The sequence below is a fragment of the Schistocerca americana genome, chromosome 2 (assembly GCF_021461395.2).
Source record: "Schistocerca americana isolate TAMUIC-IGC-003095 chromosome 2, iqSchAmer2.1, whole genome shotgun sequence".
NCBI lineage: Eukaryota > Metazoa > Arthropoda > Insecta > Orthoptera > Acrididae > Schistocerca > Schistocerca americana.
The window spans coordinates 836566526-837143241 of record NC_060120.1 but is presented as its reverse complement, the minus strand read 5'-3'; the positions used below and the strand labels follow the sequence as shown (position 1 = coordinate 837143241).

The window sequence follows — 576716 nt, the reverse complement described above, 5'->3', positions numbered from 1 at the left end:
TAGCAGAAACAAGGACGTTCCATGTTCAGTGACATCGAATAATTGGTGTTTTACAGTCCCTGCAGATATAGGTACGGAATCCAAGTATTATAGAGATGTAATCTTCAGACCAGAATTTATGACAAGTAAATGGAATGTAAGCACGGCCGGCCGTGCGGTTCTAGGCGCTACAGTCTGGAACCGAGCGACCGCTACGGTTAGTTAGGTTTAAGTAGTTCTACGTTCTAGGGGACTGATGACCATAGATGCTAAGTCCCATAGTGCTCAGAGCCATTTGAACCATGTAAGCACGTCCTTTGTATTCACCGTGGAAAAACCGTCTTTAAGTAAATCTATACGTGAAATGAATTCGCAGTTGTGAATGTGGACAACCATCAGCTGTATAATGGAATGACGACAATGAAAATCTGTGCCGGACGGAACTCGACCCTGAATTTCCCGCTTATCGGGAGCGGTTGCCTTACCGTTAGTCTGTCCGAGCACGACTCACTTCCAGACCCAAACTTCCATATGCATTCAACAGCTCGCAATAAGTCAGAGTTCGAGTCCCAAAGATTTTCTATGTCGTCATTCCATTACGGTTTTCCATATTCGCAACTGCGACTACATTTCGTGTAATTCATATCGGCTGTAGCTGCTGCAGGGCCTGTTCCTTCGGACATTCATAGATGTCCGGAGGAACATTGGAATGTATTTCTGAGCAACATAGGCACTGCACTATCGTATTAAGCAAATCTCTCTGGGTATGCCATCATTCCATTATACGCCACATCACGGACTGCGCGGCCCCTCCGTCGGGCATGGGTGTGTTTGTTGTTCTTAGTTAGTTTAAGTAGTGTGTAAGTCTAGGGACCGATGACCTCAGCAGTTTGGTCCCTTAGGAATTCACACACATTCCACTACAACTATATCAGGGATGTTATGGGTAAATGTGTAAGGGGCGGTAAAAAAATTTCCGTTGCTGCAGCTTTTATGGTTACTCCGATATGGGTATGGGTCGTCAGTGACATTTTCTCTGTTGTTTAGGTAGATTTTGCAAAATTTTTATTTATTATTTTTTTTCAATTTGTCGCTGAAGTTGTTGTTGTTGTTGTGGTCTTCAGTCCTGAGACTGGTTTGATGCAGCTCTCCATGCTACTCTATCCTGTACAAGCTTCTTCATCTCCCAGTACCTACCGCAACCTACATCCTTCTGAATCTGCTTAGTGTATTCATCTCTTGGTCTCCCTCTACGATTTTTACCCTCCACGCTGCCCTCCTATACCAAAATCGTGATTCCTTGATGCCTCAGAACATGTCCTACCAACCGATCCCTTCTTCTAGTCAAGTTGTGCCACAAACTTCTCTTCTCCCCAATCCTATTCAATACTTCCTCATTAGTTATGTGATCTACCCATCTAATCTTCAGCATTCTTCTGTAGCACCACATTTCGAAAGCTTCTATTCTCTTTTTGTCCAAACTATTTATCGTCCATGTTTCACTTCCATACATGGCTACACTCCATACAAATACATTCAGAAATGACTTCCTGACACTTAAATCTATACTCGATGTTAACAAATTTCTCTTCTTCAGAAACGCTTTCCTTGCCATTGCAAGTCTACATTTTATATCCCCTCTACTTCGACTATCATCAGTTATTTTGCTCCCCAAATAGCAAAACTCCTTTACTACTTTAAGTGTCTCATTTCCTGATCTAGTTCCCTCAGCATCACTAGACTTAATTCGACTACATTCCATTATCCTCGTTTTGCCTTTGTTGATGCTCATCCTATATCCCCCCTTCAAGACACTATCCATTCCGTTCAACTGCTCTTCCAAGTCCTTTGCTGTCTCTGACAGAATTACAATGTCATCGGCGAACTTCAAAGTTTTTATTTCTTCTCCATCGCTGAAGTTAACCCAAACAAATAGTGGTTATCAAGTAATGCAGACTGCCGAGAGGTTTAAGAGCAAAACCATTTTTAAAGCGGATTTAAAGTGCCAATTCGATTGAGAAGTCACAAATTAGTCTAGTGCGATATCTGTTTTATCGATATGCGTTAACAGCGACAGTAAAACACGAAGTACTTGTATAGCCAGTACTGTAGAAGCGACAGCACCGTCCTGGCCCTCGGTGACTGCACCTTCACATAGCAGTGCTGTTCAGTAACTGCAGCTCGAACACTAGTCTTTCCTCGTGTTTTATAGTCGCTGTTAATACATATCGACGAAACAAATATCGCACTAGAATAATATTGGACCGCTCAGTCGAATGGGATGTCGCCTTTAAGGGTAGCGTGCAGCATACGCACGAGCAACAGCAGCAGCAGCAATAGCAGCTTGGTTATCGGATGCATCCAGCACCCACAGCATGTCGACGTATTCATCGTTTGTGTGCTCCATCGGGAAGCCGCCTAATATGAACTCGAAAGGACCAGTTATGGTTATGCACCGTGCGGTTAGTAGACACATACATGCATTTTAATGGATATCACTGCCATCTGATACGCTATTGTCATGTGCTAAAATGATGTCCTCGTTATAAACGATGAGGACTAGGGAACGGACGTATTAAAAAATAAAAAAAAAAGGAATCAACGATGATTCGAGCCATAGCCTCCGTGGTCACGATGAATTTAACGGCCGAGCAATCTGCTCAATGAGCTACGGCGGCTGGTGCAATAGTGCGGGATGATACACATACCCCTGTACACTCAAGTGCGTTGCACAATGTGACGTCCTCGTCTTTATACGTTTTCAAAACGCACCCGATCTGATTTTGCTATATAAACTTTTGTCTTAAATGTGGATGAGCAATCGCATGCCGACCTCCAAGTGCGGTATTTTTCTTCATCCTGTATATTTCATGTTTGTATGTGACATCTGCAACGTGAATGGCTACTATGATCGCGATTCATGCAAATTGGTAATTTTCACAATTGTAGCGAGCTTTATAGTTGTGTGAGTAAATATCAGAGAGGAAAGTCAGAAACCTTTGGAATTCGGTCAACGTTCGGTTCAACATTTTTTTCCCCCTCGATTCTAACATGAACAGGGGAACAGGGGAATATTTCAATTAGATATAAGAAAGTAAGTGGAACAATACATTGGTTTTTCCTCGTGTTTTACTGTTAATACTCATCGACAAAACAAATATCTCATTAGACTAATTTTGGACCGCTTAATAGAAGGACCACATAAAATTCCGCGTTAAAAATAATTTTTATCGCAAGGGGAAACAAACCGACAGTTTCTGTCATCGCGACACATTGAAAAAAAAGAAACTGCGGAAACTGCAAATATCTGTGGAAATACCATGGAAAATGCGCCTGGCGACTCACAGGAGAGACAGTCCGTATAGGCACCATGATGTAGGCAAGGAATCAGTGTGGAATTCCAAAGGAAATATTTTAATCGCCCCTTTGGTATCAAAAAAGTAATATAAAATGATTACAAGTCTAAACTTAAATTTTAAAAGCGTTATATAAAAGAACAGTCAATTAACTGTTTAAATTAAGTAGGAATAGGTCTTACAGTAATTTGGAGAAAAGATTTTTTTTCTTTGAAATATTGTCCATTTAACAACTGTATTGTATTCTTTTTTTCTCTCTTTCTTTCAGCATACCCGTTAGAGAGTTTTTTGGAGTTACTGCCAAGATTCCTAATTTCTCTTCTACACTCTCCACGGATTTTTTATTATTTAAAAGTTGTAAACCTAAAGTAAATTTCCCTGTGTTGTTCCTATGTTGCTTAAGTCTATTTTAAAATTACGGCTCAGTCTGTTTACCACATTTGATATTCCATAAACCTGATTTATAAAATTTGTTCTGAAATGAGCTCACATGGAGTTTTAATTTATATTGAAGAGAATTTCTGATCTTAAAGCTTTTGCTTCCATTATATTTCTGAAAAAAACCTAACAGTTTTAGCAGATATGTTTTCCACATAAGTTACCTAATATAATTTACGTCCTGTCCTACACTAACACTTTACGATTTTAGTTTCAATCTTCTACAAATGAAATCAAGTCCTTTCAATTTATGATTGTTAGCTGCTACAATTTGTTCAAAGACAAATCTATTTGAAAGTATATCGTTCTAGATATTTCCAAGTCTCAAACATCTATGAAGCACACAATCAGACTGAAGCGACTGATGAAAATGAAATATGACCACCTCGCGCGGCTTCCCCCGCCGGACATTCGAGTCCTCCCTCGGGGATGGCTGTGTCTGCTGTTCTTAGCGACAGTTAGTTTAAGTTAGAGTAAGTACTGTGTAAGCCTAGGGATCGATGACGTCAGCAGTTTGGTCCCGTAGAACTTACCACAAAGTTCCAAATTTCCTTCACTGACCATCAATTTTGTAAGGCTGGGATTCGAACCAGCTCTCCAGCTCTCTAGGTCAGGATGGTATAGTAGTCAGCGCATCCGCCTAGTGGGCAGCAGACCCAGAATCGAATCCCGGCCTTGGTTCAAATTTTCATTCTTCGCTTCAGTCTACATGTGTGCATCATTGAGACTTGAAAACGTCTCTGGAACCATAGTTTCATTTCATTAAAGCACCTACTCTTGGGTTTTAGGCAGGATTCTCCATTTCGTTTGATGCTCAGGAGCTGTTCCAAAACAGTTGTAGAGCCTCTGTAATGCTGTTCGACCTTAGTAGAGTAGCAAGTGGGCTGAGGCGCGAATGGAAATTTGAATTGTGAAGGGAGGCGTGCTCGGTTAGGCCATGCAGATGTGCAAACCCACTCTGCCAGGGTGGCATAGTGGTTAGCGCATCTATCTACTGAGCAGGAGACCTGGGTTAGAATTTTCATTTGTCGCTTCACTCTGCATACATACATGATAAATTTTGTTGTCACCTTCCTCTAGTTATAGCTCTAGCTCTAAGGGTAACTTTAGTTAGATAGTTGGTTAGTTGGATACTCCATAGAACATTTGAACGGTTCTTTTATCGAAATAATGTGGTACATGTCAGTTTACAAGTTATGTATACATGATTAGTGTTAACATTAATAAACATATAATTTTTTTAGTCCTGCTCAAGCAGCTAAACTTGAAAATAATTTTATATTTTTATATTTCTTTACTGACCATCTCGCGTGGCTCCCCCATCGGACGTTCGAGTCCTCTTTCTTTCATTATTGTTATTATGAAACCTCACACAAGGTAGGCCGACAGCGGCAAAACTACGCCGCTCTTCGGCCACAAATAATACATTCAGTACAAGTGGAGACATCGAAAAACGAAACAACACGGTGGATAGACAACAGTAGACACACAAATTTAAAATACATGAAGTCGTTCACAGGTGCAGCGTCCAAAGAAAAACGTTCAGCACTCGGACACTTAACAGAGACGACAGAAATGGCACCCGTGAACGAAGGAGCACATATGACGAAACACTGAAATCACTAACACGATGGCACACACAAAACACTGGCGACGATCTCCGGTGCGCGAATGTTCACTTTATGTGTACGAGTCCAGGGACCTGCCAAAAGGGGAAAAGGTGGGGGAGGAGGGAGAGAGGAGGGTGTAGATGCCAGTGGCAGAGGATATGAGAGGGGGAGGAAAGAAGGTAGGAGGGTAGGGGGAGCCTGGGGGGAGGAGGGAGAGAAGGGAGAGAGAATGCCCCTGGGAAGAAACACAGGCTGTGGTAGGGGAGGATCAAAGTTGGTAGGAGGGGTAGATGGAGAGAATGAGGGCATCATCAGGGAGGGGGAGTTGGTGGAAGCCACCTTGGGCGAGGGTATGTAGAGAAGAGAGATGGAGAGCCGGTGGGACGTGGGAATACAGGGGCGGCAGCGGACGGCGGTGGGAGAGGATGGGAGAGACAAGCAGGTGTTCGAGTCCTGCCTTGGGCATGGGTGTGTCTGTTGTCCTCAGCGAAAGTTAGTTTAAGTTAGAGTAAGTAGTGTTTAAGCCTGGGCATCGATGACCTCAGCAGTTAGGTCACATAGAACTTCCCATAAATTTCCAAATTTCCTTTACTGACCATCAGTTTTTAAGTTATCATGTCTGTGTTGATAAGGGTGACTAGTTTTTACAATTATTATTGTTTCAATAGTTGTAGCATAGAGTCTAGAAGAAGTGTGGCAGTCGACTAGATTCCGTGGGACTGCCGCTAGGTGGCTCTATTGTCGCTTAACGCTAGGCAAGGAACGTCTCAGTGTATGTACTAGCCGGATGTTACACAGTTTTAAAATTACGTATTTGACAAGATGAAGACAGTACATGTGAACTACGTTATCTGCTTGAAAATATAAAACGCTGACATCCTTTGAGACAATTATGAAACACTGGGACACGTACAATAAGCAAATAAAATTTACTGACGAAGATGAAAATGCAGCTTAATATACAAAAAAAATCTTCTATGGAGGTACATTCCAATCAATAATATAGACTAGAACCTAGAAAACAAAAGATAATATAAAATCACGCATATAATTTGTAGCTGTTAGTTGTCAGAAACTTTGAAAAGATTGAGTGATGACTTCGCAATCTTCATTGACATGTTTTTGTCGATTTATTTCGTGCGAAAGAAAAAAGCGGCGCTTCATGAAATGGAAAATTAATTTACCAGCAAGGTCAATTTTATGTTCCACACAGCATCCTAAAGCACCTGCTCCGAAAACAATTTCGTCAAGCTGTCTATACACTCATATATCACTCCATAAATTCGAGATGGAAGACATTTTTTTTTCAAGAACTACTTCAACCTGTAAAAGAATGTTGAAACCGCTTTCGGACGGGTAAGTCAAATAAGAAAGGCCATTTATTGAGCCAAATTCCTCTTTGGCGTTGCCTTTCTTGTTTGACTTATTTGACTATTCCTTTATGACAGTGCAATATTGCAGCTACGGTATCATACAGCGTTTCACTAACAACGGTTTCAGCATACTTCATGCAGACGTCCTGTTTATTAAGCTTTTTCACAATGTAACCTGCTATTTCATAAACTAAACGTTGTTTTAGAATACTATCTTTATACGGAATAGGGAGATCATTCTCCCAGTCCGCTATCACCATTTTGTCCTTGATTTTCTCCTCAGCAGATAAATTAATGCGTTTATTTCGTACCTCCATTTCTTTAGGACCTAAACGCTTCTGATTGACAAATGACGTACGATGTGGCTGTGAATTCGGTTCACAGTTCCCAGATGCAGACATAGGCACCCTAACGGGGACATACACGCACTGTAACAAATGTAACTGCAGAAAATCTACAGTTGCTGGATGGTCGTCACAACCTATAGACCTTTAAATTCCTAAATGTTGTTCCAGAGGGTCTTTATTGAATTTTCCTGTCATTACATACTCAAAACATTTGGACCACAAATACTGAGAAACATCCAATGTACTCTTTGACGTGACTGTGAGAGATTCCATTGTTCTGTTTAAGGAAGATGTTATTTTTTGAGCAAATGGTTTCGTAAAAATCAATTAATATTCTGTGTGAAGCGGAACCTTTGCAGAGTGAGTCATTGGGTATTCTAGAGTTGAGGGCATTTGATACAGTATTTATATCTCTTGTGAAGCATTTCGTGTTTTCACTGCCGCTAAAATTTTCGGGACTAGTTTTGCGGAAAATTTTAATTGCATTTGCAGTTGAATTTCTGAATAATTGAAAAGCAACCTTCGCATTCACTTTTTTTTCTTTTTTGACAGACGTACGTTCTATACAGGAAAAAGGCAATTTTGGACAAGCTCTATGGCCTGTAAATTCATGGGACGAGACCGAAGCATACACCAAACACGCATTGTAATACATGTAACTGTAGAAAACCTGCAGTTTATATTTGTATAGCAAACTACTTTTATCGTGAAAATAGTACTTTATACATTTTAATATGTGTATATAGTCTGAAAGGGCCCAAAGTTTTATGCCCTGATTAACTGGATTTTGGATACTACATGAAACATATCCTGGTTTGCTGGTAATTCCTAGATTAATCGAAGCCTATTTATTTAATTGACTTCCATCAGTTAGAAATCTATCACTCTTGTTCCAGCTTGTTCCAACTGTATGATTACCTGTATCAGTATTTTAGCTAGGATATCACTACAAGTTGCATTTTTGCTCGCATAAACGGCAATTGGTTGGGTCCAGCCATAAAGGAGGGGAATAGACTTGAATACCAAAGCATGGTTCGCCAAAGTATTCTTTTTATCCTCTGAAGTTAAATCGCCTAAGTCTATAAAACCATCTACTTTCAGTAAGGAGGAGTTGAACCGAATGTCTTCCCGTAATTTAATTTCATTGAAAATTACAACGTCTAAACGTTTATTTTCGTCCTGTTCTTTTTAAAATACCTCTCTGATAGCACTTATGGCATGTGTTTTGACACAATATAAGCATTTAAATCTCTTGTAAAACTTTCTTAAATGATGTTCAGAAAGCAGCGAGAGTAAGTCGTGCTTTCGCCAATACCTGTAGCTCTTTGGTGATTTCATTTTTAGAAGCAAGCTTTCCAGAATAAACTCATCACTATATCGAATACCAGCTGGGGTTGTTTGGAATTTCCTAAGCGTAGTGTCTATGACTAATTCTGTTTTTGCTCAAGAAATCCGACATACTACATGCACAGGACTTGGATTGTGTCAGAACAGAAACTTCCTTTTGTAACAAAGTTACTCTCTCTCTATTTTTCAATAGCTGTTTCTGTGCTCACTACCATTGTTTTAAGATTTTTGACTTTGCGTTTTCTGGCATCAGCTTCACTACCTAATACGTGGGAAGCATTAGGTACTGCAACTGGTGTACAAAACTATGAAGTTTTGGTACAAGATGCGACTGCTTTCTTCACTACTCGTGCTGGAGGAGGTTTGCGTGTTTTCAAGTGATTTGTTAAATAGTTTGGCAAGTTTGGAAAAATATGAGGCACTGATCCTGGTTTTAAATTCCATCTTGTTCTTGGTATGTCGACCCTGTTTCCTTCAATAACGAATGAGCTCATTTTATTATACAAATTACCAGCGAAATGTTTGTCACATACCTGTTATTTACTTGTTAATTGAATGTTCTTTCTTGGAATAGCTTTAGACCGTTAGGAAAAATCACTGGCGGTCTTCGGGTGTCTGAAAGAGTACCTATCTGTTGCAGATGACTTGTCATATCGTGATCGACACTGGATAACTAAACAGTACGGTATAGTCAGTAACGCAGTTTTTGTTTGTCCGGTGACAGTAATTCAGTACATGACGCAAATTATCAGTAAATGCGTAAAAAGACTACAAACATATGTAAATATTACTCCACTGTTAATTTTTGATAGAAAATTCTTTAACATCACGAAACACAACTAAATACGATAACAATTCATCAGGTTACCCTCCATTCAGAGGCCGTTGCACGCAGCGGCTGTTATTGACTTGTAAATAATAGATTTCAGCTATCAGTCGTCCTTTTGAAATTTTATTGGCAGATCTAGATTTCAGCTAGAAACTAACCATTCTCAATGCACTATCATTTTTGATCAATGCGTGTAATGCCTGTTGGTCGGGCTTCATTCACAGTTCATTGAATACTCAGTGAATATTCAATGAACTGTGAATGAAGCCCGACCAACAGGCATTACACGCATTGATCAAAAATGATAGTGCATTGAGAATGGCTGTTTCTAGCTGAAATCTAGATCTGGCAACAAAATTTCAAAAGGACTACTGATAGTTGAAATGTATTATTTACAAAACGATAACAATTCTAACTGGTGAATGAAAAACCAGTCCAAAGTTGCAAATTTTTCTTTTTATTCACTCTTTTTCGTTCTGCTGATTAACAGAAGTTGCTGACTCAAGCTATTCCAGCATGCTGGAAGTTCGTAAAAATTCTGAATGTGTCTTACGAGCCGCACTGTTAGAAGCCTACTTCAGCCAGTCACAAGCGACCGCGGACCGAGGACCTCAGCAGTTTGGTCCCGTAAGTCCTTACCTTACCACAAGCGACCGCTGCGCAGTCTGTTGGAGGGTGCAGGAACTGCTGTTACGAAAGATATCATGGAAGCAGAAGACCGGAACTTCTCCTTGTAAGCACTATGGCTGTAGGTTTCTTAGAGCTTTCAAACGTTTGTTTGGTGTTTTAGTTCTTCTTGTCCGATAATAAACTGTAATTTCGGACACATTTTATACGGTCGCTGAGCTATATTTCCAACATCCTCTCCATTTTAATTATTTCGTGTTTCTTTCTTGAATTTCAGAGTAAGACTTGTTGTTCTCCATATGCGTTATTAAACTTATTTCTTAATGTTTTACAACATTTTATAATTGTAAACTGCTTCATAAAGCTGGATACATTTTTTCTCTGAACACGACAGGCCTTTTTTGATACATCTATCCTTCAAGTGATATGGAGAGCAGCACTGCTACCGGTTAAACAGAAGTTGTTTCTCTAACACAACTGTCTGGTGTCCAGTAAAGGGTCCCTGAAATTATTGACGTCTGTTGTTTTCAATTGTCCTTTGGTATCACATCGTGTCCGTTGTCCACTTTAGCTCACAGCGTCGGCTGATTCAGGGCGGGAAAGTCTTGACAGTGTAACCACGCAATAGACTATTGAAGCAATACCACACAGCAGTTACAATGTACGGCAAGAAAAAGGAATAAAAGTGGGATAGAGTTAATACTTTCATCCTTCTTTACCTCCTCTGCATTACTGCAGATGACGTGTCGCTGAGCACATTTGTACTGTGCATGCAGTACACGTGAGGTGCCTAGTTGTTTCCACTGCCCTGTGTGGATTACATAAGTTCTTGTACACTTCACTAACCTGCTGTCTTCATGATGATGATGTCCCCAGCGCAGAAAACAGCACGCAGGTCGTGGATTCTTTTTCTAGAGGCTGAAATTAACGTCGCAAGGAACTGCTGCTACGAATAAACTACAACTCATTTGGGATGCCACTCGCGTTTTTATTGATTTAGACACGAGAAACTATTCTTGATCACAACGTATTGAACATATCTTTCCACAGTCATTATATCTGGCTAAAATAAAATGAAATACATCCTGCCACAGACAACATGTCTGTCTACTGGAACCGTCAGAACTGGAGAATAAAATTACATGAATCAACTACTACTATTACAGACAACATGTCTGTACCTAGCGACGGTCGGAACTGAAGTAAATAAAATTGCATGAAACAAATACTGCTATAACAGACAACATGTCTGTCTACTGGAACGGTCAGAACTGGAGAACCGGACTGCCCGAGACACTTCGCGCGCCAAGCCAGCAAGGCGTGACCCGAACGCCACCGAAGTGCATCGGCAGTAATATCGTCAGTCTTTTGTTTTAGTAATACTTTGATTTTAATAATTTTGAACTGACTGATTGATAGCTGGCTGTTGAGAGATGTTTATTTAAAAAAATGAAGTAACTTGGATGGCAGGATTAATTAATAATAGCAACTAAAGTTTAACGTTTTGGCGCCCTACCGCCGAACACAGCAGCCAATCAGAGCAGCAGCATCATGCAGGCGGTCTTTCTCACGGGAATGGTACCGAATCTAACATCTGTTACCGGTACCTCATCCCTCATTGCGTCATCTCTATGCTTCTTGCATCTCCACTGCCCTGGGAATAGCTTCCTGGACCCTAATATAATGGTTGAGTAAGCCAGAAATATTACAAATGCCAGGATAAGTCGCGATCCTCGCATTCATATGAAAGTCATGGGAAGCGGGAAAGCCGCATGCGTCATTGCGACTACAGTTACTAACCGAAGCGTACAAGCGAAAGACGGCCGTGCGCCTGACATACCGATCGACAGAGTTAGCGGGTTCTCATTTCAGCCGCTGCGTAACCTGTATGTCGAGTAAAAAGGGAGGAGCTCGTGCTCCATTCCAAAGCGGGCAGAGTTCCCGCCGGCCCTGGAGCGCAGCCAGACGGGTTTCGCACACGTCACGAGACTTCCCGGCTGTGTTTTTCGTGCCTCCTCCTCGCCGCCTGATTACAGACCACTCTGCGAATAGCGTCAGCATTTCGACCGCATTCCACATCGAGGCGAGGCGACTCGAACTCGGCAGGAACCAGTTTCCCGGGCGCGGTGTGCGAATAACGACTCTTCCTCCGGCAACAAAAAGGCAGAACGCGAGCACGCCCTGAGCTCCGCGCCAGAAGCGTCTGCGCCGCTCCTGGAAATACCGGTTCCCGCTCCATTCGTACGGAGGGATGAGTAATAATGTTGTTTTCGATAACGCTCAGCTACCGGAACTGAAGGATTTCCGTCTGGCGTCAGAAATAGCTGTAGCTATTTTTCGACCTCTCCGTTCCCGTCTTTGCGACCCACGCCGGAACTCGGGAAGTGCGTCACACACGCCCTGGAGAGGTCCTGTACCGAACGTATCGGCAAATAAGACCACTAGAGTGTAATGCTACCGGAACTAAACAGATTCTGTTTTCTGTAAGGTATCATGAATTAAAAGTTACCCTGTCCTTTTTATGAATAGCCGGAACTTGAAATTAATCATTTCACTCTTCTGTTCCGCGAAAAATCTAAACAGCAAACTGAAATGCAGTCTCTAGTCTGAAGACTGGTTTGATGCAACTGGTCTACCTTGGACAAGACTCTTCAACTCGTAACTGCTGCAGTCATTTGTATCTGCTTCCTGTAGTCCAGTCTATAGCTCTTCTACGACTTTCATACCCCCAAATTTCACTCCATTACCAAATTGACACTTCCTTCATTTCTCGGGATGTCTTCTACCAACCAATTATTTCACTAATCGTGCCTAAATTTCGTTCTCCCCAGTTCGATTAAGTTATTCTACAAAGTGTTCTCGTTGGTGGGCGGATACGTGTGTATCTCTAACGAATATCTGCGTCGGAATATGCTACGACACAGAACCACCACTCAATTACACCGCTGTGAAATTAAACGTAGCGGAATGTTTCTATGTAACTGACAAAGAACGGCCCTGAGCAGTGAAACTTAAGTTCACACAATGTATTATTCTCCAAGACAACTCTTATTATTGCCCACATAAATAAGTTACTTTAATAAATAACCAAAGGTGTAATGTCTACTGGAATACCAGATTAATTCAGAATGACGACAGATTTAGTATCCAAAACATGTGTGACATTGGACATGAATTGATATAAACAACACTGATTACATTCAAGCTCCTGTTGAATAAAAAAAAATGGCTCTGAGCACTATGGGACTCAACATCTTAGGTCATAAGTCCCCTAGAACTTAGAACTACTTAAACCTAACTAACCTAAGGACATCAAACACACCCATGCCCGAGGCAGGATTCGAATCTGCGACCGTAGCAGTCCCGCGGTTCCGGACTGCAGCGCCAGAACCGCTAGACCACCGCGGCCGGCTGTTGAATAAAAAATTAAGCATGTACTGATGTCTGTTGACAAAGTTATGGAGATGATGAACATACACTACTGGCCATTAAAATTGCTACACCACGAAGATGACGTGCTACAGACGCGAAATTTAACCGACAGGAAGAAGAAGCTGTGATAAGCAAATGATTAGCGTATCAGAGCATTCACACAAGGTTGGCGTCGGTGGCGACACCTACATCGTGATGACATGAGGAAAGTTGCCAACCGATTTCTCATACACCAACAGCAGTTGACCGGCGTTGCCTGGTGAAACGTTGTTGTGATGCTTCGTGTAAGGAGAAGAAATGCGTACCATCACGCTTCCGACTTTGATAAAGGTCGGATTGTAGCCTATCGCGATTGAGGTTTATCGTATCGCGACATTGCTGCTCGCGTTGGTTGATATCCTATGACTATTATCAGCATATGGAATCGGTGGGTTCATGAGGCTAATACCGAACCCCGTCCTGGATCCCAACGACCTCGTATCACTAGTAGCCGAGATGACAGGCATCTTATGCGCATGGCTGTAACGGATCATGCAGCCACGTCTCGATCTCTGAGTCAACATATGGGGACGTTTGCAAGACAACAACCATCTGCACGAACAGTTCGACGACGTTTGCAGCAGCGTGCACTATCAGCTCGGAGACCATGGCTGCGGTTACCCTTGACACTGCATCACAGACAGGAGCGCCTGCGATGGTGTACTCAACGACGAACCTGGGTGCACGAATGGCAAAACGTCATTTTTTCGGATGAATCCAGGTTCTGTTTATAGCATCATGATGGTCTCATTCGTGTTTGGTGACAGCGCGGTGAAACCAGATTGGAAGTGTGTATTCGTCATCGCCATACTCGCGTATCACCCGGCGTGATGGTATGGGTGCCATTGGCTACACGTCTCGGTCACCTCTTGTTCGCATTGACGGCACTTTGAACAGCGGACGTTACATTTAAGATGTGTTAAGACCCGTGGCTCTACCTATCACTCGATCCCTGCGAAACCCTACGTTTCAGCAGGATAATGCACGACAGCATGTTGCAGGTCCTGTACGGGCCTTTGTGGATACAGAAAATGTTCGACTGCTGCCCTGGCCAGCACATTCTCCAGATCTCTCACCAATTGAAAACGTCTGGTCAATGGTGGCCGAGCAACTTGCTCATCACAATACGCCAGCCACTACTCTTGATGACCTATGGTATCGTGTTGAAGCTGCATTGGCAGCTGTACCTGTACACATCATCCAAACTCTGACTCAATGCCCAGGCGTATCAAGGCCGTTATTAAGGCCAGAGGTGGTTGTTCTGGATACTGATTTCTCAGGATCTATGGACCCAAATTGCGTGAAAATGTAATGACATGTCAGTTCTAGTGTATTTGTCCAACGAACACCCGTTTATCATCTGCATTTCTTCTTGGTGTGGCAAATTTTAATGTCCAGTAGTGTATTATTCTCCAAGATAACTCTTATTATTTCCAACATTAATAAGTTACTTTAATAAATAATCAAAGGCGTAATATCTACTGGAATACCAGATGACATTGAAAATGACGACAGATTTAGTGCAAAAAACATGTATGACATTGGACATGGATTGATATAAACAGCACTGAATACATTCAAGCTCCTGTTGAGCAAAAAATTAAGTATGTACTGATGTCGGTTGACAAAGTTGTGGAGAGGATGAAAATATATGTAACGCGATTTGATTGTAACTTCCTTTGTCAGTGATTGAGTACTGCAGACCCGTAAGCTATCACAATATGCTTGAATCGGATAGTGGCTCCTGCTGTTTGAAAGAGCTCAGCTGCGGATGGTGAAAGTTCAGAGATGCAAAACGCTTACTATACACCTCCAATGGTCTGTGAGGCAGCGAGCAGTGCACCACTGTGTGGTGGACCTCAGTCTCCAACAGGTCAGTCTCTCCGAAGGGCAATCCGAATATTCGCTCAAACTTGCCTTGCAACCAAGGCCCAAACCTTCTACTCCGTCCTACTCCGCAGCCACAGTCCAATGACTCTTCTTCGTCCACCTCCGCAGCCATGACCCGAATACTCTCCTGCGTCACTACTGCTGTTTCTGAAAAACACTACTCACAAACGGCAGCGCTTTCGTGTGCCAACCGCATATTTCCCCGTACACAGTACGACCTCCCCCCGGAAGCTGGGCAAAATCTGAACCTCTGCTGCTATCACATTTCAAGAACTAGAGCAGGCGGTCACTGGTAGGTTATCTGAAGTCACCGACGGCATCCCAATCAAGACACTACCTTTCCGTGAGAGCGGGAAGCGGCGCACCTCGGATGCGAACGTAACCCAAGAAACGCAGCAGCTATCTCGACGACATTGTGTTGAGCGTCCTGCTGTGCCAGCCCATTTAAGCCATCAAGGTGTAAGGTTTTCACGAGCCTGTCAGATACTGATCTCGCTGAAAGGTTCATAGAAAACATTTGCAGATTCAGGGAAATGCACTCTCCTCGACACAGAACAGCTATTAGGATGTCGGTCCGTTGAGATTCGGCTAAAAATGTAAAAAGTTCTGCTGCAAGCCCATGAGACAACCTGCTAGAAGCTCGCCTCTGCCCGTGGCTAGCGAACCCCATACAGCTAAGGCCGTGTCTGTCGAGTTCGTGACGCTTGCACGGACTGACACTTGTACTTAGAGGGAATGTGTTGACATTTGCATGGAAGCCAGGAACATTTAGATAGTGGTCAAGGTGTTCCAGAAGTAGCAGGCCTCAGCCTGTCCGCCTCTACCTGCGACATATTCTGGGAGAGGGCAAAGCCCATTTCCACCACAAAGTTCCCTGTCCCCGCGCCAGTCTTGAATTTTCTGAATAAAAATCTACTCACAGTCCTCCTGAGGAGGAGCAGTGGTAGGGATATTCGATTGTAAGCTAGCGCCTATTTCCTTGGAGCCTGTTGACTGTACTGAACAGGGGTTCAGTGTATTCCCTAAATTTACATTTATGCAGCAAACAGGCAAAGTAATTGATTTCTGACGACAGGCTGCACAATTGTTTCGCTTCGGTTTTCCTGAAAGTCTTCAACATATTTTTCCCAGTTTAAGTTTATACCAAAGTTGGAGTAAAGATGGTTCCGTTTGATGGTGATGGAAATCATAAATCATCTTTGGCATCTTTCGGTGTGCCACAGTCCCTTATGCGGTCCGTATTTCAAACATTTCTTAGATTTACTTGTAATTGAATACACCCAACTCGTTTTGGGATCTAAGACTAAACACTCCAAAGATGTAAAATACCGATTAAATGTTTTTGAAGAACGGAGTGTTACGGTGCAGTCTCCCCTTGAAGTGGAGAGTAGCTGTTTCTAAAGGGATGAAAAGCATAGTGATGGTTGCGTTACGGGGTTCAAAGCGGTCAGACACATCAACATCAACGAATCAGTGCAGGATGCCAAGTCTATATGTTTGTGTGTGCGTTGGCGTCCTGATACGCCTAGTGTTCTATTAATTTACTTCAAAACTATGAACACAACGAAAAAAAAAAACAGTTTACAACAACATTACAATGCAAAGATTATGAATACTCAGAGGGCGAACAGCAACTTTTTATAAAAAGAAAAAAAGCTTGCTTTTGTGCGATATGACAGAAGGAAGTATTCGTCATATGAGAGCGTAGAAAAAAGATCTCAATGATTTTCCCAGCATTTTGATTGTGAAAATACATTTTTGTTTTCAGGAGAAACACTTAATAAATGAATCTGCAATTAGATCAAGCTACCAGTACTGCTTCTCAGCTTGTTAAGGGTTCCGCAGTTTCACTGATTTTCGGGTTAGGTTGACAGTATGGAAGCTCGGCTACACCTAGAACTTAAACACCTATAGTGGGACGTTTGAATGATTAGTTTCATTGCAAAATTAGTCTCGTAAACTTCTGTGTCCTCATAGACTTACACGTACACGCTGCTTTTTGCACAATGAAAAGAATGAAATCCACCCACAGAAGCTCACTGGCAGATTCCAACTTAAGAGCTTGTCTTCGAACTAGCATTACTCGAAAAGTAGGACCAGACGTTGATCCTTTAGTTAAAAGCAAAAGTAGTAATATCCACTGACATTCTGTGATTTTACGTTTAACGCTTAAATAAAATTGTAACTAATTACAATGTATCGATTTAAATTTCATCCTAAAACGACAGTCATCATAAGCGTGCCACAGTCATCAGAAATACCATGTTTCTTACCTCGCCGCGTCCTGTTCTTTGCATCATCAAAATATGAAAAGAGATTTTGAATTTCGTTGTCAGTTATCATTATGTTGAAATTCGTTTTCAGTTCTCATTAATACAAGAGTCTTAAAAATAAATTTGCCCACGAAACGAGTTAATGAGCCTCCATGAAGCGATACATGGTTGCTCAGTGGTGTGATGTGAGCGTGAACCAACTCGTGTGAGTAGCTCTGCTGAAGTACCAGACTTCCTAGTGTGCCTTCCTACTGTCACCTCAAAATACTCCATTCAATTAGCTAGCAATGAATCCAAAACCCAACCACCGTTAACCCTCTTTAATAAACGATATATCGGCGTAATTTAATGTAAGTGCCCTAAATGTATGTGACTAAATGAGTAAAGTGACAGAAAGGCGATCCCAAAGGGCTTGCCTTCAACTCTTCGTTAGGTGTCGCATTTATCCATCAAGTCATCAGCATACTTCTGTAGCACATGGTAGGGGAAGTGACTTTTTTCCGATTGTGCGAAACATTGAGTTGTTATCTCCCAGGTTTTGTCTGCTATCGGGTGTTCAGCCGAGTTGTTGGGTCCATTGTAAGCACAATATTTTGGCAATCAACCCAGCAGTCTATTACAGATGCTGCGAGTTGTACTATTTTGTGTACTCGTTGGTAAACATTTTGTTGAAGAAACTTCCTAGCAGATTAAAACTGTGTGCCGACCGAGACTCGAACTCGAGACCTTTGTCTTTGGTGGGCAAGTGCTCTACCATCTGAGCTACCCAAGCACGATTCACGACCCGTCCTCACAGCTTTACTTCTGCCAGTACCTCGTCTCCTACCTTCCAAACTTTAAAGATGCTCTCCTGCGAACCTTGCAGAACCAGCACTCTGTCCGGCACACAGTTTTAATCTGCCAGGAAGTTTCAAATCAGCGCACAGTCCGCTGCAGAGTGAAAATCTCATTCAGGCTTTTGTTGAAGAGTTAAATTGTATTACATAATATGTTAGTTATTTAGTATCTTTTAGTAGCATTTTCTTATTCTAGCTTTGTTCTCCCCCTCGAAACTTCTAGTCATCTTTGAACACTATGTATGCTGAAGATACACATTTAATATATGAAAGGAATAAACGATATTCTAAAGTATGTTATAAGTTTAAAGCAATCTACATATATTCTACAATTTTGTGTATATACCACTACAATTACGCAAACTGAAATTAAGGATCTACTGTAACGCACACAAATAAGAGTTTCTGTAGTATTGATATAGCAATGAGAGTCGTTATATAACAACTGAAATCATGATGGTGAAGCTGTGACATCGAAATGTACGGTGTACTGGCATCATAAAAACGCCCAGTAGACTGTTTTTATTGTTAAGTTTTCCTTTTATTTCTTTTTCGATTCCATGTGAAATATACTCAACATGATCGCGTTTCACGCAAATTGATAGTTTTTGATTTTAACGGGCTTTGTAGTTGCGTGGATATCAGAGAGTAAAGTCGGAAATCTTTGGAATTCGGTCGATAGTCGGTTCAACATTTTTTCCCCTTTTTTGTTTTTAACTTGATTTTAACATGAAGCAAAGCTTTGTCTGTTTGGTACCTATCATGACCACGGAATATTTTAATTAAATGTAAGAAAATAAGTGGAACAATACCGACAGAAGTGTGAGGCAAAAAGTATTTGTAAGTGATATCGCCTTTGAAAGCAGTCACTTGACGGCCTGTCAAACTTACGGCAATTGGTAACACTTGTCAACCGCCAAATGAGCTAGGATCGAGACCGACATCGTGACAGGACAAAGCCAGAAATGGCTTTTTGCGCAAGCAATGGATTTTGGGTACTAGACGAGAAATAAAATGATCACATTTTAGATGGTACGTTCCAGAAAGGTACTGAATATGGTCGTGTACAACCAGATCTAGGTGGAAAAAGTCATTTAGGAAATGTATAAAGGATCAGTCATAGAGGTGACAGAGTCGGCGAATAGTCAATAATAATGGAGTAAGCAGAGTACCAACGAAGGGGCCAGCGACTCGGACGATAGCAGCTGCTGATGGAACAATAGTACTTAGTCCACGAGAAGACAGTACTACTCCTGGCGACGCAACATCGACTGATAGATGAGTAGCAGTTTTACAAGTGGGAAATCCCTGTGTAGTAAGACGGAATTGTAGTGAAAGCAGTTTCGCCAGTTAAAAGTTGGTGCCAGGTGCAACTCATGTATATATTTTACTGTCTCAGACACCTCATACATATGTCTAATGGTAAATAAACTTATTTAACTGGTTCGTATCATCTTGCTGCTTTGGTAGATCACTATCCCTGTAAAAGCTACTTCTCTGTTCCCAAGCATCAACACTAAATCAACCAAGGAGGCTATACTCCCCCTGTACTTCGTTATAAAGACTAATTAAGGGAAAACACAATGAACAATATTGACGCCAACGTCCTGGTTGCGCCACACAGGTCAAACCAAGTCTATATTGACACTTTGAACCTGTGCTGGGACGTGACTCTCCTCGCCCACAATGAACTTGGCCTGGGTGCCTGGGAGGAGGGACAAGATAATGAGACATTTATTACTCACCCCATAGCCGTCGTTCCTCGCAAAACGCAGATGTTCATCGAACTAGAGGGACTTTGTATGGTATGTTAAAGAGACGAAAGAAACTACGCGCTGTGCCATTTTCAGAGCAGAAAAAAATCTTGTTTATTACAATATATTTTTCATTCTACTAATTTAGTATATCTCATAGATGAAACAAATTAACACCGTAAAAAGAAGTTGCTGAAAGCTTGATTCGATCTGAATCTTGCCTTTGTGTGACTGCTTATTAGACTATCAACGATGCCACCGAAGTAACAAGTCAATATACGAGGTCTGTTCAAAAATTCCCCAAAAGCTTTCTACGCTTACCTTTACTTATTGTGCATGGTCTACTTCGAAGTATTCTCCACAAGCAGATACACCTCCCCATCGCCATTTCCACTTCCAGAAGCAATCTTGGTACCCTTCCTGCAGGAATCTTCGTCCTTTCAAAGGGGTTTTCAACTCTGGAAATAAAAAATAAAATTCTCAGGGCCCACGTCGTGAGAGTACGGAGGATGAGGCTGCACAGTGATTTGTTTTGTTTTCTTTTTTTTTTTTTGTGCAGTAGTCACGCACAAACAGGTATCAATGTGCGGGTGTGTTATCGTGATGCAAGAGCCATGAATTGCCTCGCCACACTTCAGGCCGTTTCGTCCTCACATTTTCTCGCGGGCGTCGCAACACGTCCCAACAGTGCTATCGGTAAACAGTCCGTCCCAGTGGCACGAATTCATGATGAACTAATCCTTCAAAGTCAAAGAAAAGTATCAGCTTGGTTTTGACATTTCACCTTACCTGACGAGCTTTTTTTGGTCATGGAGAACCTTTCCTGACCCATTGTGAAGACTGAACCTTGGTCTCAACATCATAACCGTAGACCCACGTCTCATCTCCAGTTATGATTTTCTTAGGGAACATCTCGTTCTAATTTGTGCAATGGGGATTGCCAGGCAAAGGTCTTTCTTGTCTTGACTCATGAGCCGTGGGACGAATTTTGCGTCGGCCGCTGTGGCCGAGCGGTTTTAGGCGCTTCAGTCCGGAACCGTGCGACTGCTACGGTAGCAGTTTCGAATCCTGCCTCCGGCATGGATGTGTGTGATGTCTTAGGTTAGTTAGGTTCAAGTAGTTCTAAGTTCTAGGTGACTGACGATCTCTAGGTTTAAGTAGTTCTAAGTTCTAGGGGACTGATGACCTCAGAAGTTAAGTCTCATAGTGCTCAGAGACATTTGAACCATTTTGAACGAATCTGGCGGCAACACGAAGCATTCCAGGACGCTGTGTCAAGATTGCATGACATAATCCAACTGAAATGTTACATTGTTCTACAATCTCTAGGGCAATTAGTGTTAGATTGGTACGCACAATTTCGTTGACGTTGCTGACGTGAAGGTCGTCGGTAGACGTCTAAGGGTGTTCTAAACGAGGATCATCTTTAACTTCCGTGTGAACGACTTGTAACATCGAGTACGGCTTACTTGCTTCCTACGTCATTTGATGTGTCTCTGTAAAGAACTTCTTGAGTTTCAATCAAAATTTAATGCAGACGCGTTGCTCTTCTAACTGTGCCATTTCGAAATTAGCAAACTATGCGACTCAATACTGCACTGAACAGTGTCCAACAGAGATACAATAATGAAACTTCCGCCAGTCACATATTAAACACAGACGTGTGCAGGGATGTCAACGGCATTACAACACACTATTGCTGCGAAATTACGAATGTTCCGGAATTTTTTGAACAGACCTTCACTGCTCGATAACAACGGTGAAGTCACTGATGACAGTGCCACTAAAGCAGAGTTATTAAACACGGTTTTCCGAAACTCCTTCACCAAAGAAGACGAAGTAAATTTCCTGAATTCCAATCAAGAACAGCAGCCAAGATGAGAAACATAGAAGTAGACATTCTCGGTGTAACAAAGGAGCTTAAATCCTTTAATAAAGGCAAGGCCTCCGGTGCAGATTGTATACCAGTCAGGTTCCTCTCAGAGTATGCTGATAAAATAGCTTCATATCTGGCAATTATATACAACCACTCGCTCACGGAAAGATCCGTACCTAAAGACTGGAAAATTGCTCAAGTCATATCAATACACAAAAAGGGAAGCAGGAATAATCCGCTGAATTACAGGCCTATATCAGTAACGTCGAGTTGCAGTAGGGTTTTGGGAGATATACTACATTCGAACATTTTGAAGTACCTCGAAGAAAACGATTTATTGACACATAGTCAGCAGGGACTCAGAAAATATCGTTCTTGTGAAACACAACTAGCTCTTAATACTCATGAAGTAATAAGTGCTATTGACAGGGGATGTCAAACTGATTCCATATTTTTAGATTTCCAGACGACTTTCGACACCATTCCTCACAAGCGTCTTCTAACCAAACTGTGTGGCTACGGAGTATCGCCTCAGTTGTGCGACTGGATTAGTGATTTCCTGTCAGAAAGGTCACAGTTCGTAGTAATAGACGGAAAGTTATAGAGTAAAACAGAAGTAATACCTGGCGTTCCCCAAGAAAGTGTTATAGGCCCTCTATTGTTCCTGATTTATGTTAGCGACATAGAAGACAATCTGAGTAACCGTCTTAGATTGTTTGCAGATGACGCTGTCATTTACCGTCTTGTAAAGTCATCAGATGATCAAAACGACTTGCAAAATGATTTAGATAAGATATCTCTATGGTGCGAAAAGTGGCAATTGACCCTGAATAAGGAAAAGTGTGAAGTTATTCACATGAGTACTAAAACAAATCAGCTAAATTTCGATTACGCGATAAGTCACACAAATCTGAAGGCTGTAAATTCAACTAATTACTTAGGGATTACAATTACAAATAACCTAAATATGACTGATGGATGACATCGAGAAAGTACAAAGAAGGGCAGCTCGTTTTGTATTGTCGCGAAATAGGGGAGATAGTGTCACAGACATGATACGTGAATTGGAGTGGCAATCATTAAAACAAAGGCGTTTTTTGTTGCGACGGGATTTTCTCATGAAATCTTAATCACTAGTTTTCTCCTCCGATTGCGAAAACATTCTGTTGGCACCCACCTACATAGAGAGAAATGATCATCACGATAAAATAAGAGAAATCTGGGCTCACATAGAAAAAATTACGTGCTCGTTTTTCCCGGGTGCCGTTCGAGAGTGGAACGGTAGAGACACAGCTTGAAGGTGGTTCATTGAACCCTCTGCCAGGCACTTTATTGTGAATAGCAGTGTAATCACGTAGACGTACATGTAGATGTAGTTGTAGAACAGACATCATTTGATGCGTTGCGATGGTATGAAATTTCTTCCTGTCGTTCCGCTCTTGACTCCACCTCACGACTTCGAGGGCCTTTTCGAATGTAGTGACCCTCGTGTCGTCCTCTGCCATTGGATGCAGTACGGAGGGTCGTGAGGTCAGGACACCGTTCTCCGGTCCGTTGTCGATTTCCGTGACGCTGCGCCGCTACTTCTCAATCAAGAAGCTCCTCAAAAGGCCTCACGGGGCTGAGTGCATCCCGCTTTATTCCCAGCAGTAGCGAGAGTGGAACCCGAGTCCACTGCACGGCCATCAGCCAGTGCCACATTTTGTGCAGGCAAGTGCACATTTCTCCTTCTGCAAAATCCAGAAATAAATTCAGATTTCTGCTTGTGTACTGGCGTGATTACCAAGGAAGCGCCACAGAAAGAGAGATTCTGGTTTTGCTCGTCCTTTCGAGATTTCATACTGCTGAAGAAAGATAATTCACTCACGAGGCGGTCTATGCTGTACTTTATGAGCTTACCTGAGGTGAAAACCTGGTTCAGTGCACTGACTCCAATTAACGTATGTTTCTTTTTTCCCATGTATGTAAATTTATAATATTCGCTTCATTTTGCGAACCGAGCAAGTGAACCGAAACCTGTAAAACCCGGCAGTACTCTATGAATTAGCATTTGCGGTGTAAGAAAAACCGCTCATCTCAAGCCAGCATCCTCGGCCTTAAAACCAGCAGCAGCCGGCAGCCGGCAGCCCGCAACCGCTGACAGATGTTTAATGGAGCGGCGGCCGCGAGGCCGTTTGCATGCCTGCCGAGAATTAACGGCCGCCTCAGCTCTAATGGTCGTACCGCTTCGCCCGTGAATGAATTTACGACTCAGGAGCTCCGAGCTCAACACCGTATTGCTAGCACCGACGTCTGCTCTCCCCCATAACTGTCAGGTATGTCCTACCGGCCTAGGCAGTCAGTTATCAAGTTTTAATCGTAATTGGAGATTCCCGCGCTGATTGTGAGGCACGACAATACGGAGCTGTTGAGGTGAGAAATTTCTTTCAAATTCACAAAAAATAAACCCAAATTTTGTTCACTTTTTGTCATGAGAGTCTCATTTCAGATCGCGAACACTGTCCTGGAATATGTTAGGCCACGTCTGATCTACCTGTTCACGTAGTTCTACAAGAGCTGTTGGTTGACGAGTCAGATAAGTCACTTTTCGTCCCCTCATGGAGACAAGTTCGGAGATCGTACTGTCCAGGGGCGTTGCTGCACGTCTTACAGAGCACTTTGTGTTACATGGGCAGTCTGTGGGCGAACATTATCCTGTTGGAAGAACTTATCACTTTCCTGTTGCAAGAACACTGAGAGAATGGGTCGAACAACATTCTACATGTGCCGAATGCTGATTAGCGCCCCTCCGAAAACACCGAAGCTGAACTAGAATTGCAGTTTATCGGGCCCCAGACCATAAACCTTTGGGTGGGGCCAGTGTCCGTTGGACGAATGCACTCAACGAGACTCTTCAAATCGTTCAAATGGCTGTGAGCACTATGGGACTTAATATCTGAGCCCATCAGTCCCCTAGACTTAGAACTACTTAAACCTAACTAACCTAAGGACATCACACACATCCATGACCGAGGCAGGATTCGAACCTGCGACCGTAGCAGCAGCTCGGTTCCGGACTGAAGCGCTCAGAACCGCTCGGCCACAACGGCCGGCTAACGATACTGTGCTCACCGGGTCTACGTCACCATCAGTTCCGTACATGCAGAACCTGCTTTCACCAGTGAAGACCACGCCGTGCCATTGGACCTTCCAAGTGATCCTCTGACGCCACCAGTCAAGCCATGCATGTCGATTGTGTGTCGTGGGTGGAAGACAGGCACCTAGTCCCATTGTTAACAACCGTTCGCAACAGTTCCTGCTGGGCCCACAAACCCTCTTACCTGCGCTGTGTTTGCTGTACGATCAGCCACCACTGCCCTTACTATACGACGATCCTGGTGGGAGCCTGTGCTGCATGGACGTCCAGAAACTCGTCTATGGGTGTGAGAATGTTCATGTGAGCAATGACACCAGCATCGTTGTATAAGTGACGCAACGATCTGAAAGGAGCATTCCGCTGTTCGGAAGGCCACAATTTGACAACTCGCTGAGTTGGTGGTAGGAACAACGGGTACGACTCTATGGTATGGTTGCCTGCTTGCAGCACACTGAGAGTTCTGGCCATGAGTATTCCCTATGAAAGGGCAGACACAGATGGCGGTCTAATACTTATGCCATTACTCAATCCGATTATGGGAGACGTTTAAACCATTATCAGTACACTCTCTCCTCCAGGTGGCATATGCCATCATAGCATCAAAATCGATGTCGTCTTTTCACGTTTACTATTTTTTTCGACATTGTATATTTATAATGCCGAGGTTCAAAATGGTTCTAAGCGCTATGGGACTTACTATCTGAGGCCATCACTCCCCTAGACTTAGAACTACTTAAACCTACCTAACCTAAGGACATCACACACGTCCTTGCCCGAGGCAGAATGCGAACCTGCGATCGTAGCAGCAGCGCCTTTCCGGACTGAGGCGCCTAGAACCGCTCGGCCACAACGTCCGGCTATGACGCCGAGGCAACATACATTTGTTGTGCGGATAGTGCAGAGTAAATAGCAAATATACATAGAAAGCTCTCGTTGGAGCGTTTCAGTTCTCGAGACAGGCACAGAAAGATATGACTAAGAGGACCACAAAGTATTCCACAAAGACGTTTCTTCACTTTCACGGTGATAACGTAAAGAGAAACTGTCATATGCTACTTCTCAACGTCGGCAGCAAAATTATTCGATGTTATTGTGGACTTCATTGTGAAGACTGGTTTGATGCAGCTTCCCACACTAGTCTATCCTATGCAAGGCTTTCATCTCTGTATTACTGCAACCTATTGAGATGTTACAGCTGACCAGTCAACATATCCCTGTCGATGTTAGGCTGACCTGTACCCTCACTAATAAATTGATCGCTCCCCATAGAATCACCTGACTTCAGTTACAAGTGTTGCGCAACGGATAACTTAATGAACTGAATTTATCAAGCAGGGGTGGTCGTAGCATTCGTGAAACTTGGGTGGTGTAGCCTACAGGATGATAAAAATAGGGGCTCATCAAACCAGTGAATGAGACATGGTCACTATAAAGCCCTGTGTATAACAAGTACCTGTAAACTTCAAATTAAACACAAGTGCACAAAAACAGGAAACCGTTTCGTTCTGTAAGTATTAACACACATTACAATGGAATTAAGAGTATCAGCACCTTCGCAAATATATAATGAGTCTGATGTGAATACTTTAAAGTCAACACAACATTTCGGTAAACAACTAAGTGTGATTGCTGAATGTTAATAAAAAGAGGAAAGAATTTACTGCAGAAAGAATCACGCATCCCCTCTCTCGACTGAGCACGTGGTGAGCTCGGGGCTGCGAATAATCATACTTTACTTTAAAATGTGGAAGTCCTAACGTCAATTGGAAGTCTTCGCATGCAGCCTGTAAGTCGATCTGCGTTCGCAACTGTTGCTTATCTCACTTAGCGTTACCGATGACCACGATTGACTGCAGTGGTGGCTCAAAAATTCTAAGTCATCTGTCCTGTACAGATGGCTGCCCTCCCTTAGAGCCTGGCATCGAAGTTCCTCTCCTTGAGTCTCCAATGGAAGTAGTTCTACAGAGCATTCCCAGCAAGAATCAGAATTCACTCTTTTCGATTGTGAGCTAGGGATGGGAAAAACCGACGGGGTACAACCGAGACGGGTATTTTAGTTCTGAATAACCATTATTTTTCGGTATTTGTTTGGTCCCGGTTATAACAGGTGTTTTACAATGACGATAGAAACGAGCAATTAAAACATGGCATAAAATTGGTACGGCATTGACGAGACAATAAAATACCTGTTGCTATGTAGCATGGCCTGTTAGATGGTGCGCGTGCGATACAGGCTGCAAGGCTTACTCCATGTGGTCAGTTATGTTAAAGAATAGGATCGTCCCTAGTCTGGAAGCGTTTTACGAAGTGCTATATCAGTGAAGAACAATGCATTATTTGCTTTAAAAGATTAAATATGGGAGGAGCCACAGCAAACTTGCTACATCATAAAAAGAGAAAACTTAACTATTCATTTATAGTTCAATAAAAATAAGAAGCTGATCTGGTGTCTGTGTGTACATAATATGCCTTTATGTGCTTGTAGCCCTTGAAAACAAACAAATTAACACGAAAACAACTTCTTCACCCTTTAACACTGACTACTCGCCCAAACAGTGGTATGATTCTCGATTACAACATGATTTTTCAAGAGAATTTCAAAAAATTAAAATCTCTAGGCGAATACTGGTGAATCTGTGTAGAATTGAGCCGATTATGGCATCTGCTAAAAGAAACGAACAGTGAACTGACTAATTTTTCTTTTCTTTGCCTGTTTGATTTAATATTTTGATTCTATCTTGAAACTGACGGAACCAAAATTTTTCAATCTTTGTTCGAGTTCTCCGTTTATTACACGAAATAAAAAGCCGAAAATTGATTATTTCAGGAACGGTTGTTTTGAGCGGTTTTAGGTTAAATTGACACTGAAATAAACCAATATAACCGAAAACCGGTTGTTTCAGCGATAACCGCCATCCCTAGTGTGAGTCTAGTGTATAATTTTGATCACTGATGGCAATGGTTCTTTCGAATGCCGATCACATACGTTTTAACAAGGCAACAGCCTCCCTTATAAGCTCAATATTAATATAATTAACCAGCTGCGTGGGTATTTAGTGCTGGACTCAGAAACAGGCAGGCTCTCATTATATGTCGTATTTCCTGTTTCAGTCAATAAGGCCTACTCCACGTAGACATAAGCGAGTCTTGTTCTCCCACTCCATAGCTTATTTATATTAGCCAGTGGTTGCTGCTCTTACTGCTTATTAACAGAGTCAACAACAATTCAGCTAGCTCGAGGCCAGCCTGACGGATGCGGATGTTACGCTAAGTGCAAATGAGCTGGATCGTCTCTTCTCACTGCACTTTACAGATCTTATCTACGAACCGTCCTGTGCTCAGCTGTTTGCAGAATAGAGGCTTGCTACAGGGCACACTGCATTACGATACGGCATGCCCTGGTGCTATTAGACCCGCCAGGTTAGCCAAGATCGCTAATGCGCTGCTTTCTGGACTCAGGTAGGCGCGCCGGCCCCGGATCGAATCCGCCCAGCGGATTAACGACGAGGGCCGGTGAGCCGGCCAACCTGGCTGTGGTTTTAGGCGGTTTTCCCCATCCCATTAGGTGAATACTGGGCTGGTCCCCACGTCCCACCTCAGTTACACAGCTCACAGACATCTGAAAAACGTTCGCACTGTTTCATGATTTACACTAGACACAGACAGCTGGAGTACACTAATCCCGTCCCAGGGTGGGGGGGAGGGAGAGGGGCGTGGGGGGGGGGGGGGTATGGGGTGGCGACAGGAAGGGCATTCGGCCACCTTCTCACTCCAACATCGCCAAATCCATAGTTACAGGGCCGACTCCGCGTTGAAGTGGGACAATGGCCCTAAGAAAATGATGATATCCTGGTGCTATTAGGTCATGCCTCACTGGCGCCAGTGTACACGCACGTTAAAAACAGACTTTCATTACACAAAAGTTTTCTATCCCTTAGGACGCAAACAAAGGCGTCAGCTCAGCCCACGTGCAATATATCGAGTCCGAGTCCAGAGGCTTCTGCCTGGCTTCTCCTCCATCCCTCACAGTGGCAGGCTGTGTCTTTTCAAAACGACTGTGGCCCCTAGTGGCCAACCCTGGCTCTCCTTCCCCTGTGCGTATAGCTTCCGCTAAAATGTATTCAGCAGCTATCCCAACTACTCATGTAAGCAATTGCCCAGAATTAAAAATTAATGTGCAATTTTAGTAGTCAGGTATGGCAATCACTGACGTTAGCTTTAACCATATTCGGTATAACAGCTGTAAATTGTCGTACGTGTGTTGGAAAGGTATCCGAGTTCCAAGCACCAACAGAAAGCACTGAAGCTCAAATCGTTATAGGGACTGAAAGCTGGTTTAAGCCGGACATAATTTCAACCGAAATTTTTGGCGAAGAGTCTAATGGGATTCAGAAAGGACAGGCTAAACACAGTTAGCGGTGGCGTGTTTGTTACTATTTAAGTAGTTTACCTTGTACTGAAGTTGAAGTAAATAGTTCCTACGAGTTAGTATGGATTGAGGTCATTATTTGCAATCGGAATAAAATAATAATTGGATCCTTTTACGAACCTCCCAACTTAAATCATACAGTTGCTGAAAGGTTCGAGCCAGCCGGTGTGGCCGAGCGGTTCTGGGCGCTACAGCCTGCAACCGCGCGACCGCTACGGTCGCAGGTTCGAATCCTGCCTCGGGCATGGATGTGTGTGATGTCCTTAGGTTAGTTAGGTTTAAGTAGTTCTAAGTTCTAGGGGACTGGTGACCACTGATGTTGAGTCCCATAGTGCTCAGAAGAAAACTTGAGTCTAACTTCAAAAACGTACCCGACGCAAATAGTTATAGTTGGCAGTGGATTCAATTTGCTCTAGATATGTTGGCGAAAATACATTTTTAAATCTGGAAATAAGCATAAAACATCATCCGAGATTGTGCTAAACGCATTCTCTGAAAATTATTTTGAGCAGTTAGTTCATGACCCGACTCGAATTGTAAACGGTTGTGAAAACACACTTGACTTCTTAACAACAAATAATCCTGAGTTAATAACGAGCATCAAAACGGATACAGGGATTAGCGAACACAGGTTTGTCGTAGCGAGACTCGATACCGTAACTCCCAAATTCTTCAAAAATAAACGAAGAATATACCAATTCACAGAAGCAGGTGAAAATTCGCTTGACGACTTCCTGAGAGACAATCCCCACTTCTTCCAAATTAACAACATAAGCTAGACCAGATGCGGCTTGAATTCAAAGAAATAGTAATCACAGCAGATGAGAGATTTGTATCAAATAAATTAATGAACGACGGTGCTGATCCCTTTTGGCACACAAAACGGGTCAGAGCACTGTTGCAGGAACAACGAAACAATTATGCCAAATATAAACAAACACAAAATCCCAAGATTGGCGATCTTTTACAGAAACTCGAAATTATGAGTGGACTTCAATGCGAGATACTTCTAACAGTTTCCACAACGAAACTATGTCTCGAAACCCGGCGAAAAATCCAAAGAGAGTCTGATCGTTTGTAAAGTGTGTTAGCGGCAAGACGCAGTCAATGCCTTCCCTTCACGATAGCAACGGAAATTCTATCGATGACAATGCTGTTAAAGCAGAGTTTACTAAACACAGCTTTCTTAAATTCCTTCGCCAAAGACAACGAAGGAAATAGTCCAGAATTCTAAACAAGGACATCTCTCAACATAAGTAACTTAGCAGGTAACCTCGGAGTAGTGAAACCGAGCGGGGTGGCGCAGTGGTTAGCACAGTGGATTAGCATTCGGGAGGACAACGGCTCAAATCCGCGCCCGGCCACCCTGATTTACATTTTATGTGATTTCCCTAAATCGCTTAAGGCAAATGCCGGGATCGTGCCTTCGAAACGGCGCTGCTAGTCTCTTTGTCTTTCCTTCTCTAATCCGATTATGTGCTCCGTCTCTAATGACCTGGTTGTCGTTTATTAAACGCTAATCTCCCTCCTCCTCGGAGTAGCGAACACTTAACAACAGAAAAATCTTCCGGTTCAGACTGCACCCCAATTAGGTTTCTTTCAGAGTGTGTTGATTCAATAGCCCCATACTTAACAATCATATACAACATCTCGCTCGACGAAAGATCCTTACCCAAGGACTAGAAAGTTGCACAAGTCACACCAATATTCAAGAAAGGTAATAGGAGTTATTCGCTAACTTACAGGCAAGATTTTGGAGCATATGTTGTGTCGAACATTATGTATTGCCTTCAGGAGAACGGTCTATTGACATATAGTTAACACGGATTTAGAAAACATCGTTCTTGTGAAGCACAACTAGCTCTTTACTCACCCGAAGTGTTGAGTGCTATTGACAACGGATTTCAAATGGATTCCGTATTTCTAGATTGCCAGAAGGCTTTTGACACTGCACCTCACAAGTGGCTTGTAATCAAATCGCGTGCTCATGGAATGTCATCTCAGTTATGCGACTGGATTCTCGACTTACTGTCAGAGGGGTCACAGTTCGTAGTAACTGACAGAAAGTCATCGAGTAAAACATGAGTGATTTCTGGCGTTTCCCAAGCTTGTGTATAGTCCTTCTGCTGTTCCTTATGTACATAAACGATGTAGGAGATAATTTGAGAAGCCGTCTGAAGTTGTTTGAAGATGATGTTGTCGTTTATTGTCTACTAAAGTCACTAGAAGATCAAAACAAATTGACAAACGATTTAGATAAGATATCTCTGTGATGCGAAAACTGGCAGTTGACCTAAAAATAGAAAGTGTGATGTCATCCACATGAGTGGTCGTAGGTTGTGTTCCAAAAATGAACAGCAAGGAGACAGAAGTGATGACACTTTCTGCAGGACCTGACCATCATTCTGCAGGACAATGCTCAAGTACGTACAGTGCAATCTGTTACTGATTTGTTTGACTGATGGGGCTGCTAAGTGCTATACACCTACTGCACTTCCCTGACTTAAGCCCTCGTGAAGTCAACTCAATTTCTAAACTGAAGGAAACTCTTCACGGCATTCGCATCAGAACTGCTACAAATTCGTCGGGCAATAGAACGCGCCACTCGAACTGTCAACACAACTAGCACTGATAAAAGTATCCTTCGACTTACACATCGTTGGCAACGGGTTATACACAATGCTGGTGACTACTTTGATGGTCAGTAAAACTTTGAAACACGTTTCTATTCTGTACGAGCTGTAAATAAATAGTTGCCACTATTAAAGTTCCGACCCTCGTAATTACGTTACACACCGTCATGTTACATGCTATAATTGGGAGCCCTCCAGCGGCAGAGGCAACTGGCGTCAGGGAAGTGGTAAAGTCAACCGAATAATAGTGTGACATGTGAAAACATCAAGCGATCTTGAGAATAGAATAAGAAAGTCAGAGGCATTACTTTTTATCAAGTCCTCTACTTAAGCTACTCGAGGGTACCCCAGGAAAAACGAGTGATCATAGGACGAAGAAACTTCATGGAAACATTTTAAGGACATGCGGAAGAGAAATAACCAATAAAACATTGAACGCAACTCATTCTAATTTGCACATGGTAGAGAGTGACACATATTACTTGCGTACCCTGTTTACGCTGAAGGTTACAAACATTGCTCAAAGTGCCGACGACCAATTGCATCCACGACAGTCTGGAAGCACACTAATGATGGCTCTACTGCCGCCCGAAACATCTCAGATGGGATGTTGGCTGCCGAGTCATCACAGTTCGTGCCCTGCTTGAAAATCTCACACTTCCTCCAGCATTCTCAATCGCAACAGTCACTTCAGCAATTTATGACGCATTTGGGCGTCGGTCTCCCCAGGAGCAATTATCAAATCGCCACTTAATTCAATCTTTCGAATCATGTTCGTCAACCCCGGTGAGGAAAGAAGAACTCTCCGTATTCCTCTAATGAGACGATACTCGCAATAAGATAATCTTGCTGAATTTTGTTTATTGTGTTGTCCGTCGTATGTATTGTGTGAAGAAATTTCGTCTATTTTACGTGCATGTTGTGAAAAAAGGTTATGTTTTAATCATTTCCTTACAGATTATTATTACTCGATTTTGTAGCATAGTAATGAGTTAGTTTCATTTTCAACCAAAGATATATACATACGTGAAAAGGTAAACTAAAAAACAAAAGAAAAATGAATTTAAAACGTAAAATAAAAAACATATAACATATGATATAAAACACCAATTACTCGTATGCCTATGAAAAATCGAGTTTGTCTGGTGACTAAAGAGAAATTTTAAATATGAATGACGACACATTCATTCAGTACGTGGATGTCGCGTACAGCGCGATTCGAGGAACGGCGTAAGAACATCCGTCCTAGCTCTAGCAAACGGTGACGTAAGGTACGTGCATCGCTTGACCAACGAGGAAAGCTTGTGGAGTATCTTTCTGAGAAGTTACATAACAGTGTGTGAGGAAAACACCTCGTCGACGAATATGATACAGATGAGCTCTCACCGCCGTACAATGACTGACGCATCGCAGATGCTCACGGTTCTCCGATTATCACGCTCCAAGGTTTTGCAAGGAACAATTTTTGGTGTTTTTTGATTCCTCCTTCATCACTATTACATTTCATATACGGCAGCCTGTTAGAGGTTTTATTTTACAGTAGTCATGTATGGGCTCACAAATAGCTGTACTGGGAGCTGATGAAGTCACGAGTGTGATTTAGCTATTACATTTAACGCATCAGTATATCCGTTCTAAACCAACTGAAAACGATTGCAGACGACTCACAAACGCGTTTCGCAGAAAATTAGACTCAAAGCCGTACTATGAAGTTACTTGAGTCTTCAGTATGAAGGGTAAAAACCGGGTTACACAATTTATTGTCATTCCAGAACCATGCACAGAGTGTTTCACAATGTTTCGACGATTTCAAATGTGAGTAAAAGACAAAACTAATCGTGAAACGAAGTTGAAAAAAAAAATAGCTCTGAGCACTATGGGACTTAACATCTGTGGTCATCAGTCCCCTAGAACTTAGAACTACTTAAACCTAACTAACCTAAGGTCATCACACACATCCATGCCCGAGGAAGGATTCGAACCTGCGACCGTAGCGGTCACGCGGTTACAGACTGAAGCGCCTAGAACCACACGGCCACACCGGCCGTCTAAACGAAGTTGAACGTTTTACACAAGGTACAACATTCATTCAAGTTTACTTATGAAATACTACGTCGAACAAACGACGACCATCCGTGGCTACACATTACTCGAGGCATTTCATCCAGTTTTTGAATACATCTTTCGTAACTACTAAAGGAATTCTGGAAATTTCGTTGTGAACTCAATCTATAAAGCGTTGCAAGTTTCTCGGCTTGTCGGAGTACACTCACACCTTCAAATAAGCCCAGAGATAAAAGCCTGGCACGGTTCAATCAGACGAGCGAGGCGGTCACTCGACACAAGCGTTTGGAAATTATATGGTTACAAAATGCTTCACGGAGATCTTTCAAGATCTTGTTGAATGTCGCGCTATATCGCTGGGAAGTTTCCGTAGCATTTCGGTAACGGACGACGAGAGCTTCTCTGCAAACTGCTTGGAAAGTTTTCGTAATACTATCGTAACGAACGACGAGGGCTTGCCTGTAAACCGCTAAGCACACATTCGATGTTCTCGGGAGTTCGGGCGGTTTTCAGAGGGCCGGTTGACTTTCGATACGATGCACTGGAAGTTGCACGGAAATTTCTTATCCAGTTCAATACCGTTCCACGATAAGAAATTGGATATCGCGGCAGAATCTTGTAAAGCTTATGAAAGGCACGTTGCTCGCCCACGGCACATTTGCCGTAGCGAAAATAGCAGTCCACCGCGAACGCTCGATATTCTTTCGACCAGCACGACATGTATACAGGGTGTTACAAAAAGGTACGGCCAAACTTTCAGGAAACATTCCTCACACACAAATAAAGAAAAGATGTTATGTGGACATGTGTCCGGAAACGCTTAATTTCCATGTTAGAGCTCATTTTAGTTTCGTCAGTATGTACTGTACTACCTCGATTCACCGCCATGATTTCATACGGGATGCTCTACCTGTGCTGCTAGTACATGTGCCTTTACAAGTACGACACAACACGTGGTTCATGCACGATGGAGTTCCTGCACATTTCAGTCGAAGTGTTCGTACGCTTCTCAACAACAGACTCGGTGACCGACGGATTGGTAGAGGCGGACCAATTCCATGGCCTCCACGCTCTCCTAACCTCAACCCTCTTGACTTTCGTTTATGGGGGCATTTGAAAGCTCTTGTCTACGCAACCCCGGTACCAAATGTAGAGACTCTTCGTGCTCGTATTGTGGACGGCTGTGATACAATACGCCATTCTCCAGGGCTGCATCAGCGCATCAGGGATTCCATGCGACGGAGGGTGGATGCATGTATCCTCGCCAACGAAGGACATTTTGAACATTTCCTGTAACAAAGTGTTCGAAGTCACGCTGGTACGTTCTGTTGCTGTTTATTTCCATTCCATGATTAATGTGATTTGAAGAGAAGTAATAAAATGAGCTCTAACATGGAAAGTAAACGTTTCCGGACACATGTCCACATAACATATTTTCTTTCTTTGTGTGTGAGGAATGTTTCCTGAAAGTTTGGCCGTACCTTTTTGTAACACCCCGTATATGGGATGAAACTTGACTCTCCGCACTGCTAATAGACGGAGGCCAAGTCGCTGTATCTTGTTTTTAGCACTCGTTATTCGAATCTGAAGTTGTCAAAACATTGTGAAACATCGTGTATTTATATTTGTGAAGGCAAAGGACCAATTTACGAGTTTTGTGATCCTCATACAAGGTTCTCGTGGCCTGTCTGATGTGATAGCAAAAATGTTACAAAAAATGAATAGACACAAAGCTGAGACGGAAAATCTAAACCATTTCTTCACTATCTATTTAAATAAAGCAACTACTGCAGAAAAAGTGGAAGATGTCATTTGATTGCCTAACTGGGACCCTGGTGTTGCACAAAAACTGAATTTTTGTAGAGGATGTCGCATCATGAGAATCTGCTCCAAAATAATCCAAGAAAAAGGAACCAAAACTAAGAAAACAGAACAGGCTGAAGGGTTCTTTCCCGCTGCTTGGTAAAACAACTTTACCTTTAGCAATAAAATAACAACATATAATTTTCTTTGTAGTATGTAATTTGGTGTGAGCAGATTTTCAGACAAAACGACTGTCTGAACGCGGCAGTACGAGCTGTCATTTCCCTTATCTTTGAACAGTGATCATTGCGCAATTTGAAAGATTTAGAGATAACTGCCAGTCATTACACCATGCTTTAAAAAATGGTTCAAATTGCTCTAAGCACTATGCTACTTAACATCTAAGGTCATCAATCCCCTAGACTTGGAACTATTTAAACCTAAGGACATCACACACATCCATGTCCGAGGCAGGATTCGAACTTGCGGCCGTAGCAGCCGCGTGGTTCCGGACTGAAGCGCCTAGAACCGCTCGGTCACCTCGGCCGGTCCACGCATTTATTTTCTGCAGATCCTCATTGATTTGTTCACAACTTTCGTGTGATACTACTTTCCTATAGACTACAGCATCATCGGCAAACAGTCTAATGCCGCTGTCAATACTGTCAACCAGATCGTTTATGTAAATCGTAAAAAGCAGCGGACCTAGGGGACACGTGAAGTTACGCTTCTTTCTGTTGAAGTCACCCATTCAGGACGACATACTGTTCTCTGTTTGTTTCTAACCAACTGCATATGTCATCGGATAGACTGTAAGTGCACACTTTTTGGAGCAAGCGACAGTGCCGAACTGAGTCGAACGCCTTTCGAAAGTCGAGAAATATGGCAGCAACCTGGGAGCCGGTATCTAGAGCCTGTTGTATATCATGTACAAAGAGGGCCAGCTGCGTCTCGCATGACCGCTGTTTCCTAAAACCGTGCTGGTTTCTGTAGGTGAGCTTCTCAGAGTCTAGAAAGGTCATTATGTCTGAACACAAAATATGTTCCATGATTCTACAACAAATCGATGTCAGTGAAATTGGCCGGTAATTATGTGCATCCCATTTTCTACCCTTTTTATAGATTTCTGTGACCTGGGCCTTCTTCCAGTCCCGTGGAACTTTCCGCTATTCCAGTGATCTCTGATAGGTGATGGATAAGAATGGTGCTAAATTTGTAGCATAGTCAACATACAATCTTACGGGGATACAGTCTTGACCAGACGCCTTCCTGCCGCCTTCCTGGCGCCTAAGGATCTTAACTGTTTTACAATCCCGGATACACTAAACGCTATGTCAGCCATCCTTGCGTTTGTTCGATAATTGAAAGGGGGAACGGTGCTGCAGTCCTCTACCGCAAATGAGTTTTTGAAAGCTAGATTTAGAATTTCGGCCTTCTGTTTATCATCATCCGTTAAATTCCCGTACTGTCAGCAAGAGAATCTACTGAAGTATTTGTAGCAACACAGTAAAACAACGTATCCTATTGACATACACTGAATAAACGTAAAGGGAGAGTTCGCCGGTTTAGACAGTGTGAGCCGAGCGGTTCTAGGCGCTTCAGTCTGGAACGGCGCGACCGCTACGACCTCAGGTTCGAATCCTGCCTCGGATATGGATGTGTGTGATGTCCTTAGGTTAGTTAGGTTTAAGTAGTTCTAAGTTCTAGGGGACTGATGACCTGAGATGTTAAGTCCCATAGTGCTCAGAGGCATTTCAACTATTTATACAATGTGCCAGTTGTGGAATGCCTCTGTGGCAAAAATTTCGCGGTGTCATACGACAGAGGGGCACGTGATGTGTGCGGAGAGCGGGTGTGGAGTCACGGACAGGCATACAAGCAGCCGAATGAGCCAGAACAATTCCGACTGTCATGAAGAAGTTATGGATTACTAATCGCTTATAGTGGAAACACTTTTTTGAGAGCGCAATGGTTGTTCTTGGCGAAAGGCAGAAGCGAATAGTACATGGTGGTTAGCCGGAGCTGTGCCAGCGCGCACCTTGTTTGCTCTAGCCTGTGCTTCAGCAGGTAACTGGTGGAACGGAGCTCCAGTGTTAGCCGTGCTGGAATACTTTCACAAACACACTTTCTCACAGACACATTTTCGGGAGGCGCTAAGCATGGCTATGGCTTTTTTTTTTTTTTAAGTGAAGACTTAGCGTCTTTCGACGAGCAGTACTGTGGTAATGGCCGGCCGAAGTGGCCGTGCGGTTAAAGGCGCTGCAGTCTGGAACCGCAAGACCGCTACGGTCGCAGGTTCGAATCCTGCCTCGGGCATGGATGTTTGTGATGTCCTTAGGTTAGTTAGGTTTAACTAGTTCTAAGTTCTAGGGGACTAATGACCTCAGCAGTTGAGTCCCATAGTGCTCAGAGCCATTTGAACCATTTGAAGTGTGGTAATGGACGAAGGCGATCAACAGTTGTTGTATGATGGTTGTCGGGTCGTTTGTATACTGACGCACCTTTTTGCGATGCGACCCTTACTGCATTCTTCATTTGTATTGTACATTCTTGTTAAACGTCACAACTTTCAGTATGCATACTTTGAGGCACAGCGCAACTTAGCAGCTTAAAGTTGCGCCGCCTTGTCAGGTTAAAAATAGCTTGTAATTATCTCTGCTTGTTGAAAGATTGAATTTGTGACTGTGCTTTCTCCTGAGGGGATCTATTAATTGAAGACTAGAAATTCAAAAGGGGCTAAAAGTACCAAACTGAATGTATATTAAGATGGTATCTGTTCTTTTGGACATGTCCGAAAGATCATATATATAAAATGTTCAAACGTGCCTACGTTCTGTATTTTAATTTAAAAAACTTACCTATTACCAACTGTTCGTCTAAAATTGTGAGCCATATGTTTGTGACTATTACAGCGCCATCTATCACAAAGCGAAAAAAGTGCTCCAACTAAAACATTCATATTTCTTTACGTACTATACGAACATGTAAAAAAAATGGGGGTTCCTATTTTAAAAAACGCAGTTGATATCCGTTTGACCTATGGCAGCGCCATCTAGCGGACCAACCATAGCGCCATCTGCTTTCCCCCTTCAAGCTAGATGAGTTTCGTTCTTTGTAGTTTTTCCGTTTGATGCTTATTTCGTGAGATATTTGGCCCGGTCACTATCAATGGACCACCCTGATATATATATATATATATATATATATATATATATATATATATATATATATATATAAGGCTCACCGGCCATTTGACCATCTTCTTCTGTGCGGATGCACAAACGGTGCCCGAACTCTTACGGGAATCGGCAAAACGCCGCGGGTAATGAGTATAATGGGCAGGGGCACTATGAATATAATGCGGAACAATAAGTTAAGTATGTGGGTCTCGCGGGAGGCGTGCCAGAGATAAGTGTCTGCAGTCACGCTATCCTCTGTGTCCTCGGAGGCTCAGACGGGTGCCGGCACTGTAGATCAGCGTGTCCGGTCAGAGTGCTGGTTGGCCTCTGTAATAAAAAGCTGAGTGGAAGGATCAACAAACGAACTTGAACGGATGGCATGTGACGTCCGCAATGACAAAACACAACGATCATCAACGAACAAAATGAAAAAAAAAGATGTGTGTAAGCAGGAGACCCCCGGTTCGGGTCCCGGTCGGGGCACACATTTTCACCTGTCCCCGTTACCGTACATCAGTGCCTGTATGTAGATAAGCGTTGTGGTTTAATTGTAATTTCATACCAGAATGAGTATTTCGAAAACAGTGTAACATGTCTTGATACAAATAAGGCGATAGTAGGTCGCTGTGACCTGGAACGTAGCTCAGAGACTTAACTGAACATTTAGTAGACCCGTAGTAACATTGTTCTTCTGTTTTTTTGCAATGATTACAACAGCAAGACGACGTGGTACAAGAGTACTAAATACCATCTTGTGACATTGTACACGCATTTAATCACAGCTGTCTTGGTAAAATTTCATACATTCTTCGGGTTAACTTGGTATCATACTTAATAGGTCCTCCTTCTCTCGCGATAAATGCTGACGGCTGTCAACTTGCTTTAGTTCTATATTTTGAAATAAGAGACTAATTTGCCCTTCTTCAGGACATTGAACGTCATCTACTGTTCCAACTCGTTTAGGGTTCTTCGTCTGTTGACCTGGGGCAGTTATCAAGAACTTTCTGGTGGTATCAAGTTTTCTGCTGCTGCGTAAAAGTCAAGAAAGTGAGAGTCATGTATTTCCAGCACTTTGAATGGCTTTTCATGACGTGATGAAGTCACTAACTTCATTATTTCACTGTCTTCTTTCTCTCTTCAGTGGCTGCAAAATCTCGGTCGCATGCCAGAAAGCTATGTCCAGAAATGAGATGTTTATGGTAAATACATTCAAACATGTCACATTCTCTTTTCAGTGGTTGCAAAATCTCGATCGCATGTCAGAAAGCTATGTCCAGAAATGAGATTTTGTTGTCAATACATTCGAACATACCACAAGACACTATAAACAAATACTTAAGGATTTTGTTTTTATTTTGTGCGCAACAGTTCTCACTCCATAGGCAGTTTTTTCTTCATTATGATGCTAGGTGCTTGATTGAGAAATCCAAGTAAACAGGATACGATTTCATTCGTCCCTGTGTCATCTTCTGTCTCATTCCACATGACATTGTTGCATCGCCAGTGTCATTCATATGTACGTACATCGAAACTGTAGCATGAGAGCTGCTTCAGATAGAACATATCTGAATGTCTTCGTACATCCATATTTAAATTTGATGGAGGTGCGACACAGCTGGTATAATTTTTACTAAAAATGAAACTCCGCCAGCTGTACTTAAGATTTTCTATTTATTTGCCTACTACTTTCGACGTTGCGCCAACACCGTCTTCAGGCCCGTACATTTCGATGAAATCAATTGTGTGTAACTGCCCGCCATCCGTGTGGAGCAAGTGTTGGTCTTACCGCAGACTTCTAGTACTGAGCCACACACAATTGATTTCATCGAAGTGTACGGGCCTGAAGATGGCGTTGACGCAACATCGGAACTAGTAAACTAGTAGCCAAATAAATATAAAATCTTAAGTACAGCTGGAGGAGTCTCATTTTTAATAAAAAAATATCTGAATGTGTAAGGAGAGGTACAACCATAACCTGTGTGAGATATATGGATAGCGTGAAAGTGTCACTGTTTGGTAGCGTTGCAACAAGTGCATCAGTTCTTAACTGTGATGCGACCCTATCGGCTCTACGACGGTGCAGTTCAAGTTCTTGCTTAGTTTTGTCAGCATTATGGTGATTTACCTTAGCTTCTAGAACTAATCAGTCACATGTTCGGCATTCTGATCGTGGCTTTCTAAAGGGTACGTGCGGAAAATCCGCAAGGAAAACTTTTCTGTAAGATTTATGCATCACAGTACTGTTGGGATTTTTACTTTGAACGCAGTGAACAGCCTGTCTTAAGTACTCCTTCGTCGTGCGCTTTCTACTGTAGTGACTCACATCTTTCGCCAGCATATGAATGTGGGACCGAACAATCTGCAGATCTTCATCTGTGTATTTTCTATTAAGTGCTCCACCTCTTTTGTCTTTGAAAACATCGTCACCGGTGTTTTTATTTTGAACCTTGATCTCTGTTTTCTTTCTTTGAAATACCAAAAACATCCATTTCTGTCTCTTACATACCTTTTTATATGCACCCTCACAGTCAGAAACCATGGACATCTATGTGCACTGACGGCGATTTTCCGTTGGATCGCCGTACTTTCCATTTCATCAACTTTCTGCTGGAATAACGTCCACGAACCCTATTAATAACATCTGATTGTCTTCTCATCTTGTGGTAGAACGAACTAACAGGTTCGTCTTATGTTCCGCTGACAAGAAGTAACAACTACACCCACATCTGCAGGTAACCTAAAAACCGAATATTGTGACACAATATAAAATTACAATATTATATTATTTGTTTTCTGTGCCATGAGTCTCACGTAGATATACTTACTGTGGAGCATTAACGTTTGGTGTACAGATCTCATATCTGCGTGCTTTGCTGTTGCTTGGGAGGTGTTTCTTTTCCTTTTCCTGTCTTCTGTGTTAAAGCAGACACTCTTCTTTTCGTCTCCATCACTTTCATACTTATGCTTTCATATTATCTCTTCTTTGCTTTTGGACCAGACAGTATTTGGACTCACAACACATCATAACCTCAGCCATCTTCATTAACAAAAGTCAACTGATGATCAGAAGAGCGCCAGTGGTCGCCAGTGGTAGAACGAGAACTTAGCGCATATCGACATTCCTCATGGATTGAACGGCATATACGAGCGGCCGTAGAAAACTAACGGGAGTTCGTACGAACATAGCACCTGTCGTCAGGTAATGGCCTTGACACATACCTCCTATCACAGGAAAGCCTCGTTTTTCACAAAAATGGTTCTTAGCTCCTTTTGAATTTCTAGTCTTCAGTTGTGTTTGATCTACTACAACAAATTCTCGTTGTATGACTGGGTTACCTCTGTGTGTGTGTATGAACCGGGGGTGGACTGTGTGAAGCACTGTATTCTAGGGGTTGATTCGCATCTCAGAAAAAGGCAACGTGTTCGAATGTATGAAAGGGATGAACATGAACCTAACTCATGTATGAATGAGTGATATAAAGGGTCCAACGACCAGCAAGATTGGATTTGGAAAATCTGGTTCATTTTCAGTATATTACATTTTTACTGTTTGTGGAAGTTGTCACATTTCTTTCAGAGTTTGGTTGTCTCTTGCGAAAGATTTTCTTAAGTAGGTCTCTTTAGTATCTGATACCGTTTTATATAGAATGTTGTAAGGTATGAAATGTTTCGCTGCGCTTCTTTAGTATAATCAAATTTTTGAAATGAAATTGCTGCTGAGATATTTTGATTCATCCTTTTTAATATGTTATTCTGATAACTGAGGATAAGATATTCTTCATTTAAACTAATCAATTTCAAGGCACGAGTCAGCAACTATAAGATTAAAATCTTATAGTTGCTGACTCGTGTCTTGAAATTGATCCTGTTGTCAGAAATATGGTTTCTCGTAGGTGACCTCAGTAGCCCCACGTGACTACTGCCGCAGAAGAGAGGTATAGTGTTCGCTCAGCAGATTAGAACCGTACAGTGACGTCACGGACCCTAGAGTGAGGAAATTACTTTGTCTGCAGCAAAACAAGTGCCCACGAGCACGGTGAGACACGCTCTGGAGCTCCACGGACTGAGAGCACGGTCACTATTGTTGCGGCTTCTCTTGAAGAGGCAAAAGAGATAGGCGCGTCGACGGTACAGAGAATGTTAGGCCGTTGCCTTGGACGGTCTTGGTTGATCGTCGGTTGGTCGTCTTACCGGACGACGTGATTGCTCGCCGATAATTCATGGGTTGGCGATGTGTGTGTCTCAACTCGTGGTTCGTTCTCGTCACTGCATATTCACTGCTTTTGCCATTGGTCGCGTTTTTCGTCCAAGTGTTTGTGATATTGTGTGTATCTTGTGATGTCGACCGCCCAGTGATTTTAGTGGTGTCTCCGTGCTGATGTGCGGCAGTCGGTCGGTTGGTGTGGATCAGCCAGGAAATTTCCGCGCGGCAGTGGGCCGGGACCGCTGGCAGTCTCTACACGGTGTCGGAGTGTGTGGGAGCTGTTCCGATTGCTATGGGGTTCGTGGCTCACAGACCCAGAACATCAAAGTTGAGTGGTGCTTTAATTGCCGAAGCCAGTCTGTTCACATTGTGCCGTTGGTTTTCGTGGTTGGCTGTTGGGGATATTCCCGTGAGCAACAGCGAGTGTTCGAGTTGGCGAAAGTTTGGCCACCATCCAGTGGAGTTTACCTGTATTTTGGTCATTTGAAGTCCAAGTGCAGCAGCGGAATTTTCTGCTTTGTGGCCGTTAGCGTTCCGGTTAACTGCCCTGGCCGCTGACGTAAAATTCAGGCAGTGTCCTTTCCTCACCGTGTTGTCGCCGTCCAACACCTGTGTGTAGTTTTGACAGCTTATTCATTGGTTGTGGGCGGCTACGCCTTTTACGTATTGGCTTTGGAGTTCCTTTGGTCGGGTGGAAAACAAGTCGTCTTGTCGGTGGGTCCGTTGACTGTCTCTTGGTTGGGTTGCCGGTGGATCGGATGTAGTTGGGCTGACTACCTGTCCCCCTAAGCGAATGTTAATGATTCAAGTGCAGACCGACCCCTGGAAACTTCTGAGTGCTGTTGGCTGTACTGCCTTTTCTTTTCTTTTCTTTTTTTTTTTTTTTTTTGTCATCAGTCTACTGACTGGTTTGATGCGGCCCGCCACGAATTCCTTTCCTGTGCTAACCTCTTCATCTCAGAGTAGCACTTGCAACCTACGTCCTCAATTATTTGCTTGACGTATTCCAATCTCTGTCTTCCTCTACAGTTTTTGCCCTCTACAGCTCCCTCTAGTACCATGGAAGTCATTCCCTCATGTCTTAGCAGATGTCCTATCATCCTGTCCCTTCTCCTTATCAGTGTTTTCCACATATTCCTTTCCTCTCCGATTCTGCGTAGAACCTCGTCATTCCTTACCTTATCAGTCCACCTAATTTTCAACATTCGTCTGTAGCACCACATCTCAAATGCTTCGATTCTCTTCTGTTCCGGTTTCCCCACAGTCCACGTTTCACTACCATACAATGCTGTACTCCAGACGTACATCCTCAGAAATTTCTTCCTCAAATTAAGGCCGGTATTTGATATTAGTAGACTTCTCTTGGCCAGAAATGCCTTTTTTGCCTTAGCGAGTCTGCTTTTGATGTCCTCCTTGCTTCGTCCGTCATTGGTTATTTTACTGCCTAGGTAGCAGGATTCCTTAACTTCATTGACTTCGTGACCATCAATCCTGATGTTAAGTTTCTCGCTGTTCTCATTTCTACTACTTCTCATTACCTTCGTCTTTCTCCGATTTACTCTCAAACCATACTGTGTACTCATTAGACTGTTCATTCCGTTCAGCAGATCATTTAATTCTTCTTCACTTTCACTCAGGATAGCAATGTCATCAGCGAATCGTATCATTGATATCCTTTCACCTTGTATTTTAATTCCACTCCTGAACCTTTCTTTTATTTCCATCATTGCTTCCTCGATGTACAGATTGAAGAGTAGGGGCGAAAGGCTACAGCCTTGTCTTACACCCTTCTTAATACGAGCACTTCGTTCTTGATCGTCCACTCTTATTATTCCCTCTTGGTTGTTATACATATTGTATATGACCCGTCTCTCCCTATAGCTTACCCCTACTGTTTTCAGTATCTCGAACAGCTTGCACCATTTTATATTGTCGAACGCTTTTTCCAGGTCGACAAATCCTATGAAAGTGTCTTGATTTTTCTTTAGCCTTGCTTCCATTATTAGCCGTAACGTCAGAATTGCCTCTCTCGTCCCTTTACTTTTCCTAAAGCCAAACTGATCGTCACCTAGCGCTTTCTCAATTTTCTTTTCCATTCTTCTGTATATTATTCTTGTAAGCAGCTTCGATGCATGAACTGTTAAGCTGATTGTGCGATAATTCTCGCACTTGTCAGCTCTTGCCGTCTTCGGAATTGTGTGGATGATGCTTTTCCGAAAGTCGGATGGTATATCGCCAGACTCATATATTCTACACACCAACGTGAATAGTTGTTTTGTTGCCACTTCCCCCAATTATTTTAGAAATTCTGATGGAATGTTATCTATCCCTTCTGCCTTATTTGATCGTAAGTCCTCCAAAGCTCTTTTAAATTCCGATTCTAATACTGGATCACCTATCTCTTCTAAATCGACTCCTGTTTCTTCTTCTATCACATCAGACGAATCTTCACCCTCATAGAGGCTTTCAATGTATTCTTTCCACCTATCTGCTCTCTCCTCTGCATTTAACAGTGGAATTCCCGTTGCACTGTTAATGTTACCACCGTTGCTTTTAATGTCACCAAAGGTTGTTTTGACTTTCCTGTATGCTGAGTCTGTCTTTCCGACATTCATATCTTTTTCGATGTCTTCACATTTTTCCTGCAGCCATTTCGTCTTAGCTTCCCTGCACTTCCTATTTATTTCATTCCTCAGCGACTTGTATTTCTGTATTCCTGATTTTCCCGGAACATGTTTGTACTTCCTCCTTTCATCAATCAACTGAAGTATTTCTTCTGTTACCCATGGTTTCTTCGCAGCTACCTTCTTTGTACCTATGTTTTCCTTCCCAACTTCTGTGATGGCCCTTTTTAGAGATGTCCATTCCTCTTCAACTGTACTGCCTACTGCGCTATTCCTTATTGCTGTATCTATAGCGTTAGAGAACTTCAAACGTATCTCGTCATTCCTTAGTACTTCCGTATCCCACTTCTTTGCGTATTGATTCTTCCTGACTAATGTCTTGAACTTCAGCCTACTCTTCATCACTACTATATTGTGATCTGAGTCTATATCTGCTCCTGGGTACGCCTTCCAATCCAGTATCTGGTTTCGGAATCTCTGTCTGACCATGATGTAATCTAATTGAAATCTTCCCGTATCTCCCGGCCTTTTCCAAGTATACTTGCTCCTCTTGTGATTCTTGAACAGGGTATTCGCTATTACTAGCTGTAACTTGTTACAGAACTCAATTAGTCTTTCTCCTCTTTCATTCCTTGTCCCAAGCCCATATTTTCCTGTAACCTTTTCTTCTACTCCTTCCCCTACAACTGCATTCCAGTCGCCTATGACTATTAGATTTTCGTCCCCCTTTACATACTGCATTACCCTTTCAATATCCTCATACACTTTCTCTATCTGTTCATCTTCAGCTTGCGACGTCGGCATGTATACCTGAACTATCGTTATCGGTGTTGGTCTGCTGTCGATTCTGGTTATAACAACCCGGTCACTGAACTGTTCACAGTAACACACCCTCTGCCCTACCTTCCTATTCATAACGAATCCTACACCTGTTATACCATTTTCTGCTGCTGTTGATATTACCCGATACTCATCTGACCAGAAATCCTTGTCTTCCTTCCACTGCACTTCACTGACCCCTACTATATCTAGATTGAGCCTTTGCATTTCCCTTTTCAGATTTTCTAGTTTCCCTACCACGTTCAAGCTTCTGACATTCCACACCCCGACTCGTAGAACGTTATCCTTTCGTTGATTATTCAATCTTTTCTCATGATAACCTCCCCCTTGGCAGTCCCCTCCCGGAGATCCGAATGGGGGACTATTCCGGAATCTTTTGCCAATGGAGAGATCATCATGACACTTCTTGAAATACAGGACACCTGTCCTGTGGATACACGTTACGTGTCTTTAATGCAGTGGTTTCCATTGCCTTCTGCATCCTCATGTCGTTGATCATTGCTGATTCTTCCGCCTTTAGGGGCAATTTCCCACCCCTAGGACAAGAGAGTGCCCTGAACCTCTATCCGCTCCTCCGCCCTCTTTGACAAGACCGTTGGCAGAATGAGGCTGACTTCTTATGCCGGAAGTCGTCGGCCTCCAATGCTGATTATTTATCAAAATTTAGGCAGTTGCGGGGATCGAACCCAGGACCGAAGACGTTTTGATTATGAATCAAAGACGCTACCCCCTTTTTCTTTTTTTTTTTTTTTTTTTTTATGAACAAGGTGCAGGGAAAAAAAGAATAATAATTCTGATGTAATCTAAGAGGTGGGAAGCAATATACAGTGGAGTGAGGGAAAGACCAGTGTTGTCTGGGGTAGTGCATTAAAGAAAGGAGGCGCGTGTCCATGCGCCTACTCCACTGTGGGGTACAATGTAGAAAGTAGCGCGGGGAGTTTCAGATGTCAGCAGGGGGGGCGGGAGTGCTGTCGGCGTGTGGCACCATCCAACTGAGCGGAGGTGAAGTAAAGATCGCATGTAGGTAATTGGCGAAGAAGGCGCGGTAGCGCGGTCGCTGTTCGACTTCACTGTGGCCGGTTTGTAAGTACTGCCAGAAATCAAGGCGTGATTTGTCGCCACCATTATACATGTAGTTGATCGTCCATCCCTTGACCCATACAATTGCATGATTTTTGGAGGCGGGGAAATAAGTATTCTCAGGATGGATAAAAGTCCGTGGGTCAATCGAGTCCGGCGGAACGCGGAGGTAACAGGCAACGAACTGTCGGGCAAGTTTCCAGACGTCACTGGTGGCAGTACAAGTCAGTTGATGGACATCGTCATCCACGAGGTGGCAAATGGAACAAAGTGGAGAGTCCTGTAGTCCGATGGCGTGAAGGCGATGGTTTGTGGCGAATTTTTCATTTGCGACTTGGTACCATGTTGCCCGGACGTTGGAGGGAAGAAAAGGCTGGTGGATATGACGCCAAACCGTGGGCCACCGCTTGGACGGATGTCTGAGTTCGATATTGTTGCTGGATATGGAACGAAGGAGAGGGGTGTAAAAATCTTTAGGTCGAGGAGAACGCGTGGTCGGTAAGTGTGTGTGAGCATAACTGAAGTCGACGATGAAATCAGAAATGTGCGTCAAATGATGCTTGATGTGTCCGACTGGTACTGGTGGTGTTATGGTCGCGGGCACAAGAATTTCCAGCAAGCTGCGCGTAAGGGAGGTGCCCCCGTGCCACTGCTTGTGCATGGTGGACATGTACAAGGACGCCGCTCGGAGTCGCACATTGACAAGGCCGAGGCCTCCTGCTCGCGGGGGCAGGGTGAGCGTGTCGCAGCGGACCTTAAAGATCGTACCGGCCGTAAGGAAGTATCCGAGGGCAACCTGGAGGCTGCGTCCAATAGTTGATGGCAGTGGGAGGACCTGTGCGATGTGGACCATTCTGGCCGCCACATGTTGATTGAGGTATTGGACACGTTGTAAAGAATCGAGTCGTCGGAGAAGATTTTGTCGCACCGTCGTGCGGATAGTTTGGAGTGCACGCCGAAAATTGATGGCAGCGGAGCGGCGCACGGTGGAGGTGAAAATGATACCAAGATATCGTAGTTGTTGTACACACGGGAGAGGTGCTAGGTCTTCGTGTGAGAGGCCGCGTCCAATGGGCATCGCCGCGGATTTAGCCACATTCATGTTACTGCCCGCTGCGATGCCGTACGTTGATATCAAATCAAGTACCGTGTGTGTTTCACTCCGTGAGCGGATCAAGAGGAGGAGGTCGTCCGCATACGCACGACATCGAAAACTGTGCTGTCGCAAAGTGAGACCAGAAAGGTGGCTCGTCAGACTCCCGATGAGTGGCTCCAGGCTTATGGCATACAGTAGGGTCGAAAGTGGGCAGCCTTGCCGTACGGAACGCCGGATCGCCACTGGTCCCGCCACACGGCCGTTAACCTGAATCAGAGATTCGGCGGTGCCGTACAGGCGCCGGATCACGTCGATAAAGGCTGGTGGAAAACCCATGCGGTTCATCACTGAGAACAGAAAAGGATGCCGCAATTTGTCGAATGCGCTGTCAAAATCGATGGCAACCACTGCGGCGCGGAGTCTGCACGCCGCTGCCAGTGCAATTAAATCGCGACATTCTCCTGTGGCCGTTTGTATATTAACTGAGCCGCCCGGAGTTGTCTGTTCCGGGGATAGAATGCTAGGCAGGATCTTGCGGCATCGCGTTGCCAGTAGGCGTGTAAAAATTTTACAGTCTGCGTTAAGCAGAGTCAGGGGACAGTAATGTGCTGTCGTCACACCTGGTGTCGGTTTGTGGATGGGTATAATAATTCCCGTGACGAAGGACGGCGGTACGGCGTTCCCCATCGTCAGCAGTTCATTAAACATCGTTGTCCACCGTGACGCCATTAGTGTGAAGAAAGCGCGATAAAATTCTATCGGCAATCCGTCGACACCAGGTGACTTATTCAGAGCACCTTTTTTGATTGCATCGTGGGTTTCGTCACGCGTAATGGGCTTCATCAGCTCGTCCGCTTCGTCGCTGGTGAGGGTGCGAGTTACGTGTGGTAACACAGACTCCTCAGCGTGGTTGTTGGTAGTCTCCACCTGGTACATTGTGCGGTAATGGTCGACAAAGGCACTGACGATTTCGGCCTGGCAAGTGACGTGCTGGCCGCGACAGGTGGTGATCTCGGTGATGAGTTGTCGTCGTCGATGTTTCCTATCGGAGGCGATATGATGCATGGTCGGATGTTCTTGTTCCGCCGAATCTTGACGTCGGGTTCGCACCATAGCCCCCTGCAGTCTACGGCGTGTCAAAGTTAGAATTTGCGCCTTAATCCTGCTGCGTTCCCTCTGGGTGTCGGGGGTGGGCGGTTGGGCGTCCAGGTCGCGGAGAACAGCGTAGAAATAGTCGGTAGTGTGCCGGCGCCACATAGCTACTTCCTTTCCATACTGAATCAAAGTACGTCGAATGGCAGGTTTGGCACATTCTAGCCACCAGGTCAAGGTCGTGCAGTATTTAGGTAAGCGACGTTCACAGGTGGCCCATGTCTCGGTAACACGTTGAAGACATTCGGGATCATGAAGAAGGGAGGTGTTTAGCTTCCAGGGTGCACGACTACGCCAAACCACTTGCTTGGGGAAGAGAATGTTGCAGATGTAGGCACAGTGGTCCGAAAAGGCCAGGGGCCAAAGTTCTGCACCTTGGACTGCAGGTGTGAGTTCCCGAGAGACGTAAATTCTATCAAGGCGGCTCGCGGAGTGACTCGTCTGGTAAGTATGTCCAGGCGCGTCGCCGTGCCGAACTTCCCAAGTGTCGCGGAGCAACAGATCTCGGACGACAAGACGCAGTTCTTGACAGGTGTTGTAGTGGGGCACTTGATCTTTAGGGTGCAAGACACAATTAAAATCACCCCCAAGCAAGTAATGGTCGCAGCGTCCAAGAAACAAAGGAGCGATGTCTTCTGAATAGAAGAGTGCCCTGTCGCGTCTGCGGGTGGAGCCTGACGGAGCGTAAATGTTGACGATACGCGTCCCCATGACGGTGACGGCCATGCCTCTGGCAGATGGAAGGTATGTGATATCGGCCACTGGAATACCTTCTCTGGCGTAGATGGCTACGCCGCGTCCCAGGTGATCACCAGGAGAAGGATAAGTGTTATATCCCGCGACGTCTGGAAGTGTGGCCAGGTGTACTTCCTGTAGTAGTGCGATATCGACGTCCGACGCCCATATCATCTCTCGCAGCAGTTGAAGTTTCACGGGTGAGCTAATGGTGTTAGTGTTGATCGTCGCTATTCGGTAGGTTTGGAGCCGTACCCCGCCGTGGAGGGGAACTCCACCGGCGGAGGATGGAGAGGGACGAGGCAACGGTGAGTCGTGCCGTACGCCACCCGACGGCATTATCAGCGGCATAACGATGCTTCCGTCTGGGGTAACTCTGTCCCCAGCGTGTGGTCCGGGTCCTCATCGACGTCCTCACTCCACACCATTGAAGGCGTTGTCGTTGTGATGGTCGTACGTTCCACTTCGGTCGTAGGGGCAGAGGACGTCTCGGCGGCAGTCGCATCTGTGGAGTCCATTGGTTCAGGAGCACCTGAGCGAGCCAGTAGAGTAGGCATCGACGTATCCACAGTCGGCGTCATGTTGTCGTCATTCGTATCGTCGTTCAGGTTCTCCGAGGCCTCGTCGTGTCGGACGGCCGCTGGAGCATCGGGGGGTGGTGATCCGTCTCGTTCCGAGACCGTACGGCGCCTCCTCTTGCGCCTCTTAGGTGAACGTTGTTTGCGGGTTCGTCCCTCCGTGTCAGAAGACGGGAGGGAGTCGCGTCGCTCTGAGAGGAAGGCCGTCGCGGGAACGTCCAATGAAGGGGCCTCCATATGTTCAGGCGGGGGGGTGTCGGAAGTCGTCGCTGTTGGTAGTGGCGCCGGAGTAGCGTCAGGCTTTGAGCGCGACGCGTCGGCCCCAGCGGTATCCGTAGCAGCTGGAAGGGGCACCGGTGCATGGTCCGATGGGCGGCGGCCGGTGGGAGGAGAAGAGAGCGCCGAGGCGTAGGTGATCGGTAAAACCGTCGGCGGTGCCGGAGGTGCCACGGTAGCGGCTGGCAGTTGGGTGATTCGTCTCTGAAGACACTCAGATCTGAGGTGGCCTTCTTTGCCGCACCCGGAACAGGTCTTGGGTTGGCCGTCGTATATGACAACCGCGCGGCACCCGCTAATTTGCAGGTAAGATGGCACGTGGCGATGGAGGTCGATGGTGATCTGCCGTACACCGTTAAGAACAGGGTACGTTTGGAATTGCGCCCAACGTTCGGCAGTGTGGTCATGTACAGTGCCATAGGGACGGAAAGCCGCGATAACGTCTTCCGCTGGGAGCTCGAACGGGAGTTCGAAAACTCGTATGGTGCGCATTCCTAAGCCGGCATGGTCGACAGTGACCGCTCCGACATTGCCGTCGGCGTGGCAGAAGCGTAGTCCATGGTTGGTATCACGAAGTATTCTTTCACATACTGCGTCATTGACGACTTTGACGTACACAGTACTGCTTAATATGGACAAATGGATGCCCAAGATGTCAGAAGCTGGGATCTTAGCAACGTCGCGTAGGAAGCGTTCCACTTCCAAGGCCTTTGGTCGTGCGTATTCGTTGCAGAAGTTGAAACGTAATGTTGATTTTCGAAAACGGTTGGCCATGATTCTAGTGCACGTAAGCGACACGTAAGTGACGGCCGCTGAAATGTAAACAACAGCGAGCGCGCGCGCTCCGCAGGCGTAAATAAGAACACGTCCACACTGCACGGCGGCGAAAGCCGGACTGTCCCTAGACCACGGTGTTTGATTGTGTATTTTAAAGGCTCATAGCCGATGGTTTGAATTGGATGCTTTTAGTTGGGTTTTAAATTATGGGCCTTCAGCCCCTTTAAAATTAAAATTCCTTACTTGCTAAATCTTAGATTGTTTCGGCCTTCAGCCTCATTTAAATTTTTTTTTTCTGGATAAAGCCTTGGGCTTTCTGCCTTGTAAAAATTTATTGTACTTGTGTTTTAAATCATGGGCCTTCAACCGTTTTAAAAGTATAATACCTAATTGTTAAGTCTCAGATTGTTTGGGCCTGCAACCTCCTTTTTTATATTATTTTAGGATAAAACCTTGCGCTTTCTGCCCTTTAAAAAATTATTGTAATTTTTTTTTAAATCATGAGCCTTCAGCCGTTTTAACAATTACAGAGGTTGTGCCCTTAAGCTATAAGATTGTGTGACATATTCAGTCGATAGTTAAGTTCGGAAATTGCGCTGTAATGTTTGGGCAACTAAATAAAGTTATATGTGTTCGAGTGTAACTGACAGCCACTCATTTTTGGCCCCTTTCCACAATTCCAACTACCTGTTCTGCCCTGCGTATTTAAACAGGCGTTTCAAGTACAGAGGGAATTCAGTAAGTAACGCAAAACCTTTTTTTGTGAAAGCAGGTTGTTATTCGGAATTCCAATATGGCATATTATACCCCACTCTTTTGGCTACGAACCCCTATTTTTCATATTAACAGAATCTTCCGTCGGTTCTTGGTAGAACAACATTATAATAATAAATGAAAAGCACCAGTCTGCTTTTGTTCTACAATATTATTTTTATTGCTAACCGGTTTTCGGCTTACAAGGCCATCTTCAGGCATTTACTGAGTATTATCACCAAAGAAGTTAAATGTTAGCAGACAACACTGGAAGAGAAGTAACACATCTAGAGTGAAGTAGAAACATACAGTGAGTAACATCTTTGCAATGAAATAGTAAAAACTGAACAGTACATAAATAACAATGGAGTTGACAGGAAAACCTTTAGCACAATATAAGAATAACATGCCTGCATAACGGTATCTATTGATAAACAAAACTATTGAAATAAGATAAACTTAGTACTAGGCAAGTCTGTATCAAGAGGTATGAAACATGGAGAGTGATACACAACCAATTAAAAAAGAAGAGACAGTTGTCAATGTAAATACAGAATACACGAAGAACTTAAGCTATATTAATACGATAAACAGAAATTAATAAATGCAGGAAAATTGAGGTGTTTGAGGGAACCTGCAGTTTGAGAGTGTGGTGGTACTGCATTTTAACATTAACTTTATAATCAAAGCAGTGGCTGTATACCAGTTTACATTAAATAAATGAGCGAATTAAAATATGAACAGTATTTGATGAGACAACTACAAGGGGAGTTAAACATGGACAGTAATACAAGTACAAGTTAAAAGCAAACCCTTAACTATTGAAACTACAGCATATGTGGAATACAAAGACAACTGCAACAAATAAAACAACTTAATGACTACAGGAAAATGGGAATTTCTGTTCACTGTGTCTGCGTTACGCCACTTTACGGGTATGGCCTGTATCCCCGCATGGCACCATTCTACAGTTTTACGCCGGAGTCAGTGTCTTGCTGCATCAATAACCTCCCCATCAGCCACGCACTGCCTTCCGTTGAGCTCGTCCTTCACGGGCCGCATAGATGCTTTTTATAGTTTATTGTTAGGGGCGAGAAACCCGGCGGTCACATCCCCTTAAGAACCCCAACTAGTGGACGAGAGTGTCACCACTACCAACAGAGACGTACAGTTGAGCAGCGAGGTGTTTGTGATTCGTCGATTACATCGAATGAGTGTATTCGCAATTTGCAACACCGCAGGAGTCACAGCTGTAAGCGGCCGGCCGCGCGCTGGAGATACAGGTTTGCGCCACCTTGTTGCGATGCTGACGGACGATACACCCAACGAATCACGGTGCTTTTGTTCACCGCTTGGTCTCTGTAGACACCATGCAATCGCCTATGAATATCTGCGATGCCATGGTTTTGAGCCAAAAGAAACTTGATGACAGCTGGAAAGAGATTTTCACTCTACAGCGGAGTGTATGCTGATATGAAACTTCCTGGCAGATTAAAACTGTGTGCCGGACCGAGACTCGAACTAGGGAACTTTGCCTTTCGCGGGCAACTGCTCTACCAACTGAGCTACCCAAGCACGACTCACGCCCATTTCTCACAACTTTATTTCTGCCAGTACCTCGTCTCCTACCTTCCAAACTTAACAGAAGCTCTACTGCGAACCTTGCAGAACTAGCACTTCTGAAAGAAAGGATATTGCGGAGACATGGCTCAGCCAGAGCCTGGGGGATGTTTCCAGAATGAGATTTTCACTCTGCAGGGGAGTGCTAGTTCTGCAAGGTTCGGAGCAGAGCTTCTGTTAAGTTTGGAAGGTAGGAGACGAGGTACTGGCAGAAGTAAGGCTGTGAGGACGGGGCGTGATACTCTCAGAATCTAAATTACTCCTTATTAATTCCCCCTGTTATCTGACTGTACTTTGCATCAAAGGTTTTCTTCATCATATACATACATGTAATCTGTATTACTCCTCTTATTCTACACACCTATTTGACTGAACTTTATACAACTCTACAGCTACCTGGCTGCACTCTCAGACATCCCACTACTACCTGAAACTTTCCAGCAAAAAGGATGGCCCTAGGTCCGCATTTTTCGCAGTGCTAACTTACGAATCCCTGTCTTGCTTCTCTGCGTGACGTTCTAGCCTAATCAGGCATCGAGAAGAGCGCATAGGAACACACCTTTTGGCATTCTTCCGCAGAAAGGAAGCTAGCAGATGCTTCTAAAAGCGTCATGAATAGCCAGTGAAACGGCTCTCCTAAAAATTTGGCGGGAAGACTCGTTTCTCCACCTGCGCACGCTATACAAATCATGTAGCATGTAGGCGACACAGGAATGTGCTGTTGTTCGTTCCTCCGTTCTTTTAGAGCACGCATCCTGTTATTGTACCACGAAAGCTAACGGGTACTCCCATGCTCCATGAAGGCAGAGCAGAAATTCGTCCGACACCCTGCTGCTAAACTTACATTCTCTTACAATGCAGTGAGCAAGCACAGAGTAGAAACTGCTGATCGGAATGGACATGTAAAAACAAAAATAAAAAATGAAATGTTTACACAGACACTTTCTCTGAGCGTAATTATTACCACGTCGAATTAGAAACATGCAAAAATTAATAAGTTAGCTTGTTAAGTTAGTGAGTCCTAGAATTAATGGAAGAGGTACAAAATCAATGTACGTCTTTCAACTGTTATCTTGCAAACGGATTGTTTGCGGATCCATGTCTACTGGAATACATGGTTTCACCGAGTATCAATTATGACATACTCTTTACATGCTTCTATTTGTAAACATCTCTACGCCTACACGGAACCTAGGCCATTGACCTTAGAGCTTACATTGAAGAAATAGTGAACAACACCGGGGCGGGGGTTAGGGGGAACTGGGGAGGTAGCAACAGCAGAAATAATCAATTTGTAATGAAACGCAGCTGTCAGGTTTGGATAAATAGCTCACAGTGATGCTGAACGACCAGGATATCTCCACATTCCGCGAAGCAGTGCCAACAATACGTCTGCAGAGAATGTTTACTCTGGTGCGCCCTCTTGTATCCTCGTGCGTGAGTCGCCGCCGGCATCGGCAGGTGGCTATTCAAGCAGACGAACGGCACCCACTCTGGCATTCTGCGAGGCGGAGGCTTATCTCACAGCTCGGCGCAACGCGGCCGTTTCTATTCTGGTGGCGCGCGCCTCCCACCCGCCGGCCGTCTGCTTTTGGATACCAATTCGTACCTCCTTTTCTACTTGCCGCCGCTCTCCTCATGCATATATACATACTTCACAGTAGCATCCATCTGTGTTTAGACATCTTTTAAAACGTGTGAGACAGAATGTATTATAAATCTATTGGTTCTTTCTTTCGTTTTTCTCCACTGGGAAAAATGACACATCGGTTACAAATTTTCTGTTAAACAAAGTGTAACAAATCGCTGCAGGCACCCGTGGTCTAGGGGTAGCGTCCTTGAAATTTAATCAAAACGTCTCTGATATCGGATTCGAAACCCACCACTTCTTAAATTTAGAGTAAAAATCACCAGCAGTGGTGTCCGGCGTAAGAAATCACCCTCATTCTGCCAACAGCCACATCAAAGAGGACGGAGAAGCGGACAGAGGTTCAGGGCAGGCTCTTGTCCTTGGGGCAAAAACTGCTCCTAAAGGCGAAAGAGTCAGCAGTGATCAACGATATGAGGATGCAGAAGGCGATGCAAACCACTGCATTAAAGACACATAATGTGAATCTACGAGACATGTGGTCTGCAATTGGAAAAGTGTCACGATGTTCTCTCCTTTAGCAAAAGATTCCGGAATAGTCCCCCATTCGGATCTCCGGGAAGGGGCTGCCACGGAGGAGGTGATTATGCGAAAAAGATCGAATGACCAACGAAAGGATAACGTTCTATGAGTTGGACCGTGGAATGTCAGAAGCTATAACGTAGTACGGAAGCTAGAAAATCTGGAAAGGCAAATGCAGTGGCTCAATCTAGATATAGTAAGGATGAGTGAAGTGAAATGGAAAGAAGACAAGCATTCTGGTCAGATGAGTGTAGGGTAATATCAGCAGCAGCAGAAAATGATATAACGGGTCTAGGATTCGTTATGAATAGGAAGGTGCGGCAGGGAGTATGTTACGGTGAACATTTCAGTGAAAAGGGTGTTTTTTTAGAATCGACAGTAAACAAACACTGGCAGCGATAGTTCAGGTATACATGCCGACGTCGCAACCGGAAGAGGCAGAGAAAGTATATGAGGACATTGAAAGGGTAATATAGTAAGGAAATGAAAACCTAATAGTCATGGGAGATTGGAGCGCAGTTGAAGCGGAAGGAACAGAAGAAAAGTTACAGGAGAATATGGGCTGCGGCAAGAAATGAGAGAGGAGAAAGACTAGTTGAGTTCCGCAATAAATTTCAGTTAGTAATAGCGAATCTCTGTTCAAGAATCACAAGAGGAGAGATGTACTTTGGAAAAGGTCGAGTGATTCGAGAAGATTTCAGTTAGATTACATCATGGTCAGGCAGAGATTCCAAGATCAGACACTGGATTTTAAGGCGTACCGAGGAGCAGGTATAGATTAATATGACACTGTAGTAGTGATGAATAGTAGATCGACGTTTAAGAGATTAGTCAGGATGAATCAATACGAAAAGATGTAGGATATGAAAGTACTGAGGAACGACGGGATACGCGTGAAGTTCATTATAGCAATAGGTACAACAAATAGCTCAGCTGCGAAGAAACCATGGGTAACAGAAGAAATACTTCAGTTAACTGATGAAAGAACTAAGTGCAAAAATGATCAGAGAAATTCAGGAATACAGAAAAACATCTCCCTGAGGAATGAAATAAATAGGAAGTGCAGAGAAGCTAAGCCGAAATGGCTGCATGAAAAAGTAAAGAAATTAAAAAAGAAATGATTGTAGGAAGGATTGACTCGGCATATAGGAGAGCCAAAACAACCGTCGGTGAAATTAAAAGTAAGGGCAGTAACGTTAAGAGTGTAACGGGAATTCCACTCTTAAATGCGGAGGAGAGAGCGGATAGGTGGAAAGAGACTGCGGGGAGGGAGCGGGGGGGGGGGGGGGGGGGGGAGATTTGTCTGAAGTGGTAGAAGTAACAGGACACTATTTGGAGGAGATGGGGATCCAGTATTAGAATCAGAATTTAAGAGAGCTTTAGAGGGCTTAAGATCAAATAAAGCAGAAGGTACACTGTAGATAACATCCCATTAGAAATTCTAAAGTCATTAGGGGAAGTGACAGCAAAACGATCATTCACGTTGGTGTGTAGAATATGTGAGTCTGGCGGTATACCAACTGACTTTCGGAAAAATGTCAGCCACACAATTATAAAGACTACAAGAGCTGACAAGTGCGAGAATTATTGCACAATCAGCTTAACAACTCATGCATTCAAGTTGCTTACGAGAATAATACAGAAGAATGGAAAATAAAATTGAGGGTGTGTTAGATGACCATCCTTCCGACTTTAGGAAAGGTAAAGGCACCGTAAAGGCAATTCTGACGCTGCGGTTGATAACGGAAGCAAGGCTAAAGAAAAATCAAGACACATTCATAGGATTTTTCGATATGGGAAAAGCATTCGACAATCTAAAATGGTGCAAGATGTTTGAAACTCCAAGAAAAATAGGAATAAGCTGTAGGGAGAGACAGGTAACATACACAATGTACAAGAGCCAAGAGGGAATAATAAGGGTGGAGGACCAAGAACGAAACGCTCGGATTAAAAAGGGAGTAAGACAGGGCTGCAGTCTTTCGCCCCTACTGTTCAATCTCTAAATCTAAGAAGCAAGTATATCAATAAAAAACAGAAATATGTGGAAAACACTGACAAGGAAAAGAGAACGATGATAGGACATCTATTAAGAAATTGCGGAATTAAAATTATAGGTGAACGGGTATCAATAATACAAATCGCTGACGACATTGCTACCCTGAGTGAAGGTGAAGAAGAATCATATGATCTGCTGAATGGAATGAACAGTCTTATGAGTACAGAATATGGATTGAGGATAAATCGAAGACAGGCGAAAGTAATGAGAAGTAGCAGAAATGAGAACTTCACATCAGGATTGATGGTCATGAAGTGGATGAAGATAAGGCAGCAAAATAACCAATGACGGACAGAGCAAGGAGGACACCAAAAGCAGACTAGCAATGGCAAAAAGGGCATTCCTGGCCGAGGGAAATCTACTAGGATCAAACATAGGCCTTAATTTGACGACTGAAATTTCTGAGAACGTACGTTTCGAGGACAGCATTGTATGGGGGTGGAACGTTGACTATGGGAAAACCGGAACACAAGAAAATCGAAGCATTTGAAATGTGGTGCTACAGACGAATGTTGAAAATTAGGTGGACTGATAAGGAATGAAGAGGTTCTGGGCAGAATCAGAGAGGAATACGTGGAAAACACTGACAAGGAGAAGGCACAGAATGATAGATCATCTTTGAAGACATCAGCGAATGATTTCCATGGTACTAGAGGAAGCTTTAGAGGACAAAAACTGTAGAGGAAGCATCTAGCAAATAATTGAGGACGTAGGTTGCAAGTGCAACTCTGAAAAATGGTTCAAATGGCTCTGAGCACTATGGGACTTAACATCTGTGGTCATCAGTCCCCTAGAACTTAGAACTACTTAAACCTAACTAACCTAAGGACATCACACACATCCATACCCGAGGCAGGATTCGAACCTGCGACCGTAGCAGTCGCGCGGTTCCGGACTGCGCGCCCAGAACCGCTAGACCACCGCGGCCGGCTGCAACTCTGAGATGAAGAAGTTGGCACAGGAAAGGAATTCGTGGCGGGCCACATCAACATCAAACCTGTCAGAAGATTGATGACTCAAAAAACAAAAACAAACAAAAAAAATGTCGATTTCGAGAAACTTCGAGGGAGTAGAGAGTGTACTCAGGAACAAATGGCTAATAGGAACCCAAATCCGGAAACGTCACCCAACGACGTCGCGTAGCGTCGCGGCAATGTACGAGCGCCTGCAGCAGACCACCCCTTCACCAGTAAACGCTTCCGGAGAACAAACAGAATGAACACCGCACAAATGCGGACACGGAGATATGCTAACAGCATGGTCTGCCAGACCCCACGTTTTCCAAATAGTTCGGGGACCGATGCATCGGGGCTTCCTCGAGCTGGTGGTCTCCGCAAATCTCTGCTTTCATGACGTTGTGTCCACATATTTCTAGACACCGCCAGTAGGTAAGGGGCCTCCACACTTCCAGTATTTTTAACAATACTATATCAGTCCTTCAACATACTGAGGCCGCCGCCACACTCTCAATAGTTGTGCCAGTACTTTCATTTGGCAACGTGATTTAAAAAACCAAGATGTTGAAGGATGATTAGACTTTTGTTGCTACTTTACTTTGACTTCAAAAAAAACAATAGCAAAAGAAAAAATGTGTAGGCAATGGGTTGTGCATTGTTCTTCAAAGTGAATAGATTAATTAATATGGAAATGAGCGTTTGGCGTCATTGGCCAGCGGAGAAAAAATTGTATACGTCAGAGGCCGAGAAGAAAGAATGATATGCTCCATGCTAATTTACTTGCTAAAATCTGATGTCTCTTGAGGCTTATGAAAAATGATTAATGATGTCACGTGTCAGAATAGAAAAAAGAAAATATGCAAATGGAAGACGAAACTGCAGTTTAAAAAAGATTAGCAGTAACTTAAATGGGCGACAGGTGACTCTTAGAGTTGTAATATCAGCAAGCGTCAACAGGAGAAATGTAATGAAAACCTGCAGAGCATTTGTATATGTTGTGCAATGAGCTTTTTGTATATTAGAGAAAAACAAAAAAAAACGTTTATTGTATTTTGTGGTTACTTTTTCGTACCGCATGAATAGCAGTGCTGTTGTAGGATAATCTGTACTGCTATACAGGGTGTTACAAAAAGGTACGGCCAAACTTTCAGGAAACATTCCTCACACACAAATAAAGAAAAGATGTTATGTGGACATGTGTCCGGAAACGCTTAATTTCCATGTTAGAGCTCATTTTAGGTTCGTCAGCATGTACTGTACTTCCTCGACTCACCGCCAGTTGGCCCAATTGAAGGAAGGTAATGTTGCAATTGTGCAATCACGTCATCAATACAGATTTTATGTGAACGTTTGGGCAGGCATTGTTGGTGATGTCTTGATTGGGCCCCATGTTCTTCCACCTACGCTCAATGGAGCACGTTATCATGTATCTTTACAAGTACGACACAACATGTGGTTCATGCACGATGGAGCTCCTGCACATTTCAGTCGAAGTGTTCGTACGCTTCTCACCAACAGATTCGGTGACCGATGGATTGGCAGAGGCGGACAAATTCCATGGCCTCCACGCTCTCCTGACCTCAACCCTCTTGACTTTCATTTATGGGGGCATTGGAAAGCGCTTGTCTACGCAACCCCGGTACCAAATTTAGAGACTCCTCATGCTCGTATTGTGGATGGCTGTGATACAATACGCCATTCTCCAGGGCCGCGTCAGCGCATCAGGAATTCTTTGCGACGGAGGGTGGATGCATGTATCCTCGCTAACGGAGGACATTTTGAACATTTCCTGTAACAAAGTGAAGTTACGCTGGTACGTTCTGTTGCTGTGTGTTTCCATTCCATGATTAATGTGATTTGAAGAGAAGTAATAAAATGAGCCCTAACGTGGAAAGTAAGCATTTCCGGATACATGTCCACATAACATATTGTCTTTCTTTGTGTGTGAGGGATGTTTCCTGAAAGTTTGGCCGTACCTTTTTGTAACACCCTGTATAAACACAAAAATAAATTCTGTATCGTTACATTATGTAATTCATTAAAAATAATAGAACTTTGTGTATGCAAACAGAATGTACAACAAACCTTAATCCAAACCCCACACGACGGAAAATTGCTATAAAATAGTGCACCAATCCGAAAAAAATAATTACTTGGAATATCCATTGAGGGTACATGGACACACGTTGTGCGATACGTGGCAAGTGGGGTGGGTAGCGTCAGGAGACCACTATGAGTGTCCTACCAAACGTATACAACGAGAAATCACGCCAAGCATGCAGGTGACTACGGACAGCGACAGGAGGCTGACGCAGGAAGACGTCGGTAGATACGACCAGATGATAGATGAGAGAAAATGAACAAATGGAGTAAATGGTAGATGAACGATTTCATAAGAATATGGCAAGAGAAAAGTGATGTATGATTATAGTGGCATAAAAAAGTTTGTTTTGGAAAAAGTGAACAAAAGATGTTATAATCAGGTAAATGATGTGTGCTGTGATACTTACTGCCTGAACACGACGTTATTTCATTTGGCCCTACGTTACATTAAATAAGTACAGTGGTGATAATGGTAAAGTCTTTGTACTGTCAAAGTTTTCAGGTCACTGTGTACATATTATCGTTCAGCTCTACTACTCATGTTGCATACTGATGCAACAAGGAGAGGAATTAAATGCAGGTCTAGAACTATGATCTTACCTTCATATACACTGCTCGTATTCATGAATTTATACACAAAAATTGTAGCTATAAAAGCCCTCTGCATACTAATGTAATTGTGTAGTCCTCTGCATGACTAAGTGACTGAGGCAACGCCATCATGAAAGCCTTATTGTAACCAACTGGTCCTGCAGATGTTTTGAGAACCAGAAGAAATGGGCGAATGGTTCAGTACCACCCAGTAATATATTGTCAAGCACAGTAATTGTGGGAAGACTAATCTTGTTCTACCACTGTTATCACACCCTGACGGATTTCACTTCGAACATACACATATATTTTCAAAAATTCAGTTTCCACCCAAATACTACTTATTACAGGAGATTTTACAAATTTCTGATGGAGTAACCTATCAGATATTTAGCGAGAACATAATATTCCAGCACCTGAGTAAGTAAAGCTGATGAGTGCATTCATAACTGATGACATTGCAGTGGAGGATGAGTGTCAGATACGCAAATATTTTTGTTTTGGCTGTCATGTGAAAGCTGATGTCATTTATTTAGGCCAGACATATTCCAGGATTCCAAAGCAGTTGGTGAGGGATGAACTCAATCTTATCATCAGTTCAGGCAGGATAATATCAATTTCAAACATATTTACCAACACATTCAGCTATATGTTGACAGAAGAATGGAGGTAATCGCCGGCTGGAGTGGCCGTGCGGTTCTAGGCACTACAGTCTGGAGCCGAGCGACCGCTACGGTCGCAGGTTCGAATCCTCCCTCGGGCATGGATATGTGTGATGTCTTTAGGTTAGTTAGGTTTAATTAGTTCTAAGTTCTAGGCGACTGATGACCTCAGAAGTTAAGTCGCATAGTGCTCAGAGCCAATGGAGGTAATCAATGCAAAGTTAATGCAGCTGAAAGTATTATCAAGCCCACATGAAAGTGAGTATTGTTGAACGTTTGAACAGGACTATAAAAATTCGTGATAAGCCGACCGAAGTGTCCTCGTTCCCAAGTGCCATAATACTGTGGTCGACAAATAGTGTCATAACTGAAGCGCATTCGGAAGGAGAATAATAAAAGGAAGTAACTATAGATATCTTATATTTTTAAATCGAATCCTTTGACAAATAATTTTTGGTCAGATAGAAACAACGCAACTCATCACAACATCAAGTCATCACAAGGTAACCGGAGAACAAACTAGTTACTTCACATGATTTACTACATATATCTCCAAATGGATGGGACAACGCTTCATGATAATGCGTACCGCAGGAATAACGAGTTACTTTCAAGTGCAATTAAATTCAGTTCAGAAGAATTGTCAGCTTTCATCAAATGCTCTCTTGGACAGAATTCAGTGAATTAAATAATGCCTGATATGTTATACTTGGCTTCTCTGGCAAAAATTATGTGCATATAACAACAGTTGACAAGGTATATAACGGGGTACACAAATTCCGCCCTAGAGGAAATGGTGGCGTGAGGAAGGTCATCCAGCCACCTACTACCTCCACTGAGGCTGACATTGTGGAAGACACAGAAAAGGCAGATGAAGAAGACAACGAAGAACATCCATCGTCAGTGCGCGTATGCTGAACGGCAGTGCACCTGGAGACCGTCCGCAACGTCCTAAGACTTGCGGAGGAGAAGGACTTAATGACGTCATCTACTACGTAATCCACAGCACGAATCAATCGATTCTTGAACTGTCGTTATCAGTGGTTACATGCTATCAAAACGCAATGCTTTAAATCAGACAACAGATGCTTCACTTGCGCTGTTCATAAATTAATATACAGGGTGTTACAAAAAGGTACGGCCAAACTTTCAGGAAACATTCCTCACACACAAAGAAAGAAAATATGTTATGTGGACATGTGTCCGGAAACGCTTACTTTCCATGTTAGAGCTCATTTTATTACTTTTCTTCAAATCACATTAATCATGGAATGGAAACACACAGCAACTGAACGTACCAGCGTGACTTCAAACACTTTGTTACAGGAAATGTCCAAAATGTCCTCCGTTAGCGAGGATACATGCATCCACCCTCCGTCGCATGGAATCCCTGATGCGCTGATGCACCCCTGGAGAATGGCGTATTGTATCACAGCCGTCCACAATACGAGCATGAGGAGTCTCTAAATTTGGTACCGGGGCTGCGTAGACAAGCGCTTTCAAATGCCCCCATAAATGAAAGTCAAGAGGATTGAGGTCAGGAGAGCGTGGAGGCCATGGAATTTGTCCGCCTCTACCAATCCATCGGTCACCGAATCTGTTGTTGAGAAGTGTACGAACACTTCGACTGAAATGTGCAGGAGCTCCATCGTGCATGAACCACATGTTGTGTCGTACTTGTAAAGGCACATGTTCAAGCAGCACAGGTAGAGTATCCTGTAAGAAATCATGATAACGTGCTCAACTGAGCGTAGGTGGAAGAACATGGGGCCAAATCAAACATCACCAACGATGCCTGCCCAAAAGTTCACAGGGAATCTGTGTCGATGACGTGATTGCACAATTGCGTGCGGATTCTCGTCAGCCCACACATGTTGATTGTGAAAATTTACAATTTGATCACGTTGGAATGAAGCCTCATCCGTAAAGAGCAGATTTGCACTGAAATGAGGATTGACACATTGTTGGATGACCATTCGCAGAAGTGTACCCGTGGAGGCCAGTCAGCTGCTGATAGTGCCTACACATGCTGTACATCGTACGGAAACAACTGGTTCTCCCGTAGCACTCTCCATACAGTGACGTGGTCAACGTTACCTTGTACAGCAGCAACCTCTCTGACGCTGACATTAGGGTTATCGTCAACTGCACGAAGAATTGCCTCGTCCATTGCAGGTGTCCTCGTCGTTCTAGGTCTTCCCCAGTCGTGAGTCATAGGCTGGAATGTTCCGTGGTCCCTAAGACGTCGATCAATTGCTTCGAACGTCTTGCTGTCGGGACACTGTCGTTCTGGAAATCTGTCTCGATACAAACGTACCGCGCCACTGCTATTGCCCCGTGCTAATCCATACATCAAATGGGCATCTGCCAACTCCGCATTTGTAAACATTGCACTAACTGCAAAACCACGTCCGTGATGAACACTAACCTGTTGATGCTACGTACTGATGTGCTTGATACTATTACTGTAGAGCAATGAGTCACATGTCAACACAGGCACCGAAGTCAACATTACCTTCCTTCAATTGGGCCAAGTGGCGGTGAATCAAGGTAGTACAGTACATACTGACGAAACTAAAATGAGCTCTAACATGGAAAGTAAGCGTTTCCGGACACATATCCACATAAAATCTTTTCTTTATTTGTGTGTGAGGAATGTTTCCTGAAAGTTTGGCCGTACCTTTTTGTAACACCCTGTATACAATTACAACAGGCTATCACAGGAAACAAATTCTGTTAATAACGCATACGGATACCGTAAATGGTTGAAAGTAAATAAAAAATGGCGTTTTAGGTAAGCAGGACCTTCTTTGTATAAGGTTTATTTTCATTGTAGGTTGGCCATATAGAAGGAAGTCCTTTTTTCACGGTTTTGGCAAATTATAAACTGAAAACGTAAAATGGTGAAATTTAAGGCGTTAGCTAATTAAATTGACCTTCAGTGAAAATCTGATACTGCTAGACTGTGGTATAACAAGAAGAAAATAGAACAGAAAATTGAGAGCTTTATTGCGATGACGTATTGCCTGTTAGCTTCTGTCTCGTCTGCTCAAACATTTTGCTGACGCTTCGCTAGCACGAGTAACCGACATTATCTTAGGCTTACGCTCTATCTGCCACCAGCAATGGAGGGTGACTCTTCCACAGTCACAGCTAGTCGTGCTGGCTAAACGTCAGTAAAATCGTTAAACAAACGTCAATAGCAGAACTCGAGACGGAAGCCAACAGACAAGGCGTGAGCAAGTGGCCACTAGAGTCTCGGTAGTTTTATTTTGTTCTTCAGAAGGTCAAATTTTGTCTCCTGAAACAAAGCCATGGTTCATTTGCAGGATTTCAAAAAGAAACTTAATCATTAAGTATGGATTGCAGATTTATTGAAATTGAATCATTGTCAAATAATATACTGACAAACCAATTTTAAGCAGCTGTTTGTTGCGCTATAAATAAACATCAGTGTTTGGCGAGTGAAGCCTCTCTGTTACAAGCCTTTGTTTCGGAAAAATGGATAAACCTTTAAGTACAACAATTTTATGGAGAGATAATAAGTGTACATTTTAAATAAAGCACGCCTGAAAATTACACAGCTTCTGTAAATAAATTTTACCAAAAAAATAGTAATATGCAGAAGGAGCACCTTATTTTTTGTCGTCTGATCAGTCATTCTATCTCGTTGACATTCAGCACTGCATGGCAGAAATTTCTTTCTGGCGACGCTCTTGCTGCGCGGTTTACTAGCATAGATCGGGTTAATCTGAAGAGTATTGGAAACTTCCCCTCGTGACCTCTCCACCATGGTAGCAGCTGGACTGGATCTTCATTTTCAGAGTATCTTATTTCTAAGTAAAGAGAAATTTCATTCTCTCTACTACTTGTCCTCTAAGTCATCATCTACCCAGTTCACAAATCTGTTTTTCTTCGATACTGCACTGAAATTCTTGGGGGACGACGAAGTACGTAGTTAACATTTATGCTGCCACGTCTCGTGTATTGTGCATTTATGTTTCTGACATAATTTCTTGGATCACACTTTCAACGATGTTATAGGAACGTAGGCCCTGGGTGCACAGTCCAATACAACAATAACAGTAGCGTTTGTTCTTGATGAAATTGATGGAGGTTCAAAATGGTTCAAATGGCTCTGAGCACTATGGGACTTAACTGCTGAGGTCATCAGTCCCCTAGAGCTTAGAACTACTTAAACCTAAGTAACCTGAGGACATCACACACATCCATGCCCGAGGTAGGATTCGAACCTGCGACCGTAGCGGTCATGCGGCTCCAAACTGTAGGGCCTAGAACCGCTCGGCCACTACGGCCGGCAAATTGATGGAGGTGTCCATTTCTCACTTTTAACGCATTTTTGGCTGGGTCTATGTTCATTTCCTGAAGTAGTAAAGAAAATCACACGAGTTTCATGCAAAAAAACTCTAAGACAAAAGAGAAAACGACACACCACGAAGAAACTATCCGACTGGGACACGAATAGGCTGATAAACAAACAAAAGATGACACTTTCAGAAAACTTGGTTGATTTATTCAAGAGAAAGAACGTCACGAACAGTGCAAGGCAATAACGCTTTGGTCCAACTCTGGCCCTTATGTAATTAGTTATTCGACTTGGCGTTTATTGACAGAGTTGTTGGACGTCCTCCTGTGGGATATCGTGACAAAATCTGTCAACTGGCGCGTCAGATCGTCAGAAAACGGAGAGGGTTGGAGGATCCTGCTCATAATGCTCCAAACTGGGAGAGATCCGGCGATGCTGCTGGCTAAGGTAGGGTCTGACAAATACGAAGACAAGCAGTAGAAATCTTCGCCGTGTGCAGGTGAAATGAAAACCCAGGTTGACTTGTCATGAAGGACAACAAAACGGGGCGTTGAATATCGTCAACGTACCGCTGTGCTGCAAGGGTACCGCGTATGACAACCAAAGGGGTCCTGCTATGAAAAGAAATGGGCGTACGGCTGGAGACAGTCAGCCGTCCGGTCCGTCTCCAGACGCGTCGTCGCTGGTCACTGGAGCTCAGTTCGAAGCGGGACTCATCGCTGAAGTCAGTTGTACTTCACTCAATGAGGCTCCAGGCCGAAGCCGTGTCTGGAGGCGCCCCAGAGAGTGGTGGACTATCATCCCGACTGTAGCCCGCCACAAGGCCCGACAACCAGCAGTGATGGTGTGCGATGCCATTACTTTTCGTAGCAGGACTCCTTTGTCATCAGCGGCACCACTAGCAGCACAGCGGAACGCCGACAGTATTCTAAGCTCCGATTTGTTGTCATTTCATTGCAAGCCATCCTGAGCTTACATTTTCTCAAAATAATGCCCGCGTGCACACGGCAAAGTTTTTACTGCATGTCTTCGTGCCTTCCAAACCCTACCTCGGCCAGTAAGGTTCCGGATCTCACCCTAATTGAGAACGTTTGGAGTATTATGGACAGATCTCTACAAACATCTCGGAATTTTGACTATCTTACGCGCCAGAACTTGAACAGAATGTGGCACAATGTTCTTCAGGAGGACATCCAACAACTCTATCATTCAGTGCCAAGCCGAACAATTCCTTGCATCGGGGCCAGAAATGAGCCAACAAGCAATTGACTTGCCCAATTTGTGAAGCCTTTTTCCTTCAAATCATCAAATATTTTTTGAAACTATAATCATTTGTTTGTCTGTACATGTACGTTACATCTACCAATTTCCAAACCATTAGGATAATTCCTTGGTAGCATGTCATTTTTTTTTCTTAGAGTGTGTTCGATTATAACAAGCATCTTCAAAGTGCGTTTATATGGACTGTGTTAAGACAGTCAGTTATGACGATTATATATACTGAAGAGCCAAAGAAACTAGTACACCTTTCTAACATCGGGTAGGGCCCCCACGAGCACGCAGAAATACCGCAACACGATGCGGCATGGACTCGACTAATATTTGAAGTTGTACTGGAGGGAACTGATACTATGAATACTGAAGGGCTCTCCATAAATCCGTAAGAGTACGATCGGGTGGAGACTCATTTGAACAGCACGTTGCAAGGCAAGAATATTCATGTCCGGAGAGTCTGGTGGCCAGCGGCAGTGTTTAAACTCAGAAAAGTGTTTCTGGAGCCACTCTGTAGCAATTCTGGATGTGTGGGGTGTCACGTTGTCCTGCTGGATTGCCCAAGTCCGTCGGAATGCACGATGGACATGAATGGATGAAGGTGATAAGACAGGATGCTTTCGTGCGTGTCACCTGTCAGAGTCGTATCTCGACTTATCAGGGATCCCACACTGCACACGCTCCACACCATTACAGAGCCTTCACCAGCTTGAACAGTCCTCTGCTGACATGCAGGGTCCATGGATTCATGTGGTTGTCTTCATACCCATACACGTCCATTCGCTCGATTCAATTTGGAACGAGACTCGTCCCACCACGCAACAGGTTTCCAGTTATCAACAGTCCAATGTCGGCGTTGACTGGTCCAGGCAAAGCGTAAAGCTTTGTGTCGTGCAGTCATCAGGGGTACACGAGTGGAACTTCGGCTCCGAAAACCCATATCGATGATGTTTCGTTGAATGGTTCGGACGCTGAAACTTGTTGACGGCCCAATACTGAAATCAGCAGCAAGGAAGCAGGAAGGGTTGCACTTCTGTCACTCTGAACAATTCCCTTCAGTCGTCGTCGGCCCCGTTCTTGCATGGTCTTTTTCCGGCGGCAGCGATGTCGGAGATTTGATGATTTACCGGATTCCTGATACTCACGGCACACTCGTGAAATGGTCGTACGGTAAAATCTCCACTTCATCGCTACTTTGGAGATGCTGTTTCTCATCGCTCGTGCGCCTATTGCCGGCCGGTGTGGCCGAGCGGTTCTAGGCGCTTCAATCTGGAACTGCGCGTCGTCTACGGTCGCAGGTTCGAATCCTGCCTCGGGCATGGATATGTTTGTTGTCCTTAGGTTAGTTAGATTTATGTAGTTATAAGTTCTAGGGGACTGATGTTAAGTCCCATAATGCTCAGAGCCATTTGAACCATTTTTTTCGTGTGCCGACTATAATACCACGTTCAAACTCACTTAAATCTTGATAACCTCTCATTGTAGCAGAAATAACCGATCTAACAACCGCAGCGGTGTATTCTGCCTGTTTACATATCTCTGTATTTGAATACGCATGCCTAGACCAGTTTCTTTGGCGCTTCAGTATATGTTCCACATCTGGATGCGTCATATTTGAGGGAGATGTTTGTTTGATCCATTGATGTATACTGTGTAAGTACTATGGTTTTAACATAACTTTTTTTAATTCCTCCATTTTCTATACCGATAAGCCGAAACATTACGACCACTGCCACCGCGAGGTTGGGTGCCGCCTGGTGGCGTTGCGTTAATAAAAGTATGTAAGCGCAGCAGAGATGGAGGGGGAATCACCCTAGGGAAAATATGGGGTGAAAATGAAAAAAACCGTTAAGATAGGCGATTTTGACGAAGGGCTGATTATTGTTACACAGAGCCTGTGGACGAGATTCTCTAAAATGTCAAAGCTGTTCGGATGTTCGCGTGCTACTGCCCTGATCATCTACGGAAAGAGGTAAAAAGACAATGAGCTTAATGGTTGGCCGTACACGACTCTTCGGATGCTTGTCTGCTCTTTATAATAGGGCAGATGGTGATATGTGGCACCTCTGCCGAAAGTGCAGAGCCGGAACGAATGAGGAGGAGGAGGCCATCAGCATATGCCCGACAGCGAAAAGTGTGTTGGCGTAGGGTGAGGCCAGAGAGCTTGGTCGTCAAGCCCCCAATAAGGGGCTCAAGGGCAATGGCATACAGGAAGGTAGAGAGCGGGGAACCCTGCCGTATCGAACGGCAGATAGGTACCGGCCCTGCTAAATGTCCATTGACTTGGACACGTGAACTGGCACTGTCGTAAAGACGCCTGATGAATTCGAGAAACGGAGGGGGGATGGCCATTCGGGCTGCCACCGAAAACAGGAAACGATGACGCACTTTATCGAAGGCGCTGTCGAAGACTATAGCGACGACCGCTGCACGGAGTCTGCAGACCGCCGCCATCGCAATGAAGTCGCGGCATTCCCCTGTGGCAGTCTGTATGTTAACCTGTCCTCCAGGCGTCGTTTGCTCTGGCGAGAGGATATGAGGGAGTATTGTTCGGAGCCGCATTGCCAGTAAGCGCGCGAAAATCTTGTAATCGGCATTGAGTAGAGTGAGCGATCTGTAACTCGTGACCATCGAACCACGGGCTGGTTTGTGGACTGGGATGATGATGCCCTCAGCAAAGGCGGATGGGATTGCGTGGTCAGACGTCATCAGTTCTTGATACATAGTCGTCCACCGTGGTGCCATGAGGTCCCGAAAGGTACGGTAAAACTCAATCGGTAAGCCGTCAATGCCGGGCGATCTGTTGACAGCACCCTTGGCGATTGCGTTGTTGACGCCGTCTAGGGTGACCGCCACTGTCAAAGCATCCGCCTCCGTGTGGGGGAGGGTGCGCGTGACGTAATGCTAAACAGAGTCGTCTGCTGCAGCTTCAGCGTCTTGTTCACTATAAGTACGACGGTAGTGCTCGACGAATGCGTGGACGATGTCATTCTGAGTGGTCACCTGCGTGCCTGAGGCGTGGTCAGAGTGCTGATGATCTGCCGACGACGCCGTTGTTTGTCGGACACTATATGATGGATGGATGGAATTTCTAAATCCGCGTGATCGTGGCGTCGCGTCCGTATCACGACCCCATGCAGTTTCCGGCGTGCCAGCGCAATTATCTTCGCCTTAGTTCTTTTCCGTTCCAACTGGTTGTCCGGGGTTGGCGGTTGAGCGTCCAGATCGCGGAGAATCGCATAATAGAAGTCAACTGTGGTGCGATGCCAGTCGGCCATGTCCTTCCCGTATCTCATCAGTGTCCTCCGGATCGCCGGCTTAGCGCAGTCCAACCACCATGTCAATGTCGAGTGGTAGCGGAGAAGGCGTCTTTCGCAAGCTATCCACGTTTCAGTGACTTGTTGGCGACACGCCAGGTCATGCAAGTGTGCAGTATTGAGTTTCCATGGCGCACGGCTGCGCCATACTCATTGCGGCGGAAGGAGGACCGTACAGATGTAGGCGCAATGGTCGGAAAAGGCCAGCGGCCAGCGTTCGGCGCCACGTATCGCAGATCTAAGAGTTTGTGAGACATATATCCTGTCTAGTCGGCTTGCGGAATGACTGGTAAGAAAGGTATGGCCAGAACGGTTACCGTGTTGAACTTCCCAGGTATCGTGAAGCAGGAGATCTCGCACCACTATACGTAGTTCCTGGCATGTAGTATAGTGAGCAATCTGATCTTTAGGATGCAGAACGCAGTTAAAATCACCTCCTAGTAGGGAATGGTCATAACGCCCTAAAAACAGGGGAGCGATTTCCTCGGAATAAAACTGGGCTCTTTCATGCCGTCGGCCGGTGCCTGAGGGAGCGTAGACATTAATGATGCGTGTCCCCATGGCAGTGAGTGCCATGCCCCGAGCTGATGGAAGGAAGGCGACATCGGTCACAGAAATCCCATGGCGGACGTAGATGACTACTCCGCGGCCCATAGGATCACCCGCGGAGGCATGGGCGGTATAGCCATTGATATCCGGGAGACCAGCCAAGTAAACTTCCTGCAGAAGAGCGAAATCAATATCCGAAGCCCAGAACATCTCGTGCATAAGGCGGATATTCACCCTGGAACGGATTTTGTTGGTGTTGATGGTTGCTATCCGGTAGGCCTGGTGTCGGATTGCTGGAGGCTGGTCCACTCCGCTGTCCGTGCAAGGGTGTGGCCGTCGCAGCGGAACGTTATCCCGCTGGCCTGCAGGGGAGTCTGGGGAGAGTATGATTAGTGGTGCGGCCGTGACGGCGCAGGGCCCCGTAACGGGTCCTGCTCCTCGACCTCCTCCTCGTGCCACGCCGTGGAAGCGGACACTGGTGTATCTTCCATTTTGTCTGCAGAAGATGTTGTAATGGTGCGTGGTGTAGTGTAGCTTGTGATGCGTTCATGATTTAGTTCAGCGTCAGCACGGGGCGCAGGCACACCGACAGATGTCTCCGCGCTCATAACGTCTTCGTCAGCAGTAGCTGGTTCTGAGGCCTCGTGCTGGGCTCCGGTTGCGTCCTCCTCGACTTGTAACGTTTCCTCTTGGCCGGAAACTGTGCGACGTCTTCGCTTGCGACGTTTCGGAGAACGTTGTTTCCTTGTGCGACCCTCCGTGTCCGACGACGGAAGGGAGTCGCGACGCTCTGGCAGAAAGGCCGCTGTAGGAACGATGAGCGAGTCGATCTCCATCGTGTTTCCGAGGTCAGGGTCAGCGTCCGGTTGCGTCGGCATCGTCGGAGCGGCGTCGATGGCCGGCCGAGGCGGCGGGCCGTCCGAGGCGCTCTCCGTCGGTGTCTGGTCGGGCTCGTTGGTGGCGTCGTTTGTGGTGACCGGGCGACGTTGCAAAGCGGTAGGAGAAGCCAGAGCAGCGGCATAGGTCACCGGTAGCACTGTAGGTTGCGACGTGGGTGGTCCTTCGGCAGCTGGAAGTTGCGTAATACGCCGTTGTAGGCATTCGGATCTAAGGTGGCCTTCTTTGCCGCACCCGGAACAGGTCCGAGGCTGGCCGTCGTATATAATTATTGCACGGCATCCGCCGATCTGTAAGTAGGACGGGACGTGACTTCGCAGATCAATGGTGACCTGTCGGACGCCGTTTAGAACAGGATACGTCCGAAACTGTGTCCACATCTCCGCAGTGTGGCCATGGACTGTGCCGTATGGGCGTAGCGCCGCGACGACTTCCTCAGCAGGAAGTTCGAATGGCAATTCGAAAATGCGTATCGTTCGCATACCTAAGCCTGCGTGGTCAACGGTTACCTCCCCCACATTGCCATCAGCATGACAGAAGCGGAGCCCCTCTCTGGTCTCACGTAGTATGCGTTCGCACGCCGCGTCGTTAACGATTTTCACATAGACCGTGCTGCTCACTGTTGACAAATGTATGCCGATAATATCGGTCGCCGGGATCTTCACTTCCTCTCGCAGAAAACGCTCCACCTCGAGTGCTTTGGGTCGGGCATAATCGTTGCAGAAAGTAAATCGGAGTGTTGATTTACGGTAACGGTTCGCCATGGATCGTACAAGGTAAGCCGGCACTTAAGCAACGGCCGTCAGAATGTAAACAAGGCGAGCTCGCGCTCTGCACGCGGTCAACACGTACGCGTCCGCTCTGTTGCCCTGCCGAAGGCAGACTGTAATTTACCATCAGATACTAAACTTTAAACTAATAAAGATATTGGAAATCTGATTACACCATCAGAATCGTCGTGCAAATAATGGTAATGTATATGTTTCTTTTTGAGGTATCACGATTCATCCGGCTAATATTAATTACTATATAATAATGTCGTGTGACGAGGGCCTCCCGTCAGGTAGGCCGCTCGCGTAGTGTAAGGCTTTCGATTTGACGCCACTTCGGCGACTTGCGCGTCGATGGGGATGAAATGATGATAAGGACAACACAACACCCAGTCCCTAAGCGGAGAAAATCTCCGGCCCAGCCGAGAATCGAACCCGGGCGCTTAGGGTTGACAGTCCGTCGCGCTGACCACTCAGCTACCGGGGGCAGATGTTAATTTCTATACAAACTGTGAAATGTCTGCCATTAAGGTTGCACAAAGTCCGCCATCTTTGGCATTCCCAGCGTACAAGTCTCTTTCATTGACATAGCGTCACCATGGAATTCCCAGCCACGCGATCCGGCTGGACCCCTCTTGCTTCGGCCAGCGTCCGGCAGCACGTGGGGGCGGGCCGCGGCCGCCGAGCGACCCGTGCGGCCACGCCAACTCCCAACTTAGAATATTTTCAGGCCGCCACAACTCGCCCGTTACCTCACAAGTTGCAGGAGCAACAGTCTGAATGATTGTCTGATCTGGCCTTGTAACATTAACTCAAACGGCCTTGTTGTGCTCGTACTGCAAACAGCTGAAAGCAACGGGAAACTACAGCCGTGATTATTCCCGAGGGCATGCAGCTGCACTGTATGTTTAAATGATGATGGCGTCCTCTTGGGTACAATATTCCGGAGGTAAAATAGTTCCCCCCCTCCCTCCCCCATTCGGATCTCCGGGCGGGGACCACACAGGACGACGCCGTTATCGGGAGAAACAAAACTGGCGTCCTGTGAATCGGAGTATGGAATGTCAGATCCATTAATCGGGCAGGAAGTTTAGAAGATTTAAAAAGGAAAATGGATAGATTAAAATTAGATATAGTGGAAATTAGTGAAGTTCAGTGGCAGGAGGAACAAGACTTCTGGTCAGGCGAATACGGGGTTATAAAAGTCAAACACGGGTAATGCAAGACTAGGTTTGATGAATAAAAAAATAGGAGTGCGGGTAAGCTACTATAAACAGCAGAGTGAAAGCATTATTGTAGGAAAGATAGACACAAAGTCCACGCCTACCACAATAGTAGTACAAGTTTATATGCCAACTAGCTCTGCAGATGACGAAGCGATTGATGAAATGTATGATGAGATAAAAGAAATTATTCAGATAGTGAAGGGAGACAAAAATACAACAGTGATGGGTGACTGGAATTCGATAGGCGGAAAAGGAAGAGAGGGTAACGTAGTAGGTGAATATGGAATCGGGGTAAGGAATGAAAGAGGAATCCGCCTGGTAGAATTTTGCACAGAGCAGAACTTAAGCATACACAACACTTTGTTTAAGATTCATGAAAGAGGGTTGTATATGTGGAAGAGGCCTGGAGACACTGGAAGGTTTCAGATAGATTATATAATCGTAAGACACAGATTTAGGAACCAAGTTTTAAATTGTAAAAATTTTTCAGGGGCAGATGTGGACTCTGACCACGATCTACTGGTTATAAACTGTAGATTAAAAACTGAAGAAACTGCAAAAAGGTGGGGATTTAAGGAGATGGAACCTGGATAAACTGAAAGAACCAGAGGTTGTAGAGGGTTTCAGACAGAGCATCAGGGAGCGATTGACAAGAACGGGGAAAAGAAATACAGTAGAAGATGAATGGGTAGCTTTGAGAGATGAAATAGTGAAGGCAGCAGAGGACCAAGTACGTAAAAAGACGAGGGCTAGTAGAAATCCTTGGATAACAGAAGAGATATTAAATTTAATTGATGAAAGGAGAAAATATAAAAATACAGAAAATGAAGAAAGCAAAAAGGTATACAAAAGTCTCAAAAATGAGATCGGGAGGAAGTGCAAAATGGCTAAGCAGGGATGGCTAGAGGACAAATGTAAGAATGTAGTGGCATATATCACTAGGGTAACATAGATACTGCCTACACGAACATTAAAGAGACCTTTGGAGAAAATAGAACCACTTCTATGAATATCATGAGCTCAGATGGAAAACCAGTTCTAAGGAAAGAAGGGAAGGCAGAAAAGTGGCTCTGAGCACTATGGGACACAACTGCTGTGGTCATAAGTCCCCTAGAACTTAGAACTACTTAAACCTAACTAACCCAAGGACATCACACACATCCATTCCCGAGGCAGGATTCGAACCTGCGACCGTAGCGGTCGTGCGGTTCCAGACTCTAGCGCCTTTAACCGCTCGGCCACTCTGGCCGGCCGCAGAAAAGTGGAAGGAGTATATAGAGGGTCTATACAGGAACGATGAACTTGAGAACGATATTATGGAAACGGAAGAGGACTTAGATGAAGATGAAATGGGAGATATGATACTGCATGAAGAGTTTGACAGAGCACTGGAAGACCTAGGTCGAAACAAGGCGCCCGAAGTAGACAACATTCCATTAGAACTACTGATAGCCTTGGGAGAGCCAGCTGAGGCAAAACTGAACCATCTGGAGAGCAAGATGTATGAGACAGGCGGAATACCCTCAGACTCCAAGAAGAATATAATAATTCCAATCCCACGGAAAGCAAATGTTGACAGGTGTGAAAATTATCGACCTATCAGTATAATAAGTCACGGCTGCAAAATACTAATACGAATTCTTTACAGACGAATGGAAAAACTGGTAGAAGCTAACCTCGGGGAAGGTCAGTTTGGATTCCGTAGAAATGTTGGAACACGTGAGGCAATACTGACCCTACGACTTATCTTAGAAGATGGATTTAGGATAGGCTAACGTACATTTCTAGCATCTGCTGACTTAGGGGAAACTTTTGACAATGTTGACTGGAATACTCTCTTTCAAATTCTGAAGGTGGCGGGGGTAAAATAAAGGGAGCGAAAGGCTATTTACAATTTTTACAGAAACCAGATGGTAGTTATAAGAATCGAGTGGCACGAAAGGGTGGTTGGGAAGGGAGTGAGACAGGGTTGTAGCCTATCCCCGATGTTATTCAATCTGTATATCGAGCAAGCACTAAAGGAAACAAAAGAAACATTTGGAGTAGGAATTAAGATCCATTGGGAAGAAACGAAAACTTTGAGGTTTGCCGATGACATTGTAATTTTGTCAGAGACAACAAAGGACATGGAAGAGCAGCTGAAGGGAATGACAGTGTCTTGAAAGGAAGATATGAGATGAACATCAACAAAAAATGGTTCAAATGGCTCTGAGCACTATGCGACTTAACTTCTGAGGTCATCAGTCGCCTAGAACTTTGAACTAATTAAACCTAACTAACCTAAGGACATCACACACATCCATGCCCGAGGCAGGATTCGAACCTGCGACCGTAGCGGTCGCTCGGCTCCAGACTGTAACGCCTAGAACTGCACAGCCACTCCGGTCGGCTGAACATCAACAAAAGCAAAACGAAAGTAATGGAATGTAGTCAAATTAAATCAGGTGATACTGAGGGAATTAGATTAGGAAATGTGACACTTTAAGTAGTAGATGAGTTCTGCTATTTGGGCAACAAAATAACTGAGAGGATATAAAACGTAGACTGGCAATGACAAGGAAATCATTTCTCAAAAAGAGAAATTGGTTAACATCGAGTATAGATTTAAGTGTCAGGATATCTTTTCTGAAAGTATTTGTTTGGAGTGTAGACATGTATGGAAGTGAAAGATGGACGATAAATAGATTAGACAAGAAGAGAATAGAAACATTCGAAATGTGGTGCTACAGAAGAATTCTGAAGATTAGATGGCTAGATCACGTAACTAATGAGGAGGTACTGAATAGAATTGGGGAGAAGAGGAATTTGTGTCACAATTCGACTACAAGAAGTGATCAGTTGGTAGGACACGTTCTGAGGCATCAAGGGATCATCAGTTCAGTATTGGAGGGAAGTGCGTAGGGTAAAAATCGTAGAGGGAGGCGAAGGCATGAATACACTAAACAGATTCAGAAGGATATGGGTTGCAGTAGTTACTCGAAGATGAAGAAACTTGCAGAGGATAGAGTAGCGTGCAGAGCTGCATCAAACCAGTCTCTGGACTGAAGACCACAACAGCAACAACAACGAGGGGTTGAACCGTCCTCACTCGGGGCAAGGCAACTGAATGAGGACGCTGAAACCAGCCGCACAGCGCCTGTGTGACACGAGACTTGCTGGTTAACGTGATTTGCGGCTGCAGCGCTTTCGAGTGGCAGTTATCGGCTTTATATGGTTCGCAAATCACACAGTTTGTTCACTAAAATTGTAAGTGGGCTGGTTCTATGTTGGCAGCGCTGCGTAGCGCTTTGCATTGGATCTCTGACTAGGCTTTCTTTGTAGGAGACTCTGTGGCTGGTTGGGCTCATTGTTGTAAGTTAATCGCCAGTGCTGTTGGGCAGTTGGAAGTTAGTCGCCAGCAGTGATGGAAGTACTGTTGGGCAGTTGGAGGTGAACAGCCAGCAGTGATGGATGTTAAATGCGAGAAGTTAGCATTCATGGAGGGTAGAGGTCTGAAGTGTTAGCGTAGGCTAACGATCTGGAATTATCCGACTTGGAGACTGAAAATTATTCATGATTATATATCTTTGTACTGGATGTCAATGACGATTTATATTCGTGTTTGAACTGGATGTCACATTATTAAGATAAAAAAATACATTATTTGGTTTGCAGCAAAATCTTTCCTTTGCTAACCACATGCCTATTAGTAGTTAGTGGCTTTAGTAGTTAGAATCTTTCATTTAGCTGGCAGTAATGACTCTCGCTGTATTGCAGTAGTTCACGTAATGAAGATTTTTGTGAGGTAAGTGCTTCATGAAATGTATAGGTTATTGTTAGGCTTTCTTTTTAGTCAGGGCCTTTCTTTTGAATTAATTATTTGAAGTCAGGTTGTCTTTTTTTTGTTTTGTTTTTTGTTTGAGCAGTCAGATTGCGTTGCGCTAGGATATTAAGGGTCTCAGTCATTCAGCAATTTAAATGCAGACACATACGTTTAAATAAAGAAGTTTCAAAATTGACGGGCGTAAAATTCCTACGTTATCTCTGTTAAAATGCTCATTTCCTCCCTGTCCATACGAAAGTCGCTTTCTTCTGTCCATAGTATACATAAATAAAACCTGTAGTCTCCATGAACATGTTAAACGACAAGCAGGAAAGTGCCATGCTCAGAGAGTAAGGACAAATTTTCATTGCAGTTAGTACGATACGAAGTTACAATAGTATTCTACATAAGATAAAAATTATTTCTTCATTCTCACTTTTCAGTAAAACCCTAAGGTCATTCTTTCTTGATCACTGTTTCTATTCAGTAGTAGAATTCTTAAAACATGTGTAACACTATCAGTCCTTGCCAAGTCCGCGGCTCGTGGTCTTGCGGTAGCGTTCTCGCTTCCCGCCCACGCGGTCCCGAGTTCTATTCCCGGCGGGGAGATAACTGTGTGCTGTGGTCTTTCATCATCATTTCATCCTCATTCACTCGCAAGTCGCTGTAGTGGCGTTAAAGAACTTGTGGAGCGGCGGCCGAGGGGTCTTCCGGCCACCAATGCCATACGCTCATTATTATTAACATTAGCCCTTGCCAAATTGGCAACTGCCGATAATGTTAACCTCCTTTGAAGATTTTATTCTGACCGTCATTGTACCTAATGACAATGAACTGGGTTATAATTTCATAATCGTGAAGTAAGTGAAACAATAACATCAGCAAAGCAAACGGGTTTTGAACTGACTAATACAAAGTAAACTGTAATTATGTATGCATGCAATTGCAGCCTATTTAGACAATGCGGCATCAAGTTTTATGGCAAAGCGGAAGAAAGGTTTACATAAGGAAACTAACCTCACTTGATACCATAACTAATCTGTTCTAACACAGCTACTCTCAGTATTATACTGAGAGTTTCCCTAGCAAACAACACAACAGGTATTTCTTGTGCAGAACATATAATGGCCAATAAATGCAGCAGTACACACTCAATCACAACAGCACTTCCTGTTGGCAAAAACTATCATCCAGTATAATGAACAAATGCATAAGAACATACGAACATACTTGTTTTAAGTCTGACTGGCAATAGCATTACTTTAGTCAACTCTCACAAAAAAGATTATGATATTGAAACAGTACTGATTACTAGGGGCTTCAGAGATTTACACGTGAACTTACTCTATACAAATAGGCAGTACAGTTATTATTTACAAGAAAAGTTTTGGCGCAGAATAAATGATTGTACTGGTTTCTGCGCTTGCTCAGAAAGACCCCTTACTTTCATTTATCACATAAGTAGCTTATGAGGTTCCTTAAATTGGTATGGTTTGAAGAACATTATCTGTTGTATATCATAACACACAACATTAAGAAAATGGCAAATACCTTTAGTAGCAACTTTACGTTAATGAACAATGCAAAATTAGTCCATCAGTTAACAAGGGGACCAAGTAACTAGTCTCTCATTGGACTGAAAGTCAAACTGACTTTGTATATGACTGCGCAACTTGAAAAACTACTTTAAAACAGCTTAAACAAAGAAACAAACAATTACAAGTTTCCAAACCTGTTCAAAGGGAAATAATACTGCTGTCTTTTTATAACTTTTACTTACAGGCAGCTATAAGCAATTTATATTTTTATCATTGATTATTTTAATGGTAGACTCTTATTTAATGAAAAGATATCTCTACGAACTCGCTTTAGGTAACTTTAATATGAAATATTGTGTGGAGTAAATCATTTACTACTAGATAGAAAGCTAACCAGACTTCATATTCCACAAAGTTAAAAAAAATTGCAAAATGTTTTACTGCCAAAACTGTCAGTTTAATAAAAACACAATACTTGGAATTAATTCACTTGGAAAGATCCCTTTCTAGGAATGTGAGTGGGAATAATCACAGGTGTGCACACGTAAGTTGTGAGTTTCACAAAAAGTGAGTTTCACAATACATAACACTTGGTCCATTTGATGTACATATTTAGGTTATAGTTCTGCAGAAGGTGGTGGCGTCTGTGGCAGGTTGCAGTGGCTATAAAACCGGCGGTAAAGAAACCATGGTTCTTGATGTTAGCCACACCCTAATGTAACTCTTCTTGGAGTCCTAAATTTAACCAAATAGGGCCAATACTGATACCATGGTCGACAGGCCACTTTACATGCCACCCGAGGATAATTTATATGCTCGCAAGCTCATCTTGCCTCAATTTACAGATCCAAATCAACCACCATAGCTAGCCAAGTGTAATTTAACGACGTAAGTTTTGTATGAATGATTTTCTTTTGACATATGACCATGTGCAGACTTCGTCACCTACGTCAGTTACAACACACTTCAAAATTATTTAAATTCTTTTTAAAATTTGTCTCTGAATGGTTCTTGAACGAAACTGTAATTAAAACATCATCATTTGAGTCGTATGCGCAGAATTACGTCACTCAGGCCAATTGGTTTGCGCAAACTTTTTCATTTTAGATGTCGATTGTTTCTTCTCAAAAATTATATTAATGCAAGTGATCTGCTTTAATAAATATTAGAACCACATTGAATAAACTTTCGAGATTCAAACTCGCGATGAACGTTGTCAAAATTAATAATCTTGTCAAATAAATTCCGTAACATAATTCTTCATAAATAAATTCCCGGAACACGTATTTAAACTTTAGTAGCATACACTAGTTTATTATCTTCCTTCATATAGACGTGAACCTGAGCCTTGACAAGATAGAACTGAACATTTACAACATGATTAAACTTTCTATGACGTCATTGTTGTAGAAACATTACAAATTCCTATTTTTTCGATTTTTAGAAGCACGACACAACAACTCGGTTTCAGGATCTTCTGTTGCTCTTTGGCTGTCGACCCGCGACGTATAGTGGCCAGCAATTTTCTCTCTGGTCCCGGCAGTGAAGATGCTGTCTCCGTTCGTTGCGCGGCCCTCTCCATACATGAAACATAAAAAATAAATACAAACTTTAGACAATTCACAACCATTACAAATATTACAAAAAATATACAAACAAAACAGTAAACTAAACTTATGTTCAGCTGCAAACTGGGCTGACACTGGTGGATGGGTGACGCTTCAATTTCGCGTCCCACTACATACCCCACCCACAAGCTCAGTTTGTCAGGTTTTAACCGAAAATAAAACTTTTTCTATATACAATATTTAATCGTTAATATTACATAATTTTTCTCACATTTTCAGTAATCTAGAGTCCTTGCTCTTAGATAGATTTAATCCTTTTTTGACAATATTGTTGTGACTATTTGTCGTTAACTTTTAATTGTGCTATTATGGTTATTCACAACCGAATATACGGAGATTACTCCTTTTCAATTAATAGTTGCTAGTAAATAATAATTTAGGACGTTCTTTAACGTTGTTACACTAGGACAGAGCATTCAAATTGTGATAGGTTAGTTTCAGTTTTATTCATTTACTAGAGTTATTCTTTCCAAAATATATATTACTAATAAGTTTCTCACAATAACTAATAGTACTATTTACTTTACGTCGTTCTTGTCCCTAATGCTTTATTTATGCCTGAGGTCAAGAAGAAATCAAGCAAAACTTTCTTTAGAATCTCGGCACGGCTTTCTTTACCTTCGGACACTCTATTGGGTAATGGCAATTTATTTAGGAGAAACAAGCGAGAGAGCCCCATTTGGTGTGTTCTATATTAACACTATTACAAATCTCTATTAAAGGCACTCTGCTATGTTCTCGTGAGCCATATAGCTCTGGACGCCCATGGTCCCTAAAATTATTAACCATCCTCTTTGGTTCCTACTATCCGAGTAAATATAAAATATACAAAATTCCTTCTGACCTAATAACAAAAGTTTCTTCCATATAGATCCCCTTTTAGTTATCTTTCCCTTTATGAGTACCGGTGGATTATTGTAGAACGTTTGTTTAAACTTCCTGTCATTTCTTTAAAAATAACACGTAACTATCACTAAAACTTCACATGAATAAACTATGAACGCTCTTCCGTATGTAACATATACTAAATATTAACTTATTTAGGAATGAAGGGTTTCATTTGATCAACACCATATAATTCTTTAATTGCACCTGATGAAGGTTCCATAAGAAGTAACGCTTTGGGATGTACAATCTTATTTACAACATATGGAACTTCAAAGATAAAGAAGAGTTTTCCACATTCCTTATTGATCTTCGAACTTTTAGGATGAGATCGTACTAATACAAGATCTCCTACCTTAAATGAGGGTTCTATAGCATGTTGATTATAACTTTTAATTCTCCGTTCAGCATTTTTAACAATCTGTTTGCACATTTTTTTCGTTTGGATAGACAATTCGTAGAATAACATTTTTCTTTCCTTTACATAATACGGTAACCTACCAATTAGGACTCGTATTAGATGACTTTCAATAATTGGTTCTTCAACTAATTTAGCACGGTTTAAATGCCATTTGAAATAATTCCTATAACCTCTCCACCGTTTAGAATAAGGAGGAGGGTCTAACAACTCTAAAGTTAAGTGTTGTTGTTTTCCTCTTGACCAATAATTTTGTTTAAACTGCTTAACGAAATCATCCCAGTCCCTAAATTCAGTTCTGTGCAGTACTGCCCATTCCGCAGCTTCTGCTTCTAAATGTTCTATTACAAATTGAATCCGTTTTTCATTACTCCATTTAGTAGATAATGAAGTTTCAAAAGCTTTTATAAAGGTTATAGGGTGAAGTTCGCCTCCTGGTTTGAATACAGGAAATCGACTTGCTACATTTGAATTTGCCGTTATATCATCCCAACATTCTGCGAGAGACATAGTTGGATTTTGTTTAGATTGCAGAGACGGAGTTGCGTCGGATTTGCTTGCCGTGAATTCTTTATTTGTATTGTTGTCATCCGAGCTAGCAAACACGATGCGACTGTTGTCTCTGATTACGTTATTACTTCTACTACTTGAAATGTTTTCATTGTTATCTAATTCCGATAACCGTTTAGTAATTTCCTGTATTCGCATTTCTGTATTGGATACACGGTTAGCTAATATCGATTCTTCACTGTGTTCACGATGTGAACGCTCTGTACCTTCGTCAATGTTATTATCTTTGGAAGTCTCAAGGTTACTTCACATTTCGGTAATTAGAAATTTCATGTTTTCTATTTCAGTATGATCTTTTTCTACTCGATGAATTAATATCTCTAATTCTACATTATCTATTGAAGAAATCTCTACAGTTTTGGTAGAAACCTCTGTAATAGTTTCTAATAATTCTCTACGAACAGTTTCTGTTTGCATAGAAAATTCATCTCGTAACTTATCGTTATTTTTCTCTACTTCATTTACAACTAAGACATTGACATTATCTAGTCTCTTGGTTAAGTCAGTAATATCATTTCGCATGCGAGCTTTCTCCTCACGCGATTCCTGGATATGTTCTTCTAACCTTTTACAATTATCAGCAATCTTATTACTAAGTCCTACTAGCTTTTCCTGCATTTCAACTTCAGAAGCCTCTATTTTATCACTTAATTCTCGACTGGTTTCATTAAGATGTTCCTGTAACCAGTCTGTAGATTTTGTTAGCTCCCCTTTTAATCTAGCAGTAGATTCCTCGTTAGACTGTTTTAATTCCTGTTTTAATCTAGCAGTAGATTCTTCGTTAGACTGTTTTAATTCCTGTTTTAATCTAGCAGTAGATTCTTCGTTAGATTGTTTTAATTCCTGTTTTAATCTAACAGTAGATTCTTCGTTAAACTGTTCTAATCTAGCAGTAGATTCTTCGTTAGATTGTTTTAATTCCTGTTTTAATCTAGCAGTAGATTCTTCGTTAGATTGTTTTAATTCCTGTTTTAGTTCCTCTTTTAATCTAGCAGTAGATTCTTCGTTAGATTGTTTTAATTTAGCGATCGCCCTAAAAAGGGATCTCATGTTCCTATCGGACATAGATTGCTCTTCGTCTGACATTTCACTTCCCGACATTATAGTAAGATATTAAGTAGTTACACACGCAGACTTGTAATCAACAATCCTATTAAAAGCACACTCCCTATGTACAACACTCCACTTCCAACTTGAAACAGACTCACCGGACACTAATATTGTAGTTTGTAGTTCTCGGTGATCAGTGTGCTGCTATGGGCTGCAGAAGTAACAGAATCTCGAAAGTTTATTCAATGTGGTTCTAATATTTATTAAATCAGATCACTTGCATTAATATAATTTCTGAGAAGAAACAAAAGACATCTAAATTGAAAAAGTTTGCGCAAACCAATTGGACTGAGTGACGTAATTCTGCGCATACGACTCAAATGATGATGTTTTAATTACAGTTTCGTTCAAGGACCATTCAGAGACAATTTAAAAAGAATTTCAATAATTTTGAAGTGTGTTGTAATTGACGCAGGTGACGAAGTCTGCACATGGTCATATGTCAAAAGAAAATCATTTATACAAAACTTACGTCGTTACACTACACCGTGGCGACCTTAAAAACAGGACTTGTGTGCAACTAAGACACACAGATACGAAACAAAACATCAAGAGTTCTTCGGAAGTCAACGCGAGTTTTCGTGGAGCCTTCACCAGCCAGCGGCGACTTCGCGGGTGTGGGCATCTGACGGAGCGCAGCCAAGCAGTACGGTCACGCAGTTATTCCACGAGAAGGCACATCTGTTGGGCAGCAGCTGAACGTTGCAAACCCCGACAACCTTTTTCTCCCTAAACTAACAGGCCCAGTACCTTAGCTGGGGGCCGTTCCTCCGGCTGGTATTAGAGGTGTTGCTGAGGGCTTCGCCTGTCTACGGTGCGGCCGGGCTTGGTTGCAGCCAGTGACGTCTCCGGTGTTCGACTGAGCGTCCTGCCGGTTGCGGAAGCGGGGTCGCAGCATCTCAGCGGCTGCATCGACGGCTGTTACTTCTGCAGCCCATAGCAGCACACTGATCACCGAGAACTACAAACTACAATATTAGTGTCCGGTGAGTCTGTTTCAAGTTGGAAGTGGAGTGTTGTACATAGGGAGTGTGCTTTTAATAGGATTGTTGATTACAAGTCTGCGTGTGTAACTACTTAATATCTTACTATAATGTCGGGAAGTGAAATGTCAGACGAAGAGCAATCTATGTCCGATAGGAACATAAGATCCCTTTTTAGGGCGATCGCTAAATTAAAACAATCTAACGAAGAATCTACTGCTAGATTAAAAGAGGAACTAAAACAGGAATTAAAACAATCTAACGAAGAATCTACTGCTAGATTAAAACAGGAATTAAAACAATCTAACGAAGAATCTACTGCTAGAATAGAACAGTTTAACGAAGAATCTACTGCTAGATTAAAACAGGAATTAAAACAATCTAACGAAGAATCTACTGCTAGATTAAAACAGGAATTAAAACAGTCTAACGAAGAATCTACTGCTAGATTAAAACAGGCAAGACATAAAACGGCAATCTAAAGATAAAGAGAGCCAACAAAGTCGTGGTAATAACTCTAAAGTGCGAAAATTACACAATAACGATAATGAGATAAATCATCCTCAAGTAATTAATGAAGGTCAAGTTGTAGGTGACGTTATCATAGGAAGTTCGGAAAACTAGTAAAGTCCTTTAGTACGGGTCAACTAAAGGGAACTGTTAGTCAAGATTATACAAGACCCAATTGCAATTTATCATTAAGCTGCCAAAAGGAAGTTAACTGGCAACAAGATTTACTTCAGGAAGACAATCAGATAAGGGAGAATATAACTTATAAACCCGTTATTAAAGGTTATATAAAAGATACCGAAGTAAATATTATAATCGATTCGGGTAGCGAAGTAAGTATTTTATCTCAAGAATTATTTCAACCTGCTACCCAAGCAGGAGTTTGGAAGGTAGGAGACGAGGTACTGGCAGAAGTAAAGCTGTGAGTACCGGGCGTGAGTCGTGCTTCGGTAGCTCAGTTGGTAGAGCACTTGCCCGCGAAAGGCAAAGGTCCCGAGTTCGAGTCTCGGTCGGGCACACAGTTTTAATCTGCCAGGAAGTTTCATATCAGCGCACACTCTGCTGCAGAGTGAAAATCTCATTCTGGAAACATCCCCAGGCTGTGGCTAAGCCATGTCTCCCCAATATCCTTTCTTTCAGGAGTGCTAGTTCTGCAAGGTTCGCAGGAAAGCTTCTGTAAAGTTTGGAAGGTAGGAGACGAGATACTGGCAGAAGTAAAGCTGTGAGTAGTGGGCGTGAGTCGTGCTTCGGTAGCTCAGTTGGTAGAGCACTTGCCCGCGAAAGGCAAAGGTCCCGAGTTCGAGTCTCGGTCCGGCAAACAGTTTTAATCCGCCAGGAAGTTTCAATATTTATAAAAGAATTATGTATCCTAAAATCTAGACCGTTTTTTTCTGATGAATAAGTAAACACTAAATTACAATCGAATAAGTTGAGACGTAGAAATCAGTCTGCTTTCGGCTGCGGTGGGGCGAGGACGTCCGCAGCGCCTCGCCGTGCGCGACCGTGAGCGCTTGCTTGTGTTTACCTTCTCGCGGCGCGAGTTGTATTTGTTCCAAGTTCAGTCCGATTATGGCACACACATGGCGCCACGATACGATCAAAATTACTTTCCAACCAGATCACGCGCGTCCTCGAGCCTATGAAATAGAACAGTTCATACGCGACGATCTACGTTTAGATCCGGCGACTGTCGTCGGAATACATTTTTCTATAACGGCGAGCGTGGTTTATGTTAAAATGACCAGTGCAGAGGTCTGCGCGACAGTGGTTTCTAAATACTCGAACTCTCTCCGATTCAAACATTCTGACGGGCATATCGGTGCAGTGACGGTGGATCATGCTGGCATGGGCCTAAGGACTGTAAGAGTTTTTGAGCTCCCCTTCGAGGTCCCAGAGGAAGTTGTCAAGGACGCCTTCCGACCATATGGCAATGTTATCAGATACGTTGCAGAAAAGTGGCAAACTTTCTCGACGTATAAGGTCTACAATGGTGTGCGCCAAATTAAACTTGAGCCCAAGAAACATGTGCCGTCCTATTTGAACATCGGTGGCTGTCGTGCAATCATCATGTACGACGGTCAACCGCGTACCTGTTCCGGATGTGGGCAGGAAGGCCATGTTCGATCGAGCTGCTTACAACGTAGAATTACGCAGATACCAGTGGGAGACTCCGTTTCCCCGACGGGGACGACAATCCTGCCCCTCACGTACGCTCAGACGACGATGCGCACCATAGTTGAGAACGAAACGGGCGATCAGACACATCCATCGACGCCAGAAGTACCACGGGAGGAAGAGGAAGGACCCTCGGTGCCAACCCATATGTCGCCCCCTCCACAGCAACAACAGCAGCAACAGTCCCACGGACTCCAGACGCAACATAACATTCAGAACGCGATGGACGTGGACGCGAACATTGTCCCGACCGCGGCTTTCCTAGCGGAAGGTGATACGACGCTGGATTGCCTCCCACATTCGGATACGGATGTCCACGTTCGAAAGCAACGTTCGCCCCGACGACGCAAGCGACGTCGGCGGACCCCTTCTGACGATTGCCTCCTACACACGGCCGGTCAAGAAGGTGACATCTCATCAGACAGCGTGGATGCTGCGCCTGCTGAGGATCCAAGTGGTGTCAACGGTTCACTTGCCCATACTACGAGTGCCCAGTTACTTCTTGCACCACAAACGCGGCAGGTCGCGTCGATGGATGGCGATCCGTCTACCTCTACCAAAGACGACGTACGTGAGAGAGATTTAGGTGCCGATCAGCCACACAGCATCGTGTTGCACCCACTGTGGTCGGACGATGTTGAGGAACTTCCTGAAGAGGGCACGGGTGACAGGGGAGGGGGCGGCATTGGGGATGCCACTACTAGCGTGAACGACTCATAATTTGTAACGGGTTTGGTGGGTCCGGCATCTCTTGCGGTTAGCTTTTATTGCCATGGCGTCTACCCTAGGTGAAGAGGCTAGGCAGCACACCTTTCGCCTTGCCACAATCAATATCAACGCGATAAGGGCACCACACAAACTGACAATGCTACAACGCATGCTTGATGCGGCGGACATCGACGTGGCCCTCTTACAGGAAGTATGTGTCGCTAGTTTCCCTGACTTCTACGGATATACCGCCCACATCTCCCACGCCTCTTCTACCGATTGTGGTGTGGCTGTTCTGTTACGGGACGGTTTGGCGGCTACGGACGTACTGTACTTACCGAGTGCAAGAGCCATGGCAGTAACTGTCAACGGTGTACGACTCATCAATGTATATGCCCCTTCAGGATCAGGGAGACGGAGAGATCGGGCGCGCTTTCTTTCGGAAGATATTACGCGTCTATTTATGGGCCACATAGACGATATGGTGATCGGAGGAGATTTTAACTGTACATTATCTCCATCTGATCAGCAGCCACATCACGTCCCGTGTGCGGAATTGTAAATGCTAGTGCGTGACCTCCACCTGATTGACACGTGGCGCCACATCCATGGCCCAGCTCCTGGTTACACCCATTATACAAGCCATTCATCAAGTCGGTTGGACAGAATTTACGTCACAAGCACCCTTTCGACGGCGACGAGAGGAGCAGAGCTCTGGCCCACTGCATTCACCGACCACACAGCCTATATTTGCACCATTGCCCTCCAACCTGCACGTGTGTGGCGCAGTAGGCCCCCCTGGAAACTGAACGTCGCCCATCTGGACGAGCCGGCATGTAAAGGTGCTGTCGAAGAGTCGTGGACCGCGTCCTTACGGCGTCGTGGTCGGTACCGATCGACCCTCAGTTGGTGGATTGAATGTGCGAAGCCTGCTCTTAGACGCACCTTCATGGCTTACGGCCGGGAAGCAGCGGCATGGAGGAGGAGCACGGAAAACTTTTATTACACCGTCCTACGGGAATGTCTTGCTATGGAGCCCTCACCTGACAGGCAGATCATAGTCAATCGCGCGAAAGCGCAGCTCGTCTCCTTAGCACGCCATCATTTACAAGGCGCTGTTATACGGTCGCGTGCTCCAGACATGATACAATCAGAAAGGCCATCTATGCACCACGTGCTCATAGAACGCAGGAGACGCCGCAGGGCACTGGTAACCGACATGATAACCGACGACGGTCGACATGTGGTAGAACAAGCAGATATAGCAGAAGCCTTCTATGGGCATTACGCTCAACTTTATTCAGCAGTGCTCCCTGATATGGCGACGGTAGACACCGTTTCAGCACATGTCCACGGTGCAGTTCCACCAGACATGGTACCGAATTTACTGAGAGAAGTGACAGAAGAGGAAGTGCTCGACGCCATTGGTAAAGGTGCTCCCCATAAATCACCAGGAATCGATGGGTTACCATTAGAGTTCTATCGAGCCTTTACACAAGTGTTGCTACCGTGTTTGACTGAAATTTGCCAGGAATTGATGTCCCCGGACATAACATTGCCTGCACCATTCTTGGAAGGTCTGATTGTCCCCATCCATAAGCCGAAGGGACGGAATCATGTCCGCGACTATCGTCCCTTAACGTTATTGAACAGCGACTTCAAGATCTTTTCGAGGCTGCTATCAGAACGTATTCGCGGCACACTATTTCACGTCTTGTTCGGCGATCAGACGTCCTTGGGGGGACCCAACAACATCAGAACTGCGTTATGTCGTTACCGAGATCTCATCTCCCTTGCACGGGTGAGACGTTTGCCGGCAGCCCTCGCGTCTATCGACTTTAGCCAGGCTTTTGACCGTGTGGGCCACACTTTCCTCACGGCCGTTCTACGGCGCATGGAATACCCCGACCCCTTTATCACAGTGTTGACACGCCTACTACATGGTGCAACTTCTCGAGTTCTTGTCAATGGAAGACTGACGGCACCCATGCCGATCCGCCGATCAGTACGACAGGCATGTCCATTATCAACATTGTTATTTGCATTGGCCTTAGAACCCTTGTTGTGTGGTCTCCGAGACAGGCTCACTGGGATACAGTTCGGCGGCTCCATCTATCGCTGCACCGCATATGCGGATGATTTGATGATCGTCATACGAGGAGCTGACGATATGGCCGCGGCTTTGGACTGGATTGCAACCTACGGTACAGCTTCTGGTAGCCAAATAAACGTTGACAAGTCCGTCGCCTTGAGCATCGGGATTGGGCTACCGCAGGAACACATTGCCCCCTTACGCTTCAGTGATACTGTACGCTGCTTGGGCTTAGATTTCATGAACGACATGCGACGCGCGACGACGCTCAATTATCGACGCCTTCTTAACCAAATTAGGGCCGGAATTGCAAATCAGCGCTTGCGATCCCTCAACATCGTTCAGCGGGCGTGTTATGCCACTGTATGCCTTGCGTCCCGCATACCGCATGTCGCCCAAACGCTACCCATTCCGAAGCCCTTGGCTCGTAGCATTATGGCAGCGCTGGGATACTTCGTCACCACTGGTATGTTACTGAAGATCAGATACGTATCTCTTACCCTCCCCAAGGAAAAAGGTGGTCTCGGTCTAGTTAACGTCCATGATAGGGCCATTGCCCTCTATGTTAGCTCACATTTAAGTCTGCTGCGCCGTTGTCCTACGAGCCTCACGAGTCTGCTTCTGACGGCGCTACGACCTGCTTCACTAAGAGCGCCGGTGCCACTACAGGACATCCCAGCGCCCCTCTTTTATATAGGACGTTTCTATTTAGAACAAAGTTATTGCAGTGTCGCGCTCACGACACCACAAATGGCCACAACTCGACGCCTATATCATGACATGCTGCAACGCCGCCCCCTAAATGTGGTCGAACTAAAATATCCTGACGTACGGTGGCCCGTGGTGTGGAAGACTGTACACGATGCCATGCTTGATTCCGATGTTGTTTCTCAATGGTACGTCGTCGTGAATGGGAAGCTCGTGACGCAAGAACGTCTCTACAATATCCACATGACAGAATCTCCCAATTGTGTGGGTTGTAATACAGTAGATTCTGACGAGCACCGCCTCAGCTGTGGAGAGGCGGAACCGGTTTGGCACCTAGTGCGGCAGATGCTGGCTTATCTCTTGCGAGTTAGGCCGGAGCATATATCTGCACGCACGTTGCTGTTTCCGGATGAGACATTTTACCCCAAGACTCGAACCAACTCTGTCACCTGGATACGTGGACATGCCGTCCATTACCTCTGTCGTGACGGACACAAGGATTTCCTTGACTTCTGGCTCTATTTGCAAGAAAGACATCATGCTATTTCCGGGCATACCAGATATCGACAGTGCTTCGCAAACTACCTATGGAGTGCCTTTCACAGCCCGCCGTGTAGCTGGAATGTTCCAGGCAGTGGCAGATGAGGTCAGAACGAACTGCAAACGACCATATATTGAACAATTTTATCAGTGGGCGCAGTCGCTGGGAAGCCTCACTACGACGTGGTAGCTTTCTTTTCATGCTATTTATGTCTCATATCTTCGATGGCGTCTTCATTCTGTTTTAGTTTTCCAGGCTTGGTTAACTGTGACTGTTCGCACATTGAAAAAAAAAAAAAAAAAAAAAAAACGTGGGCAGGAGACCTGCTTTCAAATCCAAACAAATACACAAGAACAAAATGAACAACAAATAAAATTTAATAAAGTATTATACCCTTTCTTCTTTTATTTTATTTTTTTTATACAAAGTTCAGAGGCATATTTAATTTTTGTTCGTTGGCGGAACATGAAGTGGCGGCGAACGGCCGTCCTAGTTAGCTTCAGGATGAAAGTGGCGGTGGCACTAGCTTTGTTTTTGTTTTTAGGCTGGATAGGTTTTTGGGAAAAAAAAAAAAAAGAGCAGCCGGCATAAAATATTTTTATAGCCTAAAAAAAATTAATACAAAATTTCAAGAGCCATCACGTAGGAGGTAATTCGGTAAGTCATTTTTGTTGAAAAGAAAAAAAAAAAAAAAGTTGGTAGAGCACTTGCCCGCGAAAGGCAAAGGTCCCGAGTTCGAGTCTCGGTCCGGCAAACAGTTTTAATCTGCCAGGAAGTTTCAATATTTATAAAAGAATTATGTATCCTAAAATCTAGACCGTTTTTTTCTGATGAATAAGTAAACACTAAATTACAATCGAATAAGTTGAGACGTAGAAATCAATCTTGCAGTTCGCTGGGCCACATTCCTTAGAGTGTTCACAAAATCGAACAAAATCACTCCTGAGAGAGAGAGTCCACTTACATTAAATAACATCGAACAGAACATACTTTTATTAAATCAATAAGAAAGACCCAGAACCTAGTAGAAAACACGTAGGTGAATAAACGACTTTATGGATATCGTGACACACGATGCAGCTACACATTACTTCGTAACTACGTGCTTCTATACAATACTGTGCGCTGAACGTGTGTAAAGTATGACCATGGCCTTCGTTATTAACTGACATTTAATTATAATCAAGTACCAAGATCAACTCGTTTTTGATTAATCTTCAACCTACGTTGCCTTGCAACAGCATGTATTCATGACATGCAAGTTATAATGCGACAATTCTTTGACCACTAATATGACGTTTTTCCCATTTTATTAAATCAAATAATACCAATAACGACGGGTTTTCGAGCGATCTTCATTGTGCTATTGCTTTGAAATGGCTTATATTCATAGGACCATGGAGGTATAAATAAGCAGAGATGACGCTACAGACTTACACAGTCTTTTGTTTTGAGGCTGGCGCCGTCATGTCAGATGCCCCAAACAAGACATTAGCAATTTAGTGTTAACGTTTGCTTCTTGTACTTAATGTCTGTCTTGCGCATCCAACAGTTGTTTTAGATAGCAGTGTCTCTATAATTCAGTTAATAACACAATGTCACGGAGGCATATTTGATGCAGCAATACGACGCGTTGCCCTCGTTAATGCAGCTTTCTTTTTGTTAAACGTTTCGAATAGCCAAGTAGAGAAGTATGTGATGTGAAAAAGTTGGAATGACGAATCTGATCTTCCCCCTACGTCCTCTTCCCGACAAGGCTGATAATGTACACTGAAGCGCCAAAGAAACTGGTATAGACATGCATATTCAAATACAGAGATATGTAAACAGGCGGAATATGGCGCTGCGATCGGCAACGCCTATATAAGACAGCCGCGCGGGATTAGCCGAGCGGTCTAAGGCGTTGCACTCATGAAGTGTGCGGATGGTCCCGGCGGAGGTTCGAGTCCTCCCTCGGGCATGGGTGTGTGTGTTTGTCCTTAGGATAATTTAGGTTAAGTAGTGTGTAAGCTTGGGGACTGATGACCTTAGCAGTTAAGTCCCGTAAGATTTCACACACATTTGAACATTTTTTTATATAAGACAGCAAGTGTCTGTTGCAGTTGTTAGATCGGATATTGCTGCTACAATGGCAGGTTATCAAGATTTAAGTGAGTTTGAACGTGGTGCTATAGTCGGCGCACGAGCGATGGGAAACAGCATCTCCGAGGTAGCTATGAAGTGGGAATTTTCCCGAACGACCATTTCAGTGTAACATGAATATCAGGAATCGGGTAAAACATCAAATCACCGACATCGTTGCAGCCGGAAAAGGATCTTGCAGGAACGGGGTCAATGACGACTGAAGAGAATCGCTCAACTTCATAAAAGTGCCACACTTCCGCAAATTGCTCCAGATTTCAGTTATCTGCCATCAACAAGTTTCAACGTCCGAACCATTCAACGCAACATTACCGACATGGGCTCCGGAACTGAAGTCCCATTCGTGTACCCTTGATGACTGTACGACACAAAGCTTTACTCCTCGCCTGGGCCCGTCAACACCGAAATTGTACTGTTGTGACTAGAAACATGTTGCCCGATCGGACGAGTCTCGTATGGACGTGTACGGGTATGGAGACAACCTAATGAATCCATGGTCGCTGCATGTCAGCAGAGGACTGTTGAAGCTGGTGGGGGCTCTGTAATGGCATAAGGCGTGTGTAGCTGTAGTCATATGGAACCCATAATACGCCTAGATACGTCTGACAGATGATTCGTACGTAAGGATCCTGTCTTCAAAAATGGCTCTGAGCACTATGGGACTTAACTTCTGAGGTCATCAGTCCCCTAGAACTTAGAACTACTTAAACCTATCTAACCTAAGGACATCACACACATCCATGCCCAAGGCAGGATTCGAACCTGCGATCGTAGCGGTCGCGCGGTTCCAGACTGTAGCACCTAGAACCGCTCGGCAAGCATCCTGTCTGATCACCTGAATCCATTCATGTCCATTGTACATTCCGAAAGACTTGGGCAATTCCAGCTGGACAATGTGACACTCCACACGTCCAGAATTGCTACGGAGTGGCTCCAGAAACACTTTTCTGAGTTTAAACCCTTTTGCTGTCCACCAAACTCCCCAGACATGAACATTATTGAGTGCACTTGGGATGCCTTGTAAGAAGCTGTTGAGAAGAGGTCTCTACCCCTTCATACTCTTACGGATTTGTGGACAGCCCTGAAGGATTCGTGATGTCAGTTCCCTCCAGCACTACTTCAGACATTAGTCGTGAATCCATTCCACGTCGTGTTGCGGCACTTCTGGATGCTACCGGGGGCCCTACACGATATTAGACGGGTGTACCAGTTTGGCTCTTCAGTAAATTTTGCAATGTTTGGTCGGTTTACCATCATTTCCCCTCACAGCGTTCACCTACAGAGCTGTTCAAGTTGGACTAACAAGAAATCTAAAGTCAAATGACAGAAATAAAACCACTAGAGCAAAGATAAATAGCGCAACCAAAATTCATGTATATAAAAGAAAATATCGCTCGAATGAGTCCATTTCCATATGAACTCTATATCTATTTGTACATGTCCGCTCTGCAATTCACACTTAAGTGCCGGGCAGAGGGTTCATCGAACAACCTTCAAACTATTTCTCTACCGTTCCACTCTCTAACAGTGGTGCGGAAAATGAACTCTTTGCACAGGAGTTCTGATTTCTCTTATTTTAGTATGATGATCATTTCTTTCTAAGTACGTTCGCGACAATAAAATATTTTCACATTCAGAGGACAAAGTTGGTGACTGAAATTTCGTGAAAAGATCTCACTGCAACTAAAAACGCCTTTGTTTTAATGATTGCCATCCCATCCGTGACAATCGTACCATTATTTTGTGACAGTACAAAACGAACCGCCCTTCTTTGAACGTTTTCAGTGCCCTCCGTCAATCCTTTCTGGTACAGCACAGGACTACTATAGCAGTGGACCGATAAGCGTCGTATAGGCAGTCTCTCTAGTAGACCCGTGCATCCTCCAAGCGTTCTGCCAATAAAACATAGTCTCTGGTGTGCCTTTCCCACAACATTATCTTCATGATCGCTCCAATTTTATTTGTTCTAATTGTAATTCCCACGTATTTCGTTGAAATGTCAGCTTATCGTGTAACCGAAATTTAACGGATTTATTGTAGTAGTCATATGAATGATCAAAACTTTTCGATATTGACAGACAATTGCCACTTTTCTCACCATACAGATATCGTATCTAAGTCATTTTACAATTAGTTTTGATCCTCTAAAGCCTTTTTAGATTGTAAATGATAAAATCATCTGTAAACAACCTAAGAAGGTTGCTTATGTTGTCTCTCATAAACAGCAGAGCTCATGTAGCACTTTCTTGGGGATCGCCGAATATCACTTGTGTCCCAATCTATGATTTTCCGTCGATTACTACGTACTGCAACCTTTCTGACAGAAAATCACGAATCCAGCAGCACAACTGAAATGATAATTCATAACAATCAATTTGATTAGAATTATCTTGTGAGGAAGGGTGTCAAAAGTTTTCTGGAAATCTAGAAATGTAGAAGATATTGGAGAGCCCCTGTCGATAGAACTCTTTACTTCGTGCGAATAAAGCGCTATTTGTGTTTCACAAGAGCGATAATTTCTGAATCCGTGCTGACTGTGTTGTAATAGACGGGTACCTTCAATGTAATTCATGGGTGTTCGAGCACGATATTTGTTCCAAAATTCTGCTACAAATCGACATTAGTGATATGAATGTTACTCCTGTTTCTTTTCTTGAGTATTAACATGACCTGTGCAATTTTTTCGTCTTTTGCTACGGATATTTCGTCGAGCGAAGTACTGCTAAGTACGGGGCTATTGTATCAGCACACTCTGAAAGCAACCTCAGTGCTATGTTTTGTGGGCCGGAAGACCTCCCTTTATTTAGCGCTTTAAGCTGATTCGATACACCGAGGATGTATATACTTCTAATTTACTCATGGCAGTTGCTCTCGATTCGAATTCTGGAACATTTACATCATGATCTTAGGTGAAGAAATTTTGGAAAACTATGTTTAATAACTCCGCTTTAGTGGTGCTGTCATCGATAATGTTATCATTGATATCGCAGCAGTGGAGGTATTGATTGTGCCCTACCACTGTTGTATTTTACGTACTTTATGTACGTCCATAATCTCTTTGGATTTTTTGTCATATTTCGAGGCAAAGTTTCTTTGCGGAACGTATTAAAGGCATCTCGCATTGAAGTCCATGTAAGTTTCGAGCTTCAGTAAAAATCGCCAATCTTGGTGATTTTTTTATTCTTTTGAATTTGGCATTGTTTTTTCATTGCTTCTGCACCAGTGTTGTGAGCTGTTTTGTTTACCATGGAATATCAGTACCATATTTCATTAATTTTTTCGGTATAAATCCCTCAACTGCCTCAGATAGTATATCTTTAAATTTAAGCCACATCTGGTCTACACTTACATAGTTAGCTGAGGAGGAGTGGAGACTGCCTCTTACGATTGCTTTGTTAAATAGACATGTTTTGCGTTTAGTTTTGGCGGATTTGGATATTGCGGTGGTCAGTCTCGTTACAACGTCTTTGTGGTCGCTAATCACTGTATCCGTCTTGATGCTCACTATTTTCTCAGTATCATTTGTTGCTAAAAGGTCAAGTACGTTTTCCAGTCATATACATTGGAGTGGGTTGCTGAAATAACTGTTCAATGTAATGTTCGAGGAACATATTTAGTACAATTTCTGATGATGTTTTATAGCTATCACCGCCTCTGAAAATGTGTTTTCGCCAACACATCGAGGGTAGATCGAAGCCACCACTATCTATAAAAGCATGACTGGGGAACCTGCCTGATATTTTAATTGTTCAACAACTCAGTTATCTGAGTCAGACGGGTGTGGGGGGCTGGGCAATCAGTAAGAGGAACTAATTATTAAGTTCTTCCGGTTGTCAAGTATAATCTCTACCCTCACTAACTCACAGGAACCATCTACTTCATTTTCGCTACAAGATAAACTACCTCTAACCGCAACAAAGATGCCGCAACCTGTATTTAATCTATTCTTTCTGAACACCGTTAGGTCCTTTGTAAAAAAAATTCGAATGAACTTATCTCCGGCTTTAAATAGCTTTCGTCACCTATAATGATTAGAGCTACATCGCTTTTTATTAGCGCTTGCAGGTCTAGTTCTTTCCCAACACTGTTACGACAGTTTACAACTACGTTGCTGACTGTTGCTTTGTCTGCCCTCTTCCTGTGTTCGTACTGCACCCTTGGAAACTGAAGCTCTTTTCGCACTTTTCCGAGATCCTCTAACCTAAAAAATCACCCAGCCCGTTCCACATAGCCATCACTACAAGTGTAGCCACCTCCTGCGTATAATGGACAGCTGACCTATCAAGCAGAACCCGAAACCCAGCCAACTTCTGACACAAGTCGAGGAATCTGCAACCTACACGGTCGCAGAGCTGTCTGAGCCTCTGATTCAGACCCTCCATTCGGCTCTGTATCCGAGGTCTACAATCGGTCCTGTCGACAATCCTGCGTTTGGTGAGATCTGCCTTCATCTCGCAGGAAAGACCACCATTCCAGCTAGCTGCCCGTAACTAGAGAGAATCGCTTCTGATCCAAACCAACACACATATTTAGTACCGACATGAGCCACCACCTGCAGTTGGCTGCATCCCGTGCTCTTCGTGGCATCTGGAAGCTCTCGTTACACATTTGTAATGACTCCTTCCGGTATGCAAACGGAAAATACACTGAGTTTCTTCGCCTCCTTGGCAGCCATATCCCTAAGAGACCGCCTGAAGCACCTGGCATTGAAGCTCCCATCTACCAGTAAATCAACCTTATGTGAACGCCCAGATATTGCGCGTCGAGAGGCTTTCTCTGGAACTGGGCGAGCGACTGCATCTAGTTCAAAGTATTTGTCAGCTACAGATAGCGACATAGCGCACATTTTGTTTTTCACATGCAGCAGTGCCTTCTAGGAGCGAATTAACAGGAACTGACGTAACAAAACTTGGTTAGTTCCACACCAGTTTGACGTCCCGCGTGAGGACGGCTTTAGTGTCGTTACTTAGTTAGTTAGCTGCATGTGCCGTAGACCATTTGAACGATTCTTTTAAACCAAATGATGTGGAAGGAGTCAGTTTACAGGATATGCATACATCATATGTGTGAACATTAATGAAAACGTTCTTTACTCTTCTTTTTTTTTTTTTTTTTTTTTTTTTTTTTTTTTTTTTTTTTTTTTTTTTAGAAGTACCTAATATTTAAATAGAAATTCGTCCATGGATCAGTAGGGATCGTCCAGGAGAAACGATCTGCAATTATGTTTGAAACTAGCTTTGTTACCTGTCAGACATTTTAGGTTGTTGGGCAACTGATCAAAAATCTTTGCCATTGCCTACTGAATTCACTTCTAAGATATTGATAGCATTAATTATGGGCAATAACGATCATTTATTCCTCTAGCGTTGTAAGTATGAACATCATTGTTCTTCTAAAATTGTAATGGATTATGTATGATGAATTTCACTAGCGAATATACTTGTACCGATGCCGCTTTATGAAATCCGCAATGTTATATCTGGCCTTCAAAAACCATCTGTGAGATTTTCATATTCTCTCACCCGCTATGCGCAAACTATTAGTCATTAGAATATGAGAATTACGCACGGGGTTTTTGAAAGCCAGGTATAACATTGTGGATTGCATAAAAAGACTATAAGACTGATACCTAACAGTAGGAATCCTTTCTTTCCACTTGTTTTTTCTGTCGACCTAGCCTTAAAGGTGTTCCTACGAATCTGGTTCTCTCTTCCTAGCTGAAAAACTGACTGACGTTCTTTTCCTACTTCAGGTAAGAAGTGAAACTGATTGGTAACTGGAGTTTGAAATGTGATTTCTGAGGTTTTCTCCTTTTGCATATTACTTGACTCCTTTCCCCAGCTCTTGTCTCTTTGCCTCTTCAAACTATTTAAGTCAAAATACGCCATTTCTAGATCTGCCTAAACGGTACATATCTTTCTTCCCTGTTTCACGATTTTCTTGTCTCCACTATATAATTTACAACTCCATGGGAGAGCCTCATCTGACGCTGGCTTCTCCGCTTCAGTCACCCCACTAGACAAGATGACCGCGAAACACGATGCGAAGTACTGCACGGGCATGAGGCCACGTGTGACCATATAATATAATTTTAGTCATTTATATAAGCTTCGCAACCAATTTATGTTGTTAGTTGATTAGGCATAACAAGTATCTGGTGGGTGAATACTCATGTTCAGATGTTCGGAATATGCCTGTTTCGTGTTCCTGTCAAACAGTTCGTGCTGTTTGACATATGCGTGCATAAACATAGGGAATAAACATCAATTTTGTGGAAATTTTAAAGACGCAAAAGCAATGAAAGGCCAGAGGAGGTTGATTAGGGGTTAACGTCCTGTAAAGAACGATTTCACAAGACGAGCTCATCTGGGGAAGGATGTGGAAAGAGATCTGCCGCGACTTTTTCAAAGCAACCATCTCGGGAAACCTAAATCTGGATGACTGCACTTGAATTTGAGCCATCGTCTTCCTGAGTCCAGTAGCTTACCTGGTTCTGTCTTTAAATGACAAATACATGCAGCACTTAACGATCCTACGTTGTAGAGGGATGACACCTTGAATATTACCGAAACAGGGTATAATGGGCATAAGTGACGATTTTTATTGGTGACTGAGAACAGTGTACTCAACAGCATTACATTATCATTTATTTCATTTGCACTCTAGTAATAATAGCCATTAGTAGTAATGAAGAACAGACTGAAGTTTAAGAAACTAGTCAGGAAGAATCATTGCGCAAGGAAGTGAGATACGTAAGTTCTAAAGAATGAAAAGTTACGCTTGAAGTTCTCTGAGGGTACAGATACAGCGATAATAAATAGCTCGGTACGCAGTTCAGTTAAAGAGGAATGGACATCTCCAGATAGGGCAATTACAGAAGTTGGAAAGAAAACCTTAGGTACGAGGAAGGAAACTGCGAAGGAACCGTGGGTAATAGAAGAAGTACTCCAGTTGATCGACGAAAGAAGGATCTACAAAAATACGTTGATGCCGCGAAAGGAGAAGCGGCACGCGACGTCAAGGAACTCACAGAAGAAGACTTCCAGTATTGTTATAATCAATGGAAATTTCGCATGGGGCGTAACAGGAATAGAGGAGTGGAGTATGTTGAGAGTGAGAATAACTATACAGGGTGGTCCATTGATCGTGACCGGGCCAAATATCTCACGAAATAAGGGTCAAACGAAAAAACTACAAAGAAGGAAACTCGTCCAGCTTGAAGGGGGAAATCAGATGGCACTATGGATGGCCCGCTAAATGGCGTTTCCATAGGTCAAACGATATCAACTGCGTTTGTTCTAAATAGGAACCCCCATTTTTTATTACATATTCGTGTAGTACGTAAAGAAATATAAATACTTTAGTCGGACCACTTTTTTCGCTTTGTGATAGATGGCGCTGTAATAGTCACAAACATATGGCTCACAATTTTAGACGAACAGTTGATAACAGGTACGTTTTTTAAATTAAAATACAGAACGTAGGTACGTTTGAACATTTTGTTTAGGTTGCTCCAATGTGATAAATGTACCTTTGCGGACTTATCATTTCTGAGAACGCATGCTGTTACTGCGTGATTACCTGTGAATACCACATTAATGAAATAAATGCTCAAAATGATGTCCGTCAACCTCAATCCATTTGGCAATACGTGTAACGACATTCCTCTCAACAGCAAGTAGTTCGCCTTCCGTAATGTTCGCACATGCGTTGACAATGCGCTGACGCAAGTTGTCAGGCGTTGTCGGTGGATCACGACAGCAAACATCCTTCAACTTTCCCCACAGAAAGAAATCCGGGGGCGTCAGATCTGGTGAACGTGCGGGTCATGGTATGCTGCTTCGACGACCAATCCACCTGTCATCAAATACGCTATTCAGTACCGCTTCAACCGCACGCGAGCTATGTGCTGGACATCCATCATGCTGGAAGTACATCGCCATTCTGTCATACAGTGAAACATCTTGTAGTAATATCGGTAGAACATTACGTAGGAAATCAGCATACATTGCACCATTTAGATTACCATCGATAAAATGGGGGCTAATTATCCTTCCTCCCATAATGCCACACCATACATTAACCCGCCAAGGTCGCCGATGTTCCACTTGTCGCAGCCATCGTGGATTTTCCGTTGCCGAATAGTGCGTATTATGGCGGTTTACGTTAGCGTTGTTGGTGAATGACGCATCGTCGCTAAGGTAGACGAGTTTCGTTCTTTGTAGTTTTCTCGTTTGATGCTTATTTTGTGAGATATTTGACCCGGTCACTATCAATGGAGTACCCTGTATGTGTGTGTTTTTTGAAATAAAATGTTTTACAGGAACAGTCCCGTTATTTTATGGGCACATCTCTTATGACAGATTTTTTTTGTTTGTGCAAGTGTCAACTACTGTGTGTGTGTTGATGATAATTACAGAGTTGTGACCACTTTAAATCAGGCGCAACATTCTGGGAAAGCCCTCATTACGCATCAGAAATCAACTGCAACGTATATACGGCATCCGGGTTGGTAGGAACGTCGTGCTGTTTCATCTTTCACATTAAAGAGATCAACAGCACCGGAGTGCGAATGAGTCGTGGTGCGGTTATTTCCCGCCGTATGAAACTTCGGTGTAATTCCAGTTTATGGAAAGACTCGGCCTAGTTACTCAGCGCTGACCCGCAGGACTCCGTCCGGAAGAGAGCTAGCATTACGCGTGGAGTTCTCGGTACGGTGTACGAGAGACCGGTTGGCAGCTGGCGGTGCGCGAACCGCCGGGCAGTGCGGCGGCGCAGTGTCTGGAGAGGAGCCAGCAGCGCGCGCCCCGGCGAGGAAGTCGGGAAGGCGCTCCCGGATCTGGGCGGGAGGCGCGTCGCGCGTCTGGCCGAGCGCCTTTTTGCTTTTGGCCCCGCCGGTGCTGCCCCTTCGCTTTACGTAAAGCGAATATGCGATCTGCCACCGGCCGCGCGCTAGGATCGGTATGGACCGGCGGCGGCGGTGACTCACGGGCGCGAGACGTGTCGGACCGTAGCGCAGGGGCAGGTCCGTCCCGGACGGGACGCGCCGGGCATGCTGCACGACAGCTAGCCGGTCACCGCTCTTCCTGGTGGTCGGCGACAGCCGCCGCGCTGCAAATGGCCTAAAGAGGTATGGACAACCTTTGATGAACCCAGATACGGATTCACATGCAGAGTATGAACTATATGAAATAAGACCGTGTAATGTTGATGCATTAATTTGTTCTGAAAGCGGTGCTGATATTCAACAATAAAAGCGGGTTAAAAGCTGTGAGCTATCTGGGGAAGTTAACCTCAGTCGTCTTACGACAACCGATAATATATATATATATATATATATATATATATATATATATATATATACGAGGGCGGTTAAGAAAGTAGCCTCCGATTGGTCACAGTGCGGGTTGTGAGGGGAGTAGCGACGCCATCTGTGCGTTCACGCACTCAACAGGTCAGTTGGCATCAAGCCGTGGTCGAGTGAACGTCGTACCTGCGCTAGTTTAGTTTTTGTGGCAGTTTGAAATGTGTGCTGCAATAGAAAACCCCGCCAAATGTGAAGTGCGTGCTGTCATAAGGTTTTTTACAGCCAAAGGATATTCTGCAGCAGCTATTCATCGTGAGCTTTGTGCCGTGTACGGACCAAGAGTTATGAGTGAAGGAGTTGTCCGTGAATGGGTACGTTTATTTAAAAGTGGACGAGAAAACGTTCATGATGAAGAGAGGAGTGGTAGACCATCATTGGTGACTGACGAACTCGTTCAGACAGTTGATGCAAAAGTTCGTGAAAATCGACGTTTCTCAATGTCGGAGTTGTCTACTGGTTTTCCACAGATTTCTAAGACTCTCTTGTACGAGATAGTGACAGCAAGATTGGGTTACCGTAAGTTCTGTGCACGATGGGTGCCCAAAATTCTTACCGACCACCACAAAACTCAAAGAATGGCCTCTGCATTAGACTTTCTGTCACGTTATGAGGACGAAGGAGAACCATTGTTAAACAGAATCGTGACCGGTGACGAAACCTGGATTAAGTACGTGAACCCTGAGACAAAAGAACAATCAAAGATGTGGGCACATTCAAATTCGCCTACCAAACCAAGAAAAGCCTCGCAAGATTTTTCTGCCAGAAAACTGATGGTAACGGTGTATTTTTTTAAATCAACCGGAGATTACTTTCTGAACGGCCCTCGTATATATATATATATATATATATATATATATATATATATATATATATATATATAAAGAAATAAATCAGTTTATATTTGGACATTTATTTTAACATTGATCATTGAAATTTCAGCATATTAAACTTGATTCATAACTAAACTGGTGCCTTATTTAGGATTGTGAAAATGTGAGTTTGTAATCTTACGGAACACATCAAATATGGAGCCAAAATTGGGAGACTGCATACAACACTGCATTCATAAAATAACACACGAAGAACGTTGAAACATATGCAAGAGGAAATTAACCACAAACAACCGATTCAATTTTCACCCAAAGAAGTTACGTTAGTAGCGCAATCCTGTCTGTCATGACATTACCACACACTGCTATACTAAATTCATACTAACTCTCTGTGAAATCTTCCCGAAAAGAATGGCTGAGGGCTACTTTGATCATTACACTACACGCTTCACATGGTCAACTTGGTTTACACAAAGAGTGTAACTCCACAATAATTTTGATAATTAAAATAAATTACATCTAAACACAAATTACAAAAGAAAAACCTCAAACAGGTTACTATTGTCTTACTATTAACCTGATGGGTCAAACAGTTGTATAAGCACGTGGTACTGGTCTCACAAAGTACACTCCACATGGATTGAACATAAAGAAAAGTTGCTATATTGAAAAATAATGCCGAGAAGTTATAATCTCACGCACATTCGCATTTAAGACTGATGATCTTAGTTAGAGTTACTGATCAACACGTGGTTCCACTTTACTCACAAAGTAGTGACAAAGCAACTACTGGAAGATATTCTGAACTTCACACTCGAAGTCCGCAGCTCGTGGTTGTGCGGTAGCGTTCTCGCTTCCCGCGCACGGGTTCTCGGGTTCGATTCCCGGCGGGGTCACGGATTTTCTCTGCCTCGTGATGACTGGGTGTTGTGTGATGTCCTTAGGTTAGTTAGGTTTAAGTAGTTCTAAGTTCTAGGGGACTGATGACCATAGATGTTAAGTCCCATAGTGCTCAGAGCCATTTGAACACTCGAAATACACTGCATTGCAATTTAAGGTAACATGAGATATTTTATATCAAAACCTGAAACGAAGGTGATTAAATTTTCAGTTAGGCTGAACTTATGAAATCCATTGTCCTACGGACTTAGCAGAGACGCACTTAGCTGGAGATCTTACCATTTCAGACGCTCGCCGTGGACCGACTGCCCTGGGCCCCCACCAAGGGTGCTTCCAGATACAAAACGGAAGTGACCAGAGAGGCAGCTTCCTATACCAACATGACAAGCGACGGACAGGACCATACTAAGAATAGAAACCTCTTTGCTTTTATAAAGCGTAGCTACCTGTTCCGACTTTGGTCCTACTGTTCTCTAGTAGGCTTGTTTGCTACCATCAAGCATGCAACTAGAAATACATTTGCTCATTCATCCTTTCACACAGAAGGGAAGGGGGATGACATTATATAAAAGAAAGCGGATGTAGGTTCCGTATGAGACTGTGTGACATGAATTACATATAAACTGAGTTTTAAAGTGTAGTAGTGTGACAGATCGTTCTTGTTTATGTGTAGAAGTAACACGTTCCACTGCTCAGTCTCCTCCCAGATAGTCAGCAACACCACAGTAAATTTAGAAGTGGAATGTATGCCGTAAATGACAAGAGTTTTAAAAAATTAACATGAAAGGAATCCAACAGAGACCTTTCAACCGTCATAACGTCTGAACCCTTTGCGTTAGGACGTTCAAACTGCACGGTTGGCCGCGTAGCGTGGTCTGAATTAGGATGTGCATGCGCACGCGCCTTAGCGACGAAGCCCGCTTTCATTTGGATGGGTTCGTCAATAAGCAAAATTGGTGCATTTGGGGGACTGAGAATCCGTATTTCGCGATCATGAGGTCTCTTCACCCTCAACGGATGATTGTGTGGTGTGCAATGTCCAGTTACGGAATAATCGGTACGATGTTCCTTGATTACCGAACGGTGCGCGAAGGTTTTGGAAGATGATTTCATCTCCATTATGCAAAGTGACCCAGATTTCGACAATATGTGGTTCATGCAAGACGGAGCTCGACCCCATCGAAGCAGGAGAGTGTTTGATGTACTGGAGGAGCGCTTTGGAGACCGCATTCTGGCTTTGGAGTACCCAGAGGCCACTGGCATGGGCCTCGATTGGCCGCCATATTCTCCGGATCTGAACACTTGCGACTCCTTTTTGTGAGCTATATTAAAGACAAAGTGTGCAGAAATAAGCCCATAACCATTGCCGAGCTGAAAACAGCCATTCAGGATGTCATCGACAGCATAGATGTTAGACACCTCAATCGCCAATGATGGCAGACATTCGAACATGTCATAACCTAAATGACCTAATTCCGAATGTCTGTAGTGACATTTACAAGTTGAATAAAGTGTGTACACTCTCCACACGGACCGGCAACAGTCGGTTTACAAAGGGTTTTCCGAGCAACGCACCAGACATAATCTGAAACTGGGTTCATCAGTTTAAGTCTCTAGTGCCACGCGTCGTTTTCATGTTGCTTCATTTTTTCGCTGAGTTCCCTAGTTGGCTTATTTAATTCAGTTTTTACTGCTGGATTACACGTCCGTTTCCAAAGTTTCCGCATGTAGTTCTTAGTTTTCTTCAACCTAAGAAACCCAGGAGAAAATTCAGGGGTGTAATTTATGTGATGGAAGGGGGACAAGGTGCTGAGGTTTAGCCGCTGTCGTCAAAAGGTCGTAAATAATACAACTCGCAGTTCCAGCTCGTCAACAGACTGTATATGAGGGACAACATCAATCACTGTTTCAAGTCGTTACATATACAGTTCCCAGTTAATATCCCTGCGTCGCCTACTATCTCCCTGCCTGGCGACATATCTCCGACGGATACTAATAATATTTTATGATCAGAATTTAGGGCAGAAAGAATTTCAACCGCTATAAAAGTCGGCACATCTGATAAGAACGCAGTATTTGTGGGGTAATAAGTTGGTTGGTTCATTTGGTGAAAGAATCGCTAGATTGGACGTATTGTACTATATTTCCGTAGGGTTGGTGGTCCTTGAATGCCACATGGGAGTTAGAATTCTGATCACAAACTACCATTACGAGTTCAGCAGGGCCACCCGAGACACTAGCAGTATCAGGTGGTAGAAGTTTTGTCTGGGGTAGCTGGTGACACTGAGACGTTCGTATCTTCACAGCTGTTGTTTCCTGTCTGACTGCCTACGTTACTAGAATTTCCCAGTGCTGTGCGTTTTGCCGAACGATTACGGCAGTGCCCTCGCTTGGTCGGAGCCTTCTATCAGTGCGGTAGCACTTGAACCGCGTAATCTTAAAAGTTTCTGAAGGTCGCAAGTGAGTTTCACTGGGTAAATTTAGATCAGGTAAGACATCGCTAGTAAAAAGCTATAGCTAAAGGACTTTGTTTTCTATGACGTTTGCAGTCCAGAAAATGACTAAGGTTTTCGACTGTTGCACTGTTTGCCATTTAAGGATTGTTGGTCAGTAGATGTAACAAGATTTTTGATATTGATGTATTTTGCGGTGAATTGATGATTGTTGCTGGACTTATACAAGTCGTACAGGGCAAGTTTAAGCAATCTTTTACTCTGGGATGCCCTAACATTTGTAAAGGATTTATTAGATTAGATGTGACATCTGTAGCAGGTCAGGTTCAAATGGCTCTGAGCACTATGGGGCTTAACTTCTGAGGTCATCAGTCCCTAGAACTTAGAACTACTTAAACCTAACTAACCTAATGACATCACACACATCCATGCCCGAGGCAGGATTCGAACCTGCGACCGCAGCGGTCGCGCAGTTCCAGACTCTAGTGCCTAAAACCGCTCGGCCACCCTAACCGGCAGCAAGTCAGGATTTCAAGACACTAGACATTAAGGCTAATCGGGTGATGACCTTCTTCAGTGCGGATGCACACGAATTGCCTGAACTCTTACGGGACTCGGTGGATTGTCTACCGCGAATGGGTATAATGGCAGCGGCACTACGAGTGTAGTGTGTGGACTGTAAGTTGATAACGTGGGTTTCAGGGGAAGCGTAACAGCGATAAGTCCCTGAAGTCGCACTATCCTCTGAGCCGTGTGTGGATCAGTCTGCTTTCCGCAGCGCTGCGGCGAGGACGTCTTGTTTACGTCCCGTCCGCGCGGTCGCGAGTGCCCGTAGTTGTTTACTACTGCGTTGTCACTAGTTTAGAGTCCATCACTACCGACGCAACATGGCACATTCATACAGACAAACCACCATCAAGATCAGTTTTCAACCCGATCATGCACGACTGCGAGCTTTTGAAGTGGAACGTTTTCTACGTGACGACGTTCAAATTGAACCGCGTGACATAATTGGTATCCACCTCTCTATCACGAGCAGTGTTGTCTACGTCAAGCTAGTAAGTGACGAGGTGTGCAACAGAATCGTGAGCGCATATGCGAACGATCTTAAATTCAAACATTCTGATGGCCATATTGGGGCGGTCTCTATCGATCACGCGGGGCTTGGCCTCCGTACGATACGCGTCTTCGAACTCCCTTTCGAGGTACCACCGGACGTAGTCACCGCGGCTTTCCAGCCCTACGGCAGAGTGATCAGCCATATGGCCGAAAAATGGACCACCTTTACAACGTAGCCCGTTCTTAATGGGGTGCGACAGATTAAAATTGAATTGACCAAACATGTTCCGTCATATCTTGTCATCGGCGGATGTAGGGCGATCATTATGTATGACGGTCAGCCACGCACTTGCTCTGGTTGTGGCCAAGAAGGGCACATCCGGTCGGATTGTCTCCGACGACGGCTTACTCAAATCCCGACAGGTGAATCTATGACTCCTTCTGCGGTGACGACCCTTCCTCTCAATTACGCCGAAGTTACACGGGCTGCAACCCTTTCCGATGCTGACCACGTTAGTCCGATAGCCGCCCCCGATAGCGAGACCATGATGGCTTCTGCAGTACAGGATCCGGCCTCTACAACGGCGCCCCCACCTGTAGATAATCACCGACCGACCTTGCAAGAAGGCGTGGATGCTAGGATGGACATTGACCCACGGGTTGTGCCGACAGCGGCTTTTCTTTCAGACACCGGAGCAGCTGAAGAAATTCACCCACATTCAGATACTGAAACACACGTCCGTAAACAGCGTTCCCCGCGAAAACACAAGAGACGGCGGCGTGCTCCATCGGACGATTGTTTGCAGCGATCGTCTGACATGGACTGTGGAAATTCCGACGGCGGTACCAGCGGTACAGAGGCCGCTGTACCATCAAACTCAACAGATCGCCGTGGTGACGGCTTCAGCCCCTCCGACCCCACAGAACAGCAGGATCACAAGCAGACAGCCGCTGCCGATTCCCAGCCAGCAGAGCCGATGGAGTCAGCGCCGAGTGCCGCAGCAGCCACTAACAGCCACCAACAGCCGATGGTATTTCATGGCGACTGGGCGGACGACTGCGAGGAACACTCCTTGCCCATCGTGTCGGACGACACGGGGGGAACTTTACCCCACCAATGTTGATCCTTTCCCGCCACATCGGTTACAGTGACGAGACAGCCTTACAAGGGTATTGATGGCGAACACGGATGCTATGGATAGACCTCAACTTATCGCGTTGCAACTATAAACATCAACACTATACGGACGCGCGCTAAGTTATCCTTGCTTCAGGATATGTTGAACTCTGCTTCCATCGACATAGCCCTTCTCCAGGAAGTGTACGTCGACGACTTCCCAGGCATGTACGGTTACGATGCTTGCGTCTCTCCAGCTTCCCCAACAGGCAGCGGTGTCGCTGTACTTCTTCGGGAAGGGATAGTGGCGGACGATATCCTGTTTCTGCCTGGGGCAAGAGGAATGGCACTCACAGTACTGGGTGTCCGCCTTATCAACATCTACGCACCTTCCGGGACGGACAAACGTCGCGAACGTTCCCGATTCTTTGCGGAAGACGTCGCCCCACTCTTCCAAGGCCGCCACGACCATCTGGTGTTTGGAGGTGACTACAATTGCGTACTGGCGCCCAGAGACCAACTCCCACGGCATAATCAGTGCCCGGAACTCGAGACGCTAATTCGAGACCTGCAGATGGTGGACACTTGGGAACATCTTCACGGCCACCGACCGGGATTCACGCACTTCACGAGTCACTCTTCCAGTCGCATCGATCGGATTTATGTCTCACGCTCTCTCGCCGCTGGAACACAGGATGCGGAACTGTGGCCTGCAGCATTCTCGGACCACACAGCTTACATTTGTGCCGTCACCCTGCGGCGGCAACAAGTGTGGAGAAGCCGTAGCCCGTGGAAATTAAACATCGCTCACCTGTCGTACCCGGATTGCCGCCAAGCCGTTGAGGATACGTGGCATTCGTGTGAAAATCGCCTCCGTGCATATCCCACAACGATCCGCTGGTGGTTGGACTGCGCCAAACCGGCACTGAGGCGAACGTTGATAACCTACAGTCGCGACCACGCTACTTGGCGAAGACATACACTCGACTTTTACTTCCGGGTCCTGTGCGACTGCGATGCTATGGCGCCGTCTCCGGAACGACCTGCAACCAGAGTGATCAAGTAACTCTTGTCGAGCTAATGAAAGAAGAAAGCGTTCTCAAGCACCGCGTGTTCCAGCCTTTTCTGCCAGAGAAACGCAACATCCACCCAATGGTTTTTCTGAAGTCATTTAATGGTGTTTTTCCTGATAGCTAGGATGACAAGCAACGTATGCGCTTTACAGTAGGTTACATTCAAGGAGAGGGTTCTGTCTGGGGAACAGAAGTAATTGACAGATGTAATAATTACGCTGACTGCGAAAAGCAATTTCTGAACAAATTCTGGAGTTCAGGCATACAACAACGCCTTAGAAAGGAAGTATATAATGCTGAACCGTTTAACACGAGACGTGCTGGTCTCCGTAGGTACTTCGAGAAATACCTGAAAAAAATACAATATTGGGACACGCCCATTTCCACGAAGGACGTAATTATGATCCTTAAGTCAAAGCTACCGGTATCAATCAGGGAGAAGTTAGTAAATGTCAGTGACGACGACACGGAGGCTTTTCTGTCAGTACTTGACAACCTTGACATGATTCAAGAAGACGTGCGTGCTAGTGCGCGGAGTAATTGTAATCTTGGCCTGCACACTACACAGCCGCACGGTGTAGGCGCAGACTCAGGTATGTCATACCAACCCAACAACAGTAAAGGACACGACGTTCCGTGTGATTATAACAACTACTATCGCCGTAACGGGAAGCAGAAACATAAATTCCAGGATCAAAACAGGTACCACCCCATATACCAGACAACACAACAGCAATACGGTAATTCAACAGTTAATTACAATGATCGCTATCACTACAATAACGATCGCCAAAATAATAATAATTTCAATGGAAAGGGACGTTGGATTAACACCAACAGTAAACAGCAGTATGGTAACCAGCCGAGATTCCAGCACTGTTCTCAAGAGAGAAATGCTCCAGATCCTTCCAAGCAATACAAACAACAGTATGCTCCAAACTTTAGGAATAGTCCTCCACCTTTTACTAACCATCAAAGTCAAAATCATGAACCTCAAAATTCTCGCATCTATTATGCCCGAGCAAACCCGCCAACACACACCATCTCGACTGAAATTCCGATAGATAGCCCGCAACGTAGGTGGAATACGGAAGCAAACTTCGTACCGAGCGTACCGCCCGGTACTTCAAAAGTAATTGTGAGCGAAATTCAATCTAATGAATATACGGAAAACTAAAAGCACACTTTGACCGATTTCACACCTTCAGAACTAATCTCCAGCCAAAAGGAAAGCAATGAATGAACTGATCCTATCCCCAAGATACAAGGTCCAGAAGTCAACCTAGATAATAAGTTAAGACAAGCCCTGGTCTCTCTCACAACTCATGCCAATTTAAGAAAAAAGGCATTTGACAGGCATGTCAATAAAGTTCTGTCGTATCGTTTGAACGAGCGTGTTCTTCTGAGGACACACTTCAAACCATCTCTCATCTTACGTAAAAATCGTATAAGTGGCAACACCTATACGAAGGACCGTTTGTTATAGTCAGGAAGCCGCATATTGGTTGTTACGTGTTGGCAGATCCAGTTAGTGGACGAATAAAAGGACTTTACCACCATGTAGACCTAAAGAAGTACCATGAAAAACATTAAAGAAATATATCATTTATTATGTTAAGCTGCAACTTGAAACAAGAGTGTGATCTGTTTAGAAAGTATGTGAGTCAACAGCATGTACATGTATTCTGCAGGTGACGTAATCATTTGAGTGAGGTGGACACAAAGTAATGATGGAGCTTGAAAGATATGAAGTGATTGAAGAAGGTACTCTACGTATTTGGAAAATAAGATTTGCTTTAGTTTTAAGATAGTTTTAAGTTTCTTGAGCAATAGAAGACTGCAGTCGTTGAATTGAGTAAGGGATGTGCCAAAGTGCCACCTGCTGCTTTAGTTTTAAGTTATGGCAAATCTATTTTTTACCAAGTAGTAAAAGCTTTCTTTAAATCCCTCATTCAGACCAGAATGTCCGTATATGTGAAGTGTTAACCCAAGTTAAGCTTTCAAAGGATTGATATTTGAAGTCGCTAGAACCATGAACGATGCAAAACTGATACATTGTAATCTGTAGATCACACCGAGTATAAGCAGCAACATATAGTTAATGTACAAAGAAATGAATAATGGTTCCCGCAACTGGAGAGCAACTTTAATTTATTTATTACTATGAGTCAACCAGTTAAGAAATTTGCATTTATAATAAGAATTAGGTCCTGTATTGGAGAAACTTAGAGAGACTATTCCTATGTCACGAGTATTATACAGAAACCTTAGATATTAAGACACCTAGTTGAGAACTGAGATAATCTGCTTACATTCTTCTGCTATGTCCGCATGCCGTGATTTTGAGATGTATTTGAAGTAGCTTTGGAAGCGGATTTGTGCGACATTTTAATACCGAAGTCAAGTTATGCCACGTGGATGACACTAAAAACGGTGGAGCCGAAGAATGAATTTGCTAAACTGATTATTTCACCTATTATCTATCTTCGTATCTTTCATTTCCTTGCACTATCCTATTGTAGTTTTCTTCTTTAGCATTCTTACCTTTCTACCCTACCCGGTAGGGGAAGAAATTTGGAAATTGGTTCAAAAGACTTGACGTGTGTATGTTGTGTGTACTGGCGATCGTGGCTCGTTGGTTAATGCGTATCTGCAGTTACTTATCGAAACGTGATGTAAATTTGATTTGCTGTGAGCAAAAGCATCCTAGGAAATATGAATAATTTTCCCGATTTCTGTTAGATGAAGTTTTGAACGTGAACTGTTCGGCACGCCAAAGAGGGTATATTCTACTGATTATTGATGTAACCGAGTAAATCAACAAAGAAACAAAAAAAAGGCTGTTATAGAACAATAAGAAAAGGAAAAGAATCAGATTTAAAATACATATAAAATCTAACGTGCTTCAGAAGCGCCATTCAGAATAGCAAACACGTTTCTCGTTAGGTCTTGGACAGTAATTAAAAAAAAACTATGTATGTTTTGTAAATGATCCTTTTATGATAAGTAATTTTAGCGTTACCTGTGCTACTCTGTGGTATAAAGACACCTATATGGACACATATGGACGGCTGCGTGTGACTCAGTGACAAAATGATGGACACGTGTGTAAAATCGTAATTTGACACACGTATGGACACGAAAAACTAGTTATCTCTTGTGTGAATCAAAACTGTAATAAACTTATGGACACGAGTGATGTTCCGCGTGTGAAGTAGCATTACAAGTACTCTCACGTTGCAACGACGATACAGTGACTAGACAAGCTACTGTACTCACTGAAATAGGTGACAGTAGTCATTTTCATCGATGACTGTTCTTCGTCGCTGGTGCAGTCAATTTACCGTCCAGGTTGACCATGTCGCCTTGACGAGCTGCTCCAGTACCCATGATTCAACAAAATTCACAAGTTATAAAACGACTGGTAGCCACTGAACTATCTGCCTCGTGCAGGACGCGGACTGCCAACGCTGTTAAACCGCCAGTTCGTTATCACGTGACTGTGAAGCACTGTGGCAACATTCAATGACTGCTCGCCGGCCCGTACTCAACAATAAGCACTTCTCTCCATACGGGCGCAAGCGTGCTCAAGATTTGAGATGAAAATGGACATAAAAATAATAAAACGTTGATAAACTACGCAGGATTTTACTATATTTATAGGATGGAGAAGGCAACGGGAAACCACTCCATTAAAGATCACTCAAGATATCCCAAGAATCAGTAGCGCACCATGCCAGAATCTTCTGTTAAACATAAATCCGGAGTAATAGTCCCCCAATCGGATCTCCGGGTGGGGACAATGGAAGGTCAGGCAAAGTTGAAGAATACACTAAAAATAGCAACATGGAATGTAAGAACACTCCTCCAATGCGGGAAATTAGAGAACCTCAAACTAGAGATGGACAGAATGGGAACAGACATAATAGGAATATCTGAGATGCGATGGCCTGAACCAGGAGACTTCAGATCAGGAAATTATCGTATCATTCATACAGGTACTAACCAAGGAACAACTGGAATCGGTGGAGTTGGAATAATTCTAAAAGGAAAACTCGGGAATCTAGTCACAGGATATGTGCAATTTAACTCTAGGATAATACTAGTCAAAATTGGAACCAAACCAAAGAACACGGTAATAGTACAAGTCTATATGCCGACATCGGCAGAAGAAGACGATGTAATAGAAACAGTGTATGAAGACATCAACAAAGTTATAAATTATGTTAAAGGTGAAGAGAACTTAATTATAATGGGAGATTGGAATGCTAGTGTTGGAGAAGAGAAAGTTGACGGAATTGTAGGGAAATATGGTCTAGGAGATAGAAACGAAAGAGGAAGCCGGCTAATTGAATTTTGTGCCAAAAACAAGTTGGTCATAGCGAACTCCCTTTTCAACCACCATAAAAGAAGAAGGTACACGTGGAAAGCCCCAGGAGATACTAGAAGACACCAAATCGACTATATATTAGTAAAATCGCGTTTTAAAAACCAAATCAAGGATTGCAGAAGCTACCCGTCTGCGGATATTAATAGTGATCACAACCTTGTAATGATGAAATGCTTACTCAAACTCAAGCGATTAGAGAGAAAAACGAACAAAGTATGGAACAGAGATAACCTAAAGTCTGAAGAACTAGTGATCCCTTATGCACGGAAAACTGATGAGATGGCATCAAACATTATTCCCGGGAGTACTAACGAGGAGTGGAAACAAATCAAAGAAGGCATACATAAAGCAGCAGAAGAATTTATTGGGAAAGCCAAACCTGTAAACAGGAAAGAGTGGATAACACCTGAAATAATTTGTCTAATGGAAGAAAGAAGACTATACAAAAATGCCTCTGACGAGCAAAGCGAAAACAAATATAGAAAGCTTAGAAACCAAATAAACAGAGAATCTAGGAAAGCAAAAGAAAATTACCTCAACAGCATTTGTAAAGAGGTGGAGGAAAACATGGTTAAAGGAAAAACTGACTTGGCCTACAGAACAATAAAACAAAACTTTGCTAAACGGAAAGTAAAATCTTCAGGAACTATAAAGAACAAAGAGGGCAAGGTACTATTTGGATATGACACGCTGAAGAGATGGCAAGAATACATTGAAGAGCTATATCAAGGAGACCCTCTAACAGATAATATGATAGAATTAAGCGAAGAAGTAGAGAAAGAAGAACTAGGGGACACAATTCTGAAAGATGAATTTGAAAAAGCACTAAAAGAACTACCAGATAAGAAAGCGGCAGGTGTTGATGATATACCTTCTGAACTAATTAAGAAATCAGGAGACAAAATGAAAGCTACATTACTGCAACTCATACAGAAAATATACAAAACAGGTGAAGTTCCTGAAGACTATCAGAAATGCATCATATTCCCCATACCTAAGAAAGCATCTACTATGGACTGTGAAAACCATCGAACACTCAGTCTTCTTTCACACGCATCAAAAATTCTAATAAGAATAATTTTGAAAAGAGTTGAAAACCAATTGAATAGCACTCTAAGTGAAGACCAATTCGGTTTTAGAAGCGGTGTAGGGACGAGGGAAGCAATCTTATCTTTAAGACTAATAATTGAGAAACAAATTTCCAAAAACAAACAAGTATTTATAGCCTTCGTAGACCTCGAAAAGGCATTTGACAATGTTGTATGGCCAGAAATGTTTAGAATTCTGAAGAAGGCTGGTCTGAAATATAATGATAGAAGGATAATCTTTAAAATATACCAAAATGAAACAGCCTTAGTTAAGAAGGAAAACAAAGAAGAAACAGCAAGAATAAGGAAAGGAGTGAGACAGGGATGCCCACTATCTCCAGTAATTTTCAACGCATATATCCAAGAAGCAATAGACAAAATAAGAGAGAATATTGAAGTAGGAATAAAACTTAACGGAATGAAAATAGATATGTTGCGATATGCAGATGATATCGCCATAATTACAGAAAGGAAAGAAGATTTAGAAGCCGCACTCAATGAAATGGAAAACACCTTAAAAGAACAGTATGGAATGAAAATAAATAAGAAAAAGACTAAAGTGATGGTGAGTGGCGCCCTGAACTACAATGAACCCATACGAATAACAATAAAGGGAGAGAAACTAGGGCAGGTTACAGAATTTAACTACTTAGGTAGCAAAATAACAGCAGATGGAAGGAGCAAAAGTGACATTAAAAACAGAATACAACTTGCCAAAATAGCATTCAATGGAAAAAGAAACTTACTGACGAGTAGAAATGTTAGTTTAGACGTAAGAAAGAGAGTCATGAAAACCTATGTGTGGAGTACAGCCCTTTACGGATGTGAAACTTGGACTAGTGGAAAAGAAGAAAAGAGAAGATTAGAGGCATTCGAAATGTGGTGCTACCGGAGAATGGAAAAAATCAGCTGGCGAGACAAGGCTACAAACGAAGATGTCCTCAGAAGAGTGAAAGAAAACAGATCTCTTTGGCGAAATATACAGAAAAGAAGAATAACCTTCATAGGTCACATTTTACGGCATAACAATTTCATTAAGAGAATATTAGAAGGAATCATTGAAGGAAGAACTCGCCGAGGACGACCTAGATTAAGCTACATTCAACAAGTAATAAATGACATCGGGTGCCAGACCTATGCAGATATGAAGAAGAAAGTTGACAAAAGAACGGAATGGCGTGCTGCTGCCAACCAACCTGTGGGTTGATAACCGAAGAAGAAGAAGATTCCCTTAGATTAAGATGCTAGTTAATGAGCAAGTCCTAATACAGATTTTTTTTTCTGTATTTTCATGTGCTGAAACATGAATTGGAATGAGATTAACACAGCCAACAAACTGACTCATTCGTCATTTAACCAGTCATCAACTTTCCTGATTCCCGACATGACCCGATGGATCGTCGAGTCAAGAAATATCACTTCCCCCTTCACATAGTAAAATCCCCAGTGTTTTCCACCAGAGTGTGAAAAGGTGATCCCCAGTTTTAGTGCTGTGAAAAGTGACAGGTGATGAAAGAATTCCCCTGTGAAAATCATCCGAGTCATAGGAAATACTCCCAACTACAAAGTGAAGAGTGGCGTCGCTACGAGAAAGACTGATAAAAGTTTTATGTTCTGTTCACAATTGGCGGAAGTGCACCAATACTGTAATAGGATTTTTTTTTCTTCTTGTCAATATTTATGTATATATGTATCTGTATGTGTATTTAATTTGTACTGGTATCTATGTTAGTATTTCAATGTTTCAATTGACTGAATGAGAGTAATTCTTGAGAACATGCAGAAAAGGTACCAATGTTAAATCCTAGAACACTTATGATGGCATCAGGCTACAACCAAGTTTGTTAATGATCAAGCAACTGTGATTAGTTTTGACGACTTAGTGTGAAACGTATATAATTCTATGTGCCTTATGTCATGTTTGTTATGCTCCCTACAAGGAGAGATCCTTAAATACTTCATTCACTAAGTACGTGAATCCAATAATATTACGATTGCGCGTCAGTCGTAACGATCTTTCAGACTCATTACTCCTCACGCGGGAAGTGATGTAATATTATTGGTATTTCCGTCCTATGAAAACTTTGAGTACCCTTGGAAAGGCATTCAACTATCTGTATATTAAATGATCAACTTATGAGACATATTCTTTGAAAGACATTTATTTTATATAATTAACATGAAAGACATTTACTTTATATAATTAACATTACTGTAAAGATGCGCATCTAGCGCGGACGCTAATACATCGATTGCGCAGTCAAAGAAACATTTTAACAGAAGCTGAACGACGTTCCGCTTCGATCTAAATAAAAGATGACAAAAAAAAAACTTTGGTAGATCTTGAGATTTTTTTAATGTACTTCTGCTTGTAATGTGAAAACGTAAAGGAGGTCGACTTTAAGTTAAAAAAAAGTAAGCGGTCTTGCTAGCGTGCAGACAACATTATTAATTAATAAAATTAAAGTAATTCATGTTCGAAACTGTAAATCAGCAAGTTATTGTTATCGGAGGTGTTGAATAGTGCAAGAATTGTCTTTAACGAAGGAGAAAAGTGACTGTAATTTGTGACAAAAACGCGAACATAGGAGCTAGTAAAGGACAGGCTGAAATGTGATCGCACCATAGAGTTAGATAATTTCTTATAAATGTCAAACAGCCTTTACTACAGCAGAAAATACTGCGGCATCCTGGTCGTGTACAGAAGGCCGCCCCTTGTCTTCTATACAACTCGTAGCAGCCCCATTTATGAATGATTTCATTTGCAAATGCATTTTTTTTTACTGTTCATTGTTAAAGGTCCCTTAGCCTCCTTCTGACAACGATCAGGAGCCGACCAGAAGACGGACGTCTTCGACCGCTTTCGTGTCTCCTGTGGCAAAGCTGTGCCAAACTGGGAACACGACATTCTAGTATGAAACACAGGTTTAAATTGATAGAATTGAAATATATTTAACATAATAATAATAATAATTTTTTTTATCATACTAGAATTTCCACTACAGAACCTATTTGATATCCTTGGTTAGTTAATTCAACAGCAACCTCCCTCTCTGATGTTATGATTGGTAGCCCTCTAATGACTACTTTTAGCGTTTTGTTAGTCTCATCAATTTTATGAGAGCGAAATTCGATGTCGTTCTCTTCCAAGAATCTAACACACTTCTTCAAATCGTCAGTGGTCTCAGCTACAACGCTGATAGCCTCACGTCGCAATCTAGCCAAGTACGGATGAGAAAAGATCCTCTCTAGGCCATTTCCTATATCTTTCCACTTTTTAGTGCCGTATATAAATACGGGAGGGCTCTTGATTTTTGTAAGTGATTGCCGAGGGTTTTTATTGACGGGAGTTCACTTTAACTGTGCAATCCAAACGATTTTGGATTCAAAATGGTTCAAATGGCTCTAAGCATTTTGAGACTTAACATCTGAGGTCATCAGTCCCCTAGACTTAGAACTACTTAAACCTATATAACCTAAGGACATCACACACAACCATTCCCGAGGCAGGATTCGAACCTGCGATCGTAGCAGCAGCGCGGTTCCGGACTGAAGCGCCTAGAACCGCTCGGCCACAGCGGCCGGCAACGATTTTGGACTTGCAGGTTATACTGTACTCTCTGATGATATTCTTGTTGCATACCTGTCGAATGTGTAGCTACTGTCTGCCGTGGGTGATTGGGTGGTTGCTGGACCAGTTGGATGTCGTGTGAAGCTGATCTGTATGTCGTTGGTGGGCGACGGTTGCTGGGCTCCTGGTAGTAGAGGCTGAACGCGCTGCTGTTGACACTGGATGCTGTTAGAGTCTTGAGCAAAGTAAAGCTGCTGCGCAGCTGGTTTAATGTGTCGTGACGTTGTTCTGAGAACGCGTGTAGGTCTTGATGCTGTTGATATTGGGAACCGTGTTTGTGGACAGCATTACGATGTGGAATAACTTCTGTAAATTCTGCCGGATGAAAAGATCACATATGCCCCGTCCCGTCATTGTATGAACTTCCTGGTACCGTGTTACAAAGCACGGGAATGGTTTGTAGCATTCAATCTGAGAATGATATCGTGGATACTACAAATAATTTCGTGAACAGACATCCGTGAAGGCATTAGCGAAGGGTAAACTAACTAGCAGTGAACTATGTGCATCGGACAGCTGCTAAACTCGAAATGACTAGCTGTTTCTTCTGAATGTAGTTCTTAAATGATCAAGCTCCCCGTCCAAGTGCTGTGTCTCACACCTCCTATTAGCCGGGTTCGACACCGACAATGTTTTGACCACTTCTCTTTTCTGCTTGGGATGGTGATTGGAACTCCTATGAATGGGCCTTCTCTAGACTTTATGCCCTAAAGTTCCGTTAGGCTTTTTAAGCACCTTTGCATCAAAAAATGAAATTTAACCTTATTTCTCTTTTTCCGTAGTGAATATATTAGAATTAATATTATTCAGGTAATTAAGAAATTCGTTTTTCTGTATGGGCCCATATGTTGTTGTTGTGGTCTTCAGTCCAGAGACTGATCTGATCCAATTCTCCATGCTACTCTATCCTGTGCAAGCTTCTTCATCTTCAAGCACCTACTGCAACCGAAATCCTTATGAACCTGCTTAGTGTATTCATCTCTTTGCCTCCCTCAACTATTTTTACCCTCCACGTTGCCCCCCAATGCTAAATTGGTGATCCCTTGATGCCTCAGAACATGCCCCACCAACCGGTCCCTTCTTCTAGTCAGGTTGTGCCACAAATTTCTTTTCTCCCCAATCCCATTCAGCAACGCCTCATTAGTTACGCGATATACCCATCTAATCTTCAGCATTCTTCTGTAGCACCACATTTCAAAAACTTCTATCCTCTTCTTGTCTAAACTGTTTATCGACCTTGTTTCACTTCCACACATGGCTACATTTCATACAAATAATTTCAAAGAAGACAATCTGACACTTAAATCTATATTCGATGATAACAAATTTCTCTTCTTCAGAAACGCTTTTCTTGCCACCACCAGTCTATATTTAAATCCTCTCTACTTCGACCATCATCAGTTATTTTGCTGCCCAAATAGCAAAACAAATCTACTACTTTAAGTGTCTCATTTCCTAATCTAATTCCCTCAGCATCACCTGCTTCGATTCGACCACTTTCCATTATCCTCGTTTCGCTGTTGATGATGCTCATCTTATATACTCCTTTCAAGACATCATCCATTCCGTTCAACTACTCTCCCAAGAACTTTACTGTCTCTGACAGAATTACAAAGTCATCGGCAAGCTTCAAACCTTTTATTTCTTCTCCCTGGACTTTAACGTCTACTACATTTTTTTTTTCTTTGCCGGGCGGTGAGGCTGAGCGATTCTAGGCGCTACAATCCGGAACCACGCGAACTCACTCTCTTCGCAACCACTACTTCCCTCTCACGCCCCTCGATATTTTACTCTTGCATTATTGTCAAAAGCTTTCTCTAAGTCCACAAATGCTAGAAACGTAGGTTTGCCTTTCCTTAATCTATCTTCTAAGATAAGTCGTAGGATCAGTATTGCCTCACGTATTCCAACATTTCTACGGAATCCAAACTGATCTTCCCCAAGGTCGGCTTCTACCAGTTTTTGCATTCGTCTGTAAAGAATTCGTGTTAGTATTTTGCAGCGGTGACTTATTATACTGTTAGTTCGGTAATTTTTACACCTGTCGAAACTTGCTTTCTTTGGGATTGGAATTATTACATTCTTCTGAGGGTATTTCGCCTGTCTCATACACCTTACTCACCAGATGGTAGAGTTTTGTCATGACTGGCTCTCCCAAGGCCGTCAGTAGTTCTAATGGAATGTTGTCTACTCCCGGCCCTTGTTTCGACTCAGATCTTTCAGTGCTCTGTCAAACGCTTCCCGTAGTATCATATCTCCTATTTCATCTTCATCTACGTCCTCATCCATCTCCACAATATTACCCCGAAGTACATCGCCCTTGTATAGGCCCTCTATATACTCCTTCCATCTTTCTACTTTCACTTCTTCGCTTAGCCCGGGTTTTCCATCTGAGCTCATGATATTCATACAAGTGGTTCTTTTTTCTCCAAAGATCTCTTTAATTTTCCTGTAGGTAGTATCTATCTTACCACTAGTGATATATGCCTCTACATCCTTACATTTATCCTGTGACCATCCCTGCTTAATCTTTTTGCACTTCCTGTAAATCTCATTTGTGAGACGTTTACATTCCTTTTTGCTGCCACGCGGGATCAGCCGACCGGTCTAGGGGCTGTAGTCATGGACTGTGCGGCGGATCCCGGCGGAAATTCGAGTCCTCCCTCGGGCATGGGTGTGTGTGTTTGTCCTTAGGATAATTTATGTTAAGTAGTGTGTAAGCTTAGGGACTGATAACCTTAGCGGTTAAGTCCCATAATATTTCACACACATTTGAACATTATTTTTTTCCTTTTTGGTTGCTTCATTTACTTCATTTTTATATTTTCTCCTTTCATCAATTAAATTCAATATCTCTTCTGTTACCCAAGGATTTCTACTAGCCCTCGTCTTCTTACCTACTTGATCCTCTGCTGCCTTCACTATTTCATCTCTAAAACCTACCCATTCTTCTTCTACTGTATTTCTTTCCCCCATTCTTGTCAATCATTAGCTAATGCTCTCTCTGAAACTATCTACAACCTCTGATTCTTTCAGTTTATCCAGGTCCCATCTTCTTAAATATCCGTCTTTTTGCAGTTTCTTCGGTTTTAATCTACAGTTGATAACCAATAGATTTTGGTCAGAGTCCACATCTGCCCCTGTAAATGTCTTACAATTTAAAACCTGGTTCCTAAATCTATGTATTACCATTATATAATCTGTCTGAACCCTTATAGTGTCCCCAGGCCTCTTTTACGTATACAACCTTATTTCGTGATTCTTAAACCAAGTGTTAGCTACGATTAAGTTATGCTCTGTGCAAAATTCTACCAGGTGGCTTCCTATTTCATTCCTTACCCCCCTTCCATATTCGCCTACTACTTTTCCTTCTCTTCCTTTCCCTACTATCGAATTCACAGTCCCCCATGACTATTAAATGTTCGTCTCCCTTCATTATCTGAATAATTTCTTTTATCTCATCATACATTTCTTCAATCTCTTCGACAACTGCGGAGCTAGTTGGCATATATACTTGTACTACTGCGGTAGGAGTGGGCTTCGTGTCTATCTTGGCTACAATGATATGTTCACTATGCTGTTCGTAGTAGCTTAACCGCGCCATGTAACGAAAGTATATTAACATGTGTCATTAAAATGTAATAGTTACAATATAAAGTTGTGAGAGTGTAGGCTAATAGCTTTCTGAGTTGCTAAAGCCTCTGATGATGTCTTCTACATCGGAAGACGAAACGTTAGGCAGAGGAATATGCCCACATCAACAAAAAGGTATAAAATTTCAGATTACTTGATGGACTTCCAGTAAAACAAAATGGGTGCATATCATTTAATATTTAGGTTTCTTAAAATTTTCGCAGTAAGTAAATCATAAACCTAGCGTACAATTTTCACATGTATTCTTCACTTATCAGTTATTTTTCTATTCTCGCGCCACGTTTTTAGTCTTCCCTACAGTCCGTGTCTATTTTTAAAAATTCATTTTTATTGTAGAACCAACCAACATCATTCCTTTACACAGATTACTTGAGCCCATCGACGTTTTACAGAAAATAAAAACATTCACTTGCAAGATTTATTCTCTATGGTTCCGCTGCTGCTCTCTGCTAGCCATAATTGTTAACTCCTCGCCTGTCCACTGAGCGCGACTCCATTATCTAACCAAAGCGTGTTTCGCAAACCCATGCCTAAGCAGTCAAATATCAGAGAAAAAAATAATTTTAGAACAGTATAATATTTTCGGATATTCGTCCGGAACTCATTCCCATTACATCACAAAATTCACTGAGGGAGGAAAGGGAGGGGGGAGAGAAAAAGAAAAAGAAGGAAAGAGAAGAAGAATGATGTTGGGTCTAGTTATGTGAGGACAAAGCAAGCCACGAGAACTCATCACGCTGATACAGCGTATCTGAAGGCATACTAATTTCTTCGTGTATGACACGTCCTGCCCAAATAAGCTACTCATTGATAATATTGGTCCCACTCCATTTTGGCTGTCTACTGCAGTAACCGCTTATGAATATTTTTGAATCGAAACTTCCCAGTTGAAAATTGTTTTTATTAATAAAAATTACACGTTTCCCCCTTGTAAGGCATCATCTCATTATTGTGGACAACAGAAAATAATTAATATTACAAAAAGGTAATTAGAATGAAGCATGGTGCTAACCTGTTTAACTGTGCCCACAAGAGACAGTAATATACGCATAAATTCACTTAAAAATGCAGTCACTGAAGGACAAAAGTAAGAATAAGAAAGTCTCGATATAACATCGATCGTCAAATGTCTTATCAGATGCGCAAAGGACCTAAATAGGAAGTAAAAGTAGAAAGTAAAATTAACTAAATTAATGTTGGTGGCGGGAGAAAGAGAGCTCTGAAATAGATAAAATACTAGACCAGTTAGCTACCTTTCGTATGGTGCACACACCTCAGAGCCACGTGTAAATATGAATGTAGAACATAAAACGATCGGCGAAGCAGATCTGCCCAGAACAAGAACAGGACTAACTCTTAAGCGTGTGACCGGATGCGCCGCGCTATTACCACGGGAAAGAGCCAGATGGTGCAAAGATTCAGACGTAACAGATTACACTAATGGGATTGCTTAACTTGAAAATTATTAAAATATATGCTTCACTATAAATCACATTGCGCTTACAAAACTGTAAAGAGCTTCCGGAAATTTCCCAATAACAAATGTGACTGTTGGCTTCTGTCTCGGGCTCTTCGGCCGACATTTATTTGATGATTTTCGGGACGTATCGCCGGCAGGAGTGGCTGGCACTGTCAGAGCTTTACCTTCAATTGCTGGTCGTGTATTGGAGTCCGTGGCCGCAGATTATATTCACATAACACGCCAACGTCCAAGGGCCTTGTCATTACCGCTGCGGTTCTCCTCTTGCTGCCTGCAACAGTCGTTCGCTGCAGCACGGGAATCCAGGATCCGTTCATTTTGAGACTTTCTTCTTTGCTTAATTGGTTGGAGACCAAAAAGCGAGGACATCGGTCCCATCGGATTAGGGAAGGATAGGGAAGGAAGTCGGCTGTACCCTTTCAAAGGATTTGTCCCGACAGTTGCCTGAACCGACTTAGGTGGATCACGGAAAACGCAAATCAGGATGGCCGAACGCAGGTTTGTACCGTCGTACTCCCGAATGCGAGTCCAGTGTGCTAATCACTGCGCCACCTAGCGTGGTCTTTCTTCTTTCTTATTCCTTGTTGAAGCTGTTGTCATGTTTGTGTATTTCTATGGCTTCCCGTAATGAGCGGATGTGATAGCTCTTCTCTACAGCAGGAACTTCCCTGTAGATGAATTTTATTATGTTATCGGTCTCACATAGCGCATGCTCTGCCACGGCCGATTTCTCCAACTGCCCCAACTTGCAATGTCGCTTATGTTCTTTTATCCTGGTGTTGATTGATCGTCCAGTCACTCCATCATAGACTTTTCCACATGTCCGTGGTATTCGGTATATATGCAAGTAGGTCCCTTTCCTCCTTTCCGATCTGAGACACTCTTCGATCTTTTTTTTCCGGTATATAAGTAGTCTTTAAGCCATTGTAACATTACATGAGTATGTCCTATATAGTCGGGTCTACTTTGCGTCATGTGAGTGTAGGGGAGTCGAAACCAGTAGTGACCCATGAGGTTATATCAACTTGACGTTTTTTTATACATGTCATCCATTTCTAAATTTTATTGATTATTTACAGAGTAAAGAATTTAATTATGCACAACATTTAATAGTTAATGAGTTTTAATGAGATAGATATAAATATGTTTTGACATAGTAAATAATCTTGTTGCATTATGCATGATATCTTTTCTCTTTGTAAGAACAAAAACTTCTGTGTTACTAGTGTGCGCGATCATGTAGTCGTCGAGTGCGGATCTGCTGTAACTTTCATGAATGGGCATAGAATTGTTAATTTACAACCCGCAGTTGATTTAAAAATTGTTCTAGGGAACCACGTCCCGACTTTGGTGCAAACAAATCGCGCGCAAATTCTCAAATATCGGCGCTGAGTTGAAGATACGCGGATGGATATCGGCCGTTATCGTCGCGTGTGTGATTCAGTAACATTAACCGCAATTAACGGACATTAGTTTGATAATAACTATCAAAGACTTATATGAGCGACATAGTAATCGTCTCGATGCTTAAAGCAAGCGAGAAGCGATTTACTGTCGGGATACGACAAATATTAATCATTGCGTAGTCAGCTTGTTGATACGTTGCTTAGCAACTCATAAACGGACAGTGGTAGAATTATTGAAACGAAGTATTAATGACCACTACACACACATCAGAAACTAATTACTCTGTGAGTGACTTCTGGATTGGATGAGTTTTTTTCAGCTAATTGGTATTAATAATCTTTTCTCGATGTTGAAACTTCATCAATGGGGTCGCGCTCATTCAGTTTTGTAGAACGATAGATAGGCCTAGTATTAGCTACGCTACTATTTATAGTTTTAAAAGAAAAGAGAGCACATACCTGTTTTTCTTTTGAGAAATGTTCGTTTTCAGTCGTCAGTCTTCTCAAACCAGAGGCACGAATGATGCTTCCTCACAGCACTGCGATATCGTGAACCACCACACACATGTGCCCCATTCTCACTACATTTCTGCATTGAAAACCCTGAGATATTGCCGCGGTACGAAGAAGGAAGAAAGAAGAGGAAAGATCAGAGATAGAAACGGAGCAAAGAGAGAAGGGGAGGTCAAACCATGTTTGCACAATATGTGGCCGATTCTGTCCGTCACTATGGGAATGTATGACAGAAAGGCTGAATCCGACATTTCTTTTTCCGATGTATCATTTCACCGAGTGTTTGATTCTGTGGAGTACCCTTGGCTCCTCAGAACGCTTTGCAGGTGTCGCATCTCGCGTCTGAAGTGCTACGGGTCACATATTCGTCTTGCTCACGTTAGGAGCGTGTGGTGATTTGACTCTTTATGCAGGTATCGGTTCGTGTATGTCCCACGTTTTCATCATCCCTCGTGACCAGTACATGTAGAAAAGGTATCTGCTGGTCCTTTTCTACCTCCATGATAAATGTTATGTTGTTATGGAGACAAAGAAGGTATCGTAGACCTATCTGTACCCCACCTGAGGTTTGCAGGATGCCAAGTCCAGTGCCCGTGCATCGAAATTTTCCGTGAAGAATTTGGCCACCACTAACCATAGCGACACCTTCCAGCTGTTCGTAGAAGTTGCCAATCCACGTGAAACAGCTCGTGGTGAGACATACATGAAAGAGCTCGGAGATGTCTTGCGGGAAAATAATGGAACAGCAGACTCTAGAGAGTCACTGAAAGGCAGTTTGGTAAACAAAGCAACAACATCGAAGCAGACCAGGATGTTGTTTGGTCCAAGTTTTACTTTCTTCAGCTTCTCAATGAAATGTCCTAAGTCGTTTAGGTATGTGTCAGTCTTTCCCACGTGCGGCTGGAGTAGAGAGACAAAGTGCTTCGCCAGTTTACACGTCGGGGAGCCGTGAGCGCCAACAATCGGTCTTAACGCAATTTATTATTCTTGTTGCTCTTTGGTAATCCATACAGCCGAGGCATTTCCCTTCTCGGCAGGCAGTAACAGTATATTTTTGTCGACGTTAAGACCCCTGAGAGCTTGTAACTCGTTTTCTCGAGGTTGCAAGCTGGTAGTTTTGCTCGGATCGGTATCCTGGCGGTTTCAGTGCGTACATTTCCTCGCTCTCTCGCAAAGTAGAGTCCGAATGACCGCTTCGTAAGTATTAGTTCTCGGGATGATAACGAAATTCCCTCATTTTAATGGACAGGCTGTTCCCCTTTGGTCAACTGTCATTCATTGACGCTGACCAATGTACGTGACATTTCGAGAATCGACTTGTCACTCTCCTTCCCGCATCTTGCAAGCTTTATATTTTGTCGATCGGTGCAGCTGTAGAGTTCATTCTGCATGTTCCTGTGAGTGATGCTATCGCTCTTGTCCTAGTCGTTTCGATGCATGCTGCTACTTAGTTGATAGAAAATGTCCAAAAGTTCTTCATTCGTTCTTTCCAAGTATTTCCGTTTGCATGAATTCCCTCACGAAGGGAAGATCGTTCCATTCTGTCGTAGATAGCTGTGCTTGGTAGGTGGTGACAGGCGGTCGTATTTGAAGAACGTTAGTGTGTGACCCCTTCATCGCGGCACAGCGACACAAAGGCGCGAGAGGGGAGGAGATTTGAAGACTGCACGCACGCCTTGACCAACGACGCGCGTCGTGGTGCCTGGATGAAGGGGTCGCAGCCTGAGACACAGCATGTATCCGAAACACACAGAGACCTGCACAAACTATCAAATCACCACCAGAGTCAGAAAAGAGACATGATTAATACGCTCGTAACGCGAGCAAGAAGAATGTGTGACCCGCAGCACTTCAGACGTGAGATGCAACACCTGGAAAGCGTTCTGAGGAGCAATGGGTACTCCACCAGTTATATAAGAAGTGCCACAGAATCAAACACTTTGCAGAAGTGACACAGCGGAAAAAGAAATGTTAGACACAGCCTTTCTGCCGTACATTCCCGGAATGACGGACAGAATCGGCAGCATATTGTGCAAAAATGGCGTAAAGACTATTTATAAACCAACAAAGAAGATCAAAGAGTGTCTCAGATCAGCAAAGAAGAAACGGGAACCACTTGCAATGTCGGTAATGTACCGCATATCATGTACATGTACCTGTCTATGTTGGAATGACTGGATGACCAGTCAACACAAGGATCACGTAAAAAGCGACACTGCAAGTTGGGGCAGGTGGAGAAATAGGCCGTGGCAGTGCACGTGCTTTGTGACGCAGATTACATAGCAGAATTCGCCTACACGGAAGTTCTCGAGGCAAAAAAGTGTCATCACATCCGCTTGTTCATAGAATTTATAGAAACACAAACATGACAATAGCCTCAACAAGAAATAACAAGTGCCAAGATTAACGCATCCTGGACTCCCGTGCTGCAGCGGACGACAGTCGCAGGTAGCAAGGTGAGAACCGCAGCGGTAAGGAGCACTGGAAAGTCCTTGGACGTTGGGGCGCCAGATACATACAGTCTGCGGCCGCAAGCTCTACTCTAGTCCACCACCAACAATGGAGGGTGAAGCTTTGACTATGCCAGTCACTCGTGCTGGTGAAAGGTCAGCAGAATCACAAACAAACGTCGGCCGAAGAACCCGACACAGAAGCCAATAGACAATTTGTCACCAAGTGGTCACGAAAGCCTTAGCAATGTTGCTAATAACAGTTACAAATACACAGAAAGCGTAATTGTCCACTATGAAACAGTGCCAAATCCAAGAATGAGCATTACAGCTCATCAAAAACTGCCAAGAAATGGGTAGGAAAATAATCAAACATCACTCATCGATATGTGATGGTTCTGTCACAGTACATAGCCGTGATAAGAATAATTAAAATAAGTGATCCAGTAGCAATGGAGCAGTATGGAAATCAAGACGTAACTACGGACGAGATGAAGCTGAGCAATACGGCGAAGAGATCATAATCGAGAGTCGAGAGTAGTAACTAAACTAGTACTTATACTGTTCATTCATTCATTCACCTTATTCCTTGGGTCCCACCAAGTTTAACGACCATGAATGCAGAACGAGTCAAGGTATATACTATTGGATTAACATTCATCAAGAGCGAAGTAAGTTTTCACCATTGACCTAACTTTTGGATAACAATGTGAGTGTTCAGCCCGGTCGGTGTGGCCGAGCGGTTCTAGGCGCTACAGTCTGGAACCGCGCGACCGCTGCGGTCGCAGGTTCGAATCCTGCCTGGGGCATGGGTGTGTGTGGTGTCCTTAGGTTAGTTGGGTTTAAGTAGCTCTAAGTTCTAGGGGAGTGACGACCTCAGCAGTTAAGTCCCATAGTGCTCAGAGCCATTTGAACCATTTTTTGAGTGTTCAGTTTTTTATAACAATGCTTTTTTCTAGTTTCGTTAATGCTAAGCGAATCAGTACCATTCGTGCCTCAGAGTTCCATCTGGAAATCGTGTTATGCATAAACAGCTCCTTGGAGTCTCCATGCTATTCACGTGTCTGCAAAATACCTGTTCGTTCGAAACTTTCCATCGTTGCTGTGACTCATTAACAGATACACCCCAGCTGAGCGTTGTTCCCGCGACTGCAACGTATTCCTTCCTATGACAAAGGTTTCAGTGAGTCACAGTTGGAACCTGTCAGCTGACACTAATACCTGGGTGTAACAATTTGCACGTTAATGGTATGATGGTATGATATGGTCACATAAACTCAGTCGTAGATGAAGTAGGTGCCGGCCTTGGCTGATTGGTAGGATGCTGGAAAAATGCAATTGGTCTACTACATAGGAGACTGCTTGCAAAACGCTCGTACCACCCACCCTAGAATATTGTGTGTGTGTGTGTGTGTGTGTGTGTGTGTGTGGAACCCGTCCCAAATAGGATGCTGAACTTCTACAAATAACGACAGCATGACTGGTCACATATTTATCAAATGGTTCAAATGGCTCTGAGCACTATGGGACTTAACATCTGAGGTCATCAGTCCCCTAGAACATAGAACTACTTAAACCTAACTAACCTTAGGACATCACACATATCAATGCCCGAGGAAGGATTAGAACCTGCGACCGGAGCGATCGCGCGGTTCCAGACTGAAGTGCCTAGAACCGCTCGGCCACACCGGCCGGCACATGTTTATCCGTGGGTCGGGGAAGAGGGGAGGGGGGAGGGGCGTTGCATCACGCAGTGGGTGAGAAAACTAAACTAGCAGACGCATGAAGATACATGCCCAGAAAGCCTACTAACAAACTTTCAGGAGCTAGTTTTAAGAAGAGAATCTGGGAATATACTAAAACCCCTTGTGAATCGCTCCCCTAGTCATCGTGAAGACAAAATGATCCTTATTACAGTTCACACAGGGACGTGTAAGCAAATATTCTTCCCGAGTTCTTTAACTGAAAGGGTCGTAAAAAGCCGTATTGAGAAGTACCGTCTGTCTTCACAAGTTGTTTGCAGAGTATGGATGTAGATGTCACTCCATGTCTATTTATTTTCAGCCATAATGGCTTTGTTTGTGCACCGTGACTGTGTGGGATAATTATTTATTTCAAGTTACTGCAACCAGTACCTTTTTATTTTATGCTTAATCTAACGTAATGCAACGCGTTTCGAACATGTTCTGTTCATCTTCAGGTGTTTATACATAAACTAGATTTAAGAGTGTTTATTTTTAAGTAACATTTCTCTATATGTATGTATTTATATACAAACGCCTGAAGATGAACAGAACATGTTCGAAACGCGTTGCATTATGTTAGATTAAGAATAAAATAAAAAGTGACTGGTAGCAGAAAATTGAAATAAATAATCACTCCATGTCAAAGAAACTCGGTTTAAAACCCGGCAAGAATCGTTGCTGTCAGTGAACACAGATCACTCTCAGTCAGCATCCGAGCGAACATTGTGAAAGAAACCGTATGCAACGTATGCTTGGAGTCGGGTACCTTGCAAAAGACCATTGATCACGGCGGACCAAACGACACAGAATCTGGCCAGTAGCATTCTGACAGTGCATAGTGTCGCTGTTTTGCACCTTTTCAAATGATGAAACGGATCGCGTGCACTGAAGGCTGAATGAGGCGTTTAACCGGCAGTGTGTGGGTGGGAGGCGATTCTGTGACGTTATTAGGATGTTTTTCGTACTCATTAAGATTCCGTAAAAATGAAACAGGATGTTTATTTGGAGATTCTCGCTGGCCAGGTTTTGCCCTCTCTTCTATTTCTTCGTGATGGACAGGCTGTGGGCACTCCTGTCTTACAAGATGGCAACATCCATGTTCATAGGGCTCCACTCACACGTTCTTGGTTTGACGGACGCCCAGGAACACTGCCGCACCATGAATGGCCCGTCAAACATGCTGCCTTAATCCTATGTAAAATGTCCGGGACTACTTGAAACGTAGCAATCAGAATCGCTTCATCATACAATGCAGGGTCTCACGGCCGGCAGTGGTCGACAGTTCGACATGCTGAACAAAGTTTGTACTACTGCCTGAGGCGTTACAGCCTCTGATGCCTTCAACACTGAAGACGTAGCTTACTAACTCTGGAGGAAGGCTTCACATTACCTTGTTAATAAACAAGCGTGTCACGTGTTCATCCCGTGATCTTGCTTGACCACAGGAGGTCAGTCATAGAAGCTCCTCTGAAGGCACTGCAGTTCTCGGAAGCCTTTGACGGCAAAGGCGGTTTCCTCCTTTGAAGGCAGCTGCCGTCAAGCCCCAGCAAGTCCCTAGAGTATAACTGTGTGTGGCAAAGTCACCTCCATCTACGCAGATCTAAGAACGGGTCAACAAGACGCAGTTCGGCGACCACGAGAAAATTCGTTGCCTTTCCCTCCAAATCCCGTTATCCAGTCCACTGAGTCTTGCCTGCCACATCGTTTAGGCGCGAAGGGCTCGGGTGAAACATGATTTGCCGCTGGTACCAACCTCTTATACGTTAAGATATGTACTGAAAGCAAAGAATGGTTATTTCTGCAGGGTTCTCCAGTATTCACACAAACAAAGCGAGATTCTCGCTGGTCACACTGGCAAAGACCTCCATGTAGTATATTTCAAAACGCCGGGAGTGAGGTTTAAAGAAGGAGAACTTAGAACGCTTGTTTTGTGGAAGCTATCTGGCAGCGTTTTCCTGCCGTCATCTCGGTCGCATCCTGGCGCTGACTGGCGTATTCTGGCGCATGTTTGTTGATTTTTTGAGTAAGTGTCGCATTTCATACTAGGGCAGTCCACTTTCTGAGCAGCTCACAATTTGTGGGACCTGCCTCGCAGCTTTAGTTGTTTGATTAATAGTATTATTTCGTGCTTCTTGGACTAGCTTACTTTCCATTTTCGAGCTGTACAGGTTAGGCAAGTGTTTCCCAAGCAGTCTTTCACTAATATGAGACGCCTCCCCACAGTGCTAGCGGGACAATCATGATTAACTTGTGCTTCTAGAGAGCTTTGTGGTTTCAGTAGTTTAGACGACCTTGTGCTCGTTGCGTTGAAGCTATTTTCTCAGTCAGCCTTACGAGATTTTATGTTGATTTAGCTGAAAAGTTATTTTCTGTCATTTTAATGTGGTAAACAACGAGATTTTGAATAAGTAAATGACTTACGAATCACAGACCTAATTTTGAATCTCATTACCAAACTATTTCCCAACGAGTGATCCTGATTATGCAACCCTCTACAAATAAATATAACCCCTGTATTCGTAATTTGTTTTCCTCACTGTGACGGCATTCCACTCCAAAAGAGTGTAAACTTTTTATTTAAATATTGGAATATGAGTAACGACTTGAAGTGAGCTCGTCTAAGATGTACAAAATGCAGGTCCTGTAGAGATCAAGTAAAGATAGCACCGTTCTGTTTGTGTCGACTTAGCTCGAGAACCCAAAATGGTAACTTTTCGGTATACGTATTTCGTATACACTGGAGAGCCAAAGAAACTGGTACGCCTGTCTAATATCATGTAGGTCCCACGCGACGCGACGTGGCATGGACTTGACTAATGTCTGAATATCTGAAGTAGTGCTGGAGGGAACTGACGCCATGAATCCTGCAGGTCTGTCCATGAACCTGTAAGAGTTCGATCGGGTGGAGACTCTTCTGAACAGCACGTTGCAAGGCATCCCAGATATGCTCAATAATGTTCATGTATGAGGAGTTTGGTGGCCAGTGGAAGTTTTTAAACTCATAAGAGTGTTCTTGGAGCCACTCTGTAGTAATTGTCTTGCTGGAATTCCCCAAGTCAGTCGGAATGCGCAATGGACATGAATGGATGCAGGTGATCAGACAGGATGTTTACGTACGTGTCATCTGTCAGAGGCGTATCTAGACGTATCTGGGGTCCCACACCACTCCAATTGCACACGCCACATACCATTATAGGCCCTCCACCAAGGCTTGAACAGTGCCCTGCTGACATGCAGGGTCCATGGATTGATGAGGATGTCTCCAATACCCCTCGATACAATTTGAAACGAGACTCATCCGACTAGGCAACATGTTTCCAGCCATCAACAGTCCAATAACGGTGTTGACGGGCGGAGGCGAGACATAAAGCTTTGTGTCGTGCAGTCATGGAGGGTACACGAGTGGGCCTTCAGCTCCGAAAGCCCATATCGATGATGCTCCGTTGAGTGGTTCGCGCGCTGACACTTGTTGATGGCCCAGCACTGAAATCTGCAGCAATTGGCGGAAAGATTGCACTTCTGTCACATTGAACGATTCTGTTCAGCCGTCGTTGGTCTCGTTCTTGCAGGATCTTTTTCCGGCCGCAGCGATGTCGGATATTTGATGTTTTACGGATTCCTGATATTCACAGTCCACTCGTGAAATGGTCGTGCAGGAAAACCTCCACTTCATCGCTACGTCGGAGATGCTGTCTCCCATCGCTCTTATGCCGCCTATAACACCACGTTCAAACTCACTCAAATCTTCATAACCTGCATTGTAGCAGAAGTAACAGATCTAACAACTGCGCCAGACACTTATTGTCTATATAGGCGTTGCCGACCGCAGTGCCGTATTCTGCCTGTTTACACGACTTTAAATTTGAATACACATAGCTATACCAGTTTCTTTGGCGCATCAGTATACTTCAATGCATTTTAACTGTATTGTAAACTGTACTGTAAACTGCATTGTAAAGTATGCAAGGAACGTTTTCAGCAACTTCAGTTCATTGGAGCGCGCTGCGCCTTCAGTTCGAACGCTGTGTTTTACGTCCACTGTTCAGTGAGCCAGCATGCCTCGAAGGACTATGTCAAGTTTAAAGTGTGAGTCCAGTAGTAAACGTATTGCGGAAGTTTCATTAGAACAAAAACTTGTTTACATTTACTCCTGCAAGTCGCTGGGGCAAGTTAATTCTGGGAAATTGCTGCAAGTACTTGCAGAATTGTTTCCACAACTGTCGAGTCGTGATATAGGTAAGTGGAAGTTCACAGTGTCGTGCGTAAAAAGCAGAGCAGCCGTCACCTTTGATGCATTACTGTTATTGAAAAAAATTCTAAAATTTGTACGAAAAACGAAAAGTTAAGAAAAAAAGAAATTTTTGTGTTGAAAAATGGATATAGAGGCGAGCATATTTAAGTTATTGTAGGTGCTATTGTTTTTTGCTAATTGAACGTGACCATAAGGCATGAATTATTGAAACTGTCTGCCCCCTGACTCCCAGTTAGCTGGAATACTTGGCCTCACCAGCTAATTCGCTGTTGCCTGTACCGTGACCGGCATCCGACTCTGTTTCGTCTAACAGGGATTTCTGATAGCTAAAAGGTATACGGCAGGGAATTCTGCGGATCATAAAACAGACATATCTGGTAAAAATATAAATATATTGTTCGAAAAACAAGCCTCTTGCAACACAGAAACCTCTCCTCCGCGCAAAATTAGACCAAGCCTGCCCTGAAAATATCCTGCTGCAGATAAAGACAAATAAAACAACTGTAAGTAGGCTGTTTAGGTTTTTTTTATTGGTAACGCCACCTCTGTATGAAAATCACTGGCTGTGCTGTGTGCAGTCTGTGGCTGCTTTGCATTGTTGTAATACTCGCCATTGTAGTGTTAGGCAGCTGGCTGTGAACAGCGCGTAGCGTTGCGCAGTTGGAGGTGAGCCGCCAGCAGTGGTGGATGTGGGGAGAGAGATGGCGGAGTTTTGAAATTTGTCATGAACTGCTATATTTATATATGATGATATCAAGGTAAATACATTGTTTGTTCTCTATTAATATCTTTCATTTGCTAACTATCCCTATCAGTAGTTAGTGCCTTCCATAGTTTGAATCTTTTATTTAGCTGGCAGTAGTGGCGCTTGCTGTATTGCAGTAGCTTGAGCAGCGAAGATTTTTGTGAGGTAAGTGATTTGTGAAAGGTATAGTTTAATGTTAGTCAGGGCCATTCTTTTGTAGGGAATTTTGAAAGTCAGATTGCGTTGCGCTATCAAAATATTGTGTGTCAGTTTAAGCACAGTCATGTATAATTGTTCAAAGGGGACGTTTCATATGTCGACCCTTAGCCGAGGATACCTCACTGGAATCTTCTGATTTTTTTTTTCTTGTAGTTTGTGTAATTAGTGTAGCTTTTGTTTATTGCTAGCGCGTAATTGTAGAGAAAATCTCCTTTGTAGTTGCAGTCTTTCATTGTTGTACAGTAAAACAGTTGTGGCATGCATGTAGATTTGCACCAAGTATTTCGCAGCTGCAATTAACTAGATATTATTTTCAGTGTTATGTTAATGTGTTCTCTTATTTTTGCTCTTCAAATTGTGTTTTTCTGTGTTATCGTGAAATATTGTGACAATAATGGCGTGTGAAAAACGTAATACTAGGCTCCAAAGTAAATTGAGAAATGACAGTGAAGACGAAAGCAGTGTGTTAGCGCCGCAGAGTAATGAATTAACTAATGTTCAAAGTAGTAATTTGGTAATTGTGCATAGGGAAATGGAGCGGGCGGCAAACAATGGTGTAGACAGTGAAACAATTAGAGAACAGGGAAGCATTATCGATCGATCGGTCGGCAACAGCTCGCCTCAGGAATCCGAAATGACAGGAAACAATCTCGCAAATACTGTAGATTCAGGTTTTGGATCCTCACCGTTTTCTCAAATAAGTCAAGACACATTTTCTGCTTGTCAAATTTGAATGTTTCCGGTGCAAATTCACTGCCGAAAAGCACTGAGGAACATGTTCCAGACACCAGTGCATTGTTATTACAATTAATACAGCAAATGGGACAAACACAGCAAAAGCTTCAAAAGTTAGACACAATGGAACAAAATCTTCGAAAGTTAGATACAGTGGAACAAAATCTTAAAAAGTTAGACACCACACTTGAACAGACACGTGAAGATTTAACTACTGAGTTACATAACATTGAATCGAAATGTCAAAAAGTCTGTAATGACGTAAAAACACAAATTTGTGAGCATTTTCAACCTATTTTTTCGCGGCATGAAAATGCATTACAGAATCACGAAGCAGCCATAAAAGAACTGCAAGCCATTGTTCATGAAAATCATGAGACCTTGTGGGCTAAAATTGACTCAGTTGCATCTACCGATTCGGTTACGCAACTTGCAATAACTCAGGAAAACTTAAAGGACACAGTAGATTCGATTTCAACACAAAAGGACACTCTGAAACTTGGTTCAGAAAAACACACTGAGGAAATGTGTTCACTATCGGAGAAAGTAGCCGAACTTTCGGATCAGGTCACTAACTTATCTACAAAGGTAGATGATGATCTGAATGACACAAGACCTGTAGCCTTCACTGACACAGAAGAGTATGAACAAATTAGAAAATTCAAACAGAATCAAAATCAAATCAATACACAGTACAAAAGAGAAATCCGGGAAGTACAAGATCAGCTGACACAGGTAATACAAGAATTACGTATTTCAGAGGATACTCGCGCCCCAATACGGGAAGAGGGACACAGAAATACGGAACAGCCACAAAATAATAACACAGGGCATTTCGGAAGTTATGAAAGAAATTGGCAATGTGCACCGAATTTTGATATGGAACGGCCGACACGACCTAACAATGACCGATATGCGACTCGCCGACATGATGATTTTGACTATAAGCTGTTCATTACTACACGTAAATTCAAAACATTTAAGAATTCTGGCAACGACATTCATCCACAAGCATGGCTCCATCAATTCTCGCATTGTTTTCCTCCCAACTGGTCGTTAGAACACAGATTAGAATTTATGTGTGGCTACTTGGAGAATGAACCAGCTGTAAGAATGCGATCGATAATTCACTATTGCCACAGTGAAGGAGAGTTTTACCATGCCTTCCTCTCAGCATATTGGTCTCAAGCCACACAAGACCGAGTAAAACATAGCATCATAATGATGAAACGTTTCGAACAATCTGAATTTTCCAGTCTTATGAAATATTTTGAAGACATGTTGCATAAGAATCAGTATCTTTCAAACCCATACAGCCCCTCAGAACTCCTCCGCATTTGCTTAATCAAACTGCCTGAACATTTACGACATATTATTTTGGCAGGACGTTGCAAAGACGACATTGAAGCATTTCAGGGACTTTTACAAGAATTAGAAATTGACACTGACAATCGCGGAACGCGAAACCAGGAACACAACAATTACAGGTCACATCCGTCGCAATTCCGCGATGAAAGAAGTAATAACTTGACACGACAAGGCTATTCTCACAACACAAATCGTGACCAAAACAGACACCACCCGTATGACAACCATTGGCAGAGTAGTAATAACTACAGGGAAAGATCACCTCTCCGTTGGTAATGACTATCACAGAGACAATAAGAGAAACAGACAATATGGGAACCAAAATAATTATTATCAAGGGAGACAGAATAACTTCAGATGCAACGGTCCAGCGCGCAGTTACGATTCAGGGAGAAATTCTCCACCACGTGACCGACAAGAAAGGAACTATGGAATCTACCGACATGACGACAAACGATATGATCGTAACGACAGACCTGAATTGCATCAGAACTGGCGGGATTCAAACAGAGCAGAGCCCTCTCGACAAAGTGAATTTGTAGAAGTTAGGTCTCCAAACCCCAATAACGACGCACGCCAACAAAGACACAATAGGCAATGACTCATACCGCTGGCAGCCACAAAACGTACTTATGAAACTGACGACGCAGCCACCGCAGCTAGTAATTACGTAAAAATGGAAGACATTAGGGACATCTTACTCCAGGAACACGACATAAAACACAACAACATTGCATGTCCTGTGATTCACATTACAGTAAATGACGTAAAATTTACGGCAGTACTTGACTCTGGCAGTCCCATTTCAGTAATTAGTGAAACAGCCTTTAGCAAATGCAACAAATCGAACGATTGTCCCACACTTCCGTTACGTAAGATTAAATTACAAGGTGCAATCTTTGGAAAAAGTGTAGATGTACGCCAACAAACCAACTTAGAATTCTTTTGTCAAAGCCACAGCTTCTCTATGAACTTTCTTATTGTTCCATTATTGTCGACGGAAATTATACTGGGAATAGACTTTTTGAATGAATACAAAGCAATCTTAAACTTTCACGATGCTGAAATAACTTTAGAAAAAGAAGGTAAGTCAGTAGCTTTGAAATTTGAAGATTGGCTCTCAAACCATGACGAAGAAATTAATCGGCTTTACCTCCTGTTAGACAACAGTTCGGAATTTTCGACCTGCAAGTACTGACAGGGATGATATCGACGGCATATTTGAAATTAATGAGTTAATTCAGAATAAAATTCAAACAATTGAGAATTGTAATGACACTGATAGGCAGGACCTTTTTGAGATTTTACAAGAACATTCCACAGTTTTTACTCATAAAACAGGAACAATCAAGGGATTTCAATACCAATTTCGTGTTCGTGAGCATACTAAATTTTGTGTTAGACCATATGTAATTCCAGCACATTATAGGGACCGTGTTAGAACAGAAATACAATCTATGCTTGACGAGGGCACTATTGAGGCTGCAGTAAGCTCATACAACAATCCATTACATGTTGTTGAGAAGAAAAATGGATCGATCAGGCTTGTCTTAGATTCGAGACAAATCAATACGATCATTATTCCTGAAACAGACAGGCCGCAAACGTTGGAAGAACTTCTTCAAAATTTTAATGGTGTAAAAGTGCTGTCTTCCATTGATCTCAGATCCAGCTTTTATCAGATCGAACTTCATATTCTATGTAGAAAATACACAGCTTTCCTTTGTTTCGGCGTTTGTTATCAGTTTCGGAAACTTCCCTTTGGTTTGAACATTTCTTCAGCAGCATTCATTCGCAGGCTAAATTTCATATTACCTGCAGGGGGGTACACGCCTACTTTGTGTACCATGTGTTTGGCAAGCACAAGGAACCCTAGCTAATATGGTATTTGCTTATACAACTTTGCACATCGGTACCATATTTCTCTAAAACATAAATTACACAGCGATCTGATCATTTAACTGAGAGATAAGCATGTTTTTTACTATGTCAGTGACACATGTTTACGTAATTACACCGTTGGATAACTTCACACTTACGAAATTGTATTTTGTCTGTACTGTGTGAACTCTTCATATTTTTTCGGAACCATTGTGATACTATGAGAGCTTTGAATGATGTATTTGGTATGGATTCATGATTTTTAAAGTACGTTTGAGGCAGATGACACTTTTGACATGAGCAGAGAATTTTTTTAATTATTGGAGGAAGCTACGACGATTTTGAGATTTGACTCAGGTGTTATGATGTTATTTTTACGACGACGATGTGTATTATGCTGCTGAGGTATGTTTATGATTAATAGGCTGAGGCTATATGAGTTATTTGATTATGCTTCATATTTATAATGACGAAATATTGACGAGTGTCGATGGATACGTATATGTGTAATAAGGTAAGGAGTAATGAATAGTGGGTAGGGACTCTTGACTTGTGAAACAGGATGTTGGAAACCAAGAATCGTACTTTAAGAGTTATGAAATGTGTGTAAATGCGTGAATGTATCACAATGCCGGCGAAAATTTTTTTGGACACTTATATTTATAGGATTTTGTTTCTACAGATTTGCAACGCTAATTCTTGACCTGTGAAATATTTTTATGTGAGACTGTCACTGTAGCGGAAACTGCTGTCGTAAATATTTCCGTAAGAAAGTTAAGTGACCAACTGCACGTAATGCGTCGCGGGCACCCACCTGGGCGACAGCCGCCCGAAAAAAAAAAAAAAAAGCCATTAGCCTTTCAGCGGCACAGGTAGAAAAAAAAAGGGGAGGCCATTGTCTGTGCTACTGACATTTCCTTGTTGAAAGCATACTGTGGAGCTCGTAATTTATGATATTTACTGAAATGCCTAATAAAATGACAAGAAATATTTTTACATCTGCACACCTGATTATGACAAGCGTCTTTCTATGAGAGTTGAGAGAATTTCTACTAACTTATGAAATGTCACATGACTACTGAATGATATTTTTATGCTTTGCTTTTCATAGTTGCTTATTTCATTTGATATCTGGTTTCCAGCTGTGTTGCAGCATTGCTTTTATAAAATGAAATGCATTTGCTAATGTGAACACTTTCTGTCAACAGATCTATTAAATAATTATTTTATGATCCACATTCTTTAAAAAAGGAGCTCTTGCAATGGAGAGAACAATAAGAAGGGACTAATAACAGTAACTGCATCTATAATTTTCTTTTCAAGTACTTGGTAATTTCTTTTGTAGAATAATTTGTGGTGCACCACTTTAATTACTTAGACATTAAGATGTGATTATACATTTCCCTTATCTGCATTGTTATCTTTAGTGTACTATTTTTTCTGCGTGAGCTATGTCATGTTTAGATATAAGCTGCTGTTTGCCAGGCATAGTGCTACTGAACTTTAATTTGTGTTACTCTGCTAAGCCAGATTTATTTTTTTGTTTTCTGCGCATTGCCTCATATTAGTTGTAATGTTGAATTGCTTGGTAATTTAGATTTACTGTAGCTTGCTTTGCGATTTTCCATTTTTTTTATTGCTGTTTATATTAATTGTTTTATGTGCTGCTGCATTGCCTCGTCCCTTAGTTTAGCATCTGAGCTCAGTAGATTTAAGTTAGCTTAAGAGGGGGTAGACTATATAAGAAACTGACTATGGAGAATAGGTAAAGAATGCATTACGAAGTTATATGAAAAAGATTTGGGCCCAAATGAGTATTGTACAATCAGAAATAATTATTTTGAAAGAAATATGAACAGAATACAGAAAGCAGGCTTAGATAGGACTTTTTGGGAATAATGATGAACAAAGGGAGATCTCCATGCAAAATACTGCAGTAAAACAAACCCCGTCCTTTCCTTTTGTGTCATCCCTCTATATGTTTGTGTACCCTTGTGTATTTGTCTTTTTCCTGTCTTTATGTGTTTAGCTAATAAGATTTATGTTGTAGAATTTTTCAATTACTATGTTATTTTCTTTGTAAAGATGTTTATACATTATTTATTCTGTTCTGTCTTAATGTTCATGTGTGAACTTGGTGTTTCGAAAGTTATTCTGATCTTTTATGTATGTACTCATGTCATAATTCCTGGAACACTGACGTATATGTTAGTTCGATTCTTTTGTAAAGCCCATATTACTACAAATGTTATCTGTATTGTTATGTTCTTTAATGATGTATTTTGTACCTTTGTAATTGTATTCTTATGCTATAAAATTGTAATTGACACCAGTTCATCAAATTAAGTAATTTGTAAGTTACATTTCACTGCACACGTTTCTGTTGGTCATAGTATATGGACAATATGTGAGAAGTAGGGACTGTTAGTGTTTGCACGTGTGTTGATAATTCAGCAAGGGACTGGATAACAGCATTGCTCGTTCTAAGGACAATTCCAAAAAACTTTGTTAGTGCACAAGTGGTGGTGATGGACTTGCTATATTATCCGCAAGACTCTTCAATGGTGATTGTGCACCTGCACAGTCACAACAGATGGCTGCTGGCTATCTCTACAAGGACTACAGTGGGTCTACATCTTTGATGATCCATCAATACCATTATTTCTACAAGGACTGCAGTGGGTCTGCACCTCTGGTGGCCCACCAATACCATAATCTCTACCAGGACTACAGTGGGTCTGCTCTGTGATGACCTACCTACCAATCTTCTTCAAAACGCCGAATGACTCTGCTGTGGGTTTCCTCTGTTGTGGCCCATTACCTGCCTGCACGTCGAGAGTCAGCACTCTCTTTCCGTTGGAAGAACAACACTACTTCTTCAAGACTGCATGGAAATCCACTACTTCTGTGTGCATTTCCTTTTACTGCTCAGACTTTGAGAAAAACACTGCAATTTTACTGTGACGAATGATGAGGACTGTCTTTATGGACTGTGAGAAAATTTTAGCTATTGACCAACATTGTATCAATAAGTGTGTGCCTTTGATTTCTTTGTTATTGTAATTGTGAAAAAAATTTTAACAAATATGTATTGGCCAGTGCCCAAAAAAATTTGTAAAATTTTTTGTGGGGAGCATGGGGGCTATGTAAGTAGGCTGTTTAGGTTTTTTTTATTGGTAATGCCACCTCTGTATGAAAATCACTGGCTGTGCTGTGTGCAGTCTGTGGCTGCTTTGCATTGTTGTAATACTCGCCATTGTAGTGTTAGGCAGCTGGCTGTGAACAGCGCGTAGCGTTGCGCAGTTGGAGGTGAGCCGCCAGCAGTGGTGGATGTGGGGAGAGAGATGGCGGAGTTTTGAAATTTGTCATGAACTGCTATATTTATATATGATGATATCAAGGTAAATACATTGTTTGTTCTCTATTAATATCTTTCATTTGCTAACTATCCCTATCAGTAGTTAGTGCCTTCCATAGTTTGAATCTTTTATTTAGCTGGCAGTAGTGGCGCTTGCTGTATTGCAGTAGCTTGAGCAGCGAAGATTTTTGTGAGGTAAGTGATTTGTGAAAGGTATAGTTTAATGTTAGTCAGGGCCATTCTTTTGTAGGGAATTTTGAAAGTCAGATTGCGTTGCGCTAACAAAATATTGTGTGTCAGTTTAAGCACAGTCATGTATAATTGTTCAAAGGGGACGTTTCACAACTAACCGAAACATAAACGAGCTCAGTAAGTCGTCCACCCCTTCTTTACGTTTAAAATGATTAGTAGCGGGGAGAACTGATATGACCGAAGCCTAGGCAGTGGCAACACATGTTACCTACAGCGAAAGCATTCCTGGCTTTACCACGCCTTCCGGTCGGGATGCTAACGGTTGCACCTCTATCAAACCACAACCGAAATAATCGTGGTTGTTTTACGGATCAAAACAGCCCTATCGCGAGCTGCACATTCCATTGTTCCAACGAAAAACAGGAAGCGGGCACACCGACTAGAAAATAGCGGCAACGTCTGCTCCGATGAGGATAACGATCTGCTGCGACCAAGAACTGCGACTGACTGAGACGGCGAGAACCTGTCTCGTCAGTTTTGTTAACGTGGACTCCGCATGAAATTATGCGAACACCAGCAGAAAGATCCCCTCGCCAATCTAACGAGGGTGGCTGTTACTATTTGTTGCGGCCAGAGAAATCAGGCCTCGTGGCTTAGAGATAGGGGAATCTGGGGAAGCGGCAATTCTGTGAGTGGCAGGATGGTCTGGTGTCCCTTCGGCGCGAAGTACCCGTTGCATGAATTTCAAATTAATCATTAGTCCTGCCTTTGTGGGTCTTAGCCATCTCCAAAATATCAGGCTGGTGCATAAGTTCGTTCCGTTTTTGTTTTGCATGTTGGAATTCCGGTTGCTATGGATTTAACTATCGATTGTCATTTTTTACTTGCAGTTCACTGTTGCTATTTCAGTTTACATATTGTCATTCTGTCGTTTGTAGATTGTGAGTGGAGGTGTGGACACCAGAGAATGAAATGCCAAGTGGAAAAATCGGAACATTTCCGACATATTCTTCTGTTTTGAGTGCAATAGAGGAGTGGCAGCAGCGGAGGCAGCCAGAAGCATTTACGCCGTGCGTGGGGATCATGGCACTAGACAGGCCACGGAAAGAAAATGGTTTTTTCGTTTTAAGGACGATCATTTTGACATTAGTGACTGACCATGTTCAGGAAGATCTTCGTGGTTTGGTGAAGATCGTCTAAACGCATTAACAACAAGGATCCACGTCATTGTATTCGAGAACTGGCAGATGTGATGAAGCATCCAAGGGTCAAGGTTCAAAAGTCGGTTGTATGGGTACCGCATACTCTAAGCCGCAATCACAAAAATCAGCGGGTAGCTATAAGTGCTTTCCTGCTTACTCGTCATCGATTCGTTCGTGAACAACACCGGTCATACGTATCCTGTATCGTTACTGGTGAAGAGAAATGGTGCCTTTATGTTAACATAAGGAAAAGAAAGGAACTGTCGAGCGAAACAAAACAGCAGCTCCCCAGGTGATGACCTGGGCGCATTGGCAAAAGATAAGGTTATGCTTCTGGTGGAACAGCAACGGTGTGGTGTACTACAAATTGCCCCTCGAGATGTAACCATCACTACTGACATTTAGTGCAAAGAACGGAGGCGTCTTGCAGACGAAGCAAGACGGCCAGGAAGACTGCGTAACGTGATGCTACTCCACCATAATGCCCACGCCCATTCTGCTAGACTGGCAACAAACGCTATACAGGAGTTGGGTTGCGAAGATTTTCATCTATTCCGGTATCTATCGAACAACATTCATGGAAATTCCTTCCCGCATGAAAATGTGCTCTGAACATGGCTCGACGAGTTTTTCGCTTCAAAACCAAGTGATCTCTCTAGTTGCTGAATCGAAAAGTTACCGCAGCGTTGGCAGGACTGTACATTATTGATGATTAAAGTCTCTGTTATGTGTGTATATGTTGTGTAACGTATGTTAATTTATGCACCAACGTAATATCAGGAATAATTAATCCAGTGTTCGGAAAATTATTCTGCCCCCATGAGACGACAGTTCTGTAATTAGGCAAGCCCACGGTGGGCCCGTGTCAACTGATTCTTAATTTTATGGACAACCTGAATCTGCGTTCGGAAATGCAGATTATCTTTCACTCACTCATTCCCTGTCTGTGAGGAACCTGGACAGGGCTGCAGTCAGTTTTTCTTCTCGCCTTCTTACAGAGAAAAGCCTCTGGTCTAAATTATCGAGACTCACTGTTGAACGAACTAAAATCAAAACAATTCGTTCAGATTAAAAAACATTCTGTGAATGTCGTACACAAGTTTCGAACATCTCTTGTCTATAGTATAATCGAATATTCAAAAAAGGGTACAAAAATGCGCAAAGCATGGAAAGTTCGTCTTTTAATTACGCTTTGATTTTTGCATATAGTATTTATTACTTTTATTAGGTATCTATTATATTTATGTTTACGCTAAAATTAAAAAAAAAAATCAGCTAAATTTAAATACGTCCGTACTGCCATTCTACTTTCCCTTCTGTTGAAACAAAGCAATCGGTAAATTCTTTTCGCACTACCTTGGGTGACAGTCGCCAGTTATAAATGTTTAGCAGTTCCAGTGATGCGTTCTTTTGACCCATCTGTCTCTGCGCCATTCTCCTTTTTAAAAGTGACATTTCCTTACCGATATCGAACAAGTTTGAGAAAACTTCCATCAACTTCCAGTTTTTTTTGTTGCCTCACAGAACGTGCCCATTTCAACAGTGGAAGATACGACAGTGTGTTTCGACAATTCACAACATTCATGTCCGCCCCCGGTAGCTGAATGCTAAGGTCCATACCTCGCAATGTGATTGAGAGGAAGAGCCCTACGACCTTATCGCCTGCAGTGTGGAGAGCGGTCCAGAAGCCGTTCCTCCCCACGCGGGTACGAGCCGCGTGGTACCAGGTGGTGAACGGGAAGGCTGTAGCACGACAAAGGCTGCACGCTATTGGGATGACGAATTCCCCCCTTTGCCTGCGTTGTCACCTCGTGGATACTGACGAACACCGTTTAACAGGTGGATCGGCTTTAGAGGTATGGCTGCTAGTGCAGAAGATCCTTGCCTGCTACCTACGTATCGCGCCTCGCACAATTGAGCCACGGCTCCTCCTTTGTCCAGAGGATACTTATTTCCCACCTGCGAAGACTCACGCTCTCACATGGTTTAAAGGCATGTCCATATACTACCTCTTTCGAGATGATGAGAAGATGGTACTTGATTACTGGCAATTTCTACAGGACAGTCATAGCACACTTGAGTGTACTCTCCGATACCGACAACTATTTGCGAACTATTTGCGCAGTGTCTTCGATAACCCCCCTCACAGTTGGGGAGTACCGGGCAGAGGATGACCGCCGTCATGGGGCTCCACACGCTGCGGAATGGAATCTGTACGCAAATGGGCCATGCACATGGAATGGCGTGAGGGATTTGGTTAAATTTTTCTTTCTTTATTATCCATAATCATACTATTAGTTAGAATTCTATTTCATAGTTTAGAAGGTACTCTTGTTCTGTTGTTGCTACGGATGTACATTCTAATTTTGTTTGTCGTAACTGAAAGACGCCTTTTTCCATATAAAAAAAAGTTGGTAGAGAAAAAATTTACAAATAAAAAAATAAAAAGGAAAAAAACAAAAAAGAGAAAACAAGGTTTACAGCTACCGCGCTGCAGGTACCGTGTTCGAATCCTGCTCGTGTTTTTTCCTTCAAAATCGCAATAAATTTTTAAAAAATTAAAAAAGCAGTCAGCGTGAGTGATTGCCATATAGAAGACTGGGGTTCAATTCGCAGTAGTGTCCGTGGTTTTTAAATAAAAGTGGTCAGCATGACGGATTGCCGTCCTAAGGGGCACGAGTTCTATTCCCGGCTGGGTCGGGGATTTTCTCCGCTCAGGGACTGCGTGTTGTGTGTAAAAAAAAGAAAAAAAAATTAAAAAAATGGTCAGTGTGACGGATTGTCAATTCTCTGGGCCCCGGTTGGGTCGGTGAATTTTCTTCGCCCAGGGACTGGGTGTTGTGCTGTCCTCATCATCAACCTTTCATCCTTATCGACTGCAGGTCGCCGCAGTGGCGTCAAATTGAAAGACCGGCACCCGGCGAAAGGTCTGCCCGACGGGGCGCCCTAGCTATACGATAAAACTAAACAACATTCATGAGAGCCAAGCTATACCATGGTACGAAGTTACATATGCTGAGACTTGTCATGTAGGCGATTTTCGTGTCAGTTCTGACAGTACAAAGATAAGGACAACACCCAGTCTCCGAGAAGAGAAAATCTTCAACGCATACGGTAATCGAACCCAGGCCCTTTTAGTTAGCAGTCTACTGCACTGACTCCTCAGCTACCGTGGCGGACTAACTGGCAGGTATGATAAGTTCTTGCAGCAAGAAGCAAGGAACTGTTTCCACTAACTTGCGGAAGCTATTTCTGGAAGTGAAGCTTGCGGAAGTCGACTTGCTGGGGTGTTTCCACGTCAAAAAAAAAAAAAAAAAAAAAAAAAAAAAAAAAAAAAAAAAAAAAAAAAAAAAAAAAGTAGCTTCTACGAACGACTTGCAGAAGTTTGCTTACCATGAGACCGAGAGCGTATTGGTATGCATGCGACTGCATGAGTACCTAATATGGTCCAAGAAGCTGCGCATATAAACGGGATTTTCCGATGATCTTATCTCGGATTCTATTGATGATAAAAGGGTAGGGTCAAGTATTTTAGATAGCCCTTGGGCGAGGAACCATTTGTATACCCAACAGAATGTTGGTCTCAATGTCACTATCCTACAGTACAGAGTCAAAATATGAATATTACACACTTCCTCCTGCTTAGGCAAATGGAACATGTCGATTGGTTCTTTTTCCTTTTGATGTGGTCTACAGTAGGATTGGTGGGACTTACGGAAGCACGGTTAGTTCATGGGCGGTTCCTTGGAAAACCCCAGAAAATGTTTTTTTGGTGTATTTTCGACGTCACGAGAGGGCCAAACCCAGCTGAGGATTCCAAGACTGCTATGCACAGGAAATGGCTGAGATTTTTACTATACATCGATCCCGATATCGAACAGCCTTGACAATTTTTTTGATATCTTTATCCGTTGGTATCTTTAACTGTGTCCAAGATACAGAAGTTCAACTTAACTCTACTTGTACACGCAAAATACGATATGAGAAGAAATATAAATAACAAATAACCGCAATAAATTCCTTATTTTTAACGGTATACTGTCTAGGCATTTATCCAGAAGAACCAACTCCCCGTTTTCAAAAATCTTGATCCGTTATCGAGAGACACTGAAAAAACTTGTTTTTTTTGTGCCAAAAAAAAAATGGTTCAAATGGCTCTGAGCACTATGGGACTTAACATCTGAGGTCATCAGTCCTCTAGAACTTAGAACTACTTAAACCTAACTAGCCTAAGGACGTCACAGACATCCATGCCCGAGGCAGGATTTGAACCTGCGACCGTAGCGGTGGCGCGGTTCCAGAATGTAGCGCCTAGAACCGCTCCGCCACCCCGCCGGTTTGGGTGCCAAAACCCAGCCCCTGATTCCGAGATGGACATCCACAATAAATGACTCTAATTTTACTTTGTGTTCCTAACATCCAGATCTCGAACAATCTTGGAAAATTTCTTCCTATCTTTATCCGTTTCCGTGATACAGAGGTTCAAAGATACCCTACTTGTGCACGTAAAATAAGCACGTAAAATCCACTGTGAGAAGAAAGCATAGTTTATAACATGGGGTAGCACGGAGAAAGATGCTGTAGAATGTCTCCATTATCATCTGGGAACCCCATGTTGCAGTATTCAAGCACATGCAACTTTTTTGTACGTAACAGTGAGGTACAAAATAAGTTCTGCGTTTCAATAGTTTCACATAATTTTACTGACCAATAAATTTCTTTTTATTTCAGTCACATGCCCTACTGTAGCCAGGAAAAGAAGTGAACCAGCGGAAAAATACGCATATGTTCCTTTTTTTTCTTTTTTTTAAAAAAATAAAGTTCTGACTGAAAAACGGAGTACCAGCTGCGTCGTTCTACCTGCCTTAGCATCTTTAAAAATTTTCCAAAAAATTTTTGTATGCGAACATATTCACGCCTTTTTATGCTTTTGAAGATTGTAGACAGTGGTTGTGTTATAGAAAGACCGAAGGAGACAATGTCAGTGTGAGTGAAAAAGAGGAAGTCAGTGGCTACAGATTGTAGTTGACAGTGACAGAACAGTGCTAGGAAAAAGCGAAGACAGTGCCAGGTAGGAGGTATAAGGAGAAAGAGAAAATGGAAGTAGATGAAAGCCAGTGATTATGAGAGATAGAGTATACGACAAAGACAACGAGAGATAGTGACAATGAGAAGAGACGGCAGCTGTAGGAAGGAAGAAGCGAGATAACAGCAGTAAGAGAGAGCAAGAAGGAGAAGTGACAGTGAGAAGAGACTGTCGCAGTAGGACAGAACGAAGAGGATTGTGGCTGCGACACAGGAGACAATGACAAAGACACACAGACATAATGGCAATGAGTAGGGGTGAATGAGTGGACGAGTAAGGGCAACTGGAAGTTGATGGGTATGAGAGACGTACAGCGATGGGTTAGTGCGTGTGAGTGATTTATAGTTCTGGGACCTGCTGGGAGATTGAGGTGAATTGCATGTATAAAAAAGCGCGTTACGTTAGCAAACTAAAATTCCTTGGAAACATTTTAGAGATGCCGAGGAAGTTAGAATGAGACAAATGGTACGCAACTTTTCAGAGTCTTTGAAAATAAACAGGAACATATTCGCAAAATTGTGCTCCGACAGGAGCATTTTTCCGTTGGTTTTTACTTGACGGAAAGAAGGGTTACCATTACCGGAAGTTCTCCATCGAATTGGCATACATCCCAGCGACATCCGACCATTCAGCCACTACAGTGAGACACTTAACATCGAAGATTTGCCTCATAGCAGTCGTCTGCCATGAAAAATACCAGCTCTCGACCCCTGCCTAGAAATTATGTCTCGTACGTATCTGAACTGGGGCACGCGATGTTTCGATTAAGCTTATGGTAAGAGATGTTTCCTCTTGATCGATAGATGGATCTTCGATGGTCGTCACCAGTTGTCAGGAGGAAGATGGGGGATATAGAGATGCGCGTGTGAGGATTGGGATTTCAGGCGACAGTGCTCTTAGAACAGTAACAAGTAGTAGTGCTATGGTCTGCAGGCACTCATGCTCATTAATTAAGAATAATGCTGACAGATGGTGAAACAACGCTCTGGTGGGCGGTTTGCGGGTTTAAATCACCTCGGGGTGTGACCATGCGGTGCATTTGACCTGTGGTCGTCCCACGGGGGCGCTGGCAGCAGTCCACATACGCAGAGCTGTGTTAGTGCATGTCAGACGTGCTAATGGTGACTGTGTGTTGAAAATGGCTCAAAGAACACATATTGATGACGTTGTGAGGGGTAGAATACTAGGGCGACTGGAGGCTGGTCAAACACAGCAGGTCGTGAGATGGGCCCTCTGTGTGCCACAAAGTGTGATCTCAAGATCATGGCAATGATTCCAGCAGACAGGAAACGTGTCCAGGCGCTACAGTACGGGACGTCCACAGTGTACAACACCACAAGAAGACCGATATCTCACCATCAGTGCCCGCAGACGGCCACGGAATATTGCATGTAAACTTGCTCGGAACCTTACCGCAGCCACTGGAACAGTTGTCTTCAGACACACAGCCAACAGACGACTCAACAGACATGGTTTATTCGCCCGGAGACCTGCAAGGTGCATTCCACTGACCCCTGGTCACAGGAGAGCCCATAAAGCCTGGTGTCATGAACACAGTACATGGTCACTGGAACAGTGTGTAACGCCGGAAATGCATATCCTCCTATTTCCATCTATTGTACTATTATTTTTTTCCTTGTTTTGTTACCTCAAGATATGACATTTCTGTCTCTTTGTATATTGTAATTGTTTTACTATTTGTATATTTATGCATTTATGTCGATGTATAATTGGTTTGTTTCGTAAATATTATTTGTATTTTTACGCTGGGTCTTGCCTAGGGAAAACTGCTATCGAACGATTACGTCGATAGGTCGTGTGAAGAATCAAAGTGTGTAGGATCTTTGGTAGTGTTAACTCTGCCGCGTGGAGCGCGGGCAGTCGGAGTGTGGCGGGAGTAGCGAGTGGAGCAGGTGTGTTGTGTGACGCTCCCGCGAGTTGCCGCGCTTTCGGGGTTTGGCGGCATGTAATTGCGCTCGACTTGCGATGATAGTTTCTGACATGGTGTCGCGGACGGGAAACATTAACTAGCGCACATCAAGAGCCCGTTTCGTCTGGTGACCGTGTCGAGAAGAAGGCGCGCCAACATCCAGCTTCTGCAACAGCGACGGCCGACAATGAGTGACTGTCGCCACCTCCTCGACCGACGGCTTCAAACCTTCAATCAACCGACAAGGAAGACTGGACGCACGTAAAGTTTTAGAGCTGTATGGCAGACCTCAGCTTTTAATCTTGTTCCATTTTCGTAACTATAATTACAGCAACTTAGCATGAACGTTTGTTGCTCATTGTCCCAATTGCATCACCAAGCAGAGTCCCTTCCTTTTCCGAAATGAACCCGAGTGTCGTTGAAATTCAAACGCCAGCATTAAAGTAATATAGCTAACTCGTTTTCACTGCTTTAATTTCAAAGTTCAATTATGGCATTAATAGCTGGCTACAATATTCAGATTACACAAGCACGAATTAAGAGTGCGAGCTTTGTTACCGTATTTTAGCTTACCTGTGACTGCAGCTCAGCTTGGTACGTACTAAATTTTACTATTGTTAATTGTTCAGAATCATTTAATTCAAGTTCAAAGTTAAATCTCTTCTTTCTAAATTGCGTAGATTCAAGTAGCTCTTGAAATGATTGTTGAGGTAGTCCAAGACTAACCGTATTTTACTGAATTCCGATGTGCTTCAGAAAGAAAGCTCACTATTAACTTCAGTCACTAAATTAACTTTCGATTTTCCGGTTTTAGTAATTCTTTCGCTAAATTAAGTCGGAGTGTAGCGAAATTTATTACTTCTGACAAACTTTCAGTTTTCACACTACACGTGTCAACCTTCAGTTGCCACGCTTCTAGTGCTAATTATATGTGTAATAACCTTTCTTTTTCAGTTACTATAGTAATTGTCCTTAGGACTGGCGACCGTGATTTCCCCAAATCTCAAATACCTAATTACCGCTAGTTAATTGTTAATGTAACGGCTGCACATCTACTTTCTTTATTAACTTTACCCCTTTTCAAAATTAATTTCCACCAGTTTCATTAGCACATTTCCTTTCATTTAGATGTAACCCTTTCCTCCCTCTTTACCGACAGGTTAACTTCGGTGACGATTGCTTTTCCAAAACTCCCATTAGGTACACGCGGTTTCATTTTTCACTGTCATTAAGGTCGGTAAGTGAGGGGGAGGTTACAAGTGGTCCCAGGTTATGTTCACGGACGAGTCCAGGTATAGTCTGAACAGTGATTCTCGCCGGGTTTTCATCTGGCGTGAGAGACCAACCCCTTAATGTCCATGAAGGGGACATGTATGGAGGGGGTGTTTTGATGGTGTGGGGTGGGATTATGATTTGTGCACGTAACGCCTGTACATGTCTTTGACAGAGGAACTGTAACAGTTCAGGTGTAACGGGACGTCATTTTGCACCTGTATGTCCGCCTTTTCAGGGGTGCAGTGGGTCCCACCTTCCTCCTGATGGATGATAACGCACGGCCCCACCGAGCTGCCATCGTGGAGGAGTACCTTGAAACAGAAGAATCACGCGAATGGAGTGGTCTGCCTGTTCTCCAGACCTTAACCCCATCGAGCACGTCTGAGATGCTCTCGGTTGACGTATCGCTGCACGTCTTCAAACCCCTAGGACACTTCAGGAGTTCCGACAGGCACTGGTGCAAGAATGGGAGGCTATACCTCAGCAGCTGCTCGACCACCTGTACAGAGTATGCCATCTCGTTGTGTGGCCTGTGTACTCGTGCATGGTGATCATGTCCCATACTGATGTCTGAGTGCATGCGCAGGAAACAGTGGCGTTTTGTAGCACATGTGTTTCGAGACGGCTTTCTCAAGTTATCACCAATACCGTGGACTTACAGATCTGCGTCGTGTGTGTTCCTTATGTGCCTATGCTATCAGCACCACGTTGCGTGGCACCACATTCCGCAATTATCCTTAATTTATGAGCATGAGTGTATGTTGCCGGGTTTGGCCCAGCGCAGGAGAGGCCAATGCAGCTGATGGCCGGTAGTAAGCAACAGGGCTCACAATCAGTCTCCCGTCAAGAGGTGTGACTCGCCGAGAAGGTTTGTGAGCCAGAGGCACAGCGGACGGATTTACTCCTACACTGGCGTGCGTTGGGAGGAGCTGTTGCGGGGAGGGCACTGCGGTTGGGAAGTATATTCAAAGTTGCACTCGGTCTCTCTGCGGAACTTACTCCGGCAAATCAACAGCTTGCTATTTCGATCGGACTGTGTTGGTGTTATAAAGTGGATAAAGCAAATTATTCAATTCTGTTGTTTACTGCCTCCTGGAGGAAGGCGTTTACGAGGCAGATGCGATGGCCTCGCACAGTATCGTTTTGAGCGCATCGAAGAAATGTAGACTGTAGGGCCGGGCGAAAGGTTGAAGGATCCTCCTCCGACACACAAAAACATCGATAGCGACGAAAAGAGTTCGATGTTCTTGATACTGGTCAAAAATACGCTTGACCCACCTCCCTGCTGGACCAGTGTACAGCATGTCTGAGATCTTGGTGCTTGGCCGTCTCAAACTCTTTTATCATAATCAACGAGCGTGAGGCAAAACTCGACGCCATTGATCCAGGTTTCACTCCAGTGGGGAGAGTCACTCCAGTGGAGAGAGTTTTACGTAATGAATGCCTAGAAGCAAAACTGTATAGAGATGGTTGCATAATGTAGGGATCGGCATCTATGGGTACTGGAATGGTAGGAAGCTAGATAGTGCATTGGTAAGCCGCTGGACTTCAATTGAAAATGCAGTTCTTCAAACATGTTTATTTAAAATATTTAAAAATCCACAGTGTGGAAAAAATTTGACCTTTCCTTTTATTACTACGCAAGTCCACCATGGACAACAGGAAACAGTAATCTTGGTCAGAATGTAATTAAAAACAACTCCAATTAAAAGCAAATATTAAACTGACTTTTAAAAACTTTAAGCTATTGAAATAAATCCTACAGCAAAGGATAGTGCATGGACTGTAAAAGAATAAACATGCAATATTTAAAAGGTGTTCTTTCAAAAAACTATTACAAGTTCACAGTTGTAGTTCCGAATCCCGCGGCCATGTGACCTTTCACGTACAATGTCAAGACCCAGTAGCACTGTGGTCACAGCCATCTTTGATTACTACAGCGTACGCCACGGCCTCCACATAACCACATATAATTTCAAGGCTTTTACAATACAATAGTCTACCGGTAACACACCAATTATATATAAACACAAATACAGTTAAGACACATATAGTGAAATAATCCTTTCTAACTTCAACAATTGAAAGTACTTAAAACTTAAAATCCAACTTTAAATTATTACGTAACGGCCACAGCTCAATATGCCACCAAACATACGTTACTTTGCTTACAATAATTTTCTAACGTCTCGGGGAAGTTCACAGGCCATACAAGTGAGAAGTCATTAGTCCTACTGTAACTTGATGACAACGACACTCACCCGGCACTTCGGTCGGAATTACACTTTTAGTAAACGACAACTTTTTCTTACGTGTAAGGCCGCGGAAGACATATTACTTGATATTGTACTATATTTTAAATACGGCTTGTACTGAGCTGCAGTCTCAGTGAGCTCTTAGTAAACCACAATACAACAGATTGCAAACCAGGATAATACAGACTGGTGCTCACGGAAGGCGCCTTAACGGCTGTACTATACGTGAATGCCATCCTCCGACCGATAGTGCAACCATATCAGCAGCATATTGGCGAGGCATTCGTCTTCATGGACGACAATTTGCGCACCCATTGTGTAAATCAAGTGAATGACTTCCTTCAGGATAAAATCATCGCTCGACTGCAGTGGCCAGCATGCTCTCCAGATACGAACCCTATCGTACATGCCTGGGATAGATCGAAAAGGGCTGTTTATGGATGAGGTGACCCACCGACCACTCTGAGGTATGTACGCCTAATCGCCGTTGAGGAGAGGGACAATCTGGACCAACAGTGTTTTGATGAACTTGTGTATAGTATTCCACGACGAACACAGGCAAGCATCAATGCAAGAGGACGCGCTACCTGTGTATTAGAGGAACTGGTGTGTACAGTAATTCTGGACCACCACCTCTGAAGGTCTCGCTGTAAGGTGGTGCAATATGCAATGTGTGGTTTTCATGAGCAATAAAAAGAGCGGAAATAATGTTTATGTTGACCTCTATTCCAATTTTCTGTACAGGTTCCAGAACTCTCGGAACCGAGGTTGATGTGTGTCCATCAGTAAAAACATTAAATCTCTTACTATAATTATGGTAGATATGTGTGGAATAGTGTTATTAAGTTGGCTAAGGCGGCGAATTCTCGGTGCCTACAGTTACGGAGTTATATCAGTGCAAGATGCGTAATTTAATTCTCGAAGATGCGGCAGAAATATAGTTTCGTAGAAACAAGACATTGCCACTTCAGTATAAAGCGTGATACTTTCAAGAAGTGAATTTTCAAGTATAAACTAGATAACGTACCGATTCCTGGGAGCGTAGAACATATCTCTGCTGTTGCTAAACTGTTACGATAAACGCTGGGTAGACAAAACGAGTAATGTGATCGTACAGTCGTTTACTCCTGTGAGAGATATTCTCTTTCGAGTGTGGTAATAAGGTCTTAAAAATGCTTATTTCCAATATAATGTCTTAGAGTTTGTGTTATTTCTATAGAAATACAAATTATTATCAACCGATGTAGTACTACGAGAGGACTTCAAAAAGCACGTTACACTTTATTACGGCAAGCCAAGTAAGTTTTGTTGAGTGCTGCTCTACACTATTTTTCATCATAGCCACCAGGTCTCCGTAAGCAACATTCGGAGCGTTATACCTGTCGTTGAATTGCTGGACGATAGCAACCCGCTCCGTGGTCCCGGGGCCTTTCGAAGACCGCTGTTTGAACGTCCCCGTCGTCGGAGAACAAATGACTGCTGTGAATGAGCTCCTTGATTGTCCCCTGGGTAGATGCTAATAGTCTTCGTTCCCAATCAACATCAAGCCCGTCTGTGCGGCATTAGTGAAATTGCTGGAACCATTTCAATATGGCTGGATAGGATATTGCGTTTGGTCCATGTACCGCCAACAAGTACATGTACTTCAACTCTGGAGTACGAATCCAGTTGCAGCGCCATTTCACTCTTGCACTGTGAAGCGCCTGTTACTTGTGCCGCAGCAGAAGTGCGTCTAGAGGAAGCTCAGAACTTGTAGTTTCTTCTGGCAAGGCGCCACTCTCCACTGCGCAACAGTCTTCCTGTGGGACGGCATATGTTGTGTCGCGTACTGTGTGAGTCATCACCGACACAAACAAGGAAGGAGACAAGTTGTGATGGCCGATAGCAGGAATCCAAAATCATCTGTACAAAACTGGAAGATATTTATAACTTTATTTCTAAAAAGAAAGTAAAGTTAACTTCTCTTGATTGCTGTGGTTCTTTTGCGTCCTACATTCAAGAACCTTAGCTACTATTACTACTCGCAGAACGCAGGCTAAGTAATGTCTTCCTATTACTCAGCGATGATTCTTCCGAAATCTGCGACCGAACTGGGACGAACAGCGGTGGCCGGCTGGTTAAATAGGCATTGACAGGGGGCATTGAACTCTGTCTTCCTGGAGGTGTGGCGCCGACCTCTCTTTCTACTGGCGCGGGTCAGCCACTTGATGCTTTAGGATTGCACAACATATGCAACTTACTGTTTGAAGTTTCCTTCCACTTTTCTCCCAGAAGGATAGAGTGTAGTATAGTAAATATTAGAACGAACGACTTACGGTTAATTCTGATTACCATCTCCCGCCAATAAACATTATTTCCAGAGGATCTGAATTTCCAGCTGTCTACTGGAATAACATCACCGACTGTTGATCGTCACCGTATGCGTGTAGTCACATGGCGTGAGGTCAAACACGCAATTACTAAACGCACGATGTGGAAGGTGTCTTTAATTAAAGTTCCAGTTTCAAATTGCTGTATAATGAGAACCACTTCTCATAATGACGTCAAATTTGAACAGTATATTATTGACGCAGAAGGAAACGTCATGGAACAAAAACAAATAAGGGGTTCATTAAAAATTTGATTAATAGATGGCGCTGTAAGTGTCAGAGTATGCTCACCAACAGTTGCGCGGCACACAGCTCTTCCTCAATTTGGTCCGAGACGCACAACATTACTATATCCATGAAGGATAGCGAGTTGCTGGTAAAGCTCTTTCATAAGAACAACTACTGCGCCAGTAGCCCTGTAGAATTTCCGGATGCTCAGAGGTATGAAATAAGGCATTATTCCGATGTTTGCTAAGAGACTGGAGCAAATGATTACAAAATGCAAATGATTACAAAGTTTGAAAACACAGGTTCTTTTGAAGTACAATGTTGTAGAGGGGGGAAAGCAGTTGATCCGACATCTGTCGTAGATTGGCCACAGCATTGCAGGAGGGGCCGAGAAGCAGTGTGCAACGTGTAGTGCACGCGGAACTGCCCGAACGTTGGACATGCCCACTAGCACGGTGCGTAAAATCCTACGAAACTTCCTGCTGACGTGCCAGCTCTGGAATTGCTAGTTGACATAGAAGTGAAAAATTAATGGCCATGGAACATTTTGTGGACAGACTAAACCCATTTCCAACTCCAAGCACATTTCAATGCGCAGGAATGCAGAATATGGAAAACGGAAAATGCTAATTCAAACCAACTCATACCACTTCATTCTGAAAAAGTGACTGTATTGTGCGGGTTGATGGCAGTATTGTTTCGAGGAGATGAGTCCTGCGCGTCCTGTTACATCTACATCTACATCTACAATGATACTCCGCAAGCCACCCAACGGTGTGTGGCGGAGGGCACTTTACGTGCCACTGTCATTACCTCCCTTTCCTGTTCCAGTCCCGTATGGTTCTCGGAAAGAACGACTGCCATAAAGCCTCCGTGCGCGCTCGAATCTCTCTAATTATACATTCGTGATCTCCTCGGAAGGTACAAGTAGGGGGAAGCAATATATTAGATACCTCATCCTGAAACGCACCCTCTCGAAACCTGGACTGCAAGCTACACCGCGATGCAGAGCACCTCTCTTGCAGAGTCTGCCACTTGAGTTTGCTAAACATCTCCGTAACGCTATCACGCTTACTAAATAACCCTGTGACGAAACGCGCCTCTCTTCTCTATCTCCTCTGTCAACCCGACCTGGTACGGAACCCAAACTGATGAGCAAAACTCAAGTATACGTCGAACGAGTGTTTTGTAAGCCACCTCCTTTGTTGATGGACTACATTTTCTAAAGACTCTCCCATTGAATCTCAACCTGGCACCCACCTTACCAACAATTAATTTTATATGATCATTCCACTTCAAATCGTTCCGTACGCATACTCCCAGATATTTTACAGAAGTAACTGCTCCAGTGTTTGTCCGCTATCATATAATCATACAATAAAGGATCCTTCTTTCTATGTATTCGCAATACATTACATTTGTCTATGTTAAGGGTCAGTTGCCACTCCCTGCACCAAGTTCCTATCCGCTGCAGATATTCCTGCATTTCGCTGCAGTTTTCTAATGCTGCAACTTATCTGTATACCACATCATCCGCGAAAATCCGCATGGAACTTCCGACACTATCTACTAGGTCATTTATATATATTGTGAAAAGCAATGGTCCCATAACACTCCACTGTGGCACGCCAGAGGTTACTTTAACGTCTGTAGACGTCTCTCCATTGAGAACAACATGCTGTGTTCTGTTTGCTAAAAACTCTTCAATTCAGCCACACACAAATAAAGCGAGTTGGATCTCACACGATCGCTGTTTCCGGAATCCATGTTGATTCCTACAGAGTAGATTCTGGGTTTCCAGAAATGACATGATACACGAGCAAAAAACATGTTCTAAAATTCTACAACAGATCGATGTCAGAGATAGATCCCTATAGTTTCGCACATCTGCTCGACGACCCTTCTTGAAAACTGGAACTACCTGTGGTCTTTTCCAATCATTTGGAACCTTCCGTTCCTCCAGAGACTTGCGGTACACGGCTGTTAGAAGTGGGGCAAGTTGTTTCGGGTACTCTGTGTAGAATCGAATTGGTATCCCGTCAGGTCCAGTGGACTTTCCTCTGTTGAGTGATTTCAGTTGCTTTTCTATTTCTTGGACACTTATTTCGATGTCAGCCATTTTTTTGTTCGTGCGAGGATTTAGAGAAGGAACTGCAGTGCGGTCTTCCTCTGTGAAACAGCTTTGGAAGAAGCTATCTAGTATTTCAGCTTTACGCGTGTCATCCTCTGTTTCAATGCCATTATCATTCCAGAGTGTCTGGATATGCTGTTTCGATCCACTTACTGATTTAACGTAAGACCAGAACTTCCTAGGATTTTCTGTCAAGTCGGTACATAGAATTTTACTTTCGAATCCACTGAACGCTTCACGCACAGCCCTCCTTACGCTAACTTTGACATCATTTAGCTTCTGTTTGTCTGAGAGGTTTTGGCTGCGTTTAAATTTGCAGTGAAGCTCTCTTTGCTTTCGCAGTTGTTTCCTAACTTTGTTGTTGAACCGCGGTGGGTTTTTACCGTCCCTCACAGTTTTACTCAGCACGTACCTGTCTAAAACGCATTTTACGATTACCTTGAACTTCTTTCATAAACACTCAACATGGTCAGTATTGGAACAAAAATTTTCGTTTTAATCTGTTAGGTAGTCTGAAATCTGCCTTCTATTACTCTTGCTAAACAGATAAGCCTTCCTCCCCTTTTTTATATTCCTATTTACTTCCATATTCAGGGATGCTGTAATGGCCTTATGATCACTGATTCACTGTTCTGCTCTTACAGAGTTAAAAAGTTCGGGTCTGTTTGTTATCAGTAGGTCCAAGATGTTATCTCCACGAGTCGGTTCTCTGTTACCTGTGCTGTACCTATGAGAGTCTTTTGTGCACCAACATCATTCTAATCCTTCAACAGCGTGGTTGTGTGTGTAGGATCATTTTTATATAAAATGGCGATCCTCCATACGTTGCACACCCGGTGAAGCGGCTGCTGCAGACGCACTTCGAAAGTACTAAACTTATGAGCCATTTCCCTACAGCCTGGCGATCCAGATCATCTGATCTTAATCCTTGTGGCTTCTGGCTGTGGTGTTACCTGAAAAATATTGTGTTTTGTGCTTCAATTACGAACGCAACTAAACTGACGGCACGCAGCGCACGACGCGTTCTGAACGTGGCTTCCGTGACACTTCAGTCGGTTATGGAACACGCTGTTTCTCGATTTCTGTTTATGGACAGCATATTGAGAATGTCTTGCGTCAGTCTCACGACCTTCAGAAACCGGCGTCATTTCGCTTTTCATGCTGTTTTTGATCCCAGGACAATTAAAACCAGATGTCATTTTGCTTTTTATGCGGTTTTTGGCCTCAGGACAATTAAGACCAATTTTTCCCATCCGATGTGACACGACGTTCCCATGGTGGACGGGCTTACGTAACTAACAGTGCCACAACTGTTGTCTGGCGAACTAGTGCATTCATGCACTTTGAACGCTACGGATGGTGTAATGTGCAGCTCAAACCATAGTCGTCGTATCGTGGTTCATCTGTAATTTGTAGCCGATACCGTTTACCTCGACGCTGACAGCGCCCCTGCTGGTGCGCCAGGCTTGTAAATTTCTTGAAGCTCCCAGCTCGCCTGCTCAACGTCATGTTGCCCATCCACCTCTGGACCGCCTTTTTTCCCGCCGTCCCCGGGCTACGTTGGCGTTTGGGATCCGCGTGCAACATGTACTAGAGTCCCTCGGTGTGGAGTCTGTACAACCCCAAATCCAAGGTTTTAACCGCCTGCCACCCTGGTTACTGAAGAGGCCCGGAGTGGTTTTAGATTTATTGCAGTACAAGAGAGATTGCACTCCTGCCACCGTTTTTAATGCAGCATTTTCTGCCATTTTATCTGAGCACCACGACTATGTACCTGTTTTTACGGATGGGTCGAAACAAGGGGATTCTGTTGGTTGCTCAGTTGTTTTTCCATATCGTGTCCTCAAGGTCCGACTGCCTCAGACTTTTACTGTCTTTGATGCAGAATTGTTTGCGATCTTGCGGGCACTGGAGCACATGAGACATTCTTCCTCTCCTAAATTTCTTGTCTGTTCCGATTCACTCAGTGCCCTTCACTCATTGCAACGTTTGTATCCGGCAGACAAAATTGTCCAGACCATCCAGGATGCCCTCCTCCGACTACAGCGACTGGGGAAGGTTGTAGCTTTCTGCTGGGTTCCGGGGCATGTTGGCATTGCTGGGAATGAAAGGGCAGATCTCGCAGCCAAGGAGGCGTGTCTTGCCCCAGAAGTATCTCAGTGTGCTATCCCCTTGCACGCACTCACCTCGCTGTTGAGCTCACGGGTCATGCGTCGGTGGGAGGATGAGTGGCTGGAAGTGACTGACAATAAGCTCCGTATAGTCAAGCCCACAACGCGTGTGTGGTGTACTTCCTTTCAGCCCCATCGACGGACGAGGTTCTCCTCACTCGGCTTCGAATAGGCCACAGCCCTATGACGCACGGCTTCCTGCTCCGGCGAGAGGTCCCTCCAATCTGTGGTGCTTGCGGTGTCCAGGTCACTGTGCGCCACGTTTTATTGGATTGCGTTTTATTTTCTGACCAGCGGGTCGCGGCTGACTTGCCAGCGGACCTGCCATCTCTTTTAGGCAACACTCGGACGAATGTGGTTAAAGTTTTAAAGTTCTGTGCCCTGTCAAATGTTTTTACAAAGATTTTAGGGAGAGGATTTTAATTTTCTCACTGTGTGACAAGCTCGCCCATATTTTATGTAAGTGGCCAGCCAATAACAATTTCCTGTGACATTCTTGTTGCTATGTTTCCCCTTTCCTTAGGTTTTACTTTCTTAGGTAGCATTTTCCTTCTTTTCCTGCTTTGTTTGAGTGTGTGCTTTAGTTTTGTTAGGTCTGTCCACATTCGTTCCTTTTAATGTGTGTCAGGGCGCTGATGACCTCGATGTTGAGCGCCCATAAGCCCCAACACACCACCACCACCACCATCTGCTGGCATTATTTTCATTTCTTTCCTTTTACGTTTACCCTTGCGTCAATAATACGCTGGTCAAATTTGTCATTCTGAGCACCGATTCTCTTTCTACAGCGTTTTGAAACTGGAACTTAAATTATGGACATCCTGTATATTAAAATAACTGCCTAATTTAACTGATCGGTTATTATAATTATCACAAATAGTCAGTGGCGGATTAATTGTTTCAGTAAAGCAATCTCTGAGACCAAAGAAGAAGGACTGAGGAAGACAGAAGCATGCGAGAGAGACTAGTGAAGCTTGTGAAACATAAAAGGCAGTATGTAGCCCCAGCCACATAATTTTCCTCTATTTACGAAGATCATGCAGACCAAGAAGAGGAGCCACCACGTTTAACGTTTGCATTCTACTTGGGCAAGTATACTTCCACCGGAGGAAAGGAAGAGTGTAAGAGACAAGAAACGAGCCATTGCAGACTGTTAACAAAGGTCTGAGCATACGAAACAGGTTCTCAAAGATGACTGGCTCCAGGAGATACTGTATGATAGTAGCAGCTACGCTAACCTGAACAGCAAGTGTTTGAGAGAAATAAATAACGTCATGAATGTCCCTTAGTGATACAACCACCCTTGTTCAGCATATACATAAGTGATCTGTCAGATATGTTGGAAGGCTATCTGCTTTCTGATTACAAAGCTGTAAGTGACTGTAGGTACAGGTAGCATCCCAGTGTTGCTAGCGCGAGACTATATCTGTTCGTCGTAATACAGCAGAGTCCTGCTAATCCGAATCCCGGTAATCCGAACGTTCGGTTAATCCGAACATGAAAGATCTTAGTCTAAGTATGGAAAACTGTGCGGTAAACTGCTGTACGTACACACTATTTTAATTTTCACACTACAGAAAACATGTATTAGAAAAATAGGCAAGAAAACATTAGGTTTAAACAATGCATAACTATGAAAGAAAAGCTGTCAAACTTACTAAAATACAGCGGTCATTTTTTAGATGACAAATGCTGAGTCATTGATTTTTTGCAAAATGATGACAGTCTGATATGATGCATAGTTGCGCCATCGTCTCAGAAACATCAAATCAGCAGGTGTAGCAGCGGGCTGTTGCTCCAAATAACGTAGCGCGAGGTCGAGGGCTTCTGCTGGGTCACTGTGTGGCACCAGCTCTCCTATGTCGCTTCCACAGGCATTGTCACTTCCATCACAGCAGTCCAGTTCTTCCTGGTCTGGAGTCACAGCAGCAACTAAATCAGCGTCAGTAAGGTCCTCCACACATCCCCCATCAGCTGCCATCCACTCATCTACGTCTCCTTCACTAGCTTCTTCACATCCAGGGATTGTCTGTACCATTTGTAGTAGATTTTCCTCCTCATTTTCAACTAGGTTGTCCTGAAATTCAAGAGATGTCCACAGTTTTTTCCACGATTTTCTCAGAGTATTTTCTGAAATATTCTGCCATGCCTCAGGGGCCAGTAAACATTGGTCTTTTTTATTTTATCCACTAAAAGAATGCTATCATCTTGGACCATCATTCTTAAAAATTTTCTGTAAATCAGTTTTAATGTTTGCAGTACGCCCTGGTCCATCGGCTGTGGAAGTGGTGTAACATTCGGCGGCAAAAACTTCGCCACAATTTCTCCATCACATAATTCCTCAGTACTGGGGTGAGATGGCGCGTTATCAGTCAAAAGGATTGCACGGGGAGACAAATGATTTGCCTTAGAAAACTGTCTAACAGAGAGAACAAACTGCTCGTTAAACCATTCTTTGAACAGCTTACCATCCATCCATGCTTTTCTCTGGTTGCGATAATATATGGGCAGGGACTTCATGTTGCAGTTTTTAAAAGCTCTGGGCCTAGCAGATTTGCCGATCAGCATTAAAGGCAGCTTGTGATTATCGGAAGCGTTTCTGCACGCTAATAAAGTCACACGATTTTTGCACATTTTAAAACCAGGAGCATAGTCATCTGCTTTTGATGCCAGGCTTTTTGTTCGTAATGCCCTAAAATTAAGGCTAGTCTCGTCAGCGTTATAAATTTGTTGGGGAGAATACTATCCCTCTCTTATCATTTTTTCAAACTCACCCAAGTATTCATTTGCTGCATCACGATCAGAAGAAAGCTTCTGTCCAGTAATTGTTAGCTGACGGATTCCATCACGTTTTTCGAATCTGTCCAACCAACCCGTACTCGCACTAAAAGACTCATCACCATTCATTAACTTGTTCAGGTAAATAGCGTTCTCCTGAACCAGTGCTCCACTCAAAGGAGTTCCCCTTTCGCTTTCCTGCGTAAACCAAAGGAAAAGAGCATCGTCCACTTCATCTTACTGGGACTGTTTCAAGGTCTGCCGAATTTCAAGTGTTTTTCATGAAGACGTTGCACAGGACTGTTCAAGCTTCACTCGGTTTTTCTTCCAATCACAAGTGGTAGCTTTGTCAACACCCAGTTCCATTGCCAGTTTAGATGCATTCTCACCATTGTCTATCCGCTTCAAAGCATTCAGTTTTTCTTTGAGAGTTAACGTTGTATGTTTTCATTTACTCTTGACGAAAATACGTGCTCCACTGCACTTGAACAAATTCCATGCAACTGTTACGCGTGCCAGCAATCGATAACTAGCATAACCAAGCTCTTTGCGAGCCAACTGGCAGTGCACTGACCTCAGAAACTACAAAGGTCTCAACAATGCACAACAACAAGGGCAGGGAGTAAGAGTGAGCCATTGTTCCCACTCTTGTTCCCATTTGTTACCATGGTGTACCTACATATCTGCTTGGTATACTTCATTCTAGAAACTCGTCGCCGTAATTCCGGCTAATCCAAACAAATCGATAATCCGAACAAGGTCCAGTCCCAATTAGTTCGGATTAACGGGACTCTACTGTACATCGACTAACAAGTGGGGCAACACAACGTATGTACGTAACTGTACAAAATGTTGAGGAGACAGAGAATCTACGTTGGCACTGCGCTATGTATCAAAAGATTCAAATGGCTCTGAGCTCTATGGAACTTAACATCTGAGGTCATCAGTCCCCTAGAACTTACAACTACTTAAACGTAACTAACCTAAGGACATCACACACATCCATTCCCGAGGTAGGATTCGAACCTGCGACCGTAGCAATCGCGCGGTTCCAGACTGAAGCGTCTAGAACCGTTCGGCCGACCGGCCGTTATGTATCACAAGCAGACATGAAACTGGATCATATGGTTCATCGTGAAGGCAAAGGAGGTAAGACAAAAATTTTCTTGTGACGTTTGTCATAGGTCACAAGTGCTGCTTTCTGTGACAGAGACTTGACTGATTTGATTAGTTAGAACCAAATGTTGTTTGCGACAGTTATAAATTTCATCTAACGGAGGGTTATCTTAATAATGTCGCATGGCCATCTTAGCTGGCACTGATATTTAGCCTCGTTGATTTCAGGAACGCCAGCTGACTCCTTATAAACAAAACTGATGTAAAAAAATTATATTAAGGCAAGGTGTCTGTTCTTTCGGACATGTTGGCATCCGTATAACTAATGCATCTCTGTGGGCAATGAATCCACCGCTTTCAGTGTGGACGCATAATTACGGTGACTTCCAGCCGGAATCTAAAATTAGCGAACATGGAGGGCGTAGACAGGAACTGCAGATACGTGGGACTGTGAGTCGGCCGAGCAGCGTTCCGAGTTAGTCTGCGCAATTTGCAGTAAACACCGTACAGGTGGTACAGTGGTTAAGGCAGCTGTCTAGTAAGCTCGAGATCACGGTTTCGAGTCTCGATGTGACACACAATTTCACTCCTCGCTGCTGATTCCACATACAGTTCCGATGCAGCTATCATTAGTTTCTTCCCTTTCGTTTCTCCCGCCTCCACCTTCAGTTTACACAAAATGGTGTAATAAGGCAAGAAGACATATCTGGTAATAGTTTTTTTTTTTTAATATGATGTATTCTGCCACAGCTTGCAGACAATACTTCGATAGTTTAGTGTGGCGTGCCATTCTTACAAGGGAACCTCCCCATCGCACCCTCCTCAGATTTTGTTATAAGCTGGCACAGTGGATAGGCCTTGAAAAACTGAACACAGATCAATCGAGAAAACAGGAAGAAGTTGTGTGGAACTATGAAAAAAATAAGTAAAATATACAAACTGAGTAGTCCATGCTCAAGATAGGCAACATTAAGGAGTGTGCCAGTTCAATAGCGCCGTGGTCCTGTGGTTAGCGTGAGCAGCTGTTGAACAAGAGGTCCTTGATTCAAGTCTTCCCTCGAGCGAAAATTTTAATTTTTTATTTTCAGACAATTATCAAAATTCAGGCACACACACACAATCAACTTCGCTCTCCAAAATTCCAGGACATGTTCAGATTTGTTTGGACATATGCAGGATTTGACGGTCTACACACGGAAAAATTTGAAAACGTTAAAAACATATGTTTTGACAGAGCACAGTGAAAACTTGTGCGACTGTGGAACTGTTTCATTCATTTGTTGCAGCTTATGTGGCAAACTCTTATGTTTTCATCACTTTTTTGTGAGTGATTATCACATCCACAAGAAAATCTAAATCGGGCAAGGTAGAAGAATCTTTTTACCCATTCGCCAAGTGTACAAGTTAGGTGGGTCGACGACATATTCCTGTCATGTGACGCACATGCCGTCACCATTGTCGTATAGAATATATCAGATGTGTTTTCCTGTGGTGGAATCGGTTGACCTATGACCTTGCGATCAAATGTTTTCGGTTCCCATTGGAGAGGCACGTCCTTTCGTCTACCAATCGCACGGTTTTGCGGTGCGGTCGCAAAACACAGACACTAAACTTATTACAGTGAACAGAGACGTCAATGAACGAACGGACAGATCATAACTGCGAAAATAAAGAATTTAAACTTTTCACTCGAGGAAGGACTAGAACCACGGACCTCTCGTTCCACAGCTGCTCACGCTAACCACGGGACCACGGCGTTCCTGATCTCGCACTGTCCTTGATGTTGTCTATCTTGCACATAGACTACTCAGTTTGTATATTTTGCTTATTTTTTTCATAGTTCCACACAACTGCTTCCTGTTTTCTTGATTGATCTGCGTTCAGTTTTTCAAGGCGTATCCACTGTGCCAACTTATAACTAAATCTGAGGGGGGTGCGATGGGGAGGTTCCCTTGTTAGTAGTTAAAGTAATGTCAAACCATTTCAGAACATGAAACGAGAATGTTCATCTGTTTCTTTTTTGACCTCTAGAGACGTAGGAAATATATCTGCGCACTGCAATTTGCACAGATGTTACCAGGTAAGACACTGTAGTTTGACAATTCATGCTTCTCAAAATGTTGACAGAACGTGCCGCCTCCGTCTAAATTTCCTCGCTGTCGCTACGCAGCCTGATTGATCGGTGGTAACTCCGGCGTCCAGGGTCAGAAGGTGGCGTAGGTGACGCCGATGAAAATCCCCGACGAACAGCGGCCGTGACCAGAGTGCCCTCATCAGATCCGCCGTGACTAAGTCCATCAGCAGAAACCACAAATTCCAGTAGAAACGCGCCCCTCTCGTACCACCGGCGAAATTAAAAGAAAGGATCTTCCGCTAATGGGGCCATGTGCCAAGAGGGTGACGTCGTCCAGCTGTTGGGAAGGGCCGGACGGCCTCGTGCGCTACCCAGAATGTATCACGCCGCGGTCACCTCACCACGTGGGACACACCTGTCAGCACAGGGGCTGAGTCAGCCGCCAGGGCGTCATAGCCTCCCGTAGCGTCGCTCGCATCGCATGCGTTGCTACGTCGAATTGGCACTCTAAGAAAGGCATGCAGCCTAATTCTGTCTCCCTGGCTGGTGTAGTGGTGTCCACAGGAATGCTCGATGTTGGTACTACAGAACACCAGTTACGAGGACCTGTTCTGGATCCAGCTTCGAAGGAAGTTACGTACGAAAACGTTTGGTCAAATTTCCACAAATATTAGAGACAACACCTTCTTCAATACTGCTTCATTCAAAAACTAAACTTTTTGTAAATATGGGATTATACACCTAACAATAACCGATAATTCTTTCCCTTAATTCTGTTAGATTTTTTAACCAACGCCTAATTCGTATCAATCCAACCTGCTCGGGAATTCACGCACATGTGTATTCTGACGACCATTAGTAGCCTGCCACGCTTCGCACTCAAACGAAATGTGTTTTCAAAGTCCCAACAAAATCTGGCACAGGCTTGATTTTCGCTAGCACTAGAAATTCAATGCATACGTAAAGAGCGTGAGAGGATATTCGTTGTTTCTTGTAAAATGAAGATGGTTGTATTTAATGTTGGTTATGTGTTGTTTGAAACCCTTACATTGTAATTCTCGGTCACACCGATGTCGGTTAGGGTGGGGTCCGACAGACATCGCTCAGGCAGGTGTCCAGGTGCGTTAACACCGCAGGGTTGCAAGTGAAGGGCTCACTTCATGCCAACTCGATCTGAGTCTACCGCCTACACCGACACCAAAAAGTCTCTAGGACTATTGACCAGTTGCCGTATTTAGAATGACCTGTAATGCCCAAATATTTGTGATAGCGTAACGTGTGTTATTGTTTCCCATTTGGCTCGTTAAAGGAGTCGAGAACATCTAGTCAGCTTTAGTCTACTTTTTCCTCTTATCTTCAAAAAACTTTTCCATCCTGACACTAAGGGTCTGTCGTCGGTCTAGTGCCCCTGTGGTTCTCAGTTTGACTCCTTCCTGTTAGTTGTTTGATTGTGTAATTAAGAACTCGCTCTTTCGTCTGTATTGCGTCCATGCAGTTGCCAGTGGGTCAATAGTAACTTCCGTGAGATCTTGTTAGACGTTGACTATCCATCGAACTTTGTTTCTTCGGGCACCGTTTATGATGTATAATATTTTCTTGGTTAATATTGAGTCGACCATTCTCTACTCTTACAAAATTTAGGATTCTTTTGTCTTTTTTTTCGGTACAACTTTCGTACACAGGAGAGGTTGGCCACAGAGTGGTGCAGCTACTGTCGTCGTAGGAACGTTGGACAGGAGCAGAAATGATTAGCAGACAACTTAACGTAGCAGACACATTATTTAATTGCACACTACTGGCCATTAAAATTGCTACACAAAGAAGAAATGCAGATGATAAACGGGCATTCATTGGACAAATATATTATATTAGAACTGACATGTGATTACATTTTCACGCAATTTGGTTGCATAGATCCTGAGAAATCAGTCCATAGAACAACCACATCTGGTTGTAATAACGGCCTTGATACGCCAGGGCGTTGAGTCACAGAGCTTGGATGGCATGTATAGGTACAGCTGCCCATGCAGCTTCAACACGATACCACACTTCATCAAGAGTAGTGACTGGCGTATTCTGACGAGCCAGTTGCTCTGCCACCATTGACCAGACATTTTCCATTGGCGAGAGATCTGGAGAATGTGCTGGCCAGGGCATCAGTCGAACATTTTCTGTATCCAGAAATGCCGGTACAGGACCTGCAACATGCGGTCGTGCATTATCCTGCTGAAATGTAGGGTATCGCAGGGATCGAATGAAGGGTAGAGCCACAGGTCGTAACACATCTGAAATGTAACGTCTACTGTTCAAAGTGACATCAACGCGAACAAGAGGTGACCGAGACGTGTAACCAATGACACCCCATACCATCACGTCAGGTTATATGCCAGTATGGCGATGACGAATACACGCTTCCAATGTGCGTTCACCGCGATGTCGCCAAACACGGGTGCGCCCATCATGATGCTGTAAACAGAACCTGGATTCATCCAAAAAAATGACGTTTTGCCATTCGTGCACCCAGGTTCGTCGTTGAGTACACCATCGCAGGCGCTCCTGTCTGTGATGCAGCGTCAAGGGTAACCACAGCCATGGTCTCCGAGCTGATAGTCCATGCTGCTGCAAACGTCGTCGCACTGTTCGTGCACATGGTTGTTGTCTTGCAAACGTCCCCATCTGTTGACTCAGGGATCGAGACGTGGCTGTACGAGCCGTTACAGCCATGGGGATATGATTACTGTCATCTCGACTGCTAGTGGTACGAGGCCGTTGGGAGCCAGCACGGCGTTCCGTATTACCCTCCTGAACCCACCGATTCCATATTCTGCTAACAGTCATTGGATCTCGACTAACGCGAGAAGCAGTGTCGCGATACGATGAACCGCAATCGCGGTAGGCTACAATCCGACTTTTGTCAAAGTCGGAAACGTGATGGTACGCATTTCTCCTCCTTACACGAGGCATCACAACAACGTTTCACCAGGCAACGCCGGTCAACTGCTGTTTGTGTATGAGAAATCGGTTGGATACTTTCCTCATGTCAGCACGTTGTAGGTGTCGCTACCGGCGCCAACGTTGTGTGAATGCTCTGAAAAGTTAATAATTTGCATATCACAGCATCTTCTTCCTGTCGGTTAAATTTCGGGTCTGTAGCACGTCATCTTCGTGGTGTAGCAGTTTTAATAACCAGTAGTGTATTTCTCCAAGTCTGCAAAGACTCATTGCAAATATTGTAGCAAGAAATAGATTACAGCAATTGATGTCACAAGGAAAAGGCTCTGAGCGAGAGTGGGCTGAGTGGCCGACGCCGGCCGTTCTACAGCGCGGCGGCAGAGGGCATTCGTAGTCCAAAGCCGCTGGCGGCATGACCCAGCGGGCGCGCACCATTGGGTCCTTCAGATCCCATTATTTTTCTGTAGATGGCATGTCAAAGGAGTTTTTCAGTCTTTAGTCCTGTGTGTGTTTAGTAAGATGCATGCACTTTCCCAATGTAATATGCATACACTTCCTTGAGGTGGTAGCACAAAGTTATAGGGAACTTAAAAAGGTGTGTTAGAGAGTATTAGGGCAGTTCAAATAACGTTTATTGAATGCTTCACTACAACTGAAATTGACACAGATACCGAACATTATTTTTCAACATAGTCACCAAATCACCAGAGAGAAATTCGCCACATCCAGAATCTACAGACAGTCAATGCCTAATGAATCTCTGCTGTTATCAAGGCATTGGCCTCATACCTAGCTTGCATTTATCACGAATCTCTCCCTCAGAACAAAGTGCCAAGCGACTGGAAAAAAGCGCAGGTGACTCCTGTATATAAGAAAGGTAAAAGAATGGACCCGCGAAATTACAGACCAATATCACTAACTTCGGTTTGCTGCAGAATCATTGAAAACATTCTCAGTTGGAATATAATAAGGCTAAGCAGCTTATGTGCACGAATAAGCATGGTTTTATAAATCGTCGCTAATGCGAAACTCAGCTTGCCCTTTTCTCACAAGATATACTGAGAACTGTGGATGAAGAGCATCAGGCAGTTTCCATATTTCTAGATTTTCCGGAAAGCAAGTGACATGGTGCCCCATTGCAGGCTGTTAACGAACTTACGAGCAAGTGGAATAAGTTCTGTGAATGGCTCGAAGACATCTTAAGTAATAGAACACAGTAAGTCGTCCTCGAAAGCGAGCGTTCATCAGAGGCAAGGGTATCGACGGGAGTACCCAGGGAAGTGTGATAGGATGGCTGTTGTTCTCTTTATACGAGGGTGAGTCAAATGAAAACCTTAAATATTTTTTTAAATATTTGCTGTGCAGAAGTGGTACAAAGCTGTGTCACTTTTCAACATAATCTCCCCCGCGCTCAATGCAAGTCCTCCAGCGCTTACAAAGTGCGTAAATTCCTATAGAAACAAATTCTTTTTGTAGTCCGCGCAATCACTCATGCACCGCGTGGCGTACCTCTTCATCAGAACGGAACTTCTTTCCTCCCATTGCGCCTTTGAGTGGTCCAAACATATGGAAATCACTTGGCGATGAGGAATGGCACCATTGCTTGCTCGCTCTCTTCGTTTCCGGTTGGTGGAAGTAAACCCGGGTTTCACCCCCAGTAACGATTCTTTGCAAGGAATCCATCACCTTCTCGATCAAAGCGCCGAAGAAGTTCTTCACAAGCTTCAACACGTCGTTCTCTCATTTCAGGAGTCAGCTGCCGTGGCACCCATCTTGCAGACACTTTGTGAAACTGGAGCACATCATGCACAATGTGGTGTGCTGATCCATGACTAATCTGTAAACATGCTGCAATGTCATTCAGTGTCGCTCGGCGGTTTTCCTTCACTATGGCTTCAACTGCTGCAATGTTCTGTGGAGTCACAACTCGTTGTGCCTGACCTGGACGAGGAGCATCTTCCATTCAAGTCATGCCATTTGTGAACTTCCTACTCCATTCGTAGACATGCTGCTGTGACAAACATGCATCACCGTACTGAACCTTCATTCGTCGATGAATTTCAATAGATTTCACGCCTTTACTACGCAAGAACCGAATAACAGAACGCTGTTCTTCCCTGGTGCGAGTCGCAAGTGGGGCGGCCAACTTTATACTGATACTGCGACGGTACGTGTGCATCTGCACTATGCTGCCACCTACAGACCACTCTGCACGCTGTTTGTTCAAATGGTTCGAATGGCTCTGAGCACTATGGGACTTAACTTCTAAGGTCATCAGTCCCCTAGAACTTAGAACTACTTAAACTTAACTAACCTGCCCGAGGCAGGATTCAAACCTGCGACCGTAGCGGTCGCGCGGTTCCAGACTGTAGCGCCTAGAACCGCTCGACCACCCCGGCCGGCCACGCTGTTTGTAGCACGCTTACCAACTTACAGGATAAGGGCGCCAAATTTCGAGTTGTTATTGCAAATTTAAGGTTTTCATTTGACTCATCCTCCTATATAAATGATTTGGCGGACAATATGGGCAGCAATCTGCGGTTGTTTGCTGATGATGCCGCGGCGTACGGTAAGTTGTCGATGCTGAGTGACTGTAGGAAGATACAAGATGGCTTAGACAAAATTTCTAGTTGGTGTGATGAATGGCAGCTAGCCCTAAATGTGGAAAAAAGCAAGTTAATGCCGCTGAGTAGGAAAAACAAACCTGTATTGTTCTGATACAGTGTTACTAGTGTCCAGTTTGATACAATCAAGACGTTTAAATATCTGGGTGCAACGTTGCAAAGGGATATTAGGTGGAACGAGCGTGTGAAAACTGTGGCAAGGAAGGCAAATGGTCGACGGTTTATTGGGAGAATTCTAGAAAAGAGTGGATCACCGGTAAAGGAGACCGCATATAGGATCTGGTGCGACCTATTCTTGAGTACTGCTCGAATGTTTGGGATCCGTACCAGGTCGGATTGAAGGAACACATAGAAGCAATTCATAAGATGCTTCGGGAACTCAAACGAGAATCCCTAGACGGAAGGCACTTTCTTTTCGGGAAACACTATTGAGGAAATTTAGAGAACTGGCATTTGAACCTGACTGGCTATCGATTCTGCTCCCGCCAACATACATCGCGCGTAAGGCCCGAAAAGATAAGAAACGAGAAATTAGGGCTCATACAGAGGCGTATAGACAGCCGTTTAGTAGTGGTACAGGGTACCCTCCGCCATGCACCGTACATTGGTTTGCAGAGTATCTATGTAGATGTAGATGCATCGGCCTAGGTTCAGTCAGCTTGTTGTAGAATAGTTCACTAGAATACAAGAAGATCCACCAAAAATATGTCTATAATGTTAATCCAGATATGACATTGTTCATTCTCGAGTTATGTCACATTTTGTACAGAACTGGACAAATGCTTGTGCTAGCGCTTGAAGGCTGCAGGTTGCGATCAGAGTGTTGTCCAGCTCGCTGTATGGTTGTTATCCACTTCACCCATTCCTCATGGTCTTTAACTAACACGTACAAAAACTCTCATTATTGGTGTACGGTTAGCTGCAGATGATGCGAGTACTGCGCTGAGCACTGTTATTGAAAGATGCCACAGGAGCCAGTTTCACGGAATTTTGCGAGAAGTTTCACCACCACACTGTGGGCAGTGGGTGGTCTGTCTGGACGCCGTTGGCAGAAATCCTCTGCCATAGCAAGATGATCCCCTGTCGTGATATCCGAACGATCTTAATGCGCCCGGATTGTGTTAATGGTACCAGCTTCCACCTCACTAAGGAAGAAACATCAGTCATGATTTGAGAATGAATAAAGCTTTGCTCAAATGAAAGACACCATCCTTTGTCTCGTGTAATTCTCTGTATGTTACGTACGTCACATGACCCCTTTCCATTTGACAGTTACGAGTTGCATTCAAGATGGCGGCTTACAAAACGTTCGCCGTTTTGATTACATACGTAGTCCATCAGGTAGTATTATGACAGTTTCCCGAGGTCAGAAATCTTTTGTGACTTATGGTATTATTTTGTTTTATGAAAAATGCTAATGTCTCAAGACTGTCTTACACTCGTCCTCTTCTGTCGTAGACTATCAATACTTACTCTTTATTTGTGTTATGTAGTCTACTCTTTGTCCTCATTTAATAAAAAAAAATGGTTCAAATGGCTCTGAGCACTATGGAACTTAACATCTGAGGTCATCAGTCACCTAGCACTTAGAACTACTTAAACCTAACCAACCTAAGGACATCACACACATCCATGCACGAGGCAGGATTCGAACCTGCGACCGTAGCGGTCGTGCAGTTCCAGACTGAAGCACCTAGAACCGCTCGGCCACCGTGGCCGGCCCTCATTTAATAATTTTTAATCTTTTTCAGCAAATATTTTTTGTTGGTCGTCTTAACAAAATGGTGCAATGGATTGGCCGCCACTGTCGCAGACTCAAGTGCTCACAGCACGTTCCAGAAAACGAACCTATCTTCATTCGACTACATGATAACGAATTCCAATGCCTATTTGTGAGCGTCATTTTATCGCAAAGTTAACCCGTAAGCATAAAACTGATTACCCACCTTTTCACGGTCACGCATCACTGTGTTAAAAGAGAGGTCTACAACACGGGCTTCGCCGATTTTCGTCACTCATCTCGTCATTATAACAGGCCTTTCTCTCTTCTGACTTTTGTATTCACTAGAAACAATATTAATAATTTACTAAACGGAAAGAGCGATTATACATAGCCTCACAGATCATACTTTAACTTCCAGTTCATCCAACACTTCGTATTTGAGAAGGGTGCTTCCGCACTTAAGGACTACCTCGTAGTTTAACTGTGCATCTATTAAGGAAGTTATGTATTAAAAATTATAAACAGCCGACCAGTTGCAATGGGTAAAGAAATCTTTACCTAGGTTTCAACAAATTTAAATTTGTCTTCTTCAGAAGGTGGCAATTTTACATTAGTATGGACTGATGTATCATCGACGTTTTTACAAATGTCTGCATAGATCCATATATCCAAATTAAAATATAGCCCTAAAAATAGGGTTTGTCATGTAAATATAAACTAGTACATGGATGTTGCAGAGCTCACCAGCGCTGGACATATGGATCTATGCAGACATTTGTAAAAACGGCGATGATACATCAGTCCATACTAATGTAAAATTGCCACCTTCTAAAGAAGACAAATTTAAATTTGTTGAAACCTAGGTAAAGATTTCTTTACCCATTGCAACTGGTCGGCTGTTTATAACTTTTATTACGTGGAACCGTTGCTGTTGTGCAGCTATGTTTAAAATACTGAAGTTATGTATTCTAGCGTTGTCGGCACACAGTTCCGACAAGTAACTCTGAATGCATTAATCAACGAAAAAAGACATGTATTGTAAATCACATCCGTCAGGGAACGGAAGGGCTACCGAGCAGTGGGACCCCATATATCACAACATGAAAATGTCACGTTCCGTTCCAAGAACACATACAGGTGAAAGTAATCTGCGTAATTGCGCTGCACAGCTCGAGTCCGTTATTTATGTTTTGTACTGGCGTAAGAGCTTGAACGCAAATATCTTTTAAATGGAACCCGGGCTGCATATTTATACGGTAGTAATGTTTGGTATGTAAATATATAAAACTACAACCAGTCACTTTTTTGAATAGTTATTTAGTTATTTATCATTCCATGAACTGTTTTTTTAAAGATCTTTGTAACAAGCAACAGTTGCATAGCACATGTTGGATACTGGCAAAGTTTCGCTGTCACAGAGTAAACGTATACAGATCGTGTAACAGTGCGTGAACTGATGTACCAACTGGCCATCAAAATGTAAGTAAACAGACGAACACTAACAGAAAAAAAGCCACCCATACTATCGCAAGCCAGAACCCAGCATTACACTGGAAATAGTGATGTAGCTTCCAGAAAACCTGAAAAGGTTCGAAAACTGGCTCATGGATTAATAAATAACTACTCAAAAAAAGGACTCGTTGCAGTTTGATGTATTTACATTCCACTAACAGTCACTGGTTCTAAAATATCCTTAATGGATAAGCATAATAAGTAATGTTAGGTTTTGTTTCACAGAAAACAGTGACTTGCATTTATACCTGTATTGATAGACCGAAGGTCAATATGAATTTATGACACAGGCGCCAGATTATAGCCCTGTACCTTATATCATTTTTTTTACCATGTCCTACGTGGATGAGGTTATTAGAAATTTATTTCCAAGTACTGATGGCGTGCAGCCCACCGGAATTTCCAGTGCCAAGTATGCTCCGCAGATTCCATATCATGCAGTGTTACGGACAGGATTTTAACTGCAATGCATTAAGAAACTTCTCAGACAGCTGTAGCACGATTTTAATGTTACACAATCGATAGCTATCTTTCTGCTGACACTTGAACTACATGCAATAAAATCGTCATAACTTCTGAACGGTTTGCGTTATGACGTTCAAACTGCACACTTGGTCGTGGGACACGTTGGAAATTAATATGATTTGGTTTAGCGACGAAGCCCACATTCATTTGGATGGTATCGTCAATAAGCAAAATTGGCGCATTTGATGGGCTGAGAATCAGCATTTCGCAATCGGGTGACTGTCGTGTGCAATGTCCAATCACGATAATTGGTACGATATTCCGTGATGGCACAGTGACTACCGAATGGTACGTGTAGGTTTTGGAAAACGGTTTCAACCCCATTATCCAAAAGGAATCCCTATTTCGACAAGATGTGGTTCGTGCAAGACGAAGCTCGACCCCATCGAAGCAGGAGAGTGTTTCATGTCCTGGTGGAGAACTTTGGGGACCGCATTCTGGCTCCTGGGTACCCACAGACCACTGGCAAGGGTTCGGTTGGCCGCCATATTCTCCGGATCTGAACACATGCGACTCCTTTTTGTGGGGCTGTATTAAAGATTAGGTGTACAGCAGCAACCCCAAAACCACTGCTGAGCTGAAAGGAGCCATTCAGGAGGCCATCGACAGCTTCGATGTTCCGGCACTTCAGCGGGTCATGCAGAATTTCGCCTTTCGTCTGCGCCACATCATCGCCAATGATGGCAAGCAAATCCAAAATATCATAACGTAAATCCGAATATCTGTAGTGACGTTTACATGTTGAATAAAGTGTGTGCATGCCGTAGTTTCCGACTAATTTATGTTTTTTTTTTTCCATGTAGTTCAATAATTTTCACGCTGTATACCCCTTATGTCAGACACATATCATGAAATCCTGCAGGATTTTAACAATAATATTGATTGTAATTCACTCATGACGATGGTCGTTGACTTAATTACATCAAGAAACACAGCATCCAGCCACTTTTACACAGCATTATGTTTGACAAGACACGTTATTAACCCGTTTTTCTTTTTGCCTGTATATTGAAAGCTGGAGCTGCCATATGCAAAATAAAATTCGCTTAGCTACTTAGTTTTATTTAATCTCATTTACGTAAAGAAAACTAGTGATAACAATTTTTTTTATTGCCTCGGTCGCACTGGATTTCTAGTTTCAACAGGACGAAGCTGTCATCTTGAGATCCACATGCACATTGCGGGTCTGAAGACAATAACTCAGCCCTGTCGAAACTAGAAATCCAGTCAAGGCAATAAAAAACTACATATCTCAAGCTTTTTTTTACACTCAATTAATTGGTAGCTCTCCAGCTGACAATGTCAGGTATTTATAAGTTTAATTTATGCACTTATTTTTAATGCGTAACTTCGTTCTTTTATAAGAGAGGGGCTGTATTCACCTGAAATCACTGTAGGAACGGGGCCAGATATTATACAACATGGTTCAAATGGCTCAAGCACTATGGGACTTAACATCTGAGGTCATCAGTCCCCTAGACTTGGAACTACTTAAACCTAACTAACCTAAGGACATCACACACATCCATGCTCGAGGCAGGATTCGAACCTGCGACCGTAGCAGCAGCGCGGTTCCGGACTGAAGCGCCTAGAACCGCTCGGCCACAGAGGCCGGTTATTATACCAGAAGAAGTGAGGTCAGCAGTGAGGGAAATAAAAAGCGGGAAAACGGCAGGACCAGAAGTGATGCGTTTTGAACTCCTTAAGTCGTTTGATGAAGAACGAATACAATGGTTGGCAGAAATATTCTAAATATTTTATAAAATTTATAATTCCTTCCTCATAAACGGCTGCAGTCAGAATTATCAGTCTTGCCAAAAATCAAATGAGGAGCTAAAAAATGGAGCAATTTTGGAAAGATAAGAAATTATTCACAAAATAAAGCTACAAAGTTTGTGAAGAACAAATAGCACCTACACAGCTCGGATTCAGAAATGCTGTCGACGCTCGAGAGGTTCTCTTCTGCAGTGAAATCTTATTCTAGAACAGTAGAGACACGAACTGTTACGTCTGTGCCTATTTTCTTGACTATCAAAAGGCTTTAATAGAGTACCACATAACAAGACGGCTGAGGTGCTAAAAATAGTAGGATAGGCGACAAAGGCCTTCGGATTATAATCATGTTGGAATCAATATCCTGCTATGAGAGCAGAAAATGAGAAATCTGACACTAAAGCTATGCCGAGGAATGAGATAAGGTTGTATTTTGTCGCCATTGATATTCACTCTCCTTTGGGAATATATTTTCTGAGAAGACTTTGAAAATTGCGAAGAAATCGTTTTGAATGGAAAGAAGTTGAACATCACTTGTGGGCGGACCCACATGTCGCAAGTGTTGGTTGGACTAAACTGCAGAAGTTTAGCTGGGAAGCCCTTAGACATCCCTCATACAGACGCTATCTCTCCCCTTACGATTTCCATATTTTTAGAACTACGACAAAGACTTTCGTGGCCGTACACTTGCTTCAGATGAAGAGGTCACGCCTACGTAGTCATGTCTCCATAGACAGCCACAGACCTTTTTTCCATGAAGGTGCCGACCGTCTTATATCACAGTGGGATAAATGTCTTAACAATTATGGTGATTCATTTTGAGATAATAAACATTTTATTTACTTTTTTAAAATATGAACACACCACCATTTGACTGTATTGTTGTTTATTTAATGACGATCCAGGTTTTGAATTTTATGCCATTTTCGACTGAGCTTATGTGATTAACCTATAATGCAGGACATCAGGCTCAAACTTGGCCATAAATTAAGAAATATATTCACTCTCCACGGAATGCCACAGGTAAAATCATCATCTTGTAACAAGATCAATAAATAATAATGGGAGCACGTCATATTTAATAAAATTTATTAAAAATGACTTGCTCTCACAGATGATGATTTTACATCTCGCATTCTGTGGGGAGCGAATATTTTTCTTAATTTATGGCCATTTTTGAGCGTAATGTCCTGCAATATATGTTAATCACATAGAGTCAATCAGTTGAAAAATGTCATAAAAGGCCGAAAACTGTGTCATAATTAAATAAACAACAGTGCAGTCAAATGGCGGTGTGTTCATTTAAAAATTGTTGTACGACTGTTGCTCAGCTACATCAAGAACTATTTCATTTACTTTTTCAGTCTGTCTCGTTTTCATTTGATTGCCCCTAATATTTGCCGAAAGCTCGAACAGTCTTCAGCATCTTGTGTCCCTAACAAATGAAAGTAGTGACCGTTATGGCCCAGAAACCAACGTAAGTAAAATAAAATTAATGGTCATCAGCAAGTAAGACATACCGAACTGTCATCTAAACATTAATAGTAAACTTGTAGAACAAGTAAACAAATACATGTTTCTGGAAAATTAACGATCAATGGAATAGCTCCCAAGAAAACCGTATTGAGAAAATCAGAGGCGCGTTTTGTAAAATAACTAAGGTGTTCAAGAGCTTCCACCTCTCAACCGGAAAAAAAGTAAATGCCTACGCTGATACGTATTTCCCATCATTTTTTATGGAGCTGTGACCTGGACTTTGGCCGAGGCGACGAGCATTTGAGTTCAGGCATTCATCTTGAGGCTGAACAAGAGGACGTTAAAGTGCCATGCACAGATAAAATTGCTAATAATGGCATTCTCCGCCAAGTGAAGAAAGGAAAAGAAATCCTACACACAGTAAAATGTAGAAAACTACAATATCTTGGCCATGTAATGAGGGGTGGAAATACGTACAAACTGCTGAAGAACATTCTACTTGGAAAGACACCTGGTAAAAGAGTACGAGGAAGAAGATGGGTCAGAAATTAAGAACGGACTTCACACACGAGCGACGAACTTTTTCGAATAAACAAAATTGATATGGTCACCAACATCCGAAACGGATAGGCACTAGAAGGACAATATCCATAATGCAGAAGCATTTAGCTACACTGATGCGGCGCAGCATTCGCCATGGGCCGATGTAAGCATTTGTTTACATCGGAAGTTACACCTAAAAGCAAATTATAATTTTCTTATACATTCAAAAACAGCTTCTTAAGTCAATTGTGTTCATAAACATTATTTTATACCGTAACTCTTGATACATGGCTCTGTGAGACTTAAACATGCATAATATGTGTTGAATATACTGTAATGAGTCTTGCGGACTACGGATAGTCTGGGGTTAACTGAATACTAACTAAATTAGATTGAATGTTAAGATAGCAATATGGCATGTTGTTGTTGTCGTGGTCTTCAGTCCGAGGACTGGTTTGATACAGACCTCCATGCTACTCTGTCCTGCGCAAGCCTCTTCATCTTCAAATAACTACTGCAACCTACAGCCTTTTGGATCTGCTTACTGCATTCGTCTCTTGGTCTCCCTTTACAATTTTCACCTCAGACACTCCCTTCCCGTACTAAATTGGTGATCCCTTGATGGCTCAGAACGTGTCCTATCTACTGATCTCTTCTTCTAGTCAGGTTGTGCCACAAATTTCTTTTCCCCCCTAGTTCTATTCAGTAACGCCTCGTTAGTTACGTGATCTACCTGTAACCTCCCCCTCACTTATCGACCTTAATGACAGTGAAAAATTAAACCGTGTGCACCTAATGGAAATTTGGGAAAAGCAATCGTCACCGAAGTTAATTTGTCGGTAAAGAGGGAGGCAAGGGTTACATCTAAACGAAAGGAATAATGCAAATGAAATTGGTGGAAATTAATTTTGAGAAAGGGGTAAAATTAATAAAGAAAGTAAATGTGCGGTCGTTACGTTAACAATTAATTGACGTTAATTAGATATTTGAGATTTGGGGAAAATTATGTTCGCCAGCCCTATGGACAACTACTGTTGTAGTAGCCACAACCAACAGGCGGGGAAGCCGCCGGCGGTGGAGCACGCACCACCGGGTAAACACAGGACGAGTCGGACGACAGATCAACGACAACATACAACAACCGACCACGACCGACTATGAGCGACACAAGAGATAAACAACGGAGGCTTGTGGAAACCACAACACCAAACACCAAACGTAAATCCACTCAGAACCAGAACCAGGCAAATGTCAACAACGAGCAACGACCAGAACGCAGTACCGCCTAGATTGAAACGAAATCCAGAGCGAGTACCAGACTGGCTGGACTAGGTTTTTTTTTTTTTTTTTTTTTTTTACTTTATTGTAATTTTGATACCTGAACAACCAGGTAGGCTGGCAGCAGCACAATCCGCCGCTCTTCAGCCGAAGAGAGTACACGGAGATAAACAAAGAAGAGACATCATTTAGTAAACGGTGGGAAAAAAAACAGGAGACACAAGAACATGAAAGCACAAGAAGCCGTTCACACTTGATGACAATCCACACTACGAACTGGAGACCCGACGCACAAACACTGAAGAAGACGATGTCACTGGTGAACAATGGAGCGTGACGGCGAAACTGAACACTAAACAAGACGGCACACACGATACACTGATGGCGGTGATCTCCAGCGCGCGAATGTCCACTGAGCGTGTGCGAGTCCGGGGACCTGCCAAGAGGGGAACAGGGGTGAGGAGGGGGAGAGGGGAGGATGCCACGGCTTAGGAGACGGGGACAGGAGGATAGGGACAGGGGAGGGGAGGCCCGGGAGAAAAGGAGGAAGGAGGGAAAAGGGAGAGAAGGGAGGGAGGGTGCCCAGAGGAGTAAGTACAGGAGGAGGGTGGGAGGATCAAAGTTGGTAGGAGGGGTAGATGGAGGGGAGGAGGGCATCAGCAGGGAGAGGGAGCTGGCGGAAGCCACCTTGGGAGAGGGTAAGGAGGGTGGAGAGATGGAGACCGGGTGGGACGTGGGAATACAGGCGCGGCAGCGGGCGGGGGTGGGAGAGGAGTGGGGAGACGAGCGGGTGAGGAGGATCAAGTTTACGGGAGGTGTACAGGATCCGTATCCTTTCAAGGAAAAGGAGGAGGTGGGGGAAGGGGATGAGATCATACAGGATCCGTGTGGGGGAGGGGAGACGGATGCGGTAGGCGAGGCAGAGAGCATGGCGTTCCAGTTTTTTTTTTTTTTTTCGTTATTGAATTTCAATTCCCCCCAAAGGGGGGCGGGCTGGCAGCAGCTTAGGACGCCGCTCTGCAGCCTACAGATTTTCTGACAAAGAGCAGGAGAATAAATAATAATAAAAAAACAGGCGATAAAATCGGGGACTTAGTGAGTAACAAGGTGAAAACAAAATGGGGAAATTAAAACAAGCAACAGAGGGATGATGAAGCGAATAAAAATACATACGGAGCAGACAGGGAAAACAATAGACAGTTAAAAAACACGGCGACAGTCTGGATTCTGTTCGCAAAGTATATAAAATTCACACCCAGCGACAGCATGGTTTCTGTTCGCAACACAACACTGAATAGGCACTAGAACACAGCACGAAAAAGTCGGCAAAGGTGACACCACAGTCGAGAGCAGGTGGGGGGAAACTGGACAGGAGATGGGAAAACAAAAAGGTGGGAAAGGAGAGTAAAAGCGAAGGGGGGGGGGGGGGGGGGAACTGGGAAAGGAGCTGATGGAGGATGAGGATCCATAAGAGGGGTAGGGGGCAGACGCGACAGGGGGGGGGGGTAGGCAGAGGAGAGGAATACAAAAGGACTGGGGGGGAGAAGGGAGGTAGGGAGAGCCATAGTGGGGAGGAAACAGGACAGAAGGGGGGGGGGAAGAGGGAGCCCAGGGAAAGGACAGAGGAAAGGAGGGGGAGGGAGGATCAGAGTTGATAGGAAGGATAAATGGAGGGAGAGAGGGCATCATCCGGGAGGGGGAGCTGATGGAAACCACCTTGGGAAAGGAGATGGAGGGTGTAGAGATGGAGGGTAGGGGGGACACAACGGTGAAGACGTGGCAGGGGGCAAGGATGGGAGAGGAGAGGAGCAACCAGGGGGTGAGGGGGTTCAAGACGGCGGGAGGTGTAGAGGATGTGGATATGTTCGAGGAAGAGGAGCAGATGGGGGAAAGGAATGAGATCATAGAGGATCCGCGTGGGGGACGGGAGGCGGATACGGAAGGCGAGGCGGAGTGCATGACGCTCAAGGATCTGGAGGGACTGATACAATTTGGGGGGGGCAGATATCCAGGCAGGACTGGCATAACAGAGGATGGGACGGATTAAGGATTTGTAGGTGTGGAGGATGGTGGAGGGGTGCAACCCCCATGTCCGGCCAGAGAGGAGTTTGAGGAGGCGGAGGCGGTTGTGGGCTTTGGATTGGATGGATCGGAGATGAGGGATCCAGGTGAGGTGACGGTCAATGGTGAGGCGAAGGTAGGTGAGGGTGGGGGTGAGACGGACAGGACGTGCGCAGACAGTAAGGGAGAAATCCAGGAGCCGGAAGGACCGAGTGGTACGACCTACGATGATCGCCTGGGTCTTGGAAGGATTTAGTTTCAGGAGCCATTGGTTACACCATGCAGCAAAAAGGTCAAGGTGATTCTGGAGAAGGCGTTGGGACCGTTGGAGGGTAGGAGCGAGGGCGAGGAATGCGGTGTCATCAGCATATTGCAAGAGGTGCACTGGAGGGGGGGGTTGGGGCATATCGGCCGTGTACAGGAGGTAGAGGAGAGGGGAGAGGACAGAGCCCTGGGGCACACCGGCAGAGGGATAGAAGGTGCGGGAATTGGCATGATGGATGGTGACGTAGGAGGGGCGGCGGGAGAGGAAGGAGGCCACCAGACGGATGTAGTTGATAGGAAGGGCGTAGGTTTGGAGTTTAAACAGGAGACCGGGATGCCAGACACGGTCGTAGGCCTTTTCAAGGTCAAGTGAGACAAAACTGGCGGAGCGACGGGAGTTAAGCTGGAGGGAGAGGAGATGAGTGAGGCGGAGGAGTTGGTCATCAGCAGAGAAGGAAGGTCGAAAGCCACATTGGGTGTTTGGGAGGAGGTGGTTTTGGTGGAGGTGGAGATGGATGCGCCGGGAAAGGATGGATTCCAAGAGCTTGCTGAACACCGACGTGAGACAGATAGGGCGATAGGAAGAGGCATCAGATGGAGGCTTATTGGGTTTGGAGAACATCAGTATACGGGAGGTTTTCCACAGGGCGTTCCAGGATTTGGAGGGATTTATAAAAGGTAGGGGGAGCGGAGATCCATGCTGGATGGGCATAACAAAGGATAGGGCGGATGAGGGATTTATAGGTATGGAGGATGGTGGAGGGGTCCAGACCCCACGTGCGGCCGGAGCTGGACTAGGGCAGTGCGGGTCCCTATATACGAAACCGGAGGGAGCGGTTATTGGCCGCTGTCTGCACTTGGCTTAGCGGTGGCGCCCTCTCTGCACGAGAGCCGCTGCGCGGAATAGCCGCCACAGAGGCGGAGCCCTCTATGGGCTGACCACGTCCATTTGTTCTGCCGCGTGTTCGACTTCCGCGGCGGAAGGTAGTAGAACTATAATAACTGAAAATGAAAGATTAATGCACATATAATTAGCACTAAAAGCGTAGCAACTGAAGGTTGACACGTGTTGTGTGAAAACTGAATGTTTGTCAGAAGCAATAAATTTCGCTACACTCTGACTTAATTTAGCAAAAGATTTAAAAAAACTGGAAAATCGAAAGTTAATTTAGTGACTGAAATTAATAGTGAACTTTGTTTCTGAAGCGCTACGAAATTCAATAAAATAAGGTTAGTCTTGGGCTACCTCAACAATCATTGCAAAAGCTTCTTGAATCTACGCAATTTAAAAATAAGAGATTTACCTTTGAACTTGAATTAAATGATTCTGAACAATTAACAATAGTAAAATTTAGTACGTACCAAGCCGAGCTGCTGTCACAGGTAAGCTAAAATATGGTAACAAAACTAGCACTCTTAATTTCTGCTTGTGTAATCTTAATATCGTAGCCAGCTATGAATAACTAAACTGAACTTTGATATTAAAGCAGTGAAATGGAATGATATTACTTTAATGCTGGCATATGAATTTCAACGACACTCGGGTTCATTCCAGAAAAGGAAGGGACCCTGCTTGGTAACACAATTGGGACAATGAGCAACAAAGGTTCATGCTAAGTTGTTGTATGTTTTGTGATGTAACAATTTGAAAAGCTGAGGTCTGCCATACAGTTCTAAAACTTTACGTGCTATTAGTCTTCCTTGTTGGTTGATTGAATGTTTGTAGTCGTCGATGGGGGAGGTGGCGACAGTCACTCATTGTCGGTCGTCGCTGTTGCAGAAGCTGGATGTTGGCGCGCCTTTTTCTCGAGACGGTCACCAGGCGAAACAGGCTCTTGATGTGCGCCAGCTAATGCTTCCCGTCCGCGATACCGTGTCAGAAACTATCATAGGAAATTGAGCGCAATTACATGCTGCCAAACCCCGAAAGCGCGGCAACTCGCGGGATCGTCACACAACACACCTGCTCCACCGCCCTAGTCCGGCCAGACTCCCTCTGCCCGCGCTCCATGCGGCAGAGTTAACACTACCAAAGATCCTAAACACTTTGGTCCTCCACACGACCTATCGATGTAATCGTTCGTTAGCATAGTTTTCCCTAGGCCAGACCCAGCGTAAAAATACAAATAATATTTACAAAACAAACCAATTATACATCGACATAAATCCATATATATATAGTAAAACAATTACAATATATAAAGACACAGAAATGTCATATCTTCAAGTAACAAAATAAGGAAAAAAATTATGGTACAATAGATGGAAATAGGAAGATATGCATTTCCGGCGTTACATACCCACCTAATCTTCAGAATTCTTCTGTGGCACCACATTTCAAGAGCATCTATTCTCTTCTTGTCTAAACTTTTTTATCCTCTATATTCGATGTTAACAAATTTCACTTCATCAGGAACGCTTTTCTTGCCATTGCCAGTCTATATTTTATATCCTCTCTACTCTGACCATCATTTATTTTGCTGCCCAAATAGGAAAACTCATCTACTATTTTAAGTGTTTCATTTCCTAATCTGATTCCTTCAGCATCATCTGATTTCATTCGACTACTTTCCATGATCCTCGTTTTGTTTTTGTTGATGTTCGTATTACCTCCTCCTTTTAAGACAATGTCCATTCCGTTTAACTGCTCCTCCAAGTCCTTTGCTGTCTCTGACAGAATTACAAAGTCATCGGCAAGCCTCAGAGTTTCTATTTCTTCTCTGTGGGCTTTAATTTCTACCCCAAATTTTTTCTTTGGTTTTCCTTACTGATTGTTCAATGTTCAAATTAAATGACACCAGGACAGGCTATAACTCTTTCTCACTCCCTTCTCAATCACTACATCCCATTCATGCCCCTGAACTCCTAACTGCCGTCTGGTTTCGGTAAAAGTTGTAAAAAGTCTTTCACTTCCTTTATTTTACCCCTGCCTCCTCTACAATTTGAAAGAGAATATTCCAGTCAACATTGTCAAAAGATTTCTCTAGGAATGCAAATGCTATAAATGCAGGTTTGCCTTAATCTATCCTCTATGGGAAGTCGTAGGGTCGGTATTGCCTCGCGTGTCCCTACATTTCTCCGGCCTCCAACCTGATCTTCCCCGATGTCAGCTCCTTTGCAACTGTGACTTATTAAACTAATAGTTCGGTAGTTTTCACATCTGTCAGCACCCGCTTCCTTTGTAAATGAAATTATTATATTATTCTTGAAGCCTGAGGGTATATCTGATCAACCATACAGTAGAGCTGCGTCGTCTCGGCAGAAATATGGCTGTAGTTTCCCCTGTCCGCAGCTCGTGGTCGTGCGGTAGCGTTCTCGCTTCCCGCGCCCGGGTTCCCGGGTTCGCTTCCCGGCGGGGTCAGGGATTTTCTCTGCCTCGTGATGACTGGGTGTTGTGTGATGTCCTTAGGTTAGTTAGGTTTAAGTAGTTCTAAGTTCTAGGGGACTGATGACCACAGATGTTAAGTCCCATAGTGCTCAGAGCAATTTGAACCTGTAGTTTCCCCCTTGCTTTCAGCCTTTCGCCGTCCAACACAGCAAGGCCGTTTTGGTAGATGTTACAAGGCCATATCAGTCTATCATCTAGGCTGCTGTTTTTATAATAACTGGTGTTTTCACATACTAATACGAGCTCTAAGTTTACACAATACTCTCTGTATCAACAATAGCTTTTAAGGATGCTCATCGCAATACCTGGCCTACTTTTCCCTAGCGTACACGTGAACAATGGCGGTTATCCTATTAAGAGTTCTATGTTTCGTCTGTACCACATTTATGAGGTCTCATAACAGCATCAGATTTCGTAGTACAATTTTGGGTCTTTTTACGTGTCTTCAGTCAGTAACTTCTACTCACATATCACTTGGGCAGGCCAATACATCCTAGAATGTCACAGTACAACGTACCACGTGGGCCATGACGAACCTTTTTGCCTACGTTCAAACTCCATACAATATGGCTCCTTTTGGAGTCGATAACGCATAGAAATCTTGTCGCGCTAAGTTTCCTGATGACGGACAAGTATACGCTGCAATACAATCGTCGGTATGTCTGCAAAACTAAAAAGATACAAATTACATGTCGTGCTCTGGCACGAATATCCTCGTGACGGAATGCTTCTTTCTTTATTAAGTGTGACCGAATTTGCTTGCTAATTACAGTATTTCATCTGTACACTGTCTATGCAATTAGAAACTAATAATGGAACTACTACAAGAGACTGGGCTGAAGTAGACGTATTTGGAGCTCTCATCATAACTCGTGTATCATAATAAATTTTTTCTGACAATTAGTGGCACACTTTATTGTCAATCTTAATAGACTGTTTCCCCGTATGTAATTAAAGTTTACTTGATTACTAATAGAACCTTGGTTCCACTCCCGTTTCTCTTGTTACTTCTGTAGAGAAACAAAATTAGTCCGATACCTTTCCCTCACGCATGAGCACGGTCAAAGAAATGTCCTTTCACAAGAATGACATCATCGGCATATCACTCATTTAATAGTTGCAGTAGCGTTATACATGGCGACGGTTACAGGACTAGCTGTGCTGTTCGGGGACAGAATTATAAGGTGAAGCCTACTCTGCCAACAGACTCCGTCTGACAGTGGACACCCACAGCCTACCGCCCACCACTTGCAGTGGCAACTGTGTCCAAACGCCAGCATCAGGAAGGCTCTACACAAGTGTAAGAAAATAGTTCAAATGGCCCTGAACACTATGGGACTTAACATCTGAGGTCAATAGTCCCCTAGAACTTAGAGCTACTTAAACCTAACTAACCTAAGGACATCCCTCACATCCATGCCCGAGGCAGGATTCGAACCTGCCACAGTAGCGGTCGCGCGGTTCCAGACTGAAGCACCTAGAACCGCTCATCCACAGAGGCTGGCGCATTTGTTATCAGACTATTTGTCCATCCGTCTGGTAAGACCCCATTTTCTGAGGCTGTCAATGAAATCAAAAGATACGGCCATATATGTCACATATTTTGACAATCGCAAACATACTCACTAAAGCCTAGAATCACGAAATTTTCAGGAACCAAGATTCCTGTAAAAGTAAAATAAAAAAATCAGAAAACTTAATTTGTAATTATGTCACACGAAAAAATATTTCTTTTTTCTTGTTGTTATCGGACTTTAAACTGAAAATTAAAACATTCTCGAGATCCTTGGAATTCCCAGGACTGGTATCTTGCCAGAATGAGAATCGACAACAGGCAAAAATCTTCGAGATTCTCGATCCTCGGGTGGACGAACTGTCTCTACACCTAATTAAGTTTGTACACTAAGAAAGTTAAAGTGCATGTAGGTTGCAGTAGTCATTCAAAGATGAAGGGGCTTGCACAGGGTTGTCTAGCGTGGACAGCTGCATCAAACCAGTCTTCGTACTGATGGTGTTGCAGCAGGAGCAACAATGCCAACTGCAACATTAAAAAGAGAAATCGATTAAAATAAGTCTGCAGCTGTTACACCGGCGTGACAAAAGTCATCGGACACCTACCAATGCCGAGTTGGACCTCCTTTTGTAAAGTGTAATGCAACAGGTCGACGTGGCATGGACTCAACAAGTTGTTGGAAATCCCCTGCTGAAGTGCTAAGCCGTCCATAATCGCGAAACTGTCGTCAGAGCATGATTTTGTGCATGCACTGACGTCTCGATCATGCCCCATAAATGTTCGATGGGATTCATGTCGGGCTGTCTGGATGGCCAACTCATTCGCTCAAATTGTCCATAACGTTCTTCAAACCAACCGCGAGCAATTGTGGCCCGGTGACATATTTGGGAAAGTGAAGCCATGAATGGTGGCAAATAGCGTCCAAATAGCCGAAAGTAACCACTTCCAGTAGTGATAGGTTCAGAGGACCCAGTCCATTCCAAGTAAACACAGCCCACACTATTTTAGAGCCACCACAGCTTGCACAGTGCCTTGTTGACAACTTAGGTCAATGGGCTCGTGTGGTCGGTGCCACACTCGAACGCTACCATCAGCTATTATCAACTGAAATCTGGACTGATTTGACCAGGTCACGGTTTTATACGTTTCTAAGGTCCAACCGACATGGTCATTAGCCCAGAAGAGGCGACATCGTGCTGTTAGCAAAGGCACTCGCATCGGTCGTCTGCTGTCGTACCCCATTAAGCCAAATTTCGCCATGCTGTCCTAGCAGATACGTTCGTCGTGCGTCCCATATTGATTTCTGCGTTTATTGATCTAGTAGCACTGGCAACCACGCAAAAGCTGCTACTCTCGGTAATTAAGTGAAGGTCGTCGTGAAATGTCCCCTTTGAAAGTTTAAGAATGACTGTGCTGGTAAACTTTTACATTATTTGATACACAAGCAGCTGAGCAAAACTCAACGTACTCAGACAGTTTTCTCTTTACTTATTCTGATCATCATTAAACTGACACATAATATTTTTAGCGCAACACAATCTGACTTTCAACAATCTCTACACAAGAATGGCCCTGCCTAACAGTTACCTATACCTCTCATGAATCACTTACTTCACAAAAATCATCGTTACTCGAACTACTGCAATAATGCGAGCGCCAATGCTGCCAGCTAAATGAAAGATTCTAACTACTGAAGGCACTAACACTGATAGGCATAGTTGGCTAAATGAAAGATTCTAACTACTGAAGGCACTAACGCTGATAGGCATAGTTAGCAAATGAAAGACTTTGATAGAGAACAAACAATGTATTTACCTTAATAGTATTCGAAAGTCATTATATATATATATATATATATATATATATATATATATATATATCAGTTTATGATATCCAGTCTTACAAATTTCCTTTTTCTGACGGACACACGTCCAGATCGTCCGCTCTCAAAACTCTGGGAACTCACTCCACATCCACCATTGCTGGCGGCTCACCTCCAACTGCCCAACGCTATGCGCTTTTCACAACCCAACACTACACAAGCAAATATCCCAACAATGAGTCCAACCAGCCACAGACTGCACACAGCGCAGTCACCGATTTTCATACAGAGCCCTACGTGGCATTACCAACATAACAACCTAAACAGCCTACTTACATTCGGTCCCTGTGTAGTCCGTGGTGAGAGTAATGCCTGAAATTTAGTATTCTCGACACGCTCTTGACATTATAGATCTCGGGATACTGAATCCCCTAACGATTTCCGAAATGGAATGTCCCAAGCGTCTAGCTTCAGCTACCATTCCGCGTTCAGAGTCTGTTAATCCACCCTCGTGCGGCTACGATCACGTCGGTAATCTTTTCACATGAAACACCTGAGTACAAATAACACCTCCGACAATGCACTGTCCTTTTATACCTTGTGCACGTGATGCTATCGCCATCTGTGTATATGTGCATAACGGTATCCCACGACCTCAATGTATTTTACGTACTGTAAAATTGGTATTCACTCGCAAGGTGTCTTCGTGGTGCTGCGATTTTGAGAAACGGTAGCGGTTCACGCTGGCTGCAGCTCATTGTCCGTTCCTCATATAATCTGCCGGCGTGGCGTCCCTCGAACTGCCACTGCCACCCGCGCCTCCGTCTCGGAGACTCGTTCCTTTAGAGGGCGAGGGGCGCGGCAAGCATTGTGCTCGCCTGATTTGTGGTTTCATTCGGGGCACGCATCTCGAGGCGGCCTACAAAAGAGCCCAGCTCGTAAATTGCGTCTTTCGGTACGTTTGAACGAACGGCAAAAACCGGCCGCTGTCGGCAGTTACGGAGGAAGGCTCCTTTCCGGAGTAAATTTGCGATAGTCGTGTTCTGCAGCGAGAACACTCTCGGCCGGACGTTCCCACACCAGGGACACGGAGGCGAAAAACTCTGCAGAACACTTTGGGAAGGCAGCGTTTAAGGAACGTTACGTGGGTAACAGCCCCGCGCTAAAAAGCTATAGTTATAGTGATGGTCCTTCTGCTTTATATTTGCGTGGACCAGAATTACATTATAATTAACTTACAATTAAACGCTATTATTTTACTTACCTTCAGTTACACACTAGTGTAAATACAGAGAGGTGACAAAAGTCATTGTATGGCGATACGCACATCCACAGATGACGGTAGTATCGCGAACAATAGTATCGCATACACAAGATTAAAGGGGCAGGTTTCTCACGTGATTATGGCCGCACGATGGAAATTTGCGGACCTTGAAAGCGGAATGGTAGTTGGTACTAGGCGCATGGGACATTCCATTTCACAAACCCTTAGGGAATTCAATATTTCGAGATCCAGGGGTGTGCCGAGCATACCACATTAGAGCCATTACCTCTCTCGCATCCGTCGGCCGTCGTAATTTAATTTATTATTTACTACTCGAATTGATTGGTAATGGTGATTGTTGTCGACTTGCGTAGTGGGCCTTAATCAAAATGACATTTCATTCAATTCTGATTTACAATTAAATGCTTTTGTGAAGTTGTCTCTTTTTTAACAATATTAATCTTCAGGGGAAATTATTTGTTACGTTAGTGACTGTCAGACTCGCTGAATCTTAAAAAATGGCTCTGAGCACTATGGGACTTAACTGCTGAGGTCGTCAGTCCCCTAGAACTTAGAACTACATAAACCTAACTAACCTAAGGACATCACACACATCCATGCCCGAGGCAGGATTCGAACCTGCGACCGTAGCGTTCGCGATTGTTCCAGACTGTAGCGCCTAGAACCGCTCGGCCACTCCGGCAGGCGGATCTTAAAACATGAGCATATAAGTTGAACAGTGGAATAAACTTTTCATAATAATTTCCTCGGCTAGTCAGTTCACCTTTAATCAAAAATCTTTAGTTATTAATTACAACTGTGGCTCACACACGCGCGAGAGTATTTTTCTCACCTGCGTTAACCATTGCATTGTAGTCGGAGTTCTGGCTCTGGCTCTCGGCTGTTGTACTGAAAATATGAATCTTAAAGCTACGTATTTTCTGCATCGTCGGGGCGGCTGTGGAGAAAAATATATATTATGTTAATAGCGGGCGAGTTTTCCGCTTCCGCTTATTTTTATAAGTTACCATCGCCACGTAATGGCGTCGTTGGCTGCATCGGCCGCTGCGATTGTTGCACTGTAAATTACTCGAATGCGGGTTAATTCAAGGAAGGCGGACATGAAATCGGAGTCACCTCTTACAAATTAAAAGTGAGCAATAATATTAAATCAATATATTATCTCCTTGATTAGTATAAATATGTTTACATTTGCCAGCACTCGCAAGATGTCTGTCTACACGCAACCAAGACAAGAGAAGAAGACGGCTAAAAAATTAACAAAAGAGCGCATCTTGTCGTCTCAGATCATTTTGTTTCGAGTGCATCTTTATTTTTCTTTGCCCTCGAAACTTACACAGAGAAATTACTATAATACGGGTACATGAGAAAAATACATGTTCGCCTGAGCGGCAAGTGTCCACTTATTATTCAATTTTTAAATTTCTCTTCTTTATAAATACTGTTTTTAAGTCTTTTCTTAGTATTTCTCTGGGGACGGTATACCTCTCACCACGGATAACGCAGTGGCCGACGACTTTTTTTTTTTACCGACCGAGAGCAGCGTCGTCTGCCTAGAATTGTCAGTGCTAACAGACGAGCAATAACTGCGTAAATCAATGTCGGACGTACGACGAACTTATCCATTAGGACACTGCGGCGAAATTCGGCGTTAATGGGCTGTGGCTACAGACGACCGATGCGAGTACCTTTGCTAACTGTCCGCCATCGCCTGCAGCGCCTCTCCTGGGTTCAAGACCAAATCGGTTGGACCCTAGACGACTGGAAAACCGTGACGCCGCCATATGACTCCCATTTCAGTTGGTCATAGCTGGTAGCGTTCGATTGTGGCGCAGACACCACGAACGCGTGGATCCAAGTTGCCAACAAGGCACTGTGCAAGCTGGTGTTGGCTCCAAAATGGTGTGAGCTGTGTTTGCATGGAATGGACAGGGTTCACTGTATATTCGGATGCTTTGAAACCATTTACAGCCATTAATGGACGAGCTGTTCCCAAATAACGACGAAATTTTTACGGATGACAATGCATGGCCGGCCGTTGCGGCCGAGCGGGTTCTAGGCGCTTCATTCAGTCTGGAACCGCGTGACCACTACGGTCGCAGGTTCGAATCCTGCCTCGGGCATGGATGTGTGTGATGTCCTTAGGTTAGTTAGGTTTAAGTATTTCTAAGTTATAAGGGACTCATGACCTCAGATGTTAAGTCCCATAGTGCTCAGAGCCATTTGAACCATTTTTTAATGCGCCATGCCATCGGGCAACAATTGTTCTCAATTAGTTTGAAGAACATTCTGGACACTTCGAGTGAATGGTTTGGTCACCCAGATCGCCCAACAACGTAATCGAGAAGTCAGTTCGTGCACAAAATCCTGTAATGGTAATACTTTGACAATTATGGGCAACTATAGAGGCAGCGTGGCTCAATATTTCTGCAGGGGGCTTCCAACAACTTGTTGAATCCGTGTCAAGTCGTGCTGCTGCACTAAGCCGGGCAGAAGGAGGTCCTATGCAGTATTAGGAAGTATCTAAGTTAGTTCGTCTAAATCAATTTAAATAAATAAACTGACATTTATTTCGTCATAGTTTCATATTCCACAAAACTTTACTTTCGTATTATGGTTTGAACTATGACTAGTTAATTGTATAGAACAATAATGGCAATATCGCACAAGAAATTCGAAAAATACAGACTGGGGCAAATAAAAGTGGCCCTGAGAACATAGTTCCAGGGTACAAAGAAACAAATCGGAGGAAAGGAAATACAGTACTAACCTGACTATAGCAGAGTTTGAATGTGGCCGCCATTCATCTCTTGCCACTTTTGGACCTGGACAGTAAGTTGCTGAAGGCGGATCGACGCTGGACTGCTGCAGTCCCATCCTAAATGATCTGCTAGAGTTCTTGAAGACTCTGAGGGTTGTTGTGATACACCTGAGACTTGAAGGCTCTTCACACATGCAAACTAATCACACATCAACAGATCAAGGACCTGGGTGGCCAGTTAGGACAGCGACCAGACTGTCCTCTGCTGACAACGCTGTCAGGTGTGAAGATTGTGTTAATGCGCTCCAAGTTTCGGCCTGCTGTATGGGCATTTGCTCCATCCTGTTGGAAGTAACTGTAGGTCTTTTCCTCCTTCGTTACTGCCCCAGCCTGTATTTCGTTGTGAATACGTGCCCCATCTGCCTAAAAAGAAAGGGTTAATAAAAAACTGGTAAAAGTTAAGATAGTTGTTTTAATGATCCATGTATCCCCCCACTTGTTTAACCCTAGTATGCATATACAGGGCCTCCGAGGCCCTTGTGTGTCTTCATTTTTTTTTTTAATTGTGTAATTTTTTTTTTTTTTTTTTTATTTCAAACTGCTTTCCAGTACTCTTTCACCAACACTGTGACATTCCTCCTATCAAGTCTGAACGAGATACCTTTTTAAGTTTTTTGTATAATTCAATAAGTTTACCAATACACCGTGAATGCATAAGCAGGGCTTCAGAAGCCCTCACACATTTATAAATGTTCTTTAGCCTATATTGTCTTCAACATTTGTTTGGGTGCAGTTACTAATTCAACAATAACTGCAGTGGCATTTGCAGCCACAGGAGTGCCAACAGCAGCAGTAGCTGTAGTAGTAATAGTATAACTAAAAACTGCCTAAAAGAAAGGGTTAATAAAAAACTGGTAAAAGTTAAGATAGTTGTTTTAATGATCCATATATCCCCCCACTTGTTTAACCCTAGTATGCATATATAGGGCCTCCGAGGCCCTTATATGTCTTCATTTTTTTTTTAATTCTGTAATTTTTTTTTATTTCAAACTGCTTTCCAGTACTCTTTCACCAACACTGTGACATTCCTCCTATCAAGTCTGAACGAGATACCTTTTTAAGTTTTTTGTATAATTCAATACGTTTACCAATACACCGTGAATGCATAAGCAGGGCTTCAGAAGCCCTCACACATTTATAAATGTTCTTTAGCCTATATTGTCTTCAACATTTGTTTGGGAGCAGTTACTAATTCAACAATAACAGTAGCGGCATTTGCAGCCACAGGAGTGCCAACAGCAGCAGTAGCTGTATTAGTAATAGTATAACTAAAAAATAATACACACTACTTTCACATATTGGCGATATCGGTGTATTATTGATCTTTTTGCTATCAAATGTTTTATTATTGCATAGTGTTGTTATCCTGTGCTGCTCTTGTCAGCCTCATTGTTACTGTAGTTTGTTTGTTGCTGCAAGGCCCATATTGTTATGAGTATGACTCGTTTAGTGCTGCACAAGCTGCTGTTCGAGAGACACGTCTTTTGCTATGGCTTCGACACGCAAAGCAAGAGAGTCAGTACTTGCAAATGCAGCTAATTTTGAAAGTGTTGTGGCTCAGTGGTTTGAAGAAGATGATTCTTGCGAGGAAGGAAATATTTTTGAAGTTGCAAGTAGTGAAGAACTAGCCAATGGACCTGCAGATGTGACTGTTGAGGCAGATGACAGTCTTTCCGATATTATTACTTCATCAGAGTCAGAAAATGAAGAACCACCACAAAAAGGTATAGAAGACCACACATACATTAGTCGGAATGGAACGATTTGGAAATTAGATCCTCCTGCAAATTTTCGTATGCCTGTCCATAATATCATAAAGAAGGCACCTGGTCCAGCCCGTAGTTTGAAAACCTGTAAACCTAAGGATGCCTGGGACTATTTCATCCCCAAGGAAATACTAGAGGAAATCATCAACTGCACAAATACTGAAGGCAGAAGAGAGGCTGCTTTACGTGGTAAAACGTTTCGCTTGCTGAAATGGAGAGTTTTCTTGGTTTACTGCTTTCTGGTGTTGAGAAGAGTTGGGATGTCCATATTAGAGAATTATTCTTGGATGAAAAGGCAAATCCTACATATAAGGCCACCATGTCAGTAAATAGATTCGAGGATATAAGGAGAATGATTAGATTTGATGACCGGCGTATCCGTGAAGCTCGATCTGCAGATGACAAACTCGCAGCTGTTCGCTATGTATGGGAACTATTTCTTGACAAGTGTAGAAATAGAATGATTCCCGATGATTCGCTCACAGTTGATGAACAGCTAGTCCCATTCCGTGGAAGATGCAGCTTCACCCAGTATATGCCTTCTAAACCAGCCAAGTATGGCATAAAAATATTTTGGTTATGTGATGCTACATCTGCATATGCTTTAGACGGAATTGTTTACACGGGAAGGACACCCCATGAACCTATTCAAAAAAATCTTGGATTGAATGTGGTGAAAGATCTTGCTAAAAGCATTGAAGGATCATCAAAAAATATTACTGTTGACAACTTCTTTACTAGTGTGCAGCTGACAGAGGAGATGCTTCAGGAGCAAATGACAGTGGTGGGAACAGTCAAACAAAATAAACCAGAAATTCCTAATGAGATGAAACCATCTGCCTCAAGAGCGATTCATTCCTCTTTGTTTGCATTTAGAGGTGATATTACAATGGTGAGTTATGTTCCCAAAAAGAAAAAGTCTGTGGTTCTCATTAGCACAATGCATCTTGACAGAAACATTGATGAAACTAATGCAAAAAAGAAACCAGATATAATAAAGTTCTATGACTCTACGAAGGTTGGAGTTGATCAAATGGACCAGAAAATTCGTTATTACACTTGCAAGAGACAAACAAGAAGATGGCCAATTGCATTATGGATGAATATAATGGACGTCGCAGCAGTGAACAGTGAAATCTTATTTTCCGCGCAACATCTGACATACCATAATGAAAGAAGTGATAAAAGGCGTTTGTTCGTAAGAGATTTAGCAGAGGAAATGGTAAGACCACTAATGGAACTTCGTATTCAGATCCCTAATATTCCAAAGAAAATCGTTGATGCCATGCAAAGATGTGCAGCTCAAAAAGATGTCATATTGCCGAACCAACTACCTGTTTCAGGAAGTAGAAGAAGATGCAATTATTGTCCATATAATAAACACAGGAAAAGTGCTATGACATGCATTAAGTGTAAAACCAACATCTTTGAGGAACATAGTGGCGTTCTTTGTGCTTCTTGTTTGTCACATGATGAAAACTAAGAAAAATGCAATTTTATGTGAACAATGAATAATATCTTTTTGTCAAAACATTGCCTATATACATAATATTGTGAATAATGAGCATGTGTTAATTGAAGAAATTGCTTGTAATAAATGTTATAAAATGTAAACTGCAACTTATAAGTGAATTAATAAAATTATTTGTATATGTTGTATGTAAATGGATGTAACTAATAAAAATTCACTATTAGAGTTTTTTTAATTAATAAAATGTTAATCAGGTCTACCAGATCCTGTTACTGTATCTTAGGAATCTTTCAATATGACAACAAATTTGACAGAAATAAATTTAACTCCAAAGAATGATTATATGAAAAGAGGAAAATTTTAAATTAGGGCAGGGCCTTGGAGGCCCTGCATATGCATTCATGTGTGTTTTTGGCACCATGCATCCTAGGGTTGAAACAAACAGAACGATCATACAACCACGCAATGCCGGTGTCAAATTCCTTGTTTGAGATGTTCAGCTCGTGCGCCACATTCGTACCCTCAGAGACCAATTCTGCGTTTTCTTGTCTTGTGGTAGGTATCTATTGATAACACCAAGTCTCGTCATCCGTGATGGTTTGTTCCAGGAGAGAATTATCCGCGTTTTTTAATTCGACCAAGTCGGGGGAGGCATCCACGCGTCGTTGTTTTTGTTCGGAAGAAACTTTGTACACACCTCTTCTTCGAAACATTCTGGAGAATGTGTTGAACACTTGATTAAGATATGTTGTTAAATTTCGATCTGTGAAACGATAACGCTGACACACTATGGCCACGTCCACTACTTAACGCTGTCTGCTCACAACTGACTGATCGAATGGACATCTGTTATTCACGTAATAAAACGTAACATCTGCAGGCGTCCTTATGATGTCATTTATTGTATAGCTACCAGTTTCGATTAGAGAGCCTGTATAGGGAGAGAGTGGCCATAGGTGAAGATGCCCGTGATTGGTTGATTAGCTTTGGCAGAAAAATGGCGCCAAACGTCTCTCGCGCTTCCTATCTTCGCCGTGTTTTTGAGTTGTTTTGAAGTTCAGAGGACTTTTGGAAACGATTAAAAGGTATTTGAATTATTGAGAGACTTGTTATGTGTTGTGCATGCATGTTCGATTTAGTTGTATATCGTTTTTAGTACGTAACTAGCGTTTCCGATCTTAAATACGAGTTGAAATAATGAAGCGTTTTGTGATGAAGTCGGTAGGCCTACATGTCTGAAGTAAACACGTCAGTAATTGTACAGTATTGTTTTTGACATCTGTAATTCGTTCTGCAGACGTAAACGATGCCAGGTTGTGCTGCATTTGGTTGTTCCAATAGACGCGAAGGTGGATTTCGCATGTTAGCATTTCCACGCAATGAAGAAAGACGAAAGCAGTGGGCAGTCGCAGCCAACAGGCTGACATAAATCAAACAGGAGCCTTGTGGAAACCAACCAAGTACTCTTATATATGCGAAGTAAGTCGTTTTTGCTTTTTACTACATATAAAACAACTTGCAATATTAATAGTTAAACTTGAAAACAGACCTGTAAATTGGCTGTGTGAAAATTATTATAATACATTATTCTTCGCCATATTGTCTTGTGCTTTTGATTCGGTGAGTGTGTTCTCCATTACTCCATTACTGGCCATTCAAAAGTCCCGCCCGCAGTTTGGCGGAAAAATGGCCGCCGTGGCATCCGGTTGGCCACTCTCTCACTATACAGGCTCTCTAGTTTCGATGCTTCAGTGCACCATCTTCAGGCCTTTGCTGACACTGAGGGGGTTAACACCATCCGCATACACAATTCATTAGCAGTCAACATCTATAACTGGTTTTCGCAGGCTACCTGTAACAGCGATGTTGGCTCTCCAACCATCAACTATCAAAAAATGGTTCAAATGGCTCTGAGCACTATGGGACTTAACATCTGAGGTCATCAGTCCCCTAGACTTAGAACTACTTAAACCTGGATAACCTAAGGACATCACACATATCCATGCCAGAGGCAAGATTCGAACCTGCGACCGTATCAGCAGTACAGTTCCGGACAAGCGCCTAGAACCGCTCGATCACAGCGGCCGGCTCATCAACAACATAGCTGATGGTTGTAGAGACAACATCACTGGTACAGGTAGTCTGCGAAAACCAGTTATAGATGTTGGCCACTATGCATCTTGTATACGGGTGGTGTAATCGCCTCAGCGTCAGCTATGGGCTGAAAATGGTGCAATGAAGCACCGAAACTGGTAGCCATATAATAAATGACATAGGACGGCTCTTGGTGTTCTATTTTATTACATGAGTGAACGGCCGAAGCCCTCAAACCTCCAATCACAAGGATGGGCATACAAAATCTGTTATTTACAGTTTTCAGTTCAACTGATTCCGTGGTTACTGCGCTGAAGTCACTTGTATGCCAGGAATAAAATCAGAGTCGTAAACTTTTGGACGAACGGTGTACACTGACGGAAATGGAACACGTAGACCGCACACTACAAAACTGATGCTCTAGTATTTGCGTGCCTGTGGGATGTGTAGATCAACATTTAAAGAATACGAGCTTATTTCCAACAGAGAAAAGCTATTCTTACATATGAGAGTGATACGTTCGTATCGACATATTTCGGGTAAACTGGCGTCGATGCTTTAATCTGTAGTTCTTTGGCGCTCCGCGAGAGTGTGCTGTTCCATCTGGGGAAGCCACGCAATCAAGAGAGGGAGAGAGAGAGAGAGAGAGAGAGAGAGAGAGAGAGAGATGGGCTTGGGCGATACATTTCGAGCAGTCGGCCAGCAGCCACGAGTATCTGAGGATCGTCCAGGACAGGGATGAGTTTTCCTGTTCGGAGGCAGCAATGTGATGGGTAACCACATATGAAGTCGTCCACATATGAACTCCTCGGTTCCTCAGTGGCACTAACTTGCTGGCATGGAGCATTTCCGAGGGGAAGGCTGCATCTAACTCCACCGCAAAAGTACTTCACTGAGATTTTACTTGCTGTGGGACCATTGTGTGGTTAATCACCGTACAACGGAAGTTAATGGTGATCTCCCATCGGCCGTATTACATCTTAGTGGAGGACAAATGAACTTATTTTGGTGAAATTCAGTGTTAACAGAACTCGTGGGTGTTCAACTGCCTTAGAATTAATATTAGAAATATGTATGAAGTGTCACACAGATCACTACTCTCTACATCCATAACGTATCGGCGAATCACACAATGATCTATCTTGGTGATATTTGGCGCCATCTATGAATTATTCAGTAAGTAAAATGAGCCACAAGTAGTGGGGCAAAGACGATTCTTGCCACTTTTAATTTATTCGGATGGTGATCCAGCCCTTCATCCATGCCCCTGCTCCCTGGTGTAGATGTGGCAACATCACATTGATGATGTCAAGGGTTTCCCCTCCACCCTCCCCTTGTTCCTCATACCCCCATCCCTCCATTCTTCCCCCCTCTCCTCCCCACCTCCCCCCTCACAGCAAAAATTGGTGAGAAAAATAGCTCAGTTTGTACTGAGCTTTTGGACTGGAAGGATCTCATGATACGAAATTGAAATCAATGTCACTTGCAGAGGATGTGTCGTTTAATAATAAAATTCAATCTGTATACTCTTTTTTAATCAGTTTGCAAAAGACAGGGCTGTGGATATCTTTATTTGACAGGAAAAGCTCGCATTGTGTTCAACCGACAAGATTTTGGTGCAGAACAGAGGGGGTTTTAATAAGTGTATAAGATGTAAACAGTCAGCTGAGGACTGTGTACATAGCGCCCTAAATGAGGACTGGACAGGAAAGATAATGGAGGAGCATAAGAAGCAAAATATTCCTTAGCAAATAATAGCGATGCAGTGGGATGGGCTGAAGAAGCATTTTGCAGCTCATCCAGCTAGTTGCTTGTGCTGGAACGGTCTACCTTTTTTGAAATGCCCAACTGACCCAATTCTCAGCCTCATCACCAGAGTGCACTCGAAATTGTGACATTATGGGCAAAAATATTGGCAGGAACCAATGGCAGTGTATCATCCAGTCATGTGATCGTGACATCAGGGATATAAGGCAAGCATGACAGTTCACCACCCTCAGTCAGCGAGTTCATCCAGTGCCTCCCAGCAGAACAGGAAGAAGCTGAAAACTAAGTATTCATTATATTGCTATTGCTTCTTTTTCTTTGTCCAGCTTCATTTCTTCGTCCCACATGTAATACTTCTTTACCTTCTTTGTTCAACAGCTGGGGTGATCTCCAGCATATTAGGACATGGAGCAGTGGCAATAGCCTACAACTTGTGAGGACTGAAGGTGACCTTCAGCTTGTCAGGACTCAATCAGTATACATCATGACATGGACAAGTTCACATGTCTATCAACCACTCAACCTAGGATGACGAGTATGAAGAGACAGAACATTCACTTGTATGTGGATGAAAAATTCATGCCCTCGACTATACAGTTGAGAAGGTAAGCAAGGTTCACATGGTTCAAATGGCTCTAAGCACTACAGGACTTAACATCTGAGATCATCAGTCCCCTAGACTTAGAACTACTTAAACCTAACTAACCTAAGGACATCACACACATCCACGCCCGAGGCAGGATTCGAACATGCGACCGTAGCAGCAGCGAGGTTACATGCTGAAGCGCCTAGAACCGCTCGGTCACAGCGACCGGCTGTAAGCAAGGAACTACTGATGTACTGTCAAACCCTTATGAGATCAAACAGTACATAAAATGATATGGTTAATGTAATTGAAACGAAAGTAAATGATTTAACAGTAAAGGTTGATGCAATAGAAAAGAATGTACACAGTGACAATTGTTGTACAATATGAAAAAAAACAACGTAAGTTGGTTACAAACTGGAGCATGCAAACATTTTATTCAAGATGTAAACTTCACTAGTGATATTCAGATTTAGGTTTGTCACATGTTCAATAAGCCTGCAATCATTGGCGACGATGTGGCGCAGACGAATAGTGAAATTCTGTATGACCTGCTGAAGTGTCGGAACATCGATATTATCGATGATCTCCTGAATGGTTAATGTTATTGCTGTACACCTTGTCTTTAATATAGCCCCACAAAAAGGCATAGCTTGTGTTCAGATCCAGAGAATATGACGGCCAATAGAGGCCTATGCCAGTGGCGTCTGGGTACCACAGAGCGAGAATGCAGTCCCAAAAGTGCTCCTCCAGAACATCAAACACTCTCCTGCTTATATGGGGTTGAACTCCGTCTTGTATGAACCACATCTTGTCGAAATCAGGGTCACTTTGGATAATGGGGATGAAATCATCTTCCATAACTTTCACATATCATTCAGTAGTCACGATGCCATCAAGGAATACCGCATCAATTATTCTGTGACTGGACATTGCAGACAACACAGTCACCCGTTGAGGGTGAAGAGACTTCTCGGTCGCGAAATGCAAATTCTCTGTGCCCCAAATGTGCCAATTTTGCTTATTGACAAGCCCATATAAATAAAAATGGGTTTTGTTGCTGAAACAAACCATATTCACATCAAAGTCCTCTTCTGTGGACAATAGTCTTGGCGAAACAGAACTGCTGTTCCATGACCCTGGGGCGAAATGGCTGATGGGTTTGAATTTTGTATGGGAAGAGATGCAGGTCTTCAACAACACTTTGTCCCAGTGTCTCCTGGTTGATTCTCACCCGTTGTGCAGATCGTCTGAATCGATTTCCTGCAACTGGTTTGAAACACAGCGCATGTCTTCTCGATGTTTTCAGGCGTTTTCACCCTTTTTGGACGATTGACAGTGCTAACATTGACATCATGAAGACTAGCTATTCTCTCAAATTTGCGAATAAAATTCTTGGACCATTTGTCTGCAGCTCTAACTCTGCCACAAACTTCCTTTAAGTCACATCTGGCCTGTTACTGCTCGCATATTAGGCCTTCATAAGCGCTATGTGCTCAGGAGAAAATGGCTAGTAAGAAACTTGCTGAAACGTTGCTGGAGGAGAACGGATTGACTCGGCTGTCAATCCGAGAAGATTTTACCATCGAGATTCGCCGAGAAAGCCTGCGTTCTCATATATTTACAATTTCTACAGCGCAAAGAACGAATCCTAGAACTTATATTTTAAAGGAAGGGCGTGGTACTGAAGCTGCAGGATGCCTTTACACAGAGGAAACGCAGAAAAGCTAAGAACCAGTGTGTTTCTCATAGAGAGGGTCATTAGATGTTGAGAGAATAGAGCACTAGATAAATAGCTTGGTTTTCCTGCAACACAGAGCAGTTGGATTGACGCTTACTATTTGCTGTATAAGAGGATGTATAGACCACAACCACCACAGTAGTTTCTCTTGTGTGGCAGGAGATGCATTAGAGGAGGTGGTGGTTTTCTCGACGAACCGCCAGTGAAATTACACATTCTGGGATATAAGTACTGTGTACCTGGAACAAAGCTACAAAAATGATTGTCACACAGTGATAAGGGGATTAATTTGCTTTACGAAACGTGCCTAGAACAAAGCATGCCATAAGTAACAAATAAAGACCTCCCAGGACGTCACGCTGCAGATCGAATTTAAAATGATAAAGCCAAGGCAATACAAGCAAGAAGGGATATTGACATAGTTCAATGCATTGCTGCATTTTCAGTTAAAAAATCCATGCATGGTAAAACGAAGTTGGGTTTGGGAATGAATTTCGAGCAATGTATGAAAACAGCTCATCGCACACCATGGAAGAAGAAGATAATGATAACAATAAAGAGGAATAAGAAGAAGTAGGGCTGTTTAAAAAACAGTGCCCTGACAGCAATGTATGCACCTAAAGGCGCTCTTAAGCATAAAGGACTAGTTAAAGCATGCAAGGATCTGCCAGTACCAAAGGCATCAAGTGGAATTATACCCTTCTCCATTCCAGCCCTTGCGAGTCTCTCAGAAGTGGGTGCTTTGTTTGATGGTGCTTCAGCTATTGCCAGGGCAGTCAAGAATCCACAGAACTTGCAGGAGCGCCTAGAGGAAGCAAGAACTCCATGATGGAAGCAGCAGCCATCGAGAAACACTATAGCTGAAACCCTGCAACAAAAAAGTCTCTTCGCCATTCTATCAGATAGAGCATTCGCAAATATAGATCTGCTGAAGTTTGTTGGAAAAATATTCAGCATTCCAAGATTCCGTGATGTGCTTACATGGGATACATCACCAAAGACGAATTTTCCAGTTTTCAAAGCTACCAAGACTTTAATACATACCTGTGGGTCATCTGGCAATATGTTCCTCATGATGTTTATAAAAAAGGATATGCAAGGAGGTGCATTAACCATCCATTCACCAGTTGAGGTTCAGATGCAATGACAGATACTCTGACTTTAAAAGAAAAATCATCAGTATTTCATGTAAATTACTTCCCACCAACAGATTTAAGCTTTGGAGACTGGAGTATTCCACTGATGGGCTGGAGACTTACGACAGCATCCCAAATATCAGAGAATCTAACAATAAAATGCATATGCAAGTCGATGGTGAAAAAGAAATTGTAGAAATAGAACCTGGCGCATATGATACTGATGATTTAAATGAAGTTTTGAAACATTCTGGAAAAGGGATCAAGCTATGTGCAGACATCAATACACTTGAACTCGAAATAAATATGGTGCAATCGATGACTGACTCTCACCAGAATGTCACAGTATGGCGACTACTAAGTTTCACGGAATTGATAAGTACATATACCATAAACTCGCCTACAGCTGCTGCAAAGAAAGAAAGAATACTGATCATATGTGCTACAAAAATGAAGATGGGTACATCAATTACCTGAAGCAGCGGTGATGTCACCCTGCCTCCACAGTGTCACCATATCCCCAAGGTCATCAGCGACCGCCTCGGCGCAGTCAGGCATCACCGATTAGGCTTCAAGCAGCTATTGCTTCCACCCACCAGAGACTGGCATGAAGTCACCAGTCCAACATACCGATATCGCCTACAACAACAACAATATATTGGTTTAAAAGACAAACTGCAACACTATGAAAAAATTCATGAAAAGTATATGCACTTACACAACAGTTTTAATAGACTTATTGGGGGTGGTGTAATACAACCCTCAACTTGCTCGAAATCACCTGCAACAGTAAGCGCACATTGATTTAAAAACGTATACATATACATGAAATACAACATGATGAAAAAAAGCTTTTTAATGCGAATATGTGCTTGCATGGCGGAATCACTGCTGGAGATTGCTCTGGGGTTTATACAGGCTCATCAGCCTGCATTCTCCCAGCCTCCAGCTGCCTATCAAGGTCAGCCAACATTATATGAAAGAATGCTGTAACAACAGTGAAACATTTTCCTAGCGAAAACATACGTCTGAATCGCTAAACTCATACCATGAAATAACGAACATATACAAAGTACTTAGAAATCTGAACATTCCTAAATTCATTTTGACACACTGATTTCATAAAAACATACTACAAGGTCTACAATGCACACTCGCTACTAAATTCATTTTAACGAAATTTGAACACTGAGTCATGCAATAACGAAAATCTACTTTGAAATCTGAACTCACTGATTTGATGAATACTTGCTATTATTTTGTTTTAACGAAATCTGGCCGAGCGGTTCTAGGCGCTCTAGTCTGGAACCGTGCGACCGCTACGGTCGCAGGTTCGAATCCTGCCTCGGGCATGGATGTGTGTGATGTCCTTAGGTTAGTTCAGTTTAAATAGTTCTAAGTTCTAGGGGACTGATGACCTCAGATGTTAAGTCCCATATTGCTCAGAGCCATTTGAACAATTTTTTAACGAAATCTGAACACTCTGAGTAACGAAAAAACTAAAATGTACATCGAAATCAGAAGGCGCAGAGCAAAGAACACATAAGCACTTGCTATGAAAATGTGTACTTACACAGAAATTCCTTCATGTAGTGCCTCGTATGTTTCTCACTGCCACTTACGCTGCTGAAGCTGTTTGAAGATGCTGAATGCTTCATGACAGTGTTGAATGATGACAACTTGACAAAAGAGGTGGACAGATGCACTGACGAAGAGTACAATTGAACAGAGCAGAATAAATATGAATGTGGAGGGGGTAAGGTTTACATGGACTCAAGCTACATCCGATAATTTGGCAGGAACCAACGGGAACGCTTATACAGGGGGAAGAGATATTGTCCTCCATACTTTAATCCTTGTTCCATAGATCATGAATACGACATTTCGTAATGATGTGGAATGTGTCACTTTAAAATAAGTTTTCTTTACAAAAAATACACTTCGCTGATATTTTTTAATTGGGATGGGTTATTAATGACAAATTTCATAAGTGAATATATGTATTGCGAAGGTACTGTGAATATCCTGAGTTCCTTAAATAAATGTCTGAAAGGTGATCTTGGGTGGGCTCCAGCTATTTTTCTGATTACACACTTCTGTGCAATGAATACTTTCTCTCTTAATGACGAATTGCCCCAAAATATGAAGCCATATGAAAGCAGTGAATGAAAATAGGCATAGTAGGCTAGTTTACTGATATGTTTATCACCAAAATTTGCAATAACCCTAATAGCATAAGTAGCTGAACCTAACCGTTTCAGCAGATCGTCGATGTGTTTCTTCAAATTCAATTTCTCATCAATGCACACACCCAGAAATTTTGAGTATTCTACCTGAGCAACAGACTCCCATTCATACTCTATATTTATCAATGGTGTTATGCCATTTACTGTACAGAATTGTATTAACTGTGTTTTCTCAAAATTTGGTGAGAGTCCATTTGCAGAGAACCACTTAATAATTTTCTGAAAGAGATTATTTGCAATTTCCTCAGCTGATTCTTGCTTCTTGGGTGTGATTACTATACTTGTATCATCAAGAAAACTTTGCATCTTCACGAATATAGAGTGACAAGTCATTAATATATATTAAGAACAATAAGAGACCCAAGACTGAACCCTGTGGGACAACATTCTTGATACCTCCCCAGTTAGAGGACTCTGCTGGTTTTTGTAGACTATCTGTACTGTTAATTTCAACCTTCTGCATTGTTCCAGTTAAGTATGAATTAAACCATTTGTGCTCTGTCCCACTCATACCACAATACTTAAGCTTATCTAGAAGAATTTCATTATTCACACAATCAAAAACCTTTGAGAGATCACAAAATATCCCAATGGGTGGTGTTTGGTTATTCATTGCATTTAATATTTGATCAGTGAAAGCATATATAGCATTTTCTGTTGAAAAGCCTTTCTGAAAACCAGATTGACATTTTGTTAGTACTTCACTTTTACAAATGTGTGATGCTACTCTTGAATATATTACTTTTTCAAGAATTTTGGATAAAGCTGTCAGAAGTGAGATTGGGCAGTAGTTGGTAGCATCAGATCTATCCACTTCTTTATGCAATGGTTTAACAATAGCATATTTCAGTCTATCTGGAAAAATTCCATGTTTCAGTGAGCTACTACATATGTGGCTGAGAATCCTACTTATTTCTTGGGAACAAGGTTGTAGTACTCCGTTGGAAATGCCATCAATTCCATGTGAGCTTTTACTTTTGAGTGAATTTATTATTTTCCTAATTTCGGTAGGAGAGGTGGGTTGAATTTCAATTTTATAAAATTGCATAGATACTGCCTCTTCCATATACTGCCTTGCATTTTCTAATGAATAGCTGTAATCTATTTTATCTACAACACTTAAAAAATGATTATTAAAAATGTTTTCTACTTCTGAGTTCTTGTTAACAAACTTTTCCTTGTGTATGATAGAAATACAGTCTTCCTGTGCTCTTGGTTGCCCTGTTTCCCTTTTCACAATATTCCAAATTGTTTTAATTTTACTATCAGATGTGCTAATCTCAGACATAATGCACATACTTCTGGACTTTTTAATAACTTTTCTCAGTACAGTGCAGTGATTTTATAATGTTTCATTGTTTTGTGATCATTACTACTCCTAAAGTGCGCGTCATTTATGTTGGCGGCCGAGTTTAGGTTCGTTCTGCGCATCTGACGTCACAAAACACAGTCAGCCAATGAACAGAGAATGACGTTGCCACATCTCGACTGCAGTGCAGAGCATGGACAAGTGTCTTCAGTTTTAGAAACGTTCAGTCATAAATAAAGTAACAGAACGAAAGCAATGTCTTGATAGCAGACATTCTTTTATAGAAAGTTTGGAAAAAGCATTCTTTATACCAATTGCTTCATATTCTATTAATTAATTAAACCAAACAAGCAATAAGACTCCTAATTCAGGTGATAGCAAGGAAAGGTGTTTGTATCACTCTCACGAACCGCTTTTTCGCAATAAAGAACAGCGGTAATTGTTTATTTCCTATTATACTTCGACGAAGCGTGAGTAATTCATGGACATACCAACAGTGTTTGTCAGTATTTTGCGTGACATGTTATAGCCCTCCCTCATGGCGTTATGTAGTCAGATGAGGTGTGTTAGCGTAACAGTTAAAGTGTTGAGTTAGTAAGTGAAAGGTTATGAGTTCAAACCTTGTGCGATGCTTAATATTTTCATTATTTAAAAACAATATCGAAGTGCCTTTCTTCACGAATTATATTCATTTGAATGCAATTTTTTGAAATTTCTAGTGCTTTGTCTCTTCATTAACCCTTTCGCTGCTGCAGACACGTGCTCGCCGCATTCCGCGCTGTGTGCGATTTTGTCATCACTGCACTGCTCGCCTGTGCAGACACATGGTGTTCTCACTGCTTTGACACACTTATCATTCGATTTCACAAAAACTATTTGGCCCAAAAATTTGATTTTTACACGTCTTCTTGACTGATACCTTCCCCCCATAAATGACTTAATTTTGTTTCGATGTTCAACGCAGTTATTATGCAGCATTAAATGTAGCAAACCATTGCACGAAATTTTGAAGAGTTTGCAGAGGTAGAAGTCCATAGCGTATACTTTCCGTATGGTCGATTTTAGTTGCCACAATGTTGAGAGTGAAATGTGGACAAGATACCTAAATTTCATATAAAATTTACTGTATAACAATATCTCATTTAATTAAAGTACGACATAGGTGTCGTATGTAATATTGAGAAAAATTCCGTCTTTCGCGACTTCTAGTGCTGGTTTGTGCTGGTGGAAGTCTTATACAGCTCCAATCGCCATAGTGCTTTCGGACGTAATCTAGGCTGGCGTGCTACATTAACAGGAGCGTTCCTATCCCCAGGATCTAACGAGAGGAACAGAAGTTTCGTGATTCCTGTCTTAGTGGCATGTATTAGTTTAAAAGCACGTCTTTAATTCCAAGTCCTCCATTTTGCCTCTGCAAAGTCGCCGTGTGGAGGGATACTTTGAAGATATTTTGTTTCCACACATACCAAGAGGCTACAGCTAATATTTGATGTGCAGTGACCTGCAGTATCGGTAAGACTGCTGCGACATGATATATTTTGCTAAGTATGTATGTATTTATAAAGTGAACTTCCTGCAGTCGGTCTAACAATCGCATGTCATGGTCCTTCAACAAGGTTCCGATGACATTAAGTTTCCGCTCCCAATTGTTCGTGGCCATGCGCTTGGGATTCGCCCTTAACCTCAAGCCGAGTTGGAGTCTCTCTTCAGTTACATCTAACCAGTGCGCAAGTATTATTTACACCGGACGCGTTTGACTTTATTTTAAAGCACTTCAATCAAGGAAAGGTATGGCACATACACAATGGTACTCGTGTTCTCTTTCTTGTTTTTGTTCCACAGTCGCAGTTTTACCGATGGTACTGAAATATATTCCTCTTCTGCAACTGTAATAAGAGCTTATTTAGACCAGACGCGTTTCTCTCTTTTGAAGCATCTTCAGTGGACGGTATTTTGTCTCCTCCATTGCCAAGTCACCTTTCGTAGTTTTGTGCTGCGGTAACACAATATTGAACGTTTGTGTTGGCAGATCAGTGTTTTAGCAAATAAATGATGTTTGTGTGTGCCACATACAAAAATTATATTTGACATAGCTCAGAGCACTTCACTGACAGACGGTATATTCAAGTCCTAATGTTTTTGTAACTCCACAGTTTTGTTTAATGTATTTTGTCTACTTCCTTTTGATTGATTGAAGTGCTTTAAAATAAAGCCAAACGTGCTCAGTGTAAATAAAACTTTTGTTACAGTCGCGAAAGACGGAATATTTCTCAATATTACATACGACACCTATGTGGTACTTAAATGAGCTATTGTTATACAGTAAACTTTATATGAAATTTAGGTATCTTGTCCACATTTCATTCAACATTGTGGCAACTAAAATCGACCATACGGAAAGTATACGCTATGGACTTCTACCTCTGCAAACTCTTCAAAATTTCGTGCAATGGTTTACTATATTTAATGCTGCATAATAACTGCGTTGAACATCGAAACAAAATTAAGTCATTTATGGGGGAAGGTATCAGTCAAGATGATGTGTAAAAATCTAATTTTTGGGCCAAATAGTTTTTGTGGAATCGATTGATAAGGGTGTCAAAGCAGTCGGAACACGATGTGTCTGCACAGGCGAGCAGTGCAGTGACAAAATCGCGCACAGCGCGGAATGCAGGGAGCACGTCTTTGTAGCAGCGAAAGGGTTAATGCGGCCGTGGTGGCTTTACTTCATGAACTGCGCGCTCCCCCCTAAACGTAATCTTGCGAACTATGCTGTACTATGGCGCTGCTTCTATTGGCGCGTGCGTCGTGTGCAACTGGCAACGCAGCAATCTCCCGCGTCTGGGCGGGCATGCGCGAGCCGCCTAGATAAAAGAATTGAACTATAGCTGTAAGATACATTTCCCTTTTCTGTTTACAAGATATTTTTACCCCTTTAGTAAGCCATGGCTTTTTACATGGTTTCTTACAATTATATGTCACTGTTTTCTTAGGGAAACTGTTTTCAAATATACTCACAAAAGTTTCATGAAATAAGTTAAATTTTAAATTAGCATCATGTTCCCTGTACACCTCATCCCAGTGTAACTGTTGCAAGCATTCCCTAAAATTTTGAAGTGTTAAATCGTCAATGGTATGCACTATTATCGAGGACTGTTTTGCATTGCTGTATGGAGTTGTATCATATACTGTAACTAGCTGTGCATCATGATCAGACAGACCATTCCTAACAGGAAAAGTTCTTATTTGATTGAGTTTATCTTAGTCTATGAAAACCCTATCTATCAGTGTGCTGCTTTCCTGTACCACGAGAGTAGGAAAATCAATAAGTGATGTCAAATTGAAAGGCCCAAGTAATACTTCAAGGTCAAGCTTTCTATCTGACTTTCAGAAAATGCACATTGAAACCCCACAAACAATAATTTTCTTTCCTTTGTTGACAGGTAGCACAAGAAGGAATCCAAGTTTTTTCTAAAATAGTTAAAAATTTCCCAATGGGGACCTATACTTGGCTACAATTATAAAAGTGTATTTATTTACTTTAAGCTTACATGCACGTGCTTCTGTGTGTTGCTCTATGCAAAATTTTTCAGTTTCCAAATTTTTCAGACTATGACTGATTTTAACACATATGGCAACTCCTCTTCTCTCCATTGTGTCTGTACTTACATGTGCTGAAAGCTTATATCCACCTACATTTACCATTTCCATACCTGTGACTATATGATGTTCAACAGGCATAGTACACCAATTCCACCCTCAGTTTCTAAATCTTCTATACAAACAAGAAGCTCATCTATTTTCTTTTTAATCCTCTGATATTCTGATGCAATATATTAACATTATTTTTTACTGTGCTTTTATGTGAATCTTGTGACATACTAACATTATTTTTCACTGTACTGTTATGAGAATCTTGTGATGTTTTCACATCTCTAGTACTTGCCTGTATGGACTTTTCATTAAGCTTAATTTCAATCAATGTAGGATGATTGGATATTGAAATTAGCCTAAAAAAGTACTCCCATGAATTTCAGTGCCCCCCCTTAAGGATTTTTCTATCATCCCAGCCAGTTTACCCTCCCCTTTCCTACTGAGATGCAGGCCATGTCTTGTGAAGTCCCACCTACCAATACCATCAACAGGAACCAAACCTATGCTTGACAAAGTAGCTGCCCGAAGCAGCTGATCTAGCTCCATGTTGACCCTCCTGACAGAGCTGTTCAATTGGGGCCAGTCATGCTGCATAAAAGCAGGAACCAAGCCAACATTTGTATTGTTTGTTGCAGATGCTATTTTTGCCAGGTCCACTCAATATTGTAGCCCTGATCCCTGTCAATACTATTTCCCACTCCACCCACTACTACAACATGATCCTGCTTTGTAAAACCTTTGCACAATGATCCTACATCCTGTATCATTTGGCTAAGACATGCAATGGGCTTGAACATACTTGTGATCTGGTATCTGTCACCTAATTTTTCCTGCAAAATCTGGCACACACCTCTTCCATGGCTACTACCTAGCAACAGAACTTTCCTCCTACTTTCTACTTTTTCTGCAACAGTTGGTTTCCTAGTGAAAGTCTGTTGAGTGCTGACTACACTTATATCTACTTGAGTCTCTTCCTTAGCTGACTGTGGTAGCAAGGCAAATCTATTGTTAGTGCCAATGATGAAACTGTCTGATACTGTTCTCTTTCTGTGGCCCCTGTTCCTTGCTACCACTTCCCACCAGTCTTCACCCTCCTCCCCCCTTAACCTCATCAGTTCCTCCCTAACACTATCCAGTTCAGCCTGAAGGGCTCTAATCTTCCCTTCCTGTTCCGCTGTTTTCCTATGCCTTGAATATAATCAGCAATACCATGGAAGAGACCCATTTACTTCCCCGATTCCCATGCCACTACTTTCAGCCCAATGTAAAACATCTGCCACAACAGCTGTACAGAACCCCAGAACGGACTTTCCTACGGCAGCTCAAACACTTCTCGCTCATGGTTGTTTACAATATTTTTTACAAAATTTATCTAGGCAATAACAATAATATTCTATTAACTTCAGCTCACGAAAGCCTAAAGTTATGTGAAACACTAATATATATGTATACTATTAATATAGTAACGTAATTCCTAAGGAATGTAGGTCAAATATGAAGCAGTTCTTCCTCTAGTAACATCTTTGTTAGCATTTACCAGTCCTCCCCAGAAAAAACCTGTTGTTGGCTACATCAAAGCACTTTGTGAACGATCTCTAGTACCATGTATTGCATATGTTCTTAACTGGGATGTGAGAAATGTATATTGCAATATTTTTAACTGCTAGTTTTTTTCAGTGTGATTTTCTGCCAATTTCTACGTACATAATCGGTGTCGCTTCAGTTTTCTGTAGTTCTTTTTACTTGTGACAATGTTTTTAACTCCCGCTTTTTCGTGATGAGTGATTTCCCGCCAATTTCTATGCACATGATCAGTGTCAGTTCAGTTTTCCTTATTATTTTTACCTGTGACGATGTTTTTAACCACTGTTTTTTGTGATATGTCATTCATTGTGTAATTAGAACAGGACTCTCCCCACAAGTTTTTAAGCATTACTGTAAGGACAACACTAGTTGTGGTACTGTGTATTGAATCATATGGTTGAGGATCTGTAATTAGGGTGTAGCTGTGTGCTTCCTGAAAAAAAAAAATTATTTTGAGCAGTATTGTGAACTAGTTCACACAGCAAGTCTCTAGAGTGATTGCCAGTTCTGTTTCACACCACAATTTTGAATATACCACCAATTTCAACCCTGAAAATGATCAAATAAAGAACATTTTCCAATTGGATAACACTCAAAGAAAATAAATTATGTTATGTCTTCCCAGTCTAACAGGTCAGTACTACCTGATTTTTTCCTGTCAATTTCCATGTGGTTGGAAGTGGTAGGTGGAAGGGACTGGAAGCAGGTGAAGGGAGGTGGGGTGGGTAGAGAGGGGGAACAATTGCCATCATCAGTGCACAGCTGGAGGGAGGGTCCGCCATCTTGAAGAAATTAGAAGTAGCACAGAATCGGCTTTGCTCCACTATTGCCACATACCTCTTCAGAATAATTCAAATAAATAAGAAAAATATTGAAATCAATTTGAGTAGTGACAGCACACATTGCGTGCACCTAACTTTTTGTAAATTTTATAGATCTGATTTTTACCTATGCTTTTAAAAATTAACAAAATAATTGGCACTTGAGAAGCGAATCTTGAAATTGAATATCTTGTAATGTTAACTGTTGAATGTGGCAGTAAGCCAGTGCAGCTACGTCAGTAATCTCACTTGTACTTTGTTTTATTCCTTTGCAACTTTTAAATTGTATTAGAGAGCATAATTGCTTTATTATGAAGGTTATGTATTACATAGTTTATATAGAGAGCGCCACACAACCAACTGATATGTTCTCTGTAAAGCCTACCTTCATTACACATTAGTCTTTAATGAACAATGTCAGGAGCCTGAACAACAGGTGTAGACGTGCTAAAGCGCGTATAGCAGCTTTGAAATACTAGTATTTAATTTAATGTACAAGCGATATAGGCTATGTCATTAGTTGTAAGTTTTTGGTACTATGTTCTGATTATGTACTTCTAGTATTCTTAGTATTGATAATGCCTAGTTACTAGCCGAAATCTGAATCGCTATATAATAAAGCCAGTACAGAAACGACAACTGATTGCTGTCAGTCGTGGAGCGCATTCCACTTTCATAATGGAAGGTTATTTGATAAAAAAGATGTATGTCATACGAGAGTACTTACAGGGAAGATGTTTTGATCTCAGTTTATCTTCATTAGACGAAAATACAGTTACGTGCATCTATTAATTCCGCATTAGCACCTAGGAAACTTACCGACGCAAAATTTCACAGTGTACCGATGTATTGTATAGTTTCTAAACTTCCAACTCAGAAACTTTCTGACATTGATTCTATAACTACACGATAACTTCGTACTTAGTCTAAAATCTTCTGCTATGTCAGCACGTGTGTGGAAACACATAACGTCAATGTTCTTTCAACCAATACCGCACAGTCAGCAAACAGTTCCTGTCAGCAGTTTCTCTTTGAAGAGTCAAACAGTGCGAATCAGAGCTAACAGTGAAGCTAAGGGACACTGCAAACATTACTTCCTGTTGGGTTATACCGTTGCGAAGCGAAGAAACGTTTTTGAAGCTAAAAGTCGATACGGGATGTCAAATTAAACACCTTTCAGCCGTCTACTTCCGAAACTTATTTTATTTAGCTATAAGTTTCGGCGATTTACTACGTTATCTTCAGGTCTCTGAGAGACGTGTAGGAAGATTCTCCCTCGGTTCTGATCAAATCAGGGGCCAGCAATACTGGTATTAGCAAATTTCTGCTTGCTATAGCGATACTTTCAATCCCAATGTGGCGTAGTAAATCGCCGAAACTGGTAGCCAAATAAAACAAGTTTGGGAAATTGGATGGCTGAAAGGTGCTTAGTTTGACATCCTGTACCAAACAACCGAGTCCCGCAACCATCTATGAAAAGATGGACATACAGAGAGAAGTCGATAATTCTCAGATCGTTATTTTTTCCAGTTATATCCATACATTCACGATTTAAAAATCGCTAGTAGATTACGGCCTTTACATCAGTTATTTCAATAAGAAAATAATTTTACGTGCCTTCAAGAAATCATATTTGGAATTTAACACGCTATAACAGTTTCTGCTATATTAAAAGTCATATTGATAACATGTTGAAACCCCATATGGAGGTTTAAAACAGTGTCACATATTCCTGCACGAGGAAGGTCAAAACTAGAAGACAAGTTCCTGCTGTCCTCTCATTCTCATTTCTCTATTACGTAGAAATAGACACTATAGGGGAGTGCTGTATATGATTACCACGCATCCTGATACATCTTAATTTTCTTTTTTTTTTTTTTCCTTCAAGTTTTCTTCGGAGTGATTCACGCACTCTTTCAGTTACACTTGAATCCATTCAGATTGGGTCGCATGCATTGGTCACACGCTCCTGTACCTTCTGCACATTGTCGTGGGTGGGCAGACCCCAGTGCCTTTAAATGTCCCCACAGTCAGAACTCCAACGAATTCAGGTTCGGGAAACGGGGCGGTCTTGCTACGGGACGTCTTCAACCAATCTATCGCCCATTAAAGGTTGCGGTGAGCTTTTCTTTCACAATCCGTAGAAAATGGCGTGTGTCCCGTCATCCATAAACCATAGTCCTGCAAGGGTAACGTTCTCCAATAGCGCTGGTGACTTACTGCGCGGAAATAAGTGATGTACAGCACTTGTTAAACTGTTTGATCAAGTATAGGGCCCTACGAGTCCGTCACAGAGGGTGCTTGGCCCCTACATTGATACTGGAGCGGTCCTGATGCCTCACTTCCATTACTGTTCGCATATTTGCGTCTGCGCACACGTGCGTATTGTGATAATTTACTATTCTATCTCTTATGAATCCTGTCTCATATGTAAATCAAACTGTCGATCTTCAACGACCCATATCTCGACAAGTTTTGGTTTCCGGACATATCATTACAGGAACTTTTCTTCTAGGAGCCTTTACTTTCAAAAATGACATTGTTTTATTTTTGTATTCGTAATAATTCCGAGTCATGCCGCATAGACGTAAATTTCACACCAGCATAGCTTGTATATTCAGTGGTCAAAGTATAATATGAGGGCCTGCAGAAAAGTAATACCTCCGAATTTTTTATGTGAAAACTCAAAGCTTTTTCAAATAAAACAGACATTATATAACATTGTACATCTTTATTCTTCATGTTTGCTTATTTTCAGCAACCTGCCGCTAGAGGGGTCCCAATTGTGACGTGTAACGTAACTATGTCGTTTTACATAAAAAGCCTTAAGATTTTCACGTAAAAATTCGAAGACTTTCCTTTTTAGCACGTCCAGGTAACTTTTTTTTTAATTGCTACACGAACAGGTACACCGAGGCTGAAATGAACTTTGTACCACGAATTAGACATTTAAATAAGCAGCAAACAGTTCATAATTACTTGAGGTCATTGTACGGTATAACCAACCTCCAAGCATAGATACATGAATGAAGGAAAGCCTCGATAAGTTCTTGGGGAATCGGCCTTTTCTCAGTTTGTACGAACGCCCCAGAACTCACTAACTGTGTTTACGGGAGGGCGCCGACAAAGAAGTTGCTGACTAGCTACATCCTATGCATGTGAGATGATCGGTATTTCACGTGAAGCTGCAAACACCGTCAAGCGTTGCCCTGCTAAACACAGCTTGTGAAATAACTGTCGCAAGGGGCGCCAGATACTCTGCCTCTAAAACCTTCCTGATATATTGGTATGCCTTTATACACGCAGAAGTCCAGATCGCAAGTTTTATTGAATGATACAACAAACCATTACAGTTGGGCAAGTGTCAACACCAATCATCATAAAACACAAATCTGTCATCACTGCTGAACAGATTGCCCAGGCACATGTATAACTTCACGATTCTATACCTTCAGGTACTAGCGACGGGATCCATGTGCCCATTAGTGTTTCAGGTGTTTGTGACATCTGGATAGTGTACGCCGACGCAATGGTTTGTTTTCTTGCTTGTAAGACTGCAGCAGATGGCACCAGACTGTCGAACAGACAGATCCACACCTGTTGCAGTACTCCACCACCAACCCAACACCATGGCCGAAGATGTATGGTCCTATACGAGCGTTTGTAGCAAAAAAAAAAAAAAAAAAAAACACGGCCTCGCTGTGCACTAGTGCTCTTAGTAGACCAAAAAAGTTGATCTGTCCTAACGATCGATGTGGTGGAGTGGTTTAGGTTAACGAAGTCAGTTTGCACTTCCGTGGATGATACTCGCGACCAAGCCACCATGATGTGGAACATGCCAGCAGCAGAACAAATAAGGTACATTTTCTCTACGAACACGTGATTACATGCTGGCCACTTATAAAACTGCATGATTTGTTTTCATCTTAATGTACAACAAAATCTAATAAAAGTAACCCAGCCACAGATAATCTACCTATGGAGTAATAAAGTTGATCGATGGAAATGATTTCAATTTATTTTAAAATTTTGATGCTCTCTTAGCAGAGAAGTGGTCACATACCTTTATAGCTGCATACTTGCTCCTTTTAATACAATAGTAAGAATAAGTTGTGGATTGAGGAGCCAATTTTTGTTACTAGTATTGTATTTATGAATGCTACTATTTTGTTCAGATAATGCCTGATTCTTCACAACAAACTTCATAACAGAGGAAATGCATTTTGGGTTATTGTTAACATGCCTAAATTTCTAAACAGTTGCCTACATGAAGTTCGATGATGGGCACCAGGTATTATCCTTACAGCAGATATCTGTGCAATATATACTTTGTGTCTATGTGTGGAACGTCCCCAGAATTTATTACATATAACATTAAACAACGGAAGTATGCAAAGTAAATTAGTTTTCTCACGCTTTCATCACCAAAATCAGTAATTAACACATAGAGCAAATGTTAGTGAATAAAGATGTTTAAGAGGCACAGGAAAAAAATGCGTGGCGGGTAGCATCAAACCAGTTAGAAGACAGATTATTCACACAAAAAAAGGAAGGAGAATTATAATGTGAGATTCAAGTTCGAGTACGCTCAGGAATTTCGAACAATCAGTTTTACGTAGTTCCTTTCCCGATGCTTTATTATTATTGTACGGATTGAATTAACTGCTCTTTTTATTCTTAATACTTCATTTATTGCTTGTTCCATTGTTTGAGCACTGATGGGATTGATTATTACTCTTACTTCATCAGCAACGAGCGTTATTACTGCTTTACGAGTGTAAAATGGACAGTCATTTACATACAGAAAGAAGAGTAGTCCTAGAATTCAGCACTGTGAAACATCAGTAGTAATTTGCCCCCTTTCATTTATCCGAGAACTGTGTGAGTATAGCTAATCATTATACCACGAAAGGCCTAAACTTACAGTTTCTCCAAATTAATGTAGTGATTTACAAGGACAAAAGTCGTTTACACAACACCAAAAAATCTAACAGGTAAAATCGAGCTATCCAAATACATTGGCGTCCAAAATTAAAGCAACAAACGGAAATTTTGCAAGATTGCTTTTTTTTGTCCACAAAACAGTACAAACAGGCGACAGCAAAGTAGAAATAATGTAAGGAATACAGAACGTACATAGCTGCAACATGCATAGCAGTAGACGAAAATGTTCTTCATTTTCTCCAAATTAACAGATTTGCACACACTTTCCAAAAAATGATTAAAGCGCTCAGTATGCGGTTTGACCACCTCTGTCAGCAATACACGCCTGACAACGACGGAGCATGCTACGAATAACGTCATCAATGTCATGTTGTGGCAATAATGCCCATTCTTCCTGCAGAGCTGCTCGCAAGTCTTGGAGTGTGATTGGTGAATGCAACCCGTCTCCCTAATCCATTCCAGATATGCTCTATGGGATTCAAATCGGGAGAGCGAGCAGACCACGCCGTGCGTGCAGTATCTTCTGTTTCCAAGAAAATATCAACCACCTGTGCTCTATGAGGTCGAGCATTATCGTCCATCCTTACGAATTCTTGACGCACAGCACCTCGCAACAACCGTACATGAGGTCTCAAGACCTCGTCACGATACCTGACAGCAGTTAAACCTTTCCGATTCACCCGTACAATTTCATGAAGAGATGTTCGAGTGATCAACATAATCCCTGCCAACACAATTAGCGATCCTCCTCGATATCGGTCTCTTTCCACAATGCTCGAGTCTCGAAATCGTGTTTCACATTCCCATCAGATGCGAATCCGTCGGGGACCACACTCCAGACCAAGTCGGGAGTCATCTGTGAAAATAACATTGGCCCACCTATCCAAGTGGCATGTTGACGATTCCACTCTAGACGTTCCCTTTCGTCAAAACGCATCAGAGGCACACATACAGCAGGTCCCCGAAAATAAAGGCCATTCTGTCGAAGGCTTCTCTACACCGTTTGCCTCGATATAACACGTCCAGTGGATGCTGTGAGGACAGATGTCAGTTCCTGTGCAGTACTAAGGCGCTACCGTCGTGCCCTTACACCCACATAGCGGTCCTCTTTTTCTGATCTCACACGTGATCAGCCCTGCCGTGGTCTTCCTGATACAGTTTCGGTCTCTATAAACTGTCGCCATATCTGAGAAGCAACAGAACGACTCACGTTAAGCCATCGGGCCACATGAGTTAGCGATTGTCCCGCTTCCTATGGCTCTCCACCGCCGAGAGTCTGGTAGGCGTCTGTGGCGTAATGCCCTGTCTGTGACTGGGTACATAGCAGCTTTCGAGGTGGGGCTACCCAGCAAGCACGACTCCATTTGATAGTTGAACGAAATGCTATCTTCCGTGCAGAACACGATCGTACGGACATCTGTTGACAGTTTGTACGATTATAGCGTGAATTAGACACAGGACGGGGAAATAGCGGTTTGTTGCTTTACTTGTGGACACCAGCTTATTTTAAATATGATCAGTGAGTGGCATGTCCAGTAGAGATGTTCTTCTGGAATCCACATGTTCAAAATTGCTCTACCATTCTAAAACACATTAACTTTTCCAATGCATTTGAGAAGGAAGTAAACAATTTAACAGATGTACATTTAATAATACTTCTCCGTTGTCCTTCTGAAAGAGGGGTCGAACAATGGCATACTTTATTCCGTCTGGAAATATGCCTTGTGAATGTGATGTATTAAATGCGTGTCTGATTATAGTAGCTACATCAGAAGAAATTACTCTGTAAGAATTTTGCTTTTAAGATTGTTAATTAGTTTCCTGATTTCTGTAGTAGAGTTGGAGTGATGTCGAACTACTCGAAAAGACTGGGTTCAGTTCTCTGTTCGGTCGTTCAGTTTTAGGTTTTTCGTGGTTTCTTCAAACCTAAGTAAAGCAGTTGCCAGAATGGTTCATTTACGAAGGATACGACTTCTTTCGTCATGCTTCCACAACCACAGCTTGTGCTCCGACTCCAATGACCTCATCGCGGAAGGAACGTTAAACTCTAATCTAGTTCCATCATTCTTTCCTTACTTCCTGTTTGTTCATTCAGAACATTCGTTCTATGTTTCACAATCTTCAATATGTTGGTACAAAAGATCTCCTTTAATCTGTGTTTATTATCAAACAAACGTTCGGTGACACCTACAAAGTTTTCCAGTAACAGGTATGCAGTAAAGTTAATGTTACAACAAATCCTAACGAAATAATGTCACACTCACTCTAAAATTTCGGGCTACGTCAACATCGAGTGTATAAGCAGGGTATTTGTTTACATCATTACTAACAGTGCAGTATAGTCGGTATACAAACACGCCGAAGAAGTTTCCTTCTGGACGGACGAGCAGTGAGAATCAGAGCTAAGTGTAGCTAAAATGTACGGTAAACATCACTTCCTGTTGAGTAATAGCTCCCAGAGCCGCGTAAATATTTTTGAAGTGGCAACCAGAGAAAACATTGTAGTGAAAAATTCAATAGTCAGTTTTATTTATACAGAATTTTTAAAATCGGAAATCTATCGCAACTTTTACTTCTTTCGCCTTATTTCAATGCGAGAGCTGCCATTTATGTTGTCTCTAACGTGTCTCATTTGAATTATGTGCACTGCTATAGTTTCTGTTACATTAAAATACACACTAACCGTATTTAACAACACAGTCATGCCTTATTCATATAGAAAGCGAATTTTTTCCATAATGTCTTGGGTGAGATTATTGACTTCTGCTACATATTTTTGAGCCAGTAATTCAATGAAATCAGTTTTTATAAAAGTAATACTGTTTCCACCAGTTGTTATTGTTAATTATTGACTACGTGTCTTGCAGTTCTTAATCTACTTCGGATTTTCTTAATCATGCATTACTTGCATGATCTCTAAACCGTCTAATTGTGAGATGAAATATCGTTTATTTTCTCTTATTTAGATAGTACAATGACTATATCAACTGAATATTAATCTTTGTGCCAGATGACGCATCCTGTAACATAATGCGTCTTTACCAATTTCCTCGTGAAAGCGGAACTTAACATTATAATATCATTTCCATCCTAGTAATCAGAGCAAAATTTTTCCATTTGAATTGAGTTTACTGAAGCATACCGCAAACAGCTTGGTACAAATAGAAAAACATTATACGTAAGAATTATAATGTAAGTATTTTAAAAATGATCTAAGATTATTTTCCTGTAACCACAAAGGTACAATATACGTAATGAATCTTAACATGGCAGCAACTGTAAAAAGAAAAGACAGAATATAAAAAGAACTCATCAGAATTTGGGAAGCACACATGTGGAGATTCAAATGTTTGTGCAACCACTGAGAGTACATAAAATTTGAAAAACACCTATTGCTATCTCGTATAACACCAAAGAGCGATTTTTAATTTAAATACCTTCATGACAAAATAAAACAGCAGCTCTTGTCGAAAGCGACAACTTCATTTTCACAAGGGTTTGTAGAAGAAGTTTTGTTCTGCTTCGAAATAAATGAAGGAAACAGCAAGTGATCTACATCACCCTCTTCCGATTGTCACAGAAAGGCTTATTCTTGATGCCTACGTGTTGAAATTGGGAAGGAGATGAACCATGGCTGGCACGCATTCGTGCCAGAGTAATTATAGCTTCCTTCTTGCCTGGAACTTCCTTAAATGATGGGGAGTTTCTAATGACTTGTTGCATTGCAATATAGTATTGATCTTTATGCCGCGTCCAAGGCGTCAGTCCACAGTATACACATCCTCGGACAGTTTCCATATCGATATCTTGAAATCGATCGATGGTAGGCTGACCTTCCTCACACAGCCACAAATATTCGCCTACTTCTCCAGATGGTAGCCCGTCTCAATGTGAATCAATCCTACATAAACTAGCGTTCATAGAAAGCCTCTTGCCGCTTTCTTTTATTTTAAAGAAGAATATTTACAGCATTGTTCCAGTTTTGGGGAATTATTTTCCTTCGTATACAGTCTGTAAATAGTTTTGCAAGTCACTTCAGTCTTACTTTCTCTCTAGATTTAACTGTTTCTGCTACGGTAATATTTGCTCACGATACTCTTGATACCAACGAAATAGCTTAAATTGCCCTGTAGTTATTATTTTATAGCATCATTAACTCAGTATCCGTGATTTTCAATAGCAAATTTAAACAGGTTACAGATGAAGGACATGCGTATTGTCAACAAGTACTATTGTCAATCTTTCATGTGTCGGCGTGTCCTCTTTTGGCGACTTCACGATAAAAGTCAAAATATTATCTTTTTGCGATAAATAATATCAGCATAGGCTAGGATGTCTGATTTTCTGTATTTAAGAACGCATTTAACCTAATCAGTTCACTTTGAGAGTGTCTAGCTTTTACAAATGTATGTTGTTGCACGCAGGGCAACGATTTACAATTCCAGGGTGATACATATGTGATTAAAAAGTTCGGAAAAGTTGCTGCTCCTCCCCCCCCCCCCCCCCCCCCATATATTCAATAACGTGGCTTTAATCACTCGGTCTACCAGAAATTATTTTGATACTGCCGTTTGGTGTATCTTCAGTTTCTGAAAGCCCTTTTATTAATTACTAATTTACTGTTACGGTTATCCAAAGAAATTTATTTGTTGTGCACTTCCTGCCCTTGCTCAACGGAAACAGTTGTGTTCGCATGCGTATGCACATGTTTTTGTCTGAAATTGTTTCCAGAATGAAACTTTCACTTTATACCGAAGTTTGCTGTCTTTTCTAGATTAGTGTTTACGACCGTTTAGATCTTTTATAATCGTTACAGGTACTATATCACAACTGACGACTACCAGTTACTCAAGAATCTCTTCTTGGAAATAATGTCATAATATGCACATGATTGCTGATCATTTGATATATTCGTTCTCGTGCCATTGCTCCTCTTAGCTGGCGACTTTTCAGAATATGATTACAAAGCAGCCGACTCACGAAGAGATATGGCACAGTAATTTATCCTGACAGTTTAATTGGAAATTATAAACGGAATTCCCTTTCTGCTCGTTTGCTTAGAAATTACGATCAATATGTAATTTTATATAAACTAATACCGCGTATTTAAAATGCCAACATGATAGCTAAGAGCAAAATCGTTTCACCGAAACAGTTGTTACTCAGATTGCGGCAGTAACCCAGAGTCCGTTCTGAGAACTCCAGAACATAATCACATTTCGAACTTTGCTCGTTTGTACAACCGCAATGCCGATGTAGGAGACGGAACCTTGTAATTTTCCATTAACTGAATTGCTACCTTCTGTACGTGCAACTGGGATATTACACAATGCTTTAGCTTTACAGCTGTTGTTAAACAATCTAGAGTTTGAGTGAGCTTTAACTGTGTATTGAGCTTCGATCACTGTTTGATGATGCTTCCTTAGAAGATACCTTTAATTACTTTTCCCTGTAACTGCCGTCTAAACCCATATACCTGTTGATCCAGAGAACAAGAGTCGAAAAAGTATTCCTCCTGCTCTGACAACCACTTTACCATCTCCTTTTGAACCTCAACCAATGCATTTCCACCTATGTATTCGCTGAACGTTGAAGATGTGTAGTTACCTCTTAATAAAATATTTTGACTGTTGTGTAATAGCCCACAACTCTGGAACTCTACAGTTCCCGTCTCCTGCACACAGGATGCGAACAGACCGTTAACTAAACAGACTGAGGATCTGATTGCAAAAACAGTGCTTCTCAAAAATAACCATTTTTCAGGATCGTTTGACATCGTCTTGTCCTCATTTGTATGTTATGTTCCTTCCTAGTAATGTACTCTATAACCTAAAAAATCCGTTTTTGTAAAATACAATCACAAAATAATTATTTTTAGTACAGCATCTGTCAGCTACGAGTATGACTACTTACTTGACACAAAGTAAGCTTCCTTAAACTTAAAATATTAATTATATCTAAGCTGGTCGCTTAACCTGGAAGTTAATATCAGCTATAGCAGCTTTTGCTGAAAACATGTCATTCTTTAAAAACTCTGAAGATCCGTAGCACCATCTATAAAAAAAATGCAGCCCTCAATCACGGACGATAATTGTTGTAAGAAAATCGTCCTGGGGACACGAAATGACTACATGATAATTTCTATAATTTTAATTGTTTAGCCTCAATGTACACCAACATTTGACAGAAAGAAAAATAAAATTACGTTGTGAAATGAGAACTTCCATGCTATCTCCCGACTGCTCTTAACAGAGGCTATCCTGCAAATTATAAAGAATGTAGCAACCAATCTCGAATACATAATTTATTTATCTTGTTGCAAATCGATTTCGACTGATATTAGTCATCATCGGTGCATTTTTCTAACCGATACATGCCATAAGTAGAAGTCCTGTCCTTGGCAGATTTCTATCATGCATGACAGAAATCTGCCAAGGACATTTCTTCTACTTATGGCGTGTATCGGTTAGAAAAATGCACCGATGATGACAAATATCAGTCAAAAACGATTTGCAACAAGATAAATAAATTATGTATCCGAGATTGATTGCTACATTCTTTATAATTTTATATTCCACGGTCGCTGTACAGAAAGGAAACCTTATGGAGCCCAACATTCAAATGTCCTGTAAATGTTATACCCGTCTGCCTCCTTTCTTCAATCAAAGTGTTCAAGAAATTTTGTCTTTCACTCGTCAGTAAAGGAAAAACCGACTTAAGCTTTAGGGCTTTTAATTTCTTAATCTCCATTTCGTCGTTGTAAAGTCGGTTGGTTGTAAGACACCTTTTGCAGACTCTCCATTTTGTTTCGGTGTACAATCAGGCGCCAAGGACATGGGTAACTTTCTCGCAAATGCTTCAATTTTATACACTCCCAGTCCACTGAGTATAAAGATTTCTTCAGACAATGTCTGACACATAGATCAGCAAACTCCTCCATGACGAAAAATCATTTACTGGTCTACATGTAAGACGGTGAAGGATGCTGAATGGCTGGCCGCTGTGGCCGAGCGGTTCTAGGAGCTTCAGTCTGGAACCGCGCTACGGTCGCAGGTTCGAATCCTGCCTCGGGTATGGATGTGTGTGATGTCCTTAGGGTTAGTTAGGTTTATGTTGTTCTAAGTCTAGGGGACTGATGACGTCATATGTTAAGTCCCCTAGTGCTTAGAGCCATTTGAACCATTTTTGATGCTGGATGTTTTTGAGAAGAAGTAATAAGTATATGCTAGTCATTTGGTTCTTGATATCGTTCGTATTACTTGCAGTTGAGGAGAATTCTTGAGCGTTATGCATAAAAGAATGACTTGCTGTGGGAAAGAATAAGGTACCTTGTAGAATATTTTAAGGCTGTGAATTAGCTTGTATAGGAAGTACATCAAGACAAACTTATTACCCTGACCAGAGCTTATATCTAAAAGTCAAACAAATTCTATTTCAAAATGTTGTCTGTTTCTCAAGTGAAACAATAAAAAAGTCTGTTGATCTGACGAAAGTACGTTGTCCTGGAGACATATGAGTCTCAACTCTTCGATAAGGATAGATGCACGTCTGCCTAGCAAGTGGGAGCGGTAGCACAAATTTTAATTCTTTGCTTCAGCTTCTCTTCTTACCGAAAATAAAGAAGTCACTTCGCTCAGCCTCCAACTTTGTTACAAAAATAGCCCCTCGAAATGACACGGATTTTTTTGTATACCTACCCTATTTTCGAGCTCCAATAACTCACAAAGTTTGTTTTTGATATTATTGAAGATAGTTGTAGGTTCTGGCCAAGGTCAACAGCATACACAGAAATCAAGTCAGCGAGAAAAATCCTATAGTTGTTTTTTAAACGACCGCAATTCCCCGACCTATTGACGGTTGTTATAATGGATAGTCCCTCATTCTTTACATCTCACATTAGACAGAAGAATAGAAAAGATAACTGAGGATCTGTCAGAAGACGATCAGTTTAGTTACAGAAAAATTAAACACGAAAAACGCAGTACTGATGTCACTCTTAATAATGGATGTCAGACTCAAGAAAATTAGAGATAATTCCACAAGATTTGTCGACATAGAAAAAGTGTTCGTTAATGTAAACTGGAGTAAGATTTTTTTGTCATTTTCAGAAAAACACGTTTACGCGATAGGAAATGAAGCACAACCGAACAATAAGAAAGTTTTGTTCTGACTAAAAATGGCGTTCATTTGTATGGTTAAAATTCGGAGCGAAAAGTTATCAGTTATTAGATGCGCTGATGAAATCGATCTACTCTGTGAAAGTGAGATAGAATTACAAGAACTGTTAAATCCTATGAACACTATGCTGAGCACAGGATAGGGACTGAGAGTAAATCACAGCAAGACTAAAGTGAAATTAGCGACACAGTTACATCAGAGCTGTAGTTGTCGAAGTGAACGAGCAGTGCTACTTTGGAAGCTAAGAGTACGTAAAAAGAAAATAAACAAACGCAAAGAGAGAATTCTCGCCAAAAGAAGTTTTGTATGTCAGATATTGGCCTTAGATTGAGAAATAGTTGGCTGATAACGTACGTCTGGGCACAGCATTACGAGGACAACGATGTACTAAAGGAATACCGGAGTGTAAGAAAATCGAAGCTTGTAACATGTGGTGGAGCTGAAAATGAAGTGGTCTGATACGAAAAAAAAGAGGTATCCATACAGAGTCGGCAATGAAACCTCCAGCTAGAATATGGAATAGGACGACAGGACATGATTTAAGACATCATGGAGTAACGTCTATGGCCCGTAGTAGGCATTAGTTACAGAAAAAGCTGATATTTGGCTATAGGCAACAAATAATTGAGAACGTCGTCTATGAGCTCTACCCTGAGGCAAAGAGGCTGGAGACGTGATGGGTTCCCATCACACCAGGAAGGAGACCGAGAAACAAACCCTTTCTCTCGTAACCTCGGACATTATTTCTTCATGAATGACTCTTTCTCTCTGCAGCGAGGTGTGTGCTGCTTTGAAACCCCCAAAGATTACAATGCGGACCAGGCTGGGACTCGAATCCAGATCCTTGCCCTTCGCGGTCAGCGCCCTACAGCATCTACTAGCAGAAGTCAGGTTGAGTATGGGTCGTCAGTCGCGACTGGATAGTATTGTCAGTAGAGAATTAGCCATAAAAGTCTACGTTCTTGGTTTCACAAAGAGTATTAACCAGATAGCAGATTTCATTACTTCTGTTCTGAAATTAATTACAACATATAACACCCTTCGCCAGCGAGTTCTTCAACAAATACAAAATTTTAATTCACCATTCGAGCACACCATTAGGTCCAATCATTTTGTATTTTTTATTAATAGTGTTGTATCTGGGGTGGTCTCAACAGACATTCGTCGACTAGGAAGCAGGAGACAGATCAGGGTAGCTTCGGCACACTACAGAATGTCAATAGACAATGCTATAACTGAAATAATCACATACGTTTGCTTATCTTTTGAGAAGCAATCATGTCGAACAGCCAACGGCCTTGCTGCAGTGATAACACCGGTTCCCTTCAGACCACCGAAGTTAAGTGCTCTCGGGCTAGTCTAGCACTTGGATGGGTGACCATCTGGTCTGCTGAGCGCTGTTGGCAACTGGGCTGCTCTCAGTACTTGTGAGGCAAATTGAAGAGCTACTTGATTGAGATGTAGCGGCTCTGGTCTCGCAAACTGACAAAACGGCCGGGTGTGCAGTGTGCTCACCACTTGCCCCTCCATATCCTCATTCAGTGACGCCTGTGGGCTGAGGATGGCACTGCTGCCGGTCGATACCGTTGGATCTCCATTGCTTGTTCGGACAGAGTTAAGTTTAGTTTAGTCATATACATCATAACAAGCATTTCCATTCTCTGGATAAAGTCTTTCTGGGACCTAACTAACTACACTCCTGGAAATGGAAAAAAGAACACATTGACACCGGTGTGTCAGACCCACCATACTTGCTCCGGACACTGCGAGAGGGCTGTACAAGCAATGATCACACGCACGGCACAGCGGACACGCCAGGAACCGCGGTGTTGGCCGTCGAATGGCGCTAGCTGCGCAGCATTTGTGCACCGCCGCCGTCAGTGTCAGCCAGTTTGCCGTGGCATACGGAGCTCCATCGCAGTCTTTAACACTGGTAGCATGCCGCGACAGCGTGGACGTGAACCGTATGTGCAGTTGACGGACTTTGAGCGAGGGCGTATAGTGGGCATGCGGGAGGCCGGGTGGACGTACCGCCGAATTGCTCAACACGTGGGGCGTGAGGTCTCCACAGTACATCGATGTTGTCGCCAGTGGTCGGCGGAAGGTGCACGTGCCCGTCGACCTGGGACCGGACCGCAGCGACGCACGGATGCACGCCAAGACCGTAGGATCCTACGCAGTGCCGTAGGGGACCGCACCGCCACTTCCCAGCAAATTAGGGACACTGTTGCTCCTGGGGTATCGGCGAGGACCATTCGCAACCGTCTCCATGAAGCTGGGCTACGGTCCCGCACACCGTTAGGCCGTCTTCCGCTCACGCCCCAACATCGTGCAGCCCGCCTCCAGTGGTGTCGCGACAGGCGTGAATGGAGGGACGAATGGAGACGTGTCGTCTTCAGCGATGAGAGTCGCTTCTACCTTGGTGCCAATGATGGTCGTATGCGTGTTTGGCGCCGTGCAGGTGAGCGCCACAATCAGGACTGCATACGACCGAGGCACACAGGGCCAACACCCGGCATCATGGTGTGGGGAGCGATCTCCTACACTGGCCGTACACCACTGGTGATCGTCGAGGGGACACTGAATAGTGCACGGTACATCCAAACCGTCATCGAACCCATCGTTCTACCATTCCTAGACCGGCAAGGGAACTTGCTGTTCCAACAGGACAATGCACGTCCGCATGTATCCCGTGCCACCCAACGTGCTCTAGAAGGTGTAAGTCAACTACCCTGTCCAGCAAGATCTCCGGATCTGTCCCCCAATGAGCATGTTTGGGAGTGGATGAAGCGTCGTCTCACGCGGTCTGCACGTCCAGCACAAACGCTGGTCCAACTGAGGCGCCAGGTGGAAATGGCATGGCAAGCCGTTCCACAGGACTACATCCAGCATCTCTACGATCGTCTCCATGGGAGAATAGCAGCCTGCATTGCTGCGAAAGGTGGATTTACACTGTACTAGTGCCGACATTGTGCATGCTCTGTTGCCTGTGTCTATGTGCCTGTGGTTCTGTCAGTGTGATTATGTGATGTATCTGACCCCAGGAATGTGTCAATAAAGTTTCCCCTTCCTGGGACAATGAATTCACGGTGTTCTTATTTCAATTTCCAGGAGTGTATGATACAGACAGCTGCTGTCCTGTGGAGCTGAGCAGTCGCACTGAGGAGACGATCTTTGCTGATTAACTGGACCCCGAGCACTGTCGTCAGCATCCTTTATGCCAGCGCTGGAGAAAGCGCTGGTGTCGTGTAGTCATTCCGAAGAGGGGAGGCATCACACTTGATTTGTATATAGATACTGTCACGCTGGCCCCAGCTCTTGAGATATTGACGTCTGCACTCATGGGTTTTTGATGGCCAGTGCACGAGTGGTGTATTATGATGACACCACAAACAGCATACTGTGTGGGTGCGTAATGTTCAATACTGAGGGGTGGGAGACCCAATCTTCTACTTGTCAGGATGGTATTCATCCCTCAAACCTCAGCCTTGTGTGTTGGGGGAGGTTAAGGGGTCCATTGGAGGAGTAGGATGAGTACACCAAGCAGAAACAGAAACTCTTTATTGTTCCAACAAGCAGTTACGCACTCTACTCTGGTGGCACAGCCTGGCATCGATCCACAGTGTCCACGTTTTGTGGCATAGTGAAACATCGGTCTGGTAGCCCAGTGTAGAGGAGCTTTATCGTGGGATGACAGTAGCTGCTATGCTCTGCGATGCTTTTGTGGAGAGACCTTCGTAACTGATGTTCCCAGCAGTGCCACGCTGTGTCAGGGGCTGTAGCGAGCGACTGGTGTTATTACGCTGCTAGTGAGGTGGCCAATGATGCTGGCTCAGCTGTGTGGTGAAGTGGCATGGCCAGGCTCGATTGCAAGTGACTCTCGCTGGCGGTTACCCCATTGTAAGAGGATGGGGACAGCTGGGCACAAACTGTAGACCTGTGTCTAGCTGGTGATCACTGGCACTAGCAGGTGCCCAATGGTTCGTTGGCTGGAAGGACCTCAGTTGTTAGACTCCCGGCCCATCACATGGCACCTGGACCCACTCGGCAGGTAGTGGAGCTGCCGACCTTATGCTGGAGGTGAGCACGACTACAACTGATGACTCAGTGATTCACAGATTTGACAGATGACCAGCCTGCTGTTAAAGGCGTGTATAGCATATTGAAGTGCCTCCTGGTTTCGGTATGTGGCTCGACAGGCAGATGATGAAACAGAGCTGCATCAGTGTATGGTCAGCTTTACAGCCTAAAGTGCATCTGCCTCGACTGGTATCTTTAGAGTAGCATGGTACAGACAAGCCATTCAACTGGGCTTTTATACTACTTTTTGTGCTGTATAAAACTTGGTCTCGTCGAATGTGTTGTAATGGCACTATCCAGTATTTTAGATAAAAGTATTAAATATTTTGTGTTAGTGACTGGAAGTAGAATGGAGGACGCCGTGGAGTATTGCGGTTATAGCGCTTGCCATGCTATTTTGGCTTGTAGGGCACAATGATAGATGCGCAAGTGAGTTTTCAAATGAGAATATCTGAGTGCAGCAGTAAACTGCCCCATGCAGAAAAGAACGGTGTCGTAAGGGGTCACTGCCACCACATTCGATCAAGTCTCTTTGTTATGGACGGCGTGACTAGACACAGGGTTTTAATGAGCCAAATGGTGGCACCACGACGCCGGAGCATTGACAGACGTGTGACGACTGGGCAGCGCCAGGAGCAGCCTCCGGGTCCTTCATGGGACTTCGCGCCACAGACTCGCTGGCCTGCTGTCCGTGCCTGCTCCGCCGAAACTGAGGCCCAGGGAGGGAGGGACCCAGTGTCACATCACCAGCCAATAGCCACCGCCTGTCCGAGGCGCGAGGGTTGAGATACGCACACAGCCGCCTCCGCCACTGTGGTGCGAAGAGCACTCAGCTGGGAAGTGCTGCTGTCACACCTGTCCGTGGCCTGGTGTTCACCACAGGGCCGGAGTCCTCACGCAACATCGTAGGGCGCCATCCTAGCAGCCAATGCCACCTGCACCGATCAGAGCTCACGAGGAGAAGCGTGTCTGGCTCATGTAGAACTGCAGATACAATAAAGTTATATTGTTAAATTGTCTACAGCTTTTAGACTGGTTCCCCATCACCTACAGCATCACCACAATCGCACCATCCCCTGCACAGGTGCCTCTACAAAATGGTCCATACGGAGTATTGTCAGGAGGGCTGACGTTACATCAATCCACAGCGGCGTGCCAACACCCGCAGCAAATCGTTCGAGCCACAGGGGTGAGTGAGACTGTTTTGTTTTTGTGTGATATCAAACATGGAGTCGAAGTTTACAGGGCATGATTTTACGGAAGATGGCTCATGATTAAGAGAGAAGAAGTAACCTGGTAGAACATTTTGGGACTAACTGTTCTGTGTGTATTGTTTTCTTGCAGCGTAATTTTTGTCGTGGATAATGGACGCAGAGTCAAAATCAGAGACACGAGATGTCACCAGTGAAGAAACAGTGCAGTTGTTAGTGGATTAGGTGGCTCAGTTGAGAGTGGATGGTGTGGTTGTGTTTACTGAACTAGCAGGAAATAATCGCGAAACAGAAGTGCTGAAGTCGCAAATTCTAGGGATGGATCCGACTGCGGCGACTCTTGTTTCTCCTTTCTCTGGTTGAGCGCCTGAGGATGTGTTGGTATTTAAAGAGGCTCTTAAGTCATCAACTGACATATGGGGTTGATCATATAAATAGTTATTGCAGATCGCAAGGTTACATTTCCAAGGGAAGCAAAATTATTCGTAAGGTGCACAGAAGCATTGCAAAACGCACAAATTTTTTACCACATGACAGGGGTTGAAAAAACGACACAGGAAGCATAAGTGCATGTTTTTCTCGTGAAAATTTAGGTATGGTATCCAGCAGACATAATGAGACAGTAGAAGACTCTGTGGATATAATTAGGAAAATGAACGTTAATACGCACGAGCTCTCATTAAACGAGGAAGTCAATGAAGTGGTCTGCAAGAGGCCGAGCAACGAGAGCTCGATGTTTTTTTAAGGGGTTTGACACCGGAAATGTTTAGGAGTGTGCGCCTAAGGATCTTCATGAAGTAGGTTAGGTTAGCTTCAGAATACGAAGAAATCGGTAGAGGAAAAAGGTATTAACACCGAATATTAAGTGTTTTAATTGCAGTCAAACGGAACATGTACAAAGATTATGTTACCAACTGCGGAACCCGCAGCACAACTGGAGTACCAGTGGTCGCCAACAATTTTGTGGGAATGGGAGTAGAAGAGGTTCTGATCAACGGCAAGGTTATAGGGATTAATGGTAGAAATAGTCCAGGGAGTGGGAAGATTCCTTTAAACTTAGAAAGGAGGCCCATGGCCACCATCAGGGATTCCTGGTAGGAACAAGTTTGGTCAGAGCAAATACACAAGATATGATTTACGTGGGGTAGAGGGTAATGATATAAGACCACTGGGGTCAGTGGTGGTGAATTTGTCGGTTGGGAAAATCAAGTTCAGGCAATGTGTGGAAGTGGTATCTCATGTAAGCGAGGCGTACAGCATTACCCAAATTTTCTGCGACAACATCGTCTTGATTGACCTTCAACAACGTATAGTGGAACTGAGTGGGAAGACTTTAAGATTAGAGTACACTGTTGTCAATTTTAATTTGCCACGAGGAATGTCTAGTATACAAAAAGGTCAAGTTAAACTGTGAGTAATAGCATTAAGACTTGATTCGAATGATTGTGTGATATGTGTAATTAAACCACTGAGCGGTAGTGAAGTATTAGGCACAACGTTTTGGTGAAACGTAGTTGAGCAGTGTTGGCTCGTTTACTGAGCTGGTATATCTTTGCTTACTTCCACCAACGGTTTTCCTGTTACGCCACAGAGGGTGGCGTTTCGGTCTTCTCGTAGTTGGCTCTGTGGTTAGAGGGAGACCTACCGTGTGGCGTGAGAGAGAGCGTGTGACAAACGGCGAGCGTGCCATTAAGGGGCTGATTGATAGTTGCTCGTGAATTCCTACTTCAAACTTTTCTTTGGTTTCCTTTACTGCATGGTCAATATACAGATTGAATAACACTGAGGGTAGGCTACAACCGTATCTCATTCGCTTCTCAGCCACTGCTTTCCTTTCATGTCCCTCGACTCTTGTAACTGTCATCTGATTCCTGTAGAAATTGTAAATAGCCTTTCGCTTTCGGTTTTGTATTTCTGCTATATTCAGAATTTCAATGTGAATATTCCATCCAATTTTGTCAAAAGCTTTCTCTAAGTCTACAAATGCTAAAAAAGTAGGTTTGCCTTTCTTTAATGAAAGAGATGATCAAGGATAAAACACGCACCAAGTACTTTGCTCTGAAACTAGCCAGATTATACAAATAAGCAAAAGTGGAACTGTTCATAGTGATAAATATGTTTGTCAAAACCATGCCTAAAAAGAGCTGGCAATGTGTTTTATGACAGTCTTGTCTTGGAATCCTACGTGCCTATCTTTCTTTGGCGAATGTAATTCTGTCATAGGATTCACTTCGCCACCTCCAGTGATTCGTAACTAGCCAGCGATACACAGTTATCCATCAATCTAATGACTACCAAAAAATGCAACATTGCTACTACTGAGCCGTTCCACGAACGTCTCTGGCTACCGATGTCAGAAGCTGTGGCCGAGAAGGAAGTCGAAGCGTCATCGGCTTGTGCTGAGTCTCGGAGCAGTCTGACTAGGGAGAAGGCAGTGAACAGAACGTCTGCTGAAATGGGTCGGCGAGCAGCCAGTCTTCGTATGGCAGTCACGGAGTTGTGACTGCTGAGCGACAAGAGCATACCGAGACAAAGGCAGCTATCTGCTTCCCTTTCTCGTTGCCGTGTATAGAGTACGGCACTCTGGTGGATGCTATGCCTGTCACGTTCCGATATGGACTGATACGGAAGTGAGGGGGCTATGCTAGTGTGGTTCTCAGCTGTGCTTGCAAGAGGATAAATAGCCGCCACGCCAGTTATCGTCGGGGTTGTTTGTATGCCATTCTTCACCGTGCCTTCTGTTCTGTTAGAGGCTATTTAGTCCGTTTTCCTTTTATTGCCGTGGGACGGCACACCAGTGTGATGGATATGTAAACTGTGGTTTGTCAGTGTTTATGTGACTTCTTCGGCTGACATTGTCGCTGATCAATATTTGAGTGACGTTGTTCGACAGAGTTTGTGGTTCACCAGTGTACGAGTGACGTTGTTTTAAACTGCCATTGTGGTTTATTACAGCGTTGTCCTTTTTACACTCATGCTCATAAATTAAGTATAATGCTGGTACATGGGGAAACAACGCTCTGGTGGGCTGTTTGTGGGTTTAAATCACCTTGGGGTATGACCATGCGGTGCATTTGACTTGCGGACGTCGCACGGTGGAGCTGGCAGCAGTCCACATACGCAGAGGTGTGTTGGTGCATGTCAGAGTACGGTGCAGCGAGTAAGTGTGCAGACGTTTTCAAACATGCTAATGGTGACTGTGTGTTGAAAATGGCTCAAAGAACACATATTGATGACGTTATGAGTGGTAGAATACTAGGGCGACTGGAGGCTGGTCAAACACAGCAGGTCGTAGCTAGGGCCTTCCGTGTGCCACAAGGTGTGATCTCAAGATTATGGCAATGATTCCAGCAGACACGAAATGTGTCCAGGCGCTACAGTACTGGACGTCCACAGTATACAACACCACAAGAAGACCGATATCTCACCATAAGTGCCCACAGACGGCCACGGCGTATTGCAGGTAGCCTTGCTCGGGACATTACCGCAGCCACTGGAACAGTTGTCTTCAGACACACAGTCTACAGACGACTGAACAGACATGGTTTATCCGCCCGGCGACCTGCAAGATGCACTCCACTGACCCCCGGTCACAGGAGAGCCCGTAAAGCCTGGTGTCAAGAACACAGTACATGGTCTTTGGAACAGTGGTCCCAGGTTATGTTCACAGACGAGTCCAGGTATAGTCTGAACATTGACTCTCTCCGGGTTTCTTCTGGCGTGAACAAGGAACAGATACCAACCTCTTAATGTCCTTGAAAGGGACCTGTATGAAGGTCGTGGTTTGATGGTGTGGGGTGGGATTATGATTGGTGCACGCACACCCCTGCATGTCTTCGACAGAGGAACTGTAACAGGTCAGGTGTATCGGGACGTCATTTTGCACCAGTATGTCCGCCTTTTCAGGGGTGCAGTGGATCCCATCTACCTCCTGATGGATGATAACGCACGGCCCCTCCGAGCTACCATCGTGGAGGAGAACCTTGAAACAGAAGATATCAGGCGAATGGAGTGGCCTGCCTGTTCTCCAGACCTAAACCCCGTGGAGCACGTCTGGGATGCTCTCGGTCGACGTATCGCTGCACGTCTTCAAACCCCTACGACATTTCAGGGCTCCGACAGGCACTGGTGCAAGAATCGGTGGCTATACCACAGCAGCTGCTCGATCACTTGGTCCAGAATATGCCAACTCGTTGTGCGGCCTGTGTACGTGTGCATGGTGATCCTATCCCATATTGATGTCGGGGTACATAAGCAGGAAACAGTGTAGCACATGTGTTTCGGGATGGTTTTCTCAACTTATCACCAATACCGTGGACTTACAGATCTGTGCAGTGTGTGTTCCCTACGTGCCTATACTATTAGCGCCAGTTTTGTGTAGTGCCACATTGTGTGGCACCACATTCTGCAATTATCATTAATTTATGAGCATAAGTGTAGTTGTGTCTTTCGTCTGATCCAGTTTAATGTTGCTTCCTAGCATTGGCTCATATTTGTTAAACTGTTTGTGTATAAGTGAGAGGCTTGTTTTGGTATCCAAGATTCTTCTTCGTTCGTTCTCTGTTCAAAATCAGTATTAAGTTTGACCTTTCCTACTGACCCCATGTGCTGTAGCTATGTGACTTTTAAGGGATGTAAGAGAATGTGATGTTTCACTAAAATTTTTATTTGTGAAAGAGCCACCACTTGTTTGTTTTAAATAGTTGTTGGAGGGTCTTCTGGGTTGTAGAGCCATGGCCTAAGAAACTTTTCGGTTCCACTCACCGTCGCTAGAACCACTTTTGAAGATGTCCAGCGCAACTCTGGAAGAAACGTCAGAAAGCGCTAAGTTTCTTGAACCACGGGCGTACAATCCACAAGACTCACCATCAACTAAAACACTGGGTCGTGAAAGCCTTTTTTGCATGCTTTTAAATATTTACTACGCCGGTAGCGCCGAGATTTTGTAACACATGGTGGAATGTATGTGACAGCTATTTTAACTGTTTTATAATTTAGTGCGCCAGATGCGCTAAGGCTACGTGAAGTGTTTAATATATGTGAAGCCAATTGACATATGATTCATACGTCTGTTCTTAGAGTTGTGTCTGCCTAAGAGTGATTTTACAAGCTACCGAGAACTAACATGTATATGTCTTTAGTCATATTTAACGAGAGAAGTTTGTTTCCCCTATTGACAAATGTGATGAAATGCAGATTGCTATCAAACTGTTTTGTGATCGACTGTTGTGAAATCGCTCTTAATATATGTAATATGCTGATTTCGTGTTTATCAATAAAGGGTGACCTTATTGACGTCCAGTGAAACCACCAGAACGATAGATTCCCCTCGCCCACGTTCCCTACAGGCATACTACAGATGCGGTTATCAATCTCATACGTGTGTTTATTTAAGGGTCTTTCAAAAACTCGCTCTGTTGTTAGATCAGCTTAGTTTCACAACCATTTTCGAGTTATTAGAGGTGAATCTACATCTACATTTGCATGGTTAGTCTGCAATTCACACTTAAGTGCCTGGCAGAGGGTCCATTGAACCATTTTCATACTACTTCTCTACCATTCCACTCTCGAATGGCGCGTGGGAAAAAGGAACACCTAAATCTTTCCGTTCGAGCTCTGATTTCTCTTATTTTATTATGATGATCATTTCTCCCTACGTAGATGGGTGTCAACAAAATATTTTCGCATTCGGAAGAGAAAGTTAGTGATTGAAATTTCATAAATAGATCTCGCCGCAAAGAAAACCGCCTTTGTTTCAGTGACTGCCACCCCAACTCGCGTATCATATCAGTGACATTCTCACCCCTATTGTGCGGTAACGCGAAACGAGCTGCCCTTCTTTGCACTTTTTCGATATCCTCCGTCAATCCTACCTGGTAAGGATCCCACATCGAGCAGCAATATTCCAGCAGAGGACGGACAACTGTAATAGGCTGTCTCTTTAGTGGGTTTGTCGCATCTTCTAAGTATTCTACCAACGAAGCGCAGTTTTTGTTTCGCCTTCCCCACAATATTATCATGTGGTCTTTCCAATTTAAGTTGCTCATAATTGTAATTCCCTTAGATTTGTGCGATTTATCGTATACCTTAAATTTATCGGATTTCTTTTAGTACCCATGTGTATGAGCTCGCACTTTTCTTTGTTTAGTGCCAATTTCCACTTTTCGCACTACACAGAAATTCTCTCTAGATCATTTTGTAATTGGAATTTATCGTCTGATGATTTTACTAGACGGAAAACTACAGCGTCATCTGCAAACCGTCTAAGGGGGCTGCTAAGATTGTCACCTAGATCATTTATGTAAATCAGGAACAGCAGAGGGCCTATGACAATACCTTGCAGAACGCCAGATATCACTTCTACTCGATGATTTACCGTCTATCACTACGAACTACCCTGATTGATCTTAGTCTATGTTCCTCCTGTCGACTTTAATTGTTGACACTTGTCTTCGATGTTTGTCACACCCAGGCCCTAATAACTGATTGTAGTCCACGAGCCGCCCGGGATGGTCGAGCGGCTCTAGGCGCTTTAGTCTGGAACCGCGCGACCGCTACGGTCGCAGGTTCGAATCCTGCCTCGGGCATGGATGTGTGTGTTGTCCTTAGGTTAGTTAGGTTTAAGTAGTTCTAAGTTCTAGGGGACTGATGACCTCAGATGTTAAGTCCCACAGTGCTCAGAGCCATTTGAACCATTTTTGTAGTCCACGATCATTCATGCTGAGCTCAGTCCCATTGTGCTTATCTGGGACGACATCGAACTCCCATGGACACCGCTCCTATTAATCTCCATGAGTCGAAAACGATGACAGAGAAGCTATGTATCACAACGTCTCCGCGAATCTTTTGGTTGCCTTCTGGAGACCGTGTGACGCCGGGTCTTTGTCATCATCTGTGCGGTAGGGTTGCTACATTCATTATAATCTGTCTAATTTAATTTCTCATTTGTTTAGGTCGCCCTGCAACTCCTAAGACGCCACCACTTCACTACAGATTCATCCGCTTTGCAAAGAAAATTCATTCCACACCACAATTACCTCACAACACCCGAGACCACGTTACAATCTCTACCGTAGTTTATTAACAAACCAGGGCGTGAGAATAATTAATCGAGGACAGGTCTAAACACCGTGTTCTCAGATGAATTTTTTTACGAGAGCCATTCGTGTGGGCGTCACGTAGAGAGCTGTTAGCGGAACAAGCGACTAATGGTGCCGGCGGTAACTTCCTGTTACTCGAGATGAAGGACGCCCACCAAGGCAGGCGGTGAGCGAACCAGCGCTCTCTATAGACGCTCTAAACTTAATGCCTCCCTCGCTTACGCCAAGTCTCACGGAATACTAAGCAATAGCCTGCGGATTACACTACTACGGGTTTAAAATGAATGCCGGTAATGGGCTAACGGATTCCTTCTGGTTACCTACCGACGAAATATCTTGTAGCAACATCATACGACAGACATTAATGGAGGTTACGTTGTCTGCTGAACGTGATTCCACTGCAGATATGTTTTCAGACACTGATATAGATTTTTTCTGAATAAATAAATAAGACATATCAAAATTTCGAACTAAAAATGTTGAATATAAATTTAAAAAATGGCTCTGAGCACTATGGGACTCAACATCTTAGGTCATCAGTCCCCTAGAACTTAGAACTACTTAAACCTAACTAACCTAAGGACATCACACACATCCAAGCCCGAGGCAGGATTCGAACCTGCGACCGTAGCAGTCGCGCGGTTCCGGACTGAGCGCCTAGAACCGCGAGACCACCGCGGCCGGCAATAAATTTAAAAGCAACAATAATATAAAGAATAAAAAACAAAAGGAAAAGGAAAAAAATCACTAAACACGTAGAAAAGTTTCTTCAGTCTGCATTTCTCCATAACGAGCAAGCGAATGGTAAAGTTGTAAGTAGGCTGTTTAGGTTTTTATATTGGTAACGCCACGTAGCGCTCTGTATGAAAATCACTGGCTGTGCTGTGTGCAGTCTTTGGCTGGGTGGCATTGTTGGAATAGTCGCTATTGTAGTGTTGGGCAGTTGGACGTGAACAGCGCGTAGCGTTGCGCAGTTGGAGGTGAGCTGCCAGCAGTAGTGGATATGGGGAGAGAGATGGCGGAGTTTTGAGAGCGGATGATCTGGACGTGTGACCATCAGAGATAGTAAATTTGTAAGACTGGATGTCATGAACCGATATATATATATATATATATATATATATATATATATATATATATATATATATATATATATATAATGACTATTGAACACTATTAAGGTAAATACATTGTTCTTTATCAAAATCTATCGTTTGCTAACTATGCCTATCAGTAGTTAGTGACTTCAGTAGTTAGAATCATTTTTTTAGCTGGCAGTATTGGCGCTCGCTGTATTGCAGTAGTTCGAGTAATGAAGATTTTAGTGAGGTAAGTGATTCATGAAAGGTATAGGTTATTGTTAGCCAGGGCCATTCTTTTGTAGGGATGATTGAAAGCCAGATTGCGTTGCGCTAAAAATATTGTGTGTCAGTTTAGTGATGATCAGAATAAGTAAGGAGAGAAATGTCTGAGTACATTCAGTTTTGCTCAGCTGTTTGAAAATCAAATAACGTAAGGGGTTTATCGGCACAGTAATTCACTGATTTTTCTAAGTATATAGGGTGATTCACTAACTGTTGCCACCAAGAATAATTCCGGAAGTATGAGAGGAGCTGAAAAGTTTGTGGGACAAAAGTTGCGCGGGACAACAGGGGCCATAATATGACGTTGGTTTTTTGTTGCCGAAGTGGCCGTGCGGTTAAAGGCGCTGCAGTCTGGAACCGCGAGACCGCTACGGTCGCAGGTTCGAATCCTGCCTCGGGCATGGATGTTTGTGATGTCCTTAGTTAGGTTTAACTAGTTCTAAGTTCTAGGGGACTAATGACCTCAGCAGTTGAGTCCCATAGTGCTCAGAGCCATTTTTGAACCAAAGTCAACGTTGTTTTTTTTTTCTTAAATGGGATGCTATAGTTTGGTACTTAGTTTCTGATAGCGGCTATCGAAACGAATCCAATGACGTGTTACAGTAAGATCTTTGAAGGTCAACTAAGGTCACAAAGGTGACATGAACATCCAATCCATTTACAGAAGGTGTTCGAAGTGATGACCATTGGTATCAATGCAGTTCTGCAATCTTCTTATCATGAAGTGAGTGGTATTCCTTATCACTTCGGCACTTATCGAAGCAGATGCTCTGACAGTTCTCTCTCGCATATCTTCAAGTGTAGTTGGAATGTCTTTATAAACATTGTATTTTACGAATCCCCACAAGAAAAACTCCAGAGGCGTCAAGTCTGGCGAACGAGTCAGTCACGACACACCTCCTCCGGGTCCAATCCAACGATTTGGGAATTGTCTCTGTAACTCAGTTCCATCCATCAGCGACAAATTCACCGGACACCCACCGTGTTGATACCACATTCTGTTCCCTGCTCCTAAAGGTATTTCTTCCAGTAACAGATCTAATGTTTCTTGCAGGAATGTGGCGTACTTCCTACCATTAAGATTTCCTTCGATGAAATAGGGGCCTACAATTCTGTCCTCCAGAATCCCACACCATACATTCACCGACAACGCTTTTTGGTGTGCAACTTGCCGCAGCCAACATGGATTTTCTGTTGCCCAATAATGCATGTTATGCAAATTAACATTCCCATGGTTAGTGAATGTAGCCTTGTCAGTAAATAAAATCAAATTAATAAACGTGTCATCCCTCTGGATCTCAAGTTCAGCCAATCGACAGAATTCACTGCGACGCATACAATCCGTACCAGTTAATTCTTGGTGGAGACTCATATGATAAGGATGATATTTATGGCAATGCAGAACACGAACAACACTACTCTGGCTTGTGCCAGATTCCCTTGCGATTTGACAAGAACTAACACAAGGATCTCGAACCACAGTGACAAGAGTACCGATTTCCGTTTCCTCGTTATTAACTTTCCTTTGCCGGATATGTTTCCCATGCGTTAAGATCCAGTTGTTCTCAATGTATCATACACATATTTAAATTTACGACTTGTAGGGTGAGTACGTTGAAGATATCTTTCGGCGTATAAGTATCTAGCTCTCACTGAATTTCGTTGGCATTCTCCGTAAATCAGAAGCATATCAACGATACTAGTCTTACCGTTCCTATTATAGTCCAGTGAAACTGTCAGAAAAAAAGCCTGCACCTTGCAAAAGGTGGGGTAGAAGATTTTATTTTTTTAACTCGTTCATATTGTTGGAAAGGTTAGAAAACCAAGTTTTTCCAACAAAATTTCTCTTCGGAAAACTTTCTGCAGTCAAAAACTTCGAAAATTTCGGACTTTTTTCAGTTTTTTCAAAATATCTCAGTTTCATTTGCTCCTATCGCTTTAACGTCTACATTCTTTTTTAAAGAGCATAAAATTCTCTACAAATTTGATTGTTACCATTTTTTTCTACTCCCAGTATCTAAGGCACTACAGCGCATCAAAAAATACCAATTTTTCAAATTTCGACCAAAGTGGCAAATTACCTAATTTTTGAACATTGTTATTTCAGTTTCTATTTGTGCAGTATAAACATATTACTCATCTGTTATTCATTGGAATTTACCATCTCACTCTGCTGCAGGGCCAGGACAAACAGCATCATATTCAGTAACTACGAACACATTCACTTAGAATTGCTTAAAGTTTATTTATGTTACAATATGTAATACGATTCCATGCAGGTGCCGTACATTTTCTACAGTTGATTGACGTTAATGATCAGTTATAAGAAAAAGTATGTAGGGATTGTTCTTTAGCGGACAAAAGCGTATTTATTCTTTGGCGGGCGGAAGGCAATTATCTCTAGTGATTGTTCACAGCGCGCTAACAGCTATTAGCACACAACAATAAGGGTCCTACAGTTTGGAGTCGCTTCCATTCAGTATATGTTGTGGTGCTGAAAATGAGTATGTCTGACATGAATTTGTGTTTCATTTGCGAAAAAACTGTGGTGAGTGGTGGACGCAATGTGAAAAAGAAGCCGGCCGGTGTGGCCGTGCGGTTCTAGGCGCTTCAGTCTGGCACCGCGTGACCGCTACCGTTGCAGGTTCGAATCCTGCATCAGGCATGGATGTGTGTGATGTCCTTAGGTTAGTTAGGTTTAAGTAGTTCTAAGTTCTAGGGGACTGATGACCATAGATGCTAAGTCCCATAGTGCTCAGAGCCATTTGAACCATTTGTGAAAAAGGAAGGACTTCGCACACTTATCGATTGTAGTGCTAAAGGCAGGGAGTCTGCCCACATCCGTTTTTTGAAAACGCTCAGTGGAGTGATGTTGCATGAAGCATGCTACAAGAAGTACATTAATGAGAGAATGATAGCAGCTAGCCTTAGACATCCTCAGAGACCAACAGGCGTGCTACGTCGGTCGCAGGAAAAAGGTCAGTTCAATTTCAAAGAGAAATGCTTCTTATTTGCAAAAGGGAATTCTGATGACTTTTTAACCAAGCAGTTAAGATCGCCATATGCCAAACGAAATTTTGTTTACAAAGTAATGAAATTGGAAGTGCAGTCGACAGTATTAGAACAGGCTAAACGACGTGGTGATGAATTTGGTCAACAAGTGATAGAGCGGATTCAAAATGTAAATGATATGGTTGCTGCAGATGGGTGATACCACAGATTTTGCTACAGAAAGTTCTTTCACCGTGTTTCAGCTACTGGACAGAATCGAGGTTACCGACCTGCAACACAAGTAAATAAAGGCATGGAGGCTATATTTGCCTACCTGGAAACCAATACGGAAGAACGTCAGTTTTCCCAGGACGATCTGTTAGAGCAAATACCCACATCACCTCGTCCTGATATTCGAACTGTCAAGGCTCCCCTTTTACAGAAATATGGTGACGATGTGGTGATAGCTGAAACAGCTTCAAAGCCAGGCACAAGAAGATGCTGACGTTATGATTGTAACATCCGCCATTTCAAGAACCAAAGATTTTGGAAGTGTTGTCATTGTAGGAGAAGATGTTGACCTGTTTATGCTCATGACCGGTTTGGGGCAAGGCATTGAAAACTTATTTTTCTTAAAGCCAGGAAGAGGAAATGCAGAAGACAAGTGGTTTTCCACTGCATCTTACTAGTTTGACAGTGAATATATTCTGTTCACTCACGCCTTTAGCGGATGTGATGCAACATCCGCCTTTTTTGGTCAAGGAAAATTAAGTGCTGCAATAGTGTTGCGAAAAATGAACACCTAACCTCAGCGCTTTGCACGTTCAATAAACCACATGCTACCCGTGAAGAAATAACAACAGCAGGAGAACAGGTTACTATCGCATTGTATAGTGGAGGTATCAGCAGCTTCCACACACTAGACCATTTGCGGTACCAGCTATTCGCCAAGTCTGCCACAAAAAGCAAACTGAATCTTGCACGGTTGCCACCTACACAAGACGCTGCACAACATCATTCGTTGCGGACTTACCAACAAGTCCAAAGTTGGATGGGAAACTGGAAACCCCCTGAGAAATGGGGCTGGAATCTCAGTGACCACGCTCCAATATTAGTTATAATGGGCCAAGATCCAGCACCTGAAGCACTTCTTCACATTGTTTCACGCTCATGCAAGCTGAACTGTGGCGGAGCGTGCACCTGCAGAAAAGCGGGTTTGAAATGTTCTTCAATTTGCAAGAAATGTATTGGGGTCAACTGTGAAAACGTGCCAAAATTTTTATATGAAGACAGTGAAGAAGGTGTTATGGAGGATGTTGAGGAAACCGCTGACGAAATCAACGAACTTGCTGACGCTGACTCGCTGTTTAAAGAAGAGGTCAATCTGGGATCAACTCTATGTACAGACCCTGAATCCGTAACTCAAGGTATTTCTGGTGACTTTGAGTAACCTGGCCCATCAAAACGTTGGAAGTGATGCTCATACCTGTCTCAAGTGCGATAAAGTGCTATATTACAAGTATTACACACCCAGAACTGTCAACATTTTGTAGTAACTGACAATGCATTTTAATTGTAATAAAGCTACTTATTTTTAATGTCAACTGTGTGGCCTTTATACACAAGAATAATTACCTACCTAATTAGGTTGCCTATTGCACTAATAATAGTTCAATTTCCTGAGACCATTTATTTTGTGTGTGTGTGTGTGTGTGTGTGTGTGTGTGTGTGTGTGTGTGTGTGTCTTAATGATGTATTTTTATATTTATAGTTTTACTAATACCAGGGCTGAGGTGGCCCATAGTGACCTTCAGGTAGTGATGTAAGAATCACAATAGTTCGGTGCCCAGCAATCCTCATGTTGCATACACAGAAATTGAATACCTGAAAGTGAAGTGGTAAATTCCAACATATAGCATGATGTATAATGTATTTATACTACACAAACAGAAACTGAAAAAACAGTGTTCAAAAATAAGGTATCTTGCCACTACGATCAAAATTTGAAAAAACTGTATTTTTTGACGCGCTGTCGCGCCTTAGATACTGGGAGTAGAAAAGAATGGTAAGAATCAAATTTGTAGAGAATTTTGTGCTCTTTAAAAAAGAAACTAGACGTTAAAGCGATAGGAGCAAATGAAACTGAGATATTTTGAAAAAACTGAAAAAAGTCCGAAATTTTCGAAGTTTTCTGACTGCAGAAAGTTTTCCCAAGAGAAATTTTGTTGGCAAAACTTGGTTTTGTAACCTTTCCAACAATATGAACGAGTTAAAAAAATAAAATCTTCTGTCCCACCTTTTGCAAGGTATATCTGCAGTTTGACTGGACTATTAGTGTTGTATTGCGAAACGGTGGAATGGTGTTTACATGTCAATGGCAGGTTACGCCGTATTCGGTGAATATTTATTATTTGCACGATGTACGAGAGACAATTGTCAGAGCATCTGCTTCGATAAGTGCCGAAGTGATACGGAATACCACTCAATCCATGATAAGAAGATTGCAGCACTGCATTGATACCAATGGTCATCGCTTCGAACACCTTCTATAAACCGACTTTCATGCCACGCTTTTGATCTTCATTGACCTTCAAAGACCTAACTGTTACGCATCATTGGTATTGTCTCGATAGCCGCTATCAGAAAATATGTACCAAACTATAGCATCCCATTTTAAATTTAAAAAAAAGTTGAGCTTCATATCTCTGATGCGACCCCACCTAGCAACAAAAAACCGACGTCATATTATGGTCCCTGTTGTCCCATGCAATATTTGTCCCACAAACTTTTCAGCTAATATCATACTTCCGGAGTAATTCTAGGTGGAAATAGTTAGTGACTCACCCTATATAATACTTGGTTGGAAACGACCGTTCATTTCGCTGGTTTTATTTACGGAAACCGTCGAAAACACAAATCGGTGTGACAGTTGCAGGTAAAGAATCATACATTGATGAGCCAAAACATTATGACCACCTGATTAATAGCTTGTTTGTCCCTCTTTGGGACAAAACTCACCACTGATTCTGCGTATCAGAGATCGACAGTTTGTTGGTAGGTTTGTGGAGGTATGTGGCATCAGCCGTCTACGCACATATCGTATACACCGAAGAGCCAAAGAAATAGATACACCTGCCTAATCTCGTGTAGGTCCTCTGCGAACAAGCAGAAGTGCCGAAACACGACGTGGCATGGAGTCGACTAATGTCTGAAGTGGTGCTGGAGGGAATACAGCGGGACTGTAAGAGTACGAGGGGGTGGAGATCTCTTCTGAACAGCACGTTGCAAGGCAGCCCAGGTATGCTCAATAATGTTAATGTCTGGGGAGTTTGGTGGGCAGAGGAAGTGATCAAACTCAGAATAGTGTTCCTGGAGCTACTCTGTAGCAATTATGGACTAATGGAGTGTCGAACTCTCCTGCTGAAATTGCCCAAGTCCGTCGGAATGTACAATGGACATGAATGAAAGCAGGTGATCAGACAGGATGCTTAGGTACGTGTCACCTGTCAAGAACCGTATCTAGACGTATCAGTGCTCCCATATCAATCCAACTGCACACGCCCCTCACCATTACAGCGCCTCCACCAGCCTGAACAGTCCCCTGCTGACATGCAGGCTCCATGGATTCGTGAGGTTGTCTCCATACCTGTACACGTCCATCCGATCTATACAATTTGAAACGAGACTCATCCGACCAGCCAACATGTTTCCAGTCATCAACAGTCTAATGTCGGTGTTGACGGGCCCAGGTGAGGCGTAAAGCTTTGTGTTGTGTAGTCACCAAGGGTACAAGAGTGGGCCTTCGGTTCCGAAAGCCCATATCGATTATGCTGTGTTGATTGGTTCACGCCGGCCGTGGTGGCCGAGCGGTTCTAGGAGCTTCAGTCTGGAACCGCGCGATCGCTACGGTCGCAGGTTCGAGTCTTGCCTCGGGCAGAATGTGTGTGATGTCCTTTCGTTAGTTAGGTTTATGCAGTTGTAAGTTGTAGGGGACTGATGACCTCAGATGTTAAGTCCCGTAGTGCACAGAGCAATTTGAACCATTTTTTGAATGGTTCGCACTCTTACACTTGTTGATGGCCCAGCATTGAAATCTGCAACAGTTTGTGGAAGGGTTGCACTTCTGTCACGTTGAACGATTCTCTTCAGTCGTCGTTGGTCTCGTTCTAGCAGGATGTTTTACCGGCAGCAGCTATGTCGGAGATTTGATGCTTTACTGGATTCCCGATATTCACGGTACACTCGTGAAACGGCCGTACAGGAAAATCGCCACTCCATCGGTACCTCGGAGATGCTGTGTTTCATCGCTCGTGCGCCGACTAAAACACCACATTCAAACTCACTTAAATCTTGATAACCCTTCCATTGTAGCAGCAGTAATCGGTCTAACAACTGCGCCAGACACTTGTTGCCTTAAACAGGCGTTGCTGACGGCAGCGCCGTATTCTTCCCGTTTAGATATCTCTGTATTTGATTACGCATGCCTATACCAGCTCCTTTGGCGCTTCAGTGTAAATTGCGGAAATAACGGGCCGCTGATTTGCAAACTAGCTGATGTTGCCCGACAGCGACCCAGATGGGTTCCATAGGATTTGCATCAGGCGAATTAGGTCGCCGAGACATCAACACAAGTTACTATAATTCTCTCAGACCACTGAAGGACGTCAGTGACTCCGAGACACGGACAATTGTACAGCTGAAAGATGAAGATATAAAGCGTGAAAGGATGCAAGTGTTTCACAGCATGTCTTTGATTACATCACAGTTCCCATGCAAGTGCAGGAGAATATCTCTCATAGCATAACACTGCTCCCACCAGCCTGCGCGCATGAGGCGTTGCACGTTTCGAGCCGCCGTTCACCTCGAATACGGCGTTTGTGGAGACGACTATCGATATAGTGTAGCAAAAATACGATTCACTCGAAGAGTCAACACGTTTCCAATGATCTACAGTCGAATCCTAATGGCGCCTTACCCACTGCAGTCGTAACTGACGATGTCGTTGGGCCAATATGTGAACACGTGGGGGGTGGTCTGCTGCGGAGCTCCATGTTCAACAATGTGCGATGAACGGTGTGCTCTCAAACACTTATACGTGCATTAGAATTGTGCTCTCTCGGTAGAGGTGCCACAGATCACCATCTATCCGAATTTTCAGAGAAGGCAAGCCTCCGAAGCACACGTTCTGTGAATAGTCGTGGACGTCCGACCATTTAGCGCCTAGTGGTAATTTCACCATCCTCTTTCCGTAGACGCTCATGACAGTTGCATGTGAACATTCGACCAGCTTCGTTGTTTTCTAGATACTTGTTCACAGGCTCTGTGTGATAATTATCTGCTCTTTATCAAATTCGCTTAGCTCAATGGATTTCCCCCTTTGCAGCCCATATCTTGCAAGGGTGATCTCCTAGCTGTGTCTGCTCCGCTTGGATACTTTCGTTACTGCGTAACGTGCTGGCATCGTCATCAGGCGGCGTCCAACGTCGCATTGGGCAGTGGTCATAATGTTGTGGCGATCAGTGTAAATCCATTTTACGTTCACTGTCATCCCTATTTCTTGAGTCTTTTGAAAGAATTAAAGTTTGCAGGAGGATAGTGAATCGGAGTTAAATTATTCGGAAATGACAATTATTTTCTTACATCAGTGGGTTGCAGTTAAGTGGATTTAAACTAATCCGACAGAAAATAATAGCTTCAGAGAAATAAAATCGTCGATTTAACGATAAATTTCGGAATCAAAAGTTTCCTGATTTAGTTCCTATTGTCTAGCTTTTGAGTGGATATCTTAGGTTTTGCGAACGAAGGGAAGTTAAGTCGACGCCTGCATTACAGGAGATGGGGCGTCCGCTTCAGGACCGGAATTACACGCCTGCAGAGTAGGGGCTCACACCACGAAGGAGCTAGCACCACTGAAGTTTGAAACGAAATTGTCTTTCATTTAATACTGGGAGTAGTATAGCTACCCAATATCCAGCACATAGATGTATAGACGTACCGTACACTTATACATACTGTACCCATCACGTCTCAAATCACACCCCGCCTACGATGTAGTTATACCCCTCCTCTCTTCCATTTCACGCCTCTTTCTTAGAAATAAACTGTTCAGTGAGGTTTCAAGGAAACACAAACACCTATTTAGGTCTCCCAATCACAGCCAAGTATTTTAGGGTCTAATCACATTTTTTTCAACTCCTAGCTACGAAATTTTCATAGACCAATCGGAGAGCTTCTAAGCCAACACAGACACATACACACACACACACACACACACACACACACACACACACACACACACACACACACACGCACGCACACACACATATACATATATAAAAGCGAAAGTTTTTAGCATGGGGTGTATTTACACAACTTAAGTAAAAAATGGTTCAAATGGCTCTGAGCACTATGGGACTCAACTGCTGAGGTCATTAGTCCCCTAGAACTTAGAACTAGTTAAACCTAACTAACCTAAGGACATCACAAACATCCATGCCCGAGGCATGATTCGAACCTGCGACCGTAGCGGTCTTGCGGTTCCAGACTGCAGCGCCTTTAACCGCACGGCCACTTCGGCCGGCGACGGAAATAAAGATTGGATATTGCAGGAAGACCTGATCCGAAGCACCGCAGCAGGCTTTGCAGGCTGGAAAAAAGAGAAAGGTGCGCGGGTACTGGATTGCCCCTCACAGTCGCCTGGCGCTAAACCTATTGAGAACGTATGTTTTATATCCAAGAGAAATTGAAAGGAAAAAAATGTGGTTTCTTGGTTTCAAGCATGCCTCGGAGGTGCCAAGGAATTATTGCCGCTGCGGGTGACTGGACGTATTATTAATTGTAATTGCATTTTTCGTTTGTTCATGTATGACGCATGTAGTTATTTTAGTTTGTTGTCAAATACATTTTTTCTACTGATTAACCCATCCAAGATCTTCCTTCGCAGATTGTACATTATTGATTTGGAGAGTGTTAAAATTTAATTATTATTTGTTTTCTAGAGAACTGTTTTGGCCGGGTTTGGGACACTTGTGAGGAGCGACAGCTGTGAGGAGCGACATTTGTGAGGAGACCCGGCCGAACAGGCAGCGGGCGGTCTACAGGGACACCAAACAAGTAGCACACCGCAGTTCAGTACTGCTGTGGACGCCAGACAGGTAGCGCACCGCAGTTCAGTACTGCTTCTGTTGTAAAGATGGAATTCACCACGACTACGAAAGGGAAGCCTCTCGTGATTTAATTTATAACGGTTACCAATATATAGTGGACTATACCAACAATGAAGGCATAAGTTATTGGCAATGCGTAAACGTGAACAAGAAGTGTAAAGGAAGACTATCCACCAGGAACAACTTAGTTTCAGGCGAAGGCAGCCATAGATGTATTCCGGATGTCGCGGCTAATGAAGTGCGAAAACACGTGGCAAACGCCAAAAGGCGTGCAAAAGGAACGGGCACTTCAATTTCTTCTGTTTACGCCGAAGAAGTAGGGCCGCTGTTCAATCAAGGATACGACATCGTCACATCACTGCCGTCACACAGGAGTGCAAAACGATCGCTGCAACGCATCAGGGTAAAAAATTATGGGATCTACACATGACCCGACCGATGCTGCAGAAATATTTCTGCAAGAACATCATTTGCTAATGAATGATGGGAGCAAATTTTTACTTCCAGATGACAACAGGCGGCCAAATGATAGGATATTGGTGTTCGCCAGCGAAAGGGGAAAATCCTGTTTAACAGACTGCAATTCTTTCTTTGTCGATGGAACGTTCAAAAGCTCCAGCAAGCAGTTTGGACAGTTATTTATTGTTCCTGACGATATTTCTAGTTCTGAGGAGGAAACAAACACAGTTCCAACCGTGTACGCCTTGCTACCCAATAAAAAGCTGTGAAAAAGCGATCGCTGTTTCACAGCTGTTAAGAGCAACGTACCTGGATGGAATCCTACAGCTATCATGATGGATTTTGAAGCTGCGGTCATCCAGTCAGTAACGCATTTGTTTCCTGATTCAAAGATTAATGGCTGCAACTACCATTGCAATCAGTGCTTGTGGAGGCAAATGCAGAATTGCGGCCTTGTTACTGCCTACAAGGAAAACGAAGAGATTCGTTCTCACATAAGATTCTGTTCCGTTTTGGCTCACATTCCCCTGGACATGTTAGATGATGGGTGGCAATGCATTCAGCAGACCACGCCACATAATGAAAAACTGCAGGATTTTTACGACTATTTTGTTAAACAATGGCTGGATAACGAAGACAAATGGTTCAAATGGGTCTGAGCACTATGGGACTTAACATCTATGGTCATCAGTCCCCCTATAACTTAGAACTACTTAAACCAAACTAACCTAAGGACATCACACAACACCCAGTCATCACGAGGCAGAGAAAATCCCTGACCCGCCGGGAATCGAACCTGGGAACCCGGGCGTGGGAATAACGAAGACATGCCAAGGGATATATGGAACTGCGCAGGAAGGGGTCACCGCACCAACAGTGTTTCAGAAGGATGGAGTCGGAGGATAAATACATTAATTTTGTAAGTTCATCCAAATTTTTACTCCTTATTAAAAATTCTCAGAGAGGACGCAAAATATCATGGGCACCAATATGACCGACTAGTTTTAAATGTAGATGGGAAAAGGAGACAAAAGTCCGCAATTAAGACAGATGAGATACTTTCTAAGGCCCTTACAAGACTCCAAGTTGACGGCAATATAAAATCATTTCTTACTTGCGTGGCCTATGCACAGGAATTACAACGAAAAGGAAATGGCTGAAGCTACAGTAACACTTGTAAATATTGAAAAGAGGTTCAGTTCACGCCGATCGCCCTATTGTAAAATTGTAAATAAATAATCATCCTGTAAATATTGTAAATAAATAGAGACTATCTCCTCTTGGTGTTCCCTGGAAACAACACAAAGTCGGCTAAATGTCTCTTGCAAATTGTAAAAGAATCACTAATAAAGTCTGAAAAGTCAAAGCTTTTCTAACAATCAGCATTTTTGTGTAGAGAATTTTAGAAACAATGTCTGTTTGAGTGGACGATGAATACATCTTGTTTCAATACATAAATTGCATTCCTTAACGCTGATTGCTAGCAGGACTCACATTAGACCTCAGTACACTTTCCTGCGTGGTGCGGGAAAATTGAGGTTTATTTCGAAATAATTAAAGAAAAAAGTTTCTACTGAGATCCAAATTCTTTAGTTGGCTCCTCTTAATATATGGTAAAAGGTTGCCATTCATATCATATCAAAATCTGGGTGAGCGGTTGAAAGATGGGAAACATTTTCGGTTTCTATAGTTTCTGTAAAATACACCGTTAAGTATGAGGTTGGGCGAAAATTATGCCCTATGTAAGATTAATCAGAAAAAAAAATTCCTTACGCATAACTGTGCTGCAACTAATGGTTGACATGATATCGTGGGGGACAAAATCAGCTGCGATTTCTAATTTGACTACGGCCACTCTTCCTTGCCCAAAAAAATTCTGAAATAATGTAACCTGGCTGCACTGGAGGAGTGTGAATGTCCCTAGGCAGCTGCCTGGGCCGGCACAAACCGAGCGCTCCGTCACACCAAGCGGCAGCAGGTAGTGGCCAGGCAGGTAGTGGCGCAGCATTTGCGAAACACCCTTTTTCTCTAACAAGGGGACACACGATAATCGGATTTTTTGTAATTTTTTACATTTATAGTACGTGAAGTTCAAAACTCAAATGTACCCCTCCCAAAGCAGTTCGATGTAACTCTCAAAATTCTCGTCAAAATCGACTTCTATATTTTCTAACCATTTGTAATATGATAACATAGGGTAGAATGTTCTGACGAGAAGTGTGGCTCTGTGGTAGTGTGCTCGCTGTCTGCATGTTGCACTTGGCTGCGATTTCTTGTAGATTTAAATTTCTGAACAAAACTGCATATTCTAAGAGTATTTACGTGAAGCGTAAACAGAAAAAGACAGAAAAAATTATGTACTCTTTTAATTATACCATCTTGATTAACAATCTTTTATAAAAGATCAGTAATTCAGAGTTTCTGTTTGTGATGAAAACTGGATTTTTGAATGCAGTACATAGTTGGAAATTAGAAGACGAGCAGTTTTCATAAAAATTACAGTTATATGTGTTTATTAGCATATATTTGATGAATTTTGTATGTCGTAGGTACTTGAGCAGAACAAAAAAAATAATGGTCAAAACTAGACACTGTACATTTCTTCTTTTATGCTGTAGCCGTCAATTCTTTGATTTTCAAGAACTGATGCATTCGCACCGGCAAATTCGAGAGGTATATCCATCTCGTACTATAAAAAATTTGGTATCCTCCTTTCGTTTTCCATTTCGTCAGACGCAAATGAACGGAAGAGTAGTGAGGTATAAAAGCACTTCTACTTATTGACGAAAGTGAGAACGTGAGAGCAATGACGCCATTCGCCAACGACTGTCTACAATACTTAAGAGCATAGGCAACCGTGTGCAAATTCATATTTCCATTAATATCTTTGCATCTTCAGGCCGCCTTCCGTTACAATACACGGAGCCGTTGGTACACCGAAGAGACATTTTATACGCAGCTTACTTACAACCGTAATCACGGGAACACAGTTATCTTGTTTTTGAACGAGCTTGGTGCACTCGGCCATCAGTCTCATATGTATCTCATTCTCAGGCAGTCATGTCTACTGGATCTGGTTGGTGAAGATGGAGCCCCTTTGATATACTTGATCGTCTAGGATATGTCCTGAAAGCAGGATGATGCAGCTCAATAGCGATGACAGCTTGCAACTCTGCACTTCTTAATTTGTTTATAGAAGTTGAAATGGTCTTCGAAAGACGTTATGGGGGTAGATATGTAATTGGCACGCCTACGATTTCTGAGACACAGATTACGCACATACATCCAACATTTGTGGACCCCAGTGCAGCTCGTGAAAGGTAAGAGACCGGATGAATCGTCTTACTATTGTAGCTCATCGTTAGATGGCGCACATTTCCGTCCCTAATCACCAGCAACTTAAAAGCTTCTTGACAGCTGTTGGTTTCATGACACAAGCATCCCTGAAAGCCTTCTATTAAACTGCAATGTTAGAGGTTGCAGAAAAAGCTTTCAGACGATATAAATAGAATTAGTGTATTGTGTGTTTCCATTTTCACAAAGTTAATCGGTTACAGGATACACGTGTTTTTGTATTTACACATTAAATCAGTTTCAAATCAACTTTAATGATTTTACACTTTCACACAAACACTAAAATCAATTACAACTAATGTTTAATGCTACCGTTTCCGCACAATAAAATCAATCAAATATTACAATTTTTTAACAAAAGACCGTTTCATCCCCTTTGCATGGGGTATTACGCATCATAATTCAGTCTCGAGTGCTTTTGTTTTATCTCGTAGACCAATCAATTCCATAATGGTTTCACCATTTAACTCATCTCCTTCATATTTACAAGAACAATTTGTGTATGTAACTCCTGATACTATTGCAAATATTTTTATTTTAATATGATAAATTAAGCTATCAGTATGAGTGTAAGAAATGGGATACGGAAGTAGTAAGGAATAATCAGATACGCTTGATCTTCTCTAAGGCTGTAGGGACAGCAATAAGGAATAGCTCAGTAGGCAGTACAGTTGAAGGGGAATGGACATCTCTAAAAAGCGGGATCACAGAAGTTGGGAAGGCAAGGGTGGTAACATTAAGAATGCAGCGCGGATTCCACTATTAAACACAGAGGAGAGAGCGGATAGGTGGAAAGAGTACATTGAAGGCGTCGATGAGGGGGAAGATTTGTCTGATGTGGTATAAGAAGAAGCAGGAGTGTATTTAGAAGAGATAGGGGATCCAGAATTAGAATCTTAGAGGACATAACACCAAATAAGGCAGAAAGGATAGATAACATTCCATCAGAATTTCTAAAATCATTGGGGGAAGTGTCAATAAAACGACTATTCAAGTTAGTGTGGAGAATGTGTCAGCATATAACATTTGACTTTCGGAAAAATATTGGCCACGCATTTCCGAAGACTGCAAGAGCTGACAAGTGCGAGAATTATCGCACAGTCAGCTTAAAAGCTCATGCATCCCGGTTGCTGATTGGCTCTGAGCACTATGGGACTCAACATCTTAGGTCATAAGTCCCCTAGAACTTAGAACCACTTAAACCTAACTAACCTAAGGACATCACACACACCCATGCCCGAGGCAGGATTCGAACCTGCGACCGTAGCAGTCCCGCGGTTCCGGACTGCAGCGCCAGAACCGCTAGACCACCGCGGCCGGCCCGGTTGTTGACAATGATAATATACAGAAGAATGGAAAAGAAAATTGAGGATGTGTTAGATTACTATCAGTAGCAGACATTAGTAACAGAAATGAGAACAGCAAGAAACTTAATATCAGGATTGATGTTCACGAAGTAGATGAAATTAAGGAATTCCGCTACCTAGGAAGCAAAATACACTCCTGGAAATTGAAATAAGAACACCATGAATTCATTGTCCCAGGAAGGGGAAACTTTATTGACACATTCCTGGGGTCAGATACATCACATGATCACACTGACAGAACCACAAGCACATAGACACAGGCAACAGAGCATGCACAATGTCGGCACTAGTACAGTGTATATCCACCTTTCGCAGCAATGCAGGCTGCTATTCTCCCATGGAGACGATCGTAGAGATGCTGGATGTAGTCCTGTGGAACGGCTTGCCATGCCATTTCCACCTGGCGCCTCAGTTGGACCAGCGTTCGTGCTGGACGTGCAGACCGCGTGAGACGACGCTTCATCCAGTCCCAAACATGCTCAATGGGGGACAGATCCGGAGATCTTGCTGGCCAGGGTAGTTGACTTACACCTCCTAGAGCACGTTGGGTGGCACGGGATACATGCGGACGTGCATTGTCCTGTTGGAACAGCAAGTTCCCTTGCCGGTCTAGGAATGGTAGAACGATGGGTTCGATGACGGTTTGGATGTACCGTGCACTATTCAGTGTCCCCTCGACGATCACCAGTGGTGTACGGCCAGTGTAGGAGATCGCTCCCCACACCATGATGCCGGGTGTTGGCCCTGTGTGCCTCGGTCGTATGCAGTCCTGATTGTGGCGCTCACCTGCACGGCGCCAAACACGCATACGACCATCATTGGCACCAAGGCAGAAGCGACTCTCATCGCTGAAGACGACACGTCTCCATTCGTCCCTCCATTCACGCCTGTCGCGACACCACTGGAGGCGGGCTGCACGATGTTGGGGCGTGAGCGGAAGACGGCCTAACGGTGTGCGGGACCGTAGCCCAGCTTCATCGAGACGGTTGCAAATGGTCCTCGCCGATACCCTAGGAGCAACAGTGTCCCTAATTTGCTGGGAAGTGGCGGTGCGGTCCCCTACGGCACTGCGTAGGATCCTACGGTCTTGGCGTGCATCCGTGCGTCGCTGCGGTCCGGTCCCAGGTCGACGGGCACGTGCACCTTCCGCCGACCACTGGCGACAACATCGATGTACTGTGGAGACCTCACGCCCCACGTGTTGAGCAATTCGGCGGTACGTCCACCCGGCCTCCCGCATGCCCACTATACGCCCTCGCTCAAAGTCCGTCAACTGCACATACGGTTCACGTCCACGCTGTCGCGGCATGCTACCAGTGTTAAAGACTGTGATGGAGCTCCGTATGCCACGGCAAACTGGCTGACACTGACGGCGGCGGTGCACAAATGCTGCGCAGCTAGCGCCATTCGACGGCCAACACCGCGGTTCCTGGTGTGTCCGCTGTGTCGTGCGTGTGATCATTGCTTGTACAGCCCTCTCGCAGTGTCCGGAGCAAGTATGGTGGGTCTGACACACCGGTGTCAATGTGTTCTTTTTTCCATTTCCAGGAGTGTAACCAAAATACGGAGGAAGCAAGAAGGACATCAAAAGCAGACTAGCGCTGGCAAAAATGGCATTCCTTCCCAAGAGAAGTCTGCTAGTATCAAACATAGGCCTTGAAGAAATTTCTGGGAATGTATGTTTGGAGCACAGCGTTGTATGATAGTGAAACATGGACTGTGGGGATACGAAACAGAAGAGAATCAAAGTATTTGAGATGATGTGCTACAGGCGAATGTTGGAAATTAGGTGGACTGATAAGGTAAAGAATGAGAAGGTTCTGCGGAGAATCTGAGAGGAAAGGAATATGTGGAAAACACTGACAAGGAGAAGCAACAGGATGTTTAACGACATCAGGGACTGACTTCCATGGTACTAGAGGGAGCTGTGGAGGCCATAAATTACAGAGGAACGCAGAGGTTGGAATACATTTGGCATGTAATGGAGGATGTAGGTTGCAAGTACTACTCCGAGATGAAGAGGTTGGCACAGGAGAGGAATCCGTGGCAGGCCATGTCAAACCAATCAGAAGACTGACGACAAAAAAAGTGAAACAGTTTTATATTTCTTGCTGGCAGCTGTTTTGTATATGTTCATAATGAAAGACTGCAATATGAGTCTTTGTAATATTAGTCGCTTATCAAACACTATGTTAAGTCTGTTTAATTCAATACGGAGTAAATTTTCTTTAAAAATGTCGCTCCTTTGGACATTAAGTTTTGAATCCATACAACTGCTCTGTATCTACCTTCCCAGGATGTCACTAATTTTCTCATTTGTGTACATTCTGTACATTTTTACCAAATACACTGTTATTCATAAGTTTGGAAATATTTTTCTCAGACTGATTCCTTGCACTTATGTTTTTGTGCATTAATCTCAATGTATGGTTTCATTCAGATAGCTTGTCTAAATCATAAAATTATATTAATCTTTTTTTAGTACGAATTCATTGCGCAGTGAAATTTACAGTTCTCAAACCAGTCACAAAGAGCAACCACAAGAAAACGCACAGTCTTGCAGTTCACAAAGATTTATTATACATATCTCCAAAAAACATCTTTACAAAATCTTTTACAAAAAAGGCCTTCCAGTAGCCACCAGTAACAAATATAATTAAAAAACTTATACAGTCTTTACAAGAGTATACGGAATGAAACAAGCTAAGTAAAGATCCTTCCTTTTAACTAAATAAAAAATAGACCCAGATAAATAGAGATGACAAGCATAATTGCCCACAAATTTTGCAGGAGTTCACGGGTACTACATCCCCACTGGTAAAAGTAGCAACAAAGCAGAATATTAAATAACGAAATTTATGTAAAAGAACAAATTCCCCAACAGGAAACTTATACCAGTAACAGATCTCAGAACAATGGAATTCCACCATTTATATAGTGACTTATTCCACTGAACTCACTCGTGAAATCCATTTCACGTATAACAACAATATTTAGGCATAAAAGACAGTTCTCTCAATAGTCAATTTAAGTTCCACGCAACAGCTGTCACACCGCAACGGATGACTCACTCTAATACAAGAGTGACCAAAGTACTAGGAACAAGGGATGCACCTTGGCGCAGCCCATACACATTAAGGAGAGGAATCTCCAAATAATTACAAGAGAGAATACTAAACATCTGTCAGCTACTGGGCGAGCAGCGACTCTGACAGGATGCAGCCAAGTAGCGCCGAGCTTCACCAAGACGCAGCTGGCCGAGGTAACGGCGTCCGAACATATTTCAATCAATGCGCCGCCCCCTCTATTGGTCAGTCCGGGACATTGTGACCGTCGCTTGCAGCACACTGTAACATTAAAAAAAAAAAAATAAATAAAAAAAGCATAGATAACCAAACCAAAGGACACAACACAAACCCTCTTATTTCATAGTTATGACCCCCCCCCTCCCTCTTTAAATTTAATACCCTTAACACATGAAAGATATCAAACAAATAGCATGGAAAATTATTCACTTCTTACAGCTCATAATTCTTTACTCTTACAGGCAGACCGCAACAACAAGCATAAAGTCTGGAGATACCCTATAATACGAGACATCAAATTCATGGCCCCTTCAAACGGAGACAACAGAATAAATCATAAGATACTCAGCGTTACAAGCACACTGTATTAACACTAAACATGGAGTGCGCACTATCCTAGAATGACTCATGCAGCCTTCACACTACTCACGCTTCCCATCACTAAGCAGTGTTTTACACTCTTAACACCCCTAGTCAACATATACCGGAACCAAGAGTGAATTCCCTATTCCCGCCACGACGGGATCACATATAAATCCCTATTTCCGGCTGTGAACACAAACTACGATCAGATTGATCACCGATAGCACTTCAAAGAAAATAGCGGGTGCCCACCGTTAGTAGCAGTAAGCGACGAAACTCCACATAGCGTACATATGCATCCAGCATCAAGTAGTATTATATATACTCTTGCTAGTGCATTAGAGGCTATCACCACCAGTCCGGCGCCGACACTTCTCAAAGGATAACACGGTGCCGCGAGAAACCAACGCTCCACATAACAGTCACTGGGAGACCCCACAACACAACCCACTCTCAGACCACGGGCAGGCACGACCTCTAGCGGCCAGAAGAGGAAAACCGAAGAGAAAACACGCAAGCCAGAACAACCTGGATTGCTGTCCCGACTAGAAAGAGAATCATTGGCACCAGCGATTGTTTTACATTTCTGTAGTGAGTAACACAGTTTTCCTTGTCATTCGATGTAGAAGTTAATTGCTTTGGCTTGCTGCTATCAGATGGTGGTGCTATTTTTTCAGGACATAAAGGCAAATCCGAAAGAAAATCATAAATACTCTCAAAATACTCGTCATCTACGTCTAAATGTGCCATATCTCAAAATCATCTATTTTTTCACATCAAAGTTTTCAACACTTTCTGGAGAAAGCCATACAAAATTGGTCACTTAGAGATATTGCATCACTATCAAACTGTAAAGGCTATTAATATAAAGATAAATAATGTAAGTATATATACGAAGACAGTAACTTGTTCTCGAAACAACAGTTACTGTTGATGACCGTGCAGCTTTTCTCTGGAATAAACCTCAGCTGCCGGCAGGTGTTGTTGATATACCTCGATGTGGACAGCTGAAAATGTGTGCCCCGAGCGGGACTCGAACCCGGGATCTCCTGCTTACACGGCAGACGCTCTATCCATCTGAGCCACCGAGGACACAGATGAATAGCGCGACTGCAGCAACTTATCCCTTGCACGCTTCCCGTGGGACTCACATTCCCAACTGTCCACAATTCTACATATGTATTGTACCTTATAAACATTTGCCCACCCACTCATTAATCGCGCACGCTTTGGCGATTCCCGTAAGAGTTTGGGCAACCTGTGTGCATTTGCAAATGTCTATAAGGTACAATACATATGTAGAATTGTGGACCGTTAGGAATGTGTCTCACGGGATGCGTGCAAGGGATAAGTCCCTGCAGTCGCGCTATTCATCTGTGTCCTCGGTGGCTCAGATGGGTAGTCTGCTTTCGGCCGGTGAGCGGCAAGGACGTCTTGTTTACGTCCCGTCCGCAGAGTCGCGGTCCCGTCCGCAGAGTCGCGAGCGCGCGTAGTTTGTTTACTTCCTCGCCGCAGCTAGTACTCGCGTCCGTTAACACTGAGTCGCCATGGCTCATTCGTACAGAAAAGCTACCATCAAGATCAGCTTCCAGCCCGACTACGCACGACCACGAGCCTTTGAAGTCGAACGATTCATCCGTGACGAAGTTCAAATACCAACACAGCACATCATCGGTATCCACCTATCCATCACAAGCAGCGTCGTTTACGTCAAGATGGTCGATGACGAGTTATGTCACGCAGTTGTGAACAGATGCGCGAACACTCTCAAGTTCAAACACTCCGATGGTCACATCGGAGAGGTTACTGTTGACCATGCTGGACTAGGATTACGCACACTAAGAGTCTTCGAACTCCCTTTCGAAGTACCACCGGACGTCGTTACCTCAGCTTTCCGCCCTTATGGGACGGAAATTAGCCACGTGGCCGAAAAATGGAACACCTTCGAGACGTACCAAGTCCTCAACGGCGTCCGACAAGTGAAAATTGAATTAAAGAAACATGTGCCGTCCTACTTAGTCATAGGTGGCTGTCGAGTAATAATAATGTACGACGGCCAACCTCGTACTTGTTCTGGTTGCGGCCAGGAGGGTCATGTGCCCTCGGCGTGTATTCAACGTCGGGTTACACAACTTCCATTGCATGACACGACATCACTTCCTACGCTCACGGCCCTCCCCCTCAATTACGCAGAGGTGACACGATCGACCGTCATGACAGACGACAACCCCCCCCGGAAGACAGGAAGCGTTAGAATGCGCACCTGTCGCCGGTCCTGGATTGACCAACACCATTACGGTGTCTGCAGGGGTTGAAGAACGCCGCCCATCGACTCCACATGAAGATTCGGACGAGAGAATGGAACTCGACGCTAGGGTTGTACCGACCTCTGCCTTTCTCCCTGAGGGGGATGCTACATGGGAACCACAAACTCTTTCGGACACAGAAACCCACGTCCGCAAACAAAGGTCACCGAGAAAACACAAAAAGCGACGTCGCACATCCTCAGACGATTGCCTCCAGCGGACGTCTTCTCCAGTTGACGACCGGACGGGCGACGAAACGACGAGGAGAATGGATGACACGAGATCGCCCTCACCTGTCACTTTGTCTGATTTTGACAAACCCGATTCCGCTCCCTCGGACAAACGGATGGCCAGCACAGCGCCCGCCGTTGGTACACAACCGGAAACAACTGCGGATTCACCCTTAGTCACTCAGCCCACAAGTGTTCTACCGCAGCCACCGTTAACTTACGGACCTTGGGCGGATGACATTGAAGACGATTCTGCGGCCGCTGTGGTGGATGAGGAGAGGGGTCTCTCCTCGCACACCTCGGCCCCTCCCGAGTAGCAACAGATGACGGCGCGGACGCGGGCAGCAGATCACAGGCCCCACCTTTTACGGCGACACTGACGGCAGCCCCCACCTCAGGAGACGATCTACAAACCTATCGCTTAACGACCATCAACATTAACACCATTCGGACACGTACGAAGTTGTCGCTGCTCCAAGACATGCTCAATGCAGCAGACGTTGACATTGTCTTTCTCCAAGAAGTCTTCGTCGCCGATTTCCCTGGTATGTATGGTTATACGGCTCATGTGTCCCACGCCTCGCCAACTAACAGTGGAGTCGCCATTCTCCTCAGAGAGGGCCTCGAGGCGGACGAAGTCCGATATCTCCCCGACGCTAGAGGAATGGCCGTAACGGTGCAAGGCGTCCGGTTTATCAAAGTGTACGCCCCTTCCGGAACGAATCGCCGTCGTGACCGATCGCTCATCTTCGCAGAAGGAATAGCACCGCTTTTTCAGGGCAGGCACGATGACTTGATATTAGGGGGCGATTTCAATTGCACCCAAGCACCTAAAGATCAGCTGCCACGCCATTCACCGTGCCCCGAACTTGGGACACTCATCGGCGATCTCCAGCTAGTAGATACATGGGAACATGTCCGAGGAAATAGACCGGGATACACCCATTTCACGAGTCACTCGTCTAGTCGCATCGATAGGATTTACGTCTCCCGTTCTCTCGCGGCAACGGTGAGTGACGCGGAGGTGTGGCCAGTAGCCTTTTCTAATCACGAGGCCTATATATGTGCCGTCACCCTTCGTCGCCAACGGGTGTGGCGCAGCCGACATCCCTGGAAATTAAACCTTGCTCATCTCGCTTCTCCGGATTGTCGACGCGCCATCGAAGACACGTGGAGTTTGTGCGTCCGCCGCCTCCCAACGTATCCTACGTCTATTAGTTGGTGGTTAACCTGCGCCAAGCCGGCCCTACGGCGAACCTTTATTACGTATGGTCGTGAGACTGCTGCTTGGAGGCGGCAGATCCTTGATTTTTATTTCACCGTCCTTCGCGAATGCGCCTCCTTGCCACCCACACCGGAACGATATCTGACAGTTCAGCGTGCGAAAGCACAGATCGTAGCCCATATGCGCCGACACCTCGAAGGGACGATCGTCCGAGCGCGGACACAAGACAGACTCGCAACGCAACGACCCACCATGTACCACGTCATCCGAGAACGTACACTGCGAAGACGGGCGCTGATACATGTCATCACCACTGAGGACGGCCATCATCACACCACACAACGCGATATTGCTGCAGCCTTCTTCGACCATTACGCACGACTTTATTCTGCTCAATGTTCCGACCCGACGACGGTGACAGCAGTCTCACAACTGGTTTACGGCATTGTCCCACAGGATTTACAAACTGAATTATTGAACGACATTACGGAAGACGAAGTTATCGACGCCATCGGTAAAGGAGCGGCGAATAAGTCTCCTGGCCCCGATGGGCTCCCTGTGGAGTTTTATAGAACTTTCCAGTATTTACTGGCTCCCAAGTTAACAGACATCTGTCGGGAGCTTATGTCCCCCGCGGTGCCGCTCCCTGAGACCTTCGTAGAAGGAATAATTATACCGGTTCACAAGCCTGAAGGTGGGGCTCGAATACAAGATTACCGCCCGCTAACACTCGTCAACTGCGACATGAAGATATTCACCAGACTATTAGCAAACCGTCTACGACCGACCCTACCTTACGTCATCTCGCCAGATCAGACTTCCCTAGGGGGTATCAACAACATCCACACAGCACTGTGTCGATACCGTGACTTAATATCCCTAGCCAGGGCACGCCGCATCCCGGGAGCGCTGGCATCACTAGATTTTAGCCAAGCTTTTGATCGAGTGGATCACGCGTATCTAACGTCCGTTCTCCAGCACATGCAGTACCCACAGCAATTCACAGACGTCGTAATGCGCCTACTCCGAGGGGCGACTTCCAAAGTGCTCGTTAACGGGCGTCTCTCGCAGTCCCTCCCGATTTTCCGCTCCGTCCGTCAACGCTGCCCCTTGTCGACGTTACTATATGCTCTGGCACTGGAACCGCTCCTCTGTGGTCTCCGTCAACGCCTCACCGGCCTTACCCTACGTGACGTCACATTTCGATGTACAGCATATGCAGACGACCTGGTTCTCGTGTTCCGCAATCGCGACGATGTCAACAGAGCACTAGAATGGATTACCACGTACGGTGTGGCTTCCGGCAGCTGTCTCAACCTCGCCAAATCGGTCGCCATGGCCATAGGGGACGGGTTGACCCCAGCGTGTGTCGAACCCCTACAGCTTCGTGGCACTATCAAATGTCTCGGAATAGAGTTTCACGACGACATACGGCGCACCGCGGCTCTTAACTACCGCCGCTTATTACAACAAATTCGGGTCCAGATCTTCAACCTTCGTCTGCGGACCCTCGACATTCTCCAAAGGACACACTTCGTCAATGTTTACCTCGCATCGCGCCTTCCACACATAGCTCTTCAAAGTCGATTATGAGTCACTGACCCTTCCCCCAGAAAGGGGAGGTCTTGGTCTAGTCCATGTCCACGACAGAGCTGTGGCCCTGTACGTCAGCTCACACATCAAGCTGTGGCGCCACCACCCGGAAAGTTTGACAGGTTTGCTGTTGGAGTCCTTAGCTCTGCCCTCCATTATGCCCCCACTGACGACGCAAGACATACCCCCACCCTTCTACTACTTCGGGAACTTTTACATTGAACACCGCTATGTCCGTATCGCAGTACCACCGACGAAACAGGCGTCGGCGCGGGATATATAACATGTCCTACAGCAGAGGCGCCCACCAAACATCGTGGAGACCAAAAGCCCTCAGGTTAATTGTAAGGTGGTGTGGAAGACGATTCACGCGATTCCACTGGACACAGCCGTCCGATCCACGTGGTACATCACAGTCAATGGTAAACAGATCACCTGATCAAACCTGCACAAAATAAACATGGCGGAATCGCGTCTCTGCGTAGACTGCGGGATACCAGACACGGACGAACACCGTCTCACATGTGGCGCGGCAGAAGACGTATGGCGCTTGGTGCGACAAATTTTGTCGTATTTTCTACGAGTGACTCCGGAACACATTACACCTCGGTTTCTACTATTTCCGGATCAACAGTATTTCCCGCGCGCCAAGACCAACGCTGTCACGTGGATCCGTGCGCATGCGGTACACTACTTATTTCGCGATGGACCTAAAGATGTATTAGACTTTTGGAACTACCTACAAGAACGTCATTGCAAGATCGTACGGAACCCAAAATACAGACAGCATTTTTATAATTACTTAGGGAGTGCCCTACGCGACCCTCCACGCAGCTGGATCATCAACAGGTAGGAGAAGATACCCATTGAGTGAGCTGACATGACTAAGTTCGATTCTCGGTGGAACAACATGATATACGTGAAGACGTACCTGGATGATGAAGCGTAAGGAGAGTAGCGACACACCCTTCTGCATCCTGTATGAAGCACATTGTTTTGTTTTCCCCATATACATTACCTCGGTGTAGGAACGTGCCGAGATATTGTTTTCTTTTTCTCAGAGCACGATGCGGTGCTAGATACATTTATTTTTGTTGTGGTATAAAGTAAAACCACATTAAGAATGTATTAAAAACAGTAAATAAAAATAAGTAAATAATAATTCCCACAAAAGATTTCCCCTTCCCATCCCTGATTCCTTGACGGACGAGGGGGACACTGCGACCAGGCCTCGGGTTACGACCCCTGATCGCTCTGCCTTCCCCGCCCTCCCGCACCTCCTTAAAAAAAAAAAAAAAAAAAAAAAAAAAAAAAAAAAAAAAAAAAAAAAAAAAAAAAATGGATAGAGCGTCTGCCATGTAAGCAGGAGATCTCGGGTTCGAGTCCCGGTCGGGCCACACATTTTGAGCTGTCCACATCGAGGTATATCAACAACACCTGTCGGCAGCTGAGGTTTTCAGTTAGTCATCAAATAATGTAAGGTTCATGAATTTCATCAATATCTTTAGCCATGAGCCATGAGCCTATGTCTGCAACAGCATGTCTAGATGAATAGTAAACAATATCACAAATAACTTTACACATCTGGCAACCACAGCTAAAAAACTTGTACATAATGTGAACGACAATCAAACAATCTAAAATCAGAGATGGTAAAATAGTCTATAATAAACCGAGTGAAAGTCCAAATCCGCAATAGCTGTTTATTGTGTCTTGGCTGTATGATGACCAGTTTCATGCGCTGGACGTATATCCTCAGGTCATATAAAACTAATACTCCACGTGCCACGAATTCCAAGGTGCAAGTCCGCTTTAAAACATGTCGCTCCTCGGTAAAACCTTGGATGAAACGGCAGATGGCCATCCGATCCGAACAATGAATAATCAGCAATACCGTATAATTGCCCCTGATGTAGGCAACCCACGCTAACAAATGGCGCTGATGCCACCCTTATCCCACTACCAACGGTATGTCGGCGATGTTCTACAGCCCGTTTCGTTGCACATCATGGCAAGCCACCCAGGCCCTACTTAACAGGAAGATAATGCCCTCCCACACATGGTGAGGGATTCTACTGCTTGTCTTCGCGGTTGGCAAAACCGACCTTGGTCGAAATGTCGCGGATACCTCCTCAGTTGAGAAAGTTTGCAGCACTATGGGTAGGGCCCTCCAACCAGCTCGGGATTTTAGCGATGCAACGGGCCGATTCGACTGTATCTGGCCGACATCCCTGAGGAGAACAACCGAGGAATCGATTCGAAGCCGAATAGCTGCTTGCATATGGGCCGGAGGTGGACTATTGTATTACTGACTTGCTCAGTCTGTGAAACTCTTTCTCTTGAATAAATCATACAATTTTTTTGATACTGTAATTATCTATTTGTCCGTAAATGTACTAAAACATTACCGACTTCCGGCTTATTCGAATAATTCCTTTCTTTTGCGTCATCTTTGCCTTTTTTTTCCCTTAGGGTATACAGGGTGGTCCATTAAGCGTGACGGGGCCAAATATCTCACGAAATAAGCGTCAAACGAAAAAACTACAAAGTACAAAACTTTCTAGCTTGAAGGGGGAAACCAGGTGGCGCTATGGTTGGCCCGCTAGATGGCGCTGCCATAGGTCAAACGCATATCAACTGAGTTTTTTAAAATAGGAACACCCATTTTTAATTACATATTCGTGTAGTACGTAAAGAAATATGAATGTTTTAGTTGAACCACTTTTTTCGCTTTGTGACAGATGGCGTTGTTATAGTCACAAACATATGGCTCACAATTTTAGACGAACAGTTGGTAACAGGTAGGTGTTTTAAATTAAAATACAGACCGTAGGTACGTTTGAACATTTTATTTCGGTTGTTCCAATGTTATACATTTATCTTTGTGAACTTATCTTTTCTGAGAACGCATGCTGTTCCAGCGTGATTACCTGTAAATACTACATTAATGCAATAAATGTTCAAATCATGTCCGTCAACCTCAATGCATTTGGCAATACGTGTAACGACATTCCTCTCAACAACGAGTAGTTCGCCTTCCGTAATGTTCGCACATACATTGACAATGCGCTGACGCAGGTTATGAGGCGTTGTCGGTGGATCACGATAGCAAATATCCTTCAACTTTCCCCACAGAAAGAAATCCGAAGACATCAGATCCCGTAAACGTGCGGGCCATGGTATGGTGCTTCGACGACCAATCCACCTGTCATGAAATATGCTATTCAGTACCGCTTCAACCGCACGCGAGCTATGTCCCGGACATCCATCATGTTGGAAGCACATCGCCATTCTGTCATGCAGTGAAACATCGTGTAGTAACATCGGTAGAACATTATGTAGAAAATCAGATTACAATGCACCATTTAGATTGCCATCGATAAAATGGGGGCCAATTATCCTTCGATGGTAATCTAAATGGTGCAATGTAATCTGATTTTCTACGTAATGTTCTACCGATGTTACTACACCTGCTTGGGAATCATCATTTGTTGCAGGTCGTGGTTGACGTTTCACATGTGGCTGAACACTTCCTGTTTCCATAAATAACGAAACTATCCGGCGAACGGTCCGGACACTTGGATGATGTCGTCCGGAATACCGAGCAGCATACATAGCACACGCCCGTTGGGCATTTTGATCACAATAGCTATACATCTACACGATATCGACCTTTCCCGCAGTTGGTAAACGGTCCATTTTAACACGGGTAATGTAACCATACAGTGTGACAATAGGCTACTCTGACTTATTAAGATTCCTCAATCGTAATGGTCTGCCGCCTGTCTAAAGAACCGTATCGCCTCTATACTCTTCTCCCGAACTCAGCGATCGTGAATCGTTCAGTCTCACTTTCCTGGCGTTTCGTACAGGGTCCGCTATTTTGAGAAACTTGTTACAGATACGAAATCTTCCACGAAAGAGTCCTTGCATGAAAAGTTCTCGGTTAACTAGCCGCATCAAATTCGGATGAAATCTGAACCTTTTGAGGGTGACGTCAGTGAAAGCTTAGAATATTATCCGGATTTGAACGCAGCAAGTTAACCGACATCTTTTTATCCACGTTTATTACATTTTATCTTTCCAGTCGGATGCTCTTCCTGTCGCCACACTCGTGAATTACTTAAGGAAGGGAGGTTGTGTGCGCCTCTGTACGTGAACCATGTATTCTTTGTTCTGTGTTCTCACCTTTTAATTGTTGTCGCTTTTTAATTGTTTGTGTACGAACATTCTGACGTGTCCCACGCCCGGGTTCCCGGGTTCGATTCCCGGCGGGGTCAGGGATTTTCTCTGCCTCGTGATGGCTGGGTGTTGTGTGATGTCCTTAGGTTAGTTAGGTTTAAGTAGTTCTAAGTTCTAGGGGACTGATGACCATAGATGTTAAGTCCCATAGTGCTCAGAGCCATTTGAACCATTCTGAAGTGGAAGTAGAGTATCATCCCACCATTTGCCTGTTGAAAAGAGGAAAACCGTCGGGAAACTACACACAGGCTGACTCCTTTGCCAGTGGTTTATCCACTTCGCAGATTTGATCCAGACCTGGCTTACGGTACCTCGCAAGCTAGCGCGTAGACGTTGAGCTACACGAGAAGGTATCTCCGTAGATGATGGCTATCCATTACTAAACCCCTGTCATCTCTGCTCGCAGACCACACAAACAAAATTGACACTTTATCCCTCCTGCTCTGTACTTGTAACACTTCAATCCATGTCTCACGTATTTTTCAACTGCTTGATTTCTCAAATTTATAACCGTTTTTGTAAATATACATATTAATGAATTTTTTAAGTAATTAGTTTTTATAAAAACGTAATGTATGAATGATAGGATAAGTAAAGACGCTGCCCGTCTCAGGGAAGCTTTTATTGCATCAAGCATAGAGAATATCTTTCGTGTAACAATAATATCGTTGGCACGAGTCATAGAGTATATATATCAATGGATTGAGCGTAGCCTATTGCGCATGTTCTCAAAATCAAATCGGGCTAGTCATGTGATTTTGGGACGGCGCTGGTTGTTCACAATTTGCGATAATAGCGAAACTTTAATATTAGACGTATTCGCCTTCTTTTATATACTTTTCTGCATGTTTAAATTTTAGTAACAGCTACGGTGCAGTGTTATCGTTGTTGCGAGTGTCTCTGAAAAGAGGACCAATTACTTTTCGTTGGTATGTACAAAAAATGTATAATTGTAATTGTCATATTGATACGAGGTACTTTATAAGTTGAAAAATATCGAGACACGCTATTATAAAGTCTTGTACTCTACAGATAATTTCTGCGTAGCCATTCGTTTACGAGAGAAGCGATAGATACATCTGCAAATGTGTTCGACTAACTGCCAGTCAGTGTATACAAACTGGTTCAATGTTCATATGCAGGTAAAATTTGTACATCATAGTCTGATTAATTTCCTCCAATTTATGCAGGTTCTCAAACCCTTGTGTGTTTCTAAGTATTTCTGCATGAGGCAGTTTCATATACAGTGTCATTGTAACGTCATTAATTACAACGGATTCGACGATATGAATCAATGCAATAGTAAAAGTAAAAAAAAAAAAGTTCTTGGCTGTCACTTCTTTTATTACTCGAAAATTCGGCATTGCTCTAGTATTTTTTTAGTTTTTTGTGCGTGCTGTACGGTTTTACTTTTCCGATGAGATGGCGAAAAAATGCAGTCTATAGGAAGCAGAGGAATAGATAAAGAAAAATTCAAAGTATTAATTTATAAGCAGGTGGTGCAAATCGTTTACCGTACACGCTGTAAGAATTTCGAAGTTCGAATGTTTTTTCGTGGCACTTTGGCGCCGTCTACAGTGTAATTGTAACGCAGTTAATAAGAACATAGATTCAGCAATATGAATAAGTGCAGTTGAAAACGTAAAAAAAAATTACTAGTTTTCACTTCTTGTCCTGTTACCGAAAAAACGTAAATAAAGGGGATCTGAGCTATAGTACTGTGACGTAATAGCACAATACCATTGCTCTTCACATCTTTTAGCCAACTTTAGTTACTAGTATCAAATTGTTTTAATATGTCTATAAAACGTGTAATAAAAATTTAACGGTACTTCTGAAGGTGATCTGTCTGTAGCAGCGAAGCACTTAAAATACGCCAAGCGCTATAAGGGCTAAAATGCGCCGTCAAAAAATCACTTGATTTGAGCTGCAGCAGATGCTGCGGACAGAATACTCGTTCTGCGAATCTGAATGCTCACTCCTTAGATATTTATACGCTACGGTGCTAGTGCGCGCGACAGTAGAGGTGAAGACAGAGAATTATTTGCGAATCATCTGTGGTATGGAACAGACGTATGTTTTGGCGCGGAAATGTCAGAGTTCTTTCGCGTCGAGAATGTTATAATATGTGGCAAGGCTAATTACAAGTGCGGGGGCAAGTTCGTGGCCATATTATATGGTCGCAAAAGGATTCTGGAAGTAATGAAGAATACTGTGTAGTCCAAAATTATTCAAGCTGCTCGCTAATCAAGAAGAGCCTGTTGCCAGTAAGAGATGTCATAACAAGCACAACTTCGAGCCACAAGCAAAGCATCCCAGAGTAAGATTCAGCCAGTATTTTGAGCTGCGAATAAGCATGCCAGAGTCTTAGCGACTTTTTGTGACATTATAGAGTGTTTTGTCAAATAACGAACTTCCGGAGAGATACTTCATTGACTCTGGTCGTTAACCATTAGCAGGTTACTATCCTTTCCCCATAAACTCCGAGAAAGTCACAAGTAAAAGAAATAGTCAAAAGAAGCCAAATCTAGTTAAATTTACAGTTGATTTTCAGTCGAGTGATTATTGTAACAAAAGGCGCTAGTAACCATAGTTGCTCATATTACCCTACTAGTGCAGAAAATCAGTTGAGATAAAAAGTGATTTAACTGACATTCATTTTCTACCCTGGCTTTCTTGTAGTCAGAGTAGTTTTAGAATTTGAAACTGTATTTTGTAAACGATATTATGTGTACAGGGGGACATAGTATTAGTACTGAAAAATAGTTTATTGCACCTATTTGAATACCAATCAGTTGTAGGACAAGAAGTACATAATAATAACCAGTTTTTGTCACAATTATATATATTTTCAAACAGAAATCATAATGATGAGTTACGTAACACAGAATAGTTTCCATAAAGTGTTGCTAGTCATCACTTATTATTGGTGATCATTATGGTAATTAACATCATCGCTTTCCAAATTAATGTCATTTGTGTTCGTGTCACACGTGACTTTTACACGTAAGTTAGGACGTGTACATTTTGTCTAGTTGCTGCTTTGTCTTTCTGAAACAATATTTACGTCATTTGAGAGTCATTACAATGATTTACAAAAATTAAGTTTTGTTAGTTTTTGGAGCTGCAATCTAAATTCATTCAAACTAAAATTCGGTGTTCAAAATTACGGCTAACTGCAGTGAATCTTTAATTTACAATCTTTTTTCTTACATTTCGGACATTGTTGTACGCAGTAACAAACACGCATGCAATAGCTGTTAGGTTGTATTGAAACGTCCCCTTAGAAAAATTATACATGACTGGGCTTAAACAGACACACAATATTTTTAGCGCAACGCAATCTGACTTTCAAAAATCCCTAAAAAAGAATGGCCCTGACTAACATTAACCTATACGTTTCACAAATCACTTACCTCACAAAAATCTTGGTTACTCGAACTACTGCAATACAGCGAGCGCCACTACTGCCAGCTAAATAAAAGATTCAAACTACGGAAGGCACTAACTACTGATAGGCATAGTTAGCAAATGAAAGATTTTAATAGAGAACAAACAATGTATTTACCTCAATGGTCAGCAAAAGTCATAATATATATAGCAGTTCATGACATCCAGTCTCATAAATTTCAAAATTCCGCCATTTCTCTCCCTACATCCACCACTGCTGGCGGCTCAGCTCCAACTGCGCAACGCTACGCACTGTTAACATCCAGCTGCCCAACGCTACAATGGCGAGTATTACAACAATGCCAACCAGCCACAGACTGCACACAGCACAGCCAGTGATTTTCATACAGAGGTGGCGTTACCAATACAAAAACCTAAACAGCCTACTTACAGTACCTGTATTCTATCGGTAAGCATTGCTCTGCGGATTCTATGCCTTGGTTTCACTAACAGTGGAACATTAGGTACAGTGTCACATGCAAATCTTACATACAACATAGAGTATAGGTACGGTGTATACTTGTCTCCACCTTTACACCTCGTAGGCTCCGGGAAATGTTAAACATTTACGCCTTTCATCCAGTCAGCGCTACCGAAGCGGTTTCAAAGTACTGAGCCCCACTCACAGGTATTCCCACTGGATTTTCCCCTTCTTCCACAACAGCAACCCACTGCTGGATGCTGTTTCCTGGCAGTACGTACGGTTCTGCTACTATCTGTCCCAACACTGTGAAGAGTTTACCTAACACCTTGGCAAAACTAAGTGCCTCAGGATGATCGACAATGAGAGGATCACGGCTACAATTTGTCCGGTCATAGGAAATATAGCATACGCCTACGTTCGCCTTATTAATCGCATATTTCACATGCCACTGTGGATGTCTTTTCTGTCGACCTCAAATTATGCTTGCTACAACAAAACTGGTAAACGACCTGATACTAAGTTATTACTGCAACAGTCCAAACTCCAGGAAGTGAGAGTGCACCTGTTTTAATTCGAAAATTCTTCTCTGTCGAAAAGAAATTTGGATGTTTCATTTTGTTTACAGGAAACGGTGTTCGAATTTCAAAAGAAGTTGTCATGCATTCAAGATCGAAACGGATACAGTGCATTTTTTAGCAAGACAATGTTCCAGCATGTTGGTCAAGAATATACTTTTGCCATTTAGCTGCAATACTGCTCAGAGCTATCAATGTCCCTACCTATTGCTTAAGTGATATGACAAGTAATTTTTAAAGTGGATGTAAGTAGTAGGGCAACCTATGTGCGGCGTCACTTTCCATTGTCGCCAAATTTATTCAAGATGGTGGTGATGACATCATCCAAGATGGTGGCATGTAGACTTGGCAACAGTGCATGACGTCATCCAAGATGGCGGCTTTTGCGGGAAAATAGGTCAATTGTGCTATGTCCACTAACCTAACCTACAGAAAAAATGGCGGGAAGTTTGAATTTTGGCGGGAAAATAGACCAATTGTGCTATGTCCACTAACCTAGGCCTCCAGAAAAAAAAGGTGGGAAGTTTGAATTCCGACAGGATAATGCATGCAGAACCTTACTTTTCTTTATAATTATTCATTATTATTCACTGTTATTCATTATTATATATTAACATTCATTATCATTTATTATTATTTATTATCATTTATTATTATTTGTTATCATTTATTATTTCTTATTATTATTGACCTGCCTCCACTAGATAATTCCCTCCAAATTCAAATTCCAACACGGTAATGGCTGCAAAACCTTACTTTTATTTATTATTTATTGTGATTTATTAACATTCATTCTCATTCATTGTCATTTACTATCATTCATTATCATTTATTATTATTATTTATTATTATAGGCCTACCTCCACTAGCAAATTGCGCCAAATTCCAACACGATAATGTCTCGAAAACTGTACTTCTATTTATTATTATCTTCTATTATTTATTCAAGATGTCCGATTTTCTCGGCGAGAAAGCCATTTTCCTTACATCCATAACAAAAATCTATCACAAGTTCAAATCCCAACACCATAATCGATCACACTTACGAACTTTCACCGTCACTTGGTTGGCACTAAAATGCTCACTAATTGACTCTCTCTCAAGCGTGCATTATAATTGTACAATCGCTGCACTGCCGCCCCACTTACGTCACACACCCTCCATACACGTGACGGACATAGTCTTCTCTAAATACCTAAGTACTTAATTCCATTTCGGTTTTAATCATATTAAATAATTCAATTTACCATTTCATATACATATGCAAAGGTGTTCATCTACCTAGTTTCAACTACTTTTCAAGGACAAGACAGCCACCTCTTCCTGGGAACCAGCGCCAAGTTTGAATTCTGGCAGTAAAGAAAGGTCACTTTCGCTTTCTCTACCAACCTAACAAAATTATTGGAAAGAAAGGGCACTTGTACTAACCTCAGCAACCCGACCGCCACTTCCTCCTAGGAACCAGCGCCAAGTTTGAAATCTGCCAGTAAACAAAGCTCACTTGCACTTCCGCAACCAACCTAAGAAAATTGTTGCAAACGAAGCTCATCACCTCTAAAGTAAGCCACCAGCACTCAACCTCTTCCTACACGTTTCGGGTAAAAGGACTCACCCTGCACTAGGCCCATGGATGGAGGAATCAATTTACTTTATTTAGGAATGGAGTATGTGTATCACACCGACATGTTCCACACCATACATACCTGCAAAACACTGCTACATAACTCACTTATAATGCTCTAGACACACGCTTGCTAATTGTAAACAGTTAAAAATAACTCATAGCACAGCCTACTGACATGCAAACCGCTCGTAAATAATGCAAAACATTTATTTCCAAATAGCCAAGTTTTTAATATTGGTGTGAGTGTCATATATGCTTGATGCTCTGTATAAAAGTTTGACTCTTTCATGGTGTTTGGTATTTCTGGGTGTGTGTAGAATTAATTTTACTGTTGAAAGTGCAAGAAAGATGAGTTGATTGCTGTTTAGATAGAGGCTACGTTTGTAATTCGAAAATAGGGGATGAGAATGGTAAACTGATTGATGGACATGCTTTGTGGGGTGATATATGAGTGTCAACATAGGGTTGAGGACGTTTGCGTATGTTGATGGTGGGACAGGTGTGAGGTTAGGGTGCAGTGGGAGATGTAAATTAGACCTTATTGTTTAAAAAAATGTTGTAAAGTAAGAATAATATTGAGAAGGTTTTAGATAGCTGGTCACGCGACGAGGCGAGAGCAGGGATGTGTAGTTATGGTTAGTTAAAGGTCCGTGTAATGTCATTTCGGGAGCAATGCGCAGTGTGCTACTGTGTCGTAGGAGGTAAAGACATGTGCTGCTATGATGTGTCTAGTGTATTGAGGCTATGCTTTGGAATTATGCTACGTTGATATAAAGTTGACTTTCACCTGCGTTAGGTGGTCGCGGCTCGGGATTCTGACGGATCACGGTCCTGGATGGACATATGTGTGTGCTTTGACCACTCTCGAGCGCATTGACCGCGCCAACTCACGCTTGCGAAAGCTGAGCAGGGGCTGTGCGAGGTCTCAAATCAGATGGATGGGTGACTTCACGATCCTATGGGCTTGGTGCGGAGTGGGGGGTACCTGCACACGTCTGCTGAGTTATTTTGCGAGAGGATCTGCAGGCTCTGATCTGCGTTATTAGGGTAGTTTACGAGTTCTAAGCGTATTTACACATCTGTGTGAAGAATTATTTAGTAGCAGTTTGCTATAGTGTGTACTGAAATTATGATTGGGTGCATGTCTGTGGGCTGTGCAACATGGTCCAGGACACATCTGGGTGGGTCTTTTGTGATAGCGTGATAGATATACTGTATGGTTAAATAAAATGTTCGAAAAAATAAATAGTGTTCTCAATGATTACATGCGCCTATTTTATTCTGACAATAGATGTGAAGGCAGGTCCAGACCTGAGACGCCGGCGGTATACATGAGAAGAACAATGCAGCTTTGACATGTGTCAGAGGAGAGTGCCCTTTCTGGTCAGCTGTCACGAGCGCTCAGAAGCTGAACTTGGCTGGAGACTCTGGAACCCTCTTCCCCGATGACCACACGCGTGCGCGGCGGGCCTTTTTCTGGAGACTTAGGTTAGTGGACATAGCACAACTGGTCTATTTCCCTGCCAAAATTCAAACTTCCCGCCATTTTTTCTGTAGGTTAGGTTAGTGGACGTAGCACAATTGGCCTATTTTCCAGCCAAAAGCCGCCATCTTGGATGACGTCATGCGCTGTTGCCAAGTCTACATGCCGCCATCTTGGATGACGTCATCACCGTCATCTTGAATAAATTTGGCAACAATGGAAAGTGGGTCCACACATAGGTTGCCCTTCTACTGATGTAATGTATCGAATTGTCAAAAAGTATCAAATATAGTGCTGTATTGCGAAGACCTTCTAGTTCTTATTGTGTAAAATTTGAATGATTGATAAACACCTTTGTTAGAATTTACTCTTGCCGAACATTAAGTGAACGATCATCTGCTGTTTCACTGTGTCATGCTTCTGCCTTATGTAAAACAAACCATTGCACAAGTTGTTGTGATGCCTTAGCAGGCACAATGGTGGATCGTGAGGACATTACATGTGCATCATTCATGAGGAGGGAAAAATTGTTTGATGTCTATTGCGTCAACATGTTATTCTTTCGTTCCTGAATTTGCTGCTCTCGGAATTGTGAGACGTGGAGACAGCTCGTAAACAAGCAGCGTATTCGCATTTTCGTTTTATTGTTCCTTGTAGGTACACTCACAACAGGAGTTCAAACTCCCTTCAGTCCTGTCTCATTCAAAGCGATTGTTTTCCAAGATTCAACATCTTACAGAATAAATTTAATTATGATGCATAGTTCATCAAAATAATACCAAAATTTCTTCTCCAATCAGCCAGAAGGTAATCAAGAGCAAGACTATTGGATCACATTTCCCTTAGGGTTCCCACATTATTTTAAGCAGAATGATGATATCTTCAAAACAACGGTACAAAAATCCAGGACATCATTAAATTTTTCAATCTGTCAGTACTACTACTAATTTATTTGGACAAAACAAGTGTTAACAACATTATTGGGTATACAGTTCGGAACTGAACACAAATGTCACAAGTTTTGAACTGAAGTTGACAAAAATATTACCTGTATAGTAGTTCTTAGTTGTTTCTATTTTTTCTAGAAGCTTCCTTTCCTAAATTATTGTGAAAACACGCTAGGAGTCAATATTTCATTGATACTTCTATCAGAAGCCTCTAGAAAGAGCCTCAGTAAAATGTTGGCTCCTAGCATGTTTTGACGCAGTCATTTTCCAAGCAAAATTAGTGGGGTATTGATAATGAGTAGAAATTCGGAACGGACATATTGAGTAAATAATTTTGCTAGCATTGACTGAAATAAACTTTATAACAACCTAGAAGTCCCTTGCATCCTATAGCAGTGAATTGGCAAAATAAAAATAACAATAACCAGTGGATCCATGGTCTGGTGTAAGTCTCTCAAGTCTCTCAATTGGACGCCATTACAGTGGACTGCGTGCCACAATTGATCAAAATTTACCAATTCCTGAAATCTAAATATGACACCCAAGAAGAACCGATCATTAAGGTACTTCATTAGTTGTCCCATAACAAATATTGCAGTTATATTCATGATATCAAATGAAACAATTTTCATTCTCTCTTCAGCCTACATATATACGTCATAGACGTTTGAGCCTTGAAAGAGTCTGGAACCATGCAGTTTCATTAGATCAAAGCATCTAGACCCCATTTTTCGTTTGACGCTGATGGTCTATTTAAAACGTTATATATGATTGTTATTTAAAAAAGACAGTTGTTGCCTTGCTCCAAAGTGATTTCGAAACTGTGTTTATGGAAACGTATTAATTTATATAAAATAATGTTTTTGCTTTTTGTGTAAATAAATACGTTTTGTGATAAAAGTCGTAATATCATTCGGTCAGAGACATGCGCTGAGAGAGTGAAGCGGAAATGAACAATATAATATAGCCTTGGTAAACAAACAAGGGATCATTATGTACTTCATTTATTCTCGCTTATCTGTGGCGCTTTTCTCTGATACCACAAAGTGTAAGCACTGCTTCCATGTACCTCTGTATTTAGTTAAATATATCATGTTTAATTGAAATGTGTAGGTCGTGTGTATTAGAAAATCACACCTCATCGATTCCTGACATAACAACTATTACCATCGATGAATTTTGTGTTTCTCTGCTCACGGCCAGTAAAGAAAGAATTTCTCACGAACGTTTCAAGTTGTAGAACGACAGGACACTTTACCTGTTCTTTCGTTACTTGTTTGAATACATCCCGTGGTCTGGGATTGGCGGCACAGTGGCTCAGCGTGGTCGGTCAGCTGGCTGGCTGCCCATTGTAATTAAAAAAAATGAAAAAAAAACTGAGGAGGGGAGGCCACTGCGTTGGGATCAGGGATTTACTTCAAATTTTGTACACCCTTAGTATGCCATTAAAACAACATAATGTGCGAATAGTAAGGTGCACCGTGAGGCAATTCCGAGAAATCGCAAGAGAATTTTTACGCGTCTTTTATGTAACTGATGTATCTCTGCGTAGGAGAGCTGGAAGCTAGAGTTCATGGTGGTCCAGGCCTCAGAATTCGAACTTCGTAAGAGGAACGTGTTCGACGTCCACTGAAGCCTTCAGTTTTCTAGTACAAGTGCGAATTCTGTGATACTCAAAAGTTTTGCACCTACACTATTCGTTCTAGTTACTTTAACAACGTCTCACTGTTACATAGGTTAAGTGCCAAATGGCGCCTGCCTCTCTGTCTGCAGCTCGAAGCGTCAAGGTGCAAAGTAGTTCCGGGTACCTTAGCAGACTGCATGTATATGGGATTTCGCAAATCACGATAGGCATACATTTTCGGGAAAACTCTATACGTTTCTTCATTCGCTTGTCGATATTTATAAATATGTTTGTTCTAATAAATTTAATTAGAGATAGTAAGCACTCCAGCAGCACATCCTCCTCTAGCATTACTTTCCCTCAACAGTAATTGTCGATACCAGTATCATTTTTCGACTTTCGCACAGGTCAGTATTACCTCTGTTGCTTTCCTGAAAACTTTCATATAGTCTGATACACAGTAAGTTATATTTCAAGATGAAATTTACGAAAAGAAATTACTTTATAAGATGTTTTAGTTTCGATGTTATAATCGACAAGTACTAGTTCTGAATGTACAGTTACAATTATTCTTTTACAAACATTTGAATTTGTAATTATTGCCACACTAGAAATTTCTATCATTAATTACGCAGTCCTGTACGATATTTATTTCTGGATTCGTTTATGAAATAATAACCGAAATTAATGTAATGTAACGGAAACTGGCGTACATCGGCCACACATAATGCCACCTCAAAACAGCAGGGAACCTCCACATTGCTGCACTCGCTGGACAGTGTGTCTAAGGCGTTCAGCCTGACTAGGCTGCCTCCAAACACGTCTCCAACGATTGTCTGTTTGAATGAATATGTGACACTCGTAGGAGAAGAGAACGTGATGCCAATCCTGAACGCTCCATTCGGCATGTTGCTGGGCCCATCTGTACCGTGCTGCATGGTGTCGTGGTTGCAAAGATGGACCTCGCCATGGACGTCAGGAGTGAAGTTATGCATCATACCACCTACTGCGCACAGTTTGAGTCGTAACCCAACGTCCTGTGGCTGCACGAAAGGCATTATTTAACATGGTGACGTTGCTGTCAGGGTTCCTGCGAGCCATAATCCATAGGTAGCTATCCGCTGCAGTAGTAGCGCTTCGGCGACCTGAGCGAGGCATGTCATCGACAGTTCCTGTCTCTCTGCATCTCCTCCATATCCGAACAACATCGCTTTGGTTCACTCTGAGACGCCTGGACACTTCCCTTGTTGAGAACACTTCATGGCACAAAGTTACAATGAGAACGCAATCGAACCGCGGTACTGACCGTCTAGGCATAGTTGAATTACAGACAGCACAAGCCATGTACCTCCTCCCTGGTGGAATGACTGGAACTGATCGGCTGTCGGACCCCTGCGTCTAATAGTCGCTGTTCACGCATAGCTATTTACATCTTTGGGCAGGTTTAGTGACAACAGTCAAAGGGACTGTGTCTGTGATACAATATTCACAGTCAACGTCTATCTTCAGGGGTTCTAGAAACCGGAGTGAGCAAAATCTTTTCTTGATGCGTGTATATTCAAAAGAATTTCACAAGCACAAACGTAGTAATATTCCTCATAATAATAATAATGATAATAATAATAATAATTATAATAAAACAATAGGCCTCCGGTATGTTCTGCCAGTCGTAAAAGGCGACGAAAAGAACAAACCATTAATAGGGCTAACCCCCCTTTTAGTGTGATTAGTTGGTTCAGGACAGAACTAAAGAAGCCTTAGACAAGCGCCGTCATGGTCGCGGACGACGCTTGAACTCTATGCCCGCCCACAATGGTAACGACACTGCTAGCCAACTGGAAAATGATTCAAATCCAAATAGAGGTGTTTTGCAGGATATGCTCCCTGCAACCACCCTAGAAGGAAAACAAAGACAGAGGATGAGATGGTCAGATGAAGTTAATCGACACCTCATGTTCTATTATTACCAAGCAACAAACCTAGGAACCAACACAACTGGATACAGATCACAAGTATACACAACATTTATTATCAGATACCCAGAATGAAATTTTTTAACAGAACAACGACTAGCTGATCAGATCCGTGTAATAATCAAAAATAACAGGATACCCCAGTCAGAATTAGAAAACATCAAACAACAAGTACAACAAATACTGGACCAAAATAATGTGCAATCAGAAGAAGAAGAAAATACAGTAATGGACTCAAACATCCCAGAGCAAACAAACAAAGAACAACACGCATCAATTAAGCAATCAGAGGAAAACGAAATCTTAAGACAGCCACCAGAACAAGCGCAAATAGAACTTGAAGTAATACACATGTTAGATATAGAAGAAAAATTTCAGCTGCCATATACAGAATACAAAGACACAAATACAGACATTAGACTATTCTTGCATAGACCGCCAAATAACCCACAAGTCGAAACAACAATAAAAACTATCAACACAGTCATACACAACAAAATAAATCAAAACACAACTATTGAAGAGTTACAACTACTGGTTTATATAAGAGCACTCACTACACTAAATATACACACTAGGCAGAGATCAGAACCAACCAACACACAGAAGAAAATCACAAAACCAGCATGGCAACACAGGCTACAGATCAGAATAGAAAAACTGAGAAAAGACATTGGACAGCTAACACAATTTATAAGAAATGAAATATCTGACAAAAACAAAAAGCTATAGAGCAACTAGATGAAAAGAAGTAGAAATTACAAGCATTGGCCAAACGACTTAGAAGATACAAAAAAAGTGAAAATAGAAGGAAACAAAACCAAACATTCAACACAAACCAAAAGAAATTTTACCAGACAATAGATAACACACACATTAAAATAGACAATCCACCAAACATAACAGACATGGAACACTTCTGGAGGAACATATGGTCAAACCCGGTACAACATAACAGGCATGCACGGTGGATACAAGCAGAAATAGATACATACAAGATGATACCACAAATGTCTGAAGTGATAATTTTGCAACATGAAGTCACCCAAGCAATTAATTCTACTCACAATTGGAAAGCCCCTGGAAAAGATAAAATAGCAAATTTCTGGCTAAAGAAGTTCATCTCAACACATTCACATCTAACTAAATTATTTAACAGTTACATTGCAGACCCATACACATTCCCTGATACACTTACACATGGAATAAGCAGACACAGCAAACCCAGCTAAATATCGCTCCATAACATGCCTACCAACAATATACAAAATATTAACTTCAGTCATTACACAGAAATTAATGACACATACAACACAGAACAAAATTATAAATGAAGAACAAAAAGACTGTTGCAAAGGAGCACGAGGATGTAAAGAGCAACTGATAATAGATGCAGAGGTGACATATCAAGCTAAAACTAAACAAAGGTCACTACACTATGCATACAGTGATTACCAAAAAGCTTTTGATAGTGTACCCCACTCGTGGTTACTACAAATACTGGAAATATACAAAGTAGATCCTAAATTGATACAGTTCCTAAACATAGTAATGAAAAATTGGAAAACCACACTTAATATCCAAACAAATTCAAATAATATCACATCACAGCCAATACAGATTAAGCGTGGAATATACCAAGGAGACTCATTAAGTCCTTTCTGGTTCTGTCTTGCTCTGAACCCACTATCCAACATGCTAAATAATACAAATTATGGATACAATATTACTGGAACATACCCACACAAAATCACACATTTGCTATACATGAATGATCTAAAACTACTGGCAGCAACAAATCAACAACTCAACCAATTACTACAGATAACAGAAGTATTCAGCAATGATATAAATATGGCTTTTGGAACAGACAAATGTAAGAAAAATAGCATAGTCAAGGGAAAACACACTAAACAGGAAGAGTACATATTGGATAACCACAGCGACTGCATAGAAGCGATGGAAAAAACAGATGCCTATAAATATCAAGGATACAGACAAAAAATAGGAATAGATAATACAAATTTTAAAGAAGAACTAAAAGAAAAATATAGATAAAGACTAACAAAAATACTGAAAACAGAATTGACAGCAAGAAACAAGACAAAAGCTATAAATACTTATGCTATATCAATATTGACATAGTCATTTGGAGTACTGAAATGGAGTAACACAGACCTAGAAGCACTCAATACACTTACACGATCACAATGCCACAAATATAGAATACATCACATACATTCAGCAATTGAAAGATTCACATTAAGCAGAAAGGAAGGAGGAAGGGGATTTATCGACATAAAAAACCTACATTATGGACAGGTAGACAATTTAAGAAAACTCTTTATAGAACGAGCAGAAACTAGCAAAATACACAAAGCACTCACTCATATAAATACATCGGCTACACCACTGCAATTTCATAACCACCTCTACATCCCTTTAGATCACATAACATCAACAGATACGAAGAAAGTAAATTGGAAAAAGAAAACACTACATGGCAAGCACCCGTATCATTTAATACAGCCACACATTGATCAAGACGCATCCAACACAGGGCTAAGAAAAGGCAATATATACAGTGAGACGGAAGTATTCATGATTGCAATACAGGATCAAACAATAAACACCAGATGTTACAGCAAGCATATTATTAAAGATCCCAATACCACAACAGATGAATGCAGACTTTGCAAACAACAAATAGAAACAGTAGATCACGTCACAAGCAGGTGTACAATACTAGCAAATACAGAATACCCCAGAAGACATGACAATGTAGCAAAAATAATACATCAACAGCTTGCATTACAATATAAACTTAAACAACACGTTCCCACATACAAGTATGCACCACAAAATGTACTGGAGAATGATGAATACAAATTATACTGGAACAGAACCATTATAACAGATAAAACAACACCACATAACAAACCTGACATCATACTCACCAATAAAAAGAAGAAATTAACACAACTAATCGAAATATCCATACGCAATACAACAAATATACAAAAGAAAACAGGAGAAAAAATTGAAAAATACATCCTACTGGCTGAGGAAGTCAAGGACATGTGGCATCAGGATAAAGTTGACATTATACCAATTATACTATCAACTACAGGAGTCATGCCACACAATATCCACCAGTATATCAATGCAATACAGCTACATCCAAACTGATGTATACAACTACAGAAATCCGTAATTATTGATACATGTTCAAATACCCGAAAGTTCCTAAATGCAATATAACATATACCGTACAGTTAAAAGGAAGTCACGCTTGATCAAGGTCCACGTCACTTTCCATTTTTGACCAGACTAACGTCTGAGAAAAGAAAGAAAGAATAATAATAATAACAATAATAATGTCCCCATCATAAACAGCACTGTTCAGGTGCAACCATTACGATAAATTCCAATTAAAATGGCATTTGCCCTGACTTCTAATCATCAAAGTTAATTGCTCGCCACGAAAGTGGAAATGATCTCGCCACTTGCCATGCTGTTTTGTCCACATTACTGGCGGTACACAAACAGATACTTCCGTGAAATCTAAGCGATCCAGGACAGTGTACAGTCCTCACGAGTTCATTTCCTACTATTACCGAATACGCGTTCGGTAGGTGCCTAGTTCTGACGTCATCCATGGCAGAGCGTACGCTGTCGTTTTACTGATGCGCACGAATTGATAGCTAGGTGTGAAGTGTCTCTTCTTACTGCCTCTCTGACCATATTTATATGCGGGCGCAGCGGACCGCCGAACGGAACATCTGCTATCAACAGGCCTAGGTACAAGTAGCTGTACCTAAATGACCCCTATCTAGGACACGTAATAACTGATATCTGTGTTTTGTAACAATTTACAATCTTCATAATTTTTATATGAGTGGAGTTAAGTTGGCTTTAATTACTGGAAAAGTTTTAGCTCGACTGCATTTAAACTTTGCCGGCTAGAATTTTTAGAGGAGAACTGACAGTAGAACCTGATCTCTGAAATATCTCTTTAAGTGTTCTTGCATTGATTGTTATTGACACTAAAGTCTTGAAACTTGGTAAGGCTGTATCATTTAATGGATGTAATAAGGAGCTGTAATTAGAACTTTCTATCATAAACACAAATCATACTTAATATTTTATGAATAAGGACATTTTTGTTCCAAATTTAGTTGTTAGTAAATAACTTGAAAACCAATGGAGGTAACTTAATGGAGTCCCATAGTAAACGTTTTTACATGAATATGAGGCTACATACAAGTTTTCAGCTTTCTGAGTGTAATGTTTGTCGTTTTCATGCCGATTTTAACAAAAATATTGCTCCGACCAAGTTGAGACACGTAACTTTTGATTATGACATACATTTGTACATTATTAATAATTTTTCACCATCTAGCTTCTGCGGCATAGCAGTTTCGATAGCTGCAGTTTATTCCATCTTTTAGTTCCTAAGTGTAGAGGCCGAGGTCAGGGCTTCTTGGAGGCCAGTGATGAAATGTTCTGTCACGACCTGGCTAGCGGCCGATCCAGTTGCTGTGGGTACCTTTCGTTGAAACAGGCGCGGACAGATAAGTGACAATGGGGTGGTGGCCCATCCTGCTGGAATACGAACTGACGTGCTTCTTCTCCGAGTTGAGGGAACAGCCAATTCTGTAACATTTCTAGATAGATTTGTCCAGTTACAGTTTCACTTTCGAAGAAGAAAAGTAATAAAAACTTTATTAGCTGAAACGGTACAGAAAACGTTCAATTTAGGTGAATCACGTTTATGCTGAATTGTTTCTTGCTTATACTCAATGCCCCACATACGGACATTGTGCCGACTGGTTTTCCCTGGTGTGTGAAATGTTGCTTCATTGGTAAACACTGGCTTCGAAATGAACCGCACATCTGTTTCCATTTGCTCAATGACAAATTCGCAGAACTGGATTCTTTTCACCGCATTAGCTTCGGAAAGGGCTTGAGCCAATTGTAGACTATAAGGTTTCATTACTAACCTTTTCCTTAGGACTCTAAAAATGGTCGGTTGCGGAATCTGCAACTCTCTTCTAGCTAGGCGTCTCGATTTTCCTAGACTGCGAGCAAATGCTTCCTGAATACGGCCAACATTTTCGTCTCTCATGCGAGGCCGTCCGGAACTTTTCACTTTGCACAAACACCCTTTCCTTGTGAATTGTTTGTACCAATTTGCGATGTACCATCTACCAGGAGGCTGAACGCCACACTTCGTTCGAAATGCACGCTGAACAACTGTCGTCGATTCACTTCTCCGTATTCGATAACACAAAATCCTTTTTGTTGAGCAGTCGCCATCTTTGTACTGACAATCGAAATAAAGGTCACGTGGTCAACAGGGCTCCTAGCAACCAAATGTTCAACTAAACGAAACTTCAGAGCTTCCTTCAATTGACTCAGAAAGAGCTAGCTCTCCTTTTCTGCTCTGCAGAGTTCTCGATTTTCAGAGTTGTGGTATTCTTTTTGAATCGCCCTGTACTGAGGTATACACTGACAAGATTTGGAAAAGATATTTTAATTTTTAATTTCACTCCTAGATTATGGCACAATACTTTGAATGCTACGCGCAGTCACCTTGTGATGGCGTGGTGCTAGTAGTAGTGAACTGGGGTGTGTCCCGGCACACTCGCTCGCCTCTGTATCTCTCACAAGGATACAGCGCTTGTTTCGCCACACAATGACACAACAATAATTTCAGTATCTTTAAAATAACAAAAGTGAATAATTTACAGCGATTAAATACTTTCATAATGAACCTCTGAATTAACAATTTTTAAGCAGTTCAAGCGATTTCAACATGCGATATCTCAGAAGCTAGCATTGCACTATAGCTATTATCGCTGAAAGCTACGTATTTGTTTCTATTTTATTTCTTCATTTATTACTTTTTCATATCTTTTCATTATGTAAATGTTTGTCAGAACATAGCATCCTCCAGAATTACACAGCAAACGAGTACTGTATGAATACCTCACATATTGTCATACTAGTGTTTTTATTTAATGAACAGTTTACTATATTCCTAGTAACTTTATTAAAATGATGATTGCAAGTGCTGTTAAGAAACTGCTAATTTAAAAGTGGTCAATCGCATGTGTCAGTGGAAACCACAATTGAAAAGAGAACCAAAGGACGCTTGAAGAAATTAGTAACTGTTTAAAAAATATTTAACAATACTTTGTTGTCATTTATAGTGAGCACTCTTGCGCAGGAGTACTGGCTTATTTATTTATGAACCAACTATTACTTATATTTATTGTGAATGGACTTACTGTGACCAAACGTTTATAGCATTTCTTTATTTAAATATTGTTGTAATATATTAGTTTAGTCCGGCAAGTGTTGAGTCAAATGATGTCTGTAGAACGCAAGAACGATGTATTTTTGGGGGATGCCTTCAGCCGACGGAAAGCAGACAGCAGCGGAACACTACGAGAGTCATGCGGAAGCTGGGACTTTTCGAGTGAAGAGCTCAAGGGAGCGATTCTGGGCACTCACACGTTCGCTATTGAAGAAGGCATATTTGCCTGGGGTGACATGAGTTTTTTGATCGAGTGGGTGACTGATTCTGGGCTGTCAATGGCCACCATGGGATATTGACCCGGAAGAAATTTTTATACTTGGGGAGGTTCGTTCTGGATGAAGACAGATCCGCCTGTGCTACCGTTTGGTTTTTGCTGGAATGGATTATAGAATCTGGGCAATGAAAGGCCGCCACCATACTTTTACTCCCGAAGGGATTTTATATTTCGAAAGTTGCTGAATGTGCTCCAGAGTAGGACTCCAGCTTTTCCCGCTTGTATTGCGAAACTGAGAATACGCAGAGTATGAGTTACTATTCCTTGAATCACGTGTGTCAGTTTGTGTATCATCGTGTTGAACTCTGAACAGTTTTGAGCTGATGTATATATCGTGTATTGTAGTTGCGTAATGGACTTAGCTTTCGCATATCTTTGACAACAATTCAGTTTGGAGATTTTACTACCGTTCTCGAACGCTCTCGACGTAACTTCACTGCATTTGATAAGGTTATTTTCCGTCTGTGTTATAACTGAATATCGTAGGAACGCTTCCCATTTATCTGAGATATCCTTTCTTGAATAAACATTATTCAGCACAGTTCTCTGTTGCCTACATCAATTACAAATATTAGAAAAGAAGCCTTGTTATTAAATTATTCATTTACTTTTTATTTTGTATTTGTGTGTACTTTATTAATTCGCAATTCTAACCAATGCAAGACTATCAGAGTGCAGGAGCACAACTACAGCTTATTATCTGCAGCGAATAATCTGCGGGACATGAAAGCAGACGTGCGCAGCTCGACCCTATGACTACATCGAGCTACTCTTTTTAAACAGAGCTGTGCGTAACCCAAGTACCTGCAGTACGAGTAACCTCAGGTAAAAACGCAACTGGTTTGCTCGTATGGATTGTTGTTCAGAAGAGCAACTACGCTAGCAGTAACCGTTAGGTAGCGCTGCAATTGTAAACAAAACAAAGAGACTATTCGGAAGAAAGAAAAGTTACCTGTATGGTAATGGGTCGGTCGAACAAACCGGTTTTACATCTGGTTTCTCCGAGACAGAACATTGTACACATAAATAAAGTTATTAATAAGTAGGTTGAATACAGTTATGAAATATGGGGAACTCACACTGACTTACTTAGACCAACTAAATCAACATAAAATCCATGCCTGTTAATACTTTAATCTATAACTGGTTGTAACATCGCATAACATTATTCTCGAATAGGTTTATCTCAAAAGGAAAACCCAAGTTTGTATTCAATAACTAAATGGTGATGGCACTTCTGTACTACATTGCTGTCAGAATTATTTTTCACACTGACGAAAATGGAGAACGATACGCATTGGACACCTTGAAACACAGGCTGCCAAAATAATACTCCAGTATTTCCATACCTGTTCGGAATGTTGATTAAAATTTTATTTATTTGGGAGCTTATTTTCAGTACAGAGAAAAGGGCGTCCTTACAGTTACAGAATGGTATAACTACATGATGACTATTGGGTGTATGTCATATTGCTGGAACTTGTCAGATGCATCGAAACACATTAAAGGGAGGTTTACTATCTTTTGGTTCAAAAAATCGATTTATTTTAATTGAAGTTTTTATCGTTAAAAGTGTTTAGAATCCACCCCTGAAACGGTTTTTCCGAATACGGAACGGAAATGTTTGTTATTCGTGGTTGAACAAAAAAATGCACCTCCCTGAAATCGGCCTTTTTCACGCACCAGTTTTTTTTCTTTCGGAGGACGAGTTATTGTACTGGTGCGTGGGAGGAAACACACAAAATTCAAAAGAAAGTTTGAACGCGTGTGTTTGGAAGTTAGCCCCCAAGCATTTGCATTCTGGTACGAAGACCGTGGAGACTGCGACTTTCCTGACAGTGAGCAGTTTCAGCGAAGGGTATTCAGCAATTCTGAAGACCATGACAACGGTGGACTTCGCCCTGGGACTCTATTCGACGCTGTTAGCCAAGCATTCGGACGACCACCGGATTCAAGCTACCGAAAACCGCTTGTCAACGGCAGTACGAGCGGATCTGGAGCAGTGTAGGATGGCCCAGTTCGAGCAGAACGCCCTCTATGAGAAAGAGGAAGGACAATTTTATGGACCCGGAATAGCAGATTGAACGTAAGTTGCATAATACTGCATTTATATGTAGTCAAATCTTCAAACGAGTTTTTCTCCAAATGACTTCTTTTTATCGATCGGTATGGTAACTTCCCTCCCCCCATGAACCTTGGACCTTGCCTTTGGTGGGGAGGCTTGCGTGCCTCAGCGATACAGATAGCCGTACCGTAGGTGCAACCACAACGGAGGGGTATCTGTTGAGAGGCCAGACAAACGTGTGGTTCCTGAAGAGGGGCAGCAGCCTTTTCAGTAGTTGCAAGGCCAACAGTCTAGATGATTGACTGATCTGGCCTTGTAACAATAACCAAAACGGCCTTGCTGTGCTGGTACTGCAAACGGCTGAAAGCAAGGGGAAACTACGGCCGTAATTTTCCCCGAGGGCATGCAGCTTTACTGTATGATTAAATGATAATGGCGTCCTCTTGGGTAAAATATTCCGGAGGTAAAATAGTCCTCCATTCGGACTCGGTTCACTCGGTTGGCTGTCTTTGACCGCCACAATAACGTACAGGAATGGGTGGATCACATCACGCTTGTGGTCCATCATGCTGCTGACCTGTCCATACCACAGTCTTCTGGCACTCTTAAGCGGCGCCTTGTGCCTTGGTGGACAGAAGAGTGCCGTTCAGCCATCCGGGAAAGACGTGCGGCTCTTCGCCGATTTAAATGCCGCCAAACAGCCGTCAATCTTACCGCCTTTCGAATCGCGAGAGCCAGGGCACGCTGTGTCATTAAAGAGAGCAAGAAAAGGTCATGGAAGGAGTTCCTGGACTCCATCAACCGTTCCACTTGTTCCACAAGTGTATGGGAAGCCATCCGGAGGATTTCCGGTAAACATAGCCGTTTACCAATAGCTGCTGTCCTGAACCAGGGATGCCTCCAAACGACACCCAGAGCCATTGCTCAGACGCTGGCAGAGCATTTTGCACAAAGTACTGCCACTGCAAATCAGGATCCAGCGTTTCGTCGCTACCGTGCGACTGTCGAAAGAGCGACCTTGGACTTTCGGTCGAACAGTTCTGAGGCCTACAATTCCCCTTTCTCCATGTGGGAACTTGAATCGGCACTTACTGAGACTTCTGACACTGCACCAGGTTACGACCGCATCCGGTACTCCATGCTTCGACATCTGCCAGCGGCGTCAAAGGAAATCCTCCTCGAATGTTTTAATCTCATATGGTAGACAGGAGTGTTCCCCACCTCGTGGAGGGAGGCAGTTCTCATCCCTGTCCTCAAACCAGGAAAGGACCGCACATATCCCGGTAGTTATCGTAGTATCGCCTTGACAAGCTGTGTCGGAAAGACCGTGGAACGGATGGTTAACCGGCGTCCGGTCTGGCTGTTAGAGACCAGACAGCTCCTTAGCTGCTTTCAGTGTGGATTCCGAAAATTTCGGTCCACGGTCGACAACCTGACCCACCTAGAGGCGGCTATTCAGCAGGCTTTTCTCCGTCAGCATCACTGTATCGGTATCTTCTTTGATATCAGTAAGGCATATGATACTACTTGGAGACACTGTATTCTTGCACAAATGCACCAATGGGGCTTTCGTGGCCGCCTCCCGATTTTCATTCGGTCTTTCCTGTCTCAGCGTTTTTTTCGGACCCGCGTTGGTAACACACTGTCTGATCGCTTTGAGCAAGAGAACGGTGTCCCCCAGGGCAGTGTTTTAAGCGTTACCCTCTTTGCCATAGCCACCAACAGCATAACGTCTACAGTGAGGAGTCCAGTACAGTGCTCCTTATTTGTGGACGACTTTGCTGTTTTCTGTTCCTCCTCCAGTGTTGCAACCGTGAGCCGTCAGTTGCAGCTAACAGTGCGGCGGTTAGAGGAGTGGGCTGCAAAGACGGGTTTTCGGTTTTCTGCCGATAAGTGTGTTTGTGTTCATTTTAATCGTTCTCGTCATCTTTTTACTTTGCCTGACTTGCATATGGGGGATACTGCCCTACATTTTAGAGACACAGTGCGGTTTCTGGGCCTAATTTTTGACTCCAGGTTGTCATGGCTGCCACACCTACGCGACTTGAAAGCCAGAACCCTGAAGGCACTGAACATCCTCAAGTGCCTCAGCCACAGGTCTTGGGGCGCGGACAGGGTGCGTCTCCTACAGTTTTATGGAGCTTTCGTGCGTTCACGGCTGGACTATGGCTGCACAGTATATGGGTCAACGAGGCCATCTTATTTGCGGATCCTTGACGCTGTTCACCATGCTGGGATCCGACTGGCCACGGGTGCTTATCGGACCAGTCCCGTACCCAGCCTCTGTGCTGAGTCTGGCGAACCGCCACTTACCATCCGGCGGCAGCTCCTGCTGGTGCGCCAGGCTTGTAAGTTTCTAGCAGCTCCCAGCTCGCCTGCTCAACGTCTTGTTGCCCATCCACCTCTGGACCCCCTTTTTTCCCGCCGTCCCCGGGCTACGTTGCCGTTTGGGATCCGTGAGCAACGTGTACTAGAGTCCCTCGGTGTGGAGTCTGTACAACCCCAAATCCAAAGTTTTAACCGCCTGTCACCCTGGTTCCTGAAGAGGCCCGGAGTGATTTTAGATTTATTGCAGTACAAGAGAGATTGCAATCCTGCCACCGTTTTTAATGCAGCATTTTCTGCCATTTTATCTGAGCACCACGACTATGTAGCTGTTTTTACGGATGGGTCGAAACAAGGGGATTCTGTTGGTTGCTGAGTTGTTTTTCCATATCGTGTCCTCAAGGTCCGACTGCCTCAGACTTTTACTGTCTTTGATGCAGAATTGTTTGCGATCTTGCGGGCACTGGAGCACTTGAGACATTCTTCCTCTCCTAAATTTCTTGTCTGTTCCGATTCACTCAGTGCCCTTCACTCATTGCAACGTATGTATCCGGCAGACAAAATTGTCCAGACCATCCAGGATGCCCTCCTCCGACTACAGCGACTGGGGAAGGTTGTAGCTTTCTGCTGGGTTCCGGGGCATGTTGGCATTGCTGGGAATGAAAGGGCAGATCTCGCAGCCAAGGAGGCGTGTCTCGCCCCACAAGTATCTCAGTGTGCTATCCCCTTGCACGCACTCACCTCGCTGTTGAGCTCACGGGTCATGCGTCGGTGGGAGGATGAGTGGCTGGAAGCGACTGACAATAAGCTCCGTATAGTCAAGCCCACAACGCGTGTGTGGTGTACTTCCTTTCAGCCCCATCGACGGGACGAGGTTCTCCACACTCGGCCTCGAATAGGCCACAGCCCGATGACGCATGGCTTCCTGCTCCGGCGAGAGGACCCTCCAATGTGTGGTGCTTGCGGCGTCCAGGTCACTGTGCGCCACGTTTTATTGGATTGCGTTTTATTTTCTGACCAGCGGGTCGCGGCTGACTTGCTAGCGGACCTGCCGTCTCTTTTAGGCAACACTCGGACGAATGTGGTTAAAGTTTTAAAGTTCTGTGCCCTGTCAAATGTTTTTACAAAGATTTTAGGGAGAGGATTTTAATTTGCTCACTGTGTGACAAGCTCGCCCATTTTTACGTAAGTGGCCAGCCAATAACAACTTCCTGTGACATTCTTGTTGCTATGTTTCCCCTTTCCTTAGGTTTTACTTTCTTATGTAGCATTTTCCTTCTTTTCCTGCTTTCTTGAGTGTGTGCTTTAGTTTTCTTAGGTCTGTCCACATTCCTTCCTTTTAATGTGTGTCAGGGCGCTGATGACCTCGATGTTGAGCGCCCATAAGCCCCAACACACCACCACCACAACATCCATTCGGATCTCCGGGCGGGGACTACTCAAGAGGATGTCGTTATCAGGAGAAAGAAAACTGGCGTTCTACGGATCGGAGCGTGGAATGTCAGATCCCTTAATCGGGCAGGTAGGTTAGAAAATTTAAAAAGGGAAATGGATAGGTTAAAGTTAGATATAGTGGGAATTAGTGAAGTTCGGTAGCAGGAGGAACAAGACTTCTGGTCAGGTTACTACAGGGTTACAAACACAAAATCAAATAGGGGTAATGCAGGAGTAACTTTAATAATGAATAGGAAAATAGGAATGCGGATAAGCTACTACAAACAGCATAGTGAACGCATTATTGTGGCCAAGATAGATACGAAGACCACACCTACTACAGTAGTACAAGTTTATATGCCAACTAGCTCTGCAGATGACGAAAAAATTGAAGAAATGTATGATGAAATAAAAGAAGGGAGACGAAAATTTAATAGTCATGGGTGACTGGAATTCGAGTGTAGGAAAAGGGAGAGAAGGAAACATAGTAGGTGAATATGGATTGGGGCTAAGAAATGAAAGAGGCAGCCGCCTGGTGGAGTTTTGCACAGAGCATAACTAAATCATAGCTAACACTTGGTTCAAGAATCATGAAAGAAGGTTGTATACATGGAAGAATCCTGGAGATACTAGAAGGTATCAGATAGATTATATAATGGGAAGACAGAGATTTAGGAACCAGGTTTTAAATTGTAAGACATTTCCAGAGGCAGATGTGGACTCTGACCACAATCTATTGGTTATGACCTGTAGATTAAAACTGAAGAAACTGCAAAAAGGTGGGAATTTAAGGAGATGGGACCTGGATAAACTGAAAGAACCAGAGGTTGTACAGAGTTTCAGGGAGAGCATAAGGGAACAATTGACAGGAATGGGGGAAAGAAATACAGTAGAAGAAGAATGGGTAGCTTTGAGGGATGAAGTAGTGAAGGCAGAAGTAGTGAAGGCAGCAGAGGATCAAGTAGGTAAAAAGACGAGGGCTAGTAGAAATCCTTGGGTAACAGAAGAAATATTGAATTTAATTGATGAAAGGAGAAAATATAAAAATGCAGTAAATGAAGCAGGCAAAGAGGAATACAAACGTCTTAAAAACGAGATCGACAGGAAGTGCAAAATGGCTAAGCAGGGATGGCTAGAGGACAAATGTAAGGATGTAGGGGCTTATCTCACTAGGGGTAAGATAGATACTGCCTACAGGAAATTTAAGGAGACCTTTGGAGATAAGAGAACCACTTGTATGAACATCAAGAGCTCAGATGGAAACCCAGTTCTAAGCAAAGAAGGGAAAGCAGAAAGGTGGAAGGAGTATATAGAGGGCCTATACAAGGACGATGTACTTGAGGACAATATTATGGAAATGGAGGAGGATGTCGATGAAGATGAAATGGGAGATACGATACTGCGTGAAGAGTTTGACAGAGCACTGAAAGACCCGAGTCGAAACAAGGCCCCCGGAGTAAACAACATTCCATTGGAACTACTGACGGCCTTGGGAGAGCCAGTCCTGACAAAAATCTACCATCTGGTGAGCAAGTTGTATGAAACAGGCGAAATACCTTCAGACTTCAAGAAGAATATAATAATTCCAATCCCAAAGAATGCAGGTGTTGACAGATGTGAAAATTACCGAACTATCTGTTTAATAAGTGACAGCTGCAAAATACTAACGCGAATTCTTTACAGACGAATGGAAAAACTAGTAGAAGCCGACCTCGGGGAAGATCAGTTTCGATTCCGTAGAAATGTTGGAACACGTGAGGCAATACTGACCCCACGACTTATCTTAGAAGCTAGATTAAGGAAGGGCAAACCTACGTTTCTAGCATTTGTAGACTTAGAGAAAGCTTTTGACAATGTTGACTGGAATACTCTCTTTCAAATTCTGAAGGTGGCAGGGGTAAAACACAGGGAGAGAAAGGCTATTTACAATTTGTACAGAAACCAGATGGCAGTTATAAGGGTCGAGGGACATGAAAGGGAAGCAGTGGTTGGGAAGGGAGTGAGACAGGGTTGTAGTCTCTCCCTGATGTTATTCAATCTGTATATTGAGCAAGCAGTGAAGAAAACAAAAGAAAAATTCGGAGTAGGTATTAAAATCGATGGAGAAAGAATAAAAACTTTGAGGTTCGCCGATGACATCGTAATTCTGTCAGAGACAGCAAAGGACTTGGAAGTGCAGTTGAACGGAATGGATAGTGTCTTGAAAGGAGGATATAAGATGAACATCAACAAAAGCAAAACGAGGATAATGGAATGTAGTCGAATTAAGTCGAGTGATGCTGAGGGAATTAGATTAGGAAATGAGACACTTAAAGTAGTAAAGGAGTTTTGCTATTTGGGGAGCAAAATAACTCATGATGGTCGAAGTAGAGAGGATATAAAACGTAGACTGGCAATGGCAAGGAAAGCCTTTCTGAAGAAGAGAAATTTGTTAACATCGAGTATAGATTTAAGTGTCAGGAAGTCATTTCTGAAAGTATTTGTATGGAGTGTAGCCATGTATGGAAGTGAAACATAGTTTGGACAAGAAGAGAATAGAAGCTTTCGAAATGTGGTGCTACAGAAGAATGCTGAAGATAAGGTGGGTAGATCATGTAACTAATGAGGAGGTATTGAACAGGATTGGGGAGAAGAGAAGTTTGTGGCACAACTTGACCAGAAGAAGGGATCGGTTGGTAGGACATGTTCTGAGGCATCCAGGGATCACCAATTTAGTATTGGAGGGCTGCGTGGAGGGTAAAAATCGTAGAGGGAGACCAAGAGATGAATACACTAAACAGATTCAGAAGGATGTAGATTGCAGTAGGTACTGGGAGATGAAGAAGCTTGCACAGGATAGAGTAGCATGGAGAGCTGCATCAAACCAGTCTCAGGACTGAAGACCACAACAACAACAACATGGTAACTTCAAATCTACTGAACCGATTGGCATGGTTCTTTGTTTCCGACGAAGCTAACTAACTTGTCTAGGAGTTGTACCACTTTTTTCCGATCCATCAACTATAAATATTTTTACTAGGCCGCCGATGTAGAAAAATCGATGAACAGAACCCCATATTTGTTTCAAATAGCCGCCATTTTGTTTCCTTTGGTCTAAATAACATAAGCGAGGTAAAACTTCTAAAGAATCTTATATACTTCGCTAACGTTAATTCAATTTTGATTTCAGATGAGCCGGCTTACCTGTAACGTACCGCGCGTGGAGGTCTACATCGAAATTTTGTTTCGTTCCGACCGCACTTCCACCTTTTCTCTTCGACATTTCCGGTCGAAAAAATTCCAGCTTGTAGAGGACGTATCAATAAATATTTTGACCATATTTGACATTTATATCTATAACACTTCCCGAGAAAAAAATTCTCAAAGAATACTTTTTTCGGGCCAAACATAGTAAAACTCCCCTTAAGTTCAAAAGATGTGCATGTACAGCCTTTCGAATTTGAGAATCGTTGCATCATTGCCATGAAGAATATGATAGCGCAATACAGATTGGTAAATAAATCCAAGTCTCATCTAGATAGTGAAGTCATGGGATAGTTGGAAATTTGTGGTAAGGTCTTATGGGACCAAACTGCTGAGGTCATCGTTCCCTAAGCTTACATACAACTTAATCTAACTTATACTAATTTACGCTAAGGACATCATACACACCCATGCCCGAGGGAGGACTCGAACCTCCGATGGAAGGAGCCACTTGGACCGTGACAAGACGCCTGAGACCGCACGGCTACCCCGCGCGGCGTAGTCATGGGATAGGACTATGCACATATACAGATGGCTATAGTACAGCTACACAAGGCATAAAAGGGCAGCGCATTGGCGGAGCTGTAATTTGTATTCAGGTGACTCCTGTAGAAAGGTTTTCGACGTGATTATGGGCCCACGGCTGGAATTAGGAGACTTTGAACGCTGAACGGCAGTTGGCGCTAAACCCATGGAACATTCCATTCCGGAAATCGTTAGGGATTTCAGTATTCCGAGATCTACAGTGTTAAGAGTGTGCCGACAATACCAGATTTCAGGCATTACCTCTCACCATGGACAACGCAGTGGCCACTTAACGGCCAAGAGCAGCGGCTTTTATGTAGAGATGTCAGTTGTAAGAGACAAGCAACACTGCTTGAAATAAACAGAGAAATCGGGGTGGGACGTACGACGAACGTGTCCGTTAAGACAGTGCGACAAAATTTGGCATTAATGTGCTACGGCAGCAGATGACCAGCGCGAGTGCTTTTGCTAACAGCTCGACATGGCCTGCGGCGCCTCTCCTAGGCTCTTGAACATATCTGTTGGACCCTCGACGACTGGAAAACCGTGACAGGGTCAGATTGTAGGGAAGCAGCCTACTCACGCCGTATAAAATTCACATCAGTCTTTCCATTGTGTGCCAGTCAGTCTGCTGTAACTAGCTCTGACGTCATAAATGTTGCGCAATACTTTAAAAATCAAGTAAATAACCTGAAACGTTTCTAGCATGTCAGGGTAATACTAAATCAATGTGTGTTGAATATCAGTTCAATAACTGTAACCATTTTCGAAATTTGGACGTTTTTCTGTAAAAATCATTGGCGCAACAGAAAAGAACTAAAAACTTAAAAATTTATATTTAGATTCCTTTTTCATAATAATTTAGTAGAAACAGTATTCTGGATCTCACAAATTAAAATTTTAGATGAAATTCATGATTTTCTGGTTTTTGTCTTAAAAATTAAGGAAGCAAGATAGATTAAGTAGGCGAATAAATAAAGCTAGGATGTTTAAATTTAAGTATAAGGGAGATCCGCTATAATCATAAAGATGTGAGAAGTTTCAACAGAACAACTAGAAAACTATAGCTATAGCGTATCTCCAAAGAGCAAGTTGAGAGCTCGTCTACTGCGTGTAGTGTAATTAAATTAATTCTCTCGCCCAAAATATTTGACTTAGCCACGCCAGACTTTTATTACGATTACTTACCTGTGTGCTGATTGCACATTTCAGTTGAGAGCTTCATCAGCCATCAGCAAAGGAAGCAATGATTTATTCGATAACTTAAAGTGGCTAGCCTAGCGGCTAGTCGGGAGAGCGTATTTGATCAGGCGTTCCCTTAGCCGTCCGCACCGCGGCTTTGTATATAAGAACGCTGCGCGAGAGGCCAAGGCCCCAGTTCTCTCCCGACGCTGATTAGCACACCACCTGTGCCGGGAGTCGTGTCGTGTTGGTATCATTGCTATAAACAGCCTCGGATGCCGTAATAAGTTACTCGGGATACGCATAACCATGAAATCGTTTTCGAGTGAAGTGTTAATTCTGGGATGACTTTAATGATCTATCTTCAGTTTGCGTATGTCGTATTTTCACGTGCCGTCCCGGGACAGACATTCTACCATTATTCAGCGTGGCGTTTGATGAACATTATCATCAAATTATGGCGAGCATTCACTTAAACATTTAATTTGAACAGTTATAGTTGCATCAGCGCATTAGACTCTGAACTGCTCAGGTAGTTGGATTGTGTGGGTTCTTTTTGGTCTGTGACTTTCAGAATATAGTGAACATTTTAGAGAGAATGGTTTTTGATTATGAATCCCAGACAATCTCCTAATTCCTCAGAGCTATAAGCTGTAGCTCAGATGAAGTGGACACTAGGAATTTTAATTACAGGCTTCACGTTTTGCTAATCACTTTCTGGTTGCCAATATTGTAGTTAGAGAGGCAGTGTCGAGAACGGCAAACAACAGCAATAAATAAATACAGGAACACTTAATAACAATTAATTCCACCCGCCGCCCCACAAGATGAATCCAGATTTCAGTTGGTAAGAGTTGGTAGGTTTCGAGTGTGGCGCAGACCCGGCGAATCCGTAGACCCAAGTTGTTAACAAGGCACTGTGCAAGTTGGAGGTGCTTCCATGAATGTGTGGGCTGTGTTTTACATGGAATGGACTGGGTCCTCTGGTCCAACTGAATCGAACATTGACTGTAAATGGTTACTTTCGGCTACTTGAAAACCATAGGCAGCCATTCATGGACTTCATGTTCCCAAATAACGATGGAATTTTTATGAGTGATAATGCGCCATGTCATCGGGTCTCAGTTGTTCGCGACTGGTTCGAAGAACATTCTGGACAATTCGAGCGGATTATTTGGCCACCAAGATCATCTGCCATGAATCCCATCGAACCTGCATGAGACACGATAGAGTATCTTGCACCGGAAACACTTTCGCAATTGTGGACGGCTACAGAGGCAGCATGCCTCAGTATTTCTGCAGGGGACTTCCGACGACTTGTTGAGTCCGTGAGATGTCGAGTTGCTGCACTACGTCGGGCAAAAGGAGCTTCGACACGAGTTGGGAGATATCCCATGGCTTTTGTCACCTCCGTCTAGTCTGCTGACTGCGTGGATTCCAGTGCTTCACTTTCCACGGCCATGTACCATTACGCCTCCTTCGCAACTACGTCGCGTCTGTCGTACATTATCATTTTAACAAATAAGAGTACAATACGTTTTCTGAAGACGTCTTCGCTAGCTTTCAAGTCCATTACGTGGTACAAGAAACGAATTATTAACATATTTGTTAGCTCCTTATATTGCTCGTTATAATATATGTAGAACATAAAATCACATCTTCAATGAAATGCAGTGACGAAAAAGTATTTTCCTGATAACAAAACTTTATTACAAAGGAACTATTGCTATTCGGTTTGTTGCAAACTGTAGCTTTTTTACTGTTACACTTCCACTTGTCTATACAGGTTTTCTTTGCGAATGGCAGCTTAACTAATAATATTATGTTGGAGCTCTTCCATTTGGTCCGTGTTTGCATAGAAAAACAGTAATATCAGAAACTGAGTCCGCCCTGATGCAAAATACCTTGTTATTCGGTTATTTCTTTATTATCCCAAACTAGTTTCGGCGACAAATATCACCATCATCAGTGGCGTTTTTTAATCTAAAACATTCAGAAAATGGTATGGTTGTACAAACATAGTAAAACATTATAACATTTTTACTATTCGTCTTTTGAAATATAGTTTTCTATTGATACTTTTATATTACCTTATTTATTGTATGTTACAGCATGTTTTAAGCAATTATTGGCGCTGTTTGCGACTTATTTTCTGTGCTATTTTTTTCTGTTGCCGTCTTTTTACTTGGTGAACGTCAAAGACAGCAACAGAAAAAAGAGCACAGAAAATAAGTCGCAGACAGCGCCAATAATTGCTTAAAACATGCTGTAACATACAATAAATAAGGTAGTATGAAAGTATCAATAGAAAACTATATTTCAAAAGAAGAATTGTAAAACTGTAATAATGTTTTACTGTGTTTGTACAACCATGCCATTTTCTGCATGTTTTAGATTAAAAAACGCCACTGATGATGGTGATATTTGTCGCCGAAACTAGTTTGGGATAATAAAGAAATAAACGAATAACAAGGTGTTTTGCATCAAGGCGGACTCAGTTTCTGGTATTACTGTTTGACAGCTTAACTAATGAAATTTCTGTGACTGAACTTCTACATGGGCTCTGCCAGCATCTGATTTTCCTCTGTATTGTACAGGTAGTGTTATTTTATTTAGGAGTGTTGCTGTTACGGTGGCGTCTACGCAGGAAAAAGCACAGCGCGTTTTGTGGTTTCATGAAACAGTTACAGTTGCAGTTCAGTGACCCTTCGGAAGTGGCTATGGCCGACATCCATGTGATGCAAAGAGCATCACAGTACGACAAAAGAAGTTTAAAGAGACTAGCACTTTTGGTGAAAACACAAGAAGCGGCACACTTGGAATGAGTGACGTCAGTATTCATACTGCGCGTAGAGCATTTCAGAGCAGTCCGCGGAAACCGATGCGTACCGGTATGTATTTCTAAAGAAACAGGCGCACTCAGAGCACTGCGGTGAAGATTTTACACAAACGGCTGCATTTCCGTGAATGTCCGCCCCGATAGCTGGTTGGTCAGCGTGACCAATTGCCGTCCTACGGGCCCGGGTTCGATTCCCGGCTGGGTCGGGGATTTTCTCCGCTCAGGGACCGGGTGTTGCGTTGTCTTCATCATCATTTCATCCCCATCCGGTGCGCAGGTCGCCCAATGTGGCGTCGAATGTAATAAGACCTGCGCCAAGGCGACCGGACCTGCACCGTCAGGGGCCTCCTGGCCCATGACGCCAAACGCTCATTTCCATTTCCGTGAATGCAAAGTACAACTCTGGCAATATTTGAAGTCAGATGATAATCCCATGTGTACTGAGTTTGCTGGGAAAACGCTGGAACGGATCGATGCAGCCACTGAATGCCGTATTAAAGTTTGTTTCTTCCGATGAGGCGACTTTTCACCCCACTTGGACATTAAACAGGCATAATGTCCGGACCCGGGGGTCGAAAAACCGAGATATCGTGGTACAGCAGGTAAGGAACAGACTGAAATTAAATGATTGGTGTGGCTTAATGCAAAACACAATTACTGGACCATTCATTTTCACTGTGCATACCGTTACGATGACAATTTACCTGAACGTGTTGGAACTTTTCATTGCACTTCAGCTGCAGGAATTTCAACGGTGGGTAGTGTTTCAACAAGTTGGTGCACCGCCACACTGGGGGTTATTTATTCCCCACTTCTTGGAAGAACCCCTTCCGGACGGGTGGATCTGTAGAGATGGTCTAACATCATGGTCACCACGTTCAACGGGCATAACGCCTCTTCACTACTTTGACGCTTTAGGTTAAGCATAAGGCGTTTACTCCAGCACTTCCTAATGTGAAAACTCATGCGGCACGAATCCGAGGTGCTGGAGAGGTGGTGAGGGAAAAGATGTTGGCAAAAACATGGAGGGAAATTTAATATCGCGTAAACGTTCTACGAGCAACACATGGAGCACATGTGGAAATCTATCCTTAAAAATCTTAATGAGTTAAACTGTCGTAGCTGTATCTCAGGAACCCATTGTAATCAGTGAAAGACTTTATGCTCACAGTGCATTTATCTTCATCGTGGGGTGTGTATGTAACCGGACCCTTTTCCCTTCTAACTCGCGTCTCTCCTTCCAGTATCAACGAGCTTCACTTTAACATTTCTGTCGCATGCTCCAGCCTCTTTTCCGTCTATATTGTCACCGGAATGAAAAATGTTCCTATCGTAGCACAAAAAAATGCGAATGTGCCCTTGGCAGAGTGAGGAACGTGAAAGAAGGAAATTAACTTTTCGAATCATCTGGGAGCATCAAAGACGTTTATATCAAAACATCTTGACATATTTCCGCTTTTTTTTACTTTGTAGTATTAGTACTCATGTCATGTAATAGAATGCATCGTGTCAAGTAAAGAAACATGATACATGATTCATGCTGTATACACATGATACCATGTCATCCAACTCAGCATATGTCACGCCGTGCAAATGACACAACGTGTCATTAAAGCTTAGGATGCATGTATTGCCACGCTGGAATACTTCCCATTACAGATGCACCCCTATTCTCGCATACTACGTGTCGTAGATGCATCCCACTCTCTAGAAGCATATAACTTTGCGTTTATTTGTTCTAACATCCCTTACCATCCATGAAATGGGGTGGTACTAAGAGCGTTCACTGTTATGGGGAAGTAGGATTATGAGGTTGAAAAAGTCAGCCAACCAGTTGCAAAACAAAGGTTTATTAGCCCTTGACCTAGGTTTCGATATTTCTAAAAATATCTTCTTCAGAAAGAGTGGGCCTTGTTACATCACACGATCTTTACACAGTTGCTGTTTCGAGGCCATGTTTAGGACTTGAAGTAGGAGTAACTCTTAAAAAAGCAAGAATATGTCAACATGTTTTGATTGAAATGTCTTTGTCAGATAACTAGTAAAGCTAGTTCCGTTCTTTCATATCCCTAACACTGCCCAGGACATTTTCGCGTTTCTTGTGCCACGAAAAGAGCGTTTTTCATTCTGGTTGCCAGCTTTTGCTCTACCCTAATTTTGCATTAGACTGCCATAGTTTGGCAACCGATGTACATTTTTGTTGACTAGGGTGACAACTGCTCCGGAAGAGGCTTTTTACTGTCTTTCGAAACACATTGCTAATATCTTGGCAACGGATAAAGTTTTCGCAAAACAACAGGACAGCCTCTAACTCCTTAAAAAATCTGAAGCGATTCGCACAAATTTGAAACGTGGAAATGGCGCGCGTAAAAAAAGGTCGCAAAAAGGTATCCGCATGAAGCTAGATTCTTGAGAGCGAACTTTCAATTTTATCATGAGCACGAATTTCTTATTTATAACATTCACGTCACCTTCACGTGTGAATGAATTTGACGTGCTACATTTAGATCAACTTTAAACCTTCCCTTTTCGACAACGGCTAAATATTACTGGATCCTAAAAAATTCGTTTCGACTTTATACATTTATCTACCTTCGTTAAAAGTTCGAAATGATTCGTACAAGTTTAAGGTCAAGAAGTGGCGCTCTTCACAAACCTCCCACAAAAGCCTGTTTTTTACCTGTAAAATCCAAACGGATAAAGATTATTATCTATCTCTGTGCAAAGTTTGAGCCATTTCGTACAGATTTAAAGTATAGAACTGGTACTCTTCAAAAACCTCCCAGAAAAAGAAAAGGTTTCTTGCACGTAAAATCCAAACGAAGCAAGATTTTTTTCAAAGGGTTAAGCCTTATCTTAGACCAAGGTGCGATACACCGGTGTACCAAATCTGAACCGTCAGTCTCGCTCTAGTTCGGAGTTATTTAAGAGTGACTGTTTCTGCACATAAAATCTGTACGAGGCTGATTGTTTTTGCACGTAAAATCCGAACGGTGCACATACAAATTGTACCTTTTGCTGAGCGTTAATTTCAGCGCAAATAAAACCTTTTGCAAAAGGAATTAATCGATTCGTTCAATTTGCCTGCGCTCCAGCTCCAGTTCGTCGTTCAAACCTTGCTTAATACACTGTATATTAGCTATAATACAGTTGTCTTGGCGCTCGAGTGGCTGTACAAATGGCCGCTGTTCCGGGCTAAATGAAAACATTTTTGCCCTGCTTTTCTAGCTCAAATAGGAACCGAACACAAACACCCACCTCCCCCATCCTCCCAAAAAACAAGACCAGGATCCGCACGCTGTCGTTTCACATTACTGTCTCTTATTGTCTCTAAATTTAACGGCGTTAATAAAAAGCTATCGTCCTTGTTAGGGACTACTTTTCTATGTCGTCTGTCCGTATTTGTGCTGCGGGGAAATAACGCACGCTTGCACTGACAAGAATAATATAGAGAAGAATGGAAAAGAAAAATGGGGATGTGTTAGATGACGATCAGTTTGGCTTCAGGAAAGGTAAAGGCACCAGAGAGGCAATTCTGACATTGTGGTTGATACTGGAAGCAAGACTAAAGAAAAATCAAGACACGTTCAAAGGCTTTGTAGATCTGCAAAAAGCGTTCGACAGTGTAAAATGGTGCAAGATGTTGGAAATCCTGAGAAAAATAGGGGTAAGCTATAGGGAGAGACGGGTAGTATATAATATGTATAAGAGCCAAGTGGAAATAACAAGAGTCTAAGACCAAGAACGATGGGTGTAAGAGAGGGATGTAGTCTTTCCAGCCCAATCTTCAATCTGTACATCGAAGAAGCATTGATGGAAGTTAAAAAAAGATTCAGGAGTGGAATTAAAATACAAGGTGAAAGGATATCAATGATACGATTCGCTGATGACATTGCTATCCTGAGTGAAAGTGAAGAAGAATTACATGATCTGCTGAATGGAATGAACAGCCTAATGAGTACAGAATATGGATTAAGAGTAAATCGAAGAAAGAGGGAAGTAATGAGAAGTAGCAGAAATGAGAACAGTGAGGAACTTAACATCAGGATTGATGGTCGCGAAGTAGATTAAGTTAAGGAATTTTGCTACCTAGGCAGCAAAATAACCAATGACGGACGGAGCAAGGAGGACATCAAAATCAGACTAGCACTGGCAAAAAGGGCGTTCCTGGCCAAGAGAATTTTACGCACGTGGGAAAAACGAGCACTTAAATTTTTCTGTGCGAGCCCTGATTTCCTTTATTTTATCGTGATGATCATTCCTCCCTGTGTAGGTGGGTGCCAACAGAATATTTTCGCAATCGGAGGAGAAACTGGTGGTTGAAATTTCATGAGAATATCCCGTCGCAACGAAAAACGCCTTTGTTTTAATTATTTCCACTCCACTTCAAGTATCATGTCTGTGACACTATCTCCCCTATTTCGCGATAATACAAAACGAGCTGCCCTTCTTTTAACTTTTTCGATGTCATCCGTCAGTTCCACCTGATGCGGATCCCACACCGCACAGCAATACTTCAGAATAGGGCGGACAAGCTTGATGTAAGCAGTCTCTTTAGTAGACCTGTTGCACCTTCTAAGTGTTTTGCCAATGAATCACAGTTTTGGTTTGCTCTACTCACAATATTATCGATGTGATCGTTCCAATTTATGTTATTTGTAATTGTAATCCCTAAGTATTTAGTTGATTTTTCAGCCATCATATTTGTGTGACTTATCGCGTAATCGAAATTTAGCTGATTTCTTTTAGTACTCATGTGAATAACTTCACACTTTTCCTTATTCAAGGTCAATTGCCACTTTTCGCACCATACAGATATCTTATCTAAATTATTTTGCAAGTCGTTTTGATCATCTGATGACTTAACAAGATGGTAAATGACAGCATCATCTGCAAACAATCTAAAACGGCTACTCAGATTGTCTCCGATGTCGTTTATATAGATCAGGAACAATAGAGGGCCTAGGCCTATAACACTTCCTTGGGGAACGCCGGATATTACTTCTGTTTTACTGAATGACTTTCCGTCTATTACTACGAACTGTGACCTTTCTGACAGGAAATCACGAATCCAGTCGCACAACTGAGGCGATACTCCGTTGGCACGCAGTTTGGTTAGAAGACTCTTGTGAGGAACGGTGTCGAAAGCCTTCTGGAAATCTAAAAATTTGGAGTCAATTTGACATCCCCTGTCGATAGCACTTATTACTTCATGAGTATTAAGAGCTAGTTGTGTTTCACAAGAACGATATTTTCTGAAACCGTTCTGACTATGTGTCAACAAATCGTTTTCTTCGAGATACTTCATAATGTTCGAATATGTTCCAAAACCGTACTGCAAATCGACGGTAGTGATATAGGCCTATAATTCAGCGGAATACGCCTACTTCCCTTTTTGGGTATTGGTGTGACTTGAGCAATTTTCCAGTCTTTAGGTATGGATCTTCCTGTGAGCGAGTGGTTGTATGTAATTGCTTAATATGGAGCTATTTTATCAGCGTACTCTGAGAGGAACCTGACTGGTATGCAATCTGGACCGGAGGCCTTCCCTTTATTAAGTGATTTAAGCTGCTTCTTTACTCCGAGGATATCTACTTCTATGTTTCTCATCTTGGCAGTTGTTCTTGATTGGAATTCATGAATATTTACTTCGTCTTCTTTGGTGAAGGAGTTTCGGAAAACCGTGTTTAATAACTCTGCTTTAGTGGCACTGTCATCAGTGGCTTCACCGAAGAGAATCGAAGCATTTGAGATGTGGTCCTACGGACAAATGATGAAAATTAGGTAGACTGGTCAGGTAGGGAATGAGGTTTCTGTGCAGAATCGGAGAGTAAAGTAATATGTGGGGAACATTGACAAGGAGAAGGGACAAGATGATAGAACATCTGTTAAGACATCAGGGAATGACATCCATGGTATTAGAGGGAGTTGTAGACGGAAAAAACTGCAGAGGAAGACAGAGATTGGAATTCATCCAGTAAATAATTGAAGATGTAGAATGTAAGAGGTACTCTGAGATGAAGAGGTTGGTACAGGAGAGGAAATCGTGGCTGGTCGCATCGAACCAGTCATAAGACTTTAAATTTCCTTTTAATTTACGTCTGTGGTCACAAACTTTTTGTTAACAGATTACCGGTTTCGGTCTATAATGACCATCATCAGATCTGCAGCAAAAAATGGGAAAAACATAAATACACTCACAGATTGTCTACAGCTTAAAAACAAGATATAGACCATAGTGAAAAGTACTACTGACAATATATGCATTTGTTCGCTTTAAGTATGAAGAGGTATACCTGTTTTATAAAAACAAAGTCCTAATGTACTGCAACTATAGTGACATCGTCAAATGTTAAATGCAGAATCAGCACCAGCATCGTCAAATATATATAAATAACATCATATGTACGAGTCATGTTGTCAGTAGCACTACTGTTCAAAACAAGCTGCCGTACAGTAGCCACAAGATGTTTGTGTTTTAAGTTCACCAGATGTCGCTAATGTCGGCATACACTAGTTTTCAGTAATTAATTGAAACAGCGAAAATTAAGGGGGATACAAAAGTTGAAGTCTGTAATGAGCTTATAACGTATAAAAGGCATTACAGTAATAAAATGCAATAAAAAGAACACGACAAAAGTAAGATTGTTAAAAAGACAAGCTGTAGACAATCTGCGAGTGTATCTATGTTTTTCCCATTTTTTGCTGCAGATCTGATGATGGTCATTATAGACCGAAACCGGTAATCTGTTAACAAAAAGTTTGTGACCATATACGTAAATGAAAGGAAACTTATTGTATATACGGGTCACTGTTTAATTCGCGACAATGTCGCGGCTTGTAAAAGTCATAAGACTGTTAAAAAAAAGAAAAAAAATACTGATCTGGAACAATGTGTGCATAGTCACGTGGGCGATTCCCTCTACATCCGCAGTTGGTTGTAGAGATTGACAGTAGCCGATCGAGATTTTTCTTTATTTCTCGAACAACTGCGACGTAAGGTGAAGCCTGTGGTGTACGGTAATGGCCAAGTCCACAGAGAAGAACAGCCCTCCGACCTCGCGGAGGTCGTCGGCCAGAGGCCGCGGCGGCACCGAGCCCCACCACGGGGCCTGCTGGCGATGACGTCACCGCGCGTATAAAGGGAACCGACGGCCGGACGCGGCAATAGTAGCGCGACGCACCGCGACGCCCAAAGACTGGAGCCAGAGCGAGCGAGCGCGCGGGGGGGCGTGCCTTACCGTGTTTCGTCTCGTGTAATCTCGTGTCGTGTCGTGTCGTGCAGTGACTCAACGCCGGCTGTTATGTGGGAAGACCCCGCGGCGACAAGCTACGCTCTCTCCTACTGCCGCCAAACACGCGCCGGCCATGGCTCCAGTAGCGTCAATCTTCATCTTCGGTGAGTACAAAATACTGAAGAGTGTCGAAGCGAGGCGCGATTTAGACAGAATGCTGTGACACTTAATACAAGCGTTCTCATCACTGTTCTATCTACCAAGAAATTCTCTTATTGAATAGGCCAGTGTCATAAAAAAATGACAATTTGGTGTATCTGCAATAGATTAAGATATCCTGTAACGAAACTTGACTATCGCATTGTAATCACAATTGCATAAAACTTACTAAATTACATGAAATAGAGTAAACCAGAATCAAGAAGTGCAATCTACACGTAATTTGACTGTTAAAAAATCATGCCTTATCAACGGGAGTGTACCGTACCAGCCAAGCGTGTTCAGTTTTCTCAACCTGAATACGCATGCGCTCTCCAAATAGTACACCGTCTTTTTAAAGAAATCGTATCAGAAACAGGTTTTATGTTATAACAAGTCACATCTCCTTCGCGTAAACACTCATTGTTAAGGCTGCGTGTAGCATACTCGTGACTGAGATTGAGCATTTACATATTGAAATGCATTGAACAAAACTAAGGTCTCTTATACACTTCAAGAGCAAACATGATATAAACAAAGTTCAGTGTGAACGCTTGACTGAATGTTTGGTGTCTGAAGAGCGCTGCGATTACAAAGTATTTTTACAGGTTTGGAGGAATGATTGTGTAAATGGAAACAAACTACTTTTGATAAAAATGTATGAAAACGATACGTTTCTGAGTCTGTGATAATGCATTTCTGTATTTAGGTTACGACATTTATGCACATATAAATCGGGACCAACGCTGTAAAACACATACAAATTTTAAAGACGTGTTTTATATGTTCTCAACTTTTTCTTAAGTGTTACACTGTCCAGTCTCCTGCTACTAAACTAATTGCAACAATTTTATGAAATCGGGATTAATTTGATTCTTCTTGACGACAAAAACTAGCCTTACAATTCTCGCTTGTTAGTAATACAATACTTCCTAGAACAATTTGCGATTAGGTTAGGACATGAAAAATGATGAACGTAATTTTGTAAAATTCGATAAAATTGTCGTTTCGGAGAATACTGAGATTGATATAACTACCAGTATTGTTATCTTCTTTTATTTATCCAAATAACAATTTTTAGCGATGTAGTTATAATATAAAAAAATAACATCGGGTAATGATAGCAGAAATTTAGTACTTTTTGGACTAAATAGACTTAACGCGTCTTTTATGCATTATACGTTTTCAAAGCCGTTTTCATTTCCATCAAGCAAATGTACTCCTAACCTATGTGTAACGGTCTATAGGAAATGTACTGTGCTGATATAAGTGAGAAAATAATTACAATTAAAGGAAACTTAGAGAAGTCAGCAAAGAAAGAAAAACTGGAAACTTACCACATGCGTGTAAAGTTTCACTGCAAAGGTCTTCTCTATAAACAAGTCTGTAATAATATTTGTAACACACAACAGTACATAAATCTGTAGTTATGAATATTATTTCCATTACAAATTTCCTTTACTTCACGTCTGTGGTCACAAATTTTTTGTCATCAGACTACCCGTTTCGGTCTATAATGACCATCTTCAGATCTGTTTTATAAAAACATGTCCTAATATACTGGAGCCATAGTGGCATCGTCATTATTTCCACTACAGTTTTTATTCTAAAATTGACATGTTTCATCTTGTCATTCTCCTATGGTTGTCATGGCGCTTTGATTACAAGTTTCATCATATGTTGTCATCTGTATGGGTGTTCTGCAAGACACACGTTTCAAATAAACTGTCCGATAGTATGCTGGTGTCTGTATTTCCAGTGTATGTTCACGCATGTGTTATCGTCTTTGGCGATGATTATTTTTTTTTAAGTTTCAAAGCTGTTGACAATAAAAATCTATACAATATAAGATAATGTCTGAGTTATAATCTTTAAATAGGTTTATATTCTCCATACTATATCTGAAAAATGGATTTCTTTTGCAATTAGAACATATGCGGGTTTTTTTTCTGGGAACAGAGGATGTACGCATCAATAACAAAGATATAGGCCTGTGTAATGGTTCGCTGACTGACGCGTACAAACTCACGAATAGCGAAATATCAATTGGAACACTCAAAGTAGAAAATGCAAGCTACTCAGTGCAGTGTAACAGCGACCTACCCGTAACATATCTTCTGCCTCACGATGAGTTACGATTGCATGAGACCATATATAGTAAGAACTGTAGAAGTTGTCGAAAAATTACGCACATATCGTGACTGTTGAAAGTTATTATTAACTTGTGATTCAAGCCCGGATATTCTGTTTATCGATAGTAGTCTCATCAGTTACTTAGACGATATCGAAACACGCCTCCAGAGCAGACAAAGGTTTTCAGTTTCCCTAATGTTTGCTACCTGAGTCCTTCGGACACTACAACCAGAGTTTCTCCTACGTGGTATGTAGGTGTACCACCTAGATGTGGTCTAGAGATGATGTTTGAACGTACTATCAAAGGAAACATTGAAATCTAGGAAATTAACACAAACAGTTCACTAATACACTCACCGTTATATTAATACTAACAATATTATTATTAATTGTATTAGTGTCACTTATTGGATCAATTATTTTCACGGGTTACTGATAAATTATTACAGTAAATAATAAGTTATAACTAAATTAACTATGTTTTCCAAAGAGAAGGTAACAGTCTTAGATCTAGTATATTCTGAACTGTCCATTCTTGGACAATGGCGTTGTCTGGTATTACCACAGGGATAACGCGTATAGTCTCTTTTTTCACATGCCAAAGCACTGTATTTGGCCATCTTCTAATTGAACGTGATTTGCAAATTATGGGTGTTAGATAGAGCGATTTCTATGAGAAAAGTGACTCGCTTAGCTTTATGGAACAGTGTTATATCAGATGGATTACAACGGAATATTTCATCGGCTATTCTGGTACGGTTCTAGTAAAATTATTTCTACAACAATAAGAGGATAGTATTTGTAGTTTGGAGTCTTTCCCTAACTGATACTGCTATCCAAGGTTTTCGTCGATTATTGTGACAACCTCCTCAAATTTTCGGCTGGTGTCAGGGTTTTACATCTAGGTATGTGATATCATTTCATTTCGATCCCCACACTTTGTGCGTCTAGCCCTTGGACTTTCCGGATGCTCTTCCAGTAGTTTCTCGTGGTAATGTTTTACTGTTGTCAGAAATTCCTGTTTCTTCACGAAAACTTCTGCGCCAACTAGTTGTTCGATGTTTATTACTTTTGTTACAGTTATTATTTCTTTTCACAGATGGGCCAAATAATGACTAGATGCCAATTTCAAATCCTTATTCGTCGTTCTTTTCTTTTTCTCCAATGCTCCTTGATCCGTTCACTATTTTTTTCCTATCCTTTGACCACTTCAGACTAGTTTTTTTCGCTCTCCTTGCTTGGATTGTTTTCATATTCAATACTTTTTTCCCAAAACACTTCTGTCAGTTTTTTTTTTTTTTTTTTTTTTTTGCAGCTTTCATATTTCGTTTTTCCTGAACCCTTTTTACTACGTGCATCCAACTTCTTGTTGATTTTTTATCTTACACTCAATATAAATGTACAAAAAATATCAAACGTGTTCTCTCTCACTACCGCTGATATGTTTTCTATTTTTCTATAAATTTTATCCTTACTTCGTATTTTCCAGCCTTTCATAGCTGTTCGTGCGCCTAATATTTTTCTAATAATCCGCTTTCTAGTATTCCTAGTTTATCTGAATTTCGGGTTAGTGCTACACACTCACTTGCATACAGGCATTCTGATTACTCTGCTGTACGCCTTAATTTTGTACTTTTGGACAGGCATTTTGACTTTAAAGGTCTTTAGTTGTATAATATGCGTTTTCCATTTTATGTATCCTCTCTTCTATAGCTACGTTAGTGAACTGATTTCACTTATTTTGGTGTTTCCGTGGAATTTTTATTTTGCTGGAGACAAGAGAAGATCAGCTAAGAGTAAACTTCCGACATGGAATATTAATACGAATGCCAGTTTTGCGTAGTCGTGACAGCTGTTGATACAAGATAATTAATTACCTTCATCAGACATCGGCTGATTCTTTACTTGAGTTCTCTCGGGTGACACTGTCATAACATACACCGAAGAGCAGCAGAGGTTACTCCTGACATGTGTTTGCCAGAATTAATAACCCCTTGCGTGACAATTATGACCTGCAAGGATATGCTAATAGAATCGCTAAATTTAAGAGTATGTTAGTGCATTCACAGTGCCGACTACTGCACAGGCAAGACAAACATGATGTGCTACAGAACACGAAACAAATGTACAAGCTGCCAACATGCTGCCAGTGTGTGTGTGTGTGTGTGTGTGTGTGTGTGTGTGTCACGCATCGCGACCACGAGACGTAATTGCCTGAGATGCAGATAACGCGGGAGCACGAGCATTAGCCACCTAGTCCATCGCTTCTCTCCATCTTTGGCGCAATTAATGAAGTCGCTCCGGTAACGTGTGAGACACGGTGTGCATAATCAGCGTACAGCCAAGAGCAGTAACGTCGTTTGTCTTGCAAAGCCAGCGCCACGTTCTGTCAGATTCAAGCCACCCGTACGTTATATGACACGTCAACCGTTAGATGCAAATACATTGTTGACCATTAAAACTGCAATACCAGGAAGGACAGAAAATGACAAAATTATATGTATTGTGCCTATACCACATCCTCGCTAAAGCTAGAAACTTGTTCTATGTTTATTGCTCGTGTTGGCGTTACTAGTAGCAATCTGTGGGTCCACACACTTGCACAATAGCCCATTGATAGTAGCTAAAATTGCATCGTCATACACTTGTATTGTTCGTATTGGCAGTTGGTAATCACTACCCATGCTTATTATATTTTGCGTAATTTTTCTGCTTCTCTTACTCACTTTTTCTAAATAAGCTCTGTTGGGCGTTGTAAAGGTACCATTTTCGACACCTTACTAATAAATATACTTTTAAAAATTAAGTGTTCAATGTGCGTGCAGCTAAAACTCAGAAACGAGTCCCGGTACGATCAATGGAGTTACATGGTGTGGTAGCCCTCTGCCCCCTATCCACGAAGAAGGTTTCCGTTTTTACCTGAAGGGCGTGCTTTTGAAGATATAAGGGCTGAGAAGTTTTACAATCTACATGTGAGATCGTGGCGCTGGTGTAATATAGGGTGCCTAGGAAGCTGCTTTCTCCGATAACTAAACAACGATTCAAGCAAGTCTTATTAATGGGATTTATTACAATAATTGAAATCGACAATACTTAACTTTCCCTTTTCACAAACAGGTGACGCAAGCAATTGGCGACATGCAAATAATCAGTGTCCTTCGATACATACAATTTCCATTGGAAGCAATTGATATAGATCAGAAGTCTCGGCTAAACAGTTAGGATGACGGTTGGTCTCCTAGTGCGACTCTTGTAGTGCGACCGAGGCTTGGCGGACCGGCGCTTGTATTCCCTCGGGCTAGAGGCCGCTCCTGCCGTGGTACGGACCTAGTCAGCGTACCATTGAGTGACATCCTCTCACAGCCCTCTCTGCTGTATCATTTCGGGACACTAGCAATTTCTAGAACATTCCAGCACGTTCGAGAATATTCGAAAAAAATACAGAACAATCGAGAATATTCGAGAGCATTCCACAACGTGCCAGAATGTTGCGGAATGTTCCATAATGTTCGGGAATAGTCTGGAACATTCGGGAAAATTCCAGAATGCTCGGGAACACCCCGGAACATACCAGACCATTGTGAAACATTCCAGTGCGCTCTGGAATGTTGTGGAATGTTCTGGAACATTGCTGATCACTCGAAGCCCTTTTGGTATGTTCTGGAATTCGCCACCGGTGGGGCTACCAATTGGTATGGGTGTACAATCAAGGCACGTCGTATGGCTCTAACGTCACTTTCTTATCAGTGACGAAGGGAGGAACCGAAAAAGTAGTGCAATTAGGGAATAAAAACAAACAGTGAAATGTGGGTAGTCAAAGTGATTCAGTGACTGAATATAAATCGAAAATAAAGTGTGAAAAGTGTGTAAATTGTACTTAGTGTAATTGTTAATATAAAGTGCAGTTGACATATATATTTGAGACAACGCATAAACGTGAAAGAGGAGGAGATCTTGCCAGTTCTGAAGCAAAACGGCGAAAACAAAAAGGACAGCGAAAAAAAAGAGTGCGAAGCAAGTTTAAGTTTCCAACGAACCAGAATCAGCACATGAGAACTATACCAGTTCGGACTGTCAATTTGGAAGGGCAATTTTGGCAACTAAAAATAATATTATCGACGATTCTAATTTTAGTTTTCAAAAGAAAATTCCCGGTGAAGAGAGAATACACAAATCGATCGACACGGTGGTAAATTTTGAAGAAAGTGTGAACCTCCCTACAGAATTTCTAAACTATTTTAAAGGACCAGGAATGCCTTCGACTTAAAACTGGATCTCCGATCATACTACTCAGAAATCTCAACTCACCAAAACTATTAATGGAGCAAGGATGATCGTCAAACAGCTATCGAATAACATCACGGAAGCTGTACTTATGACTGTAAAGTACAAAGGACGCACACTATTTATTTCCAGAGTACCACTGGTCTCTACTAACTGTCATTCTGATTCAAAAGACTGCAATTTCCATTCAACTTCGCCTGCAGATTTACGATTAATAAAGTGCAAGGACAAACTTTTAAATACTGCGGGATCAGCCTCAAAGACTACTGCTTCTCTCACGGTCAGCTGTATGTTGCTTGATCTCAAGTAGGAAATTCGAAAAATTTGTACATGTGTACTCCAAATGACGAAATGAAAACTGTTGTTTATAAACAGGAATTTTAAATAGTTAGGAAATGTTTTCAATAAAAATTTTTACTTCTTATACCTTAAAGATTATCATTTTATTCCGGCTACCACACAATCTCATATCAACTCCCTGAGCGAAGCCGGGTACACCACCTAGTAATCGACAAGAGGTACCTACTACCGGTGACTAGTATATCGTTGGCCTTCTAGAAGATTCCAGGCGGAGCGATTTCGTGGCAAAGGTCAGGGGATTTCGTATTAGAATGTACACGGTTGGAAGACGTGCGAGAGACATCAGTGGGTTACAAGTGGCCGAAGGTGATGGTCGGGCAGCGGTCCAGAAACGGAATATTACTTCGATTGAAATTAACGAGAAGTATCGTGAATAGATTATTTGTTTGTGTACCCGCAGTAGAAGTTATGTGAATTTATAAATGAAGCTTCGATAGTTATGAATAGGAATAGAGGATCGTGATACCTGAGTGGCAGCCATTGATAGCGCATGGCAATTTGAATACTGGAAAAGTGACCGTCAACGTAATTTGATATCTGAAAAAGTCGTGTAACTTATCGAGGGAGCCAGGGAGACAATGTGTTCTTTCCGAATGTAAATTACATGGTGAATATTTGCGTTGCGGCTAGACAGAAGGAGTGATGTGAGAATGTGTGAAATTGTCTAGGGACAGTATGCTTGTTTCAATGATAAACAAACTGCGTTAGAATTAATGTCTTCTGTCATTCTAGTACTGTCGTTAAAATATATACAGCAACGCAGCCTATTTCGGGATTGCGTTTTGAGCTTCCCTTCACGAAACTCATTACACCATCGGCATATGCCACCAGATCTATGACTGATTTTCTTGTGTCATATCTGTGAGTAGATCGAGCATAAAATCCCAGAACACAGGGCCACATCTTTGGACATCTTTCGGTTAGTGTTGACCTGCACATGCGTGTCTTGCCCCTCTGTCCTGAAAATAATCTTTCAGGCTGCTCGTAGAGCTGCAGGGAAATTCAGCCCTCGTTTTCGGTCAAAACGTGCTGGCCACCAAAGGTGTTCTAACGCCTCACCAATATCTCTCATAATGGTCGCTGCCTATTTACATCAAGAGTTTGTTGCAAAAGATATCACATGTTTTCCTAAGGCCAAACGTATGGGGTCTGGTTCTAAACAACATTCTTTGCTCCTTCAGTCTGCTTCATAGCATTTCTTCCAGCACTTTTCCAAAACTGTTTAGCAGGCAGATTGAACTAGAAGTACGTCTTTGGAACAAGAGGAGCTTTGTCCTCGCTCATCTTTGAGATAATTGCGTTTTGCTTTTCCACATTGTTGGTATTCTGTTCTCTAGGAGCCCATGCGTTGGCTAGCTGGCGAAAGTTCGCACTTATCTGAACATTAAGAGTCTAAAGAACATCCGCGAGAACATCATCTGGACCCGGTGATCTGACTCGTTATATTTTACATATTTCCTCTCGGACTTCCTCCTCCGTAAAGGGACACGCTTCTCGACTACTTACGCATATGTCTCTGTTTATCAAGTCTCCTATGTTCAGCTTCATCGACCTCTTCAGTATCTTGTGAGAACAGCTTATCCATTAATAACTGATTGTTGTCAGTTCTCATCCGTACTTCCAGTCTCACTCTTTAAAGGTGACAGCGTATTCGATGGATTTACTTTCTGACACAAAATTATGTAAGGCATAGTTGGAAGTTCGGAAAATTGGAGAGAGATGGGGTACTGTCGGAATTTCAGTTGCGAAAGCTGATCTTGGGTCATGCCTGGGTAGCTCAGTCGGTAAATTCATAATAGACTGTTAATACAGTTGTCACGTAGCTCTAAAGAACAATACCAGTCTACTTTAACAGATCTAGCAAGCATACTATTCAAAAATCATTCACAAGTTTTATTTACTTTATAGCCCGCCCGTCTAGCTGTGCGATCTAACGTACTGCTTCCCGAGCGGGAAGGCCGGCAGGTCCCCGGCACGAATCCACCCGGCGGATTAGTGTGCCTGCCGGCCTGTGGATGATTTTTAGGGCGGTTTTCCATCTGCCTCGGCGAATGCGGGGTGGTTTCCCTTATTCCGTCTCAGCAAATGCTGTCTCCACGTACGCGTACACCATAATTACTCTACCACGCAAACATTGGGGTTACACTCGTCTGGTGTGAGACGTTCCTGGGGAAAGGGTGGGGGGGGGGGGGGGGGGGGGGTGGAGGTCCACTGAGGGCCGAACCACAAAATAACCCTGGGTTCGTTGTGAGGTGGCGGTGGGGTGAGTGGACTGCTGTAGCCTGTTGTGGGGTTGTGAACCACTGAGGGCTACGAAGGGAACGAAGCCTCTCCGTCGTTTCTAGGTCCCCAGTTCAATACATACATACATAATTTCCTAATTATATTAGAGAATGTTTTTCTGCATCCTGATTACACAATTTTATACGTATAGGCCTGGTGGAAACCGAATAGGAGGCGCCCGTTTCCGTGCTGTAGGACAAACTTAAAAACTACGTATGTCACTCTTGCACGTCTGTTTAGCAGTTTATTGTGGCGTCAGTAATTATAAGGGGCAGCCAAATGAAAACAAAATGAGAAAAGTAAGCAAAGTGTTTATTATTTGAAAAGTAACAGTTTTCGCTCTGACAGCAATGAGCACATGTGTAGGCCACTTTTTCTACTATCACGCTTAGTGATTTCATGGTCAATGTTATACTTGTATGACTGGTGCAGCGCAAGACTTACATTTATGGCAAATTTGATAAGGGAAAAATAGTCCGAAAGCGGTCGTTAATAAATAAATGTTCTTAATGTGTAACTTAAGACGGTTTTGCCCAAGGTTATTGTAAGCACAAAAAAAAAAAGTTCCGGACCTACTCCAAACCAGCATGCTGGACATAGAGCTGCATTGCTTCTTTTATTATTGAAGTAATGATGTATGCAATGATAGCGGTAAATCTGAAGTTGCAAATGAACTCTTTCAGAGTCAACAAAGTATGTGTGCGGCATGAAGAAGAGGCATGTGGTTAACAAATGACATAGTTCCAATACATTTGAATTTTTATCCCTTGGGATAATTTGACTGTGCTGCGGACTTCCCTTTGGAGACACCTTCATACGCGTTTTGTGGAAACATATAAGATCTTTTATCAACGAGTAAGGAACTCTGAATATGCGATGTAGCCTTTAATTCGATGAGTTCAAGCGTGTCTAGAAGCAAATTGAATACATCCTGAACATTAGCTGTGAGATGGTGATACAAGATGACAAACATAAACAGTGACAATTCTCATTTCAAGAACACATATAAAATGTATCGTTTCTATATACGTACAGGATGTTTTCCCCTTCTGTTGGTGCGAGGAATCAGTCCGCATTGCCTGTGCACTTTTTTGGATTTTTTTTTTGTTTGGACACACTTACGGATTATTTATGTGCTCTTCCACTTGGGCGACAGAACCCGTGTAGTTGTTGGTGAGTATCGTGATTGAAAACTCAAAGCTCGTAAGTTTCTGGGGGTGCTTGTTCACCACCTCCTGATTCAGACCTCCTATGGAGAGTCAAACGTGTGCCAGCATCGTTTGAATTTTGGTCATGTGAATTTGTTCAATTTAGTGCTTTGATCGTGATAGTATTGGTAATTATGGAAACTAAGGGAGAATTTCGGCAAAAAGATGTAGGAATACGTCTTGGTGCAGGAACTGTTGTACATTTGCTAGTATTCTCATTTTCCTGCACCGAATTATTTACAACTGTTATACCAATGGTTTCTGGATCTACAGTCTTCCTGTTTTCGACCTGCACTCTTCGAGATTGAAGCCCTTTTTCTGTTTCTCCGAGACCCTCTAACCAAAAAAATCGCCCAGACCACGTCGCCCCGCTACCCGTGTAGCCGTATCCTACGTGTAATTGATACGTGGTGGTTACAATTAAAGTTCAGCTACACACAGAAGTCCAGCGTGGGCTGTAATTGTCGTGTGCCAGCGGAACTTGGCAGATATTTTAATGCGAAACCGATTCACGTCGGAAAAAAAAATTGTTCCAATTTTGGCGACCAGATGCAAATCTGGCGCTGTGAATGCAAGAAATGTTTTCGTGTGTAATGGATTAGGAACAGGACATGGACAGATAAGGTCACACAAGTGACAAAGGCATAAATTTGAATTTATTATTAACCGCCGTTTACATAATTTGTTCAGTATGAGCACCGGAAAAGTCGACTAGTTTCTATAGAGCGCTAGATTTGCAACTGGAACTAATTCATTTCGGGCATAAATCGGTTCCTCATTAGCGCATTAGCGTATCTACCAAGTTTCGCTACCATACGATAATTACAGTCTACTCTGGATATCCGTGAGTAACTGCATTTTAATTACAACCACCCAACATTTGCAGGAGCCTCAGTTCGTCTCCCACCTCTCTTTCCATGCTTTCTGTGGAGAGTGGGTTGAGACTGCAACAGGACATGATCATGCCACACGCTCAAGCGTGAACATATAATGGAACCGAGTACATATATAAGGAGACAACAAGTTTAATGATTGATGCTATAGTTACGCTCAGAAACGCCGTGAGTGCTGGAGGAGAAGTGGAGAGTAGCGAAAGTACGTGACGACAACAGGTTGAAAGAGACAGAATAGTTCTTTATCGAGGCCCAGTGGGATGTTGACAAGAGGGATGCCAGTGATGGGCTGTAACAGGGAAAAAACGTTGATCGCTAATTGGTGAGAGTCTACTGTACAGCTGTTGTGAGCCTAATACAGCACCAGAGGTCACCAAAAACAGACCCAACAGTTCAGAGGCTTGCGTTTAAATTGTGTACGTCCTATTTAATATTTAACTGCTCCCTAAATTCAAGACACATGGGCAAAGACAGTCGACTTCCCTCAAGTCATCTGGAAATGTTACTTTCTCAGAGTCGCAGTTAATATGAAAAGCCATTAAAAGCTAAAGTAGCGTAGAAGTCCATGAATGGTTGGCATAAAAACTGATTGTGCTTGCTGGGCAGAAGACGATATCGAACGCGAAACCACTTTGCCCTGGGCGCTGGAGAGCTTTGGGTGTGCGAGACTCCTTCCCTGGCACTCGTTAGCTGGCGGATAGGTTTTGCTATAGTGTTACACAACATTGGTTAGATGTTATGTGTCAGTGAACTTGTTCGTTTTGATTTGTTTTTCCATACCCAGGAACATTTTGTGGCTTATCCGTTTCAGAGAAAATAACGTTCGAGTAAGATACAGTCGTAAATACCACAAAGTTAATCAGAATGTATCGTAATCGGGGTGCGATAATTGTAATAAAGAACAGTCTTATCCTGACCAAGGTTTGTTTATTCATGGTCGGATACCCTTTGTTGTTTTCAATCCTGCTAATGATGCACATAATGTATGGGAGAGGTTGGATATGCGACAGGCATAGGGGTGAAGGTCTATAGGGTAGGGAGTGAGGGGGGGGGAGGTCAATTGTGTTTGAGGAGCGCAAACTAGATCTCGATCAGCTCTTTACAGCAACTTACGAAATCAGCTCGCGGAAGCACAAGATAATAGCAGCATTTTAAACCCATAAGGCAAACGCCTTGTACCAATGCCACCGTAGAGCATTATCCAATACGGTATGTATTGAAAGTGTTTCTAGGATTCGAGGACGTGAAGCGTGTTCCATTTGCTAATGGCGGCCATTTGAAGTCTCAGTTCTGCTGGAGGGATGTCTGCAAGTTATAACAACCAAGATTCAGGAGTTTCTGTATCAAATGGTTCAAATGGCTCTGAGCACTATGGGACTCAACTGCTGTGGTCATAAGTCCCCTAGAACTTAGAACTACTTAAACCTAACTAACCTAAGGACAGCACACAACACCCAGCCATCACGAGGCAGAGAAAATCCCTGACCCCGCCGGGAATCGAACCCGGGAACCCGGGCGTGGGAAGCGAGAACGCTACCTCACGACCACGAGATGCGGGCGTTTCTGTATCAACTAGACGTTTACGTACCACATTGGGTCAAGCGAAATACAAGACTCTACCTCCATTTGGGTAACATTTGTCCTGATCTCCATAGTTAAGTGACGGATTTATGATTTTTACGCAAGTACGTGATACTCTGAAGTATTTAAGAGTTCAACTCGGCTGTAACGCGCATTTAACAAACCTTTGAGTACCCCAACTGGTGGACGAATGTGTCAGCACTGCTAACAGACACATCTACTTGTGCAGCGAGGTGTTTGTTAGCGATCTGTCGACCACCTCGAATGAGAGAGTCCGCTCATTGCAACATTGCAGGAGTCGCAGCTAAGAGCCGTCGGCCGGCACACCTTGCAATGATGACACACTCCTCGCCCAACGACTCAGCGTGCATGGTTCGCTGCCAGCTATTCGCAGACATTCTGCAAGAGCCTTGGAATATCTGCGATGCTCTGATTTACCGCCAAAAGAAAGTTAATGGCACCTCTCTGCTTGGAACGCGCCTTCGTTACAGACACCATTTTGAAGGCTAAGTATAGCACCACCAAGTATCGGAGCTCCATGAAACTGTAGGGGCTGAAGCGCGAATATTCCACGATGTCCCGCATTTTTTTAACCGAAACTGGACGAAGAAAAATATGTGTTGCAATAATTATTGAATGCGCCTCGTATTTGCAAAGGAATGTGCTATTCACGTGCACTGAAGCGCCAAAGAAACTGGTGTAGGCATGCGTATACAAATGCAGAAATATGTAAATAGGCAGAATACGGCGCTGCGGTCGGCAACGCCTGTATAAGACAAGAAGTATCTGCGCAGTTGTTAGATCGGTTACAGCTGATACAAGGGCAGGTTATCAAGATTTAAGTGAGTTTGAAGTTGCTGTTATAGTCAGTGCACGAGCGATTGGACGAGGCATCTCCGAAGTGACGATGAAGTGGGGATTTTCCCGAACGACCATTTCAGGAGTTTACCGTGAATATCAGGAATCCGGTAAAACATCAAATCTCTGACATCGCTGCAGCCGGAAACAGATCCTGTAAGAACGGCACAAACGACGACTGAAGAGAATCGTTCAGCGTGACAGAAGTGTAGCTCTTCCGCAGATTTCTTCAGATTTGAATGCTGGGCCATCATCAAGTGTGAGCGTGCGAACCATTCAACGAAACATCATCGATATGGGCTTTCTGAGCCGAAGGCCCATTCGTGGACACATAACTTCACGCCCCGCCTGGGTCCGTCAACACCGAAATTGGACTATTGATGACTGAAAACATGTTACCTGGTCGGACGAATCTCGTTTCAAATTGTATCGAGTAAATGGATGTGTACGGGTATGGAGAAAACTTCGTGAATCTATGGAACCTGCATGTCAGCAGGGGTTGTTGAAGATGGTGGAGGCTCTGTAATGGTGTGGGATGTATGCAGTTGGAGTGATATGGGACCCCTGATACGTCTAGATATGATTCTGACAGGTGACACGTACGTAAGCATCCTGTCTGATTACCCGCGTCTGTTCATGTCCGTTGTGCATTCCGACGGACTTGGTAAATCCAACAGGACAATACGACACCCGACACGTCCAGGATTGCTACAGAGTGCCTGCTGGAACACTTCTCTGTGTTTAAACACTTCCTCTGGCCACCAAACTCGGCAGACGTGGCCGGCCGCTGTGGTCGAGCGGTTCTAGGCGCTTCAGTCCGGAACCACGCGGCTGTTACGCTGGCAGGTTCGAATCCTGCCTCGGGCATGGATGTGTGTGATGTTCTTAGGTTAGTTAGGTTTACGTAGTTCTAAGTCTAGGGGACTGATGACCTCAGACGTTAAGCCCCATAGTGGTTGGAGCCATTTGAACTATTCGCCAGACATGAACATTATTGAGCATCTCTGGGACGTCTTGCAACCTGCTGTTCAGAACAGATCTCCACCGTCTCGTGCTCTTACTGATTTATAGACAGCCCTGTAGGATTCATGGTGTCAATTCCCTCCAGCTCTACTTCAGACATTAGTCGAGTCCATGCCACGTCGTGTTGCGGCACTTCTGCGTGCTCGTGGGGGCCCTACACTACCTTAGGCAAGTGCGCCAGTTTGTTTGACTCTTCAGTGTATTTCGGATAGACCATTTCAAACTGAGGGGATTCAAGATGACGGCCCGAATTTAATCATAGGCGCTGGACACCACGTTTGTAGGTCAACAGCAGCATCGGGCAATCAGCTTCTACCCCTGGCGTTCCAGTTAGACATAGGGTGGGGCAGACGGACGCGGGCCCGGATCCTCTGCCTGGGGGGGAAGCCCAACCATTAGCTGTCAGCTGGCTGCTGGACCCTGGGAGGACGCCGCCAAACAAGGCGCCGCAACGCGGAAGCGCGGGCCGCCATCTGTGTGCTAATGCGGACCCTGCACCCGTGCCATTAGGCACGGCCTCCCGTTACTGGCAGCTGCTTGCCTATCTGCCTACTCATCCGTGTGAATCAGGCCCGGCCCTGTGTGACGTTCAAGAGCTCTATCATCTGCATACACGCCGTCTCCCGTCTCCTCAGCTATGCAGAAAACTTTCCAACTGTCGTTACCCTAATGTTGTCCTCGTCATTAGCAACAACAACCGTATTCATTAAGGCTGGTGCATCCGCGAGGACTACAAATTAGGTAATTATCCTACTGGAAGTTCCCACCGTGCCGGGGAAAATACACCGAAGAGCCGAAGAAACAGGTACAGCTTCCGAAATTCGTGTAGGGTCCCCGTGAGCACGTAGAAATGCCGCAACGCAACGTGGTATGGACTCGGCTAATATCTGACGTAGTGCTGGAGGGAATGGACACCATAAATTCCGTAAGAGTACGAGGGGATGGAGATTTCTTCTGATGAGGACGTTGCAGGGCATCCCAGATATGCTCAACGACTTCCATGTCTGGGGAGTTTGGTGGCCAGAGGAAATGTTTAAACTCAGAAGAGTGTTACTGCAGCCACTCTGTAGCAATTTCTAATCGCATGTGGTGTCGCATTGTCCTGCTGCAGTTACCTAAGTCTATCGGAATTCACAGTGGACATGAATGGATTTAGGTGCTCAGACAGGATGCTTACGAATGTGGCACCTGTAAGAGCCGCAGTTGCCAGCCAGGCAATATCTTTCCAATCATCAACAGTCCAATGTCGGTGTTGACGGGCCCTGGCGAGGCGTAAAGCTTTGTGTCGTGCAGTCATCAAGGGTACACGAGTGAGCCTTCGGTTCCGAAAGCCCATTCCGATGATGTTTCGTTGAATGGTCCGCACGCTGACACTTGTTGATGGCCCAGCATTGAAATCTGCAGAAATCTACGGAAGGGTTGCACTTCTGTCACATTGAACGATTCTCTTCAGCCGTCGTTGGTCCCACTTTTGAAGAATCGTTCCCGGTCGCAGCTGTGTCAGAGATCTGATGGTTTGCCGGATTTTTTATATTCGCGGTACACTCGTGAAATGGTCGTACAGGAAAATCCCCACTTCATTGCTACCTCGGAGATGCTGTGTCCCATCGCTCGTTAGCCATCTATAAGACAACGTTTAAACTCAAATACTGATAACCTGCCATTGTAACAGCAATAATATCTGCGGCAAACACTTGTTGTCTTTTATAGGCCTTGCCGCCCGCAGCGCTATATTCTGCCTGTTTACATATATTTGCATTTGAATACGTACGCCTATACCAGTTTCTTTGGCGCTTCAGTGTAATAAGCATGAAGGGACGCAGGTGGTCCGCAGCAATGTTCACGTAGTCCACAGGTGTTGTGGTGCCTTCGATTACTGTCACAGGTCCCACGACGAAAGCGCAGATGACTGTCCCTCACAGCTGTAGTTGATACCCGTATTTTGTAGTTCAAACGACTCTAAGCACTATGGGACCTAACATCTGAGGTCATCAGTCCCCTAGACTTAGAAGTACCTAAACCTAACTAACCTAAGGACACCAGACACATCCATCCATGCCCGATGCAGGATTCGAACCTGCGACCGCAGCAGCAGCGCGGTTCCGGACTGAAGCGCCTAGAACCGCTCGACCGAATCGGGCGGCCCCGTATTTTATAATAAAGTATTGTACGTTACCTCGGGCAACTGGCCTTTACACTTTATGAAAGCAATAAAGTACTTGACAATACTTTACTCACATACACTGGCGAAAAAGAATTGTAAAATAAAGAAGGAACGGAAGTTGGTAGGGGTGTTTCTACTGCTGAAACATGATGTCTATTCCTGTTTCACGCCAGTCGCACGAGAGTGGCGCAAATAGCGCCACTATGAGGATGCAAATCACGTTTGCTTTAAATACACGCTGTAATAACTTTAGTTACCTTCGAGATTGGACGTAGTGAATTGACATTAGTCAAAAATGCCTTTAAGGCGACAAAGACACCATTATCAACATCTCACAGAGTTTTAAGGAGGTTTTTAATAGGGCTACGAGAAGCTGGATGTTCTTTTTGCGATATTGCAGAAACACTTGGCACGAATGTAGCCACATTGTTAGCAGCGGTGATCACGAGAATGTACGGTCGCAAGAAGACGGGGCGCCGAACGGCCACGCGGCGCTACCCAGAGGGAAGACCATTGTGTTCGGCATATGTCTCTGACGTTTCATACGAGCTTGCAGCAGCAATTTAAGCAGTAGTTGACACTATGGACGCAAAAGACTGTTACAAATAGGTTACTTCAACGACACCTCCTTTACAGATGAACCACATCTTCCCAAAATTCTAGCAATGAACCGAAGACGACCAACCGCCTTCCCCACAACTGCCATTACATGCTTGTCCCACTTCATATCGCTCTGCAATGTTACGCCCAAATATTTAATCGACGTGACTGTGCCAAGCGCTACACTACTAATGGAGTATTCAAACATTACAGGATTCTTTTTCCTATTCATCGGCATTAATTTACATTTATCTATATTTAGAGTTAGCTGCCATTTGCAATGGCTACCTCGCACTTGTATTAACCTGTGATCTTGCAATGTTAATCACTTACATATAAAAATGGTTCAAATGGCTCTGAGCACTATGGGACTTAACATCTGAGGTCATCAGTCCCCTAGAACTTAGAACTACGAGTACTTAAACCTAACTAACCTAAGAACATCACACACATCCATGCCCGAGGCAGGATTCGAAAAAAAGGGGCTCTGAGCACTATGGGACTTAACATCTATGGTCATCAGTCCCCTAGAACTTAGAACTACTTAAACCTAACTAACCTAAGGACATCACACAACACCCAGTCATCACGAGGCAGAGAAAATCCCTGACCCCGCCGGGAATCGAACCCGGGAACCCGGGCGTGGGAAGCGAGAACGCTACCGCACGACCACGAGCTGCGGACGCAGGATTCGAACCTGCGACCGTTGTGGTCGCGCGGTTCCAGACCGTAGCGCCTAGAACCGCTCGACCACACTTGCCGGCACTTACATATATTACTTAGACAAATGTACTCCAGTGATTTCATTGCTCTACGTTAATTATTTTTTGATGTTGCGATTTTTTTCCGTCAGTGTAGTTTGATTTTTCTAGAATTCATTTTAAATAAATCACAAAAAGATCACAAAAGTTGGTCACTATTTTGTGTATAACGCATCGGCTGATTAGCTAAACCGTGAACTGACAACTCGTTTTTGAACGCAACCTATCCTCAAATGAAAATTTTGCCAGTGAATTAAAAAATGCAACGTCTAATTTGACCATTTTGTTAACACAGTTGAAAATTTAATGCTGCAAAAACTTAATATAAGTATTGATCTTTACGCAGAAATTTCGGTATTAAATAACATGATCAAATGTATACTTTTGAATGTTTTTCAGAATTATCCACTGCAAAGAAGCCAAGAAATATCTAATAAGACAAATGATTTTAGAAATTTCTAAGAATTAATTTCATTTTAGTATTCCCGCCGCATCAGCATCCACAGTGTTTTTTTCTTTTTTTTTTTTTTTGTTATGAAGACAGGGTACATCAAAAGGCATGTTACTGGGTTTGGTGGTAGTTAGAGGAATACCTTTGCAGCGTATTTTGCTAGTAAACATAGAGCATCTCCTGAAAATGAAAGAAAATTATGTTTACTGACAGGAATATACAGGGTGAGCACAAAGTCTTCCCCTGAATATAACAGTTTATTACAGAATAACCGTTTGACATAATAATTTACATTTGATGCCTTTAAATAGGTCAGTGTTACTAGGTTTTCTTTTTTTTACCACTTACGTTAGTAAACCTCAACGTGTGCTCCTTTGGTATCTCGGAGAATATCGAGGCGGTATTCCAGTTCCCGCCAGGTGTTTCGTAATATGCGTTCTGTCACAGTACCCACAGCAGCTTGTATCCTAGCCTTCAGTTCGTCGACGTCAGCAACTGGTGTGACGAAGACTCTGTCCTCAATATAGCCCCAGAAAAAAAAGTCAAGGCGCGTAATGTCTGGAGAGCGGGGTGGCCACGGTGTTGGACCGTTCCTTCCAATCCACCGATCCGGACATTACTCTCCTCTCCAGACATTACGCGCCTTGACTTTTTTTTCTGGGGCTATATTGAGGACAGAGTCTTCGTCACACCATTTGCTGACGTCGACGAACTGAAGGCTAGGATACAAGCTGCTGTAGGTACTGTGACAGAACACATGTTACGAAACACCTGGCGGGAACTGGAATACCGCCTCGACATTCACCGAGCTACCAAGGGAACACACGTTGAGGTTTACTAACGTAAGTGGTCTTTAAAAAAAAAACTAGTAACACTAGCCTACGTAACGGCATTAAATGGAACTTATTATGTCAAACGGTTATTCAAATGGTTCAAATGACTCTGAGCACTATGGGACTTAACAGCTGTGGTCATCAGTCCCCTAGAACTTAGAACTACTTAAACCTAACTAACCTAAGGACATCACACACATCCATACCCGAGGCAGGATTCGAACCTGCGACCGTAGCAGTCGCGCGGTTCCGGACTGCACGCCTAGAACCGCGAGACCACCGCGGCTGGCAAACGGTTATTCTGTTATAAATTTTTATAATCAGGGTAAGACTTTGTGCTCACCCTGTACATTGTCTCCTTTACTCCTTGTCTATCTTGTGTAGTCTAAACTGCCTACTTCCCCTTCACCTTTCAGAGACGCTACCACGCAAACGCAGCATTTTCCAACACATGTTTGCTAGCAAAATATCGTCACTTGGTAACTATCTACCAAGCACCCCGCCTTGTTACATACCTTTTGACACTTCCTGTATTAAGTGGCGGGACGGAAGAAACAAAGCCCTTCTGAATTTGATAAGAAATGAGTTATCTATTTATCGAAACATAAATATAGACTGCAAAGGTACTATAAAGTTGTTTAACAGTGACAATTATTTCCTAAATACAGCTAAAAGCAATAAAATATATTTTCGAACCAACGCTGAGGTGACAGAAGTCATGGAATACCATCTAAGATCCTATCGAACCTCCTGTTGCCCGGCGTAGTATACCAGCTCGGTGTGACATGAACTGAACAAGTCGTTGGAAGTCCTTCGCAGAAACATTGAGCAATGCTTCCAATATAGCCGTCCATAAGTGCGAAAGAGTTGCAAAATAAATGTTAGATGGCGTTCATGTCGGGCGATCTGCGTGGCCATAACATGCGCTCGAATTGTCCAGAATATTTTTCAAATAAATCGCGAACGATTGTGACCCAGTGACATTGTCATCCATAAAAATTCCATCGCTGTTTAAGGAACATTAGGTACATGGATGGCTGAAAATAGTCTCCAAGTAGGTGAAAATAACCATTTCCAGTCAATGATTGGTTCAGTTGGACCAGAGAACCCACTCCATTCCATATAAACACAGCGTACGCCATTATGGAGCCACCACCAGCACGCACAGTGCCATGTTGACGAGTTTTGTCCCTGGCTTTGTGGGTTCTGCGCCACACTCGAACCCTACCATCAGCTCTTAGAACTGAAAACGGGATTCATCTGACCAGGACATGGTTTTCCAGTCGTCTAGCGTCCAACCCATAAGATCACGAGCCCAGGAGAGGCGCTGCAGGCGATATCGTGCTGTTAGCAAAGGCTCTCGAGTCGGTCGTCTGCTCCCATAGTCCATTAACGTCAGTTGTCGCCGCACTGTCCAAGCGTATACTTTCGTCGTACGTCCCACATTGATTTCTGAGGTTATTTCACGCGGTGTCGTTTGTCTGATAGCATTAACAACTCTATGCAAATGCCGCTGCCCTCGATCGTTAAGTGAAGGCCGACGGCCACTGCGTTGCTAGTCGTCAGAGGTAATGCCTGAAATTTGGTATTCTCGGCACACTCTTGACACTGTGGATCTCGGAATATTGAGTTACCTAACGACTTCCGAAATGGTATTTCCCATGTGTCAAGCTCCACCTACCGTTCCCTCTTCAAAGTCTGTTAATTCCCGTCGTGCAGTCGTAATGACGTCGGAAACCTTCTCACATGAATCACCCGAGTAGAAATGACAGCTCTGGCAATGAATTGCCCTTATATACGTTGTGTAAGCGATACTATCGCCATTTCCATATGTGCGTATCGCTATCCCACGGCTTTGCTCACCTCACTGTAGATAATACATTATTTTGGCAGAACGGTGGAATTTTAATGGCTGACAGTGCGTCATTTCACCGGACCACAATTGTTCGGGATTGTTTTGAAGAACATTTTGCATAATTCGAGCGAATCATTTGGCCACCTAGATAGCTCACCATAAATCCCACTGAACATTTATGGGACATAATCGAGAGGTCAGTTCGGGCACAAATTCCTTCACCGGCAACAGTCTGACGATTTTCGACTGCTATAGAGGCAACATGCCTCAAATAATTCTGCGGGGGAGTCCGCCTGCTTAGCTGAGTAGTAACGTGCTTGCCTCCCATGCAGCTGGCCAGGGTTCGATTTCCGGCCGAGTTGTCCTCATCATCATTTCATCCTCATCACCGGCACGCAAGTCACCCAATGTTGCGTCGGCTGAAAGAAGACTTGCACTTGGCGGCCAAACTTCCATACCGGCGCCTCCTGGGCAACAATGCCGTACGATCATTTCATTTCAATTTTTCTGAAGGGGACTTTCAATGGCTTTTTGAGTCCATGCCATGTCAAGTTGCTGCGCTATGCCGGCCAAAAGGACGTCCGACACAATATTAGGGGGTATCCCATGACTTTTCTCACCTCATCGTACTCGTAGTATAAACATGCTTAGGCAAAGGCAGCGACAGTAGTAAGAAAATCTATTCCTGTGTGGGAAAAATTTGGAAGTTTATGGTAAGGTCTTATGGGACCAATCTGCTGAGGTCATCGGTCACTAAGCCTACACAGTACTTAATCTAGGCGCTTCAGTCCGGAACCGCGCGACCACTACGGTCGCAGGTTCGAATCCATTACGCACACTGCAAGTCTTTTTATTTCATCTTGAGGTTAGTAAACTGGGAGGAAGAAACCTTACTGCATTTTTCGAGATTTAGTTAAACAGCGTCTGCTGAAAAATAGGCACCATACAAGCAGAGGATGTAACTGGGAAAGAGTATGTGTTAAAGAAAACGGCAATAGGCTGCCCTATGGGCTGTGAGCAATACCGTCTTTGAGCACAGTAGCAAAATTTTATCGCAAATTGTCTCCAGAAACATTTTGGATTTTCAGGTACATGTTAAGGCCGTCAGTCTCAACAAATAAATAAATCACATTTGTTGACGACACAGAGTGAAACAGAAAACAGCTAACTTCTCAGTTCTTTTTTTTTTTCTCAAAACAAATTCAGCGGGTTTTCTTCCTGCAGTCTCTGTACCATTGACGTTCATTGATACTACATGAATACTCTGCAAATCACATTGAAGTGCCTGGCAGAGGGTTCATCGACTGCTGTCAAGATTGTTCGTCCTGGAAAATAAATGGAAATGCCATGTGGCTAGGGCCTCCCATCGGGTAGACGTTCGCCTGGTGCAAGTATTTCGAGTTGACGCCACTTCGGCGACTTGCGTGTCGATGGGGGTGAAATGATGATGATAAGGACAACACAACACCCAGTCCCTGAGCGGAGAAAATCTCCGACCCAGCCGGGAGTCGAACCCGGAGAAAATAAATGAAATCGGTAAAGCTCAAAGAAGTTTGAAACCGGACGTGGAGTCCCAGCAAGTCCTTCACAGTTATCCATTTTTTATTTTTTTTTATATTTATTTTTATTAATTTTATTTGTTTTTTTTTTATTTATTTAGTTTGAGATGACGCGGTTACCTATGAGTAGGTGCACCCTCTCTCTCCCTGTCCCGAGAAAGAAATGGAGATGTATACTACCCCATAAAATTTCTGTCTGTCTAAAATGAAATGGATTAAGGGTTACTATTTCAAACTATAGTTGTGGTGTTAGACACTGAGTGAACTAGTGACTAGAAATGTCCAGTGGTAGATCAACTGTCCTAGGGAAGCTTTTATTCGTTACATCTGTGATGGACAGTAAGGATTTCCAAGTAACGTGTTCACAATACATCCGGTATGTTGTCGCGTTTACTGCTGTGGAATGCAGAAAACAAACATGTCATTGATTCAGCAGAACTCGCATTGTTTACTCATGAGTCGACATTGACGTCATTTACAAAAGAGCTCTGGCTCAGTTGGACAAGCAAGGCTTCATGACCAGAGGTTGGCCAAAATCTATGAGACTGGAGACAAACTATGGCAATTTAGGGAGAATATCTTCCACACAATTCCGAAGACAGCAAAGACAGATAAATCGGAAAATTACCGTACAATCAGCCTAATAGCTCTTGAAGAATCGAAAAGAAAATTTAGGATCTGTTAAATGACAGTTAGGTAGCTGCATAGGACTTTTCGACCTAAAAAAGCGTTCTACAGCGGAAAATGTTGCAAGAAGTTTGCAGTTCTCAGAAAAATAGGTATAAGATAAAGGGAAAGAAGGGTAGTATACAGTACGTATAAGAGCGAAGAGAGAGCACTAATAATGGCAGACCCAAACGGAAATTCTCGGATTAAAAACGGTGTATGGCAGGGGCGAAGACTTTCTACCCTACTGTTCAACCTGGAGATCGAAGAAGCAATGAAGGAATGTGAGAAAGGTTCAGGAGTGGGATTAATATTCAGATACGATTCGCTCGTGGCATTGCTATCGTCAACAAAACTGCGGATGAATTACAGCTCCTCTTGAATGGAATGAACAATCTAGTAAGCACGCAATGTAGGTTACGAGTAGACAAATGAAAGACGACAGCAAGGAGGAGTTGTAGAAAGGAGATTAACAACACATTGAAACATCAAAGTTTGGAACCACGGATCAGATGAACACAAGAATTCTGCTATCTTTGAAGCAAAATAGCGCATCGCGAACGAAGTAAGGAAAATACAATATAGGTAAGAAGATACAGCACAGGTAACGGGAACATGCCTCGCTAAAAGAAGTCTAGTAATATCAGACGTAGCCCTTATAGTTCTTTATTTGAGGAAGAAATTTCTGCAGATTTAGTTATCGAGCGCAGTATTGCATGGAAAGGAATCAAAGACTGTGGAAAAATGTAGCAAAAGAGGATCAAAGTGTTTGATATGTGGTGTTGCAGAGGGATGCTGAAAATTTAGTGGACTGATAAAAAACGGGGAGGCTATCCACAGAATCGTCGGAAATCAATGTAGAAAACACTTCTTTCACGGAGATACACGATGATCGGCATGCGGTGATAACCTAGTCGTTGAACGCGATTACTTGTGAGCTTTAGAGGGCAAAAACTATAGAGGAAGAAAGAGATTGAATAGGTAGTAGAAATAATTGAAGATAAAATATCTTCAACTCCATAAGCTACGGCATGTAGAATATTATAATTAAAAGCAGATTTCGTGGTGATTTATTCTTTTATTAACAACACGTTTCTTACTGGTGCATCTTCAGATTTCGTATAGGGATAACAAAATAAGGAGGAATTAGTCTATGGTCATAGAATGCACGATGAGGAATTGTTACCAACCTTAAAATTTTCCTTTTACAACATTTTAAAAACCATGGAACGGCTCTGTGCTAGAATGAAACATGCGTCAAACAAGATAAACCCGAGGAGGCCTAGACGAAAACAACTAATATAATATCGTGTAATAGTGGGCTAGATTGCCTAGAATCTCAGCATGTCCTTTACGCACAAAGTTACGAATCATGACGGGCATCTTAATTATTTACATTTACAATCGCATGTTGAAAACAATGCTTGAATACACAGTAGAAATAATTAAGGATAAAATATCTTCTACTCAGAACGCCTGAATTGAAGACGGTCGATATTTTTGAACAGTTGATATTTTTAGAAAGTCCACAACAGTAACGCAATTATGCATGCTTCATCATCTCACCCATATCACCACAAAGTATTTTTTAGATCAATGACTAACCGCCTCTGCAGCCTCCACCCTCAGCACTTTATCTATAAACAGAGAGCTTGATAACTTAAAGTTTATTTCAGCTAGTAATGGTTACAGCCGCGGATGTTAGATAGGCTGTATAAAAGAAAATTACCAATAACAGAAATAATGCGCAATCAAATCTGTTGTCATTACCACAGAGATACATAAGCTCCCATTAGTGGGAAAATTATCGTATCAATTAGCTAAATTCAAAGTTCTATACATCACCGCATAATAAAGATAAGTACTTTATGTGCGTAATTGCTGTTAACAAAAGAAAGTCAATAAAGCAGCGCTTTTCATTTGCTGAACACCTGAAGATTAAAAGTCACCAGCCACCCACGCTCGATTACCTTTGCATCTTACAGTGTGCTCGTCAATGCAAAAATCTTGATTCATTGGAAAACTTGTAAGTCCCTAAACGTATGTGTATGCTCGACGAACAATTGCTGAACGATCGGCTCACTCGTAAGAACCAAAGCTATTATGATTCAATTACGTAAGTTTTTAAGATTTTTGTATAATTTGGTTATGCTCTTCTAATGGGGTTTTATTTCGCCTTATTAATTTTCTTCCTCATTCCAATAGTATAGACGATTCATCAGTGGCCAACATCAATGAACCGGTTTTCGCAGACCACGTGTAACAACGATTTGTGTGGTTGGGTGGTTGGAGACAAACTGCTGTAGGTGCTTCATTTTGTTACATAAGTGAACGGCCGAAGTCCCTCAAACCTCCAATCAAAAGGATGGACATACAATTGCCCATTTGTGGCGTGTATTGACGCTTGGATGATTTCGCTCGTCTCTGCTCCTCTCAAACACTCGCACGTTCATTAAAGCGTTACGTGGGTACAATGCCATCAGGCAGCTATCCAGCTTCGCTTTAGGCAGTAAGTCATGGTTTTGGATTATCAGTGAATTTCTAAACCTTTCAGTATCTCTCTTTTAATTTTTTTCAGCATATATTATAGATTAATTTTTTTAATGCTGCTCGGAGACAAGTGGTGAGCATTTGGAGGTATTGTTTTGGTATGTCTTGTTGACAATCGTATACAGTATTTGTCACAGGTTAACCGCAACACTATCACAAACTCGGAAATGTCATATCATAATGACTGAAACGTTAGTTCATCTTAGTTTGTCTAAAGCAGTGAAATCAATAATAGTTGACAAGTGTTTGCCCAGTGGTGTGAATGATTCTGAAATGTCGAGAATTGCAATTACATAAGCAGATCCTGTGTTTGTGTTGTCATAACATCACCCGTAAGCATGACAGCAATGAAAAATAATAAAAAAACGATTAGGGGCAGCGATGTTATAAATGCTACTCGTGATAAAGGTTTATTTACAGAATGAAATTTCACTCTGCAGAGAAGTGTGGGCTGATATAAAATTTCCTGCTGACTAAAATTGTGTGCGAACCGGAACTCGAACTCGGGACTTTTGAGTGCAAGTCCCGCAAGTTTCGCAGGACAACTTCTGTGAAGTTTGGAGGTTGGAGACGAGGCACTGGCGGACGTGAAGCTGTGATGACGGGTTGTGAGTCATATTTGGGTACCTCAGTTGGTAGAGCACTTGCCCGCTAAAGGCAAAGGTCCCGAGTTTGAGCCAAGGTCCGGAACACAGTCTTAATTAGCCAGGAAGTTTAAGTTCGTTGTTTAGGTTCTGGAAATAGCTGTCAGTCCGGTTAAAGAACATATGTTGCGGATATCATTCTATGTGATGTCCTGTCTATCGTTGTTAACTTTCTCCTCTTTCCTTTACAGATGCGACACGAATCTTTGTGTAAGAAAAGATGAGCAGTAGAAGCTATTACTTTACATAGACTGCCACGTGCCCCCTGTAGAAGTTGAAATACATATATTTTTTCCAAGGTCAGCTTGTTTGTGTCACTACGTCGTACCAATATGATCTGACGGATACTGGCGTGGTTAGAAAGCCACTTTCGAACATAGCACTGCTGTACAACAGTCCATGGACATTGTGAGCATCACAGGACTATTGTAAGCCTTACTGTTACTTTCTTTATTTGTGGGGCCATAGTGTCTGTTGTTGCTTTACAATTATTAAAAGTATTTCTAAGCCGTTTTTCATGTACGGTGCCGTAAAAGAGGGAAACTTTATGATTAAGGTATTACTTTGTGACAAAAGCGCACTTCAGCTTTTTTTCCTTAAATATTGTAACCTGGGTTAACAAGCAACAGATATCTCTCCGGTAGTGTGTGTTCTTGCATAGTGCTGCCATTAGTGGTGGAAGCTACAAGTACGTGCGTTGTATCTGAGCTGGTCACCTGTGGAAAAACGTGTTTGTGGAGTACAATTTATTTGTGCTGACCCTTGTGTAAGAAAGCGAAAAAAATTTGTTTCCGTAGATTGAAGGGGGAGCGCTGTGACAGCACAGACACCTGTAAAAACAAGTGTAACAGTTGAAATTGTAGAAAATAATTCTCATTAATGAAATTAGGATCATTTGTGAATGGTTTATTAAAAGAAACAATGTTTTATTTCCCATAACTTTGTTTCCAAATATAGCATACAGCTGTTGAGAATATTGTATTAAATATGTAATATTCTGTTTTCTCTCATTCCACAAACTTGAAATTAAGTGTCAAACTGTTTGATGCAACTACCTTCCTGGCGGAGGACTGTGTTAAATGTGTTTTGACTTCGTTTTTTTCTCCTCGTGCGCTTCCACTGAACAGCTACATAAAAAAGTGTACAACGGTTTTATTTAGTAAGTAACGCTGCTCAATTCAGGTCGCTTATTTTTTTTCTTCCTTATATTGTTTCGATGAGTGTAAGCCAATAGTTATAACGATTTTAAGAAGATTTGCAGATTAAATCTCACCAAACTGGCAAACTCTGTGGCAGATGTTTTTCTGCGTATGGACTGAAGAATTGAAGAAAACTCTATACACTGGGCAAATCTGAAACAAAGTTGTAGCTGCATGTAAAAAAAAACAAAAAAAACGCCAGCTTACCTTCGTGAAAGATTACCTGAAATCTACTTCTACTTCCCCTGGCTTAGACCTTATAAGTTTGTCCTGATCTCAAGGGTAAATTCGTGACAATTAATACACCATTTTCCAAATAGCTCATTGCATAAAAAACTTTATTGCTATGAAAATTAAAGACTTAGGGTCAAAAATTCTCGTAAATTTCGAAATTAAATGTCACGGTATATATTTTTATAAGGTTATAGTACAAAAAAGTGTCACATTTACGGGAGTGATAAATGCGTGATTATTTTATTATAAGCTTTCCATTTGTCCGGAAAGGAACTTATTTACACGCCCGGCTTGCTTCTAGATCTAAATCAATTGTTTTGGAATGATATTGACGTGTGATTTTTACTTGCAGGATTTTTCTCTTGTGTCATCTTTCATCTGGATGTATCTGTATGCAACTTTTTGAAGTAGTGCTGCGTTTGGCACTGGTGGTTTTGGCCTAATTACAATTTTACCCGCAGTATTACACATCTTTTGACGTAAACCACGACAAAATATTTCACCACTAAATTTCATTACTATTCTCTTTGCTAAACGCATGTATGATGTGTGCTGTTGCTGCTAATTCTGGTTTTCACTTAATCGAAAACGCATTATTTTGATCTACTTTTTACCATATGTGTACTATATCGTTTTATTTGCTTCCAAATGTATTTAGGTAAAAGGTGTTTGCTATGAAATAGTGAGGGAACAATTGGCTTAAATTGAGGGGCGGAGGGAGGAGGGAGGGGAAGGGAGATGAGTAAAATGTGGCTAATACAGAACGCAAAGTAGGCGAAGGTCTAATTTTCTCCACCTTTAATTTTTACTAAATTTTGCAACAATATAAAAAAGTGTCACCTCTAATCTCGTCTTAACAACGACGTGGCTCTCGCCAATATCAAACATCACTCGCGCAAAATCATGGAGAAATTAGAATTCAAGTGCCAGTTACGTGAAGATTGTCGAAGAAAATTAGTTATAATTAACTCTCTTGTTGTAGTCCTTCGTAATTTCTTTGTCTTCTTGGCTCTGTTGTCTAGAAGATAACTGACTGCACCAAGTTGGCCGGCCGGTGTGGCCGTGCGGTTCTAGGCGCTTCAGTCTGGAACCGCGTGACCGCTACTGTCGCAGGTTTGAACCCTGCCTCGGGCATGGATATGTGTGATGTCCTTAGGTTAGTTTGGTTTAAGTAGGTCTAAGCTCTAGGGGACTAATGACCACAGATGTTAAGTCCCATAGTGCTCAGTGCCATTTTTGCCCCAAGTTACAAACAGATATTCGCACTTTGCATCTGGGTATAACATTAACACGTATAGTAATAGTTGCAGCTGTAAATATCAAACTTACTGAATCTTGCTGGCTCAACTCTACAATTAGGCAGCATTTATCGAAGCAACATATTCTTCTTCTCTTCAGCTCGCAGGCAGACTCACACACCCCTTACCGACAGCAAGTAACTCGCTCCAAAATAAGTCAACTCAAGAAGAATGGAGATACAAAACGCTCAAAGTATAGCGATGTTACAAAATTTCAATTCTGCATCCAGAGAGTTTATATATGATTAGTTCTTCCTTTCATAAATGCTTTTAAATTACCGTCCAGAATAAATTACAAAAATAACAATAATAACATTAATAACTATTAATTCCAAACGTCTCTTCAAAACGTGCAAAATATCTTTTTAGTATATTTGGTTTTTTAGTTAAGAATAATTCATTCCAGTTTTTTCATAATTAGATAGGGATAACATATTACCTTATCGTTTGTTCGCTTAAAATGGTTTAAATGGCTCTAAGCGCCATGGGACTTAAAATCTGATGTCGTCAGTCCTCTAGACTTAAAACTGCTTAAAACTAACTAACCCCAGGGACATCACACACATCCATGCCCGAGGCAGGATTCGAACCTGCGACCGTAGCGGTGGCGCGCTTCCAGACTGTAGCGCCTAGAACCGCTCGGCCACATCGGCCGGCTTTGAAAGGTAAAAAAAAGAACAAAATTGTCAGTTTCTTTCATTCCAGACAGTTGTGTTAAATTGAAACGAAACGCCCACGGTAAAATAAATACGCACGTTGTAGCAGTTGCAGACACGGATCTGTTAGTGTTTGCAGAGGGGTCCGGGCCGCCAGAGCGGGCACAGCTTTCACCGTAGCCCGCAGGGCTGCCGCGGCGCACAGTATCTGTACTGGGGTGACGCAACGCAGTCTGCAAGGATAGCGCGGGATCCGGTTGCTGTTTGCGCCCGTAACAGCGCGAACGCGAGGAAAACACAGTGATGCGCCGCGGCAGCGCGCTTGCGTAACACCTGGTCGCCCGCCACTCACTATTCGCGCGACCACCTGTGGTCGCGAGGCGACTGACCACTGCCAGCCGAGGCAATAGCACGGCTCTTCCCCGTCCCTCCACCATCTGTCTCGACGTCCTTCTCACCGGCAACCGTAGGCGGCGGCTGCGATGCTGTTCGTTACGGCACCGTTTAGGCTCAAAATAAATATTGAAGTTCAACGACCCGTCCACTAAGACATCACCAGAGGTGGAGTTACATTTAGGGTTCGACAAGGATGACGCGCGAAACTGGCTGTGACTTCGCCGAAGGAACATTCCAACACCCACCAGGAGTGACCCTGGCGCGAAGGCTCTCACGGCTAGTGTCAGTTTGAATGAACTTCTGAAACGTCCCCTTAGAAAAATTATGAATTACTGTGCTGGTAAACCTCTTACGTTATTTGGTTTACAAACAGCTGAGCAAAACTCAACGTACTCAAACAGTTTTCTCTTTACTTATTCTCATCATCACTAAACTGACACACAATATTTTTTTAGCGCAACGCAATCTGACTCTCAATAATCCCTACGAAAGAATGGCCCTGACTAACAATAACCTATACCTTTCATCAATCACTTACCTCACAAAAATCTTCGAACTACTGCAATACAGCGAGCACCAATACTGCGCCGGGCAGGGTGGCCGAGCGGTCCTAGGCGCTTCAGTTTGGAACCGCGCGACCGCTACGGTCGCAGGTTCGATTCCTGGATCGGGCATGGATGTGTGCGATGTCCTTAGATTAGTTAGGTTTCAGTAGTTCTAAGTCTAGGGGACTGATGACCTCAGGTGTTAAGTCCCATAGTGCTTAGAGCCATTTGAACCATTTTTTGTGGACCAATACGCTGAAATTCGAAGTGGGCCTCTCTTTCATTTCAAACAGCAGTTAGTGGTGTTTGGCCACTCCACACCATGAAAACACTGTAACAGTGACAAGGACTTTAGTATGCAATAGGATATACAACCTGAAAAAAAAACGCACCAAGAAGGAATTATCCGAATCGGACGGAAGTCGGTAGATGTGACGTACATGTACAGACAAAAAAATGATTGCAGTTCCAGAAAAAACTGATGATTTATTCAAGAGAGTGACCAACTCAATAACAGGTTGATTCACCTCTGGCTCTTATGCAAGCAGTTATTCGGCTGGGCATTGATTGAAGGGGTTGTTGGTTGTCTTCATGATGGATATCGTTCCAAATTCTCTCCACTTGGCGCATTAGATCGTCAAAATCCCATGGTGGTTAGAGGTTCCTGCCCATACTGCTCCAAACTATCGCAGTTGAGGAGACATCCGGAGACCTTGCTGGCCAAGGTAGGATTTGGCAAGAGCGAATACAATCAGTTGAAACTCACGCTTTGTGCGGGCGGGCATTTTCGTGGACAAATGTAAGCTCAGGACGGCTCCCCATGAAGGGCAACAGAATGGGGCGTAGAATATGGTCGACATACTACTCTGCTGTTGGGGTGCCGCGGATGACAACGTAAGGAGTCCTGCTACGAAAAGAAATTGCTTCCCATTCCATCAGTCTTGGTTCTCCTGCCGTATGGCGGGTGACTATCAGGTTGGTATCCCACCGCTGTCTGGGGCGTTTGCAGACACGTCTTCGACCTGGAATTTCATTCACTGCAGTAGAGTTGTCTTCAGTGATGAGTTCCGCTTCGAACTGAGCCCCGATGACCAGCAAAGACGTGTCTGGAGACGCCCCAGACAGCGATGAGATACTACTCTGACTGTTTGTCGCCGTAGGGCGTGACAGTCAGAAGTTATTTCATTTTATAATTGTCTTCCGCGGCATCCTTACAGCACAGCAGTACGCCGATGATATTCTACGCCCCTTTTTGTTGTCCTTCGTGGCAAACAATCTCGGGCTTATATTTCAGCAAGATAATGCCCACCAACGCATAACGAAAACTTCTGTTGCTTGTTTCGTGCTTGTAACACCTACCCTGGCCGTCAAGGTCTCCAGATTTTTCCCAATTATGGGCAGGGTCCATCAACCAGCTCGGTATTTTGACGATCTAATACGCCAACTGGACAGAATTTGACACGACATGCCTCAGGAGGACATTCCAAAAACTCTGTCAATCAGTGCTAAGGTGAATAACTGCTTGCATAAGGGCCAGAGATGGAACCTCGCGTTATTGACAAGCTCAATTTATGACATTCTTTCTCTTGAAAGTCGTCCAATCTATCTGAAATTGTATTAATTTATTTTTCTGGACATTTACATCACATCCATCGATTTCCACCCCATTCGGATAATTCCTTCGTTGTGCACCTTCTTCTCTTTTTATTGGGGGAGACATCCAGAGACCCTGCCGGCCAAGGTAGTGATTGTGGATCACCGACCACAGAATTGTCGTAAGTAGAACAAATAAGAGATCTTGATTTTTAAATCACGTCTGAGTGCAACTACCGAGCGAGGTGGCGCAGTGGTTAGCACACTGGCCTCGCATTCGGGAGGACGACGGTTCAATCCCGTCTCCAGCCATCCTGATTTAGGTTTTCCGTGATTTCCCTAAATCGTTTCAGGCAAATGCCGGGATGGTTCCTTTGGAAGGGCACGGCCGATTTCCTTCCCAATCCTTCCCTAACCCGAGCTTGCGCTCCGTCTCTAATGACCTCGTTGTCGACGGGACGTTAAACACTAACCACCACCACCAAATGAGTGCAACTGATTTTTATTTCCTCTTTATGATGCACATTGACTAGCTAAATTTATGACATTCCTTCTCTTGAAAGTCGTCCAATCTTTCTGAAATTGCAATAATTTATGTTTCTGGACATTTTCATCACATCCATCGATTTCCATCCCATTCGGATAATTCCTTCGTTGTGCACCTTCTTCTTTTTTTATTGGGGAGACATCCAGAGACCCTGTCGGCCAAGTTAGGGTTTGTGGATCGCCGACCGGAATTGTTGTAACTAGAACAAGTAAGAGATCTTGAAATTTAAATCACGTCTGAGTACAACTGAGTTTTATTTCCTCTTTATGATGCATACATGAAACTGACGGAGAGCGAAGGTCGTTAAAATCTCAATATAAGTTACAAAAAGTGATGTTAACACCTTGGGAAGGACTAATATACCGAGAAAAAGCAACGAGATTTCTTCATCTGAGTAACTCGCGAATTCTACGTTAATGAATCAAAAAGAGAGCAAAATTATATTTAAATATGCACCACAAATTGTGTGGCAGAACCAGTCAGTAGGAAGCTGGTTAGAGTATTGATAGTACTACCACAGTTGTGACAAATTTCCCCAAAAATCAGCTAGCGTGTACCAGTCAGCCCCTGACGGTGGTCGGGAGACGAATAGCCCAGAAACTTCCTTCTCCGCCCTTAACTCTCAACTTTCAATAGAAACTGCGCTTAGGGGTAACGACACAATGCTGCTACCTACTTGACGAACCAGAATATCGATTATTTCACGTAAAATCCGAGGAGCGCAGCAGAATATTCCCACTCTAGGCATGCAAAAGTCACAGTAACAAATAAGACGTTGGTAATGGCCTAAAGCAGAGTCCCACCGATTGGTCAACCTCCCGCACCAAGCACAGTGGCGCGAGCAACTGGATAAACCAAAAATTTGGAGCGAAAACGGCCGATTTCCTTGTGCTGCCCGGGTGAGGCCACGGCATCCCGTCCTTTGACGCCACACAGAGAAGATAATTATTGCTCTGTTATTGTCTGGGGATAGCAGCGGCGGTACGGCGGTCGCTGCCCCCAGCAGGACAGGTGCCGACTCTAGCCGACAAAAGCAAGCCGCGTCCCCACTTCTGCAAAACTGTTCAACTCCCATGGGATAAATCAGTCAAATCGAAAGGGCGTAAATTCAAGTAAATACCTAGGAATTACAATTAGAAACAACTTAATTTGGAAATAAATCACAGAAAATGTTGTGGGGAAGGCGAACCAAAGACTGTGTCTTATTGTCAGCACTGTTAGAAGATGCAACAGATCTATTAAAGAGACTGCCTACACTATGTTTGTCTGTCCTCTTTTGGAGAACTCCTGCGCAGTGTGGGATCATTACTAGATAATATTGTCGGAGGACATCGGGAAAGTTCATAGAAGGACAGCACTTTTTTTTTTATTATCGAGAAATAGGAGAGTGTCACGGACATGATACAGGATTTGGGTTGGACATCATTAAAACGAAAGCATTTCTCGTTGTGGCGGGACCTTCTCACGAAATTTCAGTCACCAATTTTCTCCTCCGAATGCGAAAATATTTTGTTGACGGCGACCTACATATGGAGAAACAATAATCATTATAAAATAAAGGAAATCAGAGCTCGCACGAAAAGATAAATGTGTTCGCTTTTTCTGGGCGCTGTTAGAGAGTGGACTGAAAGAGAATTATTGTGAAGGTTTTTTGATAGTTTTCATGATGCCTTCAGCTGCCATTCTGTTTATTTCATGTACGATTGTACAATTTCTCCCTTAGGCTATTTTCAAGTATCTAAAACGAAAACATTTTACATTGGATGCATTAGGGACACTTGTGATTTTGATACAGGAACAAGTGATATCTGTAGATATACTAGGCGCATTATACGAGTACGTTACTTTTGAGCATATATATATAACGTACTTAACACAATGAAGATTGCAATTATTTTACAGAAATTTATTAATTAATCTGCATATGCTTTTGTTTACAATTATTTTTAATATCGTTCATCATTGGTGTAAATATGACTGCCCATGTTTTAACGCACTTAACACTAGGAAAATTTTATATATTTATCAGAATTTATTAATTAATCTGCATATGCTTTTGTTCTCAATTATATTTAATTATCGTTCGTCATTGGTGTAAATATAACTAAAGATTGCTCGATGAACCCTCTGCCGGGCACTTTAGTGTCATTTGAAGATTATTCATTGTAGATGTAGCTGTAGGATGCTCGCACTTCCCAATGAGACTCACTGACCGCCTTCTGTCGACAAACAGGAACTAGAGATAGCACTGGAAGCTCACTTTACCAGCGAGAAAAAAGCGAGTCTTTCCTACCAGGAAAACGCGTCCAGTATTTTAAATAAGATAACCATGAAATAGTGGTAGGAAAATGAAAACACCATCACACACCAATATGTGACAGTCATGTCACAACTCCGATAAGCAGGTAGTCATAATGTTTTGGCTCATCAGCGTATGTGAGTGTAGTCATTTGGACAGGTACAATCTGACGTCTGTTGTCTGTAATGAGCCATATCCTTAATCAAAAAAATCTTAATTCTGTTGCCACATCGAAACGAGTAAAACTGCAGATAGATGAAATATTTGTCTCGTTAGGAGCTGTCACGCTGCTAATGTTCTGCTTCAGATATCAACATAATCTCTGGCGGCGCTGCCATATTCAGAGCTTTCTTCGTGAAGTTGTATTGACATAAGTCTGTCGATTTGAACTGAGTGTCGGTAATGAAAGACAGCAAAGCGGCGGTCAAGACAGTCAGTTTCACCTAACCATGACTGTGGTGGAGTTCATGGTAGTTTTCCCATTTTCATTTTAATTAAATATGACTGCAAGAATGCCGATAAGAAGACATTTAACAACGAGTTCATTTAAGAGATAGCACATATTTAGACTGAACAAAAAAGGCGTAGGACATCGACCTTTGCCTCTTTCAAAGAAAACGTCATCCAATAAGTTTGAATTGCTCACGGGAAGCCACGCAAAAACTATATCTGGATAGTCCTACGTGGATAGGAAGATCGCTTCTTCCAGATGTGGATCCATTTTTTTAATCATAGTGTCACCACGTTCATAATAACGAGTGTTGTTTTTGACAGTCGAAGAGTGACTAACTTGGAAGTATATGTAGCCAAAAATTAATTAAAAGTATCACTCGCAATGGATATTACAAAGAAGTTCTAGAAAATTACAGATTATCAATCAAGTAAGATGTTTTACCATACTGCACGTGTTTCAGATTCTTCCTCTGAGCATCGTAACGTCATTAATCCGGTAAAATTGGCAATGACACTGATATCAAAGAAGTTAGTCAAAGTAGGTACTCACATTAATAATAACTGTTCTGTGCCAAGCTATCTGTCATTATCCAACTGGGAACTAACTACATGTGGTTTCTCACAAGCTTTCGTCTTAGGGCGCTTCCATTTACTTACGTAAATTAATGACCAATCATCGCTAATATTACCAGAGGCCAATACTGCAATAAATAGAAATATCAAGTATCGTTTTAGGAACATCAGCTAATTAAAGTTTCATACACATTAATAAGTGATTCCTAGCCAATTCGTTCTCTCTAAACATTGAAATTCACACAATGTGCAGTTCAGACCTTTTGAAAGATTTTCTCCCAGTTATATCTAAAATACGACGACAAGCAGATAGCAGAGGTTCATTATGTTAAATTCTGAGGATACTAGTTGACAGCTATCACAAACGTGAAGAGCATACCACACAACTGCTGAAACGCCTAAATCTTTATTTTGAATATTGATTTTGCCAGGTGATACAAAAGAACTCACATAGTTCGCCTACTTTCATTCCGTAATGTTGTACAGGATAATTTTTTGGGGTGATACACTGGGCCAAGTTAACTTTTCAAAGTCCAGAAGTATGTAATACGAATTATATGTGGTGTGACATCAAGAATATTTTGCAGAGATCTCTTCAAAGAACTGGGGATACTAAGTGCTTCCCAGCATTGTTATTCCTGATGAAATTTTGTCATAAATAATCTACCTCTTTCTCAAACTAACATTTCAATTTATGGAACCAATATTGAAAGGAGCAATAGACTATATAAATATTAAAAGACAGTTTGGTCCAGAAAGGACTACCATTGTTCAGGAATACACTTTTTCAATAACTTAACAACAGTTGTAAAATGTTCAGTTACCAATAAAGTTCTGTTTAAGAGGAGCGCAAAGGATGTATTGGTAGCCAATCCTCGTATTCGGCTGACTAATTTCCTATTAGAATCAACTGATGTATAACTTTTGAACAATGTCAAATAACTTGAGTGTTACGTAAAATTTGACTTCTGTACTTCTTCAGTCCAGTAATGTGATGGGTGTAAGTAAGTGCTGTAAACTTATGTCCTGTTTGATTATGCATCGCTACAATAGCCTATGAACTCCCATGTTCAGCTCAGCGTGTTATGCAGTATATTTGCGTGTTTTGTAGTAAGTTTGTTTTCACATTTTAAATGAAAATACGTTTACGATTTTTTTACCTATTCTACATCCATAGCGATCGTTTCACTCAGTAAATGTGAAGGTACCATTAACATATCTTTTTTTCTAAATTTATATTATGTAGTCTTGTTATTTGTTTGCTTTTGAGGCCTCAATCACCAGTGCCACTATAAAAATTTTGATTTTTTTCACAGTCGTTTCAACAAACATGAGTACCTTTTGTCATCTTGTTAAAGTTATTTGCAAACAAAACAACTGTGATTTTGTTTACAAATGTGTTCAAAAATGGTTCAAATGGCTCTGAGCACTATGGGACTCAACTGCTGAGGTTATTAGTCCCCTAGAACTTAGAACTAGTTAAACCTAACTAACCTAAGGACATCACAAACATCCATGCCCGAGGCAGGATTCGAACCTGCGACCGTAGCGGTCTTGCGGTTCCAGACTGCAGCGCCTTTAACCGCACGGCCACTTCGGCCGGCTTACAAATGTGTTCGACAAACGAGAGATTTATTTGTAATCTACTTAAAGATATTTGTAAGCTAAACCACAATTATTACAGTGATTGCTGATGCTTTAAATAAAACGAAACGCGACTGGCGCAAATAACATTTTATATAGTCATAAGACGGCAAAATTCCCTTGTTATCTATTCTTTTGTATGGCGTGTTCTACGTGCTTTGCGTTCTCCTCGAAATGGATATATGCAACAAAAAATATATCTAATGTTGGTGTCTTGAAACTCTCCAAACACGTATAATTTTCACAAGTTTCAAAACTGAGAACGACACGGAAAAAGCCATTTTTTTTTTTACTATTTCTTAGTAATGCCGGATGGAAAAATTTTGCAGCCAGTTGTCAGTGTCTGAGAAGGATTTAGTCTTAAGCACCAGTAACAAACCGTGGCATAATTAGGCTGATGCGATTCTGAGGAAACGTGAATCGGTGGAACCGGGACTGAGGTTAAACCGTGACCCACGCCGGCAGCTGCCGGATTGTCAGTGCCGCAGCGACGGCCCAGCTGGCGAGGAGTGGCTGCAGGCCGTGTACAGCCAGCGATAATTGGGCAGAACAGACGACGTTAGGCGAGATTCGTCGCGCCGCGCGCGGGAGGTCCACACAGACGGATGTCGGCGCTGAGCGTTCGGCGCCGAAGGTCGCGAGCGGGCTCGCCCCTGCAGCGGTAGGCAACCACGTCACCACGCGACCGACAGCTCACGGAACACGCCGGCGTGGTATACTCGCCGCGTTCAGCTGCGAGAAGTAGTCGTAATGTTTTAGTTACCACCTCGAAAAAATCAAGCTGCGGCCATTAAACTTGGAAGCAGCGTTAGTCCCACACATATTCACCCATCATACATCCGGATGACTTGACAGAGACTTGTTCAGAAAGCTCTCCGCATCGAAAAATACTTAGTTGTTATTCAAATGGTCAAATGTGTGTGAAACCTTATGGGACTTCACTGCTAAGGTCATCAGTCCCTAAGCTTACACACTACTTAACCTAAATTATCCTAAGGACAAGCACACACACCCATGCCCGAGGAAGGACTCGAACCTCCGCCGGGACCAGCCGCACAGTCCATGACTGCAGCGCCTTTAACCGCTCGGTTAATTCCGCGTGGCTCGTTGTTATTCTGGAAATTCCTACCACCCAGTGTTTTCTTCATACGAGAAAAGAGGAAGAAGTCACTGTGTGATTATGAAAAGTGGCGCAAAATTTGTGGCATTACTGTCGTACTGTGACGATATTAACTCATTCTCTGTCGCTATTTTACTTTCTATACTACTGGCCATTAAAATTGCTACACCAAGAAGAAATGCACATGATCAACGGATATTCATTGGACAAATATATTATACTAGAACTGACATCTGAATACATTTTCACGTAATTTGGGTGCATAGACCCTGAGAAATCAGTACCCAGAACAACCACCTCTGGCCGTAATAACGGCCTTGATACGCCTGAGCATTGAGTCAAACAGAGCTTGGATGGCGTGTACAGGTACAGCTGCCCATGCAGCTTCAACACGATACCACAGCTCATCAAGAGTAGTGACAGGCGTACTGTGACGAGCCAGTTGCTCGGACACCATTGACCAGACGTTTCAATTGGTGAGAGATCTGGAGAATGTGCTGGCGATGGCAGCAGTCGAACATTTTCTGTATCCAGAAAGGCCCGTACAGGATCTGCAACATGTGGTCGTGCATTATCCTCCTGAAATGTAGGGTTTCGCAGGGATCGAATGAAGGGTAGAGCCACGGGTCGTAACACATCTGAAATGTAACGTCCACTGTTCAAAGTGCCATCAATGCGAACATGAGGTGACCGAGACGTGTAACCAATGGCACCCCATACCATCACGCCGGGTGATACGCCAGTATGGCGATGACGAATGCACACTTCCAATGTGCGTTCACCGCATTGTCTCCAAAGACGGATGCGACCATCATGATGCTGTAAACAGAACCTGGATTCATCAGAAAAAATGACGTTTTGCCATTCGTGCACCCAGGTTCGTCGTTGAGTGCACCATCGCAGGCGCTCCTGTCTGTGAATAAGCGTCATCGGTAACCGCAGCCACGGTCTCCGAGCTGATAGTCCATGCTGCTGCAAACGTCGTCGAACTGTTCGTGCAGATGGTTGTTCTCTTGCAAACGTCCCCATCTGTTACAGCCATGCGGATAAGATGTCTGTCATCTCGACTGCTATTGATACGAGGCCGTTCGGATCCAGCACGGCGTTCCGTATTACCCTCCTGAACCCACCAATTTCATATTCTGCTAGCAGTCATTGGATCTCAACCAACACGGGCAACAATGTCGCGATACGATAAACCGCAATCGCCATAGGCTACAATCCGACCTTTATCAAAGTCGGAAACGTGATGGTACGCATTTCTCCTCCGTACACGAGGCATCACAACAACGTTTCATCAGGCAACGCCGGTCAACTGCTGTTTGTGTATGCGAAATCGGATGGAAACTTTCCTTATGTCAGCACGTTGTAGGTGTCGCCACCGGCGCCTAACTTGTGTGAATGCTCTGAAAAGCTAATTATTTGCATATCACAGCATCTTCTTCCTGTCGGTTAAATTTCGCGTCTGTAGCACGTCATCTTCGTGGTGCATCAATTTTAAGGGCCAGGAGTGTAGGATGATGGAGATATATAAAGGTATTACCTTGAGGTAAGGGTCCAAAATAAGGAAAAAATGTCCAGTAAACATGGGCTCTAAAATATATACCTGAGGAACTGTGAGACTTTGTTCAGTTTCATTACTGTGAAATAAATCTCCTCTATTGAACAACTGCTCATAGCTCTCAAGGTATACATTTTAGAACCCATATTTACTAGACATTTTTTCTTGTTTTGCTCCATACTGCCACCTCTGGAAGTTTCCTACCCTATAGCCTTAGCAACAATAATACCAGTACATGTATTCCAGGGTCAGAGGCATCAGAACGGTTTTCGCTTATAACTTTCGATTCGTTCCTCAAATTGATATATTAATCGTTCTCCTTCATCCTAAAAGTTTTGTAGCATCATCACAGAATCACCTTGTATATACATACATTAAACCTGTATATACATAACTTTGACGCATCCCAGTCTTACACCATTTTTAGCCGACCACTTCGTTCCTGCTCTTCCAGTATTATCGTTCTCTGGTGGTTCTTCTACACATTGCATGTTACCCGTCTCTGCCTATAGCTTATACCTGTTTTTCCCAGAATTTCGAATACCTTGCACCATTTGACGTTGTCAAGACCATTTTCCAGGTCTACAAATCCTATGAAGGAATGCTGGTTGTATTCGACTCGCTCATCTTGTGTTATTACAAGCTGATTTCATTAACCAGTTGCTTGAACTTTCAAATTTGACAACATACGAAGTGTGTGAGAAAAATGAGACTGATTTCTTTCTCTATCAAAGAGGTGTTACTTTTCAAACGACAATATTGTCCCCTTCAAAGTCGTTCCCTTGGGCACCCATACATCGGCGGAGTCATTGTTTCCAGTCTTGGTAGCAGCTCCGAACGGCTTCAACGGGTAGGGTCTTTAACATATTGGTCACATACTTTTGAATGTTCTCCGGAGTCACAAAATGACGTCATTTTAAGATTTCAATATCGGAGAAAGGAAAAAGTCACAGGGATTCAAACCAGGAGAACAGGGAACTATGGAACAACAGGAATGCCTTTTGAGATCATAAACTTCGTGATGGAAGTGGCCGTGTGACATGAGGCGGTGTCATGATGGAGCATCCACCCGTCTATAATGTCCAGTCTCATTCGATTCACGCTTTCCCTAAGCCTTTTAAGGACATCTTTGTAAAACACTTAATAGACAGTTTGTCGTGGTGGAACAATTCACAAGAGTTGTAAAATGTAAACTTTCACTGTCGGAATTGTACAATTAATAAAATATTCCGGGCTACTATACATTGGTCTAAGGGATTTCACTTCAAAACCCGACTATCAAAGTAGTATTAACGACTTATTAGATCCGCAAACATATAGGAAAATAAGTAAAGACCACACTGACAGGGTCCTTAGAACTGTTACGCGGTTGATAAAGAAGTCCTCTGTCGAAGAGAGCTTTCCGAAAAGTCTGTACAATTCAATTGCTCTCGCATCAAGACTTCTTTTTTTTGCCTAGGGTGCACAAAGAACATATTCCTCTAAGGCCTATAGCGAGTGCTACTGGTTCGCCAACCTATTCAGTTGCCAAGTTCTTGACAACATTATTACGACTGTATGTGGGCCAATCGGATTAGTATGTCAAGAGTTCGGCACATTTTATCAGTAAATTAAATGGCAAAGTGGTACAGCCGGAGGATATATTAGTTTTCATGTGGTGTCGCTATTCACTGTGATTCCACTCAATGAAGTGTTGCAACAGCTGAATCTGATTTTTTCTCCCGATGTCGCGGAACTGTTTAAACATTACTTCACAACCACTATTTCAAATGGAACGGAGAGATATATGGACAGACGGATGGTGTCGCTATTGGGGAGCCCCTTAATCCCGGTTATAGTGAACTTCTATAAGGAAAAATTCGAGGAGCAGGCATTGGAAACTGCGAATAAGAAACCGAATATCTGGTCGCGTTACGTGGATGATACGTTTGTTTTGCGGAGGCCTGGCAGGGAGGAACTGGATTGTTTACACAAACATCTGAACAGGATCAATCCGAATATTCAGTTTACGACAGAAGATAAAATTATCTTGATTTACTAGTTTTCAAGAAGGAAGATGGTAGCTTGGGCCACACAGTTTACCGAAAACCCACGCACACAGACCGTTATCTACAGCGGGATTCGAACCACCACCCACAATAAAAGCGAGGCATCATAAAAACGTTGGCGGATAGAGCAAGGAAAATCTGTGAACCACAGATGCTTGGCGTAGAATTAAAACGTCTCACCACTCAGTTGTTCAAGAATGGTTATTCGTTCGTTGAAGTGAAAAGAGCGTTAAGACCACCGCGTAGATATCATAGTGATGATCAAGCGCCGGTGAAATCGAAAGTTTTCCTGCCATTCATTAAGGACGCGACTGGCACCATAGGAAAAATCTTTAGAAAGCAGAACATTTAATTTACGCGAAAGATCGGCTCAACCGCTTTGGTCATCCGAGCACCCTTGCCATCCCAACAAATTCCCAACCTGTTACTCACTACTAGCGTTGTGACTGTGATCCCCATATTCACCACTTACGATTCCTGCAAGAGAAATAATGGATCTTTGGTCTTCACACCGTATTGATACATACGCTGAGCTAACAAAAGTCGTGGGATAGCGACGTGCACGTACACAAAGTATAAGAGGGCAGCGCATTGGTGGAGCTGTCATTTGTACTCAAATGATTCAAGTGAAAAATGTGATTATGGCCGCACGACGGGAATTAACACACTTTGAACTTGGATTAATAGTTGAAACTAGACGCATGAAACATTTCATTGTAGAGAATTCAATATTCCGAGATCCACAGTGTCAAGATTGTACCGAGAATACCAAATTTCAGGCATTACCTCTCGCCATGGACAATGCAGTGGCCGACGGCCTTCGCTTAACGACCGGGGGCAGCGGCGTTTGTGTAAGTTGTCAGTCCGAACAGACAACAAACACTGCGTGAAATAATCACAGAAATGAGTGTGGGACGGACGACGAACGTATCCGCTAGGACAGTGTGGCGAAATGTGCCGTTAAAGGGCTATTGCAGCGAGTTCCTTTGCTAACACCAAAAAATTGTCTGCAGTGCCTCTTCTGCGCTCGTGATCATATCGGTTGGACCCTAGATGACCGGGAAGCCGTGGCCTCGTTGGGTGAATCCTGATTTCAGTTGCTACAGAGCTGATGGTAGGAGACCCCACGAACACATGGACCCAAGTTTTCAACAATGCACTGTGCAAGCTGGCGGTGGCTCCGCAATGGTGTGGGCTGTGTTTACACAGAATTGACTGGTTCCTCTGGTCAACTTAACCGATAACTGTATGAAAATGGTTGTGTTTGGCAACTTGGAAACCATTTTCAGCCATTCGAGCACTTCATATTCCCCAAACAACGATGGAATTTTTATGTGTGACAGTGCACCATGTCACTTGGCCACAGTTGTTCACGATTGGTTAGAAGAACAATTCTAGCGAACTGACATGACATGAATCCCGACGAACATTTATGGGACATTATCGAGAGGTCGGTTCGTGCGCGACCTCCTGCTCCGGCAACACCTTCGCAACTACAAGCGGCTTTAGAGATAGCACGGTTCAATATTTCTGCAAAGGGACTTCCAACGACTTGTTGTGACCATGCTATGTCGATTTGCTGCCCTACACAGGGAAAAAGGAGATCCCGCGCGATGTTAGGAGGTATCCAGTGACTTTTATCACCTCAGTATATGTATACAGGGTGGTTGGAAATTCCCGTTACAAACTTCTAGGACATGAGCAGTGAGTATATAACATTTCGAATAGGAACCCATGTCCGAAACGTATCGTTTCCTTTCTACGACAGTTTCAGTGCAGATGATTATCTCTTCCACACCCATGTGAGGAATGTACTTAGGCGTGACCCAGTAAAATTGGTGCGATCCATTTGAAAAGAATACTGACTTGTTACGTTATTACTTACGCATTTGCATTACAACGTACACCTTATGGTTTACATTAGTCGACAACAACAAGAATCCAGCATCTACGGCACCAGCCGCAACGTACCGATGCATTAAAACAGCAGCTCGATGTGGCGACCACCAATGTTTTTACACACATTCTACGTCCGAAGCATGTTATGGTACATTCTCCCCATCCCACCTGGTGTTTCTTCAATGTCTTGTACAGCGGCCACAATTCGTGCCAGCAGATCTTCCTCTGTCTCTACATGTGTTTCATAAATTAGGCTCTTCATACGACCCCACAAGAAGTAATACATATGGGTCAAATCCGGCGATCGTGGCGGCCACTCGATTGGACCGCCATGGTCTATCCATCTTCCACGATACCGTCTGTTGAGATGTCTCCGGACAGCCAGTGAAAAGTGAGGTGGTGCTCCATCATGCTGAAACCGCATTTCCTGACTGACATTCAATGGCTCAGCTTCCAAGAACGGGTCCCTTATGTGTCGTAAGAAAACTAAGTATGCGGGACCCGTGAGCTTGGATGGAAGGAGGTATGGTCCAGTCACATGACCGTCAGGATACCTGCCCACACGTTAATTCCAAAGCTGTCTTGAAATCCCTGAACATGCGCGGCATGAGGGTTTCCGTCCGCCCAGACATGGCTATTTCGAGCATTCAGAACACAATCCCTTGTGAGCCTACATTCATCTGTGAAGAGAACTCGACATGGAAACAGGGGCGCGTCGATGCAACGGTGCAGGAAGCATGTGCAGAAGGTGACGCGTTGTGAAAAGTCTGCTGGACCCATAGCGTACCCCTTTGTAAGTGGTACGCTTGTAATTGTTGCTCATGCAGGACGTCCAAGACGGTACTGTGACTAACAGCCATTGCACGCGCAATTGTTCGCGAACTCGTTGACGGGCTATCTTCAATGCGACGCAATACACATTTTTCAAATTTGGGAGTGTGGCGTCGCCGTGGAGCACCACAGTCCTGCCTCCTCGCGGTGAAGGTACCCGTTTCTCGTAGCCGTTGTGTAACCTGGGCAAACAGTTTGTGCGATGGAGTGTGACGGTGTGGAAAACGTTCGTGATTCAACCGACTAGCAGCTCTTCCGCTACCTCCAGCTTCGCCAGACACAAGGAGCATGTCTGTGTATTCTGCAAACGTATACTACTCCATGTTTCCTCTATCGGTGATGCACAGGTATTGACTCGGTCTCACAGCAAAGCAGACAATAAGTGGCATCTGGGGATCGTTTGACGTAGTACACGTCACCGTGTCTACCCTGTTGCATACCAGGACAGGGAACTCTGAGACGTTTCTCTTGCCGTAAGCAGACTTTGACGAGGTACACATCTGAACTGAAACTGTCGGAGAACGGAAACGATACGAATATATATACAGGGTTAGTCACCCAACGTTACCGCTGGATATATTTCGTAAACCACATCAAATACTGACGAATCGATTCCACAGACCGAACGTGAGGAGAGGGGCTAGTGTAATTGGTTAATACAAACCATAAAAAATGCACGGAAGTATGTACCCCACAGAAAGAAGTCCATAGGTGTAAGATCAGGAGAACGGGTTGGCCAATTTATGCGTCCTCCACGTCCTATGAAACGCCCGTCGAACGTGTACCTCACCCCTCATGGTAATGTACATGTGCGCCAGTGAAAAAGACCAATAAAAAGGTGTTAGCATTTGGACGTAATGTGCTGTTCCAGTCTCTTCTGTACCTAAGATCCATCACCGTTCCCTTTGGATCCCTACGTAATTCGGTGCTCTCCGATACACACGATCGAACAGCGGAGGAGTGGTACTCAAGCGTCAACTTTAGATTACAATATCTCCGGATGTAATTAACATTTTACAATGCAACAAACGGCACTGATTACGTATTTGTTTATATGTTCGGATGTGCTAACAAAACTAACGGAGTTCCATTTAAAAAAACTTAGGTTTGTGTTAAAAAACATACTTCCGTGCATTTTTTTATGGTTTGTATTAACCAATTACACTAGCCCCTCTCCTCACGTTCGGTCTGTGGAATCGATTCGTCAGTATTTGATGTGGTTTACGAAATATATCCAGCGGTAATGTTAGGTGACTCACCCTGTATATCAAGCTGACAGAGGGTATAGACTGTTGGTGTGTGGGTGGATCTGTTTGATGAGTCACGTCAGTAACTAATTTAATCACGGTAAAGTCTAATCAAAAATGTTTTCGTTTAAAGATTTTGCCGAGGCTTGGAAACAGCGGATTAGTAAACACGTGAAGAAAGGGGAAGGATCGCGGTTGGATGCTGCTTGTTCTGGACTTACCCTCTACCTGATCACTTGTTTGGTGTGGACTGACGGATGGCATTTACAGTGGGCAAGCCCGCGCAACATTGTGGCCAGCATTCCAGAAATGGAGCTCTCGCTGGGAGACAAAGTGCCAGCTCGAGTCTCGGAGGCCATTGTGTGGCGCGCGCAGCGGAGCGTCGCTAATCGCTTCCGACCTGCCACGGCGCTCATCCCGGCGCTAAATATGCATCAGCTGGGCGGTAGCGCATGAATTATGTATCCCCCCGCGCGCGCTTGTTATTCACAGCCGCCGGACGCGAATAAAGCGACTCGCGCATTCTGCCCTATTACGTCTCGCATTGTTATGCTAAGTGATGGGCGGCGAAAATAATTTTTTTTTCTTCCTTCTTCAGAATTTAAATAGCGGGTCTGTCCGCGACAGAGACGCGTGCTCAACTGTGAATCGGTATTTGTTTAAGAGTGGATAGGCGTGACGAGGGTAGCTCACTCGAGACCTTGAGTGGTTTCTGTACTGCGCATCGCCTTGTCTTATTACACGAGATGTTAGCTTAATTACTACGAATTTATTACCACCGTAACTGTCTAGTGCGGTTAAACAAGCAGACGATTCCATTCTGATTACGCCTTGCTATTCTGAATTCACTGTAATTACCCCGACATTCATACTGAAAGCCTTGCAGTACTTTGTACCTGGTGGTTATAATTAAAGTGCAGCTACTCACAGACGTCCAGTGTGCGCTATAACTATTGACAGCGAGACTTGGTAGGTATTCTAATGAGTTAATGCAGCATCCATATATGGTGGGGAAAAAATAGTGCCAATTTGGGCCACCAGTAGCAAATCTGGCGCTGTGAATGCAAGAAAGACATATAAGATTGATTTTGTTATTCCGCTGACGCAAATTGTTCAATACGAACCCTGGAGACATCGACGAGATGCTGTACAGTGCCAGATTTGCACCTAGTGATTGAATTGGAACTTTTTTTTTTCAGTGTAAACTGGTTCCGCATTAACACATTAGCTTATCCAGCAAGTTTCGCTGCCGTACGATAATTAGTGCCCACATTGGATCTTCGTGAGCAGATGTACTTTAATTATAACCACCCAGTACTTCAACTTGTGTATGCACAAAAAACTATGTCTCCAGGTATTACAGCCCTGAAACATTACCCCTTCGTACGAAATATGACCCACGTGTAAATAAACACAATCTATGTTTATTTTAAAATTCTCTGATGGCAAGAACTTCCTCATAGAGCAACGGAATAATCAAAGGGGGTTAAACTAATAAATTAAAGTAACACAAGACTGCAGCCATACTCCTTACAGTGTATCTCATGCAACTACTCACCTTACAGGATAATTCATCTGACGCTACCGATTGCATTTTATGCCACCCGCACTGCGTCTGTACCAGGAACGGCACCCAGGCAGTCGCACCCACGTAATCGATATAAGTTCCCTCTCACAGAATTAGGTGACTGTCAGCAAACGAAATCGTACTGTAATAAATGTAAGTGAGGACTGGCCATGTGTTGAACGGTATTCTTGGACCAAGATAATACCTCACTTCTGTCATACTCTACTGGCCATTAAAATTGTTACACCACGAAGATGACGTGCTACAGTCGCGAAATTTAACCGCAGCGAGAAGATGCTGTGATATGCAAATTATTAACTTTTCAGAGCATTCACACAACGATGGCGCCGGTGGCGACACATACAACGTGCGGACATGAGGAAAGTATCCAACCGATTTCTCATACACAAACAGCAGTTGACCGGCGTAGCCTGGTGAAACGTTGTTGTGATGCCTTGTGTAAAGAGGAGAAATGCGTACCATCACGTTTCCGACTTTGATAAAGGTCGGATTGTAGCCTATCGCGATTGCGGCTCATCGTATCGCGACATTGCTGCTCGTGTTGGTTGAGATCCAATGACTGTTAGCAGAATATGGAATTGGTGGGTTCAGGAGGGTAATACGGAACGTCGTGCTAGATCCCAACGGCCTCGTATCACTAGCAGTCGAGATGGCAGGCATCTTATCCGTATGGCTGTAATGGATCGTGCAGCCACGTCTCGATCCCTGAGTCAACAGATGGGGATGTTTGCAAGACAACAACCATATCCACGAACAGGTCGACGACGTTTACAGCAGCATGGACTATCAGCTCGGAGACCGTGGCTGCGTTTACTCTTGACGCTGCATCACAGATAGGAGCGCCTGCGATGGTGCACTCAACGACGAACCTGGGTGCACGAATGGCAAAACGTCATTTTTTCGGATGTATCCAGGTTCCGTTTACAGGATCGTGATGGTCGCATCCGTGTTTGGCGACATCGCCGTGAACGCACATTGGAAGCGTGTATTCGTTATCGCCATACTGGCGTATCACCCGGCGTGATGGTATGGGGTGCCATTGGTTACATGTCTCGGTCACCTCTTGTTCGCATTGACGGCACTTTGAACAGTGGACGTTACATTTCAGATGTGTTACGACCCGTGGCTCTACACTTCATTCCATCCCTGTGAAACCCTACATTTCAGCAGGATAATGTACTACTGCATGTTGCAGGTCTTGTACGGGCCTTTCTGGATACAGAAAATGTTCGACTGCTGCCCTGGCCAGCACATTCTCCAGATCTCTCACCAATTGGAAGCGTCTGGTCAATGGTGGCCTAGCAACTGGCTCGTCACAATACGCCAGTCACTACTCTTGATGAACTGTGGTATCGTGTTGAAGCTGCATGGGCAGTTGTACCTGTACACGCCATCCAAGCTGTTTTCGACTCAATGCCCAGGCGTTTCAAGGTTGTTATTTGGCCAGAGGTGGTTGTTCTGGGTACTGATTTCTCAGGATCTATGCACCCAAATTGCGTTAAAATGTAATCACATGTCAGTTGTAGTATAATATATTTGTCCAATGAATACCAGTTTATCATCTGCATTTCTTCTTGGTGTAGCACTTTTAATGGCCAGTAGTGTACTTATCTTAGTGTCTCCAATTATTCTTTGTGCAATTAGTGGTGTGGTCAAACAGGTTTTAGATGTATCTGCAAGTTTATTTCGTTTGTAGTATTTAATCTTTCGTAAATGGGTTGTATCTGTGCCTTATAAAGTGTGTTTCATCATCGGGAACAACGAAACTAACAGGGGATATCAAAATACGAAGCGTGGAAGTAACAACTTTCCGTTACATAACCTATTGAAAAGATTAATATATAACTCGCTGCATTAATGTTCTAAAATAGTTTCATAAACAAAATGTGCACAATATGTTTAATATGTTCTCGCATACTTTACCAGTTATTCTGTGGCATTTTGACAATGTGCGTCACAACTCCAGAGTGAAATGGCCAACAGCATTGTTCTGTCATGTGGGCTTGCATAGAACTAACCGGTAGGGGCACCTGAATGACACTGTATGTCTGTAGGAATTACACCTTTTAGGTGTAATTCATGCGATGCACACGTGTTTTCACGCTGTATCCTACAACACCTACTAAATGGAGAAGATCCGAGCAAATCATAATAATAAAAATTTATTTCGAAGTCTCCATTTCCGCAAGCACATGTCTTGAAGTTCGACACCAACACGGATCTACTGAAGCAGCTGAAAATTTTATTTACGTAGAAATTTCATAAATTCTGTCCCTCTCAGCTTTAATTGTAGATGAAGCGAACATACAAAGGGCGTTTATAAATGAATATCGGGCCTTTAACGCTCTATAATATTTATTATATTAAACTTACAGTTATAAATGAGATGCAATATAAAAGAGCAACTCAATTAGTTTTACCAAGAGCCTTAAAATGTTCAGTGTGAGCACAATTTATCACACGGCACACATCAAGTCTATAGCCGAGTTCTTCCCAAACGTTGATAAGTGTGTCTTCAGTGATTGTAGCAACAGCTGCTTCAATCCGGTTTCTTAATTCAGGGAGGTCTGCTGGTAGCGGAGGCACGTACACACGAGCCTTGATGAAGCCCCAAAGGAAAGAAATTGCATGGCGTTAGGTCGGGTGAATGTGGAGGCCATGCAAAGCAAGCCCTGTCATTGGTTCAAATGGTTCAAATGGCTCTGAGCACTATGGGACTTAACTTCTAAGGTTATCAGTCCCCCAGAACTTAGAACTACTTAAACCTAACTAACGTAAGGACATCACACACATCCATGCCCGACGCAGGATTCGAACCTGCGACCGTAGCGGTCGCGCGGTTCCAGACTGTAGCGCCTAGAACCGCTCGGCCACCCCGGCCGGCCCCTGTCATTGGGCCCCTTGCGGCCTATCCAGAGCTTGGGTACAGACTTGATGTGTGCCGTGTGACAAATAGTGCTCACATTGAACATTTATAAGATTTTTGGTAGAACTGTTTGAGTTGCTCTTTCTTTTGACATATCATTTATAACTGTAAGTTTAGTATAATAAATATTATAAAGTGTTAAAATCCCGATATTCATTTATAAACACCCTGTACTTTTGAGAACGTAGTTCTTAAGTGAACACATATAGAGATTTGAATAAAAATCAGTGGAGTGAAAAACAAGTTTGTAAGAATTCCAAATCACATGAACAGTTAATATATTCATCAGGTTACCTTGCATTCAGAAGGCTGTTGCTCTCAGCGACTGTTATATTGACTGAAATCTATTATTTACAAGTTAATACATTGTTAAGAAACTGAATATAAGCTCTCATGTTTCATGTACAAATCCCATTCAATGGACTATGCGTATTTACATGGTAATATACAAAAGACAAGGAAAATCACCGTATATTCGTGTTAACGCCCAATATATTATGTGATGAGTTCAAGAGCTAGAAATAAACAACCTGAAAGCTCAGATTGAGTCCCAAATGTTCTAACAAAGCTGTAAACTTTGCCCACATTCAACACGACTACAAAGTATCTCGTGCAAAGAAATCTAATGTTCCACAATCTGAAAAATCACTAATGTACATACACGCAAATTCCGAGCAAGCAGGCAGCCAGCAACCGTCTCGTGATAAACCAGAACGAAATCGCTTCAATGTGCTAATTTCACTACGAGAAGATAAAGCGTCTATACTGAACAGATCAGCGCAACCTCGCAGCGATAGGCGGAGGAAGAGAGTGCCCTTTTCGGTTGACCATATGGCCACGCTAAACGGTTCTTCCGCCCTGCTTTTCTAGTGGCTGGCTCATGTTAAACTTCAGGAGACTCGCTGACAAGGAAACATGATCATCTTGACCTCATATTATCAGGTGAGAAAAGCATACTCGCGAGATACGTCCCAGCAATCCATCCCACGAGAAAATTTGGGCCATAATTCTGATACGAGTAGTACGCAGTTATGACCTTGCGAATGTACAGATTTTAAACTTCGCGTGCTCTGGCTGTTTGCCCCTCGCGCCACCCTACCACCGCCGCTTAGTGCCCGAGTGCGAAGTACTGTACTACCCGACCACAATATTACTGTAGTCGGCCTCCTGTGGTCGTTGTCGGAAACACCTTGATGTTACCGTGACCAAGTACAGTGGTGACTAAGGAAAACGCGTGGCATTGTAAATGATTTCAAGACATTTGTGCATATACTATCAAGTGGTTAAGTATGTCCTCGTGAAATATCATGATAAAAACTTACAATACGCTGATCGAATCGCCCTACTGACAGGCGCAATAGTATTGTCGTCGACCAATACAGAAGTATTGTTTTGAAGTTGGTAACATGCTTTGTTCACTGTATCAAAGTGTACAGTTTCTAAACTGTATCGGATGCCAGAGGTCTCGTTGCTTTGAATTTTTTATTTTTTTATTTTTTTATTTATTTTTTATTTATTTATTTTTTGCGGTTGCAGAATAACTCAATGAAACGAACTGGTGTCATTAAGGAAGTAGCATAGAACTATTTAATTAGTAGCATAGCTGTTGTGCGTTTCTTCTTTGGCTTTTGAAGCGATGACTGCTGAAGTGAACTACATTTGCAGGAAATGTACTATACTTCAACGTTATCGGGATGATTAAATTGCAAATCCAACAATCATTATATTCATTTCAGAACTATTCTTGAGTTACTGAGGTTTATTAGTTCTGAATTTGAGGCATATATACAACAGCAGAATATCAATACGAGAATATTGTTAAAATATTATTTAGTGTCTTCGTGCATGAGATTTGACGTACTACATACTCATATTACTTACTATTTTTCGCATAGAGCAAATGTTCCTGGCCTGCATCTTTGTTTTTTTTTCACATGATTTTTCTTTCAAAAGGGTTTCCTTATGAAACTGTTATGTCGAATGAGTTGTCCAATTAAAGTTGTTTTTTCTCTTTATCAAGTCACTTTTATTTTCTTTTTTTTTGTTTGTTTTTGTTAGATTTCTATTAAGTCCAGTGTGTGGTTCTTCTCCATGTCTACTTTTCTTTCTCCCATATTTCGGCCATCTAAGGACCACGTGAAGTCATTCCCTCTTGATTTTGTCTTTTCAGTCTTTCCAGTGTTTCTTAGTTCTTTCACTGTGTTCTTGTCGTTCGCATGTAGTTTCTCACGATATCTGAAATGAAGGTGCATTAGTTTCAGGAACGTAATAAAATTAAACATAACATTGTTTTCTGTGAGTATTAAAATAATTAAAGAAGCGGTTTCATTAATCTGAAAAGAATATTTTACTGGAAATAGTAACTTAGCATAGGCCCTACTAAAAATTCCAGTTTCCTGTGGCTTTAACTTTTTTGTGTAACACGTAAAGCAACTTTTGCTTTAAGTAAAAAGTAAAAAATTTGGTCAAAGTCTTTCAATATTTCGGAGTTTTAAGTATTTCATAAAGTATTACGAAACACTGAACTGAGTTAAGGAAGGTCAGTTTTGCCGTGCCATCGATGCACGGTTTTGCCCTACAGTACATAACAAAACAAATATGTCGATTTCAAGTTATCGATCAACAGTTGCTAGGCTACGTTTCCTTTTAAAATACAACTAGCCACACTGAATAATCATATTTACTCACCAATGATAAATCAGATTGGCGTAATAATTCTCAAAGCCATAAACAAACTTCGTGCAACTCGGAAAAGAAACTGTCAGAAAATCGCACAATGCAGACAACGGGACTGAAACCTAAGTAAAGGATGGTTACATTACCGCAATCGAGGCTGATAGCTTCTTATATATTACTGAAATCTATTATACGAATAGCAAAAGTAGCCGAACTTAATTGTTTGAAAAGCTCAGTAACATGCTTCTTCCAGGGCAAATTTTTGTCAGCATGTACACCCAAAAATTTGGAGAATTCTATACTGTTTACTGATTCAAAAAAATGGTTCAAATGGCTCTAAGCACTATGGGAATTAACATCTGAGGTCATCAGTCCCCTAGACTACTTAAACCTAACTAACCTAAGGACATCACACACATCCATGCCCGAGGCAGGATTCGAACCTGCGACCATAGCAGCAGCGCGGCTCCCAACTGAAGCGCCTAGAACCGCTAGCCCACAACGGTCGGCTACTGATTCCTTCTCGTCCTACATCGATTGTTGGTATAACTAGTTGTTGTACAGAATTGACTATAGTGCGTTTTTCAAATTTTTGGGAGATTCCATTTTATGAGAACCACTTTATTGTTCTTTGGAAAGCATCATTTGCCATTTCTTCTTTTCCTTTCTCTCGAATGGGATTTGTATTAGTATCGTCTGCAAAATGTACAAATTCTGCTTCTTCAATGTTAAGTGGAAGGTCATCCACATGTATTTTGGTGTAGAGCGGACCGAAAATTGAATCCCATGGGATTCCCTTTGTGCCTTCTCCAGTCACTAAAATTTTCTACCCTTCCGCCATTGTTTGAATTATTCACCACAACCTTCTGCATTCTGTTTGTTTAGTATAATTCGATCCAGCTTGAGCCGTGGTAAAAATCGCTGTTTTGAAGAGTGCGTAGTGTGAAGCAGTCGCCCTCCGTTTCTGGCGGTGGCGCCGCTGTGGCAATCTCAGCTTTGGTGTCTCCCTCTGGTGGGAAAGGGGAAAGGTAGCCTGTTTACGTGCATTTAAGGGGCACTAAGAGCTCGCCAGAGGGTCAGTCTGGGTCAGTCCCTCGTCCCCAGCTTGCTAGTCTGTTTCTCGTCCGCATTTGTTAGGCAGTTAGTGTCTGTCTGTCGTTCGAAGTGCTAGTATGTTGTCGTTCGGATCAACGTTTAAAGCCGGCAAAATGAGATTCTTTCCACTCCGCCAGTAAGAGAACTCAGCGAGTGGTCGCCCGGTCGGGGCTTAGTTCCCGCATCTGAGTCTGCGCGTTAGGCCGCCAGTCTGCTCCAGTTTGCTCAGGCAATGGTCATTGGCGGTTGCGTCGATCGGTTGGTCTGAGACACAAGATGACTTGTCCGTCTTGAGCGTCGGCGCGCGGTCGACACGAGAGCAGCAGGAGCCAACCCACGACATCAGTCTGGCCGGTGCGAACTGCGACGCCGTGAGACGGGAGATCGGTGCGCCTTCCTGCGTCCGTTGAAGCGGCTGGCAGCGGACGGTTCGGGAGAGCGATTTGGGGGTGCTGCGCCATGTCTTCTCGAGAAATCGCAGTTTATTAGAAGTTAAGTGATTGGTGATATGTTGTTTGATTTACTCTTGTTAAATTCTACTTGTTTTCTTGGTGAGGTCATCAGCTGTGATGTTTAAAGCTTTCCCGGCGTACTGATTGTTCCATTATACTATTATATATAAGAAACTATCAGCTGTTCCATTTTTGGAACAGGTCACCAGCTGTTTTGCTTTGGGGTCGTCCCACCATTCTTCTCTGTTTGCCCACCCGCGGGAAGGTGGTTGTTTATAAATTGGGTGGTCCGTTTTTCCCAAAAATGGCTCTGAGCACTATGGGACTTAACATCTGTGGTCATCAGTCCCCTAGAACTTAGAACTACTTAAACCTAACTAACCTAAGGACATCACACACATCCATGCCCGAGGCATGGATGTGGCGACCGTAGCAGTCGCGCGGTTCCGGACTGCACGCCTAGAACCGCTAGACTACCGCGGCCGGCCCGTTTTTCCCTTGTGGAGTAGGGGCGGGTTAGAGCAACCTGCGTTTCGGGTTGTTCGGTAATCTCTCTATCAATCTACCGTACGTTAGTAGCTGCCTCTGTCATGTTTGTCGGATTTGGTGTGTTAACGAATTTATTGCTTGGAGTGTAACGGCCTAATACCTGAAATATGTTTTGATCTTTGGAAACTTTGATATTATTGCCTATGATTTTGAGAGGCGGTATCTGTGTACTGTAGAGCATCTTAACTATTGTTTGGCCAGCATTGTAGAATTTTATATAAGATTGCATTTCATGGGCTTTTATTTAAATGGTCATTTTAGTATATAAAGTTGCCACCCTTTCACCGTAAGACTTTTCTTAGAAGTTAAAATCAAATTGCACCTTCGGTGGCAAGGTTAATATTTTAATTGTTAGCGTTTTGTACCATTTCCATTCCTCCTACGGGGGGTCCGTAGTTTGTGTGCTTGTGCAAATTGTTAAAACTCTTAGTTTAAAGTAATCTGGTGTGTTGCAGATTTGCACCAGTGTCGTCTTTTAGAGGCTGTTGTGAGCGGTCATAACTACGGCCGTGTCAAAAGGGAGCGGCAAGGTTCTCTGCCCGAAAGCTCATACAGTCAAAACTTGTTTCTTTCTGCCTCTGAATAAATTGTAACTTTGATATTTAGAGGGTGCTTTCTGATTCTAATTTTAAATCTGTTTCTTTTAAAAATGCTTTTAGGCACTAGTAAAGTGAATAAAATTCCCATTTGTTGAAAAGAATTTGGTTATGATTTCATCAGTTACTCTCTGGCAACTACTTCCATGCTTACATAGTGTCATTAAATGTGTTAATGTTCTTGATGAATCGCTAGTAAATAAAATAAATTCTTAAGAATATTCTTTGAAAATAAATCACAGTTCACAGCTGTTTGTGAAGCACCGATTACCTACACAATCAAACGCCTTGGGAAGATCACAAAAGAATTGCTGAACTGGCGATATTTTGTTATTTTACGGCTTGTACTATTTGGTGAACACCTGTGTAAATAGCACTCAGTCGAGCAAAGTTTCAGTCGAGCAAAGTTTCAGTCGAGCAAAGCTTCCGGAGTCCAAACTGCGATTTGCTAAGTAAATTTTTTCGACTCAAGTATATTTTGGAAAAAGAAGTCAGTGAGGAAACTGAACGATAATTTTTTAATTCTGTCTCCTTTCCTACGAGGAGATTCAAGAGCTTTACATTTTAACCTGTAGCCGACGATGCAAAATAAGCCGAAAGACTTTTCGCAAGTCAACACGATGTCTGCGGGTTAATAAAGTGACAGCGTATGTGAGTGATTGAGAGATCACGATAGCGGCGCTAGAAACAACGGAGTTCCGCATCCCGCGATGGCTATCGGCTGTTGATCGGGGCCAGATAGCGCGCGCCGCCGAACAACATCCGCGACCGGAAAGCGGTCTCGCGTGACTGGGGCGCATAGCTGGCTGTCCGCTCATTACGCCGTCCGTTCCGTTTGCTCGCGACGGCAGGGCCGATAAAGTTACTGGAACGGCGGGCAGCGGCAGCGGCAGCGGCAGTGGGTGAAGGGCGTACACGGCGACCGTTACTGACGTCGATAGGCCGGCTCCCAGTCCGGTACGTGATCCCAGTCCGACGGCCGTGACATTTGATTTTTCTGCGACGCGTGGATTCGCCGCGGAAGTCCAAGGATAAATTTCACACGCGACACACCGAAGGGGCCGCGCCGAGATGCTAAATTCCTACACGCACGCTCCAGACACGCTGCACGAAGCCCGTTAATGCCGGAAACGTGACCACCGACTCTGGTACACTCAACGGCTCGTCAAACTTTGCAAGGGAGGGAGTCCTTAGAGCCTCGCCGACATTGAGGACGACAGGATGGATAAATGGCTCCCTGGAACGCGAACTGTGCTGGTAGTACTGGGCGTAAACTATCCGAGGAACCGTCCCAGAGCTAGAGAGCCAAAGCGGCGTGTCCATTCGGGGATTTGAACCCTGTACCATCTGTCTCTCGGCACTCCAATAATGCCTCATCTGTTAATCTTGGGAGGCATGTCCGCCCAGTCCAGAATCTCATTCTAAAGGGCAAACAATGATACGTCGGAATATAAAGTTCCGTTGCTCCATCCTTTATTTTCTGTCATCAGACAAAAAATCTACTTTCCTCTGAATCGACGAACTTCTTCTTTCCTAATTTCCTAAGAGAGAGAGAGAGAGAGAGCGAGAAGTACCTTTTGATCTCAATCCAACGCTTTATGATTTATTTATATTTATTTTAAATTTTCTCCTCTTAGTTATTTCTATTTTAATTAGTATGACTTTTTTAACTTTATTGGAGCTGAAGATTATGGATTATATTCAAATACGGAAGGGTCTAAATAAGGCAGGATTTCTTGGTATTCCTCACCCTTTTAGAACAGTTAATGATCTAATTATTTATCCCAGGTGTCTACTTGATGAGTGTGCTAGACTTCGTCGAAATGATGTTAGATTTAAACCTCTATTTCTCGAATAATGAGATGCGCTCATAAAATAAACCCAATTGATCCAATTGCTAACATAGCATAAGTTATACCTAATGTTCCGAATGATTCAATTTTTCCACTCTCTTGACATACAATGTGCGAAATAACACCAAATTCTCGTAAAGTCAAAATGCAGAAGGTATATGACGCATATTAGCTTTTGATATTAATGGAGGTAGTTTAACTCTGTCTTAAGTAATACATGTTGACTGGAATGCTCTCTTCCAAATTCTAAAGGTGGCAGGGGTAAAATACAGGGAGCGAAAGGCTATTTACAATTTGTACAGAAACCAGATGGCAGTTATAAGAGTCGAGGGACATGAAAGGGAAGCAGTGGTTGGGAAGGGAGTGAGACAGGGTTGTAGCCTCTCCCCGATGTCATTCAATCTGTATATCGAACAAGCAGTAAAGGAAACAAAAGAAAAATTCGGAGTAGGTATTAAAATCCAGGGAGAAGAAATAAAAACTTTGAGGTTCGCCGATGACATTGTAATTCTGTCAGAGACAGCAAAGGACTTGGAAGAGCAGTTGAACGGAATGGACAGTGTCTTGAAAGGAGGATATAAGATGAACATCAACAGAAGCAAAACGAGGATAATGGAATGTAGTCGAATTAAGTCGGGTGATGCTGAGGAATTAGATTAGGAAATGAGACACTTAAAGTAGTAAAGGAGTTTTGCTATTTGGGGAGCAAAATAACTGATGATGGTCGAAGTAGAGAGGATATCAAATGTAGACTGGCAATGGCAAGGAAAGCGTTTCTGAAGAAGATAAATTTGTTAACATCGAGTATTGAGTGTCAGGAAGTCGTTTCTGAAAGTGTTTGTATGGAGTGTAGCCATGTATGGAAGTGAAACATGGACAATAAATAGTTTGGACAAGAAGAGAAAAGAAGCTTTCGAAATGTGGTGCTACAGAAGAATGTTGAAGATTAGGTGGGCAAATCACGTAACTAATGAGGAGGTATTGAATAGGATTGGGGAGAAGAGGAGCTTGTGGCACAACTTGACTAGAAGAAGGGATTGGTTGGTAGGACATGTCCTGAGGCATCAAGGGATGACAAATTTAGCATTGGAGGGCAGCGCGGGGAGTAAAAATCGTAGAGGGAGACCAAGAAATGAATACACTAAGCAGATTCAGAAGGATGTAGGTTGCAGTAGGTACTGGGAGATGAAGGAGCTTGCACAAGATAGATTAGCATGGAGAGCTGCATCAAACCAGTCTCAGGACTGAAGACCACAACAACAATAACAAGTAATACATTAATGGAGGTAATGTTTATTTACAAGAATGAGATTTTCACTTCGCAGCGGAGTGTGCGCTGGTATGAAACTTCCTGGCAGATTAAAACTGTGTGCCAGACGGAGACTCGAACTCGGGACCTTTGCCTTTCGCGGGCCAAGTGCTCTACCAACTGAGCTACCCAAGCACCACTCACGACCACTCCTCACAGCTTTAATTCCGCCAGTACCTCGTCTCCTACCTTCCAAACTTCACACAAGCTCTTCTGTGAAACTTGCAGAACTAGCACTTCTGGAAGAAACGATATTGCGGAGACATGGCTTAGTCACAGCCTGGGGGATGATTCCAGAATGAGATTTTCACTCTGCAGTGGAGTGTGCGCTGGTATGAAACTTCCTGGCACATTAAAACTGTGTGCCAGACCGAGACTCGAACTCAGCACCTTTGCCTTTCGCGGGCAAGTGCTCAAGTAGAGCACCATGATGGTTTCTCGTTTCGATCGTAAGTTACGGTTTCACCTAAATATTTAAATTTATCAACAATATTGATTTCTTATTCTCCTATTGTAATTTTGTTAGCATGTTGTGGGTCAGTTAGCATAATATCTGTTTTTTCAAATGATATTCAGAGGCTTATTTTCTGTGCTATTTCTCATAGAGACTTAACTTGTTGCCTGGTTTCTTGAAAATTGTTGCCTAGGAGAGCAAGATCATCAGCAAATTCCAAGCAGTTCAGACTTATATATTATTTTTAGCACTTCCAATTCTTATGTTCTTTGTGTTACCTTTGTACCATTCTCTCATTATGTATTCCAGGGAACACTTGAACGGTAATGGAGGTAGAGAGTCACCTTACCTTAAGTCTGTTTTCATAAGGAATGTTTCAAGAATTTCACCTCTAAACTTAAATTTCGATTTGGTATTGGTTAGAGTAAGTCCTATTAATTTACTTAGTTTTGGATAGAGTCCCAGATTCCCTAAAATTTTTTGTACTGTATGTCCATGGAGCCCGTCATTTGCCTTCTTAAAATCCACAAATGTTGTTGCGAGAGGTTAGTTACGTTTCATGTAGTGTGTCGTAATCAGTTGTAAACTAATGATCTGCTCTGCACAGCTTCTCCATGGTCTGAAACCTCTCGGGTATACCCCTAATTCCTGTTCTACTTGTTCCTCGATTCTTCCATATGGGCTCTTGGATCAAATCTTGTGTGTGCAGTCTAGGAGAAAGACTCCTCTGTAATAGTCTGGATTGCTCTTAACCACCTTCTTGCGTATGGGTGGATGACGGCTGTGGTCAAATGTTCAGAGAATTGTTCTGTTATCCGAATTCTTGTTAGAGCCTTGTGTAAGGAGGTCTTGACTGTGTTACTTGAATATTTCCACATTTCGACAAAAACCTGATCTTCTCCGCATGCCTTATAATTTTTTGTCCATTGAAGACTCTACCTGCTTCTTGGAAAGTTGGGTGGGGGCTAATTTCTTAGGTTCGGTTTTAATTGAGATATTTACCTTGATTTGTAATTCAAAAGTAAATTAAATCCTTTTGTCATGATTTCAGCATTTTCTTTGTTACTGTGTGCCATTCTTCCATTTCCATTTTTCAGCATTAGCGTCGGGAGAAACTACTGTTGTACTTGTTTCCCAATCATTTCGTAGTAGTTCCTGGAATTTGTTTTGTAGTAATTATCTTTTGTAGAGTTTATTACACCCTTATGTAATTCTCTCTTACTGTAATAAAATACATCGCAGCAAGAAAGACGCGGTTTTTATTTACAAAACAAAAAGCTCTGAAGTTTTCAGAAATCGGTATTTCTTTGTATTGGTCATATTATCGCAAAAATTGCTACCTAGTAACACATTTATTCACATCGTCAACGAAACATTGATTGTGCACACTGCGCTCCATCTTGTTTGGTGCACAACATATCTGAACATCTGCTTACCATTCTGTCCTTCCACAGGTGTCCACAAGAGGTTCAGGCAAGAGGGGACGCTGGGCACATTGTTTTCATTAATTACAGAATTCTCTCGAATTTGTAGCAGTCATTGTCTGCGACTACAATAAACTGCAATCGCGACGAGAAATACTGCAGTATATATATGCACTATATATTTTGGGTTTTCTTAGTTGCCACTCTCTTCATGGGAAATTATGACGATTCCTTGGTGCGGTTGCGGCTTCTGCTCTGATCTACAGTCAAGATGGATACGAATCTTTACAGATCAGAGCCGAAGTGGTATCTTGAATATTTTGCTGTCACTTCGTCGTTCAGCCCTTACCACACCACAGCACTTACCATACTATTTTCTGTGTTAGAAGAGACGGAGAAAAATTTGAAATTTGAAGTTAAGTCCTTTTTTAAAGTTGATTCCCTATTTCTCCAGTTCGAGCGGTATTAATGTGGCATTTTTGTTGATAACCAGCAGGACTTTCTCAATCATTCTGACTTTTTTCCTAGTTCCCATTCTTCATTTTTAGTTTCAGTCAACTTACCCACCTTTAACATTTCGCTCCGACGTTGTCTCCTTTGCAGTCAGCGGTGTCACTGACTGTATTGTCTCAAAGTAGTATTGGAACACCTGTCACACTTAGCAGCACTATGGTACGTTAATTGATGTACACTAACATACAGTATGAGTATCCCAAAAAGTTCTTTCCCGATTTATTTTATAATTTTTCACTAACTTGAGTAAGCTTTAGCACTAACAAGGGCTGAAAATTTGTTCAAACAATAATGTACAGGTTATTTTGTATAAAAGCAAATGCAACAAAGAAAATGAGTTGCTGCGAAAACGTGTGGTTTTTTTCTTGCAGTTGATTTTAACAGACAAAGTATATTAAGACATTTGTCTGTACTTCACATTGAAGACGTTACGTTTACACCACATTCAGAATCTAACAAGGGCTGCAAATTTGTTTGAACAGTAATGTACAGGTTCGTTGCTGTGAAAACGTGTCGTTTTTACTTTTTAACAGAAGAAGTATATTAAGATATTTGTCTATACTTCACATTGAAGACGTTACGTTTACACCACACTCAGAATCGCGAAAATTCGGCACGCATAGGCTGTTCCTTCCAAAAGTAACAGACGATTGGGCTATATCGAATCTTGCTTTAATTGCGCCACAGTAAGTGTCACTTCCATGAGTGGCAATATGCACGCATTGACTGGTAGTATAGATAACGATTACAGTGCCGCTTCAGTAACAGAATGCCCGAGTTCGCTGATACTTTAGATAAAAAGTCATACCCTTAGCAAGCAGTGTCCAAAACACGATCAATGTTACATTTTCGAAAAAATTTTAAATATACGATAACAAAAACAAGGGGTGCTCTTTCATATTCTATACGAATCAGTATAATTTTGAGTTTCATAACTTCAATGAGTGGCAACACAGAGCGGAAATATGCATTCTGACACAACTCTCAACGACATTCCAGTTAGGATGTACAGGCAATTTTCATACATATTTAGCAATTGCGAAGCATTGCCAGGTTCGCTAGTAGAATTACAACACTCGACGTCAGAAATTCAAACGTTCATTGACTTTTTAACACTTTTCCATCGTTTGCGTTTTGGCTCATTTAAATTTTCGGAGCTTTGTATTAGCTCTGAAATCTTCAGGTGGAAAAAAGTCATTTCGTCCCAAAAATGTATTAATTGAATCGTAAATGGTTACAAAACTGAACATGTCCGTCAGCTCACTTAGTTTGCTGAAAAATCTGTTAACTTACTCCTTGCTGAAACCTGCAGTTTGCATCAAACTCTTGGATTCAGTTGTCCTTGACTTTTTAAGTCTTCATGCCTTTTCACAAAATGATGGTGAAAATCTTTACGCCCTTTTATTTTTGTCTTATTGAATCGATGCTTCATTTTCAGCGGTTCTGCATATTTGCATATCACATATAGGAAATCATCTTTACTCAAAGGTATAATCCGGTTACGTCTGAAACATTTGCTGCTATCTGTTAAATAGCTGGTTCTAGGTGCGCAGTCCGGAACCGCGCGACTGCTACGGTCGCAGGTTCGAATCCTGCCTCGGACATGGATGTGTGTGATGTCCTTAGGTTAGTTGGGTTTAAGTAGCTCTAAGTTCTAGGGGACTGATGACCACAGCTGTTAAGTCCCATAGTGCTCAGAGCCATTTGAACCATTTGTTAAATAGCTGCAGTATTGTTTTTATTCTTTTTAGAAGTAGGTGAGCGTGCTGCTGTATCTGTAACGCTGTATTACCTCAGTGCATATAGGCTTGGACGCTTATTGTGTCTGACCATTGTTGGTTGATATCACTGTTTTGAAGGCCATAACACTGAAACGAAGCATATCCGGACACATGTTGCAACGAACTATTCTTACTGCGTACACACAGGAAATACGTATGTAAAGTAATGCTCTGTATTTTTGAAGCGCTCTGTATCGAAAATTGGGTTTAAAATTCAGAGCGAAATGACAAGGTTCGCCGATGACATTGCTATCCCTAGTCAAAGAGAGGAAGAATTACAGGACCTGTAAAATGTTATTAACTGTGTAGTGAGTACACTCTTTGGATTGAGAGTAACTCGAGGAATGAGAAACTAATGAGGTGTGATAGAAATCATCAGCAGTAACTGAACATCAAAACTGGGACCACAAAGTAGACGAAGTCAATAAACTCTGCTAACTTGAAAGCAAATTGACACATGGCTTAAAAATCAGTGTAGGAGGGGCAAAGAGGGTATTTCTGGCCAAAAGAATTCTACTAGTATCAAACAAAGGCCTCAATTTCAGCAATAAATTTTTGAGTATGTTTCTGTGGGGCACAGCATTGTACGGTAGTGAATCGTGGACTGCGGGAAAACCGGAATGGAATAGAATCGAAGTGTCTGAAGTCTGTTGGCATAGAAGTATGTTGAAAATTAAATGTACTGATGAGGCATGAAGAGATTCTCCGCAGGATCGGCGAAGAACGGAACATGCGGTAAAAGCTGGCAAGAAGAAAGAACAGGATAACGGGATATGTTTTAATACAGCTGGGAATAGGTCCCATGGTACCAGGAAAGCTGTACAGAGTAAAAACTGTAGCGGAAGACAGATAATGACTTTAATAGATCCAATAAATAACGGACGAAGAGGTTAGCGCAGGATAGGAATCCGTGGCGGGCCGCATCAAACCAGTAAAAAGACTTCAAAAATGGCTCTGAGCACTATGGGACTTAACTTCTGGGATCACCAGTCCCCTAGAACTTAGAACTACTTAAAACTAACTAACTTAAGGACATCACACACATCCATGCCCGAGGCAGGATTCGAACCTGCGACGTAGCGGTTGCGCGGTCCCAGACTGTAGCGCCTAGAACCGCTAGGCCACTCCGGCCGGCAGTAAAAAGAGACTGACGGCTCAAAAAAAAATCTAAGTATGCAATAAAAATGAACTGAACTAATAAAAATGAACAAACTTGAAAAGCTAAGTTTGTGACCAGAAAACTCAATAGGAACTGATAACTCGTTTCAACACCGAAACACGCTGTTGTCAAATACTCGTGATTGCTGTTCTTGCCCCATTATTCATACTGCAATGCTCGACAGCTGCATGTACTAGCGCTCGAGTTTAGAAACAGCTCTTCTCCGATGCAGTACGCTGTCCGATAGCACCAGACAATCACACAGTCACGTTAGGAAGCTAGTGCACGCTACTGCAGGGTCTACGATTCGCTCTGCAGAGTGATACGAGATGTTTACATACACACACACACACACACACACACACACATGGCCGGGTCAGTGCTTGTTGGGGACCCGCGCGCCCCCCGGTGTTTACAAACAGAGCGCGCGGCGCCGGCCACGGGGCGCGTGACGTCACGTGCGAGCGCAGGCGGAAGCGAGGGGTCAAGGCCGCGAGGCCGCCTTCACCCGGATTCGCGGGCGCCTCCTGCCGCGGCAGTACGTACAGCCATCTGCCGCCAGCCGGCGCTGGCATCTGGCACCTTGCTCACCCAGCCGGATGCGACCGGCCGCCGAGCTCATCCCCTCCGCCGAGCGCGCGCCTCACGTGTCCTCCTCCTCGTGTTTCACGCGTTTTGGAAAAAAGTAAGAACAGAAACCAGTCTTTCGACTGGTTTGGTGCCTTATTCAGTCCTTCGGATCTCGTTCTCAGCATATCACCGCAGACAAAGAGCTTCGAGTGTGCCGTCCCATCAGCATATTATTGTAGAGGGAGACAGAGACAGGGAGAGCGCTCATAAGTGTGTCCTCCCATCGTACCACAACGCTCCATGCTCTGTTCTTTTCCAACTTATTTCCTTTCCCAACGTTATTTGATTCGCATCCCTTACATAATACGATCGTTCAAGTTTACACATACGTTTAGTCCTCCTGTGCCAGTGGTCCCCGTCAGATCACCGATGTTAAGCGCTGCCGGACTTGGATTGGAGGGCTAGCACTTGGATTGGAGACCGTTCAGGTTTGCCGAGCGCTGTTGGCAAGTGGGTGTACCCAGTCCAACTGAGCATCTATTTGGCTGAGAAGTAGGGTTCCGGTTGTAAGAGGTCCATGACTAAGGAATTTGCTGGCCGCGGTGGCCATGCGGTTCTAGGCGCTCAGTCCGGAACCGCGCGACTGCAACGGTCGCAGGTTCGAATCCTGCCTCGGGCATGGATGTGTGTGATATCCTTAGGTTAGTTAGGTTTAAGTAGTTCTAAGTTCTAGGGGACTGATCACCATATATGTTAAGTCCCATAGTGCTCAGAGCCATTTGAACTAAGGAATTTATTGCTAGCGCACTCGAGCAGATGTAATTTCGATGGATTGCTCACACGCTGCCAGCGATGTGTATGCTACAATAGAATCGCAGACCAGAGAGCAGTGTTGGCAGCAGTAGTGGTAGTAGCTCGCAGTCGGGCGGTCGGGCCGGTCGTGGAGGGCGATGGCGGCACCTGAGGGATGTAGTATAGGGTAAAACCAAAATTTACTATTTATAGTCGCACGCATATGTAATTTGTAACAACTGGCTTTGTACTATTGTTATATCAAGTCCCATGTAAATGATGTTTTTTTTAATTTTAATAATAATCTTTCTAATAAAATTAACTCTTGACAATCATTCATCTGAATTTAAAGATTTTACCAATTTCTCCTATACATGGTCATCCCGATTATAGTAAAGAAAAATCAGTTGTTTCTTTTTATACATGACAATTCTAGCGGCCAGTATTGCACTGGGCTGTACCAGAAAAATTTCTTATAGGAGCAGATATATACGCGTTATCCGGCGACATAACTGAGGTAAGAATTTTTCAGTTTATTCAGATTGCCTTTTCAGCGCCATGATGCAGCATTGCTGACGTCCAGATTTACCAGTTTAGGTTCACAGTCAGTTAATTATTGATATGTTTTATATGACTCACATTTTTATTGAGATGTTAGTCACATTTTTATCGGGAGGTTACGTAAACAAACTATTGGGAGGTTACACTTGGCTCTTATAAAATTAATTTTTGACAATCATTCATCTGAATTTAAAGATTTTACTTATTTCTCCTATCCATGGTCATCCCGATTATAGTAAAGAAAAATCAGTTGTTTCTTTTTGTACACGACAAATCTAGCGGCCAGCATTGCACTGGGGTATGCCAGAAAAATTCCTTATAGGCGCAGATATATACGCGTTATCCGGCGACACAATTGAGATAAGAATTTTCAATTTATTCAGAATGACTTTTCAGGGCCATGACGCACAATTGCTGACGTCCAGATTTTCCAGTTTAGATTCACAGTCAGTTAATTATTGAAAGGCTATAGATGAGTCACAATTTTATTGAGAGGTTAGTCACATATTATTGCGAGCTTACGGAGATATTAAACTGTTGGGAGGTTACATGGTCACGAACATTAGTAAGGGCTGGAAGAGCGGTGTGCTGACCACATGCCCATCCACATCAGCATTCGGTGAATCCTATCAGCAGAGGACGACACGGCGATCTGTCAGCACCGTTGGGCATTACGAGTCCTGTTCGGACGGAGAGAGAGAGAGAGAGAGAGAGGGGGGGGGGGAGGGGGGGGGCTTGTCACTCCTCCTGTGCAGGCTTTACTTTTATTATCATGCTACATGTTACACTTGGAGTACCATTTAGAGTTGGAGGAGGTGTCTTTCACTGGTAACTAATAACTTTTATCAAACCTGAACACTATTTATCTGATATTAAAAATGGGAATAGGCAGTATTAATGTTCCACAATAATTTTTAATTAATAGTTCGTTATCTACTGGCTTCGGCTTCTTAGGCCACACTGATAACAATGTCCCCCATGCTACATGCGGGTAGGACTTCACAGGTACTTAACCAGAAAACTAAAATCTAACAGAATTTATAGGATTTCGTGTAATCTGTGTGGTAAATTACATGTAGGTTTATCAGATAGGGCTATAACTGCTATAATGACTGAGCGTGAAAGGAGTTCGAGACTGGAAAAAACAAAGACTCCACATTTGCAGAACATGTCTTTCATATGATGTGAAATGTGATGTTCTCCATAGAGGAACAAAAGGCAGAAAACGAACATTACTGGAAATTCTAGCCATTAATAAATACCATTCAAAGAACCCTGATGTGGTTCTTACTGACCAAACGCAGTTCATTACTCACTTTTACTGATGTAGCAGCAGCCAGCTACTATTTCTCTCACCATTAGATACTAAGGTTGTTTTAACTATTCCACAGCCATATTCCGTAGACTCTTTTTTTCGCCAGTTCATCACATTCACCATGTTTTTCATATAAATAAACAGCCTGTACCATTCATCACTTGTACAATATATTTGATTTATACATTCATACAGTTTTAATATTTGAATATACTGTAATTTAAAATTTATTTGTTCAGATTGTCTTTGAGTATTACATTATGCTTTTTTTTTAGCGGTATAGCCATAAAATGTCACATATCTTTGTACAACAATCTTTGTAGAGCTATTAACTCTCGCTGAAGTTTTGTGGACTATCTGTGTAGCATCAAGTTATCGGACGGTGGCCTAAGAAGCAGAAATCCGGTTCATAACGAACTTTTCAATACATATTATTGTGAAACATTAATAGCGTGCATTCAAGTTTTTAATAAGTTTATGCTGGCCGCTGTGACCCAGCGGTTCTAGGCCCTTCTGTCTGGAACCGCGTTCCTGCTACGGACGCAGGTTCGAATCCTGCCTCGGGCATGGATGTCTGTTAGGTTTAAGTAGTTCTAAGTCTAGGAGACTGATGACCTCAGATGTTAAGTCCCATAGTGCTTAGAGCCATTTGAACCATTTAAATACGTTTATGTTCCTCCAAAAACCGACGGGATGTTCCATAAATATTTGTGTAATATATAAAAATGAATATTTGTTCATTTGTCTTCTATGATTTCGTATGCCACACATCTGATTCTAGATCTACAGCTACATGACTACTCTGCAATTCACAATTAAGTGCCTGGTAGTGGGTTCTTCGAACCACCTTCAGACTGTTTCTCTACCGTTCCACTCCTTAACAGAGCGTGGGAAAAACAAACCCTTAAATATTTCTGTACTAACTCTGATTTCTCTTCTTTTATTATTATGATCATTCCTTCCTGTGTAGGTTGGCGAAAATAAAATATTTTCACGTTCATAGTATAAAGTTGATATAGAAATTTCGACGCAACAAAAAATGCCTTTGTTTTAATAATTGCCGTCCCAACTCGCCTACCGAGCGAGGTGGCGCAGTGGTTAGCACACTGGACTCGCATTCGGGAGGACGACGGTTCAATCCCGTCTCCGGCCATCCTGATTTAGGTTTTCCGTGATTTCCCTAAATCGCTTCAGGCAAATGCCGGGATGGTTCCTTTGAAAGGGCACGGCCGATTTCCTTCCCCATCCTTCCCTAACACGAGCTTGCGCTCCGTCTCTAATGACCTCGTTGTCGACGGGACGTTAAACACTAATATCCTCCTCCTCCTCCCAACTCGTTTATCGTATCCGTAACCCGCACTCCATTATTTCGCGATGATTCAAAACGAGCTGCCCTTCTTCGAACTTTATCGATGTCCTCCGTCAGTCCTGTCTGGTAATACAGCACAGTAAAAGAGGATGGACAAGATTAGTATAGGCACTCTCTTAAGCAGGCGTGTTGCATCTAAGTGTTCTGCCAATAAAACGAACTCTTTGGTTTGTGTGTGCGTGAAATATGATATATGTGTATGCTTCGTACAGGATGAATAAGAAATTCATTAAATTCCGAGTATTTCAGTGTTATGGATCCTTGGCCTCCGGTGGCTCGTTATAGAGTAATTAGTAAAAATTTTCTAAAACTGATATTCGAATATTTCTTTATTTAAAACCACCGGTTTCGACAGACTTTCCTGTCATCGTCAGATCTTAAAAAATCTTTTTGTTATGAAACGTGTTCATTTTATGTTTAACTTCACTCCAAGTTGTCATATGAAAAAAACAGCACTTGACAACTTGGCGTAACGTCCAACTTAAAACGAACGCGTTTCATAACAAAAAGATTTTTTAACACCTGAAAATGACGGCAAAGTCTGTCTAAACCGGTTGTTTTAAAAAACAAATATTTATGAGATCTTGGATTTAGAAAGTTTTTAGCAAGTAAAACAGATCGCTCCTTCTGTCGTCTAAAAATGAGAAAATTCAGTCACATAGTAATTACAAATGATTCAAGTGGCTCTGAGCACTATGGGACTTAACTGCTGAGGTCATGAGGTCATCCCCTAGAACTTAGAAATACTTAAACCTAACTAACCTAAGGACATCACACACATCCATGCCCGAAGCAGGATTCGAACCCGCGACCGTAGCGGTCACGTGGTTCCGGTCTGTAGCGCCTAGTACTTACATTTCATTTGATTTCTCAACCCTTGTATCGGTGTGATCATTGAAAATTCTGCACAGAGGAGCAATAGTCGCCAGTATCCGCTGTGTATCTTCTCTAAAAACAAGCTTGTTCCCTTCACTCACTTGCTGACAGTGGAAAGGCCCACTTTACTCTTGGTCCTCAAGCTTGCATTCAGCACTGCTCGGCCGCTTCTCGGATTTGTTTTTCCGGCGCTGTTACTTGTATGCTAACAGTGCTGCAAAGGACATGTGCCAATGTTCTAACAATTTTCGGGTATGCAGCCGGATCTCGTCGACATTCTGCCACGATATTTCGGCCTAGAGACGTCCGACCATCTTCAGGTGAGTAGACAACTGCGGATGAGTCTAAGTGCATAAACGGTATTTATGGCAAATCTTGCGTATGCGAAATGTGCTGGCGCCTTTCGGCGCATGCTTCAAGTGACGACATGCGCGGGACAGCCGAGTTGTTTGTGTTACTCTCGGTGGTGGAAGTGGAAGATGACCTAATCACTGAGTATCGAATGACCCCGTCGATTTCCCTGCGACTGGATAATTTTAATTATAGGGTTCCAATTTTCATCCAGTTATCACGATTAATAATATTATCGGCAAGACGTATGTCCATTGATTCTGTGATTGCTAGTCCCAAAAACTGGAAATTGGAGCTAATTTTTTGTTCTATTGTATTTCACTGAGTGTCCCATGGAAATACAGTGTTCTGCAACTGCTGGCTTTAACGGTTGCCGAAGACGGGTGTATCTTTCATGTTCCGTACAACGCTCCTAGACGTTCGCACACACAATTTGGCTGTCCCCGCACATGTCTTCACCTTACGCATGGCCCGAAAGACTCCAGCACATTCCGCATGCGCGAGATTCGGCGTGAATACCGTGAATGGACCTGGGCTCTTCCGTAGTTGTCTACCCACCTGAAGATAGCCGGACGTCTCTGGGCCGAAATATCGTAGCAGAATGTCGACAGGACACCCGAAAATTATTAAAAGAAGAAATGCGGCGGGAATATTTGAGAAGTTACACGTGCCAATGTGTTTTTGCGCTGGAGCGACCGTCAAAATACGGACGAAACAGCCTTCCACTAGCCATACCTCTAGGGGGAGATTTTAACGGACTTCTTTAAGCAAGGGAGGCTAACCTGGAGCAAAATCACGAGTTCGTAGATATTAAAGTCACATGCACAATGAACATCTAACTTAATAGCTAACAATACAAAAAGGTAAATATTGACGAATAAGGACAGGAGGCGTAGGACTCGTGTATAAAATATAAACTGATAATGAAGTGTAGTATAATGGTAAGAGGCCTGACAGGTGGAGTGGGATTAAGTGGTCGCCTATTGGTTGATTTGAAAGCTGAATAGATACGAAGCAACAGGAACGCCATCCTACTCCAAAACTAGTTCACCTTGAGTGGAGCCTTGAGACATACGAGTATATATCAGTTCCACGAAAGTGAACACATAGATTAGTCTTAACTGTATAAGGACTAATTTTTTAAGATTTAGATTATATGTAGGATGGTTCTGTCTGTTCAGTTATTATAGCTGAATATGCTGAAATGTTTACCTTCAAGTTGTGATCTTTGCAGTGAGCGTGACGTGCGGCGATTCGCCTATCAGACTTACGTGCTCAACACACAAACGATATGCAAACTGGTGTAAGCCAGCAAATTGCTAATCACAGTAATTGAAAATGTTCTGTGATCTCAAGACTGTACTGAATGCAAATGAGGTTAGTTATCATTAATCATCGGCCATGCAAATTAATTATATTACCTAACACACATATATTGTCCCGTGTAGGAGCACCTGCTTTGCAACAGAACGCTGTCACAGTAAAAGCAAACTCAAGTTACGCAAAATAAACCAGTCATACTTATTATTTAATGAGGGTCACATATTCTAAACTGTTGTAGGACAGTAAAAAAAAAAAAAAAAAAAAAAAAAAAAAATCAATCTTCTCTAAATAGCTTCACAATTAAATGAATGTTTTCTCGTAATTGAGATAATTACGATTGTTTTCTTGAAGCCTAATGAAAGACAATTATCTCTGAAAAATCTAACAGATCATATTCCACAATGGAATGCACGTTGACGTGCTGAGAAGTACATTAAATGATTGCTCTAGCGAAGCTCTGTTAACAAGCGGTGGATACCTCCAATTGAACAGAAAATTGCTATGGAACCATGATTGGCTTTCCAAAATCTGTGCAGCACGCAAACGCAAACTAAAACTGAATGAAAGGTCCAAAATAAGAAGAAAAAGAAACTGAAAAGACAACGCAAATTGCGGACCTGACCGCGCAAATTATAAGCTGCTCAGAGCGATGGCAGAGCCAACGCCAAGAAGTGACACTAAGCCGTCAGCACACGGACCGAACGTCAAGGGTGCTGAATTCAACTTCCCACTGAACGCTCAGAAACGGTGCAATTCGTACATACGGCATTTGGGACCCAACGTGATATACGCGATCGCAACGCACTCCATCGGCAGTTGCGGGATGTTTCTAGTTTGTAAACCACTCTGTTTACTAAACGGGCCCGTGTAAAATTCCCACATTAGATCTATTAAATCGCACATTTCCTCCATTGTCCATATGCTAGTCACGTTGTTCTACATGTAATATACACAAATAAAAAATTCACTATCCATGTACATGTTTTAAGATAAAAAGGAAAGTACCGTGCCCAATCAATAAGAACACAGGCTTATAAAAGTTCCATTACAAACAGTGCGATGCAAATTTTCAATAGTTCTCCACATAAGATAAACATTATTTCATCATTCCCACATTTTAGTAAAACCTCAAGGTGATTTTTACTTGCTCACTGTTCCTACCGAGTAGCAGAATCTTCAACATGTTAATTACGAAACTTAAATAAGAAAAAGGAGCAAAATATTTTTAGCGCACTCTGTCCTGTAGATTAAGCAAATCGAACAAACTCACTCCTCAAAAAAAGATGAGCTTATATTTAGATAACATCAAATATTATAGTATATACTTATATTAAATTAATAATAAAGCATCAGAGCCTTTTAAATTCGCGAATGTTAGGAAAATAAAAACTTAGATGTGGGGAGACGCGAACGACTGCTACATCGCACTCTTTCTTCGGAACCGCTAACGCTACTCACTACGCTAAACCGACGCGAAACCAATGATAGTCAATCCTAGCATTATCCCACGTGCTAAAATCTTTATTTGTAGCTATGTTAGTAATTGAAATTTAATTATTACAAACTGTACCAAGATGAATGCGTTTTTGGTGGATCTTCAGTGTGTCGTAGCCTTCAAAAGGCATACTCTCATAACACGCAAGTTTCAATATTTCCTTTGCCATGAATATGATGTTTCTCATTATTTTATTGCAACGAATCACAGTTAACAATGGGATTTCGAGTGATTCTCAATTTGCTGGTGCTCAGAAACGGCATATACAGGATGATTCACGAAGATACGCAAATATTTTAAAATATTAGTCTACAAATAAAACTAAAGAAAAAAGTCCACATGAACATAGGTCCGCAAATGTTTAGTTACGGAGTTACGGGTAATAAAAGATATTGCCTGAAATATAGCAACTTCGCTAATATGAAGCCTTCGCAAAACTGCACGAGGTGAAAGTAAAGCAAGATTTCCATTTGTTTTCTTGTTATTGATCTGGTGAATCTAATAAAACATGTCCCACACGTGTACCTGCAGTTGTTTTACAGAACATACAGAGAAACAAAGAAGTAATTTCGTAAAATTTTTAATTTATTAACTACTTGGCCCAATTTGTTTTTTTTTTTTTTTTTTTAATTCCAGACAATTGCACCAAGTTTTCAACAGAAGTGTAGAGAAGTTAATTTTTGAGAAATGATGGTAATAACGTTAACTGAAACTGTATGAATGTGTCGAATAATCTGCTTTTATTAATAGCATAGCACACAGGAATTCATGTTAAACCGGAAAAAACAAAGCTCAGTGTTAAGGAAGTTGTATAGTGTGCAAACAATTACACAATACATTCACAATAAATGTTCAAAAATATCCCCACCACGTTCAATGCATTTAGCTGCACGTGTAAGAACAGATTTTGTTGTTCGTTTCAGTTTCACATGGTTGTTCTTAATTTCGTCTTATTGCATTCATAATGCGAGCAAGTAATGCCTCACGTGTATTGACTTTGTCCTCATAAACTATGTCTTTCATCCACCCCCATACAAAAAAAACCATTGTTGTTAAAATCGGGCGATCTGGGTGGCCACAGACGTCTATCACCACGACCATTCCATTTCTGGGGAAAATCTTCATTTAAATGTGTAGTAATGGCGTTGGTGAATTGTGTAGGCGCACCATCATGTTGAAAATACATTTGCAATTGCGTAACAAGTGACGTTGGACATTTCTTCTTGAAGGAATTGTAAGTACGTCTCGCCAGTTAGACGTCCTGGGGAAATGAATGGTCCAATAAAGTGTATGTTGATTATACCACATCACACATTTATGCTAAATCGCTGCTGAAAATTGTGTTACACTGTTGCGTGTGGGTTTGCTTCAGACCATGCGTACTCGTTATTTAAATTGTTTATACCATCTCGAGTAAACTATACCTCATCAGTAAATAAAATGTATTTGTGTAATTGCCGATTAGTATTTAACCAGTTGCACAGCTTTAAGTGAAATGCAGGATTTCCGGCATGTAAATGATGCACTTTTTGTTTATGGTAAGGACACAGATTATTGTACTTCAGTGTACGCCATACCTCAGATTGTGAAATGCCTAATCGTTGAGAGGTGCGTCGTGTACTGGTACACTGACAACGTTGAACAGCATCCATAATATCCTCATCATCGTCTTCACGTATCGAGAGCTCGTAATGATTATGAACGTTAGGTAACATTCAAAATTCTCCACTAATGGTTCGTGCATTCGGAATCTTCCGAGGTGGATAACGAACGCGATATTCGTTAACTGCAGTTGTAGCATTATCAACACATTTACCATAAATAAGCACCATATCAGCGTATTCCTCTGTCGTATTATTTGAAAGGCATCCCTATTTCAAGCACAATCTACAAACTGCAACAGTTACTATGTGGTTTCACTTAAATACGCTATTGTTATTATGTTCTTTCACTGAATAATGCAGAAAACTAATTCATTTCAAGGTTAGGAAAAGACTGAAACAGCTCACTAACGGTTGCCAACAATGACATAAACGTTTCTACATTCTTAATGGAAAGTAAACAAATTTACTTGTATAATAATCTTTGCTTCTCTGGATGTTCTGGAAAACTACTGCAGATACACGTCTGGGACATGTTTTATTAGAATCGCCAGACTAATAGCAACATTACAAACCAGAAACCGTGCTTTACTTTAACCTCGTATAGTTTTGCGAAGGCTTCATATTAGCGAAGTTGCTAAATTTCAGGCAAAATCTTTTATTACCCGTAACTCCGTAACTAAACATTTGCGGACATATGTTTATATGACCTTTTTTCTTTAATTTTACTAGTAGAATAACATATTAAAATATTTGCATATCTTCGTGAATCTCCCTGTATACGTATAGGCTTAAACTGAATGCCAATATGGCGCCTCGCAGCTGTGTGCTGAAGGGAGATAGCGTGCATGTGACGTAGGTGGCTTTTTGTCATCTCATTGGTCAACACTCAGATGCACGCTCAGGATATCTGACATGTTCGATATTGCTCTGAACGTCAGGAAAGACTCCCGAACGTGCTATTCTACGCTATGACGTCAGAAACTCGGCACGCTCAACGTTCAATGTTTGGATGCACGGTCCATATGCCGACGGGTGTGGTCTAACGATTCAGCGAAACTTGCACCAAGCTGCAAATAGGCGCCTCTGTCTCTCGATGGGACCTCAAGGTTACGCATCTCCGCATCGTCTCTCCGTCTTACTCACTTTCCTCTCTGCTCCCAGGAACCCATGGCTTGAGGGGGGAGGGGGGGGGGAGCTAGGATACACAGCTTTCGACACAGAAACGACCACGAATTATTCCGAACACCCTAAAACGCAGGGTAAGCTTGACAAAACTTTTCCACAATCGCTTACTGTCCACCACCATCGTCGTTACCTAACCTAACCACATTTTGGAGGAAGAATGGTATAAGGTTTCCTTGAAAACCACACAGATTCTGTATTTATCCATTACCAGACGACTGGAAGCTGTTTTGAGTGCCAACGGTTTTTCTACACCATAACTGACCTGGCAATGTGATGCGTTTTTTTTTTTTTGTGTTTCCTTATTTTTGTCCACCCCTGTATTTTGGCTAGCTGCGCCATGACGTTGCGATCAGAGCTAGCTGCTGTAACGACTTAAATGAAAATTCCACTATGCTGTGGGACGGTTTTACAGATGTTCAGGGATTCAAAGACACTGAATGCTTGCAAACCCAAAAAATACTGGCTACTTTGATGACTGACAGGGAAACACCCGCTTTAGACTGGCCCAGTTATCGAAAATGTAAAGTGGTTCCTGGACAAGTGAATCTATGGTATTCGCTAAATGCCGCTACAGGCTGTTCCGATGACTTATGAAGGATACGTAGTAACATTGACCAGAGGACTAATTTTTGTCCATTATGCAGACGCTTATCTCTTGCAGGTATTAACGGTGTGTTATTTTGCACTGTGGCTCAATCTGTCAAAGCCAGTCCTCAATTAACTCCGGAAAAGACTGAGGCACGGTAACCTAGACACGCATAATTCACTAGGTCACACCAACTGGCTCGCCCTTGGTACCCGTCACGACTTTCCTTCGGAAATAACACCACATATGCCAAGGACCAGAGCGGGAGGAAAACATTACTCAATACAAATCCTGTGATGTAGGCAGACCGTTGAAAGGTAAGCCAAGTTCCGTTTTTCTGGTTAAAATGATTTGAGACTTCTTTCAAAGTCACATTGCGACTGCAATAAAGAAAATAAAATGTCTTGGACGTGCAAACGACTAAATAAGTTGTTTGAATGATGATAATGCTGCTTTCTAATACTGAACTGCAATGTAGCAATTTTTCTCTTGTTCGAACGCTAATTCGACAGCTGGTACATCAAGGACTCACACATGCAACTAATTAACACTTGTTAGCAGACAACTGAGAGACATAGTTACTCGTCCAGTTTGTATTTGCCGATCAAATCAGCAAGCGCTGGGTATGTAAAGGGTTTCATTGTTCATAATGAAGTCCGCAGTTGTCCTTGATTCGCTGTCTACAGCTGCCGTGAATTATTTGATTGAGTCCATGGTGCCTGCAACTGTAATTTTCCTTTTTTTTCCTTAGCACTGTAAAATTTCGGCCTTTGGTCATTTTTAAATAACCTGTTCTTAGGATATTTGTCATAAGCCATCTTGCTGTTTTGATGCAACCCGCACTACTTTTTTTATAAAACAACACATCTTGCTGTTTTGATGCAACCCGCACTACTTTTTTTAAAACAACATTTCTTTGAAAATATTATACAGGATGTTTATAAATTCGTTATACAACAGAAGACTTTAACTGTGAAAGAGATAAATAACTTAAAGAAATATTTGATCCAGTTTTATTCCCGATTAACACGTTTAGTTCTCGACTTGCCTGCTGGGTGGCATGCGCGAATAAGATACTCCAACAGTAATCGTGGAGTTGTATAACGGTGCAGAGCGTCCGCAGTGTTGTTTGTGGTTTCAGGAATCCAAATCAGCTACTACAGTTCAGAACCAATCCAGGACTAAACATCGCAAGACACCACTTCAGAGAGCGAAACTGGCTTCGATAAAACGGGTTTGCGCTGCAAGATGTAACGAGTTTTACGGTCCTTTCTTTTTTGCAGAGTCAGCTGTAACTGGCGTATCGTACCGGGACATGTATTATCTAGTGCATTTACGAGACAAGGGCACAGAATTTATTTTCCAGCAAGATGGCGTTCCATTATATTATCATCGTGAAGTTGTCGCGTATCTCCGTACGAATGTGCCGATTGGACAGGAAGTGGAGACACAACATCCGGCCACCACGATCACCTAATTTAACCCCTATGCCTCCTGTGTTACATTAAAGAAAATGTTCGTTCCTCTGCTTCGGGAAACGTCGACAGTCTGCGACAACGGATAACACAAGCAATTGCCACCACACATCAAGACTTGCTTCATAAGGTACGGCAGGAAACTGATTACGGTTGAGACATCTGTCGCGTTACAAAAGGTAGCCACATCGAATATTTGTAAATAAACCTTGAATATATGCTGCATTCAGTACTGTATCAAACAGTTCTCTAAGTTATTTATCTGTCTGATAACTAATGGTTACTTTTGCATAACTAATTCATAAATATCCTGTATTTTCTATACATACTTTTCAGTCAAAATTAAAGCAGTGACTAAACAGAATTAAAGCTGCGCTGAATGGCGTCTAGATACGTTAGCTCTTTCATCACAAAATATCTGCGATCGGAAATATTGCCAGTGTAGCTGAAGCAGTCATTAATAGCGGGCTGGATGAGGAAGAACAGTGCAATGAAGTTTTTCAAGCTCCTCTAGGGGTCGCAGACTTGTCTGAGGCCTTGCGTTGTCACGGAGAAGGAGAAGTTTCCTGACGGTAGTACCATACACCGAGTTGATCGTTGCACCACGAGGGAGGACATCAAAAAAAAATAACCTCTTCAGAGTCACAGTAAACTGTCATCACGATTTTACCGACTGAGGGTGAAACCTTAAACTTTTTCTTCGGAGGACAGGTGGTGTGCCGCTGTTCTTTGGATTGCCGATTTATTGCCGCTTCGAAGTGATAAACAAATGTTTCATCACCTATGACTATGTTCGAAAAAACTGTGACGATCAGCCACGTAACGCGCAAGCAATTTCGCATTCATTGCTCTTTGTGGACTTCTGTAGGGCGGCGAAGAACCCATCGAACACAAACCTTTTAGTACCCCAGCTGGAGGAGGAGTATGTCAGCACTGCCAACAGAGAGGTCCAGTTGCACAGCGACGTGTTTGATTGTGAATCGTCCATCATCTCGAGTAAGAGTGTCCGCACGTTCCAACATTGCAGGAGTCGCAACTTGATACGCCCGACCAGCACGCTAGAGATCGGATAGGGTTGCGCGACCTTGTTGCGATGAAGACAGAAGGCTCGTCCAACGACTTACCGTGCTTTTGTTGACTGCCATATCTCGGTGGACATTATGCGAGCACCTATCTGCGATACGCTGGTTTACCCCCTGTAGCGCAACTTTACGTTAACACGGGAAAAGTTCAGTTAGTGAAAGGACAAGGCCACAGTTCTCAAACATGATTGACTTTATTACATTATAACTCACTGAGCAAGTTTCATTCCTTGGTACTTATTATAAAAAAAGAGAAAAAAACACAGAGCATAAAATTTTAAGACAACCTTTCTCATAAAAACATTACTCTAATTAAATACAGAACTCTCTAAACCAAATTCAGCCCGCCCGGTTGGTCGTGGGGTCTAACGCACGGCTTTCCGGGCGGGAAGGAGCGCCTGGTCCCCGGCACGAATTCGCCCGCAGGATTTGTGTCGAGGTCCGGTGAACCGGCCAGTCTGTGGATGGTTTTTAGGCGGTCCTCCATCTGCCTCGGCGAATGCGGGCTGGTTCCCCTTATTCCGCCTCAGTTACACTATGTCGGCGATTGCTGCGCAAACAAGTTCTCCACGTACGCGTACACCACCATTACTCTACCACACAAACATAGGGGTTACACTCGTCTGGTGTGAGACGTTCCCTGGGGGTTCCACCGGGGGCCGAGCCTCACAGTAACCCTGGGTTCGGTGTGGGGCGGCGAGGGGAGTGAAGTGGACTGCAGTAGTCGTCGTGGGGTTGTGGACCAGTGCGGCTGCGGCGGGGACGGAGCCTCTCCGTCGTTTCTAGGTCCCCGGTTAACATACAATACAATACAAAACGAATTCAAGCTGACAAGTAAATGACTTTAGAGTTAACTTCTGCAGTAGTTCAATTCGGGATCATTGAACAACATTAAACAAACTCGTGGTTTTAAAATTAAGCCACCACTCACTCAACTACAAATGCATCAAGAGATAATGGTTATAATTGGAGGCGTATACTCAAAGCAGGATTACACAGCTTTCCTTTCATTACACATGAACTGCCGCTTTCGGTACGAGCCCTTTTACTCTCCAACAATCAACAGGCCCAGCTCGCTCGTCTCCGCAGGCAGGTCGTTATACACGCGGGAGAGAACACAAAGTAACAAGACAAGCTTCTAAAACACACAAACAGATGGTTTTAATTCAACAAGCCTCAAAAACATGTTCATACGTGATTCAGGGAATACAGGTCAGACAATAATGACAATTTAAACTATGGCCTGGAAAACTTCAAGCAACCAATTGGCCCAGTACATAAAATTTAAAAAAAAACTTAACCACACTTGTTAAACCATCAAACACCGGCATTTCACTTCTAAGAAAATCGTTCAGGGCTGGCACTTGGCAATACCCATAGCACAGACTGAAGTAGCTGACGAGAATTTAGAATGAGGCAACAAGAGGCAGCAATACATTAAATCACATTGTTACCACAGTTCATGAGCTGAAATTTTGCTCACCCTAAAAAAACTATCCTTGGTTCCAATGCCGTCGTGAGCAGAAACAAGGCTGTCCACTCAGAGTCCCGTCAACCAATGAACGTAAGAATCACCAGCGCCAGTACCAAGTCTCCGTTCTACACATTGCCAGCTTATACTGCCGCCCAGCGTGCTTCCAAACACAGTGCACGCGTGACTCACACCTCTTAGTGGATCCGTGTTCACTCTCTCTTCCCGTGCCTTTCCTCAGGCGCGTGCTATATAGGCAAACATTACTCCAGACAGGATCGATAACTGCTAGGTCGATGTGCACACATCACTCCCGAAAGAAACTAAATGACAGCTCTCTGCTTGGAACGCGCCTTCGTTAAAGACGTCATTTTGGAGGCTTATCGGAACTTCATGGAACTATAGAGGTGAAGCGGGAGTATCCCACGAAGTCCCATAGCAAATTTAGTTTTTTTTTTCAGTTGAAATTGCCGAGAAAAAGACGTGTTGCATTACTTGTTGAACGTCCCCCTCGTATGTGAAAAATGGTTTGCTGTATTTCCTGACATTAATACATACAGGATATAAAAAAAACAAGTATTCAACTACTTGCTAAAGATTATCTACCACGCTCAAAACAGCCAGGGCCGGCCGTTGTGGCCGAACGGTTCTAGGCGCTTCAGTCCGGAACTGCGCTGCTGCTACGGTCACAGGTTCGAATCCTGCCTCGGACATGGATTTGTGTGATGTCCTTAGCTTAGTTAGGTTTAAATAATTCTAAGTCTAGGGGACTGATGATCTCAGATGTTAAGTCCCATAGTGCTTAAAGCCATTTGAACCATTTTTGAAAACAGCCAAGGGTTTCGCGATTAAGGGCCGAGCGGTTCTAGGCGCTTCAGTCCGGAACCGCGCTGCTGCTACGATCGCAGGTTCGAATCCTGCCTCGGGCATGGAACTGTGTGATGTCCTTAGCTTAGTTAGGTTTAAGTAATTCTAAGTCTAGGGGACTGATGATCTCAGATGTTAAGTCCCATAGTGCTTAAAGCCATTTGAACCATTTTTGAAAACAGCCAGGGGTTTCGCGATTAATGACTGCAGCTTCAGCCAAACGAGCAACCAACTCTTCTGGAGTATCTACCGGTGCCCCTTACACCAAAAACTTCATTTCCGCTCACAAAAAGAGATCGATAGGAAAGAGGTCAGGAGGACGTGATGGCCGCGGTACTGGCCCACCCCTCCCAACCCAAAGGGAGGGGGGGATAACAACGTTTGGCTGAAGCTGTAAGTATTACTCAAGAAACATGTTGTTGTTTTGAGCATGTTAGATAATCTTTAGCGAGCAAATGGCAGTTGTGCATTAATTATAAAGGCCTACATTTTCAACAACATCTCTAAAACAATATTCATCACACGGCTTTTTGAAGACCATCTCTGAATATCACTGGCGTCAGTCTTCATTGACCCCTATTGGGAAAAGATGCACCTGTCACATTTTTGTCACATTAGCAACTGTTTATGTCCTCTAAAATACTAATATGTTTTATGCCTAGTGTTGTATAAACCTGATTCATGTTTGGCGCTACAGTTACTTATTTTCCTTTGCCCCATGAACCTTAAAAATCCGCTGTGAAAAATTTCATTAGCGGTCTTACTTATAGCTGCTCAAGTACCGAGAATTACAAATGCGGAGAGAAGATCTAAGTCCAAAGCGCTGTTACTGGTGCGATCATCTTTTAAAGGACACTGTTGTATAAAATATTCTGGCTCACTGACCTCTCCACACACGAGTCTACAGGGGATAGGCAAAATAATGTAAACGGTGGTAGTAATGGGATGGTTGTGTTTGACGGTCAACAACGCAGGTAAGGCACGTGTCGCGCTGGACTGTGCGTCTTCAGTACGGACTAGGCATCAGTGCAGGTTGTTTACGAGTGCACACTTCCTATTAGCATTCGGAGGGCGAGGTCGACATGCAATGAAAGACCTAACAGACTTCCAAAGAGGGCAGATTGTGGGGGCCCGATTTGCTGGAGCATCACTAACCAAGGCAACCAACTTATTGAATGTTTTAAGAGCAACTGTTGCAACAGTTATGACAGTCTACACAAAGCATGGACAGACATCGTCGTGTAAACGTAACAGTGGGCGCATATAAAAACTAAATGACAGAGATCGTCGTATGCTAACACGAATTGTGTCAAAACATCACAAAACTACGGCGGCTAAAGTGACTGCAGAGCTCAATATGCATCTTTGAGACCCCGTATCTATCGACACTGTCCGCCGAGAACTCCATAAAGTGTATATTCATGGACGAGCTGCTATACCGAAACCATTAACGACGACAACCAACGCTAAGAAGCTAGAACATGGTGTCAGGAGCATAAATCCTGGACAGCTGATCGGCGGGATTAAGTCATATGGTCCGAAGACTCAACGTTTTCGTTATTTCCACCATCGGGTCGCGTTTACGTATGGAGGACGCCAAAAGAAACCTGCAATCCTGATTGCTTGATTCCAACGGTTAAGCTTGGAGGTGGAAGTATGAGGGTGTGGGCAGCCATATAATGGTATTCTGCTGGCCGCAACATCAAAGCCCGTGTTACAGCCAGCGATGATGTGAACATAAATGGTGATCAGGTGCACGATTATGTGAAAATTTTAGGTGATCAGGTACACACCATGAATCAAATGTTATTCCCCAACAATGATGCCATATTTCATGACGATAATGCACCCATTCACACAGCCACACAGCCAGGACAGTACAATCTTGGTACGAGGAGCATGCAACTGAATTGCAGAGCCTTCCCTGTCCAGCACAGTGCCCGGACTTGAACATTTTCGAACCCTTGTAGGCGGTATTGGAGGGCAAACTCTGAGCAAATTTCCGCCTCCCTCGTCACTACAGGAATTGGAAAAGTTTCTGATAGAAGAGTAGCATAAAATTGCACTAGAGACTATACAATCATTATACGCCAGTATTCGAAGAAGAATCGCAGCTTTATTACGGGCAAGTGGAGGTTCAACCCCTTACTAATAAAACATTCCCAGGTAAGTACAGGTGTTCGCATTATTTTTCCTATTCCCTGCATGTGATCGCCATTTTCCAGTTTTATATGTATAGTGGGGATACGATCTATGTCTCTCTCCTCTGCACATAGGAGAAAAGACCATTTACGCGAAATGTAATGTTTCGTTCAAGTGTATTGACATATCGAGCGCTCCAACGAACAACCATTCGAATGTAGTTCAAATCGGGTAAAAAGCTGAATGGTACCAATACATTGAAGTATAATACTTTTGTTTTACCTGTGTTCACTTTTCCGCATTCATTTTGCTTCATTGTTAGTCCTTTTACCAAACGACCGTACAAATTTTTGAGTAAATCGAGAAGATAATTAGATTTCGGCGGGCAAGCAAGGAAGAAAAAACAAAAAATAAGAAATGAAAGCTTTTTGTGACGAATTCAAAGTGATAGTTTTCGGAAATACGAATGATTTTAATCGGTGTTTTACGAAAGCTCATGTTGCACTGACAAAAGTTACGGACCGTATTAAATTCGTAATACACAAATCGAAGAACTTTTACATCACTATCAGTTTGGCCTTAGGAAATACAAAGACACCAGAGCAGCAGTGTTGACGTTGGGCTTAATAACGGAGATAAGACTTAAGAAAGATCAATACACATTCATTGGACTTTTCGACATAGAAAAAGCGTTCGAGAATGTGCTACCGCAATGTATTCGAAATTCTCAAAAGTGTACAGGGAAAGACGGGTAATAAACGAAGGCGTGCTGAAAAGTAATGGCCCCAGACCATGTCAAGAATATATCAGTGAAACAAATATTCAAGAGTGGAACTAAAATTCATGGTTAAAGATTATCAAAGATAAGATTCACTGGCGACATTGCTGTCCTAAGCGAAAGTGAAGAAGAATTGCGGGACCTATTGAATGGGCGGTATAGTATAATGAGTACGTAATACGACTGGCAGCAAACCGAAGGGAGACGAAAATAATGGAGGAGTAGCGGAAATGAGAGCAGCGAGAAGCTTAACATCGAAATGGTAACCGCTAATTATATGAAGTGGAGGGATTCAGATACCTTGGCAGCAAAATAACGCATAACAGACGGATCAAGGAGGACTTGAAAAGCAGACTAGCACTGGAAGAAGCGACATTCATGGCCAAGAGAAGTCTACTAGTATTTAATATAGGCTTTAATTCCAGGAGAAGTTTCTGAGAATTTATTTATTTAGCTTATGGCATATAACACATCATATAGAAAAGACATAAAAATCATAAGACACAGAAATAAAGAGTAGTCACAGTGTGTAACATATAGTTGTAGATATAAAAGTGTTTAAAAATAGTGTATATAACAAACAAAAGTTCACAAACAAACATCCAGATTTGTGACATAATCTATTGCACTTTCAGTTGCGGTCAGAAACTCATTGGGGTCTCCTGCAAAACGTCTCAGAGGGCAATCTTCCACGATGTGACGAATCGTCTGCCGGTCCGCACCGCAGTCACATCTCGGGGTGGTGATTTTACCCCACCTGTGGAGGCTGTCTGCACATCTGCCGTTGTTTGTCCGAATTCGATTCAGGGTCGTCCAAGTTTTCCTTGGCAAATTGAATCCTGGTGGTTGGACATTGATGCATGGCATATTCTGCAGGTTTTGGGGCACAGATTCTCTCCACCGCATTTTCCAGAGGTTGCCATAATCCGGGTTGAGAGGATGCATATTTTTTGCCTTTTTTAAAGAGGGGTGTCTTGAGCGCAATCTGTTCATCTCCAGGGCAAGAACATCCTTATGGATTGGCAGTTTCTCGTTGTTCAGCACTTTTCCATACTCACGTAAGAGAGCGTTCTCTCTGCGCAGGTCCGGTGGGGGAATGTTGCTCAGTATAGGTAGCCAGTGTAAAGGCGTTGGCTTTATTGTTCCTGATATCATCCTCATTGTGTAGTTCAGTTGAGCATCGATCAAGCCTGTGTGTTTACTGTTTAGCCATACCGGTGCGGCATATTCTGCTGTTGTGTAGACAAGTCCCAGAGCCGAAGATCTCAGCACAGCCGCGGAAGAGCCCCACGTGGTCCCACATAGCTTCTGTATGATATTATTTCGAGTTTTAAGTTTTGCGGCTGTATTACGTAGGTGTTCCTTGAATGTTAGGGTTCTGTCAAAGGTGACGCCTAGATATCTGGGGTAATTGTTATGGTTTAGCTGCCTGTTTTCGAAATGAACGTTGAGCTTTCTTTTTGCTTGGGCATTGTCGAGGTGAAAGCATGTCACCTCCGTTTTTGTTGCGTTTGGCCGTAATCTCCACCTTCGGAAGTAATCTCCCAGCTTTGTTAGATCCGCAGTTAATGTGTTTTCCGTTGCCTCCATTGATCTGCCTCTTGCAGCTATTGCCCAGTCGTCGGCATATCCGAATTTTTGAGAAGTGGTTTCAGGTAAGTCAGATATGTAGAGGTTAAACATCAATGGCGCCAGAACGGAGCCTTGTGGTAAACCATTGTTGAGCTTCATTTGGTCACTTTTTAAGTCGCCCATTATGACTCTGAAACTTCTATCTGTGAGCATGTTATCAATGAGGTTGGCCAGCTTATTACATGGTATGACCCGCAGCAACTTAAATATCAGGCCTTGTCGCCAAACGGTATCATAAGCGGCTGATAGGTCAATAAAGGCTACTGATGTTTTGAGTTTTTTCTGAAAGCTCGCCTCTATATGAGTTGCTAGGGAGAGGATCTGGTCGGTGCAACTGCGGTTGGGTCGAAAACCTGCCTGTTCAATCGGTACCACTTCAAGAATTTTTCCGCTTATTCTGTTGTAGATGATACGTTCCAACAGCTTATAGACACAGTTCAGCAGAGCGATAGGGCGGTAGTTTTGGGGCATGTCATTAGGTTTGCCTGGCTTTAGTATCGCTATAATCTTTGCTCGTTTAAGCTGGTGTGGGATATTACCCAATTCTAAAATATCTGTTAAGAAGTTTGCGAGCCATGTTCTAGTATATTTTCCACAGTGAAGTAGGAATTCCGGGTGGATGCCATCGAAGCCGGGAGCCTTGCCACTTTTGATTTTTGACAAGGCTGCTGCAACTTCTTCCGCTGTGATAGGCTGTGAAAATTCGGAGGTAGGCGATGCCCTTTGTTTTAAGGATCTTAATTCACGTTTGACGGTCGTGGTGTGTGTTCTGTCCCTTGGTGCTCTTGAGGTTCTAACTATATGTGTGGCCACTTTGTTAGGGGTTATCGGGTGGGTGTCTTTTATTTTACGTTTACTGCCTCCCAGGTTACGGAGTAGGGTCCATGCTTGCCTACTGGATTTAGTGAAATCTAGATTCTCCACGGTGTCCATCCATTTTTCCCGTCGAGCTGCGTCTAAGCTGTGCAACAGTTCGTCCGCGATTTCTTGGTTGTTGGTTTTGGTAAATTCCTGGTACAGGTCTTCGCATCTTTCATTCCAGCCAGGGATGTACTCTTTCCGGTAGCCTCTGGGTACATTCCTCTTAGCCGTGGCGATGACTGCTCCCACAAATCTGTCATAGTTGTCCCTAGTCGGGGGTATCCAACCTAGACACTTGTCAAGGTTTTCTGCAAAGGTGGCCCAGTCTGCCTTCTGGAAATTCCATCGTGGGCGAGGAAAGGATTTTATGATTGGGATGTTAATTCCGACTTTTAAGATAACAGGGCGATGCTGGCTATGTGGGAAATCAGACAGGACTTCACGAGTTGCGGCTAGCGGTTGGTTGTTTTTGTTTTTAGTGACAAAACATAAATCAGGGTTATAATCTCGTCTCCATGCTGCTGATCGAAATGTTCCGCGGTCCTTGGCGTCGAAAATCAGGTGGGTGTTAGTCTCCTCACTCCAGCTCATCAGGGATTCACCGTTCTGGTCGTTTCGTGCGTACTTCCAGTTCTCATGGTGACTATTAAAGTCTCCTACGTAGACAGCAGGGTGGGGATATTCTTGGAGTACTTCTGGAGGCCATGGACAGCCGGGAGGCTTATAGATGTTAACTATAATGGTCTCGCCAATTTTGACAGCAACTTCATGTATGTTGTTGTCTGTAGATATCTTACACAGGGAAGCATTTTCTATCTTATTTCGTATGTAGGTTGCCACGCCGTAATTACGGTGATAGGTGGCTCCCAGTATCTCGAATCCAGGGATTTTTCCTCTAGAGGCCAGCTGATCTATGTTTTCCGCATGAGTCTCTTGTATCGCGACTACGTCGATTTTGTTCTGAGTGAGAACTCTCTGGAGAAATTCACATTTGCTCCTACTTATGCCTTCAATGTTTAGGTGGCAGACTCGGAGGCACGGTCCGAGTGCTCTAGTCAATTCTTCATCGTTCATTTGGTCGGTATCACTCATGATGTGTTTACCAGGAGATCCAGCACAGGATTATCTGGATTATCTGGTTGCCTTTAGTGCTAGTTCATTTAGCGTTACCCAGGGTGCACGTGTAGTATTCTACTACGGACGCGAACTAGCCTTACACCCCTGAGAATATATGTGTGGAACAAAGCACTGTACAGAAGCGGATCATGAACGGTGAGAAAATCAGAAAATAAAAGAGTCGAAATGTTTGCGACGTGGTGGTATAGTAGGCTGTTGAAATTCAGAGATAAGTAACGGGAACGTTCTCTACAGAATCAGAGAGGAAAGAAATCTGTGGGAGTACTGACAAGAAGTATTGTCGTTTCTTGTTACCAATATTAGTTTATTTCCAAGAATAAGCAGCTTTCACTCGGTTAATACTCGGCAGAAATCAAACCTCCATTTGGAGCTGTCACTCGAATTCAAAAATCTTAGCAGTAGTCCACGCGCTTTCAAATCGAAACTGAAGAGTTTTCTCATGGATCACTCCTTCTATTCTGCCGAGGAGTTCCTTGAAAAAATAAGCTGATTCTTATTGTATTGCTGATAGCGTTTACTTAAACTTATGGACTGACTTTTTTTCAGGTTCATCAACATTTATTTTTATCTGTTATTACTTTTGTGTTGTAAGTTCATGTACTGACACGTTCCATGACCTTGGAGATTTGCTCCTCAATTTGGTCCTACGGAACTTTACGTGTAAATAAATAAATAAATAAATAAGAAGCGACAGGACGATGGGACATCTGTTTAGACACCAGGGATAAACTTCCATGGTATTAGGGGGCCTTGGGGAGATGTAGAGGGTAGAAACTGTAGATAGAGACAGAGATTGGAATATATTCGACAATTAATTGAGGAAGTTCATGTAAGGGCTACTGTGAGACGAAGAGGAAGTAGTGTGGGCTGATGACCAAAAAAAGAAAACAGACGTACCCTAGACTAATTTGAATCATATGCATTTGTTGTTCCTGAGACATACAAGTCTCACCTTTACCTGCAAGAAAGATGAAAGCTGGAGCAATGAATTAAAATTTGTACCAGCGCCGGGATTCGAGGTCAGATCAGATCAATCAGATCAGTTGTAGAACTTTGGAACACGTATTATGTTCGAGTATAATGTCTTTTCTGGAAGCTAGAAATCTACTCTGTAGGAATCAGCATGGGTTTCGAAAAAGACGGTCATGTGAAACCCAGCTCGCGCTATTCGTCCACGAGACTCAGAGGGCCATAGACACGGGTTCATAGGTAGATGCCGTGTTTCTTGACTTCCGCAAGGCGTTCAATACAGTTCCCCACAGTCGTTTAATGAACAAAGTAAGAGCATATGGTCTATCAGACCAATTGTGTGATTCGATTGAAGAGTTCCTAGATAACAGAACGCAGCATGTCATTCTCAATGGAGAGAAGTCTTCCGAAGTAAGAGTGATTTCAGGTGTGCCGCAGGGGAGTGTCATAGGACCGCTGCTATTCACAATATACATAAATGACCTTGTGGATAACATCGGAAGTTCACTGAGGCTTTTTGCAGATGATGCTGTGGTGTATCGAGAGGTTGTAACAATGGAAAATTGTACTGAAATGCAGGAGGATCTGCAGCGAATTAGCGCATGGTGTAGGGAATGGCAATTGAATGGCAATGTAGACAAGTGTAATGTGCTGCGAATACACAGAAAGATAGATCCCTTATCATTCAGCTAAAAAATAGCAGGTCAGCAACTGGAGGCAGTTAATTCCATAAATTATCTGGGAGTACGCATTAGGAGTGATTTAAAATGGAATGATCATATAAAGTTGATCGTCGGTAAAGCAGATGCCAGACTGAGATTCATTGGAAGAATCCTAAGGAAATGCAATCCGAAAACAAAGGAAGTAGGTTACAGTACGCTTGTTCGGCCACTGCTTGAATACTGCTCAGCAGTGTGGGATCCGTACCAGATAGGGTTGATAGAAGAGATAGAGAAGATCCAACGGAGAGCAGCGCGCTTCGTTACAGGATCGTTTAGTAATCGCGAAAGCGTTACGGAAATGATAGATAAACTCCAGTGGAAGACTCTGCAGGAGAGACGCTCAGTTGGTACGGGCTTTTGTTGAAGTTTCGAGAACATACCTTCACCGAAGAGTCAAGCAGTATATTGCTCCCTCCTACGTATATCTCGCCAAGAGACCATGAGGATAAAATCAGAGAGATTAGAGCCCACACAGAAGCATACCGACAATCCTTCTTTCCACGAACAATACGAGACTGGAATAGAAAGGAGAACCGATAGAGGTACCCTCCGCCACACACCGTCAGGTGGCTTGCGGAGTATGGATGTAGATGTAGATGTAGATCTCCTGCTGGTGGTAGCCGCAGTAGCAGTGTGACGTAAGAGCTAGCACATCTGCGTAGTAAGCAGGCGACTCAGATTCGAATCCACGCGCTGGTATAAATTTTAATTCATTGCTTTGGCCAACATCACTTATATTTGAATTAACTAATAGTACCTGTTATCCCGTGCCCAACAGTGGTAATACCGAATTTCCTAAAGATGTCGTTCTGGTGGAAGGAGAGCCTCCGACAGGCTTGTGTTGTCGGATCTACAGCCGTGGCACGCCGCAAACAGCTAAGCAACGCCGTGTGCGGGCTGCGCGTTACGCGAGACACCAATTAAGCGCTGTCGGCTGCTGCTTCGCCTCCTGGGCGCGCTATCTACACGTCTCATCGCCACGAGCAGTCGCAGGGGAGTAAAGCTGTCAGGCGTAACGGCTTTCCGGACAGAGGCGTTCAGCAGCTCGCCGACCGGTCAGGTTATCAGCTGCTGCCCCAAAGTGAAAGGAGAGTAGTGATTCGTCACTTGTCGTTTCTCTGAATAAGTACTTCGTTTTCCGGACCTCGCCAGAGCGTTTAAGCAGTGACATTCCGCCTATTAAAAAACCAAACTCTCTGAGGGTAATATCATGGATACTGCCGTACCACTTGATAACACTTTACTGTGCAGAAGCTTTTCACATTATGGTAAAACCGACAGCATAAAAACTGGCCTACAGAATGCAGTCTAAATACGATTACTCCAGTTTCTTGCCGCAGAATAGTAATCAAGATATTGTAGCGATGTATCTGTCAATGTTCCTCGTCGGTTGCCTAACAAACGTTACTTATATTTACTAGTTGTAAGATAATTGCAGCAGAGTGCAACATTTACAACTAACAGCATGTAAATACATTAGGCACACCAGCTGAAGAAATGTAGAAAGTGTACATTACACTCGTTTCTTTCTGCACATTTCTTCTTCCAGAGAGACTGAAACATGCCGTTGTTAAGCCCCTCTTTAAGAAAGGTGATAGCAGAGATGTTGGTAAATACTGACCTGTTTCACCACTGTCATCGATCTCCAAAATCTTCGAGAAGGTGATGTATTCTAGAACAGTATCTTATCTTAGCAACAATAATATCTTCAGCAATTCACGGTTTCGGTTTAAAAAGAGTTGCTCTACTAACAATGCCATATTCAGATTCACTTACCAAATTTTGTAAGCATTAAAGAATAAAATAGCGCCGGTTGGTATTTTCTGCGCTCGATCTAAGGCATTTGGCTGTGCGAATCACAGCATTCTCCTGGATAAATTGAAGTTTCATGGGACTGATAGTATAGCGAACCAATGGTTCATGTTATATTAACCAAACTAATGCAGTAAGTTGTACTTAGTGGCTAATGGTTCAAATGGCTCTGAGCACTATGGGACTTAACATCTATGGTCATCAGTCCCCTAGAACTTAGTACTACTTAAACCTAACCAACCTAAGGACATCACACACATCCATGCCCGAGGCAGGATTCGAACCTGCGACCGTAGCGGTCACGCGGTTCCAGACTGACGCGCCTAGAACCGCACGGCCACACCGGCCGGCTTTGTACTTAGTAATTCAATAAATATAGTCTGGAGACATAATTCTGACCGGAGAGAAATCACGTATGGGGCTCCCTGGGGCTCAATGTTAGTTCCACTTTTATTCCTCATATATGTAAGCGATCTTCCATGTAATATACAACAAACACAGCTAGTCCTTTCTGCAGATGACTGCAGTATCGTAATCAATCCAAGCATACATACAGAAACAGAAGAAATGGTAAATAATATTCTTAATAGTCTCATTGACTGGTTTTCTGCAAATGGTCTCACCCTCAATTTTAAAGAAACACAACAGACTGAGTTCTACACATCTACGGGTACTACACCAATGACAGGTGTAATGCTTGGTGAGGAAATAATAAATAGGATGGTACTTCAAAATTCTTAAGTACCCATATCGAACAGAATTTAAACGGTAAAAGGCACATTTTAAAACTCCCAAAACAACATCGTTCAGCCACATTTGCACGCAGAGTCATTGCAAATCTTGAGGAAAGACAAATAAGTAAGCTGACATATTTTGTATATTTTGACTCAATAATGTCGTATGGAATAACTTTCTGGGGTAGCTCATCTTTGTGAAAGAAATGCTTTCTTGCTTATAAACGTGCTGCAAGAATATTATGTGGTGCTCACCCACGATCTTCTTGTAGACATCTGTTTAAGGAGTTTGGCATTTCGGCTACTGCTTCAGAGTACATTTATTCATTCATGAAGTTTCTTGTTAATAATCATCTGCATTTCAGAAGGAGAAATGGTGGACATAAAAAAAAGAAAGAAAAGAAACCTGAAGAAGTTTCTCCTTGTCACCTCCTTCTATTCCGTAGAAGGATTTTTACTATAACGTGTAAAAGGTAATCGGCAGGAACTAATAACGCAAATCTGGATATATATGCTCAGCATGTAGCCATATTTACAAATTAATTTTCGATGGGAAAATGTTAATGACTCTTTCCAGAAATTGCGAAAAATAATCCATGAAACATGAAAGTAACTAAATAATTAACACAAGTGGACTGCAGCTATATTGACTACAGCTGCAATTACAAAAATTTTTGACATGTTTCCGTCACATTCTGCTGTAGTTGTGGACTCATTTGATTCAGCTGTCCACGCAAGACTATCCTGTGCAAGTGTCTTCATGTCCGCATTACTACTGCAACATAAATCTACTTCACGCTGTCTACTGTAATCAAGCTTTTCTGTGTCCACCGTAAATGAATTGCGTGACGTGCCTCATGGGCGGCTGATTCAGACTGTCGTATGGACACCTGAGGATGGGGTAATGTAGGTCCGAAAGCGATCATGTAACGTAAATATTATCTGCAAAAATAAATACGGCAGACTGGAATATTACAAACAGAAATTATCTTTTAGCTTAAGTTAATTTGTATACGAGTATATGAGACACTGAGCTTTACATCGTGCGCTGTAATACGAGGGTTGTCCAGAAAGTAATGCACCGCATTTTTTTTCTTCAGCAATATTTTATTGAGCATAATGAGAAATACACACATGAAAGAATGGTGTTTTATCTACTCACCCTGTTTTTGTACGTAACCTCCATCTAGTTCTATGGGCTTTCTATAGCACGAAGCCGCGCGGGGTAGCCAAGCGGTCTTAGGCGCCTTGTCACGGTCCGCGCTGCTTCCCCTGTCGGAGGTTCGAGTCCTCCCTCGGGAATGGGTGTGTGTCTCGTCCTTACCGTAAGTTAGTTTAAGTAGTGCGTAAGCTTAGGGACCGATGACCTCAGCAGTTTGGCCCCATACGACCTTACCACAAATTTCCAATTTCCAGCGTGAAACAAAGGCGTGTGTGCCCTGTCGGTGCCAACAATTGCCCTGCTGGTGGAGCCTGTGCTTCACTGTGTGAATCATTTCCTCATAGTCGTCAAAATGTCTTGCACGAATGGCATCCTTTAATGGCCCAAACAAGTGGAAGTCCGTGGGGGTTAGATCAGGTGTGTCAGCAGTGGATGGTCTCCCCGACCGCTGCAAATCGTGGACCTCCGCCGAACCGCCTTCTGATGACCTCACCCTCCGTGCACAGGAACTAACTGTACTTCTGTCTACAGCAAATGCTCCGTGGACTTTGCACAAGCGTCTGTGAATATTCCCCACAGCTTCTTTCTCTGCAGTGAGAAATTCAATGACGGCACGTTGCTTGTTATGTACATAACCTTCAGGTGCCATTTTGAAGCTGTCCTGCACCTACGCTATCTGTCGCACGTGACGGAAAACTGGAGCGTTTACTCAGGAGACTTCAAATAATACACATGTACCGTTTCGCGTTCGTAGCACTGATGTGGTGCGTTACTTTCTGGGCAACCCTCGTACCAACAATGTAAGGGAACCCGTCAGCGATGTCGGCCTGCCTCGGCCGTTTGTGGAGAACTGCGGGTTGCCAGTTCGTTCCCCGGGCACCGGCCGGGCTGTCGCTGGCAAAGGCGACGGCCGCGAGGGGCAGCCTTCACGGAGCCGGCGCCGCCGCGGGCCCCACGCCCCGACCTTCCACTTTGGGCGGCTAGCCGGGCTGAGCCGACACGCCTGCCAAACGAGACCGCCGGCTCTCCACTCACACAGGGCACCCCGTGCTTGTTGCCTGTCTCACGCTCGCGTGTCGCACAGCTGACCGCCAAAACCCAGCCGTTTGGGAAAATGGCTAAGCTACAAAAGAAGTTGAAAGCCATTTGTTTGTTTATTTATGCGTTTATTTCATCTGACAAGATTAGTTCCTTCAGGCCTGCCTCACGCTTAGCGAGTCAACTTTACAATTTGTTTTGTACTTCAGTAATACTCTAATAACCAGAATGAAAAATGCTCCTATCATACCCCAAAAATGCGAATATCTCCAGACTGTATCCCCATCAGATTTTATGTTGACTATGCTACAAATATAGCACCATTCTTATCCATCATCTATCAGAGATCACTGGAACAGCGGAAGGTTCCACGGGACTGCAAGAAGGCCCAGGTCGTGGCAATCTATAAAAAGGGTAGAAAATCGGATGCACATAATTACCGGCCAATTTCACTGACATCGGTTTGTTGTAGAATCATGGAAAATATTTTGTGTTCAGACATAATGACCTTTCTACACTCTGAAAAGCTCATCCTCAGAAACCAGCACGCTTTTAGGAAACAGCGGTCATGCGAGACACAGCTGGCCCTCTTTGTGCATGATATACAATAGGCTCTAGATACCGGCTGATGCCATATTTCTCGACTTTCGAAAGGCGTTCGACTCAGTTCCGCACGGTCGCTTGCTACAAAAATTGCGCCCTTATGGTCTATGCGATGACATATGCGGTTGGATAGAAAGTTTTATAACAGACAGGGAGCAGTACGTCGTCCTGAACGGGGTAACTTCAACAGAAACAAGCGTAACTTCAGGTGTGCCCCAGGGCAGCGTAATACGTCCTCTGCTTTTTACGATTTACAGAAACTATCTGGTTGATGGTATTGACAGTGGCCTGAGACTGCCGATGAGCTGTAGTCTACACGAAAGTAGTATCACACGAAAGTTGTGAACAAATCAATGACGATTTGCAGAAAATAAATGCGTGGTGTAATGACTGGCAGTTATCTCTCAATATTAGTAAGTGTAATCTACCGCGTATAACAAGGCGAAAATCCCCATTAATTTACGAGTACAAAATAAATGCCCAGTCTTTGGAAGCGGTAACATCCGTCAAGTATATGGGTGTGACTGTTCGAAATGATCTCAAATGGAACGATCAGATTACACAAGTAACGGTAGATTGCGGTTTATTGGTAGAATCCTGAAGCAATGCAGTCCTTCAACAAAGGAAATAGCTTACAATACGTTAGTTCGTCCAGTCTTGGAGGATTGTTCGTCTGTATGGGACCCTTACCAGTTGTGTCTGATTGAAGAGATTGAGAAGGTCCAAAGAAGAGCGGCAAGATTCGTAACTGGTACATTTAGCCGTCGCGAGAGCGTTACAAATCTCATAGAAAGTTTGAAGTGGGACACACTTGCAGATAGACGGCGCGCTAAACAGAAGGCGCTGCTCACTAAATTCCGAAATCCGATCTTCACCGAGGATGTAGAGCATATATTTGTACCACCAACTTTAAAATCGCGCAATGATCACCATTCAAAGATAAGGGAAATAAGAACTCGTACTGAGGCGTGACAGTCGCTTTTCCCTCGCGCGATCCGCGAGTGGAACAGAGTGGTGGCGGCGGGGGGGGGGGGGGGGGGGGGGGGGGAATATGACTTTGGCGCTAATTTTGCCCTCCGCCACACACCGCTTGGTGGCTAGCGGAGTATATATCTACATCTACATCTACATCCATACTCCGCAAGCCACCTGACGGTGTGTGGCGGAGGGTACCTTGAGTACCTCTATCGGTTCTCCCTTCTATTCCAGTCTCGTATTGTTCGTGGAAAGAAGGATTGTCGGTATGCTTCTGTGTGGCCTCTAATCTCTCTGATTTTATCCTCATGGTCTCTTCGCGAGATATACGTAGGAGGGAGCAATATACTGCTTGACTCTTCGGTGAAGGTATGTTCTCGAAACTTTGACAAAAGCCCGTACCGAGCTACTGAGCGTCTCTCCTGCAGAGTCTTCCACTGGAGTTTATCTATCATCTCCGTAACGCTTTCGCGATTACTAAATGATCCTGTAACGAAGCGCGCTGCTCTCCGTTGGATCTTCTCTATCTCTTCTATCAACCCTATCTGGTACGGATCCCACACTGCTGAGCAGTATTCAAGCAGTGGCCGAACAAGCGTACTGTAACCTACTTCCTTTGTTTTCGGATTGCATTTCCTTAGGATTCTTCCAATGAATCTCAGTCTGGCATTTGCTTTACCGACGATCAACTTTATATGATCATTCCATTTTAATCACTCCTAACGCGTACTCCCAGATAATTTATGGAATTAACTGCTTCCAGTTGCTGATCTGCTATTTTGTAGCTAAATGATAAAGGATCTATCTTTCTGTGTATTCGCAGCACATTACACTTGTCTACACTGAGATTCAATTGCTATTCCCTGCACCATGCGTCAATTCGCTGCAGATCCTCCTGCATTTCAGTACAATTTTCCATTGTTACAACCTCTCGATACACCACAGCATCATCCGCAAAAAGCCTCAGTGAACTTCCGATGTCATCCACAAGGTCATTTATGTATATTGTGAATAGCAACGGTCCTATGACACTCCCCTGCGGCACACCTGAAATCACTCTTACTTCGGAAGACTTCTCTCCATTGAGAATGACATGCTGCGTCCTGTTATCTAGGAACTCCTCAATCCAATCACACAATTGGTCTGATAGTCCATATGCTCTTACTTTGTTCATTAAACGACTGTGGGGAACTGTATCGAACGCCTTGCGGAAGTCAAGAAACACGGCATCTACCTGTGAACCCGTGTCTATGCCCCTCTGAGTCTCGTGGACGAATAGCGCGAGCTGGGTTTCACATGACCGTCTTTTTCGAAATCCATGCTGATTCCTACAGAGTAGATTTCTTGTCTCCAGAAAAGTCATTATACTCGAACATAATACGTGTTCCAAAATTCTACAACTGATCGACGTTAGAGATATAGGTCTATAGTTCTGCACATCTACTCGACGTCCCTCCTTGAAAACGGGGATGACCTGTGCCCTTTTCCAATCCTTTGGAACGCTACGCTCTTCTAGAGACCTACGGTACACCGCTGCAAGAAGGGGGGCAAGTTCCTTCACGTACTCTGTGTAAAATTGAACTGGTATCCCATCAGGTCCAGAGGCCTTTCCTCTTTTGAGTGATTTTAATTGTTTCTCTATCCCTCTGTCGTCTATTTCGATATCTACCATTTTGTCATCTGTGCGACGTAGACGTAGATATCTCCCAGGCAGAGTTAGGGATCCAAAAAAAAAGGGAAGTAGCTTTTCGACCTATGTGGAAACTTCAAAGACATTTAAATCAAGACATCTTGCCTTCTTGACATACTTCCGCTTTTACACTTTACAGTGCCCATGAGGTGACAGAAGTCTTGAGATACCTCTTAATATCATGTACGATCTCCTTTCTAACGGCGTAGTGCAGCAAGTCGATGTGGCACGCACACAATTCGTTGGAACTCTCCTGCAGAAATATTGAGTCATGCTGCCTCTATAGCTGTCCATAATAGCTGAAGTGCTAGTGGTGCAGGAGTTTGTGCACGAACTGACCTCTGGATTATGTCCCACTAATTTTTCGATGGGATTCATGTCGGGTGATCTTGGCGGCCAGATCACTAGCTCTAATTGGCGGGAATGTTCTTCAGTCCAATGGCAAACAGTTGTGGCCCGATGACATGTCTGGGAACTTGAAGTCCATAAATGGGTGCAAATGGCCTCTAAGTATCCGAACGTAACCATTTCTTATCAATGATCGGTCCAGTTGGACCACAGGACCCAGTCCATTCCATATGAACACAGCCCACACCATTATGGAGCCACCACTAGCTTGGACAGTGCTTTATTCACAGCTTGGGCCCATAGCTTCTTGGGATCTGCGCCATACTCGAACCCTACCGTCAGCTCTTACCAACTGTAATTGAGACTAATCTGACCAGGCGATGGTTTTCCAGTCGTCTAGGGTCCAACCGATATAGTTACGAGCCCAGGAGAGGCGCTGCAGGCGATGTCGTGCTGTTAGCAAAGGCCCTCGCGTCGGTCTCTGCTGCCATAGCCCACTAGCGCCAGATTTCGCCAAACTGCCCTAACGGATACATGCATCGAGCGTCTAACGTTGATTCCGCGGCTATTTCAAGCAGTGTCGCTTGTCTGTTAGCACTGACAACTCTTTGCAAAGGCCGCTGATCTCGATCTTTAAGTGAAGGCCGTCGCTCGCTACGTTGTCCGTAATGAGTGGAAATGCCTAAAATTTTATATTCTCGACACACTCTTAACACCGTGGATCTCGGAATATTGAATTCCCAAACGATTTCCGGAACAGAATGTTCCAGGCATGTAGCTCCAACTACTATTCTGAGTTCAGAGTCTGTTAATTCCTGTCGTGTGGCAATAATCAAGTCGGGCAACTTTTCATATGACTCATCTGATTACAAATGGCAGCTCCACCCATGTACGGTCCTTTTATACCCTGTCTACTACCGCCATCTCTGTATGTGAGTATCGCTGTCCAGTGGCTTTTGTCACCCCATTGTATAACGCATCGTGTCAAGTAAAGTAATGTGACACATGATGTCCTGTCTTATAACATGACACATGTTCTTACCTCCTCCAGCACGACATTTGTCATGTCGTGCAATATGATACAACGTGTCATTAAAGTTTAGAGCGTATGCATCCCCACTTTGTGATACAGATGCACCACCACTCTCGGATACTTCCTATTGTAGATGCATCCCACTCTGTAGAATCATATAAATTTGTGTCTACTTTTTCTTGCACCTCTCACCATATACGTAACAGAGGATGGGTTTGGGGAGCAATTGTCCCCCTCGGGGAAAAAGGTCCGATGACTGGTTTGATGCAACTCTCCGTGCTGCTCTATCCTGTGCAAGCCTCTTCATCCCCAAATAACTACTGCAATCTGCATCCTTCTAGATCTGCTTGCTGTATTCATCTCTTCGTCCCTCTCTACGATTTTTACCGCCACACACGCCTCCAGTACTAAACTGGTGATCACTTGATGTGTCAGAATGTGTCTTATCCACCGATCCCTTGTTTTAGCCAAGTTATGCCACAAATTTCTTTTCTCCCCAATTCTATTCAGTACCTCCTCACTAGTTATGTGATCTAGCAATCTAATCTTCGGCATTCTTCTGTAGCAGTACATTTCAGAAGCTTCTATTTTCTGTGTTTCTAAACTGATTATCGTCCCTGTTTCACTTCCACTGCAGAAAAATTTCTTCAGAAAAGACTTCCTAACACTTAAATCTATACTTCATGTTAACAAATTTCTATTCTTCAAAAACGCTTTTCTTGACGTTGCTACTCTGTCTTTTATATCCTTTCTACTTCCCCGTCACCAGCTATTTCGCTTCCCAAATAGCAAAACTGATTTACTACTTCCAGCGTCTCGTTTCCTAATCTAGTTTCCTCAGCATTCTCCTTTCCAGACGATGTCCATTCCGTTCAACTGCTCTTCCAAGGCCTTTGCTCTCTGCGATAAAATTGCAGTGTCGTCGGCAAACCCCAAAGTTTTAAATTCTTCTCCCTGCTACTTTATTCCCATCCAAATTTTTCTTTAGTTTCCTTTAGTGACTGCTAGTGTACAGATTGAATATCATCGGGGATAGGCTACAGCCCTGCCTCCCTCCCTTCTCTATCACTGCTTCCCTTCCGTGCCCCTCGACTCTTAATAATTGTGGTCTGCTTTCTATACAAGTTGTAAGTAGCTTTTTGTATATTATCCCTGCTACCTTCAGAATTTCAAAGAGAATATTCCAGCCATCACTGTCAAAAGCTTTCCCTAAGTCTACAAATGCTATAAACGTAGGTTTGCCTTTTCTTAATCTATCTTCTAAGATAAGACGTAGATTCAGTATCGCTTCATCTGTTTCTACACTTGCCAGACGTCAGCTTCTACTAGTTTTTCCATTCGCCTGCAAAGAATTCGTGTTGGTATTTTCAACATGAATTACGAAACTGATAGTTCGGTAATATTCGCATCTGTGCTAAATTCATTATTTAGTTCTAATGTTTCTGTACAAGTATTGAAACTTCTTTGTTTAAATATGTGAATCTATACTTAAATTTCTGAACGACTGAGAAGATGAAACTTCTACATTATTTGATTCTGAAACAGCTGAGTAAAACTGAACGTACTGAGCCTACTTTCTCTTTACTTATTCTTATCATGTCAACACTGACCCACAATATTCTAGCGCAACGCAATCTGACTGCTCAAAAAAATTGCAACCTGACTTCAAATAATTAATTCAAAAGAATGCCCCTGACTAAAAAGAAATCTTAACAATAACCTATGCATTTCATTAAGCACTCACCTCACAAAAATCTTCATTACGTGAACTATTGCAATACAGCGAGAGTCATTACTGTCAGCTACATAAAAGATTCTAACTACTAAAGCCACTAACTACTAATAGGCATTGTGGTTCGCAAAGGAAAGATTTTGTTGCAAACCAAATAATGTATTTTTTTACCTTAATAATGTGACATCCAGTTCAAACACGAATATAAATCGTCATTGACATCCAGTACAAAGATACATAATCATGAATAATTTTCAGTCTCCAAGTCGGATACTTCCAGATCGTTAGCCTACGCAACACTTCAGACCTCCGCCCTCCATCAATGCTAACTTCTCACATTTAACATCCATCACTGCTGGCTGTTCACCTCCAACTGCCCAACAGTACTTCCATCACTGCTGGCGACTAACTTCCAACTGCCCAGCAGTACTGGCGATTAACTTGCAACTAGTCCGACCAGCCACAGAGTCTCTTACAAAGAAAGCGCAGGCAGAGATCCAATTCAAAGCGCTACACAGCGCTGCCAACACAGAAGCAGCCCTCTTACAGTATCATACGGCATCGTCTAACGGGAAAAGACACACTACATGTGCCGGAAAAATGGTTTCGGAAACAATTTGCGAAAATTGTTGTTATAGCTAGCGTACCTTTCCGCACTCCGACCCGTTCGCCTGCTCCCCCTCCCCATTTCCACATAAGTTGACCTTGAGAGCAATGAACGCGGATCTGTCGGGAGGCATTCCATCTGAATACTGTAGGCGCGCGCCACCGCTGGGAGCATCTGCTGTTTACACAGGTGTCCCCCGGTACGTGATGGTGGCTGGTGCTTCTCTAACAGCCCGTGGACGTGACGGCTCGCATGAGCGAGTACTGCGTCACGTGGGACCCGGACAACCGGCAGCCACCGCCGGGGGCACCAGCCAAGTTCCGCTTCGTGGAACACTGGCCGCGAGGCCTTCGCAGTATACATCATCTTAATTCTCAGAGTCTCAAGCAATCATCACGAGCAGGCAGGCAAGGCCAGGACTCCGTTGCCCTCAAGGCGACTTTCTACACGACATTACTTCCCATTGTCTTCGAACCAATTGCTCGTCTCATATTCGTAATTCATTTACACTGGCAGAAAAAAAAGTCAGATCACCGAGAGTTCTGCGACATAATGGAAAAGTGGTTGGCGTGTTTCTGTATCTGTAAGACGACGCCTATTCAGATTTCGTGCCAGTTGCTTAAGAGGTAAGGTGACAAAGACGCCACGATTAATATCTCACTGAGCTCCAACGAGGTCGTGTAACAGGGCTGTGAGAAGGTGGATGTTCGTTCTGCGGTATTGCGGAAAGACGTGGCAGGACTGTGGCCACCGTACATGATTGCTGGCAGCGGTGGTCACAAGAATATACGGTCGCAAGAAGACCAGGCTCCAGGCAGCCCATGGCACTACCAAGAGGAAGGATCATCGTGTTCGCCGGGTGGCTCCGGCGCATTGCACTCTATCGGCAACAGCAATGTGAGCAGCTTTTGGCACCGGTTACTTCAAGGACAGCTCTGAGTCAGACGCCATGTAGTATGAGTTCCACTGATCCCAAACCACTTCTATTTGCGACTTCGGTGCTATCAAGCGAGGGATAATTGGGTGGCAAGTTGGAGGTCTTTTGTGTTTTCTGATGAAAGAGTCGTACTCGCATCCGGCCAATCTTTTTTTTCAGACCACTGGAAACCCATCTTGTGTAGGATTCGACCTAACGTCTTGATCGACACAAATTTTAAAAAAATAGAAGAAGACCGACCTGGTGCCGTCAACAGTGGATCATCGAGTGTGAAGCGAACAAGGAAACGGACAAGTGGAGTGGTGGGACAGATAGATAAAGTCCAACAAGTAATCCGGAGTGAGAGAAGCTGAACGTAGCGAAAGCTGAGAGGAAGAAACGAAAGTGCATTACGACAACGAAACGATAGCGAAACGTATACACCACTGACATGGAGACATCATCAACTTCTCCTCATATTTTAAGGATAAAAAAGTACACATCCAAGATATCAGCCTTAGCAGTTGACACCGCGCGAAAATATGGGGCGTAATTTTGATAAGACACAGTTATGACCTTCTGAAAGTACAGCTTTCGAACTTCTCGCGCGCAGCGTTTGTTTGTTACTCATTCCGCACCGCTGCTGCCGCTAAACGCCCAAGCCCAAAGTGCTGTGCAGTGGAGAGGGAGGAAGAGCTTTGTGAAATGCTATTTTGACATTGGTAACTTAGTTAGTTCATTGTGTCAACGTGCGCTCTTTTTAACCTGTAGCTGGTGCCAGAGATTACTTTACTTTGAACATTTTTCTGTTGTGACTAACAAATGTAGTGTAAATGAATGAAACGAAAGAGTGTGCTATTAAAGAAGCAGCGTAGCGCTGTTGTACGACATTTTCTTTGGATTTTAAACCTGGCGCCGGCGGAGTGGTCGAGCGGTTCTAGACGCTACAGTCTGGAACCGCGCGTCCGCAACGGTCGCAGGTTAGAATCCTGCCTCGAGCATGGATGTGTATGATGTCCTTAGGTTAGTTAGGTTTAAGTAGTTCTAAGTTCTAGGGGACTGATGAGCTCAGAAGTTAAGTCGCATAGTGCTGAGATCAGTTTGAACCATTTTTTAAAACCTGTCACCGTTAAACTGAAGCATATTCGCAGAAGATGCACATGATTAAATTGTAAATCGAAGATCATCAACTTCGTGTGATAATAATTCTTCAGTTGTTTAGATCCATTAATTTTGATTTTGTAGCTTATACGAGTATACAGTGTGTTTCAAAAGTACTTTTACCAACTTTTGGCGCAGGTTTCTCATACCAAAATATGAAAAAAGCTCAGGTAAACAGATGTCCGAAAATCCTTTGTTTTCAAACCGAGTTGTTATTAAAGGCTAATGTTCAACAGCTTTCCAGATACAACCCAACAACTACGTGCAGGTTTCACTCATTGTTTTCCCAGGGACTCTTATTTACATTCGTCATTCGTGTGTCTTCAACGCGTCTATTGTGTACATTTACTAAGGGTATGGATGGCTGCACGAACGGTAATGGACACAAGGCCGCAAGCCTGTATCAGACGGCGTTTCCAGACCAAAGCCAGCAGACTCAGCCAACCTTTGGTGCCGCGTATCGTCGCGCTACCGAGACAGGGTCCGTAGCGCCTAAGACTATGGCTCGAGGAAGACGACGTGTCACTTCCGTGCACGTTCTACAAACTGTCGAAGAAGAGACAGGTATCAGCGAAAGACAAGTGGCCCTGTCATTTGGGACATCTTGAAGCTCAGCGTCGATGATACGAGCAACTCATGTGTCTGTATCACCTTCATCGTGTACTGGGCGTTACGCCTGCCTATCACCTACCATAGGAGAACTTTTCCCGATGATTTCTTTCATAAACTGCCAATCCGTTTTCTGTTCAGTTTTGTTTACAGATGAGGCAACGTTTGGAAGAGATGGAGTAACAGATTTCCCCAACCAACAGATAGGGGACGCTCGCAATGCTCAAACTAATGCTGGAGTTGTTTAGATGTCTGGTAGAGCCATACGCTCTGCCAGCACGTCTTACAAGTTCTGATTACAGAGACTTCACTCAGAACACCCTAAACGACCTACTAGAAGATGTCCCTGCAGATGAGAAGAAACATGTAGTTTATACATGATGGAGTCGATCTCAGTCTCTTCTATTATTATCTCTGGGAGCGCCTCAAACAACTGGTCTACGCAGCAGACGATCCGGATACTCTTCATCGACGTATCATGAAAGCTTGCAAAACCATTCGCAACCAGCAGGGGTTATTTGAAAGGGTGCGACCGTCCGTGACTCGACAAGGTCACGCGTGTTTAGAAGCAAGAGGAGGTCATTTCGATCATTTGTTATGAGTTTAGGTGTTGATGAGCTCCAATCACCTAAATTGTAAACTTTCACTAATAACTCGAAAACGAATGATTTTGGACATATGTTTATACGAACTTTTTTTTGTTTTGGTGTAAGGAACATGTTCCCAAAGCTTGTAAGAGTATTTTTGAAAGTCTCTATGCTGGGGCAGCATGTCAGTACGAGATTATTGTTAAAATGATACTGAAATTATATGTGCTGAGACTGACATATTAAGTACTCGTATTGGTTATTATTCTAAGCGCAAAATAACATGCGTTCTCTACAAAGATTTCAAAACAGTTGGAAGGATGTGTTCACGTTCCCCTTCCTCGTTCCTAGCTTTCAAAATATAGCGAATGCAGGAGCTCTGGTTGTCACTTGTTCGGGCTGAAGGCGGGTGAAGAGGGGCGTAGAGAGTGAAAAATGACCAGATGCGTGAAAGTTTAAAAGCTGTGCTTTCAGGTCATAAGTGCGCACTACCAGTATATGGCCCAAATTTTCCGCGCAGCATTGATTGCTAGGCTTGGTATCTTGCATGTGTGCTTTTTTCTCCTAAAAATCTGGTTGGTGATGTTTCCTTGTGAGTCCTGCGTCGCTGCGCGGCGGGAGTTAAAAAATGGCCACGAGATGTCACAATGGTGTGTGGCGCTGCGGCCAGCTACGCAAGAGCGCGCAAATGTAACAACTCTGCCCGGCGCCCGAGGCCGAGTTCTGTCCTCTCCGGCGGGCTTTCCCAGTTGCCAGGCCGGGATACCAGGAAACCTGTACTCTTATCGCTTCTATGACAGAATCTTTCCTTTTCTACATCTACATCTACATCTATACTCCGCGAGCCACCTTACGGTGTGTGGCGGAGGGTACTTATTGTACCACTATCTGATCCCCCCTTCCCTGTTCCATTCACGAATTGTGCGTGGGAAGAACGACTGCTTGTAAGTCTCCGTATTTGCTCTAATTTCTCGGATCTTTTCGTTGTGATCATTACGCGAGATATATGTGGGCGGTAGTAATATGTTGCCCATCTCTTCCCGGAATGTGCTCTCTCGTAATTTCGATAATAAACCTCTCCGTATTGCGTAACGCCTTTCTTGAAGTGTCCGCCACTGGAGCTTGTTCAGCATCTCCGTAACGCTCTCGCGCTGACTAAATGTCCCCATGACGAATCGCGCTGCTTTTCGCTGGATCATGTCTATCTCTTCTATTAATCCAACCTGGTAAGGGTCCCATACTGATGAGCAATACTCAAGAATCGGACGAACAAGCGTTTTGTAAGCTACTTCTTTCGTCGATGAGTCACATTTTCTTAGAATTCTTCCTATGAATCTCAACCTGGCGCCTGCTTTTCCCACTATTTGTTTTATGTGATCATTCCACTTCAGATCGCTCCGGATAGTAACTCCTAAGTATTTTACGGTCGTTACCGCTTCCAATGATTTACCACCTATGGCATAATCGTACTGGAATGGATTTCTGCCCCTATGTATGCGCATTATATTACATTTATCTACGTTTAGGGAAAGCTGCCAGCTGTCGCACCATGCATTAATCCTCTGCAGGTCCTCCTGGAGTACGTACGAGTCTTCTGATGTTACTACTTTCTTGTAGACAACCGTGTCATCTGCAAATAGCCTCACGGAGCTACCGATGTTGTCAACTAAGTCATTTATGTATATTGTAAACAATAAAGGTCCTATCACGCTTCCCTGCGGTACTCCCGAAATTACCTCTACATCTGCAGATTTTGAACCGTTAAGAATGACATTTCTTTGCGTTGATTGCTCTTTTTTCATACCGTGAATCTCTAAACATTTTTAACTTGTTGGATACATTTTGCTAATAGAAATAGAAATTCCCTGCAATACTTGATGGATTGTTTTGTTGAATAATTGTCAGAAGCTGTGTTCTCTTGAAACTTTCTGGCAGATTAAAACTGTCTGCCGGACCGAGACTCGAACTCGGGACCTTCGCCTTTCGCGGGCAAGTGCTCTACCAACTGAGCTACCAAGAGCGGCACGGCCACCAAAACAAAAAGTGAATAGATTTTTTTAATAAAAAAAGGTAAGGAGATAAGGAAAAGAGATAAAGAAAGGACAGAACACACTTTATTGTCTATAATAAATCGTACAATCACCGTTGATATTTATTTTACAATTGCCATTGCCGACTTTCGCCCATATAAAGAGGTACGCATCAGCATTTAGCTTCTTCTTCCTTCTCGTAGTCAAAACAAATGGCATGCTTGGAACAAGAGTACCATAAGGCTGTTTAGCCAAGAGTCCTGTAGTCTCAGCTATACTCCATGTCTTCCAAGCCAAAATGTTAGCATCTGGAAATGCTTCAAGGCCAGCATAATCTGCGTGATTGCCCCATACAACAGCAAGTGTCAACCAGGTACTACCTCCAAACACTGCTTGTACATCACAAGTGAAGTTCAGATGCAGTCCACGAAAAACATTTGGACCTCCAATCAATTGCTGTTTATTAAACTGCCCAGCCAAGTCAATATCAATCGTCTTCAAACTGCGATACACAGGTACACTGCGCCGCCAGCGACGACGGCAACCACGTCGCAGAGGCCCCGTCCTCACAGCTTCACTTCTGCCAGTACCTCGTCTCCTGTGTTCTATTCCTTACTGTTCATTTTTTCTGTGTTTTGACAAATTTCATCATTGGTTCTTATTTCCAAGCATTCAGTACTTCTTGTCGGATTTAAAAATTTTCCACGTTATTCTTCTATTCAGTTCTTCTTTATTAACTAGGTTAGATTTCATTGCTAGGTATTCGCCCGTGTAGAGGCTTTTAGGTTTCACTACAATGTTGTAATGCATTGTTATATTTGCAGAAAAATAAAACACCGTGCGTACGTAGCAAACAGCATAGCATATCTAAGACAAGCCTTCACTGATCTTATGTCTCACAAACATCGAAGTAAAATAGATGACATTGACTCTACAGACCGTACACGATAACGACGATGAGAAAAGCATGTGCTTCAGGCGCCACTCAATGGATCTGTTGGCTTCAATTAGTTCGTACACTAACTTGATTTTGGAGTACCGCTGATGGAACCGGTTTTCGGTTACATCGGTTTTTTAAACGTCACTTTAACCTGACTGTTAAAACCGCTCGAAATAACCGGTTTCTGAAATAACCGATTTTCAGTTTTTTATTCCCATTATTTGCTGTAGTAAACGCAGAAGTCGATGAAGTATTTAAAACTTTTGACTCTCGCAGTTTCAAGATACATAGGCTCAAAATATTAAATTAAATAGACAAATTAAAGAAAACGTAGTCCGTCCACCATTCGCTGCTTTCCTTGAAAACTGGTAAGTAAACGGATACTACTAAAAAATCACTACTGATTTTTATTCTTTGAAACTATGCTCAAAAATGATTTAATTGAAAATCGTAGCATTATTTTGGTATTACAAACAGTCACTTCTAAAGGGTGTTAATTTGTCAGTTTTCGAGGTGTGCAAGCAGATAAAGGCATATTGTGAAAACAGCGGCAACACATCAGCTACTTTCTATCTTTATCGTAAACTATGAATCGTTAAGTTATAAGTTCTCTCCTCGTATGACGTCGCAAGTTTGTTTCGCTCCTCTCGACTTTAATCTTTTAAGGCAAATGGAACATTGTCTTCATTGATACCGCATTTCATAAAATACTTTCAGACTAGGGTCGGTGCCGTTATGTAATACAACTAATGTTTCACGACGACAGTGAGGACTTATCGTATGGACCAGAAGGGACAAGTCTCGAACACTGCATGTACACGCGTGCCATGCCACATGGTAGCTGGTACATCATTGTCTCAGCAAAGCGCTGCCAATTCCTGTATCATGTGTTTGTTGCTCGTTTCTGTCCGCATTATTGTTAAAACAGCACCAATCGCTTTTCCCATTTTCTATTATAACACAGAATTTCAAAGGAATGGAAATCTTACGAATAAAAACTACTCACCTTTCAATAAACCTTTATTTAAAAAACCAAATATATTAGTGATGCTGCTACGACTAAATGATATTTCGTTTCTTATTTGGCTATTGTTAAAAAAATAAATACCATCTGTTATAACCGAGGCCAAACAGATACCGTAAAATGTCGATTATTCAGAACTCAAATCGGTTTTAACTGGTTGGTTTTTCCCATCCCTAAAACGAGGTGGGACATTCCTGTCTCAGTGAGCTCTCGAAGCAACTACACTGAAGATCCAAAGTAACTGGCACACCTGCTTAATATCGTGTAGGGCCCCAGCGAGCACGCAGAAGTGAAGCAACATGACATGGCATGGACTCGACTAATGGCTGAAGTCACACTGGAGGGAATTGACACCATGGATCCTGCAGGGCTGTCCACAAATCCGTCAAAGAGGACGAGGCGTTGGAGATCTCTTCTGGAAATCACATTGCAAGGCATCCCAGATATGTTTATGTCTAGGCAGTTTAGTGGCCAGCGGAAGTGTTTAAACTCAAAAGAGTGCTCCTGGAGCCACTCTGTAGCAATTCTGGACGTGTGGGTTATCTCATTGTCCTGCTGGAATTGCCAAAGTCCGTCGGAATGCACACTGAACAGGTGATCACACAGGATGCTTACGTACGTGTCACTTGGCAGAGTCGTAGCTAGACGTATCAGAGGTCCCGTATCACTCCAACTGCAAACGCACCGCACCACTACAGAGCCTCCAGCAGCTTGAATAGTCCCTCGCTGACATGCAGGGTCCACGCATTCATGAGGTTGTCTCCATACCCGTATACGTCCATCCGCTCGATACAATTTGAAACGAGACTCGTCCGACCAGGCAAGAAGTTTCCATCATCAACAGTCCAATGTCGGTGTTGACGGGCCCAGGCAAGGAGTAAAGGTTTGTGTCGCACAGTCATCAAGGGTTCTCGAGTTGGCCTTCGGCTCGGAAAGCCCATACTGCTAATGTTTCGTTGAATGAATCGCACGCTGAGACTTGTCGATGGCACAGCATTGACACCTGAGGAAATTTGCGGAAGGGTTGCACTTCTGTCACGGTGAACGATTCTCTTCAGTCGTCGTTGGTCCCGTTCTTGCAGGATCTTCTTCCGGTTGCAGCGATGTCAGCGATTTGATGTTTTACCGGATTCCTGATATCGACGGTACACTCGTGAAATTTTCGTACAGGAAAATCCCCAGTTCATCACTGCCTCGGAGATGCTGTGTCCCGTCGCTCGTGCGCCGACTATAACACTACGCAAATTCAGTTGAATCTTGATAACTTGCCATTGTAGCGGCAGTAGCCGATCGAACAACTGCGCCAGAGCCGGCCGAAGTGGCCGTGCGGTTAAAGGCGCTGCAGTCTGGAACCGCAAGACCGCTACGGTCGCAGGTTCGAATCCTGCCTCGGGCATGGATGTTTGTGATGTCCTTAGGTTAGTTAGGTTTAACTAGTTCTAAGTTCTAGGGGACTAATGACCTCAGCAGTTGAGTCCCATAGTGCTCAGAGCCATTTGAACCATTTGAACTGCGCCAGATTCTTTGTATTCTTATAAAGGCGTTGCCGAGCGCAGCGCCGTATTCTGCCTGTTCGCATATCTCTGTACTTGAATGCGCATGCCTATACTAGTTTCTTTGACGCTTCAGTGTATGTCGTAGTGGGAACGCTATGTCCAACTGGTGACGAGATGATGAAGCAAGAATGTCTTCAGAGTTAGTCGTGGCCTAGTCTCTGCGAATTATGTGAGCATTCGGATGAAGACGTTTGAGGAATCTTCAGTTCTAAGGAATCGGGACTTGAAAGCAGTTCCTTCCCGCCCTCTCGCTCGGCGCGGTAATCGCGTTCGTTTCGCTATTGGCGGGTAAAGGATACTCGCCGACCTATGGACGGCCGTGTCCCAGCGGCACGCGACGTTCCGGTTTCGCAAAGTCGCAGCCGTGCTGGCTGTGGTGGGGGCGGGCTGCGGGTGCGTGCCCGCGTGATCCACGGCGGCCTCGGCCCGGGCTCGAGGGGCCCGCGCCGCCCCCGTGACCTTTAGCGCAGCTCCGGTACAGCACGGCCCCTCCATTCATGCGCTGCCGTGCTCCCTGCCTCAAAAGTGACCTCCATCTGATCACCGGAGCAATTTATTGCGAAAAAAAGACGTTAACACGTACATGGCGGGACCGTGAATTGTCTACTCGTTGTGGGGCGGCGCGCGTACTCATGCGTCCCTTCATCTGACTACGCTGCTTTCCTGTTTCTCGCCAAGGAGTGGCGGTCGTATTAAAACACGTTACCATACTACTTCAGTACACTGTAAGACAAAAACAATTACGCACCACGAGGGAATTATCCGAATGAGACAGAAATCGGTAGATGGGATGTACAGGTATAGACAAACAAATGATTATAATTTCACAAAAAATTGGATGATTAATTAAAGAGAAAGAGTTTCACAATTTGAGCAAGTCGATAACGCCTTGACCAATCTCTGTCCCTTATGCAAGCAATTATTCGGCTTGCATTGATTGATGAAGTTCTTGGATGTCCTCCTGAGGGATATCGTGCCAAATCGTATCCAATTGACGCGTCAATTCGTCCAAATCCCGAGGTGGTTGGAGACAGGACCTACACAACTGGCCATTAAAATTGCTACACCAAGAAGAAATACAGATGATAAACGGATAATGATTGGACAAATATATTATACTAGAACTGACATCTGATTACATTTCCACACTATTTGGGTGCGTAGATCCTGAGAAATCAGTACCCCGAACAACCACCTCTGGCCATAATAACGGCCTTGATACGCCTGGGCATTGAGTCAAACAGAGCTTGGATGGCGTGTACAGGTACAGCTGCCCATGCAGCTTCAACACGATACCACACCTCATCGAGAGTAGTGACTGGCGTATTGGGACGAGCCACTTGGTCGGTCACAATAGACCAGACGTTTTCAATTGGTGAGAGATCTGGAGAATGTGCTGGCCAGGGCCTGCAATATGCGGTCGTACATTATCCTGCTGAAATGTAGGGTTTCGCAGGGATCGAATGAAGGGTAGAACCACGGGTCGTAACACATCTGAAATCTAAGGTCCACTGTTCAAAGTGCCGTCAATGCGAACAAGAGGTGTCCGAGACGTGTAACCAATGGCACCCCGTACCATCACGCCGGGTGATACGCCAGTATGGCGATGACGAATATACGTTTCCAATGTGCGTTCATCGCGATGTCGCCAAACACGGATGCGACCATTATGATGCTCTAAACAGAACCTGGATTCATCCGAAAAAATGACGTTTTGCCATTCGTGCACCCAGGTTCGTCGTTGAGTACACCATCGCAGGCGCTCCTGTCTGTGATGCAGCGTCAAGGGTAACCGCAGCCATGGTCTCCGAGTTGATAGTTCACGCTGCTGCAAACGTCGTCGAACTGTTCGTGTAGATGGTTATTGTCTTGCAAACGTCCCCATCTGTTGACTCAGGGATCGAGACGTGGCTGCACGATCCGTTACAGCCATGCGGATAAGATGCCTTCATTTCGACTGTTAGTGATACGACGCCGTTGGGATCCAGCACGGTGTTCCGTATTACCCTCCTGAACCCACCGATTCCATAATCTGCTAACAGTCATTGGACCTCGACCAACGCGAGCAGCAATGTCGCGATACGATAAACAGCAATCGCGATAGGCTACAATCCGACCTTTATCAAAGTCGGAAACGTGATGTTATGCAATTCTCCTCCTTACACGAGGCATCACAACAACGTTTCACCAGGCAACACCGCTCAACTGCTGTTCGTGTATGAGAAATCGGTTGGAAACTTTGCTTATGTCAGCACGTTGCACCGGCGCCAATCTTGTTTGAATGCTCTGAAAAGCTAATCATTTGCATATCACAGCATCTTCTTCCTGTCGGTTAAATTTCGCGTTTGTAGCACGTCATCTTCGTGGTGTAGCAATTTTAATGGCCAGTACTGTATAATGCTACAAAGTTCTCGGTTGCGGATACAGCCAGCGATAAGGCAGGTCAAGGTAGGCTTTTGCAAGCATAAAGACAAGTAGGAGAAACTCACGCCGTGTGTGGGAGGGCATTATCTGTCTGAAATGTAAGCCCAGGATGGCTTGCCATGAAGGACAACAAAACGGGGCATAGAAAATAATCGACTTGCCGCTGTGCTATAAGGATGTCGCGGATGGGCACTACTATGAAAAGAAATAGCACCCAAGACCGTGACTCCTATTTCTAGGGTCATGTGGCGGGCGACAGTCAGACTGGTATCCCTCCACTGTCTGGGGCGTCTCCAACATGTCTTTGCTTGCTTGCCAATGGATTTCAGTCCGAAGTGGAACTCATTGCTCAATACAGTTCTCCTTCAGCAAATGAGAATACTGGCCGAAGAAGTGTCTGGACACTTGCCCCAAACAGAGGTGGAATGCCAACCTGATTGCCGCCCGCCATAAGGCCCGACAGTCAAGAGTCATGGTCTGGGGTGCCTTTTCTTTCCGTAGCAGGACCACTATGGTTTTCATCCGCGACACCCTTACAGTACAGCGGCAAGTCGACTATTTTCTACTCCCCATTTTTTTCCAGTCATAGCAAGCCACCCTGGGCTTACATTTCAGCAAGATGAAGCCCACCCACAAACGGTGAGAGTTTCTACTGCTCGTCTTAGTGGTTGCCATACCCTACCTTGGCCAACCAGGTCACTTGTTCAGCAGTTGATAACGTTTGCAGTACTATGAGCAGGGTCCCCCAACGATCTCAAGATTATGAGGATCTAACGCACCAATTGGATAGAATTTGGCACGATGTCCCTTAGGAGGACTTCTACGGTCACTATCAATCAATGCCAAGCCGGATATCTGTTTACATAAGGGCCAGAGCTGCACCAGGGCGTTATCGATTTGCTCGATTTGTGAAACTCTTTCTCTTGAATAAATCAAACAATTTTTCTGAAATCGTAATCATTTGTTTATCTATGCATGTACATCGCGACTCCTGATTTCCAATCCATTCTCATAATACCTCCGGGGGGCGTCGCTCTTTTTTCTTTCTTAGAGTGTATATGGAACATCTATTTTAAAAGTATCGTAAGTATATTCCTTAAAAAAACGCGGTATCAGATCAAATAATTTTATACTAGACTAATCACAAATTATGTGACATCTCGTTTATCTAGATAACTCTCTCGTTCAAGGGTCATACAAAGTTGTATTCACATCTGTTCGTTGCGCCTGCCTGACAGGTAATAGATCATACGTTAGTGTTTTGCTGGTGGCTTGATTAACAGAGTCGAGTGTGAGCTAACTGTGGTACGTGGCGCCCGATGGGAGAATCAAATGGCTCTGAGCACTATGGGATTTAACTTCTGAGATCATCAGTCCCCTAGAACGTAGAACTACTTAAACCAAACTAACCTAAGGACATCACACACATCCATGCCCGAGGCAGGATTCGAACCTGCGACCGTAGCAGCTGCGTCGTTCCGGACTGAAGCGCCTAGAACCGCTCGGCCACTCAGGCCGGCCGATGGGAGAGTCCATCGTAAGTTAGCAGTGGTACAAACCGGCGTTAGCGTGTTAATTATTTTGAAGCAATTCTATGTATTCACCAATAACATTCTTTCCTAGCAATCGATGGAGGTGACGCAGTGATTAGGACATTGGACTCGCTGGCGGGAGGATGACGTTTCAAATCCGCTTCCACCTACCCAGATTTAGATTTTCCACGATTTCCCTAAATCGCTTCAGGCAAACGGCGGTATGGTTTCTTTGAAAGAGTACGGTCGATTTCCTTTCCCATCCTTGAAACATTCCGAGCTTGTGCTTCGTCTTAATGACGTCGATGTCGACGGGACCTCAAACCCAAATCTTCCTTCCTTCCTTCTCCCAGAAACGGTTGGTCAGACTTATGTACGGTGTCACTTCACAAACATCGTGCAGGCTGTTGTTCAGTTGCCTCGGAATTCTGCCATCACCGTAGGTATATTTTATCATGGGATTTATTGTCGAACCGGCCTCTCTGACCGAGCGATTGGTTAGGTTTAAGTAGTTCTAAACTCTAGGGGATTGATGACCTCAGATGTTAAGTTCCATAGTGCTCAGAGCCATTTGAATCATTTGAGTTTATTGTTGAGTATGTTGACTCAGCCGTAAGGAACAGAAATATTTATTCAGTGAACACTAATCGGAAAAACGGTTTGCACTTGGATAACAGTTTCTTAGGCATTCTACAGAAAAAAGAACACTATTCCAGCATGCTTCAATTCCTGTATGCTGCTAGCAGAACTGAAAAAGTAAGTAATAAACCCTAAACACTCAAATCCATTTTGAAAGCTTTAGTTGTGGCACGCTCATGTTCTATACCGCATTTCCTCACAGTCGTTCAGAACTTTTCTCTGCAATGTGTTATTGTTCGTGTACTCTCTCATAATGTCATTTGTCTTGTGTGTGTGTGTGTGTGTGTGTGTGTGTGTGTGTAGTTTCCACATCTCCTCCTAAACCACTGGACCGATTTCAATCAAACGTGGTTCACAGATTCGTAACTGTTATGTAACAACTGCTGTGGTGGTAAAAACCACCTACCTCTCATAGTTCAGGGGATATGACGTCACAAACAATGAGGTGCGTGTAAAAATGCCTTATTCTTTACTCCTAAGAAACTCCTACATTCGAGTCAATTTAGTGAAATCCCCGACATCTGACAGCACATTTGACTGCTTTCTACTGCTAAGCGCAAACGGCTGTAGGTAAAACGATAGCCATCTATAGAGTCATAAAGAAGTGTTGCCCTAGGGATGTTTACATAATCGGGTTGTGACACGGGAAGCAGCTGCGCCCGACGTCAAAAGCTGTCCGAGATCATGTTTCCTAATTTGGATACTGCGCTTATACGTGTGTACATTATGAAGATTTCTTTATACGACTGCTTCGCTATTTCAAAGATATTTTCACGAATACATGGAAATGAATTTTTTCGATACTTCACTACAAAATCAATTCATTTCTTGTTTTTGTTTCTAGTAGAAAATTGGCAAAATGAATATCTGTACAATGCTCCGTTTATCACCCAGTAAATAAATGGTGCCCATGTTCACATGCAAAGGAAAATCTGTCAAAACCATTTATTACAAAAATATTTAATTTCACAGTGTCAGTTGAATATTATCAGAAACTACTGCACCGTACAACAGTGAAAATTTACGGTAAATTGGATGCCAGCAACTAATTCTTACCAGTTTCATTATCCTGATAACAAATATCGCAAGGAAAATTAGTTCTGGTTTTTGTTTCAGAAATATTTTCATCCATAAAAGAAAACAAGAGAAATTAATTTCCAACGTATGCATAATTGGTACTAATGACAAGACTGAAGCAGAATAATAAAAATATTATGAACCGCTCAGATCATACCATTTAAATACCTTACATCAGTTACTACTGTAGTTGGTACAGATTGTAATTTGTTCTTGTGTATTTTTCTAAAGCGTTTTTTATATAACTCATCAAAAATTTTGTAAAGAAAATGAATCACAAACGCGAGGACTGTGAGCAACTGAGTGACTCAAAAGTCAAAGAAGATATCTTCGTTGACGCACAGACTGTAGAACGTTTTAGAGACAAGCAACAAATGAAAATTTGTACCGTGGCTGTGCTACGGTACCTAACAGTTACTGCTGAATAGTTGCTCTTCTAAACAGCTGTCCATATGAGCACACCAGTTGCGTTTTTACCTGTGGTTACTCGTACTTTAGGTACTTGGGCTATACACAGCTCTGCTTAAAAAGAATAGCTCGATGTAGTCATAGGGTCGACCCGCGCACGTCTGCTTTCATGCACCGTAGCTAGTTCGCTGCAGTCAAATAGTTTCTGCATTGGCTAGAATTGCAAGTTAATAAAATACACAGAAATACAAAATAAAAGGCCAATGAATAATTTAAATAAAAAAGGCTCTATTCTAAAGTCTGTAACTGATGTAGACGACAGAGAATTATGTTGAATAATGCTTATTCAAGAAAGGACATCTCAGATAAATGGGAAGCGGTCCTAATATACGTTTAAAATACAGACAGAAAAGACCTTTATCAAAAGCAGCAAAATTACTTATAGACGGTTACGAGTATAGTAGCAAAATCCCCAAACTACATAGTTATCAAAGACCTCGTATTTCGTCAGCACAATACATTAAACATTCATCAGCTCAGAATAATTCAGAGTTAAAAACGATGATTCACAAATACGAAAAATAGTAACTCAAGCTCTGTCTGTTCCCAGTTTCGTAAATTAAGCGTAACAAGTCAAAAGTCCCACATCGAGTACTCTCAAACTATAAAGTCCCATCAAAAGTTATTGTAACAGTCGTTCACCACCCAAAATCAATCACCTACACAACTGAATCTTGCACGTTACCAAAGGCAGGTCGCTCGATAAGTCCCAGTCTCTACTGGACTCCTGTAGTGTCACTGACAAAGCATCTTTGCCGCTAGGAGCACGATCTCCAAGTGTCAGAGCGCGCAGTTCAAAAGCTGTACTCTCTAGATCGCAAAAGGAGCTTTAAATGTGGCAGTCAACGGCCACTGTATCCCCATGTAGTCTTGCCTTTAATAAACAACCTTTGATTTAGTGAAATGGAGGCTGTCACCTCAAATAACATCTCGAAACACGCATGTATGCTGTTTTCATTCATCCTAGAGCAATAGTTGTTAAATTTTAATTATCACATCAAAAAAAAAATCAAGCTGTGGCCATATAATTTGGTGATGGTGTTGACCCTTCTGTACATATTCACCTTTCAAAGCGACACACTTTTCCTAGTGATGGATAACTTGTCGTAGACCTTGGATTTAGAAGTTATTTTGTCTGTTCATGGAATGTTCCAGCTACATCTACATGATTAATCTGCAATTCACAATTGAGTGGCTGGCTGAGGGCTTACCGAACCACCTACAAGCCACTTCCCTACTGTTCCACTCTCTAAGAACCAGCTGGAAAAATCAGCATTTAAATCTTTCCGTGCAAGCTCTGTTTTCTCCTATTTTATTATGAAGATCATTTCCCCCTATGTAGGTGGGCTCCAAAAATATGTTTCCACACTCTGAGGAGAAACATGGTGATTGAAATTTCATGAGAAGACCCTTCTGCAGCGAAAAACGCCGTCGTTTTAATGATTGCCACCCAACTGGTATATCATATCCGTGGCTCTCTCTCCCCTATTTCGCGATAATACAAAACGAGCTGCCCCTCTTTGAACTTTTTCGATGTCCTCCGTCAACCCTACCTGATGCGGATCCTACACCGCAAAGCAGTATTCCAGAAGAGGGCGGATTATTATAGTGTAGGCAGTCTCTTCAATAGATCTTTACATTTTCTAAGTGTTTTGCCACTAAATCGCAGCCTTTTTTGCTTTCCCAACAACATTATCTGTGTGATCGTTCCAATTGCATGCGAACATGGGCACCATTTTTTTACTAGTTGACAAACGGAGCATCCCTTAGGGATATGGCGGCTAGGGAGGGGAAGAAATCCAGTGTGCACTCCGTGTGCATTCCGGGTGGAGTCATTCCTGATGTGGAAAGGATCCTTCCGGATGGCATGAAGAGCACAGGGTGCGGCCAGCTGCAGGTGGTGTGGCACATGTCGGCACTAATGACGTGTGTCGCTTTGGATCTGAGGAAATTCTCACTGGATTCCAGAGGCTATCTGATTTGGTGAAGGCTGCCGGTCTTACTTACGAGATGAAGGCAGAGCTCTCCATCTGCAGCATCGTTGACAGAACCGACCGCGGACCTTTGGTGCAGATCCAGGTGGAGGGTCTGAATCAGGGGCTCAGACGGTTTTGCGACCGTGTTGGCTGCAGATTCCTTGACTTGCGCCATAGGGTGGTGGGGTTTCGGGTTCCGCTGAATAGGTCAGGAGTTCAATACACTCAGCTGGCGGCTACACGGGTAGCGGAGGCTGTGTGGCGTGGACTGGGTGGTTTTTTAGGTTAGAAGGCCTCGGGAAAGTGCGGGGTGGGCTGCAATCTCAAAGGATGCATGGCAAATACAGGACGGGCTTGGATCAAGGAACAGTCGGAATTGTAGTTGTAAATTGTTGTAGTTGTCCTGGGAAAGTCCCTGAGCTACAAGCACTAATAGAAATCACAGAAGCTGAAATCGTTATAGGTACAGAAAGCTGGCTAAAGCCTGAAATAAGTTCTGCAGAAATTTTTACGAAGTCTCAGACAGTGTTCAGGAAAGATAGATTAGGCAGAATTGGTGGTGGAGTGTTTGTGTCTGTTAGTAGTGGTTTATCTTGTAGTGAAGTCGAAGTAGATACTCCGTGCGAATTGGTATGGGTGGAGGTTATGCTTAACAGCCGAACTAAGTTAATAATTGGCTCCTTTTACCGACCCCCAGACTCCGATGATATAGTTGCTGAACAGTTCAGAGAAAATTTGAGTCTCGTAACAAATAAATACCCCACTCATACGGTTATAGTTGGTGGGGACTTCAACCTTCCCTCAATATGTTGGCAAAAATACTTGTTCAAAACCGGTGGTAGGCAGGAAACATCTTCCGAGATTGTCCTAAATGCTTTCTCCGAAAATTATTTCGAGTAGTTAGTCTACGAACCCACGCGAATTGTAAATGGTTGCGAAAACACACTTGACCTCTTAGCCACAAACAATCCAGAGCTAATAGAGAGCATCATGACTGATACAGGGATTAGTGATCACACGGTCGTTGTAGCTAGGCTCAATACCGTTTCTTCCAAATCCATCAGAAACAAACGTAAAATAATTTTATTTAAAAAAGCGGATAAAGTGTCACTATTAGCCTTCCTAAGAGACAATCTCCATTCCTTCCGAACTGACTATGAAAATGTAGACGAGATGTGGCTCAAATTCAAAGATATAGTAGCAACAGCAATTGAGAGATTCATACCTCATAAATTGGTAAGAGATGGAACTGATCCCCCATGGTACACAAAACAGGTCCGAACGCTGTTGCAGAGGCAACGGAAAAATCATGCGAAGTTCAGAAGAATGCGAAATCCCGAAGATTGGCAAAAATTTACAGACGCCCGAAATTTACCACGGACTTCAATGCGAGATGCCTTTAATAGGGTCCACAACGAAACATTGACTCGAAATTTGGTAGAAAATCCGAAGAAATTCTGGTCGTATGTAAAGTACACAAGCGGCAAGACGCAGTCAATTCCTTCGCTGCCCAGTGGCGATGGTACTGTTACCGACGACTGTGCCGCTAAAGCGGAGTTATTGAACGCAGTTTTCCGAAATTCCTTCACCAGGGAAGACGATTGAATATTCCAGAATTTGAAACACGAAGAGCTGCTAGCGTGAGTTTCTTAGAAGTAGATACCTTAGGGGTTGCGAAGAAACTCAAATCGCTTGATATGGGCAAGTCTTCAGGTCCAGATTGTATAGCGATTAGGTTCCTTTCAGATTACACTGATACAATAGCTCCCTACTTAGCAATCATATACAACCGCTCGCTCACCGATAGATCTGTACCTACAGATTGGAAAATTGCGCAGGTCGTACCAGTGTTTAAGAAGGGCAGTAGGAGTAATCCATCGAACTACAGACCTATATCATTGACGTCGGTTTGCAATAGGGTTTTGGAGCATATACTGTATTCAAACATTATGAATCACCTCGAACGGAACGATCTATTGATACGTAACCAGCATGGTTTCAGAAAACATCGTTCTTGTGCAACACAGCTAGCTCTTTATTCGCACGAAGTAATGGCCACTATCGACAGGGGATCTCAGGTTGATTCCGTATTTCTGGATTTCCGGAAATCTTTTGACACCGTTCCTCACAAGTGACTTCTAATCAAGCTGCGGGCCTATGGGGTATCGTCTCAGTTGTGCGACTGGATTCGTGATTTCCTGTCAGGAAGGTCGCAGTTCGTAGTAATAGACGGCAAATCATCGAGTAAAACTCAAGTGATATCAGGTGTTCCCCAGGGAAGCGTCCTGGGACCTCTGCTGTTCCTGATCTATATAAATGACCTGGGTGACAATCTGAGCAGTTCTCTTAGGTTGTTCGCAGATGATGCTGTAATTTACGGTCTAGTAAGGTCATCCGAAGACCAGTATCAGTTGCAAAGCGATTTAGAAAAGATTGCTGTATGGTGTGGCAGGTGGCAGTTGACGCTAAATAACGAAAAGTGTGAGGTGATCCACATGAGTTCCGAAAGAAACACGTTGGAATTCGATTACTCGATAAATAGTACAATGCTCAAGGCTGTCAATTCAACTAAGTACCTGGGTGTTAAAATTACGAACAACTTCAGTTGGAAAGACCACACAGATAATATTGTAGGGAAGGTGAGCCAAAGGTTGCGTTTCATTGGCAGGACACTTAGAAGATGCAACAAGTCCACTAAAGAGACAGCTTACACTACACTCGTTCGTCCTCTGTTAGAATATTGCTGCGCGGTGTGGGATCCTTACCAGGTGGGATTGACGGAGGACATCGAAAGGGTGCAAAAAAGGGCAGCTCGTTTTGTATTATCACGTAATAGGGGAGAGAGTGTGGCATATATGATACGCGAGTTGGGATGGAAGTCATTAAAGCAAAGACGTTTTTCGTCGCGGCGAGATCTATTTACGAAATTTCAGTCGCCAACTTTCTCTTCCGAATGCGAAAATATTTTGTTGAGCCCAACCTACATAGGTAGGAATGATCATCAAAATAAAATAAGAGAAATCAGAGCTCGAACAGAAAGGTTTAGGTGTTCGTTTTTCCCGCGCGCTGTTCGGGAGTGGAATGGTAGAGAGATAGTATGATTGTGGTTCGATGAACCCTCTGCCAAGCACTTAAATGTGAATCGCAGAGTAGTCATGTAGATGTAGATGTATAGAATAGGTATTCATTTTGCCAATTTTCTACTAGAAACGAAAACAAGAAATGAACTGTGTTCGTAGTGAAGTATCGAAAAAATTCATTTCCATATATTCGTGAAAATACCTTTGAAATAGTGAAACAGTCGTACAAAGAAATCTTCATAATGTACACATGTAAGCACAGTAACTGTAATCCCTAAGTATTTATTTGAGTTTACAACGTTTAGATTTGTGTGATTTATCGTGTTCTTTTGGTACTCGTGTGGATGAATTCAAATTTTTCATTGTTGAGAATCAATTGCCCCTTTTCGCACCATGCAGATATCTAAATAATTTTGCGATTTATTTGCATTATCTTATGTCTCGACAAGACTGTAAATATCGGGATCATCTGTACACGATCTAAGCGGGCTTGTCGGATTGTCTCCTAAATCGTTTATGTAGGTCAGGAACAGCGGAGGCTCAAACACTTCCTTGGAGAACGCCAGATATTACTTCTGTTTCAGTCGATGAATTTCCGTCAGTCATTACGAACTGTGACCTTTCTGATAGGAAATCACGAATCGAGTTGCAGCTGCACTTCTGAGACGATACTCCATAGGGACGCAATTTGATTAGAAATGGCTTGTGAGGAGCGGTGTCAAATAGGCTTCAGGAAATCTTGAAACATGGAATCACTTTGACGGCTCCTTTCAATAGCGCCCATTACTTCTTGAGACTAAAGAGCTGCTTTCTGAACCCGTGTTAGCTCTTTGTCAATAAATCACTTTCTTCAAGGTAATTCATAATGTTACAACGCAGTATATGTTTCAAAGCCGCACTGCAAATCGGCGTTAGTGGTATGGATCGGTATTGCAGTGGATTACTCCTGTTTCCTTTCTTGGGTATTGGTGTGGTTTTTTGCAACTTTCAAGTGTTTGGGGGCGCCTCGCCACGGTTCGCACGGCTTTCCCCTTCGGAGGTTCGAGTCATCCCTCGGGCTTGGGTACATGTTACTCTTAGCGTAAGTTAGTTTAAGTTAGATTAAGTAGTGTTTAAGTCTAGGGAGCGATGACCTCGACAGTTTGATCCCATAGGAACTTACTACATATTTCCAAATTTCAAGTGTTTGGGTACGGATTTTACTACGAGCGAGCTGTTGTGTATGATTGATAAATATGGAACTATTTTATCAGCTTACTTTGTATACTGACTGGTACACAATCTGGACCGGAGAACTCGCTTTTATCACTCTGTCGTTCGGCGACACCACAGTGGTGACGTACGCGAAATAGCGATCAACGGCCGGCGACACCATAGTCGTGTCGTGAGCGTAGTATCGCGTAGTGGCCGGCGACAGCACTTTAGTATCTTTTGCATTCTGTTGGTGTTTTGTTTAGGTAACAGTAAGTTACACACGTCAACAAGTTTTCTGTTTTTACAAGTACTTGTGCCCTTTCATCATGGCAGACGAAAGAGACGATACGATTATTTACCATGAATGCGTGGAGCGAAACTTGGAGGTTGCCACTACATCGCGTACGTCTCATCATGATCCGGTTAACAGACTTTCCGGTCGCATAAAGCAACACCAACTGATAGGCCTACGTATTTCCGAAGCGAATAAACGGAAACGAAGAAACTGCCATGTATGTTCCAAAAACAAAGAAAAAGATCAACAAACTTAATGTGCAAGTCTTGTGGAGATTATTTACATCGTGGAGACTATTTTGCTGCATTTAATATGAAAGAGAAATACTAAGTACCAAAGACAAAGCAAATAAACGAAAATATGAAAGAAACAAATTTTGTATTTATTTATGTATGTATATCTTCGAATAGGGGACAGAGTTGAGAACTTATGAGAACTAACGATGAGATTAGTAAAACGTAACAATTTAGAATCTCTCGATAATGTCCAGAAAGGCCGGCGACAAGCCAAGTAATTCAAATTAGCGCTGTCGGCGCCAAGCGAATAAATTTGTACGAGACGTGCGGACGGCAAAGTGTTAAGTGTTTTAAGCTGCTTCGCTACACCGAGGATATAAGCTTCTAAGTTATCATGTTGGCAGTGGTCCTTGTTTCAAATTTTGGAATATTTACTTCGTCTTCTTTTCGTGAATCTCCTCATGGTCATTCTGGAAATGCTTGCCATAGAATACTTCCTTAACCCAGGAAAAGAAGAAGAAGTTTCTGGCCGTAATATCAGGAGTTTACGGGCGCGAGGCAAAATTTGATAGCCCAAAAGATGCAGCGTGTGGGGAGTGCGCAGAACGACCTGGACCATTGTCTAGAGCAACAACACCGCATTGGACAGCTTCTGGCGACGCTTCTTCGGAACTGTCTATCGTAGTATGTTCAGCACATATCAGTTGAACCCTTCAATAAAGGTTTGCCCATTAGCAGCATAATCTATTTGGAAGTTCGAAGTGGTTGGTTCTTTGCATTCTTCGGTGCTGGTGAATCTCCATGTTTACATCGCTTGCTTTGCTTCTTCGTCCTGCGATCAGCTCACACACCTAGCACTAGTTCCTGCTGATTAGGTGACTAAAAAGTGTTTATCGGCCTGACAAAGCTAAAAAATTTTCGCTGCAGCCTCCGTTCGGCGTGTTTTTTGAATTGTGTGACTAGTCGCGGAATCCAGCAGAAGGCGACTTTCGTCATGATCAAAATGTCGTGCAAGATGGAAACGGATTTTCTACTTCCTCGGTCACGCCACAATGGTGATACGCCGGTCTTCGTGCACGAGGGTCTCTTCTTGCGATACCGGTTCTCCCGAGAGAGATGGTCTGCCACTTCGTTCTGTGCCATTCACATTTGATCACACTGGAAGCATTCGCCCACCTAGCCGCTGTGTAATATGATGGTGCATTATTATCGTACGCTTCAACCAACACAGGATGCACTGTTACCTGCAAGTACTGGTGCCCGTTGTCATTGTCTGTGTCTTTAGGCCAAGTCCTGCGAGGTGCATTCAAGTTCTAAGGCCTCCGACCTTTTCTGATTAACTACTCACCCGAAATCGATGAAACTGGCGTTACTTCTCGACGTAATTGCCCTGCAGACATACATATTTTCCACAATGCTGACGCCATGATTCCATGGCAGCGCCGAAGGCTTCTTTAGGAGTCTGTTTTGACCACTGAAAAATCGCTGAGGCAATAGAAGCACGGCTGGTGAATGTGCGACCACGGAGAGTGTCTTTCATTGTTGGCAAAAGCCAAAAGTCACTAGGAGCCAGGTCAGGTGAGTAGGGAGCATGAGGAATCACTTCAAAGTTGTTATCACGAAGAAACTGTTGCGTAACGTTAGCTAGACGTGCGGGTGCGTTGTCTTGGTGAAACAGCACACGCACAGCCCTTCCCGGAAGTTTTAGTTGCAGTGCAGGAAGGAATTTGTTCTTCAAAACATTTTCGTAGGATGCACATGTTACCGTAGTGCCCTTTGGAACGCAATGGGTAAGGATTACGCCCTCGCTGTCCCAGAACATGGACACCATCATTTTTTCAGCACTGGCGGTTACCCGAAATTTTTTTGGTGGCGGTGAATCTGTGTGCTTCCATTGAGCTGACTGGCGCTTTGTTTCTGGATTGAAAAATGGCATCCACGTCTCATCAATTGTCACAACCGACGAAAAGAAAGTCCCATTCATGCTGTCAGTGTGCGCCAGCATTGCTTGGCAACATGCCACACGGGCAGCCATGTGGTCGTCTGTCAGCATTCGTGGCACCCACCTGGATGACACTTTTCGCATTTTCAGGTCGTCATGCAGGGTTGTGTGCACCGAACCCACAGAAATGCCAACTCTGGAGGCGATCTGTTCAACAGTCATTCGGCGATCCCCCAAAACAATTCTCTTCACTTTCTCGATCATGTCGTCAGACCGGCTTGTGAGAGCCCGAGGTTGTTTCGGTTTGTTGTCACACGATGTTCTGCCTTCATTAAACTTTCGCACCCACGAACGCACTTTCGACACATCCATAACTCCATCACCACATGTCTCCTTCAACTGTCGATGAATTTCAATTGGTTTCACACCACGCAAATTCAGAAAATGAATGATTGCACGCTGTTCACGTAAGGAAAACGTCGCCATTTTAAGTATTTAAAACAGTTCTCATTCTCGCCGCTGGCGGTAAAATTCCATCTGCCACACGGTGCTGCCATCTCTGGGACATATTGACAATGAACGCGGCCTCATTTTAAAACAATGTGCATGTTTCTATCTCTTTCCAGTCCAGAGGAAAAAAATCGGAGGCCTTAGATCTTGAATGCACCTCGTATTATACTTAAAATTTCTTCACTGCTTAACGTTGGCTGACTCTGCTGCTATCTTTTTCGGAATTCCGCTTGCTTCCCTGGACGGCTGAACACTGTCTAGGGGCGCCAGTAGAATCCTGAAAAAGTTTACAGGGCAGGGATCGAAACGTCGAGCGTTGAAGACATTTGAAGTGGAAAATGACGTGGCCTAACGACACAGACTTTATTTCCAGCATTTTTCCCCTGCAAATAACTAAAGGCTAGTTGTTGGAGGAGTGACGGGAGATAGTAGTAAACATGCACCGCAGCTGAGTGTGAAATCTGAGGAGGTGACAGTGGAGACGCGCTAGCCGCAGCAGCTGCAGACGGGCAGTCCCCCTCGCGTTTTCCGGACAGCTCGCAGTACGGGACCGGCGCGGCTGTGTGAGTCAGCTCGGCGTGTGACAGTCAGCTGTTGCACAGTACTTCCGCGCCGCCGCCAAGGCTGCAGGCGCCGCGCCGGGCGCCCGGCCTCGCGCCTCGCAGTCGGCTGCCGGCATTTATTTACGCCCCGTCGCAGAGGTCGCGCCCACGCGCGTTGCCCTCCTTGCGCCCATTCTTCAGGCGCGACCTCACGCAGCTGCAGGCTGACAGCGAAAACCTCTTTCCCTGCGAATGTAGCGTGGGTCTCTGAGGGTGCGAAGAGTTCCTAATGATGGGAAAAAAAGCACACTTAATATCCGTTTTCAAGAAGAGTCGTCAAACAGACTCACAAAACTACAGTCCTATATCACTTGTAAGACCCTGAGGTGTGTGTAGCGAATAGCGAGTTTAAGTGTGGTTGCCTAATGTAATTCTAGGTCGATCCTAGGGATTCTCATAACACGAGGGTTGCGATTTTCCTTCACTTCATTTTAGCATAGGAAACCAATGATTCCCATCAGGATCCTGCTAGATTTACTCAAAACGTGGATACGGTAAATTATTCATTAAAAAAAAAAGAAAAACCTGAAGAGTGCAAAAATTTGTATTAGTATGAAGTACACAATATCGGATTCTTCCTTACATGTAATTTCTAGATGGGCAGTACATACGTTTTACTCTTTTTAGACAAAGACTTTGTTATTAGACGGACGCAGAGTTGCTTGATCCTGAACAGCGCTGAGAAACAGAAGCGTCTCATTCTGACTGGCACTTCCACAGACCACTCAGTGACTAACAAACGAAATTCAAAACATGTACTATGAGTGTTTCCCTATCCACAGAATCAGAGTATGCATATCATCCACTAAAGTACAGACAGCAGTTGTACAGCACTGATGATATGCTCACTGGGTCATCGCCCGCTGTGCATATGATGCACGTGGTGTACCTGCAATTCTCTGCCTACACAAAAAAATGGCTCTGAGCACTATGGGACTTAACATCTAAGGTCATCAGTCCCCTAGAACTTAAAACTACTTAAACCTAACTAACCTAAGGACATCACACACATCCTTGCCCGAGACAGGTTTCGAACCTTCGACCGTAGCGGTCACGCGGTTCCGGACTGAAGCGCCTAGAACCGCTCGGCCACACCGGCCGGCCTGCCTACGCAGTAGACGCAATATGCCATCTGTTAACGGCTAGCGCTAAAATTACTTCAGTACAAGATATAATACAGGTCATGGTTTCTGTTTGCTCACTAGCCAGTAACAGAAATTCGACTCAAATATTCTCCCGTAAACAGGCACTTCAGTGTGTGTCAGACTCTAGAGAGGGTTAAGGAATCACCATTCGAGTAAACACAATAACAATTATGTCACAGAGAAGCGACTTCACACGCTGCCTGTGTTGCAAAACTGAACCACCACATTCTCCCCTGTGGCTCTCGCCAGCAGTGTCTCTAGGTCGATCAACAGAGGGAACTGTTTTCGATTGATCATGACAAAGAAGTGCCCTTGATCTACTCCTGGAGGGAAGTCTCCTCAATCGATCCCTAAACCCCAGAGGGGAGAGTCTTCGATCGAACTCAACAGGGAAGTGCCCTTGCTCGATCCCCAGAGGGAAGTGTTTCTTCATGCTGTACTCCGCTTCCTCCTGGACACATGACATGTGCATTTCCGCTCAGATGACGAAACCCAGTGCCTATTACCAAAGTATTACCTAACACTACATGGGTCATAAATCTGTCAAACAGTCACTGGAAGCTCATACTTCTTTCAGACCTGTCGTAAACACGTCTCTGGTTTTTCGGCAGGATGCGTGTCCCGTCGCTTCCCGTGAGAAGATTCTTCAGAGATCAGCTCGCTACCATCGATTATGATCCAGCGCATTGCTTTGCACTAAAAGATGTCCTTCTTCCGCCCCCTCCCTGCCACCCCCCCCCCCCCTCAGTGCTTTTCCTCCAGATACGGTATTTTGAAATTTTGAAAATTTTTTCGATCCCACCCGAAGACAACTTCGTGCCCGCTCTGTCCGCACTACGGGGGTTCTGCTGCCTCCAGCATCATAAACTGGCCAAGCTGTGTCTCTCTCGGAGTAGTAAACGTCCACCCCTGAAGAATACAAGTCCCTACCCAGCCCCACTTTGGCTGATAGTGGCTTCTGAGGAGAACGTAGCCCATTTCGCATTTTCTGTCAGTGTTCATGCATAATCAACTCCCAGATATGCAGTACTACACAAACGGTTAGTATGTGGTGCTAACCAGTACCAAATAATGAAATGATTAAGAATCCGATTCTGCATCGTAAACAGTTACCTAATATAAGTATAAACCTATGAGAATATTAAATGTATGGTGTCAAATCTTGCCGCCTTACACACTGAAGTCGGTCTATTGTAGAATTGTGGAACACATTTTGTAGTCGCGTATTCTGACACTTCTAGAGAACGAAAATCTCCACTGTGGGAATCGACGTGGGATTCCAGTGATGGTACGAAACCCAGCTCGCTCTGTTCGATTAAGACACCTATAAAGAAGTAGACATAGCCGCCCAGATATATACCGTGTTCCTTGACTTCCAGAAGAAGTTTGATACACTTCCGCACCGCCACCTAACGAATAAAATGCTAGGTAGCGAAATGTCAGATCACCTGTGTGATTTGTGTGATTGGATTAAAAACTTTCTAGCAAACAGAATATAGCGTGTCTTTCTGAAGGAAGAGAAGTCTTCAGTCGTAAAAGTAACTCCGGACGTACCCCAAGGGAGTGTTAAAGGACCTTTTTTGTTGTTGTGGTCTTCAGTCCAAAGACTAGTTAGATGCAGCTCTCCATGCTAGTCTGTCCTGTGCAAGCCTCTTCATCTCTGAATAAATGCTGCGACCTACCTCCTTCTGAATCTGCTTACCGTATTCATCTCTTGGCCTCTCCAGTTTTCACCCCCCTCCCTCCTGCCCCCCCCCCCCCCACACACACACACAAATTCTCCTTTCAAGACATTGTCCATTCTGCATTCTGTTCAACTGCTCTTCCAAGTCTTTTGCTGTCTCTGACAGGATTACAGATTTCATTTCTTCTCCATGAACTTTGGCTTATACTCCGAAATTTCCTTTGGTGTCCTTTATTACATATCCAAAGTACAGATTGAATAACATCAGGGATAGGCTACAACCCTGTCTCACCCCCTTCTCAATCACTGCTTCCCTTTCAAGCCCCTCGACTCTTATAACTGGGGCTTTCTATGTTTTACCCCTACTGCCTTCTGATTTTCTAAGACAGTATTCCAGACAACATCGTAAAAAGTTTTCTGTAAGTCTACAAAAGCTATAAACCTATATTTGCCTTTCCTCAAGCTGTCTTGTAAGATAAGTCGCAGGGTCGGTATCGTTTCTACCTACATTTCCCCGAAATCCAAGCTGATCTTCCCCGAGATCGGCTACTACCATTTTTCCATTCTTCTAAAAAGAATTCGTGCTAGTATTTTGCAACCATGATTTATTAAACTGATAGTTCGATAATTTTCACACCTGTCGGCAATTGCTTCCTTTTGAATTTGAATTATTACATTCTTCTTGAAGTCTGATGCTATTTCGCCTGTCACGAACATGTTGCACACGAGATGGAAAAGTTTTGTCATGATTGGCTCTTCCAAGGCTATCACTAATTCTGAAGAAACGTGATCTGCTCCAGGGACCTTCTTTCTGCTCATGTCTTCCAGTACTGTGTCAAATTCTTCTCGCAGTATAATACCTGCTATCTCATGTTCATCTACGTCTTCTTCCGTTTCTATAACATTGCCGTCAATGTACAGACTCCCTATATACTCCTTCCGCCTTTCAGCTTTTCCTTTCTTGCTTAGTACCGGTTTTCACATGAGCCCTTGATATTCATACAGCTCTTTTCTGTAGGTGGTATCTATTTTCTGCTAGCGAAATACGCTTCTAAATCCTTACATTTGTCCTCCAGCTGTTCAAATGGCTCAAATGGCTCTAAGCACTATGGGACTTAACAATCTGAGGTCATCAGTCCCCTAGACATAGAACTACTTAAACCTAACTAATCTAAGGACATGACACACATCCATGCCCTGGGCAGGATTCGAACCTGCGACCGTAGCAGCAGCGCGGTTCCGGACTGATTTTCTCCTTTCACCAATTATATTCACTGTCTCCTGTGTTATCCAATGATTTCTACAAGGCCGTATCTTTTTACCTGTTTGATCCTCTGCTCTCTTCATATTTCATCTCTAAAACCTACCCATTCGTCTTCTACTGTATTCCTTCCTCTTCTAGTGAAGGGCTGCCTAATGCTCTCTCTGAAACTCCCAACCATCTCCGGTTCCTTCAATGTATCGAGGTCTAATTTCCTACCTTTATGCAATTTCTTAAGTCTTAATCTACAATTCACACCCAATAAACTGTTGTCAGAGCCCCTATGTGCCCCTCGAAATGTCTTACAATTTAAAATCTGGACCTTTACCTTTCAAAATACACAGAATGAGGTAGCTAAGACAGAGCACCTCAAATATATTTAGAATGAATAAATATATCGAGGTACGATTTTCACCTAGTTATAGCAGGAAACATGGAGAATTTCCTGGCAGTCGCAAGTAATTTTTATTAGCTAAAGTAGTTGAACTCCGCAGTGCTAACACTGGTTCCCGTTAGATCACCGAAGTTAAGCGCTGTCGGGCTCGGCTAGTTTTGGATGGATCACCGTCCGGGTCTGCTGAGTGCTGTTGGCAAGCGGGGTGCACTCAAGCCTTGTGAGGCCAATTGAGGAGCTACTTGATTGAGGAGTAGCGATACTGGTCAGGAAAACTGACTACGGGCAGGAGAGCGGTGTGCTGACCACACGCCCCTCCGTATCCGCATCTGATGACACCTAAGGGCTGAGGATGATTCGTCGGTCGTCGGTAGCGTTGGCCTTCAAGGCCTGTTCGGACGGTATTTGTTTCGTATACGATACCGACTTCGTTTTTTTTCTAATGTAACTATGTACTTTTTTCTATGATATTTGAAAGAAGCTTGTAAGAGAGCTGCAACGACATTATGTATGCTACTTGATCAACTAGTTTCACGATAACAACGACGCATACCATTATCCCGCCGTCAGGAGAGGAGGTTCCACAAACGCCTGCCCTATTATACCAAATGTAAGCAAACACATCACTCACGCATGGTCGTATGTTTATTATCAGGACTGTCATATCAAATACTCAAAATGTTGACCTTGGGCTTTACTACGCGCTATAAGTGATTCCGAAGAAACAACACTACACGTTGAGTTCCATCTGAAGTTAACGGAAGTACAGGCTCATGTTGTGAGGCATTTGAGGCCTTCGAGATTCGTCAGTGTTCCCTAATAGCAACTAAACTCGAGATACTTCAGTATTTTTAGGTTCCCATCAATAAAGCAGGGACCAATGATGCGGGACTTGTAAAACACGCTCCAAACATTGATAGACCAAGAGTTTTGCTTTCATCCATTTCTTTGAGTCAGCGTAGATTTTCAACCAACGGTTAGTGTATATTGCGGGGATTGGCTTCCCCACGGTTTGTAAACAAAGCTTCTTCTTTGAACAAAATTTTACATAGACACGCTGCCACTTTCCAGTTTTCGTCGATAACGTTCGGAGAACTGTAACCAATTTTGTCATCAGTTGCCATGAAACTCAGATGCAGTAAAATGTGAAGACGATGAAAAGCGATGGAATGGCGTGTTCGCAAAATGCTCGTTTGGTTCACCTCTCTCGTACTTCCGAGATGCCTCTTAGTGACATCTGCGTTGAATGTTACTCCTGCAAAATGTTAGTTTCATTTCTTTCATCAGTCGCTCTTCTTTCTCTTTGACGTATTTTACTTTCGACACATCCGGTTTGTAGAACTTTTTTGTGATGTTTGCAAACACAGAACAGATCGTGAGTGATTGGCACGATATGGATACTTTTCACCATACAACCGCGCCGCTGCTCTAATAGTTTGTCAAAATTCGCTATAAATGATATTCACATTTTCGGCTGTATATATTTGGGAATGTCTCAGTAACTTTACGGGCAAGTTATACGATTGCTACAACAGAACACAGATGTGCTTCAGAGGCACAGGTTAACGCAAGAACGATACCTGAGCTACATGTTTGTTTATATGTGCCGGCCGCGGTGGTCTCGCAGTTCTAGGCGCACAGTCCAGAACAGTGCGACTGCTACGGTCGCAGGTTCGAATCCTGCCTCGGGCATGGGTGTGTGTGATGTCCTTAGGTTAGTTAGGTTTAAGTAGTTCTAAGTTCTAGGGGACTGATGACCACAGCTGTTAAGTCCCATAGTGCTCAGAGCCATTTGAACCTTTTTTTTTTTTTGTTTTGTTTATATGTGGTATATCGAAGATGTTTGTAGATCCTGCTCTGCTGCCGGTGGAGCGATGATCTGTGAGGCTGTCATCTAGATACTGTTTGACCAAGTCTCATGTGTTATGTCACTGAAGTTCTCTTAGAAAAAAGTATGTACGAGGCTTAGAACTTAAAGAGTGGCAGCTATTTATTCACAACGGAGTCAAAAGAGTTACATGTTTGCACCTAATACTATCCTTCAAAGTAGTGTAGAACCCATTGCTAGCGATGTGGAAGGCGTAGTATACCGTTAGCAGAGCCTGTTTTGTTGATGGTGACAATGGAGCGGTCTACTGCCTGTCGAATCTCTGGAACAGTTCTGAAGCGAATGCCACGAAGTGGTTCCTTCATCTTCGGAATCAAATCAAAGTCACAAGGACTTAAGTACGGGGAGTATGGTGGATGGTGCAGTACTTCCCAGTCCAATCGACCGAACAGAGCAGCCACAGCTTGCGCTGTATGCTCCCGAGCTTGTCGTGCAAAATGATGGGTGGGTTGCGCAGCAAATGCCGCCGATTCTTTCGCAAAGCTGGTCGCAGGTGACGCTCCAAAAACGAACAGTAATACTATGGATTGACGGTCTGCCGTGGAGGAACGTAATGCGTTAGGATAACACCATCACAGTCGTACACGAGAATCACCATAACTCTAGACCGCTCCATTCGCAACATTAACAGAACAGGCTCTGCTAACGGTATACTATGCCTTCAACATCGCTGGCAGCGGGTTCTACACAACACTCGTGTCTACTTTGAAAGACAGTAACAGGTGCAAACATGTAACTCTTTTGTATCGGTTGTGAATAAATAGTTGCCACAATTGAAGTTCCAAACCTCGTAGCTTAATTACAAAAAAACAAAGTAGGCGATTGTAAATGATAAAAGTTATTTGGGCGCGTCAGGAAATTCGCCATATTGTTTGCTATAACTTGGCAAAATCCGCACATCAATACATTTATTCATTTTCGATACATATGTTGTGGCCTGTCTTAGATGCCACACCCTGTATATAAATGACCTAGTACATAACGTCGGAAGTTGCACGAGTCTACTTGGGGATGGTGCTGTTGTATACAGAGAAGTCGGTACGCTAGAAAATTGCAGCGAAATGCAGGAAAACCCGAAGAGGATCGACGCCTAAAATGGCATACTGTCGTATTAAAATACACTATTAGACACATTGTCTGAGAGTCGATATTTCTGGCAGAGCCTACTGCTTTGTTTCATTCCTGAGTACACCATCTTGACGATAGTATGCCATCTTCGGCAATTTATGACACTTAACACACTTGAAAATGGCACTTTGAAGCCGAAATCATGATTGTGTGAGTGTAAATATAACACTGTAAATAAACAACAGTCTAATGGCGGTACTGATTTTAAAGGAATATATTATGACTGTGGCCCCGCATTACGAAAAAATTATTAAACATCGAAACCCCTTCGCGTGCCGGCCGGAGTGGCCGTGCGGTTCTAGGCGCTACAGTCTGGAGCCGAGCGACCGCTTCGGTCGCAGGTTCGAATCCTGCCTCGGGCATGGATGTGTGTGATGTCCTTAGGTTAGTTAGGTTTAATTAGTTCTAAGTTCTAGGCGACTGATGACCTCAGAAGTTAAGTCGCATAGTGCTCAGAGCCAGCCCCTTCGCGTGTGCGCCCGCCAGCCGAGAACAAGTAATGGACTCTCTGCATCAATGTGAGTGGTCCCCCACCACTGATCGGAGACTGGCAGCAGCCGAATTAGAGAAATACCGTCCCGTGTGTAGACTGCTGATAACACCATAATACAAACGCCTGCGTTCGGAGTGATGGCATTATCAGGAAACATGGACAGCTAATAAATGCCACGGCTTTGTGTTCAGCGATGAATCGCAGTTCTGAAGCATCCCGTCGTTGGTGATTATGGAGACGACCTTGGAAGAGATCCTAGTCTTTCACTGTTTTGGAGACGCACAGCGGTGTTCTCCCGGCGTCATGATGTGTGGAGCCATCGGGTATGACTTCAAGTCACGACTAGTAGCGCTTGAGGGAACTCTGATGGTGCACCGGTACATCAAGGACGTCCTGCTTCCTAAGTTAGTTAATTAGTTAGTTAGTTGCATGTTCCATAGACCACACGAACGACCCAGTTACCGAAATGATGTGGAAGTAATCAGTTCACACGGTACGCATTCATCATTAGTGTCAACATTAACGAACATCTTGTTATTTTTAGTCCTGCTCGCACCGAGCTAGGTGAAGCAGAGGTTAGTGCACTGCACTCGCATTCGGGAGGAGGACAGTTCGAACCCGCGTCCGGCCATCCTGATTTAAGTTTTCCGTGATTTCCTTAAATCGCTTCAGGCAAATGCCGGGATGGTTCCTTTGAAAGGGCACGACTGACTTCCTTCCCCATCCTTCCCCAATCCTACGGGACTGAACACCTTCTCTGTTTTGTCCCCTTCCCTCCAAATCAACCAGTCAACTGATCAGGTCCTGCTCATGCAACTACATTTGATGTTGTCGTTATTGCTGTTGTTATTACCGGCTACCAGCTTTTAAACAGAAATTTGTCAATGGAATAGAAGGAGTTGTCCAGAAGAAACGATTTTAAATTGGATATAAAACTTGCTTCGTTACCTGTCAGACATTTTATGCCGCCGGGCAAACGATCAAACATTTTTGTTGTGTATATTGAACTCCTTTTGAGCCAATGACAGCTTTAAAAGTAAGTCATTTTTCCCTCTAGTGTTGCAGGTATGGACAGAACTTTCGTTGTCAAATTCTGTTGGATTATTTATGACGAATTTCTTAAACGAATATATGTACGTTGATGGCGCAGTTAAAATGCCTAGCACCTTGAAGAGGTACCTACATGACGACCGTGGGCGAACAATACATACTATTCTTACCCCCCGCTTTAGCGCAATCAATACTTTCTCTAAGTAACGAGCTACCGCAGAAAATTACTCCGTGAGACATCACTGAGTAGAAATATACAAAATATGTCAGAAGGTTGATACGTTTTTTTTTTTTCGAGATTAGCAGTTATACAAAGAGCAAAAGTAGCCTTACTTAATTGTTTCAGAAGCTCAGTAATATGCTTCTACCAGTTCATGTTTTCATCAAAATGTACACCCAAAAATTTGGGGCGTTCTATCCTATTTACTGACTCCTGCTGGTCTGCTATATCAGTTCTCGGTATGATCCTATTTGTTGTATAGAACTGAATGCAGTGACCTTTTTTTTTTCTTTTTCAAGATTTATGGAGAGTCCATTTTCAGAGAACCACATAATATTTCTTTGGAAAATATCATTTACCAACTCTTCTGCTGCGTTCTCTTTAATGTGTTACTCTCATGCGAGAGCACTGTGGAGCTGGACAATACTCGCCCACATAGGACACGTGTCTCTACGAACTCTCTGCGTGATGTAGAGGCACTTCCGTAGGCAGCAAGATTCCCAGGTAAGTCACCGATAGAACGTATGTGGGACCAGCTGGGGCGTCAGTTCGATCCAAGTGAGAGAATCCGAAATAGCAAGAACTAGTTACAACATTTGTGGGTCATCTTGCCTCAGAAGAAGATGCAACGGCATTATGAAACCCTTCCCATCCAGGCCCGAGGGGATCCAACGTCGTACTGATAAGTGGGCTCTTACTGCCAAGTTCTTTCTACACTTGTCTATATTTTGTAGCCATTTAAATAACATTCCAGGCCCTCTTCATCAGTGAAGTTTCATTTCGTTCCCCCTTCCTTTTGGGTACTTCGCTTTGTTTTTCCAAGTTGCGTATGTCGCTTTAAGGAAGGGATTTGTTAGTATTTAATTAAAACTCCATCTGTTTGAAAAGCAGTTCGATACAGATACGTACTGTAACATTTTCCAATATCTTTCATTTCTTCAAATACCTGCACACATTTCTGTTTCAGTATACGAAGACAGCAATGTGCAACTTCGTCAGACTCGAGAAGTAGTTTTAAGACCTGCGAAGCTTTGAAAACGAAATTAAATCATTTAGCATCTAATTCACTTCAGTAATTTTAACTTAGACTACATGTCATTGATTTACGAATTTCTAATTTCCTAAATGAATTACGTTATAAAATCACTAGCTGAGAATCCCGCCGTTGCACAAGTCAGAATATATGGTATGGGCGGATACGAGGTTGTATATAGACATACATATCATTAAGAAATTCTAAATGCAGTTATCCTATTAGCAATGTAGTTTGATAGCTGTGCGTGGTAGTGAGTGAGCGTGGTTCGCAAAAACCCGCGAAATATGGAGCAATAGATACTCTTAGATAAAGGTAAATAATATATGTCTTACGAACTTGACTGTACATGTAAAAATGTTGTTGTTGTTTCATTCACGATGCACTGTAATGGTGATAGAGTCCTCAACGTGTTTCAGCCATAATGTGGTGGGTGGCAGTGGATGATTTTGGTTTGCAAATATGCCAACGCAATGCGCGATATGAACCACTTAGTTCTCTTAGAAAAAGCTATATTGTCTATGAATTTCCAACTTTACCGTATTAGTTAATATTCTTGCTTATACAGTCTTCAAACTGTGCCATCTGTACTGGCATTAGCATTACGTTACGCAGAGATCTTTAACTACGGATAACACTACGGGGCTAATGCTAGTTTAGAAATGTTGTCTTCAAATAATAGGATTTAAATGAAGCTCGAAACGAATGGCAGTTCCCTGATTTCATTAGGCATTTACTTTTCACTGCATGTACATAAGTAAAATATCTCGTTTTCACGATACTTTCCTATAGATTATATTTGTAGTGATTGATGAAAATGTGCTAAATTATGAAAAGGCTTGTACTCACGGAGAACAAGCGATTAGAAATCGCTGTAGTGTGCCGATCGATTAGTCATTTGTTAGTTACGAGTACTTTTATCTATGAGACTATCTGTATTTTATTCTTTATGTTTCTGCTGATCGTCGGTAAAGTATGGTTGACGAAACATGGCTGAGAGATTAAAAACTGATCTTTTTGACATTATACGTCGTTATTAAAGTGTAAATGACGAAACTATGCAAGTATCGTATTATGTCGAATGAATAAAACAATAAACGCGTTCTTAAATGTACGGTAAGTTCATATGTCACAGAGTATACAGCTTTCCTAAGAGTACGTATTACGCCATATTTAACCGATGTTTGTTCGCCACTCTCACCTATTGCCGCGCACCGCGACCAAACTCCCTTGCTAACAGCTTGAGACCAAGGGCTGTCTACCACGACATCCACGAGTGAGCGGCAGTGGATGGATATGCAGAAAAGTCTGTCAGTACGTACACAGACAAGCCTTCTATATATAGATATAGGTTGATTTGTGACTCCCCTCTCACAGTGGTGACTAGATACGCCTAGATACGCGACTAAATCGCTGTGATCTTGTATAAATAAGATACTTCGAACAGAAACAAAAACTGCGTTAATAATCTCTCAAAACGTCTGCTGGAAGCGTCACAGAAAGAGAACCAGGAACAGTTCCGTCAAAAAAAGGCACCAGTATTGGTCTTGCGCAAATACGCTAAGTTTTTGCAAGCGTCATTCCGTCCTTCGAAAGTTGATGTCTCACCCCGGCGAATGGCACTAGGAGCCGCGTCGCTAAACAGTTATCTGATCCGCAGAGAGCGTCACATCCGCAACTGCGGTGCATTAGCACCCGGCACACACCTGCGACTCCATGTTCTGCTAATTTACACACAAGTAGTTCGCGATTGTTCATCTTGCAGGCACAAGATGTGAGTATAAGTTTGTTCGTGCGTATGTGTGTGTGTGTGTGTGTGTGTGTGTGTGTGTGTGTGTGTGTGTGTGTTTTATTTCTGCAGGAGGGACACAAAAGGAAAACAAAAAAAGACAGCATGATAAAAAAAATGGTCACTCGAGCCTACGTTTCCCTAAAGAAATGACACACTGTTATGATCCAGACTGTAAGTTAAGTGTAAACGTGTGACACAATATCGGCTCATTTCTGCTGTATTCTGAGTGCCGGCCCCAGCGCTCTTTGCGGAACCGAAGAATGTTGAGCTTGCAGTCTATGTTTCTTTATTGCCTTTCTTCCTGGCTTTAGCTGCTTCTTCAAGGTCAGTAATCAGTGTCTCGGAAGTCGTACTCTATACTTATAATAAAACTGTCGTGTCTGTCTGTTTGTTTATTTGAACAGGGTAATCTACAAAGCTACTAGACGAATTTTCAAGGTATTTTCAAATGTAACTTGAGCGTAGCTTGGGGAAACATATATGTTTTATTTCATCAAAGTCGGATCACGAAAAAATAAAGATACCGTAATTTAAAGTTTTATCTAAAAATTTCATATACACTACTGTCCATTAAAATTGCTACACCACGAAGATGACTTGCTACAAACGCGAAATTTAACCGACAGGAAGAAGATGCTGTGATATGCAAATGATTAGCTTTTCAGAGCATTCACACAAGGCTGGCGCCGGTGGCGACACCTACAACGTGCTGACATGAGGAAAGTTTCCAACCGATTTCTCATACACAAACAGCAGTTGACCGGCGTTGCCTGGTGAAATGTTGTTGTGATGCCTCGTGTAAGAAGGAGAAATGCGTAGCATGACTTTTCCGACTTTGATAAAGGTCGGATTGTAGCCTATTGCGATTGCGGTTTATCGTATCGCGACATTGCTGCTAGCGTTGGTCGAGATCCAATGACTGTTAGCAGAATATGGAATCGGTGGGTTCTGGAGGGTACTATGGAACGCCGTGCTGGATCCCAATGGCCTCGTATCACTAGCAGTCGAGATGACAGGCATCTTATCCTCATGGCTGTAACGGATCGTGCAGCCACGTATAGATCCCTGAGTCAACGTATGGGGGCGTTTGCAAGACAATAACCGTCTACACGAACAGTTCGACGACGTTTGCAACGTCATGGACTATCAGCTCGGAGACCATGGATGCGGTTACCCTTGACGCTGGCCAGCCAATGTGGTCGAGCGGTTCTAGGCGCTTCAGTCTGGAACCGCGCGACCGCTACAGTCGCAGGTTCGAATCCTGCCTCGGGCATGGATGTGTGTGATGTCTTTAGGTTAGTTAGGTTTAAGTAGTTCTAAGTTCTACTGGACTGATGACCTCAGATGTTAAGTCCCATAGTGCTCAGAGCCATTTGAACCATTTGAACCTTGGCAGGAGCGCCTGCGATGGTGTACTCAACGACGAACCTGGGTGCACGAATGGGAAAATGTCATTTTTTCGGATGAATCCAGGTTCTGTTTACAGCATCATGATGGTTGCATACGTGTTTGGCGTCATCGCGGTGAACACACATTGGAAGCGTGTATTCGTCATCGCCATACTGGTGTATCACCCGGTGTGATGGTGTAGGGTGCCAATTGGTTACACGTCTCGGTCACCTCTTGTTCGCATTGACGGCACTTTGAACAGTGGACGTTACATTTCAGATGTGTTACGACCCGTGGCTCTACCATTCATTCGGTCCCTGCGAAACCCTACATTTCAGCAGGATAATGCACGACCGCATGTTGCAGGTCCTGTACGGGCCTTTCTGAATATAGAAAATGTTCGACTGCTGCCCTGGCCAGCACATTCTCCAAATCTCTCACCAATTGAAACCGTCTGGTCAATGGTGGCCGAGCAACTGGCTCGTCACAATACGCCAGTGACTACTCTTGATGAACTGTGGTATCGTGTTGAAGCTGCATGGGCAGATGTACCTGTACACGCCATCCAAGCTCTATTTGACTCAATTCCCAGGCGTATCAAGGCCGTTATTACGGCCAGTGGTGGTTGTTCTGGGTACTGATTTCTCAGGATCTATGCACCCAAATTGCGTGAAAATGTAATCACACGTCAGTTCTAGTATAATATATTTGTCCAATGAATACCCGTTTATCATCTGCATTTCTTCTTGGTGTAGCAATTTTAATGGTCAGTAGTGTATGTCTGTTAGTCTGTTTGAACACACTAATCTCCAAAACCACTAGACAAATTTTCGTAGAGTTTTCTCACAAACTGAGCATAGCTTGGGACAACATATAGGCTTTACTTCATCAAAATTTAAACATAGAAAAATATGGCAGTTTAAAGTTTTGTATAAAATGGTCTGCTCGGCTTAGTAGTTGGGATGCTAAATCATCACAGCATAGTATACCAAAGAACCAGCAGGTGGCACTGATAGTTTTTCTTTAACTCAGTGACGGGTTTATTTTAGTAAGTTTAAATAAGTGACATTATTAAATGCCGCATTCTTATCTTTGCGAATACAAACCAATAGTGAAGCTAAATGCCTTGGATATATGGATTTATTGATTTTTGTTTGTGTATTAATATTTTAACTATATTAGTTTGCTTCTTTCGATGAGTTTCATTTATATTTGATTTCTGTCCTGGGAAAGTTTTTTACCTCAGTGGCAGAAGTAGTTTCGGATGTTTACGTAATTGTCAGAATTAAGTTTACGTAAGTGTCAGAATTAAGAATGTTCAAACTAACATTAATTTACTTGGCTAGGATATACAGATTTACTGATTTCACTTCGTGCATTAAAAACTTAACATTGCTTTGGTTCTTTCGATAGGTAGGTTTTATTTACATTCTTTGCTAGGAAAAACATATTTTTAAGCTTACTTCGTGCCTTGGCTGCCTACTCATTACATTTTGATTTCGTTTTGTTTAAGAGTAAAAATTTCTAGAAAACGGTCGAGCATTTCTGAACACACCAAAACGGCTAAAAAACTTAAGACTATGTTGTCAAAGTATCTAATGAATATCATGAGTTTAAATTTTCTGTGAGCCGAGAGCATCAAGCTTTAACTCGTTCTTTGGAAACTCCTTTCAAAAGTGATCCACCACATAGCTCTGATAGATAGCGTCATGCATTATCTCACTCCTCAGAACCCTTCACTCGCAGAGGTTTAAATCTAATTCTGCCCAACGTAACATCATAGAAGTGGAACGTCTGACGGGAAGGGGCACAGGAGAGAGAGGTTTTGTACCCCGAATCCAACTTATTCCTAATGAACGAGAGCTAAGGCACTGTGTGACACAGAGTCAATTAAAAATATCCAAACCATTCTTCAGGAAAAGGCTTAAAATGCAAAATAGATTACTTTATCGTAAACTCAACAATGAAGTACAAGATCTAAGAGTTTACAGGAGAAAAGACTCATATTTAGCTAATTTTCTGCTGATGGGAATAATAACATTAGAAGGCAAATGAAAGAAATTCTACACAAAGAAATCCAATACTTCAGAGGACGTATTCAAAAGTATATCTTATTGCAGGAGGAAAGTAGAAGAAAAACTTCACTACCATAAATTACAGCAGTATCTACACTCCTGGAAATGGAAAAAAGAACACATTGACACCGGTGTGTCAGACCCACCATACTTGCTCCGGACACTGCGAGAGGGCTGTACAAGCAATGATCACACGCACGGCACAGCGGACACACCAGGAACCGCGGTGTTGGCCGTCGAATGGCGTTAGCTGCGCAGCATTTGTGCACCGCCGCCGTCAGTGTCAGCCAGTTTGCCGTGGCATACGGAGCTCCATCGCAGTCTTTAACACTGGTAGCATGTCGCGACAGCGTGGACGTGAACCTTATGTGCAGTTGACGGACTTTGAGCGAGGGCGTATAGTGGGCATGCGGGAGGCCGGGTGGACGTACCGTCGAATTGCTCAACACGTGGGGCGTGAGGTCTCCACAGTACATCGATGTTGTCGCCAGTGGTCGGCGGAAGGTGCACGTGCCCGTCGACCTGGGACCGGACCGCAGCGACGCACGGATGCGCGCCAAAACCGTAGGATCCTACGCAGTGCCTTAGGGGACCGCACCGCCACTTCCCAGCAAATTAGGGACACTGTTGCTCCTGGGGTATCGGCGAGGACCATTCGCAACCGTCTCCATGAAGCTGGGCTACGGTCCCGCACACCGTTAGGCCGTCTTCCGCTCACGCCCCAACATCGTGCAGCCCGCCTCCAGTCGTGTCGCGACAGGCGTGAATGGAGGGACGAATGGAGACGTGTCGTCTTCAGCGATGAGAGTCGCTTCTGCCTTGGTGCCAATGATGGTCGTATGCGTGTTTGGCCCCGTGCAGGTGAGCGCCACAATCAGGACTGCATACGACCGAGGCACACAGGGCCAACACCCGGCATCATGGTGTGGGGAGCGATCTCCTACACTGGCCGTACACCACTGGTGATCGTCGAGGGGACACTGAATAGTGCACGGTACATCCAAACCGTCATCGAACCCATCGTTCTACCATTCCTAGACCGGCAAGGGAACTTGCTGTTCCAACAGGACAATGCACGTCCGCATGTATCCCGTGCCACCCAACGTGCTCTAGAAGGTGTAAGTCAACTACCCTGGCCAGCAAGATCTCCGGATCTGTCCCCCATTGAGCATGTTTGGGACTGGATGAAGCGTCGTCTCACGCGGTCTGCACGTCCAGCACGAACGCTGGTCCAACTGAGGCGCCAGGTGGAAATGGCATGGCAAGCCGTTCCACAGGACTACATCCAGCATCTCTACGATCGTCTCCATGGGAGAATAGCAGCCTGCATTGCTGCGAAAGGTGGATATACACTATACTAGTGCCGACATTGTGCATGCTCTGTTGCCTGTGTCTATGTGCCTGTGGTTCTGTCAGTGTGATCATGTGATGTACCTGACCCCAGGAATGTGTCAATAAAGTTTCCCCTTCCTGGGACAATGAATTCACGGTGTTCTTATTTCAATTTCCAGGAGTGTATTAAGCATTACAGCAGTATTTGTTATGCTTTCCAACAGCTGATGATATAGAGGCTGAGTGGAATAACATCAAACACTGTGGAAAAAAAGCAGCACATGGAGTAGTCGGCAGAAAGAAAAAAAACGATTAAGGCGATTGAAGATCAATGTAATCAATAAAGAGTAATGGAAAAGCGTTACATAAAACTATGGTGTAGTTTAACTGCTGCAACAAATACGTTGCTCACCAGTACAATAAGACAATTAACTCAACAACATTAGACGAGTCTCAACTGTTTTAAAAAGTCCAAAAAATCGTAAAGCGTGCGTCCCGAACGGAATAAATATCTAACTGTGAAGATTAAGGCTTTTACAGTTACTCAGTGAATGCTGGAGAAATTGTAAAGTATCTGCTGATTGGAAAACCAAAGAGATAACTTCTTTTTTTTTTAAAAAAAAAAAAAAAAAAGAATGTAGCTCGTCCCTTTAACGAAGTACATGGAGATATACAATTGAAAAGAAGCTATTATGTGAACGCTATGCTATATTCAGATGATGATGTTTTAGCAGAGAACAAGAAAGCAGACTTACAACATTCAGCATATAAATTATATGAACTAGGAAGATAGTGCTACAGTCTGAAAAATAACCACCTCTAAAACTTCAGTTATGCCTCACTATGGAAAATACCCCATCCGATCAAAAATCGTTAATGAAGACAAGGCGTTGGAAAAATTCTCCAGTTTTAGATATTTAGGGTGCGATATTAACTAAAATAGCGATAATAATATCCATACTAATATTATAAATGGAATCTAGCTCTGTCTGTTACTCTGTCACCACTAAACCGCTGAACAGATTTTGACGAAATTTGGTATGGTGATAGCATGAAGGGTGGGGAAGAACATAGCCTACTTTAGAAAGTGTGGTGAAGCACGAGATATTTATTGATATGAAGATATATCGCGAAATATGGAATATTATTTACTCTTTGAAAAGGCTATTTACACTTTGGCCTTTGGAATTTTACCATTTTTGTGAAAATGCTTTTATTGTCTGATATGTTCTACACAGTACGATTCAACGTAATGAATACAAAGCTTATATCCTCACCATGTTAATTCATACTTCCACACTAATGTCACTCATAAGCTCGTCGCATTTAAGCCACTGAGTCAAGTGTCTCTTATAACTTCTGAGATGTTTGAAGAATCACAACAACGGCGTCATTTAAATTGTGGTAATGCGTTTACATGTAGAACGTGAAAGGCTGTTTGAGAGGCTGCATTGCCAGCCGCTGTGGACGAACGGTTCTAGGTGCTTCAGTACGCAACCGCGCTGCTGCTACGGCCGCAGGTTCGAATCCTGCCTAGGCTAGTTAGGTTTCAGTAGTTCTAAGTGTAGGGGACTGATGACCTCAGGTGTTAAGTCCCATACTGCTTAGAACCATTTTAGCCCTTTTTTTTAAAAAAAAAAAAAAAGCCGCATTTGAGTACGTTATGCGACCACAGCTGCGGATAGCAGGTAGACACAAGAGGGCAGCTGACGTCATGGCACATGCAGTAGCTTACTGACTCATAATCACTTGCTATAAAAAAACTGCTGATATGAGAGTGTAGCTGCAGATAACAGCTAGTACAGAATAAAATCAATAAATTTAGCACATATGTGAAACTACAAATAAAACCGTAAAGAACAAAACGAGGAAAGACACCAGATTAGAGTGTTGTGCCTATCTTGCTCTACGGAAGTTAATCTTGGACTGAAAAAATTAATGAAAAGCAGCATGCAATCGTCTAAAACGAGATGTTTAAGATTTGTCAAAGGCTGCTCCAGGAGGAATCTCATAAGAAATGAGAACCTACGAGAAGATTTAGGTACAATTAATTTAACCAACAAAGTGGAGGAATATAGGTAGAAATTGAGGCAACACCTTAAACGAGTGAAAGAAGGCAGAATTCCAGTCACTGTAAACAGGCACAAGATCTCAGTAAAAAGTGACTTTGGAAGACTGAAAAAACAATCTTAAAAATGTGAAGTCAGAACAGGCACATTGGTTAAACATTAAAGTGAAGAGTTACGAACAACTTAAACTGGAAAGAACACATAGAAAATGTTGTGGGGAAGGTTAACCAAAGACTGCGTTTTATTGGCAGGACACTTAGAAAATGTTACAGATCTACTAAGGAGATTGCTTACACTACGCTTGTCCATCCTCTTTTAGAATACTGCTGCGCGCTGTGGGATCCTTACCATACAGGACTGACGGAGTACATCGAAAAAGTTCAAAGAAAGGCAGCACGTTTTGTATTATCGCGAAATGTGAGAGAGAGTGTCACAGAAATGATACAGGATCTGGGACGGAAATCATTAAAAAAAGACGTTCTTCGTTGCGACGGAATCTTCTCACGAAATTCCAGTCACCAACTTTCTCCTCCGAATGCGAAAATATTTTATTGACACCGACCTACACAGGGAGGAACGATCACCACGATAAAATAAGGGAAATCAGAGCTCGTGCGGAAAGATATAGGTGTTCATTCTTTCCGCGCTGTACGAGATTGGAATAATAGAGAATTGTGAAGGTGGTTCGATGAACCCTCTGCCAGGCACTTAAATGTGATTTGCAGAGTTTCCATGTAGATGTAGACGTAGATGTAGAAGGAGGAGCAGGAGGAGGAAACGAAAGAAAGGCGAGTGGACTTATAAAGAATAGTAACAAGTGGAACAGCGACTTTCTAAACATGAAAAACTGGAAAAGATCCAACACGGTATAATACGAAGCTCTATTAGAACAAACTTGGCTAGCAGTGGGAGAGGAAATGTGTAAATACATCCAGTAGCGTTATACTTGGATTGAGAGGTGAAAAGTATAGTGGAAAGCAGAGATGAAGACCTTACCATAAGAATATAAGGGTTGGAGGTCACATCGTTAAGTTGGAAAGCTAAAGACAAAAAAAGAAAAATTTCTTTAACAAATATTGCCTGGATTTTATAATCATTCCATGTATGTGTGTGTGTGTGTGTTCGTATCCGGCAGCAGCGCAGATATTCGGCGTCCCTCCGTCAAAGCTGTCTGTGTACGAGGAATCCTTGAACAGCGCCTGAATGATGGACTGGGACGGCGGTGTGAAGGTGAGACGTGGACCCAAAGGTAGAGGTAAAGGTGAAGGCGGAGCTAACCCCTCAGGCGGGCCTTGAAACGAAGCTGCTGTCCTCCCAGATGACTCTCAACAATATCTTTCCCCAGCACGCGCATTCTTTCACGGAGTGACGCCACGCAAAAGCTCTTGTGAAAGAAACGCACATTCCCCCACAGAACTACACATCTGGCGTACAATCAGGCAAAAATAGGACTGGAGGATCGAGAATGAAGTGCTCGGATTGGGTGTTCAGTCTACACGTGGAACGGGTTATGACGGACATAAAGGAAGGGTTCAGGAGTGGGATTATAATTCGCGGCAAAAGGCTATCAGTGATAAGCTTTGCTGAAGATATTGATTCCTCAAAGAAAGTGAAGAAGAATTACAGGATCTGTTGTGTATGTTCTAATGAGCACACCCTGTGAATTAGGAGTAAACTGAAGAAAGACGAAAGTCAGAAATGAAATTAACTACAAATTTAATATCAAAATTAGGACCTATGGAGTTGAAGAAGTGAAGGAATTCTGTTATCTTGGAAGCAAAAAACACATGAATGGCTAAGCAAGTAGGATCTAAAGGAGAGACTGGTAAAGGCAGAGAGACCATCTACTACTACCAAATGTTGACCTTAGATTGAGGAGAAAGTTTCGGATAATGTACGTGTGCAGCATTGTATGGAAATGGATCACTGACTTTGGGAAAGCCGGAAAACGTGAGAATCGAACAGCTTGAGATGTACTGCTGTAGAATAACGTTGAACTTTTTTGGACTGGTAAGATAAAGTATGAGGAGGTTCTTTGCAGAATCGGCAAAGAAAGAAACTTATGGAAAACACTGACGGGAAGACGGGACAGGATGACAGGAGACGTTTTAAGACATCAGTAAACAATTCCCATAGTACGGCAAGGAGGTGTTGAAGGTAAAAACTGCAGGAGAAGTCGAAGATTGGAATACATCTCATAGATACTTGAGGAAGTAGGGGGCAAGTGCTTCTCTAAAATGAAGAAAAATCAAGAACCGAATAAGTCGGTTGCTGCAGACTGGTCTCTACAGGACCAACACGAACTCCTCATATAAAATTGCGGAGGTTACTCAAAGATATTTTCCGAATATTCTGGTATAATAAATCCATGGTGTCAGATAGCGCTTTTATTTTTACTCTGTAATAGTGTAATTATGTGTATTTGGTTTGTTACCCCAATAACTCTTCTTCCACGGGAAATACATCTCCAGCAGTGAAAAACTCGTAATATGTAATTATTCAAAACTGACAATAGACGAGGGTAGTTAATAAGTAATGAAACACACTTTTTCTCTGCCAACTTCGGTTGCAAAAATGCGGGATTTGATGTGAGACGTGGAATATTCTGGCTTCAGCCCTTACATTTGCATTAAGTTCCATGGCTGACGGCGTTATACGTAGCCTACCCTTCCAAATGGCGTCTGTAACGGAGGTACGTTCCAAGCAGAGAGCTGTCATTGTTTCTTTTGGCGGAAAACCGCAGCGTCGCAGACATCCATAGGTGCTCATAGAACGTCTAATGGAGACAAGGCAGTTAACAAAAGCATGGTGAGTCGTTGGGCGAGGCGTCTGCAACAAGTCGCGCAAATCCGTCCAAACTCCCGAGTGCCGGCCGGTCGCACAGAACAGTCACCCTTGCAATGTTGGAACGTGCGGACACTCTCACTCGAGGATATCGACGGATGACAATCATACATCTCGTAGCGCAACTGGACGTCTCTGTTGGTAGTGCTGACAACTCGTCCACCAGCTGGGGTACCCAAAGATGTGTGGCCGCTGGCTTCCTCGCTGCCTCACGGAAGACCATAACGAGCATCTGTGCGGAGTTGCTTGCGCGTTACGAGGCTGTACTTTTCTCGAACATCGCCACAGGCCATGAAACAGGGGTTCGAACTGGGAACAAAACGGAGATCCATGGAGCGGCGCCACACCACCCCTCCTCCGAAGAAAATGTTGAAAGCCACACCTTCAGCCGGTAACGTCATGGCGACGGTCTTCTGAGACTACGAAGGGGTTATTCTGTTCGATGTTCTTCCTCATAGTGCAACGATCACCTCTGAAGTGAACTGTACTATTTTCAGGAAATTGAAGAAATGATTTCAGCGTGTTCGTCGCCACAAAAAATGCGAACGAACTTTTCCTTCACCATGACAACGCAAGGCATCCCAATAGTATGCGCAACCGATAGGAATTCACAAAACTTCATTGATCTGTTCTTCCTCACAGAAAACACAACACATTACCTAGACTAATGCGATGTAGGAAACCCGTTCGCATTCAAACCAGCTTCCAGTCGTCTCGGAATGGATATACAGTGTAGTCCATTGACAGTGACCGGGCCAAATATCTCACGAAATAAGCATCAAACGAAAACACTGCAAAGAACGAAACTAGTCTAGCTTGAAGGGGGAAACCAGATGGCGGTATGGATGGCCCGCTAGATGTCGCTGCCATAGGTCACACGGTTACCAGCTGCTTTTTTAAAAATAGGAACCCCCATTTTTATTACATATTCGCGTAAAACGTAAAGAAATATGAGTGTTTTTGTTGGATCACTTTTTTCGCTTTGTGATAGGTGGCGCTGTAATTCTCACAAATGTATAAGTACGTGGTATCACGTAACATTCCGCCAGCGCGGACGGTATTTGCTTCGTAATACATTACCCGTGTTAAAATGGACCGTTTACCAATTGCGGATAATGTGCATATCGTGTTGATGTATGGCTATTGTGGTCAAAATGCCCAACGGGCGTGTGCTATGTATGCTGCTGGGTATTCTGGACGACATCATCCAAGTGTCCGTACCGTTCGCCGGATAGTTACGTTATTTAAGGAAACAGGAAGTGTTCAGCCACATGTGAAACGTCAACCACGACCTGCAACAAATGATGATGCCCAAGTAGGTGTTTTAGCTGATGTCGCGGCTAATCCGCACGTCAGTAGCAGACAGATTGCGTGAAATCGGGAATCTCAAAAACGTCGGTGTTGAGAATGCTACATCAACATCGATTGCACCCGTACCATATTTATATGCACCAGGAATTACATGGCGACGACTTTGAACGTCGTGTACAGTTCTGCCACTGGGCACAAGAGAAATTACGGGACGATGACATATTTTTTGCATCCGTTTTATTTAGCGACGAAGCGTCGTTCACCAACAGCGGTAACGTAAACCGGCATAATATGCACTATCGTGCAACGGAAAGTCCACGAAGGCCTGCGACAAGTGGAACATCAGCGACCTTTGCGCGTTAATGTATGGTGCGGCATTATGGGAGGAAGGATAATTGGCCCCCATTTTATCGATGGCAATCTAAATGGTGCAATGTATGCAGATTTCCTACGTAATGGTCTGCCGATGTTACTACAAGATGTTTCACTGCATGACAGAATGGCGATGTACTTCCAACATGATAGATGTCCGGCACATAGCTCGCGTGCGGTTGAAGCGGTATTGAATAACATATATCATGACAGGTGGGTTGGTCGTCGAAGCACCATACCATGGCCCACACGTTTACGGGATCTTACGTCTCTGGATTTCTTTCTGTGGGGAAAGGTGAAGGATATTTGCTATCGTGATCCACCGACAACGCCTGACAACATGCGTCAGCGCATTGTCAATGCATGTGCGAACATTACGGAAGGCGAACTCCTCGCTGTTGAGAGGAATGTCATTACACGTATTGCCAAATGCATTGAGGTTGACCGACATCATTTTTATTGCATTAATGTGTTATTTACAGGTAACCACGCTGTAACAGCATGCTTCTCAGAAAAGATAAGTTCACAGAGGTATATGTATCACATTGGAACAACCGAAATAAAATGTTCAAACGTACCTACGTTCTGTATTTTAATTTAAAAAACCTACCTGTTACCAACTGTTCGTCTAAAATTGTGCGCCATATGTTTATGACTATTACAGCGTCATCTATCACAAAGCGAAAAAAGTGGTCCAACTAAAACATTCATTTTTCTTTACATACTACACGAATATGTAATAAAAAATGGGGGTTCCAATTTTTAAAAAACGCAGTTGACCTATGGCAGCGCCATTTAGCGGGCCAACCATAGCGCCATCTGGTTTCCTCCTTAAAGCTAGACAAGTTTCGTTCTTTGTAGTTTTTTCGTTTGACACTTATTTCGTGAGATATTTGGCCCGGTCACGATCAATGGACCACCCTGTATAAGTGGAGAAAAGTGGTCCAAATGGCTAGGAGTACTATGGGACTGAACATCTCAGGTCATCAGTCCCTTAGAACTTAGAACTACTTAAACCTAACTAACCTACGGACATCACAGACATCCATGCTCGAGGCAGGATTAGAACTTACGACTGTACCGGTCGCGCGGTTCCAGACTGAAGGGCCTAAATCGGCTCGGCCAATGCGGCCGGCTATAAGTGGAGACTTCAGTAGGTGAGGCAACGCACTTTTTCTGAAAGCAGGTTAGTTTTTATCAGGATTGCGATACACCGTATTATTTCCCACTCCTTTGACTACAAAACCCTATGTTACAGTATAATCGCCGTTCAGTGCGACGGCCTTACGCCACCTTGCTGGAAGAGCATCGTAAAACTATACTGGTCGACATCGGAGCCAACGACTTGCTGCATCAATAACCCCCACATCATCCACGTATTGCTTCCCATGGAGTGCATCCTTCATTGTGTTTGGCGGCGAGCAACCCAGCGGACATACAGCTTTGAGTATCCCAGCTGGTGGACTAGTGCTCAGCTCTACCAACAGAGGCGTCTAGTTCAGTAGCGAGGCGTTTGATTGTTATCCGTCGATCACCTCGATTCGCTCGTTCAAACATGGCAGGAGTCACAGTTGTGTGCGGCTGGCCGGCACGTGGGAGATCGGACAGGTTTGCGCGACCTTGATGCCATGATGACAGACGCCTCTCCCAACGACTCATCGTCCCTCTATTCACTGCCAGATCTTCGTAGACGTTCAGAAGCGCCTATGAATGCTGTGCTCTGATGTTCCGCCAAAAGAAACTCAATGATAGCTCTCTGCTTGGGACGCGCCTCAGTCACAGACGCCATTTTGAAGGCTACGTATAGCTCCGCCACATGCTGGTACCTCGTTAAACTACACTACTGGCCATTAAAATTGCTACACCAAGAAGAAATGTAGATGATAAACGGGTATTCATTGGACAAATATATTATACTAGAACTGACATCTGATTACATTTTCACGCAGTTTGGGTGCATAGAGCCTGAGAAATCAGTACCCAGAACAATCACCTCTGGCCAAATAATGACCTTGATACGCCTGGGAAATGAGTCAAATAGAGCTTGGATGGCGTGTACAGGTACATCCGCCCATGCAGCTTCAACACGATACCACAGTTCATCAAGAGTAGTCACTGGCGTATTGTGACGAGCCAGTTGCTCGGCCACCATTGACCAGACGGTTTCAATTGGTGAGAGATTTGGAGAATGTGCTGGCCAGGGCAGCAGTCGAACATTTTCTGTATTCAGAAAGGCCCGTACAGGACCTGCAATATGAGGTCGTGCGTTATCCTGCTGAAATGTAGGGTTTCGCAGGGATCGAATGAAAGGTAGAGCCATGGGTCGTAACACATCTGAAATCTAACGTCCACTGTTCAAAGTGCCGTCAATGCGAACAAGAGGTGACCAAGACCTGTAACCAATGGCACCCCATACCATCACGCCGGGTGATACGCCAGTATGGCGATAACGAATACACGCTTCCAATGTGCGTTTAGCGCGATGTCGCCAAACACGGATGCGACCATCATGATGCTGTAAACAGAACCTGGATTCATCCGGAAAAATGACGTTTTGCCATTCGTGCACCCGGGTTCGTCGTTGAATACACCATCGCAGGTGTTCCTGTCTGTGATGCAGCGTCAAGTGTAACCGCAGCCATGGTCTGCGAGCTGATAGTTCATGCTGTTGCAAACTTCGTCGAACTATTCGTGCAGATGGTTGTTGCCTTGCAAACGTCCCCATCTGTTGACTCAGGGATCGAGACGTGGCTGCACGATCCGTTACAGCCATGCGGATAAGATGCCTGTCATCTCGACTTCTAGTGATACGAGGCCGTTGGGATCCAGCACGGCATTCCGTAGTACCCTCCTGAACCCACCGATTCCATATTCTGCTAACAGTCATTGGATCTCGGCCAACGCGAGCAGCAGTGTCGCAATACGATAAACCGCAATCGCGACAGGCTACAATCCGACCTTTATCAAAGTCGGAATGGTCAACTGGTGTTTGTGTATGAGAAATCGATTGGAAACTTTCCTCATGTCAGCACGTTGTAGGTGTCGCCACCGGCGCCAACCTTGTGTGAATGCTCTGAAAAGCTAACCATTTGCATGTCACAGCATCTTCTTCCTGTCGGTTAAATTTCGCGACTGTAGCACGTCATCTTCGTGGCGTAGCAATTTTAATGGCCAGTAGTGTATAAGCGCCGAAGCGAGAATAATCCAAGATTCCGCATTTGTTTCAACCGAAATTGACCAAGAAAGGAAAACGTGTTGCATTACCTCCTGAACGCCCCTCGTATAGGTCATGTACGTTTTTCAGTGGACTCTTATGCCATTCTTCCTTCAAAATATTGTAAAGTTAAGATAACGATGATGGGATAGCGATCACCCACCGTCCTCTCCAAAGTAGACTCCACAGAGTCAGTAATATTGAAATCCTGTGATGTTGGTGACCAGGGGGGATGCGAAAATTCATCCTCGTGCTCTCAAAACCAGCCCTAATGCGAATCACGTCACAGGGGCCTGTGATCTTGGAACACAGTATCACTATTGGGGAACAAACATTGTATTATGGAATGGACCTGATCAGCCAAAATTGTCACACAATCCTTGCAGTAATGCGACCTTACGGAGTAACTATGAGGATCATGGTATGCCACGATACGGCTGCCCATATTGTCTCCGAACCCCTGCCATGTTTTTTCAGTCTTGGAACGTAAACTTGGTCAGAATTAGGAAACAGTGCGAAACAAGATTCATCCGAACAGATGACTTTTTTTCATTGCTCCACAGTCCAGGTTTTATGGCTTCGGCACCACGTTTTCCTGTTACGGCCATTTGTATCATTGATGAGTGATTTTGTAATTCCAGCTCGCCCTCCATTTCCCTTATTATGCAACTCCCTTCGTGTTGTTTTGGTACTGAAAGGGTTCGCGAGTGCAACATTCAGTTCTGTAGTGACTTTTTCAGCTGTCGTCCTCTTATTTTTTGTCACAATCCTCTTCAACGCCCATCACAATGACTCAACTCGCACCTTCGTACGCGTTGTAACTTAGCCGATGATGTATTTTCGCTTTCCCTGTACAGGGCTACTGAATAAGTCTTCGATACGTAGCCGGGCAGGCAAGATGCCCCATTGGCTAAGATAAAAGTCTCTTTTACGTTAAAATTACCCACAAACGATAATATATATATATATATATATATATATATATATATATATATATATATATGTGTGTGTGTGTGTGTGTGTGTGTGTTTTGTATAAGAACTGTGGGGCACAACCTCCTGATAACATATTGAGATTATTTTCTTCTCACGTTGTTCACGAATTGAGCACGAAGAGGAAAGGACGTAACAGAAAGAAAGAAGAATTTTATAACCATAACTTCAGCGATGCGATGAATATTGACTAACCTAATTGCCTGTTGAAACGCCAAACACTTCCGCTACCTTGGTTACGGAAACACCCACCATATCAACACCAGCATTTTGGCCACTTTCGAATTTACTTTGCTACGACATAATGCACTCACAACTACACATAACCTTGTTGTGTCCGCTACTGATACTTGCAACGGATTGAGAACGTTGCGCAGGTGCCCGTTCGTGGTGAAATACAACAGCGCAACCTGCAGACTTGGCTAGCATTTGTATTTGTGCTCGAAGATGCATTTCTAGCGGTGTTTACATAATTTTGTCCAACCTCTGTACGTGTGGCACAACTCTAGAGACTACCTGGCTGATGACGCCACCTGTGGTTATGGCCATGCATCACGTGTGACTAAGTACACAACATTAAGTTTCTCTTTTGTTCATATGATGTGGAAATTAGAAGCTGAATTGAAATTCGTGTACTTCCATTGTTTCTGGAGTGAGGAAGAAACGTGAAGATGCAGATTCTCTGAATGGCATTTCCTCTGTTCATCTATTCAGTGACCATAACGGCACCAAAACAGTAGATAACAAAGAAAACGGTGAAATATTGAATTACGTCTTCGGAAATTGTTTCAGGGCAGAAGATCGTAACAAAATCCCTCCTTTCAATCGTCGCACGAAAGTTGAAAAGGCAGGTACTGAAATAACCGGCGCGGAATAGAAAAGCAACTACAATAACTTAATAGTGGAAAGGCATTAGGACCAGACGAGTTAGCTGTTAAGATACTACAATGGTTATGCGAAAGAGCTCGCTCCCCTTCTAGAGGCTATTTATCGTAGATCGCTCGAGCAAAGAATGGTACCTAACAACTGGAACAAAACGCAGATCATCCCCGTTTCCAAGAAGGGTCGTAGGACAGGAGAACGTAATTATAGGTCTATGTTGTGGACGTCGGTCTGTTGCAGAATTATGGAACATGTTTTATGCTCAAGAATTATGAAGTCCTTGGAGAACTAAAATGTACAAAAATCATCATGGATTCCACAAACAGGTATTCTGCGAAACTCAGCTCGCTCTGTTCCTCGCTGTAGACAACGGCGCTCAGGTTGATGAGCTGCCCCTTGACTTCAGGAAGGCGTTTGACGCCGTCCCGCATTGCCGTTTAGTGGAAAAAGTAAGAGTTTACCGAGCATCGGACTACATTTAGGACTGGATTCAAGGCTTTCTTGCGGATAGAACTCAACCCGTCGTCCTTAACGGAACAAAATCAACAGATGTTAAGGTAATTTCCAGAGTACCCCAAGGAATTGTGATAGGACTGTTATGGTTTACAATGTATATAAACGATCGGTTGGTAGGACATGTTTTGAGGCATCAAGGGATCACAAATTTAGCATTGGAGGGCAGCGTGGAGGGTAAAAATCGTAGAGGGAGACCAAGAGATGAATACACTAAGCAGATTCAGAAGGATGTAGGTTGCAGTAGGTACTGGGAGATGAAGAAGCTTGCACAGGATATAGTAGCATGGAGAGCTGCATCAAACCAGTCTCAGGACTGAAGACCACAACAACAACATAAACGACCTAGTGCAAAGCATCGGAAGCTCTTTAAGACTGTTCGCTGATGATTCGGTTGTTTATAAGGACGTAGCAACGCCAGAAGACAGTGTCGGTTTGCGGAATGACCTGGAAAGGATTGACGAATGGTTCAGACTCTGGCAGTTGACCCTGAACATAAATAAATGTAACAAATTTGAAATTTGTGGTAAGGACTATGGGACGAAACTGCTGAAGTCATCGGTCCCTAGGCTTACGCACTACTCAATCTAAAGTAAACTAACTTACTCTAAGGACAACACACACACCCATGCCTGAGGGAGGACTCGAACCTCCGACGGGAAGAGCCGCGCGAACCGTACAAGACGCCCTAGACCGAACGGCTACCACGCGCAGCTAAATGTAACATATTTCGCATACATAGGAAGAGAAATCCACTAATATACTACTACATTATTGATGACAAACTGCTGGAAACAATTGGCCTGTCCACCGTAAACTATCGAGGAATAACTAACCAAAGCGGCCTGAAGTGAAATGACCACACAAAACACATAGTAGGAAAAGCAGATGCAAGACTGAAATTCATACGAAGAATCCTAAGGAAGTTAATACATCCACGAAGGAAGTGGCTTACAAGGCACTTGTTCAAATGGTTTAAATGGCTCTGAGTACTATGGGACTCAACATCTGAACTACTTAAGCCTAACTAACCTAAGGACATCAAACACATCCATGCCAGAGGCAGGATTCGAACCTGCGACCGTAGTAGCAGCGTGGTTCCGGACTGAAGCGCCTAGAACCGCTCGGTCACAATGGCCGGCTATTGAGTATTGTTAGTCCTTCTGGGATCCCGACTAAGTAGAACTGACAGAAAAGACAGAGAGAGAGAGTAGATCTAACCACAAACGGCGCGTTTCGATCGGGATCGTTTTGTCGAGAGCGTTGAAGAGATGCTCAGAACTCTTCGGTGGCACATATAACAAGAGAGGTGTTGTGCCTCACGGAAAGGTTTACTATAGAAACTTCGAGAGAACACTTCCCGGGAAGAGTCGGACAACATATTCCTTCCTCTCACACAGATCTCGCGAAATGATCACAACGAGAAAATTCGAGAAATTACAGCTAATACAGAGGCTCAGCGACAGTCATTCTTCCCAAGAGCCGTTTACGAGTAGAACAGGGGAAATGGGGAGAGGGGGGGGGGAGATAAGTTAGTGGTGTCAGAAGTACCTCCGCCACACACTATTAGGTGGCTTGCGGAATACGATGTAGCCGTACATATTAGGAATTTTGTCAGGAATCGGACTTTGTTTTCTTTTGGTAAAGCCCAGTCGCGTTTTGGAGAGTATCTGTTAGTGGTAAACATAAAAATTACAAAAATGCATGTATTCAACCAAGCAAACGATATCAATTGCCGACATTTGCAATAAGGATTTTTTATACAAGTATTTCTATGTTTTACGTCCACCTAGCGATGAACGAACTGATATATTACCTTCAACAAAGGCAAAAGTCTCAGTGTCGTTATGCATGGACTCTGCACGAGATTATGGGTTCCTTGTACCAATACACAGAAAATACTCCTCAATAACTTACAGAATTTAGTCGAAGGGATTTGCGCTCACCTTGTGTACCACAGCGCGACTGTTTATTTCGGTGAGTTACTGATGCTGTAAAAAGCATCAGGCCAGCTGTCGAGATAATCCCCGGCGACAGTGGACAATGCTTCGCTTCACGAATGCGAAACCGTTGCCGTTCTCTGGTGACTCACAATGCCTCGGACAAACCGACCACTCGTATGTCGCCATGCGTCGTCTTAACGTTTTCCTTGAAGCCATTCCAAGTTCAGTGCTGATTTGTACAAACACGTTACTCATGCAGCATTGTATGATAATACCAGAAAAGAAAAACACTCGTCATAACCGACGAGTTGCTGCAGAGGCCCTGTAATCCCGCCCGACAGTCGTAAAGATTCAAAGACGTGCAACTTGAGATGCATTCTCTGTAAACCATGTTTTATTTAAACTGACTTTATAGGCTATAAAGACGATTATTGCAACTGATTAACAAGAATTTAAGTCTACAATTAGGTTAGTCAACATTCAGTATTTTAAACATAGCTGCACAACAGCAACGGTTCCACGTAATAAATTTATAAACAGCCGACCAGTTGCAATGGATAAAGAATTCTTTACCTAGGTTTCGACAAATGTAAATTTGTCTTCTTCAGAAGGTGGCAATTTTACATTAGTAAGGACTAATGCACCATCACCGTTTTTACAAATGTCGGCATAGATCCATTTGTCAAAATTAAAATATAGCCCTAGGATTAGGGTTTGTCACGTAAATATAAATTAGTACATGGATCTTGCAGAGCTCACAACCGACTGGTCGGCTGTTTATAATTTTATTAGTCAACATTCATTGTATCGATATATTTATTTATTTATTTACATAGCTTACGCCCACATTGGAGCACTAAAATCAAACATAATACAACAGAATCTACAATGATTTACTTTAGGTCTTAGCAGTCAGCAGTTTCTTCGTTTCCAAAAACTTCTTCATTCACTGTGATACGACATACTTCCATTCTAATGGTTTGAATGTCAGCCGCGTGTATTTGTTCTTCAGAAGCAGTTTCTCTTTTCTGTGTTGAATTTGGTGTGTGGTGATGTTCAGTTCATCCAGATCAATTTGTACTTCTTTAAACCACATGTTTTTGGTTTTACTCTTCCAGAAGTAATCAAAAAGTAGCTTCAGGATTCTAGTATTTAATAGGCGAGTTATGTGGCCGAAAAATGCAACCCATTTTTTCCGCATTGTATCAATAATGGATTCACTTTCTTTATACACTACACAATTAGGCAAAAGTCTCCGCTGCCCAATAACTTGGTGTTTCTGATAATTGTTCGGAGTATTCTTCTATCAACTTTCTGCAATTTGTCAGTTGTTGCTTGAGTATTTAGTCTGAATAGTGTTTCACTTGGATATGTTGCTTCCCGTTTAACGACGGAGGAGTAGTGTCGAAATTTAGCATTTATTGAGAGAGTTCGTTTTCTGTAGGTTGGCCACGTGGTTCTCTGCGCTCGCTGTAGTTTTAATGTTCTACTATCTATTCATGCTCTTTCATTAGCATTCCAAGTAATTATATATATATATATATATATATATATATATATATATATATATAGATATAGATATTATTTATCGAGTTAACATCCCTTTTTCTCAACAAATTCTATTCATACAGGGAAGGATGAGGGGTCGTTAGGGTTTTTTAACCGGCTTTTGACTCTGCATACCGCTTTTACGCTAAAACTTATAATTTATGGAAAATTTTAACATAAAAGATACTTTATCATACCCAAAGGGGCATCATGGGCGCCCAGCTGCGTACATATATTTTACGAAGTAACATTTTAACCATTTTGAGACTGCCTTTCTATATTAACTATTTTACAAATGGAATTTTATTTGTTTTAAAGTACTTATTAACTGGATAATTTGTATACAGCATTGTCACAGATAATAACCGTGACCACTGCCGTAGTCCATTAACTTTGTCTGTCGTGCAAGTTCACTTTTCTGAATCAATAAACTTTCCGAAACGACAAACATATTTGTCATTGTCGCCTTGAATTGTGATTTACTTGTTGCTACTACAGCCTAACGTGCTTACTGTAACCGAAAATGTCTATCGAATTAAAGTTGTAGGTTATGTGGCAATACTGACAGTCCCAGATCTCTTCACGTCCTTCAAGCCGGGACAAATATTTCGAATGCAAAACACGTTACTGGAGACACAGGAACGTATATACAGGAATCTACCATATATTTGTCATTATTATTTCACGTTGTTCGGTTCATTTTTAAAGATGTTTTCTGTTCATTCTCGAAAGCGCCCTTACCCCAACGACTAACCTTATTCCAAATACTGTCATTATTTAAGATTACAAAATTGTGGAAGTTTCGCATGGGCCCCCTGGTTTGAAAACATGTCATATTACCACTCTGAGCTGTTGGTAAATACTCTATTTATGCAAACAGTTTCAGTCATCTGACGATCATCACGTTCACGTTAGGCAAAATATGAAATTATTGTCATCAGATGGTAAAACCATGAATTATATACTGTTATGATATCGCATAAATTACATCGTCAATCTGCAAAAATGTGCTAGCTAGTGTGCTCATTCATGTTCATATACCGCCAATTACAATTATAACATAAATGAGTTGACAATTTTGCACAGTTTTTACAGATTGACGATGTAATTTATATTACGATGACAGTGAATAATTCATGGTTTTAAGTAAAATAACTGATGATGGTCAGACGATTGAAACTGGTTGTACAAAAAAAGAATTTTACCAGCAGTTCAAGGCACTAATATGACATCCCTACGTATTATAAAAATGGATGGATGTATGTTTCTGTGTATGGATGTTCCACATTTCCTCCTAAATCCCTGGCCTGATCTCAACCAAACTAGATACACGTAACCCTTACCATCAGGCAACAATCACTATCGGGGTAAGAACCACGTATCTATCATAGTTCACGATATATGACGTCATAAACAATGAAAGCGCGAAAAATTGCCACGTCATGCATGACGTTTAAATTTATTACTTATGTGCTACTAATTCTAGTTGCAATAAATTTTTCAGAAAATTTTCACATATGTCGCTAAATGCCCCTACAAAATTATATCATGGTACCACAAATAGTTCAGTAGATACGACGTCATAAACACTAAGGTGCATGAGAAAATGCCGCATTGTGTATGACATTTAAATTTATTACTTCTTTGCTAGTAACTGTATTCGCAACACACTTTCCACACAGTGTCCACTTTCTCCGCTGTCTGAACCCACACAAATATATCCTTGTACGACGCATAGTTCGCGAGATTTGATGTCATAAACGCCGAAATGCGTGAGAAAGTGCTGCATCTTGTGTGAAGCTTTCATAAATTTATTCTTTACTACCAAAACTCTACTAAAGTCGAGTCGACTAGCGAAAATCTCTGACACCTGGCAGCACCTTTGACAGCTTTCAGCAGCGAAATGAAAATGGCTGTAAGCTGCAGCTGAAAACGGTAGCCGACTATAGAGATATAACTTGACGTTGCTACACACACTTTTACAAAACGGATTTATAGACATACAAGAACAATATACAGTTTGAACAACTGCCGGATGACGTCGTCGACCACCGCCGATATTTCTACAGGAGCACACCCTGCCATTCTCAAGGCCTAAATGCAAGGAGGAAGAAATGTGCAAGGAAATTTAATACCTCGGTTCACAGAGGAGAAACAAGGAAGATACCACACACAGAACAAGTGTCAACACAAACAAAGATGACCAACACCAGAAATATCGATAGTGACTAATCAACAGGTGTAGTAGCACTAATTCTGTCCCTCTGTTTTTTGATGAGCGACAGAGCCGGATTCCAAGCAGCATTTAAACAAAAACCACCATCTCCGTTAATAAGGTTGCTTGATAGTTTGATTTCAAGAGCTTCCTTAATAACACTATCCCAATAGCTGGACGCGCAAGCCAGAATCTCCGTGTTGTTGTATTCCATAGGATGACCGGTGTCCAGGCAGTGTTCTGCAATAACGGATTTGCTCGGCTGTTGTAAGCGTGTGTGAAGCTTACGTTCAGTACACCGGTCTTCCACAGTCCTGATTGTCTGACCAATATATGACATGCCACAACTGCAAGGAATACGATAGACCCCAGCCTTACGCAAACCAAGATCATCTTTTACGGACGCCAACAGGGCCTTAATATTATAAGGTGGTCGAAAAACACATTTCACATCATATTTCCGCAAAATACGGCCAATCCTGTTGGAAATGCTTCCTGCGTAAGGGAAAAAGGCCGTAGACTTAGGTGCCACTTCGTTGCTATAGTCACTCACCGTTTCACAGAAGGCTGATGGCGCAACGCACGTTTGATCTGCCTCTCACTATAACCATTCTGACGAAAGGTGACTTCAAGATGTGATGGCTCAGCTGCCAAACTTTCAGGGTCTGAGATAACGTGGCCCTGTGAACCAAGGTACGAATTACTCCTTCACACTCAGCTGGATGGTGACAACTATCAGCTCGCAGATACAAGTCAGTGTGAGTAGGCTTCCTATAAACAGAATGTCCCAGCGTACCATCAGTCTTTCTTTTGACCAACACATCAAGGAAGGGAAGGCATCCATTCTTTTATACCTCCATAGTGAATTGAATATTAGTGTGGATTGAATTCATGTGTTCCAAAAACCAATTTAAATTCTCACTACCATGAGGCCAAACAACAAAAGTATCGTCTATATATCTGAAAAAACACGCAGGTTTCAAAGTCGCTGATTCCAATATACGTTCCTCAAAGTCCTCCATAAACAAATTGGCCGCAATAGGTGAAAACGGGCTTCCCATTGTAACTCCATCAGTCTGTTCGTAGTACTGACCATTGAATAAAAAGTAAGTGAAAGTCAGCACATGTCGAAACAAATTTGTTACCTCGACACCAAACTTAACCTCAATTAGCTGCAACGAATCAGAGAGAGGAACGCGAGTGAAAAGAGAAACCACTTGAAAACTGACTAAAATATCAGAGTCATTCAAACGCAATCCCTGCAATCGACGTAAGAAATCTGCAGAGTTCTTAATGTGGTATTCACACCTACCTACTAGTGGGCTCAACAAACTAGCAACATGTTTAGCTACACGATACGTCGGAGTACCAATATTAGAAACAATAGGCCTCAACGGGACAGCATCTTTATGGACCTTAGGGAGGCCATATCATATAGGTGGTAGAGCACAGTAAGAATTAAGACTCTTGATAATCTCCTGTGACAAAGAACTTTACTTCAGGAGGTTATTAGTCTTCCTCTCAATATACAGTTTTCTTAAACTGAGGATGTTTTAGATGATAATCAGTTTGGCTTTAGGAAAGGTAAAGGCACCAGAGAGGCGTTACGGTTGATAATGGAAGCTAGACTAAAGAAAAATCAAGACACGTTCGTAGGATTTGTCGACCTGGAGAAAGCGTTCGACAATGTAAAATGGTGTAAGATGTTCGAAATTCTGAGAAAAATCGGGGTTAGCTATGGTGAGAGACGGGTAACATACAATAAGGACAAGAGCCAAAGAGCGTAATGAGAGTGGAAGACCAAGAACGTAGTGCTCGGATTCAAAAGGGTGTAAGATAGGGACGTGGTCTTTCGGCCCTGCTGTTCAGTCTGTACACCGAAGAAGCAGTGATGGAAGTATAAGAAAGGATCAGGAGTGGAATTAAAATTCAAGGTGAAAAGATATCAGTGATACGATTCGCTGATGACATTGCTAACCTGAGTCAAAGTGCAGACGAATTACATGGTCTACTGAGTGGAATGGTCTACTGAGTACAAAATATGGAATTAGAGTAAATCGAAGGAAGTCTAAAGTAATGAGAAGCAGCACAAATGAGAACAGCGAGAAACTTAGCATCAGGATTTATGGTCACGACGTGAATGAAGTTAAGGAATTCTGCTACTTAGGCAGCAAAATAACCAGTGCCGGACGGAGCAAGAAGGATATACAAAAGCAGAATTGCACTGGCAAAAAGGGCATTCCTGGCCAAGGTAAGTCTACTAGTATCAAACAAAGGCTTTAATTTGAGGAAGAAATTTCTGAGAATGTACGTTTGGAGCACAGCATTGTATGGTAGTGAAACATGGACTGTGGGAAAACCGGAACAGAAGAGAATCGAAGCATTTTAGATGTGGTGCTGCAGACGAATGTTGGGAATTAGGTGGATTGATAAGGTAAGGAATGAGGCGATTCTCCGCAGAATCGGAGAGGAAAGGAATATTTGGAAGACACTAACAAGAAGCAGAGACAGGATGACAAGACATCTGTTAATACATTAGAGAATGACATCCGTGGTGCTAGAGGGAGCTGTAGAAGGCAAAAACTGTAGAGGATGACAGAGATTAGAATATATCCAGTTGTACGTTATGAATATTTCTTTGTGCGACTATTTCATAATTTCAAAGGTGTATTCACGAAAAAATGTAAATGATTTTTTTTCTCTATATTACACTACAAACACAGTTCATTTTTGGTTTTCGTTCCTAATGGGAAATTGCCAAAATGGATACTGAGGGAATGCTGGGTTTTTCAGCTAATTTTTTTATATATAAAATCTGTCTACTTACATTCTCTATCTTTCTTATTCACGTGCACCTTAATCTAAAAATACATTTATGGGGGCTCACGCTCATATCAGAGGTGACGCGGGATTTTTGGTCATCTGTTTCTTAATGCAATCGCGGCTGTGTACAGGAGTGAAACGGCGACGGGGTCAAGCTGAGATTTTTCAGGTCTCTGTGTTTGAAGACAGTAAAGAAAGACTAGAATGTTGGTCTAAGAAGGTAGATATGGTGATGATAGGGGACTGAGGCTTTGAGTTGGCTTACTGGTTTGCATTTTATTGCTTCTTCACGTACTTCCAATGAACATGCAGAAGAGCACAGAGGCTTACTGAATTCACCAAGTAATTACCAGAACAAATGGCCACCATGCCCTATAAGCTTTTTCTAAGATTGGGGTATGCACAGTAACGTATGGTTCTACAGATCATGAACCATGGGAAGTGCCAGGTTTTACTATTCTGATCGCACCCTTAGGTTCTATTACTTGTCACAATCAAAATGACATGCAGACATAGTAACTGTAGACAATATACGATGCAAACCAGTAACCCTAGCCCAGAGGTATGTAATGGTAAGCTTTGCAAGTCCTATAGGCTCGTTCATCCCAGGCTGCTGGAACTCTTCTGTTTGCTGGAATTATTCTCGAACTAGAACCTTGACGTTTGAGGGCCTCTGTCCACGGTCGTTGGGGCTGTTTCCTTACAAATGGTACGTGATTGCGTTGCTTTTTGCCTCCAATGCGCAATCAGTGATCGTGAAATCAGCGGTGTCTCAATGTGTCTGACCTTTTGATGGACTGACGGCAGAGGCCTGCACTGTCATCTCTAGCTAAGTTACAACGATTACAACTAATATCCATATTCAGATTTTATTTTTTCTGACAACCCCTCATGATTCTGTTAACACAATCCCTTCATCTGCTAAGTGTCCCACACATTCATTTCTTCGCCGATTCTGCACAGGACGTCATTTCTTACGCGCTAATAATTTTTCAGTATCCTTCTGTAACACTGCTTATTAAATCCTTCGAGTCTTTTTTTTCGGTTTTTCGGTAGTCACATTCATGCTTTACCGAGCTCAAGGCGAATATTCTTACAAAATTCTTTCTCAGATAAAGCAACCGTTTGTTAATAGTAGATCGTTTTGGCGAATAACACCTCTACCAGTATGCTTTTTATGTCATCCCTGCTTCCTCTAACATGCGTTATTCTGCATCCAAGACAACACAATTTCTTCACTTCGTTTACTAAATTGCCGAAAAAACGTCTGTCACAGCAGGAAATCTGTGGACGTATCTACACATACACTCTTAGACAAAGAAAACACACGCCGCTTAGGAATTATCCGTAAGAATTAGGAAATCGGTAGGTTAGATGTACATGTACAAGCAAAAAATTACAATTTGAGAAAAATTTGATGATTTATTCAACAGAAAGAGCTTCACAAATTGGGCAAGTCAATAAATGGTTGGTCCATCTCTGGCCATTATGCGAGATGTTATTCGACTTGGTACTGATTCAGAGTGTTGTTGGATATCCTCCTAGGAATATCGTGCCAAATCCTGTCCAATTGGTGCGTTAAACAGTCAAATTCCCGATATGATTGGGGGGCCCTACCCATAATGCTCCAAGCGTTCTAAAGTGGGGAGATGGCTTACTGGCCAAGGTAGCGTTCTGCAAGCACAAAGACAAGCTGCAGAAATTCTCACCTTGTGCGGGCGGGTATTACCTTGCTGAAATTTAAGCCTAAGATGGCTTTACGTGAAGGGCAACAAAACTTGGCATAGAATATCGTCGGCGTACCGCTGTGCTGCAAGGGTGCTGCGAGTGAAAAACAAAAGGATTCTGCTACGAAATGAAATGGCTTCCCACACCATCACTCCTCGTTGTCGGGCAAAACGGCGGGCGACATTTAGATTGGTATCCCACCGCTGTCTGGGACGTCTTCAAACACGTCTTCGCTGGTCATCGTGGTTTACTTCGAACCGGGACTCATTCCTCAAGGTTATTCTACTTCAGTCAATGAGATTCCAGGCCGAACATGCGTCTGGAAACCCCCCGAACAGTGATGGGATACCAACACGATTGTCATCAGCCATACGGCCCGTCAACCAGGAGTGACGGTCTGGGGTGCCATTTCTATTCACAGCAGGACCACTTACAGCACAGCAAGTTTTGTTGCCCTGCATGGAAAACCATCCTGGGATTACATTTCAGCAAGATAATGCCTGTCCGCACACTGTGAGAGTTTATTCTGCGTGTGTTCGTGCTTGCCAAACTTTACCTTGGCCATCAAGGTCGTCGGATCTCTTCCAAATCGAGGACCTTTGGAGCATTAGAGGCTGAGCCCTCCAAGCAGTTCGGGATTTTGTCGATAACGCACCAATTGGACACAGCTTGGCACGATATCCCGCAGGGGGACATCCAACAATTCTATCAATCAGTCTCAAGCCGAGTAACTGCTTACATAAGGGCCAACCGCAGACCTATTCAATTTGCGAAGGCCTTTCTCTTCAATACGTCATCCAATTTTTCTGTAATTATAATCTTTTGTTTGTCTGTACATGTACGTTACATCTATCAGTATCTGTCAACGAGGGTAGCTGCTTCGTGGTACGTCTTTTTTTTCTCTTAGAATGTATTAAGTGAAAAATTAAAAAAGTCAGTCATTATACCGACGATAAAATTTCATTCTCATCCGAATTGATCATATGGAGACTATTGTGTGCTGTGGACACAGCCTTCCCAGATGCCTCCAGTTCTTTCGCATTGCTCTCCGGGTACTTATGAGGCTTGAGTAGCTCGTATGTGTGTGGGTGGGAGCGAGAACCGAGGCGGGGGCGAAGGGGGGGGGGGGGGGGGGAGTTATCGATTGCTGAGAAGATGGGTCTATCTCTTTGTTTTAAAATTATTTCTATGAAAAGCCAACAGATCTGCTCTCCTCGCGATCAAGAACCTTATCCCCTGTATGAATTTTCATTCAGCAGCGGAATGTGTGCTGATCTGAAAATTCCTGACAGATTAAAAGTATGTGCCGAGCATAACACGAATCTGGGACGTTCGCCTTCCACGGGAAGGTGCTTACCGACTGAGTTACCCAAGCACGCTTCACGATCCCCTTTTTTCCCAGACTGCTAGGCCCGTAAGTTTGAAGGAGAACTTCTGTCAAGTTTGGAAGCTAGGAGATGAGGTACTGGCGGAAGTAAAGCTGTAAGGGCGGGACCTGACGCACGCTTGGGTATCTCAATCAGCAGTCCCGTGAAAGGCAAAAGATCGAGGTCCGAGTCTGGATGCCCCACACAGCTTTAATCCACCAGGAAGTTTCAAAATTACTTTTTGCTTCTACTTTAAATAAATCCGCTCTTGAAAATGAAAAATGTTGTTCTGTGTGTGCATTCACATCTCCACTGTTTTTCTTCCTTTTCAGCTCTTTTGATAGTCTACAGTACTTTGATTTTGTTTTTATATTTCTGATAAATTTTAGTACCAAGTGACATGGCTGATCCTTCGGTGGTTCATTCCAGTATTGAGCAAACCATGCGGCTTTTGAACTGACTTCACTGTGCTCATCATGTTTCATTTTACCATCGATATTACGTTTAATGTGTTTTCTAAGAGAAGGAAATCTTCGTCATTGTAATTGTTCGAGGTAAACAGACGAGTGTTGAGACGCAGACGTTCTGTCGACTAATATCACAATACAAGTGTACAAAAAAAGAACAGTAAATACATTGATACTTTTTCGTCTCGGCTGAAATTTGGCAGGAATCATTTCCGCCTCGTTTATTTATATCTGAAACACGTACTTTGCGCGGTTATTATATATGGTAGCGAAACGTATATAATCTTCGAACATATAGGTTGATAGAAGACTGTAAATACGGAAAAAGCGAAATGCTGCAGCGTACGTAGGAATGTTGTAACTAAAGGCTTCAGAAAACCGTCTGTAGACGATTGGGACAAAGGACGTAATGAAACTATCGACTTATGTCATTGTACTTGGCATGAAAATGTCCAACCAATTTTAATGTCCAGCAGACATTTTTGCCTGCAAATCTGAACTAGTTAAACGGCACTAGAAAAAGCTAATTGACAGAACATATGTACGTTTCTTTCCATGATTAAATGGTATCCGAAAATCTCAATAATTTTAGTGAAAAATGTTTCTGTTCATCAGTTACAATCAAACCCAATTTTTCGTGGTGTTCAAATGATTCTTCCCAGTATTCATCTCGCTGATGGTTCCCAATTAGTACAGCAAATAGCCATAGTTCCGACAGACACATGATGGTGGGGGACTGGTAATGGCTATTTCAAGAAGTTACATCTCCGCGGCGTCATGCCGGCGTGAGAGATATCTATCCACATGTGACTACCCACGCTGCGAACTACCGACACGAGACTCTGGCAACCAGCAGTAGAGAACACTGCTGAACTACATACTCGCGTCTTCTGCTTTTGACAGTTACGTCTCTGGACATCCGTTCCCACTTAAGGTAAGTTCCGCAACTCACGAACACGTAACATCGTGTATGAGGTGTGTGAGAAAAGTAATGAGATTGATTTTTTTATCTACCGAGGTTTCTATTTTTTTTTGTTTTTTGTTTTCAAACAACTGTATTGTCCCGTTCAAAGTAGTTGCCTTTGGCAGCTGTACACCGGCGGAATCGTTCCCAGTCTTGGTAGCAGCACTGAGAGACCTCATGATAGGGCATTTAAGATGTCGGTCACATTCTTTTGCATGTTCTCCAGAGTCCCAAAATGACGTCCTTTTAAGACATTTTTCAATATCGGAAAAAGCAAACAGTCAGGAATCAGCTCAGGTGAATAGGAGGGCAGTGGAACAAACGATGCAGCATCCACTTGTCTGCAATGTCCAGTCTCAGTCGATTCAATCTTTTCCTCAGCCTTCGAGGACATCTTTGTAAAACGCTTTGTTGACAGTTTGACCTCGAGAGACAATTTCAATATGCATGATAGCCCCACTGTAACGAAAACAAATCACCATTGTTGTGATCATTGACTTGCTCATTCGAGCTCTTTTCTCCGTGGAGAAGATGTTTCAATGTGCCACTCCTCACTTTGTCGCTTTGTCTCAGGATCATATTACAAAATCCAGGATTCATCACTTTTGATCATACGACTGAACCACTTATGGTCATTGGCAATCCTCTCAAGTACATCAAGGCAAATTTCTTCGATCGGCCTTTCGCTCAGCTGTGAGTTTTTTCGGCACCATTTTGGCATAAACCTTTCGCATGTGCAAAACGTCGGTCAAAATTTGACGTACGGTGAATGTGTTTAAGAGTAACAGGTCACTCGTCACCTTTATTGCTAAACGTCTGTCTCATCCCACAAGAGCACGCACACGTTCGACGTTTCCGTCGATTTTTGAAGTCCAAGAGCACACTGAGCGAGGTCCATCTTGCACGTGCTCTCGGCCTTCTAAAAGTAACTTGTGCCAGCGAAAAACTTGTGCTTTTGATGAGGATTGTTCCCAAAAGCCCTGTTTCAACTTTTCAAAATTTGATGGCATACCGTTGATCTAAATTCCGCTATTTCATTTTCATAACACACGACAAAGACACAACTCCACTGGAGGCGCTCTCGAAAATCCCATGATAGCTGTACGGAGCTGAAACTCGGACTGAGCATCTCGAATAGATCAACGCACCGGTATCCACATGTTGAACAACACAACGTTGGCAGAGCGCTCGCAGTGTTGCCACTCTTTTTTCAGTTTTCTCACACTTTTCTCACACACTTCGTGCCATACTCCTCCCGAACAGGCCAAGAACCGACCGGCCGCTGTGTCATCTTCAGCCCATAGGCATCACTGGATGCGGATATGGAGGGGCATGTGGTCAGCACACCGCTCTCCCGGCCGTACGTCAGTTTCGAGGCCGGAGCCGCTACTTCTCAATCAAGTAGCTCGTCAGTTTGCCTCACAAGGGCTGAGTGCACCGCGCTTGCCAACAGCGCTCGGCAGACCGGATGGTAATTAGTAAATAGTTTTGCGTCTGCATTGGCAAAAGTAGAGGAAGTTTGATTATAACCGCCCCGTACTCCCCGGGAACATTGAAGATGAGTCTGCCTGCGCCGCGCGCTATTAGCCGAGCGGTCTGAGGAGCTGCAGTCATGGACTGTGCGGCTGGTCTCGGCGGAGGTTCGAGTCCTCACTCGGGGATGGGTGTGTGTGTTTGTCCTTAGGATAATTTAGGTTAAGTAGTGTGTAAGGTTAGGGACTGATGACCTTAGCAGTTAAGTCCCATAAGATTTCACACACTTTTTTTTTTTTTTTTGAGTCTGCCTGCCGTTACGTTCCCCTGCAGTCCACCATTGAGCCTTTTTCCCATCCGAATGCTCCACAAACCGGGATATTGCACGATTCTACCAGGTGGACGAACGGAGGCCCACAATGGGGCCTCTTTAAATGTCAGGCGTTGATAACGCTGTCTCACACGAGTAGGCAGCATATCTGAGCCCTTCATAGTGGCCACGCAACATCTGACGCTGTTCACGCCCATTACATACCCTGCCAGGCCTGGTAACGACACTGAATACGAACAACACTAATGCCCTCTGGTAGCCGTTCTTCCTGTCTCAGAGAATTACAACTGTAATCGTGTACTCGCCTACCTATTGTGTCTATGTGTACGAAGTTGCACCGGCATCCGACCGTGTGTCCTGGGTGATGCAGCTTTTTGGTCAGACAGTGTACCTGCTGCGTGTGGCCTGTTGCCGCGGAGCGCAGGCCGAGCGGCTCGCAGCCTTGGCTGGCCCGGCCGGTGTCTTCTGCTGCTCTCCCGGATGTAGCGGCAGACCACAGCTGGTCACGACGCTGCACTTTTCCGCGGCGCGGTGTCGCTTCTCCGTCTCCAGGCATGCGCGCCGCGCCGCGCCGCGCCGCGCCGCACCGGCTACCGACACCGAACCCTTCGCAACGAGGGCGTCCTTCTGCAGTAGTCTCCGTCTTCCGATAGGTCACTGGACGATAACTGTTACTGTATCTAGTGACAACGCCTGCGCCGGCCGGTGTGGCCGAGCGGTTCTAGGCGCTTCAGTCTGGAACCGCGAGACTGCTATGGTCGCAGTTCCGAATCCTGCCTCGGGCGTGGATGTGTGTGATTCCTTAGGTTAGTTAGGTTTAAGAGGGGTAGGACGTCAAACGAACCGACTTGGAGCAGGAGAGGCACCACAGGACATTTTAACTTCCGCTGTCTTTACTTTTACAAATAAATTCATAAAACTTTAACAGCGTGCCCAGGAAGGATTCAGGATTCATACTCATAGCAGTGGAAGCTGAAAAACGAAACAAAACACATTTTTTTACATGTGAAATTTCATCATTTTTTTCACTTACTACTGGCTGCATTTGTTGCTATAGGTACACTTTTCTTCCTAAGTAAGAGAGATTCTTCGATGACTTTTGCACACCATACAAACCATAGTTACAGGTGTATGAAACTCTAGAAGTTATTTAATTTATGAAAAAATGATGAACTGATACATTTTAAACTTCATGTTTATAAAAAACTAAAATTTTATAGTTAATTATCTCAATTTTTCCACGGTTTTTAATAGGTTTGGAAAATTCTGGAGTTTCATACACCTGCTACTATTTTTTGTATGCTATAAAAAATTCATCGAAGAATCTCTCTTACTTAGGAAGAAAAGTGTACCTATAGCAACAAATGCAGCCAGTAATAAGTGAAAAAATGATGAAATTTCACATGTAAAAAAAAGGTATTTTGCTACGTTTTTGAACTTCCACTGAGATGAGTGTGAGTCCTCAATCCTTCCTGGTCATGGTGACCATGAATTTATTTGTAAAAGTATAGACAGTAGAAGTTAAAATGTCCTGTGGTGACTCTCCTGCTTCAAGTCGGCCCGTTTGACGTCCTACCCCCCTTAAGTAGTTCCAAGTTCTAGGGGACTGATGACCTCAGATGTTAAGCCGATAGTGCTCAGAGCCATTTGAACCATTTTAACAACGCCTTCAGCCGTACTGATAAGTCCGCCTGCCGGTAGATCATTAGACCACGACTATTACTATACCTAGTGACGACACCTTCAGTTGAATTGATAGGTCTAATTTTATTTGCAATTAAAAATCCCCCACTCCATAGCTGCTGTGGTGCCACTGGTACAGCAACCGTCATAGCTCCTTTAGATACAGAAAAAAACAGTCTTGCTTGCACAAGATAGGCTTGTTTAATCTTCACATGTCACCCGTTTCGCCCGTACTAGGCATCATCAGACAATCAATAAAAACTCTTGCTAATCGTGACCGAGGCGTCTAACGTGATTAAGAGTTCCAAAGAATTGGCTGTTTCCTCCCCGTTCTTTTTACTCTTAATCACGTTTGACGCATCAGTCACGATTACCAAGAGTTTTTATCGATTGTCTGATGATGCCTAGTACGGACGAAACGCGTCACATGAATTAAATAAACCTATGTTGTGCAACCAAGACTGTTTTTTTTTATCTAAATTTTATTTGCAGCCAATTTCGATGTTACATTATACCATTTACAGGTACCTCTGTGATGTCAGGGCTCGCCGCTGCGGCCGAGCGGTTCTAGGCGCTTCAGTCTGGAACCGCGCGACCGCTACGATCGCAGGTTCGAATCCTGCCTCGGGCATGGATGTGTGTGATGTCCTTAGGTTAGTTAGGTTTAAGTAGTTCTAAGTTCTAGGGGACTGATGACCTTGGAAGTTAAGTCCCATAGCGCTCAGAGCCATTTGAACATTTTGGGACGTCAGATGATCATTTGGATACCGGGCAATCATCAGTCTACATCTACATCCACATCCACATCTGCATCACTCTGCGATTCACAGTTAAGTGCCTGACAGGGGACTCATCGAACCGGCTTCAAGTTATTTCGCTAGCATTCCACTCTCGATCAGCGCGCGGGGAAAACGAATACTTAGCTCTTTCTGTGCGAGCTCTGATTTCTCCTATTTTATTATGATGATTATTTCCCCCTATGCAAGTGGATGCCACAAAAATATTTTCGCTTTCAGGTAGCAAAGTGGTGACTGAAACTTCGTGAAAAAATCTCGCCGCAACGAAAGTCTTTGTTTTAATGTTTGCCTCCCCAATTTGCACATCATACCCGTGGAACACTCTCCGATAGTAAAAAACGACCTGCTCGTCTTTGAACTTTTACTGTGTCCTCCGCCGATTCTGTCTGGTAAGGATATCATACAGCACAGCAAAACAGGACACACAAAGTTAGTGTAAGCAGTTTCTTAGTAGACCAGTTGCATGTTCTAAATGCTCTGCCCGTAAAACGCAGTCTCCCCACAATATTATCTATCTGATCGTTCCCATTTAAGATATTTGTAATTGTAATCCCAGAATATACAGTCGAATTGACAGGCTTGCGGTTTGTGTGACTTACCGTGCAACCGAAATTTAATGGGTTCCTTCTAGTATCCATATGAATGACTTCACAGTTTTCATGGTTTAGAGCCAATTGCCACTTTCGCACCGTACAGCCATCTTGTCTTAATAATTTTGCAATTGGTTTTGATCTTCTGAAGACTTAACGAATGTAGTGTGGGACAACACGTTGAGAATGTGGGTTTCGCGGGAGGCGTGCCAGGGATAAATCTCTGCAGTCGTGCTATCCTCTGTGTCCTCGGTGGCTCAGATGGATAGAGCGTCTGCCATGTAAGCAGGAGATCCCGGGTTCGAGTCCCGGTCGGGGCACACATTTTCATCTGTCCCCGTTGACGTATGTCAACGCCTGTAAGCAGCTAAGGGTATTCATTTCATTGTAACTTAACGAGACGATGAATAACAGCATCATCTGCAAACAGTTGCAGAGAGTCAGATTGTCTTCTAAATGGTTTACATACACTCCTGGAAATTGAAGTAAGAACACCGTGAATTCATTGTCCCAGGAAGGGGAAACTTTATTGACACATTCCTGGGGTCAGATACATCACATGATCACACTGACAGAACCACAGGCACATAGACACAGGCAACAGAGCATGCACAATGTCGGCACTAGTACAGTGTATATCCACCTTTCGCAGCAATGCAGGCTGCTATTCTCCCATGGAGACGATCGTAGAGATGCTGGATGTAGTCCTGTGGAACGGCTTGCCATGCCATTTCCACCTGGCGCCTCAGTTGGACCAGCGTTCGTGTTGGACGTGCAGACCGCGTGAGACGACGCTTCATCCAGTCCCAAACATGCTCAATGGGGGACAGATCCGGAGATCTTGCTGGCCAGGGTAGTTGACTTACACCTTCTAGAGCACGTTGGGTGGCACGGGATACATGCGGACGTGCATTGTCCTGTTGGAACAGCAAGTTCCCTTGCCGGTCTAGGAATGGTAGAACGTTGGGTTCGATGACGGTTTGGATGTACCGTGCACTATTCAGTGTCCCCTCGACGATCACCAGTGGTGTACGGCCAGTGTAGGAGATCGCTCCCCACACCATGATGCCGGGTGTTGGCCCTGTGTGCCTCGGTCGTATGCAGTCCTGATTGTGGCGCTCACCTGCACGGCGCCAAACACGCATACGACCATCATTGGCACCAAGGCAGAAGCGACTCTCATCGCTGAAGACGACACGTCTCCATTCTTCCCTCCATTCACGCCTGTCGCGACACCACTGGAGGCGGGCTGCACGATGTTGGGGCGTGAGCGGAAAGCGGCCTAACGGTGTGCGGGACCGTAGCCCAAGTTCATGGAGACGGTTGCGAATGGTCCTCGCCGATGCCCCAGGAGCAACAGTGTCCCTAATTTGCTGGGAAGTGGCGGTGCGGTCCCCTACGGCACTGCGTAGGATCCTACGGTCTTGGCGTGCATCCGTGCGTCGCTGCGGTCTGGTTCCAGGTCGACGGGCACGTGCACCTTCCGCCGACCACTGGCGACAACATCGATGTACTGTGGAGACCTCACGCCCCACGTGTTGAGCAATTCGGCGGTACGTCCACCCGGCCTCCCGCATGCCCACTATACGCCCTCGCTCAAAGTCCGTCAACTGCACATACGGTTCACGTCCACGCTGTCGCGGCATGCTACCAGTGTTAAAGACTGCGATGGAGCTCCGTATGCCACGGCAAACTGGCTGACACTGACGGCGGCGGTGCACAAATGCTGCGCAGCTAGCGCCATTCGACGGCCAACACCGCGGTTCCTGGTGTGTCCGCTGTGCCGTGCGTGTGATCATTGCTTGTACAGCCCTCTCGCAGTGTCCGGAGCAAGTATGGTGGGTCTGACACACCGGTGTCAATGTGTTCTTTTTTCCATTTCCAGGAGTGTAGATTAGGAACATTAGAGAACATATCACACGTTCTTGGAGAACGCCAGATATCACTTCTGTTTCACTCGATGACTTTCCGTGAATTAATATGGACTGTGACCTTTCTGACAGAAAGACATCTGGGACGCTACTCCACAGCCACGCAATATGATCAGAAGTCACTTTGAGTAAATGTGTTGAAAACCTCCTGGAAATCTAGAGATATGGAATCAGTATGAGATCCCTGTCGATAGCACTCGTTACTTCGTGAAAATATAGAGTTATTATACGTCTGGTAGATGGCACAAAAAGCTGAGTCCTCTATGCTGCTTATCATATGGAAGTCGGAAAAACGTCAACCAGACGTGCCAGGTTTAAAAGTGGGCCACCATTTACACTAACAACCTGATCTTACACTATCATCAGATTTTCTACATGCACTGATAGCAAGCAAATCGTAAAGCCTTTTTATTCAATATACGAGTGTAAACGGTGACACATTTTCAACTCTGTGCATTCGCGATTCTGATTAAAAGACATGAGAATAATTATATTAAAAATAATATTTCGTGCTGCACGGAAAAGGTTCAAGTCTTCTAAGTAAATAGGAGACGTTTGTTGGTACCATGGCATTCAAAGCATTCAACAGATGATAAACATTTCATCTTGTAAATACAATGGAGCCCGCTGATGATGATAAAGCGTCCGAAAGCAGAATGGCAGGAAACAATGAAATGTGGTAAAAAAACGTCATCAAATTAATGGTTGGTAGATGTTTTCACAATATAGGGCTACTGTAAATCGCTCATCGTTTTCAAAGCTGTATTTTTTCAAAGTACTACATGTACAAATATGACTGATGCGTGAACAGAACCGTTAACTCACAAGCTTTCATTTTGCACTCTGAAAATGTTCTATGTGTGCCCCTCTGCTCACAACACACTCGTCCAAGCGGTAGTCTACTTCGTTCCATACCTTCCGAAGCAACTTTCTGTTAATGGTCATCACAGTATTATTGATCATTTCTCTGCGTTGTACCAGTGTTCTTGGTATCAGAAGTTCGTGGTTCGTAAAGAGTGTCCTTAATGAACCCCAAAGAAAAATGTCACAAGGCGTAAGGTCAGGCGACGTAGGGGAGGGGGGAGGGGGAGGAGGGGGTGGCCAAGAAGGGAATAGAGCCACATCACTTCACAACTACGCCCAATCCAACGGCGCAGAAGTTCGTCGATTACGTGTGAGATGGTGCCTCGCACAAAGCTCTGTTTACACGGCGGTTCTTTTCCATAATTCTTTTTGACTGCAAGCTGCACTGTTGTAACAGATGAACATTTCGCATATTCCAACACACATAAACTTGCTGTCGCCTTTTTATCAAGGGGCATCACTCGTAACGCCAAGTCGAGAGCACAACGGTTCTACGAGTGGCATATAATAAGTAACACAACACATTTTTTTTTCTGAAAATTAGGTTCAGGAGCCCCCACTGTTTTGTCTACAAAACGCTGTTTTTCAATATACTCTCCGTTCAACACGACGGCCTTACGCCATCTTACTGTGAGGGCCTGTATGCCCACATGGTACCACTCTACTGGTCGACGGCCGGCCGCTGTGGCAGTGCGGTTCTAGGCGCTTCAGTCCGGAACCGCCCGACTGCTACGGTCGCAGGTTCGAATCCTGCCCCTGGCACGGATGTGTGTGATGTCCTTAGGTTAGTTAGGTTTAAGTAGTTCTAGGGGACTGATGACCTCAGAAGCTAAGTCCCATAGTACTCAGAGCCATTTGAACCTACTGGTCAACGTCGGAACCAACGTCTTGCTACGTCATAACGTGCCCATTATCCTCATACTGCTTACTGCAGAGTGCATCCTTCATTGGGCCAATGGAAGTAGGAAGGTGCGAGATCCTGGCTGTAGTGTAGATGAGGAAGAACAGTCCAGTGAAGTTATGTGAGCTCCTCTTCTGGTGCGCAGACTTGCGCGAGGTCTTGCGTTGTCATGGAGAAGAAAAAGTTCGTTTCAGTTTTTGTGGCAATGAATACGCTGAAGTTGTTTCTTCAGTTACACTTCAACACACTTCAGAGTTGATCGTTACAGCATGAGGATAGGCACCAAATAGAACAACGCCTTCAGAGTTCCAGATGACTGTCTTCAGGACTTTACCGGCTGAGGGTGCGGCTTACAACTTTTTCTTCGAAGGACAGAAGTGAAGCGGCGCCACTCCGTGGATTGCCGTTTTGTTTCCGGCTCGAAGTGACGAACCCATCTTTCATTTCCTGCGATGTTCAACCAAAAATGGTCACGATCAGCTTCGTAACGGGCAACCAATTCCGCAGAAATGGTCCTCCGTTGCTCCTTATGGTCTTCTTTTTAGGCGGTGGACAAGTGTGTCAGCACTACCAAGAGAGACGTTTAGCTCTGCAGCAATGTGTTCCATTGCGATCCTTCAATCACCTCGAATAAGAATATCCGCACATTTCAACATTGCATGAGTTTCAGCTGAGTGCGGCCGGTCGGGACGCGGGAGATCGGACAGTTTTACGTGATCTTGTTGCGACGATGACAGACGCTTCGCCCTACGACTCACCGTGCTTTTGTTCACTGCTAAGTGTCCGTACATATTCTCCAAACTTCTATGAATATCTGCAGTGCTCTGGTTTTCCGCCTCTGCTTGGAACGCAAATCCGTTACAGATGCCATTTTGAAACCTACGTTTAGCACCAGCACTTATCGAAAGTTCGTGAAACTATAGGAGCTGAAGCGGGAATATTACGTGATGTTCCACAGCACATTTCGCATTTCCCCGACGGAAGCTAACCGACAAAAAAAAATGTGTCGCATTACTTATTGAACTCCCCATGTATTCATATTTGTGCATGTAATACTCCGAAAAAATAGAACTTTGAGACCGAATCATTTATAATAGCTCTGTACAAAATACAACCACGGGACTCTCATAACGGTACAATCTACTGACTAAATGGGATGGCGGTGTTGTATACTGAAAGATGGCACCATTAGACGTGCAGAAACACTTGCAGATGTTTGTTACAATGACTGGCAGGTTGACCCTAAATGTAGAGTACATCCTTGGCTGGAAGTCTGATCATGCGATCAGTATCAGTCACTGTAACCAGCCACAACCCTCAAGTATCTAAGAGTGTCCATCGAAAGCGGTTTGAAATGGAACGTCAACAGAATTGGCTGATACCAGAGAGTTTTATTGAAGGGATACGAAGAAGTCGCAAATATGGCCTCTTTTCGGCCGATTCTAGACCACTTAAGACGTAACTAATTTATCTTATCTCTTCTTCTACAACTATAATAACACCTTTACCACTGTTTCTACTGCTCAATCTAAACCCTTCTCCGAAACCACTGCTACCTCCTCTTTACTTTTCTGTTGTAATTGCGTAAGCTGCTTCATCGGCAAGTTCTCTTTAAATTGCGCAGACAGTACACGTTCGTATTTTCGTTGACACATACATGCCAGCAGTCAACAAGAACATTGGATAAACATCAATCATTTGAAAAATCGGCAGTACCAACATGCATTAGCCATTTGAAAACATCGGCATCTGTTTTCTTTGAGGACGCACTCAATGTAATGCAGCAGTAATGCGTAGTCTCTAACGCTTTTGGTCAGGCAGTATTATACCAACAGGCACGTCACGACTGTGAGAAAACCTTCTATTCTTGCAGTATCAGACCAATCACGGTACATTTGAACATGTGACAGTATGTCTCGGCCGGCCGCGGTGGTCTAGCGGTTCTAGGCGCGCAGTCCAGAACCGCGCGACTGCTACGGTCGCAGGTTCGAATCCTGCCTCGGGCATGGGTGTGTGTGATGTCCTTAGGTTAGTTAGGTTTAAGTAGTTCTAAGTTCTAGGGGACTGATGACCACAGATGTTAAGCCCCATAGTGCTCAGAGCCATTTGAACCATTTAGTATGTCTCGAATCCGATTTCACTCCTTTTCTGTATTGATAAACACTTTGTTTGATGTTCTTTTTACTGCTCCTCTACATTATTAATTTACTGAGTTTCATAAAAGTCGCGAACTCTAGCGTACTTTCTTTATCAATTCGCCCTCATTATCAACTCTCTCTGTCTCTCTCTCTCTCTCTCTCTCTCTGTCTCTCTCTCTCTCTCTCTATTTCTCTCTCTCCATCTTTCTTTCGTTTACTACACAGATCACATTTAATCCTAATTAGGTATAGCAGTTGACAAAATAATTTACAGCAAGTTATTACATTATACAAATGTCCACAACGGGAACGTTTTCACAGACAACACTTTGCATAATGGAATATGTTCATAAATAAATTACTCGGACATCTGCTTGAACAGCGATAGGTTAATAAATATGGAAAAGAAATTACACTTGTAGCAGGGATCTTACTTAGTTTTAAGGGCTTCTCCATTATTCAGCAATTGCCTTGCGTTCCCATTCACCAGCACTGACGATCATTGCAGTCTTCCTCTCTAAGATCACTCTTCCCCGTCATTCCAGTTATTCCCGTTCTCAGTGTTATTCTCGGCGGTCCTCGCTTCCTCCTTCCCGGCGGCAACCATTCCAAGATGGCTTTTGACCTTCGTTCTTGCTCCATTCGCCGTACATGGTCACACCATTGAAGAGCTCTTTTCTCTGTTCTTTGCAGGATTCGTTGTTCCGTATCCATCATCTGTCTAATTTGCTTATTTCTTCTCCTCTCCGTTCCGGATATCCTGTCTACGTCTATCTCCACTGTCAAGCCTACATCGCTGCCACTCTCCCGGGGACTATCCTTCTGCACCACACATTAGTGTACATTCAACTGCTGTTTGTATATATATATATATATATATATATATATATATATATATATTGCTAATCATAGCACATCGCCTAATCAGAACAGATACACACAAGTTCATGAACTCTCCATGTCATACTACCATATTTCTCGATTGGAGACCCATACCGAAGTTAACTGAAGAAGTATAGAAGATTCAAAGACGAGCTGCTCGTTTCCTCACGGGTTTGTCTTCCCAATGCAAGAACATAATCTCAATAATAATATTAAAAAAAAAAAAAGATGCCGTGAAAGACGCTGCAAGAAGGGTGCTGTGAGCTGTAGGTTGGTTGCCTTCAACGAATCAAGACACCTCTTTCCAAACATTTGGAACTGTTTTGTACATGAGAGTCAGATTCTTGATCGGAGGTTGGTGGTTACTGGCACATCCCAGATTACATAATTAGATTTAACGGGACATTATAACTATCTCATCCAGAATTTTGGGGTATTTCCTTGACGTCACCTTGATGCAACGAGTAAACAAAGCGAAGAACAGGAGAGACACTATTGACTCTCTCTCTGTCTCTCTCTAGCCACTTTTCAACACACATCATGAGAGTGGATGCATCTGCATATTGTTAAATGACTGAACAATACGATTGCATCAGTTTGTTGTTTTAAACGTCTTCATTGATCTCCATTATTCTATCTACAGTTTTATATGCAGTTTTGTTGCTTAATTTTCTGCCGTATGAAGTAAGATACTCTAGAACATAGTTCACGTAGTGCATTAAGTGTTTCAAATTTTGCAGCTATAAACCACTATTGTTCTTTATTTCAGGAGTTCTGTCCTACGTAAGCGGTGTTCCTGTATTAGAAGACAACTCCAGCAAAGATGATCCACTGTGGGTAAGAATCAATGTTTATACTCATTAAAGCGGGCTTATCCATAATATTGTCACTTCCTGTACTAGAGCAAGACGTTAAAGAGTGCCTTGCGATGAAATGGTTGTGCGGAAGAAGGGAGAGGGGAGGGGGGGGGGGGGGGTTGATGACGACACTGCTCGTTGCTGCTCCGTAATGTCAAAGTGATTGTAGCCACAACGTTTAGGAGGAGATTACTGGTAATAAAGGGGAAAAATTGCTTATGTCTAAATAATACGGAATTTTTGCGCCAGTTACGTTTAATTTAAACTGAACAAACTTTAGGAATTAGTATCAAATAAAAGCGGTCACATGTATTGCGTAGATCATATACCGAGTGGTTATAATTAAAGTGCAGCTATTCACAGACGTCCAGTGTTGGCTTTAATTATCGTACGCCGGCGAACCTCGATAGATATTATAATGAGTTACGATATTTCGGAACCGATTTACGCTGCAAACAAATCAATTACAATTTTGGCCACCAGGTACAAATCCAACGCTTTGAATTCAAGAAAGGCGTATAGAACTGTTTCCATATGTCATGGCTTAGGAACGAGATGTGGTCACAAGAGGTCAAACAAGTAAGAAAGGCAAAATGTTCATTTTATTATTAACCGCCGCTCATACCAGTTGTTTCACACGAGCACTGCAGACGTCGGCGGGGTGCTGTACAGCGCCAGATTTGCATATGGTAGCCAAAATTGGAACTGATTTTTTTTTACAGTGTATTCCTGAATTCCAATCAAGAACAGCTGCCAAAATGAGAAACATAGAAGTAGATATCCTCGGAGTAACGAAGCAGCTTAAATCACTTAATAAAGGCAAGGCCTTCCGGTCAATATTGTATACCAGTCAGGTTCCTCTCAGAGTAGGCTGATAAAATAGCTCCATATTTAGCAGTTATATACAACCACTCGCTCACAGAAAGATCCGTACCTAAAGACCGGAAAATTGCTCAAGTCACGCCAATATCCAAAAAGGGAAGTAGGAGTAATCCGCTGAATTACAGGCCTGTATCACTAACGTCGATATGCAGTAGGGTATTGGAACATATACTGTGTTCTAACATTATGAAGTACCTCGAAGAAAACGATTTATTGACACATAGTCAGCAGGGACTCAGAAAATATCGTTCTTGTGAAACACAACTAGCTCTTTATACTCATGAAGTAATAAGTACTATCGACAGGAATGTCAAATTGATTCCATATTTTTAGATTTCCAGAAGTCTTTCGACACCGTTCCTCACAAGCGTCTTCTACCCAAACTGCGTGCCTACAGAGTGTCACCTCAGTTGTGCGACTTGATTAGTGATTTTCTGTCAGAAAGGTCACAGTTCGTAGTAATAGACGGAAAGTCATCGAGTAAAACAGAATTAATATCTGGCGTTCCCCAAGGAAGTGTTATAGGCCCTCTATTGTTCCTGATCTATATTAACGACATAGGAGACAATCTGAGTAGCCATCTTAGATTGTTTGCAGATGATGCTGTTATTTACTGTCTTGTAAAGTCATCAGATGATCAAAATGACTTGCAAAATGATTTAGATAAGATATCTGTATTGTGCGAAAAGTAGCAGTTGACTCTGAATAAGGAAAAGTGTGAAGTTATTCACATGAGTACTAAAAGAAATCAGCTAAATTTCGATTACGCGATAAGTCACACAAATCTGAAGGCTGTAAATTCAACTAAATACTTAGGGATTACAATTACAAATAACCTAAATTGTAACGATCACATAGATAATATTGCGGGTAGAGCAAACCAAAGACTGCGTTTCATTGGCAGAACACTTAGCAGGTGCTACTAAAGAGACTGCTTACACCACGCTTGTCCGCCCTATTCTGGAGCATTGCTGTGCGGTGTGGGATCCGCATCAGGTGGGACTGACGGATGACATCGAAAAAGTACAAAGAAGGGCAGCTCGTTTTTTATTATCGCAAAATTGGGGAGATAGTGTCATAGACATGATACGTGAATTGGAGTGGCAATCATTAAAACAAAGGTGTTTTTCGTTGCGACGGGATCTTCTCATGAAATTTCAATCACCAGTTTTCTTCTCCGATTGCGAAAACATTCTGTTGGCACCCACCTACATAGGGAGAAATGATCATCACGATAAAATAAGAGAAGTCAGGGCTCGCAAAGAAAAATTTAAGAGCTCGTTTTTCCCACATGCCGTTCGAGAGTGTAACGGTAGAGAGACAGCTTGAAGGTGGTTCATTGAACCCTCTGCCGCCACTTTATTGTGAATAGAAGAGTAATCACGTAGATGTAGATGTAGAAATCGGTTCCGTGTTAACGCAGTAACTTATCTACGAATATTCGCTGCTATACTACAATTACAGCCCACACTGGACCTCTGTGAGTACCTGCACTTTAATTGTAACCAGCCGGTACGTTTTAGCCATTCCAACTTACACTTAACACAGCTTCAAAAGTAGCTCAGCACACACAAAATCAAGGAAATACACAACTAACAAAATTCGCGAGGATTTACGTTTGCCACCCATGTGGATCAAACTAGTGTACCGCTGTTCCAGCGTCCAGTACATCAGACAAAGAAAACGTTAACCCACTGGAAACAAAATCAGAATATTGTGATGATAATCGACATTAACTGGAACCAAAGCTGGCGACACCAATAGATTAACGAGCTTTTTATAGTAACGCTGATGAAATTTCACTGGAATTTTAGCCTAGTACGAAAATAGTCACAGCGAGGAATGTAATATCCGACCGAAACAGACGCGAGGAATAAACAAATGACAATCTACATCCGTACTCCGCAAGCCACCGTACGGAACGAGGCGGAAAGTACCCTGTATCGATACTAGCCTTTTCCTTACCTGATCCACCTGCACACAGAGGGAGGGGAAAACGATTGTCTATGTGCCTCAGTATGAACGCTAATTTCTCGTATTTTATCTTCGTGGTCCTTAGGCGAAATGTATGTTGGCTGCAGTAGGCTTGTTCTGCAATCAACTTCAAGTGCCGATGCTTAGAATTTTCAAAGTAATGGTCCTCAAAAATAATGTCGCCTTCCCTCTAGGGATTGCCATTTGAGTTCCTACAGCATATCCATAGGATTCGAGCTGTATTCAAGAACAGGTCACACCAGCATCTTATATGTGGTCTCCTTTATAGATGGACCACTCTTCCTAAAATTCTGTCAATAAACCGCCTTCTCTATCACAGTCCTCACGTACTCGTTCCATTTCATATCGCTTTGCAGTGTTACGCCCAGATATTTAAACGATGTGACTGTGTCAAACAGGACAATACGATTGCTCTATCGGAACATTAAGGTTTTGTTTTTCCTACTCACCCGCATTAATTTACATTTTTTCTACATCTAGAGCCAGCTACAGTTCATCACACGAACTATAAATATTGTCTGAGTCGTTTTGTATCATCCTATAGTTACTCACCTCCAAGTACACTACAAAATCATCAACAAAGAACTGCAGATTGCTGCCCGCCACGTCCGCCATATCATTTATGTTTATGGAGAACAACAGCGGTCCTAACATGTTTCCCTGGGGCACTCTTGACCATAACCTTGCCTCTGATGAACTCTCGCTGTTGAGGACAACATACTGGGTTCTATTACTGAAGAAGTCTTCGAGACACTCACATATCTGAAACCCATTCAGTATGTTCGTACCTTCGTTAACAGACTTCATAATGGAACCGTATGAAATGCTTTGCAGAAATCTAGAAATATAGAATCTACTTGTTAACCTTCATCCACAGTTCGCAAGATATTATGTGAGAAAAAGGGCAATCTGAGTTTCGCATGAGCGATGCATTCTAAGACCATGTTAATTCGTGGCCGTCAGTTTTTCAGTCTCTAGGGAAATTATTGTACTAGAATACGTCTAGAATTCTGTGGAAAACCGATGTTAAGGATACTGATCAGTAGTTTTGCTGCTCGTTTCTTTCCTCTTTCTTATATACACGAGTCTCCTGAGATTTTTTTCCCAGCCGCTTAGGATTTTGCGGTGAACGAGAGATTCGCGATAGATGCAACCTAGGTAAGGGACCAATGCCGTAGGGTACTCTTTGTAAAACCGAAGTGGAATCCCATCGGGACCTGCCAACTTATTTGTTTTCAATTGTTTTAGTTGTTACTTTATTTCAGGGATGATTGTTACTGTGTCGTCCATACGGGACTCCGTGCTGTGGTCCAACGGAGGTATGTTTGTACGATTCACCCGCATGAGCGAGTTCTTGACGAGGAATTATTGGCAAAGACACCGCTAATAGAAGTTCTTTTAAATGTTTCCCATTTTCCCTTAATAAAGGAGATAGTAGAGCACAATGAAACAAACAAATAATCCCAGTAATTAATGACCGAAAAAGCAATGGCTTCCCCGATACGAAATATGTACAAGTGCAGTCGTGCTAGCGTTACAACACCGTTAATGTCCAAGGATACGTTTATTTCAAAATTACAAAGTGATAAACCGCCCTCGTTTCATTTTGTCATCATTCCGCATAGTTATTCACTGGCGAAAAGCGCTTCGACAAAAAGTGTATCTGTCGTGGCCTTGCAGGTCCCCCGACTTGAACCTGTTGGATTTTCTTGGTGTATGTGTGTGGGGATACTTACTTCGTAAAAGCTTTGGTGTATTCCAGTCCTGCTGAGAGTCTCGGTGAACTCCGGGAACGCACTGTGAATGGATGTCAATGCAATCGGAACACGCATGGGATTTTTGAACGTGTATAGGCACCAATGAGAAGACATGATGAAACCTGCATTCACTTGAACAGCGGCCACGTGTAACATTTGTTGTAAGGTGTTTGTCCTATAGGGGAGAGGGGGCAAAACCGACCAGTTAACATTATATCTTATGAAAATCAAACTTCTGCTAACTTTTTCTTTTTTTTGTAAAATGAGGTTATTAATATTATGTGCATATTAAAGCTGTATGATATCCATGTACAATGGTTTAATGATAAGTGGTTTAATTTTTGTGAAATTTTTGCTGGCGTTGACAAAATGAAGGTTTTGCCCATAGGTGGGGTAAAACAGACACCCATAAGATTTAAGTGAAAAAAGTTTATTTTATTCCAAATCTTACAAAAAGAACCACACAAATGAATTTTTTAAAAAGTATTGAGACGTTTATCAATACGAAATAAGAAATGAACACTACCGAGGCTGAATTTAAGTTGTAAGCCACAAACGAAATTGTTATCTTCTTCACAATTTGTGGGCCCATCCGTTACAGTTCAGATATTGAATCCACCCCTTTCTGTCTTTGCAGAATATGCAAGCGTCTTCTTCTTCGTTCAAGTCATCGGCATCTTCATCCTCTTTTATTTTCAGTTTATTTACTTTTACCTTGCTACTTTCAGATTTTGTTTGCAGCTTAGATTGAAAAGAAAGCTTCCTCTTTGGAAATCTTTTATTTTTAATATATTTGTCCAATGTTCCATTGTTTTTAGCTTTCATTGCTTCTTCTTTAAGTTTTCTTTGGTCTTCTTTTTTCCTCTCCTCTGTCACCAGTACTGCTTTTTAAGGTGAAGATGTGAGGATGACTGTCTTTCCTTTTTTTCCTTTCATTTTTCTTGTGAACTCTTTCCTTTTCTTGTGGGGATGGTATAAGTACTTTAGATGATACTGGAAATGCACTTGTTTCCAATCATATTTTTTGTAGGCCTCTTGGACTTGGCCTCGATGCTGTATGTGGTGAACTTGCTGCTCCATAAATGGAAGGCTGGTTCCCTTCTCCATTTTGTGCTTCAGAAGTTGAAGGCCGAGAACGTGGAGAGTCAGGTATTACAGATGTAGATGGATTTTCTGGAATCCAGACACAGGATGGTGGCAGAGCCCTGGGAATGTGCAACGTCTGGTGCACCAGAAGCTAAATTCGAACACCGTTCAGTGTCCAATGCTTCTGTAGACGTTGATGGCTGGCAGTTTGTAGAATCTGATTCTGGCCTAGAAGTCGCTTCAGATGGAGCATACAAGAGACCAGGGAACACGTTTCTATTGAATAGGTGTATTCCAGTCTTCTCGAGGCCCTGCTTAAGAGCAACTCTTGTAAATGCCCTGTTCACAAGCTCACCTGTTTGGTATATGGTGATGCAACGCCCAGAATGCGCAATTAACCACTGCCTAGCTTCTTGCTCATAATATGCACTTAAAGGGGGCCATAAAAGAAACATCTTAAGGCTGAAGGCGGTCTGTTGTGTACATACGGTAGAAAACACAATAAAATGACATTTCCATGTTAGGTCACTAGTACCCAAACTGTTAGTATGTCCACATCCGTCCAAAATGAGCAAAACTGGTTTTTCCAGTGAAGGGTTAGAAAATTCGATGAATTTCTTAAACCAAATTAGAAAAGAGTCCTTATCGATCCATCCCGATTCATGGTAACAGGCGAAGGATCCTGGGGGAGCACCATCCATTAACAACAGATTTTCCTTCTTCCTGGGAAATACAAATACTGGCGGCATAAAGTTCCCACATGCACTCATACATGTTTCTGCAGTAACGAGTACACCACGTCCTGCAGAAGGAAAACAAATGGTTCAAATGGCTCTAAGCTCTATGGAACTTAACATCTGAGGTCATCAGTCCCCTAGACTTAGAAATACTTAAACCTAACTAACCTAAGGACATCACAGACATCCATGCCCGAGGCAGGATTCGAACCTGCGACCGTAGCAAATAGCGCGGTTCCGGACTGAAGCGCCTAGAACCGCTCGTCTACAGGAAGATAAACATCCAACTAGTTTTTCCCCCCAGGAGGGCAAACACCTTTGAACGTTTGCTTGGGACTGTGAGTATCCATGCCTCATCCACATAGTATACATCGTTTAGTTTAATTTTGTATTTTGTGTAGACTGACTTCAAGAGATCAAAAAATTTCCCAACGGCAACTCTATTAAAACTTTTAGCTCGAGCTAAAGATGTATGCTCTGGCGATCTTAGTCGTAATTCAGATGTTGGTTAACGAAACCATAATACTATTCTTTAACTGCCATTTTGTCAACTCTTTTGAAGGTATGGTTTGTGATATTTTTTCTGCCAAATCAAATTCCAGCTGGCGTAGATGAGAAATAGCAAGGCCAAAAGTCTTTCTTCCATAAACAATACATACTCAATTATTTCCTTTTCTCGAACTTCAGAAAACACAATATCATAGCGACCCAATCGATTTTCAGAAGCCAGTTCGGGCGTCAGTTCATATTTTCGCGCTTTTTTCGCCTTGTCAATAAAAGTTGTCCTACGTACGTTGAAAGATTTAGATGTTGCAGTGTATCCCATCCATCCTTTGCATTTAGTGCCTCCTTCATTCCTTCTTGTGACAAACTCTGCTGAATGCTGTCTGCTGAGTGTGCACATATCTGTAGTTCTTCATCATATCTGAAATAAAACTGTAGGGCCTTAGTTTTCTTCTTCCTCTTCTTCGGCACTACAACTCTTGGTGGACCTTGGCCTCTTCAACAATCTCCCCCCATATCTCTCTGTTCTAAGCTTTTTTCTTTCATCCACGGATCCCCATCTTGGCAAGGTCAACCAGCACATTGTCCATCCATCTAGCTCTTGGTCTGCCCTTCCTTCTGGTGGAATTCGTTTGGGCATCCCGCCTTCCGTCATTCTATCCAGATGTCCTTTCAAACGCATTCTTTGAGATTTGATAAATTTCACTATATGTTTCCCTTGTATAAGCTCTTGTATTTCATGGTTGTATCTCACTCTCCAACCTTATGCCTCTCTCAAAGGCCCTTAGATTTTTCGTAAGATTTTCCTTTCAAATGCCCTTAGGCTGTTATTGTCTGCTTCTGTCATTGTCCACATTTTTGATCGACATGTGGCAATTGGTCGCACAAGGGAATAGTATACTCTCAATTTAGTTGTTCTTGTACCAGAGTGTTCTTGAGTATCTTTAGATTTGATAATAGGCTTTGTTTCCTGCATGTATCCTTTCTCTGATACATTGTCTCATACTATTATAATTGGTTAGGAGGTCACCACAATAATGGAAGCGTCTGACAGCTTTGAAGCATTTATCAGATATCTTCAGGTCCTGATGTGTTCCTCTAGCTTCAGAACTGGACATAACCATATATTTTGTCTTGCTTTCTTGTTCCTTCTGATTCCATTTGTCAATATACTTCTTTAAGCGATTTTACATCCCTTGTCACGATGGCAATTTCATCTGCGTATGCGCGTATCTGGCTGGACTTCATCCTTATTGTTCCTCTTTTATCTACTTTTTGTATGATACTATGCAGTGCTAAGTTAAACAGGACTGAAGAGAGGCCATCACCTTGTCTCACTCCATCCTCAAAGTCAAACTGCATGGTCATTCTGTTATTAGCTTTTACTTTTCCTTTTGCATCCTTCATTGTTAGCTCGATTAGCCTTCCCAGTTTATCACAGATGCCCTTTATGCAATGCTGACCTATTAATACTATCGAAAGCTTGTTTAAAGTCAACGAACAGGAGGTGGAGATCTATATCATATTCATAAAATTTTTCCATTATTTGTCAAACAACAAACAACTGGTCAGATGTACCTCTGTTTGGTCGAAATGCACATTGGCATTCTCCGAGTATCTTTTCGGCGCACTTCTTTATTCTTTCGTCCAGCAATCCAGAGAAAATCTTATATACTACATTCAGTAGGGTTATGACTCTATAGTTTTCACAACTGAGCTTTTCTCCTTTCTTATATATTGGGCATATTATTTCAGTATTCCACTCCTCCAGCATGCTTTCATTTTCCCATATGTTCTTTATAGTTTAAAAATTTCACGTCTTAGAGATTGCCCCCCTGATTTTATTAGTTCTGACACGATCCCATTTTCACAAGTGCATGGTTATTTTTTACTTTATTTATCACTGTTTCCACTTCCAGCATTGTTGGATTTGTGCCTCATCCCTTTCAGTTTCCCTTCCTCTGTGTTCTCTTCCCGTTCCTGTGTACCTCTTGGGGCCTGATCTGAGTTTTGTTGAGCATATCTTCAAAGTATTCTGCCCACCTTTGCAGTTTTTCTTGTTCATCTCTTATTATTTCGCCGTTTCTGTTTCTGCATGCATTTTGTTTGGGTTGAAAATTTTTTCTCGTCTTTCCCGCGGCATGATTGAATTTCTTCGTTTCATTCTGTTCCTTTAATTATTCTATCTCTTTAAACTTTGATTTCAGCCATTCCTTTTTCTTTTCTTGTATATTCTTTGGGAATTGGATCTTACACACCTCCACATTTCTTCTTGTTTCTCTTTGTATCATTCTCAGTCTTGCTGCATTTTTACGATCTATTACTAGCCTGCATTCATCATCAAACCACTCATTTCTTGCATTTCTTCTCATCCCGACTATGTCTTCTGCTGCCTCTTTCACCGCTTTCTGTATCTTATTCCGTCTCTCTTGGATTCCCATTGTTTCCTCGCTGGGAGTCAGTGCATCTCTAACTTTTGCTTGGTATGCTTTCACAACTTCTGAGCCATTCGGTTTTACTGTGTCCCAGTTTGTATTTTTCTCCATTCCGGGTTTAGGTGTTACAGATAGTTTCTTTCTCAGTACAGCTTTTGCAGCATAGTGGTCTGAGTAACAGTTAGGGCCCTGCAGCTCCTCACATCGATAATTGACGTGGCATGTCGTGCGTTTACTAACACATAGTCTATTTAATTGACTATCCCACTTACATTTGATTAGCATGTACCGAAGTGTATTATCCTGATGATTGGATTATTTCTAACAGCAGACTGACATAACATTTCTCCATTCTCGTTACTTTCTTCATGTAGTGTGTCTCCCAGATACTCTTCCACATTCGCTTCGCCCAACCTGTGCATCAAAGTCTCCCATAAGTAAGAACAGATCATACTTTTGTACTTTACTGCATGCCTTTCTAGATCTTCATACAACTTTTCCTTTGTTTCTTCTTCTGCTTCCTCTGCTGGTGCTGTTATTATCGTTATATTTCTGAATTTCCCTTTCACACTCTGTCTGCTAAATCTTTAATTTGTGGGCTCAAATTCCAAAACACTTTTACCAACCTCCTTTGTTATTATGCATTCCGTTCCGGCTTGGCCTGTTCTTCTGTCTGGTCGACTATACAGCAGAGAATACTGAGGCACATCTACCTGTCCTTGTCCTTGCCATCTTATTTATTGTAGCGATACAGTGTTGTGCCTGAACTTTACGATCTCATCAGCTATTTCTTTCATTTTTCCAGGTTTCAACATTGTTCGTACGTTCCACGTTACTATTGCCAAATCTTTTGTCCTTTTTCTTTGCCGAGGTCGTGTCTTTTGTGTCTCATCCATCATCCGAGGCTCTTGTTGAGGCTCCGTAATCTGTCATTTTTACAGTGTAGGGTTATCGGCACCACACCCAGTCCCCATCTTGGAGGACCTGGATTTTTTTAGAGTTTGCTCCCCTAGGGAGGGAGGTTGGCTTCCCTACGCCTACAGAGCGCCCCCCCCCCCCCCTCCCTATGTTGCAGTACACACTTCATCTGGCATCTCCGTCGAGACCACTCCGGCTTGGGTGAACCTGCCAGTAGCTACACTACAGCCGGCATAACTCTCGACTTCATCGAGGAACGCAAACCTTTCCGCCCGGCACTGAAGGTGCCTACGATAAGGCGGTGTCCCCTGAAACATAAAAAATTACACATAGCGTTGTTTGCTGTGAGTATTAAAAAATTAAAGAAGAGGTCTGCATAATATGAAGAGAACACTTTACTTGAAATAGAAACTTACCTTAGACCCTACTAAAAATACCAGTTTCCTGCGGTTTTAACTTTTTTGTGTAACAAGTAAAATAACATTCGTGCTATGTAGAAAGTAAAAAATTTGCCCAAAGCCTTGTTATTACATGTTAACTTCCATCTCCATTTAGAGTAAATTTAACGAAACACCTAATATTACTAATTCGGAGTTTTAATTATTTTATAAAATATAAGTAACACTGGACTGAGTCGATTTTAGGCTATCGAGCAACAGTTTCTAAGCTACGTTTACTATAAAAATACATCTAAACGCACTGAATAATCATACTTACTCACTGATGTAAATCAGATTGGCGTACTAATTCTCAAAACATAAACCAACTTCGTGCAACTTGGAAAAAAAGTATATAAAACTTCAGAACTTCGCACAATCCAAACAATGGCTAATAAGCAAACGAAACTAAGCTCGAACTACCCATAATCGCTGCCTCTTTACTAGTTCATAGCGTTGCCACTCCTTAGCAGCACCTAACAGGAAATATTGTAGATGTCGGTTGGGCCCGCCCGTCGGTTTTGCCCCATTATCCCATATTCACCTCTTTCATTTGTGCCTACGAGGGGCGTTCAGTAAGTGATGCAACACATTCTTTTCTCGCCCAATTTCGATTGAAAAATGTAGAATTTGCTGTGGGACACAGTGTAATATTCCCGCCTCATTCCCTATAGTTTCATGTACTTCAGATAGGTGGTGGCGCTGTATGTAGTATTCAAAATGGCGTCTGTAACGGAGGTGGGTTTCAAGCAGAAAGCTGTCAGTGAGTTTCTTTTGGTGGAAAACCAGAGCAACGCAGATGTAAATAGGCGCCTGGAAATGTTCACGGAGACCTGGCAGAGAAAAAAGCACGATGAGTCGCTGGGCGAGGCGTCTGCCATCACCACAACAAGGTCGCACAAGACCTGTCCGATCTCCCGCTCACCGGGCGGCCGCACACACCCACAGGAAATTGCAGAAACGACTTCAGCGTCAACGGTGCCACAAAAATGCGAACCAACTTCTCAATGGTAACGCAAGGCCTCACACGCGTCTGTGCATGTGAGAGGAAAACTTCATTGGACTGTTCTTCCTCATTCACCCTACAGCCCGAATCTGGTACCTTCCGACTTCCATTTGTTTGGTCCAATGAAGGATGCATTCCACGGGAAAACAGTATGTGAATGATGGGGAGGTTATTGATCCAGCAATACGTTGTCTCCGATATCGACCAATAGAGTGGTACCATGCGGGCATATAGGCCCTTCCCAGTAAGGTGGCATAAGGTCGTCGCACTGAACGACGATTACGCTGAGAAATAGGGTTTTGCAACCGAAAGAGTGGGAATAATATGGTGTTTTGGAATCGTGAATAAAACCAACCAGCTTTCAGAAAAAAATGTGTCACATTACTTATTGAACACTTCTCATACAGTAATGAGACGCCCTCTATATTGGTTTTAAAGTCATTTATAGGAACATATAATTTTTTTATTAATTTGAGGTTTTCTGAATCTCAGTTTATTCAGTATCTCGTATAATGTAGCTGTGAATATTATTTTCCTAATTACCAATGACCATTTTTATTAAACACATTTTTATTTTTTTCCGAATGTACACATATTTGTGGAATACTTATTCGACATCCCTATGACTTTGTGGTATCTGCCTGGAAATAATGAAATATTCTGGGTTTCTAAAAAATGTCTATAGCGGTTAGGAAGCGGTTACCTTAACCAGACGGATAATGACGCTAACCTTAAAACTCTTGTTGTCGAACAACATAGTTACATGGTTAGGACGCAAATGACATTGAGTGCTATGCGCAAAACCATTTTGAACAAATTGAGGAAGACGATGCATGTGAAGAAATGCGGTCTAATGAGTAAAAGCCAAGTTATGAGTAGTTTCCTTAGAAGAAAACATACTACTCATACGTTTAAAATACTGTCTGGTCCATCTCAGTGGTATCGCCAACTTGCAGTGTATCTGAGGGGTATCGCTACCTCTACAATCCCTGTATGTGGGTTATGCTTAATCCACGAAGCACATAGTGTAGTGGCAAAAACGAACTCAACAGTATGTGAACAAAAATTACTGACGTTCCCACCCAGTCCCCCTCACTCTTGCCGTCTCCCAGCTTTTGTATTTTGAACACAGTCGTAATCATTAAGTAAGCCCTGCGAAGCGTTCCAATAGACCAGTCCACTGGGCCACAGGGAGTGATGTGGCGCCGTACCGGATAGGCAGCCCTCATGCAGCCGTGCAGCAAGTGTAGCCGACATACAGGCGCTAGTGCGCTAATATACAAACCGAGACACCTTCACATTTGCTAGGCGTCCTCACTAAAAATGAGCAAAGTATACAAAAATTCAGTCCTACCTGGCGCCTTTTCGAAACTTTCCTGTATTATCACCATCACCGTCCAAATGAATTCCAGTGCTAGATAAGGAACTTGTAACCTACCCGTACCCTCCTAACAACGAAAGATTAACAGTTCATGGTGTGTTACTTTGCTGCAGACCTCGATTCGTTGTAGCCAACTGTCAAATAGCTTCTTCAGGCTTTCACCTACATCTACATGATTACTCTGCCAGTCACGATGAAACTTCCCCTTTGTATGTAAAGAATGACAGTGCTGGAAAAACTCTTACGTTATTTGATTTTCAAACAGCTAAGCAAAACTAAACGTACTCAGACAGTTCTCTCTTTACTTATTCTGATCATCACTAAACTGACGCACAATACTTTTAGCGCAACGCAATCTGACTTTTAATAATCCCTACAAAACAATGGACCTGACTAACTATAACCTATACCTTTCATGAATCACTTACCTCACAGAAATCTTCGTTACTCGAATTACCGCAATACAGCCAGCGCCAATAAATAAAAGTTTCTAACTACTGAAGGCACTAACTACTGATAGGCATGGTTAGCAAATGAAAGATTTTGATACAGAACAAACAATGTATTTACCTTAATAGTGGTTCAAATGGCTCTGAGCACTATGGGACTTAACTTCTAAGGTCATCAGTCCCCTAGAACTTAGAACTACATAAACCTAACTAACCTAAGGACATCACACACATCCACGCCCGAGGCAGGATTCGAACCTGCGACCGCAGCGGTAGCTAGCTGTGTTTCACAAGTCCGATACTTTCTGAATCCGTGTTGGCTGTTTGTCAATAAATCGGTTTTTTTTTCAGGTAATTCATAATGTTCGAACACAGAGTAGGTTCCAAAAACCTATTGCAAGTTAACGTTAGTGATATGGGTCTGTAATTCAGAGGATTACACCTATTTACCTTTTTGGGTAATGGCGTGACTTATTCAAGGTTCCAGTCTTTAGGTACGGATCTTTCGACGAGCGCGCTGTTGTAAGCAATTGTTAAGTATGGATCTATTGTATCAGCATATTCTGAAAGGAATCTGACTAATATACAGTCTGGACCTGAGGCCTTGCCCTTATTAAGTAAAGCAAGCTGCTTCGCTACACCGGGGGTATCTCCTTCTAAGTTACGCAAGTTGGCGGTTGTTCTTGATTCGAATTCCGAAATATTTACTTATTTGAAAAAGGAATTTTGGGAAACCGTGTTTAGTAATTCTGCTTTAGTAGTACTGTCATCAGTAACATCGCCTTTGGTATGAAGCACTGGGAGCATTGATTGCGCCTTGCCGCTGGTGTACGTAACATACAACCAGAGTCTCTTCGGGTTTTCTGCCAGACTTCGCGGCAGAGTTTCGTTCTGGAAACCATTAAAACCATCTTGCACCGAAGTTCGCTTTAAATCTCTAAATCTTTGTCAGTCTTGAGGGTTCTTCGTTCTTTTAAATATGGCGTGCTTTTTGACTTCTGTGCAAATCCCATATACATATCAGAATCAAATAATGAGCTCAATTTTCGATTAAATTTTAAAGAAATATAATATTTATTTTTGATCTTGTGGATGCATTTCTTCCAGCTGCTCTCTAAGCAATCTTACGAACAACTCATCTTCATCAAGGCCACTTTACAACTAAGCGCATTCAAGTTATTACTCCCCCCTATCAAAAAAGTGTGTTCGCCAAATATTCTGTAATGAATATTCTATTACGCTTCACAGACAGAAAAATATAAAATATTTATCGTTAACACAATTTATAGAAAAAGTACTTTGTATCTGACTATGACTATTTTGTTGGTCAGATGCCTGAACGAGGCAGAAGCAAGACTCTCTAGAAATTACATAATAGATTTTGGTCGAAAATTTCCCAACCAAACGAAAACTGGGAAATGGACAAAAGGGGCATTAAATTGACTAGCTTGAGGTCTAGTATTACAAAGTAATCACGGTAATTAATAAGCACTTAATTAGTAATTTGAGAGAAAATTGAAATATTTCCCGAACAGCTTGCTGGTAGCTACGCAAATGAACTGTCAAAAGACTCATCTCTTCAAGGAGCATATAAAGTTACATTGGTAATATATTTAATTGCCAATTGAAATATCTGAAATAAAAAATTTGAAAAGAACGGTCAAATGTTTTGTGAAATTATTTGTGTAAGAGTAAGAAATAAAACAGATTAGAGAAACATCTGACGCACCTCTGACTGATGCTCGAAATCATGTACGGAAACTGAGAGGCCGATTGAGAATTTATAGTTCAATGTTTAATTTCGAATTTCAAAGAATATTAGAAGTTATCTGCCCGAATTTTGTAGCCTGCGCAATCTCATTTGCTGTACATGATTTCGAACATCATTTAACGGCGTGTCAAATGTTTCTCTAGTCTGTTTTATTCTTATTATTAGAGAAATCATTTCACAAAACATTTGACCGTTACTGCTGCTCTTTTTTAATGTTAAAACTTAGAAACAATTACATATAAACTGTAGTTTGATTTTTGTCATAAAATAAAATTTCGTGGATTTGACAGATCTACACACATTTATAAATCAACATACCTCTGGAATACAGAAGTGAACAAACTGATAGCATACGACTCGAAAATTGTAAAATGAACAGACGGTTCCACGCGCCACAAAACCAAGGATAACATTATAACTGCACTACTTTTTCATTCATTGTGGTCTTCGGCTAAACTATCAAATTCATACCCTGCTTCATGCGTGTAATGTTTGTGAAGACTGGTCGTGAATGCCACCATATGGGTACTCTTCCGTGTACAATGGAACCGCTCCTCTAACAGTTTGGTGCCTTTCGCCATAAACGATATTCAGTTTATCGACTCTCGTATACATTTTGAATGTCTCAATAGCTTTACAAACAAGTTACCTGTGTACTCGAGTTCCGAAGACGCTGCTGCCGCAGTTACTGGAAGACATCCCACTGGACATAAGGTAATCAGTGTGGAACCAACATGACGGATGTCCCTCCCATTCCGCACATGTAGTGTCAGGCTCTCTTAAGAGAACATTTGGAGGGCGTGGAAGTTGTCATTCCTGAAACGCAAAATTCAGCGGATTACACCTATTTACTTTTTGGGTAATGGCGTGACATATTCAAGTTTCCAGTCTTTAGGTACGGATCTTTCGACGAGCGCGCTGTTGTAAGCAATTGTTAAATATGGATCTATTGTATCAGCATATTCTGAAAGGATAATTCTATTGTTTTATCTATGGTGGAAATTAAAACAGGAGGTCTGTTACAAAACATCTACGACTCTTGAACACTTGAAGTGCCTTAGAGCACCGTCCTGTGCTTCCGTTAATTCCAGATAAAATTTACCGTGCAGTATTGTTTCTCCAGACTCCATCTACAGCCTGTAGCAGCACTGAAGGTCAACATTTTGCGGTCATGATGTGACAACCGTTATAATAACCACGCGATCCGTATTTGACTTAAGCGCCTCCTTACATTTGGTATAATAGGGTAGACATTTGTGGAACGTCTTTTCCTAACGGCCGGACAATGGTTTGCGGCGCTGTTATTTTGATACTACGTACTTGATCAAGCCCGACGCATGTTACGTCGCTGAAGTTCTCTTTCAAATGCCACAGACAAAAGTAATAGTTTCAATAAAAAAGCGAAGTCGGTGTCGTAATTTGTGGACTATGAACGTTAAAATTACTTGAGACCGTCAGGAAATTTGTCATATCGTCCCCTACAACTTCTCGAAAACCGCACATCTACATACCGGGTGATAAAAAAGTCAGTATAAATTTGAAAACTTAATAAACCACGGAATAGTGTAGATAAAGAGGTAAAAACTGACAAACATGCTTGGAATGACATGGGGTTTTATTAGAACAAAAAAAAAAGTATTGCTAGACGCGTGAAAGATCTCTTGCGGGCATCGTTTGGCGATGATCGCGTACTCAGCCGCCACTTTTGTCATGCTTGGCCTCCCAGGTCCCCAGACCTCAGTCCGTGCGATTATTGGCTTTGGGGTTACCTGAAGTCGCAAGTGTATCGTGATCGACCGACATCTCTAGGGATGCTGAAAGACAACATCCGACGCCAATGCCTCACCATAACTCCGGACATGCTTTACAGTGCTGTTCATAACATTATTTCTCGACTACAGCTATTGTTGAGGAATGATGTTGGACATATTGAGCATTTCCCGTAAAGAACATCATCTTTGCTTTGTCTTACTTTGTTATGCTAATTATTGCTATTCTGATCAGATGAAGCGCCATCTTTCGGACATTTTTTGAACGTTTGTATTCTAATAAAACCCCATTTCATTCCAAGCATGTGTGTCAATTTATACCTCTCTATCTACATTATTCCGTTATTTATTCAGTTTTCAAATTTATACTGACTTTTTGATCAGCCGGTATTAATTTTGGTTCTATTTGTGGTGGCCTGTCTTAGCTGTCTCACCCTGTATGCACTATCCGATCAAATGTATCCGGACATCCCGATGTAATGCGGGATTGACCACTAGATGCCACGAGAGGTGGACCCACTAGTCTAAACGAAGGCGAGGAGTACTGCGTTGTCAGTAGAGAAGCAGTGGCAGCAGATTGGGTCGGTCATGAGGGCTCAGTGACCTACAACGTGGAGTAATCACTGGACATCACCTGGATCACCTGGACATTTTAACCCTTCTAAAATTACTGAAGTTGACTGTTGGTGATGTGATTGTGAAGTGAACACGTGAAGGAACAACCACACCTAAACCAGTACCAGACAGGCCTTACATACTAAAAGGACAAAGACGGTCGAGCACTGCCGAAGGTGGTCGTAAAAAATTGCTTGAAATCAGCTGAATAAATTACTCGTGGGTTCCAAAGTGCTACCAGTGCCAAGGTAGCCCCTGAGGGCTGGCAACCCATATTACACCACACAGGACGAGGTTGTATATGTCCAAGGCGTACCAAAAGCACCATGATAAACAACGGCTATTTACAGGGTGTTTCAAAAATGACCCGTATATTTGAAACGGCAATACAAACTAAACGAGCAGCAATAGAAATACACCGTTTGTTGCAATATGCTTGGGACAACAGTACATTTTCAGGCAGACACACTTTCGAAATTACAGTAGTTACAATTGTCAACAACAGATGGCGCTGCGGTCTGGGAAACCCCATAGTACGATATTTTCCACATATCCACCATGCGTAGCAATAATATGGCATAGTCTCTGAATGAAATTACCCGAAACCTTTGACAACGTGTCTGGCGGAATGGCTTCACATGCAGATGAGATGTACTGCTTCAGCTGCTCAATTGTTTCTGGATTCTGGCGGTACACCTGGTCTTTCAAGTGTCCCCACAGAAAGAAGTCACAGGGGTTCATGTCTGGCGAATAGGGAGGCCAATTCACGCCGCCTCCTGTATGTTTCGGATAGCCCAAAGCAATCACACGATCATCGAAATATTCATTCAGGAAATTAAAGACGTCGGCCGTACGATGTGGCCGGGCACCATCTTGCATAAACCACGAGGTGTTCGCAGTGTCGTCTAAGGCAGTTTGTACCGGCACAAATTCACGAAGAATGTCCAGATAGCGTGATGCAATAATCGTTTCGGATCTGAAAAATGGGCCAATGATTCCTTTGGAAGAAATGGCGGCCCAGACCAGTACTTTTTGAGGATGCAGGGACGATGGGACTGCAACATGGGGCTTTTCGGTTCCCCATATGCTCCAGTTCTGTTTATTGACGAAGCCGTCCAGGTAAAAATAAGCTTCGTCAGTAAACCAAATGCTGCCCACATGCATATCGCCGTCATCAATCCTGTGCACTATATCGTTAGCGAATGTCTCTCGTGCAGCAATGGTAGCGGCGCTGAGGGGTTGCCGCGTTTGAATTTTGTATGGATAGAGGTGTAAACTCTGGCGCATGAGACGATACGTGGACGTTGGCGTCATTTGGACCGCAGCTGCAACACGGCGAACGGAAACCCGAGGCCGCTGTTGGATCACCTGCTGCACTAGCTGCGCGTTGCCCTCTGTGGTTGCCGTACGCGGTCGTCCTACCTTTCCAGCACGTTCATCCGTCACGTTCCCAGTCCATTGAAATTTTTCAAACAGATCCTTTATTGTATCGCTTTTCGGTCCTTTGGTTACATTAAACCTCCGTTGAAAACTTCGTCTTGTTGCAACAACACTGTGTTCTAGGCGGTGGAATTCCAACACCAGAAAAATCCTCTGTTCTAAGGAATAAACCATGTTGTCCACAGCACATTTGCACGTTGTGAACAGCACACGCTTACAGCAGAAAGACGACGTACAGAATGGCGCACCCACAGACTGCGTTGTCGTCTATATCTTTCACATCACTTGCAGCGCCATCTGTTGTTGAAAATTGTAACTACTGTAATTTCGAAAGTTTGTCCGCCTGAAAATGTACTGTTGTCCCAAGCATATTGCAACAAACGGTGTATTTCTATCGCTGCTCGTTTAGTTTTTATTGCCGTTTCAAATATACCGGTCATTTTTGAAACACTCTGTACATACAAGATAATGGAAACAGACATTCCGAGCACTACTTCCTGCAGGGGGAGCTCGAGCCACGGCCTGCAGGAAGTATCACTATGCCAAAACCTGACTGGCTGGAGATAGCTTTTTAGGGGCTAGAACCAGCCCCGAAGTTCAGTTCACTCCGGATGCCGGTCTCGTGTACTTCGACCGCTGAAGATTACGTCTTCGTCTCTGAATTGGACTCTAACTAGTGTGTGTGTGGAAAATTAGACTTGAACTTTTGTTTGCCTCGATTAGGAGACTTTTACTGGCATCGTTATTGTTACCTTTCGTCTGTTTTTCAGTCATCAACCTTGTGAATTTACATCAGTAAAAGTTGTGTTTGTGAAAAGTTGCGAACTGTCACTCACAACAACCAGCAGTACAACTAGCTCAGTGACTGTACATAGGGAGATAAAAAGAGATGGGTCAGTTGCCGAGCATCTCCACGTAAGCCAAACAGTTGTGTAGTCACTGCCAAGTGACACTTGACGATGTGTGGAGACTGGCGCCACTGCTCAGTGGACGACTGGAAACGAGTGATTTGGAGTGTACAATCCGAAGGGAGCGTTTAGGTTTGGCAAATGCCTGGAGAACGTTACCTGACATCAGGTGTAGCGCCAAACACTAAGTTCGGTGGGTTTGGCGTTATGATATGGGTGTGTTTTTCGCGGTTAGGGTGTGGTCTCCACATTGAACTTAAGAAAACGCTAAATGCGGTGGGATATGAACACATTTTGGAGCATTGTGTACTGTGTACAGTATCGGAAGAATTCGTATGCGCTGATTGTATCAGCACGGCAATGATCCTGCCCTAAAGCGGCATCTGAGAGAGAATGGTTCGTGAACAATAACATTCTTGAAGTGAATATAGCTGAAATTATCAGATAGCCATATGTAAAATTTAAAAAAATTTAGAAACTTTCTATAAAACTTCCAAATTTTTTGTATATTGTCTGAGTCTCATTTAAGATCCTTTTTTTTTTTCGAAGTTATGATCAGTTTCATAGCTTAACTATCATCTTCAGACCACATGATATATTATAAATGCACTCGCAGTGTACAAGAACGTTGCATCATGCGTAACATCCTTATTTTATATCTTCCAGTAAAAAGTGCTATGTACAGCCACGCTTTCTATGACAGAAACTGAAACAAAAGGCCCGTGCAGCGTCGCAAATTGTTTACATATAATGGGCATTCAAAAAGAAAGGAGCCGGAGGCATAATTACAGAAACCAGTACCTGTGTGTTAGAAGTATTGACCCTGCCTGTTGAGACACTTGTCCCACTGTGACACGGCCAGCCGCTGTGGCCGAGCGATTCTAGGCGCTTCAGTCTGGAACCGCGCGACCGCTACGGTCGCAGGTTCGAATCCTGCCTCGTGCATGGGTGTGTGTGATGTCCTTAGGTTAGTTAGATTTAAGTAGTTCTAAGTTCTAGGGGACTGATGACCTCAGAAGTTGAGTCCCATAGTGCTCAGAGCCATCTGAACCATTTGAACCCACTGTGACACAAGGCGGTGAATGGCTGTCTCATAAAATTCCCGGGACTGCGATGCTAACAAGTTCCGCACGTACAGTGTAATATTGTGCCCTGCCCGCGACGTAATAACATACATAAAATAATATTTGGCACCTCACGCTACGCGCCAAATATAATAATATTAATAACTGATAATAATTAGATAAATAATCAACAAAAGGAAATCTACTAAATGAAAAGCAAAATAAACCTTAATATTCCACAAGCACACACACATCACTTTCTTAGTCTCTATAATGAAAATTATTTTTTGTCCGAAAATGCACTCGATATTATCAACTACGTAAAAAAAATCACTTCACTCCTTAGTTAATACTGTTCCTTTTTTACCCTTTTTATTGTTTGAAGTGAAGGTCGGTAGACTCGTGGCGTGCTGAAAAACGTTTAATTTGGGTTTCTATAATCTCAGAGAAATTACTAACAGTCTTCTCGCCTCGAGAGAAAATTCAGAACAGTTCAATTTAATTTCGTGGGTATCGCCTTGGCAACGTAAGAAAAGATGTAGTAAAGCAAAATCTATAACATTTATAAATTGGGTATTGATGATCGTTACTATGAAATGAAAGCAGAAATATCAAATTAAACAATTATTATTTAACGAAAGAAGCTTTTTATACGGACATCTGACATCCCGTGCGTTAATCTCACAGTTTTGAACATAACAAAGAATTTTTTGCCGTATGCCGGCGGAATATGTGGAAATTACAATAATCTTAGCCCGACTATGGAGCGAAAGAAAAAAGTATTCATAGTAAAGTCATATCAGTAATCGCAGTTGGCGATAATAATGGCATAATTAAACAAATTCCTAACAAGAAAACAATTTCAGTTCATTTGAACAAAATGGAAGAAAATAAGAGTCTGATAGCGTAAGATGCTGTCGGAAAGGCGAGCGACTAAAGAAGAAGAGAGAGAAAATGACGAGCGCCCATTCTTATATAGAACAAAATACAGATGATAATGTTACGCCGCCCTCATTACCCTGGGCGTACGTATTCGCTGACTTGCAGCGCAGTTCATTGACTCAATGGTTAAATTATATCTTTAACTCTTGGTATTTCGATAGGAAAGGAAAATGGTATGTTATTACGTCGCGGGCAGGGCACAATATTACAACAACTGGACGCCGCTGTTCACACGAGTGCAGGAAAGGTTATGCTGACGTTCTTCTATGACCAAGATGGCCCCCTTCTGATTCACATCCAGCAGCATGGGACAACAATGAATGTCCAGCGTTACTCGCAAACCTTGACCACCTTTCGCCAAGCGATCAAATCGAAACGACCAAGCAGTCTCACCCATGGAGTCATTCTGCTCCACGACAGTGCAAAGCCTCATTCGGCCAACGCAGTCGCGGAACTCCTGCAGAAATTCAAATGGGAGATTCTCGGCCACCCTTCATACAGTCCGGACCTGTCTCCCTGTGTTTCGCCAGTTTTGGTCCCCTTAAAATAGCGCTGAGGGGCAAACGATTCACCTCGGACGACGACGTCCAGCTGTACGTGCGGAACTGGTTAACATGGCAGTCCCGGGAATTTTATGAGACAGCCATTCAAAAATGGTTCAAATGGCTCTGAGCACTATGGGACTAAACATCTATGGTCATCAGTCCCCTAGAACTTAGAACTACTTAAACCTAACTAACCTAAGGACATCACACAACACCCAGCCATCACGAGGCAGAGAAAATCCGCGACCCCGCCGGGAATCGAACCCGGGAACCCGGGCGTGGGAAGCGAGAACGCTGCCGCACGACCACGAGATGCGGGTGGAGACAGCCATTCACCGCCTTGTGTCACAGTGGGACATGTGTCTCAACAGCCAATGTCAATGCTTCTAACATACAGTTACTGGTTTCTGTAATTATGCTTCGTGCTCCTTTCTTTTTGAACGTCCCTTATATATTGAAGCATCGACTTAATTACTTTCTTTACAGTCAGATCTGCAACCCCGATTTGCTATGTAAGTTGTACTTGAAGTCAGTACTACAGCACGAAATACATATACAACATCGTTTGGACAAGTTACTCATTGTGACAATGTTATATACGTATTTTGTGTTACCCAGTGTGACGACGTTGTGTATATATTTTATGTTTTACTATTGACTTCAAGTAAAGCTTATATAATCTCTGCTTGCAATTACTGTCTGCAACGAAAATAATTACATGGTCGCTTCATTGTATAAGAAAAATTTTTACAGCGCTATATAGGCTTTTTGTTTCAATTGCTCTCACAGATAACGTGGCTGCACATAGCACAATCTAACTGAAATTTAAAATACGAATGTTATAGACGATGCAACAGTCTTGTACACTCGAATGCCAAACGCGATCGAGACAATATATAGAAAATTTTGAAATCACTTAAAATTTTTGTTATATTATACTTTGTTATTGTTGACGTGGACTGGTCTGCCCAGAGTTCAGACCTGAACCCAACAGACACCTTCGCGATGAGTTATAACATCGACTTGGGTGCAGGCTCCAGGTTCCATCATCACTACTTTGTCTGGTTTCGGCTCTTGAGAAAGAATGTGCTGCCATAACTCCGCAGACAATGAGACACCTCATTGGAGGGCTGAGGCCGTCATGAAGGTGAAGGGCGGACACGTCCCATGTTATTCTCCACTAATACACTGTGCAGGCATGCGTATTCAAATATAGAGATATGTAAACATCCAGAATACGGCGCTGCGGTCGTCAACGTCTACGTCTATAAAAGCCAACAAGTGTCTGGAGCAGTTGTTAGATCGGTTACTGCTGCTACAATGGCAGGTTATCAAGATTTAAGTGAGTTTGAACGTGGTGTTATAAAAGGCGCACTAGCGATGGGACACAACATCTCCGAGGTAGCGATGACGTGGGAATTTTCCCGTACGAACATTTCACGAGTGTACCATGACTATCACGAATCTGGTGAAATATAAAATCTCCAACATCGCTGTGGCCAGAAAAAAAATCCTACAAGAACGGGGCCAACGACGACTAAAGAGAATCGTTCAACGTGACAGGAGTGCAACCTTTCTGCAAATTGCTGCAGATTTCAGTGATGGGCCATCAACAAGTGTCAGTGTGCGAACCAAATACAACTTTCGGAGCCGAAGGTCGACTCTTGTACCCTTGATGACTGCATTACGCCTCGCCTGGGCCCGCCAACACCGACATCGGATTGTTGATGACGGGAAACATGTTGCCTGGTCGGATGAATCTCATCTCAAATTGTATCGAGCAGATGGACGTGTATGGGTATGGAGACAACCTCATGAGTCCATGGACCCTGCATGTCAGTAGGGGACTGTTAAAGCTGATGGAGGCTCTGAAATGGTGTGGAGCGTGTGCAATTGAAGTGATATGGGATTCCTGATACGTCTAGATTCGGCTCTGACAGGTGACACGTATGTAAGCATCCAGTCTGATCACCTGCAACCATTCGTGTCCACTGTGCATTCCGACGGACTTGGGCAAGTCTAGCGGGACAATGCGACGCCCCACACGTCCAGAATTGCTACAGAGAGACTGGAGGAGCACTCTTCTGAGTTTAAACACTTATTCTGGCCACCGACGAGCTGTCCAGAAGAGATCTCCAACCCCTCGTATTCTTTGACGGATTTATGGACAGCCCTGCAGGATTCATGGTGTCAATTTCCTCCAGCACTACTTCAGACAGTAGTCGAGTCCATGCAGCGTCGTGTTGCGGCACTTCTGTGTGCTCGCCTGGGTCCTACACGATGTTAGGCATGTGTACCAGTTTCTTTAGCTCTTGAGTATAGATGTCAGACTTTGTAAACTGCAGTTCAGTATCGATGTGCGATAAGATGAGGCAGTACAGGCGGAGGAATGCCACTGTGTGTTGCAGAAGACGGAGCAAGAGGACTCGGAGCGGACTGCGCCAGCCGCCCCCGCCACGCTGGACACGTCCTTCTGCCGGCGGCGCGCCGACGGCCTGTACCCGCACCCGGACTCCGCCGTCCACTACTACAGGTAACGCCTGCGCTTCCGCATTTGCTTCTTAGTGGCCACCTGCCGCTCCAGTAATTGCCGTGTTGTGCTACTGTGCGGCTGTGGGTAAAATTTTACTGTGTATCATTTATTTATTTACTTATTTATTGAGTGATAAGAGTTCTGACTATTCTAATGCCGCTCACCACGAATTCCTCTCTTTTGCCAACCTTCTCATCTCAGAATAGCTCTTCCTCAGTTATATGCAGTCTTCCTCTCCAAATTTTACCCTCTACAGCTCCCTCTAGTTCCATCGAAGTTATTAGAAGTTATTACCTGATTAACAGATGTCCCATCGTTCTGTCACTTCTTTTTGTCATCGTTTTCCATATTTTCTTTCCTTCACCGGTTCTGCAGAGAACCCCCTGATTCTTTACCTTAATTTTCAACATTCTTGTGTAGCACCACAACTCAGATACTTCGATTATCCTCTGTTCCGGTTTTCCCACTGTCCATGTTTCACTACCATACAATGCGGTGCTCCAAAACGTACATTCTTAAAAATTTCTTCTGAAACCTCCCCTTAGAAAAATTTATGAATGACTGTACTGGAAAACCTCTTACGTTATTTGTTTTCAAACAGCTGAGCAAACCTGGACGTACTCATTCATTTCTCTCTTTACTTATTCTGATCAGCACTAAACTGACACAATGTTTTAGCGCAACGCAATCTGACTTTCAATAATCCCTACAAAAGAATGGCCCTGACTGACAATAACCTATACCTTTCATGAATCACTTACCACACAAAAATCTTCGTTACTCGAACTACTGCAATACCGCGAGCGCCAATACTGCCAGCTAAATAAAAGATTCAAACTACTGCAGGCACTAACTACTGATAGGCATAGTTAGCAAATGAAAGATTTTGATAGAGAACAAACAATGTATTTACCTTAATATTATTCAAAAGTCATCATCATGATATACAGTATTACAAATTTACTCTTTCTGATGGACACACGTCCAGATCGTCCGCTCAAAACTCTGGCATCTCTCTCCCCACATCCACCACTGCTGGCGGCTCAACTCCAATTGCCCAACGCTACGCGCTGTTCACATCCAACTGCCCAACACTACAATAGCGAATATTTCAAAAATGCCAACCAGCCACAGACTGCACACAGCACAGCCAGTGATTTTCATACAGAGGGTTACGTGACGTTGCCAACATAGAAACCTAAACAGACTACTTACAATTCCACAAATTAAGGCTTATGTTTGACACCAGTCAGTGCTACTCTGCTTTTGATGTCCTCCTTGCTCCGTCCATCACGGGTTATTTTGCTGCCTAGGCAGCAGAATTCCTTCACTTTATGTACTTCATGATCCCCGTTTTTGATGTCAAGTTTCTGGCTGTTCTCATTTCTACTGTTTCCCATTACTTTTGTCTTCTTTCGATACACACTCAGTCCACATTCCGTACTGATTATTCTGTTCATGCTGCTCAACAGATGTTGTAATCCTCCTTCACATTCATTGACGATAGTGGTCATCAGCGAATTTTATCATTGATATCCTTTCACTTTGAATTTTAATCCTAATCTTGAACGTTTCTTTTATTTCCCTCATTGCTTCTTCGATGTACATATTAAATAGCTGAGGCGAAAGACTGCAACCTTGCCTTACACCCTTTATAATTCGAGCACTTCGTTCTTGGTCTTCCAGTCTTATTCTTCAAAAAATGGTTCAAATGGCTCTGAGCACTATGGGACTTAACATCTTAGGTCGTCAGTCCCCTAGAACTTAGAACTACTTAAACCTAACTAACCTAAGGACATCACACACATCCATGCCCGAGGCACGATTCGAACCTGCGACCGTGGCAGTCCCGCGGTTCCGGAGTACAGCGCCTAGAACCGCACGGCCACCGAGGCCGGCAGTCTCATTCTTCTCTCTTGGTTCTTTTACATATTATATACGACCCGTCTTTCCCTATAGCTTACCCCTATAACTTCGAAAATCGTGCACCATTTCACACTGTCGAACGCTTCCCAGTCGACAAATCCTATGAAAGTGTCTTGATTTTTCTTCAGTCTTGCTTCCATTATCAACCGCTTCATTTAGTTTTATAAGTTGAAATGTTTGGTAGTCTTGTACGATTTTTGGATGCCACAGCCTTTTCAAGGGCCTGAAAACTACTTGCGTTAACAGCCAGAATGCGATAGCGAACGTGATTTTCAGTAATCTTCCGTTCAAATGTCCTCAATTCTGCTCGCCTGAACTCAAATAAAATGTTCTAACTCGCTAAGAATAATGCAAAGCACTCAAGAACCACGGCGATAAATGAAAGTCTACTGTCGTTTAGAAAAGCAGTGTATTCTGAGAAAAATTCCCTGAACAACAGAATGTCAAAAACGCAAGTTGTTTCGTACCTTCCCTGGGGGACCTTTCGCTTTCAAGCCATTGATAAAATGGCTTACTGAATTTGTCGGAAGTTTACAGGCTGGAAGCTCGAGAACATTGGAACCGTGCATTCGTACATTCAGTTCTCTCTTATCCGTGCAAAATATTACCTGTAATGAACTGGTCGATAGCCCAGATACCGTGCCGGCCGAAGTGGCCGAGCGGTTCTAGGCACTTCAGTCTGGAACCGCGCGACCGCTACGGTCGCAGGTTCGAATCCTGCCTCGGGCATGGATGTGTGTGATGTCCTTAGGTTGGTTAGGTTTAAGTAGTTTTAAGTTTTAGGGGACTGATGACCTCAGAAGTTAAGTCCCATAGTGGTCAGAGCCATTTGAACCATTTTTTGAACCCAGATACCGTTACAGGTCAGAACAAATTGCCAGCCAGTTCTCTGACTTTGTATTCCACATTACTCTTTAAGCATACTTTTGTGCGTATGATAAAAGCTGTGCGTGCTTATGCACAGGCAATAAATCTATGGACTTAGAGTCCAAGCAAAATGACTTGGCTCCTGCAGAGAAACGTACTGTCGTTCTGAGCGCCGGGCGAGTCCACCCCTTCGTTCAGAAAGGGGACTCTTTTAGTTTGCAGTCGCCTGCTGAGCTGCACACTGCGGAAGGTGGTCCTCTCAGACCTTCATGCACTGATGTTCTTATTCGGTAACCTACTGACTTTTCGAATTAGTGGTCACATTGGAATAACCTGTTAATATGATCGTTTGCGGACTCGCTATCTGCTTGTGAGGCTTCAGCTACTGAACTGTACCTCCCCTAGCATGTAGTGGCCGAACGCGATGGAACCCCCACTACTACCGAGATCCCTTCCCCTACTGTCCAGTCTGCGCAGGTGTGCCTTACCAGCAGGACCCTGAGTTTGAGTTGAGACGTGGAGAGGTGTTTGCGCAGGTGCTCAGGCGGCGAAGCGCAGGTGCTGCGGTGTGCGGACGGCTCTGTGTTCGTGTCCGGGCGCTGCGAGGCGGCGGCGGAGTGGCGGCCCTGCGTACTGCAGCCGGACGGGCTCCACCCTAACGTCTCCGACGGCTGCGCTTCCTACTACAGGTACCCGACTGCTTCCTCTCCTTTTTCTCATCTTACAGTTTAAAAGCTTCTTCCCGCTGAGTTACACATCCTCAGCTCGTATATTGCAATGGGTTTTGTGGTTCTGCAACTAACTTTCTGATAAGGTCTCTCTGTAAGAAGGGTGACTCACTGATATCAATAACTGTCACCCAGTGTCACTCCTACATTATTTTCTAAAAATTTTTGATTGATGATGTACTCCAACGTTGTTATGCACCTGTGCAGTAACGGGTTAGTTAACCAATAACAGACTGGATTTCAAAAGGAGGCCCCTACTGACGAGGAGAACACGACAAGTGCCATAACCTGATTTTCCAGAGAACTCTCTCAGTGGCAGAGGGGTAAAAATAAGCGATCACATCTCCCTGCTTGTCCGCAGATATTGGACCGTTTCTGAGTAGACGAAGTTAAACTTTTCGAGATATTTATATGCCTTTTAGAGCGTAAGTGATCCAACCTCAGTGGCGGCACAGCGGCTAGCGACGCGGCTTTTCACTATTGCGCCCCGTGTTCGAAACCCACAACTATCTCTGATTTTCATTTATGTACCCATCTCCGTAGAAGATTACTACGTAAATGTTTTTCAATTTATATTGAAATAACGCTGTCCATATACCGGGTGATCAAAAAGTCAGTATAAATTTGAAAACTGAATAAATCACGGAATAATGTAGATAGAGAGGTACAAATTGACACACATGCTTGGAATTACATGGGGTTTTATTAGAACAACAAAATACAAAAGTTCACAAAATGTCCGACAGATGGCGCTTCATCTGATCAGAATAGTTATAATTAGCGTAACCAAGTAACACAAAGAAAAAAGATGATGTTCTTTACAGGAAATGCTCAATATGTCCACCATCATTCCTCAATAACGGCTGTAGTCGAAGAATAATGTTTAAGAGCACTGTAAAGCATGTCCGGAGTTATGGTGAGGCATTGGCGTCGGATGTTGTCTTTCAACATCCCTAGAGATGTCGGTCGATCACGATACACTTGCGACTTCAGGTAACCCCAAAGCCAATAATCGCACGGACTGAGGTCTGGGGACCTGGGAGGCCAAGCATGACGAAAGTGGCGGCTGAGCACGCGATCATCGCCAAACGACGCGCGCAAGAGATCTTTCACGCGTCTAGCAATACTTTTTTTTTTTTGTTCTAATAAAACCCCATGTCATTCCAAGCATGTGTGTCAATTTTTACCTCTCTATCTACACTATTCCGTGGTTTATTAAGTATTCAAATTTATACTGACTTCTTGATCACCCAGTACGTCTACTAGTCGTATACCCGGTGAATGAATTTAAAAAAGAAAAGAAAAATAATATATGAATGAAAAAATTATTTGAAATTATTTTCGGTGAAATTCTGTAGTACATCTTGATTCATAATCAATTGCAAGAGCCAGATTTCGGAAAAGAGACTTGTTTTGTGTGGTTTGCCCCACAAATTAATGCCAACACGTGAAATTTTGATCAATGATAAGGACATTTCTTTTGCTAGTGAGATTCATACGAATAAATGTCGCTGTGGCAAATCGACCTTCACGCGATGCTCGTGGAGGTCGGAATTTCTACGTTTCGAATGTTTCTGCTATCGGTATCATCCAAGGAAATGCACCAAATCCTCCTGAATAATAAAAGTACGCATAAGATACAAGAATTGAAAACTGATGTAGAAATTAAATATAAGAGTATGATAATTTAGAGAGACTGTAACCCTGAAAATACCATACACATACGTTTCATATATAAATAAGTAACACTTGTTATGAAACGCAGTTGTAATTTTACAATTAATATAACGCCTTGCATCCTCTAACCTGATAAGAAACATACGTCCAGTAACCTACGAACATGCGTAGGTAAATGAAACAATGAAATAAATAAAACCAATAATCGAGTTTTGAACACAGGGCGCAAAAGTCACGTTAGTCACTATTCACAAGCTGAAATGAGCTTCCAGTACTTTAAAAGACATCTAAATTACCTCGAAAACTTTGAAGATCGTTCTCTCAGGAACGATCGTGAATCTACGGATAAGTATAGACACGTGTTCGCTTATTTTGGCTTCTCTTCCACTGAGGAAAGTTGTTGGAAATCGGGTTATAGCACCTGTCGTTTTCTCCTCGTAAGTTATATATTTATACATTTGCTGAGCACACAATTAAATCCTTAAATTTCAAAATAACACCAACTGCGATTTTCTGCGATGTGTCGCAAGCATTTGACTGAGACAGTCACAAAATTTTATCACAGAAACTTAAGTTTTTATAGACTGTGTAGTTCAGCACCTGCCTGTTTTAGTTATTATTTAAGAAACAGAATGCAGAAAGCTATCCTAGTCTGTGTAAGTAATACAAAGAGGAATGCCAAATCACTTGCGTAGTAAGAAATCGCAATGGGAGTCCCAGAAGGTTCGATTATTGACCCACTACTGTTATTCTTGCCTTATTTTAGTGATCTGTCATGTTATTTGAATGAGGAGGCAGATTTAGTCCCGTTTACAGATGATACAAGCATTGTTGTGAAGCCGAGCAAAGGAGTATAAACGGAGAAAATATTGACTGACATTTTTTTTAGACTTTTGTGAAAGTTACTGACTGATTTTGCACAAACGAGCTAGCTTCAAACTTTGGAAGCACGCTGACATATTTACAGAGTATCTGTATTACTAAACAGCTGGCCCAGGGCACAGTCTCTGTTGCGGGCTGCCTATCTAAAGGCTTTGAGGGGCAATAAAATAAAGTGAGTTTCAATATATCACACAATTATAGACTGAATTTAAAGATAGAAAATGCTTTCACGACAAGATTTAACGCAATAAATGAAGTATTACAGTTAGAAACTGTGTATATATCTTGAGGCAGGATGACTCACAGTGTGTAAATTACCCAAACTACACTGGTATGCAAAACTCAAGGATGGAAGTAACTTTCGCGTGATGTATCACTGCCAAGTAACATAGCTCGATGAAATTTGGGTCATACATAGAAAGAACTGCTACAGTGTATTACGGAAGGTCACTGGAAGTAATACGCAATGAGACAAACAGAAATGACACTTTTATTCAAAGGCAATAATTATACTGAAGTCATCGCGTTTCTTATGGCCTCTGGACAACACAAAAGGCGGTATATGGTTTTTAATCGGGTGTCTGATCACGACGAACAGCAATGCATACTCTGTAATGTGCTCCTATCCTGGTAGCGTGGTTGGTAAGGAGTTCTTGCGGTAGGCCTACCAGTCCTCCAGTATTTGAGAATGGGAACACTTAGCCACTTTCAACAAACTTTAATCACAGTTTCAAATTTTTGCCAAGCTTTCTCTCGCTTACAAGCTTAGCGCCAAATATTTTACACATTAACTCATTTGTAGAGTAATCAGAAATCTGAAGATGTTTTATACATGAGAGTTCGATTCTTTAAAGTATCAGAGGTGGGGTGTTCACTAATATTAGTCTGTGCAACAACTCACTCTTTGATGCCAACAAAACATTTTCAGCTCACTGAGTGACGAAATATATTTCAAAGCTCATTCACATCGAACACAGTCCTCGTAACGCTCAAATCCGTTATCGTACACAAGTATTGTTTCACAAGCAGTCCACACATATGTGTCCCTTGCAGGCACAAAAAAGTCTTTGTTTATCTAGTAACGAAAGCACGTGGTACAGTTCACAGTTTACTCAACAGCAGTCACTGTGTTTCTGTAGTTCACATTGATACAGTGCACACATTAATTGAAATGTTTTATCCATGTCCCCATAAAGCATATCCATTCCAACAGCCATGCCATAACGTCAACAATCATCGTCTTCTCCTCTCCATTCTTCGCCCTTCTATTGTTGCGTTTCACCAGTAGCTGTAGATGTATTTCTATTATTTACAACAATATGGGAAGGCTAGAGTGATACTCACCACATAGAGGAGGCATTGAGTTACAGGTAGGTACAGTGAAAAAGCCTGCTAAAATATTTAACCTTTTAAGCAAAGTTCTATTTTCGAAGTAGAGAACACACACACACATTCACACAAGCACAACTCACTTACAAATGGCCACTGTGTATGGGCAATGCGGCCTGAATGAATGCGACTGTGTCTGATATGTGCAGCAATCTGCTGGATGTGTGGTGTAGGCAACGAGGAAGCATGGGGCGAAGAGGGGGAAGGATAGCAGGTTAGGGGTGGGAGAAGACGCTGTGCTGCCCGAGGGAGTGTGCAAGGACGTGATGGGATCGGGACGCACTGCTAGTAGAGTGTCGTGAGACTGCGAGCGAAGTGACAGCGGAAAGGAGAGGAGAAAAGAATGGGAAAAACGAGTAGGTGTGTTGGCAGGATAGCAGACATATGTAGAACTAGAGTAGGAACAGGGCAGGCGTAGGTAGGAAGAAGGGCAGGGACTAGAGAAGGGTGAGGCCAGGGACGTTATGGGAACGAAGGATTTGTTTTAGGGAGAGTCCTCCCCACTTGTGCACTTCAGGAAAGACGGTGTTAGGTGGTTGGTAGGAAGAATCCAGATGGTGCAGGCTGCGAAGCAGTCGTTAAAGTTAAGCTCAATATTTTGGGTGGCATGTTCAGCAACTGGGTGATCCAGCGGTCTCTCGGCCGAGGTTTGACCTTGGCCACTCATGGAAAAACAGCTTATTAGTTGTCATGCCCTCGTAGAAAGCCGCACAGTGATTGCAGTTTAGTTGGTAGATTACAAAGCTACTTTTGCAGGTGGCCCTGGCTTTGGTGAGGTAGGAGATGCCTGTGACAGGTCTGGAGCAGGTGGTAGTGGGAGGATGTGTGGGACAGGTCTTGCAAGACCTTATAGTGTTTGTTTTGACCTGTATTAGTAAATACAATAAACAAAAAAATTATAAAAGGAGAAGAAATATTCTCTAAGACAAAAAAATGACGCACCACGAAGGAGTTATAGAAATTGGTCAGAAATCTATATTCATACAGGTATCGACGGAAATTACAAAATTGTGAACTTTGGCGGCTGATGGATCAATGTGTGACACTGCAGCCCAGTTTCATCGTGCCGCTGGCAAGGATAGTAAACAGCGGAAATTTCGATACCAGGGCATAAAGTCTTGGCGAATGCGATTCCGTGTACTCAGTTGGACAGTAAGTACATATGGCAGACAAGCGTGTGAACAATATATGCAAATGTCATTATTTGAGAGAGGACATGTATTTTGGCTCATTATTATCATCGACCCAACGGTGAACTGGTGCTTCAGTGGCCACAATGATCACTAATAGGCGGTTCACAGAAAGGGGGCTGAACTCACCACACCTGTTGCACCAGCTACCATTGACCTCTGTACACCAACAAGTCGATCTGCAGTGTTGTCGGGCACATTCGACATGGAATGTCACTGACTGGAGCAGTGATGAGTTCTGCTTCGAACTGGGCACCATGGTAACATGTCTGAAAACGCCCTGTCAGCGGTGGGATACCATCCTGACTGTCACCCACGATAAGGCCCGACAACCAGGAGTGATGGTCTGGAGTGCCATCTCTTTTCACAGCAGGACCCTTTTGGTTGTAATCCGCGGCATTTTTACAGCACAGCAGTATATCGACGGTATTCTACACCCCGTTGCTCTGTCCTTCATGACAAGCCATCCTCGACTTGCATTTGAGCAAGATAATGACCAAAATTCCATTAGAACTACTGATAGCCTTGGGAGAGCCAGCCCTGACAAAACTCTACCATCTGGTGAGCAAGATGTACCAGACAGGTGAAATACCCTCAGACTTCAAGAAGAATATAATAATTCCAATCCCAAAGAAAGCAGGTGTTGACAGATGTGAAAATTACCGATCTATCAGTTTAATAAGTCACGGCTGCAAAATACTAACAAGAATTATTTACAGACGAATGGAAAAACTGGTAGAAGCCGACCTCGGGGAAGATCAGTTTGGATTCCGTAGAAATATTGGACCAAGTGAGGCAGTACTGACCCTCCCACTTATATTAGAAGACAGATTCAGGAAAGGCAAACCTACGTTTCTAGCATTTGTAGACTTAGAGAAAGCTTTTGACATTGTTGACTGCAATACTCTCTTTGAAATTCTGAAGGAGGCAGTGGTGAAATACAGGGAGCGAAAGACTATTTACAGCTTGTACTGAAACCAGATGGCAGTTATAAGAGTCGAGTGCCATGAAAGGGAAGCATTGGTTGGGAATGGATTGAGACAGGGTTGTAGCCTATCCCCGATGTTATTCAATCTGCGTATTGAGCAAGCAGTAAAGAAAACAAAAGAAAAATTCGGAGTAGGAATTAAAATCCATGGAGAAGAAATAAAAAGTTTGAGGTTCGCCGATGACATTGTAATTCTGTCAGAGAAAGCAAAGGACCTGGAAGAGCAGTTGAACAGAATGGACAATGTCTTGAAAGGGGGATATAAGATGAACATCAACAAAAGCAAAACGAGGATAATGGAATGTAGTCGAAATAAATCGGGTGATGCTGAGGGGATTAGAATAGGAAATGAGACACTTAAAGTAGTAAATGAGCTTTGCTATTTGGGGAGCAAAATAACTGATCATGATCGAAGTAGAGAGGATATAAAATGTAGACTGGCAATGGCAAGGAAAGCGGTTCTGAAGAAAGAGAAATTTGTTAACATCCAGTGCAGATTTAAATATCAGGAAGTCTTTTCTGAAAGTATTTGTATGGAGTGTAGCCCTGTATGGAAGTGAAACATGGAACGATAGTTTAGACAAGACAAGAATAGAAACTTTCGAAATGTGATGCTGCAAAAGAATGCTGAGATTAGACGGGTAAATCATGTAACTAATGAGGAGGTAGTAAATAGAATTAGGGAGAAGAGGAATTTGTGGCACAATTTGACTAGAAGAAGGTATCAGTTGGTAGGACAGGTTCTGAGGCATCAAGGGATCAACAATTTAGTACTGGAGGGCAGCGTGGAGGGTAAAAATCGTAGAGGGAGACCAAGAGATGAATACACTAAGCAGATTCAGGAGGATGTGGGTTGCCGTAGGTACTGGGACATGAGGAAGCTTGCGCGGGATAGAGTAGCATGGAGAGCTTCATCAAACCAGTCTCTCGACTGAAGACCACAACAACATCAACAACAATGCTCAACCACTCATGGCGAGAGTTTCTACTGCTTGTCTGAGTGCTTGGCAAACCCTACCTTGGCCAGCAAGGTCGCCGGATCTGTTCCGCACTGAGAACATTTGGAGCATTATGAGCAGGGCCGCGGTCGGAGTAGCCGAGCGGTTTTAGGCGCTTCAAGTCTGGAACCGCGCGACCGCTACGGTCGCAGGTTCGAATCCTGCCTTGGGCATGGATGTGTGTGATGTCCTTAGGTTAGTTAGGTTTAACTAGCTCTAAGTTCTAGGGACAGATGACCTCAGATGTTATGTCCCATAGTGCTCAGAGCCATTTGAACCATTTGAGCAGGGCCCTCCAACCAGCTAGGGATTTTGAGGATCTAACGTGTCAATTGTACGGAATTTGATGCAATATCCTTAGGGACGACGTCCAACAAAGCTATTAATCAACGCGAAACTGAGTAACTGCTTACATTATGGCAAGAGGTGGACCACTGTGCTATTTACTTGCTCAGTTTCTGAAGCTCTTTCTCTTGAACAAACCAACCAATTTTTCTGAATCTGTAATCATTTGTTTGTCTGCAGACTTACATCATGAAACTTCCTGGCAGATTAAAACTGTGTGCCGGACCGAGACTCGAACTCGGGACCTTTGCCTTTCGCGGGCAAGTGCTCTACCATCTGAGCTACCGAGGCACGACTCACGCCCGGTACTCATAGCTTTACTTCTGCCAGTATCTCGTCTCCTACCTTCCAAACTTTACAGAAGCTCTCCTGCGATCCTTGCAGAACTAGCACTCCTGAAAGAAAGGATACTGTGGAGACATGGCTTAGCCACAGCCTGGGGGATGTTTCCTGAATGAGATTTTCACTCTGCAGCGGAGTGTGCGCTGATATGAAATTTCCTGGCAGATTAAAACTGTGTGCCGGACCGAGACTCGAACTCGGGAACTTTGCCTTTTGCAGGCAAGTGCTCTACCAACTGAGCTACCCAAGCACGACTCACGACCCGTCCTCACAGCTTCAGTTCTGCCAGTACCTCGTCTCCTACCTGGCAGACTTCACAGAAGCTCTTCTGCGAACCTTGCAGAACTAGCACTCCTGGAAAAAAGGATATAGCCGGGGGGATGTTTCCAGAATGAAATTTTTACTCTGCAGCGGAGTGTGCGTTGATATGAAACTTCCTGGCAGATTAAAACTGTGTGCCGGAGACTCTCAGTTCGGCACGCAGTTTTAATCTGCCAGGAAAGTTTATATCAGCGCACACTCCGCTGCAGAGTGAAAATCTCATTCCAGATTTACATCATGTCCATCGACTTCTGCCCTATTCAGATATTTCTTTCGAGGTGCACCTTTTTTATGTTAGAGTGTATTTATATAAGCTCCCTATAGACATATCTGCACACCTCCAAACGAATCACGAGACTCAGAAGCTTCGCCACGCCGCCAGTCGCAGCTGTAAAGTTTTGACGGCAGGTGCGAGAACGGCAGCGTGTCGGCGCGCCTGCGCTGCCCGCCCGAGGCGTCGGGCCGGCTGGCGTTCAGCGCGCGGCTGCAGCGGTGCGCGCCCGCCGTGGAGGTGACGTGCGCCGCGGCGACCTGCCTGCCCGCCAGCAGCGCCGACATGTTCTTCGTGACGCCCGGCACCGCCTGCCGGGACTACCACCGCTGCCGCGCCGGCCTGCGCGCAGACTTCCGCTGCCCCGCCGGCTTCATCTTCCACTGGGCCACGCAGGTACGACACGGCATCAGTACTCACACGGCAAGCATACATCCAATGGGTCACCGACTTTCCTCATCCTTCGGACTGGCCATTAAAATTGATACACCAAGAAGACATGCAGATGATAAACGGCTATTCATTAAACGAATATATTACACTAGAACTGACATCTGATTACATTTTCACGAAATTTGGGAGCTTAGATCCTGAGAATTCAGTACGCAGAACAACCATCTCTGGCCGTAATAACGGCCTTGATACGCCTGGGCATTGAGGCAAGCATAGCTTGGATGGCTACCCATGCAGCTACCCATGCAGCTTCAACACGATACCACAGTTCATCAAGAGTAGTGACTGCCGTATTGTGACGAGCCAGTTGCTCGACCACCATTGACCAGACGTTTTCAATTGGTGAGAGATCTGGAGAATATGCTGGCCAGGGCAGCAGTCGAACATTTTATGTATCCAGAAAGGCCCGTACAGGACCTGGAACATGCGGTCGTGCATTATCCTGCTGAAATGTAGGGTTTCGCAGGGACCGAATGAAGGGTAGAGCCACGGGTCGTAACACATCTGAAATGTAACGTCCACTGTTCAAAGTGCCGTCAATGCGAACAAGAGGCGACCGAGACGTGTAACCAATGGCACCCCATACCATCGCGTCGGGTAATACGCCAGCATGGCGATGACGAATACACACTTCTAGTGTGCGTTCACCGCGATGTCGCCAAACACGGATGCGATCAACATGATGCTGTAAACAGAACCTGGATTCATCCGAAAAAATGACGTTTTGCCATTCGTGCACCCAGGTTCGTCGTCGAGTACACCATCCTAGGCGCTCCTTTCTGTGATGCAGCGTCAAGAGTAACCGCAGCCACAGTCTCCGAGCTGCTGCAAACGCCGTCGAACTGTTCCTGCATATGGTTGTTGTCTCGCAAACTTTCCCATCTATCGCCTCAGAGATCGAGGCGTGGCTGCACGATCCGTTACAGCCATGCGGATAAGGTGCCTGTCATCTCGACTACTAGTGATACGAGGCCGTTGGGATCCAGCACGGCGTTCCGTATTACCATCCTGAACCCTCCGATTCCATTTTCTGCTAACAGTCATTGGATCGCGACCAACGCGAGCAGCAATGTCGCTATACGATAAACCGCAATCGCGATAGGCTACAATCAGACCTTTATCAAAGTCGGAAACGTGATGGTACGCATTTCTCCTCCTTACACGAGGCATCACAACAACGTTTCACCAGGCAACGCCGGTCAACTGCGGTTTGTGTGTGATAAATCGGTTGGAAACCTTCCTCATGTCAGCACGCTGTAGGTATCGCCACCGGCGCCAACCTTGTGCGAATGCTCTGAAAAGCTAATCATTTGCATATCACAGCATCTTCTTCCTGTCGGTTAATTTTCGCGTCTGTAGCACGTCATCTTCGTGGTGTAGCAATTTTAATGCCCAGTAGTGTAGTACCTACTAGACCACTACATCTGCGCGGCACAGCCGAGCGAATGGTAAAGGTCAGAAATGAGCACCTTACACTTGCATTAAACACGCCAGCGAGACCTGTGACGTTATCTACGAATGTGCCGTTCCCGTGTGTCCGTAGAGTGCCCCTCGTACCGTGAGTCTGTTGTCGCCTATATGCGCACTCGACTCGCCCAGAAAGCATAGCGAGTACAGGTGTTCACAAGTATAACCGCAGACTGGCGGCATTCCCGCTACATAAGCATCAGTTTTGAAAGAAATTTCCGCCTTTAAACTGAAAAATTACTACTCATTTATTTCACACAGTCATGTTTTCGGCTTTACAGCCATTCTGGAGTGCAAGTAGAAATATCACAAAATGTCTGACCTGCCTAAGCAGAAGCAAGTGGTTCAGCCGCGCCTACCTATGGGTTATATGCAACCCTCAGCGCCTTCAAAAACCACACAAGAGAGTTAAATATTCTCTCACAAGGGAACCTCCCCATCGCACCCCCCTCACATTTAGTTATAAGATGGCACAGTGGATAGGCCTTGAAAAACTGAACACAGATCAATCGAGAAAACAGGAAGAAGTTGTGTGGAACTATGAAAAAATAAGCAAAATATACAAACTGAATAGCCCATGCTGAAGATATGCAACATCAAGGAAAGTGAGAACTCAGGAGCGCCGTGGTCCCGTGGGTAGCGTGAGCAGCTGCGGAATGGAGGGTCCTGGGTTCAAGTCTTCCCTCGTGTGAAAATTTTACTTTCTTTATTTTCGCAAAGTTATGATCTGTCCGTTCGTTCATTGACGTCTCTGTTCACTGTAATAAGTTTAGTGTCTGTGTTTTGCGGCCGCACCGCAGTACTGTGCGATTAGTAGACGAAAGGACGTGCCTCTCCAAGGGGAACCGAAAACATTTGATCGCAAGGTCATAGGTCAACCGATTCCTCCACAGGAAAACACGTCTGATATATTCTATACGACACTGGCGACGGCATGTGCGTCACATGACAGGAATATGTTGTCGACCCACCTAACTTATACACTTCGCGAATAGGTAAAAAGATTCTTCTACCTTGCCCGATTGAGGTTTTCTTGTGGATGTGATAGTCACTCCATAAAAAGTGATGAAAACATAAGCGTTTGTCATGTAAACCGGAAATAAAAAATTAAAATTTTCACTCGAGGGAAGGTTTGAACCAAGGACCTCTCGCTCCACAGCTGCTCACGCAAACCATGGGACCACGTCGTTCCTCAGTTCACCTTTGCCTTACTGTTGCCTATCTTGGCATGGACTACTCAGTTTGTATTTTTTGCTTATTTTCTCATAGTTCCACACAACTTCTTCCTGTTTTCTCGATCGATCTGTGTTCAGTTTTTCAAGGCCTATCCACTGTGCCAAATTATAACTAAATCTGAGGGGGTGCGATGAGGAGGTTCCCTTGTCAGTCACCAGGAGCAACTTGTCAATCCCAAGAAAAAAAGAACAGGACCTTTAATGTAGTTAAATTTTGTGCTGGGATACGTTTTCGCTGGAGGCCACCGTTTTCGAGTTATTCAAGAAAAACGCGTTGCAAGATCACTTTTGCACATTTTTCTTGAGTGATTTGAAAATTACAGCCTCTAGTGAAAATGTATCCCAGTGCAGAATTTAACTTCATTAAATTTTCTACAAAAAGGTCTTGTTCATTTATCCTGTGACACTAATACGAGGGTTATTCGGGAAGTAAGGAACGAGCGGTCGCGAAATGGAAACCACAGTGAAAATACGATGAAGTTTTGCACAGGTCTGTTGGACAGTGTCTCTAGTATGCCCGTCGATCGCGTTACGTCGTTCGTTTTAGTTCTGAGCACACAGGGGGCACATAAAGATACCTAGAACAATAGTGTCTCCAACCAAGCACGAGGGCCAGGTGAGAAATTTCGCCTGAAGCTATGCAGCCAACATTACATAACCCTCGTACGCTTTCATCTTCAAGATAATTCTCAGCCGCATTCTACAGGGGAAATGAAGATGCTCCTCCATCGTTTTCAGTTGGAAATGTTTGATTAGCCACAATACATCCCGTAATTGTCTCCCTCTGAGTTTCATCTCTGCTCATATGAACCGCTGGCTATAAAGACAACATTTTGGCACACACAACGAGCTGTAGGCCAGTGTAGAGAATTGTCGGAAAGCACTGGCGGCTGTCTTCTATAACGAGGGTATTGGAAAGTTGGTACAACGCTACGACAAACGTCTAACTCAGATCGGCGAATATGGAGATAAGTAGCTGAAAGTTGTAGCTAACTGTTGCAAATAGAACAGTTTTTATTTTCACTGTGGTTTCCATTTCGCAACCTATCGTTTCTTACTTTCCGAATTGCCCTTTCAGTTTGTGTGTAGCAAGCGACAGAATATTAAAATCTTGTGTTGGGTTTTTTGAAGGCATTGCGGATTGCATAAAACTCATAGGGAGGGGAGCTGAATCACCCACCAATATAACGACTCATCAGTTAGCAGTGAATATCGTTCTATTTATACATACATTTATATAGATAAAAATGTTTCGAAGGCTGCTCTTAATTTATTTAAATATGTAATATCTATTCAGAGAACGTCTAACAGTGACACTTTCGGGGCGTTACCGAGTGTGTAACGACAGTATCAGAAAACATGACATGAGGACGAGGCTCAAATGATTAATTATTAAAATAAATTACAGAAATGAATGATGAGCTACACAACTCGCTGTTAGCCCATAAACGCTACTTGTCATGACCAAATGAATTCAGAAATAGCGCGCTTTCTTGTCGCAGGGTCATAGCAGTGACTTGTTTACATTGGACGAAATTTGTATGTTTTTCATCTGAAGCGTGAACTATAACGTGAAACTTATTCCATATATCACTCCTCATCTAATGAAACACATTTCCAATTGTGTACTTTGCATCAATTAATTTTCGTCTCACAAAACACAGCTTTGTGAAAGGCCATCTGATCTCGACAATTATTCATTTCGCCTTGTCAGTGCTACTTTACAGTAGCAAGATCGCGTACTCATCTTCTGTACTAAAAGTAAGTCACGACTAGCCTGACACTCCTGCACTCTTCAGTGAAGCTTTGCGCAACTCGTTGGTGAAACTGAACACTTTCGACGTGTTCCAACTTTGGCGACACTTAAGAAAAACACAAGCAAGTGTAATTCTAGCTGTGGCAATGCTCTCGTCTACAAGACTAAAATCCCATCGTTCAAGTTGGCTAACTCTTTGTTAAGGAATATTGTTGATAGGAGGGAAGGCTATAGAAATTCAAGAAGCTGCATTCTTTATGCAATATTCATCTATTTAAAACATCGCAGCAGTGCTCCCCACTCACATACGTTAGAATTTTGAAATATTGCCACTGTTCAGATCTACCTTCAAGAGAGTAGTTTCTTAGTGAGGCCTGCTTTGAATAATTATTGCTGTTAATGTTAATAATTTTGGTGTTAATGAAAAACCTTCATCATCAACTAAAACCGCATCTTGCAGCATGCCGAATGTTCTCGATTGTAATGCACGCAATATGATATGTAATTTCAGTTCTGGTAACAATGCTTCATGCGTTACAGTACCTTTACTCCTTATCGCATAACTAACTTATTTAGAAGAAGCGTGAACAGTTCTGGTGACATTCCAAGATAATTAAAATAACTTCTTGGGTCTTCCGTTATAAATTTCAACATGGGTGCTGAGCAACCGAGCTGACGTCTTTTCTCCATCCAGTCACGAATCGAAACACGTTTCTTATTTTTTTCTTATGCATCGATTCCACGCAACAAGCTTTAACTCCATCACAACTCGTGCGACGTGCCGCTGCCAAACTTTCATTTCAGACACGACTCAGGGACCCACAAAACGACGAAACTTAAGTGTATACTGGTGTCACCATGTCTACAGTCATATATAAAACCACTTGCGTGCAGCTCATTCCACGCAACGAGTGGCGCAACCTAATGTCGTCGTGTAAACTAGGCTTAAGAGAGAACGAGTCGACGGTTATGAAGCGACCGCAGCGCCACAGTTCTCGAACTCGTCATACTTGCGGAACTACAGCGGGAACGAAGCGAGCCCTATAGCACTGACGTAAGAGAGGCACCTTGATTTGTGAAGTATGCAACCCACAACATTAGACTCGTACTCGCTACGTTTCTGATCTCAAGTTAACGGCACTCGTTCCCCACCACTCGCTATCCACGACGTACGCCTTTCAGCAGGCGAGCACTTCCTTGTGCGACCAAACGGGGGCTTCCTCATTCCAAGCGACCAAGGAAACATGGTGGTTAGCTGTGTCACAACACAGCGCGAGGCCTAGAAAAGAACACCGAGCACATACACAATGCTACTTTGTGGCCTATGCGCATCCATACCTAATCTTCATGGCTCTGAGAGCCACACAAGCGGCTGTGTCATGAAATGAGATAGTATCAGTCATTGTCGGAAACTTCCACCAAGCTGTCCGAACTGTATTCGCCCTGAAACTTCCTGGCAGATTAAAACTGTATGCCGGACCGAGACTCGTACTCGGGACCTTTGCCTTTCACGGGCAAGTGCTCTACCATCTGAGCTACCCAAGTACGACTCATGCCCCGTCCTCACCGCTTTACTTCTTCAGTACCTCGTCTCCTACCTTCCAAACTTTACAGAAGCTCTCCTGCAAACCTTACAGAACTAGCACATCTGAAAGAAAAGATATTGCGGAGACATGACTTAGCCACAGCATCAAAAACTGTGGTAAAAATTGAGATAATTAACTACAAAATTTGATTTTTTTTAAACATAAAGTTTAAAACGTAACAGCTCATTCATTTTTTCATAAATTAAATAGATTCTAGAGTTTCAGACACCTGTAAGTGTGGTTTTTATGCTGTGTAAAATTCATCGAACAGTCTCTCTTACTTATGAAGAAAAGTGTACCTATAGCAACAAATGCAGCCAATAGTAAGTGAAAAAATGATGAAATTTCACATGTAAAAAAATTATTTTGTAATGTTTTTGAACTTCGCTACTACGAGTGTGAATCCTGAATCCTTCCTGGTCATGCTCACAAAGTTTTATGAATTTACTTGTAAAAGTATAGATAGTGGAAATTAAAATGTCCTGTGGTGCCTCTCCTGGTCCAAGTCGGCCCGTTTGACGTCCTATCCCCCTTAAGAGTCAGAATTTGGTGGCAATATACGTGAATCCGTGTTCTATTTTTCTACATAGTCTCCATCACGCTATATGGCCGTAAGCCAACGTTGTGGAAGAGCATGTATTCCCTGCTGGTAAGAGCACTTGTCGTGTAGGCGTAGCCATGTTTTCACTGCATGACTGACACTCTTGTTATCTTCAAAATGTGTTTCCCGTAGAGACTCTTTAAGCAGCCCAAAGAGATGGAAGTCCGAGAGTGCCAGGTCTGCATTGTAGGGTGCATGAAGCAGTGATGTCCAACCCAATTTGGCGATGTGTTCCTTGGTTCTCAGACTTCTGTGTGGGCGTGCATTACCGTGTTGGATCAAGATTTCTACTGGATTCTTGTCCGATCGAATACGTCGGAAACGGTTCTTGAATTTATTTAGAGTCTTCACGTATGTCTCTGAATTGATGGTTGACACTCTTGGCATCACATCCACAAGAATGATGCCATCACAATACCAGAAGACTGTCACGATGACTTTTCCGGCAGAGGGAGTTGTCTTGAATTTCTTCTTTTGTGATGAATGAGGATGATGCCACTCCACGGACTGTCATTTTTGTTTCCGTCGCAAAGTGGTGCATCCAGCTTTTGTCCCCCGTAACGATCCATGGCAGAAAGGCCTCTCCGTCCGCCTCAAAACTGTCCAACAATTCAGATTAAATGGCCTTTCTTTGAACCTTGTGGTCCGCTGTGAGCATTCGTGGAAACCATCGCGAGCACCTCTTTGAATATCCGAGAGTCTCGATCATTGCAGACGCACTTCCAATGCTAACAGACAACTGTAGAGCCAATTGTCGAATTGTGATGCGCCGGTCAGCACGAATAATGACATTCGCACGATTCAGCGTGTCTGGAGCAGTGGAATGACCCGAGTGAATGTCCCGAGTTCTGTTTCTGCATTTCATGAGGCTGTAACTTCCTTTACCCATCGCCCAACTGTACTCCTATCAACTGGAGCATCGTCATACACTACACACAAACGTTTATCGATGTTCATCACGGTTACTTTTTCTGCACATAAAAATTCAGTAACAGCACGTTGCTTGTAACGTGAGTTGTATGTAGGCGCCATTTTGACGCTGTACTACGGCTCTGCCATCTGCCAGAACGATTCGAAACTTCGCGGTGCAAAGAACAAATATCAAACGTGAAGCACCAACAAGGACGTTTGTCTGTGTACGAGGGTGAGTCAAATGAAAACCTTAAATATTTTTTTAAATATTATTTATTGTGCAGAAGTGGTACAAAGGTGTATTATTTTTCAACATAATCTCCCCTACGCTCAATGCAAGTCCTCCAGCGCTTACAAAGTGCATAAATTCCTTTAGAAAAAAATTCTTTTGGTAGTCCGTGCAGCCATTCATGCACCGCGTGGCGTACCTCTTCATCAGAACGGAACTTCTTTCCTCCCACTGCGTCTTTGAGTGGTCCAAACATATGTAAATCACTTGGGGAGAGGTCTGGTGAGTATGGTGGATGAGGAAGACACTCAAAATGCAGGTCTGTGATAGTTGGAACGGGCAGTGTGGGGCCTTGCATTGTCATGTGGCAAAAGGACACCTGCTGACAGCAATCCACGTCGCATTGATTTGATTGTAAGCCGCAGATGATTTTTTAGGAGATCTTTAAATGATGCACTGGTGACAGTGGTCCCTCTAGGCATGTAATGCTCCAAAATGCCGCCTTTTTCGTCCCAAAAGAGTCATCATAACCTTCCCTGCTGATGGTTCTGTGCGAAACTTTTTTAGTTTTGGTGATGAGAAATGGCGCTGTTCCTTGGTCGCTCTCTTCGTTTCCGGTTGGTGGAATGAATCCAGGTTTCGTTCCCAGTAACGATTCTTAAAAGGAAGCCGTCACCTTCTCGTTCAAAGCGCCGAAGAAGTTCTTCACAAGCTTCAACACGTAGTTCTCTCATTTCAGGAGTCAGCTGCCGTGACACCCATCTTCCAGACACTTTGTGAAACTGGAGAACATCATGCACAATGCGGTGTGCTGACCCATGACTAATCTGTAAACATGCTGCAATGTCATTCAGTGTCACTCGGCGGTTTTCCTTCACTACGGCTTCAACTGCTGCAACGTTCTGCAGAGTCACAACTCGTTGTGCCTGACCTGGACGAGGAGCATCTTCCACTAAAGTCACACCATTTGCGAACTTCCTACTCCATTCGTAGACTTGCTGCTGTGACAAACATGGATCACCGTACTGAACCTTCATTCGTCGATGAATTTCAATAGGTTTCACATCTTCACTACGGAAAAACCGAATAACAGAACGCTGTTCTTCCCTGGTGCACGTCGCAAGTGGGGCGGCCATCTTTATACTGATACTGCGACGGTATGCGTGCATCTGCACTATGCTGCCACCCACAGGCCATTCTGAACGCTGTCTGTAGCACGCTTAACAACTTACAGGATAACGGCGCGAAATTTCGATTTGTTATTACACATTTAAGGTTTTCATTTACATCTACGTCTACATCTACATTTATACTCCGCAAGCCATCCAACGGTGTGTGGCGGAGGGCACTTTACGTACCACTGTCATTACCTCCCTTTCCTGTTCCAGTCGCGTATGGTTCGCGGGAAGAACGACTGCCGGAAAGCTTCCGTGCGCGCTCGAATCTCTCTAATTTTACATTCGTGATCTCCTCGGGAGGTATAAGTAGAGGGAAGCAATATATTCGATACCTCATCCAGAAACGCACCCTCTCGAAACCTGGGCAACAAGCTACACCGTGATTCAGAGAGCCTCTCTTGCAGAGTCTGCCACTTGAGTTTGCTGAACATCTCCGTAACGCTATCACGCTTACCAAATAACCCTGTGACGAAACGCGCCGCTCTTCTTTGGGTCTTCTCTATCTCCTCTGTCAACCCGACCTGGTACGGATCCCACACTGATGAGCAATACTCAAGTATAGGTCGGACGAGTCTTTTGTAAGCCACCTCCTTTGTTGATGGACTACATTTTCTAAGGACTCTCCCAATGAATCTCAACCTGGTACCCACCTTACCAACAATTAATTTTATATGATCATTCCACTTCAAATCGTTCCGCACGCATACTCCCAGATATTTTACAGAAGTAGCTGCCACCAGTGTTTGTTCCGCTATCATATAATCATACAATAAAGGATCTTTCTTTCTATGTATTCGCAATACATTACATTTGTCTATGTGAAGGGTCAGTTGCCACTCCCTGCACCAAATGCCTATCCGCAGCAGATCTTCCTGCATTTCGCTGCAATTTTCTAATGCTGCAACTTCTCTGTATACTACAGCATCATTCGCGAAAAGCCGCATGGAACTTCCGGCCCTATTACCTAATCACCCTCGTATATTAAAAAAAAGTGGGGCATTACTTATTAAACGACCCTCAAGCTTGCAGTTACATCTACGGTACCTGTTATTCCCCAAATGAGGTCGCTGTATCTCCCGAGGAAATCGGTGACCTTTGTGTCAGATTACATTACAAAAATCAGTGTCTTTGTATTTTATTAAAACCATTACCGGTTTCGGCTTCGCAAATGTCGCCAGTTCTAGAAGTTTATCAGCAATACGTAGGCCTGTAGTAAGTACCTTGGTACTGACTACGTGCCTACGTGTCGATACTAAACTTTTAGACGTACTTAGTGTTAAATGGTTCAAATGGCTCTGAGCACTATGGGACTTAACATCGGAGATCATCAGTCCCATAGAACTTAGAACTGCTTAAACCTAACTGACCTAAGAACATCACACACATCCATGACCGAGGCAGGATTCGAACCTGCGACCGTAGCGGTTGCACGGTTCCAGACTGAAGCGCCTAGAACCACAGCGGCTGGCAATTATGGTCACAAAGCCGAAACCGGTAATCAGTTTTTGTCACGTATCTTTTATTGTTACATCTGTGAGTGTTTGTTTGGCCGTGTGTGGCAGGTGTGCGTGCCAGCGGGTGAGTCTGCGGAGTCCGGCTGCCCCGAGCCGGTGTGCGTGGGCCGCGTGAATGGCCGCTACGCAGACACGGCGCACGGCTGCGCGCGCTGGTTCGGCTGCGAGGGCGGCGCGCTGCGGCAGGTGGCGCCCTGCCCGCCGGGACAGCTGTTCCACGCCGGGCGCTGCCGGCCCGCGCACCAGGTGAGCCCACCGACCACTGCCCGCTCACTGCTGGGGGGCGACACATGTCAATGGTCCTGAGCAGACTTTCCACCTCGTATACAACGTGCCTTGGCCTCGTGCGACGGATAGTTGCGGGTGCACCACGGGCATCCGCAAAGTGACGGAAAGCAGTGGAAGGGGGTGGGGGGAGGAGAGAGCAAGAAGAGACATTTGCCCTCTCCCAGACTCTGGATGAAGACTTATTACACTACATCTGCTTCACATTTAAGTGCTTGGCGGAGGGTTCATCGAACCACAATCATACTATCCCTCTACCATTCCACTCCCGAACAGCGCGCGGGAAAAACGAACACCTAAACCTTTCTGTTCGAGCTCTGATTTCTCTTATTTTATTTTGGTGATCATTCCTACCTATGTAGGTTGGGCTCAACGAAATAATTTCGCATTCGGAACAGAAAGTTGGTGACTTAAATTTCGTAAATAGATCTCGCCGCGACGAAAAACGTCTTTGCTTTAATGACTTCCATCCCAACTCGTGTATCAGATCTGCCACACTCTCTCCCCTATTACGTGATAATACAAAACGAACTGCCCTTTTTTGCGCCCTTTCGATGTCCTCCGTCAATCCCACCTGGTAAGGATCCCACACCGCGCAGCAATATTCTAACAGAGGACGAACGAGTGTAGTGTAAGCTGTCTCTTTAGTGGACTTGTTGCATCTTCTAAGTGTCCTGCCAATGAAACGCAACCTTTGGCTCGCCTTCCCCACAGTATTATCCATGTGGTCTTTCCTACTGAAGTTGTTCGTAATTTTAACACCCAGGTACTTAGTTGAATTGACAGCCTTGAGAATTGTACTATTTATCGAGTAATCGAATTCCAACGTGTTTCTTTTGGAACTCATGTGGATCACCTCACACTTTTCGTTATTTAGCGTCAACTGCCACCTGCCACACCATACAGCAATCTTTTCTAAATCGCTTAGCAACTGACACTGGTCTTCGGATGACCTTACTAGACGGTAAATTACAGCATCATCTGCGAAAAACCTAAGAGAACTGCTCAGATTGTCACCCAGGTCATTTACATAGATCAGGAACAGCAGAGGTCCCAGGACGCTTCCCTGGGGAACACCTGATATCACTTCAGTTTTACTCGATGATTTGCCGTCTACTACTACGAACTGGGATCTTCCCGACAGAAAATCACAAATCCAGTCGCACAACTGAGACGATACCCCATAGGCCCGCAGCTTGATTAGAAGTCGCTTGTGAGGAACGGTGTCAAAAGCTTTCCGGAAATCCAGAAATACGGAATCAACCTGAGATCACCTGTCGATAGCGGCCATTACTTCGTGCGAATGAAGAGCTAGCTGCGTTGCACAAGAACGAGGCTTTCTGAAACCAAGATGACTACGTATCAATAGATCGTTCCCTTCGTGGTGATTCACAATGTTTGAACACAGTATATGCTCCAAAACCCTACTGCAAACCGACGTCAATGATATAGGTCTGTAGTTCCTTCTTAAACACTGGTGCGACCTGCGCAATTTTCCAATCTGTAGGTACAGATCTATCGGTGAGCGAGCGGTTGTATATGATTGCTAAGTAGGGAGCTATTGTTTCAGGGTAATCTGAAAGGAACCTAATCGGTATACAATCTGGACCTGAAGACTTGCCCATATCAAGCGATTTGAGATGCTTCGCAACCCCTAAGGTATCTACTTCTAAGAAACTCATGCTAGCAGCTGTTCGTGTTTCAAATTCGTCTTCCCTGGTGAAGGAATGTCGGAAAACTGCGTTCAATAACTCCGCTTTAGCGGCACAGTCGTCGGTAACAGTACCATCGGCACTGCGCAGCGAAGGTATTGACTGCGTCTTGCCGCTTGCGTGCTTTACATACGACCAGAATACAGAATTGTCTCGAAATTCTAGCGTTCATTCTCCGTGACTCTACTAAACAGCACATTTGACATTACCTACAGAGACGGAAAAGATTGCAGCTTTAGTCACCTGCATGGCTAGAGCTTTGTTAGTTGTGATTCTGTTCACGCAAAATCACGCCGAGTCCTTGGTGCGGCTGTGGTTTCGGCGCTGATCTGCAGCCAGGATGAATACCAACCTTTGCAGAACTGTGCCGAAATTATATCTTCAGTCTTTTTCTGTCGCTTCCTCGTTCAGCCCACAACTGCAGAAAGGAGACTGTCTCTCGCTCTTGCACATGGATTATATCTCCGACTCACAACACGTAAACATGACAGCACTATACGTTCCGGTGATCCATCCATATATATGGTGTAAATTATAAGTTGACGAACCAGAATAACTCGAGAAACAAGCTTCACACGAAAAAATGTGTAGAATCCAAAGTTGATTTTTTTTAGGGGGACATCTCCTGGTGCTAAAATTAGCCCGCCACCCCAGCCCCCGGCTAGGGTGGCGGACTAATTTTAGCAGCACCAAATGTCCACCTCGAAAATAATCAACTTTGGATTCTACACATTTTTTCGTGTGAAGCTTATTTCTCGAGTTATTCTGGTTTGTCAACTTAAAATTTACACCCTTTATAAAATTATTGACATTTAAAAAATTATAAAATTCTCGACCACTTCTGCTGGTGGTAAAGCTTCTGAAACGGTAAAATGTTGCATAGAAAATTTTTACTTGCTTAATGATGAATTTGCATTCCGCCATTCAGCATCAGATTCCCGTCAGCCCGACGAGATCGTTGACCGACGGTGTTATTTAGAGGCCAGTGACCGACCTCAAAATTACGCAGTTTGCGTAATTACATTGCCCGTATACCGATAGAAAAGATCGGTAAACGAGATCTCAGGATACTGAAATAAAAGTTTCATAAAGTAAATGCCGATTGAACACTAGTAGCGTTCGCCTGTGCCCTTCAAACAATTCGTCGGCAACTCTCATTCGCTGCACCCTGAAAAAGTTCTAAAATGCAACATAGTAAATTGAGATGTGGCACTAATGGAACAGGAAAGTACGTTCTTTTATTCAAACACAGCTGTTATCATTAAATTAACGTACTTATTAACCAAAAGTTACATCTACGAGAGCGACACTTACATTTTAAGAGACAGTAATCCAAAACAAACAAGAGAGAGAGAAGGGTCACAGCTCATGTTTTTATACAGTCAAAACAAAATACGGCGACTGCCTTCAACTCGTTTTACAGAACGTCTGCCCGCATCTCGTGGTCGTGCGGTAGCGTTCTCGCTTCCCACGCCCGGGTTCCCGGGTTCGATTCCCGGCGGGGTCAGGTATTTTCTCTGCCTCGTGATGGCTGGGTGTTGTGTGCTGTCCTTAGGTTAGTTAGGTTTAAGTAGTTCTAAGTCCTAGGGGACTGATGACCATAGCTGTTAAGTCCCATAGTGCTCAGAACCATTTTGAACAGAACGTCTTTTGTCAATTTTCGCTATATAAACATTTCTCTGCGACATTCTTTACATGAATAGTATAAAAATATTTTTATATTAATTTATGACCTTTTCTCCTTTCTGTACAGATTTATTTACACAGAGAAACTTTATTCTTAATGTCTTTTAGCATTAATTAAACGATTCGGGCATATTTTTATTAATTATTCAAAAAGCAACATTTCACCTAGTTTCCATAAGGACGGCCCCTCCCTCTAATGTGCCACGGAATCAGAAAAGTAGTTCACCATTTATCTGTGGGAAAAGAAAACAGCCGGCCGAAGTGGCCGTGCGGTTAAAGGCGCTGCAGTCTGGAACCGCAACACCGCTACGGTCGCAGGTTCGAATCCTGCCTCGGGCATGGATGTTTGTGATGTCCTTAGGTTAGGTAGGTTTATCTAGTTCTAAGTTCTAGGGGACTAATGACCTCAGCAGTTGAGTCCCATAGTGCTCAGAGCCATTTGAACCATTTTTGAAAAGAAAACCCATGAAATTTGGTGATTCTGAATTCAGTTTTAAACGACTGAGCTATTTCAGTAAAATTCAGAAGAAAAAAGTCATGCTATATTGCAGGTCTTTATACGGAGTGATTCAGCTGCCCCTGTTGATAGTTTTATACAACCTGCAACTCCTTTAAAAACCAAGTCCGAGATTTTCGTATTCTCTCGCTCACTACGCACGAACTGTTAACCTTACAGTTTTTGCAGAAAATTAATGTAGCTAAATTTTGTGCTGGAATACATATTCGTTGGAAGCCATGGTTTTCGAATTATTAAAGAAAAACGCGTTTGAAAATAATTTTTGTACGTTTGGCCTGAATAAATAGAAAACTACGGCCTCTAACGAAAACATATCCCAGCACAAAATTTAACTGCATTAAATTTCCTACGAAAAGATCCTACTCAGTTTTTCTGTAAGACTAATAGTTTGCATGTAGTGAACGAGAGAATCTGAAAATCTTGTGCATGATACTTAAAGGTGCTGCGAGATGCGTAAAACCCATGAGTAGGGGCAGCTGACTCACCCTGTATCTTACTTAATACCAAACACATCAGTCGAAAACAGGTACAACCTTTTTCTGCGCTAGAAGAGAAAAGTGCGATATGTCAAAGTGGAAGTAATGTGCTCGCCAGGACTGGGACCTTGCCATATCCTGTGGGTGCAAGAAAGTGCCACATGCAGCCACGGAGCTTCGAATTCTGCTTTCCTCTTAGCATGGCTGTACAAGAATGTTTGAAACTGCAGAGACGAGGATTACCTTGATGCAGTCCCAGGCTGTTAAAGGTTGATTCTACTAGGGATCTGAGGATGATTTTGAGATCTTTCCCACATTCATCTAGTCGTATGGGGTACATTTTACCTAATCAACACAGAAAAATGTAGCTTTCAAAAAGCATTTTCTTCTACGTTATTCCAATCGACACTAAAAAATACAAATCATGAAATTAATGCAAGAAAACTACTTACGTGATATGTGGTAAGGTCTTATGGGACCAAACTACGTAGATTATCGGTCCACTGACGTGAATAGATGTGAAGTTTTATAAGCAAAGAGCTATACGTGGCATCAAAGTTAAATAAGACTTTTAAAAAGTTGATTCCCTGTTTCTCCACTTCGAGGGGTTTTAATGCGGCGTTTTTGTTGATATTCAACGGGTTTTTTCCATTCATTGACTTTTTTTTCTATTTCAGACTTTTAACTTTCAGTTTCTGTCTAAAATTATGGAAGCATGAATAAATTCATGAATTTCATCATACGGGAATGTAATTTCAGATCGGTGGATCAAAAAGCTTCATCCATACACACATTAACAACATAAAAAGATTTATTTGGCATGTACTATTGAAACATGGTTACCATTTAAGTACCGAAATAATCTACCTTACAACTACTAAGTGGGTAACTACCAATTTTTTGAGACGCCAATACTATTCTCCACGGAATTGACAAACAGGACTTTGATGTGAATATGGTTTGGTTTAGCGACGAAGCCCACTTTCATTTGGATAGGTTCGTCAATAAACAAAACTGGTGCATTTGGGGGTTTGAGAAACCGCATTTCGCGCTCGAGAAGTCTCTTCACCGTCAATGGGGGACAGTGTGGTGTGGAGTTTCCAGTCACGGAATAATCGGTGCGATAGATATTCCGTGACGGCACGGTGACTACTGAACGGTACGTGTTTTGGAAGATGATTCATCCCCATTATCCAAAGTGGCCCTTCACCGTCAATGGGGGACAGTGTGGTGTGGAGTTTCCAATCACGGAATAATCGGTGCGATAGATATTCCGTGACGGCACGGTGACTACTGAACGGTACGTGTTTTGGAAGATGATTCATCCCCATTATCCAAAGTGGCCCTGATTTCGGCAAGATGGGGTTCATGCAAAAAGAGCTCGACTCCATCGAAGCAGGAGAGTCATGTCCTGGAGGAGCACTTTGGGGACCGCATTCTGGCTCTGAGGCACCCAGAGGCCACTGGCATGAGCCTCAATTGGCCGCCATATTCTCCGGATCTGAACACATACTTGTTTTTGTGGGACTATATTAAAGACAAAACACCCATTCAGGAGGCTATCTACAGCATCGAGGTTCCGACACTTCAGCGGGTCATGCAGAATTTCGCCATTCGTCTGCGCCACATCATAGCCAATGATGGCAGGCATATCGAGCAAGGTATAACCTAAATCCCAATATCTGTAGTGACATTTTGAAGAAAGTGCGTGTACTAGTTTGTAACCAGTTTACGTCTATTCATATAATTCAATGATTGTCACCCTCTACATCTGTGCTGTTGCCTGGTCGCTGAAAGGACTTCTACCATTTGACGCATGTGCATTGTGTGTATGGGACACTTTAGCACCAATTCGAGTTCTGGAACCCGTAAACGTTGCTACGGTGATAGTGCCACAAACTGAAGATCACGCTACGTGCTATACTTTCTAAGTGATAAAAAACAGTACTTGTCGGCTGCTCATCATTTGTTGCGGACCTTTGGGTACTGATTCAGTTCGCACTAACGGGACAGTGTAAGGTGTGCTATTTTTAATCTGAAACGTATGTAAAAGGATGGCCTCTTCCTCAAACCGCAGGAATGTCGTAGGTAGGGGTGCTAAGATATCGGTATGTTGCGAAAAGTGGCAACGGACCCTATACTAAGTGTGACCCTACATTAAGTGTGATATTGTCCAGATGATGACTAAAAGGAATCCGTTAAATTTCGGTTACATGACAAATCATACAAATCTAGAGGCTCTCAATTCAACTAAATAACTAAGGATTACAATCAAGAACAACTTAAATTGAAACGATCACATCGATAAAGTGGTGAGAAAGGCGACCTAAAGTCCGTTTTATTGGTAGAACACTTAGAAAATGCAGTAGGTCTATTAACGAGACTGCTTACACTACACTTTTCCGTCCTCTTCTGCAGTATTGCTGCGCAGTACGGAATTCTTGCCACATAGGATTGACGGAGAACATCGGAAAAGTTCCCAGTAAGATCTTTCTCCATGACTTGGTAAATATGAGGAAATCCAGGCAGAGAAAAGATATTCTGTCGATCTCGGTAAAGCAAAACCACACCATTACGTGAGCGGCGGATTGACTGACGATTTTAACCAACGTGGTTGGGTGTGTCAGCGATCTTATTTGTGATAAATATGTTTGAAGAAACAGTCACGATCGCAAAATAACATTTACTTAAAATGACCGGTTTGACACATACAGTAGGGTATCTTCATATCGACTGCACCATTTTCTGGAGCTGGCGACGCGCTGAGCAACCGCGTGTTGTCAAGATAATAACAGCTGCTCAGCGCCTCGCCAGCTTCAGAAAATGGTGCAATCAATCGGAAGGTGGCCTACTGTATGTGCCGAAACCGCTCATTTTAAATAAATGATGCACTGAAGCGCCAAATAAACTGGTATAAGCATGCGTATTCAAATACAGAGATGCGTAAACAGGCAGAATACGGCGCTGCGGTCCGTAACTCCTATATAATACAAGTGTCTGGCGCAGTTGTTAGATCGGTTACTGCTGCCACAATGGCATATTATCAAGATTTAAGTGAGTTTGAACATAGTGCTATAGTCGGCGCACGAGCGATGAGACACAGCATCTCCGAGGTAGCCATCAAGTGGGGATTTTCCCGTACGACTATTTCTCGAGTGTACCGTGAATATCAGGAATTCGGTAAAACATCAAATCTCCGACGTCACTGCCGCCGGAAACAGATCTTGCAAGAACGGGACCAACGACGATTGAAGAGAATAGTTCAACGTGATAGAAGTGCAACTCTTACGCAAATTGCTGCAGATTTCAATGCTGGACCATCAACAAGTGTCAGCTTGCAAACCATTCAACGAAACATCATCTATATGGGCTTTCGTAGCCGAAGGCCCACTCGTGTACCCTTGATGACTGCACGACACGAAGCTTTACGCCTCGCTTGGGCCCGTCAACACCGACAATGGACTGTTGATGATTGGAAACTTGTTGCCTGGTCGGACGAGTTCCGTTTCAAATTGCATCGAGTGGATGGAAGTGTACGGGTATGGAGACAACCTCATGAATCCATGGACCGTGCATGACAGCAGGGGAGTGTTCAAGCTGGTGGAGGCTCTGGAATGGGGTGGAGCGTGTGCAGTTGGAGTGATATGGGACCCTGATACGTCTAGGTACGACTCTGACAGGTGACACGTACGTATGCATCCAGTCTGATCACCTGCATCCATTCATGTCCATTGTGCATTCCGACAGACTTGGACAATTCCAGCAAGACAATGCGACACTCCTCACGTCCAATATGGCTTCAGAGTGGCTTCAGGAACACTCTTCTGCTGGCCACCCAGCTCCGCAGACATGGAAATGATTGAGTATATTTGGGATGCCTTGCAACGTGTTGTTCAGAAGAGATCCCCACCCCTCGTACTCTTACGAATTTATGGACAGCTCTGCAGGATTCATGGTGTCAATTCCCTCCGGCACTGTTTCAGACATTAGTCGAGTCTGTGCCACGTCGTGTTTCGGCACTTCTGCGTGCTCGCGGGGCCCCTCCACGATATTAGGTTGGTGTATCAGTTTCTTTGGCTCTTCAGTACAGTTTGCGATCGTTACTGTTTCTTCATATACGAGGGTCACTCCAAAAGAAATGCACACTATTTTTCTAAAAAAAATCCATCTTTTATTCTACATGTTTGAAAGTTTTACAGTGTGTAGATACATCCTTTAGGAACAATATTTTTATTTCTTCACATAATTTCCATCTCTCTCAACTGCCTTACGCCATCTTGGAACCAGCGCCTGTATACCCGCACGGTAAAATTCTGGACCAACCTGTTGGAGCCACTGTTTGGCAGCGTGCACAAGGGAGTCATCACCTTCAAACCTTGTTCCACGAAGAGAGTCTTTCAGTTTCCCAAAGAGATGATAGTCACATGGAGCCAGGTCAGGACTGTAAGGCGGGTGTTTGAGTGTTGTCCAGCCGAGTTTTGTGATCGCTTCCATGGTTTTATGACTGACATGTGGCCGTGCGTTGTCGTGCAACAGCAAAACATCCTGCTTTGCCGATGTGGTCGAACACGACTCAGTCGAGCTTGAAGTTTCTTCAGTGTCGTCACATATGCATCAGAATTTATGGTGGTTCCATTTGGCATGATGTCCACAAGCAAGAGTCCTTCGGAATCGAAAAATTCCGTAGCCATAACTTCTGCAGCAGAAGGTACGCTTTTGAATTTTTTTTCTTGGGTGAATTTGCACGATGCCACTCCATTGATTGCTCTTCGTTTCTGGTGAAAAATTATAGAGCCATGTTTCATCACCTGTCACTATTCTTTCAAGAAATTCGTCTATACCATCCTCGTACTGTTCCAAAAGTTCGTTGCATACCGTTTTTCTTGTTTCTTTGTGAGCCACTGTCAACACCCTGGGAACCCACCTGGCCCAAACCTTTTTTAACGCCAATACTTTCAGTATTCTGCAGACACTTCCATCCAATATCCCAACGTAGCGTGACAATTCGTTCACTGTGATGCGTCTGTCAGCAGTCACCAATTAGTTAACTCTCTGCACATTGTCTGGAGTGTGTGCTGCGAGGACAGTCCTCAATATTGCCGTACCCGCTTTTATCACGTAACCTGCTTGCCCACCGACTAACTGTACTGCGATCGACAGCAGCATCTCCATACACCTTTTTCAACCTCTTATGGATGTTTCCCACTGTCTCGTTTTCACAGCACAGGAATTCTATGACAGCTTCTGACGAACGTCAAGTGTAGCAGCCACCTTGAAGTAATGCTGTGACGGCGCCACTCACGGGAACAGGTTGAACCAAGTTTGAAAAAAAGCGGGAAGGATGTATCTACACACTGTAAAACTTTCAAAAAAATGGCCCTGAGGACTACGGGACACAACATCTGAGGTCATCAGTCCCCTAGAACTTAGAACAACTTAAACCTAACTAACCTAAGGACATCATACATATCCATGCCCGAGGCAGGATTCGAACCTGCGACCGTAGCGGTCGCGCAGTTCCAGACTGAAGCGCCTAGAATCACTCGGCTGTAAAACTTTCAGACATGCAGAATGAAAACTGTATTTTTACAAAAATAGTGTGCATATCTTTTGGAGTGACCCTCGTATAAGGGATTAATCGATACCTTTCAGCTGAAACTATAAACTTCTTTCAATTTTTTTTCATCCATCGAGATTATTACTTCTCGTAATTCTCCTAGGTACACGTACCCGGTTTTCTTCCTGTTGCGTAGCTTACAATGATTTAAATGAAACAGACGAGTCTGCAAGGAGGCGGTGTTCCTCAGGTGACGTGCCCCGCACCGCCGGCGTCCTCACGCGGTTCTCTGGGCGGCGCCAGCGGCGAGTGCGCCGGGCTTCTGGACGGGCTGCACGCGCTGGCCGCCTCTGGCTGCCGCGACTACGTCCACTGCGCCGCGGGGCACACGCTGGCGCGCCACTCCTGCCCCGACAGCACGCTCTTCGACGGCCGCATGTGCGTGCCCGCGCCGCTCGTCACCTGTCGGGTAAGGCTCAGCCTCCTCCCTTTGTAGCCGACACAATCAGTAGAACTCTTTAGAACACTGTCACTCTACTACTACAGACACCTACACCAACTATTCAGAAGTACACCTAATGAATTCGCAGCTGCGAATAAGGACTACCATCAGCTGTAGAATGGAATGACGACAATGAAAATTTGGGCCGGAGAGGGACTCGAACCCGGATTTCCCGCTTATCGCGAGCGGTCGCCTTACCATTTGGCTGTCCATTCACGACTCACAGCCAGAACCAAACTTCCATACGTCGTCAACCGCGCGTCTAGGATCAGATCTCGTACATCCATTATGTACACTACTGACCATTAAAATTGCTACACCAAGACGAAATGCAGATGATAAACGGGTCTTCATTGGACAAATATATTATACCAGAACTGACATGTGATTACGTTTTCACCTCTAGCCGTAATAACGGCCTTGATACGCCTGGGCATAGAGTCAAACAGAGCTTGGATGGCGTGTACTGGTACAGCTGTCCATGCAGCTTCAACACGATACCACAGTTCATAAAGAGTAGTGACTGGCGTATTGTGGCGAGACAGTTGCTCGGCCACCATTGACCAGACGTTTTCAATTGGTGACAGATCTGGAGAATATGCTGGGCAGGGCAGCAGTCGAACATTTTCTGTATCCAGAAAGGCCTGTACAGGACCCGCAACATGCGGCCGTGCATTATCCTGCTGAAATGTAGGGTTTCACAGGGATCGAATGAAGGGTAGAGCCACGGGTCGTAACACATCTGAAACGTAACGTCCACTGTTCAAAGTGCCGTCAATGCTAACAAGAGGTGACCGAGACGTATAACCAGTGGCACCTCATACCATCACGCCGACTGATACGTCAGTATGGCGATGACGAATACACGCTTCCAATGTGCGTTCAGCGCGATATCGCCAAACACGGATGCGACCATCATGATGATGTAAACAGAACCTGGATTCATCCGAAAAAATGACATTTTGCCATTCGTGCAACCAGGTTCGTCGTTCAGTACACCATCGCAGGCGCTCCTGTCTGCGATGGAGCGTCAAGGGTAACCGCAACCATTGTCTCCGATCTGACAGTCCATGCTGCTGCAAACATCGTCGAACTGTTCCTGCAGATGGTTGTTGTCTTGCAAACGTCCCAATCTGTTGACTCAGGGATGGGGACGTGGCTGCACGATCCGTTACAGTCATGCGGATAAGATGCCTGTCATCTCGACTGCTAGTGATACGAGGCCGTTGGGATCCATCACGGCGTTCCATATTACCCTCCTGAACCCACCTATTCCATATTCTGCTAAGAGTAATTGGAAACCCACCGATTCCATATTCTGCTAACACTCATTGGATTTCGACTAACGCGAGCAGCAATGTCGCTATACGATAAACCGCTATCGCTTTAGGCTACAATCCGACCTTTATCAAAGTCGGAAACGTGGTGGTACACATTTCTCCTCCTTACACGAGGCATCACAACAACGTTTCACCGTCAACGCAGGTCAACTGCTGTTTGTGTATGAGAAATCGGTTGGAAACTTTCCTCATGTCAGCACGTTGTAGGTGTGAAAAAAATGGTTCAAGTGGCTCTGAGCACTATGGGACTTAACTTCTGGGGTCACCAGTCCCCTAGAACTTAGAACTACTTAAACCTAACTAACCTAAGGATAGAACACACATCAATGCCCGAGGCAGGATTCGAACCTGCGACCATAGCGGTCGCGCGGTTCAAGACTGTAGCGCCTAGAACCGCTCGGCCACCTCTGCCGGCCGTTGTAGGTGTCGCCACCGGCGCCAGCCTTGTGTGTATGCTCTGAAAAGCTAATCATTTGCATATCACAGCATCTTTTTCCTGTTGGTTAAATTTCGCATCTGTAGCACGTCATCTTCGTGGTGTAGCAATTTTAATGGCCAGTAGTGTAAATTCCCGTACAGGACAGACGTTGTACTTGAAAATCCCTTGCCCGCTATCACAGGCACTGCAGTATCGTATTTATCTGTCGATATCGGGCAAGCGACTTTCAAGTACAACGTCTGACCTGTACGGGTGATGATGATGAGATCCCTTACTCCTTGACAGAGGGTAGGGGACGATGCGGGAGATCCACACCGCCGTACGAGGCAAGGTCCTAGCAGAGGTGGTGTGCCATGATGAGGACGACACAACAACACCCAGTCATCTCGAGGCAGGTGAAAATCCCTGACCCCGCCGGGAATCGAATTCGGGACCCCGTGGTCGGGAAGCGAGAACGCTACCGCCAGACCACGAGCTGCGGACTGTACGGGAATATACGTACTGGATGTACGAGTCCAGGTCGTAGACTCATTGTTGACGAGACATGGAAGTTTGGGTGTGGCCGTGAGTCGTGCACGGATAGCCAAATGGTAAAGCGAGCGCTCGCGATAAGCGGGAAATCCGGGTTCAAATCCCGGTCTGGCACAATTTTTCACTGTCGTCATTCCATTCTACAGCTAATGGTAGACCTTATTCGCAATTACTAATTCATTTGATGTGTTTCGTGACGGCTGTGGTCGCCACAGTGCCTGTTCCTCTCAACATGCATGCATGACCAAAGAAACTTTGCATCGTAATCAGATTAACACGGGGACTGCAATATCGTATTGATCAGAAGTATCTGGTCCTCCTGTTAGTGGACATTAATAAGGGATATGTCCACCCTTCGCCTTTATGATGGCTCTGTTAGGAGATGTGTGCAGGGCGGGGAGGGGGGGGGGGGGACTATCAATGATGTGTCAGAATGTCTAGAAAATAGCACCCCATTATTACTCAAGAGCCGGAATCAGAGAGAGTAGTGGCGTTGGACACTAGGCTCTAGAGCGAAGTCGACGTTCTAACTCATCTCAAAGATGTCCCATTAGGTTAAGGTCAAGATTTTGGTCAAGCCACTCCATTTCAGGAATGTTATTGTCCGTAGCCCTGACAGTGCTTTCTGTCAGGGATGTGCTGCTGTGCTGATACAAACAGCACACACAACGCTGTCAAATACGAGGGCTATTCGGAAAGTGAGGAATGATCGGTCGCGAAATGGAAACCACTGTGAAATCCGATGAGGCTTTTCACAGACGTTTTGGGCAGTGTCTCTAGTATGCCTGTCGATCGCATCAAGGCGCTGTTTTCAGATGTGAGCGCACTATGAGCGAGTAAAGATGTCTAGAACAATAATGTCTTCCGCCAAGTAGGAGGGCCGGCTGAGAGGCTTCGCCTTAATGAATGCAGTCCACCTAATACAACTGTGACACACTTCCTCCTTAACGGCAATTCTCAGCTCCACTCTGCAGGGGCAATGAAGACGCTCCTGCAGCCTTTTCGATGGGAAGTGTTCGATCATCCACAACACAGCCATAATTGGCTCGTCCTGAGTATCACCTCTGTTCACATGAAACGTTGGATACGAAAACAACACTAGGGCTCAAGCTACGCGATATAGACCAGCGTAGAGAATTATCGGAAAGCACGGGCGGCTGCCTTCTATGACGGTGGTGTTGGAAATTTGGTATAGCGCTCCGACAAATATCTAAGTCGGAGCGGCGACTATGTAGTGAAGTACCTGGAAGGTGTAACTAAATGTGCAAAGAAAACGCTTCTGATTTTCACTGTGGCGATCCGATGGCGGGGTGTGGATATGGCGAATACCCAGTGAACGTCATCTGTCAGCGTGTGTAGTGCCAACAGTAAAATTCGGAGGCGGTGGTTTTATGGTGCGATCGTGTTTTTCATGGAGGGGGCTTGCACCCCTTCTTGTTTTACGTGGCACTATCACAGTACAGGTCTATGTTGACGAGTTAAGCACCTTCTTGCTTCCACTGTTGAAGAGCAATTCGGGGATGGCGATTGCATCTTTCAACACGATCGAGCACCTGTTCATAATGTACGGATGTACGGCCTGTGGTGGAGTGGTTACACGAGAATAACATCCGTGTAATGGACTGGCCAGCACAGAGTCCTGACCTGAAACTTTAGAGCCCCTCTGGGATGTTTTGGAACGCTGACTTCGTGCCAGGCCTCACCGACGGACATCGATACCTGTCCTCAGTGCAGCACTCCTTGAAGAATGGGCTGCCATTCCCCAAGAAACCTTCCAGCACCAGATTGAAGGTATGCCTGAGAGAGTGGAAGGTGTCATCAAGGTTAAGGGTGGGCCAACACAGCATTCCAGCATTACCGATGGAGGGCGCCACGAACTTGTAAGTCATTTTCAGCTAGGTGTCCGGATACTTTTGATCACATACTGTAGCTAACGCTCACGAGCGTATTTAAAGGAAATCTGATTTGCATCCTCATAGTGGCGCTACTAGTGCCACTCTTACGCGATTGGCGCGAAATTTGAACAGACATCATGTTTCAGATATACAGGGTGGCCATTGATCGTGACCGGGCCAAATATCTCACGAAATAAGCGTCAAACGAAAAAACTACAAGAAACGAAACTTGTCTAGCTTGAAGGGGGAAACCAGATGGCTCTATGGTTGTCCCGCTAGATGGCGCTGCCATAGGTCAAACGGATATCAACTGCGTTTTTTCAAATAGGAACCCCCATTTTTATTACATATTCGTGTAGTACGTAAAGAAATATGAATGTTTTAGTTGGACCGCTTTTTTCGCTTTGTGACAGATGGCGCTGTAATAGTCACAAACATATGGCTCACAATTTTGGACGACCAGTTGGTAACAGGTAGGTTTTTTAAATTAAAATACAGAACGTAGGCACGTCTGAACATTTTATTTCGGTTGTTCCAATGTGATACATGTACCTTTGTGAACTTATTTCTGAGAAATCATGCTGTTACAGCGTGAATACCAGATTAATGTAATAAATGCTCAAAATTATGTCCGTCAACCTCAATGCATTTGGCAATACATGTAACGACATTCCTCTCAACAGCGAGTAGTTTGCCTTCCGTAATGTTCGCACATGCATTGACAATGCGCTGACGCATGTTGTCAGGCTAAGTCGGTGGATCACGATAGCAAATATCCTTCAATTTTCGCCACAGAAAGAAAGAAATCCGGGGACGTGCGATTCGGTGAACGTGCGGGCCATAGTATGGTGCTTCGACGACCAGTCCACCTGTCATGCAATATGCTATTCAATACTGCTTCAACCGCACGCGAGCTATGTGCCGGACAATCATCATGTTGGAAGTACATCGCCATTCTGTCATGCAGTGAAACATCTTGTAGTAACATTGGTAGAACATTACGTAGGAAATCAGATTGCCATCGATAAAATGGGGGCCAATTATCCTTCCTCCCAGAATGCCGTACCATACATTAAACCGCCAAGGTCGCTGATGTTCCACTTGTCGCAGCCATCGTGGATTTTCCGTTGCCCAATAGTGCATATGATGCTGGTTTACGTTACCGCTGTTGGTGAATGACGCTTCATCGCTAATTAACGCGTGCAAAAAATCTGTCATCGTCCCGTAATTTCTCTTGTGCCCAGTGGCAGAACTGTACACGACGTTCAATGTCGTCGCCATGCAATTCCTGGTGCATAGAAATATGGTACGGGTACAATCGATATTGATGTAGCATTCTCAACACCGACGTTTTTGAGATTCCCGATTCTCGCACAATTTGACTGCTACTGATGTGCGGATTAGCCGCGACAGCTTAAACATCTACTTGGGCATCATCATTTGTTGCAGGTCGTGGTTGACGTTTCACATGTGGCTGAACACTTGCTGTTTCCTTAAATAACGTAACTATCTGGTGCACGGTCCGGACACTTGGATGATGTCGTCCAGGATACCGAGCAGCATACATAACACACGCCCGTTGGGCGTTTTGATCACAATAGCCATACATCAACACGATATCGACCTTGTCCGCAATTGGTAAACGGTCCATTTTAAGACGGGTAATGTATCACGAAGCAAGCACCGTCCGCACTGATGGAATGTTACGTGATAACACGTACTTATAAGTTTGTAACCATTACAGCGCCATCTACCACAAAGCGAAAAAAGTGGTTCAACTAAAACATTCATATTTCTTTACGTACTACACGAATATGTAATAAAAATGGGGGTTGCTATTTAAAAAAACGCAGTTGATATCCGTTTGACCTATGGCAGCACCATCTAGCGGGCCAACCATAGCGCCATCTGGTTTCCACCTTCTAGCTAGACGAATTTCGTCCTTTGTAGTTTTTTCGTTTGATGCTTATTTCGTGAGCTATTTGGCCCGGTCAGTATGAATGGACCACACTGTAGAAATACGCATACCAACATTCGTTTATGACGCCCAACTCTTTCACAGAGTTGCGATTTTTTTTCCGTCAGTGTAAGTGATGTGAACTCAGGCCGCAGAGCGTGACGCAGTGCGTCGTGTTGTCGGAGCAGGCGGTTAGCAGCGAGTCTCGCGGCGCGGCGGGCGGAGACGCGTGCTCGCGCCTGGCGGACGGCTTCCACGCGGACTTCTCGACGCGCGGCTGCCGCGGCTACGTGCTGTGCGCGGCGGGCCGCACGCTGCTGTGGGGCGCCTGCAGCGAGGACGCCGCCTGGGACCGCGCCAGCGCGCGCTGCCTGCCCAACGCCGACGCCGACGCCGACGGCTTCCTCTGCGCCGGGCCGCACCCGTGGTCGGGCTGCGCCGGGCGGCAGCCCGGCTTCTACGCCGACGCCGCCAGTTGCACGAGGTGAGCCATCGGCAGAGCGGCATCAGCGACGGAGCACGAGGTCGCTTAAAGAATGAATGGTCAACTCGCCACGCCCTTTTGAAATGACGGAATTTGCGAAACTATGTAAGATTCCACCAGTCTTCAACAATGTTCGCTAATTTAGTACATTTAGAAATGAAGGAAAGAGGAGCCAGTTACAAACTTCATGAACAATGATGTCGAAAGATAAAAACTCACCTTTTCTTTGTCGAAAATGCGCCACTCGTCCTCTAATGAATAAGTCCACATATTGTTCACTTGGCAGCAAACACGCTATTTTTAACATTTCGTCCTGATTTACACCACTGGCCATTAAAATTGCTACACGAAGAAGACACGCAGATGATGAACGGGTATTCGTTGGACGAATATATTATACTAGAACTAACATGTGATTACATTTTCACGCAGTTTGGGTGCATAGATCCTGAGAAATTAGTACCCAGGACAACCATCTCCGCTACGGTCGCAGGTTCGAATCCTGCCTCGGGCATGGGTGTGTGTGATGTCCTTAGGTTAGTTAGGTTTAAGTAGTTCTAAGTTCTAGGGGACTGATGACCACAGCAGTTAAGTCCCATAGTGCTCAGAGCCATTTTAACTATTTGAACAACCATCTCTGGCCGTAATAACGGCCTTGATACGCCTGGGCATTGAGGCAAGCATAGCTTGGATGGCGTGTACAGGTACAGCTACCCATGCAGTTTCAACACGATACCACAGTTCATCAAGAGTAGTGACTGGCGTATTGTGACGAGCCAGTAGCTCGGCCACCATTGACCAGACGTTTTCAACTGGTGAGAGATCTGGAGAATGTGCTGGCCAGGGCAGCAGTCGAACATTTTCTGTATCCAAAAATGCCCGTACAGAACCTGCAACATGCGGTCGTGCATTATCCTGCTGAAATGAAGGGGTTCGCGGGGATCGAATGAAGGGTAGAGCCACGGGTCGTAACACATCTGAAATGTAACGTCCACTGTTCGAAGTTCCGTCAATGCGAACAAGAGGTGACCGAGACGTGTAACCATCACGCCGGGTGATACGCCAGTATGGCGATGGCGAATACACGCTTCCAATGTGCGTTCACCGCGATGTCGCCAAACACGGATGCGACCATTATGATGCTGTAAACAGAATCTGGATTCATCCGAAAAAATTACGTTTTGCCATTCGTGCACCCAGGTTCGTCGTTGAGTACACCACCGCAGGCGCTCCTGTCTGGGATGCAGCGTCAAGGGTAACCGCAGCCATGGTCTCCGAGCTGATAGTCCATGCTGCTGCTAACATCGTCGAACTTTTCGTGCAGATGGTTGTTGTCTTGCAAACGTCCCCATCTGTCGACTCCGGGATCGAGACGTGGCTGCACGATCCGTTACAGCCATGCGGATAAGGTGCCTGTCATCTCGACTGTTAGTGATACGAGGCCGTTGGGACTCAGCACGGCGTTCCGTATTACCCTCCTGAACCCACCGATTCCATATTCTGTTAACAGTCACTGAATCTCGACCAACGCGATACGATAAGCCGCAATCGCAACAGGCTGCAATCCGACCTTAATCAAAGTCCGAAACGTGATGGTACCCATTTCTGCTCCTTACACGAAGCATCACAACAACGTTTCACCCGGCAACGCAGGTCAACTGCTGTTTGTGTATGAGAAATCGGTTGGAAACTTTCCTCATGTCAGCACGTTGTAGGTGTAAAAAAAATGGTTCAAATGGCTCTGAGCACTATGGGACTTAACTTCTGGGATCATCAGCCCCTAGAAGTTAGAACTACTTAAACCTAACTAACCTAAGGAAAGAATACACATCCATTCCTGAGGCAGGATTCGAACCTGCGACCGTAGCGGTCGCGCGGTTCCAGACTGTAGCGCCTAGAACCGCTCGGCCAACCCTGCCGGCCGTTGTAGGTGTCGCCAACCTTGTGTGAATGGTCTGAAAAGCTAATCATTTGCATATCACAGCATCTTCTTCCTGTCGGTTAAATTTCGCGTCTGTAGCACGTCATCTTCGTGGCCAGTAGTGTATTTCATATTTGGCACGTCACACATAGCAGGGGATAGGCAAAATGATGTGAACAGTGTAGTAATGAGGTGGTTGTGTTTGGCGGTCAACAACGCAGGTAAGGCACGTGTCGCTCTGGATTGTGCGTGTTCAATATGGACTAGGCATCAGTGCAAGTTGTTAACGAGTGATACACACTTCGTATGTGCATTCAGGGGCCGAGGTCGACGTACAATGAAAGACCTAACAGGGTTCCAAAGTGGGCAGATTGTAGGGGCCCGATTAGATGGAGCATTAGTAACCAAGACAGCAAACTTACTGAATGTTTCAAGAGCAACTGTTTCAAGAGTCATGACAGCCTACATGAAACATCGAAGGACATCATCGAGTAAACGTAATGTTGTTGTTGTGGTCTTCAGTCCTGAGACTGGTTTGATGCAGCTCTCCATGCTACTCTATCCTGTGCAAGCTTCTTCATCTCCCAGTACCTACTGCAACCTACATCCTTCTGAATCTGCTTAGTGTATTCGTCTCTTGGTCTCCCTCTACGATTTTTACCCTCCACGCTCTCCTCCAATACTAAATTGGTGAGCCCTTGGTGCCTCAGAACATGTCCTACCAACCGATCCCTTCTTCTAGTCAAGTTCTGCCACAAACTCCTCTTCTCCCCAATTCTATTCAATACCTCCTCATTAGTTATGTGATCTACCCATCTAATCTTCAACATTCTTCTATAGCACCACATTTCGAAAGCTGCTATTCTCTTCTTGTCCAAACTATTTATCGTCCATGATTCACTTCCATACATAGCTACACTCCATACAAATACTTTCAGAAACGACTTCCTGACTTTTAAATCTATACTCGATGTTAACAAATTTCTCTTCTTCAGAAACGGTTTCCTTGCCATTGCCAGTCTACAATTTATATCCTCTCTACTTCGACCATCATCAGTTATTTTGCTCCCCAAATAGCAAAACTCCTTTACTACTTTAAGTGGGCGCAAATCAAAAGTATATGACAGAGATCGTCGTACGCTAACACGAATTGTATAAAAACAACACGTAACTACGGCGGCTGAAGTGATTGCGGAAATGAATAGCCACGTTCGGGATCCCGTATCTATCGACAATGTCCACCGAGAACTTCACAAAGCGAATATTCATGGACGAGCTGCTATACCGAAACCATTAGTGACAACAACCGACGCAAAGGAGCGTAAAACATGGTGTTACGAGCATCAATCCTGGACGGATGATCAATGGAAACACGTCATATGGTCCGACGAGTTAACTGCTTCATTATTTCCAACATGGGCCGGATTTATGTCTGGAGAACCCCAAAAGAAGCCTACAATCTGATTGCTTGATTTCAACGGTCAAGCATGGAAATGGAAGTGTGATGGTGTGGTCAGCCATATCATGGTATTCTCTTGGTCCCATCATTACTCTCAAAGGCCGTGTTACAGTCAAAGATTTTAATGATCAGGTGCACCACATGATTCAAATGTTGTTCCCCAACAATGATGCCATGTTTCAGGACAATAATGCACCCGTTCACAAAGCCAGGACAGTACAATCGTGGTATGAGGAGCATGCACCTGAACTGCAGCTTCGTCCTTGGCCAGCACAGTCCTCGGACTTTAAAGTTACCGAACCCTTGTGGGCGGTATTGGAGCGCAGACTCCAGAGCAGATTTCCGTCTCGCTCGTCACTATAGGAATTAGAAGACGTTCTGATCAAAGAGTGGCATAGTATTCCACTGGAGACTATGCAATCATTGTATGCCAGTATTCCTAAAAGAATCGCAGCTGTACGACGGGCAAATGGGCGTCCAACCCCTTATTAATACACCATTCCCAAGTAAATACAGGTGTTCACATTATTTTGCCTATCCCGTGTAGTAAAATACAACATACAGTTTATAATACGAAAGAAAACTGTTTGCGCGCTATTTTTCGTAACAAAACACATACAACCTAGTACGAAGGAAAAAGATGCACCACGAAGGAATTATCCGAATGGAACTGAAATCAGTGGTTGTGATGTACATGTATAGACAAACAAATGATTACAATTTCAGAAAAATTACTTGATTTATTCAAGAGAAAGAGCTTCACAAATTGAGCAAGTCAATAACGCATTCGTTAACCCCTGGCCGCTTTGCCAACAGTTATTCGGCTTCATTTTGATTGACAGAGTTGCCGGATGTCTTCCTGACGGATAGCCTGCCAAATTCTGTCCAGCTGGTGCGTCAGATCGTCAAAATCCCGAGTTGGTTGAAGGGCCCTGTCCATAATGCTCTAAACGTTCTCAATTGCGGAGAGATCCGGCGATGGTGCTGGTCGTGGTATTGTTGGAAAGCACGAAGATCAGCAGTAGAAACTCTTGCCGCGTTCGGGCGGGCATTATCTTGCTGAAATGTATGCCCGGGCGACTTGCCATGTAGGGCAACAAAATGGGGCGTGGAATATCGTCGACGTACCTGCTCTGCTGTAAAGGTGCTACGGATGACAACCAAAAGGGTCCTGCTACGAAAAGAAAACGGCACCCCCTACCATCAGTCCTGGTTGTTTAGCTGTACAGCGGGTGACAGTCAGGGTGGTATCGAACGGCTGTCCAAGGCATCTCCTGACACGTCTTCAGCCTGGAATATCATTGGGTGGAGTATAATTGTCTTCGGTGATTAGTACCGCTTCGAACTGAGGCCCAACGACTAACAAAGACGTGTGCGGGGACGTCCAGGACAGTGGTGCGATACCAACCTGGCTATCAGCCACCATACGGCCCGACAACCGGAAGTGATGGTCTGGGTGCCATTTGTTTCCGTATCACAGCAGTACGTCGACGATATTCTACGCCCCGTTTTGTTGCCCTTCATGGCAAGCCGTCCTAGGCTTACACTTCAGCAGGATAGGGCCCGCCTTCACACGGCGAGAGTGTCTACTACCTGTCTTCGTGCGTGCCAAACCGTACCTTGGCCAGCGACGTGACCGCACTTCTCCCCAGTTGAGAACGTTTGGAGCATTATCGGCAAGGCCCTCTACCAGCTAGGGATTTTGACGATCTGACGCGCCAGTGGGACAGAATTTCGCACAATATCCCTCAGGAAGACATCCAACAACTCTCTAAATCAATGCCAAGCCGAATAACTGTTTGCGTAAGGGCTAAAGGTGGACCACCGTGTTTTTTACTTGCTCAGTTAGTGAAGCTCTTTCTCTTGAATAAATCATCCAATTTTTCTGAAATTTTAATCATTTGTTTGTCTGTACATGTACATCATAACATTTATAACACAAGAGAGACTTGTTTGCTAAGAGTTTTTCACAAAAAAGCGTACATACTACTTGAGATAAGTCATGTACGAGTGCTTGAAAACATCTGTGACAAATATGAACTGTCTGACATGCAATCGGTTATGTATATAGCACAACATCGTTGTCCAGAATGTTCTAGAATTATACTGTCAAATTAAATGTCACAATGACATTCGGTTTTTGTAACACTGGAGAATTTAAGGAAAATATCATTTCTTTATAATTATAAAAATCTGAGAATCAAAACAGTAACAAAAGATATTTGATCTATTTCTCAAATAAAATACAGAACTTTCAAAATACGTCACGTCATATGGTTTCTTCACATATTGTAATATTCAACTTTTGTGTCAAGAGAAATAATTTCTGGTGATGTTAATTACTTTTTTCAATGCGCTGAAAGCTAGTTGTCTGATGAATAATAAATTACGATTTTCCATAGCTCATTTGAAATTTGGAGTTTTAGTAAATACAAGAGGCGTATTTTTTATATATTGCATAAATGAAATGAAAACTAACTGCGGTTTTTAAAGATACCAGCTTTTCTTATAAGTAGGCTTCCGTAATGTGAAATCTACAGACTGATCAATTTTCGTAATATAGTGAGCAAACTACACTACTGGTCATTAAAATTGCTACACCACGAAGATGACGTGCTACAGACGCGAAGTTTAACCGACAGGAAGATGATGCTGTGATATGCAAATGATTAGCTTTTTAGAGCATTCACACAAGGATGGTGCCGGTGGCGATACCTACAACGTGCTGACATGAGGAAAGTTTCCAACCAATTTCTCATACACAAACAGCAGTTGACCGCTGTTGTCTGGTGAAAAGTTGTTGTGATGCCTCGTGTAAGGAGAGAAATGCGTACAATCACGTTGCCGACTTTGATAAAAGTCGGATTGTAGCCTATCACGATTGCTGTTTATCGTATCGTGACATTATTGCTCGCGTTGGTCGAGATCCAATGACTGTTAGCAGAATATGGAATCGGTGGGTTTAGGAGGGTAATCTCGTACCACTAGCAGACGAGTTGACAGGCATCTTATCCGCATGGCTGTAATGGATCGTGCAGCCACATCTCGATCACTGAGTCAACAGATGGGGACGTTTGCAAGACAACAACCATCTGCACGAACAGTTCGACGACGTTCGGAGCAGCATGGACTATCAGCTCGGAGACCGTGACTGCGGTTACCCTTGACGCTGCATCACAGACAGGAGCACCTGCGATGGTGTACTCAACGACAAACTTGGGTGCACGAATGGCAAAACGTCATTTTTTCAGATTAATCCAGGTTCTGTTTACATCATCGTGATGATCGCATCCGTGTTTGGCGACATCGTGGTGAACGCACATTGGAAGCGTTTATTCATCATCGTCATACTGGCGTATCACACGGCGTGATGGTATGGGGTGCCATTGGTTACACGTCTCGGTCACTTATTGTTCGGATTGATGGCATTTTGAACAGCGGACGTTACAGTTCAGATGTGTTACGACCCGTGGCTCTACCCTTCATTCGATCCCTGCAAAACCCTACATTTCAGCAGGATAATGCACGACCGCATGTTGCAGGTCCTGTACGGGCCTTTCTGGATACAGAAAATGTTCGACTGCTGCGCTGGTCAGCACATTGTCCAGATATCTCACCAATTGAAAACGTCTGGTCAATGGTGGCCGAGCAAGTCGCTCGTCATAATACGCCAGTCACTACTCTTGATGAACTGTGGTATCGTGTTGAAGCTGCATGGGTAGCTGTACCTGTACACGCCATCCAAGCTCTGATTGACTCAATGCCCAGGCGTATCAAGGCCGTTATTACAGCCAGAGGTGGTTGTTCTGGGTACTGATTTCTCAGAATCTATGCACCTAAACTGCGTGAAAATGTAATTACATGTCAGTTCTAGTATAATATATTTGTCCAATGAATACCCGTTTATCATCTGCATTTCCTCTTGGTGTAGCAATTTTAATGGCCAGTAGTGTATATGTAAATTTAGATGTACACTTTGTAAGCGGGAAAACCGCGCCTGGTATTCGGCTCTGGGCAGAATAGCGAGGGAGTGTCGGTGCTGCAGGTACTACTACTGCTCAGCGGACGGGAACCGCACGCTGCTGTCGTGCCGGCGCGGCCAGGTGTTCGACGGGCGCGACTGCGTGCCGGCGGAGCGAGGCTGCCGGCGGCCGCCCACAGCGCCGGCCGGGTTCGCCGCCGCCTCCTCACCGGCGCCCGGATCCTGCCAGGGCGCCGCCGACGGCTACTACCGCGACCCGGACCTCGGCTGCCGCTCCTACTACTACTGTTCCAACGGCCACAAGATCACCTACGTCTGCTCCGGTTCCTACGTCTTCGACGGCAAGGAGTGCGTCGACCCTGACACTTACAAGTGCCCTTACAAGTCGGACGACTGCGTCGGTCTCTCCGACGGCTACCACTTCGACACGGACTCCGGCTGCCGCAAGTACTTCTTCTGCCTCGGCGGTTACAAGATCACGGCGCTCACGTGCGACGGCGACAGAGTGTTCGACGGTCGGCGCTGCGTCGAGCCTTTGGCCTTCCGGTGTCCTGACGGAGGTAGTCCTCTGGTCGACTCTGTCACTGGCCCTTCCTGTGCCACCAGGTCGGACGGCACATACCCTGACGAGGGTGCAGGCTGCCGCCGTTACTTCACCTGCCGGGCACGGCAGCTCGACTCCACCTCCGTGTGCCCCGGCGATAAACTCTTTAACGGCCAAGACTGTGTGAGCGCCGATTCGTACACTTGTGGCAGTGTCGAGGTACCGTCCTCGAGCCCCGAATGTGATGGTAATCTCAACGGTTTCTTCCAAAATGTCACCTCGGGGTGCCGGACGTACTACTTCTGTATCGACGGAACGAAGACTGTTCTCACGTGCCCCGGTAATGAAGTTTTTAACGGGCAGTTGTGTGTCGACGCGAAATCGTACACTTGTCCTTCTCCGGGGGAGGTCGAGGTCGGGACGACGTGCGTCAAGTAAATGTTAGATCCGGAGCATCGCGTCGTACACTGCAGAACACTCTTCTCTGAACCTGTGCCGGAACCTCGGGGAAGCGTGTGCCTAGGGAGGCCTTTTTGTTATTGCTCCACAACCGAGTGGTAGTCGAGGTCACGGATGGACGGATAAGGCGTCGCAGAAGTGATGCGTAAAAGGTGTGCACCGTATCTGGCACCTGTATGTGTGTATAAAAGAAAGCCAAAGAAAATGGAAAACTATAAAGATTAACACTTACTTTCCACCTGTAGTTTGAAGAAGACACGCTGCAGTTTGTTGGTCAATCTTTACAAAAGTGGAGAATAGTTGAGTAAAATTCTGAGAAGTCTAGGACTGGTGAAGTAGGTTGTCACAGCGAAGTCTGGAAAGCTTTTAGAAAATCATAATTTGGCACAATAGCTGTATAACAGTATATTAAAATTGCCAGTTTTGGCCAGTCATCATACCACTGTCAAGTATAAAAAATGTCACACTAATTGCTGGATATGTGTCCAATCATGATCATTTGAATCTTTATCAACATTATACATTAACTGCTTCTGAATTATAAAATGCACAAATGTATCTGATTTATACATCAGAAGAAAGCAGTCTATAATTTTAGTGTAGTTAATTTGTTAGGCTTATTAACATATTTCCTAAGGAAGGAAGTGATTACATTCCAACATTCTATTATTTTGATGCAGTTAAAGTGTAATGTTGACCTAGAAACAAATGAGGATGATTGGATGTATGTTCTCCAAATAATGTCTTTTTCATACTTGAAGATGGTCTATTGTATGACCAAAAGTGGTAGTTTTACTAAATTGATATACAGCAATTGTGCCATGATTTTTTAAATGTATTTAACAGTTTTATATCACCAACTCTTTAAAATAGTTGTCAAGGTCTTGCAGTATTGTGAACATAAGCAATATCTATGTAAACTGAAACAAGAGGGAAAGTGACTTTTCAGAACATTAATTTGACAGTACATTTTATGTACAGTGAATGTTTGGCACATTTTGCCCATTTGGAAAATTCAGCATCTCCATGCTGCTTTCTAAATGCATCCTTCATAGGGACAGGTATAAACAATGTCTTTCGCAGGTACTGAATATGACAAAAAACTTAAGGAGTATGTAATCAAATACCAGATCAGAAGTTTGTATCAACAAGTTACAACTCTCCCTGTGGAATATTGTTCCAGTGCTACATACATGGCCAAATATTACTCATATCTGGTGCATCTCTACACACATTTACCATAAATTTGTGACATTACTAGCTATTATGTTGGCTGTAGTTGGACATGAAATACTGTCCCAACAACTTATCAATGTCAACTGTTTGCTGGAGACATCTGTGAACTAAAGAAACAGACTGCCACAGAATATGTGAGAAGGTCTAAGAAAATGTGCCAAATTCAGTCTTATGATGATTCTTTTATTATTCTGAGAGAGAAACAGGATAGGACTACTTTTTGACTGCCCTTAAGAAAATTTACCAGTTATGCAAAAAGCTCAGATGTATTGTGAGACTGTTCTATGGCATTATGGATTATGTCGGGCACTGAAGACAGTACTCCATGATATTTTTAGTTTCATCTGTAGATACATACAGAGTAGCACCTGAAAAGTTTAGTATCGTCACACTACTGTGTGTGCTGTTCATAGGTTCCATTTTCATACTATGTTATCTTTTAAACAACTATGTTAAAGCCATCTTTAGCCATCTTTGCACACAAAACACAGGCTCTCAAACAACTGTATGCATGAACAATTCACTATTCCACCAATATTTTTACCAACAGATATTTACATATAGCCCCTACCACACTGCTATTATGAAATGCATACAGCATGTTACTTCTTCATTACAATTGCTAATACAATTTTCTACCTCAGTCAAGGTTATTTACACAATGTTAAGACATTTACCATGGATGGTTATCAATTCAAATAATACTACAGTACTTATGAATCAAAGAACTCTAGGTACATGAAAATTTTCAAAAATGTTAGAACATAACGACCACGCCAAACACCACATTTCCAAACACAGTTATTTATAGATGCTTATTTACAGGAAACAGCAAATTTTAAAGGTTAAAAATTACCATTATTACTTCATAATTCAATTCAGACCAATTCCTAAATTCCTTTCAACTGGCATTTGTAAACATAGAAATTACAGGCAATCTCAAAAACACCTACCTCCAAAATAATGTACACAGATGTTTTTTGTTAAATTTAACTCTTCTTGTTAAAAATGTTTGCTGCTTTTCTCAAGAGCAAATGCCTAAAAATAAATATTTAGACAACTACGGTCTCAAATAACGCATTCTAAAAATGCATATATATATATATATATGCAAGATTTTAAGGAAGTATACCATCATTCCAGAAGTTAAGACTGGAGTACCTGATTAGCCATGTTAATGCTGTAGAGACTATTTATGTAAAACATTCAGGAAATTAATGTTGCAGTGTGCTAATGAATTTAAATTATAGATGCATTCATGGAAAAGTCTTCATGTGTTGTAACCATGTAATATTAAATGTTTAACAGAAGCACCAGCTAATCTCACCTCATGGTAATACTGCCAAACATTTATTTATTTGAACATTATTTATGCTTGTAAATAATTATCTTAGTAGTACAATGTGTATGTTGTACATTTATTTTATTTTTGAAAGCCCTTGTGTGTTTTTTAAAGCCTATGAGAATCTAACTGAAAAAAGTACAAGGATATACTATATTTCAAAAGGAAATGACATTTTTGTAATTACAGTTATCTCTTGCCATGCACCAGTAACTTCTGCAAGAATAATAATTTTACTTGCATGAAATTTCACAATTTTTTTTAAGTTTTTTCCCCTATATAAAATATTTCCTTTGTATTCCTGTTTACACAAAGCATATCCATCTGAAAGTTTAATCTGATTAGATTCAATTTTGTTCCTTAGACACTAAATGAGGAATCTTCAACGATGTGGGACATACACAGAAGAGCCAAAGAAACTGGTACACCTGACCAATATTGTGTAGGACCCCATGAGCATGCAGAAGTGCCGTGACACGATGCGGCATGGACTCAACTATTGTGTGCAGTAGTGCTGGGGGGAACTGACACCATGAATCCTGCATGGCTGTCCATAAATCCGTAAGAGTATGAGGAGTTGGAGATCTCTTCTGCACAGCACTTTGCAAGGCATCCCAGATGTGTTCAATTAATATTCGTGTCTGGGGAGTTTGGTGGCCAGCAGAAACCAGAGCATTCCTGGAGCCACTCTGTAGCAACTCTGGACATGTGCGGTGTCACATTGTTCCGCTGGAATGCAAAATGGGCACGAATGGGTGCAGGTGATCAGACACAATGCTTATGTATGTGTCACCCATCAAAGTCATTTCTAGACATATGAGGGCTCCAATATCACTCCAACTGTACACGCTCCACACCATTACAGAGCCCCCACCAGCTTGAACAGTGCCCTGCTGACATACAGAGTCCATTGATCCATAAGGTTGTCTCCGTACCCGTACATGTCCATCTGCTCAATACAATTTGAAACGAGCCCAATGTCAGTGTTGATGGGCCCAGACAAGGCATAATACTTTGAGTCGTGCAGTTATCTGACGCTGACACTTGCTGATGTCCCAGCATTGAAATCTGTAGCAATCTGTGGAAGGGTTGCACTTCTGTCATGTTGAATGATTCTCTTCAGTCAGCGTTGGTCCTGTTCTTGCAGGATCTTTCTCTGGCCACAGCAATGTTGGAAATTTGATTTTTTTTTTTTTTTTTTTTTTTCCAGGTTCCTAATATTCACAGTACACTTGTGAAATGGTCGTATTGGAAAATCCCCACTTCATTGCTACCTAGGAGATGCTGTGTCCCATTGCTCATGTGCTGATTATAACACCACATTCAAATCACTTAAATCTTGAATACCTGCCATGTGGCATCAGTTACCGATCGAACAACTGCACTAGACACTTGTTGTCACTCACTTCCAGAACACAGGGAGGCACACTGGCCCAATATCGACTCCACCTCATTGATTAACGAAGGGGCCAGTGCGCAGACCAACCCAGACAAAGCTTTTAGACTGTTTTCCTCATCTATCTAGGTAAATACTGGGGTGGTTCCCATGTCCTGCCTCAGCTACACATTGCTCTAACACTTTGAAAAATGATGTTACATTAACCATGTGATAACACTTGATGCAGACACGAAAGTTAAAGGTGGGTTCTTCTCAAAGTGGGGGGAGGGCAGGGCTGGCAATAGCTTCAAAATGCCTTTGGGAATGGGGACTCTACTGCAACAATAAATGTGTGTGCACTAAAATGCTTAAAAAGAAAAAAAAAGGTTTACTGGGGTTACTAACACAGATCATTATCAATGAAAACAGACACAACACTGGAGTAATATTTTACAGTTCTATTAATTTATTTCATAAACCAGTTTTTGGCTGTTACGCCATCATCAGATACAAAGATAAATATGTGGTGCAGTGAAATTTTTGTAGGATCTAAGATTTTAAACTAGTGCTTCTACAGAGTACCTCCGATTCCAAAGATGAAAATTGTTACTATTAGATTTAGGAATAAAATGATAGTAGTTATTTCAGTGGCAATGGCCTTGCTGCAGTGGATACACCGGTTCCTGTGAGATCACCGAAGTTAAGCGCTGTCGGGCGTGGCCGGCACTTGGACGGGTGACCATCCAGCCGCCACGCGCTGTTGCCATTTTTCGGGGTGCACTCAGCCTCGTGATGCCAATTGAGGAGCTACTCAACCGAACAGTAGTGGCTTCGGTCGAGAATACCACCGTAATGACTGGGAGAGCGGTGTGCTGACCCCACGCTGCTCCTATCCGCATCCTCCTCAGAGGATGACTCGGCGGTCGGATGGTCCCGGTAGGCCACTCGTGGCCTGAAGATGGAGTGCTTTAATCATTTCAGTGAAAGTGTGGTATAATATTATTTAACTAAGTAAAATATACGACATTTTAATTAACTAATTAATTGTATAACAACTTATTACAATCATTCTTAAAAGAAAATAAATTGAACAGTAAATTTTGGTGGCATGTTCCAATGGAGTGGCTGAACAAAATAATCTTGTCTTTAATAGTTCCTAAATTGCAAACAGAAAAGATATATTAATGATATTAACCACATAAGTGAAGCAGCAGTGATTATACAAAGTAAAATTTTTAACAGGACAAAAGAAATTATAGTAACTGAAATAAAGGGAAAAAAATGGCCATTTGAGTAAGAGGGTTAATTTACAATAAGGCATGGATGGGATTATGAGCAGTATCTGCAGCTACAAGTAGTGCGTAAGGGAATTGTGTTTGGTCATCCAGTACTAAGCTTGGGCAGATGGACATATGTTTATTAATTCACTATTTCAGGGTAATCCGTTTTCCTTCCTTTATGGATGTGACGTAACACTTCATGTTGCACCTGTAACTATGGTCTTCTTTAAGCAAGTGGTCTGCACAAGTAGAGTCTCTTTTTCTAAGTTTCCAATTTCTGTGGTGCTCCTTGAAGTGAGTGCAAATTGCGCTGCCAGGCTGACACACATAGAATTTGTCACAATTACAAGTGATTTTCTATACTCCACTCTTTTACTAAGCTGAAGTGCTGTATTTATCAGTGGGCAAAAAATGTCCACCAATGTCATGTATAAAAAACAAAAATTGCCTCTGACAGAGCACAGAATTCATTTTCTTCTGAAAACAATTGTTGTCATTTGTTATATAGTTCATTAGTTAATGTGTCACATACTTTGTCTTAGTCCAGTAATCTTACATTACATTTTCACTGAAATAATTCCTCTTGTTTTATTCCTGAATCTAAGATTACCAACTGTCATCTTTGTAAACAGAGGTACTCTGTAGATGTAGGGCCTACTAAATTTTGAAATTTGTAGAAAGTTCCTGTGGGACCAAACTGCTGAGGTCCTTGGTCCATAGGCTTACACACTACTTAATCTAACTTACGCTAAGGACAACATTCACAGCCGTGCCCGAGGGAGAGGGCTCGGACCTCCGACGGGGGGAGTCACGTGAACCGTGACGAGGCACCCTAGACTGCGCAGCTACCCCGCACGGCTAGATGTACTACTTTAAAACCTTGGAACCTGCAAAAATTTCACTATACCACACATTTATCTTTGTACCTACGATGACATAACAGCCAAAAACCAGTTTGTGAAATAAATAATAAATGTTGTAGAATATTGGATCAATATTGTGTGTTTTTCATTCGTAATGTATAAAATACTCTACCAAGGACCAACAGAACACTTAATCAATGCAGTTACATAGATCACATTACTGTACTGAAACTGCACCAAAGACAGTTGTCGCATAGCAGTCATGTTCTGATAGTTAATAATATGTGTTCTCAGTAGTACTGTCGTGAAATTTGTCAAAGAAGTAGGCTACCAAAACACCTATTATGGTCCTCTTAAGCTGTACTTATTACTGTATATACTCGAATAATCCGCGGACTCTAATTCTGAAGGAGGTAAAAATTTTTTTTGTTTTAATTTGTTTTAGTTACAAAAAAAATTGTTCTACTGTAATTACGTGTTCAAAATTACATATATCATTTGATTTGAAGAAACACATCAAAATCTTCACATGCTGTTGTACAGGTTGATAAATCGGTAAAACGCAACCGATTCAGCATCGCACAGCTGGCCGGCCGCGGAACATTATCCCTGCCAGCCAGGAGTCTAGCCCTACCTACAATAGAAAAAGAAAGAAAAAAGACAGGTTGCAGAATGGACTCCCATGCACTTTTTACCCACTCACTAAACTGGGACAAATCCGGCCATTTGATTTCTCCACTCAGTCTGAACTTGCTGTTTTTTCAACCATCCATTGCATATACTGCTGTTTATGTGCAGCTTTGAATTTCCGATTTATACGCACATCTAGTGGTTGTAGGATGGATGTTAGGCCTAGAGGGATAATGACCGAGTCAGTTTTCCCTATTTGTAATTGTCTCGCACTTTCTTAGTTGTATGTCCGGAGATGTCCAGGACCAACATATTATGTAAATTCAGTAACGCATCAGGTCGATGTTGCCAAATAAGTGTCACCCAGTCAACCACAAGCTCATTATCCATCCTTTCGGATTCACTCACACTAATATCCCTTGCATTGATATTTTTTGAATAGTTTTCCTTTTAAATATCACGTAACATGGTAGCTTTCTTCCGTTGCCAATTACACACATCACTTACACCTTTGCTTCTCACTGCAGCCATGTCTATCATGATGCTGCATTCTCCTTTCCTGTTCACGGTGTTGTCGAACAGCATCTCAAAACTGAGTGGCGTTTGATCTGCGTTACCAGTTTGCGATAATACCCAGGACTGTTCGTGATGCAGATTTATCATGCAACGAAGAAAACACACTATTTTTTTCCTCGTAATCGCCTGGAAGGCGTTGAGCGATGGTGGTTTTCCTCAGGAATCCTTATCCATTTCAGTTGAAAAATCTTGATGGTCAGCCCCGGCTAATTTTGAAACTGGTAATGCCTAATGCCTTGGCTCAAGCCAGTGCTTTAAGTTGGCATATTTCAGTCATCACTGCCAATCCGTATTGTAGCTTCTCATCTACATACTCGCAGAGACTTCTTTCCAGATCCGTATGTTTCGCTTTTTGGCCCGAAATCTCCGGAGATTATTGTTAGTTTCTTGAAGCCAGGTTTTGTTTTTCCGCCAGTCGCGAATAAAACTCTCGCTCACGTCATACTTTCTTCTTGCTACACATTCACCAATGTTCTTGGCTTCTTCAATAATTTTCAGTTTTTTTTAGTAGTGTATGAGCGATAACGAGAACTTGAAGCCATAATTAACAACTCTGAAGACATTGTTAATACTTCTAACGTGCTACTGATGTGTCACAGATTGAGGCCACAACAATGCAATAGTATAATGGCATCTATTGTTGGAGGTGGAGCAGTACCAACCTTGCTTAGAATAACAGTGCACCCCAGTTTTTCGTCATTAAATTTGGGGAAACCGTGCACTGACTATTCAAGTATATACGGTAATAACTAAACATTTTTGAGTTGATGAGAAACTATAGAAAATGTATGTTCCTGAGGAAGAGCACCTTTCTAGGCCAGAGTGAGTGACTTTAACTTTTTATGAAGGTGTTGCTATCACTGGTATTTACTTCATGAACTGAGCTACAGATATGACATATGGTATTCAAAAGTTTTATTAAGAAATAATTTTCTCAGAAAGCAGCAGTTAGTACACTCAGTTCTTTAAGGAGACTAATCCTCAAATTTACGTCACAAATAAATAATATTAAATGTTCTTGTACCTGTAAAGTTCTAACTTGATCCAATGGGTTATCCCAGAATATTAAATTGTACATCATGGAACGTCAGTAAGCAAAGTATGCCAGTTTTTTATTTTTACGTCACCTACATGATATTATCAAATTTGAATCGTGAGAATTTAAGATTGTCGAACTCTTCTATCTGCATGTCCTCACATTTTATAAAAAAATATTTATTGGAAACCTCTTGCAGGTTCTAAGCTGCATAAAGTAATTTTCTGCAGAGTTTACAGAGTGTGAATTGGCTTGAAAAGAGGAAGTTTTATGAATAGCCCTTTCTAAAATTACCGGTGCATTTGATTTGCTATATATAGAAATGCTTGTATCGTCTACAAACAAAATAAACTTATTACCTGGTAAAGAAACGGTAACTGTTGAAAGGTCATTAACACACACGAGAAAAGTATAAGTCTTAGATGGAAC

At 43.1% G+C, this 576716-nt stretch overlaps 1 protein-coding gene and 2 non-coding genes across 3 annotated transcripts; 2 read left to right on the top strand and 1 right to left on the bottom strand.

Moving 5' to 3' along the window:
• Positions 1–264346: 264346 nt before the first annotated feature.
• Trnat-ugu lies at positions 264347–264420 on the bottom strand. The gene has a single exon. It is a non-coding gene; the product is annotated as a tRNA-Thr (tRNA).
• Positions 264421–312432: 48012 nt separating this feature from the next.
• On the top strand, positions 312433–570724 carry LOC124594470. The gene is made up of 9 exons (XM_047132846.1): positions 312433–312635; positions 494084–494151; positions 519221–519345; positions 522675–522827; positions 531407–531665; positions 542249–542446; positions 552654–552902; positions 559286–559581; positions 567007–570724. Exons 1-9 carry the CDS (start codon positions 312605–312607, stop codon positions 567923–567925), a joined length of 2298 nt encoding a protein of 765 aa, XP_046988802.1. The 5' UTR covers positions 312433–312604; the 3' UTR covers positions 567926–570724.
• On the top strand, positions 486845–486918 carry Trnat-ugu. The gene has a single exon. It is a non-coding gene; the product is annotated as a tRNA-Thr (tRNA).
• Positions 570725–576716: the final 5992 nt, after the last annotated feature.

What these genes read in the sequence shown, in the direction of transcription:
- LOC124594470 (XM_047132846.1), top strand. Translation starts at nt 312,605, where the DNA reads ATGGCTCCAGTAGCGTCAATCTTCATCTTCG. An exon ending in GCTGCCGGCCCGCGCACCAG is followed by an intron (nt 542,447 to 552,653) that starts GTGAGCCCACCG and finishes TAAATGAAACAG; the next exon opens with ACGAGTCTGCAAGGAGGCGG. An exon ending in CGCCGCTCGTCACCTGTCGG is followed by an intron (nt 552,903 to 559,285) that starts GTAAGGCTCAGC and finishes TTGTCGGAGCAG; the next exon opens with GCGGTTAGCAGCGAGTCTCG.